Source organism: Symphodus melops (assembly GCF_947650265.1).
Source record: "Symphodus melops genome assembly, chromosome: 11".
Classification (NCBI taxonomy): domain Eukaryota; kingdom Metazoa; phylum Chordata; class Actinopteri; order Labriformes; family Labridae; genus Symphodus; species Symphodus melops.
Genome location: NC_136701.1, coordinates 6352547 through 6929262, shown reverse-complemented (window position 1 = coordinate 6929262; position 576716 = coordinate 6352547). Strand labels below are relative to the sequence as shown.

The following is a 576716-nucleotide window of genomic DNA, read 5'->3' as shown; positions in this document are numbered from 1 at the left end:
ATTTCTATTTGTGTTTCAGTCTGCAGAAGACGCCAACACCTTTCTTCAGACTAGACCTCTCTCCAGCCCTGTGGTGATTGTCTGCGAGACCAACTGCATTCTGGCCATTGGAACCATGCCTGTGCTGATCTTCCCAAAGGAGGACATCTCTGACAGTGTGATGTACATCATGGCATGCTATTACACCTTTCACCTCACATACCCAAAGTGCCTAGCCACACTCCTCTCTGTACTCCAGACTGAAGTCCTCATGGATGCCATTCATGACAGAGACATGACTTCTTCATACAAAAAAGGTATGGCTGAGTGGAGGAAGTTCATCACTGAGTAGGCTTGTACATTGATCTCCACTTCCAGTAGATGTTGGATCATCTGGTTTGTTTAGTACGGCACTTTCCTCTGTCAAATGTTTATTGTTATACATTTTACAGTACTGTTTGCATAGCCATGAACAGCCATATCTTTGCCGTTATTAATTGTTTGATTGGCTGAAACTGTTCAAAGGAACACATTGTGAGTAATTATGATGATTTGTTCTGTTCAAGTGCACCTTAAATAAAGAGGTGAAAAGAAATTATATTCATGTCTTCATTTAAGTAAGTGACATTTCCTGTTGTAGTACTGTCAGGATCACTGATGATTAAGCACTAATATTATTTATGAATTCCACAGCTTTTGGCTCAATTCAAGAAAATGATCCTACATATTGAGAAAAATATTCTTAAATATTGTCTTTCAATCAAGAAAAGTACAATAGTTTTTTGTATAACTTTGCTGGTTTCAAGAAATGTAATGCCTCGTGTATAGCATTATGTCAAGATGGTGGAACTAGCATTTACTTAATTTAAGAATATTTGTCAACATATTGAGAAAATAAGTCTCATATTTTATTTGTATCAAGAAAAATGCACTTGTTATTAGTAAAAAATCACCAATTTTAAGGTATTTCTGGGTTCATTCGGGTTAGATATATTTACTTGTTTTTTAGAATCTTGACGAGCCTAATTTTCTTGTTCTGTTGGCAGATAATTTTGCTTATTTTAAGTAATATTCCCCTAATTTTTGTATTTTTTTTTCTTGTTTTTGAAAGCTGACTTTTTGCAGTGTAGTATCAACTGCTTTGCACACTGATTACACTTAGTTTTTTAAGTTCAATACACTTAATGCCAAGTTGATTTAACTTAAAATCATCAGTAATAACTTTTTTTAGTGATTACACTACACATTGCTTTGTCCAATTACTCCACTTAATACCTTAAAGTACATTTATGATTATATTTGTTTAATTAACCCAGAAAACTAAATAAAGAAAACATCAAAACACTAAATACAGAAGTACATTCTTTTTATTTCCATTTTTTAAACAGTGGAAAAATGTAATTTGCAACAGAAGAATGTTTTTCACAAACGTAAGTAAGTACCGTAAATTCCGGACTATAAGCCGCTACTTTTTTCTCACACTTCGAGCACTGCGGCTTCTACTCCGGTGCGGCTAATGCATGGATTTTTTATGGGGGACAATGAGCTTCTGCCGCAAAAACATTTGACTTCGTCACGTCGGATCTTAATATCAGTCATTTTGCGCTTTATGCACGCACCCTCATGATGGAAAACACACGGAGAAATACATATGATGTAGCTTTCAAGTTAAAGGCGATCGACCTGGCTGTCAAAGAAGCTAACAGAGCTGCTGCACGTTAAGATGACACTGACAGCGACAACAGAGACTGAGGAAGTGAGTAATGAAGTCATTCTGAGGCAGTGAATGGATGGACTTTTTCTTGTGAAAAATATTACGGTCATCTTTTTCATCAGCCGTGTTACAGACACCGTCGGCTAGGCTTCGTATTGTAACGGTTCATGTTGTAAAGTCAGTAGTTGATAATGTGTTCATAATTCCGATTATGTGGAGAGTCAGTGAATGCACCAGCGAGGACGTGTTGAGTGGCTGTATGAGAGAACGCTGGGGGAGAGAGTTGGATTGTTACGGAAAGTTATGTGTTGCTCTCTGCTGTAAACGGCGTGGTCACGGCCGACAGTGATCGGATTATTAAAAGTTATTATTTGAACGCTCTCGTCGTCCTTTAACGTCCGTACGGACGCTACAGTATTTGCGGATGTTACCGGTAGCCTACGTCTGTGTAAATAGCTCTTGTTATAGCGTGGACACCTGCGGCTTATAATCAAGTGCGGCTTATATATGTACAAATACATTTATTTACTTATTTTTAGCCGGTGCGGCTTATATCCAGGTGCGCTCAATAGTACGGAATTTACGGTAAGTTACAAACGTGAACATTGAATGCCTGTTTTAACAGGTGCACTTCGGCATGCGAGCAGTAATAGTCAGTACTGAATAAAACTTCCCAGCACTGGGTTTTACTTCACATAAAAAACTTAAAAAAGGTAAAACAAGTTATGTCGCACCATTTTTTTTTTTAAATGGGTTAATCACTACCAACCCATCTCGGTCTGTAATTTTTCAGTGGATTTGTGAAGACTTTTGTTAAGATACAGCATTATGTGTAACGGCTCTCCGTTCAAGTAGAAACTAGACATCTTGAACAAGTATAAATGATGGGACCTGCCCTTCTGACGCAACTGTTAAGAAACTTTAAAACTTACAATGCAAAGAGTGCACAACAGCAAACAAACATGTCATAAAATGTCTACCTGGAACTTACAAGGTAAGCAGATTTTTCAGTGTTTGAATTTTTGGTGCCAGCTCACTTTTACCCAGGTTCAGTAGCACTTGCTGGACAAAGTGGAAAGTGTACTTCATGGACTTTGGGTAGTCCAGGTGAAGGGCATAAATCAGTCCAAAAAGGATGCAGAAGGCCTGAGGCAGGTTGGACAGTTCATTCATGACAACATTTCCTTCCAAGATTATGCCCACTCTGGATGGGTTCAGCTGATGATGTTCCTCATCTACGCACAGGATTCCCACTGCAGTCTGACTGAATGATTCCTAGTCAGCGACAGCATAGCAAAGAAAGAGAGAGATGGACCAGGAGAGAACATAATCATTAAGCTTCATCCTATATAAACTGTACTTTAAGTAATTATCCCCCCCTCCCAATCTTTTCAGCATGACTGGGACTGTCCCTAGCTACAAAGCCAGCAAACCATATTGTATACAATTTGAAATTAAGTTACTTACTGTGTTGGTCCTGAAGAAGTCTGAGGGATCATCCCCCAAGATAACTGGCAGGCCCCGAACACATATGCATCTGGTCTCAGTGGGCTCAGTAGTCTAAAATGTACTCAAAAGAACACAAGTTAGCTGAAGATATTTACATGTATTTGTCAATTAAATGCCAGAACTTTCACCACAATTTTTAGAACATCATTTGAAATTTCCTGGCTAGGCAGACAAGAGGACACAATATGAAGGGAAATGAAGGAGGAAGAAGATGGACAGATGAGAAGAACAGAAGAGAAGATATGAAGCAAAAAAGGAGAGGAGCAAAGCACAGGTTAAGATACAGGAGATTCAAGAAAAAGGAGGACACTTAAGAATGTACAGAAAAAAAGACAGGAAAGAAGAGCGGAAAGGAAAGGAGAAGAATAAAGAGATGACAAAAAAGGTACCAGGGAAAAGATAAAGAAAAGCTACCCCCACCCAATAACATTTATGTTCTTAAAACTGTACTTGGGAAAAACAAATAAAACTGTACTTTTCAGACGAGTAATAGTAGATGTTTTTTTACTTTGACATGTTTCGACCGTCATCTGCAGTCTTTCTCAGAGGCGTCAGCTGATCGCTGTGACGTATCCTTATGTGTTGTTCTTCCTAGGAGTGGTCAACCTGACGGATCTCACAGGTCTATCAGGCTGGCCGCGCCCCCCGCTGTCCAATGGTCTCTGGAGGAGAGAGTCCCAGGTGTGGGACAGCATGAATGCTCCCTCGTCCCAGTAGCCCAGCTAGCGGGGAAAAACCACCATCAACTGAAAAAAACCATCTCCTACTATTACTCGTCTGAAAAAAGAAACCTGAGAATAATGCCTATTTTCTGTTGTTTATGTTATAGTGTTAGATATGTAAAGAATTACATATGCATCTTATATAATAAAGAAGTTGAAAGACAACCTACCTTTGCTTGACGTAAAAGCTCGGCCAAAAGCTTGCCGGTCAGGCCTCTCTTCTTCTTGAAGAGGCTTATCAGGCTTGGGGAAACACGGTCAAGAGCTTCAAAGAAGTCCTCTCTAAGATTTTTCCCTACCACTCTGCTGAACTCGTGAAACACCTGAAAAATAAAACATAGCAAACCACGTATAAGTCCAGTTATATAACCACTACACATTACAAGATTTCGGTTGTTTCCAAAATAAAAGCTCATTATACTATAAACACGAGTTTGAAACAGGATGTTCACTGTGGTCGGTCTTGCACATGCCTACTAGATTACAGGGGCTGTGAATTCAGAGTCACAGTGTGATATAAAAATCTAAGTAAGCATTTGTACTGGGTGCAAATCTAGTAAATACTCCTGAGTGCAGGATGAGCCCTAAAACATACGAAACTGGAAGAGAAGAAACTGATTTTAATGTAAAAACACTCAATAATCAATATGATTTTTTAAAACTTATATTTGGCAGAAAAAAGATAAATTAACAAGCAACAACAGAACACAGGTTTAAAATTTCAGTAAATTTCATGAGGCCTTCTGGTTGTGGTTAGGGCTAAACTTAATTATTTGAGTGCATTAAACTTAAAGTTATTCACAAAATCAACTTTTTCTACAGATCAGTAGAACATACTTAATTTTTTTTAGTAATGAAACAAAATTTTCAAATTTAAATACATTGTACTTAATATTTTTTTGTAGATATGACATCCGGGCATATGAAAAGCATACTGAAAGCCCTTTTTGGCAGACGTTTTGCTACTTTAAAGGATAACATCAGGACTTTTGAACCAGGGCTGAATTTAGCATTGGCTGGCAGTGCAACTGAATGATAGGAACCATTCATGCCTGAAACCAGAAGTAAGTTTGAACGGGGATGTGTGGGTAATTTTGATTTGTGTAAAAAATATGCCAATGAAAGTGTTTGTTTTGCTACTAACATGTTCGGATTGTTATAGTAAGTATTATCGAGACAAGTCTGTCTGTCTGTCTGTCTGTCTGTCTGTCTGTCGGAGGAGGAGGAGGGAGAGGGAGAGGGAGAGGACGGGGAGGGAGAGGACGGGGAGGTCGAGGGAGAGGAGGGAGAGGTCGAGGAGGAGGACGGTGGGGAAGAGGGAGAGGACGGGGAGGGAGAGGATGTAAATTATGATATGTAAATTAACATACCTTGTATTCCTTCACCAGCTTCTCTGGATCCTCGTTAAGGTAGACACACAGTCCCTTAAGGATGCATTCTTGTCTGGCATCAATCCCATCTTCTGCAGATCAGAGAATAGAAACACACACACACACATTTGAAACACAATTTAAACAAACCACACATCTAAAGAAAAATATTTATTATACTGCACTGTAAACCCATTTCAGTTGAGTCTACTTAAAAAATCCGAGGAAACCGGTTGCCTTAAAAAAGAAAGTACAATGGACTTGAAGCTTGAGTGCATTTAACTTAAAAGCTTGAATTCAATACACTGAATACCAAGTTGACTTAACTTAAAATCATCTGTAGTATCAACTGCTTTGCACACTGATTACACTTAGTTTTTTAAGTTCAATACACTTAATGCCAAGTTGATTTAACTTAAAATCATCAGTAATAACATTTTTTTTAGTGATTACACTACACATTGCTTTGTCCAATTACTCCACTTAATACCTTAAAGTACATTTATGATTATATTTGTTTAATTAACCCAGAAAACTAAATAAAGAAAACATCAAAACACTAAATACAGAAGTACATTCTTTTTATTTCCATTTTTTAAACAGTGGAAAAATGTAATTTGCAACAGAAGAATGTTTTTCACAAACGTAAGTAAGTAAGTTACAAACGTGAACATTGAATGCCTGTTTTAACAGGTGCACTTCGGCATGCGAGCAGTAATAGTCAGTACTGAATAAAACTTCCCAGCACTGGGTTTTACTTCACATAAAAAACTTAAAAAAGGTAAAACAAGTTATGTCGCACCATTTTTTTTTTATTTTTTTTTTTAAATGGGTTAATCACTACCAACCCATCTCGGTCTGTAATTTTTCAGTGGATTTGTGAAGACTTTTGTTAAGATACAGCATTATGTGTAACGGCTCTCCGTTCAAGTAGAAACTAGACATCTTGAACAAGTATTGTGGGAAATTACCTAGACTCTCAGGAGACATCTCTGAACAGAGGTGTCAGAGAGCCACAGGAGGGCCTCCTCTTTCGCAGACAGTACCATACGAATGTAAATGTTATTTGATTATCACAGAGTCACTGTCTCCAGACAGACAGAATACACTAAACTTTAAACAACCATTGTAATGTAAGATCACCATTTGTTAAGTGTAAGGTCACCTCCCCATATCTCTCTGTATTGTATAAAAGGACTTGTAATGTAAAGGTTCGAGAGAAGATGCTCTGGCCTCTCCTCCGTGCTGCACGTATTAAAAGAGATCTGATTCAAGCGCCACCGTGAAGTTCTTCTTTTGAGAATTAGCAACTCTCCACCTCGTAAAAGGAGAATTTTCCACGACAGTATAAATGATGGGACCTGCCCTTCTGACGCAACTGTTAAGAAACTTTAAAACTTACAATGCAAAGAGTGCACAACAGCAAACATAAACATGTCATAAAATGCCTACCTGGAACATACAAGGTAAGCAGATTTTTCAGTGTTTGAATTTTTGGTGCCAGCTCACTTTTACCCAGGTTCAGTAGCACTTGCTGGACAAAGTGGAAAGTGTACTTCATGGACTTTGGGTAGTCCAGGTGAAGGGCATAAATCAGTCCAAAAAGGATGCAGAAGGCCTGAGGCAGGTTGGACAGTTCATTCATGACAACATTTCCTTCCAAGATTATGCCCACTCTGGATGGGTTCAGCTGATGATGTTCCTCATCTACGCACAGGATTCCCACTGCAGTCTGACTGAATAATAATAATAATAATTTACACTTTATTAATCCCACGAGGGGAAATTCGGTTTTTACACTCTGTCTAACACACACACATAGGCCGAGATACACACTCATGCACAAACAGGGTTCTAGTGACATGCATTAATGGAGAGGTCTCAGAGTGAGGGGGCTGCCCACAGCGAGCGCTCCAGAGCAGTTTTGGGGTTCGGTGCCTTGCTCAGGGGCACCTCGGCAGTGCTCAGGAAATGGACTGGCACCTCTCCAGCTACCAGACCAGTTTCCGGACTTGGTCCGTGCCGGGACTTGAACCGGCGACCCTCCGGTTCCCAACCCAAGTCCCTACAGACTGAGCTACTGCCGCCCCAATGAATGATTCCTAGTCAGCGACAGCATAGCAAAGAAAGAGAGAGATGGACCAGGAGAGAACATAATCATTAAGCTTCATCCTATATAAACTGTACTTTAAGTAATTATCCCCCCCTCCCAATCTTTTCAGCATGACTGGGACTGTCCCTAGCTACAAAGCCAGCAAACCATATTGTATACAATTTGAAATTAAGTTACTTACTGTGTTGGTCCTGAAGAAGTCTGAGGGATCATCCCCCAAGATAACTGGCAGGCCCCGAACACATATGCATCTGGTCTCAGTGGGCTCAGTAGTCTAAAATGTACTCAAAAGAACACAAGTTAGCTGAAGATATTTACATGTATTTGTCAATTAAATGCCAGAACTTTCACCACAATTTTTAGAACATCATTTGAAATTTCCTGGCTAGGCAGACAAGAGGACACAATATGAAGGGAAATGAAGGAGGAAGAAGATGGACAGATGAGAAGAACAGAAGAGAAGATATGAAGCAAAAAAGGAGAGGAGCAAAGCACAGGTTAAGATACAGGAGATTCAAGAAAAAGGAGGACACTTAAGAATGTACAGAAAAAAAGACAGGAAAGAAGAGCGGAAAGGAAAGGAGAAGAATAAAGAGATGACAAAAAAGGTACCAGGGAAAAGATAAAGAAAAGCTACCCCCACCCAATAACATTTATGTTCTTAAAACTGTACTTGGGAAAAACAAATAAAACTGTACTTTTCAGACGAGTAATAGTAGATGTTTTTTTACTTTGACATGTTTCGACCGTCATCTGCAGTCTTTCTCAGAGGCGTCAGCTGATCGCTGTGACGTATCCTTATGTGTTGTTCTTCCTAGGAGTGGTCAACCTGACGGATCTCACAGGTCTATCAGGCTGGCCGCGCCCCCCGCTGTCCAATGGTCTCTGGAGGAGAGAGTCCCAGGTGTGGGACAGCATGAATGCTCCCTCGTCCCAGTAGCCCAGCTAGCGGGGAAAAACCACCATCAACTGAAAAAAACCATCTCCTACTATTACTCGTCTGAAAAAAGAAACCTGAGAATAATGCCTATTTTCTGTTGTTTATGTTATAGTGTTAGATATGTAAAGAATTACATATGCATCTTATATAATAAAGAAGTTGAAAGACAACCTACCTTTGCTTGACGTAAAAGCTCGGCCAAAAGCTTGCCGGTCAGGCCTCTCTTCTTCTTGAAGAGGCTTATCAGGCTTGGGGAAACACGGTCAAGAGCTTCAAAGAAGTCCTCTCTAAGATTTTTCCCTACCACTCTGCTGAACTCGTGAAACACCTGAAAAATAAAACATAGCAAACCACGTATAAGTCCAGTTATATAACCACTACACATTACAAGATTTCGGTTGTTTCCAAAATAAAAGCTCATTATACTATAAACACGAGTTTGAAACAGGATGTTCACTGTGGTCGGTCTTGCACATGCCTACTAGATTACAGGGGCTGTGAATTCAGAGTCACAGTGTGATATAAAAATCTAAGTAAGCATTTTTACTGGGTGCAAATCTAGTAAATACTCCTGAGTGCAGGATGAGCCCTAAAACATACGAAACTGGAAGAGAAGAAACTGATTTTAATGTAAAAACACTCAATAATCAATATGATTTTTTAAAACTTATATTTGGCAGAAAAAAGATAAATTAACAAGCAACAACAGAACACAGGTTTAAAATTTCAGTAAATTTCATGAGGCCTTCTGGTTGTGGTTAGGGCTAAACTTAATTATTTGAGTGCATTAAACTTAAAGTTATTCACAAAATCAACTTTTTCTACAGATCAGTAGAACATACTTAATTTTTTTTAGTAATGAAACAAAATTTTCAAATTTAAATACATTGTACTTAATATTTTTTTGTAGATATGACATCCGGGCATATGAAAAGCATACTGAAAGCCCTTTTTGGCAGACGTTTTGCTACTTTAAAGGATAACATCAGGACTTTTGAACCAGGGCTGAATTTAGCATTGGCTGGCAGTGCAACTGAATGATAGGAACCATTCATGCCTGAAACCAGAAGTAAGTTTGAACGGGGATGTGTGGGTAATTTTGATTTGTGTAAAAAATATGCCAATGAAAGTGTTTGTTTTGCTACTAACATGTTCGGATTGTTATAGTAAGTATTATCGAGACAAGTCTGTCTGTCTGTCTGTCTGTCTGTCTGTCGGAGGAGGAGGAGGGAGAGGGAGAGGGAGAGGACGGGGAGGGAGAGGACGGGGAGGTCGAGGGAGAGGAGGGAGAGGTCGAGGAGGAGGACGGTGGGGAAGAGGGAGAGGACGGGGAGGGAGAGGATGTAAATTATGATATGTAAATTAACATACCTTGTATTCCTTCACCAGCTTCTCTGGATCCTCGTTAAGGTAGACACACAGTCCCTTAAGGATGCATTCTTGTCTGGCATCAATCCCATCTTCTGCAGATCAGAGAATAGAAACACACACACACACATTTGAAACACAATTTAAACAAACCACACATCTAATGAAAAATATTTATTATACTGCACTGTAAACCCATTTCAGTTGAGTCTACTTAAAAAATCCGAGGAAACCGGTTGCCTTAAAAAAGAAAGTACAATGGACTTGAAGCTTGAGTGCATTTAACTTAAAAGCTTGAATTCAATACACTGAATACCAAGTTGACTTAACTTAAAATCATCTGTAGTATCAACTGCTTTGCACACTGATTACACTTAGTTTTTTAAGTTCAATACACTTAATGCCAAGTTGATTTAACTTAAAATCATCAGTAATAACATTTTTTTTAGTGATTACACTACACATTGCTTTGTCCAATTACTCCACTTAATACCTTAAAGTACATTTATGATTATATTTGTTTAATTAACCCAGAAAACTAAATAAAGAAAACATCAAAACACTAAATACAGAAGTACATTCTTTTTATTTCCATTTTTTAAACAGTGGAAAAATGTAATTTGCAACAGAAGAATGTTTTTCACAAACGTAAGTAAGTAAGTTACAAACGTGAACATTGAATGCCTGTTTTAACAGGTGCACTTCGGCATGCGAGCAGTAATAGTCAGTACTGAATAAAACTTCCCAGCACTGGGTTTTACTTCACATAAAAAACTTAAAAAAAGGTAAAACAAGTTATGTCGCACCATTTTTTTTTTTTTTTTTTAAATGGGTTAATCACTACCAACCCATCTCGGTCTGTAATTTTTCAGTGGATTTGTGAAGACTTTTGTTAAGATACAGCATTATGTGTAACGGCTCTCCGTTCAAGTAGAAACTAGACATCTTGAACAAGTATTGTGGGAAATTACCTAGACTCTCAGGAGACATCTCTGAACAGAGGTGTCAGAGAGCCACAGGAGGGCCTCCTCTTTCGCAGACAGTACCATACGAATGTAAATGTTATTTGATTATCACAGAGTCACTGTCTCCAGACAGACAGAATACACTAAACTTTAAACAACCATTGTAATGTAAGATCACCATTTGTTAAGTGTAAGGTCACCTCCCCATATCTCTCTGTATTGTATAAAAGGACTTGTAATGTAAAGGTTCGAGAGAAGATGCTCTGGCCTCTCCTCCGTGCTGCACGTATTAAAAGAGATCTGATTCAAGCGCCACCGTGAAGTTCTTCTTTTGAGAATTAGCAACTCTCCACCTCGTAAAAGGAGAATTTTCCACGACAGTATAAATGATGGGACCTGCCCTTCTGACGCAACTGTTAAGAAACTTTAAAACTTACAATGCAAAGAGTGCACAACAGCAAACATAAACATGTCATAAAATGCCTACCTGGAACTTACAAGGTAAGCAGATTTTTCAGTGTTTGAATTTTTGGTGCCAGCTCACTTTTACCCAGGTTCAGTAGCACTTGCTGGACAAAGTGGAAAGTGTACTTCATGGACTTTGGGTAGTCCAGGTGAAGGGCATAAATCAGTCCAAAAAGGATGCAGAAGGCCTGAGGCAGGTTGGACAGTTCATTCATGACAACATTTCCTTCCAAGATTATGCCCACTCTGGATGGGTTCAGCTGATGATGTTCCTCATCTACGCACAGGATTCCCACTGCAGTCTGACTGAATAATAATAATAATAATTTACACTTTATTAATCCCACGAGGGGAAATTCGGTTTTTACACTCTGTCTAACACACACACATAGGCCGAGATACACACTCATGCACAAACAGGGTTCTAGTGACATGCATTAATGGAGAGGTCTCAGAGTGAGGGGGCTGCCCACAGCGAGCGCTCCAGAGCAGTTTTGGGGTTCGGTGCCTTGCTCAGGGGCACCTCGGCAGTGCTCAGGAAATGGACTGGCACCTCTCCAGCTACCAGACCAGTTTCCGGACTTGGTCCGTGCCGGGACTTGAACCGGCGACCCTCCGGTTCCCAACCCAAGTCCCTACAGACTGAGCTACTGCCGCCCCAATGAATGATTCCTAGTCAGCGACAGCATAGCAAAGAAAGAGAGAGATGGACCAGGAGAGAACATAATCATTAAGCTTCATCCTATATAAACTGTACTTTAAGTAATTATCCCCCCCTCCCAATCTTTTCAGCATGACTGGGACTGTCCCTAGCTACAAAGCCAGCAAACCATATTGTATACAATTTGAAATTAAGTTACTTACTGTGTTGGTCCTGAAGAAGTCTGAGGGATCATCCCCCAAGATAACTGGCAGGCCCCGAACACATATGCATCTGGTCTCAGTGGGCTCAGTAGTCTAAAATGTACTCAAAAGAACACAAGTTAGCTGAAGATATTTACATGTATTTGTCAATTAAATGCCAGAACTTTCACCACAATTTTTAGAACATCATTTGAAATTTCCTGGCTAGGCAGACAAGAGGACACAATATGAAGGGAAATGAAGGAGGAAGAAGATGGACAGATGAGAAGAACAGAAGAGAAGATATGAAGCAAAAAAGGAGAGGAGCAAAGCACAGGTTAAGATACAGGAGATTCAAGAAAAAGGAGGACACTTAAGAATGTACAGAAAAAAAGACAGGAAAGAAGAGCGGAAAGGAAAGGAGAAGAATAAAGAGATGACAAAAAAGGTACCAGGGAAAAGATAAAGAAAAGCTACCCCCACCCAATAACATTTATGTTCTTAAAACTGTACTTGGGAAAAACAAATAAAACTGTACTTTTCAGACGAGTAATAGTAGATGTTTTTTTACTTTGACATGTTTCGACCGTCATCTGCAGTCTTTCTCAGAGGCGTCAGCTGATCGCTGTGACGTATCCTTATGTGTTGTTCTTCCTAGGAGTGGTCAACCTGACGGATCTCACAGGTCTATCAGGCTGGCCGCGCCCCCCGCTGTCCAATGGTCTCTGGAGGAGAGAGTCCCAGGTGTGGGACAGCATGAATGCTCCCTCGTCCCAGTAGCCCAGCTAGCGGGGAAAAACCACCATCAACTGAAAAAAACCATCTCCTACTATTACTCGTCTGAAAAAAGAAACCTGAGAATAATGCCTATTTTCTGTTGTTTATGTTATAGTGTTAGATATGTAAAGAATTACATATGCATCTTATATAATAAAGAAGTTGAAAGACAACCTACCTTTGCTTGACGTAAAAGCTCGGCCAAAAGCTTGCCGGTCAGGCCTCTCTTCTTCTTGAAGAGGCTTATCAGGCTTGGGGAAACACGGTCAAGAGCTTCAAAGAAGTCCTCTCTAAGATTTTTCCCTACCACTCTGCTGAACTCGTGAAACACCTGAAAAATAAAACATAGCAAACCACGTATAAGTCCAGTTATATAACCACTACACATTACAAGATTTCGGTTGTTTCCAAAATAAAAGCTCATTATACTATAAACACGAGTTTGAAACAGGATGTTCACTGTGGTCGGTCTTGCACATGCCTACTAGATTACAGGGGCTGTGAATTCAGAGTCACAGTGTGATATAAAAATCTAAGTAAGCATTTTTACTGGGTGCAAATCTAGTAAATACTCCTGAGTGCAGGATGAGCCCTAAAACATACGAAACTGGAAGAGAAGAAACTGATTTTAATGTAAAAACACTCAATAATCAATATGATTTTTTAAAACTTATATTTGGCAGAAAAAAGATAAATTAACAAGCAACAACAGAACACAGGTTTAAAATTTCAGTAAATTTCATGAGGCCTTCTGGTTGTGGTTAGGGCTAAACTTAATTATTTGAGTGCATTAAACTTAAAGTTATTCACAAAATCAACTTTTTCTACAGATCAGTAGAACATACTTAATTTTTTTTAGTAATGAAACAAAATTTTCAAATTTAAATACATTGTACTTAATATTTTTTTGTAGATATGACATCCGGGCATATGAAAAGCATACTGAAAGCCCTTTTTGGCAGACGTTTTGCTACTTTAAAGGATAACATCAGGACTTTTGAACCAGGGCTGAATTTAGCATTGGCTGGCAGTGCAACTGAATGATAGGAACCATTCATGCCTGAAACCAGAAGTAAGTTTGAACGGGGATGTGTGGGTAATTTTGATTTGTGTAAAAAATATGCCAATGAAAGTGTTTGTTTTGCTACTAACATGTTCGGATTGTTATAGTAAGTATTATCGAGACAAGTCTGTCTGTCTGTCTGTCGGAGGAGGAGGAGGAGGAGGGAGAGGGAGAGGGAGAGGACGGGGAGGTCGAGGGAGAGGTCGAGGAGGAGGACGGTGGGGAAGAGGGAGAGGACGGGGAGGGAGAGGATGTAAATTATGATATGTAAATTAACATACCTTGTATTCCTTCACCAGCTTCTCTGGATCCTCGTTAAGGTAGACACACAGTCCCTTAAGGATGCATTCTTGTCTGGCATCAATCCCATCTTCTGCAGATCAGAGAATAGAAACACACACACACACATTTGAAACACAATTTAAACAAACCACACATCTAATGAAAAATATTTATTATACTGCACTGTAAACCCATTTCAGTTGAGTCTACTTAAAAAATCCGAGGAAACCGGTTGCCTTAAAAAAGAAAGTACAATGGACTTGAAGCTTGAGTGCATTTAACTTAAAAGCTTGAATTCAATACACTGAATACCAAGTTGACTTAACTTAAAATCATCTGTAGTATCAACTGCTTTGCACACTGATTACACTTAGTTTTTTAAGTTCAATACACTTAATGCCAAGTTGATTTAACTTAAAATCATCAGTAATAACATTTTTTTTAGTGATTACACTACACATTGCTTTGTCCAATTACTCCACTTAATACCTTAAAGTACATTTATGATTATATTTGTTTAATTAACCCAGAAAACTAAATAAAGAAAACATCAAAACACTAAATACAGAAGTACATTCTTTTTATTTCCATTTTTTAAACAGTGGAAAAATGTAATTTGCAACAGAAGAATGTTTTTCACAAACGTAAGTAAGTAAGTTACAAACGTGAACATTGAATGCCTGTTTTAACAGGTGCACTTCGGCATGCGAGCAGTAATAGTCAGTACTGAATAAAACTTCCCAGCACTGGGTTTTACTTCACATAAAAAACTTAAAAAAGGTAAAACAAGTTATGTCGCACCATTTTTTTTTTTATTTTTTTTTTAAATGGGTTAATCACTACCAACCCATCTCGGTCTGTAATTTTTCAGTGGATTTGTGAAGACTTTTGTTAAGATACAGCATTATGTGTAACGGCTCTCCGTTCAAGTAGAAACTAGACATCTTGAACAAGTATTGTGGGAAATTACCTAGACTCTCAGGAGACATCTCTGAACAGAGGTGTCAGAGAGCCACAGGAGGGCCTCCTCTTTCGCAGACAGTACCATACGAATGTAAATGTTATTTGATTATCACAGAGTCACTGTCTCCAGACAGACAGAATACACTAAACTTTAAACAACCATTGTAATGTAAGATCACCATTTGTTAAGTGTAAGGTCACCTCCCCATATCTCTCTGTATTGTATAAAAGGACTTGTAATGTAAAGGTTCGAGAGAAGATGCTCTGGCCTCTCCTCCGTGCTGCACGTATTAAAAGAGATCTGATTCAAGCGCCACCGTGAAGTTCTTCTTTTGAGAATTAGCAACTCTCCACCTCGTAAAAGGAGAATTTTCCACGACAGTATAAATGATGGGACCTGCCCTTCTGACGCAACTGTTAAGAAACTTTAAAACTTACAATGCAAAGAGTGCACAACAGCAAACATAAACATGTCATAAAATGCCTACCTGGAACTTACAAGGTAAGCAGATTTTTCAGTGTTTGAATTTTTGGTGCCAGCTCACTTTTACCCAGGTTCAGTAGCACTTGCTGGACAAAGTGGAAAGTGTACTTCATGGACTTTGGGTAGTCCAGGTGAAGGGCATAAATCAGTCCAAAAAGGATGCAGAAGGCCTGAGGCAGGTTGGACAGTTCATTCATGACAACATTTCCTTCCAAGATTATGCCCACTCTGGATGGGTTCAGCTGATGATGTTCCTCATCTACGCACAGGATTCCCACTGCAGTCTGACTGAATAATAATAATAATAATTTACACTTTATTAATCCCACGAGGGGAAATTCGGTTTTTACACTCTGTCTAACACACACACATAGGCCGAGATACACACTCATGCACAAACAGGGTTCTAGTGACATGCATTAATGGAGAGGTCTCAGAGTGAGGGGGCTGCCCACAGCGAGCGCTCCAGAGCAGTTTTGGGGTTCGGTGCCTTGCTCAGGGGCACCTCGGCAGTGCTCAGGAAATGGACTGGCACCTCTCCAGCTACCAGACCAGTTTCCGGACTTGGTCCGTGCCGGGACTTGAACCGGCGACCCTCCGGTTCCCAACCCAAGTCCCTACAGACTGAGCTACTGCCGCCCCAATGAATGATTCCTAGTCAGCGACAGCATAGCAAAGAAAGAGAGAGATGGACCAGGAGAGAACATAATCATTAAGCTTCATCCTATATAAACTGTACTTTAAGTAATTATCCCCCCCTCCCAATCTTTTCAGCATGACTGGGACTGTCCCTAGCTACAAAGCCAGCAAACCATATTGTATACAATTTGAAATTAAGTTACTTACTGTGTTGGTCCTGAAGAAGTCTGAGGGATCATCCCCCAAGATAACTGGCAGGCCCCGAACACATATGCATCTGGTCTCAGTGGGCTCAGTAGTCTAAAATGTACTCAAAAGAACACAAGTTAGCTGAAGATATTTACATGTATTTGTCAATTAAATGCCAGAACTTTCACCACAATTTTTAGAACATCATTTGAAATTTCCTGGCTAGGCAGACAAGAGGACACAATATGAAGGGAAATGAAGGAGGAAGAAGATGGACAGATGAGAAGAACAGAAGAGAAGATATGAAGCAAAAAAGGAGAGGAGCAAAGCACAGGTTAAGATACAGGAGATTCAAGAAAAAGGAGGACACTTAAGAATGTACAGAAAAAAAGACAGGAAAGAAGAGCGGAAAGGAAAGGAGAAGAATAAAGAGATGACAAAAAAGGTACCAGGGAAAAGATAAAGAAAAGCTACCCCCACCCAATAACATTTATGTTCTTAAAACTGTACTTGGGAAAAACAAATAAAACTGTACTTTTCAGACGAGTAATAGTAGATGTTTTTTTACTTTGACATGTTTCGACCGTCATCTGCAGTCTTTCTCAGAGGCGTCAGCTGATCGCTGTGACGTATCCTTATGTGTTGTTCTTCCTAGGAGTGGTCAACCTGACGGATCTCACAGGTCTATCAGGCTGGCCGCGCCCCCCGCTGTCCAATGGTCTCTGGAGGAGAGAGTCCCAGGTGTGGGACAGCATGAATGCTCCCTCGTCCCAGTAGCCCAGCTAGCGGGGAAAAACCACCATCAACTGAAAAAAACCATCTCCTACTATTACTCGTCTGAAAAAAGAAACCTGAGAATAATGCCTATTTTCTGTTGTTTATGTTATAGTGTTAGATATGTAAAGAATTACATATGCATCTTATATAATAAAGAAGTTGAAAGACAACCTACCTTTGCTTGACGTAAAAGCTCGGCCAAAAGCTTGCCGGTCAGGCCTCTCTTCTTCTTGAAGAGGCTTATCAGGCTTGGGGAAACACGGTCAAGAGCTTCAAAGAAGTCCTCTCTAAGATTTTTCCCTACCACTCTGCTGAACTCGTGAAACACCTGAAAAATAAAACATAGCAAACCACGTATAAGTCCAGTTATATAACCACTACACATTACAAGATTTCGGTTGTTTTCAAAATAAAAGCTCATTATACTATAAACACGAGTTTGAAACGGGATGTTCACTGTGGTCGGTCTTGCACATGCCTACTAGATTACAGGGGCTGTGAATTCAGAGTCACAGTGTGATATAAAAATCTAAGTAAGCATTTTTACTGGGTGCAAATCTAGTAAATACTCCTGAGTGCAGGATGAGCCCTAAAACATACGAAACTGGAAGAGAAGAAACTGATTTTAATGTAAAAACACTCAATAATCAATATGATTTTTTAAAACTTATATTTGGCAGAAAAAAGATAAATTAACAAGCAACAACAGAACACAGGTTTAAAATTTCAGTAAATTTCATGAGGCCTTCTGGTTGTGGTTAGGGCTAAACTTAATTATTTGAGTGCATTAAACTTAAAGTTATTCACAAAATCAACTTTTTCTACAGATCAGTAGAACATACTTAATTTTTTTTAGTAATGAAACAAAATTTTCAAATTTAAATACATTGTACTTAATATTTTTTTGTAGATATGACATCCGGGCATATGAAAAGCATACTGAAAGCCCTTTTTGGCAGACGTTTTGCTACTTTAAAGGATAACATCAGGACTTTTGAACCAGGGCTGAATTTAGCATTGGCTGGCAGTGCAACTGAATGATAGGAACCATTCATGCCTGAAACCAGAAGTAAGTTTGAACGGGGATGTGTGGGTAATTTTGATTTGTGTAAAAAATATGCCAATGAAAGTGTTTGTTTTGCTACTAACATGTTCGGATTGTTATAGTAAGTATTATCGAGACAAGTCTGTCTGTCTGTCTGTCTGTCGGAGGAGGACGAGGAGGAGGAGGAGGAGGGAGAGGGAGAGGACGGGGAGGGAGAGGACGGGGAGGTCGAGGGAGAGGAGGGAGAGGTCGAGGAGGAGGACGGTGGGGAAGAGGGAGAGGACGGGGAGGGAGAGGATGTAAATTATGATATGTAAATTAACATACCTTGTATTCCTTCACCAGCTTCTCTGGATCCTCGTTAAGGTAGACACACAGTCCCTTAAGGATGCATTCTTGTCTGGCATCAATCCCATCTTCTGCAGATCAGAGAATAGAAACACACACACACACATTTGAAACACAATTTAAACAAACCACACATCTAATGAAAAATATTTATTATACTGCACTGTAAACCCATTTCAGTTGAGTCTACTTAAAAAATCCGAGGAAACCGGTTGCCTTAAAAAAGAAAGTACAATGGACTTGAAGCTTGAGTGCATTTAACTTAAAAGCTTGAATTCAATACACTGAATACCAAGTTGACTTAACTTAAAATCATCTGTAGTATCAACTGCTTTGCACACTGATTACACTTAGTTTTTTAAGTTCAATACACTTAATGCCAAGTTGATTTAACTTAAAATCATCAGTAATAACATTTTTTTTAGTGATTACACTACACATTGCTTTGTCCAATTACTCCACTTAATACCTTAAAGTACATTTATGATTATATTTGTTTAATTAACCCAGAAAACTAAATAAAGAAAACATCAAAACACTAAATACAGAAGTACATTCTTTTTATTTCCATTTTTTAAACAGTGGAAAAATGTAATTTGCAACAGAAGAATGTTTTTCACAAACGTAAGTAAGTAAGTTACAAACGTGAACATTGAATGCCTGTTTTAACAGGTGCACTTCGGCATGCGAGCAGTAATAGTCAGTACTGAATAAAACTTCCCAGCACTGGGTTTTACTTCACATAAAAAACTTAAAAAAGGTAAAACAAGTTATGTCGCACCATTTTTTTTTTTTTTTTTTTTAAATGGGTTAATCACTACCAACCCATCTCGGTCTGTAATTTTTCAGTGGATTTGTGAAGACTTTTGTTAAGATACAGCATTATGTGTAACGGCTCTCCGTTCAAGTAGAAACTAGACATCTTGAACAAGTATTGTGGGAAATTACCTAGACTCTCAGGAGACATCTCTGAACAGAGGTGTCAGAGAGCCACAGGAGGGCCTCCTCTTTCGCAGACAGTACCATACGAATGTAAATGTTATTTGATTATCACAGAGTCACTGTCTCCAGACAGACAGAATACACTAAACTTTAAACAACCATTGTAATGTAAGATCACCATTTGTTAAGTGTAAGGTCACCTCCCCATATCTCTCTGTATTGTATAAAAGGACTTGTAATGTAAAGGTTCGAGAGAAGATGCTCTGGCCTCTCCTCCGTGCTGCACGTATTAAAAGAGATCTGATTCAAGCGCCACCGTGAAGTTCTTCTTTTGAGAATTAGCAACTCTCCACCTCGTAAAAGGAGAATTTTCCACGACAGTATAAATGATGGGACCTGCCCTTCTGACGCAACTGTTAAGAAACTTTAAAACTTACAATGCAAAGAGTGCACAACAGCAAACATAAACATGTCATAAAATGCCTACCTGGAACTTACAAGGTAAGCAGATTTTTCAGTGTTTGAATTTTTGGTGCCAGCTCACTTTTACCCAGGTTCAGTAGCACTTGCTGGACAAAGTGGAAAGTGTACTTCATGGACTTTGGGTAGTCCAGGTGAAGGGCATAAATCAGTCCAAAAAGGATGCAGAAGGCCTGAGGCAGGTTGGACAGTTCATTCATGACAACATTTCCTTCCAAGATTATGCCCACTCTGGATGGGTTCAGCTGATGATGTTCCTCATCTACGCACAGGATTCCCACTGCAGTCTGACTGAATAATAATAATAATAATTTACACTTTATTAATCCCACGAGGGGAAATTCGGTTTTTACACTCTGTCTAACACACACACATAGGCCGAGATACACACTCATGCACAAACAGGGTTCTAGTGACATGCATTAATGGAGAGGTCTCAGAGTGAGGGGGCTGCCCACAGCGAGCGCTCCAGAGCAGTTTTGGGGTTCGGTGCCTTGCTCAGGGGCACCTCGGCAGTGCTCAGGAAATGGACTGGCACCTCTCCAGCTACCAGACCAGTTTCCGGACTTGGTCCGTGCCGGGACTTGAACCGGCGACCCTCCGGTTCCCAACCCAAGTCCCTACAGACTGAGCTACTGCCGCCCCAATGAATGATTCCTAGTCAGCGACAGCATAGCAAAGAAAGAGAGAGATGGACCAGGAGAGAACATAATCATTAAGCTTCATCCTATATAAACTGTACTTTAAGTAATTATCCCCCCCTCCCAATCTTTTCAGCATGACTGGGACTGTCCCTAGCTACAAAGCCAGCAAACCATATTGTATACAATTTGAAATTAAGTTACTTACTGTGTTGGTCCTGAAGAAGTCTGAGGGATCATCCCCCAAGATAACTGGCAGGCCCCGAACACATATGCATCTGGTCTCAGTGGGCTCAGTAGTCTAAAATGTACTCAAAAGAACACAAGTTAGCTGAAGATATTTACATGTATTTGTCAATTAAATGCCAGAACTTTCACCACAATTTTTAGAACATCATTTGAAATTTCCTGGCTAGGCAGACAAGAGGACACAATATGAAGGGAAATGAAGGAGGAAGAAGATGGACAGATGAGAAGAACAGAAGAGAAGATATGAAGCAAAAAAGGAGAGGAGCAAAGCACAGGTTAAGATACAGGAGATTCAAGAAAAAGGAGGACACTTAAGAATGTACAGAAAAAAAGACAGGAAAGAAGAGCGGAAAGGAAAGGAGAAGAATAAAGAGATGACAAAAAAGGTACCAGGGAAAAGATAAAGAAAAGCTACCCCCACCCAATAACATTTATGTTCTTAAAACTGTACTTGGGAAAAACAAATAAAACTGTACTTTTCAGACGAGTAATAGTAGATGTTTTTTTACTTTGACATGTTTCGACCGTCATCTGCAGTCTTTCTCAGAGGCGTCAGCTGATCGCTGTGACGTATCCTTATGTGTTGTTCTTCCTAGGAGTGGTCAACCTGACGGATCTCACAGGTCTATCAGGCTGGCCGCGCCCCCCGCTGTCCAATGGTCTCTGGAGGAGAGAGTCCCAGGTGTGGGACAGCATGAATGCTCCCTCGTCCCAGTAGCCCAGCTAGCGGGGAAAAACCACCATCAACTGAAAAAAACCATCTCCTACTATTACTCGTCTGAAAAAAGAAACCTGAGAATAATGCCTATTTTCTGTTGTTTATGTTATAGTGTTAGATATGTAAAGAATTACATATGCATCTTATATAATAAAGAAGTTGAAAGACAACCTACCTTTGCTTGACGTAAAAGCTCGGCCAAAAGCTTGCCGGTCAGGCCTCTCTTCTTCTTGAAGAGGCTTATCAGGCTTGGGGAAACACGGTCAAGAGCTTCAAAGAAGTCCTCTCTAAGATTTTTCCCTACCACTCTGCTGAACTCGTGAAACACCTGAAAAATAAAACATAGCAAACCACGTATAAGTCCAGTTATATAACCACTACACATTACAAGATTTCGGTTGTTTTCAAAATAAAAGCTCATTATACTATAAACACGAGTTTGAAACGGGATGTTCACTGTGGTCGGTCTTGCACATGCCTACTAGATTACAGGGGCTGTGAATTCAGAGTCACAGTGTGATATAAAAATCTAAGTAAGCATTTTTACTGGGTGCAAATCTAGTAAATACTCCTGAGTGCAGGATGAGCCCTAAAACATACGAAACTGGAAGAGAAGAAACTGATTTTAATGTAAAAACACTCAATAATCAATATGATTTTTTAAAACTTATATTTGGCAGAAAAAAGATAAATTAACAAGCAACAACAGAACACAGGTTTAAAATTTCAGTAAATTTCATGAGGCCTTCTGGTTGTGGTTAGGGCTAAACTTAATTATTTGAGTGCATTAAACTTAAAGTTATTCACAAAATCAACTTTTTCTACAGATCAGTAGAACATACTTAATTTTTTTTAGTAATGAAACAAAATTTTCAAATTTAAATACATTGTACTTAATATTTTTTTGTAGATATGACATCCGGGCATATGAAAAGCATACTGAAAGCCCTTTTTGGCAGACGTTTTGCTACTTTAAAGGATAACATCAGGACTTTTGAACCAGGGCTGAATTTAGCATTGGCTGGCAGTGCAACTGAATGATAGGAACCATTCATGCCTGAAACCAGAAGTAAGTTTGAACGGGGATGTGTGGGTAATTTTGATTTGTGTAAAAAATATGCCAATGAAAGTGTTTGTTTTGCTACTAACATGTTCGGATTGTTATAGTAAGTATTATCGAGACAAGTCTGTCTGTCTGTCTGTCTGTCGGAGGAGGACGAGGAGGAGGAGGAGGAGGGAGAGGGAGAGGGAGAGGACGGGGAGGGAGAGGACGGGGAGGTCGAGGGAGAGGAGGGAGAGGTCGAGGAGGAGGACGGTGGGGAAGAGGGAGAGGACGGGGAGGGAGAGGATGTAAATTATGATATGTAAATTAACATACCTTGTATTCCTTCACCAGCTTCTCTGGATCCTCGTTAAGGTAGACACACAGTCCCTTAAGGATGCATTCTTGTCTGGCATCAATCCCATCTTCTGCAGATCAGAGAATAGAAACACACACACACACATTTGAAACACAATTTAAACAAACCACACATCTAATGAAAAATATTTATTATACTGCACTGTAAACCCATTTCAGTTGAGTCTACTTAAAAAATCCGAGGAAACCGGTTGCCTTAAAAAAGAAAGTACAATGGACTTGAAGCTTGAGTGCATTTAACTTAAAAGCTTGAATTCAATACACTGAATACCAAGTTGACTTAACTTAAAATCATCTGTAGTATCAACTGCTTTGCACACTGATTACACTTAGTTTTTTAAGTTCAATACACTTAATGCCAAGTTGATTTAACTTAAAATCATCAGTAATAACATTTTTTTTAGTGATTACACTACACATTGCTTTGTCCAATTACTCCACTTAATACCTTAAAGTACATTTATGATTATATTTGTTTAATTAACCCAGAAAACTAAATAAAGAAAACATCAAAACACTAAATACAGAAGTACATTCTTTTTATTTCCATTTTTTAAACAGTGGAAAAATGTAATTTGCAACAGAAGAATGTTTTTCACAAACGTAAGTAAGTAAGTTACAAACGTGAACATTGAATGCCTGTTTTAACAGGTGCACTTCGGCATGCGAGCAGTAATAGTCAGTACTGAATAAAACTTCCCAGCACTGGGTTTTACTTCACATAAAAAACTTAAAAAAGGTAAAACAAGTTATGTCGCACCATTTTTTTTTTTTTTTTTTTTAAATGGGTTAATCACTACCAACCCATCTCGGTCTGTAATTTTTCAGTGGATTTGTGAAGACTTTTGTTAAGATACAGCATTATGTGTAACGGCTCTCCGTTCAAGTAGAAACTAGACATCTTGAACAAGTATTGTGGGAAATTACCTAGACTCTCAGGAGACATCTCTGAACAGAGGTGTCAGAGAGCCACAGGAGGGCCTCCTCTTTCGCAGACAGTACCATACGAATGTAAATGTTATTTGATTATCACAGAGTCACTGTCTCCAGACAGACAGAATACACTAAACTTTAAACAACCATTGTAATGTAAGATCACCATTTGTTAAGTGTAAGGTCACCTCCCCATATCTCTCTGTATTGTATAAAAGGACTTGTAATGTAAAGGTTCGAGAGAAGATGCTCTGGCCTCTCCTCCGTGCTGCACGTATTAAAAGAGATCTGATTCAAGCGCCACCGTGAAGTTCTTCTTTTGAGAATTAGCAACTCTCCACCTCGTAAAAGGAGAATTTTCCACGACAGTATAAATGATGGGACCTGCCCTTCTGACGCAACTGTTAAGAAACTTTAAAACTTACAATGCAAAGAGTGCACAACAGCAAACATAAACATGTCATAAAATGCCTACCTGGAACTTACAAGGTAAGCAGATTTTTCAGTGTTTGAATTTTTGGTGCCAGCTCACTTTTACCCAGGTTCAGTAGCACTTGCTGGACAAAGTGGAAAGTGTACTTCATGGACTTTGGGTAGTCCAGGTGAAGGGCATAAATCAGTCCAAAAAGGATGCAGAAGGCCTGAGGCAGGTTGGACAGTTCATTCATGACAACATTTCCTTCCAAGATTATGCCCACTCTGGATGGGTTCAGCTGATGATGTTCCTCATCTACGCACAGGATTCCCACTGCAGTCTGACTGAATAATAATAATAATAATTTACACTTTATTAATCCCACGAGGGGAAATTCGGTTTTTACACTCTGTCTAACACACACACATAGGCCGAGATACACACTCATGCACAAACAGGGTTCTAGTGACATGCATTAATGGAGAGGTCTCAGAGTGAGGGGGCTGCCCACAGCGAGCGCTCCAGAGCAGTTTTGGGGTTCGGTGCCTTGCTCAGGGGCACCTCGGCAGTGCTCAGGAAATGGACTGGCACCTCTCCAGCTACCAGACCAGTTTCCGGACTTGGTCCGTGCCGGGACTTGAACCGGCGACCCTCCGGTTCCCAACCCAAGTCCCTACAGACTGAGCTACTGCCGCCCCAATGAATGATTCCTAGTCAGCGACAGCATAGCAAAGAAAGAGAGAGATGGACCAGGAGAGAACATAATCATTAAGCTTCATCCTATATAAACTGTACTTTAAGTAATTATCCCCCCCTCCCAATCTTTTCAGCATGACTGGGACTGTCCCTAGCTACAAAGCCAGCAAACCATATTGTATACAATTTGAAATTAAGTTACTTACTGTGTTGGTCCTGAAGAAGTCTGAGGGATCATCCCCCAAGATAACTGGCAGGCCCCGAACACATATGCATCTGGTCTCAGTGGGCTCAGTAGTCTAAAATGTACTCAAAAGAACACAAGTTAGCTGAAGATATTTACATGTATTTGTCAATTAAATGCCAGAACTTTCACCACAATTTTTAGAACATCATTTGAAATTTCCTGGCTAGGCAGACAAGAGGACACAATATGAAGGGAAATGAAGGAGGAAGAAGATGGACAGATGAGAAGAACAGAAGAGAAGATATGAAGCAAAAAAGGAGAGGAGCAAAGCACAGGTTAAGATACAGGAGATTCAAGAAAAAGGAGGACACTTAAGAATGTACAGAAAAAAAGACAGGAAAGAAGAGCGGAAAGGAAAGGAGAAGAATAAAGAGATGACAAAAAAGGTACCAGGGAAAAGATAAAGAAAAGCTACCCCCACCCAATAACATTTATGTTCTTAAAACTGTACTTGGGAAAAACAAATAAAACTGTACTTTTCAGACGAGTAATAGTAGATGTTTTTTTACTTTGACATGTTTCGACCGTCATCTGCAGTCTTTCTCAGAGGCGTCAGCTGATCGCTGTGACGTATCCTTATGTGTTGTTCTTCCTAGGAGTGGTCAACCTGACGGATCTCACAGGTCTATCAGGCTGGCCGCGCCCCCCGCTGTCCAATGGTCTCTGGAGGAGAGAGTCCCAGGTGTGGGACAGCATGAATGCTCCCTCGTCCCAGTAGCCCAGCTAGCGGGGAAAAACCACCATCAACTGAAAAAAACCATCTCCTACTATTACTCGTCTGAAAAAAGAAACCTGAGAATAATGCCTATTTTCTGTTGTTTATGTTATAGTGTTAGATATGTAAAGAATTACATATGCATCTTATATAATAAAGAAGTTGAAAGACAACCTACCTTTGCTTGACGTAAAAGCTCGGCCAAAAGCTTGCCGGTCAGGCCTCTCTTCTTCTTGAAGAGGCTTATCAGGCTTGGGGAAACACGGTCAAGAGCTTCAAAGAAGTCCTCTCTAAGATTTTTCCCTACCACTCTGCTGAACTCGTGAAACACCTGAAAAATAAAACATAGCAAACCACGTATAAGTCCAGTTATATAACCACTACACATTACAAGATTTCGGTTGTTTTCAAAATAAAAGCTCATTATACTATAAACACGAGTTTGAAACGGGATGTTCACTGTGGTCGGTCTTGCACATGCCTACTAGATTACAGGGGCTGTGAATTCAGAGTCACAGTGTGATATAAAAATCTAAGTAAGCATTTTTACTGGGTGCAAATCTAGTAAATACTCCTGAGTGCAGGATGAGCCCTAAAACATACGAAACTGGAAGAGAAGAAACTGATTTTAATGTAAAAACACTCAATAATCAATATGATTTTTTAAAACTTATATTTGGCAGAAAAAAGATAAATTAACAAGCAACAACAGAACACAGGTTTAAAATTTCAGTAAATTTCATGAGGCCTTCTGGTTGTGGTTAGGGCTAAACTTAATTATTTGAGTGCATTAAACTTAAAGTTATTCACAAAATCAACTTTTTCTACAGATCAGTAGAACATACTTAATTTTTTTTAGTAATGAAACAAAATTTTCAAATTTAAATACATTGTACTTAATATTTTTTTGTAGATATGACATCCGGGCATATGAAAAGCATACTGAAAGCCCTTTTTGGCAGACGTTTTGCTACTTTAAAGGATAACATCAGGACTTTTGAACCAGGGCTGAATTTAGCATTGGCTGGCAGTGCAACTGAATGATAGGAACCATTCATGCCTGAAACCAGAAGTAAGTTTGAACGGGGATGTGTGGGTAATTTTGATTTGTGTAAAAAATATGCCAATGAAAGTGTTTGTTTTGCTACTAACATGTTCGGATTGTTATAGTAAGTATTATCGAGACAAGTCTGTCTGTCTGTCTGTCTGTCGGAGGAGGACGAGGAGGAGGAGGAGGAGGGAGAGGGAGAGGACGGGGAGGGAGAGGACGGGGAGGTCGAGGGAGAGGAGGGAGAGGTCGAGGAGGAGGACGGTGGGGAAGAGGGAGAGGACGGGGAGGGAGAGGATGTAAATTATGATATGTAAATTAACATACCTTGTATTCCTTCACCAGCTTCTCTGGATCCTCGTTAAGGTAGACACACAGTCCCTTAAGGATGCATTCTTGTCTGGCATCAATCCCATCTTCTGCAGATCAGAGAATAGAAACACACACACACACATTTGAAACACAATTTAAACAAACCACACATCTAATGAAAAATATTTATTATACTGCACTGTAAACCCATTTCAGTTGAGTCTACTTAAAAAATCCGAGGAAACCGGTTGCCTTAAAAAAGAAAGTACAATGGACTTGAAGCTTGAGTGCATTTAACTTAAAAGCTTGAATTCAATACACTGAATACCAAGTTGACTTAACTTAAAATCATCTGTAGTATCAACTGCTTTGCACACTGATTACACTTACCGTAAATTCCGGACTATAAGCCGCTACTTTTTTCTCACACTTCGAGCACTGCGGCTTTTACTCCGGTGCGGCTAATGCATGGATTTTTTATGGGGGACAATGAGCTTCTGCCGCAAAAACATTTGACTTCGTCACGTCGGATCTTAATATCAGTCATTTTGCGCTTCATGCACGCACCCTCATGATGGAAAACACACGGAGAAATACATATGATGCAGCTTTCAAGTTAAAGGCGATCGAGCTGGCTGTCAAAGAAGCTAACAGAGCTGCTGCACGTTAAGATGACACTGACAGCGACAACAGAGACTGAGGAAGTGAGTAATGAAGTCATTCTGAGGCAGTGAATGGATGGACTTTTTCTTGTGAAATATATTACGGTCATCTTTTTCATCAGCCGTGTTACAGACACCGTCGGCTAGGCTTCGTATTGTAACGGTTCATGTTGTAAAGTCAGTAGTTGATAATGTGTTCATAATTCCGATTATGTGGAGAGTCAGTGAATGCACCAGCGAGAACGTGTTGAGTGGCTGTATGAGAGAACGCTGGGGGAGAGAGTTGGATTGTTACATAGACTGTAAAAATAATTGTTACGGCAAGTTATGGTGTTGCTCTCTGCTGTAAACGGCGTGGTCACGGCCGACAGTGATCGCGTTATTAAAAGTTATTATTTGAACGCTCTCGTCGTCCTTTAACGTCCGTACGGACGCTACAGTATTTGCGGATGTTACCGGTAGCCTACGTCTGTGTAAATAGCTCTTGTTATAGCGTGGACACCTGCGGCTTATAATCAAGTGCGGCTTATATATGTACAAATACATTTATTTACTTATTTTTAGCCGGTGCGGCTTATATCCAGGTGCGCTCAATAGTACAGAATTTACGGTAGTTTTTTAAGTTCAATACACTTAATGCCAAGTTGATTTAACTTAAAATCATCAGTAATAACATTTTTTTTAGTGATTACACTACACATTGCTTTGTCCAATTACTCCACTTAATACCTTAAAGTACATTTATGATTATATTTGTTTAATTAACCCAGAAAACTAAATAAAGAAAACATCAAAACACTAAATACAGAAGTACATTCTTTTTATTTCCATTTTTTAAACAGTGGAAAAATGTAATTTGCAACAGAAGAATGTTTTTCACAAACGTAAGTAAGTAAGTTACAAACGTGAACATTGAATGCCTGTTTTAACAGGTGCACTTCGGCATGCGAGCAGTAATAGTCAGTACTGAATAAAACTTCCCAGCACTGGGTTTTACTTCACATAAAAAACTTAAAAAAAGGTAAAACAAGTTATGTCGCACCATTTTTTTTTTTTTTTTTTAAATGGGTTAATCACTACCAACCCATCTCGGTCTGTAATTTTTCAGTGGATTTGTGAAGACTTTTGTTAAGATACAGCATTATGTGTAACGGCTCTCCGTTCAAGTAGAAACTAGACATCTTGAACAAGTATTGTGGGAAATTACCTAGACTCTCAGGAGACATCTCTGAACAGAGGTGTCAGAGAGCCACAGGAGGGCCTCCTCTTTCGCAGACAGTACCATACGAATGTAAATGTTATTTGATTATCACAGAGTCACTGTCTCCAGACAGACAGAATACACTAAACTTTAAACAACCATTGTAATGTAAGATCACCATTTGTTAAGTGTAAGGTCACCTCCCCATATCTCTCTGTATTGTATAAAAGGACTTGTAATGTAAAGGTTCGAGAGAAGATGCTCTGGCCTCTCCTCCGTGCTGCACGTATTAAAAGAGATCTGATTCAAGCGCCACCGTGAAGTTCTTCTTTTGAGAATTAGCAACTCTCCACCTCGTAAAAGGAGAATTTTCCACGACAGTATAAATGATGGGACCTGCCCTTCTGACGCAACTGTTAAGAAACTTTAAAACTTACAATGCAAAGAGTGCACAACAGCAAACATAAACATGTCATAAAATGCCTACCTGGAACTTACAAGGTAAGCAGATTTTTCAGTGTTTGAATTTTTGGTGCCAGCTCACTTTTACCCAGGTTCAGTAGCACTTGCTGGACAAAGTGGAAAGTGTACTTCATGGACTTTGGGTAGTCCAGGTGAAGGGCATAAATCAGTCCAAAAAGGATGCAGAAGGCCTGAGGCAGGTTGGACAGTTCATTCATGACAACATTTCCTTCCAAGATTATGCCCACTCTGGATGGGTTCAGCTGATGATGTTCCTCATCTACGCACAGGATTCCCACTGCAGTCTGACTGAATAATAATAATAATAATTTACACTTTATTAATCCCACGAGGGGAAATTCGGTTTTTACACTCTGTCTAACACACACACATAGGCCGAGATACACACTCATGCACAAACAGGGTTCTAGTGACATGCATTAATGGAGAGGTCTCAGAGTGAGGGGGCTGCCCACAGCGAGCGCTCCAGAGCAGTTTTGGGGTTCGGTGCCTTGCTCAGGGGCACCTCGGCAGTGCTCAGGAAATGGACTGGCACCTCTCCAGCTACCAGACCAGTTTCCGGACTTGGTCCGTGCCGGGACTTGAACCGGCGACCCTCCGGTTCCCAACCCAAGTCCCTACAGACTGAGCTACTGCCGCCCCAATGAATGATTCCTAGTCAGCGACAGCATAGCAAAGAAAGAGAGAGATGGACCAGGAGAGAACATAATCATTAAGCTTCATCCTATATAAACTGTACTTTAAGTAATTATCCCCCCCTCCCAATCTTTTCAGCATGACTGGGACTGTCCCTAGCTACAAAGCCAGCAAACCATATTGTATACAATTTGAAATTAAGTTACTTACTGTGTTGGTCCTGAAGAAGTCTGAGGGATCATCCCCCAAGATAACTGGCAGGCCCCGAACACATATGCATCTGGTCTCAGTGGGCTCAGTAGTCTAAAATGTACTCAAAAGAACACAAGTTAGCTGAAGATATTTACATGTATTTGTCAATTAAATGCCAGAACTTTCACCACAATTTTTAGAACATCATTTGAAATTTCCTGGCTAGGCAGACAAGAGGACACAATATGAAGGGAAATGAAGGAGGAAGAAGATGGACAGATGAGAAGAACAGAAGAGAAGATATGAAGCAAAAAAGGAGAGGAGCAAAGCACAGGTTAAGATACAGGAGATTCAAGAAAAAGGAGGACACTTAAGAATGTACAGAAAAAAAGACAGGAAAGAAGAGCGGAAAGGAAAGGAGAAGAATAAAGAGATGACAAAAAAGGTACCAGGGAAAAGATAAAGAAAAGCTACCCCCACCCAATAACATTTATGTTCTTAAAACTGTACTTGGGAAAAACAAATAAAACTGTACTTTTCAGACGAGTAATAGTAGATGTTTTTTTACTTTGACATGTTTCGACCGTCATCTGCAGTCTTTCTCAGAGGCGTCAGCTGATCGCTGTGACGTATCCTTATGTGTTGTTCTTCCTAGGAGTGGTCAACCTGACGGATCTCACAGGTCTATCAGGCTGGCCGCGCCCCCCGCTGTCCAATGGTCTCTGGAGGAGAGAGTCCCAGGTGTGGGACAGCATGAATGCTCCCTCGTCCCAGTAGCCCAGCTAGCGGGGAAAAACCACCATCAACTGAAAAAAACCATCTCCTACTATTACTCGTCTGAAAAAAGAAACCTGAGAATAATGCCTATTTTCTGTTGTTTATGTTATAGTGTTAGATATGTAAAGAATTACATATGCATCTTATATAATAAAGAAGTTGAAAGACAACCTACCTTTGCTTGACGTAAAAGCTCGGCCAAAAGCTTGCCGGTCAGGCCTCTCTTCTTCTTGAAGAGGCTTATCAGGCTTGGGGAAACACGGTCAAGAGCTTCAAAGAAGTCCTCTCTAAGATTTTTCCCTACCACTCTGCTGAACTCGTGAAACACCTGAAAAATAAAACATAGCAAACCACGTATAAGTCCAGTTATATAACCACTACACATTACAAGATTTCGGTTGTTTTCAAAATAAAAGCTCATTATACTATAAACACGAGTTTGAAACGGGATGTTCACTGTGGTCGGTCTTGCACATGCCTACTAGATTACAGGGGCTGTGAATTCAGAGTCACAGTGTGATATAAAAATCTAAGTAAGCATTTTTACTGGGTGCAAATCTAGTAAATACTCCTGAGTGCAGGATGAGCCCTAAAACATACGAAACTGGAAGAGAAGAAACTGATTTTAATGTAAAAACACTCAATAATCAATATGATTTTTTAAAACTTATATTTGGCAGAAAAAAGATAAATTAACAAGCAACAACAGAACACAGGTTTAAAATTTCAGTAAATTTCATGAGGCCTTCTGGTTGTGGTTAGGGCTAAACTTAATTATTTGAGTGCATTAAACTTAAAGTTATTCACAAAATCAACTTTTTCTACAGATCAGTAGAACATACTTAATTTTTTTTAGTAATGAAACAAAATTTTCAAATTTAAATACATTGTACTTAATATTTTTTTGTAGATATGACATCCGGGCATATGAAAAGCATACTGAAAGCCCTTTTTGGCAGACGTTTTGCTACTTTAAAGGATAACATCAGGACTTTTGAACCAGGGCTGAATTTAGCATTGGCTGGCAGTGCAACTGAATGATAGGAACCATTCATGCCTGAAACCAGAAGTAAGTTTGAACGGGGATGTGTGGGTAATTTTGATTTGTGTAAAAAATATGCCAATGAAAGTGTTTGTTTTGCTACTAACATGTTCGGATTGTTATAGTAAGTATTATCGAGACAAGTCTGTCTGTCTGTCTGTCTGTCGGAGGAGGACGAGGAGGAGGAGGAGGAGGGAGAGGGAGAGGGAGAGGACGGGGAGGGAGAGGACGGGGAGGTCGAGGGAGAGGAGGGAGAGGTCGAGGAGGAGGACGGTGGGGAAGAGGGAGAGGACGGGGAGGGAGAGGATGTAAATTATGATATGTAAATTAACATACCTTGTATTCCTTCACCAGCTTCTCTGGATCCTCGTTAAGGTAGACACACAGTCCCTTAAGGATGCATTCTTGTCTGGCATCAATCCCATCTTCTGCAGATCAGAGAATAGAAACACACACACACACATTTGAAACACAATTTAAACAAACCACACATCTAATGAAAAATATTTATTATACTGCACTGTAAACCCATTTCAGTTGAGTCTACTTAAAAAATCCGAGGAAACCGGTTGCCTTAAAAAAGAAAGTACAATGGACTTGAAGCTTGAGTGCATTTAACTTAAAAGCTTGAATTCAATACACTGAATACCAAGTTGACTTAACTTAAAATCATCTGTAGTATCAACTGCTTTGCACACTGATTACACTTAGTTTTTTAAGTTCAATACACTTAATGCCAAGTTGATTTAACTTAAAATCATCAGTAATAACATTTTTTTTAGTGATTACACTACACATTGCTTTGTCCAATTACTCCACTTAATACCTTAAAGTACATTTATGATTATATTTGTTTAATTAACCCAGAAAACTAAATAAAGAAAACATCAAAACACTAAATACAGAAGTACATTCTTTTTATTTCCATTTTTTAAACAGTGGAAAAATGTAATTTGCAACAGAAGAATGTTTTTCACAAACGTAAGTAAGTAAGTTACAAACGTGAACATTGAATGCCTGTTTTAACAGGTGCACTTCGGCATGCGAGCAGTAATAGTCAGTACTGAATAAAACTTCCCAGCACTGGGTTTTACTTCACATAAAAAACTTAAAAAAGGTAAAACAAGTTATGTCGCACCATTTTTTTTTTTTTTTTTTTTAAATGGGTTAATCACTACCAACCCATCTCGGTCTGTAATTTTTCAGTGGATTTGTGAAGACTTTTGTTAAGATACAGCATTATGTGTAACGGCTCTCCGTTCAAGTAGAAACTAGACATCTTGAACAAGTATTGTGGGAAATTACCTAGACTCTCAGGAGACATCTCTGAACAGAGGTGTCAGAGAGCCACAGGAGGGCCTCCTCTTTCGCAGACAGTACCATACGAATGTAAATGTTATTTGATTATCACAGAGTCACTGTCTCCAGACAGACAGAATACACTAAACTTTAAACAACCATTGTAATGTAAGATCACCATTTGTTAAGTGTAAGGTCACCTCCCCATATCTCTCTGTATTGTATAAAAGGACTTGTAATGTAAAGGTTCGAGAGAAGATGCTCTGGCCTCTCCTCCGTGCTGCACGTATTAAAAGAGATCTGATTCAAGCGCCACCGTGAAGTTCTTCTTTTGAGAATTAGCAACTCTCCACCTCGTAAAAGGAGAATTTTCCACGACAGTATAAATGATGGGACCTGCCCTTCTGACGCAACTGTTAAGAAACTTTAAAACTTACAATGCAAAGAGTGCACAACAGCAAACATAAACATGTCATAAAATGCCTACCTGGAACTTACAAGGTAAGCAGATTTTTCAGTGTTTGAATTTTTGGTGCCAGCTCACTTTTACCCAGGTTCAGTAGCACTTGCTGGACAAAGTGGAAAGTGTACTTCATGGACTTTGGGTAGTCCAGGTGAAGGGCATAAATCAGTCCAAAAAGGATGCAGAAGGCCTGAGGCAGGTTGGACAGTTCATTCATGACAACATTTCCTTCCAAGATTATGCCCACTCTGGATGGGTTCAGCTGATGATGTTCCTCATCTACGCACAGGATTCCCACTGCAGTCTGACTGAATAATAATAATAATAATTTACACTTTATTAATCCCACGAGGGGAAATTCGGTTTTTACACTCTGTCTAACACACACACATAGGCCGAGATACACACTCATGCACAAACAGGGTTCTAGTGACATGCATTAATGGAGAGGTCTCAGAGTGAGGGGGCTGCCCACAGCGAGCGCTCCAGAGCAGTTTTGGGGTTCGGTGCCTTGCTCAGGGGCACCTCGGCAGTGCTCAGGAAATGGACTGGCACCTCTCCAGCTACCAGACCAGTTTCCGGACTTGGTCCGTGCCGGGACTTGAACCGGCGACCCTCCGGTTCCCAACCCAAGTCCCTACAGACTGAGCTACTGCCGCCCCAATGAATGATTCCTAGTCAGCGACAGCATAGCAAAGAAAGAGAGAGATGGACCAGGAGAGAACATAATCATTAAGCTTCATCCTATATAAACTGTACTTTAAGTAATTATCCCCCCCTCCCAATCTTTTCAGCATGACTGGGACTGTCCCTAGCTACAAAGCCAGCAAACCATATTGTATACAATTTGAAATTAAGTTACTTACTGTGTTGGTCCTGAAGAAGTCTGAGGGATCATCCCCCAAGATAACTGGCAGGCCCCGAACACATATGCATCTGGTCTCAGTGGGCTCAGTAGTCTAAAATGTACTCAAAAGAACACAAGTTAGCTGAAGATATTTACATGTATTTGTCAATTAAATGCCAGAACTTTCACCACAATTTTTAGAACATCATTTGAAATTTCCTGGCTAGGCAGACAAGAGGACACAATATGAAGGGAAATGAAGGAGGAAGAAGATGGACAGATGAGAAGAACAGAAGAGAAGATATGAAGCAAAAAAGGAGAGGAGCAAAGCACAGGTTAAGATACAGGAGATTCAAGAAAAAGGAGGACACTTAAGAATGTACAGAAAAAAAGACAGGAAAGAAGAGCGGAAAGGAAAGGAGAAGAATAAAGAGATGACAAAAAAGGTACCAGGGAAAAGATAAAGAAAAGCTACCCCCACCCAATAACATTTATGTTCTTAAAACTGTACTTGGGAAAAACAAATAAAACTGTACTTTTCAGACGAGTAATAGTAGATGTTTTTTTACTTTGACATGTTTCGACCGTCATCTGCAGTCTTTCTCAGAGGCGTCAGCTGATCGCTGTGACGTATCCTTATGTGTTGTTCTTCCTAGGAGTGGTCAACCTGACGGATCTCACAGGTCTATCAGGCTGGCCGCGCCCCCCGCTGTCCAATGGTCTCTGGAGGAGAGAGTCCCAGGTGTGGGACAGCATGAATGCTCCCTCGTCCCAGTAGCCCAGCTAGCGGGGAAAAACCACCATCAACTGAAAAAAACCATCTCCTACTATTACTCGTCTGAAAAAAGAAACCTGAGAATAATGCCTATTTTCTGTTGTTTATGTTATAGTGTTAGATATGTAAAGAATTACATATGCATCTTATATAATAAAGAAGTTGAAAGACAACCTACCTTTGCTTGACGTAAAAGCTCGGCCAAAAGCTTGCCGGTCAGGCCTCTCTTCTTCTTGAAGAGGCTTATCAGGCTTGGGGAAACACGGTCAAGAGCTTCAAAGAAGTCCTCTCTAAGATTTTTCCCTACCACTCTGCTGAACTCGTGAAACACCTGAAAAATAAAACATAGCAAACCACGTATAAGTCCAGTTATATAACCACTACACATTACAAGATTTCGGTTGTTTTCAAAATAAAAGCTCATTATACTATAAACACGAGTTTGAAACGGGATGTTCACTGTGGTCGGTCTTGCACATGCCTACTAGATTACAGGGGCTGTGAATTCAGAGTCACAGTGTGATATAAAAATCTAAGTAAGCATTTTTACTGGGTGCAAATCTAGTAAATACTCCTGAGTGCAGGATGAGCCCTAAAACATACGAAACTGGAAGAGAAGAAACTGATTTTAATGTAAAAACACTCAATAATCAATATGATTTTTTAAAACTTATATTTGGCAGAAAAAAGATAAATTAACAAGCAACAACAGAACACAGGTTTAAAATTTCAGTAAATTTCATGAGGCCTTCTGGTTGTGGTTAGGGCTAAACTTAATTATTTGAGTGCATTAAACTTAAAGTTATTCACAAAATCAACTTTTTCTACAGATCAGTAGAACATACTTAATTTTTTTTAGTAATGAAACAAAATTTTCAAATTTAAATACATTGTACTTAATATTTTTTTGTAGATATGACATCCGGGCATATGAAAAGCATACTGAAAGCCCTTTTTGGCAGACGTTTTGCTACTTTAAAGGATAACATCAGGACTTTTGAACCAGGGCTGAATTTAGCATTGGCTGGCAGTGCAACTGAATGATAGGAACCATTCATGCCTGAAACCAGAAGTAAGTTTGAACGGGGATGTGTGGGTAATTTTGATTTGTGTAAAAAATATGCCAATGAAAGTGTTTGTTTTGCTACTAACATGTTCGGATTGTTATAGTAAGTATTATCGAGACAAGTCTGTCTGTCTGTCTGTCGGAGGAGGAGGAGGAGGAGGGAGAGGGAGAGGGAGAGGACGGGGAGGTCGAGGGAGAGGTCGAGGAGGAGGACGGTGGGGAAGAGGGAGAGGACGGGGAGGGAGAGGATGTAAATTATGATATGTAAATTAACATACCTTGTATTCCTTCACCAGCTTCTCTGGATCCTCGTTAAGGTAGACACACAGTCCCTTAAGGATGCATTCTTGTCTGGCATCAATCCCATCTTCTGCAGATCAGAGAATAGAAACACACACACACACATTTGAAACACAATTTAAACAAACCACACATCTAATGAAAAATATTTATTATACTGCACTGTAAACCCATTTCAGTTGAGTCTACTTAAAAAATCCGAGGAAACCGGTTGCCTTAAAAAAGAAAGTACAATGGACTTGAAGCTTGAGTGCATTTAACTTAAAAGCTTGAATTCAATACACTGAATACCAAGTTGACTTAACTTAAAATCATCTGTAGTATCAACTGCTTTGCACACTGATTACACTTACCGTAAATTCCGGACTATAAGCCGCTACTTTTTTCTCACACTTCGAGCACTGCGGCTTCTACTCCGGTGCGGCTAATGCATGGATTTTTTATGGGGGACAATGAGCTTCTGCCGCAAAAACATTTGACTTCGTCACGTCGGATCTTAATATCAGTCATTTTGCGCTTCATTCACGCACCCTCATCATGGAAAACACACGGAGAAATGCATATGATGCAGCTTTCAAGTTAAAGGCGATCGACCTGGCTGTCAAAGAAGCTAACAGAGCTGCTGCACGTTAAGATGACACTGACAGCGACAACAGAGACTGAGGAAGTGAGTAATGAAGTCATTCTGAGGCAGTGAATGGATGGACTTTTTCTTGTGAAATATATTACGGTCATCTTTTTCATCAGCCGTGTTACAGACACCGTCGGCTAGGCTTCGTATTGTAACGGTTCATGTTGTAAAGTCAGTAGTTGATAATGTGTTCATAATTCCGATTATGTGGAGAGTCAGTGAATGCACCAGCGAGAACGTGTTGAGTGGCTGTATGAGAGAACGCTGGGGGAGAGAGTTGGATTGTTACGGCAAGTTATGGTTTTGCTCTCTGCTGTAAACGGCGTGGTCACGGCCGACAGTGATCGGGTTATTAAAAGTTATTATTTGAACGCTCTCGTCGTCCTTTAACGTCCGTACGGACGCTACAGTATTTGCGGATGTTACCGGTAGCCTACGTCTGTGTAAATAGCTCTTGTTATAGCGTGGACACCTGCGGCTTATAATCAAGTGCGGCTTATATATGTACAAATACATTTATTTACTTATTTTTAGCCGGTGCGGCTTATATCCAGGTGCGCTCAATAGTACGGAATTTACGGTAGTTTTTTAAGTTCAATACACTTAATGCCAAGTTGATTTAACTTAAAATCATCAGTAATAACATTTTTTTTAGTGATTACACTACACATTGCTTTGTCCAATTACTCCACTTAATACCTTAAAGTACATTTATGATTATATTTGTTTAATTAACCCAGAAAACTAAATAAAGAAAACATCAAAACACTAAATACAGAAGTACATTCTTTTTATTTCCATTTTTTAAACAGTGGAAAAATGTAATTTGCAACAGAAGAATGTTTTTCACAAACGTAAGTAAGTAAGTTACAAACGTGAACATTGAATGCCTGTTTTAACAGGTGCACTTCGGCATGCGAGCAGTAATAGTCAGTACTGAATAAAACTTCCCAGCACTGGGTTTTACTTCACATAAAAAACTTAAAAAAGGTAAAACAAGTTATGTCGCACCATTTTTTTTTTATTTTTTTTTTTTAAATGGGTTAATCACTACCAACCCATCTCGGTCTGTAATTTTTCAGTGGATTTGTGAAGACTTTTGTTAAGATACAGCATTATGTGTAACGGCTCTCCGTTCAAGTAGAAACTAGACATCTTGAACAAGTATTGTGGGAAATTACCTAGACTCTCAGGAGACATCTCTGAACAGAGGTGTCAGAGAGCCACAGGAGGGCCTCCTCTTTCGCAGACAGTACCATACGAATGTAAATGTTATTTGATTATCACAGAGTCACTGTCTCCAGACAGACAGAATACACTAAACTTTAAACAACCATTGTAATGTAAGATCACCATTTGTTAAGTGTAAGGTCACCTCCCCATATCTCTCTGTATTGTATAAAAGGACTTGTAATGTAAAGGTTCGAGAGAAGATGCTCTGGCCTCTCCTCCGTGCTGCACGTATTAAAAGAGATCTGATTCAAGCGCCACCGTGAAGTTCTTCTTTTGAGAATTAGCAACTCTCCACCTCGTAAAAGGAGAATTTTCCACGACAGTATAAATGATGGGACCTGCCCTTCTGACGCAACTGTTAAGAAACTTTAAAACTTACAATGCAAAGAGTGCACAACAGCAAACATAAACATGTCATAAAATGCCTACCTGGAACTTACAAGGTAAGCAGATTTTTCAGTGTTTGAATTTTTGGTGCCAGCTCACTTTTACCCAGGTTCAGTAGCACTTGCTGGACAAAGTGGAAAGTGTACTTCATGGACTTTGGGTAGTCCAGGTGAAGGGCATAAATCAGTCCAAAAAGGATGCAGAAGGCCTGAGGCAGGTTGGACAGTTCATTCATGACAACATTTCCTTCCAAGATTATGCCCACTCTGGATGGGTTCAGCTGATGATGTTCCTCATCTACGCACAGGATTCCCACTGCAGTCTGACTGAATAATAATAATAATAATTTACACTTTATTAATCCCACGAGGGGAAATTCGGTTTTTACACTCTGTCTAACACACACACATAGGCCGAGATACACACTCATGCACAAACAGGGTTCTAGTGACATGCATTAATGGAGAGGTCTCAGAGTGAGGGGGCTGCCCACAGCGAGCGCTCCAGAGCAGTTTTGGGGTTCGGTGCCTTGCTCAGGGGCACCTCGGCAGTGCTCAGGAAATGGACTGGCACCTCTCCAGCTACCAGACCAGTTTCCGGACTTGGTCCGTGCCGGGACTTGAACCGGCGACCCTCCGGTTCCCAACCCAAGTCCCTACAGACTGAGCTACTGCCGCCCCAATGAATGATTCCTAGTCAGCGACAGCATAGCAAAGAAAGAGAGAGATGGACCAGGAGAGAACATAATCATTAAGCTTCATCCTATATAAACTGTACTTTAAGTAATTATCCCCCCCTCCCAATCTTTTCAGCATGACTGGGACTGTCCCTAGCTACAAAGCCAGCAAACCATATTGTATACAATTTGAAATTAAGTTACTTACTGTGTTGGTCCTGAAGAAGTCTGAGGGATCATCCCCCAAGATAACTGGCAGGCCCCGAACACATATGCATCTGGTCTCAGTGGGCTCAGTAGTCTAAAATGTACTCAAAAGAACACAAGTTAGCTGAAGATATTTACATGTATTTGTCAATTAAATGCCAGAACTTTCACCACAATTTTTAGAACATCATTTGAAATTTCCTGGCTAGGCAGACAAGAGGACACAATATGAAGGGAAACGAAGGAGGAAGAAGATGGACAGATGAGAAGAACAGAAGAGAAGATATGAAGCAAAAAAGGAGAGGAGCAAAGCACAGGTTAAGATACAGGAGATTCAGAAAAAGGAGGACACTTAAGAATGTACAGAAAAAAAGACAGGAAAGAAGAGCGGAAAGGAAAGGAGAAGAATAAAGAGATGACAAAAAAGGTACCAGGGAAAAGATAAAGAAAAGCTACCCCCACCCAATAACATTTATGTTCTTAAAACTGTACTTGGGAAAAACAAATAAAACTGTACTTTTCAGACGAGTAATAGTAGATGTTTTTTTACTTTGACATGTTTCGACCGTCATCTGCAGTCTTTCTCAGAGGCGTCAGCTGATCGCTGTGACGTATCCTTATGTGTTGTTCTTCCTAGGAGTGGTCAACCTGACGGATCTCACAGGTCTATCAGGCTGGCCGCGCCCCCCGCTGTCCAATGGTCTCTGGAGGAGAGAGTCCCAGGTGTGGGACAGCATGAATGCTCCCTCGTCCCAGTAGCCCAGCTAGCGGGGAAAAACCACCATCAACTGAAAAAAACCATCTCCTACTATTACTCGTCTGAAAAAAGAAACCTGAGAATAATGCCTATTTTCTGTTGTTTATGTTATAGTGTTAGATATGTAAAGAATTACATATGCATCTTATATAATAAAGAAGTTGAAAGACAACCTACCTTTGCTTGACGTAAAAGCTCGGCCAAAAGCTTGCCGGTCAGGCCTCTCTTCTTCTTGAAGAGGCTTATCAGGCTTGGGGAAACACGGTCAAGAGCTTCAAAGAAGTCCTCTCTAAGATTTTTCCCTACCACTCTGCTGAACTCGTGAAACACCTGAAAAATAAAACATAGCAAACCACGTATAAGTCCAGTTATATAACCACTACACATTACAAGATTTCGGTTGTTTCCAAAATAAAAGCTCATTATACTATAAACACGAGTTTGAAACAGGATGTTCACTGTGGTCGGTCTTGCACATGCCTACTAGATTACAGGGGCTGTGAATTCAGAGTCACAGTGTGATATAAAAATCTAAGTAAGCATTTTTACTGGGTGCAAATCTAGTAAATACTCCTGAGTGCAGGATGAGCCCTAAAACATACGAAACTGGAAGAGAAGAAACTGATTTTAATGTAAAAACACTCAATAATCAATATGATTTTTTAAAACTTATATTTGGCAGAAAAAAGATAAATTAACAAGCAACAACAGAACACAGGTTTAAAATTTCAGTAAATTTCATGAGGCCTTCTGGTTGTGGTTAGGGCTAAACTTAATTATTTGAGTGCATTAAACTTAAAGTTATTCACAAAATCAACTTTTTCTACAGATCAGTAGAACATACTTAATTTTTTTTAGTAATGAAACAAAATTTTCAAATTTAAATACATTGTACTTAATATTTTTTTGTAGATATGACATCCGGGCATATGAAAAGCATACTGAAAGCCCTTTTTGGCAGACGTTTTGCTACTTTAAAGGATAACATCAGGACTTTTGAACCAGGGCTGAATTTAGCATTGGCTGGCAGTGCAACTGAATGATAGGAACCATTCATGCCTGAAACCAGAAGTAAGTTTGAACGGGGATGTGTGGGTAATTTTGATTTGTGTAAAAAATATGCCAATGAAAGTGTTTGTTTTGCTACTAACATGTTCGGATTGTTATAGTAAGTATTATCGAGACAAGTCTGTCTGTCTGTCTGTCGGAGGAGGAGGAGGAGGAGGGAGAGGGAGAGGGAGAGGACGGGGAGGTCGAGGGAGAGGAGGGAGAGGTCGAGGAGGAGGACGGTGGGGAAGAGGGAGAGGACGGGGAGGGAGAGGATGTAAATTATGATATGTAAATTAACATACCTTGTATTCCTTCACCAGCTTCTCTGGATCCTCGTTAAGGTAGACACACAGTCCCTTAAGGATGCATTCTTGTCTGGCATCAATCCCATCTTCTGCAGATCAGAGAATAGAAACACACACACACACATTTGAAACACAATTTAAACAAACCACACATCTAATGAAAAATATTTATTATACTGCACTGTAAACCCATTTCAGTTGAGTCTACTTAAAAAATCCGAGGAAACCGGTTGCCTTAAAAAAGAAAGTACAATGGACTTGAAGCTTGAGTGCATTTAACTTAAAAGCTTGAATTCAATACACTGAATACCAAGTTGACTTAACTTAAAATCATCTGTAGTATCAACTGCTTTGCACACTGATTACACTTAGTTTTTTAAGTTCAATACACTTAATGCCAAGTTGATTTAACTTAAAATCATCAGTAATAACATTTTTTTTAGTGATTACACTACACATTGCTTTGTCCAATTACTCCACTTAATACCTTAAAGTACATTTATGATTATATTTGTTTAATTAACCCAGAAAACTAAATAAAGAAAACATCAAAACACTAAATACAGAAGTACATTCTTTTTATTTCCATTTTTTAAACAGTGGAAAAATGTAATTTGCAACAGAAGAATGTTTTTCACAAACGTAAGTAAGTAAGTTACAAACGTGAACATTGAATGCCTGTTTTAACAGGTGCACTTCGGCATGCGAGCAGTAATAGTCAGTACTGAATAAAACTTCCCAGCACTGGGTTTTACTTCACATAAAAAACTTAAAAAAGGTAAAACAAGTTATGTCGCACCATTTTTTTTTTTTTTTTTTTAAATGGGTTAATCACTACCAACCCATCTCGGTCTGTAATTTTTCAGTGGATTTGTGAAGACTTTTGTTAAGATACAGCATTATGTGTAACGGCTCTCCGTTCAAGTAGAAACTAGACATCTTGAACAAGTATTGTGGGAAATTACCTAGACTCTCAGGAGACATCTCTGAACAGAGGTGTCAGAGAGCCACAGGAGGGCCTCCTCTTTCGCAGACAGTACCATACGAATGTAAATGTTATTTGATTATCACAGAGTCACTGTCTCCAGACAGACAGAATACACTAAACTTTAAACAACCATTGTAATGTAAGATCACCATTTGTTAAGTGTAAGGTCACCTCCCCATATCTCTCTGTATTGTATAAAAGGACTTGTAATGTAAAGGTTCGAGAGAAGATGCTCTGGCCTCTCCTCCGTGCTGCACGTATTAAAAGAGATCTGATTCAAGCGCCACCGTGAAGTTCTTCTTTTGAGAATTAGCAACTCTCCACCTCGTAAAAGGAGAATTTTCCACGACAGTATAAATGATGGGACCTGCCCTTCTGACGCAACTGTTAAGAAACTTTAAAACTTACAATGCAAAGAGTGCACAACAGCAAACATAAACATGTCATAAAATGCCTACCTGGAACTTACAAGGTAAGCAGATTTTTCAGTGTTTGAATTTTTGGTGCCAGCTCACTTTTACCCAGGTTCAGTAGCACTTGCTGGACAAAGTGGAAAGTGTACTTCATGGACTTTGGGTAGTCCAGGTGAAGGGCATAAATCAGTCCAAAAAGGATGCAGAAGGCCTGAGGCAGGTTGGACAGTTCATTCATGACAACATTTCCTTCCAAGATTATGCCCACTCTGGATGGGTTCAGCTGATGATGTTCCTCATCTACGCACAGGATTCCCACTGCAGTCTGACTGAATAATAATAATAATAATTTACACTTTATTAATCCCACGAGGGGAAATTCGGTTTTTACACTCTGTCTAACACACACACATAGGCCGAGATACACACTCATGCACAAACAGGGTTCTAGTGACATGCATTAATGGAGAGGTCTCAGAGTGAGGGGGCTGCCCACAGCGAGCGCTCCAGAGCAGTTTTGGGGTTCGGTGCCTTGCTCAGGGGCACCTCGGCAGTGCTCAGGAAATGGACTGGCACCTCTCCAGCTACCAGACCAGTTTCCGGACTTGGTCCGTGCCGGGACTTGAACCGGCGACCCTCCGGTTCCCAACCCAAGTCCCTACAGACTGAGCTACTGCCGCCCCAATGAATGATTCCTAGTCAGCGACAGCATAGCAAAGAAAGAGAGAGATGGACCAGGAGAGAACATAATCATTAAGCTTCATCCTATATAAACTGTACTTTAAGTAATTATCCCCCCCTCCCAATCTTTTCAGCATGACTGGGACTGTCCCTAGCTACAAAGCCAGCAAACCATATTGTATACAATTTGAAATTAAGTTACTTACTGTGTTGGTCCTGAAGAAGTCTGAGGGATCATCCCCCAAGATAACTGGCAGGCCCCGAACACATATGCATCTGGTCTCAGTGGGCTCAGTAGTCTAAAATGTACTCAAAAGAACACAAGTTAGCTGAAGATATTTACATGTATTTGTCAATTAAATGCCAGAACTTTCACCACAATTTTTAGAACATCATTTGAAATTTCCTGGCTAGGCAGACAAGAGGACACAATATGAAGGGAAATGAAGGAGGAAGAAGATGGACAGATGAGAAGAACAGAAGAGAAGATATGAAGCAAAAAAGGAGAGGAGCAAAGCACAGGTTAAGATACAGGAGATTCAAGAAAAAGGAGGACACTTAAGAATGTACAGAAAAAAAGACAGGAAAGAAGAGCGGAAAGGAAAGGAGAAGAATAAAGAGATGACAAAAAAGGTACCAGGGAAAAGATAAAGAAAAGCTACCCCCACCCAATAACATTTATGTTCTTAAAACTGTACTTGGGAAAAACAAATAAAACTGTACTTTTCAGACGAGTAATAGTAGATGTTTTTTTACTTTGACATGTTTCGACCGTCATCTGCAGTCTTTCTCAGAGGCGTCAGCTGATCGCTGTGACGTATCCTTATGTGTTGTTCTTCCTAGGAGTGGTCAACCTGACGGATCTCACAGGTCTATCAGGCTGGCCGCGCCCCCCGCTGTCCAATGGTCTCTGGAGGAGAGAGTCCCAGGTGTGGGACAGCATGAATGCTCCCTCGTCCCAGTAGCCCAGCTAGCGGGGAAAAACCACCATCAACTGAAAAAAACCATCTCCTACTATTACTCGTCTGAAAAAAGAAACCTGAGAATAATGCCTATTTTCTGTTGTTTATGTTATAGTGTTAGATATGTAAAGAATTACATATGCATCTTATATAATAAAGAAGTTGAAAGACAACCTACCTTTGCTTGACGTAAAAGCTCGGCCAAAAGCTTGCCGGTCAGGCCTCTCTTCTTCTTGAAGAGGCTTATCAGGCTTGGGGAAACACGGTCAAGAGCTTCAAAGAAGTCCTCTCTAAGATTTTTCCCTACCACTCTGCTGAACTCGTGAAACACCTGAAAAATAAAACATAGCAAACCACGTATAAGTCCAGTTATATAACCACTACACATTACAAGATTTCGGTTGTTTTCAAAATAAAAGCTCATTATACTATAAACACGAGTTTGAAACAGGATGTTCACTGTGGTCGGTCTTGCACATGCCTACTAGATTACAGGGGCTGTGAATTCAGAGTCACAGTGTGATATAAAAATCTAAGTAAGCATTTTTACTGGGTGCAAATCTAGTAAATACTCCTGAGTGCAGGATGAGCCCTAAAACATACGAAACTGGAAGAGAAGAAACTGATTTTAATGTAAAAACACTCAATAATCAATATGATTTTTTAAAACTTATATTTGGCAGAAAAAAGATAAATTAACAAGCAACAACAGAACACAGGTTTAAAATTTCAGTAAATTTCATGAGGCCTTCTGGTTGTGGTTAGGGCTAAACTTAATTATTTGAGTGCATTAAACTTAAAGTTATTCACAAAATCAACTTTTTCTACAGATCAGTAGAACATACTTAATTTTTTTTAGTAATGAAACAAAATTTTCAAATTTAAATACATTGTACTTAATATTTTTTTGTAGATATGACATCCGGGCATATGAAAAGCATACTGAAAGCCCTTTTTGGCAGACGTTTTGCTACTTTAAAGGATAACATCAGGACTTTTGAACCAGGGCTGAATTTAGCATTGGCTGGCAGTGCAACTGAATGATAGGAACCATTCATGCCTGAAACCAGAAGTAAGTTTGAACGGGGATGTGTGGGTAATTTTGATTTGTGTAAAAAATATGCCAATGAAAGTGTTTGTTTTGCTACTAACATGTTCGGATTGTTATAGTAAGTATTATCGAGACAAGTCTGTCTGTCTGTCTGTCTGTCGGAGGAGGACGAGGAGGAGGAGGAGGAGGGAGAGGGAGAGGGAGAGGACGGGGAGGGAGAGGACGGGGAGGTCGAGGGAGAGGAGGGAGAGGTCGAGGAGGAGGACGGTGGGGAAGAGGGAGAGGACGGGGAGGGAGAGGATGTAAATTATGATATGTAAATTAACATACCTTGTATTCCTTCACCAGCTTCTCTGGATCCTCGTTAAGGTAGACACACAGTCCCTTAAGGATGCATTCTTGTCTGGCATCAATCCCATCTTCTGCAGATCAGAGAATAGAAACACACACACACACATTTGAAACACAATTTAAACAAACCACACATCTAATGAAAAATATTTATTATACTGCACTGTAAACCCATTTCAGTTGAGTCTACTTAAAAAATCCGAGGAAACCGGTTGCCTTAAAAAAGAAAGTACAATGGACTTGAAGCTTGAGTGCATTTAACTTAAAAGCTTGAATTCAATACACTGAATACCAAGTTGACTTAACTTAAAATCATCTGTAGTATCAACTGCTTTGCACACTGATTACACTTAGTTTTTTAAGTTCAATACACTTAATGCCAAGTTGATTTAACTTAAAATCATCAGTAATAACATTTTTTTTAGTGATTACACTACACATTGCTTTGTCCAATTACTCCACTTAATACCTTAAAGTACATTTATGATTATATTTGTTTAATTAACCCAGAAAACTAAATAAAGAAAACATCAAAACACTAAATACAGAAGTACATTCTTTTTATTTCCATTTTTTAAACAGTGGAAAAATGTAATTTGCAACAGAAGAATGTTTTTCACAAACGTAAGTAAGTAAGTTACAAACGTGAACATTGAATGCCTGTTTTAACAGGTGCACTTCGGCATGCGAGCAGTAATAGTCAGTACTGAATAAAACTTCCCAGCACTGGGTTTTACTTCACATAAAAAACTTAAAAAAGGTAAAACAAGTTATGTCGCACCATTTTTTTTTTTTTTTTTTTAAATGGGTTAATCACTACCAACCCATCTCGGTCTGTAATTTTTCAGTGGATTTGTGAAGACTTTTGTTAAGATACAGCATTATGTGTAACGGCTCTCCGTTCAAGTAGAAACTAGACATCTTGAACAAGTATTGTGGGAAATTACCTAGACTCTCAGGAGACATCTCTGAACAGAGGTGTCAGAGAGCCACAGGAGGGCCTCCTCTTTCGCAGACAGTACCATACGAATGTAAATGTTATTTGATTATCACAGAGTCACTGTCTCCAGACAGACAGAATACACTAAACTTTAAACAACCATTGTAATGTAAGATCACCATTTGTTAAGTGTAAGGTCACCTCCCCATATCTCTCTGTATTGTATAAAAGGACTTGTAATGTAAAGGTTCGAGAGAAGATGCTCTGGCCTCTCCTCCGTGCTGCACGTATTAAAAGAGATCTGATTCAAGCGCCACCGTGAAGTTCTTCTTTTGAGAATTAGCAACTCTCCACCTCGTAAAAGGAGAATTTTCCACGACAGTATAAATGATGGGACCTGCCCTTCTGACGCAACTGTTAAGAAACTTTAAAACTTACAATGCAAAGAGTGCACAACAGCAAACATAAACATGTCATAAAATGCCTACCTGGAACTTACAAGGTAAGCAGATTTTTCAGTGTTTGAATTTTTGGTGCCAGCTCACTTTTACCCAGGTTCAGTAGCACTTGCTGGACAAAGTGGAAAGTGTACTTCATGGACTTTGGGTAGTCCAGGTGAAGGGCATAAATCAGTCCAAAAAGGATGCAGAAGGCCTGAGGCAGGTTGGACAGTTCATTCATGACAACATTTCCTTCCAAGATTATGCCCACTCTGGATGGGTTCAGCTGATGATGTTCCTCATCTACGCACAGGATTCCCACTGCAGTCTGACTGAATAATAATAATAATAATTTACACTTTATTAATCCCACGAGGGGAAATTCGGTTTTTACACTCTGTCTAACACACACACATAGGCCGAGATACACACTCATGCACAAACAGGGTTCTAGTGACATGCATTAATGGAGAGGTCTCAGAGTGAGGGGGCTGCCCACAGCGAGCGCTCCAGAGCAGTTTTGGGGTTCGGTGCCTTGCTCAGGGGCACCTCGGCAGTGCTCAGGAAATGGACTGGCACCTCTCCAGCTACCAGACCAGTTTCCGGACTTGGTCCGTGCCGGGACTTGAACCGGCGACCCTCCGGTTCCCAACCCAAGTCCCTACAGACTGAGCTACTGCCGCCCCAATGAATGATTCCTAGTCAGCGACAGCATAGCAAAGAAAGAGAGAGATGGACCAGGAGAGAACATAATCATTAAGCTTCATCCTATATAAACTGTACTTTAAGTAATTATCCCCCCCTCCCAATCTTTTCAGCATGACTGGGACTGTCCCTAGCTACAAAGCCAGCAAACCATATTGTATACAATTTGAAATTAAGTTACTTACTGTGTTGGTCCTGAAGAAGTCTGAGGGATCATCCCCCAAGATAACTGGCAGGCCCCGAACACATATGCATCTGGTCTCAGTGGGCTCAGTAGTCTAAAATGTACTCAAAAGAACACAAGTTAGCTGAAGATATTTACATGTATTTGTCAATTAAATGCCAGAACTTTCACCACAATTTTTAGAACATCATTTGAAATTTCCTGGCTAGGCAGACAAGAGGACACAATATGAAGGGAAATGAAGGAGGAAGAAGATGGACAGATGAGAAGAACAGAAGAGAAGATATGAAGCAAAAAAGGAGAGGAGCAAAGCACAGGTTAAGATACAGGAGATTCAAGAAAAAGGAGGACACTTAAGAATGTACAGAAAAAAAGACAGGAAAGAAGAGCGGAAAGGAAAGGAGAAGAATAAAGAGATGACAAAAAAGGTACCAGGGAAAAGATAAAGAAAAGCTACCCCCACCCAATAACATTTATGTTCTTAAAACTGTACTTGGGAAAAACAAATAAAACTGTACTTTTCAGACGAGTAATAGTAGATGTTTTTTTACTTTGACATGTTTCGACCGTCATCTGCAGTCTTTCTCAGAGGCGTCAGCTGATCGCTGTGACGTATCCTTATGTGTTGTTCTTCCTAGGAGTGGTCAACCTGACGGATCTCACAGGTCTATCAGGCTGGCCGCGCCCCCCGCTGTCCAATGGTCTCTGGAGGAGAGAGTCCCAGGTGTGGGACAGCATGAATGCTCCCTCGTCCCAGTAGCCCAGCTAGCGGGGAAAAACCACCATCAACTGAAAAAAACCATCTCCTACTATTACTCGTCTGAAAAAAGAAACCTGAGAATAATGCCTATTTTCTGTTGTTTATGTTATAGTGTTAGATATGTAAAGAATTACATATGCATCTTATATAATAAAGAAGTTGAAAGACAACCTACCTTTGCTTGACGTAAAAGCTCGGCCAAAAGCTTGCCGGTCAGGCCTCTCTTCTTCTTGAAGAGGCTTATCAGGCTTGGGGAAACACGGTCAAGAGCTTCAAAGAAGTCCTCTCTAAGATTTTTCCCTACCACTCTGCTGAACTCGTGAAACACCTGAAAAATAAAACATAGCAAACCACGTATAAGTCCAGTTATATAACCACTACACATTACAAGATTTCGGTTGTTTTCAAAATAAAAGCTCATTATACTATAAACACGAGTTTGAAACGGGATGTTCACTGTGGTCGGTCTTGCACATGCCTACTAGATTACAGGGGCTGTGAATTCAGAGTCACAGTGTGATATAAAAATCTAAGTAAGCATTTTTACTGGGTGCAAATCTAGTAAATACTCCTGAGTGCAGGATGAGCCCTAAAACATACGAAACTGGAAGAGAAGAAACTGATTTTAATGTAAAAACACTCAATAATCAATATGATTTTTTAAAACTTATATTTGGCAGAAAAAAGATAAATTAACAAGCAACAACAGAACACAGGTTTAAAATTTCAGTAAATTTCATGAGGCCTTCTGGTTGTGGTTAGGGCTAAACTTAATTATTTGAGTGCATTAAACTTAAAGTTATTCACAAAATCAACTTTTTCTACAGATCAGTAGAACATACTTAATTTTTTTTAGTAATGAAACAAAATTTTCAAATTTAAATACATTGTACTTAATATTTTTTTGTAGATATGACATCCGGGCATATGAAAAGCATACTGAAAGCCCTTTTTGGCAGACGTTTTGCTACTTTAAAGGATAACATCAGGACTTTTGAACCAGGGCTGAATTTAGCATTGGCTGGCAGTGCAACTGAATGATAGGAACCATTCATGCCTGAAACCAGAAGTAAGTTTGAACGGGGATGTGTGGGTAATTTTGATTTGTGTAAAAAATATGCCAATGAAAGTGTTTGTTTTGCTACTAACATGTTCGGATTGTTATAGTAAGTATTATCGAGACAAGTCTGTCTGTCTGTCTGTCGGAGGAGGAGGAGGAGGAGGGAGAGGGAGAGGGAGAGGACGGGGAGGTCGAGGGAGAGGTCGAGGAGGAGGACGGTGGGGAAGAGGGAGAGGACGGGGAGGGAGAGGATGTAAATTATGATATGTAAATTAACATACCTTGTATTCCTTCACCAGCTTCTCTGGATCCTCGTTAAGGTAGACACACAGTCCCTTAAGGATGCATTCTTGTCTGGCATCAATCCCATCTTCTGCAGATCAGAGAATAGAAACACACACACACACATTTGAAACACAATTTAAACAAACCACACATCTAATGAAAAATATTTATTATACTGCACTGTAAACCCATTTCAGTTGAGTCTACTTAAAAAATCCGAGGAAACCGGTTGCCTTAAAAAAGAAAGTACAATGGACTTGAAGCTTGAGTGCATTTAACTTAAAAGCTTGAATTCAATACACTGAATACCAAGTTGACTTAACTTAAAATCATCTGTAGTATCAACTGCTTTGCACACTGATTACACTTAGTTTTTTAAGTTCAATACACTTAATGCCAAGTTGATTTAACTTAAAATCATCAGTAATAACATTTTTTTTAGTGATTACACTACACATTGCTTTGTCCAATTACTCCACTTAATACCTTAAAGTACATTTATGATTATATTTGTTTAATTAACCCAGAAAACTAAATAAAGAAAACATCAAAACACTAAATACAGAAGTACATTCTTTTTATTTCCATTTTTTAAACAGTGGAAAAATGTAATTTGCAACAGAAGAATGTTTTTCACAAACGTAAGTAAGTAAGTTACAAACGTGAACATTGAATGCCTGTTTTAACAGGTGCACTTCGGCATGCGAGCAGTAATAGTCAGTACTGAATAAAACTTCCCAGCACTGGGTTTTACTTCACATAAAAAACTTAAAAAAGGTAAAACAAGTTATGTCGCACCATTTTTTTTTTTTTTTTTTTTTAAATGGGTTAATCACTACCAACCCATCTCGGTCTGTAATTTTTCAGTGGATTTGTGAAGACTTTTGTTAAGATACAGCATTATGTGTAACGGCTCTCCGTTCAAGTAGAAACTAGACATCTTGAACAAGTATTGTGGGAAATTACCTAGACTCTCAGGAGACATCTCTGAACAGAGGTGTCAGAGAGCCACAGGAGGGCCTCCTCTTTCGCAGACAGTACCATACGAATGTAAATGTTATTTGATTATCACAGAGTCACTGTCTCCAGACAGACAGAATACACTAAACTTTAAACAACCATTGTAATGTAAGATCACCATTTGTTAAGTGTAAGGTCACCTCCCCATATCTCTCTGTATTGTATAAAAGGACTTGTAATGTAAAGGTTCGAGAGAAGATGCTCTGGCCTCTCCTCCGTGCTGCACGTATTAAAAGAGATCTGATTCAAGCGCCACCGTGAAGTTCTTCTTTTGAGAATTAGCAACTCTCCACCTCGTAAAAGGAGAATTTTCCACGACAGTATAAATGATGGGACCTGCCCTTCTGACGCAACTGTTAAGAAACTTTAAAACTTACAATGCAAAGAGTGCACAACAGCAAACATAAACATGTCATAAAATGCCTACCTGGAACTTACAAGGTAAGCAGATTTTTCAGTGTTTGAATTTTTGGTGCCAGCTCACTTTTACCCAGGTTCAGTAGCACTTGCTGGACAAAGTGGAAAGTGTACTTCATGGACTTTGGGTAGTCCAGGTGAAGGGCATAAATCAGTCCAAAAAGGATGCAGAAGGCCTGAGGCAGGTTGGACAGTTCATTCATGACAACATTTCCTTCCAAGATTATGCCCACTCTGGATGGGTTCAGCTGATGATGTTCCTCATCTACGCACAGGATTCCCACTGCAGTCTGACTGAATAATAATAATAATAATTTACACTTTATTAATCCCACGAGGGGAAATTCGGTTTTTACACTCTGTCTAACACACACACATAGGCCGAGATACACACTCATGCACAAACAGGGTTCTAGTGACATGCATTAATGGAGAGGTCTCAGAGTGAGGGGGCTGCCCACAGCGAGCGCTCCAGAGCAGTTTTGGGGTTCGGTGCCTTGCTCAGGGGCACCTCGGCAGTGCTCAGGAAATGGACTGGCACCTCTCCAGCTACCAGACCAGTTTCCGGACTTGGTCCGTGCCGGGACTTGAACCGGCGACCCTCCGGTTCCCAACCCAAGTCCCTACAGACTGAGCTACTGCCGCCCCAATGAATGATTCCTAGTCAGCGACAGCATAGCAAAGAAAGAGAGAGATGGACCAGGAGAGAACATAATCATTAAGCTTCATCCTATATAAACTGTACTTTAAGTAATTATCCCCCCCTCCCAATCTTTTCAGCATGACTGGGACTGTCCCTAGCTACAAAGCCAGCAAACCATATTGTATACAATTTGAAATTAAGTTACTTACTGTGTTGGTCCTGAAGAAGTCTGAGGGATCATCCCCCAAGATAACTGGCAGGCCCCGAACACATATGCATCTGGTCTCAGTGGGCTCAGTAGTCTAAAATGTACTCAAAAGAACACAAGTTAGCTGAAGATATTTACATGTATTTGTCAATTAAATGCCAGAACTTTCACCACAATTTTTAGAACATCATTTGAAATTTCCTGGCTAGGCAGACAAGAGGACACAATATGAAGGGAAATGAAGGAGGAAGAAGATGGACAGATGAGAAGAACAGAAGAGAAGATATGAAGCAAAAAAGGAGAGGAGCAAAGCACAGGTTAAGATACAGGAGATTCAAGAAAAAGGAGGACACTTAAGAATGTACAGAAAAAAAGACAGGAAAGAAGAGCGGAAAGGAAAGGAGAAGAATAAAGAGATGACAAAAAAGGTACCAGGGAAAAGATAAAGAAAAGCTACCCCCACCCAATAACATTTATGTTCTTAAAACTGTACTTGGGAAAAACAAATAAAACTGTACTTTTCAGACGAGTAATAGTAGATGTTTTTTTACTTTGACATGTTTCGACCGTCATCTGCAGTCTTTCTCAGAGGCGTCAGCTGATCGCTGTGACGTATCCTTATGTGTTGTTCTTCCTAGGAGTGGTCAACCTGACGGATCTCACAGGTCTATCAGGCTGGCCGCGCCCCCCGCTGTCCAATGGTCTCTGGAGGAGAGAGTCCCAGGTGTGGGACAGCATGAATGCTCCCTCGTCCCAGTAGCCCAGCTAGCGGGGAAAAACCACCATCAACTGAAAAAAACCATCTCCTACTATTACTCGTCTGAAAAAAGAAACCTGAGAATAATGCCTATTTTCTGTTGTTTATGTTATAGTGTTAGATATGTAAAGAATTACATATGCATCTTATATAATAAAGAAGTTGAAAGACAACCTACCTTTGCTTGACGTAAAAGCTCGGCCAAAAGCTTGCCGGTCAGGCCTCTCTTCTTCTTGAAGAGGCTTATCAGGCTTGGGGAAACACGGTCAAGAGCTTCAAAGAAGTCCTCTCTAAGATTTTTCCCTACCACTCTGCTGAACTCGTGAAACACCTGAAAAATAAAACATAGCAAACCACGTATAAGTCCAGTTATATAACCACTACACATTACAAGATTTCGGTTGTTTTCAAAATAAAAGCTCATTATACTATAAACACGAGTTTGAAACGGGATGTTCACTGTGGTCGGTCTTGCACATGCCTACTAGATTACAGGGGCTGTGAATTCAGAGTCACAGTGTGATATAAAAATCTAAGTAAGCATTTTTACTGGGTGCAAATCTAGTAAATACTCCTGAGTGCAGGATGAGCCCTAAAACATACGAAACTGGAAGAGAAGAAACTGATTTTAATGTAAAAACACTCAATAATCAATATGATTTTTTAAAACTTATATTTGGCAGAAAAAAGATAAATTAACAAGCAACAACAGAACACAGGTTTAAAATTTCAGTAAATTTCATGAGGCCTTCTGGTTGTGGTTAGGGCTAAACTTAATTATTTGAGTGCATTAAACTTAAAGTTATTCACAAAATCAACTTTTTCTACAGATCAGTAGAACATACTTAATTTTTTTTAGTAATGAAACAAAATTTTCAAATTTAAATACATTGTACTTAATATTTTTTTGTAGATATGACATCCGGGCATATGAAAAGCATACTGAAAGCCCTTTTTGGCAGACGTTTTGCTACTTTAAAGGATAACATCAGGACTTTTGAACCAGGGCTGAATTTAGCATTGGCTGGCAGTGCAACTGAATGATAGGAACCATTCATGCCTGAAACCAGAAGTAAGTTTGAACGGGGATGTGTGGGTAATTTTGATTTGTGTAAAAAATATGCCAATGAAAGTGTTTGTTTTGCTACTAACATGTTCGGATTGTTATAGTAAGTATTATCGAGACAAGTCTGTCTGTCTGTCTGTCGGAGGAGGAGGAGGAGGAGGGAGAGGGAGAGGGAGAGGACGGGGAGGTCGAGGGAGAGGTCGAGGAGGAGGACGGTGGGGAAGAGGGAGAGGACGGGGAGGGAGAGGATGTAAATTATGATATGTAAATTAACATACCTTGTATTCCTTCACCAGCTTCTCTGGATCCTCGTTAAGGTAGACACACAGTCCCTTAAGGATGCATTCTTGTCTGGCATCAATCCCATCTTCTGCAGATCAGAGAATAGAAACACACACACACACATTTGAAACACAATTTAAACAAACCACACATCTAATGAAAAATATTTATTATACTGCACTGTAAACCCATTTCAGTTGAGTCTACTTAAAAAATCCGAGGAAACCGGTTGCCTTAAAAAAGAAAGTACAATGGACTTGAAGCTTGAGTGCATTTAACTTAAAAGCTTGAATTCAATACACTGAATACCAAGTTGACTTAACTTAAAATCATCTGTAGTATCAACTGCTTTGCACACTGATTACACTTAGTTTTTTAAGTTCAATACACTTAATGCCAAGTTGATTTAACTTAAAATCATCAGTAATAACATTTTTTTTAGTGATTACACTACACATTGCTTTGTCCAATTACTCCACTTAATACCTTAAAGTACATTTATGATTATATTTGTTTAATTAACCCAGAAAACTAAATAAAGAAAACATCAAAACACTAAATACAGAAGTACATTCTTTTTATTTCCATTTTTTAAACAGTGGAAAAATGTAATTTGCAACAGAAGAATGTTTTTCACAAACGTAAGTAAGTAAGTTACAAACGTGAACATTGAATGCCTGTTTTAACAGGTGCACTTCGGCATGCGAGCAGTAATAGTCAGTACTGAATAAAACTTCCCAGCACTGGGTTTTACTTCACATAAAAAACTTAAAAAAGGTAAAACAAGTTATGTCGCACCATTTTTTTTTTTTTTTTTTTTTTTAAATGGGTTAATCACTACCAACCCATCTCGGTCTGTAATTTTTCAGTGGATTTGTGAAGACTTTTGTTAAGATACAGCATTATGTGTAACGGCTCTCCGTTCAAGTAGAAACTAGACATCTTGAACAAGTATTGTGGGAAATTACCTAGACTCTCAGGAGACATCTCTGAACAGAGGTGTCAGAGAGCCACAGGAGGGCCTCCTCTTTCGCAGACAGTACCATACGAATGTAAATGTTATTTGATTATCACAGAGTCACTGTCTCCAGACAGACAGAATACACTAAACTTTAAACAACCATTGTAATGTAAGATCACCATTTGTTAAGTGTAAGGTCACCTCCCCATATCTCTCTGTATTGTATAAAAGGACTTGTAATGTAAAGGTTCGAGAGAAGATGCTCTGGCCTCTCCTCCGTGCTGCACGTATTAAAAGAGATCTGATTCAAGCGCCACCGTGAAGTTCTTCTTTTGAGAATTAGCAACTCTCCACCTCGTAAAAGGAGAATTTTCCACGACAGTATAAATGATGGGACCTGCCCTTCTGACGCAACTGTTAAGAAACTTTAAAACTTACAATGCAAAGAGTGCACAACAGCAAACATAAACATGTCATAAAATGCCTACCTGGAACTTACAAGGTAAGCAGATTTTTCAGTGTTTGAATTTTTGGTGCCAGCTCACTTTTACCCAGGTTCAGTAGCACTTGCTGGACAAAGTGGAAAGTGTACTTCATGGACTTTGGGTAGTCCAGGTGAAGGGCATAAATCAGTCCAAAAAGGATGCAGAAGGCCTGAGGCAGGTTGGACAGTTCATTCATGACAACATTTCCTTCCAAGATTATGCCCACTCTGGATGGGTTCAGCTGATGATGTTCCTCATCTACGCACAGGATTCCCACTGCAGTCTGACTGAATAATAATAATAATAATTTACACTTTATTAATCCCACGAGGGGAAATTCGGTTTTTACACTCTGTCTAACACACACACATAGGCCGAGATACACACTCATGCACAAACAGGGTTCTAGTGACATGCATTAATGGAGAGGTCTCAGAGTGAGGGGGCTGCCCACAGCGAGCGCTCCAGAGCAGTTTTGGGGTTCGGTGCCTTGCTCAGGGGCACCTCGGCAGTGCTCAGGAAATGGACTGGCACCTCTCCAGCTACCAGACCAGTTTCCGGACTTGGTCCGTGCCGGGACTTGAACCGGCGACCCTCCGGTTCCCAACCCAAGTCCCTACAGACTGAGCTACTGCCGCCCCAATGAATGATTCCTAGTCAGCGACAGCATAGCAAAGAAAGAGAGAGATGGACCAGGAGAGAACATAATCATTAAGCTTCATCCTATATAAACTGTACTTTAAGTAATTATCCCCCCCTCCCAATCTTTTCAGCATGACTGGGACTGTCCCTAGCTACAAAGCCAGCAAACCATATTGTATACAATTTGAAATTAAGTTACTTACTGTGTTGGTCCTGAAGAAGTCTGAGGGATCATCCCCCAAGATAACTGGCAGGCCCCGAACACATATGCATCTGGTCTCAGTGGGCTCAGTAGTCTAAAATGTACTCAAAAGAACACAAGTTAGCTGAAGATATTTACATGTATTTGTCAATTAAATGCCAGAACTTTCACCACAATTTTTAGAACATCATTTGAAATTTCCTGGCTAGGCAGACAAGAGGACACAATATGAAGGGAAATGAAGGAGGAAGAAGATGGACAGATGAGAAGAACAGAAGAGAAGATATGAAGCAAAAAAGGAGAGGAGCAAAGCACAGGTTAAGATACAGGAGATTCAAGAAAAAGGAGGACACTTAAGAATGTACAGAAAAAAAGACAGGAAAGAAGAGCGGAAAGGAAAGGAGAAGAATAAAGAGATGACAAAAAAGGTACCAGGGAAAAGATAAAGAAAAGCTACCCCCACCCAATAACATTTATGTTCTTAAAACTGTACTTGGGAAAAACAAATAAAACTGTACTTTTCAGACGAGTAATAGTAGATGTTTTTTTACTTTGACATGTTTCGACCGTCATCTGCAGTCTTTCTCAGAGGCGTCAGCTGATCGCTGTGACGTATCCTTATGTGTTGTTCTTCCTAGGAGTGGTCAACCTGACGGATCTCACAGGTCTATCAGGCTGGCCGCGCCCCCCGCTGTCCAATGGTCTCTGGAGGAGAGAGTCCCAGGTGTGGGACAGCATGAATGCTCCCTCGTCCCAGTAGCCCAGCTAGCGGGGAAAAACCACCATCAACTGAAAAAAACCATCTCCTACTATTACTCGTCTGAAAAAAGAAACCTGAGAATAATGCCTATTTTCTGTTGTTTATGTTATAGTGTTAGATATGTAAAGAATTACATATGCATCTTATATAATAAAGAAGTTGAAAGACAACCTACCTTTGCTTGACGTAAAAGCTCGGCCAAAAGCTTGCCGGTCAGGCCTCTCTTCTTCTTGAAGAGGCTTATCAGGCTTGGGGAAACACGGTCAAGAGCTTCAAAGAAGTCCTCTCTAAGATTTTTCCCTACCACTCTGCTGAACTCGTGAAACACCTGAAAAATAAAACATAGCAAACCACGTATAAGTCCAGTTATATAACCACTACACATTACAAGATTTCGGTTGTTTTCAAAATAAAAGCTCATTATACTATAAACACGAGTTTGAAACAGGATGTTCACTGTGGTCGGTCTTGCACATGCCTACTAGATTACAGGGGCTGTGAATTCAGAGTCACAGTGTGATATAAAAATCTAAGTAAGCATTTTTACTGGGTGCAAATCTAGTAAATACTCCTGAGTGCAGGATGAGCCCTAAAACATACGAAACTGGAAGAGAAGAAACTGATTTTAATGTAAAAACACTCAATAATCAATATGATTTTTTAAAACTTATATTTGGCAGAAAAAAGATAAATTAACAAGCAACAACAGAACACAGGTTTAAAATTTCAGTAAATTTCATGAGGCCTTCTGGTTGTGGTTAGGGCTAAACTTAATTATTTGAGTGCATTAAACTTAAAGTTATTCACAAAATCAACTTTTTCTACAGATCAGTAGAACATACTTAATTTTTTTTAGTAATGAAACAAAATTTTCAAATTTAAATACATTGTACTTAATATTTTTTTGTAGATATGACATCCGGGCATATGAAAAGCATACTGAAAGCCCTTTTTGGCAGACGTTTTGCTACTTTAAAGGATAACATCAGGACTTTTGAACCAGGGCTGAATTTAGCATTGGCTGGCAGTGCAACTGAATGATAGGAACCATTCATGCCTGAAACCAGAAGTAAGTTTGAACGGGGATGTGTGGGTAATTTTGATTTGTGTAAAAAATATGCCAATGAAAGTGTTTGTTTTGCTACTAACATGTTCGGATTGTTATAGTAAGTATTATCGAGACAAGTCTGTCTGTCTGTCTGTCTGTCGGAGGAGGAGGAGGAGGAGGGAGAGGGAGAGGGAGAGGACGGGGAGGTCGAGGGAGAGGTCGAGGAGGAGGACGGTGGGGAAGAGGGAGAGGACGGGGAGGGAGAGGATGTAAATTATGATATGTAAATTAACATACCTTGTATTCCTTCACCAGCTTCTCTGGATCCTCGTTAAGGTAGACACACAGTCCCTTAAGGATGCATTCTTGTCTGGCATCAATCCCATCTTCTGCAGATCAGAGAATAGAAACACACACACACACATTTGAAACACAATTTAAACAAACCACACATCTAATGAAAAATATTTATTATACTGCACTGTAAACCCATTTCAGTTGAGTCTACTTAAAAAATCCGAGGAAACCGGTTGCCTTAAAAAAGAAAGTACAATGGACTTGAAGCTTGAGTGCATTTAACTTAAAAGCTTGAATTCAATACACTGAATACCAAGTTGACTTAACTTAAAATCATCTGTAGTATCAACTGCTTTGCACACTGATTACACTTAGTTTTTTAAGTTCAATACACTTAATGCCAAGTTGATTTAACTTAAAATCATCAGTAATAACATTTTTTTTAGTGATTACACTACACATTGCTTTGTCCAATTACTCCACTTAATACCTTAAAGTACATTTATGATTATATTTGTTTAATTAACCCAGAAAACTAAATAAAGAAAACATCAAAACACTAAATACAGAAGTACATTCTTTTTATTTCCATTTTTTAAACAGTGGAAAAATGTAATTTGCAACAGAAGAATGTTTTTCACAAACGTAAGTAAGTAAGTTACAAACGTGAACATTGAATGCCTGTTTTAACAGGTGCACTTCGGCATGCGAGCAGTAATAGTCAGTACTGAATAAAACTTCCCAGCACTGGGTTTTACTTCACATAAAAAACTTAAAAAAGGTAAAACAAGTTATGTCGCACCATTTTTTTTTTTTTTTTTTTTTTAAATGGGTTAATCACTACCAACCCATCTCGGTCTGTAATTTTTCAGTGGATTTGTGAAGACTTTTGTTAAGATACAGCATTATGTGTAACGGCTCTCCGTTCAAGTAGAAACTAGACATCTTGAACAAGTATTGTGGGAAATTACCTAGACTCTCAGGAGACATCTCTGAACAGAGGTGTCAGAGAGCCACAGGAGGGCCTCCTCTTTCGCAGACAGTACCATACGAATGTAAATGTTATTTGATTATCACAGAGTCACTGTCTCCAGACAGACAGAATACACTAAACTTTAAACAACCATTGTAATGTAAGATCACCATTTGTTAAGTGTAAGGTCACCTCCCCATATCTCTCTGTATTGTATAAAAGGACTTGTAATGTAAAGGTTCGAGAGAAGATGCTCTGGCCTCTCCTCCGTGCTGCACGTATTAAAAGAGATCTGATTCAAGCGCCACCGTGAAGTTCTTCTTTTGAGAATTAGCAACTCTCCACCTCGTAAAAGGAGAATTTTCCACGACAGTATAAATGATGGGACCTGCCCTTCTGACGCAACTGTTAAGAAACTTTAAAACTTACAATGCAAAGAGTGCACAACAGCAAACATAAACATGTCATAAAATGCCTACCTGGAACTTACAAGGTAAGCAGATTTTTCAGTGTTTGAATTTTTGGTGCCAGCTCACTTTTACCCAGGTTCAGTAGCACTTGCTGGACAAAGTGGAAAGTGTACTTCATGGACTTTGGGTAGTCCAGGTGAAGGGCATAAATCAGTCCAAAAAGGATGCAGAAGGCCTGAGGCAGGTTGGACAGTTCATTCATGACAACATTTCCTTCCAAGATTATGCCCACTCTGGATGGGTTCAGCTGATGATGTTCCTCATCTACGCACAGGATTCCCACTGCAGTCTGACTGAATAATAATAATAATAATTTACACTTTATTAATCCCACGAGGGGAAATTCGGTTTTTACACTCTGTCTAACACACACACATAGGCCGAGATACACACTCATGCACAAACAGGGTTCTAGTGACATGCATTAATGGAGAGGTCTCAGAGTGAGGGGGCTGCCCACAGCGAGCGCTCCAGAGCAGTTTTGGGGTTCGGTGCCTTGCTCAGGGGCACCTCGGCAGTGCTCAGGAAATGGACTGGCACCTCTCCAGCTACCAGACCAGTTTCCGGACTTGGTCCGTGCCGGGACTTGAACCGGCGACCCTCCGGTTCCCAACCCAAGTCCCTACAGACTGAGCTACTGCCGCCCCAATGAATGATTCCTAGTCAGCGACAGCATAGCAAAGAAAGAGAGAGATGGACCAGGAGAGAACATAATCATTAAGCTTCATCCTATATAAACTGTACTTTAAGTAATTATCCCCCCCTCCCAATCTTTTCAGCATGACTGGGACTGTCCCTAGCTACAAAGCCAGCAAACCATATTGTATACAATTTGAAATTAAGTTACTTACTGTGTTGGTCCTGAAGAAGTCTGAGGGATCATCCCCCAAGATAACTGGCAGGCCCCGAACACATATGCATCTGGTCTCAGTGGGCTCAGTAGTCTAAAATGTACTCAAAAGAACACAAGTTAGCTGAAGATATTTACATGTATTTGTCAATTAAATGCCAGAACTTTCACCACAATTTTTAGAACATCATTTGAAATTTCCTGGCTAGGCAGACAAGAGGACACAATATGAAGGGAAATGAAGGAGGAAGAAGATGGACAGATGAGAAGAACAGAAGAGAAGATATGAAGCAAAAAAGGAGAGGAGCAAAGCACAGGTTAAGATACAGGAGATTCAAGAAAAAGGAGGACACTTAAGAATGTACAGAAAAAAAGACAGGAAAGAAGAGCGGAAAGGAAAGGAGAAGAATAAAGAGATGACAAAAAAGGTACCAGGGAAAAGATAAAGAAAAGCTACCCCCACCCAATAACATTTATGTTCTTAAAACTGTACTTGGGAAAAACAAATAAAACTGTACTTTTCAGACGAGTAATAGTAGATGTTTTTTTACTTTGACATGTTTCGACCGTCATCTGCAGTCTTTCTCAGAGGCGTCAGCTGATCGCTGTGACGTATCCTTATGTGTTGTTCTTCCTAGGAGTGGTCAACCTGACGGATCTCACAGGTCTATCAGGCTGGCCGCGCCCCCCGCTGTCCAATGGTCTCTGGAGGAGAGAGTCCCAGGTGTGGGACAGCATGAATGCTCCCTCGTCCCAGTAGCCCAGCTAGCGGGGAAAAACCACCATCAACTGAAAAAAACCATCTCCTACTATTACTCGTCTGAAAAAAGAAACCTGAGAATAATGCCTATTTTCTGTTGTTTATGTTATAGTGTTAGATATGTAAAGAATTACATATGCATCTTATATAATAAAGAAGTTGAAAGACAACCTACCTTTGCTTGACGTAAAAGCTCGGCCAAAAGCTTGCCGGTCAGGCCTCTCTTCTTCTTGAAGAGGCTTATCAGGCTTGGGGAAACACGGTCAAGAGCTTCAAAGAAGTCCTCTCTAAGATTTTTCCCTACCACTCTGCTGAACTCGTGAAACACCTGAAAAATAAAACATAGCAAACCACGTATAAGTCCAGTTATATAACCACTACACATTACAAGATTTCGGTTGTTTTCAAAATAAAAGCTCATTATACTATAAACACGAGTTTGAAACGGGATGTTCACTGTGGTCGGTCTTGCACATGCCTACTAGATTACAGGGGCTGTGAATTCAGAGTCACAGTGTGATATAAAAATCTAAGTAAGCATTTTTACTGGGTGCAAATCTAGTAAATACTCCTGAGTGCAGGATGAGCCCTAAAACATACGAAACTGGAAGAGAAGAAACTGATTTTAATGTAAAAACACTCAATAATCAATATGATTTTTTAAAACTTATATTTGGCAGAAAAAAGATAAATTAACAAGCAACAACAGAACACAGGTTTAAAATTTCAGTAAATTTCATGAGGCCTTCTGGTTGTGGTTAGGGCTAAACTTAATTATTTGAGTGCATTAAACTTAAAGTTATTCACAAAATCAACTTTTTCTACAGATCAGTAGAACATACTTAATTTTTTTTAGTAATGAAACAAAATTTTCAAATTTAAATACATTGTACTTAATATTTTTTTGTAGATATGACATCCGGGCATATGAAAAGCATACTGAAAGCCCTTTTTGGCAGACGTTTTGCTACTTTAAAGGATAACATCAGGACTTTTGAACCAGGGCTGAATTTAGCATTGGCTGGCAGTGCAACTGAATGATAGGAACCATTCATGCCTGAAACCAGAAGTAAGTTTGAACGGGGATGTGTGGGTAATTTTGATTTGTGTAAAAAATATGCCAATGAAAGTGTTTGTTTTGCTACTAACATGTTCGGATTGTTATAGTAAGTATTATCGAGACAAGTCTGTCTGTCTGTCTGTCTGTCGGAGGAGGACGAGGAGGAGGAGGAGGAGGGAGAGGGAGAGGGAGAGGACGGGGAGGGAGAGGACGGGGAGGTCGAGGGAGAGGAGGGAGAGGTCGAGGAGGAGGACGGTGGGGAAGAGGGAGAGGACGGGGAGGGAGAGGATGTAAATTATGATATGTAAATTAACATACCTTGTATTCCTTCACCAGCTTCTCTGGATCCTCGTTAAGGTAGACACACAGTCCCTTAAGGATGCATTCTTGTCTGGCATCAATCCCATCTTCTGCAGATCAGAGAATAGAAACACACACACACACATTTGAAACACAATTTAAACAAACCACACATCTAATGAAAAATATTTATTATACTGCACTGTAAACCCATTTCAGTTGAGTCTACTTAAAAAATCCGAGGAAACCGGTTGCCTTAAAAAAGAAAGTACAATGGACTTGAAGCTTGAGTGCATTTAACTTAAAAGCTTGAATTCAATACACTGAATACCAAGTTGACTTAACTTAAAATCATCTGTAGTATCAACTGCTTTGCACACTGATTACACTTAGTTTTTTAAGTTCAATACACTTAATGCCAAGTTGATTTAACTTAAAATCATCAGTAATAACATTTTTTTTAGTGATTACACTACACATTGCTTTGTCCAATTACTCCACTTAATACCTTAAAGTACATTTATGATTATATTTGTTTAATTAACCCAGAAAACTAAATAAAGAAAACATCAAAACACTAAATACAGAAGTACATTCTTTTTATTTCCATTTTTTAAACAGTGGAAAAATGTAATTTGCAACAGAAGAATGTTTTTCACAAACGTAAGTAAGTAAGTTACAAACGTGAACATTGAATGCCTGTTTTAACAGGTGCACTTCGGCATGCGAGCAGTAATAGTCAGTACTGAATAAAACTTCCCAGCACTGGGTTTTACTTCACATAAAAAACTTAAAAAAGGTAAAACAAGTTATGTCGCACCATTTTTTTTTTTTTTTTTTTTAAATGGGTTAATCACTACCAACCCATCTCGGTCTGTAATTTTTCAGTGGATTTGTGAAGACTTTTGTTAAGATACAGCATTATGTGTAACGGCTCTCCGTTCAAGTAGAAACTAGACATCTTGAACAAGTATTGTGGGAAATTACCTAGACTCTCAGGAGACATCTCTGAACAGAGGTGTCAGAGAGCCACAGGAGGGCCTCCTCTTTCGCAGACAGTACCATACGAATGTAAATGTTATTTGATTATCACAGAGTCACTGTCTCCAGACAGACAGAATACACTAAACTTTAAACAACCATTGTAATGTAAGATCACCATTTGTTAAGTGTAAGGTCACCTCCCCATATCTCTCTGTATTGTATAAAAGGACTTGTAATGTAAAGGTTCGAGAGAAGATGCTCTGGCCTCTCCTCCGTGCTGCACGTATTAAAAGAGATCTGATTCAAGCGCCACCGTGAAGTTCTTCTTTTGAGAATTAGCAACTCTCCACCTCGTAAAAGGAGAATTTTCCACGACAGTATAAATGATGGGACCTGCCCTTCTGACGCAACTGTTAAGAAACTTTAAAACTTACAATGCAAAGAGTGCACAACAGCAAACATAAACATGTCATAAAATGCCTACCTGGAACTTACAAGGTAAGCAGATTTTTCAGTGTTTGAATTTTTGGTGCCAGCTCACTTTTACCCAGGTTCAGTAGCACTTGCTGGACAAAGTGGAAAGTGTACTTCATGGACTTTGGGTAGTCCAGGTGAAGGGCATAAATCAGTCCAAAAAGGATGCAGAAGGCCTGAGGCAGGTTGGACAGTTCATTCATGACAACATTTCCTTCCAAGATTATGCCCACTCTGGATGGGTTCAGCTGATGATGTTCCTCATCTACGCACAGGATTCCCACTGCAGTCTGACTGAATAATAATAATAATAATTTACACTTTATTAATCCCACGAGGGGAAATTCGGTTTTTACACTCTGTCTAACACACACACATAGGCCGAGATACACACTCATGCACAAACAGGGTTCTAGTGACATGCATTAATGGAGAGGTCTCAGAGTGAGGGGGCTGCCCACAGCGAGCGCTCCAGAGCAGTTTTGGGGTTCGGTGCCTTGCTCAGGGGCACCTCGGCAGTGCTCAGGAAATGGACTGGCACCTCTCCAGCTACCAGACCAGTTTCCGGACTTGGTCCGTGCCGGGACTTGAACCGGCGACCCTCCGGTTCCCAACCCAAGTCCCTACAGACTGAGCTACTGCCGCCCCAATGAATGATTCCTAGTCAGCGACAGCATAGCAAAGAAAGAGAGAGATGGACCAGGAGAGAACATAATCATTAAGCTTCATCCTATATAAACTGTACTTTAAGTAATTATCCCCCCCTCCCAATCTTTTCAGCATGACTGGGACTGTCCCTAGCTACAAAGCCAGCAAACCATATTGTATACAATTTGAAATTAAGTTACTTACTGTGTTGGTCCTGAAGAAGTCTGAGGGATCATCCCCCAAGATAACTGGCAGGCCCCGAACACATATGCATCTGGTCTCAGTGGGCTCAGTAGTCTAAAATGTACTCAAAAGAACACAAGTTAGCTGAAGATATTTACATGTATTTGTCAATTAAATGCCAGAACTTTCACCACAATTTTTAGAACATCATTTGAAATTTCCTGGCTAGGCAGACAAGAGGACACAATATGAAGGGAAATGAAGGAGGAAGAAGATGGACAGATGAGAAGAACAGAAGAGAAGATATGAAGCAAAAAAGGAGAGGAGCAAAGCACAGGTTAAGATACAGGAGATTCAAGAAAAAGGAGGACACTTAAGAATGTACAGAAAAAAAGACAGGAAAGAAGAGCGGAAAGGAAAGGAGAAGAATAAAGAGATGACAAAAAAGGTACCAGGGAAAAGATAAAGAAAAGCTACCCCCACCCAATAACATTTATGTTCTTAAAACTGTACTTGGGAAAAACAAATAAAACTGTACTTTTCAGACGAGTAATAGTAGATGTTTTTTTACTTTGACATGTTTCGACCGTCATCTGCAGTCTTTCTCAGAGGCGTCAGCTGATCGCTGTGACGTATCCTTATGTGTTGTTCTTCCTAGGAGTGGTCAACCTGACGGATCTCACAGGTCTATCAGGCTGGCCGCGCCCCCCGCTGTCCAATGGTCTCTGGAGGAGAGAGTCCCAGGTGTGGGACAGCATGAATGCTCCCTCGTCCCAGTAGCCCAGCTAGCGGGGAAAAACCACCATCAACTGAAAAAAACCATCTCCTACTATTACTCGTCTGAAAAAAGAAACCTGAGAATAATGCCTATTTTCTGTTGTTTATGTTATAGTGTTAGATATGTAAAGAATTACATATGCATCTTATATAATAAAGAAGTTGAAAGACAACCTACCTTTGCTTGACGTAAAAGCTCGGCCAAAAGCTTGCCGGTCAGGCCTCTCTTCTTCTTGAAGAGGCTTATCAGGCTTGGGGAAACACGGTCAAGAGCTTCAAAGAAGTCCTCTCTAAGATTTTTCCCTACCACTCTGCTGAACTCGTGAAACACCTGAAAAATAAAACATAGCAAACCACGTATAAGTCCAGTTATATAACCACTACACATTACAAGATTTCGGTTGTTTTCAAAATAAAAGCTCATTATACTATAAACACGAGTTTGAAACGGGATGTTCACTGTGGTCGGTCTTGCACATGCCTACTAGATTACAGGGGCTGTGAATTCAGAGTCACAGTGTGATATAAAAATCTAAGTAAGCATTTTTACTGGGTGCAAATCTAGTAAATACTCCTGAGTGCAGGATGAGCCCTAAAACATACGAAACTGGAAGAGAAGAAACTGATTTTAATGTAAAAACACTCAATAATCAATATGATTTTTTAAAACTTATATTTGGCAGAAAAAAGATAAATTAACAAGCAACAACAGAACACAGGTTTAAAATTTCAGTAAATTTCATGAGGCCTTCTGGTTGTGGTTAGGGCTAAACTTAATTATTTGAGTGCATTAAACTTAAAGTTATTCACAAAATCAACTTTTTCTACAGATCAGTAGAACATACTTAATTTTTTTTAGTAATGAAACAAAATTTTCAAATTTAAATACATTGTACTTAATATTTTTTTGTAGATATGACATCCGGGCATATGAAAAGCATACTGAAAGCCCTTTTTGGCAGACGTTTTGCTACTTTAAAGGATAACATCAGGACTTTTGAACCAGGGCTGAATTTAGCATTGGCTGGCAGTGCAACTGAATGATAGGAACCATTCATGCCTGAAACCAGAAGTAAGTTTGAACGGGGATGTGTGGGTAATTTTGATTTGTGTAAAAAATATGCCAATGAAAGTGTTTGTTTTGCTACTAACATGTTCGGATTGTTATAGTAAGTATTATCGAGACAAGTCTGTCTGTCTGTCTGTCTGTCGGAGGAGGACGAGGAGGAGGAGGAGGAGGGAGAGGGAGAGGGAGAGGACGGGGAGGGAGAGGACGGGGAGGTCGAGGGAGAGGAGGGAGAGGTCGAGGAGGAGGACGGTGGGGAAGAGGGAGAGGACGGGGAGGGAGAGGATGTAAATTATGATATGTAAATTAACATACCTTGTATTCCTTCACCAGCTTCTCTGGATCCTCGTTAAGGTAGACACACAGTCCCTTAAGGATGCATTCTTGTCTGGCATCAATCCCATCTTCTGCAGATCAGAGAATAGAAACACACACACACACATTTGAAACACAATTTAAACAAACCACACATCTAATGAAAAATATTTATTATACTGCACTGTAAACCCATTTCAGTTGAGTCTACTTAAAAAATCCGAGGAAACCGGTTGCCTTAAAAAAGAAAGTACAATGGACTTGAAGCTTGAGTGCATTTAACTTAAAAGCTTGAATTCAATACACTGAATACCAAGTTGACTTAACTTAAAATCATCTGTAGTATCAACTGCTTTGCACACTGATTACACTTACCGTAAATTCCGGACTATAAGCCGCTACTTTTTTCTCACACTTCGAGCACTGCGGCTTCTACTCCGGTGCGGCTAATGCATGGATTTTTTATGGGGGACAATGAGCTTCTGCCGCAAAAACATTTGACTTCGTCACGTCGGATCTTAATATCAGTCATTTTGCGCTTCATTCACGCACCCTCATCATGGAAAACACACGGAGAAATGCATATGATGCAGCTTTCAAGTTAAAGGCGATCGACCTGGCTGTCAAAGAAGCTAACAGAGCTGCTGCACGTTAAGATGACACTGACAGCGACAACAGAGACTGAGGAAGTGAGTAATGAAGTCATTCTGAGGCAGTGAATGGATGGACTTTTTCTTGTGAAATATATTACGGTCATCTTTTTCATCAGCCGTGTTACAGACACCGTCGGCTAGGCTTCGTATTGTAACGGTTCATGTTGTAAAGTCAGTAGTTGATAATGTGTTCATAATTCCGATTATGTGGAGAGTCAGTGAATGCACCAGCGAGAACGTGTTGAGTGGCTGTATGAGAGAACGCTGGGGGAGAGAGTTGGATTGTTACGGCAAGTTATGGTTTTGCTCTCTGCTGTAAACGGCGTGGTCACGGCCGACAGTGATCGGGTTATTAAAAGTTATTATTTGAACGCTCTCGTCGTCCTTTAACGTCCGTACGGACGCTACAGTATTTGCGGATGTTACCGGTAGCCTACGTCTGTGTAAATAGCTCTTGTTATAGCGTGGACACCTGCGGCTTATAATCAAGTGCGGCTTATATATGTACAAATACATTTATTTACTTATTTTTAGCCGGTGCGGCTTATATCCAGGTGCGCTCAATAGTACGGAATTTACGGTAGTTTTTTAAGTTCAATACACTTAATGCCAAGTTGATTTAACTTAAAATCATCAGTAATAACATTTTTTTTAGTGATTACACTACACATTGCTTTGTCCAATTACTCCACTTAATACCTTAAAGTACATTTATGATTATATTTGTTTAATTAACCCAGAAAACTAAATAAAGAAAACATCAAAACACTAAATACAGAAGTACATTCTTTTTATTTCCATTTTTTAAACAGTGGAAAAATGTAATTTGCAACAGAAGAATGTTTTTCACAAACGTAAGTAAGTAAGTTACAAACGTGAACATTGAATGCCTGTTTTAACAGGTGCACTTCGGCATGCGAGCAGTAATAGTCAGTACTGAATAAAACTTCCCAGCACTGGGTTTTACTTCACATAAAAAACTTAAAAAAGGTAAAACAAGTTATGTCGCACCATTTTTTTTTTTTTTTTTTTTTTTTTAAATGGGTTAATCACTACCAACCCATCTCGGTCTGTAATTTTTCAGTGGATTTGTGAAGACTTTTGTTAAGATACAGCATTATGTGTAACGGCTCTCCGTTCAAGTAGAAACTAGACATCTTGAACAAGTATTGTGGGAAATTACCTAGACTCTCAGGAGACATCTCTGAACAGAGGTGTCAGAGAGCCACAGGAGGGCCTCCTCTTTCGCAGACAGTACCATACGAATGTAAATGTTATTTGATTATCACAGAGTCACTGTCTCCAGACAGACAGAATACACTAAACTTTAAACAACCATTGTAATGTAAGATCACCATTTGTTAAGTGTAAGGTCACCTCCCCATATCTCTCTGTATTGTATAAAAGGACTTGTAATGTAAAGGTTCGAGAGAAGATGCTCTGGCCTCTCCTCCGTGCTGCACGTATTAAAAGAGATCTGATTCAAGCGCCACCGTGAAGTTCTTCTTTTGAGAATTAGCAACTCTCCACCTCGTAAAAGGAGAATTTTCCACGACAGTATAAATGATGGGACCTGCCCTTCTGACGCAACTGTTAAGAAACTTTAAAACTTACAATGCAAAGAGTGCACAACAGCAAACATAAACATGTCATAAAATGCCTACCTGGAACTTACAAGGTAAGCAGATTTTTCAGTGTTTGAATTTTTGGTGCCAGCTCACTTTTACCCAGGTTCAGTAGCACTTGCTGGACAAAGTGGAAAGTGTACTTCATGGACTTTGGGTAGTCCAGGTGAAGGGCATAAATCAGTCCAAAAAGGATGCAGAAGGCCTGAGGCAGGTTGGACAGTTCATTCATGACAACATTTCCTTCCAAGATTATGCCCACTCTGGATGGGTTCAGCTGATGATGTTCCTCATCTACGCACAGGATTCCCACTGCAGTCTGACTGAATAATAATAATAATAATTTACACTTTATTAATCCCACGAGGGGAAATTCGGTTTTTACACTCTGTCTAACACACACACATAGGCCGAGATACACACTCATGCACAAACAGGGTTCTAGTGACATGCATTAATGGAGAGGTCTCAGAGTGAGGGGGCTGCCCACAGCGAGCGCTCCAGAGCAGTTTTGGGGTTCGGTGCCTTGCTCAGGGGCACCTCGGCAGTGCTCAGGAAATGGACTGGCACCTCTCCAGCTACCAGACCAGTTTCCGGACTTGGTCCGTGCCGGGACTTGAACCGGCGACCCTCCGGTTCCCAACCCAAGTCCCTACAGACTGAGCTACTGCCGCCCCAATGAATGATTCCTAGTCAGCGACAGCATAGCAAAGAAAGAGAGAGATGGACCAGGAGAGAACATAATCATTAAGCTTCATCCTATATAAACTGTACTTTAAGTAATTATCCCCCCCTCCCAATCTTTTCAGCATGACTGGGACTGTCCCTAGCTACAAAGCCAGCAAACCATATTGTATACAATTTGAAATTAAGTTACTTACTGTGTTGGTCCTGAAGAAGTCTGAGGGATCATCCCCCAAGATAACTGGCAGGCCCCGAACACATATGCATCTGGTCTCAGTGGGCTCAGTAGTCTAAAATGTACTCAAAAGAACACAAGTTAGCTGAAGATATTTACATGTATTTGTCAATTAAATGCCAGAACTTTCACCACAATTTTTAGAACATCATTTGAAATTTCCTGGCTAGGCAGACAAGAGGACACAATATGAAGGGAAATGAAGGAGGAAGAAGATGGACAGATGAGAAGAACAGAAGAGAAGATATGAAGCAAAAAAGGAGAGGAGCAAAGCACAGGTTAAGATACAGGAGATTCAAGAAAAAGGAGGACACTTAAGAATGTACAGAAAAAAAGACAGGAAAGAAGAGCGGAAAGGAAAGGAGAAGAATAAAGAGATGACAAAAAAGGTACCAGGGAAAAGATAAAGAAAAGCTACCCCCACCCAATAACATTTATGTTCTTAAAACTGTACTTGGGAAAAACAAATAAAACTGTACTTTTCAGACGAGTAATAGTAGATGTTTTTTTACTTTGACATGTTTCGACCGTCATCTGCAGTCTTTCTCAGAGGCGTCAGCTGATCGCTGTGACGTATCCTTATGTGTTGTTCTTCCTAGGAGTGGTCAACCTGACGGATCTCACAGGTCTATCAGGCTGGCCGCGCCCCCCGCTGTCCAATGGTCTCTGGAGGAGAGAGTCCCAGGTGTGGGACAGCATGAATGCTCCCTCGTCCCAGTAGCCCAGCTAGCGGGGAAAAACCACCATCAACTGAAAAAAACCATCTCCTACTATTACTCGTCTGAAAAAAGAAACCTGAGAATAATGCCTATTTTCTGTTGTTTATGTTATAGTGTTAGATATGTAAAGAATTACATATGCATCTTATATAATAAAGAAGTTGAAAGACAACCTACCTTTGCTTGACGTAAAAGCTCGGCCAAAAGCTTGCCGGTCAGGCCTCTCTTCTTCTTGAAGAGGCTTATCAGGCTTGGGGAAACACGGTCAAGAGCTTCAAAGAAGTCCTCTCTAAGATTTTTCCCTACCACTCTGCTGAACTCGTGAAACACCTGAAAAATAAAACATAGCAAACCACGTATAAGTCCAGTTATATAACCACTACACATTACAAGATTTCGGTTGTTTTCAAAATAAAAGCTCATTATACTATAAACACGAGTTTGAAACGGGATGTTCACTGTGGTCGGTCTTGCACATGCCTACTAGATTACAGGGGCTGTGAATTCAGAGTCACAGTGTGATATAAAAATCTAAGTAAGCATTTTTACTGGGTGCAAATCTAGTAAATACTCCTGAGTGCAGGATGAGCCCTAAAACATACGAAACTGGAAGAGAAGAAACTGATTTTAATGTAAAAACACTCAATAATCAATATGATTTTTTAAAACTTATATTTGGCAGAAAAAAGATAAATTAACAAGCAACAACAGAACACAGGTTTAAAATTTCAGTAAATTTCATGAGGCCTTCTGGTTGTGGTTAGGGCTAAACTTAATTATTTGAGTGCATTAAACTTAAAGTTATTCACAAAATCAACTTTTTCTACAGATCAGTAGAACATACTTAATTTTTTTTAGTAATGAAACAAAATTTTCAAATTTAAATACATTGTACTTAATATTTTTTTGTAGATATGACATCCGGGCATATGAAAAGCATACTGAAAGCCCTTTTTGGCAGACGTTTTGCTACTTTAAAGGATAACATCAGGACTTTTGAACCAGGGCTGAATTTAGCATTGGCTGGCAGTGCAACTGAATGATAGGAACCATTCATGCCTGAAACCAGAAGTAAGTTTGAACGGGGATGTGTGGGTAATTTTGATTTGTGTAAAAAATATGCCAATGAAAGTGTTTGTTTTGCTACTAACATGTTCGGATTGTTATAGTAAGTATTATCGAGACAAGTCTGTCTGTCTGTCTGTCGGAGGAGGAGGAGGAGGAGGGAGAGGGAGAGGGAGAGGACGGGGAGGTCGAGGGAGAGGTCGAGGAGGAGGACGGTGGGGAAGAGGGAGAGGACGGGGAGGGAGAGGATGTAAATTATGATATGTAAATTAACATACCTTGTATTCCTTCACCAGCTTCTCTGGATCCTCGTTAAGGTAGACACACAGTCCCTTAAGGATGCATTCTTGTCTGGCATCAATCCCATCTTCTGCAGATCAGAGAATAGAAACACACACACACACATTTGAAACACAATTTAAACAAACCACACATCTAATGAAAAATATTTATTATACTGCACTGTAAACCCATTTCAGTTGAGTCTACTTAAAAAATCCGAGGAAACCGGTTGCCTTAAAAAAGAAAGTACAATGGACTTGAAGCTTGAGTGCATTTAACTTAAAAGCTTGAATTCAATACACTGAATACCAAGTTGACTTAACTTAAAATCATCTGTAGTATCAACTGCTTTGCACACTGATTACACTTAGTTTTTTAAGTTCAATACACTTAATGCCAAGTTGATTTAACTTAAAATCATCAGTAATAACATTTTTTTTAGTGATTACACTACACATTGCTTTGTCCAATTACTCCACTTAATACCTTAAAGTACATTTATGATTATATTTGTTTAATTAACCCAGAAAACTAAATAAAGAAAACATCAAAACACTAAATACAGAAGTACATTCTTTTTATTTCCATTTTTTAAACAGTGGAAAAATGTAATTTGCAACAGAAGAATGTTTTTCACAAACGTAAGTAAGTAAGTTACAAACGTGAACATTGAATGCCTGTTTTAACAGGTGCACTTCGGCATGCGAGCAGTAATAGTCAGTACTGAATAAAACTTCCCAGCACTGGGTTTTACTTCACATAAAAAACTTAAAAAAGGTAAAACAAGTTATGTCGCACCATTTTTTTTTTTTTTTTTTTTTAAATGGGTTAATCACTACCAACCCATCTCGGTCTGTAATTTTTCAGTGGATTTGTGAAGACTTTTGTTAAGATACAGCATTATGTGTAACGGCTCTCCGTTCAAGTAGAAACTAGACATCTTGAACAAGTATAAATGATGGGACCTGCCCTTCTGACGCAACTGTTAAGAAACTTTAAAACTTACAATGCAAAGAGTGCACAACAGCAAACATAAACATGTCATAAAATGCCTACCTGGAACTTACAAGGTAAGCAGATTTTTCAGTGTTTGAATTTTTGGTGCCAGCTCACTTTTACCCAGGTTCAGTAGCACTTGCTGGACAAAGTGGAAAGTGTACTTCATGGACTTTGGGTAGTCCAGGTGAAGGGCACAAATCAGTCCAAAAAGGATGCAGAAGGCCTGAGGCAGGTTGGACAGTTCATTCATGACAACATTTCCTTCCAAGATTATGCCCACTCTGGATGGGTTCAGCTGATGATGTTCCTCATCTACGCACAGGATTCCCACTGCAGTCTGACTGAATAATAATAATAATAATTTACACTTTATTAATCCCACGAGGGGAAATTCGGTTTTTACACTCTGTCTAACACACACACATAGGCCGAGATACACACTCATGCACAAACAGGGTTCTAGTGACATGCATTATGGAGAGGTCTCAGAGTGAGGGGGCTGCCCACAGCGAGCGCTCCAGAGCAGTTTTGGGGTTCGGTGCCTTGCTCAGGGGCACCTCGGCAGTGCTCAGGAAATGGACTGGCACCTCTCCAGCTACCAGACCAGTTTCCGGACTTGGTCCGTGCCGGGACTTGAACCGGCGACCCTCCGGTTCCCAACCCAAGTCCCTACAGACTGAGCTACTGCCGCCCCAATGAATGATTCCTAGTCAGCGACAGCATAGCAAAGAAAGAGAGAGATGGACCAGGAGAGAACATAATCATTAAGCTTCATCCTATATAAACTGTACTTTAAGTAATTATCCCCCCCTCCCAATCTTTTCAGCATGACTGGGACTGTCCCTAGCTACAAAGCCAGCAAACCATATTGTATACAATTTGAAATTAAGTTACTTACTGTGTTGGTCCTGAAGAAGTCTGAGGGATCATCCCCCAAGATAACTGGCAGGCCCCGAACACATATGCATCTGGTCTCAGTGGGCTCAGTAGTCTAAAATGTACTCAAAAGAACACAAGTTAGCTGAAGATATTTACATGTATTTGTCAATTAAATGCCAGAACTTTCACCACAATTTTTAGAACATCATTTGAAATTTCCTGGCTAGGCAGACAAGAGGACACAATATGAAGGGAAATGAAGGAGGAAGAAGATGGACAGATGAGAAGAACAGAAGAGAAGATATGAAGCAAAAAAGGAGAGGAGCAAAGCACAGGTTAAGATACAGGAGATTCAAGAAAAAGGAGGACACTTAAGAATGTACAGAAAAAAAGACAGGAAAGAAGAGCGGAAAGGAAAGGAGAAGAATAAAGAGATGACAAAAAAGGTACCAGGGAAAAGATAAAGAAAAGCTACCCCCACCCAATAACATTTATGTTCTTAAAACTGTACTTGGGAAAAACAAATAAAACTGTACTTTTCAGACGAGTAATAGTAGATGTTTTTTTACTTTGACATGTTTCGACCGTCATCTGCAGTCTTTCTCAGAGGCGTCAGCTGATCGCTGTGACGTATCCTTATGTGTTGTTCTTCCTAGGAGTGGTCAACCTGACGGATCTCACAGGTCTATCAGGCTGGCCGCGCCCCCCGCTGTCCAATGGTCTCTGGAGGAGAGAGTCCCAGGTGTGGGACAGCATGAATGCTCCCTCGTCCCAGTAGCCCAGCTAGCGGGGAAAAACCACCATCAACTGAAAAAAACCATCTCCTACTATTACTCGTCTGAAAAAAGAAACCTGAGAATAATGCCTATTTTCTGTTGTTTATGTTATAGTGTTAGATATGTAAAGAATTACATATGCATCTTATATAATAAAGAAGTTGAAAGACAACCTACCTTTGCTTGACGTAAAAGCTCGGCCAAAAGCTTGCCGGTCAGGCCTCTCTTCTTCTTGAAGAGGCTTATCAGGCTTGGGGAAACACGGTCAAGAGCTTCAAAGAAGTCCTCTCTAAGATTTTTCCCTACCACTCTGCTGAACTCGTGAAACACCTGAAAAATAAAACATAGCAAACCACGTATAAGTCCAGTCATATAACCACTACACATTACAAGATTTGGGTCACACACTGTTAAAAACACTCCCAAATGGTTATACAAATTTTCCAGATTCACATTGAATTTTCCCATGTATATGATCTGGACAAGTATCAAATACAATTCTGGAGGCCTAAAATAATTATCAGGGGTGAAACAACTGGGAATTTTATGTATACATCTTGTGCATACTTTGCTGTCTGATTTTAAAAAATGTCTCAGTGCCTCTGTAACTGCGCCTTGATACATATGACATAAAGTCTAAAAATTTTAAACATATGATACAAAGGTTACAGGAGCAGTGCAAGCATAAAAATGCTGCTAAGAATAATGCATCTTTTAAAATCAGACAGTAAGGCAGCCACGAGCTGTGTAAGGAATTAATTAAGTCATTTTTTTACTCATTTAACTCAACATTACATTAAGAATAAACAAGTCCACAATTTTTTTTTGTAAATACAAACAGTCATACAAACCTGGATTTCTGTGAAAAGAGCGGGCCATCGATGTATTATCTGACTGATGTCAGGCTAGCACCTCCAAAAGCATCTCTCCTGATTACCCTCAACAGTTTAACAAAGCAAATTTAGAGAGAAAATGTTCTGACAGTAACGTCTGCTACAAAAACGAGGCATGCAAGTGACATACAATAATTACTCACCAAATTCAGAGGACCTTAGCGCAGCGTTTGTCCCGTCCACCCTCCTTTCTTTGCTGGGGCGCGGGTTCAAAGTGGGGCGGTGTCCGCCGAAAGAATGAACAATAAAAAAAATGTCCGTTGAACTGGTTGAAACAGTTGTCCACAGCTTAAAAACAGCCTCTCCTGTGAAAAAGTGGCGAACTGCCACACGAAAAACTGTCCTCTGCCAACAGCCGAAAATGTCCGCAAGTTGCAACCGAAAAGTCGGCGAGCTAGCAGCCGAAAACGTCCGCAAGCTAGCAGCCGAAAACGTCCGCGAGCTAGCAGCCGAAAACGTCCGCAAGCTAGCAGCCAAAAATGTCCACAGTTGCTAAGTTCAAATAAGTTTCCACTGCTCATAAATATCCAGTGAATAAAAAGGAAGGAACCACATGGCAGGTAGAAACCTCTCACTGAGACAAGTTGCAGCCGAATGTCAATTCAACCTGTCAAACATGCAGCAGGTAACCGTTGTGGGGGAGGGGCGATTTTAAATTCAAGTGTGCAGTAATTATAACGCGCTTTCGGTTGTTTTCAAAATAAAAGCTCATTATACTATAAACACGAGTTTGAAACAGGATGTTCACTGTGGTCGATCTTGCACATGCCTACTAGATTACAGGGGCTGTGAATTCAGAGTCACAGTGTGATATAAAAATCTAAGTAAGCATTTTTACTGGGTGCAAATCTAGTAAATACTCCTGAGTGCAGGATGAGCCCTAAAACATACGAAACTGGAAGAGAAGAAACTGATTTTAATGTAAAAACACTCAATAATCAATATGATTTTTTAAAACTTATATTTGGCAGAAAAAAGATAAATTAACAAGCAACAACAGAACACAGGTTTAAAATTTCAGTAAATTTCATGAGGCCTTCTGGTTGTGGTTAGGGCTAAAACTTAATTATTTGAGTGCATTAAACTTAAAGTCATTCACAAAATCAACTTTTTCTGCAGATCAGTAGAACATACTTAATTTTTTTTAGTAATGAAACAAAATTTTCAAATTTAAATACATTGTACTTAATATTTTTTTGTAGATATGACATCCGGGCTTATGAAAAGCATACTGAAAGCCCTTTTTGGCAGACGTTTTGCTACTTTAAAGGATAACATCAGGACTTTTGAACCTGGGCTGAATTTAGCATTGGCTGGCAGTGCAACTGAATGATAGGAACCATTTATGCCTGAAACCAGAAGTAAGTTTGAACGGGGATGTGTGGGTAATTTTGATTTGTGTAAAAAATATGCCAATGAAAGTGTTTGTTTTGCTACTAACATGTTCGGATTGTTATAGTAAGTATTATCGAGACAAGTCTGTCTGTCTGTCTGTCTGTCTGTCTGTCGGAGGAGGAGGAGGAGGAGGAGGAGGAGGGAGAGGGAGAGGACGAAGGAAAGGACGAGGAGGAGGTCGAGGGAGAGGAGGGAGAGGTCGAGGGGGAGGACGGTGGGGAAGAGGGAGAGGACGGGGAGGGAGAGGACGGGGAGGTCGAGGGAGAGGAGGGAGAGGTCGAGGAGGAGGACGGTGGGGAAGAGGGAGAGGACGGGGAGGGAGAGGATATAAATTATGATATGTAAATTAACATACCTTGTATTCCTTCACCAGCTTCTCTGGATCCTCGTTAAGGTAGACACAGGCTGTGTCCCATTACAGAGGTTGCAGCCTTCGGAGGGTGTGGCCTTCGCGGTCCACGAAGGCCACGCCCTCCGTGGACCGCGAAGGCTGATCCACGCAGTCTCCGAAATGAGACGGTCTGGTCTTCCTACTTGCGTCACTAACTGTTCGGTCTCCTAGCAACCCTGACAGCGTCAGTTTCTGACAGATCAATACGTTGGTTTGTTTCATGGTGGAGAAGTCCCAGCAGCGTGAGAATAAGGCAGAGAGTCCGGCTGTCCAGCTATGGTCCAGCACAGGGACAGCCTGGGTTTGTTTTTTTCTTTGAATAAAATTTAATGTAAATACCCCAATATAATAAATATAGAATATTAGCGATAGATTTTTAAATAATAGAAATAGACTTTACCTTTTTGTGTTAAATAAATCAAAGTTTAGTTTAACTTCATTTCTGCTGGTTGTTTTTATTATAGCTATACTAGTTCATGTTGATAATCTCCACAATAGACAGGAATTATTACAACCTTGCTTCACAGTGGTGAAGCAAGGTTGTAATAATTCTCTTCATACTGTTACCATTAGGTTATCATTTTTCGTAATTCCATTTCCCTATTGTGCCAGGCTAACTGTATACAGTGTGGAAGCTATGAGGACTGGAAGAAGAGAAAACTCAGATGCTTCCAACCTGCTCTTGTATTTCTGATATTCTTACCTTGTTTTCCTGAGGCAAAGTACGAGCAGCGACTCCTTGATACTTATTCATCACTGGAACTGAAGCTTTATGTCACATCCTTTTATTGATCATTTTAAATATTGAAACAAGTCTGCTTATTGTCTGCTCTCTAAGTTAGGTAGCTGGCAGTACAGTAAATAATGTGCAATCTAAATATTTTCTTGGAGGATTAAAGCAGTGTGTGACAGCGAGGAAGCTCAGATTATTTTCTTGTGATTTAGTTTGCACCTGTAGTGAATCATGCTGCATTTCTCCAAATGAGTTAATCAATGAATTACAAGTTATCAATTCAATTCTTTTCTTGTTCAATCACTTTCATGCATTCATAGTCCAGATAAAATTAAAACATAGATTAAATGAATCTATGAATTTTTTATTTATATAGTTTTTCTATTAAACATTGCAGCAGGGAGAACTTCTTCTCCATCAGCTCCTCGCTCTCCTGCGTCCTCGTCTCTGCTGCCTCCTACTGAAACCTCAAGTCCTCTTTGATGGGTCCATCAGCTGCCTTTCGAAGTCCCTCTCTTTTCTCCTGCCTGGCTCTCCTCTCTTTCTCTCCCTGACCTCTCCTCCTCCTGGTCCCCCGTCTCGCTGGGCCCTGGTTTGTCCTCAGGGATGGAGGCGATAAGGACAGGGGTTGAGGTGGACTGCCTCTTTTCCAACACCTCATCCATGAGGACAAACCAGGGCCAAACTCGCACCTTCTCCTGATCCTGGACACTTGCAGATGAAATTAATCATGACAGTTGACAACAACAGCAACAGAAATGTTAGCAAAAGTCAGTTTATTCATTCGTGTGAATATAACTTATATACATTCACAAGTGAATGCACAGATGACATGTATTTCTTTTTAAGGTTGTCCCTTTTTTAGGCCCTGGACAGACAGACTGACTGGACACACTTCCAGCCCGTTGACTCCAGAATAGTTCCTGTTACAGAGAAAACACTAGAAAAGGGAAAGCAGGTTTACACCAGGGTGAACAATAACACACAGGCCTCAAAAATGATCTATTTGGATGCCCTAATTTGGATTTAAAAAACAGAAAGTTAGTTTGCATCCATTATATTATCCATATTATTGTGGGCTTTACATGGGATGAGAACTAATTATAGCCTTAAGTACAAGATGGTTAAATGGTGATAATATGGTTGTTTTCCTTAATGTTACCTCCAAGCTAAGCTGGCTGTGTTCTTCACTCCTGTGAACAGATGATCATGTTTCCCTTGCAGCTGGACCATCTAAGCAGTTTGCTCCCTAAAATCAAAACATGTTTAAGAAATGTGACGTTAAATTATGCTTTACTCTGATTGGCTGCTGGAGTCATATCAAACCGTCGAAATGCTTTTAACTTGATCATTTGTGTACGTAGCAAAGTCTGTTAACTCCACTAAAAACAAAGTAAAGTAAGAAAAGAACTAACGTTAACTCAACAAACATCAGGTCGAGTTGTAACTTTAGCCTAACTTATCGCTAACTTTACAGCATTAACTTTACAGCTCGCGCATCATCAGTGAGCAGGAATCAACAAACAGTCGCCTTCCTCTTTAAACATGGATATCTTTAACTATTTAAATGAAATAAAATCAAATACTTGCATTTAATAGTGAAATTCAGATCAGCTCCGCAGGTCGGGCTTGAGGATGCCATTGTTTACATTAATGTTGAACGTCCCTTGCGCGCAATGCATCTTGGGAAGGGAAGGCTGCAAAGGATCCAACCGTTGAAGCCTCCAAAATCGGGGAAAGGAAGGCTGCATTTCTCGGCTGCATTCGAAGGAGCCGCTGAATTGGGACAGCACTTGTCGCGCCGGTGTGACGTAATCGGTCTTAGAATGCAGCCCACGAAGGCTGCAACCCCTGGAATGGGACACAGCGACACAGTCCCTTAAGGATGCATTCTTGTCTGGCATCAATCCCATCTTCTGCAGATCAGAGAATAGAAACACACACACACACACACATTTGAAACACAATTTAAACAAACCACACATCCATTTATGCCTGAAACCAGAAGTAAGTTTGAACGGGGATGTGTGGGTAATTTTGATTTGTGTAAAAAATATGCAAATGAAAGTGTTTGTTTTGCTACTAACATGTTCGGATTGTTATAGTAAGTATTATCGAGACAAGTCAGTCAGTCAGTCAGTCAGTCAGTCAGTCAGTCAGTCAGTCAGTCAGTCTGTCTGTCTGTCGGAGGAGGAGGAGGGAGAGGGAGAGGGAGAGGACGAAGGAAAGGACGAAAACGTTTATGTTTTCATAATTGAATGAGCTGCTTTGTTTATTTGATTATTTGCCTGAATTGTGTGAGATCAGGGTCTAAACATGCTCCAGAGTTTATATTTAATACTCTCAGGGTACTGTCCCACACACAGCCTGATAGTCTCTCTTTCCCCCTCTCTCTTCGTTTCATACAAACACGCACCCTAACTCACTCTGCATTGTGCGCATTCGGCGCATTAGAGCATCATTTTAAATTACTTACAAACATATATTCAACATTTTCACAAAACAAATGAAATAAAGTCAAAAATATGGTTAGAATGACAGCGCATCCTTCACGCGTCATTCTGTGGGAAACTCTGTGTAACATATTATAGCACTGTAATAACAGTAGCCTATTTTTTTTATTTTTTATGGATGGAATAAGGATGGATTTATAAAAATAGAATAAAGTGCCATCTCAATTATTGTTGGTCAGTTTTACTTTTACAGATTTTCTATTTGGTGGCAAAAACCAAGGACATGAACCTGATCATGAGTCTTTTTCCAGGACATTGAAGTGAGGATACATACAGCCTACATGGAGCAGGAATGTACAACTATAGCCTGTAAACACTCATGGGTTATACCTTTATGATCTGTGTGGACATTTAGTCTTCTGATGGACATAAAGCGGAGGAGAGTTGCACTTCTGCTGCTCATTAGTGTGTCTGTATTTGGGGTTTTCGATGGTTGTATACAGTTGAAAGCCTGACATGGCAGTGCTGTTTTAGCCATTTGTTATTGTCCATGTGCTAGACATGGTCTACATTGCTATAACCAATGGACTGACTAGTTGTTTTGCTTGTTAGTAATGTTTTCCTTTAGAAATGTGTGAAATCTTACAATGTAAATCTTTAAACGCTGTTTTCTCAAAATGAGTTTTTTCTCATACTCCGTCACATAGATCTCCACTTCAGTAGCACTTACATGCACCAAACTTTCCAGTTTTATTCCTAGGTATATTCTGCAGGGATTTACAGACGGGTTTGTTGATATATCATTCATAGCCTGATTTATGTAACAGTTTATTCCTAAAAACAGGGCGAAAATTTTTTGGGTCTGTTGATAGTATTTTCTGATTTTTGAAGTGATAAAAATAGATATCTAAAATCCCCTCTGTAAATCCCTTTGTATCTAATATGTTAACTAAATGAAAAAATAATTTTGAACCTGGCCATTTCCAATGTTCAGATTTATATCCCCCAAATGTATGCAAATTAGCGCTTATTTCATTAAATAATGCCTTATTTGCTTATTTAAACATAATATTTCAGAAAACTTGTAATATTAAAAATCTGTGTCTTAACATAAGTAATCAACTGTAGAAGTTTCATGTTGATATCTGTGAGTTAATTTTTTTTACCCTATTCACCTGTAGTGTCTCGCCTTAAATCTTTATTTTTCACAACAACATGACCACTTGGCTGCATCAGGAATAAAAACAAATAGACATCAGTGCTGCATTTGCACAGGCTTCTCGCTACATTCTCCCCACAGCGATTAACTGTAATGATTAACAATATGTTTATTGAAAGAAACTTGAACAAAACTATATTGACTGGTTGAAAAGTTTCTGTTATGTTTACATGGTAATCATACCTGGGTCATGGTTACCATGATGTTCTTGAGCCTTCTCCCGATAATTCCACCTTTCTTGCTACATGCTTTCATCAGTTGTGCAGACGGAAAAACTTAGACTGCAGATGGACAGTTGTGATTCCTTTGAATTCTGCACACCTGTGAATACAAAGAAATAAAGCAAAGGTACACAAACCTCAAATTTTATACAACAGTTCAGTCATGCAATACAAATACAGAGTGCTGGTCTTCAGCAAATCATTTCTTCATGAGTTATTGGATTCCATGTGGTACATAGCATGCAGTCTTTAAGTATTAATTGTATACTACATACTCAAAAAGACAGAGGATGTCGCTTCACTTACCTCACGCACATGGAAGAGTCCTGGCCACCTCATTTTGAAATCGGCTATCATGGGTGCATCTTGAACTACTTTGTGCCTTCTGTGGGCAAAGGTCTTGTCCATCATCATTGCCACCTTATCTTCATTGTTTCTTTTCTTTACCTCTGAGAGGAGTGGGAATTCTCCTCATTTCTAGGGTCTCCTTCGTTTCACCTGATGGAGAAGCTGGGCAGTAATTCTTCTTCGGCTTTTTTTTGGCTTCTTCACACCATAGGCAGGACTGCATCTGCCATCAGGTTTGTTTGTTAGAACATTCACTGAAACTTCTGGACATCCAAGCCGCCTCAGCTTTGTGCGGTAGTTACCTAGTTTATACTTCAAGCTGGTCTTCCAACCGCCATATCCAGTGACTGAACCTGGCTCTTTCAAACACGGATGTGCTGTTACAAGAGCGTCGGCTTCTTCCTGAAACTCACAGTCAGAGGGGTAGACTTTGTACTGAATGATGGTTTCAGTTAAGCCATCAGGAATGGAAGATTTAAGTTTAATATCAGGGTTAAGTAAAGTTCCAGTTTCTTTGAAAGCAGCATTGGCCCTTTCCAGCTGTAGTTCAGTATCGTAAGAGAACCGCAGCACCTGGAAGACTATGGGCCATGCAGATGATCTGGAAGAGGCGGACTCAGGAGAAGATAATATGTCTGTATCACATGAGGAAGAAGATGAAAGGGACAAGGAGTCATCTGAAGGGTGGGAGGTGGCATCAGATGAATGGGCTGGGGGGGGCAGAGCCACAAGACAAGGCAGGAGAAGGCATGGCAAATGAATCAAAGATGACCTTGATAGTGCTTTTGTCCTTAACATCGGACATTGAGGTCAAATTGGTGAATTCATTATCAAACTCGGCATCCATGAATTGAAGACGGAACTCCCCCTCTACACCACACTGCCTTTTTATGTGTTATGTGAGTTCACTGACAGACTCTGGTATCCCATCTGGAAGGATCAACCTCTGGGAATTGTTTTCTCCCAGAATGATTCTGAGCTTCACTGTGACATGGGAAGCCATTTCACAACTGTGAATGAGGAAATAGGAGTAAATGTTACAAGCTGACAGAGCAGGACACAAGAAGCATTAAAAACTGAACTTCAAATTGAAGCATTTTAAATTGAATCTGAAGATTACCACACCTTATATTCAGGGTTCTCAACATTTTGTAACTAAAGTCCATCCAACTTGTTTGCAAGTGTTGGATCCAACTTAATTTACTAGGGTTGGATTAACACAGTTTTCAATAAGGTTGATCCAACTACTGTGAATTAAGTTGGATCAGAGAATACACAAAAGCAAGTAAGAGGGCCAATGCAAAAGGTACACTCTGCAACTCACTGAGTACAGTCACCCCTTCCAGAATGATTCCAACATCTTCTGGGTCATCATTGGGCTCTGCACCATTGTGTCGCATGACATAGATGCCATAGACGGTCTCTGCCATGGCTGCCTGACTGTTTTCATCATCCACCTGTGGCAAAACAAAGAAAAAGAAGAAGAAAACTGAAATTAGCACATATTAAATCACCAAAACAAATTGATGAGACAAGCTGATATTACATTTCTTACAATTTTTAAAGCTGATAATCCACAAGGAATCTCTATTGATTCTGAAAGTGATCATTTCCTTACTAAAGGTAAATTAACATACCTTGTTTTCCTTCACCAGCTTCTCTACTTCAAATTGAAGCATTTTAAATTGAATCTGAAGATTACCACATCTTATATTCAGGGTTCTCAACATTTTGTAACTAAAGGTCCAGCACTGATTGATAAAACATTTCCGCGGACCATTTTTATAACTTTTACGTGACTTTATTTGGTTTTTTTTGTCACTGTATGTATTTTGCAAAGTTTTTTGTGACTTTGTTTTGACTTGCAATGCTTTTTGCTTTTTTATTAACGCAATATCACATAGCTTCACGCTGTCATTTCTATAACGTTTTTTGGGCTTCTTTTCCATGACATGTTTAGCATTTGAAGCATCTGAGGCCCACTCGACGGCCTACTGGTGGGCTGTGATCCAGTGTTTGAGAATAGCTGCCTTATATGATTATGTATCTTTTTAAAGTCACCATTCTCAGTGATCCAACAAAATAGTCTGCCAAAGGGTAGTCATCAGCCAGTTCATTAAGCTCAATCAAAACTGTTTCTCTGGCTGGACATGGACTCAGCTCAAAGGCTCTGAAGTGTTCCCTGTACCACCCAGAAAGTCTTCTCACCATGAAACAGTCTCTCCTGTACAACACAAATCTGAAGAATCTCTCCAAAATCAGGCAGTCCACTTGTAGACCCATAAACCACAAGCATGCCATTTCTGAATGTTACACCCTTGCTTGACACACATTTAGTAAGGTGAACAATAGTTGTGGCGGGGAAGTTCTCGTAAATAGTCTGTGCTATTTCTTGTTTCAAAACATCCACAGGAACTGTTGAGACGTTTGTGATCTCAAAACCAGTTCTTTCAAAACTGGACGAACTGAGGTGATATGACATCATTATCTGATGCTTAGTGGCTAGCGAGAGGGGCACGTTTTTAAAGCAGTTGGTGTGTCGAATGACCTGCTTAAAAAAACTATGCTTTGCCTCAAATCGCAGGGTCCAGTGTCCCACAAGAGGACCAAAAGTCCTGATCAATTGGGGATAGTCGCACTCTAGCTGATGATGTCACGCACTCTAGCTCTGAACATCCCACCACATACATACCCATTCAAAAAGGGAGAAAACTGTAAAAAAAAATCACCAAACATTTGGAGGTATAGTTTAAAAAGGATAAAAGATAGCAAAACAATGTAAATGTAGTAAAAGTAGCAGAAAAACGTGTGAACGTTTTAAAGTAAAAATGAAGTCTCTACGTTGAACAGAGCAAAAGTTATAAGGCTGAGAAGAAGGTTGAAAAGTTGAAACGTTTCCAATTCATTTCAATGGGGCAGAATTTTCTGGAAAAAGTGAAATAACTTAATAAGTAAAAGTAGTAAAAACGTGAAAAGATATAGCCATAATGAGCAGAAAAAAGCTGAACAGCATGATAGTTGAACGGTGAAAGTAGCACAAACGGTTGAAGAGTAGTAGAGCAGCGACAAACATACGGAAGTGGGAGAATAATAATAAGTATAAAGATTAGGATAACAATAGAAAGAATATAATTAGAAAAAATGCTCACAAAAATACTAACTTAACAAACAAAAATGTGTACATGTGTGTAGCTGCTGTAGTGTTTTACAGTGTTTTTGTAGTTCATCTGTGAAGCTGCACTTACGTTTCGGCATTTTGTGTGCAATCAATGCTGCTCCGCTGTCAGCTGTGTTGCCCTGTCAGGTGTTTCCGCTGTCAGCTGTTCCCTGTGAATGCGCACGGTGCAGAGCCGCCCACAAAGCAGTCTCTCGAGAATTATGTCACGCAACGAAGTAGCTACCGTAGTATTTTGCGCCGGTCAATTTAAGTACAAACTTGATGGTTCCATGAAAGACAGTGAACCCCGGACATTTTCATGATTTTATAAAACCCCGGACGCCCCGGACAGGACGTAAAAAGTGGACATGTCCGGGCAAAAGAGGACGTTTGGTCACCCTAACACACACTGAAAGCTGAACAACGCTCCTGAGTAATTAAACTAGTTCAACTAGTTACCTCGTTAGTAGTAACGAAACTTGCTGGTGGGTGTGGACTGTAGCTGTTTCCGTTCAACGTTCGTGAAGCTTTTTTTCGGCCTGCCATCTTGGAATTTTGACGTCATTTGCAACCAGCGTCTGCACAGTAGGGTCCGGTGGGAGGAGCCATAGCAACACGCCCCGCCCATTTACCCTCTACCACTCTGATAGCTTACGCAGCCCAGCTACACCAAGAACTTAAGTATCTTTACGGAGGGAAATTCATCTACCGACCATAGAGGTGAGTACAAAACCACCATATATTTCAAGTCAAATATCTAAACGTAGTTCTTTCAGAAATTAAGAAAATCACACTTTTTATTATTGAATTTATACGTTTTTTCGTTGCTACTATATTGCTACTGGATGCCTTGAATTTCCCTCGCTATCTATCTATCTATCTATCTATCTATCTATCTATCTATCTATCTATCTATCTATCTATCTATCTATCTATCTATCTATCTATCTATAACTCTGTGGGTTATTAAACCTTTTATTTTTGGCAAAAAACGAACTAAAACTATTTTTAGCTAAGTTAGCAACATAAGCTGTGTACAGATCTAACATATGCTGGTGAAAATATGTTATATGATAGAAAGTAGTGGTGCACATAGTACTAAAGTTATATCTGCTGTCAGTAGTTACTTCAGTTCTATGTACATTTACAGAAAAATTGAGTACTGTAAATTCCGGACTATAAGCCGCTACTTTTTTGTCACGTTTTGAACACTGCGGCTTTTACAAGGATGTGGCTTATTTATGTATTTTTCTTGCTGGACAATGACCTTCTGCCGCAAAAACATTTCACCTCGTCGCGTTGGATCTTAATATCAGTCATTTTGCGCTTCATGCACGCACCCTCATCATGGAAGACACACGGAGAAGTACATATGATGCAGATTTCATGTTAAAGGCGATCGACCTGGCTGTCACAGAAGCTAATAGAGCTACTGCACGTAAAGTTGACACTGACAGCAACAACGAAAAAGAGACTGAGGAAGTGAGTAATGAAGTCATTCTGAGGCAGTGAATGGATGGACTTTTTCTTGTGAAATGTATTACTGTATTAAGGTAATCTTTTTCATCAGCCGTGTTACAGACACTATTCGATAAAGGATTTCCAGTAGGCTTCGTATTTGCGGATGTTTCCGGTAGCCTACGTATTTAATTAAAAGTTAAAACAATGTTTTTGTGTCACGTCTTTCTGTGTAAATAGCTCTGTTACAACGTGGACACCTGCGGCTTATAATCAAGTGAGGCTTATATATGTACAAATACATTTATTTACTTATTTTTAGCTGGTGCGGCTTATATCCAGGTGCGCTCAATAGTATGTGTTTCTGTGCATAACTGTGGAGTTGGTAAATGAATCTGTTCCCATTCAACTAAACGTCCCCAGCCATGAAACGAAGGAGACCCTAGAAATGATGAGAGTGCCACTCCTCTCAGAGGTAAAGAAAAGAAACAATGAAGATAAGGTGGCAATGATGATGGACAAGACCTTTGCCCACAGAAGGCACAAAGTAGTTCAAAATGCACCCATGATAGCCGATTTCAAAACGAGGTGGTAAGTGAAGCGACATCCTCTGTTTTTTTGAGTATCTAGTATACAATTAATACTTAAAGACTGCATGCTATGTACCACATGGAATCCAATAACTCATGAAGAAATGATTTGCTGAAGACCAGCACTCTGTATTTGTATTGCATGACTGAACTGTTGTATAAAATTTGAGGTTTGTGTACCTTTGCTTTATTTCTTTGTATTCACAGGTGTGTGCAGAATTCAAAGGAATCACAACTGTCCATCTGCAGTCTTAAGTTTTTTTTTCCCAGCTGAATGTTCCGTCTGCACAACTGATGAAGGCATATAGCAAGAAAGGTGGAATTATCGGGAGAAGGCTCAAGAACGTCATGGTAACCATGACCCAGGTATGATTACCATGTAAACATAACAGAAACTTTTCAACCAGTCAATATAGTTTTGTTCAAGTTTCTTTCAATAAACATATTGTTAATCATTACAGTTAATCGCTGTGGGGAGAATGTAGCCTTAAGGTGTTTTTTCCCAGAGAGTTCATCTTCAGTAGGTTTTTGTGGGAAACAATCATTATCTGGTTAAAGGATAGCTTTGGGATTTTTTAACCTGGGCTGTAATTAGGATTAGCTGGCAGTGCAACTGAATGATAGTAACCAAAATCAGGCCAATTGGCACTGTACTCACGAAGTTTAATTTTTGCCTGAAAGCAAAACTAGGTTTAAACAGGGATGTGCAGGTAATTTCTATTTGTGTCAAAGTATGTCAATAAGTGTTTTTCTTTAAAAATGTTAGTTCTGGGGCTACAACCAAGCTCCTCTTGGTGGCAGTTGTAGCCCATCACATTCACCCCTAACACAGACTCCTAACAGGATATAAATAAGGGCATGAAGCGACGACATAAATAAAATGGTTCAGGTTGTCTCGATAATACTTACTATAACAATCCGAACATGTTAGTAGCAAAACAAACACTTTCATTGGCATATTTTTTACACAAATCAAAATTACCCACACATCCCCGTTCAAACTTACTTCTGGTTTCAGGCATAAATGGTTCTTATCATTCAGTTGCACTGCCAGCCAATGCTAAATTCAGCCCAGGTTCAAAAATCCTGAAGTTATCCTTTAAAGTAGCAAAACGTCTGCTAAAAAGGGCTTTCAGTATGCTTTTCAGTATAATAAATATATTTCATTAGATGTGTGAAACCCATTCTACTGGTTTGTTTAAATTGTGTTTCAAATATGTGTGTGTGTGTGTGTGTGTTTCTATTCTCTGATCTGCAGAAGATGGGATTGATGCCAGACGAGAATGCATCCTTAAGGGACTGTGTGTCTACCTTAACGAGGATCCAGAGAAGCTGGTGAAGGAATACAAGGTATGTTAATTTACCTTAGTAAGGAAATGATCACTTTCAGAATCAATAGAGATTCCTTGTGGATTATCAGCTTTAAAAATTGTAAGAAATGTAATATCAGCTTGTCTCATCAATTTGTTTTGGTGATTTAATATGTGCTAATTTCAGTTTTCTTCTTCTTTTTCTTTGTTTTGCCACAGGTGGATGATGAAAACAGTCAGGCAGCCATGGCAGAGACCGTCTATGGCATCTATGTCATGCGACACAATGGTGCAGAGCCCAATGATGACCCAGAAGATGTTGGAATCATTCTGGAAGGGGTGACTGTACTCAGTGAGTTGCAGAGTGTACCTTTTCCATTGGCCCTCTTACTTGCTTTTGTGTATTCTCTGATCCAACTTAATTCACAGTAGTTTGTAACGGGTCTGGTCTTAAAGGAAGGGGTGCCAGTCAGAGTCAGTCTGACAAATAATAATGTGTTAAACTTGAACCAAGATACCTTAACCCGCACAACAAACGTGCATAAACAACAGTTTCAAAACAATTTGACATTAAATATAACAACAAATACAACAGACACTAGTTCCGTTTTCAGTTTGTGTATTTGAAATTGTTTGAGGACAATCCATTCCACATAATCCACCACCCGTTCAGTCAATCCTTTCCGTTTTCAATCCACTTAATAAAAGAACCAGTCCGGGTTTTACCACGGATTCCCACCCTACAAACAACCCGGAAAACAACAATGTGACTTTTTGGAACACACAAAATCATTTTTAGACTTTACTAAATAAGAAGTCACTGTACCTCCCGTCAGTAGAGTCTGAGATGTCAGGGATGACACGGCTGTGATGAAGCTCGTAATTCTGCGGAGTTATAAAATCACGAGTTTAAACAGAGAACGTTTGGAATGTTATTGACGCTAACTTTATTTAGCTCTTACCAAGAGGCAGCGATCAATGGTTTTAACAGCAGATACTTCCGCAAGCAGGTAAGAGTATTTTAGTTTTTAAATGGGTTGATGTGTGTCTCTTCAGTAGTCCTGAACGCGAGTGTTTGGAGGGGTGGTTTTAAATCGTGCGTTATTGGATGATTGGTGCTAGGTGGGCGTGAACGGCTGGATTGGTGAATGAATGAACTAGTTGATGAATGAATGATGTCAGTACAGCTGGATCGCTACACTCTTCCCCCCTTCGCCAAAGCCGCCAAAGGTGAGGCGTTATTGTTATCTTCTTGTCCTCCTGCAGGTCTATCCAACTCAGTCAGAAGGACAGAAGAATCACAACTGTCTCAGAATCAAATGTTTGTTCTGGGGCTACAACCAAGCTCCTCTTGATGGCAGTTGTAGCCCATCACATTCACCCCTAACACAGACTCCTAACAGGATATAAATAAGGGCATGAAGCGACGACACAAATAAAATGGTACAGGTTGTCTCGATAATACTTACTATAACAATCCGAACATGTTGGTAGCAAAACAAACACTTTCATTGGCATATTTTTTACACAAATCAAAATTACCCACACATCCCTGTTCAAACTTACTTCTGGTTTCAGGCATAAATGGTTCCTATCATTCAGTTGCACTGCCAGCCAATGCTAAATTCAGCCCAGGTTCAAAAATCCTGAAGTTATCCTTTAAAGTAGCAAAACGTCTGCCAAAAAGGGCTTTCAGTATGCTTTTCAGTATAATAAATATATTTCATTAGATGTGTGAAACCCATTCTACTGGTTTGTTTAAATTGTGTTTCAAATGTGTGTGTGTGTGTGTGTGTGTTTCTATTCTCTGATCTGCAGAACGATGGGATTGATGCCAGACGAGAATGCATCCTTAAGGGACTGTGTGTCTACCTTAACGAGGATCCAGAGAAGCTGGTGAAGGAATACAAGGTATGTTAATTTACCTTAGTAAGGAAATGATCACTTTCAGAATCAATAGAGATTCCTTGTGGATTATCAGCTTTAAAAATTGTAAGAAATGTAATATCAGCTTGTCTCATCAATTTGTTTTGGTGATTTAATATGTGCTAATTTCAGTTTTCTTCTTCTTTTTCTTTGTTTTGCCACAGGTGGATGATGAAAACAGTCAGGCAGCCATGGCAGAGACCGTCAATGGCATCTATGTCATGCGACACAATGGTGCAGAGCCCAATGATGACCCAGAAGATGTTGGAATCATTCTGGAAGGGGTGACTGTACTCAGTGAGTTGCAGAGTGTACCTTTTGCATTGGCCCTCTTACTTGCTTTTGTGTATTCTCTGATCCAACTTAATTCACAGTAGTTTGTAACGGGTCTGGTCTTAAAGGAAGGGGTGCCAGTCAGAGTCAGTCTGACAAATAATAATGTGTTAAACTTGAACCAAGATACCTTAACCCGCACAACAAACGTGCATAAACAACAGTTTCAAAACAATTTGACATTAAATATAACAACAAATACAACAGACACTAGTTCCGTTTGTGTATTTGAAATTGTTTGAGGACAATCCATTCCACATAATCCACCACCCGTTCAGTCAATCCTTTCCGTTTTCAATCCACTTAATAAAAGAACCAGTCCGGGTTTTACCACGGATTCCCACCCTACAAACAACCCGGAAAACAACAATGTGACTTTTTGGAACACACAAAATCATTTTTAGACTTTACTAAATAAGAAGTCACTGTACCTCCCGTCAGTAGAGTCTGAGATGTCAGGGATGACACGGCTGTGATGAAGCTCGTTATTCTGCGGAGTTATAAAATCACGAGTTTAAACAGAGAACGTTTGGAATGTTATTGACGCTAACTTTATTTAGCTCTTACCAAGAGGCAGCGATCAATGGTTTTAACAGCAGATACTTCCGCAAGCAGGTAAGAGTATTTTAGTTTTTAAATGGGTTGATGTGTGTCTCTTCAGTAGTCCTGAACGCGAGTGTTTGGAGGGGTGGTTTTAAATCGTGCGTTATTGGATGATTGGTGCTAGGTGGGCGTGAACGGCTGGATTGGTGAATGAATGAACTAGTTGATGAATGAATGATGTCAGTACAGCTGGATCGCTACACGAAGGGGGGAAGACCCCTTCGCCAAAGCCGCCAAAGGTGAGGCGTTATTGTTATCTTCTTGTCCTCCTGCAGGTCTATCCAACTCAGTCAGAAGGACAGAAGAATCACAACTGTCTCAGAATCAAATGTTTGTTCTGGGGCTACAACCAAGCTCCTCTTGGTGGCAGTTGTAGCCCATCACATTCACCCCTAACACAGACTCCTAGCAGGATATAAATAAGGGCATGAAGCGACGAAACAAATAAAATGGTACAGGTTGTCTCGATAATACTTACTATAACAATCCGAACATGTTAGTAGCAAAACAAACACTTTCATTGGCATATTTTTTACACAAATCAAAATTACCCACACATCCCCGTTCAAACTTACTTCTGGTTTCAGGCATAAATGGTTCCTATCATTCAGTTGCACTGCCAGCCAATGCTAAATTCAGCCCAGGTTCAAAAATCCTGAAGTTATCCTTTAAAGTAGCAAAACGTCTGCCAAAAAGGGCTTTCAGTATGCTTTTCAGTATAATAAATATATTTCATTAGATATGTGAAACCCATTCTACTGGTTTGTTTAAATTGTGTTTCAAATGTGTGTGTGTGTGTGTGTGTTTCTATTCTCTGATCTGCAGAACGATGGGATTGATGCCAGACGAGAATGCATCCTTAAGGGACTGTGTGTCTACCTTAACGAGGATCCAGAGAAGCTGGTGAAGGAATACAAGGTATGTTAATTTACCTTAGTAAGGAAATGATCACTTTCAGAATCAATAGAGATTCCTTGTGGATTATCAGCTTTAAAAATTGTAAGAAATGTAATATCAGCTTGTCTCATCAATTTGTTTTGGTGATTTAATATGTGCTAATTTCAGTTTTCTTCTTCTTCTTCTTTGTTTTGCCACAGGTGGATGATGAAAACAGTCAGGCAGCCATGGCAGAGACCGTCTATGGCATCTATGTCATGCGACACAATGGTGCAGAGCCCAATGATGACCCAGAAGATGTTGGAATCATTCTGGAAGGGGTGACTGTACTCGGTGAGTTGCAGAGTGTACCTTTTGCATTGGCCCTCTTACTTGCTTTTGTGTATTCTCTGATCCAACTTAATTCACAGTAGTTTGTAACGGGTCTGGTCTTAAAGGAAGGGGTGCCAGTCAGAGTCAGTCTGACAAATAATAATGTGTTAAACTTGAACCAAGATACCTTAACCCGCACAACAAACGTGCATAAACAACAGTTTCAAAACAATTTGACATTAAATATAACAACAAATACAACAGACACTAGTTCCATTTTCAGTTTGTGTATTTGAAATTGTTTGAGGACAATCCATTCCACATAATCCACCACCCGTTCAGTCAATCCTTTCCGTTTTCAATCCACTTAATAAAAGAACCAGTCCGGGTTTTACCACGGATTCCCACCCTACAAACAACCCGGAAAACAACAATGTGACTTTTTGGAACACACAAAATCATTTTTAGACTTTACTAAATAAGAAGTCACTGTACCTCCCGTCAGTAGAGTCTGAGATGTCAGGGATGACACGGCTGTGATGAAGCTCGTTATTCTGCGGAGTTATAAAATCACGAGTTTAAACAGAGAACGTTTGGAATGTTATTGACGCTAACTTTATTTAGCTCTTACCAAGAGGCAGCGATCAATGGTTTTAACAGCAGATACTTCCGCAAGCAGGTAAGAGTATTTTAGTTTTTAAATGGGTTGATGTGTGTCTCTTCAGTAGTCCTGAACGCGAGTGTTTGGAGGGGTGGTTTTAAATCGTGCGTTATTGGATGATTGGTGCTAGGTGGGCGTGAACGGCTGGATTGGTGAATGAATGAACTAGTTGATGAATGAATGATGTCAGTACAGCTGGATCGCTACACTCTTCCCCCCTTCGCCAAAGCCGCCAAAGGTGAGGCGTTATTGTTATCTTCTTGTCCTCCTGCAGGTCTATCCAACTCAGTCAGAAGGACAGAAGAATCACAACTGTCTCAGAATCAAATGTTTGTTCTGGGGCTACAACCAAGCTCCTCTTGGTGGCAGTTGTAGCCCATCACATTCACCCCTAACACAGACTCCTAGCAGGATATAAATAAGGGCATGAAGCGACGAAACAAATAAAATGGTACAGGTTGTCTCGATAATACTTACTATAACAATCCGAACATGTTAGTAGCAAAACAAACACTTTCATTGGCATATTTTTTACACAAATCAAAATTACCCACACATCCCCGTTCAAACTTACTTCTGGTTTCAGGCATAAATGGTTCCTATCATTCAGTTGCACTGCCAGCCAATGCTAAATTCAGCCCAGGTTCAAAAATCCTGAAGTTATCCTTTAAAGTAGCAAAACGTCTGCCAAAAAGGGCTTTCAGTATGCTTTTCAGTATAATAAATATATTTCATTAGATGTGTGAAACCCATTCTACTGGTTTGTTTAAATTGTGTTTCAAATGTGTGTGTGTGTGTGTGTTTCTATTCTCTGATCTGCAGAACGATGGGATTGATGCCAGACGAGAATGCATCCTTAAGGGACTGTGTGTCTACCTTAACGAGGATCCAGAGAAGCTGGTGAAGGAATACAAGGTGTCATGATTCCATCATGGCAGGTCCCTCCTTCCCCTTTGTGTGGTTTGTATTCCCTGTCTGTGATCCTCATGTTTCTTTCTCCTGTTAGTCTCTGTGTATTGGCTGTAGGCGTGGCTACCTGGGTGCTGGCTGCACCAGGTGTACCTAATCTCTTCATCAACACCTGGCTGTATTTAAACCTGGGATTCCTCTGCCTCGGTGCCAGATCGTTGCGTCTACCAGTGTGGTAGTAGCGTTCTTGTGGATCACGGCCTTTTGTGCATATTTATCTGGCTTGGTTAAGCTGGGAACTAACTCCTCTGTGCTTCCTCACTTTAGATCGTTGTGTTTTTGGATTCGTGTGTGTTCGTCACTACCTGCTCACTGCCTGCTGATCTTCTCAGAAGGAACTGCACTACGGGACTGGAGACTCACTTCACACTCGGACCGAGTGTTCACCTCACAATTGGGATTCCTGGAAACATCACCCCCTCCCCCTCACTGTCACTTGTTTATTAAATTGGATACTGGCTTGAACTTGTTTGACGAGTGGTGCTTTTGGGTCCGATCCAGTCGGAGATCGTAACAGAACGATCTGGCCAACATGGACCCAGCACACTCGGAGCCAGGGGTGGACTCTTTGAGACAAGCCGTGTCGTCACAAGGAGTTCTGTTGGGCCATCATGACCAGACCCTGCATAGTATTATGGAGTCCCTCTCCACTCTATCAGCTAGCCTCTCCCGTATGGAAGGCCAACTCCATATGTCTTCTCAGCCTGGGCTAGCATCAGCTTCTCTGCCTCATTCTGCTCCTCTCTCTGCGGCATCTGGGAGTAGTTATCAGCCTCGCGAACCTTACGTCCCAGCACCAGAGCGCTATAATGGGGATTTAGGGGAGTGTAAGTCTTTTTTGTTTCAGTGCTCCTTAGTTTTTGGTCAGCAGCCACTCACTTATGCTAGCGATGCTACTAAGATAGCCTATGTGCTAGGTCTTCTTACGGGGCGGGCTAGATCATGGGGAGCTGCTTTTTGGAATAGTCCTGGTAAAGCTAATTCTTCTTACGCCGAGTTCACCTCAGAAATTATCTCTGTTTTTGATCATCCAGTCACAAGTAGCGATTCCAGTAACCGCTTACTCAGTCTTAGACAGGGTTCTTTAAGCACTGCTGATTACTCGGTAGAATTTCGCACATTAGCAGCGGAGCTGGGATGGGACGACAAGGCATTGCAAAGCATTTTTTTTAAAGGGCTTAACGAGTCAGTAAAGGATGGTCTTATTGGGAGGACGGAGACTAAGAGTCTGCAGGAGCTAATAGCTTTAGCCATTAAAATAGACAACCGTTTACGAGAACGTCGCAGAGAGAGGGTGCAGTCAGGTCCAGCTAAACCCTTAGGTCCTAACGCACCTTTCACCCAAACCATTCCTTGGCCTGTAAGTTCTAACAAGTCCAGTGAACCGCCAGGGCAGTCTACTCAACATCCGGAGGAACCCATGCAACTGGGTCGAAGCCGTCTTTCAGTGGAGGAGAGAAATCGAAGGTTCAAAGAGAGACTCTGCCTCTACTGCGGCGAACAGGGGCACCAACTGGTTAACTGCACCCAGCGGTTAAACTACAATCCTCACCAGTCAAAGTCGGGGTTCTGGTGAGTCATACAGTGGTCCCCACTCTTCCCCGACAACGTATTAATCTCAAGGCGAGTATTTGTGTTAACGGTACCAGTGTACATCGTCAGGCCCTAGTGGATTCAGGGGCTGACTCCAACCTCATTGACTCTGAGCTAGTCAAACAAGCTCTAATTGACACTGAACGTTTAGAGACTCCCCTGGTTGTTAATGCATTAAATGGTGATGTTCTAGCTCATATAACCCATCAAACTTGCACTCTGTCCCTGTTGTTAGCTGGTAATCACCGTGAGGAGATCACTTTCCACATTATGCCGTCGGCTAATGCTCCTATTGTTCTCGGCCTGCCCTGGCTCCAACTCCACAACCCAGTCATTGACTGGGCTTCTGGTAGAATTGTGAGTTGGAGTTCATTTTGTCATGCTTCTTGCCTCAAGTCAGCTCAGCCACTGTCTACTAGTTCGTTCCGTGCTTCACCACCTGAACCCCCTGATGTCACCTGTGTGCCCCCTGTGTACCATGATCTTGCTGAGGTGTTTAGCAAGCAAAGGGCTTTATCACTGCCTCCCCATCGACCTTATGATTGTGGCATTGACCTGTTACCCAGCGCCCCGTTACCCACAAGCAGGTTATACAACCTCTCAGCCCCAGAACGCGAGTCTATGGAACAATACATCAAGGAATCACTAGACTCTGGCATCATTCGACCATCATCATCTCCTCTGGGGGCAGGATTTTTTTTTGTTTCCAAGAAAGACAAGACTCTGAGACCTTGCATTGACTTCCGTGGTTTGAATAATATCACTGTCAAGAACAAGTATCCCCTGCCTCTAATTAACTCTGCTTTTGAACCCCTGTCTGGCGCTACAGTATTCACCAAATTGGATCTACGCAATGCATATCATTTGGTTCGGATCAAGGAGGGAGATGAATGGAAGACGGCGTTCAATACACCTTTGGGTCATTTTGAGTATCTCGTTATGCCCTTTGGCCTCACCAATGCCCCCGCTGTCTTCCAGGCTATGGTAAACGATGTTCTCCGAGATTTTTTGAACAGGTCAGTGTTTGTTTATCTGGATGACATTTTGATTTTTTCACGTAACCTGGAGGAGCACACCACTCATGTCCGCCAAGTCCTCCAAAGACTATTAGATAACAAGTTGTTTGTCAAGGCCGAGAAATGTGAATTTCACTCTTCATCAGTTTCATTCCTTGGATACATTGTGGAGGGGGGGCAGGTGAGGACGGACCCCGACAAGGTCAAAGCTGTTACGGAGTGGCCAACACCGACTTCCAGGAAGCAGTTGCAAAGATTCCTGGGATTTGCTAATTTCTACCGACGATTCGTGCGCAGCTACAGCCAGGTAGCAGCACCACTTACTCAATTAACCTCTCCATCTGTCTCTTTCGTCTGGTCATCTGCAGCAGAGAAGGCCTTCTTGGAATTGAAGAGACGATTCTCATCAGCTCCCATCCTGGTGCAACCTGACCCATCACGGCAGTTTGTGGTAGAGGTGGACGCCTCAGATATTGGGGTAGGAGCGGTGCTCTCTCAGCGTTCAGCAGATGATCACAAATTACACCCTTGTGCCTTCTTTTCCAGGAAGTTGTCATCTGCTGAGAGGAATTATGATGTTGGGAACCGTGAACTTTTGGCTGTTAAGCTGGCTCTGGAGGAATGGAGGCACTGGCTGGAGGGTACGGAGATCCCGTTTTTGGTATGGACTGATCATAAGAACCTGGCTTACATCCAAACAGCTAAGAGACTAAATTCTCGTCAAGCCCGATGGGCCCTATTTTTTGGCCGCTTTAACTTCTCCCTTACTTACCGTCCAGGAAGTAAGAATGTAAAGCCGGATGCTCTCTCCAGGCAATTCATTCGCAGGGAGGACAAAGTGGTCGAACCTGACACCATCCTGCCTTCCTCCTGCTTGGTGGCGTCGCTGACCTGGGCTATAGAATCGGTGGTGAGACAAGCACTTGTTACACACCCTGACCCAGGTGGTGGTCCGCCTGGTTGTTTGTTTGTCCCTAATTCCGTTCGTTCACAGGTCCTCCAGTGGGGGCACACTTCCAGATTCGCCTGTCATCCTGGTATTGCTCGTACCCTATCCCTTCTTCGTCGACACTTTTGGTGGCCCACCATGAACACTGACACCAGGGACTATGTGAGGGCCTGCACTGTCTGCGCTCGTGGTAAGACCTCTCATCGTCCTCCGGCTGGTCTCCTCCGTCCACTTCCAGTGCCCGGACGTCCGTGGTCCCATATTGGATTAGACTTTGTGACTGGGCTTCCCCCATCAAGAGGTAATACCACTATTTTGACTGTTGTGGATCGTTTCTCTAAAGCGGTTCACTTTGTGGCTCTCCCCAAGCTACCCACAGCTACTGAGATGGCTAAGCTCCTTGTGGACAATGTTTTCCGCCTCCATGGTATTCCCTTGGACATCGTCTCTGACAGGGGTCCCCAGTTTATCTCGCAAGTATGGAAGGAGTTTTGCCGGGCACTGGGAGCTAATGTGAGTTTGTCATCTGGTTATCAGCCTCAAACCAATGGCCAGACGGAACGAGCCAACCAAGACCTCGAAGCCACGTTACGATGCGTCTGTGCCCGCAATCCCTCCTCATGGTGTTCAGAACTATCTTGGGTGGAATACGCCCACAATTCTCTCTCCTGCTCTGCCACAGGTATGTCACCCTTTGAAGCCTCTTTAGGGTACTTACCTCCTCTTTTCCCTGCTCAGGAGACAGAGATTGCTGTACCTTCAGTCCTGGTTAACCTGCGTAGAAGCCGCAGGGTCTGGAGGGAGACTCGGGCTGCTCTTCTTCGCACCCGTGAGCTTAACTGTAGGATAGCAGACCGTCGTAGGATCCCTGCTCCAGCCTATAAACCAGGTCAACAGGTTTGGCTTAGTTCCAGGAACATTCCACTCAGTGTTGATTCCAAGAAACTGGCACCGCGTTTCATTGGCCCTTATGTAATTGAAAGGATCATTAACCCGTCTGCTGTTCGCCTTAAGCTGCCCCATGCCCTCAAGATCCATCCCACCTTCCATGTGTCTCAGTTAAAACCAGTAGCCTCCAGCAGTTTATGCCCTCCAGCCATCGCCCCACCACCCGCCCGACTCATTGATGGCCATCCGGCTTTTACAGTAAAGAGAGTCATGGACGTTCGACGTCGGGGTCGTGGGTTTCAGTATTTGGTTGACTGGGAGGGGTATGGACCAGAGGAGAGGAGCTGGATCTCTCGAGCCCTGATTCTCGACAACTCTCTGATCAGGGATTTCTATCGCGCTCACCCCGATAAGCCTGGTGGACCGCCTGGAGGCGCTCATTAAGGGGGGGGTACTGTCATGATTCCATCATGGCAGGTCCCTCCTTCCCCTTTGTGTGGTTTGTATTCCCTGTCTGTGATCCTCATGTTTCTTTCTCCTGTTAGTCTCTGTGTATTGGCTGTAGGCGTGGCTACCTGGGTGCTGGCTGCACCAGGTGTACCTAATCTCTTCATCAACACCTGGCTGTATTTAAACCTGGGATTCCTCTGCCTCGGTGCCAGATCGTTGCGTCTACCAGTGTGGTAGTAGCGTTCTTGTGGATCACGGCCTTTTGTGCATATTTATCTGGCTTGGTTAAGCTGGGAACTAACTCCTCTGTGCTTCCTCACTTTAGATCGTTGTGTTTTTGGATTCGTGTGTGTTCGTCACTACCTGCTCACTGCCTGCTGATCTTCTCAGAAGGAACTGCACTACGGGACTGGAGACTCACTTCACACTCGGACCGAGTGTTCACCTCACAATTGGGATTCCTGGAAACATCACCCCCTCCCCCTCACTGTCACTTGTTTATTAAATTGGATACTGGCTTGAACTTGTTTGACGAGTGGTGCTTTTGGGTCCGATCCAGTCGGAGATCGTAACACAAGGTATGTTAATTTACCTTAGTAAGGAAATGATCACTTTCAGAATCAATAGAGATTCCTTGTGGATTATCAGCTTTAAAAATTGTAAGAAATGTAATATCAGCTTGTCTCATCAATTTGTTTTGGTGATTTAATATGTGCTAATTTCAGTTTTCTTCTTCTTTTTCTTTGTTTTGCCACAGGTGGATGATGAAAACAGTCAGGCAGCCATGGCAGAGACCGTCAATGGCATCTATGTCATGCGACACAATGGTGCAGAGCCCAATGATGACCCAGAAGATGTTGGAATCATTCTGGAAGGGGTGACTGTACTCGGTGAGTTGCAGAGTGTACCTTTTGCATTGGCCCTCTTACTTGCTTTTGTGTATTCTCTGATCCAACTTAATTCACAGTAGTTTGTAACGGGTCTGGTCTTAAAGGAAGGGGTGCCAGTCAGAGTCAGTCTGACAAATAATAATGTGTTAAACTTGAACCAAGATACCTTAACCCGCACAACAAACGTGCATAAACAACAGTTTCAAAACAATTTGACATTAAATATAACAACAAATACAACAGACACTAGTTCCGTTTGTGTATTTGAAATTGTTTGAGGACAATCCATTCCACATAATCCACCACCCGTTCAGTCAATCCTTTCCGTTTTCAATCCACTTAATAAAAGAACCAGTCCGGGTTTTACCACGGATTCCCACCCTACAAACAACCCGGAAAACAACAATGTGACTTTTTGGAACACACAAAATCATTTTTAGACTTTACTAAATAAGAAGTCACTGTACCTCCCGTCAGTAGAGTCTGAGATGTCAGGGATGACACGGCTGTGATGAAGCTCGTTATTCTGCGGAGTTATAAAATCACGAGTTTAAACGGAGAACGTTTGGAATGTTATTGACGCTAACTTTATTTAGCTCTTACCAAGAGGCAGCGATCAATGGTTTTAACAGCAGATACTTCCGCAAGCAGGTAAGAGTATTTTAGTTTTTAAATGGGTTGATGTGTGTCTCTTCAGTAGTCCTGAACGCGAGTGTTTGGAGGGGTGGTTTTAAATCGTGCGTTATTGGATGATTGGTGCTAGGTGGGCGTGAACGGCTGGATTGGTGAATGAATGAACTAGTTGATGAATGAATGATGTCAGTACAGCTGGATCGCTACACTCTTCCCCCCTTCGCCAAAGCCGCCAAAGGTGAGGCGTTATTGTTATCTTCTTGTCCTCCTGCAGGTCTATCCAACTCAGTCAGAAGGACAGAAGAATCACAACTGTCTCAGAATCAAATGTTTGTTCTGGGGCTACAACCAAGCTCCTCTTGGTGGCAGTTGTAGCCCATCACATTCACCCCTAACACAGACTCCTAGCAGGATATAAATAAGGGCATGAAGCGACGAAACAAATAAAATGGTACAGGTTGTCTCGATAATACTTACTATAACAATCCGAACATGTTAGTAGCAAAACAAACACTTTCATTGGCATATTTTTTACACAAATCAAAATTACCCACACATCCCCGTTCAAACTTACTTCTGGTTTCAGGCATAAATGGTTCCTATCATTCAGTTGCACTGCCAGCCAATGCTAAATTCAGCCCAGGTTCAAAAATCCTGAAGTTATCCTTTAAAGTAGCAAAACGTCTGCCAAAAAGGGCTTTCAGTATGCTTTTCAGTATAATAAATATATTTCATTAGATGTGTGAAACCCATTCTACTGGTTTGTTTAAATTGTGTTTCAAATGTGTGTGTGTGTGTTTCTATTCTCTGATCTGCAGAACGATGGGATTGATGGCAGACGAGAATGCATCCTTAAGGGACTGTGTGTCTACCTTAACGAGGATCCAGAGAAGCTGGTGAAGGAATACAAGGTATGTTAATTTACCTTAGTAAGGAAATGATCACTTTCAGAATCAATAGAGATTCCTTGTGGATTATCAGCTTTAAAAATTGTAAGAAATGTAATATCAGCTTGTCTCATCAATTTGTTTTGGTGATTTAATATGTGCTAATTTCAGTTTTCTTTTTCTTCTTCTTTGTTTTGCCACAGGTGGATGATGAAAACAGTCAGGCAGCCATGGCAGAGACCGTCTATGGCATCTATGTCATGCGACACAATGGTGCAGAGCCCAATGATGACCCAGAAGATGTTGGAATCATTCTGGAAGGGGTGACTGTACTCAGTGAGTTGCAGAGTGTACCTTTTCCATTGGCCCTCTTACTTGCTTTTGTGTATTCTCTGATCCAACTTAATTCACAGTAGTTTGTAACGGGTCTGGTCTTAAAGGAAGAGGTGCCAGTCAGAGTCAGTCTGACAAATAATAATGTGTTAAACTTGAACCAAGATACCTTAACCCGCACAACAAACGTGCATAAACAACAGTTTCAAAACAATTTGACATTAAATATAACAACAAATACAACAGACACTAGTTCCGTTTGTGTATTTGAAATTGTTTGAGGACAATCCATTCCACATAATCCACCACCCGTTCAGTCAATCCTTTCCGTTTTCAATCCACTTAATAAAAGATCCAGTCCGGGTTTTACCACGGATTCCCACCCTACAAACAACCCGGAAAACAACAATGTGACTTTTTGGAACACACAAAATCATTTTTAGACTTTACTAAATAAGAAGTCACTGTACCCTCCCGTCAGTAGAGTCTGAGATGTCAGGGATGACACGGCTGTGATGAAGCTCGTTATTCTGCGGAGTTATAAAATCACGAGTTTAAACGGAGAACGTTTGGAATGTTATTGACGCTAACTTTATTTAGCTCTTACCATGAGGCAGCGATCAATGGTTTTAACAGCAGATACTTCCGCAAGCAGGTAAGAGTATTTTAGTCTTTAAATGGGTTGATGTGTGTCTCTTCAGTAGTCCTGAACGCGAGTGTTTGGAGGGGTGGTTTTAAATCGTGCGTTATTGGATGATTGGTGCTAGGTGGACGTGAACGGCTGGATTGGTGAATGAATGAACTAGTTGATGAATGAATGATGTCAGTACAGCTGGATCGCTACACTCTTCCCCCCTTCGCCAAAGCCGCCAAAGGTGAGGCGTTATTGTTATCTTCTTGTCCTCCTGCAGGTCTATCCAACTCAGTCAGAAGGACAGAAGAATCGCAACTGTCTCAGAATCAAATGTTTGTTCTGGGGCTACAACCAAGCTCCTCTTGGTGGCAGTTGTAGCCCATCACATTCACCCCTAACACAGACTCCTAACAGGATATAAATAAGGGCATGAAGCGACGACACAAATAAAATGGTACAGGTTGTCTCGATAATACTTACTAAGGTAAATTAACATACCTTGTATTCCTTCACCAGCTTCTCTGGATCCTCGTTAAGGTAGACACACAGTCCCTTAAGGATGCATTCTCGTCTGGCATCAATCCCATCGTTCTGCAGATCAGAGAATAGAAACACACACACACACACACACACATTTGAAACACAATTTAAACAAACCAGTAGAATGGGTTTCACACATCTAATGAAATATATTTATTATACTGAAAAGCATACTGAAAGCCCTTTTTGGCAGACGTTTTGCTACTTTAAAGGATAACTTCAGGATTTTTGAACCTGGGCTGAATTTAGCATTGGCTGGCAGTGCAACTGAATGATAGGAAACATTTATGCCTGAAACCAGAAGTAAGTTTGAACAGGGATGTGTGGGTAATTTTGATTTGTGTAAAAAATATGCCAATGAAAGTGTTTGTTTTGCTACTAACATGTTCGGATTGTTATAGTAAGGAAATGATCACTTTAAGAATCAATAGAGATTCCTTGTGGATTATCAGCTTTAAAAATTGTAAGAAATGTAATATCAGCTTGTCTCTGGTTTGTTTAAATTGTGTTTCAAATGTGTGTGTGTTTCTATTCTCTGATCTGCAGAACGATGGGATTGATGCCAGACGAGAATGCATCCTTAAGGGACTGTGTGTCTACCTTAACGAGGATCCAGAGAAGCTGGTGAAGGAATACAAGGTATGTTAATTTACCTTAGTAAGGAAATGATCACTTTCAGAATCAATAGAGATTCCTTGTGGATTATCAGCTTTAAAAATTGTAAGAAATGTAATATCAGCTTGTCTCATCAATTTGTTTTGGTGATTTAATATGTGCTAATTTCAGTTTTCTTCTTCTTTTTCTTTGTTTTGCCACAGGTGGATGATGAAAACAGTCAGGCAGCCATGGCAGAGAACATCTATGGCATCTATGTCATGCGACACAATGGTGCAGAGCCCAATGATGACCCAGAGGATGTTGGAATCATTCTGGAAGGGGTGACTGTACTCAGTGAGTTGCAGAGTGTACCTTTTGCATTGGCCCTCTTACTTGCTTTTGTGTATTCTCTGATCCAACTTAATTCACAGTAGTTGGATCAACCTTATTGAAAACTGTGTTAATCCAACCCTAGTAAATTAAGTTGGATCCAACACTTGCAAACAAGTTGAATGGACTTTAGTTACAAAATGTTGAGAACCCTGAATATAAGGTGTGGTAATCTTCAGATTCAATCTTGAATCAAGATCTTCTTGTGTCCTGCTCTCTCAGCTTGTAACATTTACTCCTCTTTCCTCATTCACAGTTGTGAAATGGCTGCCCATGCCACAGTGAAGCTCAGAATCATTCTGGGAGAAAACAATTCCCAGAGGTTGATCCTTCCAGATGGGATACCAGAGTCTGTCAGTGAACTCACATAACACATAAAAAGGCAGTGTGGTGTAGAGGGGGAGTTCCGTCTTCAATTCATGGATGCCGAGTTTGAGAAAGAATTCACCAATTTGACCTCAATGTCTGATGTTAAGCACTGATGTCTATTTGTTTTTATTCCTGATGCAGCCCAGTGGTCATGTTGTTGTGAAAAATAAAGATTTAACACACAGAGGCATTCCTCCTCGTCCTCTCCCTCGAATTCGACCTCATCTTCCTCCTCGACCTAGACCTCGCCCTCGACCTCTCCCTCGACCTCCTCATCTTCCTCCTCGACCTCCTCCTCGTCCTCTCCCTCCCCATACTCTCCCTCCCCGTCCTCTTCCCCACCGTCCTCCCCCTCGAGGGCCGGGAGAGAGAGAGAAAGAGAGACAGAGAAAAGCCTGTGCAAATGCAGCACTGATGTCTATTTGTTTTTATTCCTGATGCAGCCCAGTGGTCATGTTGTTGTGAAAAATAAAGATTTAACACACACACACACACACACACAGAGGCATTCCTCCTCGTCCTTTCCCTCGACCTCCTCATCTTCCTCCTCGACCTCTCCCTCGACCTCCTCGTCCTCTCCCTCGACCTCCTCCTCGTCCTCTCCCTCCCCGTCCTCTCCCCCGTCCTCTCCCTCTTCCCCACCGTCCTCCCCCTCGAGGGTCGGGAGGCACCTGTCCCGGGTGTGGGCCGCGCTGGCGGTCTCGCGGCGTGACGCGTTGCTTACGCGTCACGATGCTACTTGTTGTATTGTTTTGGGGGATTTCTTTTTTCTTTTTTTTATTTCCTTCATTTCATTGGATTTATTAGTGCCACTCTGTGCGAGAGAGAGAGCAAAGCCTGTGCAAATGCAGCACTGATGTCTATTTGGTTTTATTCCTGATGCAGCCCAGTGGTCATGTTGTTGTGAAAAATAAAGATTTAACACACACACACAGAGGCATTCCTCCTCGTCCTCTCCCTCGAATTCGACCTTCTCATCTTCCTCCTCGTCCTCGACCTCTCCCTCGTCCTCTCCCTCCTCTCCCTCGACCTCGACCTCCTCCTCGTACTCTCCCTCCCCGTCCTTTCCCTCCTTACTCGTCCTCTCCCTCCCCATACTCTCCCTCCCCGTCCTCTCCCTCTTCCCCACCGTCCTCCCCCTCGAGGGCCGGGAGAGAGAGAGAGAAAAGCCTGTGCAAATGCAGCACTGATGTCTATTTTTAGGGACCGAAGCACTGACCGGTGCGAAGGACCCTATTGTTTTTCGAATGATTATTTTTATTTTATTTTTAGGGACCGAAGCACTGACCAGTGCGAAGGACCCTATTGTTTTTCAAATGATTATTAGGGACCGAAGCACTGACCAGTGCGAAGGACCCTATTGAAACCCTTATGATTATTAGGGACCGAAGCACTGACCAGTGCGAAGGACCCTATTGAAACCCTAATGATTATTAGGGACCGAAGCACTGACCAGTACGAAGGACCCTATTGTTCTTCAAATTATTATTATTATTTTATTTTTTTTCGGTCCGTCTCTTTGGAGCCATTTTTGACGGCTTGAACGTGAATGAAAACTCATCAAAATCTCCAATGTCATCGGGTCTGGTGAAAAATTTGATATTTTCGTCATTTCGTAATAAAAATGTGCAAAATGACTCAGTGGCGCCCCCTTCAAATTGTCAAAAGGGCCTCCCCATTGAGGTTTTTTCATAGTACGTGCACGAAAAATTTTAGGTACATTCAACATGCGAGATCTCACATAAAATCCTCTTACACCCATAGTCAAAACCAAACAGGAAGTCCGCCATATTTTTTTTCAATGGCAAAAATTCGCGTTTCACAGGTTAGCTATTTGAACGAACTCCTCCAAAAGCAATTATCCGATTGACACAATGAGAATGTCAGTGTGTTCTCGACATGTTGAAGATCTCTTGTTGTGCTCTGCACGTTATTTCGTTAAAGGGCGTGGTCGTACGTTTGCGTTGTTCCTCACAAACAGGAAGTAGTTTGTTACAGTGTTTAATATAGGCGTAGAGTCATCAAACATAACACACATGATCCCAGTAGAAAAATTTAACTTGTCATGTTGTTATAATATGTGGGCGTGGCTAAATGACTCAGTGGCGCCCCCATGAAATTTTAAAAATGGCCTCCCCATAGGGATTTCCTTGTCCTACATGCATGAGATTTTTAATGCTCATTGGTCATGTCAGGAGCTACATAAAATCCTCTTACACCCATGGTCAAAACCCAACAGGAAGTCCGCCATATTTTTTTTGAATGGTTGAAATTCACGTTTCACAGGTTAGCTATTTGAACGAACTCCTGCAAAAGCAATTATCCAATTGACACAATGAGAATGTCAGTGTGTTCTCGACATGTTGAAGATCTCTCGTTGTGCTCCGCACGTTATTTCGTCAAAGGGCGTGGTCTTACGGATGCGTTGTTCGTTACAAACAGGAAGTAGTTTGTTTCGGGCCTTAATATAGTCATACATTCATCAAACATCACACACATGATCCCAGTGGAAAAATGAAACTAAACATGTTGGCACAAAAGGTGGGCGTGGCTAAATGACTCAGTGGCGCCCCCTTGATATTTTCAAAAAGGCCTCCCCATTGAGGTTTTTTTGTCCTACATACACAATTTTTTTTATGCTCATTGGGCATGTCAGGAGATACATAAAAGCCTCTTACGCCCATAGTCATAACCAAACAGGAAGTCCGCCATATTTTTTTGAATGCAACAAAAATGGCTGAAATTCCTTTTTCACAGGTTAGCTATTTGAACGAACTCCTACAACAGCGTTTATCCGATCATCGTGAACTCAGTGTCAGTGTGTTCTGGACATGTTGAAGATCTCTCGTTGTGCTCCGCACGTTATTTCGTCAAAGGGCGTGGCCACGGCGTACCATCAAACATTGATGTCTCGGCGCACCCCTATTTTACCTTTATGAAAGGCCTCCCCATAGAGGTTTTTTTCTTTTACATGCATGACAATTTTTTTGTACATTCATAATGTCAGGACCTACAATAAATCCTCTCACACCCATAGTCAAAACTAAACAGGAAATCCGCCATATTTTTTTTTAATGGCGAAAATTCTCGTTTTAAAGGTTACCTATTTGAACGAACTCCTATAAAAGCGTTTATCTGATTGACAAAAAGTCAGTGTTTGTGTGATCTTGACATGTTGAAGATCTCTCGTTGTGCTCCGCACGTTATTTCGTCAAAGGGCGTGGTCATACGGACTTGATGTTCGTCACAAACAGGAAGTAGTTTGTTACAGTGTTTAATATAGGCGTAGAGTCATCAAACATAACACACATGATCCCAGTAGAAAATTTTAACTTGTCATGTTGTTATAATATGTGGGCGTGGCTAAATGACTCAGTGGCACCCCCATGAAATTTTAAAAATGGCCTCCCCATAGGGGTTTCTTTGTCCTACATGTATGAAATTTTTTATGCTCATTGGGCATGTCAGGAACTACATAAATTCCTCTTACACCCATGGTCATAACCAAACAAGAAGTCCGCCATATTTTTTTTTTAATGGTTCAAATTCACGTTTCACAGGTTAGCTATTTGAACGAACTCCTCCAAAAGCGTTTATCCGATCATCGCAAACTCAATCTCAGTGTGTTCTAGACATGTTGAAGGTCTCTTGTTGTGCTACGCACGTTATTTCGTCAAAGGGTGTGGCATCAAACTTTGATTTCTCGGCGCACTCCAAGTTTTTAACCTTCCATGACTGTAAGGCCTGCTGCTTGGCAACTTGTCGCGGCTGCACTCCCGCGGTCGCACTCTCGCGGTCGCGACACACGGCAACATGCGCGGGGTGCTTCGGTCCCTTCATCACCGCTTGCGGTTTTAATTTTTTATTATTCCTGATGCAGCCCAGTGGTCAAGTTGTTGTGAAAAATAAAGTCTATAGTGTAGTTTGCCCTTGATGCGAGTTCACAGCGCACGTCCACTGAACGTAATCCATGCACGCTGTCCTAAACACAGCTACACTAAAAACAGCTACTTTATTCTCTAAATAAGAGCCCTTTTGTGATGAGGAACATACAGAAAATTAATGTGCTTATTCTACAGCCCTTATCGGACAAGGTGAAGTGTTAATTTACAACAAAAAAAAAGATTTAACCTGCAATATGCTATTTAATCCGAAGCTCAAACCCCAGTGTGCAATGTCGTCTCTGGGAATTGAAGTTTCCTCGGGCGTCATGTCTCCTTTGGCGTCCGTCGTTCCACTCACTCCTCTTCAAGTCTATGCAGTCCTCGATGACAGAGCCTTCGCCTGGCGTTAGTTCAGCTGTGACATGACACCAGGGAGTCCCCCATGAATCATTATCTGTGCGTGTGAGCGAGAGCGAGAGAGAGAGCAAAGCCTGTGCAAATGCAGCACTGATGTCTATTTTTTATTATTATTCCTGATGCAGCCCAGTGGTCAAGTTGTTGTGAAAAATAAAGTCTATAGTGTAGTTTGCCCCTGATGCGAGTTCACAGCGCCCGTCCACTGAACGTAATCCACGCACGCTGTCCTAAACACAGCTACACTAAAAACAGCTACTTTATTCTCTAAATAAGAGCCCTTTTGTGATGAGGAACTTACAGAAAATTTATGTGCTTATTCTACAGCCCTTATCGGACAAGGTGAAATGTTAATTTACAAAAAGAAAAAAAGATTTAACCTGCAATATGCTATTTAATCCGAAGCTCAAACCCCGGTGTGCAATGTCGTCTCTGGGAATTGAAGTTTCCTCACTTGTGACATCGGTGAGGAATAGTGAGCTGTCCACCTCAGTCAGAACAGGTAAGTCCAAGGGAGGCTAGGTGCGGTACGGGCGTCATGTCTCCTTTGGCGTCCATCGTTCCACTCACTCCTCTTCAAGTCTATGCAGTCCTCGATGACAGAGCCTTCGCCTGGCGGAGCGTTGGGTGGCGGTGTCCTCCAGCTGGGTTGGATTTAACACACACACACACACACACACACACACACTTGAGCTGATAAAACTTCTCAAACTTACACATTCAAACCTGAGGCATTCACATTCTCTTCTCTAAAGTTTTATATCAAGACTTCGATATATGTCCTCGATGATAGAGCCTTCGCCTGGCGTCAGTTCAGCTGTGACATGACACCAGGGAGTCCCCCATGAATCATTATCTGTGCGTGTGAGCGAGAGAGAGAGAGAGCAAAGCCTGTGCAAATGCAGCACTGATGTCTATTTGTTTTTATTATTCCTGATGCAGCCCAGTGGTCAAGTTGTTGTGAAAAATAAAGTCTATAGTGTAGTTTGCTCCTGATGCGAGTTCACAGCGCACGTCCACTGAACGTAATCCACGCACGCTGTCCTAAACACAGCTACACTAAAAACAGCTACTTTATTCTACCTGCGTGAAGTTGGCCCCCCACCCCACGCAAAACTTCGGGATCATAGTCGCATTTGTTTGTGCTTCGTTTGTGCTGGTTTGTGCTGTAAAAAGTTTTGTTTGTGCTGTTTCTGTTTTTGAGTTATTAAAGATTATTATATAGGTCATCCTGAGGTCACCTAGCCCCCCATCTTCTCCAAATTGACCCGGAATTGTCTTGTTTGTTTGTGCTTCGTTTGTGCTGGTTTGTGCTGTAAAAAGTTTCGTTTGTGCTATTATGAATTTATAGAAATAGCGCATTTTAATTTCACGTGATGACATCACTCAGCCCCCCATCTGCTCCGAATCGACCCAGAATGGTCGCTTTTGTTTGTGCTTCGTTTGTGCTGGATGGTGCTGTAAATATTTTCCTTTGTGCTGTTTTGGTTTTATAGATATTTTAAGTCTTATTGTCGGGCGATGACGTCACCCCTTCCTCTGGGGATTCCCCGGAAATGGTCTTGTGCGCATATTACCTATATGTTCGGTTAAAGCCCGACGGCTTTTCTCGTGCTGCCGTATTTATCTCTTAATTCCACGTGGTCTTGTAACTTTTCCATACTTACAACAACATACAACATCCTGCGCCGCTGATGAAAGAAGAACTCAAGGTAAATGTCACGCAACAGTTTTTCACTATAGAAAAAAGTGCCGTTTTCAGTGTTATTTTTTCGTATTAATTTCTGCTGCTGTGGCTTTACAGCAGTTAATAGCAATTTTGCTAGTTCACATTGCAAACTTCTGCACACAACTTGATATTGCATGGGTATTTAATCGGCCTAATTAATATCTCCAAATCATCTTAATGATTACTGAAAAGACATTTATTACACCACCACCTAAAGTTCATGCCACACCAGCTGCCATAAATTACTAGCATTGGTAATGACCAACATGTTTTTTGTGTTTCTCCAATGGTGACAAGTCCAAAGCTCTTTAACTGAAATTATATTTTAAGTAGTAGTAGTAGTAGTAATTCTATTTTATTTAAATGTCAAAATATAATTTGGCCTAACAATGTTATTCAGCGTTGTATATAGATGTGCATGCATTTGACGCTGTTGACTGCATGAAGAAAAAGACTCCTGTTTCTAACAATGGCTTTATGTGCAAAATAGAGCATGACGTAATGGTAACAATGGAGCATTTGAAGAGTAATACAGAACATATCCATCTGTTATTAACTATAAAAAACGACAACAACAACCAGTGATCACTCTTTTGTATATAACACAGCATGCGAGCAGATCTTGGTGTTCTCTGATGCTGCTTTCACTACACTTCCCAGGTCATCATACATCTCCCAGACAGATGCAGCCCTCTTGCAATATGCCACATAATGTCCAAGAGCATCCTGGGTCACGCCTCCCTGGAAAGCAATGACTGCCCTCAAAATAAGCGTATTCCCTTGGAGCACCTCTGTGAGGCATTTGTCTGTGATGGAGTTCTGAAAGAATGGCTGCCAAGGTCAGTGTCAATCCACACAAGTTCTGCTAGACTGTAGCTGTGGGTTACCTTCCCTGAACACAGAACCTTTCCTGTCTTGCAGTCTTGCTTTTTTAATTCAGGAGGACACTGAGATGGGCTTTGGATTGGCCTGAGGCACGGAGAGTCAGGAAGGTTGAGTCCTTGTTCCACAGCCACCTCAACATGAGACATGCCACACGTCTGCAGAACAGCAATGTGGGTAGACACAAGTGGAACTTCCCTAGTGACTTGCTTGCTTAGATCACAGTACTGTGAGGAACATTGTTTTGTGAAACAAACACTTCAGAGTCCTCATGGTTCTCTCAATTACAGCAGAGATGTGGCATTGTGCATCGATTTGGAGGGCACCAGATTTCAGGTGGACAGCTTTGAACATTCCCCTCAGCAGTTCTGCCCTCTGTGAGTATACCTGCTGGGTTACACCCTTTGTGACAATGGTTTTAACCAGCTCAAGGAACTTTTTGTCATATTCCTGGCGAATTACAATGTTTTCAAAAGAATAGCTGTCACAAAAAGAGCAACATGAACTCTGAAGAACTGCATCAAATGCACAAGTGTTAAGCACTGACACTCTTGATTTGCCCAGTTTAACAGGCTGTTGTTTGTTTCCGTTTTTCAACAGCTGCACTTTGACTTTTTTCCGGTCCACAGATGGGTCTGTGTGCAGCCATTCAGGACAAGGAGCAAGATAGGAACTCATCTTCCTTTTTTTGGGTGGAACTGCTAGGCCTCTCCAGTTTTCAACAGCATCCTCATCTGTTTGAACAATGTTTGCAGCAGCAGCAGCAGCAGCAGCAGACTCCTCACAAGCATGAACATCCTTTTTTCTTTCATCTTTTACACTGTTGGCAGTAGTGGAGACAGGGTCAGGTCCTGTGACAGTAATTAAATCAACTGCATTCTCCTCTGTTTTTTGTTTTGCAGAACAAATCCGCATGTTTCCTTCAACGAAGGAAAGATGACGAGCCACGAATCGATCCACCCGAATAGGCAGGTTTTCATGCTTGAAAAGTCCATGTTTAATGTTTTTTTTTTTTTTTGTATATTCTGTTTATTACATTTTTAGTTTTCACAGAAACAAAAACACAAACATTACACAGTGAACAAACATTAATGCTGCAACAACAACAATAGAGCTGCGAGACTGGTCCATACAAAAAAGTATGTTGCACTCACTGCACAGTGAGATAATGCGCATTTGCCCATACTATATGGTGAGTTCATGTTCAAATCCGAATCAAACCCGTGTCCTCTGTTCAGTGATAAAAAAAAGAATAAGTAAAAGAAAATAGAGTTAACAATTTAAATCCAGATTATAATTGAGTCCCAAAAGTTCCAGTGGCTTCCTCCATTCCTGTAGAAAAAGATGAGTCCTTCCTTTGATGCAATGTCCAAGTTTTTCCAGAGTCACAACCTCTGAGATCAGAGATTTCCACACAGAGATAGAAGGGGGGTCCTCTCCAACCCACTTTACCATTATAGCTTTTCTTGCTAGCATTAAAAGCGACTGGATTACATTTTCATTGCCTTTAAGAGACGCAGGGATCTTCCCAAGCAGACACATAAGTGGGTTTACTGACACCTGCTGACCTGTTGCTTTGCTAACACTTAAACATACTGCCTTCCAGAATGTTTGGATTTTTTTGCATTCCCACAAACAGTGCAACCTGGTCCCTATGCAAGATTTACATTTGGGGCAATTTGGTGAGGTTCCCGTTCTGTACTTACTATAGATATGTGGAGAGATGTAGATATGGTGCAAGATATTATACTGCAGTTCTTTATATCTGTTGCAAATCGAAATTCTGGATGGCAGCAATAAGATCTCATCCCACAGATCATCATCTATTACACATTCAAGCAAAGTACACCACGACGTCCTTAAGCATGACAATTTACTCAGGTTCAAGCTAATATCTCAGAATAGAATTTGGATATGAAGTGTTTTTGTTGCTTACAATTAATAAAAAATCTATCCAGTGAGTGTGAGTCGTTTGGGATTTCCAATGAGTTGTTCTTCGTATACACAAAGTGCCTGACCTGTAAATATTTGTAAAAGTCTTTATTTGATATATGATATTGATCTTTCAATGACTCAAACGTTTTAAATTTCCCATTCTCGAAGAGGTCATGGACTCTAACAATACCCGCTTTTTGCCAAAGTGTAAAGTTTGATCCTGTTCCCTGTGGTGAGAGCTCAGTATTATCTGTCAGTGTTGTTAAGAGGGAGAGAGGATGAGTATTATTGAATGTTTTCATACATTTCTTCCAAGCCCACAATACATTAGTTATCAAAGGGTTATTCTTAGCTGTGTGTGGAATTTCTTTCAGGCTTTTGCCCAACAGGTTCACAGGAGAGAGAGGTTTGCATATAAATGATTCTATGTCTAACCAAGGCGGGTCTATGCTTTCGTTCACCCATGAGGAGATAATCTTGGCTTGTATAGATAGCACGTAGTATTCTATGTTAGGAAGGCTCCATCCACCTTTCTCTTTTGGAAGTTGTAATCTTGCTAGTTTAACCTTTGGTTTCCTGCCATTCCAAATAAAGTCTGATAGTGCTTTGTTTATATTTGTAATGTCATTTGTATTTAAATTTACAAACAACATTGATGTGGTATATAATATTTTTGGAAGGACTGTCATCTTGATGAGGTTGATTCTGCCCAGGAACAATATAGGGAGACTCTTCCATCTTGTTAACATTTCTTGGACACTTTTAACCAGAGGAATAATATTTTCTGAATATATCTGATTGAGCTGGGGAGTGATTCTGATTCCTAAGTAATTAAACCCAGATGGAGCCCAACGAAAGGGCTGAATATAGGGTGGTTCTGTTTTTATGTCATTATCTAGGATCATTATTTCCGACTTGTCAAAATGGACTTTATATCCAGATATTAGGCTAAATTCTTTCAAACAAGTAGTTAACACTATTAATGATTGAGAGGGTTTTGTTAATGTCAAAAGAATATCATCAGCGTACAGTAAAATTTTGTGTTGTTTGGTGCCAATTGGTACTCCTTGGATATCAGGGTTTTGTCTAATAGCCAACGCTAATGGCTCTATAGCCAGGGCAAACAAAGTAGGGGACAGTGGGCTTCCTTGAGCTGTACCTCTTTTCACCTTAAAGGGAGCAGACAACAGACCATTGGTCAGAACCGAGGCTGTCGGAGCTTTATACAGCAGTCTAATCCATCTTAGGAAGCCACATTTAAAACCAAATCTCTTCATCACTTCAAACATGTATTCCCATTCAATTCTATCAAACGCCTTTTCGGCGTCCATAGAAACGACAGCTCCCGGTGTTTTGTTAGTATCAAGATGATGAATAATATGAAGTAGGCGTCTAGTGTTATGATAGGAGTTTCGATCCCTGATAAATCCTGTCTGATCTGCATCCACAATTGTATTTACGACATTCTCCAGCCTAAGAGCCAGTATCTTAGAAAGTATTTTGTTATCCACATTAAGGAGGCTAATTGGTCTATAAGAGGAGCATAGCTCTGGATTTTTATTCTTCTTTGCTATTAGTGTCATGTTAGCTCTATACATGGATTCAGGGAGTGTAGACTCGACAAATGATTTATTAAAGACCCTTAATAGAAGTTTGTTAATTTTCCCCTTCATCACTTTAAAAAACTCAACCGGGAAGCCGTCTTCTCCAGGGCATTTCCCTGACTGAAGTGTGGATATAGCTTTATCTATCTCTGATATTAATATAGGGGACTCCAGAAGGACAGACTGATCCTCTAATATTTGTGGGAAACATAAGTGATCTAAAAGGCTTCCTGCCCCAAGTCTCTCCTTATCAGTCTCAGTACTGTACAGTTTAGTGTAAAATCTTTTGAAGCTCCCGTTAATTTTACGATTATTGGTTTGTCTTTGTTGATTGTCATCCTGTATAGCTGATATACAGGATTTAACAGGGGCGTTCCTTGCTAGGCACGCTAACAAGTGGTTTGGTTTGTTGGCCGATTCGAAAAAAATGTTGTTTAGTGAATAGTATATCCCTTTCTGTATATGTCCATTTCCTGAGCACTGCCGAGGTGCCCCTGAGCAAGGCACCGAACCCCAAAAACTGCTCTGGAGCGCTCGCTGTGGGCAGCCCCCTCACTCTGAGACCTCACCATTAATGCATGTCACTAGAACCCTGTTTGTGCATGAGTGTGTATCTCGGCCTATGTGTGTGTTAGACAGAGTGTAAACTGAATTTCCCCTCGTGGGATTAATAAAGTATAAATTATTATTATTATTTCTGCCTTCCTTGTTACCAGGTTATTTAGTGCTGTCCTAGTGGATTTTAATTCAATAAGAGTTGCATCAGATTTTGTTGTGTAATAGGTTTCCTCTAATTGCTTTATTTTATTTTCTATTTCCAGTTGTTTGGCAGCTCGCTCTCTTTTCCTTTGACTTGTATAGGATATAATCATACCCCTCATATAAGCTTTATATGTATCCCACACAATTCTTGGATCAGCTCAATTTTTATCATTAATTTCTAAAAATAAGTCTGTTTGGTCTGTCAAATATTTAATGAATTTTTCGTCCAAAAGAAGGGTTGCATTCATTCTCCAAGAGAATGAGCGCTCACTGGGTCTAGGAGGTTGTATTGCCATGATCACAGGAGCATGGTCTGAGAGAGCAATATGGCCTATATCTACATGTTCAACTAAGTACAGAAGACACCTAGAAACAACATGTAGTCAATACGTGAAGCAGACAGGTGGGGCTGAGAGTGAAATGTATATTGTTTTGAAAGTGGGTTATAATGCCTCCATATGTCTACAAGGTCAAATTCCTTATTGATATTTAAGACAGCCTTAGCATTTTTAGATGTATTTGCTTGGGGGGGAGTCTATCCATCATTGGGGATAACGCGCAATTAAAATCACCCCCAATTATGATGTTGGGGCAGTCCATATCAGCTAGATGGCTAAGTAATGATGCATAAAATGCTTCGTCCTGGATATTGGGGGCATAAACATTTCCTAATAAAATATTTTCACCGTGTAATACCCCTTTAACCAGAACAAACCTGCCTTCAGTGTCTTTAAGAGAGGCTGTGACAGTAAATGGAAGATTTTTGTGCAATAAGATCACCACACCTCTCTTGTTTGTTGAGTGTGATGAGAAGAAAATTTGACCAACCCATTCCCTACGATATTTTTTGTGTTCTTCATCATTCAAATGTGTCTCTTGAAGAAAGGCTATTTGAATTTTGTCTCTTTTAAGAGAATTAAGGACAGCCTTCCTCTTTACTACATTATTAGAGCCCCGGATATTCCATGTGTTTATCTTAATATTCATTAACACCCAATTTTGTTATGAGTTGTATGTCACCATTACGTTCAACTGTTTTATGTGAAGGAGCCCAGTCTGCAGCTCTGAATGTAGAATAAAGTTTAACAAACATAGAAATGTGTTCTGAGCAAAAACCGAACAAGCCCAGAAACACTACAAACATTAACACATGAAGAGAGTGCATAATGAATATACACTCCCTCCAGAATAAAACTTAGAGGAAAAGTAAAATATAAATGTACCTAGTTGTACTATTAATTTAAAAAAAAGCACAGCTATGGGGGTCAGAAGCAACAGGAAAGAACAGCTCCCCCCTGCCGGATTGCAATATGAAATTACCAGCATATCACATTGTAAGAGAGAAAAAGAAAACCTTGAAATATAAAGCACTCATCTTAAGGCATGAAGCACATTGTTTATGTTGCATTTAGGTCATACCTGGAGCTGTCCAAAAGTGGTTAACCAGACAGTCAGATATTATTGGATGCAGTCATTTTGCTGATGTAATCATTTATTTCCTTTGTGGTGGAGAATGAGGAACTGGTACCATTGGGATGGAAAACTTTGATGACAGCGGGGTACAGAAATGAATATCTTATCCCGGCTTCTCTCAGCTGTTTACGAGCATTGGCGGACTCCTTCCTCCTTCTCACAACCTCCATAGAAAAATCCTGGTTGAATGATACGTTGCTGTCCTTGATGTTTAGTGTGCCTCGGTTTCTGGCTGCTTGCAGGATTTTCTGTTTGTCGGTGTAATCATGCAGCCTCACCAGGACGGCTCTTGGCCCCTCTTTACCAGAAAGTCTTGTCGGTGGGCCCGTGCGGTGGGCTCGTTCAAGTTTAATACGGTCGGTTTGCATGTCCAACACATCTGGTATCCACTTTTCAAAAAACTCGACCGGTGTGCGGCCCTCCGTACCTTCGTTAAGTCCAACAATTCTCAGGTTCTGACGTCGACTTTGGTTTTTGAAGTTTTCCAGCCGATCTAGTGCCTTCTGCAGCTCGCCTTCCAGAGCTTTTACCCGGGGTGCTGTTGCCGCCGACTTGTCCTCGAGGTCTGAGATGCGCTGTTCGGCCGTTATTAAGCTGTCGAGTTTATGTTTAATGTTTTTGAATGCTGCTTCAACAGCAGCTGAGCTTGCAGTGATGCTGGTGCTTCGGAAAAGAGGGACCATTATTCCTGTCCAGAGTGGTAAGTAACTTCCGAGTCTTATGTGGGGAATAATCTCAGGGAGGAAGTGGATGTTATCTCTGTCTCCATCAGCCTTGGCAAGTGACCTGCTCTCCTCACATATTTCAGTTACCCACTGTCGGGCGGTTGTCTGGATATGACCAAATGCATCCACTGGTTCCTGTCCCTCAACTGTTTCATCTGGAATGATGAAAACCTCCTCTGCAATTTGAGCTTTCAGGTATTTCTTGCACCTTTCTGATGGGAGAGGAGCCCCTGAACTGTCATTGCCCTCTGCTTCGCTGAGTGCCACAGTAGTGATGGCATGTATGAGGTTTTTTACATGTTCAACAGATTGTGACTTGACAAGCTGTGCTATTGATGTCACAAAGAAATCTTTAACACGATGTGTTTTCTTTTTCAGGCAGTCCCACTGGCAGATCATCTTAATGCAGTGTGCCACATCTACCCTGACAAAACAAGGGGGCAGTTTTGCAGATGGGTTCCCAAGCAATGCATTAAAGCACTCATTGATGTAGGCCTTGAGGTCAGGGTGAGGGGTAAAAACCTTGACCAGAGCTCCAAGAATGGCCAGAGAAAAATCACTCACAACTTCTTTTGGAACAGGTGCACCTGTGCGAATCCATTCTGTCAGCCACTGTGTGATAGCATTCACATCATGTTTCTCTGACAACATTTGCACCACTGGGACACTAGAGCTGTTATGCCCTGTGAGAACACCCTGATATAAAAAGATATGACCGGAGGAGCCATTTGGTCTCACCAGTTTTTTGACTACTGAGCCAGTTGCATCAAAGCACACTGTTGCATGAGATTTCTTTCATAAGGTCTTGTACACATGCATTTGTGTTTGACTCCAGTAGTGACAGAAAAACTTGTCCAGTCCAATGTCTTTAATGCTGCTACCGTGGGGTGCACTGTACTTCAGTAGCTGCAATGACAAAATGGGATCTTTGTCACCTAATTCCACATCATTTTTTTCTTGTTTTGCTTTGCGCAGGGTGGCCAAATTTGGTAGATGACTTGGCTCAGGATCTCCAAACTCCATCAACTTCTCTGCCTGCGATGCACGCCACACATGGGGTTCCATTCTGCCCTCACACAGTTCTTTGGCTATCTGTACACGCAACTGTCCAGACATGAAGTGCTTTGAACCGCCAGTGTGCAGGGAGTCATCATTGTTTGTGATGCAACAGTACTTGTGACTGATGGATAAACCTTGGCTCTTTTGAAAACAAATATGCAAGTACTTTTCACTGTCTTCCAGATCTGCTCATTTATAACATGAGTCCAGGTGCCAGGTTTCAAAATTGTATATTCTCTTTTTTCGTTTCGAGAATACTTGTCCTTGTAGTCTGCCTTTTCAGGAATAAATTCCTTCCACTTGTCAAAAGGAACTTGAAGCTGAAAATCCTGATAATTTTTAGGTTCGGGGACAAGGGAACTTGATTCAGTGTCAGTGTCATCATTAGTTTCAGGATCAGTTTCAGGATGACTGAATCCTAAAGCTGTCCAGATGTTGTGTGTGTTTGCCTTGACAAAGGTGTACAGGGCCTTTGCAGAGGTCTTGTTTCCCAGCTGCTCACTCACATCTGTCCATACTCTGGCATTTGGAGTGGCAATGTTTCCATTTCGGAGTATGGCCTCCTTTGATGCACAGAGAACAGCAAAAATAGAGTCTCTGTCCACGGCTGGTTTTTTGGGCATCTAGTTTAAAAACAAATTAATGTAATTAGCAATGATTGCTTAAGTAAGTCTTTGCTATTTGTTTTACATTGTGTGCTATGCCTAATATAAGTCAAATGCATAGGAAATTGATCTAGCTAATGGGTTATTTTAGTGAAAATGTATTTAGTTTCCTAATTCTTTTGTTTATGATGCAGATTTTCCTCTTCAATTTTGTCTTTATTGTACTGTAAATTTTGTCTGCCACATCTAACACAATAATATATAATTTTAGCAAGCATAAAGATTCCTAGTCATTGAGGACAGTATTTCTGCATTACCAATATTCTGTGAGCAATGTCTTTCACTCTACATTGTATGGCATTGTTTAAACATTTCACTTACATTGGGCAGAAATCTTGTTTTGCAGACGAATTGTAATTCTGTGCTCTGAAAGTGCATGGGAAGGTAGATTTTTGCGCCCTTTTTTCAATCAAAGGTGTGCTTAACTTGTTTGAGCGCCCCATAATGGCAAATAAATGTAGAGCATGATGCTCCTTTCAAAAAAAAAAAAAAAAAAAGTACGTCTAGATGGAACAACATCTTTTTATTGGAATTTCAGACATGTTTTGGACAGGAAGGCAATACAAGGAAGATGCATCAAGAAGTTATGATCAGGTAAAGCCATCACGGGTGCGATTCGATTAATGTATTAAAAAAACAATGTACGATCCAGTCCTGAATGGATTAAAAAAAGAAAACAAAAATGAAGCATGACAGTGAGTTACCAGCGTCGCTTGATAATGAAACTCTGAATATCAATAAAAGCACTTTTGAGCGAATATGTTTACAGCACTTAAACCAATTGAAAATATACGAGACCATTTCTGGGGAATCCCCGGAGGAAGGGGTGACGTCATCGCCCGACAATAAGACTTAAAATATCTATAAAACCAAAACAGCACAAAGGAAAATATTTACAGCACAAACGAAGCACAAACAAACGCGACCATTCTGGGTCGATTCGGAGCAGATGGGGGGCTGAGTGACGTCATCGCGTGAAATTAAAATGCGCTATTTCTATAAATTCATAATAGCACAAACGAAACTTTTTACAGCACAAACCAGCACAAACGAAGCACAAACATACAAGACAATTCCGGGGCTAGGTGACCTCAGGATGACCTATATAATAATCTTTAATAACTCAAAAACAGAAACAGCACAAACAAAACTTTTTACAGCACAAACCAGCACAAACGAAGCACAAACAAATGCGACTATGATCTCGAAGTTTTGCGTGGGGTGGGGGGCCAACTTCACGCAGGTCTTTATTCTCTAAATAAGAGCCCTTTAGTGGTGAGGAACATACAGACAATTAATGTGCTTATTCTACAGCCCTTATCGGACAAGGTGAAGTGTTAATTTACAAAAAAAAAAAACATAGATTTAACCTGCAATATGCTATTTAATCCGAAGCTCAAACCCCGGTGTGCAATGTCGTCTCTGGGAATTGAAGTTTCCTCACTTGTGACATCGGTGAGGAATAGTGAGCTGTCCACCTCAGTCAGAACAGGTAAGTCCAAGGGAGGCTAGGTGCGGTACGGGCGTCATGTCTCCTTTGGCGTCCGTCGTTCCACTCACTCCTCTTGACTTTGACTTTGACTTTTTATTTTATTGTCCCCGAGGGGAAATTCTTTTTCACAGTGTACAGTTTTATGGGCATCGCACCGACAGAAGGTGAACACAGGCACAGGGAGATACATGTGGGACAACAGGACATACGGGCGTCATGTCTCCTTTGGCGTCCGTCGTTCCATTCACTCCTCTTCAAGTCTATGCAGTCCTCCATGACAGAGCCTTCGCCTGGCGGAGCGTTGGGTGGCGGTGTCCTCCAGCTGGGTTGGATTTAACACACACACACACACACACACACGGGTTTATTTTACATCGCGAGGACCAATGACATGCTGGTGTCTTATGGGATCCACCCTTTCTGAGGATCCTACAGCCCTAATTTTAACTTCTAAAATCATGAAAAATTTAAGACAACACAAAAATCACTTGAAACACTGAAAACCCACAAAAAAATTTCAATCCTGAATTTTGATCTTCCTGGGGACCAAACCTGAATTCTGGTTGCTCTTGGGGACCGCTACTGTTCTGCCTATTTGCATGCAATTTCAGCATTGTTAAGATAGTTCACAGCTCCTGATGAACATCTACAGTGACTCAGGTTATCCAGACTGTCACACTGACAGATCAGGCTTACAATCCAAAGAATTAATGATACCAATATATGAGTTGATAAGAGAGTTGATAAAGATTACCAATATTACTTTACAGTCATATTGGTTCAATATGATCTCTCCCCGATACACAATACAAATTCTTTTAGAATTAAATCATGCAGTGTCTTACAACACAATCTAACATTTGTACTGCTTTCACAGTTGTCAAAGTTTGAGCAAGATGAATTATGGGTTGATTAGAGATGTGTTGTCAATAAAGTTGTTTTTAATTTAAATTGTGGTTTGGTTTGTTAATAGATCATAGTGTACCATCAGGACAACCTTGTTCTTTATTACCACAGCCTGGTCCTGGAACCTTCACTGTCACAGTAAATACCTGTTCAATCAAAGATAATCAAGATTCTGTACTGAACAATGGTTTTATTGAAAATCCATTAATAAAGTGACCAAAGTTGAACAGATGTCCTCCAAATGTCCAACAGCAAGAACTGCCCTTTGTGCATGTTTCCATTTGATATGAGGCAGTGACCCTTGATCAACACTTGACAATTTTACTATACTGTCAAAAACAAAACGCACCTCTTCATGCAAGATTTCAGTGCTTTGGACTCTGTGTCTCAATAACAAATAACACTATGGAAAAGGCCCTACAATCCAGTCAAGAGTTGCATCCTGTGTAGTGATGTATTCAGCCATTGATTTGGTATCTGTCACTCATTAAATGGAAACCTTTAAAAAAGTGATTTTTTTTTGCTCACCAAAGTGAGACTGAAAAGTTGAAATTTGACTTTTTTTTTTAAAGGTTTCCATTAAATGTATCACAGAGACACCAAATCAATGGCAGAATACATCACTACACAGGATTCAACTGTTGACTGGATTGCAGAGTTGCATCCTGTGTAATGATGTATTCTGCCATTGACATTAAATGGAAAACTTAAAAAAAAAAAAAAAAAGCGCAAGTACTTTTTAGTCAAATATTTGTGTAACCTTTGAACATTGAGCAACATGATTTTCAAACATTTTTTAGCTCACCAAATTTTGTTTAGTTGTAGTAATGCCACACTAACATGGTGTGATGAATTAAAACATCATTTTAAACCAAGCTTTTGAACTACCACATTTTTGTAGTTTTATATGATTATAAAAAATCTGTGTAGTATTCAAATCTCGAAAACCCCAAAACTCGCAGAAACAACAGGAAACTGTTAAAAAAAAAAGCCTGACTAAATCTTTAGTATCGTTTTGCACTTTCACGCTGAGCTGCTGTGATTCAATTTTTAACATAATACTTAACAGCCCTCCAGGTTCTTGTCTTCAGCTCTTGCAGTGATGTCTTGATGCAATCCAAACAGTCTGCTTTACCAGGAACTTTCCCCGAGTCTATGAACACCTTTAGTGTTTTTTCCACTGCACGAACTTCAACAGGTGTCCACATCCTCTTCTTTGAGGTTTCTATGACAGGAAGACAGAAAAAAGACAATTTGATCTATAGCGTTGCTAGTCTCACTCAAACTCAACAGATTCACATTGTCTTAACGTAAGATTTCAATGACCAACCAGCTTTAATAGTTGATCAGATGTGTAATTACATCAAGCAATGTCCTGAAAGCTGATATTTTAGAAACTAAAATGGATTACATCACCAGTTGTCCTGACTGATGTGGTACTAAACCAGTTACGTATTTGTTTTGGTGTTTGTCTACAAATGCACCAATTAAAGTTACTATTCAAAGTAATAAGCATACGGCAGCGACATCTGTTTAAACTGAGCCAGGTATAGAAGATCATTTTAGCTCGTTTATCTTGTTTTCCATGTACAATCTTTCATTTCTTATCGTATCCATCATACCGAATAAGAAATGTACCAACTACAACTTGTTTTAATAATGCTAATAATAAAAATATTGGCTAAGTGGTTCTGTATTGAAAAAGGTAATAGGCAAACAGTCCAGCTTGTGTCATACCTGTAGCAGAAGATTCATCTTGCTGTGCTTTGTCATCTATTTGGGGTCCTAAGAAAAGAATAAAGAATAAACTGACCTAAGAAATAAGGTCAGCTTAAAGCAGGTTTTCTGTGTCAGGCAGCAGCTCTACCATCCAGCTGAAAGTGTCCCATCAGTAATAACCCAGGTTATGAACTCCATTCACAGATTTCTGATCAATTGCCTCATTAAAAACATTATTTAGCACATTTTGGAATACTAACACATGATTATATTAGTTTTTCTGCTTTTGTAAAATAAAGTTACAAACAAGAAGCAAGAAGAAGAGCAAAATGTCAGTTAGTGTATAAAATACCTTCTTCATGATCATCAGTGATGGATGTCAAAGTCTGTCTCTTTGGTGCAGAAGGGCCTGCTGAAAATATCAAATCAAATCAAATCAAATCAAACTTTATTTATAAAGCGCTTTTCATACTTTTAAAAGTAGCACAAAGTGCTTTACATGTTAACATCACATTAAAATCACATTAAAATCATTCCCACCCTCCCCCCATCCCCCACGCATACAGACAGTATCACACTCACAGTCACCCCACGCTCCAACACACACGCGCAGACCTAAACCTATACACACACATGCACACACACCAGCATCAATGATATGGACAGAGGGCTGAGTACGGATGAACCAGGTAAGTAAACGCCAAAGAGGAGCCGTCTGCATCGAGAGCGGCAGATCGGCCGCGGCCATCAGGGGCACCATCACAGGGTGCCCAGGGGAGGCGGGGCCGGGACCCCTGACCTCCACCCAGACACCGCAGGACGGCGCCCAGGCAGCCACAGCCCTCCACCGCTCCCGACACAGAGGGCTCCCTCGGAGGAAACACTGGCAAGAGACGTAAAATACATAAAACTTTTAAAATGAGGCCAAACAATAAACTGAATAAAGCTAAAACCAATAGAATGATGGGAAGATATAAGTAAACATAAAATGCTAAAATCATAACAGATAAAATGAATAAATATTATTTAAAAGCTAGACTAAAAAGGTGGGTCTTGAGCCTGCTCTTAAAAATATGAGCGTTCTCTGCGGCCCTGAGGTCCTCCGGCAGGCTGTTCCAGAGGCGAGGGCCGTAAAAACTGAAGGACGCCTCGCCGTGGGTGTGTGTCCTGACTTTTGGGATGACTAAAAGACCTCTGCCGGAGGAGCGCAGGGACCGCGAAGGCTCATATGGTAAAAGCAATTCTGACAGATAAGAAGGCCCAAGACCATTAATACACTTAAAAACCATTAAAAGAACCTTAAAATCGATCCTGAAAGACACGGGGAGCCAATGCAGTGATTCTAAAACCGGAGTAATGTGAGCCCACCCTCTGGTCTTCGTCAGGACACGAGCTGCTGAATTTTGTAGGAGTTGTAGGCATGAAATATTCTTTTTAGGAAGACCAGAGAGCAGGGCGTTACAATAGTCGATACGACTGGTGATAAAAGCATGCATTAGCGTCTCCGTGTTGGCCCGAGAGAGAATGGGGCGGACTCTGGCTATGTTCTTTAAATGATAAAAACCTATTTTGGTGATGTTCTTGATGTGTGGAATAAAAGTCAGCTCAGAGTCTAAAATCACCCCCAGGTTTTTCACCTGTGTGGATGGATTAAAAGATAGTGCCTGTAATTTGGGTAAAAGTTTCTCTCTCTGAGCCTCAGGACCGAGGACTAAAACTTCAGTTTTGTCCTGGTTAAGCTGGAGAAAGTTATCTGCCATCCAGGATTTGATGTCTAAAATGCAGTTAAAAAGTGCATCCATTGGCCTTGTGTCATCAGGAGACATGGAGATGTACAACTGTGTATCATCTGCGTAGCTGTGAAAGCTGACTCCATGTCTCCTGATGACACCGCCTAGAGGTAGCATATACAAGTTAAAAAGCACTGGGCCTAAAATCGAACCCTGGGGCACACCACATGTGACTTTATGGACCTTAGAGGAGCAAGTATCCAGACTTACCATGAATGTCCTGTCTGTGAGATAGGAGGTAAACCATTTGTGAACAGCACCGGACAGGCCGATGTGCTGCAAACGGGTTAAAAGGACAGTGTGATCTACTGTGTTGAAGGCGGCGCTCAGATCCAGTAGGATCAACACTGTCGGCTTCTGTGAGTCATAATTTAATCTAAAATCATTTAAAATCTTTAAAAGGGCCGTCTCGGTGCTGTGGTTTACCCTAAAACCAGACTGAAATTTCTCCAGGACATTATGTGAGTTAATAAAATCATTCAACTGAATAAGAACAAGTTTTTCTAAAATTTTGCTTAAAAATGGTAAGTTAGATACTGGTCTAAAATTATTAAAATCATTAAAATCTAAATTGCTCTTCTTCAGCAGGGGCCTCACCACTGCCCTTTTAAAGGCAGCAGGAAAGACCCCCGTCTGAAGAGAGCAATTCATCATGTTTTAAAGCTCTTCTCTCAAGGATCCATAAAGTAATTTAAAAAAGGAGGTTGGGATTGGATCTAAAAGACATGTGGTGGGCCTCACTGAGGAGAAAACTTTATCAAGGGTCTCAGCATTAACCAGGACAAAACTGTTCAGTGTTTCCTCCGGTGAAGACAGACACCCAGATGTGCTTAAAACCATATTACTTTGGGAGGATAAAATGTTACATCTGATAGTGTCTATCTTCCCCATGAAGTGGTCTGCAAACTCCTCACAAAGGGAGTCAGTGGCGTTAAAATGAGGTTTGTTAAAATCTGGATTGAGTAGATTGTCTATTGTTGAGAAGAGAATTTTGGTGTTATTTTTATGGTTATTGATAAGGTTTGAGAAATAATTATTGCGTGAGTTTCTTATTGCTTTATTGTATATTTTTTGCTGTTCGGCATACATTTGATGGTTTATTGTAATTTTGTTTTTTCTCCATCTTCTCTCTGCGACCCTACAATTACGTTTCTTAAGTTCTTCATTTCTCCAGGGAGGTATTGGTTTATTACTGATGATTTTTGTTTGAAGTGGGGCAACTGTGTTGATGGCCGACCGTAGTCTGCTGTTAAAATCATCAATAATAAGATCGCAGGGGGCAGGTAAAACAGTAGGTGGACATTTTTCTAAAACCTCTTTAAAATTTGCAGCCACTTCAGGGGTTAGATGACGTTTCGTTATAGTTCTCACAGAGGTCTCCCGCTGAATAAAACCAGTGATGTTAAAAAACACGCAGTAGTGGTCCGACACAGCCAGGTCAACAACAGAGGACACCCCGGTGGACAGGCCATATGTGATGACCAGGTCCAGGGTGTGCCCTCTGTTGTGAGTCGGCTGTGTGACGTGTTGGGTAAAATCCATGAAATTAAGAATATTTAAAAACTCATTAGACAGAGGGTCTAGTGGGTTGTCTACATGAAGGTTAAAATCACCGGTTAAAATAATCATGTTAAAAGAACTGTGAAAAATTGCTAAGAATTCTGAAAATTCCTGAATAAAAAGACTATACCTTTTAGGTGGACGATAAAAGGTGACACATAAAATCGGAGTGTTGCTAAAAACAATTGCGTGATATTCAAAGGTGGTGTATTGCTCAAATAAAATAGGTTTGGTGGCGAGAGTGTTTGTGCTTATAGAAGCTGTGCCACCTCCCCTTTTACCACACCTTGTAGAATAAAAGCAGTTAAAATTAGGTGGAGAGGCCTCGGTGAGAACAGCAGGTGCATCCGCACCCAGCCAAGTTTCAGTTAAAAACAAACAATCAAGTTTTCTATCTAAAATCAGTTCATTCATAATAAAAGACTTGTTCAGCAGAGAGCGGACATTGAGGAGGGCCATGTTGATTGTGAGTGGAGACTGATTTACTGTAGGATGTGGTTGAGCTTTGGGAAGAGGTTTGAGATTATTGATGTTAATGGTGGATTTGTGAGGAGGGTTATGCTGATTCCGCTCTCTGCTGATAATGACATGGATGTGGTGAATTGAGTCCAGTGGCACAGCAGATGGTGTGTGGGAGGGGCCTGTGTGGCGCAGGTGTGTGTGTGGGGTCATCAGTCAATCAAGTGCAGGTGCAGAGTGGTGGATGGAATAGAGAATATTGCCTGTGAGTGTGTGGGTGCCGAACCTGTTCAGGTGAAGGCCATCTGGCCTGAAGAGAGTGGGACGGTTCCAGAAAAGATTAAAATTGTCAATGAGGTGAATGTCGTGGAGTCTGCAGAGGGAGTTGAGCCAAGTGTTCAGGTATCGGGTCCGGCTGAAGCGCTCATCACCTCGGTTGAGCGTAGGGAGGGGACCAGAGACAAACACAGACATGCCTTTAGTAATCCAGGGTTTCAGCATGTTGAAGAGCTCCCTGAAGTCTTTTTTTGTTTGTTCTGACCGCCCGTGCGGCATGTCATTTGTACCCACGTGAACAACAATCCTGTTGATGGTGGCGGGCATGGACTGGAGCAGATCAGGGAGCTCCCGCACCATCCGTGCCACTGTCGCTCCAGGAAGACAATGCACTGTAGCATTGAAGAAACGAACGTTTCTGATGATGGAGTCACCGACAATAATTGTTGTTGGAGGGAAGAGTGGCTGTGGCTGGGGGTCCGAGCGTGGATTTCTGAGATGTGGAATATCGCCATGGGAGGAGGTGGGCTGGCGAGAAGAAACGAGGTCCCCGGGCTTGCGCCGCGTACAGAGTGGGTTCCCATCAGCGATGGACCCCGGCAGCAGAGGCGCATTCACGGCCGAGATCCCCGACGGAGTTGCGGCCTCCCGGGTCCCGGAATCCTTCGCACCATCAGCGCGGCGGTGGTCCACAGAGTGCCGGCGCACCGCCTCCGCCAGCAGCTGCCGGCGGGATGTTCGCGATGGGAGCTGAACGTCCGACGCCGCAGTCGAACACCGGTCAGCTCCGCCAGTTGCCAAGGTGGAGGGCGTTGGGTTAACCGAGTGGGCGCCCACGAATGACGGTGGGGGTGAGGACGGCGGCTCAGGTGTACCGGATGACCTACCGGTCGCCGTCGCAGCCTCCCCAGGCATCAGGTCCGCTGTAGAGGGGGGAGCATCGGCTCCGGGCTCCGAGCCCACACCAGGACCCGCAACCAGGGCCGAACCAGCTCCCGACAGTGGACCGAAACGGTTTGAGAGGCAGAGCCGGGGAGGCGAGGCAGAGCGGTTGGCGGCTTTCTTTCCGCCACGGAGTACCACCTCTGTCCAGGACCGGTGGTGGCTGGGTGTCGAGGAGGAGGACGGCCGCGGGTAGATGGAGCCGTCCCAGTGCGCTGTGTCGTGGAGAGCCGCTGTCATTGACGAGATCCGGCGGGATTGCTCGTGCGCGATGTTCAAACATTCTACCAGCATGGCAGATTTGGCCTCCAGCTCAGCCTTAAGCCGGCGAACATCTTCCTCAAGGTCAGTTATGTCTTTATTTGTTATGTTTGGTGTTATGAAGTCTTGGGAGAGCAGGGGAGTAGCCATAGTTGTGGCGCGCTTAGCTAGCTTTAGGTTTAAGCCCCTTGTGTAGCTGTGGTGGGCTGGTAGCTCCTGCTACTGGCTGCTGTGGTGGTGATGGCCTGGTAGCTCCTGCTACTGGCTGCTGTGGTGGTGATGGCCTGGTAACTCTATGATCCTGATCCGGTAGGCCGGGCAGGTGCAGAAAGGCAGCATTGTTATTTTGTGAATGTTAACTTAGTGCTGTGCCGTATACTGGTGTCCACATTATATCGTCGGCCCACTTCATGACAGTATGGATTTTCAGAACAGCGGTATACCGTCATTTGTCGTATTATTCACCTTCTGGGCGTAGGGTATTTAGCTCCCGTTGCTCTTTTCGCACCGCCTGTTATACAGTTATGTGGCGATTAGATTAATTACCAAACTACTGGTTTAACCAAATCATGTAAAAAATAATGTAATAATGTTAAAAAATACCGTGATACAATTTTTTTTTTTGCCATACCATCCAGCACTATGTTAACTTTTCCTAAAGTTTATCAAGTTATGATATTTAAAAAGTAGCATGCACAGCTTGAGTGTGAAATACCTTTCTCAAAATCATCATGGTCTAGCTGGACACACTGCTGCCTTCTTGGTGTAGAGGATGCTGTTAAAATAACAAACAATAACTCAATCCTTGTCTTTTTTTTATTTGTCAGTGTACATTAACGATGTGTAGTGTAGTTGGTTAGTAGGTTACCTAATGGTGTGGCATCTTCCCCAGAGTCACTGGGAGGCATTTCTCTTTTTCCTCTTGAAGATCCTTTAACAAATCAGGCATTATGAAGTTACCAATAATGCTGTCTTAATGTTCTTTAACCACATGCATCTCCCTCCTTGCCCCTCCATAAAGAAAGACATACAGCACCATGTGCTGTACAGGGCACTTGCCCAGAAGAAAGACTTAAATGTAAAAATCACCTGTCGATTGACTGCTGAAAGATGAGTCCTTGTCTGTCTCCACGTCTGAGACCTCACTGTCCACAGCTTCCAGGACTTTTTCTGAAAAACAGGGTTCAAAAGTGTGAAAAAACAAACATCTCCTCTAAGAGAAATATGAATGTAAACTGAATAAATGTCTTTACCGTTTGGATTTATTTGGATTTGGTCCAGGCTCATTCCCTTGAAGTCTGATAGGCGTCCTTGTTCAAGCGCGCACAGGGCTTTGCTGACTTTAGCCAACTCCAGAGTTCCTTCAGGTAGTCGATAATACTGTCTATGAACCCGAATGTCATGGCCAAGAAAATTTGCAAGCACATCCCCACTTGTCTCAGTGCAGCTTAAAGAGGTGTCCGAGTTAGCAGGCGCCCCAGAGATTGGGTTAGGGTTAATTAATTCTTCAGTGAGCTGAAAATATAAATATAATACATGCTAAATTTTCTACCAAAACAATAACCAGTCATAAAACGTCTATGAGCCCACTGCCAAACTTGACAGTCAAACTTTGAGTCAGTGTTAAATATTACTGTCAGAGTATCAACAGCAAAGAGGTTAAATAGAGGATAATACAAAATATTCAGTATGTAAACTTACAAATATGGAGTCCGTTCTTTCCAGTGTTGGAAGTTCTGGGTCAGCACTGAGAGCAGAGCTCGAGCTTTCAGGAGTGAATATCTCTGTACTGTTACCACTGTTGAAGCTTGTTTCCTTTGTTGGAAAAATAGTAATACAAACCACAGTCAAAATTGGCCACCATAATACACAGAAATGTGATATAACACAATTAGATCCTTTGATTAACATACTGTTCTAACTTTAAAAGCAAGAAGTTTTCATCAAGTTAGTGTCAAATTAAATGTCAGGGGCTGCAGTCGGCCAGACCCAGTTTAATGGCAGTCTGAGGGCCTGGCTGTACTTAGGATGTAAACAAAGCAGACTTCTGATTAGTCTGTAAGAATCAATAAAACTGACAGTGCAGCATTTTTAAGACAATGTGTTCAAGGCCCCTTCACACAACTTAGGCATAAGTGTCTCTATTCATATAAATGCAGCTGCACATCCACTGTGCTACAATATGTTGTATGTTCTAATTTCCTGGTGGGTTGCTGCTGATTGATAACAATAACTGTTGAATACTTACCAAACTGTTGAAAGGTGCTAGGTGTTCAGGAGAAGGTTCTGATGCAGCCTGCTCCTCTGCCTCCTCCTCTTCATGAGGGCTAAAGAGCTAGAGCACACAGAATTTACTGCTACAGTTTCTGATGTTGTGTTACACACGGTAAGAAGAACATCTGCTTGCTGTCTGTACACACACAGTGAGATAGCATCATGGTGGAATGGTTTGGTGCTGATACAACGAACTAGGGCTGAACATTAGGATGTGGTGCAGAGATCGAGATGACAGAGTCACTGCCACGGTAAAACCACTGACTTAGATAGTTACACATTTGATTCAAATTCCAATTCTGCAACCTAAATCAAGGAAATCCTGATAGACTCTATTGATTCATTTCTTAAACACATGGTAGGTTGGTGCAGTACTTGTGTATATCATGCGCGGGGTTGGGAGGATTTCTATAAAAATGTATTCTGATACAGTTACTAGTTAAAAAATTTAATCAGTAATGTAATCCAAGTACCATAATATTAAAGTAATGTAACTTGATTACTTTCAATTACTTTGGATTTTTCCAATACAGAATATGCTAATAAAATCAAAAGAAACTAAATATCAATAAAATGACTAATGTTTGTGTATTCTGTAAGACAGCTGAACAATGTGAGCTTGTAAAAGAAATTGAGAAAACCAAGTTTAGGTTCAAGGTTCTTTATTTGTCAATTCCAAAATATGTCAGACATACACAGTGAAATCGAAATTACGTTTCCCCCCCCCCACGGTGCAATGTAGATAAAAAAGGTACGGTAAATAAAATAAAACAAGCTAAAAAAGATAAATTAAAACCGCAAGCGGTGATGAAGGGACCGAAGCACCCCGCGCATGTCGGTGCGTGTCGCAACCGCGAGAGTGCGACGGCGGGAGTGCAGCCGCGACAAGTGGCCAAGCAGCAGGCCTTACAGTCATTAAAGGTTAAAAAATTGGAGTGCGCCGAGACATCAAAGTTTGATGGTACGCCGTGGCCACGCCCTTTGACGAAATGACGTGCGGAGCACAACCAGAGATCTTCAACATGTCTTCGGGGCGGCAGTAGCTCAGTCTGTAGGGACTTGGGTTGGGAACCGGAGGGTCGCCGGTTCAAGTCCCGGCACGGACCAAGTCCGGAAATTGGTCTGGTAGCTGGAGAGGTGCCAGTCCACTTCCTGAGCACTGCCGAGGTGCCCTTGAGCAAGGCACCGAACCCCAACAACCGCTCTGGGGCGCCCTCTGTGGGCAGCCCCCTCACTCTGAGACCTCTCCATTAAATGCAGAGTGAAAACCGAATTTCCCCTCGCGGGATTAATAAAGTATATGAAAAAAAAAAAAATGTCTAGAACACACTAAGTTTGAGTTCGCGATGATCGGATGAACGCTTTTGGAGGAGTTCGTTCAGATAGCTAACCTGTGAAACGTGAATTTCAGCCATTCAAAAAAAATATGGCGTACTTCCTGTTGGGATTTGACCATTGATGTAAGAGGATTTTATGTAGCTCCTTACATGCCCAATGAGCATAAAACATTTCATGTATGTAGGACAAAGAAAGCTTTATGGGGAGGCCATTTTTAAGAATTCATGGGGGCGCCACTGAGTCATGTAGCCACGCCCACTTATTAAAACAGCATGACAAGTTTATTTTTTCTGCTGGGATAATGCGTGTTATGTTTGATGACTCTACGCCTATATTAAGTACTATAAGAAACTACTTCCTGTTTATGAGGAACAACGCTTACGTACGACCACGCCCTTTAACGAAATAACGTGCAGAGCACAACAAGAGATCATCAACATGTCAAGATCACGCAGACACTGACTTTTTGTCAATCGGATAAACGCTTTTATCGGAGTTCGTTCAAATAGGTAACCTTTAAAATGAGAATTTTCGCCATGAAAAAAAAGAAAATGGCAGACTTCCTGTTTAGTTTTGACTATGTGTGCAAGAGGATTTATTGTAGTTCCTGACACTATTAACATACAAAAAAAGTTGTGGGGAGGCCTTTCAGAAAGGAAAAATAGGGGTGAGCCGAGACATCAATGTTTGATGGTACGCCATGGCCACGCCCTTGAACGAAATAACGTGCGGAGCACAACGAGAGATCTTCAACATGTCTAGAATACACTGACACTGAGTTTACGATGATCGGATAAACGCTGTTGGAGGAGTTCGTTCAAATAGCTAACCTGTGAAACGTGAATTTCGGCCATTTTTGTTGCATTCAAAAAAATATGGCGGACTTTCCGTTTGGTTATGACTATGGGTGTAAGAGGATTTTATGTAGCTCCTGACATGCCCAATGAGCATAAAAAGTGTCGTGTATGTAGGACAAAAAAACCTCAATAGGGAGGCCTTTTTGAAAATTTCAAGGGGGCGCCACTGAGTTATTTAGCCACGCCCACTTTTTATGCCAACATGTCTAGTTTTATTTTTCCACTGGGATCATGTGTGTGATGTTTGATGAATGTATGACTATATTAAGGCCCGTAACAAACTACTTCCTGTTTGTGACGAACAACGCGTCCGTATGACCACGCCCTTTGACGAAATAATGTGCGGAGCACAACGAGAGATCTTCAACATGTCAAGATCACACAAACACTGACTTTTTGTCAATCAGATAAACGCTTTTATAGGAGTTCGTTCAAATAGGTAACCTGTGAAACGTGGATTTGACCCACTCAAAAAAAATATGGCGGACTTCGTGTTTAGTTTTGACTATGTGTGCAAGAGGATTTATTGTAGTTCCTGACACTATTAACATACAAAAAAATTGTCATGCATGTCAGAGAAAAAAACCTCTATGGGGAGGTCTTTCAGAAAGGGAAAATATGGGTGCGCCGAGACATCAATGTTTGATGGTACGCCATCGCCACGCCCTTAAACGAAATAACGTGCAGAGCACAACGAGAGATCTTCAACATGTTTAGAATACACTGACCCTGAGTTTACGATGATCGGATAAACGCTGTTGGAGGAGTTCGTTCAAATAGCTAACCTGTGAAAAAGGAATTTCAGCCATTTTTGTTGCATTCAAAAAAAAATGGCGGACTTCCTGTTTGGTTATGACGATGGGTGTGAGAGGATTTTATGTAGCTCCTGACATGCTTAAGAAGCATAAAAAAATTCATGCACGTAGGACAAAAAAACCTCTATGGGGAGGCCTTTTTGAATATTTCAAGGTGGCGCCACTGAGTCATTTAGCCACGCCCACTTAGTATACCAACAGGTGTAGTTTAATTTTTCTACTGGGATCATGTGTGTAATGTTTGATGCCTCTACGCCTATATTAAGCACTGTAACAAACTACTTCCTGTTTGTGACGAACATCACGTCCGTATGACCACACCCTTTGAAGAAATAACGTGCAGAGCACAACGAGAGATCTTCAACATGTCTACAACACACCGACATTCACCTTGTGTCAATCGGATAAACACGTTTGTAGGAGTTCGTTCAGATAGCTAACCTGTAAATCGCGAATTTCAGCCATTTAAAAAAAATATGGCGGACTTCCTGTTGGGTTTTGACCATGGGTGTAAGAGGATTTTATGTAGCTCCTGACATGCCAAATTAGTTTAAAAAAGTTCATGCATGTAGGCCAAAAGAACCTCAATAGGGAGGCCTTTTTCAAAATTTAAAGGGGGCGCCACTGAGTCATGTAGCCACGCCCACTTATTATACCAACATGTGTAGTTTTATTTTTCCACTGGGATCATGCGTATGATGTTTGGTGAATGTGTGACTATATTAAGGCCCGTAACAAACTACTTCCTTTTTGTGACGAACAACGTGTCCGTATGACCACGCCCTTTGAGGAAATAACGTGCAGAGCACAACGAGAGATCTTCGACATGTCGAGAACACACTGACATTCTCATTGTGTCAATCGGATAAACGCTTTTGGAGGAGTTCGTTCAGATAGCTAACCTGTGAAACGCGAATTCTTGCCATTAAAAAAAAAATATGGCGGACTTCCTGTTTAGTATTGACTATGGCTGTAAGAGGATTTATTGTAGGTCCTGACATTATGAATGTACAAAAAAATTGTCATGCATGTAAAAGAAAAAACCTCTATGGGGAGTCCTTTCAGAAAGGTAAAATAGGGGTGCGCCGAGACATCAATGTTTGATGGTACACCATGGCCACGCCCTTAAACGAAATAACGTGCGGAGCACAACGAGAGATCTTCAACATGTCTAGAATACACTGACACTGAGTTTACGATGATCGCATAAACGCTGTTGGAGGAGTTCGTTCAAATAGCTAACCTGTGAAACGTGAATTTCGGCCAATTTTGTTGCATTCAAAAAAATATGGCGGACTTCCTGTTTGGTTATGACTATAGGTGTGAGAGGATTTTATGTAGGTCCTGACATACCAAATGAGCATAAAAAAATGTGTGTATGTAGGACAAAAAAACCTCAATAGGGAGGCCTTTTTGAAAATTTCAAGGGGGCGCCACTGAGTAAATTAGCCACGCCCACTTTTTTTGCCAACATGTCTAGTTTTATTTTTCCACTGGGATCATGTGTATAATGTTTGATGAATGTATGACTATATTAAGGCCCGTAAAAAACTACTTCCTGTTTGTGACGAACAACGCGTCCGTATGACCACGCCCTTTGAGGAAATGACGTGCAGAGCACAACGAGAGATCTTCAACATGTCGAGAACACACTGACATTCTCATTGTGTCAATCAGATAATTGCTTTTGGAGGAGTTCGTTCAAATACCTAACCTGTAAAACGCGAATTTTCGCCCCTGAAAAAAAATATGGCGGACTTCCTGTTTGGTTTTGACTATGGGCGTAAGAGGATTTTATGTGAGATCTTGCATGCTTAATGTGCATAAAAATTCTCGTGCATGTACGATGAAAAAACCTCAATGGGGAGGCCCTTTTGAAAATTTGAAGGGGGCGCCACTGAGTCATTTTGCGAAGTTGTTTTACGAAATGACGAGAATATCAAATTTTTCGCCAGACCCGATGACATTGGAGATTTTGATGAGTTTTCATTCACGTTCAAGCCGTCAAAAGTGGCGTCAAACTGACGGACCGAAAAAGAAAAGAAAAATTAAAACCGCAAGCGGTGATGAAGGGACCGAAGCACCCCGCGCATGTCGGCGTGTGTCGCGACCGCGAGAGTGCGACCGCGGGCGTGAAGCCGCGACATGTGGCCAATCAGCAGGCCTTACAGTCATCGAAGGTTAAAAAATTGGAGTGCGCCGAGACATCAATGTTTGATGGTACGCCGTGGCCACGCCCTTTGACGAAATAACGTGCGGAGCACAACGAGAGATCTTCAACATATCCAGAACACACTGACACACTGATTGGATAAACGCTGTCGTAGGAGTTCGTTCAAATAGCTAACCTGTGAAAAAGGAATTTCAGCCATTTTTCTTGCATTAAAAAAAATATGGCGAACTTCCTGTTTGGTTATGACCATGGGTGTAAGAGGCTTTTATGTATCTCCTGACATGCACAATGAGCATAAACAATTTCATGCACGTAGGCCAAAAAAACCTCTATGGGGAGGCCTTTCAGAAAGGTAAAATAGGGGTGCGCCGAGACATCAATGTTTGATGGTACGCCATGGCCACGCCCTTAAACGAAATAACGTGTGGAGCACAACGAGAGATCTTCAACATGTCTAGAATACACTGACACTGAGTTTACGATGATCGGATAAACGCTGTTGTAGGAGTTCGTTCAAATAGCTAACCTGTGAAACGTGAATTTCGGCCATTTTTGTTGCATTCAAAAAAATATGGCGGACTTCCTGTTTGGTTATGACTATAGGTGTAAGAGGATTTTATGTAGGTCCTGACATGCCCAATGAGCATAAAAAAATTTGTGTATGTAGGACAAAAAAACCTAAATGGGGAGGCCTTTTTGAAAATTTCAAGGGAGCGCCACTGAGTAAATTAGCCACGCCCACTTTTTATGCCAACTGGTCTAGTTTTATTTTTCCACTGGGATCATGTGTGTGATGTTTGATGAATGTATGACTATATTGAGGCCCGTTACAAACTACTTCCTGTTTGTGACGAACAACGCGTCCGTATGACCACGCCCTTTGAGGAAATAACGTGCAGAGAACAACGAGAGATCTTCAACATGTCGAGAACACACTGACATTCTCATTGTATCAATGGGATAAACGCTTTTGGAGGAGTTCGTTCAAATAGCTAACCTGTGAAACGCGAATTTTCGCCATTGAAAAAAAATATGGCGGACTTCCTGTTTGGCTTTGATTATGGGCGTAAGAGGATTTTATGTAGGTCCTGACATTATGAATGTACAAAAAAATTGTCATGCATGTAAAAGAAAAAAACCTCTATGGGGAGGCCTTTCAGAAAGGTAAAATATGGGTGTGCCGAGACATCAATGTTTGATGGTACGCCATGGCCACGCCCTTAAACGAAATAACGTGCGGAGCACAACGAGAGATCTTCAACATGTCTAGAATGCACTGAAACTGAGCTTGCGATGATCGGATAAACGCTGTTGGAGGAGTTCGTTCAAATAGCTAACCTGTGAAAAAGGAATTTCGGCCATTTTTGTTGCATTCAAAAAAATATGGCGGACTTCCTGTTTGGTTATGACGATGGGTGTGAGAGGATTTTATGTAGCTCCTGACATGCTTAAGGAGCATAAAAAAATTCATGCACGTAGGACAAAAAAACCTCTATGGGGAGGCCTTTTTGAAAATTTCAAGGGGGCGCCACTGAGTCATTTAGCCACGCCCACTTATTAAAACAACATGACAAGTTTAAATTTTTCTACTGGGATCATGTGTGTTGTGTTTGATGACTCTAAGCCTATAGTAAGCAGTGTCACAAACTACTTCGAATGAATGAATGTATGACTATATTAAGGCCCGTAACAAACTACTTCCTGTTTGTGACGAACAACGCGTCCGTATGACCACGCCCTTTGAGGAAATAACGTGCAGAGCACAACGAGAGATCTTCAACATGTCGAGAACACACTGACAATCTCATTGTATCAATGGGATAAACGCTTTTGGAGGAGTTCGTTCAAATAGCTAACCTGTGAAACGCGAATTTTCGCCATTGAAAAAAAATATGGCGGACTTCCTGTTTGGTTTTGACTATGGGTGTAAGAGGATTTTATGTGAGATCTCGCATGCTTAATGTGCCTAAAAATTGTCGTGTACGTACGATGAAAAAACCTCAATGGGGAGGCCCTTTTGAAAATTTGAAGGGGGCGCCACTGAGTCATTTTGCGAAGTTGTTTTACGAAATGACGAGAATATCAAATTTTTCGCCAGACCAGATGATGTTGGAGATTTTGATGAGTTTTCATTCACGTTCAAGCCGTCAAAAGTGGCTCCGAAGTGGCGGAAGGAAAAAAAAAATAAATAATAATAATCGTAAGGAAAACAATAGGGTCCTTCGCACTGGTCAGTGCTTCGGTCCCTAATAATCATTTGAAAAACAATAGGGTCCTTCGCACTGGTCAGTGCTTCGGTCCCTAAATAATCATTAGGGTTACAATAGGGTCCTTCGCACTGGTCAGTGCTTCGGTCCCTAATTAAAACCGCAAGCGGTGATGAAGGGACCGAAGCACCCCACGCATGTCGGCGCGTGTCGCGACCGCGAGAGTGCGACCGCGGGAGTGCAGCCGCGACACGTGGCCAAGCAGCAGGCCTTACAGTCATCGAAGGTTAAAAAATTGGAGGGTGCCGAGACATCAAAGTTTGATGGTACGCCGTGGCCACGCCCTTTGACGAAATAACGTGCAGAGCACAACGAGAGATCTTCAACATGTCCAGAACACACTGACACTGAGTTCACGATGATCGGATAAACGCTGTTGTAGGAGTTCGTTCAAATAGCTAACCTGTGAAAAAGGAATTTCAGCCATTTTTCTTGCATTAAAAAAAAAGTATGGCGGACTTCCTGTTTGGTTATGACCATGGGTGTAAGAGGCTTTTATGTATCTCCTGACATGCCCAATGAGCATAAAAAATTTCATGCACGTAGGCCAAAAAAACCTCTATAGGGAGGCCTTTTTGAAAATTTCAAGGGGGCCCCACTGAGTTATTTAGCCACGCCCACTTTTTATGCCAACATGTCTAGTTTTATTTTTCCACTGGGATCATGTGTGTGATGTTTGATGAATCTATGACTATATTAAGGCCCGTAACAAACTACTTCCTGTTTGTGACGAACAACGCGTCCGTATGACCACGCCCTTTGAGGAAATAACGTGCGGAGCACAACGAGAGATCTTCAACATGTCAAGAACACACTGACATTCTCATTGTGTCAATCGGATAATTGCTTTTGGAGGAGTTCGTTCAAATAGCTAACCTGTGAAACGCAAATTTTCGCCATTGAAAAAAAATATGGCGGACTTCCTGTTTGGTTGTGACTATGGGTGTAAGAGGATTTTATGTGAGATCTCGCATGCTGAATGTGCCTAAAAATTTTCATGCACGTACGATTAAAAAACCTCAATGGGGAGGCCCTTTTGAAAATTTGAAGGGGGCGCCACTGAGTCATTTTGCGAATTTTTTTTACGAAATGACAAGAATATCACATTTTTCGCCAAACCCGATGACATTGGAGATTTTGATGAGTTTTCATTCACGTTCAAGCCGTCAAAAGTGGCGTCAAACTGACGGACCGAAAAAGAAAAGAAAAAAAATTAAAACCGCAAGCGGTGATGAAGGGACCGAAGCACCCCGCGCATGTCGGCCTGTGTTGTGACCGCGAGAGTGCTACCGAGGGCATGAAGCCGCGACACGTAGCCAAGCAGCAGGCCTTACAGTCATCAAAGGTTAAAAAATTGGAGCGAGCCGAGACATCAAAGTTTGATGGTGCGCCGCGGCCGCGCCCTTTGACGAAATAACGTGCAGAGCACAACGAGAGATCTTCAACATGTCCAGAACACACTAAGATTGAGTGTACGATGATCGGATAAACGCTTTTGGAGGAGTTCGTTCAAATAGGTAACCTGTAAAAAAGGAATTTCAGCCATTTGTCTTGCATTCAAAAAAATATGGCAGACTTCCTGTTTGGGTATGACCATTGGTGTAAGAGGCTTTTATGTAGGTCCTGACATGCCCAATGAGCATAAAAAAATTCATGCACGTCGGTCAAAAAAACCTCAATGGGGAGGAGTTTTTTAAAATTTCAAGAGGGCGCCACTGAGTCATTTAGCCACGCCCACTTTTTATACCAAAATGTGTAGTTTAATTTTTCAACTGGGATCATGTGTATGATGTTTGGTGACTCTACGCCTATATTAAGGCCCATAACAAACTACTTCCTGTTTGTGACGAACAACGCGTCCGTATGACCACGCCCTTTGAGGAAATAACGTGCAGAGCACAACGAGAGATCTTCAACAGGTCGAGAACACACTGACATTCTCATTGTGTCAATGGGATAAACGCTTTTGGAGGAGTTCGTTCAGATAGCTAACCTGTAAACCGCGAATTTCAGCCATTCAAAAAAAATATGGCGGACTTCCTGTTGGGTTTTGACCATGGGTGTAGGAGGATTTTATGTAGGTCCTGACATGCCCAATGAGCATATAAAATCTCATGCATGTAGGACAAAGAAACCTCAATGGGGAGGCCATTTTTAAGATTTCAAGGGGGCGCCACTGAGTCATTTAGCCACGCCCACTTATTATAACAACATGACAAGTTTAATTTTTCTACTGGGATCATGTGTCTGATGGTTGATGAATGTATGACTAAATTAAGCCCCATAACAACCTACTTCCTGTTTGTGAAGAACAACGCGTCCATATGACCACGCCCTTTGACGAAATAACATACGGAGCACAACGAGAGATCTTGAATATGTCGAGAACACACTGACATTCTCATTGTGTCAATCGGATAATTGCTTTTGGAGGAGTTTGTTCAAATAGCTAACCTGTGAAACGCGAATTTTTGCCATTAATAAAAAATATGGCGCACTTCCTGTTTGGTTTTGACTATGTGTGCAAGAGGATTTTTTGTAGGTCCTGCCATGGTTAACATACAAAAAAATTGTCATGCATGTAAAAGAAAAAAACCTCTATGGGGAGGCCTTTCAGAAAGGTAAAATAGAGGTGCGCCGAGACATCAATGTTTGATGGTACGCCATGGCCACGCCCTTAAACGAAATAACGTGCGGAGCACAACGAGAGATCTTGAACATGTCTAGAATACACTGACATTGAGTTTACGATGATCGGATAAACGCTGTTGGAGGAGTTCGTTCAAATAGCTAACCTGTGAAAGGTGAATTTCGGCCATTTTTGTTGCATTCAAGAAAATATGGCGGACTTCCTGTTTGGTTATGACGATGGGTGTGAGAGGATTTTATGTAGCTCCTGACATGCTTAAGGAGCATAAAAAAATTCATGCACGTAGGACAAAAAAACCTCTATGGGGAGGCCTTTTTGAAAATTTCAAGGTGGCGCCACTGAGTCATTTAGCCACGCCCACTTTTTATGCCAACATGTCTAGTTTTATTGTTCCACTGGGATCATGTGTATGATGTTTGATGAATGTATGACTATATTGAGGCCCGTAACAAACTACTTCCTGTTTGTGACGAACAACGCGTCCGTATGACCACGCCCTTTGAGGAAATAACGTGCAGAGCACAACGAGAGATCTTCAACATGTCGAGAACACACTGACATTCTCATTGTGTCAATCGGATAAAGGCTTTTGGAGGAGTTCGTTCAAATAGCTAACCTGTGAAACGCGAATTTTCGCCATTGAAAAAAAATATGGCGGACTTCCTGTTTGGTTTTGACTATGGGTGTAAGAGGATTTTATGTGAGATCTCGCATGCTTAATGTGCCTAAAAATTGTCGTGCACGTACGATGAAAAAACCTCAATGGAGAGGCCCTTTTGAAAATTTGAAGGGGGCGCCACTGAGTCATTTTGCGAATTTTTGTTACGAAATGACGAGAATATCAAATTTTTCGCCAGACCCGATGACAGTGGAGATTTTGATGAGTTTTCATTCACGTTCAAGCCGTCAAAAGTGGCTCCAAAGAGACGGACCGGAGAAAAAAAAAAAAAAAAAAAAAAATCATTTGAAAAACAATAGGGTCCTTCGCACTGGTCAGTGCTTCGGTCCCTAATTAAAACCGCAAGCGGTGATGAAGGGACCGAAGCACCCCACGCATGTCGGCGCGTGACGCGACCGCGAGAGTGCGACGGCGGGAGTGCAGCCGCGACACGTTGCCAAGCAGCAGGCCTTACAGTCATCGACGGTTAAGAAATTGGAGTGTGCCGAGACATCAAAGTTTGATGGTGCGCCGTGGCCACGCCCTTTGATGAAATAACGTGCAGAGCACAACGAGAGATCGTCAACATGTCCAGAACACACTGACACTGAGTTCACGATGATCGGATAAACGCTGTTGTAGGAGTTCGTTCAAATAGCTAACCTGTGAAACGTGAATTTCGGCCATTTTTGTTGCATTCAAAAAAATATAGCGGACTTCCTGTTTAGTTATGACGATAGGTGTAAGAGGATTTTATGTAGCTCCTGACATGCCCAATGAGCATAAAAAAATCTGTGTATGTAGGACAAAAAAACCTAAATGGGGAGGTCTTTTTGAAAATTTCAAGGGGGCGCCACTGAGTCATTTAGCCACGCCCAGTTTTTATGCCAGCATGTCTAGCTTTATTTTTCCACTGGGATCATGTGTCTGATGGTTGGTGAGTGTATGACTATATTAAGGCCCATAACAAACTACTTCCTGTTTGTGACGAACAACGCGTCCGTATGACCACACCCTTTGAGGAAATAACGTGCAGAGCACAACGAGAGATCTTCAACATGTCGAGAACACACTGACATTCTCATTGTGTCAATTGGATAATTGCTTTTGGAGGAGTTCGTTCAAATAGCTAACCTGTGAAACGTGAATTTTCGCCATTGAAAAAAAATATGGCGGACTTCCTGTTTAGTATTGACTATGGGTGTAAGAGGATTTTTTGTAGGTCCTGACATTATGAACGTACCAAAAAATTGTCATGCATGTAAAAGAAAAAATCCTCTATGGGGAGGCCTTTCAGAAAGGCAAAATAGGGGTGAGCTGAGACATCAATGTTTGATGGTACGCCATCGCCACGCCCTTAAACGAAATAACGTGCAGAGCACAACGAGAGATCTTCAACATGTCTAGAATACACTGACACTGAGTTTACGATGATCAGATAAACGCTGTTGGAGGAGTTCGTTCAAATAGCTAACCTGTGAAAGAGGAGTTTCGGCCATTTTTGGTGCATTCAACAAAATATGGCGGACTTCCTGTTTGGTTATGACGATGGGTGTGAGAGGATTTTATGTAGCTCCTGACATTATGAACGTACTAAAAAATTGTCATGCATGTAAAAGAAAAAAACCTCTATGGGGAGGCCTTTCAGAAAGGTAAAATATGGGTGTGCCGAGACATCAATGTTTGATGGTACGCCATGGCCACGCCCTTATACGAAATAACGTGCGGAGCACAACGAGAGATCTTCAACATGTCTAGAATGCACTGAAACTAAGCTTGCGATGATCGGATAAACGCTGTTGGAGGAGTTCGTTCAAATAGCTAACCTGTGAAAAAGGAATTTCGGCCATTTTTGTTGCATTCAAAAAAATATGGCGGACTTCCTGTTTGGTTATGACTATAGGTGTAAGAGGATTTTATGTAGGTCCTCACATGCCCAATGAGCATAAACAAATTTGTGTATGTAGGACAAAAAAACCTCAATGGGGAGGCCTTTTTGAAAATTTCAAGGGGGCGCCACTGAGTAAATTAGCCACGCCCACTTTTTATGCCAACATGTCTAGTTTTATTTTTCCACTGGGATCATGTGTATGATGTTTGATGAATGTATGACTATATTAAGGCCCGTAACAAACTACTTCCTGTTTGTGACGAACAACGCGTCCGTATGACCACGCCCTTTGAGGAAATAACGTGCAGAGCACAACGAGAGATCTTCAACATGTCGAGAACACACTGACATTCTCATTGTATCAATGGGATAAACGCTTTTGGAGGAGTTCGTTCAAATAGCTAACCTGTGAAACGCGAATTTTCGCCATTGAAAAAAAATATGGCGGACTTCCTGTTTGGTTTTGACTATGGGTGTAAGAGGATTTTATGTGAGATCTCGCATGCTTAATGTGCCTAAAAATTGTCGTGTACGTACGATGAAAAAACCTCAATGGGGAGGCCCTTTTGAAAATTTGAAGGGGGCGCCACTGAGTCATTTTGCGAAGTTGTTTTACGAAATGACGAGAATATCAAATTTTTCGCCAGACCCGATGAAGTTGGAGATTTTGATGAGTTTTCATTCACGTTCAAGCCGTCAAAAATGGCGTCAAAGAGACGGACCGGAGAAAAAAAAAAATAATCATTTGAAGAACAATAGGGGCCTTCGCACTGGTCAGTGCTTCGGTCCCTAATTAAAACCGCAAGCGGTGGTGAAGGGACCGAAGCACCCCACGCATGTCGGCGCGTGTCGCGACCGCGAGAGTGCGACCGCGGGAGTGCAGCCGCGACACGTGGCCAAGCAGCAGGCCTTACATTCATCGAAGGTTAAAAAATTGGAGTGTGCCGAGACATCAAAGTTTGATGGTACGCCGTGGCCACGCCCTTTGACGAAATAACGTGCGGAGCACAACGAGAGATCTTCAACATATCCAGAACACACTGACACACTGATTGGATAAACGCTGTTGTAGGAGTTCGTTCAAATAGCTAACCTGTGAAAAAGGAATTTCAGCCATTTTTCTTGCATTAAAAAAAATATGGCGAACTTCCTGTTTGGTTATGACCATGGGTGTAAGAGGCTTTTATGTATCTCCTGACATGCACAATGAGCATAAACAATTTCATGCACGTAGGCCAAAAAAACCTCTATGGGGAGGCCTTTTTGAAAATTTCAAGGGGGCGCCACTGAGTCATTTAGCCACGCCCACTTTTTATGCCAACATGTCTAGTTTTATTTTTCCACTGGGATCATGTGTGTGATGTTTGATGAATGTATGACTATATTAAGGCCCGTTACAAACTACTTCCTGTTTGTGACGAACAACGCGTCCGTATGACCACGCCCTTTGAGGAAATAAAGTGCAGAGCACAACGAGAGATCTACAACATGTCTAGAACACACTAAGATTGAGTTTACGATGATCGGATAAACGCTTTTGGAGGAGTTCGTTCAAATAGCTAACCTGTGAAACGTGAATTTGAACCATTCAAAAAAAAATATGGCGGACTTCTTGTTTGGTTATGACCATGGGTGTAAGAGGATTTTATGTAGCTCCTGACATGCCCAATGAGCATAACAAATTTCATACATGTAGGACAAAGAAACCCCTATGGGGAGGCCATTTTTAAAATTTCATGGGGGCGCCACTGAGTCATTTAGCCACGCCCACATATTATAACAAAATAACAAGTTAAATTTTTCTACTGGGATCATGTGTGTTATGTTTGATGACTCTACGCCTACATTAAACACTGTAACAAACTACTTCCTGTTTGTGACGAACATCAAGTCCGTATGACCACGCCCTTTGACGAAATAACGTGCGGAGCACAACGAGAGATCTTCAACATGTCAAGATCACACAAACACTGACTTTTTGTCAATCAGATAAACGCTTTTATAGGAGTTCGTTCAAATAGGTAACCTTTAAAACGAGAATTTTCGCCATTAAAAAAAAATATGGCGGATTTCCTGTTTAGTTTTGACTATGGGTGTAAGAGGATTTATTGTAGGTCCTGACATTATGAATGTACAAAAAAATTGTCATGCATGTAAAAGAAAAAAACCTCTATGGGGAGGCCTTTCAGAAAGGTAAAATAGGGGTGCGCCGAGACATCAATGTTTGATGGTACGCCATGGCCACGCCCTTAAACGAAATAACGTGCGGAGCACAACGAGAGATCTTCAACATGTCTAGAATACACTGACACTGAGTTTACGATGATCGGATAAACGCTGTTGTAGGAGTTCGTTCAAATAGCTAACCTGTGAAACGTGAATTTCGGCCATTTTTGTTGCATTCAAAAAAATATGGCGGACTTCCTGTTTGGTTATGACTATAGGTGTAAGAGGATTTTATGTAGGTCCTGACATGCCCAATGAGCATAAAAAAATTTGTGTATGTAGGACAAAAAAACCTAAATGGGTAGGCCTTTTTGAAAATTTCAAGGGAGCGCCACTGAGTAAATTAGCCACGCCCACTTTTTATGCCAACTGGTCTAGTTTTATTTTTCCACTGGGATCATGTGTGTGATGTTTGATGAATGTATGACTATATTGAGGCCCGTTACAAACTACTTCCTGTTTGTGACGAACAACGCGTCCGTATGACCACGCCCTTTGAGGAAATAACGTGCAGAGAACAACGAGAGATCTTCAACATGTCGAGAACACACTGACATTCTCATTGTATCAATGGGATAAACGCTTTTGGAGGAGTTCGTTCAAATAGCTAACCTGTGAAACGCGAATTTTCGCCATTGAAAAAAAATATGGCGGACTTCCTGTTTGGCTTTGATTATGGGCGTAAGAGGATTTTATGTAGGTCCTGACATTATGAATGTACAAAAAAATTGTCATGCATGTAAAAGAAAAAAACCTCTATGGGGAAGCCTTTCAGAAAGGTAAAATATGGGTGTGCCGAGACATCAATGTTTGATGGTACGCCATGGCCACGCCCTTAAACGAAATAACGTGCGGAGCACAACGAGAGATCTTCAACATGTCTAGAATGCACTGAAACTGAGCTTGCGATGATCGGATAAACGCTGTTGGAGGAGTTCGTTCAAATAGCTAACCTGTGAAAAAGGAATTTCGGCCATTTTTGTTGCATTCAAAAAAATATGGCGGACTTCCTGTTTGGTTATGACGATGGGTGTGAGAGGATTTTATGTAGCTCCTGACATGCTTAAGGAGCATAAAAAAATTCATGCACGTAGGACAAAAAAACCTCTATGGGGAGGCCTTTTTGAAAATTTCAAGGGGGCGCCACTGAGTCATTTAGCCACGCCCACTTATTAAAACAACATGACAAGTTTAATTTTTCTACTGGGATCATGTGTGTTGTGTTTGATGACTCTAAGCCTATAGTAAGCAGTGTCACAAACTACTTCGAATGAATGAATGTATGACTATATTAAGGCCCGTAACAAACTACTTCCTGTTTGTGACGAACAACGCGTCCGTATGACCACGCCCTTTGAGGAAATAACGTGCAGAGCACAACAAGAGATCTTCAACATGTCGAGAACACACTGACAATCTCATTGTATCAATGGGATAAACGCTTTTGGAGGAGTTCGTTCAAATAGCTAACCTGTGAAACGCGAATTTTCGCCATTGAAAAAAAATATGGCGGACTTCCTGTTTGGTTTTGACTATGGGTGTAAGAGGATTTTATGTGAGATCTCGCATGCTTAATGTGCCTAAAAATTGTCGTGTACGTACGATGAAAAAACCTCAATGGGGAGGCCCTTTTGAAAATTTGAAGGGGGCGCCACTGAGTCATTTTGCGAAGTTGTTTTACGAAATGACGAGAATATCAAATTTTTCACCAGACCAGATGATGTTGGAGATTTTGATGAGTTTTCATTCACGTTCAAGCCGTCAAAAGTGGCTCCGAAGTGGCGGAAGGAAAAAAAATAATAATAATAATAATCGTAAGGAAAACAATAGGGTCCTTCGCACTGGTCAGTGCTTCGGTCCCTAATAATCATTTGAAAAACAATAGGGTCCTTCGCACTGGTCAGTGCTTCGGTCCCTAAATAATCATTAGGGTTACAATAGGGTCCTTCGCACTGGTCAGTGCTTCGGTCCCTAATTCAAACCGCAAGCGGTGATGAAGGGACCGAAGCACCCCACGCATGTCGGCGCGTGTCGCGACCGCGAGAGTGCGACCGCGGGAGTGCAGCCGCGACACGTGGCCAAGCAGCAGGCCTTACATTCATCGAAGGTTAAAAAATTGGAGTGTGCCGAGACATCAAAGTTTGATGGTACGCCGTGGCCACGCCCTTTGACGAAATAACGTGCGGAGCACAACGAGAGATCTTCAACATATCCAGAACACACTGACACACTGATTGGATAAACGCTGTTGTAGGAGTTCATTCAAATAGCTAACCTGTGAAAAAGGAATTTCAGCCATTTTTCTTGCATTAAAAAAAATATGGCGAACTTCCTGTTTGGTTATGACCATGGGTGTAAGAGGCTTTTATGTATCTCCTGACATGCACAATGAGCATAAAAATTTCATGCACGTAGGCCAAAAAAACCTCTATGGGGAGGCCTTTTTGAAAATTTCAAGGGGGCGCCACTGAGTCATTTAGCCACGCCCACTTTTTATGCCAACATGTCTAGTTTTATTTTTCCACTGGGATCATGTGTGTGATGTTTGATGAATGTATGACTATATTAAGGCCCGTAACAAACTACTTCCTGTTTGTGACGAACAACGCGTCCGTATGACCACGCCCTTTGAGGAAATAAAGTGCAGAGCACAACGAGAGATCTACAACATGTCTAGAACACACTAAGATTGAGTTTACGATGATCGGATAAACGCTTTTGGAGGAGTTCGTTCAAATAGCTAACCTGTGAAACGTGAATTTGAACCATTCAAAAAAAAATATGGCGGACTTCTTGTTTGGTTATGACCATGGGTGTAAGAGGATTTTATGTAGCTCCTGACATGCCCAATGAGCATAACAAATTTCATACATGTAGGACAAAGAAACCCCTATGGGGAGGCCATTTTTAAAATTTCATGGGGGCGCCACTGAGTCATTTAGCCACGCCCACATATTATAACAAAATAACAAGTTAAATTTTTCTACTGGGATCATGTGTGTTATGTTTGATGACTCTACGCCTACATTAAACACTGTAACAAACTACTTCCTGTTTGTGACGAACATCAAGTCCGTATGACCACGCCCTTTGACGAAATAACGTGCGGAGCACAACGAGAGATCTTCAACATGTCAAGATCACACAAACACTGACTTTTTGTCAATCAGATAAACGCTTTTATAGGAGTTCGTTCAAATAGGTAACCTTTAAAACGAGAATTTTCGCCATTAAAAAAAAATATGGCGGATTTCCTGTTTAGTTTTGACTATGGGTGTAAGAGGATTTATTGTAGGTCCTGACATTATGAATGTACAAAAAAATTGTCATGCATGTAAAAGAAAAAAACCTCTATGGGGAGGCCTTTCAGAAAGGTAAAATAGGGGTGCGCCGAGACATCAATGTTTGATGGTACGCCATGGCCACGCCCTTAAACGAAATAACGTGCAGAGCACAACGAGAGATCTTCAACATGACCAGAACACACTGACACTGAGTTCACGATGATCGGATAAACGCTGTTGTAGGAGTTCGTTCAAATAGCTAACCTGTGAAAAAGGAATTTCAGCCATTTTTCTTGGATTAAAAAAAAAGTATGGCGGACTTCCTGTTTGGTTATGACCATGGGTGTAAGAGGCTTTTATGTATCTCCTGACATGCCCAATGAGCATAAAAAATTTCATGCACGTAGGCCAAAAAAACCTCTATAGGGAGGCCTTTTTGAAAATTTCAAGGGGGCCCCACTGAGTTATTTAGCCACGCCCACTTTTTATGCCAACATGTCTAGTTTTATTTTTCCACTGGGATCATGTGTGTGATGTTTGATGAATCTATGCCTATATTAAGGCCCGTAACAAACTACTTCCTGTTTGTGACGAACAACGCGTCCGTATGACCACGCCCTTTGAGGAAATAACGTGCGGAGCACAACGAGAGATCTTCAACATGTCAAGAACACACTGACATTCTCATTGCGTCAATCGGATAATTGCTTTTGGAGGAGTTCGTTCAAATAGCTAACCTGTGAAACGCGAATTTTCGCCATTGAAAAAAAATATGGCGGACTTCCTGTTTGGTTGTGACTATGGGTGTAGGAGGATTTTATGTGAGATCTCGCATGCTGAATGTGCCTAAAAATTTTCATGCACGTACGATTAAAAAACCTCAATGGGGAGGCCCTTTTGAAAATTTGAAGGGGGCGCCACTGAGTCATTTTGCGAATTTTTTTTACGAAATGACAAGAATATCAAATTTTTCGCCAGACCCGATGACATTGGAGATTTTGATGAGTTTTCATTCACGTTCAAGCCGTCAAAAGTGGCTCCAAAGAAGTGGAAGAAAAAAGAAAACGACAAAAATAATCATTAGAAAAACAATAGGGTCCTTCGCACTGGTCAGTGCTTCGGTCCCTAAAAATAAAATAATCATTTGGGTTTCAATAGGGTCCTTCGCACTGGTCAGTGCTTCGGTCCCTAATAATCGTAAGGATTACAATAGGGTCCTTCGCACTGGTCAGTGCTTCGGTCCCTAATTACAAAGTGACTCAAACAATGGTGCCAAAGGGGAGGGGTGGTGAGAAGTCCCAGGATCCGGTGGGTAGGAGTTGTGAGGCGTACAATCGACGAGGTGCTCCAGTGGAAGATCAGCAAATAATCTGAGAGAGGCAGAGCAAAGACAAAAAGTTAGCTCCACACGCTAACTCAAAAAGGACTCAAGGTTATATCATGGGCCGAAGTTGAATTCCTACATGTGGTAGACAGAACGATCTGGCACTGAGTGAGAGACAATCTGGGGGTTTTGTACAGCCCAGGTTGATTGTAGATGTGGCACACCTGGTGCCTCCTGAGGAAAGAAACCACACCCACCACACTCAATCAGGGAGAGAAACATGAGGATTAGACAGACCGGGAAAGACAGACAACCCACAATAGGAGAAGGAGGGGCTGCCCTGAAGAGAGACATGACAGTTGAATTGCGGTTTTTCTGGCAGAAATTGGGATAGACTTTTTAGACTTTTTATTTTATTGTCCCCGAGGGGAAATTCTTTTCCAGTGTACAGTTTTAAGGGCAGCGCGCCGACAGAGGGTGAACACAGGCACAGGGAGATACATGTGAGACAACAGGACATACAGTGATAGGGCATACAGTGACAGGACATACAGTGACAGGGCATACAGTGACAGGACATACAGTGACAGGGCATACAGTGACAGGGCATACAGTGCATATGGTTATGGGGGACCGGGGATTGGGACTGAGGTGGATTTTTATTGAGGGCTGTAATGACTGCAGAGAGAGGGGCTGGTGCAGTCGTTGGTGTACAGGGTGTAGAGGAAGGGGCTTAGCACACAGCCCTGGGGGGCTCCGGTGTTGGTGATGAGTGGGGGTGATGTGGATGTGCCTACCCGAACAGCTTGCCGTCTGTCGCTGAGGAAGTTGTGCAGGAGGTGGATCAGAATGGGTGGAGTGTTGAGTTTATGAAGCTTCTGGATGAGCAGCTGCCTTTGAATGGTATTGAATGCGGAACTGAAGTCCACAAAGAGGATCCTTGCGAAGGTGACTCGGGAATCTAGGTGCTGGAGGACAAGTTGTAGCAGGCAAGCAACAGCGTCCTCTGTGCCCCTTTTTTCCCTGTAGGCGAATTGGAGAGGGTCCAGATGAGGTTTCACCAATGGGAGGATGACCTTCAGCAGCAGTTTTTCCAGGCACTTCATTAATATGGGAGTGAGGGCGATGGGGCGGTAGTGATTGAGGTCGGAGGGTCGTGGTTTCTTGGGTACCGGGATTATTGTTGCGCTTTTCCAGAGGAGGGGTAATAGTAGCAGTCAGATATGACTCACAGAAGAGAGAGTGGGCAATAGGAGCCAGTTCTATGGCACAGGTCTTCAGCACCCTTGCTGGGATGCCGTCGGGTCCTGGGGCCTTGGATGGGTTACACCGGCTTAGCTGGTGGCGCACTTCCTCGACTGTGAAGGGGGCAGGCTCATTGGGATCTACTGGGGGTAGAGCCTTGAGAGCTTCCCTGCACTCTTTGGAAAAGTCCTGTGTGTCAAAGCGGTTGAAAAAGGAGTTCAGTTCAGTGGGGGGGTGGGTGGCGTGAGATTTTGTTTTGTTGTGGGTGGGTTTGTATCCGGTGAGGGATTTTACCATTTGGAAGGCTTCTTTTGTATTCATGTTGCTGAACTTATGCTCGAGTTTGTTTTTGAATTGGATTTTAGCCATGAAGATTTTATTCTTGATGTCTCTGTTTGCTGATCTGTAGTAGTGTCTTGTCAGCCTGAAGGCTCTGTGTTTTTCTCTGAGGCTATTCTTGATGTCGGGGGTGATCCAGGGTTTTGAGTTGGGGTACTTTTTTATGATTTTTACTGGAATGGTGGTATGAATGCAGAAGTTGATGTAGTCCTATATGGCAGTGACTTTGCTGTTCAGATCTCCGTCAAAGATATCCCAGTCGGTGCATGCCAGGGACCCTTGGAGTTGTGCGATGGAGTCCTCCGACCATTGGGGGGTGCAGTGGGACTGTGGGAGGAGACGTTTGAGTACTTGTTTGTACAGCGGAAGTAAACAGATGACGTTGTAATCTGCGAGTCCGAGCGGTGGATACGAGCTGGTCCTGAAGGCGTCGGGGATGTTTCCATAACAAAGGTCTAAAGTGTTGTTTTTTCTGGTGGGAATGTCGACATACTGCTGGAATGTCGGGAGCGCGGAGTCGAGTCTGCAGGCATTGAAGTCTCCCAGGATGAGTATCGGAGCTCCGGGGTACCTAGCTGCCATGGCGTTAGCATCCTCGGCTACCAGTTCTGATGCTACCTTGATGTTGGCGCTGGGAGCGATGTACACGCAGCTGACCACCACAGTTGGAAATTCCAGAGGAAGGTAGTAAGGGCGAAGAGACACGGTGAGCAACTCCAGGTCGGGCAGGCAGACCCTCTGGTGGGTTTTGATGTTGCTACACCATCTGTCGTTGATGTATAGACAGACCCCACCGCCTCTTGTTTTCCCCGAGTTCCTGGTTCTGTCTGACCTGATGATGGTGAAGTTGTCGAGGCTAACCTCGTCGTCGGATACCGACTCGTCCAGCCAGGTCTCAGTCAGGGCGATGATGCAGGTGTCCCTGAAGGCCCTTTCCATTCTGCACCGGGCATGGAGCAGGTCCATTTTGTTCCGGAGGGAGCGGACATTTGAGAGGATAGTGGAGGGGAGAGGGGGCTTGAAGGGCCGTCTCCTCAGTCTGCTTCGGACACCTCCGCGTTTCCCTCTTTCTCTTGGCCGTAGCTCGGGAGGAATAGCTGCCGCCGGCTTGATGTTACATAGCGGTGAGCTACGGTGGAGCAGGAGTTCGTCGCGGCCATAGGTGAGTAACCCATTGATGGTGCTGGGTTCCGTCACAGAAACAATGAGTAGTTCAATGAGGGTATTGTTTCTGATCATGATAGTTACCAGATCCCGAAAACAGACATATACTGGTGGACATTAACACTGCTGAACATACAGGTCCTTCTAAAAAAATTAGCATATTGTGATAAAGTTCATTCTTTTCCATAATGTAATGATAAAAATTAAACTTTCAAATATTTTAGATTCATTGCACACCAACTGAAATATTTCAGGTCTTTTATTGTTTTAATACTGATGATTTTGGCATACAGCTCATGAAAACCCAAAATTCCTATCTCAAAAAATTAGCATATCATGAAAAGGTTCTCTAAACGAGCTATAAACCTAATCATCTGAATCAACGAATTAACTCGAAACACCTGCAAAACATTCCTGAGGCTTTTAAAAACTCCCAGCCTGGTTCATTACTCAAAACCGCAATCATGGGTAAGACTACCGACCTGACTGCTGTCCAGAAGGCCATCATTGACACCCTCAAGCAAGAGGGTAAGACACAGAAAGAAATTTCTGAACGAATAGGTTGTTCCCAGAGTGCCGTATCAAAGCACCTCAGTGGGAAGTCTGTGGGAAGGAAAAAGTGTGGCAGAAAACACTGCACGACGAGAAGAGGTGACCGGACCCTGAGGAAGATTGTGGAGAAGGGCCGATTCCAGACCTTGGGGGACCTGCGGAAGCTGTGGACTGAGTCTGGAGTAGAAACATCCAGAGCCACCATGCACAGGCGTGTGCAGGAAATGGGCTACAGGTGCCGCATTCCCCAGGTCAAGCCACTTTTGAACCAGAAACAGCGGCAGAAGCGCCTGACCTGGGCTACAGAGAAGCAGCACTGGACTGTTGCTCAGTGGTCCAAAGTACTTTTTTCGGATGAAAGCAAATCTTGCATGTCATTCGGAAATCAAGGTGCCAGAGTCTGGAGGAAGACTGGGGAGAAGGAAATGCCAAAATGCCTGAAGTCCAGTGTCAAGCACCCACAGTCAGTGATGGTCTGGGGTGCCATGTCAGCTGCTGGTCTTGGTCCACTGTGTTTTATCAAGGGCAGGGTCAATGCAGCTAGCTATCAGGAGATTTTGGAGCACTTCATGCTTCCATCTGCTGAAAAGCTTTATGGAGATGATTTAATTTTTCAGCACGACCTGGCACCTGCTCACAGTGCCAAAACGACTGGTAAATGGTTTACTGACCATGGTGTTACTGTGCTCAATTGGCCTGCCAACTCTCCTGACCTGAACCCCATAGAGAATCTGTGGGATATTGTGAAGAGACAGTTGAGAGACGCAAGACCCAACACTATGGATGAGCTTAAGGCCGCTATCGAAGCATCCTGGGCCTCCATAAGACCTCAGCAGTGCCACAGGCTGATTGCCTCCATGCCACGTCGCATTGAAGCAATCTTTTCTGCAAAAGGATTCCCGACCAAGTATTGACTGCATAACTGAACATAATTATTGAAGGTTTACTTTTTTTGTATTAAAAACACATTTCTTTTATTGGTCGGATGAAATATGCTAATTTTTTTAGATATGGATTTTTGTTTTTTCTTGACTTTTTTGCCAAAATCATCAATATTAAAACAATATAAGGCTTGAACTACTTCAGTTGTGTGTAATGAATCTAAAATATATGAAAGTCTAATGTTTATCAGTACATTACAGAAAATAATGAACTTTATCACAATATGCTAATTTTTTGAGAATGACCTGTACAACAAGACGAGGACAGGTGTGACGCGCAGCCGAGCACCGGTACATTGGTGTTGTCGCAGCAGAGCATGCGCCAAGGCACATTGCACATTGGATTTCGTTTTTTTATCACGATTTTCTTCAAATCAAGCTTGTGCAATGTTCTAAAAGAAATCTGGTCACAAGTGTTGATATATTTTGTGCACATTACCGCCATTTTAGCCTCCCTCCACTGGTTGCCTGTGCATTTTAGGATCCATAGCCATAAAAAAGTTAACCATAGTTTCATCATATTTTAAGAGGCATTTGGTGTTATTTGTTGGGACATGGGGACCTCTGCTGGTCGTTTTCGATACACCTATTGAGCTTTGGAACAACAACAGGCCTTTACACTAAGTCATATGACAAGTCGTGCAAACCTATGTCAAAATTAAAAATGACCAAAATAGGATTAGTAGTCCAATAAGGATAGTCCAATAATGTCATAAAAACAACACAGTCTATAAGCCTATGATATTTTTTCCATATCACCCACATCTATCTGAGACGTCAAATAAATCCATGAAGCCATGTTAACTGAGCTGTCACCTTGAGACAAACCATGGACATGGGGTCGGAGGTGGGTTGTAAACATTTTTTAGACTTAAAAGTGGGCCCTGAATTGAGAAAGGTAGGGAATTACTGTTCTCGTGTAGTAGAAGTAGAAGTGGAAGGCATAAACCACTCCTCCTCGGGGGCTGTGCTCAGCAGGACAAATTGAAGCAGAGCCTCTCTGCTGCACCCTGCTACTAAAAGTCTGCAGCTCCTCCCACCTGCAGCCAACAACTCAACAACCATTTGCACATAAGTTTTCACGCTGCAAGGAGCAACAGGGAGGGGTGAGTTGTCTGCTTTCTCTTCTGAGCCTTAAAAATGTTTCCCTCTGTTTGCATTACATCCTCTGTATGTGATGACATTGGTATTTAAAGCTTTAGCACTGATGCACTCAATGAAGACTCATTAAAGTCACAGCAAAGGGAAAGAAAATAGGCGTATCTCTGCAGTTATTTTAAGAAATTAACATGGCAGATTTGTGAAAAATGCAAAGTATTTAAGGGCATAAAAATAACAGATTCATGGGGAAAACTCCAAATATTGTGTTATATGTAAAAAAAATCTCCCAGTGTAAACTGATGGAATGGCCTTTATAAAGTGTCAACTTAATGGTTGTCATATTAGGTATTACAATATTGAAATATATTATCTGTTGAATCGTGTTTTAACTCAGATCTCCAGCTAGCCTAGTTTGGCTAAACAAGACAATTTGGTAGGTAAACGAATCTGTTTTAAGTCTTACAGAATCTGAACAATCAGAAAATAATAATTGTTGTTCTAATTAAACTAAACATTAGGACAGTTTAGATATAGGGGGTATACAGCACAGCATTGGGATTATACCACAATTATATCTTTAGGTGATAAACTTCTCACAGTTAGGATAACAATTATGGGGATTATATGTCACATTTCTTTACCCAGTGAGAGTTTACAGAAAAATAATCTACCATAATTTTTAATTTTTATTACATTATATTATCATGATTCGTTTATTATTTGTATTTATTCAATATTACAGCCTTTACAAAAGGTAGAGCTTCAGGGAGTACATGAATTTAACAGTACGTTCACCATTGTCTTATGTTACAAGTTTAGAATAAATAAAAAAAGTCAAAGTCAGGTCAAACAACTTCAATTTGAAGTAAAGGATGAGACTGAAGAACTTTAAATTCAATAGATATCAGTCACTCACTGGTTGATTTATCATTTTGTCCACAGATATATTTTCGAAAAAGAACAATAGACCTTGTTAAATATTGTATTTTCTCATATGCCAATAAGGAGTCAAATCAATGCTACAACAACAAGGAAGTAAATCTTTTCGCAAGACTTTCCCCCTTGGAGAAGGTGGACATGCAACATTCCTCATGCAACAAAAAAAAAAAGTAATTCATTTCCCCCATAACCTGCTTCATCTTAAACAAGAAGAAACAAAGAACATAATTCAATGCATTTAACAGTTTAGGCAGCCTTGTCCCTGGGAATAAGATGGGATTATCTTTCCCAACTGAAATAAGCAGCCACAATCATTCCTGTTACATCACCACCATTTTTTGTACAGATAAAACAAGTTACTTAATAAATATGTGTTCAGAACAAATACATATTAATATGCTAAATTCAAAGAATTTGCTGGTGCATGGTGCTGTAACTTTCATTAATCTTAAATCTAATAGATTTTCCGTTTTTTGTTTGTGGTGTGTGGCTGATAGGAGAATAACACATTGTTAGTTGGCAGGAGGGAAGTGTTTGAAGTTCTTGATCATTTCATGTCAAGACAAGGGAGATTACTTGATCAAGCTGCCGTGAAGGCTCATGAATCCGACCATCAAATGGTCTGGACTGAGAATCTATGACACGCTGTGTATCAACATGCATCTGATGAATTGGAATTTTGGCAGGTTTCAGGCATAGACTGTATACAATATGGACATAATCTCTGTGACATCACCCATCAGTTTCTTAAGCATAGTTTTGAAGCACACTATGGTGGCTGCCATGTTTGGAAGTCTTGTCTCAAACTATCCGTCAACCTCGTTACAGGCAAAGAGGTGATGCTGAGGCAGGCCTTTTATCACTTAGATCAGCCACATCCCTAATTATGAATATTTCTTATGGGCATGTTATGGGTTGTTGCTGACTGCAGTTCAAAGACATGCCTTTTAGGTTCATTGGTGAATCTGAAATAACCTGCAAGTGTGGCTCTTTGCCTGTCCCTATATGTCAGCCCTGTGAGTGGCTGCTAAACAGTGCAGGGTTCTAGATGAATGGTCAGATGGATTTGTGTCACACTAAATCTGTCCACTCCAGTTTACATTATGCACCTAAAAGAATAAAAAACATATTTTGCCATTTGATTGTGCTGTGATAACCACAAGTATCGTTAGAAAAACAGTTCAAGGGAGTGCCGGTGGCGCAGTGGCACTGCCCGCGCTCCCATGCATCGAGGCTACAGTCCTCATGCGGGCGACCCAGGTTTGCGTCTGACCCGTGGCAACCTTACCACATTTCTCCCTCTCTCCCCACCTTCCAACTCTATCCATTAAAGGCTAAAAAGCCCAAAATAAACCTTCAGAAAAACTGTTCAAGTCTATATACATGACCCATTCCATTGATGCATGATGTCCTCTATAGAAGACAAATTAGTGATGTTTAAACATTTTCCCATCATGAACAATGAATGCCTGCATGAAAGGGTTACCATTTTTTGTTTCTTTGATTTGCCGGTGCTTCATCACCCATTATTGCCTTATTGGACTCAGCATTACAAGGATTTATTATCTTTACAGATCAAGGTGTCATAAAAACCAGAGCTGTGCAATTCTTTTTTGTCTTATTGAGGCGTATTTAACAGTTTCTTAACAAATGACAAGAATCATATCGTTATCGGTATCGTTGTTAAGTCTGTGAAGCGTAAGAAATCCTTAAAAATTAAAGTTGGATGGTTTGTTTCTCAAACATCTAAGAGACAATGTTGTTGTTGCTCATCAAAAACAAAAAAGAGAGGCAGAATTAGTTGGTAAAGTTAGTAAAAAATTGTGACTGATTAGTTTTTAAAAGTTAAATTTTTTTGTTGAAGAATGCTTAAAGAGGAGCTAGCTTGCTACTGTGAATGTCTGATTTACTTTTCATTTATTTTTCAGATTGGTCTAGAAGGGATCAAACATGGCTGCAGAAGTCCTTCCCTGAAGCAAACATACTCAAAGCAGCAGAGTCCAAGAAGACCATACGTAACAAGGAGTGTCAGGAGTGTCTCATGTAATGAATAAAGCAAACTTCATACAGTTTTTGTAAACCAGTAACTTCAACTTGACTTAGGAGGAACACTATTAAGCTGTATTTATGATAAACCTTTAGACTCAGATTAAAAGCAGAAGACGAGCAGCGGCAGTCATCATGATCGATCTGAGTTTTCTGACCGAGGAGGAACAGGAGACCATCCTTGCTGTGTTAAAAAGAGATGCTGAGCTGAAGACAGCAGAGGAAAAGCGTGTCCAGTAAGTATATTGTTTTACTTTAACAGCTCTGTGTGTAACTAATTTACAATTTCCCACTCTTAGAGTTTGCTATGGAACAGAGGTGATATTGTAGAAAGTGTCTGTGCTGAATAAAACAGAACTTTAAAACGTTACCTGTCCATGATACATTTTCTTTGCAGAAATGTTGGGCAAAGAAACAGTCAGATTGTCATCTCCTAAAATGTAGAATTTATACTCCACATGATGAGTAGTGATGATACCTTTCCACCTTGTGTGTTTTCTATCAGGAGCCTACAGAGGACTGTAAATGACAAGGACCAGCTGAAGTACATGACTGGAGAATGGTTCTATGAGACCAAGCAGCTTCGCCATCACGAACGCATCCATGGCGCTGATATCATCAGAGCGTCCATTAGACACACACATAAACCACTGACTATTCGTGAGTTTGCAATCTGCATTTCTGCCTTGAAACATTGCAAAATGAGCTTGATATCTTAAGAGGAAAAGTTATCTCCATGTGAAGTTAGTGATATCTTTTCCTTCTTTAAAGAAATTGACAAAGTCTTTTTCATAGTAACACAAACATGCACACCTTGTTAAATCTATTAAGCCTTTCAGGTAATGACAATCTAAGAAGTAGTCATTGTTCCTTGTTTATGGAGTTTAATAAACTTACAAAAGACTTGTGGTATAATGACTGGTAAGCTCTTCTTATTGTTACTGCTTTGTGTGTTGTAGGGGAGCTCACCCATAAACAGGAGGCGAAGCCAAGTTTTGTCAGCAGTGGGAATAAAGAAGTGTTCATCCCACCTGTACTACGAGGGGTCCTTCAGGAGCCTCACATAGAGCTCAGCAAAGAAAGGTGCGTAAAACAATGAACACAGCAGCTGTTATCAAGTGGAAATAATCCATAAGTATATATTCATTTATTTTTAAACCCCCTCTGCTGTAGAAGGGCTTCTATGGCTCAGTTGTTATTAAAGATCAACCCATTGTTTCAAAGACATAAGTTCTAATTGGACTGACTTTATGCATGTGAAAGATGTTGTATGGTATGATAAATCCTGAATTTCCCTCGGGATCAATAAAGTATCTATCTATCTATCTATCTATCTATCTATCTATCATCTAAACAAACAAATTCATCATCAGTTGCTCATGGTCACAGCTTGGTCGGGTTTATAAAAGGTTCCCAGTTCAGCTGAAAAACTATGTTTTGGCAAACTTTGTGAAATCAAAGCTAGGTATGTTCCTAGACGACTATTCTTCAATAGTCGGCTCAACAAAAATGTTAATGAAGACGAACCGACTCGTCTGAAGATTAGAAAACACACAGGTAAAAGTCAAATTGAATTAAATGTATTAAAAATGCAAGTATCTGCAAGTAAACAATGTATGATGGTTTACAAAGTTTGGCGCTCGCTGAAAGCAAACGTTTAAGAATCATGGACACATCAGCCTTTGATCCCACCGACATCCACATGGCTATGCTTAATGGTGTTATTGTTGTGCTCCAGAAAATCTTTAGAACCAAGCGCACGACTCAGAGACAGTTTGACGTTTACAAATAACAATTTATTAGAAACGTGACTCGGGGTGAAATAATTGTGCCACACGATAGTAAATGTGACTCTAGTGAACCCTAAAAACCCTAAACCCAAACACGCGTGACGAGGAGCCAGACCGGACACACGAGACGACACGGGGAAGACGGAGTCGCAGGAAGGACGGGAACGGGAACTACAGAGAGGGAGAAAACACGAGAGGTTAACAAGCACGAATAAACACAAGTGTCCAAGATAACTAGAGGAGCGAGAGCTGACACTGAGGTACAAACCCATGGGGATGAAACAATAATCTGGCGCTGGCTTCCTGGAAGGAGCCAGTTTAAATAGCCAGTTGATCAGAGTGGAAACACCTGTGACCGCAGCTGAACCTAATGAGAAGATTAGTGAGGGAAGGGAGACACTAGGGAACTTACAGGCCCAATCTCAGTTCCCTTATTTGCACCGAGTGTCCTCCGAGTGGTCTCCTCAACTTGCGTCTTAGTCCCGCTCACCAGAGATGCACGGAGGAAACGAAGCCGAGGAGAGGACCGAGGAAATCAGCTTTAAGACACATGAGACATCGTTTCCTCGACAGCGTCACATGACGCGACATCAGCTGATCACGTTCAGCTGTCAATCAGCCGAACAGCTGTTTATGTCCACACAAACACGCACTGTATTATTTCTCATCAAACACACACACACACACACTGTATTATTTCTAATCACACACAGTTACAGTATTTAGTGTCTTTACCTGATAAAAAAACACACCGGAAGAACAACCTGCAGTCTACTCATAACCAAAAGGACAGTTTCTACTGACTAAAAGATTTCATTTTGAATTGTCTATAATTAGGGTGGTTGCCTGAAAGGCAAACACACTACTATTATTAGGGTGGTTGCCTGAAAGGCAAACACACTACTATTCTTATTATTATTATATCCTCACGCGCGCTACTCCTCCCACAGCGTTTGCGCCACACGCACAAGAAAGGTATCAAAACGAGCGGCTCGGTCATGACATGGGTGCTATTACTTTGTGGAAACCTCGGACACACGGTGTGGACACAAATCGAGTTTAAACGACAAAAAAATTGACCCATTGAAAATGAATGGCAAAAATTCAAATCCTAGAGCAGTGGTGTCCAAACTTTTTTTCTTGCGGGCCAAAATTGTCGCGTTAGAATCGCTCACGGGCTACAGGGTTTTTTTTTGTTTTTTTTTTAAATATTGGAAGGAACTTTTTGTATTTTGACCTCTTCAAAAAATAATGTAAATACACAATAACTAATTGCAGTGGGAAACTGTTGTGTTCTAATTTTTTGGAAAGAATAGTCAGGCTTTTATAGGTCTCCCTCACTGACATGAAAAAGAAAAAAAGAACAAAATATGCCATCTGATGAGGCCTGGGGCCAAAATCTTCTGATTCTTCGATTTGAAGTCAAGGGCCACAAAAAATCCACTCAAGGGCCACAAATGGCCCCCGGGCCGCACTTTGGACACCCCTGTCCTAGAGTGTAACTGCCAAAAACTTCAGTTTTGGAGACATATTTGTAAATCGCCATCCTGAAGTCATTGTTGCTCACATATATAAACAAAATACATCAGAATAAAGCTCTGAGTGTCCTCTCACTCATAAAGCAAAAAGTAAAAACATAAAATGTTTCAGTCTCCCAGGAGAGGAATTTGTTTGACAGTCACTTACCACATACACACACATTGGGCTCTCACTCTAACTGATGTCCACAATTTCACATTTTTTACTCATGTTTTAAAATTTCCACTGTGGTCCCAGTCTGAATGTTACATACAAATAAAATATATCAAAACGTGCGCCTATTTGTGCTGTCGCTCACAGTCCAAACGGATCAGTGATATCATGTTTAGTTTTTAAGATATTTGAGGCTTTGCGAGCAGTGGTAAGCCCATTCAAAGACTTTAGTTGACATTCAGCTTTGATCTGCCAAACTGCCAGAACATTCTATCAATCAGTGAGCAGCAGGTGTTCAGAGTTAGAGTGATGACATCATCATTTGAGTGGGACCATAGCAGTGGGACAGAGTTCTGTCTTAGCTGTTAGCTGACTACAGTTAAACAGTTTTACTGCAGTATAACTCAGAAACACGTACACAGACGGCAACCACCCTCACAATTTCTGCTGGAATTGTCTAGTTATTGATTATTATTAAACAGTTTGGACTTAACCTAGCCTATATTTAGACAACGAACTCTGTATTTTATAAACACAGATATTTATGTGTTAGGATACTGAAAATGATTGATTAGAATCTAAATGATGAAACGTTCAGAAGATAAATAAGTGAGAATATAAAACGGACTCCTCTTCATGTCAGACTCTTTTTAATCCCAGCTCATCACAGAGCGACTCTTTACAAACTCACTGATATTCATCATCTGTTTAAATGTCCCACGCTCCGTTTAGCGTCTTTTTAATGTCCGTCTTTTCTCCGGTATTAAACTCTGCTCATGTTGACAAGTTTCACTGAAGTCTGATCCTGTGCAGCGTCCAATCAGTGAGTGATATACGAGAAGGGGGCGTGTCTGTCAGTGAAAAGACTTCCGTGAAGTCAGCTCTCGTGTCTCCTCGGTCATCGCTCCTCGGATCAGCCTCCTATCTCCTCGATCCTCTCTCCTCCGTTCGCTATTAGAGCTTTGGGACGATCCTCAACATGGCGGCTTTGGAACTACTTCCGCTTCGGCCGAGGACCGAGGAGACTGCAAATAAGAAACTTGGGACGTACCCACAGACAGGGAAACAAACACAACAAAACTGCACGTGGAAACCCCAAACATGACAGTTATCCAGTTCTCAGATATAGCAAATGTAACCTTAGTTGATATATATATATATATATATATATATATATATATATATATATATATATATATATATATATGTTCAACATGAGTATTAATATCTATATAAATATACACCTTTCCTGTTATATCCATGATTCTTAAACATTTGCTTTCTTTTGAGCAAACAGGTATTTGTTTTCTTTAACTCATTATTCAGGAGAATGTCTCTACAGATTTTTAGTATCCATTGTGCTTAGTTAATTATAAATTTGGAAGGTTCATAATGGAAACAGTTGTTTAGATTCACAACATTTACTTCCCTTGCTGGGCATGATGTCATGGCCTTGGGAGTATGCTCTATTGCTTGATGGTTTACACATGATCAATAATGTGGCTTTTATATAGAACTCTAGAATTTCTTTTTTGAGGCTCTGGATATGCATAAAGTAATATTAAAGCAGGAAGGAAATATTAATTGTTTAGTTACGTTGAACATCAGCAGACTTGTATTATAAATTAAACAAAAATGTAATAATAGATGGATTAAAAAGGTTCAGAAGATCTCTCCCCATGTCTTCTCACAGTGCTTTTGTGTTACTCTTCAGGCATTCTTAACAGTTCAAACCTCTGGTTTTGTTCACTTTGGCTAATTGGAGGAGTCACTTGTCTCATAACTGGAAGGTGGGGGATTTGATCCCCAGCCCCTGCAGTCACATGTCTAACTGTCCTTGGGCACTACGATAAACCCCAAATTGCTTAAGTCCATTTGCCAATAATTTTAAAGAAGAGCCTTCATATCCTGCAGCAGAAGTTGGCATTCAGTAAGTTTTTTTTAAAACAGACATAGTCTCTGTTGTATGTTTTTAAGAGCTTCATATGCTACACTAGTGGAGTAGATTATTTGGGTGTAATGGCTTGAGAGCTGAGTTGTGCACATGGCAATGAATACTTAGTAATTGGCCTCCATAGTTCTAAGTAATCGTCTTACAAGGTCAGGGCTCACATGGTCATGTTTTCACCCTGAGGTATGATCACATTGATAAATGTCATTCACATTCTGCACTGCCTCTAGTAATAAGGACCAAAACCTCCATATTTTAATTAATTAGTAATGCAAAAACGCATCAAACGTGAAGCATCTCATATTTATTGTCAGGCGTATTTCACTGATCCTTACCATAATGTATCCATCTATCTATTTTATGATAGGTACGAATTCAAGAGACTGACTGAAATACCAGGAAATGAACCTAAACTGCTTTCAGTGTCACCCATAAAGGTAAGATGCAGTACAGAGAAAGAACATCTTTAAACAGTTCAGTGTGCTTCACAGAGCTCCAGTTAATCTATTAACCTACCATTTTATTAAAGGAAAGAATAAATCCATTCAATAGTGATGTCAAAGCAAGTAACATCTCAGAAGAAAAGGATGAAGCGGTGGATCAAACCAGGTTACAGGATGAGGGTGAGTTTTCTATCAGTTTGTGCTGTTTTGAAAATGTAAATGGTTCCATGATTTATCTTCTGCTATATTTTGAAATGTGTGAGTTGTATGATGGACAAATCATGGAAGCAGCTAGGCGAACATTACAAACCAATGTAAGTCGGAATCTACCTCTTCGACCTCTAGGTGTGTGGGTAATTTGTGTTTCAGCTGCTTCCTCTTCTCCTGTGAACAGCATGCTGGCATGAACATGGGGTTGCTTGGCTGTGTAAGGCATGAACTTGTTCATCATTTCGCTATCTGACTTCATTTAATTGTGTTTAGCTACAAAATCTAACTAAGAAAAGTCCTGATTTCGTAATGATCCTAAAGATTACTGTTTCTTGACAGATTTTTCAGGGGTTGTTATCTGATGTACTCGGAAGGACATGGGGATGTAGATTTAGGATTTCATTTTTATTGTTGTTCCCAACTGAAGTTCCTACAGACAGACAGACAGACAGACTGTATTTTCCTCTAGTGAGCTTGGGCCCCAGATTTTTCCAGAAACAGTCAAAGTGAAGGAAAGTGTGAACATACAGTGCTGCCAGACTAACTGAAGGATTAAACAGAAGTACATTCCTAAGTCTTAATCTGTACTGCATGACTTGTGGCTGCTGGAAATATTTCAGGAACTCGAAAACAATGTTTTTGTGGGAGAAAATATATGATTAGAAGGAAGCAAATGATGCAAATAGAAATATATGAGTAGAAGGAAGCAAATGATGCAAATAGAAAAAATTAAGACAAGTGGCAAATGCTTAATTAGTTCTAAATACTTATTCATACAGAAAACTTTGTCATGTATTCACATTAATGAATGTTGATGTTTTTCAAAACAAGCAGCTTTCTTGTGAAGTTCTTAGATACTTGACTAAAATGTTATAAACTACTATATTCTGACTTTTTTTCACTCGTTTCATGTACATATGAGCAATTCACAGTCCTTATGATTCTAGACTGGGAAACGTTGTGCTCTTAAAACAGTAACTTCACAAAACACACTATAATGCCCTATTCAAATAAGCACATAAACATCCTGACAGCGCGTGACTGGTGTGATCTCCTAAATTAAAACTGCTTTATTATGTTTTACTGTAAGTTAGCCAGCATGTTTATTTCTGCTCTTTTCATGATATTTTGTACATGTCAAAACTAATATACTTGGATAGATTATAGGAAAAACACCTGTACCTGTGTTTTTTGTAAATCAGTATTTGCTGTTGTTTCTTTCAGAGCCTTTACCATCATCTGACAATGGCACATCTCCTATTCATGACCTTCAACTGGACAACAATGATTGCCAGGCTACCCATTTATCTTTTCCCATTCCACAGAGTGAACACAGAGCAGACAGCCCCATTTTTGAGGAAGGTTTTGTTGAGATAGATGGCGGAGGAAGGCAAATTACCTCTGCTGCTCCACGTAGCATCCTCAAGCACTTGTCACCATCTAGCTCCTCAGACTCCTTGTTCCCTCGTCTGGACCCACAAAGTACTTTTAGCCCAGATTCTCCCTCTGACAGCTGGTTGGACAGGAAGCAAGTGAGATTCAGCTCTCTGGTCGGTCTAAGTGGACTGGATCGGCAGGATGGGAAGGAGCTGGGGGAGCACAGTTTGCTGGATGTGGATTTCATCGCTCCTGCTGAGGGTGAATGTAACATCACAGATTCGGGCACACACGGACTGTGTGACAAAAGTCATATTGATTCTCAGGAGGAAAAACTTGCCATCCAAAATGACTCACCAATCATTCAAGTGAAAAAACCTGCTCAGCATGATGTCCTAGGAGGTAAGAGTTTTATGTAAACCCCCTGAGTCAATTAAATAGCCAATTAGTTTATTTCAACGATTTCACATTCCTACACTTATTGTCTAGTTGATAAGCATATTTTTCATCCTTGCTCCTCCAATTGAATGTCTCCATTAATATGTAACTGCTAGAACAGAATAGTGGAAATAGATCTTTTTCAGTGCCATGAGTTTCTTTCATCTTTCAACTTTTCCATAATGGCTACTGCTTTGTATTGGGAGTTTTTCAAAAGTTCATTCGATTGCTGTGATGAGTGAAGTTGTTCGTCAAAGAGTATGTAACTGAGGCTGCCAAGAAGTGCAGCCAATTAAACTTATTTTACTTATATTTGGCCTCTGGATGGAGCACATGGTAGTAGTGGGGCTCTCACAGAAAATGTCCTGAAATGATCTGGCAAGCTTCATGTTTGATGCATAAAGTCAAAACTGTCTAACTACCCAGAGCTTTTTGCCAGCCAGTTTCCTGTTTGAAGTCTGGGTGAGCTAAAGTGAGAAAGCAGCAAGAAATATTTAGGAAATTTTACCAAATTCACTGTATGCTCACGATCTCTGCAAAAGCAGTGAAACTCACAATCATTCCTACATAGGTTTTCTAATCTATTAATTGCAATGCTTGCAGACAGATGTTCTAAAGTGATTCCATTGGTGCTTGTTGTTTTTGCAGATGGCTCTGGGAATTATTATCCAGAATTATTCAGCTCTGCTGCGTGTGACCCTCCTTTTGCCAAACATGAGTCAGGTATGTCTGTTCACTCAGATATAAGACCTGAAGAGGACCTGGACTTTCAGGCTACAACAACGGACTGGCCTGATGTTACTCATGAGTCCACCTCAGATTCCATGTCCCCCGAGCCTGAAGAAAAACTTCTTGGAGAAGAAGAGAAAGACAAAAGTGCTAAAGAACAGACTCTACTGAAAGAAAAGGTGAAGATATCTCAGGAGGATGAACCAGACAATAACCATATCATCTCCCAAAGTGCTGCAGAGACCATGGTGGACAAACGTGTAGGACAGCAGACTGAACTCTCTAAGCTGACAGAGGTCAGAACACTCCAACTTACTGCAATGCAGAACACTCCCTTTAAAGAAACAGTTATCTCAGGGGAAATTGACATTGTTCCTCAGCATCCAGAGAGTCCATCCAACCTGAAAGCTTCTGGGGAGATGGAAAACAGTGCCTCTCTCAATATTGTTTCTGCTCGTGAAGAGGCCCAGTACAAAGACATTATTAAGACAGAAATTGAAGCTGTCATTTGCCCTCAAACTGACTCTAATGTGGAGAGCAGAAACAATAATCTCTTGCCTGAATTACAAATTACAGATGAACATACTGTGAGCACATCCCAAGACCAGAGATCATCCCCACAGACTGACTGTAGCCTTGTCGTTTTATCTGAAGAAGATGGAACATATAGAGCCAATCCAGTCCTCATCTATGAAGAGACAGATGACAGTTCAACAGGTTCCATAAGAGAGCCAGAGATTTCTAAGAAAGAGGAAAGCATTATCATACCTGCACCTTCCTATGTACCTTTAAACAGCCAAAAGCAAAAGGGAGATATTTTAGATCCCCTTCCCAGGCAGTCTAGTCCCCCTCCTCAAGAGGACAGGCGAGCAAAGATAAGTGACCTCAAGAATTTTTGGGAAAAAGAAGTCACAAAGTCCAGGGAAATGGCTCTAAATGCCTCAAGCAGGTCATTTCGAAATAAAGTGGTGTCCCCTGAGTCTGATGTTAAAACATCCTTGGGCAGCGAACAGAAGTTAGAGGGAGCGGCACAAACCTCTCCTTGCAAAACAAAGCCTAATAATCTCTTGAAATCATTAAATGTAACAGAAAAGGGTTTTGTTTGTCAGTTCATGGACAAGACACAGCTTAGGAATGCTGAGGATCTACCATTAGGAAGTCACCAAAGCAGAGTCCAGACTGACAAAGAAGACAAAAACAGGCCCCTCAGTCCGAGAAAATCCCAAATTCTGAGAGCAAATGACCAAGATGAAGAAACCAAGAGAAGTCCATCCAAGACGTGCCACCCAAGGGTCTTACCAAAAGAAACCTCTGGTCCAAAGAGTCCAAGACTGGAAGCCTCTCCTTTAAAAACCTTTCCAATAGACATAGAGCCCCATACCAAGATTGTTGAAGAGCAAAGGAAGCCATCACCAGTGCCAAGAGAGAGAAAGAGTCCCTCTCATGAGGCAAGGCAGAAAGAAACTAAATCTAGCTCAGGAATCATAAATAGTAATGTAAATACTCAACAAAGTGCTTCAAACACCTCTTCTCCACAACACAAGAAGACACCTGAAAAGAAGCTTGGGACCCTGACACGCCTTGCCAGATCCATCATCCCCCAGGATTATCAGCATTACCTCGGGCCTCAAGAGAAGGCCTTTGTTCCCCCTTTTATCCAAGACAGTGATGCTTTACACAGTCCACAAAAACACATCAGAAACTCTGTGGAAAACCTGAGGTACAGTCCCACAAAGGGAAATCCTCTAAGAGAGAAAGACGAAGACTCCAGCCAAGACATAACAACCAGTGCTTGGTCTCTTTCAGGCAGTACGCTTTTCAATTCTCTTCATTTATATTTATTTGAAATCATTTTTCTAAAATACAGTGTTTATTGATTTCATAAATGTAACATTCATGCACCTAACATTTCATTTATATCATATGCACCTGCATATACATTTTTATTGATTCCTGCTCACTTCTACTTCCACTTCAAGGAGAGGATTTATAACAATTACTTTTCCTGGTTAATCTGGTACTCTAAGTTTTTGCCATTTTACACATTTTCAGTAACTTTGAAATGCAATTAAAAACAAACCATAGTCCAACCATTACTCAAACGTAATGAAATACGGACCTAGACAAATATCAATACTCCAATTCTGTGTCCAATCACGTATCTATCCCATTCCCAATTCAAATGTCCTATCAGCTGTTGTTTAACGTCACTATGGCAACTCATTGTGGATGTGAGTACTTTTTTTTCTTCTTCCGCGAGTGCTTTTTATCCTCTGCAGGAAGTTTTAAGTTGGATATCTGATAGACGTTCGCTCTGTTTTGCTCCGGGCAAACTGAGCATCGAACCACCAACGTAAAACTGACTTCACCGTGGTCACACAGGGTATCCTTAGCTACAACAACGTAGTCAGATTTGCGAACGGTACCTGTTCTTTAGTAAAGCAAAAATCCAAACTAGACAAAAGCGAGAGGTGGAATCTGAAAATCGCAAATTTAAGACAGAGTGGACTGATAAATATTTGCTGCATGTGTGGAGCACGAAATCGATGCGTTTAATCTGTAATAAAACAGTTGCCTTTGACTTCGGTAAAGTAAGTGGAAACGTAAAACGTCATTATGAAACAAAGAATTACACACAAAACTAACACCAAAACAAAACTTAAACGAGTGTCCATGCCTGGTCCTCACAGCGTTTGTGCCCACATTTAAAGAACTAGTGGTACAAAAAAAGTGTCATGTTTCACACTGATGTGGACAGAACATATCATGCTTTGTGCGTAGTTAAAATGTTTATGTGGATTTATTGCCTTTTCGGAGTTATCATTTTGGAATTACACGTCACAGTTCCAGACCCTAGACAGAAATTTGTTGAGTGGACCTTTTGAGTTTCTAATTGAGTACCCCTGCCATAGGCATTAACCAGTGGTCAGTGAAAAGTTACTATGTAAGGTATAAAGTGAGCAGGTTGTAATTGTGAAATGGAACTACAACAGGATGAGCAAGACCCCAACATAAGCAGAGGAGTCTTGCTCACCCTGTTATGGTTCCTACTAAATACCACCCCCCAGTATACATTATCCCATTTATTACAAGGCTACTTGCTTAGGAAATCAATAATTCAAACCATAATATTGATTTGTAAATGTTTTATTGATTTTGATTTGGCCTTTGTGGCTCGTAATGTCAGGGTCCGTTAACATTTTCTTTTCCATTTAGCAGTCTTTAAAAACCCTGTTGTGTCCCAAAGCATGTTGTGTTCTGTTTACCGTATTTTCCGCACTATAAGGTGCACCTAAAAGCCTTCAATTTTTTCAAAAGCTGGCCATGCGCCTTATAATCCGGTGCGCCTTATATATGGATCAATATTGAGCCGCAACGGGTCTCGCAACTACGGTAAGCAGCCGCCGACTCAATTTTCCCCCGTAGAAGAAGTAGTGCGCGATGCATGCTGGGATATATAAAACGGCGTTTCATTTCCATTTGTGTGTTTGTGTAAAGACCCTGAAATGGCTCCTATTAAGAGACACGCTTACAACGCAGAGTTTAAACTCAAGGCGATCAGTCACGCAGTAGAACACGGGAATAGAGCAGCAGCGAGAGAGTTTAACATTAACGAATCAATGGTGCGGAAGTGGAGGAAGCAAGAGGATGAGCTAGTGCTAGCTTTAGCGCAGCACCGTCCAATGGATGCATAACGTAATCCAAGCCTCTACTGTAGCGACTTATAATGCGGTGTGCCTTATATATGGAAAAAGTTTTAAAATATGTCATTCATTGAAGGTGCGCCTTATAATACGGTGCGCCTTATAGTGCGGAAAATACGGTACTTCATTTGCCATCAGTTTTGAAGATTCTTCTGTCAAGGCATAAAGTTTTGGCGTATTTTTTTCCTCTCCTCCGTTGTTATCTTCTTAACAAACCAACTACCAATAAACCTTTAGACAGATTGACGTGACTACGTTTAGTCAACCAGTCTATGATAAGAGCTCTCTTTAGCACTATTTGGTTCTTCTAAATAACAGGGACTTATTGAGCAGACAGTTGCTATTTGTAATTGGCCATTAAGAATTAAATATTTAACACAGCCTTGTAACAATTTATGTTCATTCAAACATTTTGACAACATATATCCAATCCTTATTGAAATCCAAATCATTTAATAAAGATTTTAACCTACCTCCTTTTAGAGCTTTCTCACTTACTTGAGAGTCTTTTAAGCACTATTCAAGTATTCCAGTCACCATAATTATTGTGTCAGATGTATTTTTCTTCCTACTACTAAATCTGCTTTGATGAGTTTGACAAATATGAAATTAGTGGTCCTGTGTTTTTTTGTCACAACAGTATTTTTTTTATTGCGAGATTAAATTTCAAGGCTTTGTGCAAGAAAAGTCTTTATAATTCAACAGCAGCATTCAAGCCTCTCCATCAACAGTAAGCTAAAGTGCATTTTAAGCTTGGTTGACAATTCAATAAGTTTACTCTAATCACTTAAAATAAAGTAAAACAACAGTCAACTTCAGACATGCCCAGTGTCGCGCAGGTCTGTCTGTCTGCTGTGACAAAATAAGCTGCTTGAATGGAAAACAGTGACATAGCCTGGATAGACTTTGGTCATTCAGTTATAATTCCTAAGAATTGTTGCTTTGGCCACAAAGTTTGTAAAATAGCGGTATATTGCGTTGGTAAACTGTATATTATGTAACTTCATATGAACATTTATTGAATTTACTTGATATCAATAGTTTCCTGTATTGTTTTGAACTGTACAAACAATGAAATCAATCTACCCCTTTTCCTCAACTACCCCTTATTGTTTTATGAAGCTACTGTTACTCGTGGACATTTTGGCTCTTCAAAGTTAACTTGTAAAATGTTTGTGTTCAACGAGTTAACTAAGAATAATTGCACAGGTCTCCTTTGTCTTTTCATTCTGTTAATATGAATAATTTTGCTTCAAGACACTCCCTTTTTTCCAGAGGTTTTAACGATAACCATAAAGCATAGTCTTTCCTAACATCTCGACTTATTTTCTTTTTAGTGAAACAGAATTTGATAGCTTGCTTAGGATTTCAGAAACAATGTAAAATAATCCATGTTGAATCCATGTTGTGGCAGGTTGTGATGAGACTCCTACGACCATCATGACATCTCTTAAAGAAATATCTTTAAAGATCAAGTCCACATCTAAAAGTCTGGATAATCTCACCTCAAAACGTGATTATAAGTTATATTGCCATGATAAAGTTTTGTTTTATTAAACAGTGAAGTGTAAACAATAATTTAACAAGATGCAATTTCTCTGTAGAAAAAGTGAGAAACCAGGATAACCCAAAAGAACCAACAAATCAAAGTGTGGATGATGGTAAACATATCTTCCTTTTTGTAGCAGGACATAAACAAGCTTCGATGCATGCATTTAGCATTTATTGATATTCAAGAGATACCATTTTTATTTTCATGATTTTTCAAATCTTTTTTTTTTTTAAAGTTTCTTCACTCCCAGCGTCGTCTAACTCAAAACACTTGAAAAGCAGTGTGTCTGTGCCTGTTCTTCAGTTGGATGAGGTAAATTCTTCTGACTTTCCACATCAACACAGTTGTCATTGAACTGTTCCATTTATCAGTAACTTAATGTATATCACAGAGAAGTGTTTTCTTTCAGACAGACAGCGACAGCACTTTTGAGACCAACTTGGGCTTGAGAAGAAACACAGGCAGCTCCATGTCCAACTTAAGTCTGTCCTCAGGATTGGCCTCTATGTCTTCTGTATGTTAACACTCAGCTCACTACAATCGATTTCTCTTTATTTTTTTCCTCACTGCAGTCACCAAATACTTTTGACTTTGTATGTATGTATGTTCTATGTTCTGCTGTTCTCTCTTCTATGTCATTTTGTACAAGCAGGTCAGCGGCAGCTTTGGCAGCATTTACCCTGCAGACTTTGGTGACATTGAAGTTCAGGGAAGCATTCAGTTTGCTGTGAATTATATCCAGAAGCTTGGAGAGTTTCACATCTTCGTGGTGCACTGCAGGGATCTTGCCGCAGCAGACACCAAGAAGAACCGCTCAGACCCGTAAACACTTATTCTATATTATACAGTATGCTAAATGTTAAAGGAAATGCACATGTCACCTCATCCTGAGATATTTTATGTAATTAAAGTTAGGTAAAGGGAACTGGCAAATCAGACAGAAAAGATAAAAAGAACTTAATTTACCTCATTCTCTAAAATAAGATGCTCCTCTTACATCTCTTCCAAGGTATGTAAAATGTTACCTCCTTCCTGACAAAACGAAACTGGGAAAGAGAAAGACTGCTGTAAAGAAAAGAACTCTGAACCCTGACTACAATGAAATCCTCAGGGTAACAATTCCATACATAGTCTTTTTTTAGATCTTTCATTACATGTTGATGGTAATAGTTTATTTTTTAACATCATCTTTATTAACTACTTTTTTATAGTTTAAAATCCTGATGGAGGTGCTGAAAAGTCAGAATTTAAACATCTCGGTGTGGCATAATGACACTTTTGGGCGCAACAGTTTCCTGGGCGATGTGGACCTGTATCTTTCCGAGTGGGACTTCAGCAACACACGTATAAACGAATATGCATTAAAAGCTGGGGTAAGGGATAGTTTCTTTATTGCCTGTGCACTAAGTAGAAGATATTTTTTCAGACATTTATTTATCACAGTTTAATCAATCAGGTGTCAACACAAATTACAACACCGACTCCCTCACAGCTGACAGACAGCAGAGGACAGATAAGAGTGGCCCTGAGATTCCTGCCACAGACGTCCCAGAGTGAGCTGATAAATCTAAAGTTTATATAAATCCTTTTATTTTATGTTTTTCACAGTTTGTGTTTTGATGTCATCCACAGGTCAGAGCAGGTTGGAAACTAGTGAGGTGCAGATTTGGGTGAAAGACTGCAAGAATCTTCCTCCTGTTAGAGGAGTAGTTATCGACCCATTTGTTAAATGGTAGGATGTCCTGTCCCTGACTGATATTCAGTTAATTAATCAACTACTAATTAAGTAGATGTACTGATAAAATATGTTAAATGACCAATTAAATCAACAAAATAATTATCATGAAATGTTATTTTTTCATGCTATCTGCTGCACAGTGAGTTTACTACATGTTCTCCTTTGGTTTTGCCCCGGTAGATTTGAAGGAGGCTCAGAAATTAATAACTTTGTTAGTTTGACAACATTTAGAGTTTTTTTACCCAGGTTTTAGTTATTTGCCAATACCAACTGTTCTGAAATGATTGTTCAATTAATAGGCTTTGTTCTACACTGCGAGGATGAGACTCAATCATTAATGTTTAAGGCAGCATACATGTGTATTTACAGCCTTTGGATGATCGAATTGTTTCTCAAAAGATCATGTTCTTTAGTCAACGAGTCATTTTCTTGATGGCAGTTTAAATTGAGTCAACTGGCGTGTAACCCGTGGAAGTTTTATATTGTTGCACTGTGTATCTCATGTCCAACCATTCTGCAGTTAAACATGTAAACTGGCAAACAACATACTGTAAATCCAGGTATCTGTGGTGAAGCTTACAGCTTTTACATCCATTCACTCTGCTGATGCTGTGTTCTCTAACAATGAATAATCGTAAAATACATCCTAACAGCTATAAGCCTTTCTTGTTGGCTCTGCTTAGCAAAATGCACAGAGCTACCTGCTATAAACACAGAGTGGCATAGAACTGGCTTGTATAGATCAGCCCCCATGGAACGTACCATTATCACAATCTGCAATCTAGCTGTTTATTTTAGTATTGGACCAATGTCAGATACTAGGATCAGAACGGTGCATCATAAAAATAACATTTCATAATAATGAAAAGAGTAGATAATTTCAGAATTTTATGTTGATATTTAGTTTTAGATTAAACCTAGCTTAATCTTTGGTTGAAAAATAATAATGGCATTTTACCTCCCTCCTTTCTGTATGCCGCAGCACTGTGCTTCCGGACACAAGTCGAAAAAGCAGACAGAAGACACGGGTTGTGAAGAGGACAGCAAACCCAATGTTTAACCATACCATGGTGTATGATGGCTTCCGCCCAGAGGACCTGAGAGAGGCCTGTGTGGAAATCACAGTGTGGGATCATGACCGACTTAACAACCATTACATTGGTGGAGTGAGGCTGGGCCTAGGGACAGGTCAGATTCCACCCATTTCCATCTTTTCAACATTGTCTCAACTGTAATCTTGATCCCTCTGAATAGAATCATTTATATCCTTTTTCTGCTACCGACATATAATCACCATCGTTCGGTGAACTCATATTATAGATTTTTTCAGATGTTTAAAAAAATAAATAAAACCATTGAAACACAAGGAAAGACAATAAAAAAAATAAAGATATAGGGACCAACCTGTAAAAAAAAGTGTGCTTAAATCAAATGATTTATGATTTATCACATAGGAGGCTGTGATTAATTACAATTTTTCATACTCATCTTGATTTGGGAATTTGGGTTGGCACCTAGGGGGACAATCTAATAACAAATGAGGCAGATGCCTTTCAAACAAGTCATTGGATCCACCCCTGCCGCTCAAAAATGATCTTAGCCTATCCAGCTAATTATACATGTTACTACGCTTATAGAGGCGATGCAAACACAGGATCACTCTGACTAGCATGTTTGCACAATTTTAGTCTTGCAGATGTTGGCACACATCCAAACTTTAGAGCATGAGGGTATGTTTCAAAGAATGGCTAACATAGTGCATTAAGAGGGGTCACTTTTTTTCACGATGGCATAGTTTTTTACAATTGTCTTAAGTAAAAGCTTACATTTCAGATTACCCCATTCTAATGGATATCCCATGTCTTCACACCTCTTTTTCCCCTTTTCAAATGGTTTGAATGAAACATGTGTTTGGTCAAAATATTATAAATATATAAAAATTTGGTCAAGCAACAGAGGATTTTTGTGACCCTGCAACCAATTTTTCCAGAATGCTCTATTTTGGTGTGTGTGTTTATTTAAAGGCAATGAGCGCTCCCTGAGATTTCCTTGCAGACATCCCTCCTCTGTACCGAGAATAAAAATGGCTGACCTGCGCAAAAGTTTTGGTCAAGGCAGGGGGTGGAGAAAACAGGAGAGGAGGGTTTTTTTTGTTTGTTTGTTTTTTTTACCACAATCCAACTTGTGACATCACAATTTGAGAAATTTGAAACAGAGCAATTTTCTTTAAGTGGTAAGACTTATAAAGAGTACAAGTAAAGGAATGGAAGGATTTATTTGAAAAATGTAGGTCGATAGACACTCAGATTATCCAAATATATTTTCAAAAAACAATGTAAAAGTGGATTTCTCATATGTCCCCTTTAACGTTTTCAAAGGATAATCAAAATAAATCAGACTTATGTAAGTTTGCATATGAAGCATGAAAGTCAAATTTTAAAAAGAATTTACAGGTTAATGACTTGAGATCCATTACAGCGTTAATGTTGACAGCCCTATTAAAAATACAGAATATTTTATATGCTTAAGTGATAAAAGTGAAAAAAGAATGAGAGAAAAACATACAAACCCATTTCTGTAGTTTATCAGCACTTTCTTATAAAATCCCCTTTGTTTAGTGCTTTCACAATTGCAACTCCTGAACTTCCTCACTTTGGGGGATTTTAGTGTTTTTCCCCCTTTTATAGCATGTCTTCCTCCTGAGATCAGTCAGCTTTCCTGTTCTACTGTCTTCTGGTGTGTGGGGCCTGTGAACAAGCAATTCATGAAAAACGTCAGTGTTTGTCTGCCTGAAGTTAGGGGAGGGGTGCAGCAGTGCAGAATGCCTCTTTATTAACAAAATGATGTCTGTGTCTCTGTACAGGGAAGAGTTACGGGGTGGCAGTGGGATGGATGGATTCAACTGCAGATGAAGCAGACTTATGGCAAAGGATGTTACAGGCTGACGGGGAATGGGTGGAAGATCTTTTTCCTTTGAGAATGTTGGTGATGGCAAAAAGCATGTCGAAGTGAGATTTTACAGAATGAGCTGGAAAACATTTGAAAACTTTATGGAGGCACACGGCATGTATACATATGAATGCACTTACAAATGTGTAATCAGCAGCCTTAATGAGCAATATGTGTGAACCTATGACTTAGGTGTAGTATTAACCACATGTTGAAAGTTGAATATATGAAAGATACAATTCAAATCTCAGCTATAAATCAACAGTATTGTATGATCTGTAGATGTTCGATTATTGCATGATTAATTGAATACAGCCATGTTCTATAATGTGACCACGATGTCAAACCATCAATAAACAAGATATATTACCTATTTGGTTTGATTGTTTTATTACTCATCTGTTTGAACTTAATACTTGTATGCAAAGAGTCCTTTTCCCTATATTTTATTTAAAATAACTTATATTATGGAACTTAAAACGGATGCAACAGATTTCAATTACTAAAAAAATGTTGCGAGTCAGAATGAATTTGGAACCGGACGCACGACTCAGAGAGAGAATACACAAAACAATTCATTAAACAGCGAGTGACAACGGTGAATAAATGTACTACATGAAATATAATGTGACAAGAATGTGTTGCATGAAATCTAATGTGACTATAATAATGTGACAAGAATGTGTTGCATGAAATCTAATGTGACTATAATGTGTAACATGAAATATAATGTGACTCGAAAGTGATCCCAAAACCCAGAGTCCAAAACACGCGTGAAGTTGAGCCAGACGTAGACGAACGAGACGACGGGGGAAAAACGAGGTTGCAGGAAGGGCAGGTCTGGGGAACTAACGAGAGGGAGAAAAAACACGAGAGGTCAAAAACACGACAAGCAAAAACGAGCATTCACAGAGTCACTAGAAAACTGGTGTTGACACGGCGAGTACAAACCCATGAGAGAAGAACAATAATCTGGCGCCGGCAGGATGGAAGGAGCCGGCTTAAATAGTGAGCTGATTGGAGTGCAAACACCTGTGAGCCAACCTGAAACCAATCATCAATTAAGGGGCAAGGGGAGACACAGAGGGAGTAGACAGACAGGGAAAACAAAACAAACACACATGGAAACTTTCACAGAACCCCAAACATGACAAAAAAGATATTAAGTGAAAAAGAAGCAATTTTGAAGCAAGTGTTATCATTTAGTCTTCTTATTATCAATCTTTAAAGCTCTTGGGAGGAACTTGTATTCTTTGTGTTGACTTTGGCACCCCAAAGTTTTGTCTTTACTGATCTTGTCCTGTACATGGTATAGCTGAAAAACTCGTATAGTGCTTTCTTTTAGCAGTCAAATGTATCATTTATTGATGGTCTTTATCTTGGACTTCATTAAAAAAGACAATAACTTGTGCTTTGCCTCTGTGCACCTGTTTCCTGACTCTGAAACTATTCATTGGCCCTTGGTGATGTTGTTTCCTCTTCTCTATATTCTTGCTTCTGTTGTACTTAGATATATGTTGCTTTGACAAAAGCATCTGGTAATTGAATTGCCCACTTAAAGCTTTTTACTGGAGATATACCATTTCTAACATGTAAGTCAGAAATTGTACACTATTCTCGAAAACTTTGCGATTTATGCTGTTTGATAATAAAAAAACACATATCCCATATCAGCAATTTTCAGTCACAATATAGGCATAATAAATGTTGCTGAATGTTTATTCTTTTGTATGTCAAAGGGGTTTTCAGAGAAAATGCCATTTTTGTAAGACTTTATCACTTAACAGATGTAATAATGGATCAAGAAACTGATATGCGGTAATAAGTACACATACATGGTTTGGGGGAAAAGACAATATAGGACCTGCGAAAAATGCAGTCCTTTAAAAATGATTTATAAACTCAAATTGTTATCGTAAAAACAAAACAAAAAAACAAACCTAATTTTATCATGTCTTTACAGTTATCCTCCTTTGACTCTTCTCTGTTTAGACATTCATGGAAGATTTTGTAATGCATAAATATGACCATTTCCTTCTGATCAGTGCACACTGTAAAGCATCTTGACAGATAGTAACTCATTGATAATGTGTTTCTTTAATCTTCTGAAAGAGAAATATAAGGCTCAAAGGTAGTAAAGGCACAATTTATGCAGAGTCCAGGGCATGCACAGCTAAAAAAAAGAGGAAACTTTTTGTCAGGAATGATTTTAAAATACAATGATGATGTTTTGTATGTATATGTTTATTTGGTTGATATTCTTGTCATGCTTAAGGCCTCTCAGCAGCAGGGATGTCAGACGTGCTGTTTTCTTAACTGACCAGCAGAGTCTGCTGTTTGGCCACAAATGACAACAAGTCTTGGGAGGACAATTACCAGACCCCAATACATCATCAAGTCAAGTAAAGTCACTTAATTTTATTGATAAAACCAAAGATACAAAAAACAACAACGACAAAAAAGAAGTATCAAGGGTCTTTACATTCTTAACAACATTCATTGAAAGAGAAAAAGTATTACAGAGCAACCCAATGAAGAGCCATAGACCAGGGTTTTTCATTCATGCCATGGGAATATTTTAGAGACCAGCCTTTAGTTTAATTTCACAATGGGCAATCCTCATGACCCAAAAACACAAACAAACACACACAAGTGGAAGAATAATGATGCCATTTCTTTTACAGCCACTTCATAAAAACATAAAGTTATTATTTATTATTATTATCTATAGCCTATATTTTCTTTTCATTACTGGCTTATAACTATTTTTTATAGAGATCATATTTCTGGAGAAGGCCTACATTGAACGTAGCGACATTTCACCTCTCACCTTCGCTTAGGTCTCAAGCTCTGTCATTGGTTCATCCTCCCTGATGCGACAAGAATCCCACGTTTACATTGGTCTTTACGTCCTGTCAATCCAGACGGGAACCAGCAACTTACGACCAGCCTTCTGCGTTGCTAAGGTAAGTCAAACAGGTGCATCAAGCGAAACAGAATCAAACCCGAAACCCGACAAGATAATTTTCAAAATCAAAGTACTGAGTTTGTAACTTTAATTATTTTAAGGCTTTCCTTGGTATTAAGACAATCGAATATAGTATAATAAAACATATAACATTAAATGTAGACTGATAATGACAAATTGATTTTTTAAAATAAGATTTGTATTAGTTTGATGCTCCAAAAGCAACAGTGTTAGTTGCCTGTGGGTGGGAGTTCATCACGTTGAATTTCGTTGGTTAGAGACGTTATTGATTCAACTCCACTAAAAACAATGAAAATATTAATCATACACATTGATTTATAGGCGACATCTTTACTTGGGCTGCTAAAAAAAAAAAAAAAAAAAAAAAAAAAAAAGATCAATAACACGGTTTTATTTTGAAAGCCTTAGCCGGAACATTATCATCTCTCTGCGTCCAGCTTGGTTCTGGCAATATAACTGTTGGTAATGCTGTCATTTCATATGGCTAATGCTGCTGTACAGTATCTGGTTAAATAATAAATTAATTATAAAGAGATGTGGCAGCTCGAGGACACTGCTGTTTTTTATCAGGGGATTTTTTCGGTGGATTCACAGTCACCATTTTACGGAATATGAAAATACATGGAGCCATATGAGAGCCATGCGTTTTCTCCCACATTTGGCAGGCAGGCATTTTCCTACAGCCAGGGTTCGTACCGGGAGAGCATCACTTCATTTGGCATCGCTATTGGTTTGTAATATTTTATGAATGCCTGCTTACTTACGCGCAACATGCATGTATATATTTACCAGGCAGCTTAAAATGATTTTTATTAATGCCATGAATTGTCGTTACCCTCTTCTTGGGGAGTACACGCACGTCCCCCATAAGTCAGCACCTCCAGAATGAAACTCCGAAGGGGCTGTTTCTTGTTTGCTGACAGGAGAAAACGCGTGGACAGTGAACATTTCTTTTGAAACTTAGGCTGATATTAATGTGCCTCTTTAGAGTGTGATGCACCGTTTACCCCGCGCGTTGACTTGAAGGCAGGTTTAAAGAAGCTTCGTGAATGGACAGTTACTCAGGACTCATAATGTGGACCAGCTTTATTATGGTCCGAGGATCGACCCTGCACAGTCACGCCAGACGGGATGTGTGTTAAACTGGACTGAATAGAGAGTCATAAATAAAGCCTGTTCTCTTCACAGCTTCTCCTAGATCACGGAATACTAACAAAAAACTTCTCCAGACAGTCTTCCTCCAAATGTGCTGTCCATCCCTGTCTCCAGACCGGTGGGCATTTTTTGTGACCTGTAAAGACAGTTTTAGGACCAGCATTGAGCCAGTCATGACCACCAACCACTGGGCTTCGGATTCCTCAGTGGAAGGATTTGTTTCAAAAGAGGATTTTAACACAAGTGTTAAAATCAGTTTTCTCAAATGTTCTCTCATTATGGGCCCATAAAGTACAGTACATCTTGATAACAGTTGATGTGGCACTGTTTTGGCAGATGGCCCTTATCTGTAGTTTTTGCAGATAAATGTTGGCACTGCACTCTTACCTGGGACAGAAACATCAGTGATCAACTTCCATTTACTTTGATGACTGTAGACTTCCTGGATGCACCCTCAGGTGCCCCTTGGTGGTCCTTGGACTCCACTTTGAAAGACACTGGTTTGGGAACAGCTGAGTTTACCAAAACCAATTCCAGTCTACCAAGAAAGAACTTCTTTGAAGATCCACTGGAGACTGCACTGGAATGCTTCGCAAGAGTAAAGTTTACTAAAAGTCAACCATGCCTATCAGAAAAAAAGGTGAGTAATTGTATGTGCCAGTAACATTAAGTGCTTATCAATATTTTGTAGAAATCAAATGATAACAATGTAAATTTTCTCTTCAGCAATTTGTCACTTTACCAACATCACCTTTGGGAGCATGTGTGGTAATAGCAGCAGTAAAAACAACATCAGAATCAGAAATACTTGATTAATCCCAGGGGGAAATTCAGTTGTTACCGTTGCTCTAACACACAACACAGCATTAGGAAAATACAGAATTCAGTTGTTACCGTTGCTCTAACACACAATACAGCAGTAGGAAATACAGAGATAATTTAAGTATGGAAATATTAAATAGACTACAGATAATAAAATAAACAATAAGTCCCAGGTAGGACTAGAATGATACGCTATGTAGAAAGTGCTGTGACTCCCAGTTATTACTACACACAGTTAGTTCAGCATGTAACATGAACATTCCAGTTAAAAAAAGCTACGTAATGGCCAGAAGATGCTGAGCCTGTTTATGTCAGACCCTTTTTCTTTAAAATTAAAACTAATTAAAGAGCAGGAACGCTCACTTACTGATCTGATGGGAATATTGTTGGTGACATGCAATGATCAAAACCAGTCCTATTAAACAACATTTTAAAGACATAACACCTAATGTAGATTTAAGCTTGGTGTCCAGCTTTGGTTTCCATCAGAATTTACATAGACTGCACTGTCAGCAAAGGTCTGTGGACAAAGGTCCGAAAGGGTACTTTTAACTGTCAACAGGAGATTTTGTTTGTCTCTCCTGTTTTGTGTAACAACACTTTACTTGGCCTGCACAGAGCCTTCACCTTGACTCCATCTAACACTTTAGTGATGAACACGATAACCGATTGAAAATTAATCCTTATAACCCAACATCCTGTGTTAGATCTATTCAGGCTCGAATGACTGAGTGGAAGCAAACCCCTGCCGTCAGGAGAAAACAGGGATGCTGAGGCAGTTTTTGAAGTGTTTTGAATGTTCAACTATCTCATATGGTTGGAATGATGTGGTGTCCACATATTCTGTACATTGTGTCCTGTAAACTGTCTGCAGAAGCTTTTGGTTTTGCATCGTGGTGTATGTGCTGCTGTATATGAGGGTAAACCCACGTAAACATCTCCAAACTCCTCTATATTTACCAACCTATATTTATAGTGAGAGTGCTCATGTATTTCTGCAAATATTCTCAACATCATACAAAATATTGTAAAACTTATAAATGACACAATAATTAATGCAGCCAACAAACCAAGAAAACACTAAAGGCTGTCTCATCTGCGCCCTATTCTACAGACACAACTCGAGCCCTTGGGCTTCTGGAGGAGTACTGTACTAAACTGAGGAAGCCAGAGGAGCAGCAGCTCAAAACTGCCATTCAGAGAGTGATGGGGATTTTTAAAAGCAACCTGTTTGAAGCTCTTCTTGGTAAGTGTTTGGAGTGCTTTCTGTAAAGTCTATGTTGTTTCTTTTTAAAGCTGGCTGGCCCTATGTTGCACTTCAAGGAGTGCTTAATGTATGAAAATGGGAACTAAGGTATAGTTAAACTGGAACCCTACCTTTTTTGTACTTTTAGCTTGAAACAACTAAGAGGTGGAACAAGTTCCAGGATATAAAGTCAGAAATTAAGAAGTATTTGAAAAGGTTTCTCGACCCGTATAAGCAGTCAGTGCTTTATCACAGAAGTGCTCTACATGTTAAAAAAAACTTATTGCTAACCATGCTGAAATCACTAACGCATTCAGTTTTTCCCCTCCATAATGTGTTATATGATAGGCTTTGTTTTAGAGTGCACATGCAGACAGTGGTCAATCTGTAAAAGCACTGTGGTAGACTTTATGAACGGCACACCACTTTGAGCCTCTGACCACCTTTCACTGTGAGGCTTCAGAAATGTCATTTCCTTAACCTGACATAACCATATGGCCACGGGGATAGATTCCATTATCATGTGCAATATTGACAGATACTTAAGGTATTTAGGACCTGGTATCAGGATGTGAGCATAAATATCATGAGCTATTAGTGCAGCTGCTTCCAAGAAAGATCCCTTTTGTTTTCTTTTTGTCAAAGGAGAAAGTCATTTAACTGGATTTTTTAGCTATAAAAGCAATTATAGCTCCAGGGAATATTTATAATAAATAAATGTGTACACACACACACACACACACACACACATTTGACTCTTTACTTCTTTTGGTCATCAGGAATACCTGCCCAAGGAGGAAATAAATTGTAAAATGTAAAATGTTGGAAAGAAAAAGACTACATCTGACTGGTTACTGTACGTTAAAGCTATAGAGGACAAGTTCTGTTAAATATAAAAACACAATGCACTAGTATTAGTTACACTGAAAAGTCAAGATCTGCAGAGTTTTTCTTTTAATGATTTTTTTAAACATTTCTCATCTAAAGTACTTCAGAGTCTAAACTTCATTCCCTCAGCACTCAAATGAACCATTTTTGAGAATATATTATGAAAGAAATTCCTTCCTTTTGTTGTTCGATTAATTGGAGACTGACTTGCCCTAAACAGCTCTGTGTGGACTTACACACTGCAGCAAATATTGCAGCTGGGCCTGAAGTAGCTGCTGAGATACTTGGCAGGAGAGAGACAGATACAGTCAGACAGCAGTCTGCCTGCAGCCCTTCTGCAGGCTATGTCACTGTTTCAATGATGAAGTCTCTTTGTTCTCTGCTGGCCTGCTTTGGCCAGAAGGAGCTACACTGGGGCATAACTGAAGTGTAATTAGGGCTCGACTGTTGCTGTATACTGATGAAGCTGTACATAAAGACTTAGGTCATACACATTTTGATTCCATGGTGATGTTATTTTAACATAACATGCAATATTAAATATCAACGCAAAAAGAGGCTAGTCTAATGAAAGAGACAAAAGAATATTGCCATGAACTTTCCTAACCACACACACACTCACACACTCAAGCATACACACACACACTCACGCACACTGAGGGGCGGGGTTGACACACAGATATCCTACTAAAGCACATACAGCACTTTACGATACACTACAACTATATGTTAAGACGGAACAACAACTAAAGAACTAAGGAAAGCTTTTCACATTTAGAAATCCAAATCAAGACACGTATTTCATGAAATGTGCGGATTGCAATTTTTAATCTCCGCTCACATTTTTTTTATTCTTACATAATATCCTACAACAGATATTTCACGATACTGAGTTCACGACACTTCACAATACAGTTCTGTCAAGATTTATTTGGAGGGAATCAGGAAGTGATTTGATCGATTTCTAACTGCCTCACGATTTTTAAATCCCTAATGCCTTGACTCATAAAACCTGGAAAAAAGGAATTTTGCTGATTGTTAAATAATACATCATCATAGTGTGAGATGCTGGGTTAACTCACGTCTGAGTTCATCACAGACACTTTGGTCTAATCTAAATATAGACAGTTACGGTGATAAAGCACATTGACATATGATGACTGAATGTTTGAATTTGTTTTCCATCACTGGAAACCATTTTTTTTTTTTTTGTGTCTCAATATTTTTCTATCAATATAGAATGACTTCAAATGACAACAGTTTCTCTGGTAGTAGTGACAAACAATCGCTGTATGCATTGCAATCAAACACGGTAACATCTCTGCCAAGGAATAAATGCCTCCTGAAATAGATGTAATCATCCTACAAAGCATTAGGTGCTGTCTAATCTAGTCAGTGGCATGGGCGTCCCAGTTAAACCCCATCAATGCAGAGTGGATCCGTGTGTGGATTAACTCATTCATCATCCCCACTACTGCTCTGTCACAGATCTGCACAGTTGAAGGACTTAATGAGTCCAGCGCGGTCCATACTCCATACTCAAAGACAAACAACTATTACTGCCAGAGCTGAGCACTCCATCCTGTCATCCTTCTTTCAAGGTGCTTATAATTTCCACACATTTTTATTCCTCAGTCCTGAAAGTGTGATTGTTTTCCATGACATGCAACCAATGCACATCAATTTACGACTTTAAAAACATTTGCATTGATTCTATTTCAGTATGGTAAACATCCTAAACATAATGCCACTGTTAAGAACTGAATATTTCTGTCAGTTTTTGCTGCCAATCTTCTTTCTTACAGTCTCGTACTTTTGTAGGTCATAAAGAAGCAACAGTATTAATGTCGGATTGTTTCATAACCAGATTAGAACTCATCACAGCGGGTTTAACACAGTTCAAGTGAGTGATTGCTGACTTTCCATACATATTAACTTGTCCAATCATTTTGTTTGTGTACATATCCCACAAAACTAAGGACTTTCTCAGCAAACTCAACTACACTTTAATCTCAATGTAAATTCAGCAACATTTGAAGCTAAAGGTGGTTAACATTATACCTGCTCAACTTCAGTACGATAGCACCTTTATCTTGAATACGCGTCTGTCGGCTGATCATAGCATCCCGCTCACAGAACTGCATTACCTAAGGAAGGGTTCCATGTTGTGAGTTTTTGTATGTGATATTTTAGAGTTAACAGTGTCATGGTTTGGTTTTGTTTCTGGTTCTTCTAGTTTCATTCTGTCCTTAGTGTACTTGTTTCCTAGTGTTGATTGTTTTCCCTTGTGTGCTTTAATGTTCCTTAGTCTTGTGGTTAACTTTAGTCCTTAGTGTGTTTCCCTGTGTCCTTGTGTTCTTCTATGTTGTCTGTAGGCTTGTTTTCCTGTTACTTGTGTTTTCAGTTTCTTAGTTTGGTGTTTAATGTTTTTAAGTCTAGTCTTTAGTGTTTCCTGTTTTATTTTGTATATCTGGTTTTGGTGGTGTCAGTGTTGGGTTTTACTTTGTAGTTGTCTTCAGTGTTCTGGTCTTGTGTTCTTTGTTCCTTGTGTTTCCCGCCTTTGTGATTACCCTGATGTTCCTCACCTGTCTTGTTAGTCTCACCTGCGTCTGATTACCCCTGTCTATTTAGTCTCTGTGTTTGCCTCTGTTTCTTGTGGTGTCATTGTATTGTCAATGTCTCGTGGTCTGTCGTCCTGGAATGTGTTTCATCTCCCTGCTCCCTGTGTTTTCTCCTCCTGATTTTTGGTTTTCGAGACGTTTTGCATTTAGTTTTTCAGTAAGTTTTTGTTTTGTCTTTTGTTAATACATTTTTATCCTGCACTTGGGTCCTCCTCTCCCTGTTTCCTGCCTGCTCGTTCGTGACAAACAGGTTGTTATCATGGAATTGGAACCCACCAGGAAAAGCAGGACTTGAACTTGACTTTTGGATCTTGTTCATTTACTTTTAGGTCTGGACATTATATTGGGCTTTTAAAATTATTAATCTAATTCTTTTAACATATAATTCTCCAAAAATGTTCCGCATGATGAGGTTTAATGGTATAAATATGGGAAATGAGATATTCAGTATCAACAGATGAGTTGACTGTTTGAAGAGAATTTTTTTTCGATAACTGAATATCTTTTCACTATTCATAAGCACAGCATTTGAGATACTAATAAATATTTTAATGGGATCTCAAGAAGGCTCCAATATTTGTCTGTGAATATTTTTCTATCTTGTCTTGGTTCTTAATCTACTAAGACATTTTCCAGAATGAAATCTCTGTTAGAAATGTATTTTAGAATCCTTTGAATGAATGTTGACTTAATCATATTAAAAGATTATTATTTGTGCAAGTATCCACTAATCTTTCAAGTTAATTATCTTTTGCCCTTTGAGTTCTTATACTGAAACCATTACCTGAGCTTTTTGTTGCTGTTGATACTTACCAGTGGCCTGCTGCGCCAGCTGTGTAAATTCTGCCCAAGCGGCAACATCTGGTGTTGAAAAATGAAGCCAATGTGGAAATGCAAAATTGTGCAGCGTCTAGCTGAACTGATAGAGGTTTTGATTGAGGATTCATGTTTGGATTTGTTGAACTTCATCACTGAGAATGTCTGTTCACATATGTAGTTATTTCCAAAGAGGACAAGTATCTTCTGACAATGAATATAGTCAAAGTTGGCCGCTCTTCCTTTAGCTGAAGCTCCAAGTTATCAACGATGTCCTCAACCCCCCTCGTTACAGTGCAGGGGGAGAGTGGAATGTTCTTACTTCCTGCCTTGTTCTCCAGGCTAGCACTCCTTAACAAACTATTCTTCAGAAGACGTCTTACTTTTCTAACAATTTTGTGAGAAATTATGTAACTCGTCATGTCTGCTGCAGCCGCTCTGGCTGTGTAATGTTTTGTAAAAAGTTCTTGTTGGGTTTGCAGCTTTGTTAGCAACAACGTATTGTGTCCATACAGAATGTAGTGCCTTTCAAAATAAAAGCATCAGAGTTGTATTGCATGCATGGCTTAAATATATATTTTTTGATTTACGATTGGCCTCGCACGAGCTGGACAGGGACGCACAATGGGCCAGGTGCGGTCCGCTGGCCCTAGTTTGCCCACGTCTCAATCTTACTGCAAGAGGACTTGAAACTGTAGCTGAAGAACCTGGAATTATAGCAGACATACCGTACATGTTAAAGAAGAAGAGGTTTTGCTCCCCAAGGTAGTCTCCCGCGCGGGGGCCTGCTACATCTTTCGGCTTCACCAAAAAAACCAGTGAAGTGCTTCACTTGACACTTCACTGGTTTCATGGTTTGGTCTTTGCAGCTGCCATGATAACACGTGCTTGATACAACCAACCATCTCTGCTCCACAGCTGCTTACGCTCATATTACTGCAAAGTCCGAAATGAACTTTTTAGCTCACTGGCCAAGGTGGCGGCTAGATGAAAAAGAAATCACTGGCCAAACCTATTTTTTTTTACCAAATTGTTTTTGTGTTAAATACACATCTGTTACAGTAAAGTTAATGAGAAGGTATTATGTTATGTTGAATCAATCACAGATTTAAATCTCATGTTTGATCATTTTATCAGATCAGGAACTTGAGAAATTATTATTATTAATATTTTTTGAATAGGCAGTTACCAGATCCCCCCCCCCCCCTGTGTTGCTCACAGTCATGACAGCAGAGAGAAGAGCAGGGAATAGCAGCTGCAGTTACATAAAATACACTTAATACTCAAAGAATAGTTTTGATGACTTTTTGGTCAAACATTTACCTACCAAATGGAAAATTTACCTGAATTTGGCACTTTGCGGGTATTAATTTTGGACCCTGTCATTCACTCCAATCAATGTTTAACTCTCTCAAGATTAATCTTTACATCCCTCAATGCAACATAAAACATCTCCTGGTGTTGCTAACTATCGCCAAAAAAGTCATACTACTAAACTGGAAATCAAGGTCAGAAATACACATGAAAACATCTCATACTAGACTACATTTCACTACAAAACCGTTAGTCCATGGGCCAGACCAGATTTCGGTACCACTCAAGGTGGCAAAATCTAGTGACTATTTTTGAAAAGGTACATGTCCATAGAGGATTTTTTGGTATGATAGTCCGTCCTAAGTGGTAGCTTTGTCACAGTTATCAGCACATGAAGTTAATCACCCCCGTACAAGAAATTGGATTTTTGGTGCTGGTGCATATTCTACTTATGCTCATTTTCCAGACTTTCCTCATCTTTAAGTAAGGAATGTTTGATAGCATTGTAAAGGTTAGTTCCATAGCTTTAATTCAAACCCAGTTTTGAAACTTTCTAATATAGAGAGAGGTTACAGGAACTCCTCAAACTCCCAACAACAATTATTTTTCCACTATTTCCGCCTAAACTGTAGCAATGTAACAATTTGAGCATTGTGGTGTATAGAAGCAACAATGACACTAATAATAAATACAGGAATACTCACATGACCATGACAATTCAGGCAATGTATAATGTTCCTATATTATTCCACTCTTATGGGTGATTGTGGGGCCTAAAGTAGAACATGGGCCCAGGCGAGAATTGTCACTTTGCTATCACCCAATTTGACAAATTCTTGTGACATTTTTGAAAGCCTTTGTTTTTCAGAGACTTCAACTTGATCACCCTTCCCAAGTGTTATTGTAGTACAAGCTTACCTTCGAACACTGATACGGTTTACAATTTGTCTTTATCAATATTTACACCTCTAATAATAATCATCATCATCATCATCATAGTCATCCATGGCCACAACAACTTCTACATCCTTCTTCTCTTCCCACTGATTGCTGCACATTTCTGTGCACTTCAGGTTGTTGGCAAGGCTGGAGCAGGCTGGTAGTTTACAGGTCCGTGCACACTTGAAGACCATAAGTTAGAGGACAGCCATCTGTGTTGGAGGTTGAATCCAGTGTAATGACAGCATACCTGAAATAATAAATGGAAGATCCAAACTCCATGTATAGCTTCCCCAGCTATTTCTCATCTCATCCGCTGCATCCTTTGGAAAAATGGTGTGATCAATAGTTTGAGGAGTTCCTGATACCGATATGTGAAATATTGGACTTTGACCTATGGTCTACATACTGCACACTCCGAACCCACAGATTATTCAGCCAAATGACCCTGGCCCAATGTTATCTCCTTCTTACAGAAATATCACTTCAAAACATGCCTATGACCTAACTACTGGTTTTCTCATTCTCTCCCATACAAGTTCCCCTCAAAACACACACACACACACACACACACACACACACACACACACACACACACACACACACACACACACACCGTTTAGATAGTGTCTATACTTTAGATACATAATTTGTTACTATTTTCATTATTATTGTTTTTGTTTGTTTATTTTTTTTTATTGTTGTTTTGTTAATGCTTTGTTTTGCTTTATAATCGCCATTATTACTATTAATAGTACTTTTCTGTTTCCCCCCGTTGTTTTTATCCCTCCCCTAACTGTAATTCCCCCATTTTCCTTACCCTACTTTGTGTACTTACTACACGGTGTATAAATAAGAAATAAAACAAATAAAAAAATCTGTAATTCCCTAGTTGGCTCTGGATTGAGTCCATTACATTTCCAATGTATTGAAATAAAAAAAAATACTTAAGTTTAAGTTGCCCTCATACCTGAGGCATCACGACTCTGTCTTGGACCTGGGGCTAACGCTAGGGCCAAAATGGAAGAGGGTAGGGGTGGTGCATTTCTATTACCTATTTTATCCATTGTCATTGTTTTAAATGTTGATTGTTGTAAAATGTTCTTGTGTGTCCTGAAAGCTTATAAATAACTGAATATAAATAAATATAAATGTATTATTACATTTAGTGCAGCTCGATAGTGGCCGAAAACCTCACAATATTTTTGAGAGATATTGAGATCAGGGTTATTGAACACATTCTCTCAAACTTATTTAAGTGTATATCTCATTCTTACCTAACCCTCTCTTGTAAACATCACACAGCTGCACCTCTCCCTCTCCACATAGCGGATTAGCGTTCTGTAGCTTTATTGTTTGTGTGTTTCGGCACTTTTGGCAATATTCATCAGCAGTAATTTAGAGACGCTTATATAACATTACCAATATTTTAAAATGTTTCTACTGATTGTTTCCCCCCTCACATCAGGTGATCCACGTGTGTGGAGGCTTACTGATGAGGATTATTATCGCATTAATCATCCTATACTTTGAGTGGGATAACATTGAAATCAAGCAGCTGCAGAAAAGGATTTAGATTAGCTTATTTTTCTAAATTTGTAGCACCAAGTGCAGCCCTGTTTCTTAAACTGCAGTTGTTTTTGAGTTTAATATGGTTGAAATCTGTATATTTGTACAAGTTTATGTCAAACCTCACATTTACCCAGTAATTTTATACATTATTTTGTCAGTAATTACATTTCAACTTCAATGATTTTTAATTTAATTGATTGTTTTTTTTTCATCTTCCATTAAAGTATCCGGGAGTCATGTAATTAAATGTATCTTTCTCTGTGTATGTTGTTGACCGAGTACAAAAAAGACAAAAAGTCTTTGATGACAAAAACCTATATTGGAACATTAGCCATGTCTGTTAGAAACGTTCCTTTACACTTTGTCAACATTTCTGACTTCGTTTCTAAAAATTTGTTTCCAAAGAAAAATCTTTTCTCTGTTTGTTTAAACTAAATTTCTGCTTTTAAAATGTAATGTGTGATATGTTGCTAGTTTTGTTGTTTTTGATTTTCCTTTAATATCTCTTCTGGGTGTCGTGACGTGCAGGTTTCTTTCCTTTTATATCCCTTAAATTTTAATCCAGTGTGTAATATGAATAAATAAATAAAACAGGAAAAAACACTGATTAAATATACCCTGGCAGCCCATCAATTATTGTCTCTGTGTTACCGCTGTATGTAGGATTAAGGTCATAGAGCTAAATTATACAACGACAGATAAATGCAGAATTATTAAATAAAAAGGCATGAGAACAAGAGCAAGGATCCTTTTTACTAAATTGAGCATGACAAACAGACTGGTTTGTCTTTGCGTCGATCTTAGCTTTGTCTAATCCTTTATTAGCTCATTTACTATATATTTCTATTATTATATGTTTTTGTACATCCATGGTAACTTTTGGCTAACATAGTATCATCCACAGTACAACTTACTCCTAACAAACTGCTTTTCATAAACAAAGATTCTAATGAAGTGAACTCACTTCCTGTGATAGATCATATCAAATCCCTGCTTTTTATGACCTAATGCTGAAATATAAATAATGCTAAAATATTTACACGCGTCTATATGATCCTGACTGCTTGAAATCATGTCAAAGGTTGTGAGTGTCACTGGTTGCGTTTTAAGGCTTTCATGTGTACTTAATGGATTAAAGGACTTCTTTAGAGCTTAGATCAGATAGATCATCTGGTGAAGCAGTTGTTAAGATCCGGGCACATTTAAATAGCTTACTACTGTTGTTCCCTCACTCTGTCAATAAGGCTCAACCACATCACTAATGTGCTCCCGGCTTTCTTTTAACACTGACCTTTTCATTTATTCTTTATAATAGCATTTGTGTGATTGTTGAAACTGTCCCCCATGTGGCCTTTATGAAGCAAAGATTTTTACTAATATCCAGAGTCATAATACTGTAGCTGATGAGAGTACTGCCACCTTGTGGAGTGAAACATATAATGAATCAAGCATGAGATCCTGTTCTACTTTTCACATGTTTTATACATCATGTCAGTCTGTTTGTATATGGGATATAGTGTGGTTGTTATGTCCAATGTTTACTTGACCTGCTTTGTTTTAGCTGAATGTGAGTACGGGAGTCAGTGATAAAGAAACAAGGGTTTTACATAGATATAATTTTGTTTTTATTGGACAAGCTTTGTTTGTACATTTGAAAGACAGTCCCTCACAATGAAGAAACTTGAAAATCAGAACTTCAACTAATATCCTATCATCCACGTTTTTGTATTTCTTTGAAACCTCATATATCAGGGATTCCACTGTTTTCTTCAGATCATCGTTTTCCAAGACTTTTTCCCGTGACGCACTGGTATGACAGGAACAAATTGTGCACACACACCAATATCTTTACTCCTGTGGACGTTTAATATAAAGGACGTGCAGTCTATGGCTACAACCATGAATGAAGAATCCATTTTTCTCTCTTAAATTATATTTTTTCCAATTCTGCCTGAACATCGATGACTAGGTAGCATGAAAAACAACACTCCTTTAGCAAGTCAGTCATAGACGCTAAGAGGAGGTCAATCTGTATTTGGGCTGCAGCTATCATGTATTTTAGTTATTGATTTCTTCTGATTATTCCATCAATTAATCAGCTTTTTGCATTAGTCAATACAAAAGAGAAACATATAAAATGAAATGTAAGATGTGTAAACCTTTTTTTTTTAAACTTCTTTTTTACAATACCACACAATCTGTTGCCACACAGTTTTGAGCAGGACCGAAAATGGTGGCTGCCTTCTTGTAGTTAAGACTAACCAAGGCCAAGACATAGCCGAAACTTTAACACATCTTTGTTTTGCTCCTTGTTTTCGTGAAAAAACAATTCATTCTCAGACATTCACCATTTGAAACAACCTCTGAATGAAGTCAGTTAACATGTTACCGTAAGCTTTGTACGTCAGTTGTGATATTTTAAAATCAACATTTTCCATGTTTCGCAAATGTGTCTGTGAGTTTATGATTCATTTGTTGGATGCTCCTTTTTGAAGCAAGACAAGTGGTTGTAAGTGTTTTATATGATTTTCCTCAAACCTTCACTCCTAGTGGGTAATAAATGGAAGTATGATAAAATTATGCAATATACAGCATGCAGTGTATGCTGCCCTCGCAGCACGTGAACTTGTGCGTAGCTAGACGGCTAGTTAACATCCAGTAGGTCTTCAATAAACACACAGGGCTTGCTTCTCCTGTCCTTTACTGAGTCTTGACCGTTATGGTTCTTTTTTTGTAAAACTGAAACATTACAGAGAAAATAAAATACGTAAGTATTCAAGCACTGACATATTCACATACGGTACAGTACATACGGTAAGTATCACACGTGTACTCGACTGAATGCAAAATTTCTACAAACATAAAACACAATTTTACTACTTAACAAACATTGTGCTCATGTACACATTTACTTACAGACAAATGTTCTCCAAGGCAAAAGCGTATCACAAAAACAGTAGCAACTCCATGAATTCTGTTGTCTGTTTGTGCTCGACACGAGAGACTTAGCTAAATAGCAAGAAAACGAAGTTACGTCAAAGATAGACCAACAAAACAAACAGTGGTAAGAGCGCTCACTCTGTCGCTATTTCTAAAAACTAAACAAAAAACACAGAGTACTCACTCCGACGCTATTTTTAAATCCCAACTGACAATAGCTTACTTTTTAACTTTTTAATCCACTTTTAACTAACTTATTTAACTTATTAATTATAATTATGTCCTGATTAACTTTAAGGACAGCACACAGTGAGTTTAGGAAAATAATGTTATGTGTTTTGAACAATAATTTGATGGATTTTTATCCATGGTTTCAATATAAAAATTAATTCTACAATTCACTTGGCAGACACTGTTATCCAAAGCGATGTACATCAAAGAGTAAATGTCAGTAAGTGCAAACAAACAGCTTTAAGTCTGATCACACACAGAAGGCATCGCTCAGACGCGAAGCACAACATCTTCAAAAAGGTATCAAACAAAACCATCATCAATAATATTAATATTTCAACAATCGGATTTGCTCTATAACATCTCCCGTAATTTATTATTGCATACTCTTTGTAGTTAAATATTTTATTGTAGTGTTGTAGAGAAATTTGGATTTTTATAGGAAACCTTCCCAAAATATCTTGATAAAACCTAAAACACTAGGAAGAGTACTGAATAAATCAGTGTACTGAAGAATCATTTGAGCAGTGTTAAGTTATGGATTAACATAATTATTGCAGAAAAGTCCTTTCAATAGAAACTTGGCATCATGTTAATGATCATAATCTTAATTGGGGGATTTGTCACCTTCTTTTGTAATGACATGTTTCAGGGTTGTGACCGATCCGTGTAGGTGCCTAATGGGCCAAGGACACAAACAGTTACTAATGTTGCCATGTCTGAGTCTTTAGGCATCAGGTACCACTTCCATTTTTCAGCGAAAGCAGCATCGCAACAGGCAGAATGTGTTTAGAATGTGTCCAACGTCGGCTTATCATGTAGGAGCTGTTGCACAGATAACTTCAAGCTGCTCTTTCTCATTTAAGCTCATCATCATTTTGTGTGACTTGGAAAAGTCAGACAGGGTTAGAGTGACGGTATCTTTAACTAAAACACTAGCTAATTCAGAGATAGTTAAGGGTTAAGAGTCTCGCCCAAGAGCACATCAGGAATGTTGCTTCAGGACCTGGGGAATTCATTGATTGAGCACAATTGTATCTGGATAAGAAGCTCCAGCAGGGGGAGCCAGAAGACCTGGTTTACCTTCCAATTCTCTCCTCTTCTCTCCAATATAGCTTTTTCTCAAGAGACACTGAAAGAAAGCTTGCTCATGTTTTTGCTGAGGCAAACATCCTAGAATTTTGCAGATCTGCAATGTACTGTATTTGTATTTGGTCTCTGCAAGCTCGGAGTGATTTTCACTGTACTGAAATCAGTGAACAGGAATTTAAAAAAAAGTATTTATGTGGCTAAGTCAAAGCTGTGTACAGTTAAGCTGTATAATGTCTGTGATGAGAAATTCTAATACCCATTCTTCTGTGTTACATAGTCCCCATATCTACCAACCAATGCGATATCCACAAACTGTAATAGCACACTGTCAGATAAGTTTTTCCTCCCACAGTTGTGAGGTCAAAGACACCCACACACTGAACTGACCTGCAGCAATTGGCTGAGCTCACCTCAGCCTCATTGCTGACCTCAGAAAAGGGCAGTCACATATGTTTTCAGCCTCCTAACAAGGAGTGGGAAAGTGTGCAGGCATGAATTAACACAAAGCTGTGGGTTATGCATCATATTCTGTATTCACACATGCACTCCAGTAAAGTTCTAGAACGTTTCAGGCAGAGTGCCTTTAAAACCTCCCTGCATTAGTTCTTCAAACTTGTTCACATAGCAGGGACTGTACCTATAAATAGTAATAATTGTATGTACATTCCTGCGTTCATTTATCTTGGTTTAGATATCACAAGAGGGGGGCAGCAATATGTTCAAATTACGATAAAGGTTGCTGTCACATATCAGGCTGGCAACACTAATAACAGAAATTAACATGCAAATAAGCTTGCATTAGTCCTATCTCCCACTGTGTCTGTTGATTTATCTAATTATTGCAAAGTAGGATAAACATTCATATTATTCTGAATAATTTGGAAGTAAACAAATGTCTAAAAACAAGACCATCACCTCACAGCTGTAGTGTCATGAAACATTGTGTAAACAGGCTTTCCTCTGAAATGGTGCCCTCATTATTTGCTGAAGATGCAAATTCCTGCATAAACTTGTGACGCTTCACGCTTCTTATTCCGCGGAGTTATCGTGGACTCAAGCGAAAGTAAGAGGGCCAAAATCTCCTAGTGTTTACCAGTGTTAATACTTTTGCTTAAAATGTGTTTCCATGGAGATGCCATGAACAGCACGCCTGAATTTGACGTTGAGAAAGTTCAGAAGCATTCCTTCCATCCGGCCTCCCTCTCCTTCTCTCAAAAGAAACCACAATTAAAGAAATAGGATGAATCAGGGCTTAGTTAAATGTTAACTTCATTTTGCAGTCATTAATTTTATCCTCCTTTCACTGTTCCCTCAAATTGGAGTCAAAGCTTTTCCACCCACTCTGCACTGCTCCTCCACTGAATTCTAGTTTTCAACATTCACATTCAGTCCTCAGTGGGGAGGCCTATTCTCTGGCCGCATGGTAAAGATGACCTCATGTAGACATTGTGTGTTAAGATGGCTGTAATGTAAAGAGATCACGCTTCGTTTCGTACATCAGTTTTGGGGTCACGGTTCATCCATCCATCCATCCATCCATCCATCTATACATCCATCTATACGTCCCATCCATCCATCCATCCATCCATCCGTCTATCCGTCTATCCATCTATCCATCTATACATCTATACATCTATACATCTATCCATTCATCCATCCATCCATCTACCCATTCATCCATCTAGGTCGGTCTTATTTTGTGATATTTTGAACTTCCCATGATTGTTGTCACAGGTTGTAGTTTACATAAGATAAGTGAAGAAAAAAACGAGTTCTTTCTTTGCAGTGCAACATGTTCAAAATGAATTGGGCAACCACTTCAGCAATGAAAAATTAAAAGTGTATTTGCTATTAATATGATCAGATATCAATACTTGGCTGCCACAAGACCATATGCTATCACCACACAAAATATCGCTGCACTATACTGTAGTGATTTTTTTCCCCCTCTCCTACATTGGATATACTTGATTCTGCAGTATTGGTAAGTTCAATGACACATTCTTCTTGAAGTAAAACACAGCAGCCTGCTTTGTAAACTGGGCTGTAGAAAAAAACAGCAACTATGCAAAACTTTTCTACAATTTGAAAATACCACAATTAATCATCTGTGTTCAATGACTGTTATTCAGGAGCAAAATGTGCCATTAAATTTAAAAGAAATAATGATTTCACATTTATCAGAATAATTATGTGTATCGACTGATATGACAACTTTATCAAAAACATTTTAAGTCACCAAGCCCTATGCATAAGCTTAACTTGACTTTGTTTGTCTTTTTGTAAAACAGTGCAGACAAGTTGTTGGATACCTGTTTTCTTTTGCCTAGTTCCAAAAGATTGGCATCTCTGACTGATGCAGTCTTATATCATTTAGCACAAGCAAGGTGTTTCCAATGACTTGTTACACTATAAATCTGAAATTTCCCCACACAACTTTCTGTGTGAAGTCGGGGTGGAGTGTATATTCAGTAAAAGGACATGTCCGCGAGATTGTGTGGTTGATGTTTATATCCTGCAATCAGCGCACAACCACAGACTCTATACATACGACCACAGTCATCTCTGTCCCTGAAACAAAGGAAATGATTGTCACCATAACTTTGGACTCTGTGGCTTTCTTTGCAGCTTCCCTATCATTCTTGTGACTTTATGGATTGCTTGCTGAGATCCCCCTCTCACAGCCAAAACAGTCTGCTTCTTGTTTAGCTCTGTCTTAAACTCAGCAAAATACCATCTCTCCTGTTTATTTTCTGCAAATATTGAGTTCTTCTCTTTTTAACACTACTAATGGACTGCATGATGTTACATAGAGGGAGGTGAGAGCCAGAGTGAGCTTCACTGTACGCATTACCAATAATTGGTAGCTTGCATGCGTTGGGAGATAGAAGGATTAGCTGGCACCTTAGTCACTGTGGAGGAGGGGATGCAGCTGGAATAATCGCTCCCCAAAGAAGCACAGCTACAGAGGAAGCATCCCTGTGAGCCCCAGCCCACTCCACCCACCCGTTACGTAAGCATGAAGAAAGCATATCAGCATTGTGACAGTGTGTATGTGCATTCACTGTGAAAAGGCTTTGTGTCAGTATAGGAATCTGTGCTTGTTAAATGAAGCGACCAGTTAAGTTGCATGTCGAACACATATGTCAAAGAGAATGCAAATCTCGTCAGAGCCAGTGCAGGGTTGCCCAGGCAACTAAAGAGGGGCATGAGAGCAGAATGTAAAAAGCCCCCGATAAGTACCTGAGAACCAAAAGAAGTGATGTGAGGAGAGCAAGTAAAAGAATATATTTTTTTAACTATGTTGATGTTTTACTGTTTGACCAAGGTCCAGTCAGTGGTGGAAAGTGTTGTGGAACTAACTACGATGTTTTTTTTAATGAAGTAAATCAATTTAATTTGAGGGGATCTTTTGTGTCCCCTTAACTAGAATGCATGAATTTTTAATGTATTATGTAACTTTATTATTTATACAGTTAATGTATTCAGGTTGTATATGATGATGTTGATTGTTTGCATGCAAGCTTCTAGCCGCTCCTTATGTAAGATGGCCTGCCTTTCTAACGAGATTTAGTACTAAACAGCTGCCAGCTAATCACTGTCTTTTTTGTAAGTAAGACGGTGTTCAGGAGTTTGCTCGCAATCACTTCCCTCTGACCAGCCAACATCTCATCTGACATTAATGACGTTCTAATTTTTGGGCCCAAATCTATGATGTGATTGTTGCTTTTAAAGAATGAACAGGGACAGCTATCGGCCAGAGCAGGAGCACTTTTTGGGCTGCAAATGTTCCAGAAAAGAATTATTGATTTCAATAAATGTCTTTAGTAAAGGTTTTTTTCTGCTATTAAAGGTGCATCAGCCTCCTATTTGTCCTTAAATTGTATTTGCCAGGCTGTAACAATCTCAAATATTACTTTTACATACTAATTCCCCTCCATTTGGCCAACAAATAGTAATTGCATAATTCCCATCTGATCCGTATTGGATGTCTGTGCTGATGAGCAGAATGAATGTCATGACAATACCCGTGGTCTTGCTGAAACAAATACTCACCAGATTAGGATTTTGTCATTGTCATTTTCTTATAAAGCCAATGGATTAACAGTTAATACCAAGGCTTTAACATGGACATCCAGTGTAAAGTGTAATTACATGATTACATTTCTCAGCGAGCACAATTTATTCTAGTTTGTGACTTGCTGAATAATCTCGGTCAACCCCTTCACCCAGGTCACTTTGAGGTGTGCAGAATTTGTATTTGAAACTGTGACAGCAGCATCAGTGACGAGGGATGCCTGGTTGTCAATAAGTTGTCGATAAAACTGCATCCGCTTCTTATGAAACAGAGTGTTGGTCATTAAGGGGAGAGTGTGACAGGGCTGCCGGCTGTGTTGAGCATGTTTCCCAGAGGAGCACTGAATTAAATATCGGCCATGCGGGGTGTAAGGTCATTGTCTGCATTGAAGGAAACAGGCAGCCCTCTATATCTGAGGATTAGGTTCACTGTTAGCTTTCCATCAGGCATCTGGTGCTCCCACAGCAGACTGTTTCACAGACTAGCAGCACTGCAATATGACCGGAGAGAGCAGGGAGGTTTTACTGCACTGTGAGTTCTTCTCATAAACTTTCTGTTGTTTCTTTAAATTCTGCATATGAAAAGTTATTGATGATCACATATGATGTTTTGTTAGTTTTTTTTATTGGAATTCAGTGCATATAAGCGAGAATTTCTGATTGTTTAAGAAACGTAATGATGAGTACAGCTAAAAAGTGTTTACTTTTGATCTGAGTTAAGGCATTGTTATTTTAAGTCCTTATAATGACACAGAATGAAAGTTTTTTTTTAATTATTTATTCTATCATAAGACTGGAATAGTGACAACCTATTTTGTACAACATAGAGTCAAGATAAATTCTCACCCTGCTTTATCCCAAGTGTTCGAGAGCTGTTAGAGATGTGCATAAATTATGCTGTATTCATTTGATGTAGAAAGCACAGAACTGTGAAGTTATTTGTCTGATTCGGTAACAATGACAAGAACGTTTTTACTATTTATTTCCTTTTCTGAAAAAGGATTAAATGCATTTATTTGTGTGGGACCAACAGAAACAGGACCATGAGTCTACTACAGCTTGTGTTTATTAAAAGCCATGTTAGTGTTAACACATCTTTTATGTTCAAAGCTGAGCTATTGGACTGGTGTGGCAGATCAGTACGATTCTTTGGTTAAACATTGCTAGCCATTTTACAAATGGCTAGCACTCGAATTGAAAGCCAAACAAAGAGCCTACTTATGTTATACAATATGGTTTGTTGTGGATGTAATGGTGCATGAACAGATGTTCATTCTGCTCTAAAAGCTTATAATGCAGTATTACTGCAGTGAGTCATAATAACAGCAGACTGTGCAGTCACAAGTCCTGAATGTATATGAGAAATGGACTGTAACACTGTTTCACTTCAGAACATTTGTTGTGAAAAATAAATTTTGCCTGCAGGGTGGTGAATTAGCTGCACATGTATGAGTATCATTCAGTTTGTTTACATGATGCTGGAACAAGTTGATTTACTTTTTGTCTGACTAAAACCACTCTTTCTTTTTAAAAATGTATATCAACGTGTTAGTAGCAGAAGACAGGTGGATATCTGACATCACCACCTGCAAGAGGAATACCATGCATTTATTTAATTTTTTTTTACCAGCACTAAAGCCTAGAGTACTTATGAACTGTACAAAGCTTTAAAGCTGTCAATGTTTCCATGAGGCATGGGTCATAGTTCTATTTTTTTTATTTTGTTTCCAAATACTCGAATGGTTAGTTATTTGTTTTAAAAAAAATCCTGGTCTTCATGTGACCATTATCTTATCTTACCAAAGAAAAGTGTATTTATGCTGGCACCTGGTTGTTTGCTAACTGCCATTAAACACTTTCAGACTGTAGGGATGCTTATGAGCTTATTTAGCATCTCTTGACTTAATATGCAATTCAAATGTTCTACTTTAAATTGTGAGTTAAGCATATGAAGAGAGACAGTGAGTCATTGGTCACACACGATGAGACACGCAATTTGTCGATGTCCGTGTGTGTGTGTGTGTGGTTATTGGAATGTCATTCCATTGCACAAATTCTTGCTTGGCAGGACATCGATTCCTTTGTTTCTCTGAATAGAATAGGAACCAAGCTATCTCCGTGCCTCACTGCGGTTTGTGCAGTTGAAGAGACGAGACTTCCTTTTAGCATCTCAAAAACAGGGTTTGGAAAAAAGCAGGGGACTTTTTTTGTGTTGAATTTGCTAATTTGCCCATAGGGTAGCCCTGACTCCGATCACGAAACGAGCTGTGACTCGTGGTCAAAGGAACAGGTGCAAATACTGTTCTCCCGCTTGCGCCAATATCAACACGTTTCATTTCAAATTCTGCACATTAAAAATCCACAGTTTGCATCCGGTTGACCTTAATTATGAAGGAATTTTAAATAAGCACGTTTGAAATGACGAGCAGCAAGAGACGACACTTCAAACCGCACGGAATCATTTAGTTTAGAAGTTACAATGTAATGAGAACTGCACACAAGTAGACCAATGACAATATCTTGCTCTGGTCTCATGAACTGAACACACAGTGACTCATGGAAACATATTAACCATCTCTTCTGGTCACACACACACACACACACACACATACACGTCACCTCAGGTTAGTTTGAGGTGGAGTAAGAATCATAGCCTGTGAATGTGCACAAAAAACAAAACACTTTTTAGCCGCAACCTATATAGTTGTGATGACTCCCTTCTTATGAGCTCCTATCCTTTTAAAACAACGCAATGAAAACCTCGGCCCTCTTTGACAATCATTTTCAACAGGAGGATTATGTTCCTGGCAGTATGATAGAGTTGAGGACTGCATGGGACTGATGTCCATATAGTACACACAACATCAGGTTCACTTACTTCTAATTATTTATGTGTTATAACTTTGCAGTGTTTTCTGCAGACAGTTTACCAGTTAAGTTGGTAGCTGGCTTGCAAGCGAGAGGGTCAGTGCAACTGACTGGAATATGAAAAGCTGCATCATTTGAATCACAGTATTTGCCACTAAACCATAAGTAAAGCCTGTTAGAGTGCTGCACACGTACTCATAGAACCGTAGTTACATCCAGAAACAAAACACAGCGCTCTGTAACAGGGTTTGTGTCTTGGAATGCAGCTACAGGTTCAAGTAGGCTGTTACCTTAATGACTCTTTATCGATCAATCTATCAGTTTATTTGTGAGGGACAATACATTTAGACATTTTAATTTATCTGCAATCGATGCAATGTATCTACACTTCTTGCAAGGGATGATTTGCAGTCCTTGTTAGGCTTTTAGGAAATGACATACAAACATGATACAACATTGTTAAACAGACATAAACACTGCAACTACAGACAGATGGAGTTTTGCACAACTGTATGAATTCATAAATGTCTTTGAAAATATTCTTTCTAAGTAACTTTCGTACACTTTGACACGCTGGGGTCTCCAACCGGCAAGTTGCTCTTTTAGTGGACAAATAAAAGAAAATGGAAACACAGATAGTTGTACAAAAACATGAACATTTCTCTGAGCTGAAGACGGGTATTACTATCCCCTAATTGAAATATAGGCAATATACTCAGTGTGGCAGGAACACGTTTGCTTTTATAAATGGTTGCAAATCCTTTGTTTGGCAACCTTTTTTTTGCATAATTAGCAGGAGGCAATCAATGAAGTCAACAGGAGGTCGATGCAGAATAACTTGCTGTTGCCTTACCAAACACTTTTTAATCACTGTAACTGCACAGTATTTATAATTGTTTTAAAAACTGAAAATGTTTTTCATTCAATTCATGACATTTATGTCAGAAACTTGGAGAAATGCGAGTATCTTAGTTTTATTGTTTGATGGGAATGTTGTATGTATTTTATAAAATGTATGTTTGAAGTCCTGATTAAGGATGATCTGGTTCACATACAGCTTTTTGGAGTTCTCTTAATATGTTGTCCATTAAGAAGCTAAGCAGCATATGAATCCTTTGTCCCCTCTATTTCATAGATATCCAGGAGTTTTATGAAGTGACGCTGCTAAACACAAAGAAGAGCTGCGAGCAAAAGCTGGAGGAGGTCAACCACATGGCGGACAAGTGGGAGAAGAGTGTTTCTATTCAAAACTTTGAGCCTGCACTCCCAGCCTGTCCAGTGGAAGAGGTGAGTCTCTGACACAGAAGATTTACCTCTATACTCTTCTAAAGTACACTCTCCTAAAGTATACTCTTCCTCACACACAAAGCACTAAATAACCTGGCCCCACCTTACCTCACTGACCTGCTTCACCACCACACCCCCTCCCGTGACCTCCGCTCATCTAAAGGAAACACCCTCTCCCCACCTACACGGACCAAGCACCGAACCTGGGGAGACAGAGCCTTCTACATCGCTGCCCCCTCCCTCTGGAACTCACTCCCCAAACCCATCCGTTCCTGCACACACCTCCCAACTTTCAAGACCATGCTCAAAACCCACCTCTATAAACTAGCTTTTAATACTTAACTTCTTCTTTCCCCTCTTCTCTTTCTGTTTCTCTGTCCTTTAATGTTCTTCTACTGTTTTTAACTGTTTACTGTGATTTATTTTTTTACATGTAAAGTGCCTTTGAGCCCTCGTAAAAGCGATTACAAATTAAATGTATTATTATTATTATTATTAAAGCCATTTCAAAAATACTGAAGCCAAGCAGGGGGAGGCTGCAATCGACTAGAAATGGATAAAAACGACATTTAAATATAACAGCTGCTCAATAATTACATAAGGATCTGATGTAAGGGATCCATTTATTTGTGAGTGAGTGAGTAGATATCTACAGTTGTCTAATGTTCATCTCCATTGTTTGTAAAAGAAGTCTGAGGGCCTAATTCACTAAAGGTTTGAGCAACTTTAGCATCCACTTACTGTAACCTTTGCAAATGGTTAAAAAAGACACAATCTAATTCACAAATGGTTAAATGCACACTTGGGCTGGGCAATAAATCAAGTATTTAAGATATATCGATGTACAATTTCCAGAGCTATGAGTGGCTAAAATCTATTTTTAGTGATTCAGTATCCTGAGATCTTACACAAAATGGTCCAACACCCTATCTCCTTGTGAGATTCTGGAATTCACAACAAGTGCCTTCCTGGATACGGCAGTACTATATGTACATTTTGGTTCATTGTTGTTAAAGTGACCAGCGTATGCTTCAGGGAGTGGCTACCTGTGACTGACAGGTCGCCACCACGGTCACATATCAACCAAAATAGAGAAGTTAATTATCACAAGATTCTGACGACCAAAGCTGAGACTTCAAACAGCAGTGATCAGCATGCTGAATTGAAGGAAGCAGTAAAAAGTGAAACAGCATTACATAAAAGCATGTTGAAATGTAGGTCAGCAGGGGATTTACCAAAAACTTAAAATGGGCTTCTTTAATTCTTGTTGAGTGGAAAAGTATTGTCCTCGGCTTTGTTTTTAGGAGATTGCTGAATGTATTTATTTATTACGCTTATAACAGAATACACACAGGCTTAACATTAAAACTGCAGAACTCACACAAAACACTGGCGGAATAAATGTGCCTAAACATTATATTTATAATGCCACTGCTCCATCATTGGAGCACAAGTTCTGTAATATAAACACATGTACAGTTTAATGTTAAATGAACGTGTGGCTGAAATATCAAAACCCATTGCCTTAAAGGTTGGGACAGTGTTTATCATTAAATTAAAGGAATGGGATTAGTTACTTTTGGTGGTCTCACTACATAACAACCTCTTTCATCAGTGTGTGAATGGGTAGGTGTGACATGCGGTGTCAAAGTCCTTTGAGCAGTCAGAAGACGAGTAAAGTGCAAAACAAGCTCAATCCAATTTAAAAACAGACATTATTCTCCACTTCAAGGGTTAAGCAACATTTCCAAAAATCATTTTCTATGAACCCAAATCATATGATACTTTTTTTAATGTTTTTTTTTTCTTTTGTCTTGCATAACACATACAAGTTGCAGTTTCTGATTTGCTTTTTTATTCTCTAATGTACTATAATATGGATATAAATCCAAATGATGATCTAACATTTGGAAGAAAAAAAACAACCTGTAAAGCCTAAACACTTTCTCTCCTCACTCATGACCCACACTCAGAGCTCCAGGATCAGAAAAAGTGATTGATCAATTTGCATTGGTTAAATTGGCTTAAACAATTATCTCCTACCCCAGGGCAGGTTAGATTGTGTTCAACCCTTGTAAGAAGTGATCCACTCCTTCAAACTGTGGGAAACCTTAAGTGAATCCTGAAGTTACCTTGCTTACTCCAAATTCTGCACCGTAGTACAAGCCTTTGTTTGTGCTTTGCATGTCGAACTTGGAATAGAACCAACTGCTTTAATCCAGTGTTAATCCTACTTGTCTACACAACCAATCATTTTGCTGCATACCTGCTGTTTTTTGCAGTAACAGTGAAGAATAAGAAACATAAAGGTACATCTCCAAACAGATCATAGACAAGGTTTTAATGCTTTTTATAATAGCCTCTGTGTAGCAGCATGAGCTGCTGAACCACTGTGCTGAGGTCATGCTGTAGTACCAGGATGGGGATAAGTGAAGGGGATTAGAAGAGTCCTCAGAGACGGATGACATAGCCATGAGGTCATTAGTACACTGCTGTCATATCCCCTTTGCTGTCACTACAATCAGCTGGCTGATGAGCCTTTCAAACAATGACAGGGAAGATGGTCCAATGAAATGAATGAGAAGGCTTTACAGAGATTATTACAATTTATGGATTCTTTAGGTGTAAAGGATATCAGATATTCAAGATTAAAAAATGAACAAACAGGTATAACCATGTGTTTAGTTCAGGAAGGAAAAATACACGTTGTAAAAAGAGTTCTGTTTGTTAATCAAATGTTTGTGATGTATAAACAAATGCATAATACCAAAGTCATTATATAATAAACGGGCAATATTGAACTGACTCTTCACGCTTAAAATGAGTACTGCAGTCCATTTCCAAAACATTGAAGAGAGCTGCCCCCTGACTTGTCCTCGGAGTAGAAGAGAGAATCACTCCCATGATTCCCCGGCAGCGTCAACATTGTCATTGTTACGATTGAGAGCCCCCTTACAGTGGATTTTACATTCTGCACGTTTAAAGCCGATCACATTCTCTGGTCAAAACAAATACAGAGAACTCCGGTCCGAATCTAAACTGCACGTGTGTTATATGTTCAATTAAAGAAAATGAGCAGGAAAAAGGATTTTAAGTCTGAGTGTTTCCTGCTATAAAAAGGAGGGATTAGCCAAGTGTGCGTGCACAAAGGCTGTGTAGTATGTCTTAGTGTGCCAGAGATTTATTTTTGGTTACCACAGGCACATATAGGCTTACGCTATCTGAGCTTCTAGACTTAGAGAGCAGCAGACTGACAGACCAGTCAATGATGACTCCTTCTTTCTGTCATTGCCAATTCTTGCATAACCTTTACAACTGAACTCTGTGCTTTAAAAGGTGTAACATCCTTCAGGCATTTCCATTTATTTGGTAAACAGCAGACATTTAAAATCCATCAGAAGTTATATTAAACTGTATTAGTGTGCAAAGTAGGATTCTACAACCATCACAAAATATACTTTAATTACATTAATGAATATTTAAATAATCAATAATAATATCAAAACTACATTTGTATAAGATTTGCTCCATCTTCTGACTTTAACAACAATCCATGAAAAAAAGTATATGCTCTACAAGGTCTTTGAAAGATATTTGTCCTTCCTCATCTCACACACAGTCTTCAATCTGACGCTGTTTACAGTGTTCATTTAGTCAGCTGTTTTAGAATATTAGTGATTCGTAGTCTTCAGACTAAAACATTTAGTCACATTTAGTATTAGTAGTCAAAAGTTTGAGTCTAGTTTTAGTTAAGGATAACTGGAAACATTTTAGTCCTGTTATAATCTGTAAAAATCATGACACTTTAGTCATCCCTTGTCCCTCTGCTGCACTAACAAACACACTCTCCTCCTGATCTCTGCCCGTCAGTGTCACAAACCTCTCGTCTCTCCTACTAGGATGGAGAGAATAGACGAACAGTGAAATGTGTAGACAAACATTTACAGTCATCAAAATCAAACAAAATCAGCAAAATCTGCAGCTTAATCATGAAATAATTACCATCACTATAATAAGAAAAATTATAGTGTTTTTTATACAACACATTCAAACACTGCGTTTAGCTGTCTCCTTGTGGTGTAAACGGCCTCAGTGAGTGATGTAATAATTGCACACCACAACAAAATGATATTTTCATTTGTTGCAAATAATTTAAAAAGGGATTTTTAGCAATAGCAGATTTGTAGTTGCAGCCCTAAGAATTATAGTGTTCTACTAACTATTAATTCTGAATTTGATTTACCCTCTAATGAAGTTCAACATTAGCCCAAAAGCCATCCACTCTTATTTAACAACATACCATAACTGTGGGTTTTTTTTAAGTTTAGCATTCATTTGAAAGCACATTTTTGTCTTGGCATTTTGTACCAAGTTTGAAACATTCCTCCTTCATTCCACAAAATCATAAACACTTGAATGTTTGTTAAATTAGTCAAAGAGAATCCTAAATTAAGCTATACAACTCCATAGATATGAGACAGTTGAGCTCAGGAATGTGGCCTAAAACCACATCACACAATAAAAGATTGTAAAAGGTTCATTGTGCAGCGAGTTGTAGACAAACGGTATGATTTGAAGTCTCCTCCAGTCGGTATGGTGAAGTAAGAAATCTTTTTTTATGCCTAATATTAGCAGCTAGCAGGACTTATAGCATGTATATTGTAAGCTGTTGTTACTATAGTTACCCTCAGATCATTGTGTTACAATAAGTGTGGCGTGAGTTACTTATGTAAATGTTTCCCAAATAGAGGGGGCCGAGCAGCTCAGAGCCGAGTGGGATGGAGCAGGCAGACAGTGACATCAGGACCTCTGTGGTGAGTTTTCTTTCAAATCATTCTTTTATTACTCTACACACAATCCCATGTTCTTTCATCGCAGGCATGTGCTTTTGCATTCTTTATTCTGTGCTTGAGTTTTCAAATTATTATCACTCATGGCATGGTCCTCAAAAACTACAAGCTTATAAAAGTAAATGACAGTAAGTTGAAGCATCGAGGAGAGATTTGGTTGAAGCGATAACACGGTCTAAAATAAAGATTTTTGCGAGAATGATAAAAATTATGTTCAGTTCAGGCAGTGAACAACGTCTTGCTGAAAGCTGCTGTAATCTTATCCTCCTGGCGGAACGTTTGATGGTTCTATAGCAACTGTTGCTGGGGTACTTCTGGTCAGACAAACTTTCACCCGGGCCAAGTCTTTTCATTTGCATCACATCGAAAGCGTGACCTTAATTTTGTTCTAAACATGGTTGAAGGTGTGCTTTGGCAAGAGAGACTCAAAATATCAACATCATAATCCAGGAGTATCTTTCTTCCTTTCCCTGAACTGAAGGACTGTTGTGTTTGATGTTGTTTATTCCAGTTGCAATCACTTCCAGAGACAGTGACTGAGGCTTATGTCTTTTCTGCATCTGTAGCATTTAGCACTTATTGATGTTGCTTTGATTATTAAGTGTGCACATAACTGTCAACTGTGCATTGAAGGCCGTGTTGCTGACATTTAGAGTTCCAGTGGTAAGAAAGGTAGGTGCGAGACAGCCAGCAGCCACAGAGGGGTAGCTAACATTAGCCGACATGATGAGTCTCAAACATGGATCAAAATTGTAAATGATTTCTACACACATGTTGAGATTTTAAGTTATCTTCAAACACCCTACTGCATCTCTGTTCTCATTCGTTCACTGAAACCAAGTTTCGAGAAGACTCAAATCCAGTAAATATGAAGGCTTGGCAAAGGGTCATTTGTCATTTCAGAATATAAAGTGTGGCAAAACACCAGAGCTATTGTGTAATTTGAGTCTTTTTTTCTGAACGAAAAACAATGAAACAGAAATAGAATTACAGAAGAACTTCACAGTATGGGAAAAGTATCCAGTTGAAGGATTTCTAGTAATGAATAGATGAGATTTTCTCCAGACTTAGACTACAACCTTGATTCTATATTCTTAACTATGATTAGTAATCTAAAGGGAAGTCGTGAGATTTGAGTCTGACATGGCACAGTATTTTAAATCAAAAAATCAAAAATAATAAAAAATACAAATCCTGATGCTAGATGGTTCAAAAACACACATGACAACATTTCATGTTAATAACTTCTGCTCCCTGTTGCATCTGTGATTCTTGTTAGTTTCAACTGTTCTAGTCCTGACATTTGGAATAAACCAAGTGTAGGGAGAACCTAGCCTTTTACAGGTTTGATAAATGCTATGTGTAGGGGAAAATGTTTGACTGAAAAAAACGTGTTAATTTTTCTACACGCTATTCAAAATGATAGCTAGAACATAAAGTAGATCTTCACAAAGGATTACATCTGGTTTTCTTTTAACCTTTAAAGGAAGAATATGCAACTTTTCGATCCAGTAGATGTCGCGCTTGAGCACCAGCAAGAAACCAAAACAATTCGAGCTGTATTGTTGTGTTAGCAGGCTAATGGTAGCGGCCTGTAGTTAGCTTGTAGCTTCGTATGTACATTTACACAAAATGACCATGATCTAAAAATGAGAATAATCAAATAATCAGTGAGTACAGTATGTTATTCTTCTTTTTGCTAGTTACTCAATTAAAAAAACTTTTATAAGCAAGGGGATGAGCTGGCCGGCCGTCACGTCATATTAACACGATGTAGATACAGCAGACAACATAACAGAGGGCAGGACTAAGGTGTCACACTCAGTGTAGACAGTCCTGTCTCAGAGTTATTTTCAGAGGATAAACTGGATTTCTGCTTTATTTATGTGTAAAATGTTGCACATTCTTCCTTTGAATTATTACAAAGGAGCTAGGTGTGAACATGAGATCAGAGAAAATCCAAAATTACAACACCTGGATAGTATTTATTATCTTCTTCCCATACAAGGGAGTTTAGACACTCCTTCTCTCTAATGCAATAAGCAGAGGTTGCCTGAGCCGCTCACCTGAAAAGATTAGCTGTGTTGTTCTGGCAGAGGCAGTCTGAGCTGCTAGATGTGCTCAGAGCGAACGACAGGACACTTGAGTGTGTGGATGCACTGCTTCGTCCGCAAATGAAAGCTTTAATCGAGGTCAAATTTTGCAACACACCTCTTCACCAGAATGGCTCCAGCAAACAGGTTCAGGTATGGAGAAAGAATGTAATGTTGCACAAAGGCCTTGTAGCTAATGGATAGACCATGTTTACATGGGAGATGGGATCTTACAGGTTGACATGGTGGACTTGTTGAGGTCTTATCATTGTAAGCTGCAGATGAAAGATGGATGGATAATTCATGTTCATGCAGACTGTGTTTCTGTGCTTTGGTTTATATGATTTTATAGAGAGGAGTTAAAGTATTTTTATCAATGTGTTTTCAAAAACATTGATGTTTAATGAAATGTCCTACTCAGCCATTCAGCTTGTTTTTTTTCCTGAACAGTGTTTACGATCAGCTTCAGATTCAAAGATGGATTTTAAAAACAAAATCTCAACAAGATGAGGAACTTGATTATTATGAGGTTTTCTGGTATGAAATTGAATGAAAGGTGTCTCGTAGACGTTGTGATGACACTAGATTCTGAGACAGGTAGTTGAAATAGTTTGTAATGACTTTGCCATTAAAATCCTTTGCTGACAAAGATTGCTGCTGGTGTTTTACTGCCTGCGTTGTTGTCAAGGTGACAACCGTTTTTGTATTTGCAGTCATTTCTGTACCATTCAAGAATGACTTACATGCACTGCCTTTGTTGTGTATGCATCAGTGCATTGCTGTTTTATAGCCTGATTCACCAAAAATGTACATCTGCTCCATGTCTAATTCACAAAAAATAGCGCTAATGATAATGGTAACATGCTCTCTTTGATTGTTTTAGCAGTGAACACTTATAATGTAGTTTAATACTTAACTTTACTGTAATATTTACTGACTTTATTTCAGATTTATGTTTTTTAATCATACAGAGGTGAAATGGTTTTCCTATTCACAATCACCAATAGGTTGTGGGCAATGTAACTTAATAATACCAGGTGCAGTTACCCCCCCAGAATCAATAGGTGGCATTATGGCTGTAATAGCAGAAGTTCGAATAACAGATTTTTGCAATGAAGCTGATTAGCATAGAAAGTGGCAAACTCTTCCCCAATTGACTGCATGGCTCATTTAAATACTGGCAGACGGCATCAGTGCACTCGGACGCTGTTTGCTCCGTCGTGTAGTTAGAGTTGCATTTTCCTCTTTGTGTGTGTTTTGTAAATTAGACTGTCTCTATGAGTATTAAGCGCGTTTTATGCAGCTGCAGCTATACTCCTCTCTCTGCTTTCACGACTGTGAGCATCTGAGCACACTGAGACATACCAACATACATTTCGGCGTAAATGCACACACATACACACGTGCGGCACGCCCCTTTTAACCTTTCCACAGTTGATCCGTGATCCGTATGGACCGAGTCGGGAACACGTGATTCGGCCAAACAGTCGGTTCGACTTTTCTCCGTTCAGTCTCACCATGTCTGCAGCTGACATATTGATAGCAGCGACATCTCACAGTTGTTGTAGTCCCGGCCTGTGAACGTCTCCACTGTGAAACAGCACTGCGTTATAAACACTGCAGATACAGTGTGCGCTGAATGCACGCGCAGCAGGAGAAAGTATCAGAAATGCACGTCTAATAATGAGAAGGCTGATTATACGAAGTGTCTAATGTTGTCAAAGATAAATCAAAGAGAACTTGTTTTGTTGTTGTTTTGGTCTAACTACCTATTTCAAAAATAAAGGCCAGCATGTTTTTAATGTTTTCAATTTCTCAACTTCCTGCTCTAATAAAATGATCAAACCTGTGACTTAAATCTGTGATTGATTCAACAGAACATAATGCCCTCTTAATTAAATGTACTGTAACAGATGTGTATGTGACACAAAAACACAATTTGTTATTTGGCCGCTTAAGATATGTTCGGCCGGTGAAGTCTTTCATCTACCCACAACCTTGGCCGGTGAGTCAGAAAGTTAATTTCGCACCCTGCAGTAATGTCAGCAGCTGCAGAGCAGAGGTGGTTTGTTGTCACAATTAGATGTTATCATGGCATCTGCAAAGCCAAACCAAAATAAACAAGCAGGTTTGTAGCCCTACTTGCCTAAAAGAGTTTAAGAGCCAATGAGATTACGTGGTGCATAGGTGTTTTCATGAAAAAATGAAAGGAATCCTTTTTTAGTCATAATTTGTCTTAGGTCTCATTTTGCAAAAAACCCCTAAAAGAATCGTATTGTGAACCCAGTATCATGAATCGTATCGTATTAAGATTTGAGTGAATTGTTAGTTCAGGCATTACTTCGACTTTTACTGAAATCAAACATCTACAAAAGGGCAGCATGTTAACATGTGAAGGGATTGGTTTGTTTCTTCATTATTTTTGGTCCAATTATATCATGCGACGTGTTTGGTGCTTGTTCATTGAAAATCCTTGAGCTTAACTATATGTAGCTGTTGTCTTATAACCAAGCACTTCTCCTGTTTTCTTAAATCCAATCCCACATCCTTAACAAACTTCTGTCCCTGCTCCAATGGTTAATTATGAAATCCCTGCAGCCTGCCACAGCAGCTAATAACCAGCAGGACAGCAAGCATGGGAATTTAATTCATTCCGCTGAGCTGACGCTCTCGTCCTTCACTCTCTTCCCTCGCGCTCTCTCTCAGCCTGTATCGCTGCTGAGTTGCTCAGTCTGGAGACAATGAAGTGAAAACAAGAGGCAGAGGATAGATGAGAGGGATAGACGCTCAGGAATGTTTTTCGGTTTTCTGGAGGAGTCCAGAGCAGCTACTTACCGTTTTTAGTTTGTGTGTGTGTGTGTGTGTGTGTGTGTGTGTGTGTGTGTGTGTGGTTGGCTGGCTGATGACGCAGGCTCTGCTCGGAGATGGTGTTTGGAATCCTGATTGCTTTCAGCGCTGTGGAGGAGGCATCCCAATCCTCACAAGGGGCCCACATGCAGTAACATCTGTCCGCCGTGGCTTTTCTCCTTCCCCAGCGTGTATGAGTGTTTGTGTGTGAGCGTGCCTGGGTGGGTGTGTGTCCTTGTGTCTTCTCCTCCCCCTCTTCCTCTTCTTTTTCTGTACACTTTTACTTCTTCAGCAGTCGCTTTCTTTTATCTTTCGTCATTGCTACTTCACATTGGAATCTCTTTCATTATACTCCTCCTTTTTTTCCCTGAAGTGGTGCTATAAGAGGAGATGAATTTGAGCAAAGGTTGAGAGCTCCTTTTTTTTGTCTAGCCAGCATGGATTGTCTCTGCATTCTCACAACTAAGGTAAGAGGCATAGCAGAAGCGAATTGTTCACCTGGATCATAGGACTGGACAGAGACAGAGAGAATGAGTCGTGTGGGAGATTGAGGCGTGCAGTGAAGCAGGAGGAGAGTCGCTTTCGTTTTTTTTCCAAATGTCTGCATGTGCACAGGTGTTTGTCTTCTATCATCAGTCTCATCACCTATTTACCTTCACATTCTCAGTGATATTTTGTAGGATACTGTGTTATATCGTGCTTAAGAGGATATTTATTTGTCCTTACAGTATATATGGTCTCATCATGTTTAGTCAGCAGAGTCTTCTTTCCTTTAACTGCAGAAAACTCATTTGTGGCAACAAAGAGAAGAGACCCTGCTCTTCTCTTCTCTGCTTCGATGCTGACAATTGGCTGCAGAAGTTGTTTTGAACTTTCGTCAGTCGGCTTTTGGTTCTGTTTTGCCCTCTCTCTCATAGCATGAGCACCGACAGCTGTGGGATCCACTTGGTGAAATATTACTGGACTTTTAGTATTTTACTCATACGCTGGGAGCTGCAGAACAAAACTTCAACACGAAACAGCAGCTTTTTCTTTTCATTGATTTCTTTCCCTGAGCTTGTCTTGTACTGCATGTGACAGCGTGAAGTGTGTTGCCGTGTCAATCTTTTTTCTCCTCATAGCAAATTTAAAATTGTGGTCGTACTCAATGCTCATCTCATCTTTTAAAAACATTTTACTACTCGCGCATTTAAAAAGTTTCCTCTCCCACTCCTGGTTCATCATCTTTGTGTTGACAAAAAAGGGCTCTGTCAGAATGAGTAAAGGTGCAAATATCTTCTCTCCACATCCAGAGGCAAAACTAGAATAAACTACACAATGTCTACTGTGACCCAGGGAGTGTGTTGTCTGGAAGTACTTAGACAAACACTACAAGGATAATGTGCAGTACAGTGTACGGTGCATTAAACGTCTCTCATAGAAATACGGAAATACTAGTTCGATGCTTAACCACATTTGCTTAAAGCACAAAGAGAAACCAGCCAATCTCGCATCACATCGCTTGCTAGACCTCTTAACACAGCGAAACCACAGCGGACTGTTGTAGATTAACCTGGTAATAATTGTAGGCGGCGGAGGCTGAGTTGGTAGAGTCATCGTCTCTCAACCATGAGGTTCCACAGCTCCTGCAGCAGCATGTCCAATGTGCAAGACACTCAACCCCTCATTGCTCCCGCTGCTTTGTTGGCGGCTTATGAATTCGAATGAATGGGGGTTTAATTACTTCTCGCTAAATAGCGAGCACTGCCATCAATGTGTGTATGGGTAGGTGCGACTTGCGGTGTAAAAAACGTTTTGAGTAGTCAAGAGACCAGAAAAACGACATATAAGCTCAAGTCCATTTACAATTTGATAATGAAAATAATGGCCGCTAAGTTATTTTGGAAGGAGAACGCTTCTGTGAGCTGTGACACATGGTACTTATGAGCAGCACACTGAAGAAAACAAATACCGGTAGTCCTTAAGGTCAGGGGTGGGGAATTATTTTTATGTTTACAGTAAGTATAATTTGCAAGTTATCAATTACTCATTCTTAAGTATTGAAGATGTTGAAATTTCTGAAAATCCCTGAAGGCAGCTTATTTTAAAGCTCTATATACACATATACTGACGACAGGATTGCTTCTTGAATGCACAAGTTGAAGTGAATGTGAAAGAGAGCTCTCCATAATTTTTGCAAAGATGTCCACTGAGTGGTTTGCGGTCTAAGTATAGGCACAGTCCAGTTAGAGAGTTTGAGTCTCTTTTGTACTTGAAGATAGATGATACTGTATATCTGTGTTGTCCTCACGTCTTGTAGAACCTACATGTTAAGGTAGGACAGATCCTTTGGTTCAGTCGGGCTGTTGATATCCTGAAAGCTCTGGTTAAATATTCACACTGGCTTAAAGCCATTACCAGTTGGCTTCCATGTGCGCCCTTTACTCAGAGTGCCTCAGAGAACGGAGAGTGCAGAGTGGTTGCCTTCTCTGTTGTGACAAATTGTTGATGGAAAATGTCATTTTATTTTTTAAATAGGGCAGTACGATAAATGGTGGCATGCTTGATGGGATGGATGTACCCTCAGCCTAATTTCTGAATGCTGTGGTCTAGTTTGTTTGCTTTTTTGTTGCTTCAGCCAGGTCATGTAGTATTAAAAGCACTTAAGTCTACATAAAAGCAGCATGTTATGACCAGTGAATTTCAGAGCCAGATGCACTAAACATGAGCAGCAATCAGGAGAGAGCCATGACACAGCAGGGTTAAAAATGGGCCCGACACATGCAGGACACTCATCAAGGAGTCAGAGGTTTGATTTCTGGGTTGAAAAAAGCCATTTGATTTGTCTTAATGACATAGTTAGCAGCATTGTTCAATGCAGCTTGTAAATAAGCATTCAAACTGGGCCCCTCTCCCTGGACTCATCGCCAACAGAAGCACAAACTCACTGCAGGGGGTAGTGGGCACAGTGAAAGCTACCACAAGTGCCCAAGTGAACCGCCAGTGCAGCAACCAGTGACAAGGACAAAGCAGTGTTGAAAAATGCAGCCAATGTGGAAGTACCAAAAACTGCAGTTCCTTGACTGTCCACTTGAGGCTAGCTGCTAAAGCCCAGGAAGTTCCATTAAAGCCCATATAAAAATGCAGATTTTTATAGCTGTAAGAGACGGTACATGTTAACAGCCTGTTTCAAAAACTGATTTTGGTCTGAATCGGTTATTTCTTTATTGATGCACACAGTATGGTTATTGTTTGTTAACTCAGACTTTATGAAATAAACATTGATAAACTTTGTGCTTTGAATACATTTTCATAATCACGGTTGGGCTACAGGTGAGCAGCAGCTCCACCACTCTGCCTATTTCTGGTTGACCAAAGTTTGGTTTGGTCAGCATTTCCAAAATGGCGACTGCCACCATTGGTGACAAAATCTGCTTCATAGTCTCTGATTACTACATTCATGTGAGTTTATAATGTAAGAGATTGAGTGACATCTTTCTCTTTTCTTAATAGATCGTCAAAATGTTTTTTTATGATTAGAGAGCTTTCACTTTATATTGATTTTCTCTGTTTTTTTGTATTCTTACAAGCATGAATGACTGCATACATATTGTATTAAGCTTCATGCATTTGTACTGTTAATCATAAACTAGCTGTCAAACATGTTAACTTTTAATATTAAACATGACTGAGTTGTTGTCACCTGTTTCCTGCTTAAGAATATGTTTCCTGTTAAAGTGTCTTCCATCTGCACTGATGAAGAGGTTACCAGTTCAAACTAATACTAAGCCGTTTCCACATATGCACTCCTGAAAATGTCGTGACAATTCATAGCTGACTGCCCCTGAAATCTTTCTGAGTTGGTTCTTCACACTGCATGCAAAACACTCTTTAGAGGCTGTGATTAGTTTAATCTGTGAGATCTGTAGTTTTAATTAGGCAGCATATTGCAAACTGTAGTGTGCTTTGGACCTGAAGGAGACAGTATCGTATACATGCTTTATATAAGGTTTAACTTTGGCCCACATCGTGCCCAACCTCAGATCAACTTACCTCCCTTTTTTGTAACAGATCCACTCCCTCGTGTCTCATTTTATTTAAAATGTATTAAACAACATTTACTTGGCAGTATTTTCAGTAAGCATATGCCAAAACTCACAGTTTAAGCTTAGCTTAAAGCAACAAGATGTTGAGGTCATCTTGCAAGAGAAGGCTTTATAGGAATAGTTAAAACCCAAGTCGAGTGTGACAGAGTGAGAAGCAGAATGTGCAATCCTGCAGATATTATTCAGAATATATTTTGACGTGAGGTTAGGTTGTATTGTTATCTGTTGTTGTTGTTGTCTTATGGTTAGCAGCTTGAGCGAGTGCAGAAAGTTATCAAACCCAAGTCTCTTTCAGGTTATTTGAACATCCTGCGATTTAGCAAGTTTTCCCAATTAGAAATTATGGAGGGGTCTGAAATTGACATTGTGGGTGCATTTCCACTGTAAGGGACAGAATAAAAAAAAAAAAAATCAGAAATCACATTGTATGATTTTTAAATTTATTTGTATTTTATTGCTGCACATAAGTATTCTAACACATGAAAAAAAACAGTGTTAATATTTGGTACAGAAGCTTTTGTTTGCAATCACAGAGGTCAAATGTTTCCTTTAGGTCTTGACCAGGTTTGCGCACACTGTTACAGGGATTTTGGCCCACTCCCCCACACAGATCTTATCTTGATCTGTCAGGTTACGGGGCTGTCGCTGAGCAACACAGAGTTTTAGCTCCTTCTAAAGAATCTCTATTTTTGTAGGCCAACCCGAAAAAATGGCGGCAGTGGTTCCTACGAAAATTCGTCTATGGGATTTTTGCATTGGATTTTGGATCATTGCAGAAAATAAGTTCTGTGTGAAACACACGTTCTGATGCGTTGCTGTTTTGTTCAGAGGGATAAACTTTACAGATGAACATCATCTATATGAAGTTTGAAGCGTTTGAAGCGAAGAGTAAAAAGCTAACGTTATGCTCTAGCGAACTACACCACGGTCGGTTTATTATGACGTCACGACCGTTATGCTTATCGATTTAATCAGCGGATTTGACAAGCAAGCGAAACCGTTGCTTAATAAGTTGTTTATTAACCTAATATTTACAAGAACACTGAAGAACATGACTAGAGCCTGGAAGGAGGATTAGGGAGATAGTTCATGGCGTGATGACGTTTAATGTCTGTGACAACCACTGTAGTTTCAGTTAGCTACTTGTTAGCAACCGCCGTTTAAAGTTTGCGTAAGAACTTTGAAACTCACAAGTGGGGTCTTAGCTAACGTAGTTTATCTCATCTAACAAAACGGCAACATCTCTAAAGCTTGCATTCAAATTGACTTTTAGAGTTAGGATCCCATGGCGCTAAAATGCTAACTCACTTCCTGGTTTTAGGACTCAAAACTAAACCAGTCTATTGGAGTTAGGTCTGAAGACTAGCGAGACCAATCCAGAACCTTCATATGCTTCTTACAGAGCCACTCCTAGGGTCATTGTCGTGTTGAAAGAACCCAGCCACGATCATTGGCCAACCCCCTTTGTAGTTCTGGGCTGATTCCTCACCTTTCTAATCATCAGTGATACCCCACGAGGTGAGATCTTGCATGTAGCCCCAGTCTGAGGGAGACTGACAGTCATCTATAATTTTGTCTCTGGTGTCTTCTGACAGTTCTTTGGTCTTGCCCATGGTAGTAGTTGGAGTCTGACTGACTGTGGGGTGGACAGGTGTCTTTAACAAGCTCAAACAGGTGCTTTTAATTTCGATTAATAAGTGAAGTAGAGGTGGACTTCTTTTTTTAAGGCAGAGGAACAGGTCTTTGAGAGCCAGGATTCATGCTGAAAATTTCTGTTGCATTCTTTGCTTAAACTTTGTAGTTCCGTTTTTATGTCTGTACAGCACTGTGAATTACCTTGTGTCTGAATAGCGCTTTATAAATAAACTTGCCTTGACTGATTGGCAGGTGTTCAAATACTTATGTGCAGCAATTAAATACAACAAATACATTATTTAAAAAATCATACAATGTGATTTCGTAAGTTTTTTTATTCTGCCTCTCACAGTGGAAATGCACCTACAATGTAAACTTCAGACCCCTCAATAACGCCTAAATGGAAGAACTTGCCAAATGTAAGGTGTTCAATTACTTATGTCAGTCAGACATAAGACTGAGACTTTCAGTGGCCTGCAAAGTGCCCAAAACTAACATACAACCTACATGACACTTTAAATTTTCATGTTAACAAAACCGGAAACCAGATCTTCTGGATATGCCATCTGTCGTTATTCTGGGTTTACTATCGTACCCTGGTCATCAATGCTGAATACATCATACAACAGTCTGTTCGTATCACTCCCCCTTTGTTCATGTTTTACACTTTGAATATTAAATGAACCTCTACTACCTGAAGAATCCAGGTCTCCCTAATGATGTTCACAGCATAATGATATGCAGTTCATTATGTAATGCTTTGGAGGCATGATGAGTATACTGGGCTGTTGTTAAGCTTGAGAGGAAATGGAGGGGAAGAAATCACTCCTACATGAAGGTGTTAGAGTTTGCTTCTGTTACTGTTTTTAGACTGTCTTTATAATCTGGATTCTCTTTGGTGAGCTTTCCTTCATACCCTTGAAAACTAACATACTGTACCATGGAGGAATTAGTTTGGGTTTAGCGATCAAAAACTGTCAGTTAAATCTCTGATTGAAAAGTGACATTTTTGTGCGACAGCAGGTGGGACTTTCAATACACTTTAGATGAGATGTTGTACGTATTAGCTGTAGCAAGTTGAAGTTTTTTTAAGTGCCTTTATTCAAATCAGATTCCGCTTATTGGAAAAGGCCCTTGTAGGTAGTGTGTTCTTATGACATATAGATATAGGTTTCTATTTGAAGTGATTCTGTCCTATGTTTGATTTCGAGAAAATGCAGATGTGCAGATGCAGATGTGTCATTGAGACAAGGAAGCACATGTTTTCGTGTAACAGCACGAAGTAAAAAGTGATAGCCTCATTTCATTCCAACCAAAAAGCCTTTCTATTCAGCAAAGTCACTAATTTCAATTGATCTCAGAACTTGTTGGCATACCAGTTATTGTATTTGTTTATCTTTTTCTTTTCTTTTCTTAATGTTAGCATTTAAATCCACCAAAACAAAGGATGGCACCCAACACAAGGATTTCCTTCACACTACATTCTGTCCATTCAACCTGCTAATTGCCTCCTTATGTGTCTAAACCTATGCCATTGTGAATGAATATGAATGTTTTGATAGCTTTTACCTTGAATGACTGTACCATATTTCACAAGGATTCTGAAGCCAATACTGTTTCAAATCACTGTGGAGCTTTTGGAAGATGCTTTACTGCCTGATTCCACAGCTAATAACACATCTCTAAACTGTGCAACAAACCTTAATGGATTGGAGAAGTTGTTGGTTATAGTGCAGATGAACATCAGTGGCACACAGCTTGCAAATTTGTAGTGGCTCTGGCTAAAACAGCACTAAATATCGCAAGACATACGCAACTTAAGCGTGAGTGTTGTCTCTGCTCGATGTTGCAGTCTTGATTCTCTGCCTGACACCGATGATTTACCGCTTCTGTCAGCCTGTTCAGAGTAGAAAGAATGAATGACTAGATGTTTCTTTTCACCTTTAGTGGAACATGTCGACCCACAACATGTCAAAATATCTTTGATCTCTGGCATCATCAGTGTGTCAACTTTGTGTCTGACAAGCTCTTTATGCTTCTGTTTTATGCTCCCATTATTTCTACCCTTGCTGGAAATGCTAGATGCTGCTACTGTACAGTGTATTCAAATAATTGTTAAACCAATTGAATTGGTGTCAAAATATCAGCTTTTTAAAAAGATGTTTTACTAAAAACTTATACTAGACCTGACACAGGAAGTTTGGACGTGTGATATTTATCTGTTTAGTATTTAAAACAGAGTAACAGCTTTAATGAAGTGGCAGCCAGCCAGGGTAGAAACATGTCCTCTGCAAATAAGGCTGGTCAGAATTGTGATCATCTGTGTTGCCTGGAAACAGCCTTGCAGCTCAATAGGAGTGAGAAGGACAGACTTTCCGGAGACTGCGAAGAGTCGGCTGAAACCTCATTAGACAACTTTTAACATGTGCTGAATTCAGGGGAAATGATTTCACTGAAACAGTTAAGACAAAAGAGTTGTCCATTCAGTTCATCAATAGAAACCTTGATTAGAAATGAAATAGAAGACAGACTGTGTCAATAGCTCTGACATTTTTAAATTCACCAAAGGGCCTGAAATAGCATCACAAAGGAGGTTGTTTTTAGGAATTTAGGACTCCTGGTCCGTTACCACTGTATGTGTGTGCATAGCTTATAAATGTTCTTACTTTTTGTTCATGACTGCATACACCAACCTGTGACGTCTGAGACAAAGGAATGGTGTGGCATTGATTTACATTCATAAAAATGAATCTGTGTGCATGAAGTAAACTGTGTGGAAAAAGGATTTCTCCTAGTTCTTTGCTCTTAACAAAGACCTTGCTATTCTTTTTTTTTTTTTTTTTTTTTGTTCAATTATTTCATACTTAGGATGCACAGGTCCTTCATCATCCTATAATGTTTGTACAAATGTAAAAGATCAGGAGCTATATTAACAGGTCATCCGGGAAAAACATCTGGAGTGACCATAGTCCCAAACCAGATTTCTACATTAGGTGTGAATAAGCTCTCAATGCTGCAGTTTCAGGGATTTAGTGACTTCAACCCTGATTAATAGTAAGATGAGCTCAGGCAGTAACTGTCCCTCCATGTGGTGGAAAGTCTAATCTGAAACAAAACTATAACTCATCTGTAAACGGTTAAGTCTTCATTCTAACTCCTCCACCCTCCAACTCGTCCACTCCCCCTCTTTCCTCCTCTCCCTCCTCCAGCTTTCCTTCACACTCTCTGAGGAGGAAATAAATGCGTAAGGAATGTCGGGCGGGGAATCTATTTGGTTCCCTGATAGTACTGAATCAATGGACAGTTACTATGGTAACAGGAAGGCTGGAACCAAAAATATATTCCATACAACATCTTTAATACCGCCCCCCTACATGCAGGTCTCCGACTGGTGCATCTTCCCACACACGGCAGTGTGAGATCACTCCCCAAGCAGGATCAACGTTAATGCTCCCTGAAAAAAATTGTACCATCCTCGAAGGACTGAAATGTAAGACCTGCAGCTAAGATAGATAGATAGATAGATAGATAGATAGATAGATAGATAGATAGATAGATAGATAGATAGATAGATAGATAGATAGATAGATAGATAGATAGATGTTTATTTTTTAATTAGGAAACAGGGTTAAAAAAATACGAAAGTTAGAAAGCAGAGATTCATATGCTCTAAGTTAATGCCTGTTGATAGGCTGCTTGAACTTCATTCTTTATTCAGGTTTTACCAGGCATGTGATTTTCATGGATTACTCTGGAAAATGGAAAATGTCAGAATAACTCTGGTGTGGTGGACAAAGCAACAAAGTCCAATGCTGTGGCTATAATTATTGCTGTTACATCTAAGTAAATCAGTGGTACCTGTAGTTCAACATAAGGTGCAAGGTATCCTCAGACGAGTGAAGAATAACATGCTGGTGGACAGAATTATTATGAAGTAGTCCTTTTGTGTACAGAGAGCGTCATGGTTGCACACATAAAGTTTACAGCTGTACACCAGGATATGAACGTCATTGACCCTTCTCACTTTGCTGCCAGGGAATTTTCCTGAATATTTCCTCTCGCTGGGATGATTTGCAAAGCATCACTTATACACCAGTCTTCACTCTAGCTTTTCACTTTGCCTTAATCACAGATTCTAGCATTATCACCTGTCCCGTCTAATTCACATTGATTATTTAAGCCGGGTAATTAAAGCTGCATAACTTTAACATGATGCACTGCATGCTCTGTAGGTCTGATGTCCGTCAGTCCTTTCAAACTTCAGCCTCACATTAACCTGCAATAAAGCAGTCAGGTTTGAAACGGGTAAGAGTTTAGTTTACAGTAAGTCTACAGTCCAAAGGGTGAGTTCATGTTGATTAATTCGTATTCTTGGCTTCACAGAGCTACTTTTGTATTTAGCCTCCAAACTCTCCATTAATTCATGTAGCCTTCATTTACCCGCAACTTATGGGCAAATTAAGGCCATACGACCAGTTCTTGGATTTATGAATATAATAAGGATCAATTCAAGACAGGAAAGAGCAAAAAGGTATGTGCTCACCTGCCAATTATAATTTGTAAACATCATTTAAATATGCACATTTATCACTCTGCACATAAGTGTGTGTGTGCATGTGTGTGTGTGTGTGTGCTAGAAACCAAAATATTCCATACTTTACAGCGCATACTGTATGTCAAACCTTATTTACATCATGTGAGGTTTTGAGTACAGAGGTACTTTTCTTTGATTTTCCTTGAATTGTCAGCGATTTCTGTGTCACAAATGAAACCAGGAGTTTTTTCCACGTTTCCTTTCTTCTCCTGCTTTGTGAGACCCCTTCCAATGATTAATTCCCGCCTGCTAGTCTGTAAGAAGCGATAGAGCTTTGCATCATTTAAAAGATTTACTTAATGCCTTTCAGATGTTCCCATACATTTAAAGTGGTCTTGTCACCTCAGTGTGTGAACGAGGGTTTTTGTTTTCTTACTCAGGGATACTTCCTGCTCCATCCCATGTGGGAGTGCGACTCTCTTTGTTGCTTTTTGCTTTAAACCCTTCAGGCAGTTGTCCCACCAGCTTTTTTATACGTTACGGTGAGGATGTGTGTGTCTGTGTCTGTGTCTGTGTGTGTGTGTGTGTGTGTGTGTGCGTGTGCTTGTGTGTGTGTGTGTGTGTGTGTGTGTGTGTGTGTGTGTGTGTGTGTGTGTGCGTACGTGCGTGTGCGTGTGCACTTTGTGAAAACTGTAAAAACTTTGTAAAAATGTTGTTGTAGACCTAATTGAAACGTAACACATTGTTGTTGTAAATAACAACAAAAATATCTATGTTTTCTTTACCCCTTTATAAATCCTAAACAAACTAAAAATCACAAACTAACCAAATAGACATTGTGAGCCACCAAAGTTTAGTTTAAATGGTCTTTTAATCTCTTTTTAACCAACACAGCCGTTTGCTCTTCCATTAGAAAAAAAAATAAAATAAAAAAAAATCAGGTAGGCAGGTACGCGTGCGATGGACTGGTGTGTATGAATTTAGAATGGATTCACCCCTCATACTGTGCGTGCGTTTGTGTGTAAGATACATGAAGCACTGTGTGAATGGAGGCAAACATGTATAGTACCGTATGTCTTCAGCAGGTGTCTTTTTTTTTCTCTTTTTTGTGTGTGCATGATTTCTCTCTCTCTCCCTCTCTCTCTCTCTCTCTCTCTCTCTATCTCTCTCTCTTTCTCCCTCTGTCTCTCTCTCCTTCTCTCTCTCTCTCTCTCTCTCTCTACCTCTCTCTCCCTCCCTCTCTCTCTCTCCCTCTCTAAAATTGGAGGGATAAGAATAGGTTTCTAACATGTGCTTTTCTTTTTTATCATGTTACACTGCACAGCTTACAGTATACGTGTGTGCATGTGTGTGAGAGAGAGAGAGAGAGACACTTATGTGTAATTGTCATGATATTTGACATTTTTTATGAAACAGCCATTAAAAGCTGGGCTCTGTCACCTTTAACCTTGGCTGATATAGGTGTAAACGTAGCTGGTTAAGTAGGCTCAGCTTAAGCTATGATCACGTTGTACTGTAAAAGCTCAATGGAAATAGCAGCAAGACTAATGCTGTAATTTCCCATTATATTAGTGCACAGTTAACATTAGGGGGAGTGCATCACGGTTTATATCCCACAATAAGGATAATATACCCATATTGAGATCCTGCAATTAAAATATAGTGAAAAACAAACTTATATCATAATATCCTATTGATTAAAGAACATTGAATGCCCTAAAAATACGAGTGTTGGATTTAATACACATATTCACTCATATTTAGTGTCAGTTTCAGAGTATTTTGGCAAAATGAAAAAAATAGTGTTCATCTTTTGAATCTGTTTAAATGTTTAAATAATATTTATTACATTAAATTCCTCTCTCTCTATTTTCAGACTACAGATTACTTTTTGCAGCTGTGGCTGATCTTTAAATCTAAGTTCAGCATTTGACCATTTTTCCCATAGTTGCTCTGTTGTCTAAATGCGTCGACAGCAGAGGACCCAGACTCAGCAATGTTCCCACCAGTGCTCTTTCCTGCCCCCCCCCTTTTCTTCCACCCTGTCTCTCCACAAGTATTCTGTGATCAATAATTTATCTATCCTTTGCCACTGCTCTGCAGTCATACTCATAAATCAGCTGTTTTTTTAAGCATAGATGTTATTTTTCCTTACCATACGTTTAAACTGTGCAATCTCTCTCTTAGTGCTCGATGTAAACCTTTCTGTACTGAAACATTGCCAGGGTATTTTTGCCTTTTTAAAAGTGAATTTACCTGCATTTCTCGAGTTCCCTTTTTTGCCTATAGGACTTTTATATTTTGTCGTGAAAACACTGTCCTAGGATGCTGTATTTCACGGTACTTGAGCTGTGACACATATTCTAATACATCAGTTCCTGAATGGTGAATTGGTTTTGGACCACTGCATTCAGAATTGGAGTTGAGCTTGTGTTTCGGGAGATTAAATGTAGAGGCATTCCAAAGTTATTTTCACACATAAACTGCTCAGTGTCTATCAGCTTGTAAAGCCTGTATGTCACTGAGATGATGGCTTGGAACATCTTGAACTGTAATAGCACTTGACTGAGTGTCTGACATTATGCAGTCTAATTATAAATACATAGAAGATAGACTTAGTCTTGAGGGGCTGCTGCAAAGCTTGACGGATCAGTATAGAGTAAGTGCTACAACCAAGCAGCAACCTCCAGTGTTGACAAAAAAATTAATAAAATAAAAATAAATAAATAAAATAAAACCATTTAAAAAAGCCATTTTTTTCCCCAGCAGAAATAAAAAACGTGTTTGCTTATGTTATGTCTGATTAGCTCATGTTTCAATCAGCACACACTTTATGTGAGTGAATATTTTGGTCACGTAGCTGACCTGATTGACAGGCGGACACGGTGTCACAGTTTGTCAAGAGGCCACTTTAGCTTCAGCTCTTAAGCCTGTCGTTGGCTGAAAGTTAGGGTGACCTAGCATTTACAGCATGATGACCACCGTCGATGGGACTCTAAAGCCCCCAACAGATAAGTGACGTCACTCAGGCTTAGCAGTCTTTACAGTCTATGGTTACAACACTTTCAAGTTCAAAGCCAGGCTTCAGGACTCAGAGGCAACTAAGTATACCCTTTTCAAGTCACATGACAAACAACACATCAGAGAAATATCACATTTAGGATTGAATAATCTGAAGTTGTTCAAATTGGATTTTTACGTACTACTGGAACTAAAATCATAAAACACTTACTATACTGTCAAATGTATAAAACTAGCTTTACTACAAATGTATTTTGAGGCGGTTGAGCTTTCTAAGATATGCATGTAAGAGGGGGAGGGCTCCAAGGAAGAAAAAAAAGATCCGGAACAACTGTTTTAGAGAGAAGGCACATCAGAGTGAGTGCACATGTTGGGCAGCTTGTTGTCTGTCTTAGTTGGGTGGAGAGCTCAGAATTTCTCTGAGGTAAAGCGTTTCCCCGTCTTCTAACATCACCTGACCAGCCTCATGCCAAATAGATATATAGACGGGAAGACACAGGGAAATAAAATCTTGCCATCGCTTAGACCTCTGTCCCACTTACTGTACACACTGATGTTCAACTGGTGGGTAGGAGAGCTGCTGTGTGTAACTACTGGAAGAAGGATATTTAATTTTTTGGTTATATTGATACCATAATCAAGACTCTTACCTGGAGTTGGTGGAGTTTTTTCTGACTGAGACAGTCAAAGGTACACCACACAAACTCAGGTATTGTAAACTGTTAACCAGTTGTTTTGTCAACATAGACATATATACCCAAAAATCTACTAAGGGATAAAATCAGATGAAACAATTACAATAAAAATAGCATGGACAATTTAACAGGTTGGCAACACACAGTTAGCACCAGTCATTCAGTTTTGTGTCTAAAGTGCAGAGTGCAGCACATTTATTCACAGAGTCGTCTGGAGGATGTAAGGTGATGGACTGGACTTTAGACAAAAGACCTCTTTCGTTTATTTGGTTAAAAGCTTCAGCAACACACAGTGTTCTGACTGCTGATAACCTCGCACAGCAACAAAAATGTTGCTGAACAGAAAACCAAAGTCATGTCTGAACTTTAAAAATTCCACCTATGACAGAGCGCCTGAGTGATTACAGCTCATCACACGTCTGCATGCCAGACCATGGGTGATAGAAACAAAGAGTTCTTCTTCCTTTGTGCCAAAGTTTTTCTTTTTTTTTTGGCTTATGTTGTCTATAATGTGAGATTGTACTAACCTTAAGGATATGGACATTTGAGCTTGATTTTTTTATTGATTAAGTCTTTCTTACAAATCAATATGCAAAAAGCACATTTCAGAACAGCACTGTTGTAATCGTGAGACCTTTTTGAAGGGCACTAAAAACAGTGGACATTGTTTTTGCAAATTAACTTTATCCTGCAATATCTTTGAAAGACTGAAAGATCAGAACCTTTGGCACAACTTGTATGAAGGGCTGCTGTAAAATCAGGCACTTTAGGCAGTAGTTGGAAACATTTTAAGAAAAATGCAACTCGTTAAAGAGTTTAAACAAATCTTGGCAAAGTTAACATTTTTATTTCTAAAAACAAAATTCACTTTGTTTTCATCCACCGACTAAAACATTGTGATTCCAAAATGTGTTTGGTATCTTTTGGTCACACTTAATCAAATAAAGCTAACACCATCAGTTGTGGTGATCCAACTTTGTAAAAGGTCAAATTCAGCCAATTTGCAACTTGTGAAAGTCCCCGACAAGCTTAAACAGCCAGTGATGTTAATGCTCACATACTGAACTTTCCCTTCCACTTGTAGTCACTTTTTGTGTGTGTGTGTGTCTTTGTGTGAGGTGTCCGTGCTGCAGCAGACACGACCCAGCCTTTGGTTCCCTCTTGGCTGATCTCCCTGCAACCGGGCGGGGTGTGGGAGGGAACTTGTTTGCCGCAGTTACTGATGCAGCGGTGGGGAAGAAATTCATTGCTGCCCCACAACGCTGACAACTATTGGACACACACACACTCACACACATCAATACAATAGGCAGGCAGTCAGAGTGCTGCTGGAGAGCAGGCAGTAGTTTGAAGAAAGCACTTCCCAGCTAGTGAGACTGCAGGTTAAATCTCCACACACACACACAACAAACACAAACACACATATACAATCAGACAGATCTTAAACAGGCATGCAGGAGGAAAAGGAAAAGAACGAGGAGGTAAGAAAAGACTTTCAAGGCATTCACAGTAGTACTTACAAGTTATAATTGAGAGGGCTAAACTCCAGCTCTAGGTATGTGTGTTGTGTGTGTGCATTCCTAATCGTGTGTGTGCACATTGACTGCCAGCTCATCCTGCAGTCTGCTGGTAAGGAGCTTGAACTCTGTAGCAGAAAACTGCAGGGAGATCTATTTTTTTCCAGCTCTATCTCAGCCTCAGAAGCCTCCCTGCCCCCCTTCTGCTGTAGTTTTCTGTGTTCCCCTCTCTCTGATGTCGCACAACAGTGGGCTTCAACTACACAGCTTTAAGACCCCAGCTACTTAATCATTCATTTATGTAAATCTGTGTGAGGAGGAAAGGGTTCTATTGTGCGCTAGAGTATGCTTTATTTGTTGGACTGATGAGCACAGTAAACGGAAGACGTGACAACAAACCATATGTAGATGTAGACAAGGCTTTTGCACCAGGGTCATAGACCTGCAACATTTCCCACAGCCATCAGGGGGTGACTGAGGTGGTGCAAAAAGAAGTCCTATTGAACATATTGTGCAGAGAAATATGAGTGGTAAATTTAATAAGTTTCCATCTTGCTGTTAGTTCAACAGAGAGCTTCCTTAACTCTGGAACTTTTATCCTGAATAGAATCAAATATTAAAAAAAAAAAAGATCGAGCTTGACCAAAACTTTTTTTTCCATGTTTCAGTCTGTAAACATGTTAATTTATGCAACAATAATGGGCATTTTAACATGACTGTTACGGGATGTCCGGGGGCTTTTCACTGAGAGAAAGTGATGAGGGATGAATCATAACTTTTATTAATTACCTGAAAGATGTGGGGGCACTCTGGCTGTATTTTTGCAAACAAATATGACATCATGATTATTTGCTCCAAGGAAATAACATGTTAGAATTGTCCAAAAATGTGAACTGATTTTTTCCCCCACCCTTAGTATTTACCACTCATTAGTCAGAGCCTTGATATCAAGGCTAAACCTGACATTGTAGTGCCAGACTCTTGTTTCATCCACCATTCCTGTACTGCCCTTTACATGTCCAGCCCCCTGACATTTCTGAACAGACAAGTCAAGAAGAATTTAGGTTGTGATAAAGGTTTGTAGAAATGTTCAGTAGTGCATGTGTGAAAAAGGCTATAGTTTTGTTTCTATGGCCTCCATTTGTGAGAGCCTGTGAATCAGTCTGTAGCCCATTCATGCTTACTTCCTCTACCCCCCCAAACTTATCCTTTCTTTTGTCAGAATGAAGGCATTGTTTAGAGGGGAAAGCCCCCTCGTTTTTTGGGTCTGGATTGAAGGAAAAATGAGAGGTAGAAATGAGAGATTCCAGAAACCATCCTCCCAGCCTCTCAGCTGTTTTTGTCTTCACTCAGTGAACACAAAGAGGATTTAAAGTGGCTGCAAACACCCTGCATGCCGTGATGAAATGTCATCTTATACTCTAATGTTGAATCAATTACAAAGCACAACCAAAGCTCAGAACGTATGTGCTCGCACTGTTCGTGTTAAATCAGGTCAGAGCATTCACAGTTATCAATAAAGTTTCCTTTGAAAGCTCCCACAGATGGATGCTCTCCCCATCGCTTTCACACACACACAAAGACACACACCCATCCACACACACACTCAGCATCACCAACAAACACAAGCTCACTGTAAAGCTAAATCATAACAAATATTCCCTGACAGCTGGAGGTCATCTCTTTCATGATTGGAGGGTTGAGACACATCAAACACGCTTGACTGTTGTTGCCATAGTGATTTATTTTTTTAGTGGGTAAATGTTGTTGAATGACAAAAAATATCAAACGTGTCAGAAATGTGTCTTGAAATGTGATTGGTCAGGATCAGCAGAGTGACACAACACAACTCAAAACACCGGGTCAGAATCATCCTGTAAATTTCCTTCACTGGTCTAAATTTGGTTTAGGAAGCAGTTTTAGGACACTGTAGAGTTTTTAATTGTGTAATTGTGTTGTATTGAAAACTTTGTGTATCACTGCATTAATTGCACATAACATGGCGTTGAAGTAATTTCCACGTTCAATCGCATATAATTAAAGTACTGTATGCAAACAGTTACAAATGATTCAGGCAGGCTATGTTTACAAAAAGCTTTTTGTGATGATCTGGCTAACAGCTGCTCAACAGCAGTGTCTTCGAGACGGCCTGGTGGTATTTGCCTCTGCCGTACTCTTTCTGTGTTCGATATGAAATTATTTAACCATCGACCAGCTTTTCCTGCCTTCAGCTTAAATCAAGCTATGTCTGACAGAAATGCTGAACATAATCGAGGGCTGATAATTTATCATTTTCGATTCATAAATATCTTCAGGTATTTATAGAAGGTCATGCATGTTTTAATTATCAAATAAAAATTGGATTTCTGAAAAGAGTACCAGGATACGATCTTTTATTGAGGATGAATGTGGGACGCACTGTATGAATAACACAGAGGCTGTTAACATTTCTGAACATTTGAATCATCATGTTTTGCTTTTTTGGGAATTCTGATTTGTTTTGCGAATCTTACCATGATTTCAGTTTGACTCTTTTTTATTTTGACTAGCAAATTGGGCTTTAGACTGCTGGCAGACTGGAGCTACCCTAAAATAGACAATAAAATAAGCTGTGGAGAGCAATTTGTTATTGATGTGCTATATGGGATGTGTTTATATAAATGAGTAGAATATTAGGTGTGAAAATTAAGTCACACATCTGGTTAGATTTTCAAAGTAAAAGCAACTTTTAGCTTTTCTGTGGAGAAACTCCCTTACTTTGTACAGAATGCTTTTGTTCTGAAATTCTTTTAAAGCAGTTTATGAAGTTGCTGTACAGGCGACCTGTAAAACTATTTTGCAAGCTATATTCAAACTAAAACAAAGTAAAAAAAAACACATAGACCATAAGTAGCATATGTAAATAAAAGGGTGGACACCCCTCTGTGCCTGCTCTCCCTGGCTTACTGTCCTCTCTGAGCTTAGAGAGTTGGTTTTGCCCCGAACAGTGTGAAATAATTATTTTGTAAGATTGTTTTCTGTTGAGACTTATCCCTGAAACTTGTTAAAAAAAATCTTAATAATAAGGCTTTTCTCTCTATCTCTCTCCCTGTTCCCTTTTGTCCGCCTCTCTCGCTCTGCCTTTCTTTTGGGCTATAGCGTCTTTGTAAATAATTAACCCACTTTTAATGTAAATAAGATCGTTTCCTGATAAACCCGGGCCAGTATTTATGGAAAGACACTGGAAAATACAAATACATCTAACAAAGGTGAAGAGTGAATGGTTTAAGGTTTTTTAAACTCATTGATTAATATTTAAATTTCCCCAAACACCTCTTAAACATTTCCTTTAAAGATAAATATTTGCAATGTTTTTAAAGCCAAGGAATACAACCCCCCCCCCCAAAAAAAAAAACAAAACAAACAAAAAAAACAAAAAACCCCCCCCAAAAAAACCAAGTGTATCGTTTTAGGACTCTGTAGAGGTAAAACTTTATATTAATGTATTCATGACAGAAATGACAGCAGGGGCACGCAGCCGACACGTAGCCATAGTGAGAAGTGACGCAACAGATCTGTTCATATCACTCCCCACAGGTCAGAGGGCATATGATCCAGGAATCAATGTAAAATCAGTCATCCTTGTGTAAAATAAACAAACTTCCACACAGCTGTGGTTCAGTGGTGAAATTGGTCCACTAGACTGGAAAAGTGCCTTATAAGCTCAAGTCCATGTAACCGTTAACCATTTGCTAATCCCTGTGCGCTGTGGAGATCTGCTGTACCAAGAATTCAGTCTTTCAAAAAAAATGCTAAAAATGCTAGTTTTGCACTAATCTGTACACATGAGTTGTTCATATTTAAATGTACATCATATGGTTATTTTGTATGTAACTTAGCCATAGGACTTTACTCCGCTCACTCTCTTTGTGTCTGCATTTATCATGCATCAGTGTTTGGTTGCGTGAGAAAGCAATAGCGTTGTTAACATTATCTCATAGCCTGCTGTGAAGTTAACAAAAAGAAACTCAGTTAAACAGCACAATGTTGGATCAAAAGCTGAAGATACGTATTTAGTCTACGTCTCAAATCACATGCTGCTGAAGCAGCTGATGAACACTGCCTGCCGAAACCCACACTAAAAAAACGTGTTTTGGCAAACAGCGAGTTTTGTGATTTCAATGCTGATGGACCTTTTTCAGGGGTTAAAAATACTGTCACTGATAAAAATAAAAGTAACACACGAATGCTTTTCCAGTGTATTGTTCTTGAAATTGTTGCGATATGTTCAAAGTGAAGAAAATTGAGAATGTGATATGAGATTCTTGGAGATGTGTCCTTGTGCTGTTTAAAGTTAGAGTCATGGCTAAAACTGAAGAGTAACAAAGTTCTACTGTTTTTGTTTGGGCCGATCTGAAAAATGATCTAACTCTGAAAATTTGTGATGTGTTGCGATCATAGTATGAGAGTCACAGGCATTAGAAGGGATGACCTTTCATTTAAAAAGTGCACAAAACACAAAACTTTCAGTCTACAGATCTATCTATCCATCATTTAGAGATAGTCAGAGATAGATGAAACTATGCCCTGTCATTCACAGTGATACTCCTCATATCATGATGTGCATGAGTATCTTCCCGTGTAGGTTATTACATTGCATGTTATATAAGGCACCGGGCTGATTCCCTATATTGCACAAGCTCATTAAAAAAACATGCTTTTTATTAATATGTGACAGAGTGAGTGAGTATGACTGGGTTCATTTCATTCAGTGTCTTTACAAGAAATTGTTTGTGTTTCTTGTGATTGGACATATTTGTAATGACATCATTAACCTTGTGTGGAGGAAGTGTTGTGTGTAAACATCATCTGTCAGCTACTGAGTGGGTTCAGCTTTAAGCTCTGCTTCCACCTGCTGTTGATGTCTGAGTCATGAACTCTGTGCTGGTACGAGCTTTGAACAGGAAATGTTCATCCAAGATTCATTTCCTTACACTGATGTAACATGTGATTATGTGTGGTGTTCTTGATACTGACTGTATTTTCAAGCAAGCTGGCTAAATAAGCAGTAAGGATCTGTTGGAGACCTGGAAAATCCAATGCTTAGTTTTAGCACTTAAATTAAAGATTCAAGATATATAAACTAACATGGCTAACATGGCACTAAGCTAACATGTAAAGACTAGTATATTCAGCAAATAGCCATAGCCACATCCTCAGTCACTCCGTTTTAATGGAAAGTCTTGGAAAGTCAAACCCCTTTTATGACAAGGGTTAGTATCACAAATAACAACTTTGCATATTGATCCACAAGTTTTTTTGAGGGAAAATTCCTGCCTGACCTTTAACTTTCAGGACGTATAGAAATTCATGTGCAGAGAAGCTCGAGTCAGAAATGGCAGCCTGTAAGATGCAGTAAAGAGATGGTAGGAAATTGGCTTCAAAATCAATTGATTCCTTCACCAGCTTACTAAATCTAAAACACCTCAAATGTGGGTCTGTACTGCGTTTGAGAAGTGCATGTATGCAACTTTTAAATAATCATTTTCATAAAATCATTCCTTACATCTTCCCAACAGGCTGCCACATTAATTAATCCTCTTTGTCATTAACCTTCATCACCATTAATTAAAGGGCTGTAATTGAGTTTTCAGTTGATCCTCCATGGAACAGTTCATTATCCTCGATAGTACACCTCCCTCTAGTGGTTCAGTTTGAACAACACAGTACTGTAATGCATACTTGTGGTGAATATATCACCCTCTAAAGGGTTTTCCAACCTGTAATGCTATATGTGTTCCTTTTTCTAAAGCACTGTGAGCACTAATGACTTCATAAACTCCTCAAAAGGCTGACATGTGAGGCAGCTGGGGTTACAGAGTGTTAACCTCAGAGTGTTAACAATTCCAGGACTGCATTGTTGCTGCAGAGAATTTCATCACTGTTGCAAAGTGACTGGTAATAAGGAAATTCAGTTTTAATCATACAACAGACTAATACATAAGTTTAACCAGCCGTAGCAAATTTTCAGTTTTTTTGGGTGTTAAAAGACACGCAATGAAGATGTGCAGTAATAAGAGCTCTGTTATAAGAACTGTTCATTGTTTTAATAATGCAAATAATGCAGGAGCCGGGGATCAAACCTCAAACTCTGCGGTTGAGAGGTGTTCAGCCAACTCTACCAATGAGCCAACGGCTGGCTACAATGCAGAACCCGATGTGATGGTCTTGGGTCCGTTTCTATGTTTAGGCCGTGGAGAGTGGAGGAAAACGGCAGGCAAAAACTCACGTCCACACGGATGCGGGGATTTCAATGCTCGTCGTTTATTAAATAAACACTCCAATCTTATCAAGCCCGGTTGTACGGCTACTATTGTTTCATACATGAACAAAATAGTGCCATATTTGACCATCACTGTTATTCTATAAAGTAAAGAAAATAGGAGCGAAACAAAATACGTCCGACCAGCGTAGTGTGCGCATCGTTCCACGAGGAGCAGGAAGCACAGGCACTGCTTGATGACGTCGCCACTAAGCGACACAGTATACACTTTGTTAAAGGTACATTCGATAGTCACAACTGTTACACCGAGAAGCCAAAAAAAAAAGAAAGTAGAAACAAAATACACTCACCTATACAGATCTGGAAAAAAGATGTGTGGCTTTGAGCCTGTTTTGCTTGCTGAAGGTCTTATGTGTGTTTAAAGAATGCGTCGTAACTACTATTTCTTTAAATATAGATGTTCATGTTTTGTCTGTGTAAAGGAGCACATATACCAGGAGTTGGCGGATGCTTTAGTTCAGGTCTGGGAAGAGATCCCTCAGGAGACCGTGTGCCCACCTCATCAGAATCATGCCCAGGTGCTGTGGGGAGGTCATATAGGCACGTGAAGGCCACACACACATACACACACACACACACACACACACACACACACACACACGCACACACACACACACACACACACACACACACACACACACACACACACACACACACACACACACACACAAACTACTGAGCCTCATTTTGGCTTGTTTTAAGGACATTACGTCAAGGTTGGATCTGCTTGTAGTGTGTTTTTCCTCTTTTATTTTGATTGTTACTCCAAATGTAGACCTCCATTGGTTTATAAATTTGATTTCCATTGATCATTTTTTTGTGCTTTTGATGTTAGCACATTCAACTATGTAAAGAACAAAGTATTTAATAAGAGTACTTCATTCGTTCCGATCTAGGATGTGTTTTTTTAGTGTTCCCTTTATTTTCTCAAAGTATTCATAAACCAGGATAAGTTAGCAATTTAAAGTTTCCTAAAATGCCAAGTCCTGTTTCACAGATGGGAGAAAACTGTACAGACACGACCAAAGAAAGTTCACAGTCACAGTTGCTCCGGCAGTCTTAAACTCTGACAGAAACGTAAAGAATGTAACCTCTAAAGAAACCTACTGTGGTTATTGTAATTTTCACCTGATATGCACACACCAGCGCTTCAAACAGGGCTCACCTCTAACCTGGGACAAATGCCAGAGTGCCGAGTGTGCGCTTTGCTGCACATTTGCAGTTTTATGTGTAACTTATGATTTGTGCCTGTGGAGATCTGGTAATTTGATAGTGCTTGGCACTGCTTATCACTGAAAGGTTGAATTAGAGGTAACTATAAAGAACACAGTCAATAGTTCCATCTTTTAGCAGCTAGATGTACCAGGAGTATGTTCACTTTAAATCAAGTAATAGCAAGCAAACAACTGAAATCCATTAAGATTTGTTTGTTCTTTAACAAGTCTATAAAGTTTTTCCAAAAATCAATTGTTCTTGGAGAAAACACCTACAACATGCAACATTTACAGTTTTTATTCATCATAAAACATGACTTCTGCTTGGGTCCTACATTTAATAATAAAAGATAAAAAAAACAAAACACTTCAAGCATTGTGCAAATACAACTCTGAAACTAAAAAATAAAATAAAACAGCCCCACTGATACTGTATGTTTTAACAGTAGAGTTAAAAAAAACATGCTTTTTGATAATTACTCTTTATATTTAAGGTTTCTCAGCAAAACATGTTTTAAAAAAAAAATACAGTGGTGTTTCCCAAAGAATGACTCTGTAGCTTTGCAGTCAGGAGAGGATGTGTGGATGTAAGAAAAATGTACAACAACATCATAACTTGTGCCTTTCCAGAGATTAATAATATTATTTGTTTTACTGTAGATTTCATTTTCATTTAATGCCATTCTTTGCAATCGAGCTGACGTCCCTAATAGTCCTTTTTAAAGTAAAACAGGTTTGTTTTCAAAATAAAAGTAAAGTAACCTGAAGTAGGTGAATTCAAAGCATAACCAATAACATTTGAATAAGGCAACATGTTATCTGAAGCTTGAAAGTGGGTTTATCATTTAATTTTGTGAGTATACAACTACAATTCATTTTGTTGGCAGTTAAGTCATGTGACAGATGAAGTCACGTGGTAATCGTTTTATAGTCAAGTTATATTGTCAAGTGTAGAGAGAGAGAGTGAGAGAGAGAGAAGGATATCATGCATGGGACGGTGTATGAGCGCGTGTGTGTGTGTTTGTAAAACTGCGCTCTCGTGAGGAGTGATCCTCCTCCTTAGCTCTCTGGTTCGGTCCGTCAGTGGTTTCTCGTCTTTCTACCTTGAACTCTGAGCTGCAGCAGAGTCCGTGCAGGCGATCTTTTTTCTCAGGAATGTCTCCTATAGTCAAAAGCCCAGAGTGCACCCCGCTGCTCTGCCACTGCAAAGTTGCCTGCTCCAACAATGCTTTGTCGTTAATGTTTGGATGTAAGGTAGGTTGCAGACTGCACTCTTTGCTTTCCTGATGTTGACAGTGTCTGATAAGGAGTTGTATTTAAATTCTAAATCTTTTATAATGTGGTGCTTTTTGTATTATTTTGTGTCATTTCATATGAGAAAGGTTTTGTTTTTTTTGGGTTTTTTTCTCGACGAAGCTACTTTAATTTTGATCTGAAATGCAGTACTTGCTCACTTATTCTTTCCATCTGCAACCCTTGAAGCAATATTATTGCTTACTGGGGCTTAATGAGGTCATATTTATAGCTACTGTAATATTTCTGCATCCCTCTACTGTCAACCTTCATTATCATATATAGACCTCTGCATGTAATCTGCAGTTATGCAAGTGAAACGTTTCTTCTATGTCCCCTGCTGTGCTGGATTTTGATTTAAGATTAGACCTCTAGTCTCATCAGATCTGAACCTATGGATGATCCTAGTGATTCAGAGAATTCTCAAAGTAAATCTTTTTCCATTCTAATTGCTTCCCAAACACTTAGATGTAAGTCTGTTTATATTCAAAACGCTCTGAAACTTAATAACCTAGAGGAATAGAAATAATAAGAAGTAATAGAAATGTTTTTTTTTTTTTAGTGTGCTGCCATCTTTCTTTTTATGCTGTGTATGGCTTGAATTAATTTAAGATGCTGCCCAGACTTAGTGATTCTGGACAATATATGTTGATCTGTCATGATGTGACAGCTCTTTGCCAAAAGTTTAATTTCAGTAATATAAAAGAGGTCTTTTTTGGTCAAACTAAAATATTCATGCTTATTCCATTCCTTTTTTCATCATTTGGATACGTTTAATAGTTAAAATGCTTCCTTCACTTTTAACAGAGTTAAACGAATTAGAAAAGCTCTGACAAGATAAAGTAAGATTTACTTTATTGTCCCCAAAGGAAATGTTTCTTATTGTACTCTTTCCTGTGATTACAAGAGAATAAATAAAACACATAAATAGAGACCATACACAATGTTTAGTATTTCATTTAGCAATTCCACTTATATATTGACTATGTCTGCATACTGTAGGTTCTTAGTCATCCATATCATAGTAAGTCAAAGTTTATTCCAAATGTCCATCAAAGTCAACCAAGTCCAGTCGGCTGACATTAAGAGCACGGTCACACTGGACATCCGTACTACGATTGCCTCCCTGCTGCTCGACGCTACAGTAGAGTCAGCGTCTGCACATCGGAGAACAACACAGAGAGCATGACAGCGACTTTTTTTGACTTTGCTGCTTTTTTAGAGTCACTTTAGTTGTACAGATTGCCAGTGTTACAGCACCCTTAGTGCCTTGCTTAAGACTGTCTTGCAGATTAAGAAATAATGATGAACCCTAACTTCATCACCAAGCACTTTTTCTTTTTTTTTTTTACAAATTGTCTTAAAAATGGAGATCATTTGTTTAGGTGTCAGACGTCTGAACGTACCCACCCTCATAGAAATGATAACATTGTATAGTGGCTAATACTGTTGACAGGTACCTCATACGACCACTGGAAAAAATAAACATTTTATTTAAGCTTATTAAAACCAGAAGTGACATCGTTTGGACAAGTTGGTGAAGCTGCAGGGGATGAGGAACTGTTTTTGGTATCAGGCTGAAAACGCTTTTAGGGCATTTTAACATGGGTCTCTATGGTGTTGGATTCTATTATGGAGCCAGCCTATGCTTATGAGGCCATTTGTGAAACTGCAGTTTTTGTCTGCACTGGCTTCATTATACAACTTAACTCTGACACCTGGGTTTCATTGTTTTCATTTTGAATAACAAATTATTATAGCTTGTAAATTATTTGTGCAGTGGTCATGAATGATCACATACTGAGAATGAAGAGGCAGAGCAGACAGTGAGTGATTCATGGGTCATATTCAACCTCATGTTACTGAAATGACCTCATGTTCCTTCTGTGTTTATTAGTTCTCCTAACTAAACTAACTAAACACACACACACACACACCCTTCTCTGGACTTCTCTCCATTAGTGCATTTCCATAGGATCCTGTTTGTACATTTGTACTGTATGTGTGTGTAGCATGATTTCGCAGAGTGTAGAATGAGTGTAAACACAGTAAATCTTCTTCTCCTAAAATTAAGAAAGCAGAGGGCAGGTGCTTTTCCTTCTCCCCATAGCTCAGCTCTCTCTGCTATTGTCTTAAGAAATTAGGACTGTAGCACATAATGGGGGAGGAGACTCTAACTGTAGGTGTATGAAGCCACAGAAGGAGGTCAGTGCACACAACTGCAAGGAGATTCCACTGAATAAGCCCTTGGCCATGCCAGCCTGCATTTCCATCTTATCTTGTTTCTACTGGTTAGAGCTGTGCTGTACAACAACACCACACGTGAGTGGTCATGCGCCGCACACAGTGCTGCCCTGCTAGCCCCAAAGCTACAGCTTCTACACCCTCAGTGAGAGGCTGTGTAGTACACTGTTTATGAGGACTGCACCAGGCTAAGCCAAGAAAATTTGGATTTCAGTAAAGTTGATTATCAAGAGGATAAAAAAGTAACTTAATAAGGTGAATCATTTTCATATACAAAGCAACTTTTATGGAAACATTTAAAGCAAGCACTGTAAGGTGACTGCTAGTAGCTTTCTTCTCTCAGTCAATATGTTTACATTCGTGTCAGTCCATCTTATACTGAACATTTGAAATGCATGCCAACGTGATAGTCCAACTGAAAACTTGGACCAACACACCTAGATAATGCAAAATTGAACTACTCTTAAATATGTACACATTAATCAGCCTACCGGAATGAGTAGTAAGTAAGTAAGTGATCTGCAACATGCTCCACAGTTCACGTGCCAGGCTTTGACCCAAAGGTGGAACAGAATCAATATGTGGCATAACAGAAGTTGTGTTGTCATCTGCGTACGGATATAGCCATAAGCTAAGGGGATGGGTGTATCATATTTATACCAAAAGTAAAGCATAATGTACAAAATGAACAGAGCTGTAAAAATGTCCGTTTTCACCGTTCAACATACAACCAATTAATCAATTAGCTGCTTGTTAACTTTATAGCAGGGACAACCGTAAGAAGCTCCAATAGAAACTAGCTTAAAGCACCCACTGTAACAGTAGTTGGTAAATCAATTTACCTTTGATGCTTAAACACTGGAACAACAATTGTAGGCAAACAAAAAGCCCATATCGGCTATATCGGTAGCTCGACTTAAATTTGTATGTAAACATTCTATGTGTATGAGTTTCAAGTGTTTAAGACATTGTAACATGCTAACATTACATTGCTTACACAGCCAGTCTGCGGTCCTCTTAATGGGTTAAAGATCCCATATTCTGCTTTTTCTGGTTTTATTTGCTCTGTAGTGTGTTTTCAGGTGTCTTGTGCATGTTTCGGCACATGCTGTATGTGAAACATTTCAAAGTCAGCGGAAACACGGTTTCTCCTACTTCCTCCTGTTAGCAGTACCAATAGCTGCATATAATGCTCAGTCCCTAGTCCCCCTCGTTGAAAATGGGTTTGTGAAAACACATGACGTCACTGACCCAAGAACATTTGCTCAATGTAGCAAGCACAAGCTACTCTCGAACTTCCCAATATGGTAAAAGGGGCGGGACATATCGAGAACAAAACTTCAGTGCCTAGCTCAAAGACTCTTATGCCTAGTTTATTCTTCTGCGCTGCGTCGATGCTGTGCCCTCGGCGTAGACCTGGCTCCGTCGTTGAGCATTCATAGTTCTGCGTCAAGGGGGTATTGGCGGCGAAGGAGACGTTTGCGGAGGTTGTCTGTCCGACAATTAAACCAATGGAGGCTAAAAACGGGTGAATTTAACACACTTGTTCACTCACTGAGGAACCTGGATGAAAAAAATGCACATTCGCTATTTTCGAATGTCAATGGGCCAATTTTCTTCGCAGTATACAGCCTTTTAATATTTTTCTTGTGACCAGAAAAGCAACTGCCGGAAATAAGGTTTTGAGCGGGCTAATTACTGTCGCATTGACGCGACGTGTAGTCAGAATTTTTTGGAGGTGCGTGTAGGGCCACCGCGTAGGGGTCCATGTCGACCGCGTAGCTACGTCTTCTACGCGATGTAGAAGTAGAAATTTGGCTTTAGACATGATAGCAAAAGCTGGGGATGTAACCCAATGTTGAGAGACGACCTACTCTGCCTCTATTCACAGCCACACCCCTCTATGTATTCCAAATAATGAAATTAGAGGAGGTTTCTTTTATTCAATTATTTTAGATTAAAGCCATAGGCTAATTTTCATCTGTAGTCCCTTGGCAGGTTGATGAGAAACATGTAAACAAAGACAAAAACCACGATGACAAGCAACACCACTACAACAAGTAATGAAAAAACAACAACATGTACTGTACATGAGTGCGTTACGTCATTCTTGTTGATATAAAGCCCAAGTGGGATGGCCAGGCGTGATGAATCCTTTTTTGTTCCACACCACTGTTCTTAAGAGCACTGATTCAAACATCAATGCACACATGAATTACTCGGTATTTAAAGTTCATTTCTTACTGACATGTGAGAAAAAAAAGTCATGAATAGCAGAGAGAGAGAGAGAGAGAGAGAGAGAGAGAGAGAGAGAGAGAGAGAGAGAGAGAGAGAGAGAGAGAGAGAGAGAGAGAGAGAGAGAGAGAGAGAGAGAGAGAGAGAGAGAGAGAGAGACCTTGTGCATATACCCATCACCAACAAATCCATCTCTTGCAGGGTTTGTATGGAAGAAGCTGTAGCATAAATGTGCCATTGCTGTCTGCTATGTGTTCGCAAGACTTTAATTGGAGGGAAAGTTTAAAAATTGTGCTTTTTTTGGATTGCTATTATTTATTTTACTTTTTTACAAAGCTGTGTGATTCTGATTGGCCAATTACTCATAGCAACAGTCTGCTATCCCTTGATAGATACTGTATCTGTCGTCAAGAAGAACAAACCGTTGATAAATAAGATAAACAGATGGTTGTTAGGCATGTGGCACTAATCATAGACTCCTGTGGGCTAAATGTAATTATATCAATCCATGTTAAGAAGTCTGTTTTGACATCTTTTTACTTCGGAAAAAAGAACCGTAAAGAAAAGACGTTAAAAGACACAAAAAAGTACACTGGAACATCTAAAGAACTAAAGATGACAAGTGAACACCAAACACAATGTGCTATCAGAAACCAAGGTTTGTAAAGTGTTCACCCTGTCATACTTTAACCATCAGTTGATATGTTGAGTTTAATTTGAGTAATGAGAGCTAGTTCAGCGGATTTTATGAAAGCTACAGAGTTAACTGTCGCTATTGGACGCGTCTCTAACTGTAGTTGACCTCAGACATTAAAGAGATTTATTCAAGTAAAAAAACAACATTTTTTGCATCTTTCAAATGATTGATTTCCTAAGTCAGTATTGTTGGGTCCAGCCAGGATGGCAAAGCTCAGGCTGTGTATGTTTGGAGACCTAGGACAAAAGACTCTTTATCCCAGCATGCCTTGCAGGTACTCCCAGAATGCTTTGCCACTCCTAACACATAGGTGTGAAGTTTGGGAGGGTTAAAACCGGCTGTGCCCCTTCTCTCTTTCTCTTTCATACGTTGTCTGGCGACGTTCGAGGATACCAACTCTGCTTCCTGTTTCAACACGCTTCTCTTTGTTTAAAAGTTTTGGCGCGCAGCTAATCCAAAGGCCTTGAAGCATACCGACGTCCTGAATTCCGAGCTTAGATCATCCATTTGAACGCATCTCTAAGAAGAGCGTCTTAATTCTCCCATAGTAAAATGGTATTGAGAGAGATTGTAAGGATTACGTCTCGTTCCGTCCTTTAAAGAAAGGACATCCACGGAGATCACCTCGCTCGACAGAGGACACCACGGCTCTGCTCACCCTCTGGGACGCGCCGCCATCACCATATAACTGCAGGAAGACGCTAGAGACCGCCACAGCGAAGGACCCTCTTTGTTGCTCCTTTCATCAACCGTGGACAAAACGGATACAAGTGAGGCTTAGCTAGGTCTGGGCAGTTAGATATAGAGAGTGTGTTTAATAACTGAGTTATTATTGTGAAACAGTGATAATATTTGCTTGGTGTTTGACCACTGTGTCTTAGGTTTTATGAGAGTAAAACCTCTTTTGTTTTCTTTATTTGTGCCACTGCGTCCAGTGTGTTTCTCTGTGAACTCTTGCGTCATAACCGGGTAATAGACTCATTATCAGAAAGACTAGTGTGAACGCCGTCTGATACAAATCCGGCCGCTGGCTTCTGGTAGTGAAGTAAACTATGCTCTGAGTTGTGCGTGAGTTCCAGGCTGAGATTGAGCTTCTGAGGTGCGCTCTTTTCTCTCTCGCTCTCTCCCGTTACGCACACACGCACCTTTCGGCAGACGCACACACATAGAGATCTGTGGCTTTCCAGACGCTGCAGAAACGTAGATCAGGTAGACAATAGACCAGGTTAGGAGACCTGTGTTCTGTGTCCGCCATCACGTGACCACGCGGTCACACGGCCATCTTGATCTCGCCCCCCCCCCCCCCTCTCTTTCTCTCTCACTCACACACACACACACACACACACACGCACACACACACACACACGTGCCACGCTTGTTTGTTTTTGTTTGTTACCTGTAGTTTGGTTTATAATAGTTGTTTGTTTGATTGAGTTTCATTGATTAACTTGATGTTTCTTTGCTAAATAAATTCTGTTATAATTTAAAGAGCAGTTGTTTGTGATCACTGTGTATTTGCATTGTGACTTAGGCTGGGTGAAAGGGCTTTGTGTTCGGATTTCACACCTTCAATTAAATACAGATTATTAATTATTAATGATATTGGTATTTAATTAAATAATTTGAGACTGATATTTGTAATATTTTGGTTGTTCCCTGTTTACAGGGTGGTGCCCCAAGGTTTATTAAACTCAGTTTAATAATAATTATTGATTTATATTAATTATTAAATAAACTTAATTATTAAATTTATTTTGACAATCAAATTTTACGTCATAAAACCCAACCTAACCGTTGGTCAGGTATTCGCTCCTGAAAACCCCAACAGTATCCATTTAATAAGAGGGATAAAGTGTATTTTGCAGGTTTTTATCGCAGAGGAAACCCTTTATGGGGAAACATGCCATTCTGCTTTAGAGTATTGGACTGTTGACGTTCCATTCAGTGAGAACAAAAATATGTATTCCCACTTCTGGCTTAATGCAGAATCTATCAATAGTGATCGCGTCCCTTTAATGGTTTTGTTACCAGAGCATGAGTGCATATGATGCTCGCACACGGTTTATTGTCAGAGACTGGCCTTGAGCAGGCTTCAGGTGAGACGGCCTTGGATTGGTACGGGCAAAAGGATGTTTAACTCTAAACCTTCATTTCTCAAATAATTTACCATTGCTTCTTATTATATTAAATCCACTGGTGACCATGTGTAGTTATTATATGGACCATTGAAAGATTAGACACTGAGAAAAGAAAAGCCTACTTATGTAGAATTTAATGAACAAAGTTTAATGCTTGTACAACAGAAAAAGGTGCTGTTTTGTCAAAAATTGGTCATTTGTATGATTGGCATTCTATAACGCGTGAACAGAACAACTGCATAGTGTGAATTGTTGGATTGAATGTCTGAAAGAATCGTAGAGCTGAGAAAGACAATGAACTGGTCATCCTCATGTATTCAATGCAATGTTTTAATCATCTGCTTACATAATCTTCCTTCACACTCCGCCCACCTCGCAGGTTTCCATTGGTTTGAGACCAGACTTGCAATCGTTGAAGTCGCCCCTTGTTGGCAATTAGAAAGAAGGCCGATTTAAGGCACGTTGACATTGGCTTCACATTTCAGACCTTGAAGCAATGTCCAATTCTTATTTATAATGCCTATATAGATATAGATAAGCTTTACACATCGGAAGGCAATTAATTCTTTTGAAAACACATTTGTCAAGTTGTTCAAAGAAGACTCACAAAGGGAACATTGTGAAACGTGTTTCAGTTTGTGTTAAACAGTGCTTTTCCCTTCTCCATTGAATCTCACTTTGTTTGCATTTTTTAGGTATCAGCTGGTGGCTTGTGTGTGACAACAATCCGAAATGTAACGCTTGTCTTTGTTTGAAACTTTATTGCACCTGTTGAACAAAGTTAGGGGGCGGTTTGGGGCGGCAGTAGCTCAGTCTGTAGGGACTTGGGTTGGGAACCGGAGGGTCGCCGGCTCAAGTCCCGGCACGGACCAAGTCCCGGCACGGACCAAGTCCCGGCACGGACCAAGTCCGGAAACTGGTCTGGTAGCTGGAGAGGTGCCAGTCCATTTCCTGAGCACTGCCGAGGTGCCCCTGAGCAAGGCACCGAACCCCAAAAACTGCTCTGGAACGCTCGCTGTGGGCAGCCCCCTCACTCTGAGACCTCTCCATTAATGCAGAGTGAAAAAAACAAATTTCCCCTCGTGGGATTAATAAAGTATATATATATATATATAAAAAAAAAAAAAAAAAAGTTAAGATTGGCGTCTAAACCTCATCACTACTCGCAGATATTTTTTACATGCAGTAATCTGAGGAGTGATGATATATTACCTGAACCCCCCCAGTCGGCGCCTGTAGGCTGTAGGGGGATACTGGGTTTAGTGGTGGGGATAACATCAAGATCCTGTACTGATACGAGGTCTGGCAATGAGAAGGCAGAGGGAGAGAAGGGAAATCTAGACCGCCAATTGGAAGGATGTGTCGTCAGGTGATTGTGTATAATGATGCATGTCAAATGTGAAATCAGTGCAGCTCCAGTTGTCTGTGTGAACTGGCTGGCAAGCGTTGTCTCACTAATGAAATCCTGCAGCCTGCTTCAGTCTGTAGCTGTAAACTAAGCCAAACTCCTTACAGAGCTCTGCACAACGATCTGTCCTCATGTTGAAGTGGAAGGCTCATGGTGGCATTAACATTGGTGTGTGAATGTGTACTAAATGGTCTAGTTAAGAGTGATGGCCCCTCTACATAGCATGCCTGTAAAGAAAAGTATGAATGTGCTTTATTTATTTCCTTCCTTGAGATTCATTTTCGGGATTTTGCCTTTATTGGATAGGACAGTGGAGAGAGAATGTGTGGGAAACAACATGCGGGAATGTAGTCGTAAACTAGACTTGAACCTGGGCCGCACCCTTGCTGGACTATAACCTCTCGAGACACAACTTAACCGCTAGGCCATCTGCGCCCTGTGAATGTGTGTTAATGAGTGAATGTGAAATGTAGTGCTTTGAGTAGTCAGAAGACTAAAAAAAGTGCTGTGTGAGTGCAGTTGTACCATGTACCATGAGGTATTATTATCGTTTTGTAATGTTTTATCTTCTTCAACATGCATAATTAACTAAATGAATCCTAGTCCTTGAACTAAATCTAGCCCCTATCCTTTTTACCATTACTTGTCCTTTGTTATGAAAAACAGTGAGAGAGGCTGCAGACACCTGTGTTTGTCTGAGCTACCTGTACCGTCTTAAAGAGACATACACTGCTTCTGGCCTCTGTTTGTCCTTATTTCTGGAGAGGTTAGCTGTAAACAGATCCTGGCTGATTCACCTATCCCAATTAGATGGCTGGTTCTCACATTGTTGGCAAGTAGTAAATGCATGATATGGATTTATCTTTTAAGCAGTGTTGTCAATCAGTTAGTAAATTGCAGGGCTGTGACAGGTTTACATTTCAGTAAAGACACCCAACAGTGAACATGAAAATCACCTCTGTTTCTCCAACCTCTGGTTCCCTGACTCTCTCATATCGAAAACATATTGTTCAGTCAGACTTTCTGTGAACTAATAGACTTTAAAAGAAATAGTATTCCTCTTGTGTTAGAATGTCAGATGTGACCTAAACTCAGAGAGAATCTCTCTCTTAACAAACTCCACCAAGTGTTGCATTTAGACTAGCATCTGCAGCTAGAATCAGCAGCCCTAGCTGGTTGGATTAATCTTATATTTGATAAGCATATTGAATGATAAGAAGGAACAACTAGTTCTTCTTTTCTTATAAAGAATTAGTAGAATTGTATCATGGATAACTCTTTTCAATAACTAATCCAGAATGTACTTTTGAGTTGAGTGTGTCCATCCATGTCATGGGATGTTATGATCGTTTTGTCTGTGTAAAGCTCTCGTTGACTTTGTGTTTGCATGTGTTTCATCTTGTGAGCACAACAATCACCTCTTGCATGTTTTGATATTTGTCGTGTGTAAAGCTGTGTGATGGTACCTGTGCATTAGCTTCTCTTCCTCCTGCTGCTGTTACTCTTCTGTTCTGTTCAGATTAGCTGTTGTATGTTTGGGATCTTGGACATGACAGATTATTGACAGACTGTATCTCTTGTTCTTTTTACCACTGCCCAAAGCATTTTGTGTGTGCCGCGTTTTTGCTCCGTCCAACGATGCACCTCTAACCTGAGCAGAAGCGTCTCTAAGAGTAACCCAAACCTGAAAGCAGCTTAATTCACAAGATCACTGGACTACTGCAGGATCGCGAGATCACACAATGACACCATAAAAACAACAGGTTACTTTGCCCTTTTGAGGCTGATAATATTGATATTAGGGCCCGGCGGATATGAGATTTTTGGGGCCGATAACAGAGGTAGACAAAATTGTTAGAACACCTGACAGATCTGAAAAAATATTTACCCTTTTTTGCCTCCAAAACATGATTGAATGTGATAATAGTGATGAAGTCTGCAGATGATTCTGTAAATAGAGAACATACTTATACTGTTTTTATCAACATTTAACATTAATAATTGGTACGTCCACCTTTTGAAGAAATTACAGCAGCACATCTCTCTGGCACAGTATCAAAATATTTCCTGATAACTATAATGTGATCTTGTGCCTTCTGCAACTCACGCCAAAGACTGTCCTTTAAATGTCTAATAGATCTGTCATGTTTATTATCCAACTCGCCCCAAATTTGCTCGATGGGGTTGAGGTCCGGATATCGATTGTGTGACATTGACAGTGAAATAGGCCTAGCTTGTTTTTTGTTCGGAAAAGGACCGAAATCTCCTTATGATGGCTCGATTCTATGGTGTATCGAGCATAATGATGACTTTGTCGATATTTCATATTTGTTTTATTGGTGTTTTAGCTATTTAACTATTTTACTGTCAATGTCACAAAAACAGTAACAATATGCAGAACCATCCACATGAACATTATGAAACTGAATCATATTTTGGAGGGAAAAAAAGTCAATATTTTCAGATCTCTCAGGTGTTCTAACAATGTTGGCCACTACTGTATATTGATATGGGGGGGGGGTATACAATATAACATAGACAAAATGGTCACTCAGCTGGAAAGGGCCGCACATGTACGTGCATCAACTCTTGGACACTCTGGAGGGTGATAATAATTGTTGTCATACAGCACACTCTGCGAGTGAAATAGAAATGCTAGTGTAATAATATGAAACTGAAATGAAATGTTGTCTGACTTGACAATAAATCTAATAAATTCAGTGTATATCTGCGATATAATAACCATTTGTCACTGGATAAGTTAAATTGGCTGATATTACCAGCTTGCTTTAATTCTATGTTAATATTATAGTAATGGGATCTACAATCAACAGTTATTACCTTGTTATTACATTACCAGGGTGCCCTATGTGTTCTTTTGTCTGACGTCCTGTCCAGGCGAGTCAGCTCTGTGACGTTTGACTCATGCTGAAAATGAACTCACTTTGAAAATTGACTTGGTGCATGTTTTTAGGTGGGAGTGGAGAGATGCTTCTGCTATGCACTTAAAACCAGCTGTGGTGCGTCCAATGGAAACTCACACAGTCACTCGAGGGGATGAGATCAGTTCAGGAGGGCACTGCGCGGCCAGAACGCGGCGCACACTCTTGCAGTGATATTAGGCAGTGTGTCAGGCCTGATCTATTTGCTGTTAATAGTTACATATGGTCCTATTGCTCTTTCCAGAACAGGCCACCAGCAGTACAGGGGTCACCCAACAACGGCCAGTCCCCACCCTGCATGAACTCTGCCTTGATGAACGCACCCTGGGTGAGCGAGGGGAGAAGGGAGTTCGTTTTTTTCAGCCCATTCAAAGTTTTTACAGTTTCATTCAGGCAGTCTGTATCATATGTGACAAGTCAGTATCTGAAGAATAAGTATTTAGCCAGTGTTGATTAGAAGTTAAAACATAAACCACTTATTCAATCCATTTGTGAGTTCATTGGGTCATAGCTTAATATCCATATTCATCACAATATGTTATTGGATCCTGCTGTGTTTAGATATTGTACTTATAATGATGGATATCAGACATCTAAACCTTTGAATTTACTGCATTACAAGCGCTAAAAGTTGATGATCACAAATGTTAGGCATTGCAAGTTTTCTTTTAAGATCATTTCAACAGCTTAGATCTCGAGCAGATCTCCTTTATAAAGTAGATTTATGTTGATAGTTTCTTGTATGCTCAGGAGAAACTTCCACAAGGGATGTCATACAATTTGCAATACATTTTAAATCAGTACAAAAAGCTCAACTGTTTGACAAAATCCAGCAAATGGGCGCCGTTGGATTTTGGCTTTTGTTGCCACTTTTTTATCTAGAACAAATACGACATGACCTTTAATCATATAGCTAATACTCATGTGTATAAAGACATTTTATAATCAGAGAATTGAAATATTTTACACTCTGCAATATTGTATTTCAGAGCGTATCGGTACATCCCTATCTTTCATCCACACTGGCCAGGTTTACTCAAAGTACACTTTAAAGGTTGGCAGTATGTGCACATTTGATTTGAACCCTTTAAGTTAATAGGGAAGCTATACCTCTGTTGTTACTCTGCTCTTCATTGTTGCTGTAATTATGCAATCTGAAAAACTTGGTTTAAAAAAGGGAAAAGCCTATTAGCTCTTAAAATAGAAGTGACACTGAATAAATATTCTCTGTGTTCATGATGTAAAATGTTATTTGGTGAAAAAACATGATTCTTGGCTTCGACTTTGACTTTAGATCTATCTATCTATCTATCTATCTATCTATCTATCTATCTATCTATCTATCTATCTATCTATCTATCTATCTATCTATCTATCTATCTATCTATCTATCTATCTATCTATCTATCTATCTATCTATCTATCTATCTATCTATCTATCTATCTATCTATCTATCTATCTATCTATCTATCTATCTATCAACAGATTAGAGCGACTCGTTTATGCTTGTTGTCTTCATCATGGCCTTTTTGATGACCCTGATGAAGGCCACAAGCAGTAACCTGTCGGTCTAATTTGTCCCAAAAATGCAAAATGTATGAACATCGAGTTAGAGTAATAAATAATTGTTAAAAATGGTCACGAACAAAAGAAACATTTGAAGTCACCCTTGTAGATGAATAAAATTTAGCATTTTTTACTGACCTACAATTCAAACACTGTACTCACCTTTCTTCTTTTCATCATTTCTGCATTTGTATTTAATCACCCTTTTTTGTCCTTCTCTATGTCCTTTCTCTCTCTCTCTCTCTCTGTCTCTCTCTCTCTCCTTTTCCACTCTCAGCAGTACCATTATCAGGAAGATGACTCACCGCCTCTTGACCACGGTTTCCCGCGTCTCACTAATGAGATGCGCGCCCCTGAGCTTGTGCATGTGTCTGAAAAGAACCTTTCTGAGATTGAGAATGTGCATGGCTACGTGTCCCATGCCCACATCTCACCGCTCAAGGTAAGCAAACTCCCCACCATCATACGGTAACTCACCTAACATAGAAACCAACAACCTTCCAACCTTCATCCCAGTTCAGCAGCTCTGGCCTCTTTTCCAGTTTTTTTCCGTTTTTTTTTTTTTGTTTTGTTTTTTCCAGACAAAATATGAGCACAGGCTGATAAGTATCTTCCATAAATCAGATTTTTCTTGTTATTTGTCCGATGGATTAAAAGGTTTTAAACATCATGGTGTAGTGATTGCACCATGCCAGATGATTCCTGTGCATCAGAAACGTGAATGTAATATGTAGACAAAGCAGGACAGAGTGAGTTAACAGGCTGTTATGACTGAAATCTTCAATGAAACTCAAAATGTTAACGCTGCTCCTCTGAATTCTGATTTAATCTCAAGTGTTTCTTCTTTTTTTTAACTGCATTTTTGACTGTCTATGCAGTGGTCATGGGTTGCATTGATGCTTAAATTGGTAGCAATGGTCTGAATGTCAGCGTGTGGTTTTGTTGGATCCTAACAGGGGAGAAATGATAAAATTCTGTCTTCAGATGTGTCACTCTTTTGCCTCCCCTCGAACACATTCCCCCATGGTTTTGAATTGTGCCATCTCAGTTGTGTTAAAATGGCAGTTGAAAACAGTTACACCACTCCTGTCAAAGACGTCACACTGAATTGACAAAAATCAGTCATGGAAGCTTGCAGAGTACAGGGGTTACTGTTCTAGCATGGCCCGGCCTGTTTTGAGGTCTTATACTCTGAAACTTAACATTTTAAACACCAAATCACATTTTTACAAAAACATGGGTTTTTTTTGGGTTTTTTTTTAGCTACACAGCTGCCGGCTGAAAAAAAGTCAACCTGAGCATTTCCTAAACTTCATCTTAATTCAAGTCATTAAAACCTCATATATATGAAAAGGGACTCCCAGGCTGAAAAGCACTCTGATGCGTAGTCCAAACTGCAGTGTTATTGATTGATCTCCATCATACTGTAGTGTTAAAGATCAGACAGCAGAGGGTGATGTTGGAAATGAAATAACATTTTCTTGCAGTTTATTTGAGGCTATTTTTGCCATTTTCCTGACACAACTGATTTCTCTGCAGCACTGGGGATTTAAAGGTTTGAGGTTTAAAAACTGTGATTTTTAGCTAATAAATAAATATTTTTTTTACCCTGTAGTCAGAGTGCAAAAAAAAAAGTAGGTCGGAGAGACGAGTATTATGTCATTTGAGTGAGGGGCATGAATTAGTTCTATTGGGGGAGAATAAAACAAATAACATCTCACATAATGAATCTACCTGCAGCTTGTCAAGAAATCAATTGTGATTTCATTGTGATTTGGCTGGAGGCTTTATGTGGTGTTGTGTCAGTGAACAACATTTCAATTGGCTGCTGCATGGCAGGTGACACTCAATATGATCAGTGATGATTAAACACATGACTCTTCTTGTAATACTGTAGTCAGTTCATCGTGTTTTAGCTTTTCTGAGATTTTGTATTTCTATTTTATGATGCTGGATGTGTCCTTTTCTTATCATTGACGTCATTCTCTGCTGTCAAGAGCTCCGAGTGCTTTACCAAAGCTCAATCTGAGCCGCCTTTCTTTCCTGTATGATGGAGGATAGTCTGTTGGTGAAAAGATGCTACCCTGCAGACTGTTAATGACAGCATACAGCAGTGATAGGGCTCAAACAAGAAGATCAAACCTAAAAGTTCTTATTTTTCTATTTAGTTTTTTTTTTAGGAAAAAAAAAAGGGGATAAATGTGAGTGATGTACTAATCCACCTCTTTAAGTTCAGACCAACTAATGATCTGATAACCTATACGCTGTGAAATGCAGCATCAGGTTTTCTTAACTTTGTTGAACAAAATTAAATAAATAATTATACATGATAGTATTATATTGTCATCACAATCTGCCCTTACAATCTGTCCACAACTTGCAAAAGCACCACTCTTACTCTGCTGTCGGAGTGAAACGTTGTTGACCACATGCAGCATTGTGTACGAAGCAGCCTAAGCTCTGCACTTCCATGTTGGTCAATGTCTTTAGTCTCTCAAAATGTCATGAACCTAAAGGCGATGTACGAGTAGAAATCCACTTTGACAGTGTGTTTAAACATATATTTGGATAACCTCACTGTCTACTGACCCACACAATGTGAAATAAATCCATCCAGTTCTTTGTTTGTGGTTTGCATAAGTGTTACAACTTGGAGAAAAGTACTATTTCACATACTCTCCTTATGATATCGTTGTGGAATTCTGGTAAAAAAAAAAAAAAAAAAAAAAAAAAAAAAAAAGTCCCCTGCCCTTCCCTCGGTTTCTCCACCCCCAACCTAAGGCAAAACATCTCCCCTGGTCAGCCATTTTTATTCTCACTAATGAACGCATGATGTCTACAGGTAAAACTCAGGGGGTCTTATTGCATTTAAAGAGACACATCAGAAATGGAACATTCTGAGAGAGCTGGTTTCTACAGTGTCACAAACCTCCTCTGGTGCTTGATTCATGTTATATTTTGAATAAAGCGCAGCACAGATGTTTCATGCACACTACAGGGGACTGTTTCAAATGTGGAAGTCCAGAAGTTATTGGCAAAAGAAGTGAAATACATCCAAAATGCTAAGCCTTTGTTTTTAACACACCATGCTGTGTTGGCTCCGCCTAGAACAATGCACAGGCCTACCACTGCACCAATGACAGTGACGTAGTTAACATACAAACTTGTTGTGAACACTGAATATATTGGCCCAAGTGGTTGATTCCTTGGAAGGTCCCATTTTCAAAGATACCCTATCTGGCTGTTTGAATCAGTAGACAGCAGGTATCAAATTGGTGCATCCCTGTAACTTAGTTCACATCATTTAAAATCAATCAGTCTTCGGTTGTAAACTGGAATCAAACATTGGATTTCTGGATGAAATGCATTCTTTTGGTTTTGATTCATCTCACTGCCACCTGAAAAAGACTTGCAATACATCTCCTAACAATGACGGTGCATTAAACTGTAAACTAGAGGAATGCATACTGTAATGCTCGTGGTGTACTGCAGCATCATTTGTTGAGCAGCAGTTTGTGATGAGCTGGGTGTAACTAGGATGTTAGTTTACACTGTTTTGATTATGTCGGGCTCATCTATTATAAGATTTTGCTGTAGTTCTGTGATGACACATTCTCCATCCGGTTAAAAAGCTCTTCATTAATGTTAGAAATAATGCAAGGAGGCCGGACTGATCCATTTCCCCTCATCCTCATCCAGTCAGTTCTAACCCGTGTGAACATATTTTCCTTTTTCTCATCATCTGACAAGGTAAACAATACTAATGCTTTTCCCCCCAATGCATTAGGCTCACTTCTCTCTCTCCCTCTCTTCACCAAAGTATACTGGCAAGTGATCTTGTTTTTCATTTCTTACCTGCAGCCCGCACTGGTTACCCGTTATGATCTTGCTTACCCGGGTGTGACCTCAGCAAACTACATGGCAAGTTTTATTTCATTTTATTTTGATTTTTACCTCCGGGGAATCTCAATCTCCTGTGTCTTTTTTTGGTTCTTACTTAAAGACCCTTTCCATTAGTGTACCCAGAAAATTGATGTCTACTTGGTGCTGCATGCACTTTGTTTTGTTTTGTTTTGTTTTTGTCTTCAGTCCATTGCCTGAAGAAGAACTCTTTCCCACTCCTGTGGGTCGCTGCCCCTTTCTTCTCACAAAAATCCCATGTGTGTTTGTGACCATATGCTTGCCAGCTCGTCCCATGTGCTTGCAGTGGTGTTACTGTGATCTGTTTTTAATCTGTCACAGTTAATAATTATGTGTAATATGTGGAGTCCTTTGTCTACAATTCAACAATGGGACTTATAATCACTTTCAATGCAAGGTTACTGCATGTGTCACTGTGTATTGTGTGTTTATGCCTCTGATCCAGCATTATCGATGTCACGGAATCTCAAGGTCTATTAATTAATGTGCTGAAAGAGCAGCATGTTAAGCTAATGCTCATTTATGGGATATGTGAGACGGACGGCCTACGCCTCCTGCTCGTACTCTGCGTTAATGTCTGCCAGTTTTTCTGAAGCTCACATACAACAACTCAATGTTGCAGTACCACCGCGAATTGTGGGGGCAGTGTTGAGCAGTGTAACCAACAGAACAAACCACAATGATAGTAGGTTTGGAGCGATTAACGCACGTGTTATTTTACCCAGAACAGTTGGACGACAGGGAAGGATGACTGGAGGTCTGTGCAAGACTGTAGGTAGTGGATGCATTTTTAACATTCATCCAACACAAAGGAAGCGTGCTCACCTTTGGAAGGGCTCAAAGCCCCTTGTTGTAGTTCAAATAAAACCATTTCATCTTACCCTAGTTATGTTTTTATTGATATATGAAAATAAGCAATAAAAGTCACAGCAAGTCAAGGGAAATGGCTTTCATAAACATCCTCATTGGAAATGTCCTATTTCGGTTCATTTAATGACCCACAATAATAAAAGCCAGCATAATAAAATGCTTCATAACCCAGATTTATTCAGGAACCTTGAGATTTATTGTTCAGTTTAACCAGAATGTTAAAGGACAAAGCCCTGAGCCAAATCCTTGAGGTGCACTATGGGTTTCATGATTTGAGGTTAGCCTAAAACGAGACAAAGCTGATTTTTTTTTTTCAATTTACCTTTGATAAGCTGCCTCTAAAATGATTGTGGTTGTTTTACCTTTGGCTTTTAGCTTCCTGTTTTTATTAAGTGGAATTCTAGGTATATCGTTATACATAGTTCCTATTTAAAAAGAAAAAAAGTAGCAGTGTGTCATAGGTACTGAAACCTTTAGTAGTGCTAAAAGTACTTTAATTAAATGTTTTAGCTTTATTTGGAATCGTGTTGGATCACACGGTATCTTGCAGTAAATGTGATATTAAATATAATGGCCCAAATCTAATTAAGAATACATAATGCCCACAAAAAAGGTATATTGCAGGACATGTCAGCTACTGTCACATTCACTGCGACAATAACTATAAAAGATGTTATATAAAATAGTGCTACCTATCCAGATGTGCTGCTAAGTACCTCTGTGTACATAATCCTGGATAATGCTAAATCCCCTTTCCTTTTAGTGCAAATACAGAGGGTAGTGGTTTTATATGAAGTGATTCTGTACTGGGAGAATGATTTGACAGGGACTTTAGCCACTGCTGTCAATTTTTGCTACAGTAGCATTTTTTTTGCGAAAGCAGAACAACTCTTCACAACAAACAAAGAAACTCTTCAGTCAGCTTTCATTCCTTCGTAACATTAAAATTTCTTCCATACGAGCATGTTAGTCTCGTTCATCATCTTAGTTTGTAACAAGTAGGAAACAATTTCTGTCTCTTTAATATTGTGCAATAAATTGTGCAGTGATTGTCACATAGATTGTCACTGTGTCTGCTGAAATCCTCCCATCGTAGGTGAGTGCACCTCTGTCTCCCAGCTGGAGTGCATTCACTATCTTTTGTCACAGCATAAAGAGCTGAAACAGCTTTTTCTTTTTAGCTTCTGCTGAATTTGGAAGCGGCCAGCACATATCTTAACTTCTTTTAAGTGTTGTCTGACTTTGGCTCGCTGTCTTCTTCTTCTCAAATCCTGCTGGCACCTGCTTTTTTCAGCTAATTAAAAACAGGGTTGGTAATTTTCTTCAATCCACCTTTTCTAAGATTTTGAATGAAATTCTCTTTAGGTCCCTAAAGATATTAATCATCGATGTACTCTGAAAAATTAACTAAGAGAATCCGTCATCTGTAGCACTTGTAAGCCTGCAGACCAAACTCTGCCACGAGGAACCAATCATGCCTCCCTGTCTCCCTGCTCCTTCTCTACCTTTAGCAGGAACTAGCCCACACTCTAAGCGTGTCAGAGTTTATATTGTGAGCTGAGGTCCGCTTCTGGAGGGCTCGTGCATGTAAGTGAAGGGAGTTGCTTTTAGGGAGCACAGAGGGGAGGGGGTCGGTGTTAACAGAGCACTGAGCGAAAGCTTCTTTCAAAATCATGCTAGTTTTTGAAAATGACCAAACCTGCCTTTAGCCGCTGCTCAGGTAACCTTCTTTCATAGGTCAAAGTGGATGGAAAATATGTTGACATGATATGATTAAATTCAAAGTATACTAAAATTCAGGATAACTATATATTGCCAGGTTTATACTATAGTTGTTGTTTTTATGACAGGCCATGGAATTAAATTAACAGCAATCTGGCCCAAACGTGCAAAAGATGGCTGGGTTTAAAAAAAAGAATTCATGTTTTATTATGCGTTACTGTCCCTGGTAACGGATGATTTCTTTCAGTTTGATTGATTTATTTATTGTTATAGATTAACTGACAGAAACATGATACATGTTAACACGTTTGTCCCTTATGTACATGAGCTTGAGTAGCAATTGTCGACTGGTTTGGATGTATTTCCTTTTGGGTTTGTTTTCTTGCGTTGCAGAAACGGACCTGACTGTTTTCTTAATGTAAGCATGGGAAAGGCAGAGTGGGGAACAGAACCACAGATTCCAAGCTCAGCCTATTTGTTTCCCTCAGCCTTGGGACTTTTGAATGAAAAATTGCTTTAATACAGCAGGTGTAATTGTAAAGGCAGCAGGGAGGCAAGAATTATGGTTGGTCTATGAGCAGAGGGAGTGTAACCCCTCCCTTGCTGGCCAAATCAAGCAACGAACATCGAAGAGTGTGACTCAGGAAGACAATATTGATTCTTACTGCGGCAATGTAAATCGATCGCATACCTCTTTCCATGGAAATTTTCTGCTTGTTAAAACACCCATATTTTTGGCAGCAATTACTTCTCTATAAGTCAAGTGTGACTGCTGGAGCAGTGCTATTAGAGGGGGGTGAACCGTGCACTTTTGTTGTCCAAACTTTCATGGCTTGGGGAAGAGTTTGCTTTCTCTTATTCAATGCCTGTTTCAGTGTTCCTCCTCTGTCTTTGTATCCCCTTGATGGGAAGCCGTTAGGGCCCAAACCCCTGCGAGCAAACTCTGTGTGGCTCTGATTGGCTTTTCTATCCACTGTGGATAACAGCTATGGGTGCAACGGTGCAAAGATGTCAGTTCAGTTCATACCTCGGTTTTATGGCTTTGGTTCTTCACATGTCCTCCACTGCAAGCTACAAGTTTGCAGCTATGATGAATAATTGTAGTTGTAGTAAACATTCCTAACACCAGGTTACGAACATGCAATGTGTTGTGCTACTCAGTTCATTAATGCATCAGCCCATATGTTTTATTGCTGATTTTTATTTTATTTTATTTTTTTAATTGTTTGGCATCTCATTTGACTAATTTACCTCTTGAACAATACGGCTGAAGTTGAAGGAGTCTTTGGTTGGTGTACCTGATGGTAAAGCGAGTTAATATGGTATCTTAGTTCCTTCAGCCCACATTCACAGATAGCCTTCATAAGAGACACATGTGGTCCCTGACCCTCACAGTCAGTTTACAATGCATTTTGTCTGATGAGAAGAAGGGAGTGAAGAAACACGGTTGTAACCTCTTCTGCTGATGGCCTGTTCACAAGGAGTTCCCATCACACCTTGATTGAACATAATGATGCACCGCAAAAAGCCCACAGAGCCATCCCATCAGCTGTCTGAAAGATTTGGTGCTCACTGCCTACACTCAGACACAGTATGAGATCCTTCAAAATGGATTTTCTCTTAGTGGGTTTCTGTAAAGAGGTCAATTTTGTGCACTTAAGGCATTTTTCCTGTGCATGGAAAAAAATGTGTATGAACATGAATTAAAGGTGGTGAAACACTGAAAGAATAAAATACATATCAAACAGTTAATTTAATATTGTCTTGAAAGTACATGAAAGGGTTCCGTTCTTAAAAGAAAGGGAAATAGAAAGCCATTAAACAGAGTCAGCCATTAGTACTTACAGAGTGCTTTTGGGGCCTCTCAGATCTGTAGCTGAGGGGCTGGGACTGACCATCATGTGGGACATGCTGAATGTGTGCTGACTCTTTTATTCACTCAGGTTTCAAAGACAACAGGCTTTTTTGAGCTGTTGTTCAGCTGAGGTGAAGCCTCAACAACATCCAAAGTGACCTCAATGAATAATTCATACCCAAATGAAAATCATTATTCAAATTCATAGTGAAAAGATAACAGAGTAGATGCACTGTCAGATAACAGCAGCTTAACTGTCAAGGCTCATCTTGTGATCTCTCTATTTAAAGTCCCTTTTTTAAGGATTTAAAGTCTTATATATGACAGAGGGTTGTCATTATCCACCAAGTCAAATATTGATAATGAAAAACATTGCTAAGTATATAAAATAAGTAAGTTACAAAATTGTGAAGATTTAAGCAGTTATCTCTGCTCTGGGATGCTGTTAGTATGTCTGTTGAATACGCTTCAGCACGCCCAACTTGAATGTCACTGGGAAACTATTGGAACCCCATTTCTTCATTCACATCTGACGAGTGTTTTTGGCATTATGAGAAAAACTATACGAAAAGGCATATGTCAGGGAGCTTCAGTTTTTCGAGATCTGGTGTTACTATGACAACCAAAGACGTATTCGGCTGGAAGTGACTTGTTAACATAGTCACTCTTTGAAAGCATAAAACCAGACACACGGGTGTTTGTGGCGAAGTTGGTAGAGTCGGTCTCTGAAGGAAGGTTGGGGATTCTATCCCCAGTTCTGCAGCAACATGTCCAATATGTACTTGGGCAAGACACTTAATTGAATTTTTCCTGCTTCATCTGTGGCTTATTAGTGTTTATGAATGGGAGTTGTTATTTGTGATCGTCACTTTACTGCTTTACAAGGACTTTAATAATTCATATTTAAAAACTGCAGGATAGTATCTTGTTAAATTACCATTTTGAAGCTCAGTGGACACAAGGAGAAAAATGTAATTCAACGCATGAACAAAAGCAGTAGCTTTATCTTGAGTAGAATGTAAATGCTGGTGGCTGACCTCCTTTACAAGGCCAAGGATGGCTTGACGGGATCGCCTCCAGCCCCGCTGAGTCCTCCTCACCTCCTTACCTCCTCCTTTCTTTCCACCACACACACTCATTTACTCAGAGACACACCAGACAGAAAGTTGTGTTCCCTTCTGCACACAGATACAAACTGAGTGTGACCCTGAGGACACCAGGCCCCCATAGCTCCAGATGGCCAAGGTTTCCTCCAGCTCCACCTGACAGCCAATCACAGATTCCCACAGACAGTGAGGACCCAGCATCCCTGCACCAACCAACCTTTAAACACCAGGTGCAAGAAACAGACAGACACATATGAAAATAGAAAAGGAAGAAAATAAAGGTACATATTAATTGAGTTGCATAGTTTTGGATCCAAGCATATATGGGATGTTGTTGTCTGGAATACATTTGACTGCAACCAAATCAAATATGAAGAGAAATCTCTAGATTTGCTTAAATAAGCACTCTGACTTTCATGTGTTAATGTCAAAGAGACTGGGTTTTGGAAGAGATGACATTCACTGTATAGCTAAAAGAGAGTCATTTGCAAATTGACTAAAACATTTGCAGTTGATTTTCGATGTAACCACAAAAATAAAGAACAAATCAGCTATTTAATATGATGTTTCAGACACATCATAAATAATCAATGTAGAAAAAAGAGAAGATGCAATCACTAATGCTGCCTAAAGATAAATGTCACATTTAATAACCTCTCTGCAGCAGATTGTAGGTAGCAGCACCTTTAAACACCTTAATTATTACCGCAATCTCCTGATTGAAACTTCATCTAAGTTCAGCCAACAAATACACTAAGGACTGAAATTAGCATTCATCAGATTGTATTTTGCATTATTTATGTTCTTTAGCACCAGGCGTTGCCTAAATGCCATATTTTAAATGAAATGTTGAATCATATCAAGTAGTGTGAGATATGGTGCAGACATCAACAACAAAAAGAAAGTAATCCTCTGCTCTTGATGAGTCTCAGAAATACTGAGGCCAAGAAAATACAATGAAGCAGCACACTGGGAATTATTCTCCCATAGTAATAGCCTACGTTTATGAATAATTATGAATACAAATAATTAAAACATTTTTTATGACTTTTAGGTACCCTGTCAGTCATGCTAACTTTCCCCCCTTGCAGCGCCCCTGGCTCTAGCTGTCCTACTGCTTCTTTAAATTCGTAATGTATTAGCCACATCCACCAGGCTTTTGTGTGCTTGACTAAGGGAAGTGTGAAAAAAAAACCCCGAAACCAAATAAAAAAAAAACAATCTCACATCTAAATTGCATGTACATGAACTTCAGATGTAAAAGTGACCCTAATTCAACCCTGAGAATATAAGTCACACAGCAGCTTCACTCTGGCTCACTTCAGCATTATGAGCCCAAAAAAGAAACCAATGTTCTTGTGATTTACTTGCAATTAATGAGAATTAAGTTTGCTGAAAAAACATCATGATGCAGATGTTGTAAAATTCCTAAAAGCTTGGTCAGGTCTGTCCTCGAGAGGAGACAAAAAAAACCAACTTTTTAATTCTCACAATAATCTGTTGGTTTTTATGGTGCTGACAACAATTCTGGAGGTCTACAAAGTCCCTGACACCCTCTCCTGGTGCTGTGTCAGAGTTTCATGCTTTGAGGTGTCGACAGAGAACTGATTGATAGACTAAACTTATCTATTCTGCAAAATGTTATCAATCACAACCATCTGCAGCGATTGCAAACAGAGAGCTTTATCATAAGGCAAAGTAGAACAGGATGAACCAGGCTTGGAGACAAACAAAACCATGTCCTCCTCCCCTTTCCTGTAGTTTATCATTGTTCAGCTGTGTGGTTTCAGCTTTCCTGGCAATTAGCCTGCAGCCCTCCCTCTCTTTAGCGATTGCAGGACAGCCATGTTATTATAGGATGTTAGTCCAGAATACGACGTCAGCACACACACTGTAATGCTGAAGGAATATAGTTTGTTCTGTTCTGCCTTACGTGTCAGAATTATTTATATGCTAAGCAAATCAACAAATTGATTAAAGAGGTAGGGGAACAATATTAATATGGCTGTTAAGTGGTGTTAACAGGTGTTTTTTCAGCAGACAGTGTTAATTCAAACACATCTTTAATTTTTACATTTGCTACTCTCTGGTTGATATTTAAGACTCTAGGCCTGTTAAATTTCCCTGCTGTAGTACTGTGTTTATTCCTGGCTTTAATTATATTTCTTCCCCTCAATCCATAGGATTGATTGTACATTGAGAAGTGCAGGGTAACTTTAGTGTCTATGTTTGTTGCTAAAGAATTATACTTAGCAATAATAATACAAAATTAGCCAAACTCAGCCACAGTTCACAGCAGTAATTTTCGGAGCCTTTTAAAAAAAATTATTATTCATATTAATTATATTGATACAACAACAGTACAAGTACAATAAAAGTGAGGTTACTCTTTTTTGACGCAAACAAAGATAATTATAAATCTAATAATTATTGGAAAAAATTGTTTGGACTTTTTACCTGCAAAATAGTTTTTTTCCCCCATTCTGTGTGCTAAAAAAAGAAGAAAACAATAACAATTAAAAAAATTAAAAATAGTAGGAAATAAAAAAAATGTGAAAAGCAGAGGAGTAAAATAAGACAAAGAATGCTCAAAGTGCAAGGTTTACATTGTAGGTTGGTCTCTTTTGGCAGATGCATCTCTATTGAGTTTGACCATAACCATGATGTTTGCAGTCTGCCTTATAGCTTGACCTTTTTGGAAAGTTAGTTTTAGACAACATTTCTTATATGATGACTTCCCTTGTTGAGCTTCAAAATTCTCAATTTTGTTACAAATTGGTGGCATCGTCACGATTACTCCCAATTTTATACAGTCGTGAGTGTAAGTGGCTGCTTGCGTAGGTATAGTGAGAGTAGAGCATCACTCACTCCACGTCACCCAGACCTCTGAAAACTACGAGCTGCTAAAACCTCTTTTGCAGGTTTCAATTGGTCCTCAAGATGCTGTTTCCACGTGGAATGCAGTTGCCCCTCCTCCCTGTCTTTTCCATTACCCCCCTACTTCTGTCTCTCTCATTCCCTCCCTCCCTCCATCCCTCCCTCCATCCCCTTGCTTTCGTGGCTGACAAAGACCTGACTTTGCTCTGCAGACACTCTCCCTCCCTCAGCATCATCCTTTTTTTCCTCCCTCCCTTTCTTTTTTGCTCTCGTCTGATCGCAGTCCACCGCAGGAGAAGCACTCAGTCCAGATGGGTAGCATATAGAGCTGTTTGGCTGTGTTCACAGACCAGAAAACGTTACTATTTCACTTGTCGCTATGTTTGCCTCTATTTGGTATGCTAAGAAGCTGGGGAGACGACTTGTACAGAACAGCCGGAGGGCTAAAATGCTGAAAGACAAGGTAGGTAAACCATTATTTACTGATTTACTTTGGGTTCAGAAGTCTTTACTGGCCATGTGTGCCCCTACAATAAGGTTTTAGTCGTGTTTGTATTTGACAGAGAAGACAACATTTCTTTCAAATCTAAATGCAAAGTCATCTTTAAAAAAGCTGACACATCCTTTGATTTAATCATTTTGACAAGCAGGTTTGAATTGTAAAGTCCAGATGTACCATTTCAAAATATCTGTTGAGTTTATTACTTCCTCCTTGGACCTGTTGATTTATAATGTTGTTGACATCTGTTTTAGTGATTTGACTTTCAGTAAAATTTGTTGACTTTGCTAAGTGATGTCCTCTCTGCTTCATATATGAGACAAGGGACCCAGACCCTGCTGCCAGAAAAGCCTAATCTTGTATTTTGACCCTGCTTACTTTTGGAGGAACTCTGATGGGTACTCTTTCTTAACTCTTGAGCTCCCTTTCAATCCCACTGCACCAAACACAAGAAAAGCATTCTTCACAAACGCAACTTATTAAGTCATCTGCCCTGATGATTTGTCAAACTTATCTGTTGTCCCTGGTTACACTTTCTTTCCCCCAGTAACAGTCTTCTTGGAAATAGTAAGAAGCATACTGCCTTAAGGCTACATGTAGATACATGATGTGTCTTAAAAGGGAATTTAATTTTAATACACATAATAAGAAGTCGGCTTTTAGAGGGCAGGGCCGGAGGCCGGTGAGGGCAGTCAGCTCAAAATACTTACCACATTTTCTTCAAATGTTCTGATAATTTGCTGACTTCCCTAACCCTCCAGTTAGCACCAAAAATGGACACTAAATACTATTTTGTGACCTACAACTCATATGTTATGTGCACCCATCAAACCAAAATTCCCACTTCGCTACAAGCATTTTATTAAATAAAATAGTGTATTATCTACAGGAAAAACCATTAAATATGGTCTCTATTTTGTGCCAGCACAGAAGCTAGGCTATACATTGCTGCAGACAGGGCCATTTATAACTCTTTTTTTTTGTTGCTAATTTTAAGAAAGAAGAAAAACTAATTGATGATGTATTTTATTTCTTTTCTTTCTTTTTTTTTTTTGTAATTTGCTGTCAGTATACCAATATGTTTAAACTTAAGTTTGGTGCACAACACATATCTTCTTTCACCTGCTGTGCACTGATAAGTTGATTTTATTGGTAATTTTTTCTCAAAATTAGCTAAATTATTAAACTATCGTCAAACACCCTAGTTTGAAAGCAATGTAAAACGTCCTGTCCCGGCAGTCAGGCCATTTTCTCCACAAAGGTGACAGGCATCTTCTGTGGACCATGATACACGGTCAATTGAGAAACACCTTTTACAATCCAACGAAATAAATACTGAACCATGTCTTCAAAGTGCACACAAAATAAAAGCTCACCTATTTTGGCAAACAGTAAAGAGCCAGAGATTGAAAAAATTAACAATTAGATTAAATATTTTGATTTGTTTAGGATTCTACATCAAATGACTGTCATGAACACTTTTGTGTGCTGCTTTGGCGCATAGACGCCAGTTATGTTTTGTAACTCTAGATTATATGGATTTAATTACTGACATAAGACTTTGTTAGGGGTTCATCTCCCTGTGCATACAGTGCGTCACTCTGGGATGGGATAATATCCTCCCAAAAATGGCTTTTTAATTAGCTATATGGTTAATTGCCAGAAATTAATTCCTGAAACATTTACCCCGTCTGGACATTACTAGAAACAAAACAACTTAAGCGCACATGGTAGAGGTTGGCACAATATCTGCTATTCAGCCTTAGAAAAGACAACGGCAAAAGACAGAATGTGACGTCAAACCAAGATGACATCCATATCTCCCTTGGATAGCCTAATTTTTTTGATTAAAATGTAGTGCACATCAATTTCAGATATCATGGCCCATGCATCCATATGTTGTATCTAATTGCAATATTAGAAATAGTTTTAGCCACAAGGCAAAAATATGAAGTCTTACATGGACTTGGAGTACAAGTGTGATGTCACAACTTCCACTGTAGACTTCCTCACAAATAACTGCTGCATCAACACTGATTATACCCAGGCAATGTACGTAATCTGTGACGGCCTGAAGTGTGTTTGCCAAGGCCACATTCACATTAACAAAAGGCAGCGTGCTGCTTAGCAACCAGTGTTTGTGTTGATGTGCGCGTGCAAGATTGTGTGGCATATGGAAGCACTGTGCTGGAGGCTGATTAAGTTGTGGAGTAGTGTGGTCCTTTTTTGCTTTAACGCCCAATGTGAGGGTTGGAGATTGCAGTAATGGATCTAATACATTAAGTTAATGAATTTGACAACAGAGATTAAGCAGAAAAAGTATACCTGTTGGAAAAACATACAGTGCAGACCGGCTATGTCTATATTTTATTGATGTCTCACCTGAGGCGCAGAAAGATGATGTCCTCATGTAATCTGATTGAGGTAAAAGGAGGAGGGGTAAGGCATGGATCACAGAAGAAAACATTTGAACCAGGAAGTTAGGAATTCAGTCCCCCTTATGTAATAAAGCATCATGTTGGGTTATTTTAAGCCTTTTATTTGACTTGTTGTACCATCTTAAAATTACTTAAGCAAGTACCTTACTTGCTGTTTCAATTGCTTTTGTTTATAAATAAAGAAAGGACCTTCTGAAGGTTACATTAACTTTACATTTATGGATCACAAGCTAAAAAAAAGAAAACAGCTAAACAGAACTCTAATAAGATAAATGTTTGATTTCCTAAACTAAGATATGACTTTTGACTCCTTAAATGACCTGTCTGGAGTTTTTTTTAAGTCATTCAAGGATGCATCAGTACAGTTCTTTTCAGTTACTGTGACTACAGGCAGCCTGAGCAGAAGCTCTTCCACAGTGCATCTAAAGAGACAAAATAGCACATGATTAATCACGATTATAAAAAAAAAAATATCATGACTTTCAGACCTTAAACTCATAGTATGTAAAATCCCTGCCAGTGGGCTTTCAATCAAAACAATGAAAAAAGATGATGTTGAGTCTTGCGGAGAATCACGCGAGTGATTCTGTTTGCTAATCCCCAGGCCCCTCCCCCTCTGATGAAAACGAACGCCGTGTTGATATACGAACAGGCAAAACCAACTTGAGGAAGAGAATATGTTTACAGATTATGTATCCAAGTATAACTTACAAGAAGCACAGACGGCAACAGTATGGCAGCTTTCAGTAGCAGCTCCCGCTTGCTTATGCAGCGGTCTTTGGCGTAACATCCGTGTTTCCTTGGCAACGGTAAACATTTTGACTGTCTTGACTTTAATCAATTCTGTTTAATTAGTCTATGTTGACGGCCTTAGGGACAATGTAACAATTTCATTTAGCAGACATTGTTGTCCAAAGCAACGTACATGACAGTGTAAGTCTAAACCGAGTTAAAAATAGAAATAATAATAACATAAACATAAATACAATTCCAGGTAGTAAGGGGGGGGGGGGGGGGGTGGGGTGGTGGTGTATGTAATCCTAATGCCCACATTTTCCCTGTATGTGATTTTTTATTTCACCGTCTCTCACTGTGGCTCAGTTGAAGGCTGATAAACAGCTATTCAGTGCACATTTATAATGGAAAACACAATGGCAAATAAGTGAATTGAGGGACTTTATCTAAAATTGGACTACAGATATCAGGTCGTATTATGGTCACTGAGATGAGCAAAGCACTGCTCGAAGGAAACCAGCCAGCCATGAGGCAAAGGATGTCTGACATGATCAGGTTAAACAGGATGCTGTTGGCTGTTTTTGGACCCTGTTTAAATCCTATTACAGGTGATCTGTGTATTAAACAGTTTCAGCAGATGGTGAAAAGTCCAAAACCAAAGAGGAGCCAAATAATGAGTCAGTAACTTTCAATAAATTTAATCCTGCTGCTTCCTCATAATGAGCTATTGGGACTCTCAGGTGTTTAAGAGATATTTTGTATGCTGATTTATTCAAATGTCTGTTCCTGATGGATAATCCCATCTAAAGATTTTACTTGACACAATTATGTGTTTGTACAATATTTTTGTGTATACATTAATACCTCTCATTTCTTAAATCATCTCTCGATTTTTATCAAAGTGAAAATGATCTTAAAGTTCTTTTTTTGTGCTGTTCCAGATGCCTTATTAATCAAAACTTTGTTTCCTGTTCATCCTAGTGCTTTGAGACTAAAAGCCGAAACACAAAACATGTCGGTGTGCAGCCGACATGTATGTTAACGGCCTACCTTCATTTGTTAAGCACACAGAACATAAATTAACACAGATCAGGTCAGCATGTTTGCAGATTTTAATTGTTGATGAAGTTATGTTTTTAATAGATTTTTTTGTATGTGCTTTGTTTCTGCTGTTGGAAAAATGTAGCAAAAAATAACTATATTCCACCATCAACAAATATAGAACAGTGTCCTTTGTGTTCATATCACATACAATGTGTTGTGTGTGTTCAGGATCACAATGAAATGAGAGAAGTTAAATAATCTGACTGGGGTTTGGTCTATTAAAGAATAAAGACAGACTTCTTCCTCATAAATGCAAATGCTCATGTTACACCCAAAACATCTATAATCAAGGGACTTGACATAGGCTCTTTGCAGTCTAATTGTGCACGAGCAAAATGCATCTGACACGCCCCAAACCACTTGGAGGCATGCACTTAAGCCCCGTTTCCACAAAGCAGTCCGGTATGGATCGGTACAGTTTGGTACGGTTTGGTTCGATTAAGCCCAATCCCGTTTGCGTTTCCACAGCCACCCGAGCCCTATTTGGTAGGCGGTGTGTAAGCCGGATGACGAAACCCGCTATGTAAATAGCATCACATGATAGCAGCTAACTGCTAACAGCTAACCGCTAACTAATACATTCAACAAAGAAAAAAAACGTGACACAAACAAAACCAATGCTGAAAGACATCCAGCAGTTCATCTACTCTGTCACTGGCATGTGACTCTTTATTACAAGAACTCAATCAAGCTTTGTTTTAGAGAAGGCTGTGTGCGGCGAGGAGAAATACAGACGTAAACAATCAGCTGTGTATTACAGCCAATGGTTTAAAGACGGCGGAGTTTTGCCACGTAACACGGGAAGTGACGATTCTTTCAACCAATCAACAGACTGCAGTGTTTAGCTCCACCTTTTCGGGTCGGCTCGACATTCTTGGCACCCCAACGGAAGGGTCCCAAAAAGTGGGACAGTACGGTTATTTGGGAATCTTTCCCGGGATTAGTCTATGGAAATGCCGCAAAATACCGAGACGAACCGAGCAGAAATAAGTCTGTATATTTCCTTATCAACAGCACTCATTGAGTTGAGAAAAAAAACATAGACCATACCATAAGTGACCATACCCATTGGTTTCTGATGAAGCCCAAGATGGCCATATTGCAAACAGGAGATTTGTAAAGGCCTGTTATATTAAAATGTTTAAATCAAAACTGTTGCTTCAGTTTATGTAACAGCTGTAACCTGCAAAATCGACGTAAGGCAAATAAAGAAAAAAAACACACAGCAAGCAATCAGTACAAAAAAAACAAACAAGCATCATCAAAATTAAACAAAAGAAATCATATGATATGCCACTTTATTTGTAGCTTGTTATTCTATGTGAACACAACAGCCATACACTTCTGCTCTGTCATTTTATCATGAGCAGAGTGGGATTCATTTGAGAGCTACTGGTTCTCTACACTTCAAATGGTAGCTTGCTCTCCAAACAATCCAAATTAATCTGTCTCTACAGCTGTCCACACCAAAGGACTTAACCCGGCTCACAGAATCACCACAGCTGTTGGATGGCTGTCTGCTAAAAGAGATAACATATTTACAAATAAAGCTACCACATAAGTTACCCAATTAAGTTACAAATGGGATAAATTTGTAAATAAAATAATTGCAGACATGTAACCTAAAACCGTTTTTTCTTAAAGCTGCAAGTCCTGAAAGTTCCCGGGAAGGCTGTGGCTCAGTGAGTAGAGTTGTCGCGTCTCAAACTGGAAGGTCGAGGGTTCAATCCCCAGCTCCTGCGAGGACAAGACACTTAACCCCCTGCTCCGTCAGGGTGTATGCGAGTTGTTGTTGCTCTTGTGGTCAACCGCTTGGTGTGCTAATTGCCCAAATGGGGAATATAAAATTAAGGTAGAACACTGCATCTATAGTTTAAGGGGGCAAATACAACACTGCTGGTGTATCCAAAATCTATTTTCAACAGAAACTGTGGATGGAATGGATCAAATTCAGGTTTATTTTTATCATTTGATTGACATCTGGAAGAGCTTTTTCAAACTGCATCAGCCACTTCACACTATATGAAGTAAATGTCTTTCTTTAAAATCAATGTTTTTTTAATGCTTCACATTGAAAAAATGTATGGACCTTACTAACAATAAACCAAACCAATAAACGAATTACTTGTGCAGCCGAAACATCACCAAAAAATATTACTGGTTAGTTTGGTTGTAAACTGAGTAGTATAAAACCAATTGAACTGAATATGCCCTGCCCTAATCAAGATATCAAGGTTACCTACTCACAATATTAATGAAAACACATTTTGGTACAGTCAAAATGATGCGGTCATTTTATTTCTAAAGGTCATTTGCATTTAGTGCTCCACTCAGGATCCACTGAGCCGATCATTCTTTCATTTAAAGCCAAATAACCTTCAGACTTCTCTTCAGTCATTAAAGCCACTGTGAGGGTTTTTGTTTACCTGAGAAGACTGACTGTTTTCATATAGTTATTTTATAAGCCTGTCACCACCGCTGTGGGTATACGTGTATACGTCAGCTGCTAAATCCATGTGTGGAGGCTCTGTGAATAAAAGCATTGTTTCAGCAATGTGTGCAGGAACAATGGCAATCCACTGTGCTAATGTCGAAATATATTTCAACTAAAAAAAAATGTCGCAGACTTACATAAATGGGTCATAAAGAGCTGATATTTTATTGTGTATGAATACTTTTTTTCAAACATCTTCTGCTTCTATCCTTCTCTGTCTCCTTTGTCTGTGTCTGCCTTTATCAGCTGGCTGCTGGGAATGACACCAGTTTCATGGTCATAACTTATATATATTCAAGTCCAGCACAGTTTAGCAGATGGCTGTTCCGTCATGAACCCGGGTCTGCTGAAGATTTCTGCCTGTTAAAAGGAAGTTTTTTCTTGCCACGCTATGACGGATTAAGCTGGGCTCTTGAAATATAGCCATCAGTAAGGTCCTTAACCTGCTTTTTGTAAACATAACAATGAGCATGGTCTTGTTACCTGCTCTTTCGTTAATGTTAACAGACAAACAGTAAGGTCCTTTACCTGCTTTTGTAAAGTGTCTCGAGATAACGCCTGTTATGAATTGACGCTATATAAATAAAGATTGATTGATTGATTGATATATATATACTGTATATATATATATATATCTGTGAGATTTACGATCTGTTGAACTACTAACAGCTGTGGTTTATGACCTTTTTCCCATGACGCTACCTCTCCTGGTATCCTTGAAAAAGTTAGCCTCTCTGGGACCCTCACAAAATAATTGATGCATTGCTGTCAAAAATTAAGATCAATTTTACATTTTCATTGATAAAATGCTTCGACCTACACATGTCTTAACCAAGACACCTTTGAATAAACTCGCCAGTGAGTATGTCAGTATGATTTTAGTTAACTCGGATCAATCTAGTTTTGACAACCTCAACGCAGACAGCTTCATTCAGCATGACATGTACCGGGTCATACAAAGAAGAAAATCTATTTAGATTTGCTTAATTTTACATCTGTCATCATGTAAAATCATTGCTGGTTGTTGACTAATATTGCTGTTTAGTTTCTTTGTTTCTTATATTTTAACTTTTTTTACTCTCTTTTCCCCAAAATTATTTTCTCTCCCTTCCTGATTCTCACTCAATTTTCACTGATTAGCTTAAAATCCTTCTCCGTCTCTCTCTTGTACTCCTGTGTGGTTGTTACTCTCATAATGTCCCAGTGGATAGGCAGCCATTTGCTGCATGGGAACACACTTCTTTTGATAATAGTCTCTTCAGTCGCATGACAGCCAAAGGGGGCTTTCAAGGGGGCCCATGTAGAGTTCTGAAGAACCAAGTGACAAAGCCGTGTGGGAAAAGGTTTTCCGGTTTCATCTTATTTTACGTATGTATGCCCAGCAACATCAGGGTTTAGTAGTATTAGAATAGACTGATTCCATTTCCATCGACTCTATTTGAACAAATTTGAACAAAAACACTTACATACCACGTAACCATGTAAGCTGGAGAGATATTACAGAGTTACAGTATATCAGAGCATAACTAAATGGTAACGTATAGCTGTTTTGTAAATAGCAGCCTGTCAAAGACAGTTGATGTTTGTACATTAATGCTAAAGCTAACATAGTCACTGCAGTACAGAGGGGAGTAGTGCTCTTTAAACTTGTTTCAGAGAAAATGAAAATGTGCAACGTTTGTAGTCATTATTGTTTTACCTTTTTATGAAAGGTAATCAGAGCTCGACTTTGTTTTGTACCTAAGTGTGATGAGGCATTGATACAGCTTCTACCGCTAGCAGTGGACGTGTAATTGTTGTGGATGAGAAACTGCAACACATCGAATATGGTAATTCCATCAAATTCTGTTCTGCTGTGTTGAAGTAAATGTTTCATCATTGGAATTGAATCAGCCATGAAAGATTACATAATCCAGTGCTTCCTCCCTTGCATCAAGTATCTTTACTGAATGTGTTGAATAGTAAATGAGAAATAAACCTGTATAGTTGTACACTTTTACACTGCATGTCACACCTACCCATTTAAATTCTGATGGCAGTGGTTATTATTTAGTATCATGCATCAGAAGTAACTAATCCATTCATACACCGAAGCAGTGGGACAAATGGAACATGTAGGACTCAGGTTGGGTTCAAACACTCGAGAAACTTGAGAGACGACTACTACCAACTGAGCCACAGCCGTTATTTTTAATGAAGCTATCCAAACTTTTAATCAGCAGCTGTGGGCTGCGACGATCTTTTCCTTGTGATAAACTGCATCACAAATGAAATATTGTCATGGTGGCAGAGCAGGTCCTGGCAGCTAAGAACAACTTTTAAGGAAAGCAAAATCCTCCCTGAAGTTTTGTCTTGAACATTTTATGTTGCAGTTAGAAACCAAAAATCTGAGTCGCGACTCACAAGCTTTTTCAAATCCACAGAATTCCAAAATGTAGAACCGGTTCCAGGTTGAAACCACTCCTTGATACATGACTTAAAACAACATGTCTGCTAAAGGGAGAGAACAGTCCTATAATCTTCTAACCCTGTTCCTTTTTCAATGTGTACCTGCAAGTTGTTATCAGTGTCACACCAGACATGTCTAATCCTGCAGTCATGCAGCATTGAGGCGAGAGAGAGAGTCACGGCGTCAAGGCGGTCAAGCCCTGGGCCTGAGATGTTCCAACATTCACACATCCACCTGCGGCCTGTTCCATCGCTATGAAAGGAAGTGAGGAAACCAGGAGGACACAAGAGAGGCCAATGTGTGGGAGGGAAAAAAAGAGGGAAGAAATCATCAACTAATAAGCAAAAGACAGAAAGCACACATAGTGAGAGAAGGAGGAATAAGAGGAGAAGCTTTTGAAGCTTTTCTTTTTGATATCTTGATCAAGAAAGAAAGTCAGACACAAAAGGTTTTAAGCTGATGTATTCTGACTTTTTTTTTAAATGAGCCTCAAGCTAGTTTTCCTCATTGTATTTGTACCTCCCACCACAGCAGCTACCGTGTTTTTTCCCTTTGTTGTTGGTCTGTTATACATTGTTGGTGATGGGTGTGTTCCTTTGACGTGGGCCTCTGTAGCTCCACCTCTTTTCATGACGTGCTCCATTGATCTGTCTCTAATCTAGTTTTGGCTTCCTGACAGAGCTGACTTCCCTCAGGCATTAATTATGCCTCCATGTGGTTTATGTCAGTGGGCTCCAGCACCCAGCACTCTTCTCTGCCTAATCCAATCGCATCCACGTCTGTGGCCCAGCCGCTGCAGCTCTCACCCAATCAGATATATTGAGTATGTGTCGCAAGTGTTTCCCCTTGTTTACACCCCCATAGCGATATCACCCATCTGCCATGGTCAGCCCCAGTTGTGCCACTGTGCTAAAGTCCCTCTTTATAAAGAATGCACCGACTATAGCACAATGGTACAGAAGGCAGGTGTGTCAATTGCTGAGGCCTCTGATTCCCACAGACTGCAGCTCATAGACTAAGGATGATTCTGAAAACAGGAGAAGCTGCTATGTGCCGAAGATGATCTACGGAGTATTTTTCTTTTGAAGATGTTGTGGGAAATGACTGAACTCTTTGTAGTTATTGGGAAATGTTTGCTGAAACAGGATTGGAATCAGTTATTTGCAGAGGTTGAATGACCTCTCTCGGGAAGAGTGCGTTTTGATTTGATCTCAAGATGACCTATAAAGGGAAGCGGCAGTGGGACAGCAAAATGAACAACTCATCCCTGGGCTATGCTCTCCATGGAGGAAGTGCCCCAAACCTCCTGTCCCCTCCAAACCCAGAGGCCCTGGGGACCCTTAAGAAGAGACTGTCCATGGAAGTCCTGCGAGGCTGGGCCCCAGACCTTGGGAGCCTTAGTATCAATCTGAATCTAAGCCCTGTGAAATGGCCCTCGCTAGTTACCGTATCCAAGTGGAAACAAACTCTGACAGAGAAGCTAAAGATGGGTCACTGTGGCAGAGTGGACGAATTGCAGGTTAGAAAAAGCTCATACATGCTAAAAGCTTTAATCTGATTGGCATCGTTTGGTTGAACAGTAAGGAACATTATAGCGGTAGAGCCTTTTTTTGTGGCGAGAGAGGAGTCCTCCATCCTTTGTGTTATCTGAAATAAGTTCATCGATGACATCACATAACATGCTGTATAAATGGAATAAAAAACATGAAGGTATCTAGAGGGGATCATTGTGTTGTGTTGTGCAATCTAACCATATTAGCTGTAACATACCTTTTTCCATGTGAAGTCATTTCCATCATAACAGAGGAAACATACACATGGCAGTGACCCAGCCATGAAAGATTACATAATCCAGTTTCAATTGATCTAAAGTCAAAACCACAGTAGCTAGAGCATAACTGATTACAATGCTTACGTAACCTCTACAAGATACAATATGAAACATTTGTAAGTAAAAAGCATGTATAAATGTAATCACAATTATTATAAAACAGTGTTGGATATATCAGTCATGTGATTAACTGGAAACCAGTCCAGGGTGTGCCCCGTCTCTCTCCCAGTTACAGCTGGGATCATCTCGAGCCCCCCACGACCCCCTACGCCTTGAAATTATAAACAACCCTGTTGAGCAAGTTTGAATTTATATTGATATATTGAACTATATTTGATTTCTCAGAGATAAGTCTGCTCTTCACTGTGACCAGGAAAGCAGCATAAAGATGAACACAAGGTGCTGTCAAACAAAAAGTGTCAAATAAAGAAATATGAGAATGAAGTGAAGAATTTACTAAGAGTGGATTGGGGCAGCTCTATAATCGCTCCATGATCTGCTCATAATTTGCCCCTGCTCTGCACTCCATCCAACTCACAAAGTATTTTGCGATAATGTTATTCAAGCACACAAACCCAGAAGATTTTTGCTCAGTTCAGTTTTCTCCTGCGTTGTGTTGAATCTGAATGGAAAGTTGAGTTTTCAGTCTAGACTCTCTCTGCTGGGAGGAGTTGTACCCTGGTGCCCTGTCTGAGCTGGATGGGGAGGGGGACGTGTCGCTCTTACCTCATTATTGAATAACACATCTTTCTCAGTTTACAACAAAGTCTTCTTCAAGGGTCGAGCTTGCGAGAGCATATGATCTCGACTGAAAAAACAAAGAAAATGTTCATCTTCGCGATGCTTTATAATGCTGACAACTTGTGGCCAAAGTGTTTGAGATGTGATAGCTCCTGTAGTGATGTCAACCCTTCTTATAATATTTACAGTACTCTGAAGATAATATTTACAGAATTTATTAAATTGTACATCCTTTAATATATTAGTAAAATATGCTGCTCCGATAACTCATGCTCTCAGCAGGGAATAATTTATTCACTCTTGTGACATGTGGGTGTTAGCACTGTCAATTTGCAGTCTGTTTATTGTCATAGAAATAAATAAATGCATAATGGATAATATCAATACTCGCAAACAGCACAATGAGAAAACAGCAGTGATAATGTTCACTCTGTGGCACATTTAGCAGTGCTTTGACCCTTTGCACATGCTCTGAGAATATGATGGTCTCTTTTTTTGTCTCATTTGTAGAGGTTTGGCGGTAGGCCATCCGTTGATGATTTAGGCCAAACAACAATGCAAAGATATTAAAACCATCTGTTTAATATGCCTCGTAATTAGAAATGGAGTGCTCCATCCAGCAGGGTTTTTTTTAAGTCTATGGGATATTACATTTTTTGTTTAATTTGGTTGCAGACTGATCGGGGTTGTTCTCTCTCTCTCTGGATTGTGGTATTTTAAGCAAACTGAATATGTTAAAGTGTTCTGTGTCTTCCAATTTAATCTGGACTTTAGGGTTAAAATCAGGACTCTTGAAAGGGAATAGCATAGTGCAGAGGGAAACTAAGGAAAGGTTTCAAATGAAAATATAATTTATTTTCATTTATATATTTATTATGTACTCTTCCTCAGTGTGTTGTAAATGTTAAATGGTTTTCATTTAAAATGGAGATGTTAACGTTTGAAAGAGCATGAGACGCTGGTGGGTTCAGTGTCTCTGTTGCTGCAGTGGGCGAGTGTATTCTGAATATGTTTGCGGGTGAGGGGGCACCACAGCCCCAGTGAATATACAGTATGGAGAAATTGAAAATGGCATTAATGACTTGTAAATCTTATCTTTTAATAATTCTAACTGAGGAAATAATCGGTTTTTACTTAACAAACAACAATGGGTAGTCAGAAGAGTGTTATACAAGCTCAAGTCCAGGTTAGCTTTATTCATTGCTTTCCTGAGCAACTGTCTTATGAAGTGGATTGGGACATCAGACATTGTATTGTTTTAAAATGGGTGATATCAAAAAGTGTCAAGGTTTAGTATCATTTAATTATTTAATGTATTCTGTTTACCAGAAAAGGTTACATTCAGACCTCTTCTCAAATGTTTGTTAAATGACTTTTAGAAGGAGGGGCCAGCTCTGCCACAGGCCCTTTCATTCCAAATCCAATGTGCCTCTGGATGATGCAGACAGCAGGTAGTGTGGCATGGGAGAAGGTGAGTGAGGTGGTGGAGGTGTTAAGTTATGGAAGGCTTTGTAAGTGAGGAGAGGAAGTTTAAATTGCCTCTGTTGTGGTCCAGGGATCAGTACAGGTGATTTAGGATAGATGTGGTGTGAAGCAGGAGCTGGAATGAACAGCAGAGATCTTGATGTACTGCAGTTTCTGAAGTACTTTGAAAGAGCACCACTGCAGGGGTCAGCTCAGTATTATCAGAGCTTGAGAATCAGAAGTGATAAAAGAGTTGGATTTTCTTTAAAGAAAAAGGTCAGTTTTTGATGACATCTGATGTTAACTAATGATAGGTTGGTGTTAAAGGCGTCTGTAAAGGTCGTGAACATGCATGGAGATGATTTAAGTGAACAATTTGGTGAATTTAAAGCAGGGCCCTTCTCAATCAGGAGTCTAAATCAGGATTCCCAGACTTTTGACGACTCAGACCAGACAGCAACTGACATCATTCTGACAGATTGGGGCGGATGTGGGCAGGGGAGATTAATACACACCTCATGGCAATCCTGTATTAATGTCATGTTAACATACACGAAGTACAGAGAAAGCATGATGCAACCCAAAATACTGCAGAAAAAACACGGAAATCAAACATAATTTAACAGCGTACGCCATTTGCCTGTTTTCCGCAGGTGAGCGTAGCTTGTCATTTAGCGTGTTTCTAACACCCAGTCTGCTGCGGAGCCTTGTTTTGTGTTAGGTTTTTCATAGGTCATGCTTTGATGTACACATGAAGTAATCAGTAAAATAAAAAATACAATTCAAATTTAAATGTTTACTTAAATAAAATTGGTTGAAATTATTGTAAATGTTATTAATTTCCTGGTCCACAATATCACTGAGTAGCATCAGTTCATGTGTTGAGTCTTAGTTTAACAAAAGAATACAAGTTCCAAGACACATTCATTCTGCTCATTCTGACCTTGCTTTTCATTTCGATATTAACTGCATTTATTAAGTCTCTTTAGAGAGAAATACTTTTGAAATGCTTGTTTGTTGAATGGAGGTTGGATCTGTCACATCTGATGAAGTTCAAGGAGTTGGGAAATTTGAAATGTTCTGATTGGCTTTCGTGACACTGAGCCGATTTGTTGCTCAGTTTGAATTATTTGATCTAATATGAATTGATAGCTGTCTATCTTCTGTCTAGATCTGTTTATTAGATTCTGTAAATTGTCAGATTGTCAGATCATGTTCCGCATGGTTTTTGTTATCCTCACAGACTTATTCTCCTCTATATACCAAAGCTTGCTTGTACGTAATTGGTCGATACAGCTTGCACTGCAAATATACTAGAAAGGGAAACCAGAACACTTCACAATGCTGACAATCCAGACTGTAAATTAGATATTAGTTAGCAGTAAACTACAGTTGTAACTCAAGTGTTCTTTCAAAACTAAACATTAACTACTGAGCTCAAAACGTGTCTTAACCATTTAAGTCAAATTGGTGAGTCTGACTTATCAAGAGAAATGTTTGAAATGTAATGTTTAAATATTCAGCATTCATAAAGAATAATTAATTCATACAAGAAGCGGATACAATTAAAGTGTGTAAGGCAACGCTAGATAAAATCCAGGACATTACATTTAAAGCTAAAATTCAACGTTTGTTAATATTTATTTGTGATTTAAAGCACACTACTATCTGAGGCTAAAACACTAGTTTAAACCTTACCGTCAGCATATTTGCTTCAGAATCTACCAGAGGTAGTGAAAATATATCACAGAAAAGATTTTACATCCCTTCACTGATCACATTTTAGTTTTTAAATGTATGTCATTATTGTCTAAAATAGGAAAATTGTTAAATGTATTGTGGTAAACTCTGAAGTTTATTATGCCAAATGTGTAAATGGAGAACCTTTTAGTGTGGATTAAACATTTAGTAAAAAGCATTTGGGGATCTTTCCAGTGTGCCTCTGTTTAAATACAATACTGTACATTTTGTCCAGCAGATATGCATTTTATATTAAATATAAAATAATGTGAAAAGTACCGGTCTTGATATCTAAATGTGATTAGTATAATAGTCTTTTGGTTGCATATTGTCACATTGATCAGGGAAACGTACCTGCTCTGAAAATAGCTGAGTGAAAGCATCTGATTGGAGTCTAAAGGAAATTATATGCAGACTAAAGGCACATATTAGTGCTACTCTTTAATTGTCCTATATATAATACACTCAGCTCTCACACTTTCCATACATTACAGCATGACACTGTGACTTGTCTGATTTACAAAGATGTGCTGCCAGTCAGTCAAGCCCAAAGCTTGGCATTTGAACTCCAAGTGCCCCCATGTGGCAAGAACGATGTAGTGCACAACATGTTTCCGTATCACTGATCTGAAGTGACTGTGTACAGTATTTGGCACAGTATCAGTTCATAGCCAGCAAAAGAAGGTTCTTATTTTTCTTTGACAAATTCAGGGTGTACGACAAATAACAGCATGTGTCACATCTTATGGGAACTAAAGCTGAAGTCATACAGTATGTGACTATCGGACAGATGCAGTTCTTTAGATGGCTGGATCAATGAGTATCCAATTGATAATTATTGGTCTTTGAACATATCTGTGAACGTTTTTATGTGAGGTTGAACGGTCATATTACCTCCTTTATACCGCTGTTCAGTGTTTATTGTGAAACAATCATTAAAACAATTATTTGATTATCTCTTATTAAATGAATGATGAATGAATGAAAAGACAGCTGATACTGTATGTCAAAAGCAGAGGACGGAAATCAACCATTTCAGCTATTAAGTGTTCCAAGCACGACTGCTCCTCCTCGGTGAGGCGAAGATTGTGTTCCCTGGAGACTGATGCCTGAGTGGCAGAGAGCTGCTCAATCATCGTGCACAGACGCACTAAATGACCTGTCAGATTTTGATTGGCTCATCTCAAATAGGTGTTAAGGGTCAAATGATATCAGATATCTGACAATGAAAGCGGAACACACGCAAGAACACTATAGAACACAGTCCCACTGCAGCCATGTTCCTGTAACGTTGACTCTCAGGGAAGCTCAAATGTTTTTTTGTTTGTTTGTTTGTTTTAGTTGTTTTTAGGTTGTAAGAATCTGGTAACTTTAAAAAAAATATATATTTCTTTGCGATTGAAAGCAATTAGAAAGACAATGGAAACAGAAGAAACAGAGAGAGATCGACCATGTTTGATCTCAAGTATCATCTCAAGTATGTATTCTAACCTCTGTGAGGAGGGGAAACAAACATGGCAGAATCCCTGTGTTTCTTGTAGTTTTTCTTTAACACCATGAAACACTACGCAAACCTTAGAATGCACAGACAGCCTGTGAAGGGGATCGTTCACTTAAGGCTACTTTACGTTTTATCTATCTTAACAGAAACTCCAGACCGGAGTGGATTTCAATGCACTTCACTGTTTGACCTTAAAGCGAGCAACTCTGGGATTCATCATCACATTTGCTGTTATCATTTCTTGTCTGCAATTCAGTCCTTGTGCCAAAGCTCTCCCACCCTCTCTCTCCCTCTCTCACTACATCCTTATAATACTTTCACAATTCATTTAATATTTAGCACACTCATGTCTTGTGTTTGCGTGCGATTAACATGCCTAAGTACTCATAATATTCAGTCATGTGACTGACGTGGAGGCCCGGAGGGCAAATAAAGCGAAGGAAGATGACAGCCACCATTAAAAACTATGTGGAGCTGCAGCACTCGCTTGTTAATTAAAAAGTATTTTCAAAACGACGCATATTAACATCGCTTGACAACCGCTGCAAAAAAGATAAACATATTAAGCCCCTTATACTGCACCCCAAGCCTTTTCAATCATTAAAAGCAGCAGTGTCCTTGCCAGGATGTCTTAATATGTTTCCATATATTAAGAGGACAATTCTTACACAGCCGCCAGGATGTCTACGAAGGTATGGAGACCTTTATGGGTTTTTTTATGTACAGTATCAGGGTCAATACTGCTGCTGTTTGGGAAGGCAAGAAATTGATCGCCTTAGGTAAGAGTTAATACTGATACAGAGAGAGAGACGGGTAAGATTTAATACTGATACAGAGAAAGAGACGGGTAAGATTTAATACTGATACAGAGAAAGAGACGGGTAAGATTTAATACTGATACAGAGAGAGAGAGACGGGTAAGAGTTAAGACTGATACAGAGAGAGAGAGACGGGTAAGATTTAATACTGATACAGAGAGAGAGACGGGTAAGATTTAATACTGATACAGAGAGAGAGACGGGTAAGATTTAATACTGATACAGAGAAAGAGACGGGTAAGATTTAATACTGATACAGAGAGAGAGACGGGTAAGATTTAATACTGATACAGAGAGAGAGAGCGGTAAGAGTTAATACTGATACAGAGAGAGAGACGGGTAAGATTTAATACTGATACAGAGAGAGAGAGACGGGTAAGAGTTAAGACTGATACAGAGAGAGAGAGACGGGTAAGATTTAATACTGATACAGAGAGAGAGACGGGTAAGATTTAATACTGATACAGAGAGAGAGACGGGTAAGAGTTAATACTGATACAGAGAGAGAGACGGGTAAGATTTAATACTGATACAGAGAGAGAGAGAGACGGGTAAGAGTTAATACTGATACAGAGAGAGAGACAGGTAAGAGTTCAAATACTCAGTCAGTATTGCTGTTGTTGTGTAGTGAAAGCTTCAATGATGACCACATTAAATTGTTGCTTAAACTGAATATATATGTTAACAGTTTGCCTGAAAATGATGAACCTATTTAACTAATAAAATACAACACCGTCATTATTTATCTTTAAAAAAAATCAAAAACCCCTCAGATCATGTAAACAGCTTGAAATGTTTCTTTTCCAGGTCTGTGTGGGGATAGTATTGTTTTTAAAAAGGTAGCTTACGTCTATCCTTCAAAACAATATATAATGTATATCCCCAAATAGTGAGTTTCTGGTTTAAACTAAGGAACTTTAAGGTGAATCCTCCCATTATGTTAAAATCTGGTTGAGCAAGAGTGAAGTTAAGACCATGTTATTACTGGGCGGCGGATGTGGCTCAGTAGTAGAGTTGTCATTGTCTCTCAACCGGAAGGTTGTGGGTTTCGATCCCCAGCTGCTGCAGCCACACTTTGGGCAAGACTCTTGGCCCGACTGGCTCCCACTGCTTCGGCGGCATATGAATGGGATTACTAGTCTCCGAGTTCCGAATCTTGGCACTAGTAAGAGATGTGACAACATTTTTTCTCCTTTACAAAAATAAAGACAATTTCATACGTAACATCAAACATAAAGAATAAAGGAACAAAAGTGTTTAAAGTTCAACAATTACTGAATGTTAAACACCATCTCATCCAAAACACAGAAAACCAGCAGTGCAACAACAATAATGAAAATTTGATAGACGAAAATAGAGTTCTGCGTTTGTTGATATTTGTATTATTTCTACTGACTACCATTCATTGCCATGTTTAGGCTGCATGCTCAGCTCTCTCCTACTCTATGAAGGCTGGCTGTTCACTGCCTCTGTCAGCTGATGAGGTATTATTCGTCATCATCACCGTATGTTTTGGGGCTGGACCGTTAAATGAAAACGCCTACACACACACACTACAGCATCACGTAACAGTGCATGTAATGTTAGAAAAGAGGGTGGAGGAAGAACCATTTACTCTCTCTCTCTCTCCACAGCTAAACCTCTTATTGAAGTTGAAGGAATTGTCACGATGTCAGAATGCAAATCAAATGTAGGTTTGTGGGTTTCCAACTCAGTGAAGCACTCAGCGTTATTTCCTTTTTTTTTTTTTTCTTTTTTTTTACATCAATGATGATGTTGATGCCAAAGCAGCTGGATGTTTTAGCATCATTTGGTCTCAGCTGAAAGCACTGTGACCTTGATTCCATCTGATGGAGAAAGTGGGGGAGGTGGGCGCTAAGGAATTCAGTTTCTGGTCAAATTGAGAAAGCATTTCCAGCAATATAAATGCATAAATGCACATTTTCTCGTGTCACCATGCTCCTCAGCTATATTGGATTTCAAAAGTTTGGCTCACTGGCGTTGTAGGTTGGGTTGACTGCTGCCCTTTAGCAATCTGGTTTTCTTTGTTTTCAGTGCAAATTTAGAATTTAAATCCTGCCAAGGGACTGCAGATGTAAACTAGCTCTAAGCTAACTCTGGTACATTGTAAACACTCAAATAATCCCCTTACAAATAAAAAAGTTAAAACTTTAAACCCTTTGCGAATGATGGATCTTTTGTTGTTAAGATTTCTTTAAAGTAGACATACAGTAGATCTTAGTCCAATGTTCATGTTCTGGTTTTGGTCTCCACCATAAAATGTGTGCACAGTCTTAACATGATTACGCTCTGTTTACTGGTCAGAGAAAACATCGTTTATGTTACATTGTAGCTATTGATCCATTAACAATATGAGAATAAAAAGACACATATAGTAAATAGTGGGTTCACAGTAAATACAGATCTGGGGTTATCTAGCTTTTTAGAATCCAGACCATTTAAACTTTAAATAAAGAGAAAACAACTTCTGGGAACTTTTCTCTTTGACCCTTCAGACAGACGCGCAATATCAGTGCAGGGATTTGTAGTTCAAGGCTCTGTTGCCTCCAATTCCCAGAAGCTCCAACATTAATTCTTTGTGACTGGAGGTGTGGATGCTGTCGAGCAGCTCTGCCAGTTTAGTAATTGACAGGCTGCCAGCCATTACACAGACATCTCTTTCTTTCTCTCGGTCCCTCCTTTTTTCACTCTCTTTTCTTATCTGTCTCTCTCCCATCATCCTCTTCTCTCACTTAGCTCTCTCCCTCCCTTTCTCTCTTTTCCCCCTCATCAACTAATCTCACTCTGTACCTCACTATCTCTCGCCAGTTCTTTCTCCCTCCCCTTTCATTCGCTCGCTCTCTCTTTCCCTGTCTCTCTCTCTCATTTATTGTTCTCTCCCTCCAGAAGCTCTTCCACTCACATCACACAATCGTACTCAGCCTATGTTGCCGACAAAGCTACAGCAGCCAGCCAGCCAGTCGCTTCATTCATCATTCATTTTCCAGAACTAGGGACTCGTACATCAGCAGCACAGGGTTTTGTGTTTGATGACTCCAGCAGTGAATCTACAGCAGAGGAACAAATCGAAGACAGCCACAAAGTGTTGAAGTGAGAAGAGGTTATTGTTGCGAGGCGGCAGCATGACTGCTTACCTAAGCAAACAGCGGAGTTGCTTTGCGGACTTCAATGGAGGGGGGGACTATGGGGAAGTGCCATGTTCCTTCAGCTTGCATCAGCAGCAGCCGAGGAGTCATCACCGCCTTCATCATCCAGGAAAACAGTATCATTATGGATCTGTCCCTGGTGGGGCCACTCTTCCCAGAAGGGGGGGGCAGCTGATGATGGACTGGCACTCAGAAAGCATGTCCTGCAGAAGCCCGAGCCGCATGGTGTCAGTAAGAGCCAAGGGGGGGAGCTGTGACTTGTGGCCCCCTGAGTGTGGCTGTGCGCAGAGCTGGCAGGACCCCTATCAGGTAACGCTGCCTTATTCAGAGCACTTCAGCATGAGGAGCAGCAAGCTGTCAGGCAGATATCAGTATTTTCACAACCAATACATGACATGTGGGGTGCAGGAGACAGAGACCTTTTTAATACATGACTTGCTGAGTTGCATCATTCAGAAAGTTAAGTGACTATAATGTAAGGTTGATATCAAACATGTTTCTTATCTAGGGTTGTTAAATAAAATAATAATAATTAAATTACGATTATTTGCTGAATTTCAACAGTTATCAATTTGTTTTGTTTTTTTAATGTCAAAACATAAAAAGTAGATATTTGTCATGAGAAGCAACTGGCCTCAATTTTTTAATCAAATGAACACAAAGAAATTTCCTAGCTGTATAATCTTGTCTTGAAGTTAGTTCTTTATATAAGTTGTATACGGGCAGTAGAAAAAAAGTGATTCCTCATTGACATCAATGTCAATTCCACATCTCTAGTTGCTGTCTTTGTGAGAAACATAGATATGGTTGAAGTTCTACGTTATACTCTTACTCTATATTTTGTACTGTCTTAGAGTAGTGGTGGGGCATGTCTTTTAGATCTTGGCTTTTAGTGCTGTCCTACAACAACTAAATCAACCTTCTGATAACCTCATTATGATGACACAGCCAAAGGTTATTGTTATTTCACATGATATCACATCCTTGTTTCATCCGCATAATAACACTGTAACCAGTTAAAAAATTTAGAATTACAGCGATGTATTCAGAGCAACAGAATGCAACACATTTTCTTTGTAGTGTCCTTGCTGCTTCCACATGAGCTCTCAAAGCTCTTAAACACACTACAGTCAAAGGAGCGACTGCCCATCACAGCAAATAGTGGCTTTGAGGAGTGTATTAGTGAAGTGTAAACTATTATTTTGAACATTTTCTGAAATACCAACTGGTCTTGTGTGATGTTCAATTTTTTCAGTGGGTCGACGGCTTTTTTGAAGATGATGCCAGGAGTTTTATTAGAACAGAGATCCTTTTTTGATACCTGAGCACCTTGAGAGGAAATTCAACTCAGTTCTGGAAGATGGCAGGCTTTCCTTTTTGGATTATTCAAGTCATTGGATCAGTTTTGCCAACCTAATTGACTTCCGTAAGAATTCAACTTAGGTGTCTTGAATTCAAATCAGGTCAGATATCAGTTAGAGAGCTTCAGTGTGTAAAACTTGAAATGTCGGAAATAGTGTGCATCAGTGTCGGCCAGAGACATTGTACGGTTCTGTGAAACATTCCGATATTGTAACTGACGTTTTTTAAACACATTTTTGTTTGATCTGTGACTAAACTAAGGTTTAGGTACCTTAGTACCTTTTGAATTTCCCTCAGGATCAATAAACTCTCTAACTATCTAAGACAGCTGAAGGTGTGCCGATTATCTATAGTGTACTTTCACATTGTTTGGGCAGGAAAAATCAAAGGTAGGCCAAAAAGAACGAAATTCCACATTACCACAAAGGTAAGCTAAATGGTGATTTCAAAGAAAGCAAACAATCATACTATGTGTGGAGAATTCCAAAGAGCTTCATATGTTAGCTTAAAAAAAAGTCCCAGAATTAATTGTGGGTGCCCGAGTTGCATTATTTAAACTGACAATGTGAGCAGTTATCTCACTGTTCCATGTGCCACAACATACATTTCACTTTTTGAATAAAAGAAAGCATCACCAATGAAAATAAATACAAATGATGGACTAACTCTTATGCAAATACTTACAGCTTATCTTGTGGATATGTTTGTTGTGCACAAACCCAGTGATTTCTAAATATAGAAAATTGAGGAAATTCTGATATCCCACATGAAATTGATTTCATGGGGGACTGAGGAGACCGAGTCTGCCCTGAGTTCATCTCAGCAGAAGTCAGAGTAATGAACCAAGCTGTTTATCTGTGTGAATTCACAGCACGTTCTGTTTAAAGGAGAGTAATACTAAGACAAAATGGGTTGTGGGAAGAGAAGGTAACAACAATGTCATTTTTTTGGTTTCAACTATTTGGAAAAAAACAACGTCTTAGTGAAGCCATTTGGGATGTGTATTTAACCACAGAGTGTGGCCCTTTTAAACAATGGCTTCTTCTTCATCTTAAATAAAATTGCTTCATGATCTTAACTGTCTTTTAAACCAGCTGTTGTAAACTGTCTTATTTTATTACTGGTGTTTACATTTATGTCTACATATACAGTCTATCTCTGTAGAAATGTCTCATTTTGGCCTTATCATTGATGTTTGATCTGTTTTTAAAGGTTCTACATAAATTATTATTATAATTATTGTTTTAAATTTACTGTAAAATATCTTCCATGTAAGTCGCACATGCATAAGAGACACAGCCTGTTTCAGAGGTCTCAGTGAGAAAAAAGGTTCCAACTGCCTGTTTTTATTTGTCGTACTAATGTAGATGAAAATCATGATTGTAGATTTCATTGCTGAGGTATGTGATTTGCAACCATAGCCAGGCAGAGTTACCTAATGCATGGCCAGGAGGAGGTAATGGGACACATTCATCATTTAGTCTACTAGTTTTTCTGTAGGCTGTAGCTGTATGAAATAAAATATCCTCTTAGGAGAACAATGAGAAGGAAGCATACTTGCCTAAATGTAATCAAGGAACCCATGAGCAGTCTTCAGCTGCCCTGACCTATTTGGATCTGTATGTGGCTTATACAAAAGTACATGAAAACATATTTGAAAGCTGTTCACTTGATCTTATATGTACATAAATCAAACGGCTAGAGGGGTTTGTCTTGTGTCTGTTTTAGGATGATAACTGTTAAGATCAAATAATCACAATCATATTTTTTATGAAAAGTGAATGGTAAATGAACTTGAGCTTTTCTAGTCTTCTGATCACTCAAATTGCTTTTAAACACACCTAATCATTCACACACTTTTATGTTGTAAATATTTTAAATAGGACCCCAGGAAGACTAGCTGCCACTAAATCCTTTTGTTCCTTTGAAGAGCAGGACCATGACCATGTCGCCCAGGAGTCTGATAAAGGCCAGTCTGACATTTAGGAACTTTCTTTAATTTCTCTGGGGTTTTTTGTCTTTGAAAAGTTCCTTTAACATTATTTTCCTTTGCTACACTTAAACAGATAAGTCACTATTGTCATGACCGACTCAAAGGCCATGGCAAATAGATGGGAGAGACAGCCAAAAACACTCAATTAACTACGGTAAATTATTTACAAAGAATATGAATTAATTTACAAAAGGAAATAAGTATGGATATCAGCAGTATCGAAAGTGTAAGTGAATGGGTGTGTGAAAGTGTATTGTGCATGTGTTAGATGAAGGAGAACGCAAAAGTAACAAAACAGTTAGCATGTAGAGAGTCTTCCAGAGTACACAGCTTTATTAATGAATGTGAAATGTGGACCTTCAAGTTTTGAACACAATGTCAGTCACATTTGAGGTGTCGTCACTCCTCTGACTGAGCTAATCCTGACCTGTCACTCACCTGCACATTTTCTGTCCTCTTCCTCTGACTCCTCTACTAAAGAAGCCACATCTCACATTCTGTAGATGACTATTCTTACATGGGAATTCTGTGAATTATTGATACACTCCCCTGTTTTCATCAACCACCATACATAGAGGTGCCATTGAATTATTGAGCTAAACCCGACTAGAGTGCAGGATTGACTGAAGAAATCACCCTAATCACTCCTGGTTTCACCTTATTGTTTTGGACACTTAATGCTAATCACTGCTCCTTTATGTTGCTGAGCACTTTAATGGCCCACTGTTTAATGACTGTACTCACACCTCTGGCACTACCTCAAACACTACTGTACATGCACATGTAACATAGGTTACAAGGTGTAACCATGGTTCTCTGAGTGAAGAGACTATCTCTCCACTACATATTTCATATGTATGGGGCTGACCCACAGGGTCAGGTGACGTTGTGGACAATTAACTTTAAGACACTCCACCTGTGAGGTGGCTAATGACAGTATAAGAGCACCTGTGCACCACACTGTCACTGATTACATTTTTGATGGAACATATCTCCGTGTGGCCTCGAGCTGGAGAGATAGTCTCTTCACTCAGAGAACCATGGTTACACTTTGTAACCTACGTTCTCTATCGTATCGAGACTATCTCTCCACTACATATTTCATATGTATGGGGCTCTGTAAGACACACCACAAGGGGATAGAGCAGCACCCGCCCAAAACATGAACTGTGTGTCCATTGAACGAGACGTAGCCGCTACCAGTGCTCCAAGCAAAAGAACCACCACGTGGATGTCAATGAACTATATAAAAATATTCAAATATACACACCCCCCAGGCCAACAAGCACCGCTGACTGCCAGTCATTGCCTGATGCCAAGGTGCCTAATGCCACCAAGGCTAGCCTGCCCTGCAAGATGCTGAGGCTCGACTAGAGAGGTGAAGTCGCCACTCCGAACAGCCATGCCAGGCTAACGGAGAAGAGAAAGTAAAACATGACGCTATCGCTGGGCTTGACCAGCATCCGTCCGCTGAATGACTGCTTGCAGCCTCATTAATCTGGTAGAACCAAGCAAATGTAGACGGACCGGACCAAGTAGCAGTTGTGCTGATCTCACTCAGAGATACACCCTGCCACAATGCCTAGGAAGCTGCCATGCCCCTGGTAAAGTGTGCCGGCACCCACAGGGATCCCCTGTGCCCACATATGTCTGCTGGATAGCCTCTACAATCCAGTGGGAAGACCGGCATTTGACAAGGGTTTACCGAATACGCCGCCGTAAAACCGACAAATTAGCTGCCCATCGGTTCATCGGTGCCCTGTGCACAACACCTGTAGTGCCAGCACAGTACACACCAGTGAGTTTCTGTGCTCTTCTTTTCCTCTCTGCCCCTGGAGTAGAGAGCCGGAGCTCAAACCATTGACTCGACAGAGAGTCAGAAAGAACCTTGGGAAGAAAATGCTGGATACTGCCTGCACCATCTGGACCTGCCAAGGTCCACGAGAAGGGAGAGAGCCTGAAGCTCCTCACTTCGCCCGTCGGTGGCCAGCGCCATGACAGGGCAATCTGAAGGGCTAGCCACCTCAGTTGACCGAATCAAGGGCCTCGAACGGAGTCCGTTCCAGAGCCTTTACAACTAGCTCTAAACCAAGCCGGGAGAGCCGGTCTACAATAACAGCCCATATGACTTCCGGCCCCCATGAGGAATTGGGACAAAGCCACCAGCTTCCTCCACTTGGCATCAACCTATACGGGTTGTCTTGATAGCCGCCACCATTACTCGCTAGGGTGGAGGGCGACTTCCCTGCCTCCAGGAACTCCTGCAAACTGCAGACTCACTGGTGCCGAGCATGCCTGAGGATCCACCTGCTGTCCCCTGCACCCTGCCATAAGGACCCCTCTGTTACGATAGAGTGTCCTAGATGATGACGCACGAGCACCCTGCAGACTTTGGACCGTCGACTGTGACAGCCCTATGGCAAACAGTTTGGTCCTCTCATGGGCCATGCCCAGAGCTCCAGACCCCCAGGGGGGGTGGGGTGGGGGGGGATGGAACAGAGTTCTCTGTGCCTGTGACAGCAAATCCTGTCGCACTGGAACCTCCCACGGAGTCCCGTCCTGCAGTGGAGGGATATCCGCGAACCATGTCATGTAAGGCCACTAAGGGGGCCACTAAGGGGGTCACTAGGCCAAGCCTCATCTCCTCCATTCACACTCAGAGGTGGAAGGAGCATAAAGATGAGGGGAAAGCCTATAGCAGGGCCCTTGGCCATGTATGAGCCTGGGCGTCCACTTTGAGGTGGAGTGTCTTCCCAACCGAGAAGAACAGGAGATAGTGGGCTGATCTAACAGATCGACCGCTGCTTGTCCGAAGTGGTGCCAGATACCTGCCCCCACGAGAGGGTGTAGCCTCCAGCCTCCGGGGTCCGGAGGCCACACCCTGGGACAGCCGATCCCCTGCCAGAGTGTTACCCCTGGCACATGAGCTGCCCCCCAGGGACTGACCCCTGGGGTACGCCGGCGTGGGGACCCAAACTTTCCTCTGTCGGTTGATGTAGGCGGCTGTGGTCACACTGTCTGTCCTCAGCAGCACATGCTGACCATCTACCAGTGGAGGACCACCTGCAGCCATCTGATGATAAGCACGGGGCTTTGCAGACAGCTTCCTGGGCTCAATCCTAGCACCAGGAGACACCGCTGCACTGGGCACCTAGGAAAAAGGGCCAATAGCACACTGACCGACGATGTCATAAACCCCAGGAGGCGGAGACACCCACATGACCCCGGCTCCCGGTCTGAAAAGTGAGAGACATTCCCCCGAGGGTCACCTCTCTCTCCTGAGTCAATGTTAGTTATGCAGTCTGGGGAACCACCATTAGGCCCAGAACTACATTATTTGAGATGGCTTCAGTCTGCTTTAATTCTCCAGTTAAGATGCAGACCTAGGTGCTGTATGTGATCCCGGAGCGAGGACAAAGGAGCCTGATATTGCTCCACTGAATATGCACCCCCGAGCCAGTCATCCAAATAATTTACTTTACTTCCATGCACCAGGTAAGGTGTGGGGAGCCAGCGGGAGCCCAAATGGACGGACCTGAATTCGTATGTCCTGCTTCCCAATGCAATCTGAGGAACCGCCAATGCCCTTTCTAGATCGTAATCTGAAATTAGGCATACGTCAGATCAATGGCGATGAACCAATACCCTCTGCAGATGAACAGTTTCACCCTTGGGATGGTCAACCTCTTGCACGGTAAATGTCTGAGACATTTGTTTAACCTTCTCAGATCGAGAACGGGACGGAGAGTCCCATCCTTCTTGGAAATGAGAAGTACCGGAAATAAACCCCAGTTTGCTTGTTGCCTGGTGTAACAACTTGGATTGACTCTGTCCTTATCAGAGTAGAAATTCCATCCTGTAGCACAATCTTCAATATTGGCTTCACCCCTGTAAGGACAGCTGGATCCCCAGAGATCGGAGGACGGCGGGCAACTGGATATGCCGAGATCACCCAGGGGCCCGCCCAGTGTCCTCAAAGCCTGTAAGACGTGCACTAGCCATGCAGCGGCCAGCCAGACTCGGACAGACGTCCGGAGTGAGGCAAGGCTAAAGCTGTCATTTGACCCGGGCCCTCGTCCCCTGCCATGGTGGGCGTCCAAGGTAGCCCAGAGTCCCAGTTCCATTCCTGTATCGTGGCAGGGGGAGCTGTTGGACTGTCCCGCTTGCACCAGAAATTTATGTGGGCACAGCGACACGCTTCTTGGGCTGCTTTTAAAATAACCTTAGCACCTGGTCCCACCAGGGCTGAGGAGGCCGCTTTAGATCCTTGGGCTGCAAGGCAGACCGTGACCACCAAAAGTTGGCACCTCGCCCAGTGAGACGCTACACATGTCCCGGCCCTTTCATCAACTGTGCCTTCGTGACAGATGAAACAAGCTGTAGTTCGGATACAATGCTTTTCTCTCTCGCATATCATATCCGATGATACAGCGCCAATGTGGACCCTGTATTAGCCAGCTGCACCCGAACTGTGTACCTCAACTAGAGAGGCAGTCTGCCCTCCTCGGTTGGGCAGCTCTATTTCCATGGCACAGAGCCTGAAGGGACTGCTGGTGGAGTCAGGAAGCTGACAAGCCTGACTGTTGAAGACAGGAAGCTCTGAGTTTAATACGCAGCTCTGGACCAAGGTGTAGGTTACAAGGTGTAACCATGTTTCTCCACATGAGGACTGCCATAGCTGAACCAATGGTGGCAGTGCCAGACAGCCCACCTTCTTCTCGACCCTGCACAGCAGACAATCGGCTACTCTGGGATGAGAAATACAATGGTTCAACCCAGCCCTCAACGACTCCTCCACGTCTCGGAGGAGAGGCACCAGAGATAGCACCGGCTATGTTTTTGTACCCTCATAAACTGTGTGACAGCCTAATGCCTGGGCCGCCCCATCCGCTCTCTAAATAGGCAGAGCTTACTACCCCGGTCAACCTCTCAGTTGCCGGGGCAGCCTCCTTTTGCCATGGAGGAAGGTCGTCAACCAAGTGCCCTAGCACATCTATTTCGACCTCTTCCTCATCCTCATCCCCCACCGCCTCGCTCCTCCTGAGAGGGGGGACAGGAAGGGGATTCCTGGAGCCACCGCCAGGCTCCGCCCCTCTGAGACGTTTAGCCTGTCGGGACCCAGTGGGCGGAGAAGCCTGCTCAGCCCCTCCAAACACCCTGTAACGGGCCTCCAACGACCGTACTGCTTGCTTGAAAAATAAAGCAATTCATGCATGAGGAAGGGTCCTCTCTCGCCATTGTGGCGTGGTTAACTCCAAGACACAACACACACCTCTCATGTCCATCCTCAATGGACATCGGCGTCCCACAACCCTCACAGTTATGGCCGCGGCTCGCCATCTCGCGAAACCTCGCGAATTCTCGCGAGATGTTGGCGCCGCGGTTGTGGATGAGGAAGTGCTAACTGGCTAGCGCTGTCACGCTGACACGCCACCCCCTCACCGCGGCTTGGACAGACAGTTTATTCCTATGGCGCGTGAGCCCCTTGTCGGAGCAATACGCCAGGAACGACTGCCGGATTACTCACAGCTGACTGCTCTACCGTCTCTCCCGTGGCAGGGATAGCCGGATAGGCTCCGTACCTATGGCGCGTCAGTCCCTTGACAGAACAATACGCCAGGCACGAACTGTGAGAAAATGCCTCTTTTGAAACAGCGGTTCTTTTTACAAAAAATATGTGGAGTAAATAGCAACCCCGAGAGCGAACTCTCTCTTACACTTGGTAAGTGGCAAAGACTGTCTCCTCCTAACACATAAAGTAACTGTTCTTTGTAATTCGCACAAACGCTAACCGGAATCAAAATGATCAGTGACAGTGTGGTGCACAGGTGCTCTTATACTGTCATTAGCCACCTCACAGGTGGAGTGTCTTAAAGTTAATTGTCCACAACGTCATCTGACTCTGTGGGTCAGCCCCATACATGTGTGAAATATGTAGTGGAGAGATAGTCTCGATACGATAGAGAACTAGTTTCTAGAAGGTCAGCACTTTGTTTCTAAGGCTCTTTAACTGTTTACAGGTCTCTTTTAACCAGCACATGTTTTTCTCTCCTTCACAGGTTACGTACATTATGCTATATAAGTTTTAAGTTTAATGCTAATGCTAACTGCACAGGTTTAACCTGTAATTATATTTACCCTTAGTCACATAGGGGCTGCTAAATCTTGTTTGGGGGATTATTGTATACAGAGGGGAGGGGGGACAGCAGGTGTGTATTGTAACTAATGTCTTGTGTCCTGCCTGTCTGTATACTGCTACTGGATGCCTTGAATTTCCCTCGGGATCAATAAAGTATCTATCTATCTCATCTATCTATCTATCTTCTGTGCCCCATGCTGGGTTAGGGCAGCTCTACAACACTGTTCCTTACGAGGCTATTAAACCTTCTTCATCATCCAATAAAAGCTTAATATGTTTCAGCTTTTTCTTTAGCGAACTGTCAAAGTCCTTTAGTAAAAGAAAATACACACTATTGTGGAATTTTGTACTCAGTATTCAGGCTCATATTTTATTTGAGTTATTGCAGAGTATAAAGACAGTCCCTGTATTGCTATATGTCTGAAAGCAGGGATGCACCAATCCAACAAGTTCCGATATAAATCTGATGCGCGTTAAATTAATACCCTCTATTTGTACACTGTGGGAATCATTTTTATGGAAGGCAGTATCAGTTTTCTTAACGTTATCAAACAGATAGATATGAACTGACCCAGGCCCCTTGTCCACATAGCATTTCTTTGTCACGCCAGAGTCTTTCATCTGTTTTTTTGAATTGATAGAGCACTTTGGCTATAGAAAGCGACCACCTGGATGAAAAGTGCAGCGCCCAGCGTCTTTGCTGATTTGTGCGGCCACTCCGAGCGCTCAAGATGAAAATCTTTCAACTTTTCAGAAAGGTTAACACCCTTTTCCAAATGTATTTTAGCCTCCTAGGGTCCGTATCTTGTACCCACAAGACATGTTGCTGGCAGTGTATCTTAAAGTGTCCTTTACTTCAGTAAACTAAAAAAGCATTTCCTTGATGGCAGTTAAAATCGAGTTGCTGGTGTGTGATCCAAGAGTAGTTTGTGACACCACACTGGGGCATGTAACTTGTGTCTATTTGGTCTACTGTAAAACATACACAAATCACTCTGCATTCAATCTTGTGTCTGAATGAAGATTGTTTTATGGACTACTTGCTGTCTAAGGAAGTTTAAAAAATTATCTTTTCAGTGGTTTTCCATCTATGAAAAGCCTCTGAACATATCATGCACACAGTTGGCATGCAGATGGACCACAGCTTCATGTGTTGTTGGAGGCAGATGATCACGTTGTAATGTTAGGAAGCTGGAACAAGAGGAGAAATGCAGCTAAGTGCAGCTAAGCATGCCATTTATGTGCACAGTTGAGTGGCCATTACCACTCAGGGGTCTGTGTGTGCATACACGTGGATTCACAGAAGCAGTGGAATCCATGTGATGCGCTAGGAGGTACTTCATGGATTACTATTGCATAAATTATCTACAAGGCTATGCAGAATTTATTATCTTTCCCTTCATGGTCTTTTCATCATTTCTTCTAAGACAGTAAATACATGTCTGTGACCACTTTGTGGTGATCCAATTTTGCAGTCTTGTGTGATGTATTTCTGAGTAGTATAATTTATATATACGTTGTGTATTTTGGATATCTATTTTTAATGGCACATGCAATTTACTCAGGATTACGTGAAATGTGCTTAAAGGTTAGCAAATTTTTTAGTCTTGCATAATTGTAGATTATTTAAAAAAATTCCGTTCTGCTCTGTCTACTGAACAGGATTTTTCAGAAAGGATATTGGTTGGGTCATAGTTACATCATGAGGACTATGGCACAAGAAGTAGATAAAATAACCTTTTCTGTTCCTGTCACAAACAGCTCCATAAATTACTTCACTCCTCTTAAACAACCATGGCGAGCTGATAGATGCTGCATGGGCTTTTTATGACCTGAGAATGTCTGCTTGACACTCTCTGACGAATGCAAATGCTGCAGGCTTTCAGGGGCCCTCTTTCAGTGCTCCATAAACTCAGTGATCATTGTGTTAACTAAAAGTCCTCCTATACTGTGCCATGAGACCTCAGGGATAAAACAGTCAGACAACTTTAGCAAGACTGGATTTATTCTTTGGCTTTCAACCCACCATGAGACTCTGTTCTTGTTTTAGTGTTTTTATTGTTTTTATTATTTTAACCCTGTTAGGGTCTTACTTATGTTTTATGTTTTGTGCTCTTCATGTATGTACAGCACTTTGTCACAGCTACGGCTGTTTAAAGTGCTTTATAAATAAAGTTGAGTTGAGACTTTAATTACATTTGCTGTTTTGAAGAAATCTTAGAAATAGTGTCAAACAGTAAATGCACATTGGTAGTAAACAGCTGCAGTCAGTCCCATAGAGTGTAACTGGGTCAGAGAGGCAGAAATCTGTATAATAGTTGTGATGGAGACATGAGCAGACAGGCTGCGACTCCAACTGATGACGTGCTGTCACTGCACTGATGAGCAAGCAAACCCTGTCGTCTGTCACAGCATCATGTCAGCATCATGTCAGTCAGATTCAGAGCTGAACACTGTCTGTAAGCTACTCTCAAACTGAACAATGTTGGCAGTGACAGTGTGTGAATGTGTGTGTGGAGAAACTACGTAATTATCCCATCGGCTCTTTCACTATTTTAGTATAAATTAACAGTTTACAGGTTTCCAGAGACTCTGCTGTTGCGCTCTTCTCTTACACACAATGTGCTTTAGTGCTTATATAGCAGAGTTGTGATTACTCACAGGAGAATAATTAGCCCCTTTTTTTCTTATTGCTCCTGTTTATTTTTGTTCATTTCATTTTGTGGGATTGACAAACTTCGAATAAATCTCTCAATGCGTCTTTCAGCATCTTCCTAAGTGTGTCACATCCATCAGGCTTGTGTTTTGAGTATAGCACAAACTGCACTGCTGTTGGGTCACTGCTCTCACGTTGTGTTCAAAAAGACGAGTTCCTCTCTCGGGAGCTCATGTCTTTTACCATCTGCTCATGTTCTACAGGCCATCAGGAGAGATTATTCTCCATGCACTGATAGAAAGTGGATTCATTTGACTGAAGTTTTGTTACCTGACTGAAGGTCCCATTTCTTAGGAAACGTAATGTAAAAATACAAAACTGCTCTGTTTTTCTTAATTAGGAGATAATTCTGTCTTTGACTGGTTTAAGCTTGAAAGAGGTAAACTTTCTGGGGCTAAATGTGATAACGCATTGCTCCAGTCATTATGCCAGATTAACATGATACAGCCTATTAATCTCAATTTCCATTAATCCAATACTGCTAGACACTTTTTTTTCCAGAGAGTTGGCCCATTAACTATGGATGTAACATTATGGTTACATCCATAGCTATTTCCTGGCTGCTGCGTTGCAGTTTAAGCATAACATTTGACAGGCATCGAGGGCCAATATATACAAATATTAATTATTTGTTTAACTCACAAGTAATTCTCGTGCTAACTAACGAGGTTGACTAAATGTACACATTTCGTATTAAAAGTATAAATTACAATTTATTTACAAGTCTTGCTTTGAAATTCCTTACAGAGCACTACGATGCATGATTTCATATTAAAAACATACGGTACTATTCTGACTGAAGCAAAGTAGCACAGCCATTATAGTTACAGAGAAAAGGACGTTATGAACTTGAAATGTGACAGACATTTACCACTGGTGTTCACTTTTACAAGTTACATTTCAATAATGACAGCGCTTTGGCATGTTTCTATCAGTGAGGTGTCAGAATGGCATCTCTGCATGGTTTAAACTTAGATCCACATATTACTGTGTCGTGTAAAACTTACCCCGTGATGATAATGGTAAAAGATTGCTGTGCAAGCAGAGCAAGTGTTGCTGGAACTATACAGCAAATGGAGGTCTGTTGAATTGTTGATGATACAGAGATCCACAGGCTGGTCCCCTGGATACATTTATGGAAAGTAGGGCAGCGGTGGTCTTAAGCATTCCCCACCACTCGAACCAAAGTCTCACCCTTTTTTGCTCCCCCCCTCTCTCTTTTACAGGCCAGCCCTGCCCCCATCATCGTCAACACAGACACTTTGGATTCAGTTCCATATGTGAGTTTGAATTTTGCACCTTGTGTCAATGCTGTCATTGAGTTATTTTCAGAGGCAGATTAATGCCCCCCCTGCAGATGAACACACTTCAGGCTGAGCACTCAGCTCTGCCAGTTAGTTAGACATATTGTGTTTTGACTTGAATGTGTTACTGTAAAATTTTAGCTCAAAGGCCTATGCCAACTTAAGGCCCAGTCCCTTTTAGTAGCCTGGTGTTGATGAAAGTGTAGACATCTAAAGTAGTTAAAGTAGTTTGAGTGTTGAAATAGTTTACAGATCACAAATGAAGAAGAAAAGTAGCGAGATACAAAAAATAAAGAGGAACTTCAACATCTGTCCAAGAGAGAGAATATTATTAGTATCCATACAGTACCAGTGTGAAACAGAAGGTTAAAGATCAGCTGGAGATTCCTATCTGTGTGCATCGACAGAAAGTGATGTTCAAAAACTAGTGAGAGAAAGGAGGGACGAGACAACGCTGCGTTGGTGCTGGTTTTAGAGATGAAAATAAATGTTGACCTTGTTTAATGCTATACATTAAAATTGCTTTTAGCAAAGAAGAAATACATTCTAATTTGTTTACAGGGCTCAAAAGACCAGCTGATCAATTTAAAAAAAATACTGTATACATATCCTTATTTTTTACTGTTACATTTCTAAGTAATAATAATTACTAACTAGTAATAAGTAAAGGCCTGTTATGTGTTGACTATTGTTCTATAGAATCAGGTTCATTTCATAGACTAATGTAAGTGTATACTTCTTACTACTCTTAATGGACATGTTACTTTTTAAAAAATATTTTGTTGATTATATTCTTATTATTATTTTGTTGTTGTCTTCACCTGTTTGAAATAACACAATAAAATAAAAAATACTCTTCTTAATGAAGGAAATAATGCCAAGGGTCCAGCTGAACAGCAAGGCTTTCTGTAGACCTGCAGCTCTGACATGTCTGTGGTATATATATATATATTTTGTGATTAGAAGTTTTAATTCATGTTCCATTTTTTCCAGCAATAACAAACAAAACATCAAGACACACACACCTGAAAATAAAATGACAAAAAATGTTAAATACATGCCTGCACATGCACAGTTGTGGTATTTTACATATACAAATACAAAAAAGTGATGCATTGCAGAGAAAAAAACGTAAAATCATAATTGTCAGCTTTTACAGTAAACAGGAAATAAGCTTAATATTGTAACTTTAGGTGATCCAAATGTTTCCTAAACAAAAATTATACTTGATCATTAAAAGCAAGGAAAAGTAACTTGTAAACAGAACCCACAGATGAATGTCTAAAATATGTGAATCTTAACTCCAAAAAGAGAACAAAGATTAAAGACTTATTTTTAAGTTGGTAGGATAATGTTCTTGAATTCAGGATCTATTAGCATGCATATTAAAATTATGCAGTGAACCAACCCTAGAACTACTTAAGAGTACTTATGTTTGTGATGGGCATGAATTTTAAGAACGATGCTCTTCTTTTGCCAAAATCATTGTCATAATAATTTGTTATATAGCTGTACAGAAACTTAAATGGTTCAGAGTGATTGATATTAAACAATAAATTCTATTCCTTTTTTGTAAAAATAAGGACCTGTGTCCATTGCTGCCTGAGGACTGTTTCAATATAGAACCAATGCCCTCAGCGTCAACTGTTATTTTGTCTTTGTGCTCGCTCTGAGCTCTCAGTTGGAAAAAAGTTCAACTTGTCAGTGTCACTTCTCTCTCACCGACCAGTCAAAACCAAGAAGAGGCGGGATGTTAGTTTTGTCAACAACAGTGGCGGAGGACAAACTAATCAGACTTGTCTTTTCAAGGGACTAATTTTCAGATCTGCTGCTAATGCCAGGACAGAATTCATGTACATTATTTTCAAGTTTTCTCTGTTATATTTCCTTTGAATAAAGGAAAATATTGAAACTGAATTTGTGGTCTTTGCCAATTCAAAAAGGAAGGTCGACGGACAAAATGTGTTAATACTGGTTTAAGAATTGAGTCACTAAAAATGAACAACAAAAAGTTATGATACAGTACAGTGTAATAGCTCCAAACACAACATCAGTTAAATACATATTAGGAAAAAAGACCAACAAGGACTGTAAAATAACACAATAACAGCATGATAAAATACCAGTAAACTGAAGTTGGAAAGTAAAAATGTTGTACTGTAGTTTTAAGGCTCAAGTAGAATTAAACACTAACACCAGGAGGTTGAGCCAATGTGAGGAACTTTGGACTGAGTGAGGAGTTTTAGAATTGTTCACTGTCTGGACTGTTCCACAGAATGGAAACAGCCATTCTCCGCTTACTTAGAGCACTCTAAGCAGAGCGTCGATCCTAAACCCAAAAGCATAATCTTATTTTTTATTGTTCTCAACTTACTTCTGTTGCTACTTTAATGTTCTAGCCTTTCTTCTACAATAATACACAATTCTGATAATAATTTATTGTATGCTTCTCTGATATGATTCCCAATAGGGGATATAATGTGCAGCATCTCATATCCTCATGTTCTATTCCTGTATGAATGCATAATGACGGAAGTGCTGGCTTCTAATTAATCATCCTAGTGAGACACAAGACGAGACCTAATCCTCTGTAGCAAGCCTCCACGTTTCAGAAATAGAAAATGTTGATTAACCATCACCTTAAAATGTTTCCCTTGAGTTGAGGCCTATTTAGCACAAACACTCAAGGAAACACCTGCTAAGTATGTAGAGACTGCCTTTTTGTGGAGGCAACTCCTAAGTTCCTCTACGGGTTTGGTTTAATGAAATTATCCAGCAGCAATGCCTCGTGTTTTTAATATGAAGCTTTGTTTGACTGCAAAATGAACTGACTGCTCAATCTGTTGTTTCTTTTTTCTCAGGTCAACGGCACTGAAATAGAATATGAGTTTGAGGAAATCACTCTAGAGCGGGTGAGTATCACATTCCACTCACAGCTTTGTTCAACGTCAGAAAACCTCAGAAAAGTTGCCTTGGTAGTCTTGTTCAGGAAAATATGTAGATTGTTGGAAGCAGATGTTAAGTGGAGGAAGGCATTTTGTTCAATAATATTATGCTACAGAGCAAAGATTTAGCATCGCATTTGTTGTTCTGAGATTGATTTGGGGCATCCCCTGGAGAGATTAGTGTAGGGAATAGTGGTGGGGAAACCTGTCATTTGAGCGCCACGTTCCCTGCACTCACCTGATAAATAAACAACGAGTATTAAACATGTTAAATGCAGCTGCAGCTTCCTGCTCCTCTCTTTGCTGCACGCTGAGTCTGGCACACAGACACTTCAGCGCTAAAGCGCACACACACACTCAAGCACGGCGCACCCCATTTAACTTTTAGTTAGCACACAGTTAATCCGTGATCCATACGACTCTCTCCGTGTCTGCAGCTAGCATAGCGATAGCAACGTCCTCTCACAGTCTCTGTAGTCTCAGTCTGTGAGTGCGCTGAATGCACGCGCAGCAGGAGCAGTCAGTGATACACACGTCTAATAATGAGCAGGCTGATTATATTAAATGTCTAATGTTGGTAAAGCTAAATCAAGAGAGAAATTGTTTTGTGGAATAATAATTTATTATTCTCTGATGGATTTTAGTTCTTATTCTGTAATGTTCATGCGGGGGGGAGTGAACCGGGGGGCTGTGGGAACTACCTATTTAATAAATAAAGGCAAGCAAATATATTTTTCAAGTTTCGCAATTTCCTGATCTGATAAAATGATTGAATCTATGACTCCAGTCTGTGATTAATTCATAATGCTTTCTCAATTAAAGGTACAGTGACAGATGTGTAGGTGACACAAAAACACTATCTGTTATTTCAGCCGTTAAAACATGTTTGGCCTGTATTTTTCATCTACCTGCCACCTTGACCAGTGAATCCAAAAGTTAATTTGGGACCCTGTCAGTAATATGGTGACCATCAGCAGCTGTAGAGCAGAAGTGGTTGGTTGTAACAAGCAGGCGTTACCATGGTAGCTGCAAAAAAGCAGGTTTGTAGCGACGACCTGAGACGAGTTAAACCTTGATTAAGTAAAAGTTTGATTTATTCGATTACTTGATTAATCGATCGGGATATTCGATAGAATACTTGATTACTAAAATATTCGATAGCTGCAGCTCTAGACGTGTGTTGACGCTGCTCTGAAAGACATTACTTTAATCCTGCTATGATATTAAAAAAGGATAGAGATTGTGACCTGGACATACGTCAGAATGCCAGTGCCATTATGTAACGGCAAACAGAAGACCCCTCCAAGCACTCCATATAAGACAGAAAGCAGTGACACCATAAGCAAATGTTAAGCATGTATTACATTGTCAGTGGCATTAAATATATGTTGATGTCTGTGCCTGTCCACAGTTAAAAAAGTCAACAAAAGATAATGTTTTATTGAGATTTTTAAGAAGACAATGAGAACACTGTTTTGAAAAACAGTTCTGTTCTATTTTGGGTTTTTTTCCTCATTTTTTATCAACTTCTAAACAACCTTGTAAATATTTAAGGTCGATATATCCACTTGGTGAAACATAATGAAAAACAATTTCACGTTTTTTTATAAAACTAAATCAATATTGAATTGTTTGCTACCTTCACTGCTCATCTGCTTCGGGGGGGGGGGGGATAACATTAACAGTATGATGAAGAGCACTGGACATGTTTTCAGCTCATTTACCTTTGACCTGACATCAGTGACAACTAATCAGTTAAATACGCAGCACAGCTGAAGTGGGTGGATGGAGCCGAGGAACGCAAATCAAAACGATCTTAATAAATAGCTCAAAGACGATCTCTGCAGTTTTTATCATTTTTAATTTTAACAATGCGTGCATGATGATGGCTGACACACCAATCAGCCATCATTGGTGAATCAGAATCGCCATATTAATATTAGTGTCAGTGTAAGTGTAGAATATAGGTGGCTTTTGTTTTTCCACTGAAACCATAAAAGTTCTACGTTCTACTATAGGAGGCTAATGACATGCCCGAAGAAGACAGTTGTCCTCAAACTGTGTTGGCAAAATGCTGTTGATGTGTTGACATTTGAATCACTGCATAGAGAACAAATCCTGCCTGTAGACTCATGTCACTGACTGCTTTCCATTGCTACAGGGTAACTCAGGATTGGGCTTCAGCATTGCCGGGGGGACAGATAACCCACATATTGGTGATGACCCCGGCATCTTCATCACCAAGATCATCCCTGGAGGTGCTGCAGCAGAGGATGGACGCCTGAGGTTAGTCAGTTTCACTCTTTTTAATAAGAGGTAATGAGAAGACTATTTAGACAGGGAAGGGGGAAAAAGAGATTAAAAATCTTCGAAAAGAGGACGACTTTAAGATCTCTCTCTTTTGAAAAAGAGAAACGTGTGTTAAAAAAGTCATTGAATCCATAAATGTAATGTCATACTTCATATAAACACCAGCTACTCTCTATGGGCTCCTTTTATTGTGACTAGTTTGGTGATGAGCATAAAACTTGACAGCTACATCTTCATTCGTTTGGCTATAAATGTCTCTACATTATCTCACAATTATCCACTTGGGAATGGCTGTTGGTCTATGTTAATTTGGTTTGTTAACACTGTGTAAAGAGGCACAGGAATATTGGATACTGAAGAGGTTCTGAAATGTGATAAAATAACTTACTGGGGAATTTATAGAGAAGTGATTGTGCTCGCTAATTTCTCACTGAATTGCATTACGCTAATAATATCCAAGCACAAACACGTTCATTAAGTGTATTGCTGTCATTATCTCCTCTCTTTGCTGCAAGGAACTGAGCTGTGTGCTGACAGACTGACCTCAATACTGTGTCAACATGTAGATGATGAGCTGGATTGGGAGGAGATACTTTCTATTGCTTTATTGTGCATTCACGTGTTGTGTTTTATTACATCCCAGACCATCTTCCCACATGTGGACAAAGTGTTTTCGTATGTGCTAGGTTGAGCATCTGACAGTCCCAGACGGATTTAACCCTGGATTCTAATACTAATAGCAATGGCAAAGTAACATTTCCAAACGTTATGCAGATTGCTTATTTTAAGACATTTTGCAATGAGGTTCATTTTTACAGAAAATTGACAGTTTAGCCCCATATACACACAAACAGCTCAGGCACACAGAGATGCTGTTGCACCTTTAACGGTGCCGTCAAGCCTTTAAGTACTCTTTGAGAATGTAATGGAGTGTCTTTGTTTCATTTGCACAGGTTAAGACTGTGCATATGAGAATATGGCCCTGAGACTTATTGACAAAAATCACAGTCTTGTTTTTTTAAACCTTGACATAATAATTTGCAATATATTAAAATTGCTTTATATAATAATGCACACAAAGGACGTCAATCTCAAAGGTTAAGCCAGAAGCAGGCAGGGTATAAATCAAATTTAGCCTAATGGATTTTCACCCACAGAACAATTGCATCATGGGTAATAGGGGGAGTCTAATCTTTGTGAGGACGGAGGTCTATTAGGGATTTTATATGTAACAATGTAGAAGCCAGACACAGGTCTGCTCTGACACAACAGAGTAGAGCACTGAGCATACTTAATGCAGCAGCTGGGACTGAGCATTTGAAATGTTCCTCATGAAGACTGAATTTTTTTAAAGGTAAACCCATGTAGTCAGAAATAAAACTACACAAAATCGGCCATTTTTGAAAGACTAGTTTGTTTGTTTGTTTGTGTGTGTGTGTGTGTGTGTGTGTGTGTGTGTGTGTGTGTGTGTGTGTGTGTGTGTGTGTGTGTGTGTGTGTGTGTGTGTGTGTGTGTGTGTGTGTGTGTGTGTTGTGCCCTTGACTTCCAGGTCATGGATGGTTTGTCAGCACCCCAGGGGAATTGAGATTAATTTCATTTTTACACCCTTGTGTTGATAAACTGTAACTCATTCATAATCCTAAACTCACACAGACGTAAACAACTCTACATTTGCACAATGTTGCAAAATCGGAACCTTCGTCCACTAACAATAGCACACAGTCAACATTGCTGTCCACAGTGTATCCAAACAATAATATCAGAATAACTCCTTTGTACAGACAGATCTTAGATCTTACATAAACTTTCAGTTTAAAGCATTTTCTCACAGTGGATGATTCATATTGTCTTACACTCTACTCCATCTTAAGCATGCTGGCAGTTTCTGAAGAGAGAAATAGCAACTCAAGGCTTGTAATTAAATATCACTGTTAATTGATATTAATTATTGCTACTGTTCCTCCTCCAGAGTAAATGACTGCATTCTGCGGGTGAATGATGCAGATGTGTCTGAAGTTTCCCACAGTAAGGCAGTGGAAGCCTTAAAGGTTGCCGGTTCAATAGTCCGACTGTATGTGCGGCGCCGCAGGCCGATGCTGGAGACCATCATTGAGATCAAACTTATCAAAGGACCAAAAGGTGGGTTATCACATTAAACAGTGTCCTGTCGTTAATGTTTTATAAATACCTCATTTGGAAGTATTGAAAGGTTTGAATTTATGTCACTGGCCTCGGTTGCTACAGTAGTCCTGCAGCATCTAAATTACATATAACATATGCATATTCTTTGATTATATACCTCAGTCAAGTCAGTGAGATTTTTATAGACTTTTCTCAGGCTAATTAAAGAATGGACGCATATGTTGTAGCTGTCAGTGTGTCACATAACACCATCTGGCACAGAGGCAAAAATGTATTGCAGGATTTTTGTGTTGCAGGTTCTAGTTTAAAAATTTGTATCTCACCAGTTTAGTGTAATACCATTATTTTGATAGAATTGGTTTCAGAAAGTTTTAAATGTGCATCGAAGTTCAAGGTCAGGTCAACTTTTCTCTTGTTTCATGATATGTTTTGGTGACGTGTACTGTTTATTATTTTAACATCCTCTTATGGTGTTGGTGCTGTAACAAAACCCAGAAACTAACCACATTCTTTGGTATACACAAACGCACGCAGGGCTGGGCTTCAGTATTGCAGGTGGAGTTGGGAATCAGCACATCCCAGGTGACAACAGCATATACGTTACCAAAATCATAGATGGCGGGGCAGCACAGAAGGATGGCCGGCTACACATTGGAGACAGGTTGTTAATGGTGAGATAAGGCTTTAGGCTTTGTATAGGCTTTATTTAAAACATTCACAATGTTATTTGCTGGGAGGTCTATAGCCTGCACACTTTACATGGAGCGAGACCTAACCACAAAGCCATCTACACCACGTAGGTGTTTTCTTCTTTACAGTTGAAATTGAAACAGAACTCTTTTTAAAGTCATTGACAAGATTGGAACTTTTAGAATATTGGATTGGATTTTCTAAATATTTTAATGAATAGTGACCACTCCCTTAAATCAGGCACAATTAAAACATCAGCTGATTCAAATGTTTTTACTTATGTTTACCCTCTTTATGGGATATGTAGATGTAGTCTCAAAATATTAATTATCCTGACAAATCTGATGAATAATAAAATGTGAGTTTGCACGGTACGGAGTATAATATCATAATATAGAAGGTCTTCTTTCAGCACTCCCAACTATGACTGACTTCCTGTGTTGCTGTAATGTAGTCACATTCACACACTGTTTTCACAGTTGAATGCTGAAGCAAACTACTAGACCCCTGTTAAATAATACTGAATACTGTTGAAATAATTGCCACTATATTAGAGACTGATATGAAAGGCACAAAAAGGTCATTCCATCTTTGAGATTATACTGTGGACATACATTGACCAGCAGTGTGTCTCTAGCAGTCCAGTAGTTAGAAAGAGGCCGTCTGCCGGCTCCATAGTGTAACACAAGCTTTCTCCTGAGGAGGGCATCGCTCTTGCTTTACCAATTTAATCCCTTCCTAGTGCTGTGTTCTCTCCCGAACACCATCTGTCATAATCCAGTCTCCAGGAGGCAGGGAGCATGCTGGTCTAATCTGAACTGAGCTGTAAGAAAACAAGAGGCAGCCTTTAGAGGGCTGAGTGAACAAACAGGGACTGTGTCTGTCTGTGTGCAGGTGAACAACTACTGTCTGGAAGAAGTTTCACATGAAGAAGCTGTGGCCATTTTAAAGAACACGTCGGATGTGGTTTACCTGAAGGTGGGAAAGCCCACTAATGTCTACCTATCAGATCCCTATGGGCCTCCTGATATCACACACTGTAAGTCCTCATCTCTTGTGTTTGAGCCCAAAACTTATGTGATGAGTCCTTTTTATTTTTTAAGTTTACACTAAATGCAGATATATGTATCTCCTGATGTTTGTCTTATGTTTCTGCTGTCCAATAAACGTGTATCTTGTTTACCCACCAGTTTTCATAATTGAAAACATGATTGTGAAGAACAGTGATATTAGAAAATACAGTTTGTTGTGTAAAAATTAACTCTATACACACACACACACATTAAACTAAAACAGTTCTCTGAATTTGGTGTACAAAGATGTCTTAAACTACTAATACAGAATGTGTAGGACTACTGTTTTTGCATGTGGAAATGTGGCACCACATTTTTCTATTGTAAACCTTTCACTCTTCCTCCACAGCTTTCTCTCCAGCCATGGAAAACCATATCTCTTCTCCTATCAACAGTGGCACTCTGGAGTACAAGTCTAGCCTCCCCCCCATCTCCCCAGGGAGTTATTCCCCCCTCCCTAAGCACTTATTGGGGGAAGAGGATATAAACAGGTTGGATGGTTTTTCCTTCTTACGGTAATTACTTCCCTTCTTCCAGACTACTAAAACCACAGGTAGATGTCTTGTCCATCCCACTCCTCCTGTCTCCTCTGTGTCTTGACTGATTTGTGTTGTTGGTGTTTTGTTTTTGTTTTTAATTTAAACCCACTTATCGTAAATGCTGAGCCTAAGCCTAAGCATAGACTGCAGCCACTGATAGATCCCAATTTGTGCATAATGCAATCCCCCTATCTGCTCCGTGTCAAGGTCTAATCACTAAGCATATAACACTAATGATATTCAGGCACAGCTCAAAAAGTTGTCCTGCTCCCTGCTTTACTTGTGTTTTGTGTCTGAATATGGAGAGAAGCTAGGTGCAGCTGTGTTCTTGATCTGTCTGTTGCCTTAAGGCTGATGAAACACATTTTATTCCTTGTTGTTTGATGAGGTAGGAGGGGAGGAGACAATTTTTCAAGTCTATTAAGAGGCCAACCTTGAAAAGTGAGATATGATTTTTGTTCCTCCATCATCATGATGTAACAGCTCCAGACTGTTTTCACTGTCAGCCCTGTACTGTTTTAACCCCTGATTATAGTGAGAAAGAAAAAGTTATATTTACAGCCTTTATTTACAGATGACTTCTTTTAGGTAATTCAGAGGCAGAATTGTTGATCTGATCTCTCACATTTTCCACTCTGTGTGTGACTGTTTGCACCGGTGTGTGTGTGTGTGTGTGCGTGTGAATTACGGTAGGTGCAATACAATAAGGCCTATTTGTATGGAAAGGGGCAGTTTTTTTTTGACAAATGAAGAAATAACATAACACGTAAGATGGTGGTGCACACTGATGCAGCAGCTCACGACTCTCCTATATGGAGATTTTTTTTCTGGCTTTCCGTTTACTTCTATAATGGACTATTTAAATACCCCCAAACAGCAATCGGGCCCTGTGTTTTTTCCCCTGTAGTGTTTTTCAAAGATATCCTCAAAACAACTTCTGGAAATGAAGAAAGCTTTTGTTCCATTAGGATCTTAAAATGTTACACTCTCATCAAGTTTACTCAAACAACTAAAAACCACAGGGTCCAATAAAGCAGCAGATTTGAAAAGCACAGGTCAGTTGCAGTCTTGTATGTCTGCTCTGCAGTGTTTTAAAGGGAACGTCTTATTATAATTTCAGCTTTGGAAAGAAACCAATTCATTGATATTTAATCACAACAAGGTCACAGTGCTTGCAAAGGTTTTGATGTTGGTTAATATGTTGTTCACAAAGGTGTTGTAGAGTTGGTAAATCGTGAAAATAATGTAAAAACTAGGGATACCTCAAGCCCCAGCATGAGCCGTGAGTGGATTTGCTGTTAAAAGGTAATGTGTAGTAAAGAATCAAATAGATTAAAATACAGTGTGTCTGTATATCTTTGTGTTTTCTTGTTGTGACACCAGACAGAGACACAAGGAGACACTGTTTTGCGTTTTTGTGACCGCTTTTCTGTATTATAGGAACCACCCATTGTTTTTTCATTTCCACTAAGACAGGGCCAAATGTGGCGCCTTACATAATGCATCATAATGTGTGTTTGGCTTGGGTGAGATTATCCTGAAACTTTTAAGAAGTTTGAAAATCCCTAACCCAATTTTTTTATTCACGATGTATTTGTCTAAACACCAGAAATTGTATTTATACTGCCCTTATATTGTTCCTTTCAGCTACTAACCACAGTATATTTACTGTGGTATCGGAGGTTGCTTAACTGCTCATCAGGATGTGATTTCACGAGCCATGTTTGCATAGAAAAATAACCGTAATAAAACCCTGATCAGAATAAAAATGCCCAATGTAAAGACTCAGTCAGAAGACACAAATCAGATCCGTTCTATTTGAAAAGAACATTTCATTCTGAAAGAGTGTGGTAGTTTATGCTGTCCTTTATTCGGATCACTATCCAGCACTCTTAGGGCTTCTCTAGAAAAGACAACAGCACTTTTAATGTTTTCGTTCAACACGTGCCGTCACGACTTCAGCTGCTGAGTTGAAGTTTTATTTGATGTGATTTTTGTTTTTGCTGTAAACGAAGTCCTGTTGCTATTGTTTATTCTTAGTTAGGGTAAATCAATTTGTATTGCACTTTGCCTCTCTGCCTCTTTAACTGCACATATCTGTCCTCCTGCACACTCCTTACAGTATTTATTATGCAGGACAATGTTGATGTCAACATTGACGTTTGAATCCATCAATTAGAATTTTTTTAATTAAGAAATTAAACAGTTGCTTCCCTGTTTCACCTCTAGGTCCACTGTCACCCTGAAGATACCTCACCCACTATTGAATCGTCAAACATAATTGTTTATTAAAAAGTCATTTTTTTAGTTACTCTTTAAGTTTTCACATCAGTATGTGATATCTTTTTACTTTAGCCCAAAGCTTTAAATTGTCCTGTGGCAGCTACCTGAGTAAATCTCCTCAGGTAGCTGCTTCAACTTAACCAAACTGTGACTATTTAGTTTTGTGACACTGTGTTGGAAAATGTTGGGGGGAAAAAAGTAGAGAACATGTGATCTAAACATGGGGGTGAAAAGCTGGTGATAATTAAAGCTATTTTACAGAAATAAATAAAGAAAAGGAAGCCTTTTTTAGTGGCCAATTTAGAGCTAGAATTGACACAAATACTGAAAGTTCCAGTTCCCTCTTCAGCTGTCAGTTTTTGTTCTCTCTTGCAGTTTTCAGTCTCTCCTCTCTAACAGCTGCTCTCAGTCTAAAATGAAGAAGGCTTAAGATGCCTGACGGGAACCCGTCACAATCGAACATTAGCAGCTCCCCAGCTTGGATCCCCAAACACCTAATCCTAAAGCAAGTTGACATAAGGCCCAGTGACACACGGGCCACATTTCTGATCAAGGCTTATCCCACAGTAAAGCTTTTGTCTGTGCAAATGTCTCCAGCGGTGGAGGCCTGCTTTTTATCAAACATGAGGTTTGTTTGAGCAGCAGCTTCAGCTGGTCTCTTTTTTTGTCAAACTGTTTGAAACATAACGGGTAAATTATTACTTTGTGTCACAGAGAGTGGTGAATATCAGAATAAACTCCAAATTACATAATTTACACACACAAAATGCTCCTCATATTTCACTTAAAAAAGAAGACCTGTAGCAGAATATTGTAACGGAGTGATAACAAAAGCTCATTTCAGGGCACAACTGAAGAAGTCCTGTGTTAAGCTTTGTTAAGTGAAGGATTAGGGCTCCATTCTCTTCAGAGTTAAGAGGTTTAGTATTTACTCTTGGCCAAGGTGCATCCCTAATTGCCTTTGAGATTATCTCTCGGACCTAAAGTGCAGCACTTTGACAGCCGCTTGTCTCCCTCTTACTCATTGTGTTTGGCACAAAGACTCAGAACAAAAAGCTACAGCCAAGAGGATTCTCATTTTCTATAATAACTGGTGAAGTCCTTCCATGAACTTCCTGTATTTTATCATGAGAATGTTTTTTAGTTTTTAGTTTTTTTTCACAAACCTCATCCCTCGTGTCAGAATTTTGAATCATATGGACTGGTCTAATTTCATTGCCACAATTGAAAATAATTATATTTATTGTCAAAGTATCCACTAGTTCTAATCTTTGAAAAGATTTGAATCTGACAAAAACATGTTGTCAGTGAAAAAAACAGACTTTAACAACATGGCCTTTTCTGTTTCTAGTTGTCTGTTTTTCTTATGTGTTGCATGCCTCCAAGTGTTTCTGTGATCCGTGTCTTCAAAAGAAAACGTCTAAATGTAAATAGATGAATGACAGCAAATGAGTCAGTGGATTGATTTTAAAAGATTATTCTTCTATCCTACTAGAAATCCCTCACTAGATGACGGGGAAGCTCACAGGTTTGATTCTCAGCACTTCCAGTTGAGGTGAGATGTTTGGTGTTCTTGGTCACGACCTGCATGCTCTTGCATGTTCTTCTCTGAAGAAAGAAATTAGATTATGAATCTTTGTAAGCATGCATCATTATTCATTTCATTCTGGATGAGGAGTTTGAAGTATTGTTGAATGTCTTTGCCCAAAAATGTTTAATCCTAGTTCATCTTTATATCAGCTAAAACAAGTTAATGAAAATAATGAAGGGCTTGAAGTGAGGTGAAAGATTTGAGGAAAAGCAAAAGTTATGTTCTTTTTAAATGATGATTAACTAGATAACAGACAAAGATGTTCTAATGCTCTCTTCAGAGCCACTGAACTCCACTGACTATCATTTGATCACACAGAGCACATGAACTGCTGCTCTACCACTGCCTCTATCGATCAGTTTATTTGTGTATGTATCACAAATATTCTGTTGGATCTGAGCTATCCATTTTAAAAAACTAAAGTCACACAAAAACACAAATCAACAGCATTTCCACAGATCTCAGAGAACAAAATTGATCAGTATAGTCTTGTGGCTTTATAAAGAGTGAAGTTAGGGCAGTTTCTGGTTTCTGAACCATTATCTCAAGAAAATCCAAAACGTTTTCTACCTATTAGTCATTCAAAGACAAAAAACATGTCCAAATAAGACTCAAGGTTAACAATTCTGCATGTGACAGAAAATAGGCTTTAAATAACCCTTTCAGCCGTTGCAAAATACTCAATGCTATGCTTCAAAATATGCCTGAAATTATCAACGATTCTGTTCATATTTTGCTGGTAATATCTTTTAGGGGTCAGACAGAAACAAGATATTTAAAGCCAAAACCATGGTCCATCAAAAATTGACAGTATTTTGTCATACTTAATAGAGACATTAAGGATTGGATTTTTTATACTGCTTTTTTCCCCCCACAATACAAGGCATTTGGTCTTTAGCCAGAAATCCCTTCACCCCTTCACCCAATATATACAACCCCAAACCCTGAAAGTTGGGATGTTGTGTAAAATATCAATAAAAACTACATGTGGCGTTTTTTAAATCTTGAAACTCTATATTTGATGGAAAAAGGCAGAAACACTATTTTCAAATAAATATTTTGTTTCAATCATCACATCCGGTTTCAATTTACTTTTAACAGAATGTCCCAACTTTATTAGGTTCTGAGGTTTCAGTACTGCCTCCCCTTCTGCTACCTCTCATTTTTCTTTTTTTCTACTCCTCTTCCTATCATTCATCTGTGTTCCTCCATCCTATGTTCATCCCGGACCCCCCCCTCCCCCTCCGTGTCTGAACACTAACCTGTTTGCTCTTGTCTCTCGCTCCACTGTAGGCCTCCTGAGCCAGTTTACAGCACTGTGAACAAACTTTGTGAAAAAGCACCCTCCCCCCGACACTATTCCCCAGTAGAGTGCGAAAAAAGCCTGCTCCACTCTGCCCCCCTCCCAAACTTTCACTTAAGCCTATTCCCTGAGTCGGACATCAACAGGTACTTTCCACAGCCACCACCCCATCCACTCAGTGTTTCATCCCAACACATGAAAAGCATGCCATGTTAGTCATATGAACCTGTTCTTCTCTTTTCACTCAGTGTTCTTAAAACCACCAATGCAGTTTCAAAAAAATTCCAGCATTCACCAAAGTTTTCTATTTAAGTCTAGAAGTTGTTAATTTTATTTCACTTCATCTAGTGTGCTTCCTTTCCTGATGACAGAGCTCTCTGAAATGAGTCAGTATGTTTTTATGCCCTGTTAAGTTAAGCTACAGTTATACTTCAATTATTCCCTTTAATAGGACAATGGTCCTTGTCCCAGTATACAAACAACAGAGAACAATCAATATTATTTTTGTAATAATGGTTTTATGTCCAATTCTACTACGACAGGAGGCAATAGCTATGTCCTATTTCAGCACATTACTATTGGACATTGTTCTATTTGAATAATTTCATCTGTTGGGGTTTTCAGGAGCGAATACACAATCAACAATTATGTTGGGTTTTTTAAGTAGAATTTGGTTATCAAATTAAAATTATTAATCAACTTTATTTAATTATTAATATAAATCAATAATTTGTTATTTAACTGAGTTTAATAAACCTACAGCAATAATATTTGGTTGTTCTCTGATATCACAGAACAACCAAATATTACACTATCAGTCTCAAAATTAATTAATTAGATTCCAGTATTATTACTAATTAATAATCTGTATTTAATTGAGGGTGTGAAATCCGAAACAGAAAGCCCTTACACCCAGCCTAAGTCACAATGCAAATACACAGAAACCACAAACAACTGCTCTTTAAATTAAAGCATAATTTTTTTTAACAAAGAAACATTAAGATAATTAATGAATCTCAATCAAACAAATAACTATTATACACTAAACTACAAAGTTTATAAGAGTGCAATTTGCGTCTGTGTGTGTGTGAGAGAAAGAGAGAAAAGAGGGGTAACAAGAAGGCGCAAGATGGCGGCGTGTGATCACGTGACGGCGGACACTGAACACAGGTCTCCCAACCTGCTCTATTGTCTAGAGACCGAGTTAAACTCTGTCTCTACCTGATCTATGTTTCTGCAGCGTCTGAAATGGCTACAGATCAGATGTGTGTGCGTTTGCGCTGAAAGGTGTGTGTGTGTGTGTGTGTGTGTGTGTGTGTGTGTGTGTGTGTGTGTGTGTGTGTGTGTGTGTGTGTGTGTGTGTGTGTGTGTGTGTGTGTGTGTGTGTGTGTGTGTGTGTGTGTGTGTGTGTGTGTGTGTGTGTGTGTGTGTGTGTGTGAGAAAAGGAGAGAGAAAGAAACAGCGCACGTCTGAGGAGGCTGGATCACAGTCTGAACACACCCAACTTAGTAATAGTTTACTTCATCCCGAATAGCCAGTGGCCGAATTTATGTTAGACGGTGTTCACACTGGTCTTCCCGATAATGAAGCCATTATCCGGTTATAATGCTACTGTTCACAAAGACACACTTAGGGACGCAACAGCCCAAATAAAGAACAAATGATGTTTTACTCTTGTAAAACCCAAGACACAGTGGTCAAATACCAAGCAAATATTATCACAGTTTCACAACAATAACTCAGTTATTAAACACACTCTCTAAAGCGAACTGCCCAGACCTATAGCTAAGCGTCACTTGTAAACCGTTTGTCCGTGGTTGATGAGAGGTCCGTTAATGAAATCAGATCTTCAGTCTGTTTCTGTTCAGAAGAGCTTTGATGGCAGCGGTTCTTCTCAGAAGATGAGCAGGATCGGTGTGTTCTCCGTCGAGCAAGGTGATCACCGTGGTTGTCCTAAACTTTGCAGGACTAAATGAGATGTAACCTTCACAGTCTCTAAATACAGTTTTTAATTCGGCTTATGAATATGATGCTCTATGAGAAAACTCTGTTGAGATGTGTTCAATGGATGATCCAAACTCGGGATTCAGAACACTTTCTTTGCTTGAGGTGTCGAGTTACCTGCGCTCAAAAACTCAAACAAAGAGGAGTGTGCTGTGAAGCAGAAGTAGACTTGGGTCTCCAGATGCTTCAAGCATTTGAAGATGAAGAACAATGGGAGGCAAATGCTCTTATTTACCCCGAACTTCACACCTATGTGTTAGGTGTTGCAGAGCATTCTGGGAGTACCTGCAAGGCATGCTGATGTTAAGAGTCTTTTGTCATGGTTCTCCAAAGGGACACAGCCTGAACTTTGTCTGGCATTCTGGCTGGATCAGACACGTCACATACCCAACAAGCTACAGTTGTTGGCAAGAGGAATATTGTTTTCCTTCCATCCATGTATTTAATATGTTCCCTCACTCTTTCAGCTAACACAACATAAACTGTGTCTCCTTATTGGACAAAAAAACATGTAGTTAACGCTCTCGCACTGACCTTGTTCATACCTTCTTCTTTTTTTCTTCTTTTGTCTTTTCTATTTATACCCTACTCACAATAAGTTAGGGATATTGTTATTTACATGAGTGCTTTTCCTATTTGGCCTGAATTTTAATGATATACTGTAAGTAATAGTTCCCTTTGATATTACTATTAATGAATGAGAAGAAGCACAATTTACATTAATGCACTATTTGTTACCTTCATAATTTCGAAAAAAAAAACAAAGATAGCCCCAAATAATCAAAATTTACAAAGTCACTAGCGGGTGTTTCCACCATTTGCCGCAATGACAGCGACATCTCATGCTCCTAACAAGCCTCATGATGATGTTCTGAGGCAATGCGTTCCACTCCTCCACAAGTGCTACACGCAGTTCCTCTACCAAAGGGAACCCTGGGGACCCTGTTGACCTCGGCGTATCGCTCACCTTGCCTTCTCCAGCAACACTGACGACAATCATTTCTGTGCAAGGTGACCCGACAATCATCAGTGAACAGGGCGGTAGACAGCTGCATTGTCCAGGTCATATGACCTTATGCCCATTGCATACGGTCATGGCGGTGTCTTGATATCAGTGGAGTCACCTGCAACAGTCGTCTGGCATCAAGCCAAAGCGGTGGAGTCCATTGCAATTGGTTTGTCTGGAAACCCTAGTACACCTCACTTCTCATAAAACAGGCCTTCAGCTGTGTGGCCGTAGCATAACAGTGTCTGAGTGCATAGGTCCTTAGGTACTAGTCATCATTGCAGTTCATCACACATGGGGCTCCACTCCTGAGTCTGTCACAAACACTGCCAGTAGTTCTGTGTCTTGCTGCAAGTCTGCTGATGACACTTTGAGACACACCAAGTTCACGTGCAACATCTGACTGCCTGCTACCGACCTGAAGACGCGCTATGGCCAGGTGGTGCTGCTCACCCATGAAATGACATTGGTTGTTCATGCCTGCTCGAACGATGAACTGAGAATGACTTGCTGACAATACCATCACACAACATGTAAGGCGCACTGTACACAGTTAGATCATTATGTGGAAAACACTAAATGAGGTTTGCCTATCACCTTAATGCAATTGCCTTCCTATCTCCAAAATCACTTAAGTGAAACAAGAGAACTATTAGTAGAAGAACTTGGGCCCCTAAAAGTTGAGATACCCCTACTCGAGGTAGTACAAAGCACAACCATATTTTTTTCATAACTTGAACATGTCTAGTTTATGAAACAGATGGTTGTATAAAAATATGTTACTGCACAACTAACTTTAAAACTCTGCTACTCGCTTACACTCCCTCCTGCCCTCTACGCTCTGCCATTGAAAGGTGTCTGATCCAAACTTTACAACAGAGTCTTAGACTAGACTCTTCTCCTCTGTCAGTTCAGAGATAGAAGAGGCTACATAGCAAACTCTGCGTTCAGAAATGCCTTTAACTGATTGGTAACATGAAGTTAAAACTTAATTTCTGCAACTTTGTGTTGGTTAGTTTAAATGCTACGCTCTACTTGTTAAAATAATCCTTATGTTCCCTTTGTGCATATTTAATGCAAATTACAAAATAACTAGTTTCAGTGCAGCATTAGTGTTTACTCTACACCCAAACTTAGGACACAACATGTTCCTCAGATGTAATTATATCACTTAAAGCATTCATCAAAACCTCAGCGGACTAAATATCAAATGAGGTTGATTCCTCAAAGTTAAGTGTTTTTTTCTAATAATGTGAACCTTTTGTGCCATATTATTCACGTTTTTATGTTACATGATTAATCATGCATTTCCTGTTGGGGGTTGATTAGATGACTATTGAGAACTATTCATCTTTAATCAATGATTCTAAGCTATGCCGGAAGAGTTTATTCATAAAGTAATATAATAATTATTTACACGTCATGGTTCTCTCTGCAAATGTCCTGCTCTTTGTATGAATGAGTCCCTAATCTACCCCACAGCTTTTCTCTGCAAACTCAAAAATCTATTTATAACCTTGAAATGTCAATACATTCTGTCGGCATTAATGTGTGATCGGAGAATGTGTTTGTCGTAAATCACCCAGGGTTACAAAGATGTAACTCTACTCAATTAGAGTTGCCTTCATGTATGCCAATCAACTGGTTGTCAGGGATCATTTCTGCCGTTTATAAAAGTTGAATTTATAGGTGGAGGAGCTTTCATATCCACCTGCTATATTGGTTAGCTGTGATTTCCCCCCGCCAAAAAAAGATATATCTAGGGACGGCTATGATTTCAACAGCTTCCTTCTAAAAAACAAAACATGAGGAAAACCAAGTATAGTGCCAAATGATGCATCTTTTTCCCCCTCTTGGAGCTGTAGTTCCTGTTTTCACCAGCAGGTGACAGTGTGCTTCATAAAGTCCTCATAATATTCCTCTGCTTTCTCAATTTCTGGAGTGGTAATCACAATAATAGTAATAGTTCCTTAGTATAAAGTGAGGCCCTACACACTAAGACTGTTCCTGTTTATAGGAAGGGGCCGTATTTCCTTTTGTCCCAAGTTTGTCATGTTTGCATCTGTACCCTGAAAGTGTTACAATACCACGACAGAAGGTTACTCACCCCGGGGATATGTATTTACATATTTTAATGCACCTGTTTATGTATATTTATGAAAAAGAATCAAAGGAGAGGCACAAGTGTGCATGTGACGAGGTCCCTTTTCCATCAGAACTAAATCGGGGACAGGAGATCCTAAGTAGAGCACCATCCCCCTGTGGAGATCCAGCCTTTGAGCTGCCTTGCCTTAGCAAAGCATCTTTGAGCCTTTTGTCGGAGTGCAGCACCATTGTTGTCCATCTCTTTCTCTCTGCTGCCCAGACTAAAGATGCTAAAACCCAGTGACTCGCCGGAGCTAATGTACTATCTGAACTGTCTGTACAGAGACCCAAGGAAGGTTGTGCTCCACAAAGGATCAACTGGCCTGGGTTTCAACATTGTGGGAGGTGAGGACGGCGAGGGCATCTTTGTCTCGTTCATCCTGGCTGGAGGGCCTGCTGACCTGAGTGGAGAGCTAAGGAGAGGAGACCAGATCTTATCGGTGAGTGCACGTTTAATCATTGATCAGTCAGTCTTACTTCGTATTGCAGCAATTTAAGACAAATGTTAATTCAAGACACTTAACAAAAAAACAGTTAAAAGACCTTAGTTATAGTTACAATATGTCACAAAAGAGCAGGTAAAAGACCTTAGTTATAATTATATTATGTCACAAAGACTCAACACACAAGAGCCCTCTCAACATGATAGACACGTGAAAAAAAAACTGATATGCTGGAAAGCATTTGAAAGTAAGTAGGAGTAAAAAGTAGTCTATCATTTATATACAAAAATGTGTGGTCTTATCGTTATAAATATTAGCCTTGAAAACTGAGAACACAAAATGAACCAAAGTAATCAGTCAAAGAATGGGCTAGTTGTTTTCACTGATGTTCCTTCTGCAAGTGCAGTTCTACTTTTAAAATGGTCCACTCCTGATAACACTGAGTGTTCCCAGAATATTTATAGAGAGAGTAATAGTCCTAGTGGCCTAGATTAATTCTCAGGGCTTCAGGGCTTAATTGTCCTGCAGCCTTTCTCCTATATTACAACCGAGATGTGTAATATGTCTGTGGTACTCACTGGTGAGTTTGTTTTACTCTGGTCATTTGAATGTTCATGGTCTCAGCCCTAAAAAGAGTTACACAGTATTCAATCAATTAATCTTTATTTGTATAGCGTCAATTCATAACAAGTGTTATCTCAAGACACGTTACAAAAAGCAGGCAGAGGACCTTACTCTTTGTCCATTCCTCAAGTTCCAATTTAGAACTGTTGCAGAAACATTCCTCTTGTTTACAATAGATGGCCTCTAAATGTATTGATAATAGTCTGAGTTTTATTGAAACTGTTGGTTCCCAACCTGTGGTCCGGGCATCCATAGGGGGACCAACAAGATCTCAGGGGGGGACTTTTTTTGTTTTTCTTCACTGCAGTGTAGGGGAGCTCCAAGGTGAAAAAGGTTGGAAACCACTAATTGGTTCCTAATTTTTAGCTGCTCGAGCTAGTCTTTTTCAGGAGAGCCTCCTCACTCCCATCTCTTCTATATGTGATCATTCACTCAATTTAACTTATTAAGCTATATACCATTTGTAACATTTCTTATAAATATGAAGAATAGATACAGGAAAGTAACTGTAAATTATAATTATTGTACATCAATGAAAAAATATGCATAATAATTGTTCTTGTCTTAACCAGCAGTTTACCATATATATCCAGGTTTTCTCAGTTATTCGACGGTTTTGGGGGTTGGGTTTTAAGAAAACCGTCTTATTTAAATTTAAATTCAATCAGATGGATGCTTAATCAAAATACAGGTGCAAAAAAAAAACGTATGCAGGGGGAGGCAGAGAACAAGAGGGAGTTTGTAAATAGATAGATAGATAGATAGATAGATAGATAGATATATCTGTTTTTGCTGTGCTCAGCTAAATTCAGTGCACACAGCGAGGAGCCGCATTCGTCAACAGAGCTGTCAAACGTGGCATTTTACACCAAAACATGTCAAACTAGTACCCTGGTTAAGAAATATATGAACTCTTTAAAATACACCAAATTTGATATCCTTTTTTCTACTTTAGCAACCTGCTTACCATTCGTCTTCTTCTCAGCCTCTAATGCTGTTAAAGCAGGGGCTTCACGGTGTACACTGTTCAATCAAAGTATTCAGGAGTGCAATGTAACAAAAATAAATACAAAACTGATAGTATGTAATATGACCTACTGAGAAGTCAAAAAGACTACACAGCTTAGCTGTAGTATGGAGGAAGTGATTGTTTTCCTCATTATAGATAATTGTAATAGTTTGCCTCCTGCAATAATATCAAACTGTGCAACGGATTACACTGTCTCCTTTCATTGCCGTGTCATGGTGTTGAATAGCTTGCTGATTATGAAATCAACATGACAGTGTCCAGCTGATAAATTGCATCCAATCAGGATGTCAGTCTACCTTGATGAAAGCAGCCATTTAATATTTCTACTGTGACTGCTTTTGAAGTCTAACAGTAACTTATTTTCCAACTTTAGCTGTTTTCACATTTCAGGCAGACCGCCTCTTAAATCCTTCTGTGATGCTTGTTCACACATGCATCTCTAAGACAATCCCTGCTCGAGGGGGGGTTTCAAGAGGCAACACATGAAGTAAAGAGAATGATGCAGAAGTGGCAGACACACACAGATGTTGTCTTTATATCATTCCTATATCAAGTTTGACACGTTTAAAATATAAAGAGCGGCAAAAAGCATACTGGTAGACAGACAAGTACCGGTAGTTTCATTACGTGCACGGAGGTCACACCAGTTGCACGCTACAGTCTATGGTCATGAACAGGTCCCAGGATATGAAGTCATCACCCTCTTTTCTAGCTTGCAGCAACTTTTCCAGAATATTTCCTGTTGCGTTCTCACATCAGCTCACCCTGACTTTACACAGAAAATGTACTAGGTGGCTGGCAGGAAAAATTCTGGGTAAAGTCAGAATAAAATGCATGCACACTTGCAGCTCCTCTCAAATTAATTTTCCAAAAGTGTTTCCGCAAGTGTCACTATTTTTGACCAGACCTCATTTTGCCATTGCAAACACTTTGCTATTGTTTGGATGGCTCTTTTGCATTAAGGCTATCTCAAACAAACCAGCAGTAAATGCAGATGAATATTAGAAGAAAATTAGAAATAAATTTAGTTTGGTCTTGTGGCTGTTTACGAGCAACAACCTCAGGTATTGAAAAATGAGCAGCTATGGAACAGGCTGATACTTGGGTTCAAAATGCAACCAATCAAAGTACATTCCCCAAATATGCTTGTTTTTTGTCACTTAAAGGATTACATTGAAGACGATCAAAGTGTCTGATGGGGAAAAAAATCCCTCTTTTTTGCAAGATCTTCTTCTAACTTGAAGCAGCTGTAACATTATTCTCCAAAACAGTATTTGTAGCTTGCAGAGCATAATGAGCCAATCTACTGCTGCTTGAAATGTGAGTGTATGACATGGTTGTGGTAAATTGTGACCTTAAATCTGGCAATTAATCTGTAGAAACGCAAACACACAAATAACACTTTACAATCACGAGGGAAAAGCACCATCTGTGTTCTGCCAAATATAATAGTCATTTGTATTAAGGGGAAAAGAAGAGAGTGGTGTAAGAAAAAAAGCATCAAATGCTTTACAGCTAGAAAATAAGATACCTGACAACACAGAAATTCCAAAAATATACATGATATGAATATGTTTTGTTCTTTAACTAGGTTAATGGCATTGACCTGCGAGGTGCAACACATGAACAAGCAGCAGCAGCACTGAAAGGAGCCGGACAGGTGGTCACCATCTTTGCCCAGTACAGACCAGAAGGTGAGTCAGAACAAAGCACGAGAAGCCTGTGTAGAAAATCTCCTGATAAACACTTCAAATGTGGCGCAAGCTCTCTTCTCATTTTATACTTGTTTTGAAATTTTTAAAATCCCATAAATTCAGACTAATTCAGTTTTGAGCGAAGGCTGTCACGTGAGTTCACCTGCTCTAACGTTCACGTGCTATCTTGTTCAGCAACAGCTTATGCATTATGTTGAAGCAGATTGCAGTTTTAAAACTTTGGATTGGGCGAACAGAGTCATACATTTAAAATTCTGAATAATAGCAGCTGGGCCTCAAGTATTTTTGAGTTCACTGGACAGCTGTAGGGATCCCACCTTAGCAGAAACATCACTGCATTTCCACATGAGCAGAGGTGTGGTGCACATTTAAGAAAGACACACAGCACTGTGTCGCCACTGATCATTTAAATCTCCAGATGTATCAATGGAATTGGTGATAGAATAAATAAAAGACAGACAGTCAAATTTAATACAGCATTCATTTTTGCTCCCATGTTCGCTAAAGTGAAATCAATGCACACATGAACATTTTTGTACTTTCTGTAAACAGCTTCTCTAATCTTCAATTGTAGATAGTGTAGAAAACATTCACACATACAACACAATAAAACAATCTTGAGTAAAGCCATCACTGCTCAACTTGAATTAAAATAATTCAATGATATTTTGCCTTTTTGTTTTAACAATTTAAACAGAATTGAATCTTGAATCACACTATCTAAGACCAAAGTACAGTATAAACATGAGGGCTAAAGCTCAGCCTAGAAGCCTTTTATCACTGGCTTATTGAATATAAATAAATGAATGTTTCATAAAAGTGAAGAACTGAAGTCTGTTTTGGAACAGCTCACTCTGGAGAACCCTGACTTCACTTGGACTTTGACCCAGGTTAATGGGGACTCGTCTCAGACTTAACCCTGATTTTTCTTTGTTGATTTGGATTCAACTTGGACTGGTGCACAGGGACTCTAGACTCGACTAGGCCTCAAGGTTTGGTAACTCGTCTACAACACTGAGCAGGATAAATGTGCTTTAGTTTGTTTCTCAGTTCCTGTAGTGTGATGGTAATAAGACATTGTTTGTATTGAAACAATTGAATTTCCCTTGGGATCAATATCTATCTATCTATCTATCTATCTATCTATCTATCTATCTATCTATCTATCTATCTATCTATCTATCTATCTATCTATCTATCTATCTATCTATCTATCTGTCTGTCTGTCTGTCTGTCTGTCTGTCTGTCTGTCTGTCTGTCTGTCTGTCTGTCTGTCTGTCTGTCTGTCTGTCTGTCTGTCTGTCTGTCTGTCTGTCTGTCTGTCTGTCTGTCTGTCTGTCTGTCTGTCTGTCTGTCTGTCTGTCTGTCTGTCTGTCTGTCTGTCTGTCTGTCTGTGGGGAAGACTACACCAGATTTTACATTTACAGTATTAAACGTATGCCCCATACATTGACTGTAAGTACATTACACATTGTGAACTTTATATTTCTGATTGGGCAGGATCTGCTGATCAATCAGTAACTTCCAGCCAGGCTATTTCAAGTTTTCTACCAAAAGCCCTGAAAAGACTTTAGGAGAGCGTGTTATGATATGATTTGACAAATTACAATCAATATTTTTATACTATTTATGTTTCAGCCTGTAATTGGATAGCCCTTGCTGAACATGTTTATACTAATTGTAATTTAGCAAAGACAGTTTGTTAACCTTCTTCAAGTAAACATGTAATGGTTGAGACAGCTGAGACTGGTGGCATGTCTCCTCTGTTTAACATCAGAAACAGCAGTATAACTGAGAGCCATGGAGACAGTGACTCATGGGCAGAGACCTCTGACTGTCTCACAAGTGACAACCTCACAAACTGTCCAGACCCTCGTACTGAGAGCTATGACCAAGCTGTCTTTGGATATTTCTTGAGTCATGCCAAAGAATGAGTGAGTCTGGAAGCACAGGCAGAATTTGCTGCATCAGTAGACTCTTCAGTTCTTCCTGTGGTAAAGATCAGTACAGAAGCCATTTCATGTGACGTTAAGCCTAATGTGAAGCCGCCTTTAATTCTGCTGTCTCAGTTTAGGGATAACAATTGAGTTTCTCTGAGGTGATGTCTTCAGGGAGATAATCAGTATTTATATTTCTGGGCCTTATTTTCTTTTTTACAAATGCTTGCTTCAACAATTGGTACAAATTTTTTTTTATTTGTCCCAAAAGGTTGTTTCAGTCACTTACGTTTTAAAATGGCCTCCAACATAGTATTTGAAGACGTTTTTGCCTGTGGCAGATTGTTATTCTGTCTGACAACATTGCAGAAAGAATGCAGAAATGGTGACTACAGTTATGATAAGAGAGCTGTAAGTTACATTGCTTTTTTAAAACCCACCAGACTCCGTCATCAAACAGTCTATAGCTGCCTCCATTGGTTGATTTGTGAGTGTTATTTTGTTATAGTTGGTCCCTACAAATAATTTGTAATGCCAAAGTTCCACAGCAAAACAAACAAACTGACCATCAACTTCCATTTTCTGCAGGTTAAATTATATTTTTAAATATTTGTTAATTAAATTTCTTAGTATATTCACACTGTCGTTTATTTACTGCTCTGTGTGCCTTTGAATTGCATCCTGGGGACAAATGAAGTTTTTAAGTTAAATTGACAGTTTTTATTGTTACAATCATTTTGCAGCTGCCAGTTAAAGTAATATATTGGAGCAACTATAAAATGTGTTAGACAGTGGGGAAATTAGAGAAATATTAAGTGTTAAGTCGATTTAAAAAAAAGATAAATAGACATATAATAACTTAAAGGTCACATATAAAGCCAAATGCACTTGACCATGTTTTCTAATACTAATGTGTGTCCATAGTCTCTTTACAAACTTCCCATTTATGAGAAAAGTCAGTTTTCAGAAAATGTGTGCTCAAACAGGCCCTTTTCCCTTCATGACATCACAAAGAGCAGTAACCCCTCCTTTGTTCTGCCATAGTTGCAACCTCCAGTTTTGAAAAGTGAAGCCAATAAGGAAGTGGAGAATACTGCAACTCGCTGAGTGTCAGCCTCAGGCTGGCTCTAAAAAAATTCCAAAGCCACATACACACTACAGCCAAAAAAAGGCTATTTTTTTTTTTTCAACATAAATTGACATGTTTACAGCCTGGTGCAAGATCAAAATACGTTGATTAGTTATTGTCATCATAGGCACACACTGTGTGGATGTTTTTTTTAACAGCTCTTTTTTTGAGTTTATGAACAGTACGTGTTATTCATAGGCACGTATTGTCAAGTTGACTCTTTGTAAGGTTGTCATTAACTAGACTGAAAGTTAGACTGAGACAGCATTTCCCGCTGCTGCCAATCCGCCTCCAGAACCCCCTGGAGTGAGAAAGTCACATCCACTTCCAGATGCGTTTGGTTGAACGCAGTCCATTTGCATTTAAAGCAAAAAACAGAACACAGAAACAGCCTGTTCAGAGCAGGTTCGTAATAGATGGGTTCAAAGGCATGATCAAATATAGGTTCAAAGTGGATTTTTGGCATGACTCTTCACAGACATGCTTTGGGGAAAATATGTGAACGTGTAGTATTGCATATCATATGAAAAATATTGGACGTGATATGAAAGTTGTACTCTATTTTTTCTCACTGCAGAAAGGACAGTGGAAGAGAAGAGGGATTTTTAGGCCCCAAAATACCATGATTTCTCTTTCATTCAGACAGACTGGGCCCTGAACCCGTCTGGGACTAACAACTGCTTTCTCTTCTTACCATCAGAACTTGCTCATTGCTCCCCAAGACGGGCCCACTCTCCTGCACCAGGTTTGTGCCATTGGCACCTTTGGCTGGTCTGATTTTGGCATCATTCACCAGGGCTCTGCTAAATAAGAGTCACTTAGTGAATGTGATCACAGAGCATCTGCTTACTTTTTTAATCCCTCTGAAACACCTGATCCTACTCTCGCAAACTGCCTGATTCCCACTCCTTTTCACTGCACATGCACGCCTGAGACCCTTCCTGACTTTACATTTTGTTTCTATGCTTGTGACCATTCAAACTGTGTGCACAATACCCTTAAGAGCCTCAGTCTAATAGCGTACTTATTCTGTGTTATTACAATGCTTGAATTTGGTCTTCAGCTCAGTTGTCAACAGTTTTTACATTTTTATAAAACAAATTTCAAAAAAGAGAGATTCCATAAAAAATAGTCTTGTGATGTTGCCGGGTTAAAGGACACAAATCAATGCCAATCAAATATCTGTTTGGTTTAGTCTGAACACAGCTATTTTTAGTTTACAGTTTTAAGAATGTATGGTTGGTTAACCACATGGTAAAATTGTGTGTATAAAAAGCATTTTTATTGCCTATTCTTTCATCTTAAAAGTGGCCTGCGTGCGACAAATATAGTAATATAATATTCTGACAATGAGTGGCAACCTCCATTTCTGAAAAATGAAGCCAATGTAGATGTGAAAAAACATGCAGTTCCTTGAGTGTCCACTTGAGGCTGGTGTTGCAAAAGAACCCAATGTTACAAACAAGCTCATGTTAAAATGGCTATTATACCCAAAAGGGTTTATTTTTTTGTTTTATATGTATGTAATATATGTATATATATATGTGTATATGTGTGTGTATATATATATATATATATATATATAGGCCAGTTAAAATGGTCGTTCTTTAAACGTGACACCGGTGCGGCTAATATTCTATATTTTACAATAGTTGATATTTATGTATTTAAATTTCAGATTTTTGATAAAATGAAAAAGAACAAACAAATTAAGATTAAGAAAAAAACAGTCACCCTGTGAGGTGTCTTGCTGCACTTGTCTCCGCCCCTGTGGTGCTTGCAAGCAGCCACAGGAGAGAGAGAGAGAGAGAGAGAGAGAGAGGTGTTTCCCTTTCTCTACTAAGAGCTTTACTCCGCAGGGTCACAGATTTACACTGTGTTGAGAACAGAGAGGACAGCACTAGAAGAACACAGCTTAAAAAAGAGTATCAGCAGTAGAAGATATAAAACCAAAGTGAACATGCAGAAAGGTAGGTGAACCTATTTTAGAGTGAACAGTCAAGATAATAGTTTATACTTTTTTGTAATTTTGTCTTAACAGTTTATTATTATTATATTGTAGATAATTATCTGATGTGAAGGGGGATCTCCTTGGATCAGTTATTGTTTGCTTAAATGTTCAATCTTAGCCTTGTCATTAATTGGAACTAGCTCGAAGAATGGGAAAGAAATATCAGAATTTTATAGATGTCTGTCAGAGTTTGATTAAAGTGAGGCAGCTTTATTTTATTTTTAGCTAGAAATCTGTATTTTCCTTGAAACAGAAGGAGGAACAATGAAATTACAACAGTATTTATCTGTCATCTATTCTTGCATTGATTTGCAGCCTACAGGTTGTGCAGTCAGTTGTTGGTTTTGCCATGACAAGGCTTTTCATGTTGATTTAATTTAGGTGACAGATTAGCCAGCCATGCCTCAAGCTATCAGCTTTTTCATTGTCATAGTTACTGCACAGTCAGGAGGAGCTCACTCGTCAACAGAGCAACGGCTTTTCATATCCTGACATCCTCATCCTAAATGCCAGGGGGCGATTCAGTTCACAGCCTCAAACGTCACTGCCTGAAAATACTGCTGGGTCATACTAAGTGCATTGCTGTTAGCAAAAGAAATCAATCATGTCGAGGTTGTCCTCTTCTTTGAGGTCTGGGATTACAGCTACACCAAGAATCGCCTTCATAAGAAGAAAAAATATATATTTCTGTGAACTCGTACATGATATCCTTGAGTAGTTAAGGCTTCTCTTAGGAGTTTTCAGTTGAAACAGACAAAATGACGACTGATGCTTCTTCCTTACCTACAAGAGCCAATTTAGAGACAACAGAGGCTCTTGAAACAAAGCTGTCTAAGACTTTTCATAAGAAAACACAAGTCACACATTTATTATACTAGATCAGCAAAGATTTAACATTTACCACTTCGTCCACAGGCGGTACCAAAGTCTACATTAAACAAAAGTTATTCACAGGAGCTTTCATATAAAATAAAACTATTTCACAAATGAATGTCAAAAACTGCTCATTGCATATAGTTTTTACCTAAATGATTGTGAGGCATGTACTCTTGATGTGGACAGGAGCAACAGGTATGTAGTCTATAGACCAGTTAACTTAGTGTACTTCTGGAGTAAATATTATATAAATTAAATATAACACTTGTGTCCACCTCAAATACTTCAGCTGTAGTCCTACTTGGAGCATCTGTAGGTTTGAATCCCAACATGAACCTTTGCTGCATGTCATACACCGCTCTCTCCTCCCAATGTATCCTCGCTCAGCTGTCTTATCCAATAAAGATTAAAAAAAATGCTGTTCTTATCGCTGGAGTAGAAACAATAATTCTACCAATAACTTCAATAACTACCTTGTGAAATGGTTATTTTTTTGTTTATGGAATTTTTCAGACCCCTTACAGTGTTATCAGGAAAACTGAATTGATGCATGTGAATAAATAAATAGATTTTGGTTCTATGTTGTTGGTCATTCTGCTTGCAGCTATTAATGGTGGCGGCCAGTACACATGGCTGATCATTTGATCCTCAAATTGTGAAATACATTTGGAGGACAATGCAACAGCTTCATAGACAGCTTGTTTTGGTGTTTGACAAACTGTCACATCATGATTACAGATCGTCAACAATTTGTACGAAATAAAAAATCATAACAGTCTTGTCAATATTCTGTTAGATTTCCAGCCCTGAAAAGCAAAATGGTTTTTTGACCTGCAATGCCCAGAAATATCTCCTAATCCAAGTAGTCTTGTACAAAACTTCCTGATATTTTCCTGATGAGCTGCATGTGTGAACGCAAACAAATAACATTTTTAATCTGACTTCACTTGGAATTTTACCAGCCAGCTCGCTTGTAATTTTTATGTAGTTCGTTATATTTTCTCTCACCCTTTGCTGAACTTTGCTAGTCCTGTGCCACGATGATCAACAGAGATGTCCATCATGGCATTTTATGCTAATTGCTAGCATCAAATAGCTAATTCAAAAGTAACTTTTCCCAAAAAATACAACTTGGAAAAATGGCATAATAATAACTATCTTGACCAAACTGTCTCACAAAAATTTATCTGACGTGCATTTTGAACTAAAGTGGGCTGGATTCACGACCATTCAACACTACTACCATGTTTCTAATGATACACAGCTTCATGTAAATGGGTGAAGTATCCCTTTAAGGAGGGGGGCTTTATGACCTTTACTGCAGTCATTAAGCAGGGGGGATCTTTTGACTTCACTTGGAGGTGGCTTTTGCTTTGTCCATTTGAATATACTGTATTATAAACTTGACTTTGTTAAGATTATGTTGGCAATAAAGTGTAGGTCAAGTTTTTTTTCGCGAATGACATGTCACAATCTAAGAACACACTAGTGCAACAGATATCAGTTTGAAGATATTGTTAAAATATAAACATAGATTAACATTTCATTTACGCTGTACATTCATACAGATATATCATGAAAGTCTGCATTGGATACACTCAGTTGAACTCACAGTCACTATTATACTGTATGCTAAACACAATTTGAATGCCAGCCCTCCTTGATGAACTCCCTTTCCTTAATCTTTTATTTGATCAATTTTTTGTAATCATTCTCATTTTCAGGAGCATGATAAGAATGACCTCCTCTTCCCCAGCATGTACTGGGGCCTGAATAAGGACCTGGCTGTCATTCTTAATCCATTTTAATCTTGTCTTGTAGAGTACGGGCGTTTTGAGGCCAAAATCCATGACCTGAGGGAACAGATGATGAACCACAGTATGAGCTCTGGCTCAGGTTCCCTGCGAACCAATCAAAAGAGATCCCTCTATGTGAGGTTAGTTTCTTTTTTTTTTTACCTTATTTTTACCTGTTAGGTTAACCTCCACAAAATAAAAATACAACAAATTCCAGGCCTCTTATTATGTGATGTCTGCAGTGATTTTGCAGGCAAAATATTTGAATCCAGCCAATGAGTTTGTCTACTTTTCAAAAAGATGCCAGAGACGATTAATATATCTAATGTCACTCACTGGCTGCATAGAGCATGCATTTAAGTTACCGGTACTGTGAAAACAGTAACACATATGCTGTCACTGTCATTTGTGACCTGGTAACTCTGAGCCTCAAGTTTGTTTTTTACCCAATGAAAAAAACCGTCACCCAAAAGATTTAAAGGGGGAAAACTAGAGTTTTCTGCCTTTCTTATCTGCTCCTGATGATCCTGATATCTTCCACTTAACAGGGCGCTGTTTGACTACGAGAGGTCGAAGGACAGCGGCCTCCCCAGCCAAGGGCTCAGCTTCAGGTACGGGGACATACTCCATGTCATCAACGCCTCGGATGACGAGTGGTGGCAAGCCCGCCGCGTCACCCCACATGGGGACAGTGAGGAAATGGGCGTCATTCCAAGCAAAAGAAGGTGAGCAGAGTAGAAAGTCACTACAATTTAAGAATAGTGTTTTTAAATTGTGAGAACTGTATTGTGTCCTTTAAGAGGAGTTGTCTTAAGTCAATGTAGCATAAATGTGAGTGAGTACTTTATACATGTATTTCCTTGGAAACGTGGACCTCAACTTATTGATTCTCTCAACAATGTTTATGAAAGAGAGAAATGGCAACAGAAGGCCTCTGGCTCAATCAATGTGTGGTCTCCCAGGGAACAAATAATGCTTTATCAAAGATATGCCCCTTCTATTACGGGGATGCTGCAGAAGAAATCTATTTCCAGACACTCAAGACTAAGATAAACCAACACTTGTGCTTCAAATGGACTTCTTCACTCACAGTGGACCCACAACAATGGACAGTTTACACACCGTTGTTAAGATTAACAACGGTGCATACATGGGGGAAATAATGTTCATTCTATAGTTGTCTTCTTCCACGGTAATGACACTGAGGGGAATTCACAAGGAAAAGACTGTGGCTGCTGATGGCTCAATGGATTGCACATCCCTTGTCACCACTATTAACCTTGTTTCAAGGTCAGATTCATATAGTTTATTGCCCCATTGATATTTCAGTATCAACGACCTGGATGTGTAATGCAGAAGCTAATTGCAATTTGAGCCTGCTATGCATCTGAAAAGAGTTGTAAACACCCCCCTCAGCTGAGAGCTGCACTCTTGTGCTGTCAGTGTTCACTCCAACGCCAGATCAGAGTGGAGAGGGAAGCTCTTTTTTTGTGTAAGCTGGACACAAAAGAGAAGTTTGCTTAGATATTATTATGTTTTCATCCTACATAACACTCCTAACGGTCTAAATTAGGCTGTATAATAGAGCTCCTATGTGCCCCTGATTATTATTATTATCATGAAATCCCTCTTAAAAGTCCAGCACTTAGCAAAAACTCATTGAAAAATTATTTCACATTAATGGTATGGGGTATGGATATAACTCATAGTTTATAATGCCTATTTAACAGAATAGAAAAATGCTTATTTTTGACTATCATTGAAGATGCACTATATTGTTTTGGTATAGAAATGTGAAAGTATAAGAAGTGTACAGATTATATAACGTATATGTTCGTAACTATATACACATCCTGTCCTCAGAGGAAATTTTGGTCCCTGTAACAATGTCTGAGGGTAAAGTGCTACGTGAGAAGTTATGGGCCTGCAACAGTGATACCGTAACTGTTCTGTTGGCTTTTTACCTCAAACAGTTTTTCATTTTCCTTTGAATCAAGTTTGTGTGTCAGTTCAGAAAATGTAGCATACAGAATTGTTTCACTTCTCCAACTTTCAAAAATCATCACTAAAACTATGTAATGTACTAGGTACATAGTGCACCAACATTTATATTCAGAATTTATTTTTGTCCCATTGGCTGTGTTCGCAGTCACAAAGGCTGACTTCACAATTATTTGTGTCTGGTCCTCACCAAATGTTGCACAATATTTCTGGGGGTTAGCAGCCTCATGTCCGTGTTAGTCATTTTATTCCCTCTCTTTGGTTCATGACTGAGGCTGCTCTTTACTTGACAGGGTGGAGAGGAAAGAGCGGGCGCGTCTAAAGACTGTGAAATTTAATGCCAAGCCGGGGTCATTTGATTCTAAAGGGGTAAGTAATTCTCCAAGAGCTGCATGGTGGTAATGTACAGTATTCACCAATTCATTTTATGAGTTGTAGTAAAGCTTAGACATGACTTTAAACTTCAGGTGTGAATGAAAGAACATTTACAGCAGCAGATCATTTAAAAACTACTGTTTATGTAATAACTGACAATGACGTCAGAATTAATTCAGTCTTCAATGTTGATAGTTTTATTAAGAGTTCTAACATTTGGGAAACAAAGGGGTTAGGGTACTTCAGCTCTGTTGTTCTTATTGTGATTGGATTAAATACATTGTAACAGTGAGCATCAGTCCCGAAGTGCAAAGAGTACACCGAAAAAATAGCAATTACATGCATTCATGTTTGGTTTTGTCAAGTCAATCTGTAATAAACAGATATGTGCATTAAAATGCAGAACATGTATGTACTAAAAAAACAACATAGAGCAAGACAGCCTAAGTCCTTCTTCATTATTTACCCGATAGTGATGTGAATTTATTTAATCTCTTGAAAAAGGAGGCTGAGTTTTTTTGCAAGTATGTTTTAATATTGTGAAGCTACTGAACCTAGTTGCCTTTCTGATTCTAGCATAACTATGGTTACAATGCATTGGTAAGGACTTTATTTTATTTAGGTTTTTTTTTGTGCAATAATGTGACAACCTGGTGAGATATACAGGACAAATAAAGTACAAAAACAAGGACAAGGGTGGTAATGACTGGTATCGACTTTAAGCATATGTCAAATGTTCACCGCTCAACCCTTCCACTGTAAAAAAAAAAAACAGTCTTAATCACAAACATGAGCAATGTTGTCTGAAGTTTGCATGTGTACAAAGAGCCCTTTAAACTGTAACTGTACAAAAATTACACATCCGATGCAACATGTTGTGATCCATTGATGATACTAAAAAGTATATTCACTTTATGAATTCTCATCCTTTGAGTTTCATCCTTTATTTCCAGCACTGCATGCTTTTTGTGTGCGCTTATGACACTCTATTCTTTGACTAAACTCTAGTAATGTATCTTTGCTCACAGCAGGAACTCAGTGACTCCTCTCTTTCTCCTTGCTTTTACTTTGAATGCTTCTGATGCAACTGTGGCACATCAAGAAGTACAAACCTTCAGCCATTATAACCTCAGATGGATACAGGGAAGACGCCTGTTTTAACTTGCTCACTCATTTTACAGATATTAAGTCACTATGCAGATTTTGCATTTATTATTGACCTATATTAAAGTTGAACAATATCACACAGTATGATTAAACATCTGAAAGTAAAGTTCAAGTATAAAGTATTAGGTTTATTAAAGGTTCAAGTATAATTACTTAAGTATAAAAATGGATTATGAGTATATCTGACCTCCCACAGTGACTCTGAGACCTCTCTGCAGCAAACGAAAATGACCCATTAAAAGTTTAATTTAGGTCATCAGATATTTTCTCCTTAAATACTTTGAAGACCACACATTTAAAAAAAAAAAAAAAAAAAGCTTAGATATTATGTTTGTTATTTGTGAAGTTAGACAGTGTTCATAAGTTTGTCTGCAGTTTTTGGTCATTATAAACCATAAATAACCTAATATTGGGTTGCAGAATTTATTATTATATTTATCTTGATTTATTTTTAAGCTGCAGTGTAATGTTCTGAGTTTTGATTTAAAGGAATACTTAATATGCATGTTACATTTTACATTGTCACATTTCTGCAGTAAAATGCTAAATATTAAAAAATATATATATGTCATATATATTATCTGTTTCTTCCTCTGACATTTTTTACTTACAGTACATATATATATATATATAGTTTAGTGAGAAAAAAGTACCTTTGTAGTGTGGGAGGAAAAGATGACCAGTTTTCACTGTAAGAATTTCTTGATGTCTCACTTTCTGCAGACAGTTGTTCAGTGTGCATGACTGTGACAGATCTGCCTGTTTGCTCCCATGCTCTTTCTCCCTTCACAGTCATTCAATGACAAACGTAGAAAGAATTTCATCTTTACACGAAAGTTCCCGTTCTACAAGAACAAAGAGGGTGAGCAGGATGGCAGTGATTCGGACCGTAAGTAATCTCACAGTCACACGTAGTACAGTCAGTGTAGGTCACATGTAGGTCTGGACAGGTGGATTTCAGGAGCAGAGGCGTCTTCTGGCTCCTCTGATGGTTTTGTTCTCTTTCTGTTGGATCCAAGTCATAGATACTGTGGCTCAGATGCTGATCAGTCAGCAGGAGAAGCCAAGTCAACACTGTATTTCCTGTCATATGTCCCCATATGGTGATACTGTTCGACCCAATTTTCCTTCAGGGATCATTTAGGTTCAATCTTAGCAGCCTACTGGTTATATTGCTGTCTTTGGCTCCCCCTGCTGGCTGATGGTAGCTGCACAGAGCTTGATCTGTGGGTCCACAGCTCTTCCCTCTCTTCCTCAAACCTTTTGCTCATGTTGCGGCTGTCGTCCTTCCTCTCTTTCTTCTGTTCTGGCTCTCTGTGGACGACCCACAGGACATCCTGGGGATAGGTGATGATGGGTATGGGACAAAGACTTTCAGTAAGTTAGTCGAGGATTGATTCCTAATCTCTGTTTACACCCCTCCCCTTGACAACAGCAAGCTTCAAACAACTGACTGCATGCTGCATTTGATGGATTTGTTTGCTTCTCAGTTTACCGTGCGTTCATAATGTTTCAATAATAAACGTTCAGTATTATAAAGTTGGATGTCACCAGCCATTAGTGATACATGGTCTTGATTTAGGGTTCATTATTCATTTTGTGAGGATGGCTGTGTCACAGACATTATTGTGAATGTATTTTTAGAAACAGAGGCTCCACATGCCACCTGCAGAGTAAACCACTCTGGCAGCACGTGTGTCAGGAGTAATTCTGCGAGACGGGAGCTTCCCTCCTTTTTATTGGCTCCTTAACAGACTTCAAAACCTTTTAATGCACCCCTTTCTACACTTTTGTGTTGACAGTTTCTGTTGGTTAATTTAACGCATGTTCGCATGGCATTGGCATGAAGACCTAATGTGTTTTTTTGTCTTTGTGAGCATGTCCGGTGAAAGTAGAATTATGGATCATGTAGCAATTATGTCTGTTTTATCCTCGATTTAACTTTAAATGGTTTGTTCAAAGTTTTTGATACATTACATTTACAGAGACATATACTGCACCTGCAAAAGAGGACTTCCTGTTTTTTCACACCTGAGTCCAATTCTTAAATAGTTTGGGTGTAAATGATTAATAAGTAGAAAAAGTTGTGGAACGTTTAAGAACATTTCTCCTGTCAGAAGTCTTCAGGGGACTGTTCCTGATTGAATGTCATTTAAAAACAATGAAGTTACAGTACCATCAGGTCAATATAGTCACTCTGACCTCTTTTGCACCAAGTATCCTGACATGCCATCTGGAGATTTGGGTCATACTGTACCATTTTCCTGAGTATGTAAATGTTTGCAAAGATATGATAATTAACATTTGAGAATACCAAAAGCAGAGGAAATTTAGTTGATTTGAAATGCGACATTTTACTGTAATGATGAATTTATTCAGCATTAGCTGTATTTATGCATTCAGAGAAATTCACTCTGAAATAACTGATTAACTAGTCCAAATAACATTTTTAACTGTTTGTACCCCAGGAAGTCAAGATGATGTCATCATCTCATATGAACCTGTGATGCGGCAAGAAAGTAAGTTTTCACAACCCAGTAAGTGTGTCAATAAAAGCTTACCTAGTATATGGGACTCACAGTTTTTTCAACTCATCATCTTTCCTACAATATTTTAACTTATCAGTTTTATTTGGAAATGTAAAAAAAAACAAAGCTAGTTTTATAGCTCTGTACAATCTCTCATTGGTTTATCCAGGAAGATGAAATAAAATCATTGTGACAGCAGTTTGTAAAATAGTGGTCAAAATCTAAATATTTACATAAATTACCATCATTGACATTTTCAGACACTTTCCACATACATTTGTGCCAATGTTTATTAGTTTTAGACAATACCTTTCATTCAACTATATGTTATTTTGTATTAAGAAAGCATTTCATGTCTATTAGCATGACAACATTTTGCTTCATCCATCAACCTTTCTTAAAAAGAAATTAGTTCTTAATAATAATAATGATCCGTTTATTTAAAGGTTATTGAAAAGTGCTCAAGGTCGACTTACAAAACAGAGATAAAAACAACAAAGTAACAATACATTGATAAATTCATGATGAAAAGATGCATTTAAAATGTTTGCAATCTTTGTTTAGAGATTTTATGAGACAGGATGGAGAATGATCAAACAGAACGTGCCAGTTTAAAAAGAGGTGTTTTGAGATGAGATTTAAAAATGGAGAGGGAGTTGCTTTTATAGCTGAATGGTGGGACAGACTTCCAGGGGTGGGGGCAGAGCGGCTAAAGGCTCTGGGGTCCATGGTGGAGGAGCGGGCAGATGGGTGGTGCAGTGAGTTGAGTGGAACAAGACGACCTAAACATGGTTGGATGTGTTGATATGGAAGAGTTCAGAAACCCACTTGTTCAGTTTTCATGAAAGACTCACTTGAAGTTGTCTCATACAGGATTTGCTCTGTATAGAACAAAATCTGGGAGTACTCTAGAGCTCATTTGTACATTCATTGTTTTTCTCAATTAACCTATTTTATCATATGTGTGGTTTACATGTAATAAACTGTTATCTTTATAATGCAGTGGTTAGCAAAATGTTAAATAAACTAACAAAACCAAAGCACTTTCTTTAACCTGACTTAAACCATGAACCACACTTTTCTTCGGATCTTTTTAAGAACAAATTTATAAACCTTTTAATGATCTGGTAAATAAGGTCAGTTGTGTATTTCTTGATGGTGGCACAGTTAAAATATTTTTGCATCGAACAATTACCTTTCTTTCTATACGTACTCTCTATGTATGTTCCGCCTTCTTAAAGTGTTTCTGTCGCAGCCTAGAAATGAAGTTCAGACTAACCAAAACAAAAAAGGGACACTTACTTACATGGACAAGATTCTTTAATTTAATTTAACTTATTGTTGTGAGTTTCAAACTGCTGTGAGACCATGTATCCATGTTTATTTGGCTATTCATCTCTGCTCATGATATGTCCAAGATAAATCCAACATATTAAACCCAGGCTTTCACAAATCTTTACCCTTTATTAAAGTAGTGTCAAGAGAAGTGAAGCCATCTCTGGGTCGGTTTTTTATCTCCAAAACCGATCCAAGCTCCCTCTATCAATAAAAAGCTCTCCCATGTTAACTCGTTTTTTTGTCCAGCGCTGTCAGATTTTAGTTTGGCTCAACAGGCTTCTACAGATGAAACCTTTTTTGGTTTCTTGTGCTCACTTGGAATCTGTGTTGTGCTATACTGCTGGTTGTTTATTTGTAGTACCAGATTCCATCTTAGTTTCTTTCTTCATCCAGTCAGGCACAATTGTTGCTCTTTGTAAGTAGAGCTGTGTGAGGAGGATCTCAAGAACGCAGATATAGCGTCACTTCCTGCAGCTTTCTTGAAAAATCACACCAGGTTCATTTAAAAAATAAAAAGTTCTACAGGTAACACAGACTAACGAGCGATAAAACACAATTGAATTATGTGAAAAAGTTACATATAGTTCTTTTAATATTAGCAGCTAAAACTGTTTCCCCTTCTCGTGTCTTTGTTAAATATACTCGAAAGAACTTGCCTTTGATTTTAGGTACGATAGAGGGACAGCTTCTTCTTCATTTTTTTTCAGTTAAGAAACCCCCCTCCTTCCTTAATGATATTAATCTTCTGTTTACGTTGATAGAAGTGAGGGAGAGAGAAAGTCAGGCAAACTACTTGAATAATCTACTCTTTTTAAAAACCTTTGCGATGCAACGCTTCGCTTTACGACACATGAAACTTTCATATACTAAAATCTAAAAGATACACAGTGAGGTGTGTTCTTCCTTCCAGTTGATTACGCCAGGCCCGTCATCATCCTTGGGCCAATGAAGGACAGGATCAATGATGATCTGATTTCTGAGTTCCCAGACAAATTTGGCTCCTGTGTGCCACGTAAGTAATTAATGAAAATAGAGCAGACATTTGTTTGAAACAGTTTATGAATAAAGATTAACTCATGTTATTTCATAATTGTATTTGTATGACAAGATGACTGGGCATTTAGAAAAGTACCTTGGTGTTTATGGATTAATTTACCTGCTATATAATCCTGGTAACCATGATCATGACCTTTGACTCTATATGCGGATCCACTGTCTGCCCATCCTCCCATTTGACTGTACATATCTGACACATTTGGAACCACAGTCTGTGCAGTGGAGATTGACTGCTAGAGCTGCAGTATTGTCACTCCCGCTTTGTTCTGCGAACCAAAACACACATTCAACACGCTGCTATAACCAGCAGACAGTCACTGTTATCTAAAGTTCATTGATTTTGTGTTGGTGTTCATGAAGAGCTGTAAATCATGGTGTTATTCTCCTCCTTACAGCTTCAAATCACAATCTCAGAACTAAACTTCCCAGGAAAATGAACACTTCCAAACAAACACAAATCTGCATGAGAAGAACTCATTTGACACACAATGACAGGAACCATATTCTAGAAAAAATGTTGATGTATATTTTGATTTTATTGTTTGACCCAATGTTCCATCTGTTAACATGGAGGAGGCAGGGTTTATGACCTATGCTGCAGCCTGTCAGTACATGGAGCTCCAAATGTTTGGGTTTCTTTCCAGTCATCCATGTTTTCATTCTGTCTGTGTTCATGATAGTATGTACAGTGAAGTCAGTTTCATCACACACCATTATCAGCTCCTTGTTGGCTCCTCATTTTTCAGTATGTTTTAAGGGTAATTGGTAATGTTTTCATAAGTTGAATGGAGAATCATGAACTATTGTTGCACTTTTAATTCTAGTTTTGTGTTACTGTTTTAGTGCTACTCCTGCATCTACCTGTAACATCATTTTGACCTTGCTAACAAGCTCCCCTCACTCATCTGTGCTCTGTCCAATGTGTTCACCATCACCAAAAGACATTTTATTTTTTTTTATTTTTGCATGTTTTAATTTATCCATCTCTTTTATTTCAATGTACTTTGTTTAACCACATAAAGCTGCCAACAGTTCAGGGCGAGACGGTAAGTGAGCAGAAAAAGCTGAGTTGATTCTTTTTTTAGAAAGTGAAAATGTGATGTATTGTGGAAACTAGTGTGTTCGTTTCTAAATGTTTGAGCCAGATAGTGTTTATTCTTGTAGATGCAAAAATTAGTCGTCTTTGTCGTGTCTCATTCTGAAGAAAGTAGAGTTCTTCAAAGGCATGTGTGCCTGATAAATCTTTTAACATTATATTAGATGTTCCACTATTTACTCTCTGATGCAAATTTTATGATAAGCTCTTAAAAATGTGTGAGGAGTTGTTTAGGCTGCAGAATGCATTCTTTAATAAATAAATGCAGATTATACACAATTTTGTAAGTAAAGTGAGACACATTTTTAATTAGGGTGCTTTCACACCTGGATCACTTGGATAAGCTGTTCCATAACAGGTGGCCTTTCCCCTCTCAGCCCTGATTGAGTTTCATAGGCAGCCTGAGAATTTGGTTCAATCAATCGATCTATCTTTAGTTGTATATCCCCTAATCATATTAAATGTTAAATCAAGACACGTTACATACAGCAAGTAAACACATTAATCTTTTTACTGTATATTATCTACAAAGACCCAAAATTAATCCAGCATGAGCACTAATGCAACATTTAGCAAAATTACAGTGGCAAACTAAAACTCCCTCAAACAGCCTGAGGGAGAAATCTTCAGCAGACTGATGATGAACAGCCATCTGCCAAAACTGTGTTGGGCGTGGAAAGTGGGAGAGAGGGAGATGCAGGAAGAAGGAGAAGGATAGTTGAATTGTGTGCAATGAGAGAAAAGAAACTAGAAGCTGACACTGGCGGAATTCTGGACACAAGGAAACAAAAAACATTGGGAGATACTGAAAAAAGTATTCTGACTCTGAGAAAACTGATGCAGAGAAACCGATAAAAGCTATCACTGGAGTAGAGGGAATAATCTGGCAATGAGTAGACGTGAAGCCAGGGTTCGGAGGCAGATGAGGAGATTAGTTACGGTTGTGTGATTTATCCTAATTTCAGAAGCCATGTCCTCCAAAGGCGAGGCGATAGGGAAACAGGGACATAACACAGAGAAAATATTAGGATCAAAGCCTGAGATGTAAATTTGGACTCAACTGAACATAGCAAGTAGTAGTAGTAGTTGTTAGCAGTAGTTATAGTAAAAGTAGTCGTAATAGCTGTAGCTGTAGCAGTTTTAGAAGTAGTAGGCTAGAAAAAGATGTAGTATTGCAACTACAGTAAAAGTCAATACTGATACTATCTGATCATCAGCATAAAAATAGTAAAAGATTAACATACCGTCTTGTATCCAGTTCAACATCTACAGAAGAGCTAATGCTAGGCACACAGTAGCAACATCACAGGACTGGATCATTTTCAGCAGGTTTAGTAAAGTTGAATCAGCTGTTGAAAACAATGGAATCTGTCATTCTCCTCACTAGAACGTCCATTTTTGCCAAGCTGGACTTTACACATTTAGGCTATAAATACAGATGAGACAGTGGTTGACCTCCTCGCTGCTCATAAACTTGTTAGTAGGTTAAATGGCGTCTTGGAGCCATCACACAATATAAAGTTCGGCCAGTAGCCATGGCATTCAGTATATTTACCTATAAAGTGGGAGCTGTTATATAATTGCATAAACACAGTCCTACATCAATGTGTGCGTTGGCCCACTTTACAACACTGCAGTGTGAACACAAAAATATCCAAGGGGAAAATGCAAAAATCATCATCTTATCAATGAGCTCCAGGTGTCAAAGCAACCTTTGACATTTTTTGGAAACAGTGTAAATAACACCATCAGTTTGAGAGTGAGACTCTAAGATATCCCACCTGTGTTCCCCCCTGTTGTTTGTGGTTATAACCCAACTTTTTAGATTATAGAGTGTTCATATTTACATAATACACCTTTAAGGGTGTTTCTGTGTTCATTTGTTAGAATCAGTTGAAATGTTCTGAAATGTCAGAGATGTCTTTTGCTGTAGTTTTGTCATCTTATTTCCAAGAGCTCAAACTGTTGTCTTTGCTCTGAAGATACAACTCGGCCAAAGAGGGACTACGAAGTGGACACACGAGACTACCACTTTGTGAACTCCAGAGAGCAGATGGAGAGGGACATTCAAGAGCACAAGTTCATCGAGGCGGGACAGTATAACGATAATCTGTATGGAACGAGTGTCCAGTCTGTGAAATATGTGGCAGAGAGGGTGAGACCATTTTTTTTTTTTATGAAAACTGAATGTTAACTGCACCCCATTTTACAAGTAGGATGTCAATGTACATTACAATTAAGGTGTTCCAATCTTAAGCAAAGCTATTTTTATTTCTTTGGCTTCTCATATAAATGTAATGTAAGACCTGAATTCCTAACTCCATACAATATCCATGCATATTCTTTTTTTTTTACTCAGGAGAAAGATTAGTGTGTCGTTGTGTTGCTAAACCCGATCAGATATGTGATTCTCCTGACATCCTGAAAAAACACATTTGAAGTGTTCAATACACTTAACTAGAAATGACACTTTACTGTCTTGAGGACAGTGGTATTAAAACAGAAAGAGCTTTTTTTTTTTTCTTTTTTTTTACAAATGTACCTCTTGTTGTTATTATTGGGTCATCATTTATGGAATTATGGAATAAAATGAAATCCCTTTAAAATCTGTTTATTTTTATTTGGGGTGTAAATTGATTCAGCCAGAATGATGGATTGTGACCCAATAGTTAATCCTTGTACTCAGCTGAATCCGACATATCTGGAATGGTAGATATTCACTGGCTGTGTATTTGAAAAAAATATGTATATAAACACCAATCTGAAAATCCTGTGAGAAACTCAGTGACAAAAATGTGTGTCACTTTTGGTCTGCACAAAGCTTGTGGACTTTAAATTGTGTAGTTTCGGTTTATAAACAAGGGGATGGGGTTTCTAATCTATATCTAAAAAAAAAGATATCTAATATCTCTGTGTCTGTTTCTCTGTTTACATTCATGCCTTTATCTTAGGGTAAGCACTGCATCTTGGATGTGTCTGGAAACGCCATCAAACGACTACAAGTAGCACAACTTTATCCCATCGCCATCTTCATTAAACCTAAATCTATTGATTCATTAATGTAAGTATTCTTTTCATTTACAAACCATTCACATGTTTTATCTTTGGAACAATCTTCAACTAGCCTGCATGTTTCTTGCAACACTTAACATCCCCCTATTAATCACTTTAAGAGAAAAGTATACTAAACAATATATAACAATAGAAAAGTACCTTTTAGCAAATCTTAACAAGAACCAAATGATAACACCTCTCTTATGAGCAGCCATTATTTAGGGCTGCTGAAGCAACAGACAATAATTTATAATATTATAAAATGTGCATAATATTTTTTTCTCTTCATTAAACCAGGCTTGGTAATTTTCAAAAACTAGCATAATTTTGAAAGTAGCATCCTCTCTGTTCTTCGTATCCACCCACCCCCTCCCCTCTGTGCTAGCCACGCCCCTCACTTACCTGCACTAGCGCCATTGGTCCAGAAGCAGATTTCAGTTTATGCTTTGAGTGTAGACTCGTGCCGACAGCCAACATTGGTTGAAGTTTTTACGCGTTTGCAACTGCTACATGTGAAATATATATATATATATATATTTTTTTTTTTTTGTCATAGCACATGAAGATTAATTACTGTCAGGACCTAAACACGATTTCAACCAAAATCTTGAAAAGCTTACCTGGAGACAATTACCTACCCTGCCTTTAAAGAACATTGGAATTATTGTCCAATACTGTTCATAACACTCCACATGTCCACCTGCTTGAAACATCATTATACATTACTTTATAGTGAGTATATTATTTTAAAGGACAAGGTGCTACAATTTTTCATTCATTATCGATAATTGTATACTAGTCATAAATGTTAGATGGGGGGACTTCTTTTGGAGTTTGTTCACTATTGACATGAGTTGTCATTAAAAAAAGATCCTGTATATGTTTGCAGGGACATGAATAAGAGACTGACAGAGGAACAAGCCAAGAAGACATTCGACAGGGCGATGAAGCTGGAGCAGGAGTTTGGTGAATACTTCACAGGTATGATGAAAGCAATTATAGAGTCAACAGGTTCGTTTATGTTATTGTATTTGATCAGCGCTAGTCATTTAAAGTAGTATCACTATTACTGTTTCTGTGAAGTGAAAAAGAATCAGGATCCAATTTCAGATCGAAACAAAACTTCAACAAACAAAATGTCATCAAACAAAAATACCAAAAGGAAAGAAAAAAAAGTTTACCTTCCTCAACTTTGAAGTCCAAAAAAAAAAAAGTCCATCAAAAGATCAACTTAAAATTTCAGCAAAACAAAACCATCCACAACAGTACAAGGAAATCAGATGAATCCACACAAGACAGTGACACAAAAAATCCACCAAGAAACACATTATATGTAAGACCACTGGTAGGTACAGTGCTGTATAGATAAATAAACTGACAATGAGTAGGAAGGAACACTAACTTAAGACTTAATAGACACTGCGGTAATCAGACGAGACAAGGGCAATCAAAACTGGAGGAAAACTAGACAAAGAGAGAAAGACAAGCGAAGAAACACTGAAGACTAGAACTACAAAATAAAACAGGAAACACTAAAGACACAGAAAACTCAAGAATGTAATAGTAACGATACACAGTAGGACACAAAGAAACAATAGGATAAGACATTAGAATACAAAACAGGAAACACTAAGGGCTAGGGACATGCACACACAGAAAGGAGAAACAAAGGTAGAAATGAGAAAATGAAAGAGGAAGTACTAAGGCCTAACTCAATTGTACAAAGCAATTACCAAACAAAGCAGCTTTAGACAAACAAGCTGTGGTGGTCTAACGTTTTCTGTCATGTTTAAACAAGCAAGTCAGTAAAGATTCTTGGGGCATTCTGCTTGAAAGTGTATGTATTGTGAAACCGGCTTTTGGGGAAGTTTCTGTAAATCTGTTAAAAGCATTGAAACTGGAGGAGCAGATCAACTGGGTCTTTTTCTTTTCCTTTGATTTAGTCAGAAACCGTCAAACTGGACTCATGTTGGGCTTTAAAGCATTCGATAACGATTGAAAAGTAACACGTGTGACCACAATGAAATAAATGTTGTTTTTCTCATTACATAAAGAGTTCCCCTTTGCTTTGCAGCCCTGGTTCAAGGAGACACCTTAGAGGACATTTATAACTACTGCAAACAGGTCATAGAGGAACATTCAGGACCCTATATCTGGATTCCCTCAAAGGAGAAACTATAATAACTCATCACCCTGGAAGGGACTTTGGACTGCTAGAAAACTCGTTATAAGTTGTAAGATATGGTAACTGGTGAATAGTCTTCATGAATAATTACTGTGAATATGTTTTTTTTGGTCTTTTGTTTGTTTTTTGCTTCATTTTTCACTCAACAAGATTAGTTACTCGTGAAAATGTTTGATTCCTTGTTTGTCTTTTGTTTGGTTATTGCTTTTTTTCACTCAATAGGAATGTTCCTGAATGTAAACCACAAAGTGTTTGGATGTTTCAGGTCTTGAAACATGAACCGTTTGTATATTTTGTTGACTTTCATTTGTCCAAATAGGAAAATGTAGTAAAACTAAATTATTTTCTGGGTTGTCCACATCAGCACAGTGTGGAATTTAGAACAGGAAACTGAAGGTTGCAGCTTGAATGCAGATTTCTTTGCTTCACTGACAATGACAGTTGGTATTTAGACTACAGTGGCCCTACCATGTCTTCACAATGCAGTTCTATCAAATCCACATATGAAGTTTAAGGTTTTGTCTGATTTTGCTTTTTTCTACATCGTCTTTTCTTCCTTGAATTCCTGTATTTATTTCTCTGATAATATGTAAGGCCAACGTAACACTCTCTTGTAAAGTTTTTCATGTTTTTATTTATTTATTTATTGAAGCAGACATTACACACCTGCCTGTTGCATTGACAATGATAAGTAAAGGGAGAAAGTTGCTATCAGTAACAGAGTTGTAACATTATATTTTGCTACTTAAATTGCCAGAGGTAAAAAAAAAAAAAAAAGCACAGAATTATTTATAAGTGAAAATGTAACTTTGATTAAAAGGTTATTTAAGGAGCATATTCTGTTTGAGTGATGTAGTATGTTGTATCTGTGCAAACGCAATGGAGTTCTGATGAGACTTGGATTTGATGTTCAATCTATTTTGTAGACTTGGAGTAGAGAGGATGATCAGAGTGGCGATAACGTTTATTACTGAAACACATTTTTAGCTTTTGAAACAAAAGCAGGACAAATACAGATTTTAAAGGATACAAAATTTATGGGAAAAAAAAGGCAGAAACACGGGAAGGATAAAGACATTATAGAGCATCATAAGGTCTTTCTTACTTTGAAGAGATACTGATTCAGATGCCTTGTTCTCCTCAGGCAGACTGTTCCAAAGTCTAAATGTTAAGAAATCTGATAATAATTAGTGAAATAAAGCTTTGAAGGGCACAATTCAGTCTGACCCTCTTGTTCATGCACAATAACTTTTTGTTTCTACACAGCATGTATTAGCGAAGCTGCAGTGAAACTATGAACAAAAAACAGCACTGGGTGGTACCAGCTATGTGTCCAAATGTAGCCTAGTTTGAATATAATTTCTAATTTAGGACAGAGTTACGCACTACTCACATTTAAGGTATTGCACCTGCTTAGATAGTGACAATGTACGCACAACTTATTTTAAAAGGTAGGAGGCTGAGGAGGAGCCGAGGGTTTTATACTGATTCGCGTCCACAACAGGACATTAGATGACATCACAGAGATAAAAGATGATTTTGTTTTCTACATCGGACATGACAAAAATAGAAACAGGATCCTCAGTCCTTCACTTCAAGTGTGCTCTACACTGTGTTTAGGGCAATACAAACATGCTGTGTTGTTATTTTGCACTAAGGATGTAGGCTTTAGTTGTTGCCTAATTATAATGCTTTGTCGTATTTTACAAACATTTTTATGGTTGTTGTATAATTGTAGTTGACTCAATTAATTTCGGCTGTTAGTCTGTTCAGAGAAATTTAGACAAAAAAGGCCGCTTCTTAACACTCGCTGCATGGAGAAAAATACTTTTACTGATTGGTCACGTTGTGCAGTTAAAAGGATATTTTGATTTGTTTGTTACTATCTAATAGTTAAGATGTACCTTTCATTTCCACGATACGACCAAGCAATGAAACAACTTAGTTTACAAAATAACTAGTTTCACAGTGTGGACTTTACGCCATAACTTAAAACAGAACACAAAGCTGGTGCAGCAGGTATTTATCACAGTTTTAGGGCAACATGTTAACTTCCAGCTGTGGTCATAATTAGCGCTGTAAGTTATGCTCTGCAGCACTTGCATAGTGATAAAAGAAATGAGTAAACTGATTAACATATCTTTTCTTTTTTTTTTGCAAATATGTGGTCAGTAGACTGTCACATGCACGTGGTTTGTAGCCCAATACAGCAACATCATTTAATCTCCTGTGACCTCTGAATGTCCGAACAGAAGGAATAATTACAGAACACTAATCCTGTGTAGATGCTTTTATGATTCCCTGAAATGTATTTAAAAACAGACTTTAAGAATTGTCAACCTTAAATATCTTTTATTTTAAACACAATTAAAGGGACATAATGGATATTTTGAGGCCCTGTTGACATGCATTAAGGTATGTTTTAAAGGTGAAAGTTTAAAAAAAGGTATAATATCTGTATCCACACAAGACCGCAAAGTTCTTTGAAATGCTCAGACAACATGCAGAGCCTGTAGAGCTTTGTGCGCTTTCCTCTCATTGGCAGTATATTAAACATTAATAGTCGTTATTAATAATTAGTTATTTGACAACTTGTACACGTTATTACATCTAGCACTGATGATCTTCTGTCTCCATGACAACCGAAGATGCGTTAGGGTAAGTCATTTTCAAAAAGCTCAGTTTTCAGGAACATAAAATACAATTTGCATGTGAATAAAAGGCCAAACAACAAAATTTAATTTACAAAAACGCTCTGTACAGTACATGTCATTACATGAGTGCCAACCATTGCCAATTTTGAACCTCAGCTGGTCTTCTGTTAACTTGTTAAATGTTGTAGTGGAACAATTATCATCCAATTTAGAGATGTTTCTGATCTGGGATTATCATATCCCTGGTCAGTTTGTTGAGCAGAACTCCCAACAGGACAACAAGGACCATCTTGAATCAGCCATAGAGAGCCAGGAAGACTACACAAAAGCAAATGTCAGATTTGTTTACCGTTGGCTTTAGAAGTGGATGAGCCCTAATGTCCTCAGTAGATGCTTTAACTGACCCAGCACGATACAATATATCCACTGGCCGTAGTTTACTCACCAGAGGCTTGCCTTCTATAAAGGGCATACAAATCAGTACCTCTCCTTGTTAAAATTAAGGAATACCAATAATGTGTAATTGTAATGTATTTATAAAGCACCCAGAATGACTACTGCATCTAACAGTGTAATAACCTCACTCTCGTTTGATTGCAATGCCATTGTTTGTTAGGTTCTCACAACGATAATTTGTGAATGACTTATAATCTCGTATTCCTGCCGTTTGATCTCAGCATGTTTCACTCAATCTGTTATAAAGTTAATATAGTAGTCACAATACAAACAGGTATGTTTCTTATCAATGGAACATTACAAAAGTGCACTTATTCATTGTTTTCGCTAACAAAAATAGACACTGTTTGATGAGGGTAATACAATAATTAAAAAACCAATACAAGTAAAATCCACTGATTATTGTGTAAAAGGCACGGTGAAACCTGAGGAGACCTGTTAGTGTGGACTGCATCCTGTTCTTGTGTCAGCTAAGAAAGAACTGAAACCACACAAGTAATCTTGTGAAACAAGTGTGTGCTTGGTGAATTAAACGTATGTTTTGTGAAAAGATTGAATAATCTTACAAACTGGCTGAGATGTGTGGCCAGTGGAAACTTTACAAACCATTTCAACTTAAAAACTATTGAAGTATGATATTTTGCCGTTGACATATTTGGCTGAACACTTGTGTTGTCTTTCAACTTTTTTGCAAAATGTTTCAAGACATCTGTAATTATTTTATTTCTTTGCAAATTTTCCATCAGGTGTTGGTCACCACTTGCCTTAACAGAGTAAGTTTACTGTACATTAGAACCCAATGATTAAAAATGAGAAAACAATATTTTATTTGAAATTACGATTTCTTTACCTTAATTCAATAAATAAAAAAAATGCTTCATCACATTCAATGTGTTTCATGATTAGAGCTGTTCACATGCTGTTCTGATCAAATCAAAGGCTAAGGAGATGATTATGTAAGAAATGAGCTTTTCACTGGCAACAAAGGATGTGTTTTTAAAATCCTTATTAATAATACAAGTTTTGGACCCTTGTTTTCAGTGTGTTTTGGTCGGCAATAAGACGAGATGTAAAATAAATTCTAACTTTATATTTTGGCTGAAAAGTCATTACACACATTGTAAGACATGATATTTTAAAGGACAGTGGGGATTTGACCTATGCATGATGCAACAGTCTTCTGTTTCCTGTGGATGTGCAATATTCAACACAGCTGAAGCTTTGGGGAACCTGTTTGAATCATTCAAATTGTGTCTATTTTGCAATTAAATAAAACACTGTTGTAAGAGCTGGTGTCCAAGTAATATGTTTGTTTGTTTTTTTTAAATCATTTGGCATTTTCCCTTTTTAATAATCTAATTAGGGGAACCCAACCTCATTATTTCCCATTTCCATGTTGTAGCTTTTTGACCCTATAGAAACCCTCTACTCAATCAGTGTAAATCTTTATTTTTCTTATTATCTGTGACCTTTAGCTGACTGGTTATCGCTGTCACTTAAGAGCAAGAAGATGTCCGATTCAAATCCCTGTTAGTCAAGGCTCTGTGGAGTTTCACAGGAGTGGAGTTTCCTCTCCAGATACTCCAGCTTCCTCCTACAGTCCAAAGACGTACTTGTTAGATCAATTGGAGATACCTAAATTGCCTGGTTGTTTGTCTCTGTATGTTGGGCCTGTGAGGGCGTACCCAGCCTCTCGCCCAATAATAATAGATAATGGATGAATGAATTCTGAGTGGAACTCCTTCCATTTGTAGGGTTTGCATCTTTGGCAGCACACATGAAGGTGAGTCTTTCAATGAAAGTAAACAATCATGGAGCTCATGGAGTCTTATGAGTGCTTTTAAAAAATGAGAGAATGAATGTGGAAATAACAAAAGGGAATGAATAACAGAAGAGGTGAATTCAGATATATGTGAAAACAAAGACAGATAAATTAGGGAAAAAAAGGGAAAATATTGAACTTTTCTTAAACATGTTGGTTGACTTCCTCATCATCAATCCTCATACATATGCAGAAAAATAACAACACTATGTTTTACTGATGAACAACAACTTTGGGTTCACACATACAGTATAGCTCCTTCTGCAAATATCAGGAGTTTTTTTGTGTGAAAGCACTATAAGACTCTGCAGAGTCTGCACACGAAGTAAACACAGAAAAGAACATGGTACTGGATATGTCTGTGTTTTAAGACTGGTGAAAAAAAGACAATATCAACGGACTCAGTAATAACAGGGCTGAAGAACTCAACCAGGTGATGTGCTGACTCATGCAAATCTCTTCACCTTGTCTCACTTCACCATGAGTGGAAATGTTCAATCTAATGAGTAATGACAGCTGGGTTAGCTCATTGCAACGCACTATTTATTAAAGGGAATTATCATCATGGAATCCTATCAGGATGAGACTAGGCCCCTGCACACCATGTCAGTGACCTTTATAGCATAAAACTTCTGATTCTATAATGTGATGTTTTGTGTTATAACAATTTAAGTTACCATGTCACACGTGATAACTTTTAGGCTGTGACAAAAAAAGTATATTGCTATTTTGTGATAGTTTTGTTATAACTAATCTAGTAATATCCCAGCATTGCAGCAATCCTGTAATTTTTTAACTACAATAATATGACTCCAAACATGTATCCAAGCTTCTTCAGGTGAAAGTGTTTTTCTCCATGATGCCTTTTGACTTTGTCTGTTATAAAGTTGTTTTTCCATTTGTCCAGTTCAAGTCATGTACTGTATTCAGCAGTAAGTCATAAATGAAGCATGACGTTGCTCTAACAGTCTTAAATGGATCTATTTATGTTGCATTTCTCTGCTTCACTTGCTGGAGAATCACTTATTTTGACCTTCAACTCATTCTTTCTGCAATGTGTTGTACATCATGGCTGTTTTTGGCCAATTATCACATCTGAGTCATGTACGTGTTGATGGTATGACGGTCACAGGGCTTCCATTTAAGAGTAATCAGCAGGTAGTGGTTAAAATGAAGCTAATGTTTTAACTTTAGTTTAGATTGTAGAAGTTAAGTGCACATTTGTGTGAGGACATAAAAAAAGAGAAAATAAAAAATGAAATCGATTTTTTTTTATCTCTAAAAGTAAAATAATTTGAGAGTCAAAGGGATTAAAAATTCAGTTGACTATTTAAAATAAAGAGCTTTGTTTCTATTTTTTCACAATCTCTCACTGGTGAGAGAGTGTGAGAAATGACATTGGGGACAGTAGCCACACATCGAACTTGAACCTTGGTTGCCTATTTTGGCCTTCTGCATCCCAGTGACTTTGTTTTCTAATTCAAAGAGCAGTTCTGACCTTCACTCTGCTTATGATTTTGCTGCTTTTATGCAATTCTTAGTTTATGGCTTCATCATGGCTTCGTGGTTCACCTGTTACATATAGTTTTGTTGTTGTCTGCTGTTATTTCTTTCAGACAGAACATGTACTTGTTAACACTGACTTTCAGGGAGTTTTCCTCCATTATGAAAACAGAGAATAATAAAAGTTGTTTGATTGCATTACATCATATTGGCACATCTGGTTTGCTTTAATTCACTAAGAATTGCTCTGTGTGTATATGTAATTATTACAGAAAACTGCTTTTCAAAATGAAATGAAAAGGGGTAATACTTTTAGATAATCTTGTGCGTTTTTCATGTCAAATAGCCAAGTTTATTTGACTCTTACTGTGGGTAAGTGTTTAAGTACAATATGACATCCATGTATACGTTTACATAATATAGGCCACATAATTAAGGCAGAGTCAGTAGCTGTTTCCTGGGGGGAAAAAATGAGGCGCATTGACTTATACAAAAGTAATGTAGCTCAATCATCACTTAGCCTTCGGGCCTCCATACATGTGGTGGTGACCTTGAAAAGAAAGAAAAAGATTCCTAACTCTCAAAGGCAGCAGTTCTGTTTATTTAGTGCAGGTGCAGGTTGGTGATCCTGGCAACAAATGACCGTTTGGACTATTGTGTGTGAGACGTGAGACATTTTAGGTTTAGGAGCATGCTTGTCTCCCAGCCATGGTTGATGTTTCAAACCAGCAAATATGATGGACGTGAACATAGCGCCAATAATAATAATCATTCTGGGAGTGCTAAACGGCTAAAGCTCATTTCAAAGAGGGGGAATTTTGTGTTGACTTTCGCCTGCGGGTGTTGAGTTGTCCTGCTTTCTCTTGGACAGGCTGGTGCCAAACACACGCAAGACACCAGCAGTTAGCTTGTGCTTGCATGAGGCAGCTTGCAGTGTATAGCCTTGAGAAGCAGTAAATGTACACAAGGCTACTACGTACTATTGAGTATGCTCTTCTGAAGGCACTGAGCCCAGGTGGACGGGCCCAATTTAAATAAAAAATGCAAATGACTTTGATTAATGACTTTAATCAAGTTCCAGAAATAGGAATGTTACTGTGGGTTTCTTCTGCTTTTTGCATTGACAAAGCACAGTACACCGATTTTAAATGTTGCATCAGAGTAGGCCTATAGGCAATACATTTAGGCTAATACAGTCATATGTAATTCATCTGTGGCTGCTGACCGCGGCCACCATTTACAAAGGTCATAATTTAATATCATTGAAGGCTTTATTGTTAAAGGACTATTAGAAAAATGTAGCTGAGGACAATTACAGTGGCTTAGTCAAGGCTACTGAATGCCTGCTGAAAACAGTTCTGTTTCTTTCTCTTCAGCTTCATATAGCCAATTAGTGAGGCAGTATATCCAGCCAATCGATTGTAAGATAACTTCCCCTTTGGCTGCATTATTTTAAAGGCAGTTGAAATTAGGAAAGAGACAAGACAAGAAGACTATCAAGGCATTTAACTCTAAAGGTTAAGTTTAAGATATTTTTTTACAGCCACCCTATAAAACAAGGAATATTCTCATAATGTACAGGGGAGGCGTAAGAGCTTCTGTGGAACATTTCCCTCTCTTGTCTCAAAAGGCATAATATTTTAAAGGAACTCCAGAGAACCTTCAAGAAATATTTTCTCAAAAGATCTTTAGAGATTAAAAACATAAACTTCAGAGAACCTTTAACCCGTTTCCTAAAGTTTTCTAAAGGTTATGTTGAGACTTTTTCCAAAAACCTTCAGGAAATCGTTATTGAATGTATAACGAATCTCCAGGAAAACAGCGTGTGAAGGTTGTGTAATTACAATATATATGTATAAATTAGAGGAAATTAAAGGATCATAACCTCAAAGTTCACTGAACAGTAAAACCCTATACAAATTAAAAACTTCAACCATTTTTTAAGGATAGATAGATAAGGTTAAGGCACAGATAGTTTTGCTCCACTAGCAAGAAAACATCGCCCTCTACTGGCTGATATTTATTAATTAGCCTTGCACAAAATGTCTTTTTTTTGGCACAATGTTTGAGACTGATGTGTTACCTAAAGAATGTTCCTTAAAAATAAAGTAAACATGATTGTTTATCAGGAAAGATGGGCTCTTAAGGAAGAGGATTCCTGATCTTCCCAAAACTGTGTCCACTGTAAGTGTTGAAATGTACTACTACCTCGGCACCATGATGGATAAGAAACTTCAAACAATCGAAGTTAAACATCTACTCCAAATGTCAGTGACGCCTCTTCTTGTGGAAACTTTGTAAAATGCAGGTTTATCAATCAGTCCTTACTTTCCATAACTCTCATTAAAACATTAACTTATCTGGATGCAGACCCCACAGAGAGTTAACTTAAGAGCCAAAAAAATAAAAGCAAACTATTGTTCTGCCTTCAGTTTGGACATGGCATCACAAGATCTATTACAGAGTTGTAATTTGTTGACTTAAGAATTTTGTAGACAAAAGCAAAAAGACCTTGAGCTTCTTTTGATCAGATCCTGATTTGCGAGTGTTTACATTTGTTATGGAAGCTATTTCTTAATTTAACAAAGATTATCACTGATCTACTTATGGTTAATATGTGTGAAATGGCCCTGCTGAAACTTTGTAAACTTTAATTGTAGACTGTTTACATAGCCATTTTAGATTGCAGAAAACATGAAATACATTATTTCGAGTTTTAAGTCTCTGCTGAGCCTGCCCTGCGGATTTGTGCAAGAAAAATGGTATTTGTTTTCAAGGCTGGATCATTAGATACCATTTCTTGTATCTAAAAGTCTCTAAAGACTTTTCAGATGGTCCACAATGCTGTGATAGAGAAAATCTGTAATTAGGTACCTGTACATACAAAAAATAGAGTGTCTGAAAGCATTACAGCAGTACAGACGAAAAATTTAAAAAAAGTCCACGACTCACTGTGTGCTTTTAAACTACGAGAGGCAGAGCCTTCAGTTATCAGGACCCTCTCCTTTAGAATCACACCAGTCAGGGTCTTGGAGGCACACACCTTTTCATGTTGTGGCTGTTGCTCAGTTGGTAGCGTTGTCATCTTGAAAAACGGGAGCAGGACCCAAGTACAGAAATATTTTTTAAAAATCCTGTTCAAACTAAAAAGAGAGGGAGCAGGGAGACAAAAATGTTCAAACTAAAAAGGCAGAATGCAAAACAAAAAAAACAAAAAACTAAATCTAAAACAAGGAAGAGGAAATATCCAAACAATCCAACAGGAGACAGGGTACATCTTAGGCATATACACCAGACGCTGCGAAGCCTGTGTCCGTCCACTGCTTCGATATGTCAAAGCAGCCACCATATTGTGAGGGTCAAGTCTGCCCTGTCAACCTAAACAAGTCAATGCGACAGCGATGTGTTTTCTAAAGAAAACCACGAAAATATACTTTTACGTGACTGTGAAGAATCATTGCATTCATTTTTAATCTATTTATAAATATGGATGTAGCATATCTATAGAAAGTATTGGAAGAAGTTAGATATTGGGACTGCTGTACTTTCCTTTTTGAGCAGCAATATGATGTAGCCAACAACAAAAATATGCAAAAGAGTTTATTTACATACAATGTGACATTTATGTACGATACGGCACGTAGATATTTACACAATATCATATTTACCCATTATATTACATATATTGTTTTATTGCTACATATTCCTCTTTACATACTTATTCATCTATTATATTACATAGTTATCATATTCCTCCTCAGAAGGAATCATGAGGCCTCCTCTATTCTATAGGTCTTATCAAAAGATGCAGGTGCAGCACCTATCACCAGGCTACCACGGCACACACCACGAGACAGCATCCTGTCTCAAAGTACGTCAGAGCATTGTCCACAAGGCCACCAAAACGTGTGGGCAAATAATTGTGGTCACACACAAGAGCAGGGATCTTGACGAACGGGTATGGGAGGTCTTCAGATTCTTCTGCTGCTGGAGCTGAGGAAAGATCAACAGCAGGCTAATGTTATTTGAGCTAAATACAACAAAAACAAAAAAATGTTCCTACCTGTGGAAGGTAAGTCCATTCAGTCATTGTCATTATTTTGTCAGTTTTGACAACACCAAGCAGAGCAGTGATGTGGCATCGTTGCTGAAGTCTGAACAAATTACCCTTGCAAGATGGCGGACATATGCTCCGGCCAGTCGGTGAGGCGTCTAGTGTATATGTCTTTGGGGTACTTGAGACAGGAACCGAAAAACAATGTACTGACGCAGAGCGGAATAGACACAGAAACTAAAAAGACACAGGGGTAATCAGACACAGGTGAGACTGGTTACACAGGTGAGGATAATCAGGGCAATCAGACAGGACGGAAACACACAAGGAGCAAAGAACACAAGAACAGAAACACTGAGGAAAACAACAAAGTAAAACACAAACACTAAAACACAACCTAAACAAGATATTACAAAAATAAAAAAGGAAACACTTAAGACTAAACTAAGAAAAACTAAACACCAAACTAGGAAACACAAGTAAAATAGGAAACAATATTACAGACAACATAGAAGGACACAAGGATACAAAGTGACACAGGAAACACTGAAGACTAGAAACTAGCAAACACTAACACAAAGGGAAACACACTGGGGAACTGAGATCTAAAACAAGACAAGAAATCAAAACTCAGAAATTCAAAACTAAACCATGACACCAGAAGGTTTGGGATTCAATCCCCAGCTCCTGCAGCATCACATCCTACGTGTGGGTACTTGGACACTTAAACCTGAAATGCTCACACTGCTTTGTCAGCGGAATATGAATGTGTATGAATTTGATGAGTTACTCCTGATGGTCTCACTACCTAGCAACCTCTGCCATCAGTGTGTGAATGGGTAGGTGTGACATGTGGTGTAAAAGTGCTTTGAGTAGTCAGAAGACCAGAAACGTGCTATATAAGCTCATTTACCATTGACTTTAAAAGTAGACTTAAAACTTTCCTTTTTGATAAAATTGATAGTTTGGGTGGCTCAGGCTTGCCTTAAGCTTCGTTCAGCTGGTAACATTAGTTTTTAAGATAAATCAAGATACATATTATTGATCACCCATTTGGCGAAAATTGGTTGTCACAGCAGCTCAATAAAGAGGAAAAGAGTCAGCAAAAAGTTAAAAATAAGCATATTTACAGGAATTAAATATAAGAAACATACAATAGTAATTCAATAACAATACTAAGAATATACACTAAATATACACTATGTACACTTTCACTTGTTGAAAAACAGAAGAAAACAAAAAAGTGTGGAGCATTATTATAAATGTTGCTTAGACTCCTGTGTGAACTAGTAATGGTCCTTAACTGACAGAAGAACAAAAGGAGTGCAAAAGAACAACAGTAGAGAAATCAGACAACAGCAAAACGAAGTGCAATCCTTTACGGTTATTTCATTAACTTCATGGTAAATTCTTGCTTTTTCAAGTTTTTTTTTTTTAAGTTCTATTTTATATTATGATAGTTGCTTCTTATGTTTGATTTAAATAAAGTATTTGTTATTTTAGAATTATTTCCCATGTTAACTGTTTGCACCAACACACCAAGGCAAATTCCTGGTATAAATGTATGTAAATGGGGGCTACTTGGCAATAAAAAACGATTCTAGCTTCAATCAAACCTTAAACTGTATTTATTGTGTTAAAAAGGTGATAAAAACGAATTTAAAATAACACTGATTGATATTGCTGTATATGTTTATGTCGACTATTTGGCACACTTTCAAATATCTTTCTTGCTGTATTTTCTTGCAAGCCAAATCTCTCAGGGATAATGAAGACAGCCTTTATTAAGAGGCCATGGTGAGAAAGGTCTGGTATCATTTGCATGGTTTAATACAAAATAAGAAAAAAAACATCAACGGCAGTTGTTAATTTAAAAGTCCCCTTTACTTATAACAAACTTTTGTGTTCCACATATTACACAGGCTAATGTAGCATTCTTTGGGGGATTAAAAATACACTACGACATTCCCCCATGCCAGTGGTTTAAATCAGCTCACACACATTAACACACTCACTTATTTTTTCGGCACTGACTTGTTGTTTAGCATTACATTTTCAACACGTGTACTGGACATTATATTTGAGGACGTTACACTAATCTCGAAACACTGGAATATAAGGTTGCTCCTCATTGGTGGACTCTAAATGTCCATCAAATGAATTGCCCATTCACATGCGGCATTGCATGCCGGGGTGGATGTTTTCTGTGTGGATTGTATACTGCTAAACTGTTGATAATTTTACAGCTAAAGCGTTGTTTTTTTTAGAAGATTGAGGCAGAGAGCCTCTGGTTATCTCCACTGTCACTTAAAGGTATGTGCTGCTGAACTATCGATACTCGTTTTTCTAACATGGTGTATCAATTATCACGCGCACAAACACCCAGGAAGCTTTTAACAAGTACTCACTCCACTGATAGATTATAAACGGCGTTTTGTAAGTCCTTATCGGGTTTTCCTGATGTAGCCCCTACCTTCTCGATGACCTTTGACAACTACAAAGAGCTGAGAGACAAAGTTTGGTCAGAGATGTTGTTAGCGAGTATACAGGCCACTCAGGCTCTGAGCACTTTGCAAACCGGGGGAGGGGAGGGATATAACTGAGAGGAGAATTTTCTCCCACCTCGATGAAAACGAAAGTGATTTTTAATGCATTATATGACTGAAAAAGTCTGTATTTCGGCCAGGATCAAAGCACCGTGCTGTTAGTTTTTAGTTGGGTGAAGTGGTTTAATGTGTCGCCTTCGGTGACAGTAACATTCATCATCAAGTGAAGTGCTGCGTTTCTGTACCAGTGTCAAATGTAACACTATAACACAGCTCACTTCCGGTTACCTATAAAAATAAGATTGAACTCAACTGATGCTGGATGCAGATTTTGTGACATGGTATATCACACAACAGTATCGAAAGTGGAAATTTAACACAATTTGACACATACATTTCTAGTCTTGTCATGTAAATAAAGTGCTTTCACTATACCATATTTAAAATGTGGATACAGTTTCAGTAAAATCAAACGGAATACCTGTTTGAAGCTCCATTGTATAAACATAGAATTTAGACAACCTAATTTTGCGTTATTTTTTTGTTTATGGTTACCAAAAAATGCAGGCAAGCAAACTCCTGCACTGAATAACTCAAAATCATTTGCATCGGTTTGTTATTGAAATATTTCTATGTATTTGTGGAGTTGAGAGAGTGCTCAAGATCAAAACATTTTTTAAAGCTTTGATACATTTTGGTAGTATGGTTCATTTTCTCTAGATGCAATTTTTAAGATTTTGGTAGAAATTCTCTCAGACATTAATAACTCGTGTGCTCAGAAAAAGAAAAGAAGAAAGCAGTTAAAATCACATAAAAACTTTGACCACTGTTTGCCATGAGGTACCAATTTGATGAACCAATCATGCCTCCCTGTCTCCCTGCTCCTTCTCTACCCCATGCATGCACGAGTCTACACTTAAAGCATGAGCTGAGGTAACTGAAAAATGAATTGCAAGATTAATTGTTGGAAAAATTATCTCTTGGGACAGAGGGAATGCTACTTTCAAAATCAAGCAAATTTTCGAAAATTACAGACTCTCCCTTTAATATAACAGAGATTGGATAATTATAAACGTGTTTTGGAGACTTATTCAAAATGTTACATCCTCGGCACGATATAATAAGAGCTGAGCCAGATGGTGTTATTTTGGGCACTCAAACTTTTCTCTCCTTCATAATGAAAGTTACATTTGAAATACGCAATAAAAAATGGTAGGTATACATGAGCTTGCCTTTCCAGTCCGGACTACACAGAGCACTTTTTGCACTTAAGGCGATACTAACATTTCATTCACATAGCCTCTATATTTATACACAGCTGAAGAGGCAGCAGAATATAAGGGCATCAGGACTAGACTGCAATCATTGGAGCTTTGGATTGCACTGTTGTTGAAGCATTACACTTACATGCAAAAAAGATGAGACATCATGTCTTTTCTTGCTTTTTCTGTGTGGGATGCATATCCTCCTTATTTCATTTTCATTTCATTTTGGTAAATGGCTCTGGACCGCATAATTTACTAATTAATATAATCAATGTATAATAACCATTGTATCTGAGTTGGTTATTGATTTTCCTTGTATAATCAAAGAGGGTTTAATATTGAAAATACTTCAGAATGTTCAATTTGTGATTATTATTGTGAAGTTTCATTATTATTATTATTTTATTATTATTATTATTATTATTATCAGGGCTGGAATGATATGAGAATGTTGATCATAGATATAGCTTCGATTAGTTGAGATGGAAAGAGGTAAATATTCACATTCATTCTGTTTCCATAAATGCAGTTATCATCAAACACTTGTGGGAAAGATTTAATAGTGAAAAGATTGTCACTTAACTGGACAGTAATTGCACATGTGCGTTCATCACAGACTGACACTGTGACAGTAAGTCAAAACACTCTGCTGGTGACAGACAGAAAGAAAAAATACTCATAAAATGATATTTGATTTGACTGGAATATTGGCGCATCTCTGCGATAAAATTTGTTTATACCGATTTAAGCGTGCAGGTTATTTATATATGATGATAACAATATAATAATAATTATTAGTCGTAGTAATAGTATAATTAGTAGTATAAGTAGTAGTAGCTGTATGAGCCTTTTAGTGTCAGTAATGGACATATTGGGAGAACAATCCTAAATAATAAATTGAAGAGGCACAAGGAACAAAAAAACAATCAAAAAGTTTATTTTAACTTTAGTTTGATGATCAGAATAAGTTAAAAAGAATCTTCTTAATCTTATGTTTCATATGTCTGGTTTATACTAGACACTGAGCTCAACCTAATTCTTGATCTTTGACTTATTTCAAATGTTATTCTTTACCTTTTTGCATAACTTTCAACTTTGGACAATTAGACCACTGCAATGTAAAACTGTTGTTTTGTCTTGTGCATGGCGCAATGATTCCCAACTGTTTACTCAGATAAACTCACATTTCCCTGATTAAAAACTGTCACAAAAATAGAGCTACACCAAAACTATGTTGTTGGGTTTTTTTTGTGACAAATGGTTCTGCTTCCGGTTTGCGCGTGTCTCTTTTATCTAACTTAACGCAGCAGTGTTTGGTACAGCCAGTGCTGAACTGTTATGATGTGTCAATAAGTTAAAAAGGTGGACGGCACCGATGATGAGAGGGCCCACCCGGCACCTGAACAGAACATCGGAGGTATGTGTGGACACACAGGAGACGATGATGACAGAGAACATGTGCTTTCATTGATTTTCCGTGAAAACTCGCTCTCTATTTTTTCAACCTCTCAGTCAGTCACTGAAAAATTGTTAATATCGCTGCTTGGGACATGATGTCCGCCTGATGGCTACTCTCTTTGAATGTGTTACTTTACCACCGACATTTCATCGGTAACCCGTGTCTGAGACACACCGTTGTTGTCACGGTTACTGTGTGGCTGAAACATTTCCTCCCTCTGTTAGATATCTCCGTGTAAAATAAATGTTCCTCAGTGAGGAGCTATGACACTCTCTTCCTCTCCGCATCAAATGCACAGACCTGCGTTGTATGAAATAGCAGAGTTGCAACAGCACTGCCAAGTGTTTTAATCACTGTTTACTGTTTACGTTTGGTCAGCAGCTCGTCACGAAGCTTTTTTACCTCGTTTAAAAATCATTGCATGTTATAGCCGTGACACGTCCAGTTAGCAGGCTTTACAGCTAGCAGGCTAACTAGCTACTTTTATTCCTAGTAACAGTGCTAGAAAATGGAGCTACTGCCCAGCAAAACATTATCCACAGATGCATGTGCCTAGACAGAAAATCCCCAGTTTAATTAATCACTGTGGATGTTTTTGTCTTCGGAGTGGGAGACATTTCGACGACATTGTCATCGGAGAGTTTGACAGGAGTGAATTATTCCCCATACTGTACTGTACTTGGCTTTTCTCCTCCAAACCAAAGCAAGATGGACTCTCATTCGGCTTCTCTGTCTTGTCTGAGCAGAGATCGACATTTTGCACGGAAACGAATATGTGTGCTTAACGGTGGAGGTAGGATTACATTATGTAGGAAGACGGATCGTTTATTCGCATAGCTTGTAAATCTCGTATTGTTAGAGACTGTCACTACTGTAGCTTCAAGACTTCACTCCCAAGACAGTCCGATCGGGCATCAGCAGTTTTACCTGTGAACAGCAGCAGAGCTCCTCAGTGAAACTGTGCCTGCCTCATTTTGGCAAAATTATTCTGTATGACATGCATCCACCACTCGCAGGGTTTCGGCCTACATGTTTTGGTTTTGTCCACAAGGGCGGATCGACTGCATGATTGAAGTGATCGGTAATCACATTTGACAAAATGACGATGTTGTTAAGGTCTTCTTGTGCCATGCACTGTCCCTCTCTAATGTTGTATTAAAGTTGCTTTGTGTACATTTTTTCTTGCCGTCGAGCTCATGTTTGTTGGAAAATTGTTGCAGCGATGACAGCCTAACGCATGACTGAGAGCGGTGTCTTGTATTTTATAGGTCATCGTCATTGCATGAGGCTGTGGCAGATTCATCTTCATCACTCATACAGCATTTCCATAGTTTTTTCTTCAGTAAGTATATCTGTTTCCCACTTGACATATAATAAGTACCTGTATTAAGAGTAGTCAATAAGCTTATCACTGATAGATCATTTAATTGGTGTCATTTTTGGTAGACATCCAGAGCAAATGCAAACATGTTAAAACAAAAAAAATACATCATAATATTCTATTATGCTTGATTAAAAACAATCAGGTTGTATTCATTTTCTAAACCATGTTCACCTTTTTAACAGTGACCACAGTTATTGCATTATGTTTGAAGATTTATATTTCTTGACTCATTAACATTTTGTCATTGTTTTACTGAATAGCTTATAATCAATACATATGGCTCATAATCCATGCAGACTTTTATGATATGTAAATCTGCAAGTACACATGCATTATTAAAGAGCTATGAACAGGTTCAGTATGGTTGAGCCTATATAAAAACATAATCACTTGTAAAAGATTAAAAAAAGACAAGATATGATCTTGTTTATTCACTTCTATGTGGACATTCTTGTAAAATATGACTCATTTTTAGCCTTAAACATTTTGGGCTCTTAATGACTTATTGGTACAAACAAGTGACATTTTTCTGAAAGGTTTCCTCAGCCGGCAGCTGCAAAATGTGCTGTACTAACTTCATTTGAATCAAGGGGGGACAGGGGCAACCCATTCAAATATTTCAAAGTTAACCAGAGTGCTCGTGAAAAAGGATGAGTTGCCCTGTACTGACTGTGTTCAAACACCAGTCACACAGCAGAACCAACAAAGTAAGGTAGACCAGCAAATCCTGGGTCTACAAGGTCAAAGGTTACTATGTTTTATACATTTGAGGTGGCATAGAATATGTTTCAGTCATTGCACGTCTGCAGCTGCCCGATGAAGCTGTCGACTGAGCAATAAAGAGCATGCATTTCTTTCTCATTGTCTGACAGACTGTAACATGGCTGTCTTTAGAAGTGGAAATGGTTAAAAAAAAAAATTAAAAAGAATTTCAGCTTAAATGAAAGACATTTGGACTCAAGAGAGGTTCCTAAAAGTTGGTCTCACAGTTTCAGTTTAAGCTGCTGTAAGTCTGAGGCTTTATTTAAGTGACATTACAGTTCCAGATGTTTCGATGCACATTGTCTCAGCTAAAGACCCAAATGGCCCCCAGAGAACATCGTCAGGTCATACTTTCAGCCGGTTTGAAGCAGAAACTCTGATCATAATCTGATCCTGACCAGGCTAGGTTAACAAAGTCAGTTACCATGTTGATTTAAACGGGTAAAGGAAGAGCCAGCTTTCTGACACACAAAACTCTGACTTAAGGTTCAACCGGGCTCAACAGAGTGATATTCTCTTCAATCCTGCTTACTTCCCTCAGCTCTAACATCTCTTGGGTTGCAGCCAATGATTATTAGATCAGTAACAAAAAAAAGGATTTAAATTTCATCCCTTTATTCCAAAACGGCACATCATTTCAAAGTGACAACAGGTTGTTGCTTTAAAGTTCCTGCGATGGGGAAATATTGTGTTTTTAAATGATTATATTAAAATAAAGTGTATGACAAATAGATTTTTGAAAGGTTTTGCTTCACTACATATCTTTAACAAAAGTCCAAAGACTAACTCAAAAAACCCAACATATGTGTTAGGCAACCTTTGTCAAGACATTTGTCCTTCCTCACTCCCCACTCACCTAAAGTAGTTTCTTCACAGGACAATTCAAAACAATTAGGTCCAGTTTTACTGATTTAAAAAGTCCTTATGTATAAGTCATAGATTGATATGAACTTTATGAATCCTGAGGGAAATTCTTATCTTTATAACTTCACAACTTTTGGCGGCTTTTTCTCTTCAAATTAATTAAATGTGTCAAAATAATTTAATCCTAAACTACTTACAGGAAACATTATTGCACTGTCAATACGTTCCCTTCAAACTGCTACACTTTGAATGCAGAGCTTCTACTTGTAATGGAGTGCATTCACTGTGTGATAAGTGAGGGGGGATATGGATTCTCAATGTCTGCCAACACGTCACTGACATTTTAGTCTTGTTGTTTTCTAGGTAACCAAAAGCAAACAAACGTTTCGTCATTTTTGTTTCTTAAAGATTCATGTTTAGCTCTTCGACATCACCCTTTAAGCAATGTGAAAAACATGTATTGTTATTTTGTGTTGATGAAATGAACACTCTTGATGAAAATGAACACTTAGTGCAATGAAAATAAAAGTAAACATCACATCACATTTAAACACTTTTATTACAAATGTTGTTTCAGCTGTCAATCATTTACATCATAAATGTGTATAAATTCAGTCAAGGTTAAATAGAACTTGAATGACTGTTTTACATTCATTTTTGAAAAGCAGAATAAGTTGAATGTTTTTTGCCATCTAAAGTTTTTTGTGCAAACCAGCCACGAGTCCACGAATGTGTGAAAATGATGAAGTAAAAACGTATCAAAACTCCACTCAAGGATTACCATGATCTTATTTAATCTGGTAGACCTCTTAATTGATGAATCCATTTTAACCAAATATTTGTTAAACACCTCTGTAGTCATTCCGAACACTTGAACCGTTGTGCCAAAACAGCAGCTGATGGTACTAATAAGTGACACGGTCTAGTTTTTTTTTTTTTTGTATTCAACATTTATATTTCTTTTCAAACAGGTAATAACAAAGAGAAATTGAAACAGAACATTAAACAAAACAGGAAGAAAAAGAAAACAAAATTAAAACAAAATAATCACAATGACTTTAAAGATAATAGTTCACACACTGTTTCCCCAAGGTTAATAGATCCGACCAATGTTAAAATGAATCAAATGACCAAGCTGACCTCTTAAGTTACAGGGACTGATAGCCAAGCAATGAAAGGGCCCCACGTAAACATGTGCTGATCCAGTTTGTCCAACAGAGAATATGTTACTCTCTCATAAGCAGCTAATTGAGCCACAGTTGTGGTCCATTCTTCGGAAGGAGGCGGGTGTTTCCTCCTCCAGTGCCTCAGAAGTATTCGTTTAGCTGTCGTGAGAGCCAGAATAATCCATTGTTTTTCGAAAGAGGACAAGTCACAGTCTTGAAGTTCTGTTGTCGAGCCCTGGATAGCTAGCTTAGCAGAGACTTGGAAATTCTTTTTCAGTACTTCGTAAATAACCTGTTGGATATTCTTCCACCAGTCTTTAATAGCAGAACATGTCCAAAGTATATGAAAGATAGACGCACCAGTCTCCCCACATCTCCAGCAAGAGTCTGTAGATATTAGTTTCCACTAATTGTTGAGGCATCCGGTACCACAAATGAACTATTTTCAATTGGATGAATTTGCCCACTTCTTTAAACATTGTATTTATATTTTTTAGTTAAATTCATTTTAACCATAGTGCATTTCATCTTCTACCACTAACACTTTGGAGGATATTAATCAACATCATGTTGATCATCAAACAGATTGAAGGGTAAAGTGCTACAGAAATAATGTTCCAAATCCTGCTGTGCTGCTTTGTTACAAAAGCTCTGAAGTATTACTTTACTGTACCACTTGATAGTCTCTGTTATCAATTGTTCTCTGTGATATATCTGGGCAGCTGTGTAATCTTGTAGACTGTTTTAATAATAGTTGGTGGTATGTCGTTCAGTGTTAAAGTCTTTGCTCAGTCCATCAGTTATAAATCAGTATCCTTCACAGCTCTGTTCCTTGCCACTCTTGGTCTTGTAGTAGTGGGATTCTCCAAGGCAGGTTAAACAAGAACATTAGCATAGCAGATTAAGGCTAATGAAAAGATGGTCAGAGGGGGGATACATTTAGTCAGTTGGTCCCTTGCTTATGTAAAATTTAACCAAATTTAGACAGAAGCTGATGTTCAAAGGCGTACTATGCATGAACATGAAGTTGCTTTTTATCGTCTCTTCATGTTTGTCTGCATAGTAAGATGGGAACTTTCTTTTTTTTTTTTTCTACAGGAGTGTTTTCTTCATTGTTTGCAAAATGATCCATGTAAATTCTTATCTTCTGAGAATTTAAATAGATTCATAACTTCTTAAAATTGTTATGACTTTTTTTTTTTTTTTTTGGCCAATCAGTCACTCCCTGCTTGGTACTAAGGCTAGCTTTTTAACCATACTCAGTAGAATGCCAAATGGAGCAGTAAGGAATTCAGCCAGTCTCACAGATGAATGGAGTAGATCCTGATGTATGTACTTACTCAAAAATAGACTTAACATCATGAATCCAGAATCCAGAATAGATTCACAATCGAATTGTGCCCCGAGAACCATCATTTAGACACCCAAAGATTCCCAGCTCTACTCTCGGGACTGTCTTGTTTGTTCGCTTTTCATGATGATGTTCAATTTTTTGTTGATCAAATAACGAGTGCTGTCAATCTACCATAGTTTATTAGTTTTGATAAATCATGATTAAGCCACATGTGTTGAACAAACACCCCTACTTCAGTACGTGACAGTTTTGAAGTCAGAGCATCCCGTCCTAATGCATAATCTCCACATGCTGTCATTGATTAGATTGAGAGATGTAACCCTCAAGAGTAATGCTGCGCAAACAGACCTTTCATTACTGGGATATCTACGTGGTGAGTTTTTTTTTTTTTTTCACAGTAAAAGAAGCCACGTCTTCTCTTTTTTTAATGACAATCCACAGTATTGTAGACAAACATCAGGCTTCATAATCAAACAAAGTTTTATATCATGTACACACTTCAGTCTGTAATGACCTTCTGCTGCTTAGTAACGAGAGCTCTCCCTTTCTCTGCTAAGTCTGCATTAAGAATTGTTATCATCAAGTTTATTTAAAATAAATGAAGCCGAATGAGGCTCTGTGTAAGTTTGTGTATGAAGCGGAAAAGTCACGTGATTCAAAAAATAATTAGGTCTCTATATATTTATAAACATAAGTTAATGGGTTAAGAGGAACAAAAATGTGAATGATTTGTTTTAGGGTGCACTCCCACGAGGCCCTCTGTCCTGAACCAGGCCCCGAGAACAGTTACGTCTTTAACATACGCCGTCATGTAACTCATGCATGGCTTTACAGTATCATGGTGCGTCCGTTAGTTCAGAAGAAAGTCTCATAGTCAGTATAAAGAACAACCACACACACACACACACACACACACACACACATAACATGACTGCAACTAAACTAACTTTACATGAGTCATTTTGCTCAGCTGCGTCCCCATAACACTTTTGAATTTCTCAATTATGCAAACAAATTATGCAAACTGTCAACTGTACGTCATGTCCACATTTCAAATCCATGCTTGTGCTCGTGCATGAGCAACCATACCGTCGCTTCCACATGTGCCAGGGCCAAGGAAGTGGACCGTTGTGTTCAGCACTCGCACACTATGTAGTCAAACGTGCGTGGACCGAGTACAGATTGCCTAATGTGAGTGCGCCCTTAGAAAGCAGCATATAAGTACCTTTGGTGTTCGGTTGTAGGGTCATTGCACAATCCAAAAAGAAAAGGTCTTTAACACACTTTAAGTTTAAAGGTCCAGGGTGGACATTTTCTTTCACTTTTCACACTTACGGACATTTTCTTTCACTTTTCCTTACAAGGTTCACAAAGACAGTCTGCTTGCTTGAAAGTCACACAGACTTTCTTGCTTCCAACAATATCTTGCACACATTTTGATATTCTTTTCCTAGCACTAGGGAGACTTTTTTAAAAACATCCTGTCTCGTTGTCCTGTCAAGACGGTGACATTTTTGACACACTTGCTGACCTTCTGGAGGGAAAGTCAAGGGGAGCTCAGGTGTGATTTGTTTAGTTTTTTTTAATTTACACAAGACTTTTTTTCAACACGGTTTGTTCTTCATCAATCACTATACTGTTTTTTTTTCCTGAAGCACACATTCCTGTTTTCTCTGTATTTCAGGGAGTTTTTCTATATCTACTTCCTTTTTTATGGATAGTGTGGGAGCATTTCAGCACACATAAGACAGTAGATACGTCTAGTTAGCACCAATGACAAGAGGTACAAGACGTTTAAAGACGGTTATTTAAATTATCTAATTATTCTTAGTAGTATTATAACTAATAATTTAAAATAAAACATTTTTATGCAAATCTTCTTAAAGTCATTAAGTTCTCTCAACTAATCATGCACATAGCAGTACTTATTATCACAGCCATGACACCAACTATTACAGGTATGCGTAAACGTACTTGGCCAGTACTGCTGATGTGTTTCATTTTCCATTCAACACCATATTCATGATGCAACTGAGGTTTAAATATGGCATTATTTGAGGCAAATCTGTTGTTTTTTAGGTGCGGTAGTACCATGAAGGGGGGAGGAAGGGGTAAGGAACCACCTGTAGCAGGCGAGGTCACTGGCAAGCGTCCCAAACGCAAATGCCTGCAGTGGCATCCACTTCTCTCCAAAAAGACACTGGATTTCTCTGAGGAGGAAGAAGAAGAGGATGAGGAAGAGCTGGAGAAGGTTAGTGACGGGGTGTGTGATCATCTCTATGAAAACAGGTTTGTCAGGTCACCCCAGAAATGGGGATAGACCATTTGATCCTGCATTGAATCTGACAGTATTTGAATATGTTATCAGCAGCCAGTGCGGTGTGGCCCGGAGCAGGGCCTGCAGGTGCAGCGTGGAAGCACAACAGAGGAAGTGGAGGAGGATTCCAATGAACAGCGTGCACGGCGGCCAATGAATGCCTTCCTCCTCTTCTGCAAACGACACCGCTCCCTGGTGCGGCAGGAACACCCTCGCTTGGATAACAGGGGTGCCACCAAGATCCTGGCTGACTGGTGGGCTGTGCTGGAGCCCAAAGAAAAGCAGAAATACACTGACATGGCCAAGGAGGTGAGACTGCTGTTTTGCTTTTGCAACTGTTCAAACGCCAACGTTTTGAACTCTCCACTTCATAAGCACAAGTTAAACCTTCAATTGGTGCCTCAGAGCTACAATTGCAGCAGATCAATAAAAGACAAAAGAATGATGATGACCAAGGATCTAGGTACAGTCGATTAAGTTTTAATGTGTGGACATAGAATCTTAAAAAGTCTTCAACTTCAACATCAACTTAATTATTGTCCCAAAGGAAATGACATCTCAAGCAGGCATCAAGTGCACAGCAAAGCAAAAACATCCGAAATAAAGAAACAACGGTAACAAAACAAAACAAAGGTACAGCAGCCACAGTGAGACAGAGGCTGAAACAGTCCCGACAGCACTGAAAAAGGTGCTTTAGGACAAAGTGGTGTGCAGCAGGTAAAATAAATACTGGAGTTCTAATGAATAATCAAGCTTACATAGATAAGCCAAGAATAAATAGAAATACACATTTAAAAAAACCCCAGTTGAATTGTGCTTCCAAATGAGGCTTATCAATAGCAACAGGGACAAAAGAGAGTCTTCCGCGGATGTTTTGGTTAAATAAAGGGGACAAAAAGAAGGTGGTTGGGACGGTGTAGGATTTGTTGAACCTTACTGATGACACCCTGTCTTACTAGAGAAGGCCTGCGGCTGAGCTTACTGCACACCAGTCATCTTTTCCAGCCTGTTGTTACTGTACAAGTTTGATTCTCACAGTTAGTTTTTACAGCGCCAGAAAATCGAATGGGTTAATGAAATCAGTGATGTGAAAACACTGTGACGTTTTAGAGCTGCACTGTGCAGCTGTCACATGAGAAATAAAGAAGCACCAACAGTTTGTCAAACAACAGCGATCACTTTGCTGACTGCTGGAAGCTGAGGCAAAGAAAGAAGCAATGAGATCACTGACATTTGAAGATACAACTGGATGCCTACAGCCTGACTTTATGCCAAGTTTATTTAATTACAAGTCCATAACTGATCAGACTTGTCTTCTGTGTGTCTCAGGCTCTGCTTTATGTACTGTGCTCCTGTGTACTTACTTTGCTTTAAAACCAGGTACATGCACACATCAGTACACTGTAGGGATCTATTTCAAGTCCAAATGCCCTTTAACTTTTGCAGATATTTGTCTGTTTTACTCCCCCTCTCCTCATTCCCCCTACCTAAGGCAGCCATGTTGCAGAATCTCAATGCTGCTCTGTCTTACTGATGGGCTGTGGTCCGTTGGAAAAGTGACATCAATGCATACACTCTATAGCTTTTAAAAAGACCAAAGTGGGAGTTTGCAGGGGCTGGGGGCTTTGCTGGGTGTCTCTAGAACTAGATTTCTGATTTAGATATTTCCCATCCTTCTTCTGGTTGAAATTGATGGGGAAAAAAGGCAAACAATGGAGCAGAAACAGAAGTCTGCTGCCGTTGTGTCCGCCATAATATTCAACAGGCTGGCCTTTTGGCTGTTTGCGAAGCATCTTCTTCCTCCTGCATCTTAACTGTCACTGCTGCTCACTACTGTGCTTCTACTGTTCTGATTGGTTCCTGTTTGGTGCTGGGTGGAGTACAGTGATTCTCAAGTTATGTTGTTAAGTCCTCACTAAGCTCTGTCCAAAAACAAGTCAGTTTTTTACTGAAGTTATGTTATTGTTTCAAAAGTGTTAACTTAACTAGTAGAGAGTAATGTCATACATACTTAAAAAAGACGTTTAAACTTTGTGTGACCAAAAAGTGAAAGTTTCTCATTCCAGTGTTTACCACAGTGTTACCTCTTATAGAAGATTGTTTCTGAAGAATCTTAGGACTGAAAACAATAACACTTGTTAGATGTTGTTGTCACTGATGATGTGCCACACTACATGATACTCTGCAACCTAAACCCTGTTTTGTATCTCAGTTAAGCCTTTAGTGTTTTCTTGTTCATCAGTATATCTCTAACTTTTTCTAAAAAGTTTCTAATGTATTCAAACCACACCCCCACAGTCCTTGTGTCAAGTATCAGCTTTATGTTTGTTAAACTCTTGATGGATCATGCCTTTGTTTTCCTTTACTTTGACTGTAATCAATGTTTTCTGGGGGATTAACAACAATGATCATTGATGCACTTTAATCAAGAAGTATTTGTAACCTGATGAAACTATATTTTGTTGTTTCAGTACAAAGATGCCTTTATGAAAGCGAACCCTGGCTACAAATGGTGTCCCACCACCAGCAAACCAGTCAAGAGCCCTTCTTGTCAGCCAGTAAGTAATCCCCGCAAAAAAGTTTGGTCCTTCTCTTCCAACTCAGCAAAGGACTCCACCACTGCCAAGAAAGTGCCCAAAACGGACAGCATGCCACAGTTAAACTTTGCCATGGCAGGTGTGTACGACTACAGCTTTTTTTTTTTTTTTTTTTTTTTTTTGATGTATCAACATGTCATAAAGTTGTAACTACTGTCATCGTTTGACAGATCCTACGAAGATGGGAGGCCTTAGCATGCTGCTGTTAGCTGGTGAACATGCCCTCACAAACAGAGAGGTGGGTACCGGTTGGAAGCCACCAGTGAGTGCTTCCTTATTCAAGTCAAGTTCTCTTTTTGAATTTTTACCATACACAGGTATACAGTGAGATGAAATGTTATGCCCCAGCTGTCCAGTAGGTGGCGTCAGAATATAATCTGTGATGTCATACCTGCAGCACCAAAACGTTGGTGTTTTTTTATGTTGTGATTTTGATTGTCCAGATTCTTTTTTTCACCACTTAATGCTTTTAATTGTGTCCATCTATTTAGATTCCTTCCAGCACTAAACCTAGTTTACCTGACACAGCCAGTGAAGGGAACTCCTATCCGGGGCATGAAGAGGAGGTGTGTTCAGAGCTCATATCTCTTTTCTCCCTATGCTCTGTATATTTTAGACTAGAAACTTCACATTGTGTAGTAAAGCAAGATGTCAGTGGTGATAAGAAAATGGCTTCATTTAGCTATAGATCTGTTTAGTGCATGTGACATTTTTACTTTCAAAATTTCTTTTCTGACTAATTAGAAGTTATCTGTGAAAAACATCTTTAATATGGCAACATACTGGGTAGAGATTATAAATTATGGAAATGTATCCCACATCAGAAATCAACAAATGCAACTGTTAAAGTCCATAACATCAACAAAGCCCAAATATACCTGAAATATTGGTGTATTAGAGGCATTTTTAACACTTCATTCACTTCGTTCATTTTAAAAGTGGGCGGTGTCCTATCTGCACGACTAATACAGCCATACAAAATACTAAGACATGCAACCTTGTGACTGCAAGTGAAGCTGTCACCACCATCCATTGCGGTCAACATGACATGGATGTATGTTTTGCCACCCCATTCATTGCACAAAGCCTGCTGGGATATACAGCTCCCTTATTAGGTCATAATAATAGAGATGCGTGATATATCAATTTGATCATTAAATCAGGTGTGTGGATAATTGAGACTTTCAGAAATGAAAATCAAGATTTTTCTGTTAACGATCTGCACCGTTCCCCTTGGGCTCCCATAATTCACATCCTCCCCCCTCGTTTACTACCGAGTGGCTGGGTGGCTCCAGTTATGTTCCACCCAGTCACAAGTATTTTTCAGAAGCTGCTCTGCCTCATTTCTACTTTTGCTGACTCCTAAAACTGCATCGTGCACTTTCAAAGACAGGCTTTCTGCTTGCATATTAACCCCCAAGAGAGAAATTCAGTTTGATTGTGTTGAATTGTATCGATGTAAAATAAAAGCAAAATTTGTTTTTAGTACATTTAAACATTTCTTTGTAATTTATATATATTTAAATTCCCAATTGAACTTTTTACATGCCATTTTTGACTAGAGATAAAAGAACTCGCAGATTTTGGTTGTCTCTAGACTTCACGGTGGCACACCAGTCAGTGATCTCATTTTACCTTTGCGATTTAGATATCTAGGATTACGTTTTTTATAACTTTAATTTGAGGACAACTGTAGATCTGAAAAATAATCATAAAGTGTCTTAGTTAGATTCTTGACATCAAGAATAGTCATTTTAATTAGTGAAAGTGTCACATATTCCACTTGTCACTCAAATATCTGTAACAGCAGGGTTTGATTTGGAAAAGGGATCTTGCTTTTTAACATGGTTTAATATTCTAAATGTAGAGCTGAACTGAGTCTTGTTTTGTTATTTTAATTTGCAGATGATGTCTGGGGCGATGCCCAACAGAGCGGCTGACCTTACTGAGAGCACGGTCAAGTCTGCCCGTTCCCCTCCAGTTGAGGTAGGACTGTATTTCAATGACATAATGTGTACTAATGACTAAGATCTATATTTTTCTACAGAGACAGGATTTACAATATACTAGCCTCTGTGGTCAATGTCAAAATTGTTATTGAATAAATCCCTATCTGACAGCTGTTGAAAGAAGCTGCTATGTGAAGCATATCATACTGTCCCTGCTCTAACAGTCACTCCTGGTTAAACATACAGTCTGTGAAGATGAGCCCAAAATTAGCACCCGTCACTCTTCAATTGTGGCTAAAAACCTAATTTGGTGAATAAGACAAGTGAGGTCAGACACCAGTGATCAGATCTGTATCAAACAAGCTCTTAAAGTTGAAGGATCACATTTTCTACCTGCGACTCTAAAAGCTGTATCTAACTCTCTGATTGGCCCTTACAGTCCACTTATATTTTAGTCATTCCTCCATTTGTGACAGACCAAGTCGTGAAGCATCTAATCTGCTAAACCCAAGTTTCGAACACTCACAAAGAACACCCAGACTTCCAAGTGTTGTAGCAGGGCTCTTGGTGAGCTGCAGACTGGCACACAGCTACAGTTAATCGGGCTGTCCTGCAGCAGCAGCTGCTAAAGCTGCTAATCCTTTAGTTTCTATGGTGCAGATATACATTTTTAAATCACTAAGCCTCGCATTTACCACTGCCACTGCGGGAGGCGGAGAAGTAGCTAAACACTTATCACACCCACCAGGAGACGGTAGCAAAGACAGCGACTGTCACCATGAGCTGAGCTAGAGTTTGATCGGCAGCAGAAAAGAGTAGCTGATAAACAACTGTCGGATAAACCACGAAGGAAACATCTGAGAATGCAGAAAAATTAGCCGCTTAAGAGTTCATTAATTTTTTAGCAGAGTGGAAATATGTTCTCAAATTAAAAAAAAAAAGGTATATTAAAAGTATTAACAATCTCTGTTGCAAGAATCTGAAATAATAAGGTGAAAGTTCAAATTAAAAAGAATGCAAATTTTTATAACATAACATGACCTAATCTGCATAATGGGCTATTTCAAATGTATACATGAAATCGTTTTGGGTTCGAGCGAGGAGGTTCCTGGTATAAAAAAATCTATGTCTAGGGGCTGTTACGAAATATGTTGCCAGAAAACGAAAAAAAAGTGTCTTATCAGCCATTGGCAGATGTTTCAAAAAGTCAGTTTTAGACCCTGCTATGAATATTACTCAATGTGAAATTTGAGAACTTGACAGCAGATTTAATGTATCCAACTTTGATAATAACCTCCTCTGAAGGAGTGTTCAGTATCAGTAACCATGGCGACATCGGGGCGTTAAATGAAGGCAAACTTTACCACATTGAAACCTAACAACATATCTTCTTAGCTCTGTGAATGAAGCATCTTCAGAGGTCCAAGCAGTGGGATCTGACAAAAATCACACAACACATTTTTTTTTTCTGTGGTCACAGATGTCTACGTCATTAGCACCTGAAGGAAAGCCATGCAGACAATCGGCTCTCTTCCAGCTTGCTGAGGTAAGACATCGGACAGTTTATAACTAATGTATCACAGCACAGATTCATATTATTAATGAGAAAACTATTTTTCATCAACTTAACTGATCATAACGGGCTGCCCCCCCAGAAGCAAGCAAACAAGAGTGTTTGTGTCATTACCCTGTTAAGGCTGTCTATTTAAGTGATCCTTCCTCTCTACTGCCTTCAGTAGTAGTGACCGAGGTGTTACAGGGGCGAGACAGGCTGGGCGGAGCCTGAAGGCAAAGGACAGCACTGTCTGTGTGTTTAGTTGGAGCTCCTGCTGTTACTCTACGCATCGCACCAGGCACCAGGCACCAGGAATTCACAGACTGGTAGTGTTGTAGTAAAGACCACTTTTTCAAGGTCTAGGTCTCATCTCAGAATTGAAAGCATGGTCTTGGTTAGTGTGGTCTTGACTTCAACACTACAGAAGCTACACTGAGAAACAAAGATCGTGCCATTGCAAAAAAAATCTGATTACTTAATGGTTATCAAGATTTTAAGCAGGAGCCAAACTGTCCATGAAGGTCTCTGTCTCTCAAATACAACGTGACCTAGAAATAAAAACTAGTACTTTAGAGCATGCTCTTTGACCCTCATGCACATTTGAAGAGGGGAACTGCCTTCAGCTCACTGTCTCAATAAAATCTTTCATCTGGTAAACTTATATAGTTAAAACAATGGTAATGGAGCAAATGTGGAGATGTCCTGACGATCAGAAAACGTAATGCAGAAGGCAAAGTATATAACCTCGCCCCCACCCTCCACTTGTTTGAGGTTAATACTCCAGAGAATATCCTGCTGCCTTCTCACATCATCCCACTCAGACTTGTGGAAATTTACCGGGGGGGTCTGGCAGAGGAAAGTTGTGTTCACACATAAAATATCCAGATTTCCATCTGTCATTTTCAGTTTTCTGCAAGTGTGAAAGCCATATAAGACTTTATATCAGTGTCACTTTGTATTCATCTTTTTATTTTATTTTTTTATTAGATGTGTTTAGCATCCGAAGCTGGGAAAATGGATACAGTGGTATCTCAGCCCGAGGACAGCTCCTCTTCAGCCTCTCTCAAGCAATCTGCAGCTCAACCCAAGATCAAGGATGAGAAATCAGACAATGACAACTGTCCTCCTTCCTCTCCCACTCCTGCCCTCTCACCTCTGCTCTCCCTTTCTACCTCCACTGATGCCACGCCTACGCAACTCAGCAGCCAAAATGCTCGTGTCAAAAACAAGGGCAAGAAAAAAGAGACAGCCAAGTCAAATGATGAATCAGAGTCGTCCTGCTCAGCAAAGAAGTTCATCAAGAAGTGTAATCCTGCAGAGTCAAGTGTGGACAGTGTCTTCAGCACCATTGAGGCAGTGGCCAAAGGAGTCTGGAAGGACACAGACGAGAAACCTAAGAAGAAAATCCAGAGCAATCCTAATGGTGGGAATTCGGGTACGCCCAGAAAGAAGAGCAAGCCCAAAGTAAAGACTTATGTCAAAGACCAAGAGGAGGAGATGGAGGAGGAGATGGAGGAGAACAGAGCGCAGGGCAACTCCTCTGAAGTTGAGGTAAAGGAAGAGGTGACAGATGTTAGTACCAAGGCAGAGTCAGAAGAAGCAACATTTGGAAGCACAGACCTTCAGGACATGAACATGGCAGAACCCTATCACTCCCCCTGCAGCTCTTCACCTACAAAGCTCACAGAGGAGGACAAGGGAAAGGAGAGGTCAAGTGAAGGGATCTTCGATTCCAACTCAGAGAGCTGCGGCTCCAGGAAGTCCGAGCGGCGCTGTAAAGGGGCTCTGTATAAAACGCTTGTTTCTGAGGGGATGCTGACTTCACTCAGAGCCAACATTGACCGAGGTATCAAATTTGATTGACTTGACGAAAAAAATCTGCGGCATAAATAACCCCAGTCTTTGTAGAGTGTTATTTAATTAAATAATTTTGAGGAATAATGTGTTCCCGTTTGTCTGAACTACATGTGTGTCTACAGGTAAAAGGGGTGCTTTCCGTTCCTCTGACCATGATGCAAACTGGAGTGATGACAGCTGGCCAACCTCTCAGATGGGACCTAATAACCCCAAGAAGCTAAAAAAGTCTAAGTCTAAAGACGACTCATCACAGGGGTAGGTCATGTGGTTTCAGATATTCTTTCAGGAATAAAATGATAGAATTGGTCGCTGGTGCTTGAATATGTCACCCCTAATTATTATTATTATTATTTTTTTTTAATTAAATGATTTAAAAAATAATGGTAATACAAACATTGAGTCATACAAAGTAGAAATAGAATCTTGTTTTTACATTGTAATATATTTTATCCACATACACACATACGCTCCTTTCCTCTTTTACTATAAACAGCACCATGTCTCCCAGCACTCTCCTTCCTCATTCCGCCAACACAACTCTCGTTTTAAAGGTTTCACTCAGGATTTCATTGCGACACATTCCATGGATTTAAGGAAAGACTTGACAGTGGACATTTCTCTCTTTCTCTTGAGTTCACTTGAGCCATCTTCTTTCCCTAAGCCTGTAGCTGTGAGTGATGGAAGATATCATGAGCAGTACACTAGACATACCTCAGATAGGCTGCTTCCTTTGGTGGTCTGAGCATATTTGGTTTTTAAAAGTCAAGATATCGAATGTAAGACGACCATTTAAAAAGTCCACACATCTACGTTGAAACCAGAGCAGGTGGTGAGCACAAGAAAACACGTCTTTTATGATTTTTTCTGCCCATGTCCCCTTAGGGACCCCTTCAAAAGAGGATTAGGGCAACATAAAAGTGTTCTGACTTTTTGGGGAGAAATACCAACTTTTAATTTAGGTTTCTACCCCTAAAGCTTCGACGAAGCCTGAGTGATCTCACACATAGATTTACTGCAGGGGGCTCTGGAGGCTCATCGGTTGAGGGTAACGAAAGTGTTCAAAGTGCTCATTGCTTCTCCTGCAGGCACTGACCAATGACCAATAGACATGACTGAGCTCTGTAGGAAAAATCTACAAGTTATTATTATTTTGCACTTGAGTGAATGAATGCTGAGGTCTGATATAGTGTATATGCTTAACTGTTTATATTCCCTATGTCAGCCTAGGGAAACTGGAGGAGGAGTTTGAAAGGAAGTTTAACAGCCTTCCCCAGTACAGCCCAATGACATTTGATAAGAAGGGGACGACTGTGGCGAAGAAGAAGAAGAGTGACAGCTGCACCGTCCCAGAGGACGTTTCCAAAGCTATAAAAGGTAATAAAAAAAAAAACAACGATTTTTCCACTTAAGAAATGACTGTTCTTTGATATGCCTTCATTTCATCCATGACCCTCTCTGCACCCTTTTGTGGAGTCACGTTATCCACTCTTGTGCTGCTCAAAAACGTCAGACACCATAACATAGCATTTCCATGCTCTTTTTTCTTTTCTTTCTTTGCTGTATCAGGGTCATCTCCATCTCAGAAAAAGACTTCATTCCACAAGATTGTTAGGAAGCACAAACACAAAAAGGAGAAACCAGATGCAGTGGACAAAGGTGAATCCGAATGTTGGTTTCTGTGCATATTTCTCATAAACAACTTAATTAAGAACTTTCCTCCTCACCAAAACAAACAAACCAAACAATTAAAACCAGTAAAAACTCTGAAGAACGATTTTCAGGTTTCAAGTCTTTTGAGCTCTTCTTAGCCAGTCAAGGTACTCTAAAAGCACACCACCTGAAGTGATTTATGGTGTCTTCCTTAGTCGTCAGATTTTGGTCCCTCGTATATCTCAACAGATTTACTGTGTAGCATCGTGTCGGGTGATTTAAGAATCTGAATCAGCTTTAAAGACTTAAAAAACTGCATCGGCTGAGTTTCAAATTATCAGTTAAACTGCTGCATTTAGCTTTTCTTCTTCAACAAGTTTGTGCCTTATGAGACGTCATTCAAGAAGCAAAAATGTGATAAAGTAATCATACAAAAAATGTTGGTCAAGTTTATATGCACTACACTCAAACTCATACAGATTTAAAGAAATGAAAATTACTTATCAAGTTAAGTTGTTGTTGCCCCGTGTGCGAACTGCAAACTAAAGTAGAAAGAACTGTTGTTCCTTTAATTTCATCACAGCCTTTGTTCTAATGTAGTTCTAATCTATTGTGAACCTTGTCTCCACAGCAGCAGTACAGAGTGATCCCAGTGTGCTGGAATCAGTTTCTAAAGCCAAATCATGTGCCCCTGTTACCATAATGTGCCCCGACTTGCAGGGCACCTCTAGTATGGAGATGCTAGTTGGTAGCCAGAAGAGGAAGGCAAGGAAGACCAAGATCACACACTTGGTGCGCACAGCTGATGGCAGTGTGTCTCAAGCTGAGGGTGAGTTGAGCAGTCATTAGCTGCTGTCACATAGTCTGGGCATGTTGGAGGATATGAACATCATCAGCACCTCCCACTTTCTCTCTGCGTGAACTCTTCAGAATATTTTCTGCTGCCTTTTTACACCAGCTCACCCTGACTTCACTCAGAAAATGTACTATGGAGCTAGCAGGAAAAAATCTGGGTAGAATTGAGTGAAAATTAGTCTTGATCAAGTTTGTTTGACCTACAAAAAGTAAGATTTTTACTAAGATAGTCAAATACATTTTTAATATAATTTAACCCCTCTTTTGTTTTATACACTTTTCTTTTTATAGAGGAAAAATCTAAGGACCTGAACCAGGAACAGGATATGAAGCCATTACCCCAACAGAATTTATGCAATGAAGAAGGGTGCTACAGTAATCCCAGGGCAGAGGAGGTGGAGGAGGAGAGGAGCATGGCACCCCAGGAGCTACCTGCTTTCTTCAGCCTGGCTGCCCTCGCTGAGGTAGCAGCCATGGAAAACGTTCACAGGTAGGGAAAACAAAGAAGATATCTCCAGTATAATCATTTAATATTGTTCAGTCTTTATAGTTATTGGACACACACATTCACCCATTCAAACTATGTATTTGTATTTTCCCTTTTCCTGCTGCAGACTAATGTCTCTGTGTGGACAATAAAGATAACTTTGAGCATCAGTGTTTACTATTCATACTCAGGAGCAATTTAGGGTTTAATGTCTTTCCCATGGTCACATGTGACTGAAAGAGCTGGGGATCAAACCCGTGACTTTCCAGTTGACTGACTCTACCACTGACCTACAGTCGCCCCTTTTTCCCCTCAATAATAGACTGGTATAGTAATCCTATGGGATTTTTGCATTGGATTTTGGATCATAAAAAAAATAAGCTCTGTGTCAAACACACGTTTCTGACGCGTTGCTGTTTTGTTCAGCGGGATAAACTTTACAGATGAACATCATTTATATGAAGTTTGAAGAGTTAATGCAGCCGAGAGAAGTAAAAAGCTAACGTTATGCTCTAGCGAATTACACTACGGTCGGTTTATAACGACGTCACGACCATTATGCTTCATCGATCTAATCAGCGGATTTGACAAGCTAGCTAAACGTTAGCTTAATAAATTGTTTATTAACCTAATATTTGCAAGAACACTGAAAAAAATGACTAGAGACTGTAAGGAGGATTAGGGAGAGAGTTCCCGGTGTGATGACGTGTAATGTCTGCAACAACCACTGTAGCTACTCGTTAGCAACCGTTGTTTAAAGTTTGCATAAAAACTTTGAAATTCACAAGTGGGGTCTTAGCTAACGTAGTTTACCTCGTCTAACAAAACATCAACATCTCTTCAGCTTATACTAACCACAGACCTTATTTCAGACGTCTAACCACAAACCCATTCAAAATCCCCATTGACTTTTAGAGTTAGGAACCCATGGCACTAAAATGCTAACTAACTTCCTGGTTTTAGGACTCAAAACTACACCAGTCTATAGTCAATGAATTATGAAAAACAAATAAGATGTTACAAGCTGCAGGAACAATTGGGAGGATTAAAGATCCACTTTTTTTTTTTTTTTTTTTTTTTAACCCACTTTTAAATTCTCATCAAAGAAATGTGTTTCACAAATGAAACTTTGAGCTGCATGTTTGATCAAAAGCAGAAAACATTTTTAAGATAAATTGACTGGTGTGTCAACAAGGTGCTAATCAATCGACATTATTGTATATTCTCTGCATATAATAAAAAAGTGCACTTTAACAACATTTACACAGTCCTACACAATGCCATGATTATTTTACGGGGCTACACGTGGCATGCTGACAACAGGGCAGTCCACCATCTGATATTTCACAGCAGACTTAATGCCCTGCAGTATGCTGCTACATTGATGGACAAGTGATCCACAAATGTAGATGAACAGGCAGGAAAGCTTCAGGATTACATAATTAGCTTGACAGAGTGCCACAAAAGAGGGGCATACATCAGTTAAAAAAAGCAATTGACATCAATTGTGTGCAGGTACAATAGTGTTTGTACAGTAAAGCTTGAGTTATCAGACTGAGATCACAGAGAACATTTAGTTGGGTTATTTCACATACACTGTGAAGAATTAATGTCCAATGGTTTGGACGACAGCAGTGAATGCACTGAGTGTCTCCGGTGGCTCTGTGTGGGGAGATTTCTTAACAAGATGCAGCAAACCCAAGAGAGCGCCGAATCACATGAGCAAGCAGCTGCACAAAACAGGAAAATACAACATCTGTGGTTATGTGCTTTGTATTTAAAGATCAAACAGCGCACATTGCTCTCTTTTTCTTTCTCTCTCTCTCGACCACTGCGAAGAGTATATTGTCATTTGAAGGAGATTTTGTTTTTTCAGAGACCTCCCAACATGTTGCTTTTGAGGTCTTTTTGGCTCAAGTGCCAATCAGAGGGTCCCAGACCCCCGTATCTCGCACCCTGTATCGAGGCTTTAATTGTAAATGGAAACTGTCTATTTGAAATCGTGTGACCACCCTCCTCATTCTTTCTTTGTTTCCTGTTTCAGAGGCCAGAGAGGTTTGGCCGACAGTCAGAAGAAAGAGCTCGCCCAGACTCCGGTCCTCATCTCTTGCGCTGACCAGTGAAACTCTGCTGCTTTTATGAGAAGCCACAACATGGACTCTGGAAGTGGAGCTTTACTTTCCTTGGTGGTAACCCTACGCTAAAGGGAGACTTGACCTGGAAGTGTGGATGGACTCCAACTTCCCACTTGTGGTGAATTTACTTGAGCTCGGGTTCATGTTGGAGATAGAGCCCCTCTCCTTCGTACTCCTCGCTATCTCAGTGTTTCCCCTGAAGCCTTCCTTTGGCTAGAGGAAGGATGCCTTTTCTGAACTCCTCACACACCCTTTAGATGCTCTGTTAGGGCCTGTGGAAGAACCAAACTGTTCCCCAGTGCATGGCTTCCCTTGTAGAGATGGATGTCATGGGTTAATTGTACCCTGTTTTAAGGTCAAGTCTTGCAATTTAATAATAGCGTTTTAGGTAAACAAAACACAGCATTGGTTTTATAGATAAAAACACAGCTTTCCGTTACCTTTTTACCTCACACACACGCCTACTGAAGAGTTCCCTCCACCTCTGCTAGATTACCTCTGTATTTAAAAAGCTCTAATTCATCACTTTCCTTCCAGCTTCAACCCAAAATGACTTTAACCAGGGTAAATGACTTCCATTTCCAAACTCCCCACTGCGTGTATCCCTTTGGTACACTAATGTGGTGTTCTTAAACTACTAGGAAATCATGGTTTAGTATTTGTAAGTTAAGATAATGCTACTGTAAAACAGTACATAGTAGCTACATATAATCATGTTAGACTGAATGTGTGAGAGAAGACCTGCACATACTCATGCACCTGAACTACAGTTGGCTATAGCTAAAGGTGTTTGTCATTTTAACCATAGCTAGTTGATTCACAATATTCCTGTCAGGCTTCAGAACTGTTTCTTGTAATGGGGAGGTCGTGTGAAAGTGATTTAATTATAGCCTTAACCCTCCCGCCTTGATCTGCTTCCCCGCCCACACAACGCTCGCGATGCTCAACGCCATCCCAGTCCTAAATTTTAATGTCAAAACTTTGGATATGAAAATGCAGTTTTTGTCACTACTTGATCTTATTGCAGTTTGCGTAGCAGTTAGGAAGATTAACTATTTGTGTGCAAACTTTTCGCAAATTTTTTGGAATAGGTGTTTTTTCTTTTTTTTTTTTTTTTGGTATGGTATACAAACACTGCACTAATTTGTAGCCCAAGTTGCTCTTGTTGTGTGATAAAATGCTTTGTCTCCAGCGGTCACTGTGTTCTTCAACACAAGCCCGCAATAGTGTCTTCTGTGTCCTCGGGACCTGGCTAAAGCCAGACACATAAATGTTAAGGTTTGACAATCTGAAACATGTTTTTATAATACATAACTCATGAAATGAGCAATTTGGAAAAACAAAAATCATAGCAGGCTATTCAATGGTTCAAATGGAGACAGAGCATTAGAAAACAAATCCCCCTCTTCTTTTCCTATTGGCCTTTTGAGATTTTATTGCCGAGTAATGGTCTACTCAGAGGTCCCATTCAGTCAATTTTGTTATCTTTAGAAATATTTATATTTTGATGAGGTTGTTTGTTCTTTATTGTGATGTTAATATTAGGTCCGCATCATTCCATTTCCATGCCTGTCTTGGCCATACTTTTGTTTACAGTTCAGTTGTGAAGAAGGATAAGGACGCATGCAGTTACTGTAAGCTGCTGGTTTGTTGTCTTCCCGAGGGTCAAAGGAACCTGGAAGAGCCACACTTAGCTGCACTGCAAGCAAAAGTGACCAAATCGGATTTATTTGCAAATATGTGACTCAGATCCAATTTTTTATCATTGTATGAACTGCATAAATCACATGAAATCAGTTTTTTTTTTCTCTCTCTTTCTGAATCAGGTTTTTTCCACATTCATATGTGATCCTAAATCACTGCAATCTTAGTCTGAACAGCCAGGTGTGAATACAGGACGTCCATGATCAAAGCTTCAACATTGTGAAGCATTTTATTAATGCAGTTCAGTCCACGTGGAACTATTAATGATATCCTAAGTTTTCTTTTTGATGTCAAAATAGACTCCAGTCTGCTGTGTAGTTCCTGTTTTTTAAAGATAAACCAACTGAACCAGTGGATATTGCGCTATGTGTGACATCTTTGTTCTTTTGGACATGTGGACCCTTTGAGGGCCGTGTCCTGTCCACTCACACATAATCTCATGCAAGCCTTTAAAAAAAAAAGAAAAAAAAGTTGCTTCAAAAAGTAACAGCCAAACAAAATGATTGTATCTGAACAATAGATCTGAATTGAGCCTTCAGGCTTGCAGTGTGAATGTAGCCTTACTCTTGAGCAATACCCCTCACCTCCTTACCCAGCAGCCCTTGTTCCTCTGTGTAGACCAATACTTAAATCATTGCATTTTAAGTTTAACCACATTTCTAACTTTTATAGATCTTTGTTTTTAATTTGATCATACTTTTTTCTGTGTGTGCATATGTGATGCTCTTGAAAGTAGGTCCTTTCAACCTTTTTTAGGTCTTTTTAAGGTTCAATGTTTTCATCCCCCTGAGGTCAAGATTACTGGATGAGAATGTTTTCAAAAGAGATCAAGTTCATAGATGATGCATATTTCTATGCTTACCTGCTACAGTAAGCAGACCGGCTGTGAGATACATGCTCAGTCTGTACACATGGTCTCTTCACCTCTGGAGGTGTGTGTTTGACTGTCACTGCTTCATGTTTTTTTTGATAAGCGTGTAAAGGTGCTCCGATTGCTTTTTTCTTTTCTTTTTTTTTACTCTGACAGGACAGACAGGATCTCAGAGAACTTTATCTTAACATAGTATTTTCCTAAATGAAGGCATTGTTACATAGTAATAATGTTAAGCTTATGTAAGCCCTTGTGTGCAAATAGTATGTGCAAAGAATCTATGATTCCTCTCTAAATTTATGTTTAAAATCTTAAGAAAATGTTTCCAAACTGAACAGATGGACATGACAGAACTATTATATGAAATATTTTTTTTTTCCAGATATGAGGTAAAAATAGCATCAAGGTTCTTCCGCTGGTGGACGTTAGTGTCAATCTTTGCAAAGACAAAGAAATTGTCTTCCCCCCTAAAAAAAGAAATACATTTGCTTTTAGCAAGTGAGTTTATTGACATTTGCCAAAGAAAAGGGAAAAGTATAATGAAAAGAGAACCTGTTTGTTTTTTTTCTTCTGATAGAGAGTAAGCATAATGATTGCACTGCTTTTTTAGGTGTGTAAATCTTCAGGTAACAATATCAGCACAATTCATCATGTGTATCTTTAAGTATTTAAACCCAGAGTTGGAAGTGCAACAACAAGGCACCACTAAATGCCTCTTTTAATAAACAGTATTTGCACCTTATGACCCAAACCAAAATAATCATGGTATTTGAAAAACATATATAATTTTTACCCTCTCAATTAAAATTATGCATTTGAACTATTCTATATATGAGAATCAAGTCAATAACAAATCTACACATCAACCAAACAGCCATAATGTCATTTCCCCTTGGCCTCACTTTTCTAGAAAATGCTTCTATAAAGTCAAAATTCCTATATTAGTTACCAAAATGACTATAACACCCTATTGTGCTAGTACTGTCTTCTTGAATGTAATCATTTTGTACCTGTATTTTTCTAATTCAGTCTTGATTGTACTGTATGTATGCTATAATGATGTACTGTTCCTTAGGTGCATAGTTCATTACGACCAACAGGATAGCTGCTGTGCTGCGAACGTGATGGAAATTTGTGATTTGAGGTCCAAATGACTTACTGTACATTGTGAGCATCCATGAGACTGCTAACTGAGAGATTCTTGCATTGTGAATGGTAGGAAAACAGCTTTTCCTGATTTGCTACTTCTATTTCCTTTTTGGTAAAAGTGAAAGTCTGTTCAGGACAGTTTATAAAACAGGGACGCTCCTGCAATCAGATAGAACGATTGAATGCTTGAGTTTCAACTTATTTATTACTGTTCCTTTTTAAAGGTTTAGCTGAATAATAATAAAAAAAAACAATAAAATATACAACTGAATATGCATCCATTTATACATGAACATGTATAAGATTATCTACCCTTTACTGGAATGTAGATTACGGCTTTTTTTGTGAACAAGAGGTTATAGCCAGATCTTTGAAGTCTCTTTCCTCTGATAGTTTGTATGTGTTGAAACTTATTTATGTCACTAGTAATCATCATGACTGATATGTTTTATGATTGTTGCAGCCCAGTTGTTAAATGCAGCCTTGCCTTACTGGAACCCCTGCTTCGTGAGGGATCCCTCAGTCACCTGTGCGCCCTCTGTATGCCACAACACCCCACCCCCACCCTACCCCTCTCACAACTTTTATGTCATAACACTGTTTGCTGTTGCAACTATTATTCCTTTTACAATTTCTGCTGACGCAACTATTACTTCTTGAACACCTATTAAAATAGCATCTACTCCATCTGTGTGAAAATATGTTGTTTTTGCTGATTTATTCATGACCATGTTTCTTTCCTCATTGATCAGTATCATAAACCTGCCGCAGTTGGACAGGACAAGAGTCGGTATTTCCTCTCAGGGTGATGTCATTTTAGGTAAGCCTCGTAATTGAAGCTTTACTCCCAACTGTCCAGGTAATCTTGACAAAAAAAGAGCAACGCGTCAACCCCAATCAACACACCTACATTATGTGCACATTCTGATCCTCACACTTTTGCAAAACGCACTTCCCTAAACTTAAGATGCGTCGTCTGAAAGCCTGTGTGTGTGAATTACTAAACACTGAACTCAGAATGCATAAACAAAGACAACTGTATTCAATCCGATCACAGAAACCAGAGCTTGAAAACAGGCTTGCTAAACAACGTTCTAGGACGATGAGAAGAAGGAGAAAGGAAAAATGGCAGATTATTAAGAGATTACGGAGGTGTCTAGAAAATAAAACTATTTTGTTTTTGCTTTGCATTTGTGTTTGTATTTTCGGCATGCTACAAATGAAAATGCCAAACACTAGGCAGAGAAGAAGGAAGAGTACTGTTGCAGGCTGTTTGTCTCTGTTTGAGTAACATCACTTAATCAAGCCTTTTCTAATGTTCCACACTACAAAATGAGTAATAAAAGTATGATTTGTGCTGATATTGTATCAGATCAATATCAGTATCGGCCAATAATTAAGGCTGCAATATCAGTATCGTATCACAAATGAAAAAGACAGGACAGTTCTAATAAATATGATCACACATGCAAAGTTGGAAAAATATTTTTACTCTGACATCTCTTGCTGCTCTTCCTCTTCTTCCCCTTTCTCCTTCTCCTCATCCTATTCTTAAATCTTCCCCTCGGCCTCTGTTCTTCCTCCTCATCCATTAACTGCCTTTTTATCTTCTTCCTACTCTTCCTTCTTTTCTTGAGTATTGGCCAATACCAATATCGATCTGATACGATATCAGCACAAATCAAACATACTTTTATTACTTAATTTGTAGAGTGGAACGTTAGAAAAGGCTTGATCAAGTGATGTTACTCAAACAGACAACAATAGTCAGCAACGGTAGGTATGAGAAAATCTGACCCATTCAACCAACTGGTTACAAAAATGTTCATCTTCAACATAATATCTACAGTATTCTACAATTTAATAAAATAGATACAAAATAAATTAGACCCTGAAAAAATAACTTAATAAATCCAATAAAAACAAATTGTACTTTTAAAGTGCAAACAATTCCAGTTTACTTTAGTAATTTTTTAGTCAGTATAGGGTGGGAACAACTGAGGGCTGAGAACTTCTATCAGAGATTTTAGATGCAGTCCAATAAAATCCTATATTCGTTTTCTGGCTGATATCAGACCGATATCCGATATCAATATCCTTATGTTTATCAATAAGAAGCAAACTTCATTACAAAAGAACGATACACCATTTAAAGCCCAACACTTGTACTACAGATGCCATCAATATGAGCACAGAGCACAATCGAAGAGACTTGTTATTATTCCAGTCCAGTGAACCATATTTTTCAATTTACATCCAGAAAAAAAAATTCAATAATCGTATGACCTCACATATTCTTCTTAAAGATATAAGCCACTTTATGTTCAATTGTGATTGACCATGTTGATGATACAAATTGGAGCTCCCATATGAAAAGGAGAAGAACTATTAGATTGGAGATAAAATAATAACATAGATGCAAAGAATATTACATTATGTAACCTTTCTGTCTTCCCAACTGATACGCCAGTCCATACAGATTTGAAGAGGTGAGTCTGCCTGCTATAATCAAAATCCACAAATGAAATGTAATGTCACTACAAAACTGTCTGTTCCACTCAGCTTGTAATATTTGGACTCCAAGGACAGAAGCATTAACAGCATTAAGCGCTAAAATATATAGCGTTTAATGCTGTTGATGCTATATATATATACATATATATATACTGTATATATATATATATATATACTGTATATATATATATATATATACTGTATATATATAACATATACATACATGTACATATATATACATATATATATATACACACACACACACACACATATATATATACATATATATATACATAACAGTAAAACTGTGCCAACACTGTAGGTGGCTTTGTGGTTACTGTTATGGATTGTGGATACAAACCACGACAGAAGAAGAATCCCGGTCACGTGATTTGCGTATCACATGACAACGCATCGCTAAAGCTACTGTGCTAACGCTGAAAAAATGGCAGCGTTTTTACAGTGGAGGAAATTTGTATTCTTTGATAAAGATAGTGTGAAGGATCCTGCGGATAATGGAAAAAACTTTGTCCTCCCGAGCGGAATATCGGCGTGTGACTCCGGCCGAGGGCACATCGTACTGGGAGATATCCTTTAACAGATTGCTGCTAGCCAGCTCGGCTAACGTCATACTCGCCAGGGTTACTCCCAAATCAGTAATGGTCAACATACGGTATTTTTTGTTTTTATGTCTGACCTGTTATAAGGACGGTAGAGTCAGGCTCCGCTCTGCTTTCTATTACAGAGAACGTCACAACAAACTTGGTTTGTCAAGATACGTTTGGACTGAATGTTTGGTTAAAAACATCAGAAAGTATTGACTGAGTTTACAAAATAATACTTAATAACAGCTCTACTTCTGTCTTCACTTATCACTCTCAATCCAACAGGATACATACATGACTTCCATAGATCAACAACAATGTTGAATGTACTTTAGATAGATGAACTGAAAGTAATTCTCTTGTGACAAGTCTCAGACAGTAAACACAGTTTACATCTAAAAGGTGCAGACACAGGATTAAAAGGTTACTAAAAAAATCTCGGACTGCCTGATGGCAGTGACTGGTGAGAAGGCTCCTCTTTAACAGGGTGGTTTTTCTTATCATCAGATCTTTTGATGCTTCATGGAGAGGAGGTTGGAATATGAGCCGAGTATTTACCAGCTGGCCTGCTGTCCTACGGTCTGCAGTAGAGTTTTTTTTTATGTTTGATGGAGTTGAATCAGGATAAAATGTTAAATTTGAGCACCAAAGTACAGTTAAAATGTCCTGTTTCACATTTAAATAATATTGTCTTTTTAAATTTCAACTTTCTTCAAATGATGATGAATAATGGAGTGACAGTTGGCATACTCATGTATGTTGTTGCCATGTTTTTTATTCAGTGAAGTTATTGTAGCTGGCATTTTGTCAGCGGGATTGCAAAATGCACAAACACCAAAAGTTTTTTGTCACCTATTCTATTTCTGTTGAAATCCTATGATTCAGATCGTTTTATAAAAACCTGCTAGGCTCATGTTTCCTTATTATAAGCCTGTAAATTATTATAAAATGGGGCATTTAAAACAAACAAGCCAATAGTAGTATTATTATTAGTAGTATAGTTTTATATTGTTTGTCTGTGTTACATTTTTAGTACTTGTTTGTGTTTCATAATATGCATGTATGTTTTGGACAACTCTTGAACCAGAAGTCATGTCCATGTCAAACTCACTTAATGTCTATGCAGCTGTGTATAACTGTCCTTAACTTCCATAATGTTACATATGGACGGCAGTATCTGGACTCTGACGCGCTCCCTGCAGTTGACTTCTTTTCAGGCCTACAAGTTGCGTGTTACACACCTGTACCAGCTGAAGCAGCACAGCATCCTGGTATCAGTTGGGCAGGATGAACAAGGAATAAACCCTCTGGTAAGTGACCGTTTCTTTTTTCATTTTTTGAACTTATTTCCTAAAGCAGTACCTCTGAATGTTTTTGCATCTCTCAGGTAAAGGTCTGGAACCTTGACAAGCGAGACAGTGGAAACCCTCTCTGCACTAGGATTTTCCCCGCAATCCCTGGCAACAAACCAACAGAAGTGTCTTGCCTCAGTGTACATGAAAACCTCAACTTCATGGCCATCGGTAAGACATGAAGAAAGTGTCTTTTCTCTCATTATTGGCCTAGTACCCAGTGTCAGGCTGAAGAAGAAGGAGCTTTGTCTTCTCAGGTTCTGATGGTTGTGTTTCTTGACAGGCTTCACGGACGGCAGTGTGGTTTTGACCAAAGGAGACATCACTCGAGATCGTCACAGTAAAACACTGACTCTGCACGAGGGAACCAGTCCAGTCACTGGCCTTGCTTTCCGCCAGATGGCAAAGGTCACAAATCTGTTTGTTGCCACTCTGGAGAAAGTGCATGTAAGTCTGATGGAGTGTGTTGGATTGATGAGAGCTATCTTAAAGCTGTTTCTGGTGTAAGAATAAGTATCTGACTCTTTCCATATTACTATCATATACTTGAATATAAACCTGATTAAAGCACTTACAGTTTTTTCTACAGGACTTTGTACCAATTGATCTAAATTTTCTATTTACTTATTAAAACATGTCAAACAGTGCAGAGATTTTAAAACAAGAATTACTTTGGACCCATCGTTTGTAAAGTCCTTCAGCAGCTTTTCAAAGAAACCTGATGTTTATAAAATAAAGTTGATGCTGTAAATAGTTTTAAATGAAGTCATGAGATTTTATGTTGCTTCTGTTTTTGAGACTCTCCTCTGAACTCCTGTCTCCCTCTGCTCAGTGCTACACGCTGTCCATCAAGGAGTATCCTAAAGTCGAGCTGGACACACACGGCTGTGCTCTGTGCTGCTCCTCCCTGGCTGATCCCTCCCAGGACTCCCAGTTCATTGTCGCTGGTGATGACTGTGTATACCTGTACCAGCCCGATGAAAGAGGGCCTTGTTTTGCTTTTGATGGACACAAGCTGTTGGCCCACTGGCACCGCGGATATCTGTTCTTACTCATCAGGGATACAAAGTCACCCAACAAGTAAGTGTCCAAAACTGTTAAACAGAATGAACAGATAAAAAGGAACTGGATGTAATCCTAATCTTTTCAGTCATTTTAGGTCCTGAACCCTTCAGATCAGGTCCTTTTTTCATACAAACATTAATGAGCAACAACTTTAGGAGCCCTAATTTACACCCGACGTACAGTGTATTTCCTTGCAGCACAAGCCTTATTATTTTGTCTTTCTAAGGTAGCTGTTATATTGTAATCATTGCTATTGCATTGGCCTTGTAAGTTCATGTCCTGAGAATTACGTTTTTCCCTGTGTTCCTTTAAAAACTCTTAACATAACCTTTTTTTCACTCAGGTCTGAGTTTGGCAGCAGAGGGAGCTCTCCATCAGACAAACAGATTCTCACCATATATGATCTAGACAACAAGTTCATCGCCTACAGTGCTGCTTTTGATGATGTCATTGATGTGGTGGCAGAGTGGGGCTCCTTCTACATCCTGACCAGAGATGGAAACATGTTTGTTCTTCAGGAAAAGGACACACAAACCAAACTGGAGGTGAGTGCCTTTATAGATCAAGTCAGTGGTGAATTACACGGTGAACCACAGAGCAGGGCTGTAACCTTCTTGTGTTTTTTTCAAGATGCTTTTTAAGAAGAACCTGTTTGTGATGGCCATAAACCTGGCTAAGAGCCAGCATCTGGACAATGACGGACTGTCGGAGATCTTCAGACAGTATGGTGATCACCTTTACCTAAAGGGAGACCATGACGGAGCCATACAGCAGTACATACGGTAATAATAGTGGATATTTAGGGGTGGTATGCATACTGCATTATGTGCTGTATTTAACTATGTGGAAATCTCTGGTTGAAATTTACTAAAGGTTTTGGTACAGACGCATTAAATCAATACCAGGTTCTTTTAGATCACTGTGACCAAAATCTCAGCAACCCTTTGGCATCAACCTCCTCTATGATACAGGAAATGTGCCGCTTCTAGGCAAGACATCCTTTTCCATGCAGCTTTATGTCTGCTGCGTAAACACCATAATTTCTTGGTTCCTTACAACCTTGAGGTAACTCCTCTTCATCATTCTGGCTGGCTTCAGCAGTCTTAGACCAAAGAAGAAGATTTACCAACTATTAAAGGACGTTTTGTCAGTTATTGGAGAGCAGGCTAATGCTAGCACTCTTGAGTTAGCTCGTAGCATCACATTGCATGTACATTTACACACACAGACCATGATCTAAAAATGCTTCAGTGAACCTCAAATAATCAGTGAGCACAGTGTGTTATTCGCCTTTTCTTTCATCCTGCAATTAACAAGCTTTTAAACACAAGGGAAGGATCCAGCCGGCAGTCCCATCCATGTAAACATTCAGTAAACACGGCTCAGACAGCAGGACTCACGTGTCACACTCATTGTAGACAGTCATGATAATACATTTCCAGAGGATAAACTGGATTTCTGCTTTATTCATGTGTAACGTGTGTAACATCCTTTAAGTAGCTATTGAAAACAGCACATTTCCTTATTACTCTTTCATAATAAAAGCGGTCCAAAAAGGTCAGTCCTTATTTCGGTCTTTGCTCTTTTTCAGCATTGTATTTAAATATGCTCTTAAACTGTTTCTCTCCATTAGCCCTATGTTTCTGTGCAGTCTCATTTAAAACATCAACGTTCCTTGCAGCACCATTGGAAAACTGGAGCCATCATATGTCATCAGGAAATTCCTCGACGCACAGAGGATCCACAATCTTACAGCATATCTGCAAGCCCTGCACAGACAGTCACTAGCCAACGCAGACCACACCACACTGCTTCTGAACTGTTACACCAAGCTAAAGGACAGCTCCAAGCTGGAGGAGTTCATAAAGGTGACCGACCACCGAAAGTAAACACAGGGGTTGTGGATGAAGTATTAACACATATTTTAAAGCCAGCGGGGTTTTTTTTTATAAACTGGCATTTCACTGTTTTATAACAGCGTTGTGTTCCTCTTTGGGGTTTTTTAACAGAGCAGTGAAAGTGAAGTTCACTTTGACGTTGAGATTGCCATCAAGGTTCTTCGGCAGGCTGGCTACCACAGCCACGCTGTGTTCTTGGCTGAGAAACACATGCACCATGAATGGTACCTCAAGATTCAGCTGGAAGATCTCAAGGTAAAATCCATTAACCATCAAACATGTAATTCATTGTCGAAAGCTTTTTTGTAAGCTTCAACATACTGTGATCACTTTTTTATCTAGTCAAGAAATAGACTGAAATAAATACCGATGCCTCAACATGATCTATTAAAGCTATTCATTATTTCTTTCTTGTTATTTGAATGCTTGTCATCACGACCACTGCATCACTTTCAGCCAACCCATAATGAGCGATATATTGATCATTAAAGTCAGCATGATTTTTTTTTTTTCTTATCAACATTTATTCTCTGTACTGCAGCCTATGTCACAATCATTTCAGAGTCAGCCAGCCTGATTCTTTTTTTACATATTGCAAAAGTGTTACTTTTGTCTGATTGCACATGGTGATCTTATGTGTATGAACGTTTAGTTTAAAGGGAGGGAAACACTATGCAGACAATTACTCCACTTTTATCTGCTCCTGTGATGGACAAAAAGCCAGCCGGCGTGGCTCATTCTGATGTGCTGTTTCTGATCAGTCTGTCCCGTGCTCAAGCATGCAAACTATTGTGTGGCATACAGAAGAAAGCAAAGTGCAGCTGTGTAGCTCTTTCTAGAACCATCTGATTTCACTATGTGGAGCATGAAATGCTGCTAACTACCAATACAGTAACAGAGCTTTCAGACCATTGAGATGTTGATAGTTGTGAAGTTTGGACCCACACGAGTCACTTGTCTTTAATTTTAGGTGTTTATTAACTAAACAGTATACCATTGTTTTGTTTTTTTAATCCATGGTTTTGACCTGAAAGTGAGAAACACTGGTGGAGTGGACCCTGTCACCTCTCAATGCTTAAAGAATGTGGGTTAATTTATCTGTGGGCGACTCCTGCCTGAGTGATGATAGTGCATCTTTCATGTGTTCACATCTGTAGTTAGAGCCGTCCTCTTGTGAATGGATGACTTAATAAGATTATAATAGCAGGTTTAAAGGGGCAGATGATGCCAGAAAGAGAACTGATAATGAGTTGGCTCACTCAACAAAGTAACAACAAATAACAGCTCCCTTTCTCCCTGCATTCTTATCAGCACCGTCTTTTCATAAATGTCTTGTTGAATTGAACATTTACTGTATATATAGAAGAGCCCATCTCCATAGCTTTAACTTAACAGATGAAGCCAGCAGGATTACACCGTCAAGTCAGAAAAGTGTTTGAAAATGTTTCTCCCCAAAACGCAGAACTATCAGGAAGGCCTCCGTTACATTGGCCGTCTGCCTTTTGAACAAGCTGAGAGCAACATGAAGCGTTACGGCAAGACGTTGATGCATCATGTTCCTGAAGGCACCACGCTGCTCTTAAAGGGCTTATGCACCAACTACCAGCCCAGCGGAGACGCTGCTGAAAGAGACGGTGCGGAGACGACTCGGAACGACAAGGTCAGCCTGCACTGCTTTTGCTCTTTAACCTCCGTCACTTTCACATTTACAATGAAAGCCTCTGGGAGATTTAATGTTTAATTTTCATAAACTATTGTTCACACCTGTTGAAGGCAAACTCAGAGGAATTTATTCCAATTTTTGCCAACAATCCTCGGGAGCTCAAAGCCTTCCTGGAGCACATGATTGAGGTGGACCCTCGCTCTCCTCAGGGTGTGTATGACACACTGCTGGAGCTTCGCTTACAAGACTGGGCACATGAACAAGACCCTGAGGTAAGTCCAAATCAAACAGACTTGCCATAATTCTTGCACAGTACATTTATCTTTGGACAACTCTGTTGTCTGATTATGTTACTTAGAAAATTTAGGCTTGGCTGGAAATGTACACACAAATAAATACATTGTTTCGAGATTTTTTTTTAAACCTTTTTCACCATATGTTTGGCAGCGTAAAAACGTCCTGCAGGGAGAGGCGGTATCGCTGCTGAGGAGTGACAACACAGTGTTTGATAAAGCGCTGGTCCTCTGCCAGATGCACAACTTTAAAGAAGGCGTCCTTTACCTTTATGAGAAGGGCAAACTGTAAGTAAGCAGCAGACACCTGTGTTTCAATACCAATGAAGCCAATTAAGAAACATCTCACGACTACTCCTATGCAGCAACTCAAACTGAACGATAGACCTAAGAGTGCACCAGTGAGCACAGACCAGTGTAGACAGAAGCTCCTGGGGAATTTCACCTGTTCACGCTTGTTGATGACATTTCAGCGCCACAGCTACTCGTCTTCATCTCTCTTCTCTACCTGCTCCTCCTCCTCTTCTCTGCCCTCCTGCTCCTCTTTTTTTTCCTCCTGCTTGTTGTCCTCACAGTCCACTTTTAGCTGTTCTTGAAGAGAAGAAATGCTGCATGTGTTCATGAATAATGATATGTTATGATTGTTAATAATGAACAATCACATTGATGCAAACTTTGCAGGTAATGACTGAGACGGATGGTGAATGATGCAGTTTCGACTGCTTGAATCTAATTTCTTTATGGAAGTGCTTAAAATGTGCAGCAGTCTTTAACTCTTTAGGTGTAACATGTATTTGTCAGTGTTTTAGCTAACCAGAAAAGTCATTTTTGATCCACCTATGAATTTTAATCTAATAACTGTTGTTGCTCTGCGTTTGTGTGCAGATATCAGCAGATCATGCACTACCATATGCAGAATGAAGAGTATGGTAAGGTGGTCGAGGCCTGCAAGCGCTATGGGGACCAAGAGGGTTGCCTTTGGGAGCAGGCACTTGGTTATTTTGCCAGAAAAGAAGAAGACTGCAAGGCGTACATCAGCGAGGTCCTTCATCACATTGACCAGAACAACCTGATGCCTCCATTACTAGGTGAGCTTTTGTACAATAATACATTTATACTGTTTAGATATTAGATTCACCATCAGATAAGAAGGTCAGGCTGAAGACTGCATAACTGGTAGCACCGCTGTACATGACCTCTTTCTTCATGATTTGTCATAGTGGTGCAGACACTGGCACACAACTCGACCGCCACTCTCTCAGTCATCAAAGACTACCTCATCAACAAGCTGCAGAGGGAGAGCCAGCAGATAGAAGACGATGAACGCAAAATCCGCCAGTACCGCGAGGAAACGGCTCACCTTCGCTCAGAGATTCAGGAGCTCAAAACAAGGTGCATCACATGAGCCATGGCCTTGTCTGCCAACTTTGTTCTTAGATAGTGCAAACACTTTTATTCCATCCAGTTTCTGTCAGTTACTGACTGTAATCTTGTCATTCACGTGTATTTCGACTTTTATTCTTGCGACCATTTGTTACAGATGACGAAACTTATATTGACTGAAGTACGGCAGATCAGACTTAGTAAAATAATTTTTTTAATTTATCTCTCTCAATATTTTCACAGTGCCAAGATATTCCAGAAGACCAAGTGCAACATGTGCAACAGCCCCCTGGAGCTGCCATCTGTTCATTTCCTGTGCAGCCACTCCTTTCACCAACACTGCTTTGAAAGTTATGCAGAGAGTGAGGCTGAGTGCCCCACCTGCACTCCGGAGAACCGCAAAGTCATGGACATGCTGCGAGCTCAGGACCAGAAACGAGACCTGCATGACCACTTCAACAGACAGGTGACAATACTTCAGCTCTGACTGAAAGGAAGTTTACCAAAATCAATATATCATTACAAGGAGGTGTATTCAAGCATGTTTTATTTATTACAGCTTTCCATCACCTTTTTTTAATCTAATCCTTTGTAATAGTATAACTTTTCTTTTTTTTCTTAAGTTGTCATTGTGCAGTTTCAACGCTACAGAAAGTTCAAATCAATTCTTATTCATTGTCCTTTCTATGTTTTGCAGTTACGCAGCTCTAATGACGGCTTCTCTGTTGTGGCGGACTACTTTGGTCGAGGAGTGTTTAACAAACTGACTCTGGTCACTGACCCGCCTGGTAGCAAAACAGTTGGGAGTCTTGAAGTCAACCTGCAGAGAGATCTTCTCATCCACACCAAGAGAAACTGTTAGAAACATGTTTGTTCTGATTTCTACCTGAGAAAGCACCAATGGGTCCAGCTTCATATCATCGCAAGCTCTCCGCAACACGCTTAACTGCACAGGGTGCACCGTGTTTTCAACAGCGCATGCAGTTGAGGCAGTCTGCCTTCAGTACTTATGATGGACCTATTTGTGTTGTAATGCTCGTCCAATTAGTCTGATTCACTGGAATCTGTAAAAAATGTTCTGAAGTTTTAATCATGTAATGCTGTGTCCTAACAGATATTCAGCTTCGAGGATTGTGCATTGGTGGGTTTAGTTTTACTCATGATGTACTCTTGCACATATTAAAAATAGTTTAATTGCCTGGCATTAATGCAATAATTTGGTGTCTGTTACTTAAACTGGATGATGAGAATTGTCAGTAAAGTCACTAGGTGCATTTGGGACATGTAGCACAAATTCTGGCCTTTGGTTGTTATGCTTTTTCCATAATCTGCCAGTTTAGTCCTTGCATGAAGACTTGTCATTTGCTGAAATATAAATCGGAATTGATATTTATTGCCAAGTACATTTCCACATACAAGGAATTTGTCTTGGTGTATTAGTACTAAACATTTATAAGAAATGCTATACAAATATACAATCATTGAATTACTTAAAATTTTAAATATATGCTCCAATGTACACACATGGTCCATGAACCTAAAATTCCTGAGCGCTTGGACCCTGTAACAATCTCCATCCTTGAGCTTTTTTTTAATTATTATTTTTATCTTTACCAGTTAATTTCAGTATTTGTTGACTTCAAACAATATTTCTATTTCCTTTTAATTTTTACTTCATCAGTCAACATTTGGTTGACACTGTTCCTCATACTAAAAGCTAATGCTATTGTAGTGTTAATTAAATGTTATTCTATATAAATCAAGAGTTTCATTGGTATAATTTCTTCAGGTCTGTCAAAGTGTAATTTATTAAAACATTTGGACAATAAGGATCATATGGGTGGGTGGGGGGATATTTATAGTCTATGATTTATACATTTAAACCTTTAAAGTGATAAATACAGTTGAAAAGGATGCAACATAAATTAGTTCCCTTATAGTAAACTGAACAACTTAAACTTTGATTGAATTAAATAAAATTTGAATTAATTAAGATCAGGAAGCATGTGGTTTGCTTTGACTTTACCTGGAAATGTCGTCACTAAGTTTACGCCCACTGTCTGAACGTGGACCAATTGGTTTTAGCCAAAAAATGTATTTCGTCATCACTCTATTCACGTGGACCAATCACGTATCAGTGCGTGGAGCCAGGTAGGCGGGCCTTCGGCTGGAGAGTCATTGCTGGTGGCTGAACAAAGCGTCAAGATAGCTGCCGTTTTTACCGGATGCAATGATTTCTCCCCTTCAAAATTAGAGTGTATTATTTGTCTCATACGTAATATGCATTGTTACATTACTACCAGCTATTTCACTCATGGTCTGAATAAGACAAAAACACTTTTCTCTGAGGCGTTTTTTCTTCCAATATTTACATTTGAACAAAATGACTATAAACAAGACTCATATTAGTATTTTTGGCCACACAGTTTTTGAAAGTGAAACCCAGACCGGATGTTCTACCTTGTGATTTTGTAAAATTGACAACAAATTTTCAGCCGGCAGCGGCTTCAGTCAGTGGATCCAATGAGGTGACGCCGCGTTCGGGCCCGACAAGTGAGAGCAAGCCGGTGATAAGGGGAACTTAAAACTACCGTGTGACAACAAAGAGGCTCGGAAATAGGCCGAGGTCAGGAAACGTCAACTCTTATAGCATACTCAGAGTAGCACAGGTTATTGGAAACCTCATCTGAGTATAAGCTGTGCCAGCAGAGAAAAGGTAAGAGCATGTCCCTGCACAGTGTCCATCATGCTTTCATATAGTTGTCAGAGAGTGAGCTAGCTCATAGTGTACTGACTGTCATCTAGATGTTTCTTTCAGCTTTGTTGTGTTTGCTAAGGTCAAATGATGGTCCACATTGTCTAAATGAATCTGAATTCAAAGCAAATGGATGATGATGTAACGTTACTAAATGATGCTGTATCTAGAACAGATGTGTATTAGCAATAGAGCTAATGCACATCTGTTATTTATACTTTGACTAACCAATTAAGCCAGCTGATGATTTCTAAAAGCTGTAAGGATGTGTTGAAGTAAATCACGAGAGTGTTCTCTCTATATCCATCTTGTGGTAATGTGTCACTGCCTCACCTGGGGACTAGAAGTGTCTCTGCACATCTCCTCTTGTGCTCTCCATTAAACACAAACAATGTTCTTTGTCATAGATGGGCCAAATCGTTATTTTAAACTCTGGCTTCATGAATTATCACCGTTAAAAAATAGACACATACTCTATTCTGCAACCATTTTTTTGTTACTGTTAATATTAAAACTTTAGTCAACATCCAAACTTGACAATTGTATTTATGCCACGTGTTTGTAAACTGTCTACACCTTTGTGGGTGGGAGCAGGTGTATATTTGATTAGCATATCCTTGTGCAAAGGCCATGGTACAACCTGCAAGTGTCACACACTTGATTCAGAGATAAGTGATCAATTTGCATGAATCCAAACGGAATATGATGTATATATACCTGGTTCACTCGTAAGGAAGCCCTATAGAGGTTTGGTTTTGAAAATGGAAGCTCATTTCCTTTGTAAGAGTTTCACTTGCTACCACGTAAAACACAGGAAGACAAGAAATGGCACAGGATAAAAAGCATCCCCTAACAGCTGGTGGATGGACAGAGATGAGCAGAGGATACTGTGTGTTTAGTATTACCGCTGTGTGATTAAGTAAAAAAATGTCAAAGCTGAGCATTTAATTAATCACATAGATATTGTTTTCATATAAATACATGTGTTTGTCTTCACAGCTCATCATGGGGAGGAGAAAGCTGGGGCTGTTTTCTCTCTTCTGCCTTGTGCTGGCAGTGTTGCCTTCTCACACAGGTAATATTATCCATCATCATACGCAGGTGTATTCTTCTAACATGAAGCTCTGCCTAACCACAGCCTAGATTTACAACACTCCGATCCATACAGCATGAATGGTTGCTGTTTGGAAATAGATAAGCTAGATCAATAATGAGCCTCAGTTCTACCTCAGTATACAGTATGTACCTGTCTGCATTACCAGCTTTATGTAACTCGTGTGTTTTGTGTTTGCAGTGTCTGTAGCTGTCATGTCCGTCGACCTTGGCAGTGAGTGGATGAAGATGGCGATAGTGAAACCCGGTGTGCCGATGGAGATTGTTCTTAACAAGTGAGCTTCCTGTGATTGTGTTTCTGTGTCTTTGACGTTTGACTAAAAATGTAAATGAGGGAAATGTTCAAGCCAGGATTTGTATACTTGTAAAACGTTTTTGAATTTATTAAGCTAGTTGTTTCAACCAGTAACCTGAAATGCTCTGTATGAGCAGCACATTGTGAAGAACATTTGAACAGATTTGTTGTTATTTTTTGAGGTAGGAACACTGAAAAACACAAAACAAAACATGGAAACGTGAAAATAGTCAGCTTGTTCATTGGACTGGAGCTCAGAATGAGGAAGCTCAATGTTTAGTCAGGTTAATTTAGTCCAATTTTCTTGGCTTCATGGGGTACTTATAAGATTTCATAGAGATGTAGTGGACCACAGGTTCAACACAGTTTTTATTGTTCATAACAACTCGGGTGTTAATGCCCATTTAAAGCCCCCTGATTCCATTGACAATACTTAAATGAGCTTTTTAAGTTTCACCAAGCATAGCACAGTTTTGTTTGAACTACTTGCTGGCTGAATTGGTTAATTTTTAGATTGTGTATTACTTTTGTGTATTACTATTAGTATTGTGTTTGAACAAGACCATATATTTAAAACACAAAAATGCACCCAGACTTTCTGATGGGAGGCAGCGGGAGACCAGCAGCTCCTGAGCTCTGCAGGCTAAAGATGCTGTTTTGTCCATATCTGCCAGCTGAAGCAGTCCACTGGAGCAATTGCTTTGGCTTCAATACTACTCAAGTACATGTATAAATAACAGACAAGTGAAGCAGGTGAATTTTGGTCAAGCAGGAAATTGTATCTGAACACCATGTCTGTTGTATTTTTCTTCAGGGAGTCGAGGAGGAAAACACCCATAGCTGTTTGTCTGAAGGAAAACGAAAGACTTTTTGGAGACAGCGCACTGGGAGTGGTATGATTTCTTCTCAAAAGTCCTAAATGGAGATTTGAATAATATCATTTATCAGATGGATATTGTTTACGATGTTCAAGTCAACTCAAAATATTACTGATCTTTACTGTGAGCTATTAATGGGTACGCTTTATGTACATTTCAGTCTGTGAAGAATCCAAAAACTGTATACAGACACCTCCAAAGCCTCCTCGGCAAAAAACATGACAATGTCCAGGTGGCACTTTACCAGAAGCATTTTACGGAGCACGAGCTGCACAAGGACGCGGTCAGAGGAACAGTTTTCTTTAAAAGCTCAGAGTGAGTCTCTATCATTTTTTATCTTTATGTTTTTAATGTCTGGAAACAGTTTTCAGAGCTGATCAAGACAAAAAAACACGAAAGTAACTGTAGCTTTCCCTAAGGGAAGCAGTTGTCATGGAAACGACAGTTATAAAAAGGAACACACCATTGTTTAAGATGAGGGAATCCAACCTGGCCTTCTGATTTGTTTTGGGGGTTTTTCTACCAGAGAGATACAATACACACCTGAGGAGCTCATCGGGATGGTGCTCAATTATTCCTGCGGACTGGCTCAGGACTTTGCAGGTCTGTTGGCTCAATATAACAAGTGTTTAAATATGTGAAAACATTTAATTTTTTTTGTTCTTGTGTCAATCTAATCTCTCCTTCTTCTCGCAGAACAACCAATCAAAGATGCAGTGATCACCGTCCCAGCCTTTTTCAACCAGGCAGAGCGCAGGGCGGTCCTGCAGGCTGCACAGATGGCGGGGCTAAAAGTTCTTCAGCTTATTAACGACAACACAGCTGTGGCTTTAAACTATGGGGTCTTCAGGAGGAAAGATATTGACAGCACAGCTAAGGTACACAGCCAGTATTACTTCCAAATACACCTATGCACACCTGAACATTTCCTCCAGAGTTGCTTGTTTACACACCAGGCAGGACGTGACGTAAAAAGAACAATGTAGATATGGCAGGCAAAGTAATACAGTCTGATACTATAATGACTTTTATTGCATTTATATTCAGGTATGAGTGCTATGTGTAGTTCATATTCAAGGTAGCCATAAAAGAGCAGAAAAGAAAAGCCTATTGAACAGAAAACTGTTTCATTAAGAGAGTTAAGACTGCAGCGGCGACAAGGCTGGTCGAAGGTTGTAGATGTCATTAACCCTTCACATCCTCTCGCAATGAGCTCACCTGAATATTTTCTGCTGCGTTGTCACATCAGCTTACCAAGCCTTCATGCTTCGTGTACCAGGGGCCTGGCTTGAAACAAAAAAAATACATTTGTTTGTGTTTACACATGCAGCTCAACCTGATAATTTTCAGAAAGTGGCCAGGAGTTTTGCGAAAAAAGGCTATATTAAAAATAAGTGGGGTTTTTTAAGTTAGAGTATGTACACAGAAATCATGTGTGCCACGGAACTTCACATTGAATAAAGTCAGTGGATGAAAGAGACACACTGACATTTTGTTTCATTAACATCACAACACACTACACAGATTTTATTAGTCACAAAGTCCGTCTGTTGGAAAAAAAACAAAACAGACCAGAGTGCAGAATATAGTCTATTCCACTGAAAAACATTACCCATTTCCACAGACTGTTTGTGGGAAAAGCAGGACTAACACCATGATTGGTTTGGTTTTCAATGTTTACAACAACAAAGCAGAGAGCATCAGCAGCTGTAGCTGTATTTCACCATGTGCTAGGATGTGATTGCTTATTTGATTTTGTACAGATTGCCACACTGACTTCATGAGTGTGAAGTAAACTCTGATCTTATTTCCTTTCAGAACGTGATGTTTTACGATATGGGCTCCGGCAGCACCACCGCCACCATCGTCTCTTATCAGACAGTGAAAACCAAAGAGTCTGGCACCCAGCCCCAGTTGCAGATCAGAGGTGTCGGGTGAGTTCTCTGAGAATACCAAAGTCTGTGTTGTTTCTGTTTAAGGTTCAGAGGCACACACTTGTTCCAGCTGTGTTGACTCAAAGAGGCTTTTAAAATCTGCAGCAACGAGTGGTGAAACCAATCACAGTTGACGTTTAATCCATACTGATCCCCCTGATTGGTTCGGGGACAGATGGAAAAATATATTATCATGGTGGAAACTTTTTTCACTGCAAATAAATCCATGTGCAGATTCTTGGTGAAAAGTCAATCACTCTTTATATGTATAGCGCTAATTATTGCTTTATTATTTACAGAGACCCAACGCTAACCCAGCATGAGCACAGCATCAACTGAGTTACTATAGCATCAACAATGACTATAACTTCATAGATGAATTAGAATATTTTTTTTCTTTTTTTTGAGCACTTTCGTACTAAAGAAGGAGATCATGTTGGTCTGACTGCTTCATGTGATGATTGGTCAGTAACAGCTTTGCAGATAATGCATCAGGGCAGCTGCTGTAAGCAGATGTAATCTAAATGACTTGAGTCTTTGTGTTCACATTTATTAATACTTTTAGTTTTTTCTTTTCTTTTAAGAGCAATGTTTATATTTGATTTCTTTTGCATTTGATTATTGCATTTATCATAATATTATTGACCAACCTCACATACGCCCCCTGCAGGCTGTTGTTTAAATTCCCTGTTCTTGTCTTGTTGTGACTTCAGCTTCGACCGTGGGTTGGGAGGATTTGAGATGGACTTGCGGCTCCAGGACCACCTGGCTAAACTTTTCAATGAGCAGAAGAAGAGCAAGAAAGATGTGAGAGAAAACCACCGGGCCATGGCCAAGCTCCTCAAAGAGGCTCAGAGACTCAAGACTGTCCTCAGTGCTAACATGGAGTTTATGGCCCAGGTGAGTGCTGCCACTTGAGCCTGTGGCTTCTCTGGTTGTCCGGCTGTTTTTGCACATTGTTGAAATGTTTTACGTTTGTCATGATATCACAAGTTTAAACTTTTATGCAACACTAGAAAACACAATATTGCAACCTGTTTCGTTACCAGTGCAACACAAATCCCAGTCACCAATAATGTAATCTTACATTTGAATGCGTTTTCATTTCAGTAAAAGAAAAATGTGTTTTCAGGTGGAAGGTTTGATGGACGACATTGACTTCAAAGCTAAGGTGACCCGGGCAGATTTTGAAGAGATGTGCGCTGATCTTTTCGAAAGAGTGCCTGGCCCTGTGGAGGAAGCCCTGACTGCTGCAGAAATGAAGCTGGTCAGTATTCTCTCTTAGATGCAGCACGGTTGTCGCACATGATACGATAAAACTTCCATGATGTCTTCAGGGGGTGTCGGCTGTAGGCGACACACAAAAAGGCAAAATAGAAAAAGAAGAAGGTTCCGATTGATGATTGTCTCCTATATACAAGGAGTTAACTTGACTGTGGGCATTTTTATGGATGTACAGCAAGTAATTACAAATATGTATATGTAAAGACCTGTTTAATGTGTTTAAAGGTAAACATTTTTAGATTTAAATACAACAGTACAAGTTCTAATCACCAAAAAACTCCATATGGTCAGATATTTATTCTTTTTCAAGATATTTTTTTCTTGGGAAATGCAGATGGATGTTAGAAATAATGTGCAGCAATTATAAATGAATGGCTCAATCTATTACTGACGTCAATCTGATTTCGTCTACAGGATGAAATCGAGCAGGTGATTTTAGTCGGTGGCGCCACTCGTGTCCCGAAGGTCCAGGAAGTTCTGCTCAAAGCTGTGGGAAAGTACGTATCACCGACTGTAGGGCTGGATGAATAATCAGGCTTCAGTTTCATTTGGAGTTTTGGTTTCTCACAATCATGAAAACAAGATCATCAAGATGATTGCACCGCATGTGTCCTTGTTTTGTCATGTGTGGTTAATGTTTCAAAGTGTTTGTTATTTATAGGGCCACAAGAGTACATCACCACTTCATCAAAAACATAGTTACTTTATTTGCATTCATTAATTGTGAAATACATGTACAGTGGTGTAAAAAAGTGTTTGCCTGCTTCCTGATTTTGTACTTTTTTTTTTGTGCATGTTTTCCACACTTAAATGTTTCAGATCACCAAACAAATGTAAACATTAGTCAAAGCTAACACAAGTAAACACAGACTGGAGTTTTTAAGTGAAGGGTGTTCAAAGCTACATGGCCCTGTGTGAAACTGGTTGGGCCATCCTTCTTCTGTTAATGAAGATTGTGAAAGAGAAACGGAGGAAGGCGATGATTTCATCGAGGTCCAGACCTCGTTTTGATCAATAGCTAAATCTTTAAATAGCATGATCATGATGATGTTACTTATTTCTGTGTAAGCTGAAATGTTACTGTGATGTGACCTTTTTCTTTTCTTTTCTTTTTTTTTTTTTTATACAAAGAATTTCAACCTTAATCCAGATTGTTTTGTAACTGACTAGAAAAAGAAGTTTAAGTTTTAGATCAACATTTTTGTTTGATTATATTGTCTTTTACAAACTGTCTGCATTTTCTCTGCAGAGATGAGCTCGGCAAGAACATCAATGCAGACGAGGCTGCTGCCATGGGTGCTGTGTACCAGGCTGCTGCTCTCAGCAAGGCCTTCAAAGTCAAACCCTTCCTGGTCAGAGAAGCAGCTGTTTTCCCCATTCAGGTCAGTGGATACCCGTCACTCTGGTGAGACCACCGCGTGGAACTGTTTGATAGATGGATCATTTCTATCTTATAAAGCTGGTGTTTGTCTTTGTTTTATTAACGCTCAGCTGGGGAGCTCATGTTGAATGGACACGGAGTGTTTCCCTCTGATATGCTATATTTGTACACTGTGAGGAGAAATTCTGAGCTGGGCTGAGATCAAAATAGGATTCTGTGCATTGTTCAATTTTGCTGCATCGAATTTTTAAAATATGAAAATAAACCCTCCATCCCACTCATGTTTCCACACACAACATTAGGTGGAGTTTACCCGAGAGGCAGACGAGGAGGGGGTCAAAACCCTAAAACACAACAAGCGCATCCTCTTCCAGAGGATGGCTCCTTACCCCCAGCGCAAAGTCATCACTTTCAACCGCTACAGTGACGACTTCTCCTTTGACATCAACTACGGCGACCTCAGCTTCCTGAGTCAGGAAGAGATCAGGTGAGAGGCTCATGCTTTAGAGTTTTGTATGGACTGTTAGTAATGTAAAGCCGATAGAACAGTTACCGTCTTAGGGCTGGCTTATAGGGCCCCTGATTACAGACTGTGGGGAATCTGATGATGCTAACTTTAGAGCAGACAAGCTGGGGCAGAAAGCTGCAAGACCCAATATTGTCATGAAAACTAATAACATTTTCTGAGTGCAAAATCCCCAAATTATTGGACATACACCCCTCTGAAAGATCTCATGTAGCAATATGAAGCACTGTATGGGAACTCAGGGAATTAGCGTTTTTGTTGTTTGTATTCTTAAAGGGATACTTCACCCATTTACATGAAGCTTTCTATCATTGGAAGCATGGTAGTAGTGTTGAATGGTCGTGAATCCAACCCTCATTTTGCCCTGAGATGAGAAAAATGTGTTTTTCTTTGCCTGGAAGTTTTCTTCATGTGATGCAATATGACGCTTTTTGCATCACAAGAGAAAAACATATTTTTCTCATCTCGGGGAAAATGAGGACTGGATTCACGACCATTCAATACTAGTACCATGTTTCTAATGATACAAAGCTTCATGCAAATGGGTGAAGTATCCCTTTTAAAGTGTCAAAAAAAAGTTTTTTAAATATTTTTTAAATTTTAGTTTAAGATCCATTTATCTTCCACCTGTGGTTGAGACTTGTGAATCCTCCATAGTTGTTGCTTTCATCACTTAGTACACACTCGTGGTTTATATGTTTGAGTGAAAGCCAGAGACACACCCATCTATAATTGTATTTGTGGTTAGTTTGATTATAAATTGTCCTTGTTGAATTTGAAAAGTGTAGAGGAATTGATCATTATTTTATAATCTGTGATGTTGATGGTGTGATCTTGCTGAGAATGAAGCTGAGGGTTTGTATGTTGTAAAGCTCTCCTCAGGTATGTGGTGTAGCTCTATGGTAAACCCTCTTCTCTTCTCTCTGCAGTGTGTTTGGCTCTCTGAACCTTACCACAGTCAAACTGTCTGGAGTAGGCAGCAGCTTTCAGAAGCACACAGACGCAGAGTCAAAAGGCATCAAAGCCCATTTCAACATGGATGAGAGCGGCGTGCTGTTGCTGGATCGGGTCAGTCACACTAATCAGCTGAGTCAACAGAGGCTTTCTTATGATTTGACACTTCAGAATCACTAACTGCCTGCTTGGTTGCCTTTTAATTAATGTATAAGACAATCTATCTGAGAGTGCTTTTACCTGTTGTGATGTACAACGTCTGGGTTCAGATCTATGTCACAGTTCTGCCTTCACTGCTGGTTGCCATGGTTGCGGTGAAGCTTTTGGAAGTCATATCTAGAAACAGTTGATCTCCAATTAAATCAACAAAATTGGAGTGGAGACAGCACTTCAACTTGACCTTAAATCAAAATCTCTACATCCGTGAAGGCTAGTCTGTAAAAGTGTGTGAAGAATTTAATAACAGGTACACCTCAGTCTAATTAATGAGGCACTGATTTGGTGGTCACCCGACAAGCTGTTGAACAAAGCTGATCTGCATTCTGCATATAAACATGTCTTCATTGCATTATTTGTGTTCTGAAGAAAACTGTGTCTTGAAAAAAACGTGAAACCAGTATTCTGTAAAATAATTCACCAAAATGATAAAAATGTTTTTGGAAGATTGGAGAAATGTTGAGCACAAACAATCTTTATTTTACTTAACAAAATCCAAACAGTAGAACTGAAGTACATTTTTTTGCAGTGGGCTTTACATTTTACAAAGCTGTATATACATACAGTGCATATTCCAAATGTTTTCTTAGGTCATACCTACAAGAATGAACTGAAATACACTTAGAAATAAGCAGGCTGTCAGTACAGATGTTCTGATATTAAGGAAAGAAACATCTTTATTTTGCTTGTAACTTCTCTTTTGTACCTTTTTAAACAAGTACTTCAAGTTTTCTATTTGTGGTCCACAGGTGGAGTCCGTCTTCGAAACAATCGTGGAGGAGAAAGAGGAGGAATCAACATTAACTAGTAGGTTTGACATGTCTGACTCAGGAGTGTCTAACAACAGCCACATCCAAATCCTCTGTTGTCCCCTCCCAATTATAAATGTGATGCAACCTGTTTAGTGTCGACTCACTTGTCTTCTTACTTTGATTTCAAAGTAATTAATTCCTTTACATGACCTTGGTATACAAATACTCTTCAGGCAGGCATGGCGAAATCATTGAACCTGCAGCACTTAAGCCAGTGACTGCACTTCTTCTACAAGTTTACCAATTGTGTTTCTGTCACAGGTCATACATGCTTTAGCAACACAATTTAACAAATCTGATTTATTAGGGAGTGCAGTTTTAAGGACAGACTGGCAGATCTGCTAGGTCTCATCACCAGGCTGAAATAATCTTTAAGAAGTAGACTCGGGTGCAATTCTTTGAAAGTTCTGACTGCCATTTAACCTACTCGACATCTCAGACACTGTCCACATGGTGTCAATCCTTCCAAGGTTCTTTTGCACCCATTTTAGGCGCGAATTTAAGAATTATCCTCTGATTTGTACTATGATATAGAGAAATCACCCAAACAGAAAGAAATGTTCCACGAATTTCAGAGCCGTTTTTGCCAATTGCCCTTGAAGCAAAAATTTTCAGGCTTAGGATGTTTTTTCACTTTAAGCCCTGTTATTGTATTAGACTCTTATTAGACGTTATCTTTACTGAACTGTCACTCTGCTATCTTTCAGAACTGGGTAACACAATTTCCACTTTGTTTGGAGGAGGATCATCAGAACCAGCTCCAAATATGACTGAACCTGTGCAGGTACTCACAGCTCCACACAACACACAGATCAGTTAGAGCTTCTTTGACACAAACCAGTTGATAAAAACAGTATGAATGTGTGGCCTGTGGTTATAGCTTACATTAGCTTGTGTTGCTTGTATTTCTTCAACTAACATTCTCCTTTTTAGGGACTCTATGCTTGCCTATCCTTCTGCCTGTTTGTTAACAAACACTGCTGTCGCTGCACATTCACAGATGGTGTTCTTATTCACTCTCCTCTTACCTTCTGCTATTTTAAATGTCTGCACTTTATCAGGGCTCAGAGATCCTGGCATCAATTGTGCTTTCATTAACATTAACATTAACTATCAGGACAACTCGATGTTGTAGTCTTTGGACCATCAAGACATTTAACATTCTTGAGTTATTTTTACATTTTCCTACACAAAGTTATGTTGGCTACAGAGCTTTGCATTCGTCCAAACATGTTTCTTATCCATTCTGCCGGCCATGACAAAAGCCTAAACTACTCACTTCATATTGGGCAGACATAATCAAATCAAGTGATATACAGTGTATCTGAACCCCCCCACTGATAAGAATGAAATGTTATTAGGTTATTATTCCGATTTACAAGTGGTCCATGTAAACATAGCAACTGTTTCCTGATTCTTTGTAACCAGGACGAGGAGGAGGTTCCTCCTGAATCAGGAAAGGAAGGCAAAGATGAGGACAGTAAGGACGAAGCCCAGAAGGAGGAGGCTGCCAAGGAGAAGCCGGATGATTCAGAGAAAGGTGAAGAGAAAAGTGAGGAGAAGACGGAGGAAGAAGGCAGCAAGACTGATACTAAGGTAGGATCAGTCATTTATCTTTCTGTGATTTGTGAGTGCCGTGCAGAACTGATAACTTGTTTGACAAAGTGGAATTCAATAATGCAGACTTGTTATTAAAGAGTTTCAATATTTGTTCTGGTGAAGGAGGAAAATGAAGGAGAGAAGGCTGGAAAAGCAGAAGAAGAGACAACTCCGGAGAAGACGGCAAAACCCCAGAAAAAGAGCAAAATCTCTGAAGACATCACAGTAGAACTGGTCATCAAAGACATCCTAAACCCCACTGCAGAGGACGTCACCACTTCTAAAAAGAAGTAAAGCAGTGATTCGGTATTCTTTTTCGGTCCTCATCTCTGTTTAATTTACTAAAATGGTTTGCCTGTGTCTTGTCAGGTTGCAGGATTTAACAAACAGAGACCTCGCCAAACATGAAAGAGAAAAGACATTAAACAGTCTTGAAGCGTTTATCTTTGAGACACAGGTAGGCTTCACAAGCTTCTCTTCATTTTCCCTTCTTTTCTCTTTTTGTATGAATTGGTTTTGAATTTGGGACATTGAAGTTGTCTTTGCAGTTTAGAGTCTGGCTCGGCTAAAGGATTATCTTTCCTAATTGCTAATTTTTGAGAATAGATTATATCATTTTGATAATGCTGATATGAAAAGGAAAGAATATCCTCATAATGACAGAAGTCTCAGTATAACAGGGGTTAATTGCTGCATTGAAGAATTTGGTGAAGATCATAAAGAGTTAAAAACTCTGAACTAAAGAGATGAACTTGAATCTGTGTTTTGCCTTTGGCATCAGGTGGTGCTCCAACATTAGCTCATCTGCTTTCTAAGTGCTCTGCCTGTTCTGGATTAGGATTACCATCATGATTTCTATAGTTTTCTCGAGCCAAACTGTGCGCAGAGGAATCTGCAGCTGCAAACAGACATCCCCCAGTGATTTATAAGCAACAATACACGGGATAAAGCATTTGGACATCACCAGTTGCTGCTCCTTTTCTGCCAAGCTTCAGGACCTGCAAGCTGAGCTGCTGCTAACATTAGCTTAGCTTTTTCCTCTGACAACATCCAGGCATAGAAAGTCTAACATGTTTAATTCAGCTAAATAACAAAGTTAATGATTGAGAACGAGACAGTGACTTGACTGGCAGGAAGAGAAGGTCTTGAAAGGTGGTAGATCAAGCTTGGTTTCTGCTGTGTGACAGGCTGTTGAACCCTTTTATCTATATTGGTGACGTTTTATCATTGTTATTGTCATCATTTTTCTTGATGTTTATTTTGGGGCTTTTTATGCCTTGTGACTTAGAGGGAGGATAGTGTATAGAGTCAGACAATGGGGAGAGAGAGTGGCGAGTGACATGTGGGAAAGGAGCCACAAGTTGGATTGGAACTAAGGTGACCTGCTCTGAGGGCCACAGCCTCTGTGCATGAGCCGCATGTACCAACTACTAGGCGGCCCTATCATCATTCATTTCTAATAACCTCTTTCAAGATCTGTTTATTGACCATACGTTGTTCACAAGGAAGATAAGCCAACATTAATCATTAAATGTTAAACATTCATACTCATTCAGAAATGATGTGATGTTACAATACATCGTCTTTCCAAAAACACACTACCGCTGTGTTCTTCCTGCAGGATAAGCTGTACCAGGACGATTACCAGCTGGTGTTGTCAGAGGAGGAGAAAGAGCAGATCTCCGGGAAGCTGAGCGAGGCGTCGGAGTGGATGGACGAGGAAGGCTACACAGCCACCACCAAGCAGCTGAGAGAGAGGCTGTCTCAGCTGAAGAGCCTGTGCAAGGACATGTTCTTCAGGGTGGAGGAGCGCCGCAAGTGGCCTGACCGCCTAGCTGCTCTGGAAAGCATGCTGAACACCTCCAGCTTCTTCTTGAGGTGAGTATTCGACGAGAAAAAGAAAGTGCTGGCCTGACACGCACTTGTCAGATTTTCAATTTTGTAATGACTTAATATGTTTCTTCTTTTAAAAAGGAGTGCCAAGCTGATTCCAGCAGACGACCAAATCTTCACTGAAGTTGAGCTGAATTTGTTAGAAAAAGTGATCAACGAAACAACGGTATGTGGAGAACGTGTTGTGAATGTATGAGCCATGCTGTCATCACATTTCTTAGGACTGCTTGAAAGTCTTCTCCTGGTTTTTATTTGTCTTGAAGCCTAAGCTAGTTTTAAGAATAAATCTATCCCAGGGGTTCTCTTAAATGTTTGGGTTCTTCGGTCAAATCTGCACGCATTATTTTATTTTTAAAAAACTTGTCAACCACTGACCTTACCCGCAAATGTTTCCAAAAACAAATAGAGACCCATACACTGCTGGGGGATCTCCATGCACATAATGAACATGCTTCATTTGGTTTTATGTCCACCAGTATGTTCTTCTCTGCTCCTTTATTCATACTGTGAATATGTCAAACTGCTAAGAGGGCATCATGAGACCCCCCCCCCCCCCCCCCCCCTGTCTGACAGAGATAGTATTTCACTGTGATGTTTGTGTCAACAACAGGGGCAGCCTGTCTGAAATTTGCCTTTTTCAGGTGATTTCAGGACACATTACATATGGCCACCCTTCTGTACCTCAGTAAGGTCGAGAAGCATGTGATCCTCACTCAGAAGAGATCCCCCTACGTCACTGATCCTGCTATTATGGCATTTGAACCAAATATGATAACTTTGTCAATGTTTATTTTTAAAAATAAAATTAAAACAGTTTGAAAAAATGTTTTAACAGAAATAAAGTTCTGTTATCTCAGCACTCTGAGGTAGAACTTTTGAATTTCAATGAGTGCCATATAAAGGGTTAATATGTGAAACAGGCTGAAGACTGGTTTTATGAAATGGTTGCTAGTTTGCTAAATGTCATCTTTACTGATATGTTGTTATGATATGAGTGTTTACTTTTCGATGTCAGCTACGCCATCCTTTTTCTTAGAAATAATGCCTTCTCAAATCTCTTAGGTTGGTTAACTTTACTTACGACTGTCTGCCAAGGTCTTGGTCAGTTTTATAGTAAATGCTATTTACATGGTGTTTTTTTTCTATGATGTTTCAAAAATGTGAAACTTTTTCTCAAGATGAAATGGACATCAAGAAGTTCATTTATGGTTTAATATTAATTAAGTTCTACTGGGGAAGTTGCCTCTTTGAAGCTTTGAGTTTAGTATAATGGCAGATTCTATCTTTAAGATAATCCAAATAAATCACTATAACATGATCCAGATAATTATTATTATTTTTTTTTTTTTCAGACTTTAAAAAGATTCCTCTGAAGCTAAAGTTATCACAGGCTCTTCTCTTAGTTTACAGTAAATTGAGCCTTAAGTGTTGTATTATCTTTGTCTCCTTCAGACGTGGAAGAATGATACGGTAGCAGTGCAGGAGAAACGCTCTCCTAAGGAGCGACCTATTCTACTATCTAAAGACATCGAGTCCAAGCTGGCTCTGCTGGATCGAGAGGTCAACTACTTGCTCAACAAAGCTAAATTTGCCAAGCCGAAGCCCAAAGCCAAAGCCAAGAACAGCACCAGCTCTGATAAAAGCAGCAAGACGAATGACACAACAGAGGAGAAAGTCATCCTTCCCACAGAGGAGGGCACAGACACAACAAGTGGTGGGTTCAAACACTGCTCATCAAACGTGCATGTTACTGTTCAACTCGTTAGTATGGGGGGGGGGGGACAACACAACGGCTATAAGACTTGAAATAACTCCATGTATGTTTTTACAGAAAGCCCAGAGGAGGCACAGCCGGGCGAAGCCCCGCCTACAGAGGAGAGAACTGTACACACAGACTCAGACAGCCAATCACAGCCCACAGATGAAACAACTACAGGTCGGTCTGCCACACATGTCGCTGATGACGGAGAACTCTAGGGAGTGGACAAAATGAAAAACAACGCCCTTGAACTGAATAACATCATCTCTGACTGGAACATCACATAACAGCTGGATGATTTGAATGGATTTCTTTGCTTGTCTGTAAATCTGTTACTGTGTAAAGTTACAATATTACACAGACAAGATACTTTTTTAATCTTTGGCCTCATTGTTTTTTTTACATTTCGGGGTCAAAGCAAATAACAGGTAGACAGTGTTTTGGAATTGTTAGTTTAAGCTGGCATGTCTGAAAGAGGCTGTGAAGTGCGAGAAACCCATTCATCCTCTCAAATATCAGCTTGGTTGTGTGTTTGTTATAGAGTTTTATAAGATTCAGACCTTATCACTTTTAGCAATAGCATAAAGCTAATTAATTTTTGGAATATAATAAAATTTTAGTTTAACTCTAATTTTTTTTTGCATCAGATTGTGCTGTCTGTGGCTCTATTCCTCGCACACACAAAAACACCTGCTCCCTCTGCTCTGCGTCTCTCAGGCATAAACACCTCTCTCATGCTTGTGTTTCAAAAGACAGATTACACACGCACAGGAAATTATCATGGTTTCTGAATGTCAGTCAGCCCACCACAAACATTTTTGTCCAGACTTTTCTCTTTAAAGAAAAAACACTTTCACATTGTCAGAGTTTTTTTTTTAATTCTTTTTTCCAAAGATCTCTTTTCTATTTTCATCTTGTAAATGTTTTGTCTTCGTGATGTAGAAACAGTCATTTGCAAACATTTGGGATCATATTGTTTGTTATAAAATACTGGCTGGGATGACATAAGGCTGCATTGCCTTTGGTCTCTAGGCCTGTTGAATGCTAAAGCTAATAGGTTTCACCATAGTAACAGCTTTGTGTTAATGTATGTGTGCAATGTTGTAGCAGTAATCATCACAGTTACCGAGCACATGTAGCTCAGGACTACTGTCTATACACACAGTAATCTAGTTTCTTTCTCTTCCTTATTTTCAGGACCAACAGAGAGGGCCCACATAGAGGATGAATTATAACAGCTGGAACTGGGAAAGAAATCACTATTTATTGACAGTGTATAAATGTTCAAGTTCCTTCTCATTAGTTTTTCCGTGTTTTTTTTTTTTCTTTTTGTCCCTGGTGACCGAAATGCTTGAATTTGATTGGATATGCAACAGAGACTGCTCATCTTACCCCCACCTCACTTCTTTCTTTGCTGCCTCATCACTTCTGCCTGTCATTGACTCGACACTGAAACACAACAAAGAAACATTTCAACAAAAGTAAAGTCTGGGACTGCGTCTGTGCCGTGATGGATGCAGGTCTAAACCACATCAAGCCCAACAGATGATGACATCACACAGAGGGGGGTGTTAGCAGTGTTCAGCCATAACAGTAACTACATAGACTTTTGAGACGGTTGAGTGGTGGTGTACTCCTTTATCGTCTAATAACTTTTCATTTCCTGCTTTTTCTTCACTGTATTTTTCACCGTCTGTACAGGGGAGGACACTTCACCTGTAACACCTGTACCTTCACTGATTTCTCATGGTCACTGAGAAAGTAAACTGTAATGGAGGGTGTGGAGGATTTTTGTTATTTTGCTCTTTTAAATAGTTGGTTCAAGTGTTGTAAACCTGACTGAAAGTGGAAACCAACCTCATAGAGACAGTTTTTGTTAAACTAACAGAACAGTCAGTAATATAAATGGAATAGATAATTAATCTGGTGACATATATACTTCAGCGAGAACAGGCAAATCATGAAGTGACATTTATTTGGGTATAAATGTGGATTATTAAGAAGTATGCGGAAAGAGCAACATTCTGAGAATGTAGTCCATGATGTCTTTCTCTTGCATTTTTTTAGTACATGCACTCGATTAAACAAGTTTCTCCCTTCATTACCCACCCACTGAAACTCATTTAGGGATTTCTGTTTGTTTTTAAATCTTCACTGAATAGGATGAAACCCCCTGTTGATGATGAATAAATAAAATGTGTCTATAGTGTAGCACCTAAATGCAAACTGACAGGTGAGCTGCCAAATAGGGACAACTTCATAGATCAACAGTTTCTCTATATTTCTGGTTCCCATCAAACCTCTGATCAGATAACTGAATTGAATAAGTCATATTTTCTTTTTTTTTTCTGCTGATGCCAAAACACTGAATATGTCTTGGTAGTCAAAGTCCATCTTTTAGTCTCATAAGCTGCTAAACTCTGTAGAGGAGGCGATGGTTGTTACTGTTCTTACCATGACTCGGGGTGGGGACTTCAGTTCAGATGTGTGCTTCTGTTTGCTGCACTCTGTGTTATTTGAAGGGCTGACTGAGGAAAACAAAATTCAGGAGTGGGGGATGAAAATGTGTTAAAGCTGTTAATAAAAAAAAAAAAAACGTTTTTTTTTTTTAATTGGACTCATGTTCTCTGGTTATCCATGTCATGGCTTGATGCTTTTGAAAGATTTATCTCATGAAGGAATCAGATAAATATCCTGAAATTTGGCACACGCTACATTTTGGATGACTTGATGAGAATTTTCTGGTAAAATTCATGGTGACTTTGAACCTACATCCATGTCATCTAATATGTACCAAAGACTAAGCTTCATTACTTCAATGATAACCGGAACATTTATCACAAAAGCCTTTTTTAAAGCTAAGTATTCAAGAAGTGAAGTCTTCTTTTTTCCACAGGTATTTTTTGTGGTTCACTATGTAGATTTGGTGCTATATGAAAGTTGGAGAAATGATACAATTCTTTATTTTCTGATCTAAATACACAAACTTTACTCAAAGGAAGAAATATGTCCCTGGATACTGTTTGAAGGTAAACAGCCACCAGGAGGGTTGCAGGCCCCACACCATAACTTCTCACGTAGCATTTTATCTTCTAATATTGTTACAGGGACCACATTTTCCTCTGATGACTATATGAAGTTGTGAACATATACCACAGAAATCTGTACATTTCTCCAACTTTCACATTTCAATTCCATAACTCCATAATGCACACCTTTAAAGAAATCCCCTAATAGCAGAGGTTGCTATGTGAAGTGACCATCAGAAGTAACAAGTCCCATTCATACACATTCCGCCAAATTAGGGGTACAGTAAGTGTCTTGCCCAAGGACACATTGGGCATGTGGCTGCAGGGGCTGGGGATCGGACCCCTGACCTTTTCGTTGAGAAACTACCAACTGAATCACAGCCGCCCTAATCTAATTATTTATCAGGTCCAAAGAATGTGACAAAGTTTGCTTTATTTGAAGGATTAAGCAACAACCTTAAAACTGACCACCAAAAACAACTCCACATTTTTGTGAAACACTTTTATTCTCAATATAAACTTATATAAATGATATACTGATATAAAACATTAGTACAAGAAACATAAATGCACTTTCTATCAGCTTTAAGTATAGTTCTGATTGCAAGTGTTTTTTCCTGCATGTTGACAGTAATGGCATGAATTTACATGCCTAGCAGCCCTTGGGCCTATTTGTCAGAAAGCTCTTTATCCCCGCTGTTACTGTACATCAAATGTGCACTTATCTCATATATGAGTGAGTCATTGTTACATCATATTTTTCAGGTTTTTTCCCCTCGACTTTTTTCACGCTTGCAGGATGCTCTTTTTGAAACTGAAGTTAGAGTTGTACATCTGGTAGAAAATGAAAGCCACCAATGTAAGACATATAGCTCCAACAATGCCTGCAACAACGGAAACAGCCACCATTGTGTTGTTCAGCTGAGCCTGCTGAGCACCTGTAGGGACGGAAAAGACACCATCGTAAGCCCAATAGAGTATAAATGCACAGTTTCCATCCTGACGAGCATAAAGGAAGATGTACAACATACAGTATGTCTGTCTTTAAATGCCCAGCTAACTGGTTTCTCTAAATTGTTTTACTTGTCTTACACAAAAGGTCATTTTCTCTATTTGTTTTTGGCAGATTATCAAGATCTGGGGCCTTCTTCAGAAAGCTTCTCTTACAAATAGCTTAAGTGAATAAATTCCTGTGAATACAGGACCCTTGTTAGAGAAGGAGGAAAACTTGTTTAAGCATACTGTATGTTCGTCCACTTTTTCTACTTTTACAAACAGTATTTGAGGATTTTAGGAATTTACAGGCTCTCAAAGGCTGACATTCTTAAAGGGGCAGTTTTGCTTGATGTCTACTAAAATACATGTTTTTGACAACTTAACACAGAGGAGCCACAGTACAGCAAATGTTGGGTTAATGAGTGATTTTGTTATTTTATTTTTTGAGAAGAAAGCGCTGTAACATTATTCTCTTTAAAGCAGTCCATTCATCTTGCCCAACATGAATTTTAAAAACAAACCCAGTCACAAAAGTACAAATAGTTATTGCAAACAAACAAGGCAGAATCATTTTTCTCTGATTTCATATTCATACAGGCTACACCTGTGACTATGTTCTACAAGTACAAATTCCACTGTCAAAGGTACTCTGGAGTTTTGCTCTAAAAATAGATTACTTTCAACTAGTCCTCTGTTTGTGAAATGACTGTATTTGTCTATAAAGTTTGGTGGCTTTGAAAAGAACAAGTTCACCTAATTGGGAAAAGGTTCTTAATTTAAAAATGTCCATCTCCAATAAATGAATAGTGAGTTATTAATTACTTATCTTCAGGGCTGTATTGAAAGTTGTTTAATGTATTTTGGGGCCAACATAAATTAAATAAAACATACACAAAAATTGTCCCACAGAGCAGTGTCAGCGGCCTATTTCTACACATTTGGCTGGCCAAATCACGTCTGCTTGTGTACATACAACCAGTGTTATCAATTGACAGGAATTAACTTGTGCTGGCAGTGAAACATACCTTCATTAGCCATCAAAGTCCCTGTGGAGAACAGCGACAAGTATGATTCAGCAAAACTGTAATAATCTGGTGATCACAGCAGTATCTCTGAATTTTCTGAGATGTCAACATGAATAGACTATTCATTTTCTCACCTTGGGTCAAGCGGATGGTGATGGGCCCTGAGGTGATGGTTGCCATGTCGCTTACAGTGGTGTCCTCGTTGCTGGCACTCCTGCGTCTCCTTGAACTGGTCGTGCAGTTCTGCAGGTTTAATCATCATATTGGTTTGCACACTTTCCAGGTAAAAGTAAAGGCACAGATTTATCCAATAAAAATGCTGGAGGCAGACTGACCTTGATGATGCTTGGGCAAAAGTCGTTCACACACAGCCTGGTGGTACAGTGGACATAGTAGGTGGAGAACATTGCGTCTGAGCTTTGAACAAAGCGGAAAGCCTCAAAGGAGAAGCGTGCTTCCTGCTGCTCCCCGTTGATTCCCATAACTGTCTGGGCATCGTGGTTACAGCTTGGGGGACAGTTTTCTTTTAGCCATCAGTTGTACAAAAATTCTGATATTCAGATTGACAGACAGAAACAGGAATTCTTGACCCCTTATAAGTTGTTTGTTTTTTTGTTTGTTTTTTTAAACTGTATAGCTAATCAAACTTGTTGCATTGAGAGCAGGCTGAAAAAGTATGATTTGTGTAAAGTCCTTATTTGTTATATTGATTATTTTGTATTGGTTTAAACCAATTAATTTTTGTCAATGAAAATGATAGACTGTTAAAATATGAAATAAAAGCTACTGACACCAAATAAGTTTGAACCAGGCTATAAACATGTTCATATCTGCTATAAAAAAAACCTGGCATTAAATATAAGGGGCTAATAGGGATTTGTTGTTTTTTGTAGCCAGCCTCAAATGGACACTGGAAGCAGAAGTATAAATGTATGTATAGATGTGTGTTTATGTATTGGCATTGGGGCGGGGTTTGTATCTGTTTATGTACATGCTGACAACACTTTTTAAGAACTGTCAATGAAATGTAGCATAGATTAGCTCTTTCTGTGAGCATGCCCCCCTAGTTTGATCATACATATTATTTATTTTATATTGAAGGAGCTTTCAGGGAAAGGTATTACAAATAAGCATTAGCTGCCAAATAAACCAGAGGGAAAAATAACGTTTGTATTTGCCACTAGCAGTTGCCACTTGTGTTGGACTGTTGGTGACTTAACCTTACCAAATTTTAACAATGCTAATGTTAACCACATACTTGGATAGGTGTAGGCCCTTAAACAGATTAGTTAAAGGTGGGACAACTTCATAGGTTAGGTTGGTTTTTATTTTTCAGTGGGACATTTTCCATTTCATCTCTGAGGGCTGCTGACTCACCCAACGAAGAGATCGTAAAATGTGGTGTTGAGAGGGAAAGGGGAGGCAGTCGCATAACATCGATCCAGGAGCACGTTAAATCTGTAAGAGGGGTTTTCATAATTGCATAGATCAATACACTTGGTAAGAGTCTTTCTAAAAAATACATTACTAGTTATAGGCAGGTACTGGTCAATAAAATGTCAGTATGTTCTTTATAAGAAAAATAAGTATTCAAGTAGCCTAACTGAAAGATTCCTACAATCTGTAACCAGCGTTGTTCAGACCCACGTGAAGTGTGAAGTACCTGTTAGTGAGGTTTGAGGCCTTCACTTCCACAAAGATCCTGGTCTTCAGCTCCAGGCCTCCTTGAGGGACCCGGAGCATGGTGGAGAAGTTTTCATCCTTTAAGCCAAGTAAGGAAAGGATTTTATTTAGACTGATATGGTTAGATCTTTCTGATAAAATGTTTTATGCATCACTTTAATTTTACTTGTCCCTCCCAACTGGGATACCTCACTACACTTACCGAGTACAGTCGCATGCTCAGTGTGCTGATGAAACTCCCATTTTTGTCTTTGACTGCCAGGTTAACTCCAGACCTGTTGGACAGAAAAAAACCTTTAAGCAGGTGAAATTAATTCAGGGTAAAATCTCAGTCAGCAACAACCAGGTCATCTTCCATTTGATACATGAGAGAACAACACTACCAGGGAGTGTTACAACACTCCCTTCAGCAAAACCCATGATCTTACCAACCCAGATAAATATGTGAAGCAACATATTCAATTCACCTTTTGAGAAATATCAAAACTAAGGGACAACAGAAATGATGGTTCAACAACAGGATTGAGTTGGCGTTAACTGTTTAGTTTTACCAGTTTGTTGACCTTCTTCTCAATACAAACTAGAAAGACAAAGGTCAAAGTTTCCTCTCAGAAAATCAGATTACTTTTACAGGAAAATGAATGAATGAAGCTGCAACTTCCTGCATTGAAAATTAAGCCAACGCAGAAGTGTAAAAAAATTGCAGTTCCTCGAGTGTCAACTTGAGGCTAGCTCCAAAACTCTATGAAGTCACATACACACCCATATTGAAATGTCTATTATGACAGCAGAAATAAACATATTTACAGCCTGGTACAAAACACATTTGGTACACTTTGTATGGGGTGACTCATCTGTTTTGATTCTTTAAATTATAAGAGTTATTCATATTTAGGGGCCTGGATGTTTTGAAAGACAGGTGCATTACAGCAGTTTGTCAGCAGGTTTAAAGCCCGCTTCAGCTTTTTACGTGTTTCCCTGGTTGACTGAAAGTGTTTTTAATGAATGGGCTTCAAAAGTCCACATCAAACCAATGGCTGATGTCACTGACATCCATTTTTTGTTTTAAACAATCTTTCACAAAAAACAGCTCAATTTAGTGGTTGGACTACGCAAATTCAATAATTATTAACTCTTACAACTCTAATACAGGATTTTTGAACTTGTACACCAGGGCTTTATTCCTTAAATGAATTGGGGTACATGACGAATTGGTACCCAATTTTACTTGGTAGATCATAGGATCAGGGCTGTGTTTGTCTTTAAGGATTTAGATTAGATTGTGGGCATTTCAGTGGCAAATATAAACAGTTTTAGTTGACATATTTGGTTTTGTTGATCTGACCATTATCCCTAAAGATGCTTTTTTTAAAAGCCTTAATCCTGGAAAGAATGATCAAGATAAATGAATCCACATTTTTCTCTATCTAAGACATAACCACATAATCCAAAATCTTTATCAGCCTGATCCAAATACAGACTTTTAAGGATTGCCGCCAAATTAGAGGTACTGTATCAGTGCTTTAAATGGAGCTTCTCACAAGTTGTCCACAGGGGGTCACAAGAAGCAACAATTGAAAATATATTCAAAAATAACTTTCAGTATTTCATGTTAATAACATATCTCTCCTGTTCCCTCTTTTTGTCTTCCCCTCTCTCTTTTAATCTCCCACTGATTCTACAGTTGTTTTTGCATAGTAGTCCTTATGTAAATTAATGACCTGATAATAGATAGTTTTCTGATAAGCCCAGGCCCAGAAAACTGTGAGTATACTTAAGACAACTCAGCTACCTAATGTGGAGAGGGATCAATATCAGATCTTTTATGTTTATCGATTATGATAATCAGTCCACTCAGTCTTGGAAGAGCACACACGATTCTTTTCTTTTTTTCACAGTGAATGTGCCTTACACGCTCATCTGAGTGTTGTTGACCAGGTACTGCAGCGGGTATCGGCAGGAGAACTGGTACATCACCTCCTGGTGGTAGGTGATGGCCCCTGTGCTGGGGTCCTCAGAGCACACCATACCAGAGATATTGATGTACTGGACGTTGGAGAAGTCTGCAAAAACTCCAGTTCCTGTCTCTTGCGTGACCTGTGAGGAAAGAGTTTGTCAATCAAGAATCTGTTTAGTGAATGGATCTGCAGTGTTTTCAGGTTTGACATACTGTGAGCTTGCTGGAGCAGGCAGTGATGCCCTCCTCTGTGATGGAGAAGTTGAATTTCACCACAGGAGGGTCTGCAGTCCAGTCAGCATTCCCTTTACACTGGTGTTTATTGTGCTCTGAGTTGAGGGACAGCAGAGACTCATTGTACCCATTGAAATAGACCGGACATAGGAGGATCTGGAGGTCCACCGTCTGAGAGCCACAGAGGACCTCGATGTCGGAGTTAGCTGAGTAATCAGACCACAATCAGTTTAGGATGTTAAAAATATAGACAGATTACTCTAGTCCTGATTTTTCAAGGGACAGACCACCATTTTAACACTAGTTAAATTGGCATGACTGATAAGCCTGTGAATTGTCATTAACCTTAAATTCATGGTTAGCATCAAAGGACAGAACGTTTTAATGCAGTTGTAACTGTTAGATGTTGCTAATGAAAAAGGATGGCCTCGATTCATCTGAGAAGGAAGTACATCTTATTTTATTTGTAGCATCCACGTAGTTCTGACGGTACAATTTAACAAATCATGAACACACATGCTTTGTTGAGTTGGTCATCCTTTATTCGGCTGGTCGAGGGTTCGATTGCCAGCTGCTGCAACCACATGTCTGATTTGTCTTGGGCAGTACACTAAACCCCAAGTTGCTCCTGCTGCTTTGTCGGTGGTGAGATTAGTTACTTCTGATCTTTTTACATAGCAACCTTTGCCATCAGTGTAGGTTTGAACTGCAGTGTAAAGATGCTTTGAGTAGTCAGAAGACTAGAAAATGCTATACCAGCTCAAGTCCATTTACCATTTAAATAAGTTGTAGGAAAGAGTTTCCAACTCAGGAAATGGGAATGTCAGTCATTTTTAATCATTGTTTAGAACTGTATTTCTTTTACTTTTGTTGTTCAGTAATATTTGTTTTTTGCATTTTTCCACTTTTTATGTACTCGTGATTGTTTCTGCTGGATGAGCACGGCACAATGTCATACTGGCATGTTATCTAACACTGCACAGTTTAATTGTTTCATTTGTACGGCTTAGATAGATAGATAGATAGATAGATAGATAGATAGATAGATAGATAGATAGATAGATAGATAGATAGATAGATAGATAGATAGATAGATAGATAGATAGATAGATAGATAGATAGATAGATAGATAGATAGATAGATGTCTTAAATTGCTCACAAACAATGTCAAAAGAACTCCGGCTGTCTCACATGAAGACACCCTCAGCATCACCAAAAAACACAAACTAACGCTAAATCATTAAATTGACATCATAATCTGTCTATTAACATCATAATCTGTCCTGCAGCTTGTGCAAACCGACTTTATTGTCTTTCAGGAGTGCAGATGTGAAAACAGCTTTTATGGGTAAATCTTTTCTGTGCAAACATTTTTACAAACTTTAAAAACATACACTTCTGAAATAGCGAGGCTGCGAGTAAGCCGAGGCCTCCTGGGTATCAGAGAAAGAAAATAGAGCAGGAGGAGCTGCAGGTGGGTGAAAAGGGGGGCGAGTCCTGTAAAGTTCTCTGACCTGGACTTCTGAATGTGGAGTGTCCGATGCAGGCATTTTGACCCCGGGCGACAAGGAGAGTAGCAAGTTGATATGTCAGAAGCACCAGCCACATTGTCCTCAAACTGCAGAAGAAAACGTAGACGACATACATCAGAGGCGCTCAAGATCACCACTCCAGAAGAACAAGTTAAAGAACTCAAAACAACGATTCTGATTCTGTCACAAATACCAACACAACAACATAAACATACTCCATTAACAAGATACATTTATTGTTTCTTTTGTGAATTGTAGGTTTATTTACTTTATCAGGTTAAAGACTACCATTTCAATATATGAGAGAATCTTAGAAATCCCCCCTGTGTACGTAGTACATAGTGTAGAGTCGCCCTTTAGTCAATAGATTCTGCATAAAGCAATCGTACGTAAAAAAAAACGTGTTTTTGGATGTTATCCAACAGAAGACGGTGTTATTATCCACCAGTCCAAATTTCAGTCATGAAAATAGCTCAGTATGTAAAGTTGTGGGATGCTGTGGGAGCGAACATTAAAAACTGCTGAGAATTGACAACAGTTTGTTTATTTAACTGCACTATTGAACCTGTCAGCCTCTACCTGTTTGAGACCCCCCAACAGGTCATATCGAGGCATCACCGTTCAATTCAGTCTGTTTCTTATCCAGTTAAAAACTCCTGTCAGGAGCTTTGAATGTGATAAATGACAGATCAGAAATAATAATACAATAATTATGAACATGGAAGGCTTTTGTTGGCTAGTTGTGTAAAAAGTGACATTTTAATCAAAGTTATTAACAAACTGCTACAAACCAGAGGCTCCTAGTTGAATTAATAAAACATGTGAAGTCATTAAACTGAAGTGAGAACTTGCAGATAAAAAATAATAATCTTACAACCATTGAAAACATCTTGTTAGAGTTGTATCTTACCTTGTGTAGATGACACGATTATTGCCACACCTCTTTGCCTTAGTATGTCTTTACTACGTCTGCTCTCACCTTCATCACTCTCTTAGTCATTTATAGTGACCTCCTTTCCAGCCAACAGGAAGCCCCCTGAAAGAAGAAGAAGAGTACGGAGCCACACCAGCTGGCTGGATCATCTGACAGAGAAAGAACAATGGCTGAACCTTTATGGGGTGTGCTCCGTCTACAGGAACGTTATGTCAAGTGGGTATAAATCTAACTTGTCATATAGGAGTGATGACTTCAGCTGCCTTACATCTTCATGTACCTTGATCACCTCATTGCACGTGGAGTCATCATACAAGAGCACTGCAAGAAACTTAAATCCAAGCAATTGTTGGTCTTATTTCTTGACGAAAATATGTCATTACACTTATTTTTAACCCACATGCAACAATGACATGTTCAGATAAAAATCTAATTTCAGGATGTAAAGGAGTCTGGCAAGGGCAAGCAAACATTTTGAGATTTACCATCTAAACTAGTTAGTACATCTCATATGAAGTCACTCAACAAGTACATTTGGATTGACCCATTGGCTGATATTTGTACATATTCTGACCAATACAGGCCCATTTTGCTTTTTATATCTGGAAACAAGAGTTTTATATGGACTTGTGAGACGAATGTGGCATAAAATTAATGCAATGATATATTTATGAAAATAAATTAGACCAATACACTGGCTTAGATTTAAGTTATTGCAGTAAGAAAATTTAAGAAAAAAATAACTTCTTTTCAAAGAGTCAATGCTGCTTTTATTTTATGAATTTTTTTCTGTTGATTATTGCAACAAAAAGTACGCTTTGAAAAATTAAAGAACCCGAGCTAACCTTTTCTGAATCATTAAATAACAATGACATAACGACCTGCTTAGGATTAGACCTTTTTATGCAAGACCACCCAAAGAAGGGAGTGTTAGGATTCACTTAGGAGCTTTCTTTTTGGTCACCCCCCCCCCCTCCCCCCCTGTGCCAGGGGCTATCCCTCTTTGTGAAGAAATTAGGTCTCCAACACATCATGTCACATTGGGAGAGAAAGGCACACCCTGCCAAACAAAACCTGGACAACTGTCACCTGAACCACGAATCCCCCCACATCCCCTCCAGAAACCCTGAGACCTCGTCCCAACAATGGGGCTGAGATGAGCTTACACACAGCTTAGCGTTAAGGAGGTGTCCTGTCTGTCATTTTCCCATTCAGCAGCCCTGAGTGACTCTGAGTGGGTATGATCTGGGATTTACTATATCCTGCATGCAAAAACAACGCAAAAACTGAGAAATCCTCTTTCCACTGGGTGATTTTACAGCTAAAAACTCACTTTCAGGTCTCTGAGAAATATTTTAATGTCTTTATATTTGAAAAAAAAACCCACTTGTATTTTAATTTTAAATTTTGTATTTTTAAACGACTCGACCACTGAGAAAAATCCAACGACCAATCATACACTGACCGGCAATATCATCTCACACACATGCACACACACACGCACACACACACACACACACAATGGTTCTTTAGAAAATATGAAGATAGATGATAACTTAAGATGATTTTTAAACAGAATTTCTTACAGCATGTAGATGATTAGTGCAGAAATACAACGATATCTCTCCCTCTCGCTATTCCCCCCCCCCCCCCAGTTTCTGTTACCATCACTTCAGGGCATAACCTTGATTTCCATTTAATTCCTGATTGAAGCTGCTCCTTTCATTGAACAGCCAGGTAACATGACCTGCATAATGACACCATGATATAACACTTTACAAAAAGGGTTCTCAGAATGACAATCAGCTTTATTGGCCATGAATGCTTACACACAAGGAATTCGTCTTCAGTAACTGTGTTTATTGTTATTTATTATTATTTATTATTTAATGTACAAGAGAAAAATGCAACACGTACTGGGCGCACATGCTCATCAAAGTATGGTACTAAAAAAAATAGTATTGGAAGTTATTTTTTTAACCACTTTTTAATTGATTAAGTACTGCCCCAAACTTTATTATAAAGGCCAAATAAAAGAAACTTCACTGACTTACATTTAATTTTTGCTAACTTAAAGGATGGGGGTCAAGTTTTACATTGGTATCAGCCCTTATCTTCCCTGATTTTCACAATGGTTAATCTCCAGGAGCCTAGGGATGGTCATAAAGAGTTACAATAATCACCAACATACTGTATATATTTTCTAAATAAAACATGCATTTAAAAAAATACTTAATTTTATATACATAATGTATGTATTAAAGGTATGGAAGGTAATTTCCTGCAGATACACTTTCTACATTTTTGGTTGAAATTGTCTTCATGTCCTGACAGTAATTACACTTTACACAACACTTTTGTATAAAATTAAAGTTTAAAAAAGTGGCAATAAAACTCCTTTAATACACTTCTATCTTTCATTTTTCAAGATGATGGACTCAGGTGGTTAGAGTTTTTGTTGTTGGTCTAATCAAATAGTCTCAGGGAAATGGAAAGGGTTTGGAAATTTCCTGTTTCCAAATCTCATCAGATAAAACATGTCTAATAAACTTCAGTGATTCCTTCAAACTAAGCAGAGACCCAGTGAGAAAAACAGTGAATTTCATTTTTGCTAAAAGTCAGACCTTCAGCCACAAGGCGTTCTCTGACAGTCCCATAAGATTAAAGACAAACGTCAAACGGACTACACCAACTGTAATATTGAATCACAGCTTTAATCTGATCAAAATTCAACTTTGAAAAATACATACAATTGAATCTGCTCGTCATTTTCGAAAGTGCATACAACTCATGGGAACTATGGCGCAAAGCAAAGGAAGTGTCCACAGTTCAACAGCACCGACTTACATTCTTTCACTTTATTTAATATTAAATTAAAACAAAATGGCAGGCTACAGTTCTGATGAATGTCAATACATTGAGCGATTAAGGCCTGTGTTCTCTGACAGCAGTAATGTTGCAAAATCAAAAACATAGTTTTGGTATCCTCAACTCTGTGAATGGAGACATTCTGGTGTCGAGCCTGTGTCTGCCTTTATTTAGAGCTGGTGTACTTGGTTACAGCCTTGGTGCCTTCAGACACGGCGTGCTTGGCCAGCTCCCCGGGCAGCAGGAGGCGGACGGCGGTCTGGATCTCCCTGGAAGTGATGGTGGAGCGTTTGTTGTAGTGAGCCAGACGAGACGCTTCTCCGGCGATGCGTTCAAATATATCGTTGACAAAGGAATTCATGATACCCATGGCCTTGGATGAGATTCCCGTGTCTGGATGCACCTGCTTCAGCACTTTATACACGTAAATAGCATAGCTTTCTTTCCTGGTCTTGCGGCGCCTTTTGTCTCCTTTCTTCTGTGTTTTGGTCACAGCCTTTTTGGAACCCTTCTTGGGCGCAGGGGCAGATTTTGCAGGATCAGGCATTTTTCCCTTTCGCTTCACTGTCAGCGATTATTAGGAAAGACGGGGACAACGCAGGGTGACGCCTCCTTTTCTGTCCTCTATATATAACATGGCTGTGCAAATGAGCCTGTGCCATTGCGTCTTTGCGATTGGAGCACCGAGGACCAGCGGACAGTCATTATCCGAGGACGCATTGCGCTATTGGTGCGTGCGTTTCAGTTTCACTCCGCCAATCAGGAGAGACCTAACGGTTTATATGCGTTTACTATTACGTAAAGGGAAAAGCTGTTTCTCCCAGTGTAACGGTGTACCATCTCGCCCAACTCCTTTTTTAAACGATCATGTCTGGCAGAGGAAAAACCGGAGGTAAAGCCCGAGCAAAGGCAAAATCCCGTTCCTCTCGTGCCGGCCTCCAGTTCCCGGTGGGCCGTGTCCACAGACTACTGCGCAAGGGAAACTATGCAGAGCGCGTCGGCGCTGGGGCACCGGTGTATCTTGCGGCAGTGTTGGAGTATCTGACTGCTGAGATCCTGGAGTTGGCAGGCAACGCAGCTAGAGACAACAAGAAGACCAGGATCATCCCCCGCCACCTCCAGCTGGCTGTGCGTAACGATGAGGAGCTCAACAAGCTATTGGGCGGAGTGACTATCGCTCAGGGAGGCGTGCTGCCCAACATCCAGGCTGTCCTCCTCCCAAAGAAGACGGAGAAACCGACCAAGAGCAAGTAAAAGACTCCCCAACAGGCCCGGGGCCACTTCCATATCGGTGTTTGAGTTTTGGATAAGTAACATTCTACATAGGAGGACAGTGTTTGCTGTTGTTGTCTCTACAATGAAAACAGACACTGGCTTCTCATCAGGACTATTCATAGACTGCACTGTGCTGCTGTTGGCTCTGGAAAATGGAGGCGCTTTCTGAAGGCTGGGCTGATGAAGGCCGTTTAAAAACATGTTGCCAATATGGACCAATTTTTGAATTGAAGGATTGTTTTAGTTTCACAGTGCTGCTACAAAACGTGAAAAAATGTTTTATTGGTGTCTTGTTTTCTGTCATGTTGTTCAATAAATGTCCTGTAGCCTTTTGGCACAGTACGTTAACATTCACCTCTTTCTCTGTTGTTGACATCCGGGGACTTTGTGGGTGAACAAATAGCATGGAGGCTCATTTCGGCTGCAGCTTAAACAATACTCCTCGTTTTGGGTCGTGATGGTTGTTTGTCAACCAAGTGGTCATCTTTATTCTCTGCTTCAGCTGATGGATGACTGAAATATGTTGGAGCTACTAAAATGCTGAATAGCTGACTTGATACTGGACTGCATCGTTTTCATTTGGTGAAAGACCTCCGATGTCATTAAAAACATGCTTCATCAGGGATGGTATACTTCCAACGTTGACTGCTTCATATTTCTGTGAGAGCAGATTGTTATCTGACCTTAATGTATTCTCAATAACTTAATTCACATTCTTTAACTGGGAACTAATCCCATTAGTGCATTATAAAGCACTGCTTTATAATGCCCTGATTATAGGGAGTTATTAATGTTTCAAGTTCACATTACATTTTTGATCTTTCGCCTGACAGCTTTCCATACTGAAACTGAACTGGAGGCTCAAACATGACTTGGAATGAATTGCCTACAATTTATCACACATACGCATCTCTTTTTATTACTTGACCATATAATTAAAAAACAAGTCTGGACCAAACTTTCATTTTATAAAGGTTAGAATGTAGACAGACCAATGGTTCTGATATCAAAGTGTTTCTGTCTTGTTACTGTATATTCTTCATCGTTCATCCAGGACAACAGTATGATGTGCTGCTTTCAAGGATTGTATCTCAAACACATTATACTACCTTTCATCTTGCGCGTTCATTATGAAAGTCCTCATTACTAAGTATAGAATACTTAGGTTATGGCTTGAAAATTCCTAACAGCTTTCACCCTTAAATTCATCTTGCAAGGGTGTTTATATAAAGATTAAGTGTGAGTGTCAGGAGTGTTACCAAGATTTCTGGGTCCCATGAAAAGATATCACAAAGGGCAACCTCCACCACATCCTCAGACAATCCTATGATTAAAAACTAAGAATCAGGATAATATTTCTTCCTCCAATACTTTTAAATATCCATAATCGCATTTCAGAATGATAAAATCTTTCATTTTAAAAGAGATATATTACCAAAAAAATCCACTTTTACAGTGTTTCTGAGCACATTTTTTTGAGGATTATTTGGAATTTGTACAAATCTTCAGATTAAATGGTCAAATGTGAACAGACTTTTGGACTATGTGTGACTGGTCATCTCAATGAATGAGGGTGTTTTTTGTGTCTTTGTTCTCACAGTTGTCAGATACATTAGGGCAGCACAGCAGCTTAATGCATTTATTCCCATCTCAGTGTTTCATCAATGAAGCAATACACTGTACTGAAACAGTCTGTTAGGGCTGGGATTCCCAGACTTTTCTGCCCGTGACCTTCAATGTAATGGCGCTAGAGACTGGGGACCCCCATATTACCTGGAGGTGCTTAAATCATTTGACATTGCATACAGCAATATTAGGGCTTACCCTCATAACACCATATTTAAAAAAAAATACATTTTCAAATTGATAGGTGAATTTTGCCATTTTAATCAATTTCCCCTTTTTAAATGTTTTGGAAGGAATCTCGTGACCCCCTTTAACAGTATCTTGCGACCCCCACTTTGGCAATCTGTGTGTTAGGGCACCATGATGATGGATGAATGCAAAAGATGTAGAGTTCCCTCTGCTGGCTGCAGTATGGTCATACACCCTGCCTCCAAACAGATGGAACGTGAGTCAAACTATAAAGATATAATACATATGAATTAAGTTTTGTTTAAATTAATTATTCGATGGAGGAAGACCAGATGTAATGTATCTTACAATTTCAACTCCTTGCAGTGTTCTTAACCAGATTATCAGAGGAGGAGAAAAGGTGAGAGAAAATGAAACAAAAACTACCAATACAATCACTAAACTTTCCACGAGTGTTTGCTGTAAACTGAAACAGTTAGCTGATCTGGACAGCATATTTTGAACACACTTCAACACAAATGTTAACTTTTTTTTAAGTGCTGTGCTCATGATGGATTCATGTTGGGTTTTTGTAAAATAAAGAGTGGAGTCTAGGCCGACTCGTTTTTAAATGTGTTTTGAGGTAACATTTGTTATTAGTTGTGTTTGGAGAAGTTTTAAGATAGGGGGAACTATGTAAGTGATATCAGAGACAGTACACCTACGACCCCGCTTTTGATGCTTAAATAGGACCCTGGTCCAGTTGGAAGGGCAGCTCTATGCAAGTTTGAACAAGAACTTACAAGAGTAATAACATTTCTCATCAGGTCTGAAAATTCCCCAGAATACATCAGGACAAGCTTGAAACATTGCTGGAGAGAGGGACATGTTGGTTACCTTGCTGCCACTGCACCCAGAAGCAGAACAGAGTGGACAAATGCATTAAAACAAAGTTGGATTGATAATGAATTTGTAGATAATCTTTACATTTACTTCCAAAGCTTTCATCAGTGTTGGTTATTATAGTTTATAGAGCATTGTTTGTCTTCTACCACCTACTTGAATCTCCCTCCTTCACAACATCAAACATACTTTTGTATTTAGTACCAACACAGACCATAGCAGTTATATTATTAGATGTAATGACAAAACACTGTATTTTAATTAAAAGATAAATGATTTTATCAAATCTTCTGAAGCTGACCTGTCTTCACCCTGAAATTGAAAACCTGCATTGGTTTAGAAAACGGGTCATGTTTTTCAAGCTTTACTTTATAAATGCTTCCAATTCAACCAGGTTTCATTTAAACATATTTAATCCTGTAAATGACTTGTAAATTTGGAGAAATAGCAAAACAGATAGAATATCTGCAACATTACATTGGAGCAAACTCATACTTTTTTTTCACTGACATAATGAGATTGTGAAGTTTTTGACAACATTAAAAGAAAGAATCCCAACAAAGATCTGTTTTTAGAAAGACATATTCATGTAGTTTCTCTAAATCTAGACTCCAAACGGTTATTTTTTTACCGTCAGGACACAGGAGTTGGTTGAGCTGGTGTCTGAACTAGTTTGTTTGTGAAGGAGTATTATTGAAGAAATCAACAACACTTTGTATTGTTAAAAAAAAGTGAAATCCAGTGTTGAGAGCAGTCTGAAGCTCAGGATCACTCATACATTTAATCATTACAACTTTGAGTATGAACATCTAATACTGTAACATTAAAGATTAAAGACTGCTGTCTTATTGTTAAGAAATTATTCCGTTTCAGAAAAAAGAGTTCATGTACTAAACCTGACCTTAAGAACTTTCAATTTTACCGTAGGAATCACATGAGGCTCCCTTTGAATAAAAAAACACGTCCGTGGAAACCACGGCTGTGATGTCATGGAAGGTCCCTCAGCAGAGTACAAGTAGAAGTAGAGATGAGGAAATGAGACAGAGCGAAGTGTGATTGTTAGTGTTAAAGATGAAACAGAAGCTGCAGCTCTATGTCTTCATGTTGCTCGTACACGGTGAGTCCTTTCACTTTTTTGACTGGAGAGAGTACGTTTAGATTCATTTTTTTTACTATAAACTAAAGAGGATCATCACACCTGACAATGTGTTGATGCTTTAAAATCTGAATATGACAGCTGAACTTAACCTTCAAACAACAAACTCGGCCAATTTAATTGTTGCAAGTTGTGTATTGTGTAATGTTAATATAAATAGCATATGATGTGCTTCTCAGTAACTTAATGAATGAAGCTTAATTCTCATCCAATTTTCCCATGTTGTGTCTTATTTTATTGTATTTAATTCTCTCTTTTTTCTAATTTAAAGACATACTATGTAACATCATTTCACTGAAAATTTGAAAAAGTATTAACTTTTAATCATTGTATGTCACAAACAATATTAAATTAAAATGAGATCAGAGCCCTGCATTGTATATATTTCTTGAATAACTTAGCAGGTCTGAATCAAACAACCAATCAGAGTTAACTTGCAGGTAATCACAGCGACTCAGAGACTGTTTGGGTTGCAGACACGTTGCTTAGACCGTCAGCCCTTTTCATATTCTTTTACAGTTACACGTTTCGAGGTACGATGAGTTGCAGAGAGATTCCGAGCACTGTATTTTACTGTATTATGTGGCACACAACATGCATCTGACATGACTACATCGGTAGATTCCCTAAATGTGAAAAGTATGATGACTTCCAGTACGCTTTTTAAAGTCTGTTTGTTTTTTAAATCTGTGAAGCTCATTCTTGCTGTCCCTGCTGTCTTTGAAAATAATAAGTTTTCTGTCAGTACTCTTTTAAAAAATCAATAATCCTTGGCTCTCACTCTCTGCATACAGTTTTTTTCTTACGCTTCTATGTCTTAATGTTATTGATTAAATGTAATAAGACCATAGCCCTTTCCTGTATAGAAACTATCCTTCTAATATTTATAAAAAATATTTTTATTGTAGTTTATGTCCTATATGTGGGTAAAACTTGAAAGTGAATAATGATGAAAGAAGGAATGGAAAGGCTCTGCTGAAAGAGAGTATAGCTTTAACATGTAGCCAACTTGTTCTTTTATTTTGGCGTGAACTTACTTTAATGTTCAATTCTGAACTTTTGTACAATGTGTTTGAGTTCATTTTTATCTGTGTAAAACTTTAAGCTAGATCTTGTTTTTTTCTTTCACAACAAGATACAGTACTTTCATATTCAGTCACGCTTATGTGTGACCCTGTTCTGCCATGCAAATGTAATTGTGCGTGTGCTGGCAGTTCTTTTCAGATTTAAAAAAAGTACAATCTATAAACAGCTTCAGTGTCATGTCATTAGTCAGTCCCCCCCCCGGCAGTTTATCGTCACATTTGTTTTCTCACCCCTCTGACCCCCATAGGAAAGAAACAGTATCCAAAGCCCTCTCAACAACCCACAGAATTTTACAAACTTCTCATACAATCGCTGTTACTTTCTCTTGGGGCTTGAGAAGACAGACCACATAACTTCCTGTCACATTAAACTGTATCCGATGTGTGATGGGGGGCTGCATGTTTCAAAGCTGCCATTACCAATTCACACCACCTCTGCACTTAGCCCACAGAAATGTTACACACACACACACACACACACACACAAGCAGAGAAAAATAAAAAATGTGGCTGGACGGCAAAAAGGTGAGCAGATGAGTCAAAAGTGGAATTTCCACTTTGGACACTTCAGGACAATAAAAAAACAAACAAAAAAAACAAAACAGGTGAAAGGTTCCTGACTTTAGATAAATAGACGGTTAATCATTTGTTTGTGAGGGATTAATGCCTGGAAAATGTCTGTCAAATCTTACATGTATTATTAAACCCCATGTTGTCGATTGTTGAGAATGATTTAGATATTAATGTTCCTTTTGATTTTTCAACAGTTTCAGTTGGCGTGTGGAAGCATGTGAATGTGATAAAAGGTCGAACAGTCCACCTGAGCTGCCCACTTACTAACGCTCACCTGACAGATGTGGAGTGGAGGAACCCTGACGGCGATATCATGTTTTTCAGTCATAGGAGAGGTGAAGAGAGTAGGTTTTTTTCCTCAATCATACCTATAAATGTCTTAAAAGTTGTTATTCAAATTGTCAGCTGTTTTAATCTCTTAAAGAAAATCTGATCTGTATCTTTTTCCCCCTCACTCCCCAGCTTTGAAGGACAAACGCTACACCATCACCAAACGGTCTCAGTCAGAATTCTCTATCAGTATTTCCAGTGTCACCTTCAATGATGGCGGTATCTACACATGCACTCAGTATGGTCAGCAACTGACAGAGAAGAAGGTGGAGCTCACAGTTTTAGGTGAGTGAAATGATGTAAAATAATGATTTGGTCACAACTTGATGGTAATCCTGTAAGAAGGCGTCCCTGGGACTGACTGTTGGCCAATGTCATCATCATCTTAATTTTTCATATACATATTTTTTTAAGATTAAAATGAACTAGCTAGTTTAAATCTATCATAGTAAGAAAGAGATGGGAAAAAACCCCATCCATTTGAGCTCTGACTAGTGTTTCTGAATTTGCTGCACGCAATGTAATGTAAATTGCTGCAGGTTGGTTGCCCTTGCTTGCCAATGTCCATCTTAGATACTAACAACAAAAATACAAAAAAAACAAATAAACAAAGGAAATCATTCAAATCCTCATCAACCGTGTAACTTTGCTCAAATATGCTGTGTTTCTTTTCAAGGTGTTCCCAAAATCAACGCAGCAAAGCATGAAGGAAGGTTTGCCATAATGTGCACAGCTGAAGGGAACAAACAACCTCCTCAGATCTACTGGAGATTTAACAATGGGCCTGAAATTCAGGGTAAGATGGGAATAATTTATGTTAAGAAAAAATAAATGTTATTGTAATAAAGCAGTGAGGTGAGGTAACCAGAGAGGTTTTGATGTGAATTTATTCTCACACTTTCTTCTATTTGTGTTTTATTCTATGATGTAGTTGTTGTGCGTGAAGGTTGTAAAGAATGTATGGACAACATGTGTATATATTTGGACACATTGTGTTGAATAAATATTGAAGAAGATAGATAGATAGATAGATAGATAGATAGATAGATAGATAGATAGATAGATAGATAGATAGATAGATAGATAGATAGATAGATAGATAGATAGATAGATAGATAGATAGATAGATAGATAGATAGATTTAGGAGCCCCTATGTGACTAAGAGTAAACATAATTACAAGTTAAACCTGTGCAGTTAACATTAGCATTAGACTTAAACTTATATAGCATAATGTACATAACCTGTGAAGGAGAGAAAAACATGTGCTGATTAAACGACAGGGACGGAGCTACTGTATGTGCGGCCACTCGCGTCGGCGCACAGGTGAGAAGTATCTGGTCTTCTTTGGTGAAGAACACAAACTAACAAAAACAGATTAACCTTCAATGATTAAGAAACATATTTTTAGTGAGAATAAATTTTATTTTTGCTAAAAGTTCTCCGCAAATGTGATTTAATTTTGTTTCTCAGTTTTCTGTTGCGAGTTGTTACATCTACAAATATACTTGTGTAACTGTATATACTGTATGTGTGAAATACCTAATTATGGACACACACAGATAGACAGTGTATGGCCATGGCAGTGTGTTAGTTGCCATACACTGATTGATTACAAACATGATTTAAGACAAGAAATATCACTTATGGCAAATGTCCTGTTTCACAGCTGAAGCCCAAGTTCATTGTGAAGATAAAAAATGTGTCTCAATGGACATGATAACCATTAACCCGTTGGGCAAGAGAGTCACGGTGAAATGCCTCATTCCAGCTCTGCACTCAAAGCCTCTGATGAGATTTGTGAAAATTAACAGACGTGGTGAGTTCTATACAATTCTTCTGTCAGTAGCTCTCTGTACATGTTTCTCTCAAATTTTACTGACCTTGACTTCAGATAATCCTTCATCATTAATTCACAGAAAAGTAAGTACAAATTAATATTTCACAACCGAAATGTATTTACTTGGATTTCTTTTGCTGATATGAGGAACTGGGAAAGAGAAGTTATGTCGTCACAAAACTGGGGAAGCAGACGTTCTCATGAGTTGTGACCATGAAACTCTAGCACTTCACCATAAAACAAAAAAAGCCCACTACATTTTCTCTTTCCATTTTTATAGTCATGTTGCGTATATTTTAAAAATGAATGTGTGATTGATCAAATGTCAGCCTGACTTTACACTTTGATTCTTCTATTAACTGAGTACTGTCTCTGCCTTAATTATAATATATGACTCTCTTGCTCTGTCACAGCAGGAAAATCCCCCTACTCAATCAAAACCAGCTCACCCACAGAGCGGCATACAGAGCCCACAGAGGTGCTGAGAACTAGCAACAGGTCCACAACAACAGATGTGACAGGGGCGACATCATCCCACCCTAAAAGGTTATCAACTTCTCCAGAGACAGGAAGCACTGTTTCAACCGCCGGCTCACCTCTTAGCACTTCTGGTGAGAAGTGTTCATTGTTATTCAAATGATACTAATGAAACATTCAATAACGCATAGAATCAGTAAAAAGAAAGTCTAAAACAGTGAGTTTTTAAAGGTGACTTAAGAGAAGACAGAGTGTCAGGAAACGGAACAGGCACGGCCACCTTTAGTTTTGAGATCAGTCCGAGGAAAAATAAGTAATGTCCCATGTCAGTTAAGCATTAGGCAACTGCTAAAATGACATCAAGAAAAACATGGTTCGTTAAAAATAGCATAAGGTGTGTTGTAAGCTCAAAACTCTACTAATGGGCAAAGGACAACAACATTAATAGCATTTGTTTGGTGGCTACATGGCTGTTTAAATTTTCAGATCGTGGTATTCCTAATGGACTCACTTTTACGACATATCGCTTGGTTACAATAATCCTTAATGTTTTAGATGTGAAGATAAAAAAAGATTAATATTCTTAAACATATACACTCTAAAAGGCTTACACCAATTATTTTATTACTTTCTGTTATAAATATATGATATCAAACACAAGCTGTAATAACCATAGATGGAAACGACACATATTTTGTGTTCTGCATGTATTGAGATCAGATGCTTTACCACCACTGTAGTTATGATACCACCAGATCTGTTTCCTGTGACGGAAGTCTCTCTGTGTGTTGTGAAACTCAGAGTTCATAAATTTAGAGGATTGAATTGAGAACTGCAGTATTTGACGCAGGACGTATTTTAATTTAACAAGAAAGTACAGTTTGTCAGAGAATCACTTTGGAGACAAAAAAATTCACTTAGCCTTTATCTACGAATGCCGGGAAGTGCAAAACAAAGTTGAAGCACTTTTTCAGAATGTGAAAAAAACCTACATTTTGAAAACACTTTTACAAGTGCTGAAACACATTTACAAGTGGCAGAAGACTTTAACCAGTCCTCAGTAAATTTAAAAGCGACAGAATTGATGGAAAGGGAAATATCAAGTATCAGTGTATCAAGTGATTGAGTGAATTGTCATTTAATTTGTTTTGGTGGAAAGACTTGACAAACAGTGATGTTGAGTGATACAGAGTTTGTGGTGACAGAAAGATCCTCTGCCCATTATTGGAACTCATCTGAGCCAGATTAGTCAGTTTCGCTCTTGAAACCTGCCATTTTGTTTTATAAAATTTAAAAATGTTAATTTGTCTCAAGCTTTGCAAAAGTGTTCTACACTTTTTAATGTTTTGCACTTCACAGCTATCATATTTCTCAAATAATATTGAGTTTTCTAAAGATTTACCTTTCTCAGATTTCATTTTCAAATTAAATTACTTTAAAATCATCCCCACTTTTTTCAGAGGACTCAGGGACATCAGTATCATCTCTCTCAACCAGGAGGAGGAATGACACTACCAGTTATTCAACAAGTACAACAGGTATGTTGAGCAGTGCAACATAGGATTAAAGAGGAGAAACCGTCGGTCTCTGTGTGTCTGATGCCATCTAGTGGCTACAAACAATTACAACAATGAATTGTCAATGAGCTGTTCCGTTTGGAAAACATGGTAGATTTAGGCTGCAGCAGTTTAGGCCTGTGTCAGTGATTGCATTTTTGTTCTTCTTACTTCTTAAAGGCTGGACATCTGTTGCCAAGACAACAGAGAGCACATCTTATAACCTAACAGAGGGAAACACGACAGGTAAATTTACACTGTTAAAGGTTAAAACTTAATACAACATTCTCTGGTGGTAAAAAAAAACACCACAGTCTATGAAATGCACATAAACGGAAGTAATCTAAGGCTTTCCACAACTAAGCACCAGTATTCTCTCCATTAACAGTGAGCTCTAAGAACCCAAAGATGCAAGCAGGAACTGAAGGGAATTCATCATTATTCGTCTTTCTCGTGACATGCCTGATAGTCTGTCTTCTGGTGGTGGTGATTTTTTTCACCATCAAACTGAGGAGAGCGCACATCTTATGGAAGAGAGGTAAGCAGAGCAACGTATTATAATTTCTTCAGGGCATTTGTCCAATCATACTATAACCTGGACTATAGCTGCTTATAGTTTTGAACTTTGGTAAAAGACAACAATAACTAAGAAATTAGAAACCTTTGTGCTGGCGTGACCATGATAATACTCATGGCTGAGAAAATCTGTTAAAATGTATGATTATTAACAACAGAGCCACAAGTACTTTCTTTTTTAATGTCTTAATATATATATATATGACAGTTTTTCTTGTTGCAGAGAATGAAGACTCTGATCCATCGGAGGACAGCAGCAAATCGAAATCAAGCCAGGAAGAGAAGAACACTCAAGGACAAAGGCGCAGAGGTATGCACATGACTCAGCACTCCTTTTATGGCTTCTGCAGGAAGACGAAAATGTACTGAAAATAACATTTACGCCGACTGAATAATGTATCTGCAAAGGTCTAGTTAGTTCTGATCCAGTGATTTGATTTTTAGTTTTAAATGTTGATAACATGCAGCAATTTTTCACATGGAGGTTATTCAATAATAAAGCATTGGGGAAATAATGAGCCTCAACTGTCTAAAGAGTAGATGTTAAAGGCAAGGCACATCACTTCCTCAAGTTGTAAGGAATCTGATTTAAAGTCAACTCAAAAGTATTTTGAAGTGAAATTCCAAACTTTTCATTTCATATTATTCTAGCTTGAATAAATCAACATTATTTTTAAGTTGTACATTTGTAATTGGTATGTGCAAATATGGATTATTGTTTTCAAGTTGATGAACAAAGTAGCCAACACATTGTGATGAAGAAAAAACAAACTATTTTGCCACTACCCACTGCTTTCATTTTCAAAGAAAGCCTTCTTAGTTCCTTAATCATCCTCATCCCTTTTTTATTTCCCATTTTCAATATGAGTTTAAAAGTTATGATCCAAACCTGTTTTTCACATGAGCAAGGCACACATGGAAAGAATTAACCTGTTTCTGACTGAAAAATACTTTTTTTCTCAAACAGGGCTCTTCAACACAGCATTCACACCGTACGTCACAGAGGAACCAACAGTGATCACATCAGTGATAAACACGGCAGCAATGGCATCAGTGGAGAGTGTAAAGAAAGAGCATACTTCTCAACCTCAAACTCTGGAACAAACTTCAGACAAATGTATTATAAAGGAGACAGAGCTCTAACAATCAGTGATGTCAAAAGCAGCATGTAATGCTCACATTTTCTGCTGATCATCTAATGTACAGAGTACATGTTTACGAAAAAAAAGAATGTGCTAACACAATGCTTATACAGTATTAGCCTATGTTACGTATGGTTTGTAAAGTGACCTGCTGTGTACAGTGTATATACTTTAAAGTTGTTTTTTGACATTTACAAATAAAATGTGTTTTGCTATAAAATATGGCATTCTCTTTTAAAATTCTGTGATATTTAAGGGGAATTTCAAGGAGGATTTTGCATATTCGGGAATCTGTATCTTTGGACTGTTTTCATTAAAACTGTAAAATATTTACAGTCTAAAAGATAAAACACACAATTTTACATGACATCTAAAGATGTGTTCAAAAATGAACACCACAGCGTTGTGTGAAGTTTCTTGAAGACTGTAACATGTTTCACACCCAGCTCTGTCCCATGACAAAGACTCACTGATTGTTTGTATTAAAAACAACAACACATCAACTATTCAATACTACATAAATACAAAGCAGAATGCAGTGAGAAAACGCTACAGTACACGTTTCAAAAAAAGAAAGAATATTGTATTTTCTGCTCAATCTCCATTAAAAATAAAATCATTCCAGTTGTCTCGCCATTTAACAATATCGAAGCTCAGCCAACTACTCAAGGATTTCTTAAAATAACTTGAAGCTCTTTCTCGTACTATAAAGAAGATAACACGATATACATACAATAATCTGAATGAAGGTTTTGAACCCCCTTTCGAATTTTATCACTGGACAAAGATCTATCAGACCATGAGGTCTTTCACAGCGATTATGAAATACAGGAAGAAGGAAGGACATGTCACGTCATCAGATGGACAAAGCACCATTGGTTGGCTGCAGGAAGGGACGCACAAACTCGAGTGTGATTGGCTCCTTTGCCGGTAATATATAAGGTCCCGTTAACTGCACATCCTCCTTTCCCTTCTCTTACCGGCAAGGACAAGACCACCTCGCCGCAGTCCTCCATTTCCACCCAACACCCTAATATACCATCAATCCGGTGAGTAGTCCTTTCTTTGGTAAGAAAACAAAAATGTGGTTCATGTTGATTTACTTATCACATTCTTTGATTGAGAACTGTGTTGAGCCAGTCACCATAGTAACGCTATTCCGTGAAGTCACTTGCGCATTTAACTGACGATCTGGGATTTTTTTCGGTTAAATTGGTGCGAAATGAAGACGACACGGGTGATAAATGGATGACTACTGATTCTCTTAACGGGCTTACTGCAGCGTAAACGAGGAGTTTCTTAACAGAAAGATGGAGGAGGGGGGAAGGGTGAAGTAATACATAGAGACGTTCCAGAATGTTCTCGAACATTCAACGTCAAGCAAACGGTTTTCAACAGACTTCCGGTTGTTCTTTTCAGAATAGAAATCCTTTTGTGGAATACCTACACCACCAGGCGTTTTTTTTTGTTGTTTTTAACTCGAGAGAGGTCGTATATTGATCCTACGGCAAGGTCATCTTTGGAACATGCACTTAAAAATCTCTTTTTCACCTTAGTTAATGGTGATTTTGGCCGTTTCCGGTACTACCACTGCTCGTCTTTGGCAACTTGCCGTCTCACTTGTCACGCGGTCGGACCTGAGCGCCATGTTTTTTTTTTCCTCCACCTCTAATCCAAAACCGCATCGTGAGCCCTCGTGTAGCGACGATAGCGGGTTTGCCACTTAAATGAAGAGATGCATATTTATCAAGCTTTATCTATATTTGGTAACGTTGTTGATGGACAAACACAAGTTTGGAATTGAATTATTAGTTTATTGTGACACTTTTGGTGACCAAAAGTTCATTAATCTTGAAAATTTTACAGCAATAGTAAGTGTGGCATCTGTGAAGAGACATGGTGTTTTATGAATAAACGGGAATATTCCGAGAAGTTAATCGGAGTAAAATGAATATACATGTGGCCTATAAAAAAATACCATATACTTATCACTTAACAATAAGCTTGGCTTTAATAATGGTGTTATATTTGTGTTTTTATCTGGTGACTTTAGTTCTTGGTTTAAACTAGTTTTCATCTAAGTTGAAACCTAATATGAATCTTTTCTTTTTTCCTTAGGAAACATGTCTAAGGGACCAGCAGTTGGTATTGATCTAGGGACCACCTACTCCTGTGTTGGTGTGTTCCAGCATGGCAAAGTCGAAATCATCGCCAACGACCAGGGCAACAGGACCACACCCAGCTATGTGGCCTTCACAGACAGTGAGAGACTGATCGGAGATGCAGCCAAGAATCAGGTTGCCATGAACCCCACCAACACAGTCTTTGGTAAGAATTAAGGAAATTAACAATGGTGGTATGGCCATTTTTTTTTTGATCGCGTCTTTCGTTACACAGGCTAACTTGAGACAAGAATTACATTAGACATAATTAATGGCTCCAAGAGTCGTAGATCACTGTGATGACGCTTATTCCTGCCATTCGTAGTTTCCACCAGAGGTTGAAAGACCAAAGATGGCCCAAATCCTTCCTTGGATGTCTGAGTGATTTTTTTACAAATCAAACAAAACTGGCACCCCCACCCACACCAAGTGGTAAAGAATTGTTTTATTTTTTGCAGATGCCAAACGACTAATTGGCCGCAGGTTTGATGACACAGTTGTGCAGTCTGACATGAAGCACTGGCCATTTAATGTTGTCAATGACAACACCCGCCCCAAGGTCCAAGTTGAGTACAAGGGTGAAACGAAGTGCTTCTACCCAGAGGAGATCTCATCGATGGTGCTGACAAAGATGAAGGAGATTGCTGAAGCCTACCTCGGAAAAGTAAATGGTTGGAAATGTATAAAATATCGAAAGCCTGTTTTTTTTATATATAAATGTACTGATTGTTTTTATATATACATTTATTTTCTTAGACTGTCAACAATGCTGTAATTACGGTGCCAGCTTACTTCAATGACTCCCAGCGCCAGGCTACAAAGGATGCTGGGACAATCTCTGGCCTCAATGTTTTGCGTATCATCAATGAACCAACTGCAGCAGCCATTGCTTATGGACTGGACAAGAAGGTACAAAATTGTTGACAAAATTGTTTGTCTAAATTGACTTTGTTAAAACATCTAAATTAAAGACAATTTATTTCAGGTTGGGGCTGAAAGGAATGTTCTCATCTTTGATCTTGGTGGTGGCACTTTTGATGTTTCCATCTTGACCATTGAGGATGGCATCTTTGAAGTCAAATCCACTGCTGGAGACACCCATCTTGGTGGAGAAGATTTCGACAACCGCATGGTCAACCACTTTATTGCAGAGTTCAAGCGCAAGTACAAAAAGGACATCAGTGACAACAAGAGGGCTGTTCGTCGTCTGCGCACAGCTTGCGAGAGGGCAAAGCGCACCCTGTCTTCCAGCACCCAGGCCAGCATTGAAATCGACTCTCTCTATGAAGGAGTTGACTTCTACACCTCCATCACCAGAGCTCGTTTTGAGGAGCTCAACGCTGACCTCTTCCGTGGTACCTTGGACCCCGTGGAGAAATCTCTGCGTGATGCCAAGATGGATAAAGGACAGATTCATGACATCGTGTTGGTCGGTGGCTCCACCCGTATCCCCAAGATTCAGAAGCTTCTCCAGGATTTCTTCAACGGAAAGGAGTTGAACAAGAGCATCAACCCTGATGAGGCTGTGGCTTATGGAGCAGGTATGTCTACAGCCAAATGGCACACGCATTAGAAGACATTACCATCTTGGTAGGGAGAAAAGTACAGTCTTCGTGCTTTTTTATTTACTTGATACTCTTGTTTCTAATTTTACAGCTGTCCAGGCTGCCATCCTGTCAGGTGACAAGTCTGAGAATGTGCAGGACTTGCTGCTCCTTGACGTCACCCCTCTGTCTCTGGGAATTGAAACCGCTGGCGGTGTCATGACTGTCCTGATCAAACGAAACACCACCATTCCTACCAAGCAGACCCAAACCTTCACCACCTACTCAGACAACCAGCCTGGTGTGCTCATCCAGGTGGGTGCTTCATCTCAATGTCATTTTTTTATACACGTATTCGCAGTGATGACGCTTATTCCTGCCATTCGTAGTTTCCACCAGAGGTCGCAAGACCAAAGATGGCCCTGACCTTCCTTGGATGTCTGAGCGAACAAAAAGATGATTTCAAGCGTGAACGTAGACAGTCGATTTTGTGCTAACCGTATCTGTTTGACAGGTGTACGAGGGTGAGCGTGCCATGACCAGGGACAACAACCTGCTGGGCAAGTTTGAGTTGACTGGCATCCCTCCTGCGCCACGTGGTGTTCCTCAGATTGAGGTGACATTTGATATTGATGCCAACGGTATCATGAATGTGTCTGCTGTTGACAAGAGCACTGGAAAAGAGAACAAGATCACAATTACAAATGACAAGGGTGAGTGACGGTTATATTTGACAGCACATTTGAAATCACTCCTCCACTGTTTTCCTGACGGGATTGAGTTTTGTTCCTAGGTCGCCTCAGCAAGGAGGACATTGAGCGCATGGTTCAGGAAGCCGAGCAGTACAAGGCTGAAGATGACGTCCAGCGTGATAAGGTGTCTGCCAAGAACGGCCTGGAGTCGTATGCTTTTAACATGAAGTCCACTGTGGAGGACGAGAAGCTTGCAGGCAAGATCAGTGATGATGACAAGCAGAAGATTTTGGACAAGTGCAACGAGGTCATCAGCTGGCTGGACAAGAACCAGGTATGTTGATATAAAATAATCGGGTATGTCATCTATTTTTTTAAAAAAAATTTATATGCACGTATTCGCAGTGATGACGTTTATTCCTGCCATTCGTAGTTTCCACCAGAGGTCGCAAGACCAAAGATGGCCCTGACCTTCCTTGGATGTCTGAGCGAACAAAAAGATGATTTCAAGCGTGAACATAGACAGTCAATTTTGTGCTAACCGTATCTGTTTGACCGGTGTACGAGGGTGAGCGTGCCACGACCAGGGCCGCGAGTCTACCCAAATACTAAAATGTTGTTGTTCTGCAGACTGCTGAGCGGGAGGAATATGAACATCAGCAGAAGGAGCTGGAGAAGGTGTGCAACCCCATTATCACCAAGCTGTATCAGAGTGCAGGTGGCATGCCTGGCGGTATGCCAGAGGGCATGCCTGGTGGCTTCCCTGGAGCAGGTGGTGCCGCACCCGGTGGTGGTGGATCCTCTGGACCAACCATTGAGGAGGTCGACTAAACCATTCCATCACTTCATCACTCCTAAGATGTTTTCTAAGAAAGTAACCCTCATAGCACATGCATCAACAAGCTATTGAGTGAAAATAAAATACTGGGGTACATGAATCACATTGATTGCATTGTTTGTGACACAACTGGGAACAACTTAAAGCGGGCACAATAAAAGCTGAAAATTCACAAGTTTTTGTATAAGGAGATGTCACTTAAAAATAAACAAACTTGTAACCCTCTGTTTTTTATCTATTTATTGCAAGAAGCTGTATATGAAAGAACTAAACTGAGCAACAAATAAGCTTTTTTCCCATCTGGCTCACTTGACTTTAAGTAAAATTGTTTTTACTGTTTAGACAAGACTAGGAACTAGTTCTCCATGGCGTAAGTACTTTAAATGTCTAATTTGCTATAGATTAGAAACGTTCTTTGCTCAAAGCGTTGTATCAGTACTGTAAACGACACAGCCAACGGATTAGACGCCCCGTTTTTAAAAATAATTTCGGCAGGTCGGTCTCATTTACCGTAGATTAAAAATTTATTTTCCAAGGGAGACTTGGCCAAGACGGGAAGCAGTAAAAGAACAGTTACAAAGATGCAAAAGCACAGCGCCTTGGATTAAAATAAAGCCATCTACATTATAGTTTATTCAAGGCTGTACACTGCACGTACAGCACCATCTGCTGGCCAGAAAAGCTTTGTCTTGTTGCAACAAGACGTATTTGTAAAAACCTTACTAAAACCAAGACACTTAAGAGAAACGTAATTGAGGTAATTTCTTCTCTGATTTACAAAAATGTTTACGGTGTATTGTGTCGGTGTCAGCTTTTACGAGCAGCAGATGAAGGGAGCATGGGTACGTTAACGTTACCATGGTTACATTGTTTTGGAGATCACCGACAAAGGACAACAGGTGAGTCTGTCTGAACGGCTTCTCTCGACGTGTTTGACAGTTATGTTAATTCGTTATCTCATTGTCTTTATGAATACAGGATTTGAAAAGTAATGTATTTTCTCGCAGTTTCTCAAAAATACATAACAGCTGCAAAGTTAGCTGAAGGGTTGACATTAGCAACTTCGACACAAAATGCTATAGCTCACATCCGTGTTTCACAATTTAGCCGGAAATAAATGAATGATTCCATAATTAAGTTACTAACCACTTTTCAACATGTCTCCACCACGTGATGTAGTAGGCTACTTTATTTTTCTATTTGGAGTTCACGCAATTCGTATCTTGCATTACAATGCATAACTGCATTACATTTTCCGCTGAAGTCAATAAGCTAAATGAACAGGACGTACGTTATGTATAACCGACGCAGGTGTTATTAATCAGTATTTACGTTGATGGTGGTTCCAGTGAAACTCCTTCAGGTGCGGTGGTTTCATTCACGAAGCTAACATTGCTTCAATAATATATATTTTTTATTTTATTAAAAAATAAAAATCCCACCATTCATTTTGCGACCTTGAATAGCCTTATTTCTTTGTGTCCCTCTCACCCGAGCACAATTATTAAGCAAGTGAGTATATTGATGACATTGTCTTTTGTATGCATATTTTCCAGCTCTAACCTGAATTCTTGAAAGCCAATTGGTTTTAAGCATACCAGGTGAAGTACACTTGTATAATGAGAGAGGATGTGGCCTAAGAAGATCCTATATCAGGTGTGCACAATTATTAGGCAACTTCTTTTCCTCAGGCAAAATGGGCCAGAAGAAAGATCTAACAGACTCTGAAAAGTCAAAAAAAAAATGTAAAAAAGTATTGCAGAGGGATGCAGCACTCTTGAAATGGCCAAGATATTGAAGCGTAATCACAGAATCATCAAACGCTTTGTTACATATTCCCAACAAGGTGGCAAGAAACGTGTTGAGAGAAAAAGACGCAAAGTAACTGCCAAAGATTTGAGAAGAATTGAACTTGAAGCGACTAGGAACCCATTATCCTCCAGTGCAGTCATATTCCAGAACTGCAATCTACTTGGAGTGTCCAGAAGTACAAGGTGTTTTGTGCTCAGAGACATGGCCAACCACTGAATGAGATACATAAGATAAAATGTCAAGACTGGGCCAAGAAATATCTGAAGACAAACTTTTCAATGGTTTTATGGACTGACAAGATGAAAGTGACTCTTGATTGACCAGATGAATGGGCCCGTGGCTGGATGGGCAGAGAGCTCCACTCCGACTCAGGCAGCAACACGGTGGAGGTGGGATACTGGTGTGGGCTGGTATAATTAAAGATGAGCTCGTTGGACCCTTTAGGTTAGAAGATGGACGAAAACTCAACTCCCAAACATACTGTCATTTTCTAGAAGAAACTTTCTTCAAGCAGTGGTACAAGAGAAAGCCTGCATTGTTAAAAAAAAGACCATGATTTTTATGCAGGACAATGCTCCATCTCAGGCTAGCCAGCAACGGCCTGAAAGATGGAAAAAATAATGACATAGCCCCCTTCCTCACCTGACCTAAACCCGATTGAGAAGCTGTGGGCCCTTATTAAAAGAGAGCTTTACAGGGAAAGAAAGCAGTACACCTCTCTGAACAGTGTCTGGGAGGCTTTGGTTGCTCCTGCACAACAAGTTTATCGTCAACAGATCAAGAAACTGACAGACTCCATCGATGGACAGCTTTTGAGTGTTATTGAAAAGAAGAGTGGCAATATTGGTCACAGATGTTTTGTTGTTGAAATGCCATTAATGTTTATTTGTAAATTTTGAGTTTTATTATTATCACAACTTTAACAGATGAAAATAAATAAGTGAGATGAAAATGTTTGATTTTCATTGAGCTGTATAATAATTCTGCGAACTAATAATTATGCACGCACATATATATATTTTTTAATTGTTACGGGAGCCAAAACCTCAATTTTACTTCTTTAAATATTTATGTTTGAGATTTATTAATATTTTGGATTGATCAACAGCACTGTTGTTGTTCAATAATTAAATACAACTTGCCCAGTAATTGTGCACACAGTGTAGTTATGTAGGAAATGGAGCAGTGCAACAGACATTTAAAATGTGCTTTTAACATGTCAGTCAGATAATACCTGTGAAATATCTCTGTCAATATCTCTGTGTGAAATATCTGAGTCAAAACTCAGCTAAATACTTCTCACAAGATTGATAAAACATTTTTTAGAATGATAAATTAAATTACACATTCTCATGATTAAAACCGTGCTGGGCTTGTTGGTTGTGTGAATTGTTGTTATTTTGACCCTTTTACATATTTTTGGGACTAAGTAGTTGAAGGTCCATTTTCTCCAAGAGATTGCTTTAGCCTGCAGTCAGGGGACATGCCTTTTATAGTTGTAATGCTTCATACATATCAGGGCAAACCGTACCCCCACCTGTGCTTGTTTTTAATGCTGTTAAAATCGTAATTCTTCCCTAAAGACACTTTATAAAGACAGAATCAAGTGCGGCTTTATGTGAAGCACAGCTGTTTCAAATACAAATAATAACTTTAAGTCTCTTAATCACTGCAAGAATACTTTTATGAACATTTTTTAGAAAGTTAGAATAACAAAACAATGTTTTTATTCAACATACTTTCTTTGTGCAAATGACCCTAATCATGTTGAAGCTGTTATAACCAAGCTTAAGCTTTATGTACGTATTTGTCATTTGACTCTTAAAAGATTAGGGCGTAGATTTGAAAGTATTCACTTTTCCTTATAAGTGATTTGGTTCTGACTTTTAAGAGATGGCAGATAATGTTTGAAGTACATTAGCTATGGTTGTAGGGATGTGAGCTCATTGATGTCTATCTGCTCTGTCCAGAGAAAGAAATGTGTGACTCAAAGAATTAAAAAGATGAAATGAATTCTCCTGATTCATCCTCTGCTGTCTACTTTCTTTATAACACAGATTGCCAATCATGGATAAAGGACTGAACCATGAAAAGATGTGCCAGAAAAAGACAGAGCAAGAGAAGACTCCCATGAGACAAGAAAGTTTGGTCAACCAGTGGGACTCGGTGGAGTCGGACACTGAGAGTTTAGCGCAGGAGAGGGTGTACCAACAGCAGCTCCAGATGAATGTCAGTCACCATGATGAAAACAAATACATGCTGTTTGAACAGGAGAACGATGACAGTTTACTGTCTGGAGATATAGACGATACAGATAATGGTGACCTTGAGTATCTCCATGTATACGATAGTTTAGAAGAAGCAGCACATGTCCGTGCCAAAAGGAGCCCGACCCTGCTACAGAGAACTGACATGGAGGACAGAGAAGGAACAAGGTATGTTACAAAAGCTGTTTGTCCAGCAGTTAAATGGTTCATTCTCTGTTGCTCTTAATTCATGGTATTCAAAGTCTTATGAGGGCAGATGCATCTGTTGTGTCCAGCAGCTCCTGCCATGTATTATTTAAAAGTACATGTCACTTTTTTCATGGATTTGCCCATTAACATCTCTGTAGCTGTAATTGCACTTTAACAACTCTGCACACAGTATTTACACACTAAGCACTATTTTGTGCTTATATATGCTAATATATATATGTGCTTATATATGCTAATATATATTTTTATATTAATATATATATTTTTTTATATTTTGTCTTCTTTGAAGGTTTGATTTTGGTTCACAAAAACCAAGATATTTAGATAAGATATTTACTTCTGTTTTGTTTAGTTTGTATCTGTTTCTGTCCAGCAAAGCACTTATTACACTACACCATTAATAACTGTAAAATCATTTTGAAAAAAAGAAGTGACAAAAGTATAAGTAAGTAAAGTTTTTATATTTTCAACAAAATATAAAAAAAGAAAAAAGAGTTCACAGGACAAGTTGTTTTTGACAACAATAGAGCTTCATGGAGGAAGGTTTAAAAAGTATTCAATTTTAAGATAATATTTGAGATAATATAATAAGATGTAAATAAATATCAACATGGCTTTGACAACTCTACAACAGAATTAGTTACCTGTCAAAGCCATGTTGATATTTTTGGCCAGTAGATGGCAGTAATTGATTTAAGCTGCACACTTGCTAGTGACTGTAACAATAGAGATCTCCATTTGTAAAAAAAAAATAAAAAAAAAATCCATTTTCTGTTGGTTTGATGAAAACGGATTGATTTGTTCTGTAGGTTGATTAGACTCTGACACATTGTTGTTTTCACTTTATTGACTGTGTCGTTTTGAGCATCACGGTATGATGCTATGATGAGATGTGAGGACGGCCTTGTTCAGTTTGCCCATTGAACTGGACTGTCACTCTCACTGTCTGTGCCAAATTCATTAAATTAAGCAGATAATAGTTGTGCTTAGACAGAAAATAACAAGCTTGATGAACGCATCAATCAAACCTTTCACCTTAAACAGCACGCCGATAATAACAGATAAATAGCCTGCTTTCATCACTTCACAATGCTGCATGGGACTAATGCTACATTGTGATGAGACTGGACTAATTCGTTGGGGGGGGGTAAATTGAGGGAAATTAGATTTTTGTTTTGTCTAGGTGGATCACAGTAAGTGGTCACTCGTGGTCCATTAACAGGGATCATTGTTGCTGTAAAGAAGATCCGTCTTTCCCTCTTTTGATGGAGCTTCAGCGTCTGTGCTGAGGACAACACCACATCTGTTTGTGCACTCCTGCCGTCTCTTACTGTTTTTTTTCCCCCTCTTGTCTTTTCCTTCAGACTCCGCCTGATAGTCATCTCCCTCCAAAATAGAAAAGGGCCACTCTGCCTTCTCCTGTCATTAACCCACACAGATTGATGCCCACTGAGTGTCCGTCTGTTTCCAAAACACATTGTTTCAGAGGAAAATGACCGTGACATATTCTCACAAAAGGCTCCATTTCATAGCGCCGAGGGAGTAGACACAGTCCCATTCACATCATCATGTTCTCATCATACCCTCTACTCAAAGCAGATAAGCCTTTTCACACAGAGCCATTGCATAGTTTAATAACCCGATGGACATTCCTCATTCAAGCAACAGATTCCTATTTAAGCAACTCTATTCATTCCTCTTCACTGCATGTTACACCTATCTCACGGCAAATATTGCCAAAGTATATTTGACTATAGTCTGTATGACGGGTTTGTTTCATTTTGCCTTTCACTGTTTGTGTCAGTGTTTTATTCTTTTGTATGAAGGTGTCTGTATCATGGGAAAGAAATAATAGGTTGTGGTGTTTCTCCTGTGTTAGAGGCATCACACTCAGCTCAGCTGCATGATGTCTATGTAATGCATTCTCCAACTTGTTTGAGACTAAATCATTAGAGAGACATCCTTTACCCTTTTGGCCTCGTTGAAGTGAAGGGCCCTACACCTAGGCAACCCTCCCTCCCAACGCACAACATGACGACAGGAGAATTAGGCTCCCTGAGTCCTCCCAGGAGGCATAACAAAGAGGCTCTCTGCTCTTTATTTTAATGAGATCTTTTCATCACCATCAGAAAGAGCATTTTAGCCTGCAATTTTCAAGCCATTTCATAAGCTGAAAATTGCCGTTTGTGAACCATTTCCCCCACTAGTAGCTCTCGAATATGCTCTCATTAGTGAGCCTGGAGGTGAAAATACGAAAATGATCCTTAAATACAGGCTCATAATCCCTCTCATCTGTTTCAATTTGACGAGTCTCTAATAAGGCCTGGCTCTCTTTGTTTGAGTACATCATCATTTTAATAATGGTGTAATGCCTCTTGTTTATTTGACCTCTTCCTATGTGGCATTCAGGTGTCTGTGAAACTTCCTTTGAATATTGTCATGTATGTTATTTATTAAACTGCTTACCATCTGTTAAATCGAAACTGATACTTAACTGTTCTGTACATCACCACGTACAATGACAAACAAAAGTAAATAATCATAGGTAAGCGAAAAAAAAAGAAATGTTTTGTTTTGTTTTATATTTTACTTGAAAGGAGAAAACAACCTTTTAGGACTTTTCATCTTCTATAATTTCAAATCAATCTTTTTTTTTTTTTTTTTTTTTTTTTTTACAATTCTACAAACCAGATCAGTTTCTTCACTGTATTCTGGTTTTAATATTTTATTGGTGGTAAAACTTGTGATGAAATAAATCAGAAAGCCCTGTTTATTAAGGAGCTGGCTCAATCCAAGATGGATGTTTTAGCCAAATCCCTCACTCTGCTGTAACACCAGAGGAACACCTGTAGAATGTGTGAACACAAACAGCCACATTTTCAATCTGACTTTACCCAGATTTGGTTCCTGCCAGCATCTTTATAAGTAGCAGGCTTGAGTTGATGTGAACACACCGGGAGACAAGGAAAAGAGCAGTGGTTTCCTAATAAAGGAGAGAGAATGGTCTCTGAGACAGTACATGCTCACCTGACGTGAGAGCGGTAATGAAACCTTTTAAACTGGAATTTTGTTGTTTGGATGAGTTCATGAAACATACTACTGGTAAAGATTGTCGAATCCTGTAGGCCTACAGGGCTATCACATGCCTGATTAATCATGATTAATACTTAATGGAAATATAGAGTAATCATTGTTTTTGTTTTCTTGTGAACATTTACTGTCACACTGGATTTCAAAAACATAACTGTTGTTTTCCTTTCATCTCACAGCCAGCTGCTCTCTGATGATGCCTATTCTGACCTGCGCTATGACCCCAACTGGAGGAGCAACCTGAAGGCAGTGGACCTCTTCAGTGACAGTCCACGGACGTCTGTGGAGAAATTTTACAAAGTCCCCGAAGAGAAATCTAGTCAGATGTTTGCTGACAGACAGAGAGTAGTGATAAAAGGAGGATACAGATACATCTCTAACACACATCCAGCTGTTGTGGTGACTCCTCCAGAGGCTGCCAAGGAGCACCACCAGCCGTACCGTCTGCACCCACAGGACCCTCAGACTAGCTCAGTGACTTCTCTTTCTAAAGAACATGATTCCCAGCCTAGGTCACTTGAGACTCACCTTTCGAGTCCAACCAGGACTTCCACAAAAACTGACAGAGACACTTTACAGACAGGATTCAGAGAGAAAGGTGAACATGTGAGAAGACCCCCTGAGGTAGTAGAGAATAAACATGCTATGTACAGCCAAGAATGTAATACCTACAAGCAGCAAGAACTGAGAGCCAGACAAGCAGGCGAAACTCAAACACAGACACAGCAAACATTCAAATTGAATAGTCCAAAAGTTTTATCACAAAGAAAGCTGGGAAGACTCACAGAGGACATAGTGGAACGCAATAAAGTAACACTGGGGCGCAACAAACCTGGAAACAGCTCCTATATGATGGTGCATTCACTGAAGCAGGAGATGCCTCAACATGTGAGTAAGGTGTGTATACTATACCAATGTCGAATTTGTCAATGATACCATCTGCTCTCGGTTAAAATCACTTAAATAAAATGTAAAATATCAGACAGGCCCTAAGGTGCAATTACAGTAACAGACACCAGGAGCCGCTCTAACATTGATAATGTTTCACTTGCTGCTCTGCTGTGGAGCTACTTGTATGATGAGTTTGAAGACATTCAAAGGAAAACATCAGAATAACAGAAATTATTTTTCCCAGTAATGAATCCTAGTACAAACTTTGAAAATCGATGCTTTTGTTTGTTTGGCAAGAATAAGTGATTTTTTTCCCTACATTTTGGCTATTTCTATTGGAAATGAACAAAGCATATTGTGCTTGTATTAATAACTGATGAGGCCTAAAAAAGCTGTGTGTTGTGTGGTGCATTTAGGCAGCTTTGTTGTTGAATAGGACAACAAGAGTTAAAGTGATAAAAGTGCTACAATAAACCATAGAATACAGATGTTTTAAAGAAAGGGTCGGTTCAATGGCCAGTTCAGGTCAAGTGAATCCAAAAAATGCACTCACCCTTACCCTTAGTAATGTTGCTGCTGAATCCTCAACAAAACATTGTATCAAAAGTTTTACTGTACAAATATATTCTGTATCTTATATTTCATTTCTAAAATGAAGTTTACAGAGCAGATTATTTACTCACTATAGAAGCTTATTATAAGGTAATGGAATCTTTTAACATAAAGTAGATTAGATGCAGTGTTCCCAATTGAAAATATTGTCGTCATCTTTGTTTAAACTTTCTATTCTAAAACTTCTGGATCTGAAGCTTATTTTCATTTTGTAATATTATTGTTATATATCTGGATGTCTTTTATAGTCATCTTGGTCAACATCTAAGAGAGTACTCTATGATGTTTGCTCTGACCCAGTCTGGAAAATTAATTTGGCCGAGGAGCAGAGCTGTTTTTATCAGCCTTGCCCTCCACCATATAAAGAGCCATGCCTGGCTATGCAGTGCTTATTATGAGTTGATGTGTACAACAAGAACATCAGAGACGCATGGTTACCAATAGGCTCTTAGACGTCCCTGCACCTGGCACAGTGGCATAATTGGTCGGGATGGCCTGCATTCCCCATTTGTGGGGCCACAGCACTGTTTGCTGGCTATAATACCCCCAACCTTGTTCACCCATCTGAGCCCCAGCCCTCCACAATGTCTCATATCATCACCATTTACATAGTCAAGAGCCGTTAGCTTTGTGCAATGGTAAACAGAGCCAGAGCCTTTCCCTCTCCTGAACCCTTGTGTTTTGTCATTTTCCCTCTGAATTCGCTTATTAGTTTTCCATTGCCCCGACTCCCCAAAGACATGTCTCACTTAATGGGGAACACAGGGCATAAAAGAAGAGGGCTCCAATTTGCATGCAGTCCATTCTGTGTTTTCATGGATTAATCTATAAATAAGGTGTTTTATGACAACACCATAATAAATCATGGAAGCTCATGAAGGTGAAAGCAGGGTTTTAACAAAACCATTTCTTCTGAGCAATGAGTTTGCAGGAACATCAAATCCCAAGATATCTATTGTATAATATTTGTTCTCATTCACTCACATTAAGCATGAACAGCTTTCTCAATAACAAAACAAACTAAACTCTGTCAAAGCCTTTAATAATATTAGATAAGAGAATGCATTTATGGGTAATTTTAGACAACTGTGGAAGATTGCCTAAGCTGGTACAGGCAGTCAAGTAACAGACTGTAATGGCCCATGGTATTTCAGGGTAAATCTGCCTGATCAGTATGTGCATTAAAAATGCTTCTTTAAGGTCCAGGCAGGCTGAATTCATTATACAAGATCTTTCTTTACTGCAGAAACAGCCGCTACATCGCTTTCTTTAAATCAACCCTCTGACTGTTTCAGACACTCCGATGCATTCTTTACAATGCCACGTTTGAAAACAATTTTAATGATAAAAAAATACCAAAACTTCTTCCAAGGATTAGAAGTCTTTGATTTTATCGTATCATATGGAAGTTTTAAAATTGTAGTATTGTGACAGCACTATTATATGCAGCACCAACAACACAAGGAACAGCCTATCAACCAGCCTATCAATGCGATGCACAATTAACAGTGTTATCAGAGTCAGTGTTTCAAGTTTTTAAGACAACATCGTATGGGTATGTTTTTTATTCTGGTGGTTTTGTTTTTTTGCCTCTTGTTTTGAAATAGGACTTTAACATTTCACAAACATACACACTAAATGAAATACTAGAGACCTCAGAGGTAACTCATAAGAATTATATCTCCTACTTGCGAGTATTTGATTTTTGGGAATAAAGGCAGAGAGAAAGAGAAAGAGATTTTGATTTTTGATTTAACCAGGTAATTAACCCATTGAGATCAAGATCTCTTTCACAAGGGTGACCTGGCCAAGAGCACAGCAGCACACGTCATGAAAGAGACAAACAAATCTTTAAAACAAACATGATGACATGATCTCACATCACAACACTTGTTCTACTTCCTCCCATTCTCTTGTCTGAAGCAACTCGCAAAAGATGGCAACACTCTACATTCAAATCACATCAGTTTCCCAAATCAATGTCAGTTCAGACAAGCAATTGTTGCTTGCCCTTTTAAAAATATCCCATTTGGTCTTTTGAAGAGAGTGGCCTTCTGAGGGCAACTTGTGATAATTAGGCATGTTATTAAATGTACACAATGTCCTGATGCAGCAAATGTTTAGCCCAGCCAAGTGGCAGAGTGGCAGCATCGATGATTGGCTCCATCGGGGCTCGGGCCTCCTTTGATAAAGACAGAAGTAGCAGATCAATCTTGTGCTATTGCACTCACCCCTTAGAGTCCCTTCTCGTCTCGGAGGCCCTCACTTCAAAGCCAGGGGAACATAATGTACAATCTTTTAATAGCTTTAGACCAAAGCTCTGGGGAGCTCTCTGCCACTGTATACCCTGCCTCAGTCTAAACACCTAATCAAGATTACCTGGGCTGGCCACAATAGCAGCTAAATGCAATTCAAGATCCACAGCCCCTTTGAAGTCTTCATTGGGAAGAGCAGATGTTTCCTGGGTACAGGAGGTAATACAGCTAGCTGCAATTGTCGTACTTTGTTGTGACATCGGCTCGCTGGGAAGCAATTACGGGCCACCCAATTTAGTAGAAAAGATATTACACAGCTTACCATGCTCCAAATGCAATACAGGCTGGATCATTTGCTCCATCTGATTGGCATGTTTATAATGGGTGACAAAAGGCAATGGCAGGGGGAATGGGTAAAGGTGAGCTCAAAGTGTTTGTGTGTGAGTGCTGAACCTTCAGTAGTCAATGACACCTGTGCCTGATCTTCAGACAACTGCTCTGTCCTCAGTGATCTTCTGTATCGTAGACTAAATATCTAACCGCCTCATAAAGATTCCTCTGTTTGGGTGATTTAATCACCAAAAGTTTTTAAATTCGCTCTTAAACTGGAGACAAATAGCCATTGATATACATCATGATGTTTTGCTGGTTTTTCAAACAGCAACCAGAATTTTTCTCTGCATAATAGCAGCATCCCAGCCCATTAGATGCAATCACAAACACACTTATTGATGGATGTGTTACAACGGGATCCACTCACTCCTGGTGACCTTCACCTATTCAGGCACAGAGAGTGGTATTCAGTGTAAAAGTCTTCAGCCTGTCAATATCATCGATCCACTCAGATGGTCCTTGCCACTGAGGGGAGTCCTGAAGTTAACTAAATGATTTTCATTAGGGCATTAACAGAACATATTGTCGAGCCACAAACGGTACATTAAGAACCACTGAAACAGTAAATTGATGTCATTTGATGTGGAAAAATAAGACAGGCAGACATAGGAATGGATGCAGTATCCCTCTGTAGGTTTTAATTCCAGTGTGTGGAATGTAATAAAAGTAATAGAATTGCTTTGAGCAGTCTTCAGTATCTTTTGGTTCTATCTTTTTTTTCTTTCTTTAGGCTAATGAAATCCTTCAGGAGCTGACCAGCACAGAATGTGAAGAGGACAGTTCAGACCCTAAGCTGAGGTGGCTCCAGAAAACACAACAGCTAGTAAGACTTTTTTTTAGCATCCAATGCAAACATTAGGTTCTAGTCTTTAAAAAGCTTTACCTATTAAAAAACAGACACATATGTTTTATACTATATATAACTGTCCCTGCCCACATACGGCCGTGCATGCCACATGCATTCTTCATGTTGGGATCAGGTGTTTCAAAATGAAGCCATTGCTGAAATGCAAAATCCTGCAGTTGGTTGACGATCTGCCTGAGGCTGGCTCCAAGAGCCTCGGAAGTCACAAACAGCGTTAAAAAAAAAAAAAAGTCTGTTTTTACAGGACAGTAAATTTGGTGGCTTTTTGTCTCTTTCAGAAAGATAATTTAAAATTCTCTGTTTTCACGCAAAGAAAACAAATGTTCTAAAGTTTCAATTTTATATTCACAAAACAAAAACAAAAACATACATGATCATTTTTTAATGTTTGATGTTTCCCAAAGAAATGAATTGCATGGGTAAAAAATATCCCATATTAATTTTAAAATGTGTTTCTTTGGCTTTCGGTGAAAAGTCACATATTCAGCTGTAACTTCATTAGAACACTCTTTGAAGAGATTTTTAATGTAACTGGAAAGTGTTCAAAAGTGAGTTGGCCTCCTGTAATGCTATGTGTCACTGTAGACATTGTGTTCATAGTATAGAGGTATACTGCACTATTTTCTTGTTGTCTTTTCCTTTCTAGCCAAGCAATAAGATGTATTCTACTCCCCTGTTTTATTGATTTAGCTCTAAATCTAACAAACATTTTATTTCAAAACAAAATGTTCTTCTTCTTTTTTATATATAAAACTATAAATACGCAATTTTTATTTCTTAAAAAGTTTTTGTTTTTGTTTGGAGTGCACTTTGTGGTTTCACTTGCTTTTAACCTCAGTTGCAGCAATGTCCACCTCGCTGCTGCACAGCAACAACATAAAGTCTTTTATTTTTCTTCAGGGAACGTGCACAAAACCACCGTCGGCAGGTTTTCCTGAGAGAATGGGAGTCAGAGTGAAAAAGGAGAGCATTCGAGAAGCATTATTATTTTGAGCACTTGAGCAGCCACCTTAATGCTGCCAAGCAGAAGAGTGTGAATTTTCCCCCACTGGAATGGGCAAAGCTGGTGTTTGCTAAATCAGAAGGATTAGATGCTGAGACACACGCTCAGAGACCTCCTGCTAAATAATTTGTTGAGATCATGCAAAGAAGAGTGCCAGCTCTTCTTACATTTGGGAAATAATAGAGCTTGTGTTTGTCTGCTGTTGTTTCTGTGGTGTAAATGGGTGGATCTAGAGCTGATATCTATAGACCAAGTAATCCATTGAAAGTAAGCATATCTGACAGAAATGAAAGGAGTTAGAAATAGAAGTGACCATGGTATGTTACAGGAAAAATTACATCCAAATCTACAATTTTATTGCTGACACTGAAGCACAATAACCCAGCAGAGTTTGACAATGACTGTACAGATGGTGCATTGTGTCTTGTGGATCATTTTTAATCACGTTGTCTTCTTGTATTTTGCTATATTTTTGGTTAAAGGGCTTTAAAAGAAATTGGATATTTTTCTCTATGTTATATCTAAAACACCTAATGGTTATAAAACACATTGCACAGATGAAACTCCTGCACTGGATCATTTGACATTAATGAAAATCAATGTCATCCTCAAAATGTCAACCCTGCCCTATCCCCAGGTCACCCAGAGCAACAAAGGAAAGAAAGCCCTGCGGAAAGAAATCCCCAACCCTCCTCAGCAGAAGCAGTCCCCTGACCTTGGGGTCAGAGAGAAACAGAGACACAGTCTGAGCTCCCCTTCTGCAAAACCAGAAAATGTTGCCCAGCCAAAACCTCTGAAGATGTCTCCATCACAGCCTCTGCCTCCTGCCATCCACCTCAACATCAACCTACACACTTCATCCCGTCTCCTTCCATTCCAGCAGAGGGGCCAGGATGCAGTACTCAACCTAACATCCCTTCAGGGGAGTTCTATTTGGATCAATGCATCTGAGGATGAACTTGCACTGCCCCCGCAAAGGTAAACCATAATTTTTACTGACCAAAGATGGAGTAATGTTTCACTTTTGAATTCTCAAATGGACTTCGATGACTCAGAAGAAGACTAGAAAAGTGCCATACAGGCTCAACCCCATTTAGCATTTAAAAACAAATGATCAATGATTCTCACAAAATAGCCGTCAGAATAAATAAAAGCTATTTGATAAATGTAAACCAACAATCTACAATGATCCTAACGCATCAGTTAATTGAAACAAAAATGCCAGAGGGGAGCATGAGAAAGTGATGTTAGAGGGCAGGCCAGGTCTGATGACCTTAAAGTCAGACATTTCATTAGCTTGATGCTTTCGCAGTAGAAATATAATATTGTGGAATAAAAGTATTAAAGCCTTCTCTTCCTGATACTGATAGTTTGTTTTCAAAGGGAAGCCTTCATCCTGCATTCTGTCTAATTGCCCACAGAGATTGACTCAACAGGTTGCTAACAGAATTCCTATTTTATGGGAGTAGATGAGAAACTGACTTAGTTTAGTATCTCAGGATACATTTTCCTAATGTAATCACAGTTCTAGTTGCTAGTTTTAACTCGTCAGTGCAGCAATATGTTCAGAGTACGCTGCAGGGCCTGGCAACCTGTGATTGACAGGTCAATCGTCAGGCAGATCAGTCTGAGCATTGCATATGTATTAATCTCCTTTTCTACTTTAAAGGCTGTGTCACCAGAGGAAAATTAATTATAAATATAGACATATCATATACTAAATATTATAACATACTAAAATGCAGATACATTGACAAACTTTATCTTTTTCTTTTATTAAGTATCATTTTAGCCATCATAACATTTTGTGTTTCAGATCTGCATTGAAGTGGCCGTTATCCTGTGAAAGTGCTGTGGAGAAGGGAAATCCTAATGTGGTTCACATTGAGGATTTTCCACAAGCTCACTCTGGGAAATCCACCACCACATCCTCGCCAAGCTCAGGTGTCTACACTGTTCTACCGCCGATAAGAATCTCACTGACAGAAAGTGAATCTGAGCTGAGCTCCGGTCAAAGTGTGAACCCAGCCGACTTCATCCACAGGAGCAGCTCTGATGGTTACCTGGTTCAGATGGAGAAGCAGAAGCAGAGGACCAGAGGTTACAAGGTTGGTGTCTGTGAGCTTCATTTGTGTCTGAAAGAGGGAAACTGCATCTTCACACATTTCTAATCTGCTGATAACCTCTGATAAAGTGCATTAAGTGATGCAGATAACCACAGAGAAAACCAAGTCACTGCATCTCAGCTGTTGTGTTGTAGTAATGTCTATTGCAGATATTTTCAGGTCTAGTATATAGTCTTAAAAAAACAAAGGCAAGGTCTTTTTCTGTCTTTATAAAGAGAAGATAACAAGTGATGCAATATATACGAATGATCTCGGGATGATCTAAGGAAAACTATTTCTTTACACAGCTGTGTTAAATACTTGATTCTCATTGGCCAAGAATGCATAGCAACTGCCCGCTTTCCCTAGTATGTGGACTGCTTTTAAGAAGAAGAAACGTTTATCAGAGCAGACGGTTGCTAGGGACACGGCTGTTGGTGTTTTCAGGAGCGAATACCTGACCAACGATTAGGTTGGGTTTTATAATGTAAAATTTAGTTGTCAAATTAACATTAATAATTAACTTTATTTAACTTTATTTAATTATTAATATAAATCAATAATTATTATTAAACTGAGTTTAATAAAACCTCGGAGCACCACCCTGATTTCTCTGACAGAGAAATCTTAGTATGGAAATTAAAGTAGCAACAGAACCTGGTATTGGCGGTGTCTAAAGACATAATAATTATAATTATAATTTCTGACTTCGATAGCTATACTGCACTGATTTATGCAAATCCATTCACAGTGTCTGCTATCGACAGTGGCAGGAATGTACAGTTTAATGTGAGTAATGACCAGCCAGTGTAACTCAGAGTAAACCGTTGAAATGGACGCAGTCTTAATTGTAGATTCCAGCAGACCATTTGTGTAGTGGAGTATATAAACCATTTTAGATCAATGAAATCATGTGTCAAATTACAGATTTCTCAAGAAAGTTTTCTGCACCGCGTAGGATCATAATGAGCAGGTTATTATTAGATGAACCCATTCAGGGTGAACCAAGACCAATGGGCTTCATGTTGCTCACAATACATTATCCCTGAAGAACTTTTCAAATAAAGATGGACATATTTATAAAAGGATATGTAAGAAAAACTACATGTAGAAACTTCCAATACAGAAACAATAGGTACGTTTGGGCACTAGAAACAAAATAATGTATTACCGGCACAATTATGGATTATGAAATCCAAGTATGATAGTCTACTAATCCATCTTAAACAATTTCAAGGTCAATATTAATCGCTCTTGATGAACAAACAATATGTAAATATCATTTTTACAGCTGAATATGAATGTTCTTTTGATCTGATAAAATGAGCATTAAGAATTATAGTACATATCTGATCTTCTCAGAGTGTTTTGATACATGTGTTTCACCACCTTATCTGGTGTTTCACCGAACTCCAGTGTGGCTTCTGTTTGATATCCATGAATATTAAAAGGGTCTCAAGGCCAAAAAACTCTCTCAACACACACATAACAATTGTGTTGTGTCAGAAAAAAATAAGAACTCATTATGCAGTTTCACCTAACAAAAGTGACCCATGAATTCTTCGATTGAGTGGCATTCTGCCTTTAATCCCCACGTACATGAGAGGTTACACAAATAAATGTCCCTTTGAAGTCCCACATAATCTCCTCAGCTGTCTCCATGCTGGGACTGCTTAATCCAGCAGGAGTGTTCTAGTGACTCAGGGCACAAAACATCAGGTTAATTGTCTAGCTCCACTAAGATACACTTAATTGCTATAAGATGATGACTATATAAACCAGAGAGCTGTGGGCCCTGAAAAGCCATTTGAAGATGTGTTAGAGGATAAGGTGATTAGAAGAGAGCCTGTGAGGCGCTGGGCCACTAAAGATGCCTATTTGCATTTAATGATTTGGCTGTTGTTGTTTTTTTCCCCCTCCTGGCTGATCTGTGCAGGTGGGCCCTGAGTGCAAAGAGAAGCATCCATTCTGTATTTTCAGGCTACTTTTACATGTACAGTTAAGCCATGCTACAGTTATAGCTCAATAAGGACATTTAATTTAATTACTGTCCTTTTCCCAGTATACAAGAACTGAAGAAAAATCCTTTGATTGATAGTTGTATGTCCGACAGCGACATGGGTGATTTCTCCTTTCTGCTAGTTAAGATTGGACGTTCTTGTGGTTGACATGTTACACCACATATCAAACAAAAGACAAACAAGTTAGCAAACAGCAAAGTGCTTTCATTCCGTCTGTGTTTGTCGGCTTTCAAAGTGTGTCAGTCCGACTTTAACAAATGTAACTCAGTCACGTTTACATGTTAGCATGTATTTTAAAAGTTGTGTCAGGTACAACTTTTACTAAACATACAGCTGTCAAAAACTACTTAGAGGAGATTTCACATTTTAACCCTATTTTCAAGTATTTGGGGTTTTAAAGGACAATATGGTAAATGGACTTGCGCTTGTGAAGCACTTCTCTTCTCCTCTGACTACGCTTTTACACCACATCACACCTACCCATTCACACCCTGATAGAAGAGGTTGGTTATGAGACACGAGTAACGAATCCCATTCATTCGCATTCATTTGCTACTGACGAAGCAGTGGGAGCAATTCAGGGTTCAATTCAATTCAATTTAATTTCAATTTTATTTGTTCGGGAGCGTGTGCAATTAAAGTATCATAAATAAAGCAAAACTATCATATAAGACAAATAATAGGTTGTTAATCTTAAAAGTCCCATATTATGCCTTTTTTGGGGTTCATATATCCAATTTGTGTGCTTACTAAAGTACGTTGACCATCGCTAATGTGAGAAAAAAAGTGTCTGTTTAATGTACTGCCTTTCCATGTAGCCTGTCTCATCACCCACTGGTCTTTCTAACACTCAGGATCCTCCACGCTCAGGATCCCCACATGTGCCAAGTCTGATCAAATTGGTTGGCCAATCTGCTCTGTTGTAATTGATGTCCCGCCCCTTTTACCATATTGGGAATGCAGATTGTTGCTCTGAGTAGAGCAGCATAAGCTTCTCCTTCAACGAGCCAATGGGCTTGGACCAGCGACATCATCGCAGTGTGATATCACACTTCCATTTTCAACAAGGGCTATGGACCAAGCGTTTCATGCAGCTCATGTTAACACGAAGACATAGGAGAAGCCTCGTTTCCACACATCGATGTGCCTAAATATGCACAAGACACCTGGAAGACACACTAAAGAATATGAGACCTTTAAAATTCTAACAAAATCTGAATAATCTCTTTAGCAGTAACCATGAGTTAGCTCAAATTAATTAATGATAAATGGTAGACGTAACATTTCAGCCATAGTCTTGGGACAACAAACAGAACGGTATGTAAAGGATGATTATTAATATGAAAATATGATCCTAAGTGAGTCTTTTCTGCAAACATTGAAACATCAACTAAAATTATGATGAGTTTAAAAGAAGCTAAACAGAGATACACAGTCTGGACAGCAACCAAGTGATATCTGACCTCTGGATTCAGCCAAGTCCTAAGATTATGTTTAGATACACAATTCACACGTACACACATACACGCCCAATCCATCCTGTTATGAGATCAGTTGCCTGTCCAGGAAACTTCTAGGAAATTTTCTTGATATAGTGCACATGTTGTAACCACTCGTTGATTGCCAATAAGCGAATGATAGGGGTGGTGTAAATGAACTGCTCTAAGTGATATATACAGGTATATATATATACCGGTTTTCCAAGAAGCCATGGTGCTTGCTGCTTAGAAAACAAGTCCAAGTAATCTTTAAGCCAGCGGTCTATCTCATAACAAATCCGGTCCTTCACCTGCCAATTAATAAGTCACGTGTTATGGTTCTAAAAAAGTTACTCTGCCTATCTTTCTGTGTTTTTTGTAACCTGTTGATTTAAAGAAGTTTGTAACCTGGGTTAGGAAAGATGCAATATAAATAAAGTGTGTTATTATTATTGTTATTATTATTATTATTTCCAAGCTCTGGTTCTTATAACAAATTCAAAGTGCTGCTCCAGGCATGAAGAGGAGGAAAAGGAGAGAAGGAATGCCGAAGAAGTGCGATGAGCTATATAATCAATATTTTGCACACAAAACACGTTCACTTTAATTTAAGATCTTTGGACTTCTTTGCAGTGCAATGTTGATGCTTAAGCATGCAAGTTACCCCAAAGCCATAGAAGAAGAAATCTGACACATTCCAGGTCCTTTTCTTCAGTTTATGTCGGTTTGGATGTTCATCAAGATACCTTTATACCTTAGTATCGCTTGCTTTGTTGTAGGACCTACACTGTATGTTGGGTCTCTTATCATACATCCTAAAAACAAAAGATTCAAAATAATACAAATACTCCTGAACAACATTTGGAAATCCAAGACAGAACACTTACATATTTTTTAAAGGTCAAATTGATGATTTATCCTGGAAAAGTACAAACTACTAACTAACTACTTACGATTGAATTTGGCTGATCCAAGAAAAAACTATAAAGCACGGTTAAGTGCTCAGGCTAAAAATTCCCAGTGGAGCCTTATCATAGTCCTCCTGTGGAGCCCACCATCCCCACCCCTTGACCTCCCATCTTTCCCACCATGTTAGCCATCATGTCTGACAAGATTACAGGCTCAATTTGTAAAGCATTCTGGCTGCACTGCCTGGGCATGAAAGCAGATGAGCGTGACTGAGGGGTCACAGAGAGAGAGAGAGAGAGAGAAAGAGAGAGGGGGGAGAGGGCTTGAAAAGAAAGGTACCCTGTTGTGTCCGATGGCTCAAGCAAAATGAAATCCTCCTTCTGAAAAGCAGCAAGTACAATCTGGAGTGATTAGCTCCCTTTTGTCTGGAACATCTTGTGGACGGCATGGACCCATGATCCCCCACACACATGCACACACACCCACAGCACACACACATACACACCAACAGCACACACACACACACACCCACAACACACACACAGCACACACACGCACACACTCCCACACACAGATCATAACCACAACCTTACCATAAACAAAATGGTTGTTGCACATTTACACTTTACCCTAGCCTATTCATTTTCAACCATTATAGCTAGATAGCTGTTGTTTTCAAAGCTCTGTTTGTGTTTCTCTATCCATCCTTTTCTTTGGCATCTGGTAGCAGATGGCTCTACAACATGAGTCTGGTTCTGCTAAAGGTTCTGCCTGTGCAAAGGAAGTTTTTCCTTTTCACTTATTTGCTCATGCTTGATTAATGCTGGGTCTCTGTAAATACTCTTATAGTTATTTTCTTTTAAATACTTAAGGAAAAAGGGGGACTGACGTATATTCAGGGTCAATAAATGTTCTCAACTCCACCACAGACATGCCACTTGTCTGTATAGTAAGTGTAGCGCCCACTGTCATTCACAAAATCAGGGCCAGGGGAGACACGGTATTCATCCTGAACAAAGTGGCTCGAAAGTAAATCAATTCAACCGACAACTGAGCTGGAATTTAAAAATCATATTTATTATTGCAGCAGAGTTGGCAAACATGAGCCAAGAAGTAGTGTTACAGAACGTAGTTGCGCTCCCAAAAAGACTGTCTTAAAACGCCATCAGTTGGAGAATTTCTTACCGTGCTCCTCAAAGCAGCCAAGGGACAGACAGGGGAGTGTGTGGTTATGTTACTGAAAAAAAACCAAACAAAGGTACACAGCAATTGCGCTCAGATTTCAGAGAGTCTACACTCTTGTCAGCACTGATCGTTACCCCTTGGATCAGATGGACAATGCTGACCAAACACTTGTCTCTGTCAGGGTACACAATAAAGGTTCAAAATCCTTCATTAAGTCTACTGGAGATGATTGAATAGAACTTTATTTAATTTAAACAAGACAATTTAACAACCACCTAGCATGTTCTTTATGAAAACAAGATTTGGTCTGTGATTGGTCTAAGTATTTATAATATAACAATAAAGCAGTCATAAACTGCTATCTTTAGAAAGGATTATACTTTAAATTTTTGAAATTGCTGCTGTATGAATAAAAATGAGTGATTGACTGATTGACGTATCTATTATTAGTGTAATTATTTTAAAAACGCAACTTTCAGAGCTCTCCTGTGATCTTGTCATCAGGTGTGAAGTGGGCATTAAACTCAACCCGAGCGGTGATCCCGACTGTAACAGTTTATCATTTGGACGGTTCTGAGTGTCTAATTAACTTCTAATCTTTAAGCATCTTTTTTCATTCATCGAGTTGGTCTCAAGGGTACCACTGCATATGTATGAGATGATGCACTGGTGACGTAGCATCTGTCTTTGATGATTGGAACATGAGGGGAACCCCAAAGAGCAAAACATACGTTGTCTCGGTTCTTAAGCAATCTACTAATTAAATGTATGATGCCAATCTTTCTTGCATATTTTGAATTAATGAAGATCTAGGTTAAACTTTGACTCCCTTTGATGCTTGATGAATAAACAAAAGGACATGTCTTCTGGGTATTACCAGATTTCTTGGCAGTCCATCCAATGGCTGAGAAGCATTTTTCTAAATACGTCATCTCAACATTTTCAGGGATCATCCAAGTTAGTAAACTTAGTGAAGTGGGGACATTGAGTATCTGAGCTGGCCATCACTGGAGCCCTGTATCAAACAAGGTCTCTGGGTGCGTGTCGTGTGTGGCTCAGCTTGAAAGAGAATTGAGCTTAATCATCTCAAGAACCCTCAAAATACATGAGAAAGAAGGTCACCATGGCCCAGTCTGATCAGACTTTGTACCCTGGAATGTCAGAGACATTTCTGTTTACTTGTTTTGTTTCTTTCTTGCTGTGTGTGTCAATCACACTGAGACTTTGTCTTTCCGTTTTCTGCCAGGACTATGTCTATCATATGGTGTTCTTTAGAGATTCTATTGTCAATGCACCTCTTTGAACCTTATACTGTAAGTGAAATCAAATTGGATCAAAATTGCAGTCAGAATTTTATTGTTTATTTGATGGTTCCATTTTGACAGCCATCAAAGCAAATGAAGCTCAGCTTGAAAAAAGTCTGCTTTAAATTAAGTAATCAAAAGTGTCACTGGATTTGTGCAAACAAGATCTCTCTCTCTCTCTCTCTCTCTCTCTCTCTCTCTATCTCTCCCAGGCTTACAGTCTTAAAGACTACAAGCAGCTGAAGTCAGAAATAAATCTTCAAGGCCTGGGTCCTGACTACAAAGCCATTGAAAAGACAGTAAGTAGTGAATTGTGATGTCACATTTTCAGAAATTGTCACTAACCCACCAGTCAGTGCCATATGGGTACATAGCATTGATTGTATGTAAATATCTGTAGATATTGATGACTTTTTTGACTAGTAAAGATATATATTTTTAGCCACTAACATTGAAGTGATATACAGCTGTTGTATCGGTGTATATAAACTTTACAAATGATCACAGCAAAAATGGCAACATTTCAATCATCTAACATTAATTATTTAAGGACTCAAAATGATATGTGTCCAAAGTACTAAATACTACTAAGTACTTAAATGTATCTTATGACTGTCTTTGTTAAACCTACAGACATATACTAAGAAGTTGCATGGTATTGGCTAATGCACAAGAGGACTTGCAATTTATGTCTTGAAGAGTCTTATTATGATTAGGTCAGTCAGTGATGTTATCATCATCTTATTTTTCCATTTATAGCACCTGATATTATGAAATTTGTTGGGTTTTCTTTACAACGTCATTATTTTTTAAGATGGAACCATAGATTAAACCCAAATATGCCTAAATTGTAGCAGGAATTTAAAATTGGCGTGATTGCCAATATTTACTCAAGTCCGTGTATACAGTGCAGTCAGTCACAGGACTAACTTGGAGAGGCAAAAAGAACATTCACAGCTCACTACTGAGAGCATGTTTTGGACTTGAAGAAGAAGTTGGGGCATAGTAAATCCTCATACACATATAGTGCTTTCATATTTGCAGAAAAACTCCTCATATTTCCAGGAGGAACTGTATGTCACATTTTTCACTTGGACTTCACATGGTGTATCTCTTGCAAGCCTCCTAATATTTTTTCCACATCAACTCCGGGTGAGCTGATGTGAGAACGCAGCAGGATATTCTGAGAATTCACCTTGAATGAGGAGTGAGGTTTATGTGCTGTGAGTGAGTCAGTCAGTGCATTGACTGCTCATAGCCGCTATGATCTCCGCTCACATAATGTTTTCTATTTGTCAGTATGCTGTTCTCCGCTCTTTTATTGACATTGTGATTCTTTTGAACTACACATAGCATTGATATGAAGAGCAAACACTCTCATTATAGCATTGAATTGCAGCCATCTGTCATGGTTTGGTTTTGTTCGGTTGTTAATCCTGTTTTAGTTTTCATTATTTCCCTTGTGTTCTGTGTATCTATGTTCACTTGTTGTAGTGTGTTTTCCTGTATTCTTGTGTTCTCCTATGTTGCCTGTTAGTTTATTTCCTGTCTTGTGTTTTAAGTCTAGTCTTTAGTGTTTCCTGTTTTATTTTGTATATCTCGTTTTGGTTCTGTCACGTGTTAGCAGGAAACAGGAGAGGAGGACCCAAATGCAGAGAACTAAAATTTATTAACAAAAAGGTAACAACAAAAACTTACTGAGAAAAAACTAAATCCAAAACGAAGAACATCTAAATCCAAAGTTCAGGGCACTAGCACAGGATACAACCGACAGCAAAAGACATCCAACAAGACAATGACACGACAAGAAACTCAGGCAAACACAGAGACTAAATAGACAAGGGGTAATCAGACACAGGTGAGACTAACGAGACAGGTGAGGAACATCAGGGTAATCAGGAAGGCGGGAAACACAAGGAACAAAGAACACAAGACCAGAACACTGAAGACAAGTACAAAGTAAAACCTAACACTGACACCACCAAAACCAGATATACAAAATAAAACAGGAAACACTAAAGACTAGACTTAAAACACAAGACTGGAAATAAACTAACAGGCAACATAGGAGAACACAAGAATACAGGAAAACACACTACAACAAGTGAACATAGATACACAGAACACAAGGGAAATAATGAAAACTAAAACAGGATTAACAACCGAACAAAACCAAACCATGACACCATCCTCCTGGAATATCCAAAGATATTCCAGGAGTGCATATGTGAAAACAGCTATCGAGAGAACATTTAAACTGGACTCAAATAGGCCCAGGCTGGTGGCATAGGTTGTTAGTATGATGTTCTTCTTACACATGAAGCTTTCATTTAAAGGAAACAGTCTGTGTAGGTTATTCTAGGGTTTCCAACAAGTTGAAACTGTCTGCTAACTATCTGCCAAATATCTTGATTAGTTATTCACATAGACACTCTGAGGGGTCAGCTTTTTTGGTTTGAATAAGTTCCTTTTTTTAAAGCCAGTTTTTTTGAGGCTAGCCAAAACAACAATCCCATATAACAGCTTGTGTGAAAATGTAGCTTATTAAACCAGCTTTGGCCAAAAACTTAAGTAGTGTGCGAACCTCATTACTTCTCAGCACACCCCTCTCATCCAAATATGTTAACTTCTGATTAATTAAAAGAAAGCTGGTAAAACTTCCTAAGTTTGGGTTGGAACATCTGTTTTTACATCCACTTTTTTTTAAAACATCCAGTACAAAAAAAACAAAAAACAACTTGTATACTTAAAATCCGTTTCGCATGTGCACTCCTGAAAATTTCTCAACATTATCAAGGAAAACTGCCACTGAAATCTGGAGGTTTTTTGTTTGTTGTCACCCTTACTTTAGGAGACTGTCCCTGACTGAAGGGGGGATGTCAGAAGGCAGGATATGATTTTAAAAGAATGGCAAGGAAATAGACGAAACAAGTTCTGACACTTTAATGAGAACTGTTTCCTTTATATCAGTGCTACTTGCAGTTCAACATACTCTGGATATCAACAAAAGACCTGAGAAGAACATAGACTGGAATAGTGATGACATATTTTTGTAGGCCAACCCGGAAGTAACTACGCCGGTGGTTCCTACGAGAATTCACCTAGAGGATTTTTGCTTCGGATTTTGGATGATTGCGGAAAATAAGCTTTGTGTCAAACGCACGTTTCTGATGCGTAACTGTTTTGTTCAGCGGGATAATCCTTACAGATGAATACAATTTAATTTGAAGTTGAAGAGTTAACGCACTTGAGAGAAGTACAAAGCTAACGTTATGCTGATGCGAACTACACTGCTGTTGGTTTATTATGACGTTACGACCGTTATGCTTCATCGATCTAATCAGCGGTTTTGAAAAACTAGAGAAACAGTAGCTAAATAAGTTGTTTATTCACCTAATATTTGCAAGAGCACTAAAAAACATGAGTAGAGGCTGTAAGTAGGATTAGTGAGAGAGTTCCTGGCATGATGGTGTTTAATGTCTGCAACAACCACTGTGGTTCCAGTTAGCTAACCGTTAGCAACCGCTGTTTAAAGTACACGTAAAAACTTTAAAATTCACAAGTGGGGTCTTTGTTAACGTAGTTTAAGTGTGAAATCACCAAATAAGGATCATAAATGGGGCATGTGTAATATTAATCAGAAAATTATGTTGGATCCATTTATGTGCCATTGGTGTAAATCATCATATAATTAATTGTATTGGTTAAAGAGGTCCTGGTATCACTTTGTCATAAACAATAGGATTCATGAAAAAAATAAATAATAATAAGGTTAACAAAATTACAGAATTATTGAATAAGTAACTGAACAGAGTTCATGTTATCACTCCACACAAACAGGTAAAACACAAATTCACACACAGCCTTAATTAGATATTTTCATTAATATTAGGCAGGAATCCATCTGTAGACTTGAGTATGTTCTGGAGCTTCCACAAGTCTCCTCTTGCTCTACCTGAGAGCTTTTCTGCCATTTAGTTTGTTTCTATAAACACAGAGAGGATGGACAGAACATAGAACAGACCAAAGGCCATATGAAATGACTCAGACAAGATGTGATTAATAATTGTTTGGACAAGCTGTCTTTCAAACTGTCTCCTGATGTCCAATTGCGTCATTGTGTTTTCACTGACCCCCTTCCAATTGTCCGAGTTCATGATTTAAAGGCTCCCATGCTGTTCCACAGATAACATTTCATTTACAAAGCAAATGAGAGTGCCCCTGAGAAGTTAAGTGCTCTTTGTGCTTTGATATATCTGTTGTTAATCCCCGGTTGTAAAAAGTGAGCATGTTTGGCCAATTTAGTCCAGATTGAGCCCTGTGCATCTCCAGGGCCAAGCCTATTAGTGAATGATATGTGTAAATGTTGATAGGCTCACTGAATGGCTCGCTGTGTTTCGCTTTTTTTATTGGCTGTGTTGAGAGGTTCTGCCGAGGCTACAGACAAAGAGAAGGGCCTTAAGGGAGAAATGGCTCAGTTAATTAAACCCCCTTTCATAATCTGCCTCTATTTCTCTCTCGCTCTCTCCCTCTCTTCTCTCACACCCTTTTACAATCATCATGCTGAGAAATTGAAACGGCAGAGGCTGTATTCAAATGTGATCCGCGAGCAGAACAAAAAGATAAGTAGGATTCCCTTTCTACCGACCAAGGCTCTGGAAGGCAATGACAAGAAAGTTCCCAGGATGAAGGTGAGTGTGAGTGTGTGTGTGTGTGTGTGTGTGTGTGTGTGTGTGAACCCTAGCACACGTCTCTTTCAGAACAGATGTGTAGCTGTGGTTGTTTTAGAGAGACAGCGTTTGACTAACTTGATGACAAAAGAAGTTTCTGGTATGTACTTGGAGCATGTGTTTAGGTGTGAACTTTCAGGATTTAAGGCCTGTGTCCGCTAACGCTGTGTGCTGGCAGCTTACATTTTCTGTGCAAAACCATTGAATTCAGGAGAGACGTCAGTAAAAGTTTACAATTATTTATTGTTTATAAATGATTATTTACATAAATGATTATTTATTGAACAGTTTAGGAATACATAAATATGCAATGTCTTGGCAATTCAACCCGTCATGATGACTTAATGAACTAAGAGGGGCAGCGAGGCTGACAGCAGGATAGGTTACCCCCCATGACGTCTAGACACCAGTGGTGGTGTTGGTGATAGAAAAATCAGGAGGTGATGAGGACTGGGTCTCTGAGGCTGTGTGTGACTTTTGCTGTGCTGGAATGATGAAGGAGGGTCACAGATATGACCGATCTATATCCGATCTCACGTTGAGAGTGACACAGAAGACACGCTGAATCGGATCTGTAGGAATCAAATTTGAATCGCATCAAAAGCAATTGTGTATGTGGTTTGAATCAGGTTTGGAAAAATTGGATCTAATGTAGCTTTTTGTCTCGCTCTTTCTTTCTTTCTTTCTTTTCTCTCTCTCTCTCTCTCTCTCCCTGTTTAATCTCAGGCTTTGGAATATGCCAAGACCATAACCAAACCTGTACAGTCTCAGCTGAAACAGACACAGAAACACCAGCCTGAAGGCCTCTCTGAGAAAGCTCAGTACTTGGAGGGCTTGGACAGGTTTCAGCCATCTGCATTGGACGTTCTTCGAAAAAGACATGAAGAAGAAAAGCAGGTGGTGGCTCTCTTCAGAAAAGTTCATGCCGTCTGAGGCAAGCTGCTGTTCATGTCAACACTGAAGGTGCAAAACCAACGTGTGATTGTGATTTGGGTTAACAGGTGTTGTAAAGAAATGTTTGAGACTTTTGCTCCAAGGATTAAACTTCAGCCATTAGAGTTAATTTAATGTGTGCATCTTTAGACAATACACTGGACCAGAACCAATCATCAATAAATCCACTTAAAAGTGAAACCAAGAGCATGGAACAAAATCACAGCAATTTTCACCAAATATGGTAAATATTTACTCCCCTTATGAAAAATAATTCTATGTCACCAGAACATTATGTCAAGGCATACACAGACATTATTTTTCATAGTTTAAATCCACCTGTATATGTGTAAAAAAAAATGTTATATATATATATATATATATATATAATTGTGTTTAAGTATGTGTTAGTGAGCACTTGCCAAGATAATCCATCAGGTGTGGCATATCAAGATGCTGATTAAACAGCATGATTACTGCACAGGTGTGCAGAGGCTGCGCATAATAAAAGGTGGCTCTAATAAGTTAGCCAGGTTTTTCATTGTGGCCTGTAGATTTTGAAGAAAGACTGGACATTTAAAGTTTGGGAGAAAAGTAGAAGACACGCAGCAAGCTCTCTGATCTAAAATTCTGCACATGATCTCTCTCTCTAACTGCTGCCTCGATGTTCCCTTTACAAAGCGGTTTTTAGAATCAAATATTATGTTTACTTTTACAAAAAGATCAGTGGATAGTGCATTTATTGAATCTGAGACACTGCAACCAAAGCAACTTTTGTTTTGTCATTGTAACTAAAGCTCACATTACTGTTCTAAAGGGGAGTAATCAATTGATAACACTTTAATTGTTTCACCTTTTAAACACTAATGGTATTGTCATGGAAAACATGATGCATTTGAGATGGCTAGGCTTTACAGCAAAATGGAGCATTTCAATAAAACTCTTGATATGAAAAAGAAAAAAAAAAAGCTCCTGATATGAGCTTCTTGACATGCACATGACTGGTACAAAAACATGTTCAGAAAACGTTATTAAAAGACGTGTACAAGGAGCAAATCCTGTTTGACATGAGTCTGACACAGTGCGTCAGACTGTCAGTGTTGCAATTCAGGTTTGTTCAATTTATTAAGTAGTTGCGTAAGTGCAATATTATATATATATATATAAAGCATATTATCAGACATGCAGTAAGTGTGCGTTTAAACCTGTTCAGTAGAAATATGTAAAACAGGCGAGGCAGAGATGTATGTCACTGACAACCTGCTGACATTAAATCAGAAATCCTGGTGTTTTAAACCTTTTGGAGTTTGGCCCATCAACATTACAGCAACATTACAGAAATGATCCCTACAGAAACAGACATAATGTTTAAGGTAAAAACTTAAAAAACTATAAACTGTTCCCTGCCGAGCAATAAAAACCCATTTAAAAAAACTTGCTGTGTTAAGTGCATTTGGGTCCAAGCGAAACTTTAAAACCACCAAAGTCACACTGCAATACAAACTAACCAAGAGTGGAGCCACTCCCATCTTCTGTATGGTCAAATGACTGTTTTTTGTAGTCATGGTCCTGTTATTTTAAAAAAACATGAGCAGTGTAGCAGTCATTTTTGACTCTTTAACAAAAGGTCTGTCTCTGTCAGGGTTCATTCCATGTTGTAGTATACAGTTTAGGAACAATCTGAGCCTGTTCTTGGTAAAATAATAAATACATGTGAAAACAGGGCTCAGTTTAAAACAAAACGAAATATAACAGAATTCCCTGTGCAGTAATAAAGAATGAAAAGGTTCTCACATGTACGTCCTATGTTTGTAGCCATGTTTTAGTTGTTACTCCTCCCAACACAAAATACTCTCAAGCAGCTCATTTTACTAATTGAACCCTCAGATCATTATCAAAGCACTATTTACCTCAGTGCAATATTTTAATTAGATTATAGTCTCTATTTAACCCATCATGGACTCTTTGAAGCTCTGTGTTTTTAGTGTTAAGTCCTCAGATGCACCGTTGGAAACAAATGACTGAGCCTTTTTTAATTTAATGAGAAACACTGCCCATCCAGGCTGAGTCCTTTGCATCTTTTTTAGGTCCCACCTACTCATTTTTTTGCCATTGAAATCCAGTTAATTGAAGGAGTCTTTCACCGCCATACATGAAGGAGGGCAAATTAGCATCCCTTTTTGCCCATTGGGAAGCCAAGGCAGACATAGCTGCTTTGATGTGAGAAGCACGCTTTCAGTAGGCGGCAGGCCTCCTGAAAATGAGCTGATGGCCCGGCTATTAGGTCCAAATGCAGATGCGTCCATGTGTTGCAAAACGCTTAATCTTTTAATTGATCACCTTCTGCTTGGCCTATTCTCCACATAGTGTTTCTCCCCTCTGCCTGTTAATCAGAATCACATTTTGATGACATGAATAGCCTTTCAAAAGGAAGGAAAGGATGGCTAACCCAGTGGGAATGACAAGAGAAAACAGCATCAGCAGCTTGTGTTAAAACAGATCAACACATAGTCAGAGATGTTTCAAGATTATGACGTGCGTATGATTCAAAGCAGTTTATAATCAAGAATTAAAACAGTTTAACTTACCCAACCTCTACTGTTACACCGGCAATAAATGGACAAAATAACGACTCACTAAAACCCCTTGTATCTTTACTAAACCTGCTTCTCTTGTCTCAAGTCAGCTCTCGTGTGGTAAAGTGGGTGAATAATTATGCTGGACATTTGTTATAGATAATAGTTTTTGTTTTTTTCTCTAACATGGTCTTTTTTTAAAAGCAATTTTACCAAAAAAGTGCAAAATGATTGCAATAAAGTTCTGCCCATTTTGAAGGACAGAACATTTTAATGGGTTTGGTTATTTCAATATTGACTCACATTAAAAATAAAAAATGTTTGCTCAGAAGATTGTCTGGTTGTACTGTCCTAAATGAAATGTGTATGAATGTATCAACCGTGATTTTTATAAAATACTCAAAAAAGGGAAGCTGTTACTGAATTGTCAGGGACATACAACACTGGTTAATGCAAGTGTCTGGCATATTATATTTATTAGATCTCTCCTGCTCTTAGCTGAAATAAAAAATATTTCCCTATGAGCACATTCACAATACTTTAATGGTGTTAAAGTCCCGTAATTGAAATAAATAAAAACAAAACTGACTTCAGTTATTTCAATCTTGAAATTGGACAGTTGTTTTAATAAAAACGACAAACTACCAGAAGTTTTTCATTGACTATCATTCTCATTTAATGATAATACATGTCCTTAAAGCGACTTGACTTCAGAAATGATCTCTCAAATTGATTATTGCTACTACAGATCAGTTATTTCACTATTTGTAATTCTAGCTGTTTTTTTCTGTCTGTGTTAAAGCACAGCAGGCTCCGTGCAGGCCGCCCAGCAAAGAACAAACAGCTCCACGCTGTGCACACTGCTTCTTCATGTTTAAGGTTATCGCAGGCAAGAAGAGAGACATTTAACTCACGAACATGATCACATGCAGCTTTAAGAATTACACCATGATGGCCAGAGGAAATTAAGAAAGAAAGGAAAATAAAAAATGAAAGGATTTCAAAGAACAAACAGAGCCGATGGCAGGTTCATTATTTATATTCTTTACACAATATTTACAGACAGTGCCTTTGACTAATAAAGGATTTTCAAGAATATGGACAAACCGCAAATAAAATATCCAAGAAAACTGATAAAGGATAACAATAAGTTGAAGTGCAAAGGGATGGGGCAGTGTGATGTGACAAGAAAATCCACGGTTAATTTATGGGAAATGTAGGCTAGAGATTTTCTGTCAGTTTTTCATGGAAGCCATAAGAAAATAATACTGCACATTTTATCATGGACTAACCTATTCCGTTTTAACTTGATAAGGAGTCAATTTAAAACATTTTTTTCAGGATCTCGAGAAATTAACTCATAGACCTACTAATAACGAGAAACCGGCTCCGTTATCCCGAGATAAATAAATGGAGACCTCGAGAAACAACCGGTAAATAGCTTACTTTTTTTCACGGAAAAAAAGTGGCATAGCCTATAGAAAAAAGGCTAAAATAAAATATAAGGATATATTTCTCCATAGGGCTTCGACAGTTAATACAAAAACACAAATATTTTTTCGATTAACAAATGGCTTCAGCTTAAGTGACAGTATATTTGATAATAATAGTAATTATATAATAAAACCCTAATAATAATAATAATGGAGCAGTAATCTTCAGACCTCACAACACGAACATTCTGGTATATGCTAAATTGAGAGTCAGTTATAAAAAAAGGCCCATTATGCGTGTTTGAATTAATATTAAAACAATGTTGTAATATTTCATATTTGTAATTAAAGTTTAAAATACAGTTTATATACAGGATATTACAGGGTGAAGGTAGCTGCTGATTTAACAGCTCTGCAGCCTACTATAGAGGGTGATCCGGGGAACAAACGTCATCCTCTATGTCCACGTCGTCGTCGTCGTCGTCGTTCTCGTCCATCATGAACGCGTCCGGCTGCAGTCCGTGTGAGAGCTCCTCCGCGCCGCTCTTACTGTCGGTCAGCTCGCTCTCGCTCGAGTTGTCCGCGGATCTGTCTAACTCTCCGCCGGGGGTTTTCCGGTCGTCCTGCGCCTTCCTCAGCTGCTTCTTGTGTTTCATCCGCCGGTTTTGAAACCACGTTTTTACCTGCAGGGGATGGTTGGATGAAGAGGTGGATTATAGAAAAAGATCCTTCATTTTGGTTATTTTTTAAAGTCTGCCTATAGGCCTTACCTCGTAAAAAAGTAAGCCGGATTATATTTGTTTAATTGACTTTTTTTTTTAATTGTCACAGAAGGTCGGAGTAGGTTTGGAACAGACATTGGAACAGACATTTTATATAGACTCGCCTAATAATTAAGGCTAAAAACCTGAAAGGAGCCTGTGTAGGCCTATAGTTCTTTTTGAATAACCAAACTTAAATGTATTTACCTATAACAAAGTGGATACGCTGCTGTGTAGAACTACTTAAATTTAGCCTGTTTTTTTGTTTGTTTGTTTTTTTAACTCTGTCTTTTGACTGTAAAAAACATGAGCAAATACAGAGGAACACCACACAAAGACATTCCACTTCTGCTGTCAAAATAATGCTTTTAAGTGTGTGTGTGTGTGTGTGTGTGTGTGTGTGTGTGTGTGTGTGTGTGTGTGTATACCTGTGTCTCGGACAAACTGAGCGCCGTGGCCAACTCCACTCTCTCGGGGGTGGACAGGTACCGCTGGATCTCAAACCTCTTCTCCAGGCCAGACAGCTGCGAGTCGGAGAACACCGTGCGGGCCTTTCTGCGCCTGCAGTGCTTCCCCGGTAACTCTGCGTGGTGCTGGAACAGGGCCGGCATCTGCATCCCTGCAGACACACAACAGGCTTAAAAAATTATAACCACGTGAAAATCAGGGATAAACAAATGCAAACTTGAAATGCAACATCAGAATTCTACTCAAAGGGAGTTTGCTTGGTAATTTGGCCTAATTGACAACTTCTCAGGGCATCAACATTAGCCTTTTAAATTGAGGATTTTATTAAGTTATTATCCATTTATCAATGCAAGTTTAACGTTTTAATAAGTTTAAAGGAGAACTGAATCCATTCTGTGGAAAAGTGAGGACATTACTGTTACTAATATTTTCAAAATGCTTTAACCCTGGAGATAAGCTCATTTTTAACAGTCCAAATATTGTTTGTTAAGAGGACTCATTTTAAAAGCATCATTCACTCCAAGTTTCTTTCAATAGGCATATATGTTAATTTTAACTGGCTAGGTTACATTTTTTGGACTGTAGCATAATAGGCTGCAGTCCAAATAATAGCCACAATCGGTTTTAATTGCCAAGTTACATAGGCTACGAAGAATTGGTCTTGGTGTATTTGTCCAGTCCTATAAAAAAGTCAGGATGCACCTGTTGCTTAATGCCTCCCCCATGTGCATGCTCACCTGATGTAAAGAAGTACTGGTGATGCTCCGGCTTGTGGAGCGGGTGGTGCGGATGCGGAGCAAGTATCGGGGTCGGCATCAGAGGGTATCCGTACTCCAGGAGAGGCATGCGGGAGGTCAGGGAGCCGCAGAAGGGAGAGGGGAGGACCTCTCTCAGCGGCTTGGGTTTGTGCAACAAGATGTCCTCAATAAAAAACGACGTGGACCTCTGCGTGGGCGCCGCGGACGAGTAGTTGATACTCATGGTGATTGTTTGGGTTTGTTGTTTTCCACCTGCATCAGTGTGTGCCTCCTCGCGCTGCTCTGACGGCTTGATCAGTGTGTGTTTAAGCAAGGGAGCGAGTAGGCCTATATGTCGGGCATTAGATGACAGCAGGAGGACACACTTATGACAAGTATTTATTCAGACAGAGGGGCGGATTTGGGCAATTGATTTGCGCATCAGCCAATAGAAGCTGTGTTTGGGCGGTACTTGGTTCTGATTGGCCGACATGTGTTCAAGCCCGAATCATCGTTCGTTTTATAGCGACGGAAAATCAGGGCGCGAAGAAGTAGCCTACTGATGGTGTCGCTTAGCAACCATGCGGGTTTTTTTTTTGCTGGATTAGTGAGTATCAAATGACTTGACGTGGAAGAATTTTTCTTTTCTAAAATAAATTACAGAGCCTATATTTTAAACGTTGGATTCGCCGAATTCAATGTAGTCACCTATGTATGTATTTATTTTTGCCTGAAAGTTCCAGGAACAACTTTTATAAAACATTTAAATAATTTAAAACATTGATTGTATCACACAATTGACTTTTTTCAATCTCTCATCTTATCTCTAATCTTATTTATGGACCTGCACAAGTCATACATGAGAGTAAATGCTTAAATCAAGAATAACTTTTTTAAATTTTCCTTAGGACAATTAATTTGTGGGCTTTGTTAAGATTGTGTGTTGAGAAAAAACACAAAAAACAGAATGTCTTAAACTGCCATTACATAAGGCCAAATAGGATATGATTCAACCAATGAAAACAGAAATGTTAAATTCTATTTGAATAGGCTATTTATAGCAACAGTTTAAATGCTCATATTTTGCCGTTTCATTATTTCTCTTGAAACGTGTGTTTATTTCCATAGATACATTTTTGCGCAAAACAATGTGTTAATGTTTAAGCCTTTTGTCTTTCTGGCGTATTATACATTTGCACATTAGAATATTGGACATCTTTCTTTGCGTTTATTTCCACCCAAGATGTCTTTTGCCTAATTTTTACATTACTGTGAAATATTAGATCCATGAACCTCTGTGACTTTCCCATTAATTCGTTTCTTTGTCATGCACGCAGTGGGGGAACTAATGAAGAAAACTTTCAATTACATTTCGTTGAAAATAAAACACACGACCAGTGTTTTATCTGTGCAATTCACTTAGATTACCTCTGCACTCTTCCTTCATAAAAGTATTTCTGAATCGAGTGCTGCAGCCTATGTCACAGGAGGATTGTTCTGCTGCGGGTCTGTCTAGTAATTCCGCCCAAATTGGCTGTAATTGTCGGTATTAAAATCTGGAAGAGTACAAGTGCCGCTCCTGTGCCCATTTGCTAAAGAAAGCAGTGTGCTGTAATTTGTTGATATGGTGTTGTCATCACATTTCCAATCAGGCCGCTTAATGTGAAAGTGACTTAATGCAGGGAGAATTCACGCTGCAATGCTATTAGGCAATTAAGGGAGATGTTACAGCGGAAGTTGTAATCCTGGGGCTGCAGGACAGGATTTCCATCTGATCAGATGGACGGAGAACAAATTAATTACTGGGAATAAATTGTGCTGGGAGAAAGCTATTCTTCTGCAGGGGAGTGCGTGCAACCTGAAAATCAGCACACTTGCATGGTTGCAAATCAAACATCTTTTGTCACTTCAAGGACCGAACATTGAGACGACCTCAAGATAATCTCAGAAAAGAGCTGCTAAAAAAATGTACCCGAACCCATAAATGTTATTGGATTATATATAAAAAAGAAGAAGGAAATGGGAGCCATGCATACATGTTATGTCATTGAAAGGTTTGTTTCCTTGTTGGAAAATTAATACAGGAGGCAATGTAAATGTTTTTTCTTGTAGGTAATTGAGAAAATATAGGATGAACGTAATTGGAATAATATCTAGTTGCTGTTGTTTGGTAAAGCAATATCAATAATAGCAGCTGAAGAAAAGAAAGTAGAGCAGGTGGAAGTGTCCCTGCAGTCTCAGCTTTGTGTCATCGCCTCTACGCATCGCACCGGGATAACAAGTTGCTTTTAGGGGAAAATTAGAAAGTAAATGAAACAAATAGCGATGAAATCGTCTTAAGCATCCGCTCCTGAGGCGCAGTTAAGCTGCTTTCTGTGGCCATTTAATTAAGTAAAAATTTGAGCGGGTTGGGCAGTGCGTCACTCCGTTAAGTGGCACGTTTGGATAAGAGGTTTTCAGTGTTAATACCTGCAGTTTTTAGTGCAGCCGTGCAGCTTATGGTTAGCAACAGAGCAAAGACGAAAAAGAAAAAGAAAACCCTTGATATCAAGTTTTTTTCTTCTGGGGGAAAAGAGCATCTGTACTTTTGATCTTTAAATAAACAAGAATTAAAAGACTATAAATCGATGCATTCAGTTAGTCTAAAGCAAATAAAATATCTCGATTCCGTAGCTGGTAATGATAAGCTGAAAGAAAAAAAGGGAAGCTGTTACAAAAACAAATAAAATAATGATCCTTCAAGTTTGCTTGTGCTTTCATAATGGCTTTGCCGGATTAATGCTTAAACATACGGTAAATGTGCTAAAAAAACATGTACAGTGTCTGAGGTTTAAAAAAGAAGAGTCATATTTCCACAGTATTTTATTGAAATCACTTAAACTTTCCAGTTCATGCATGGTTCAGAGGTATGTGTGGGAGCCATACATTGTGCAGCCATGTTGGTGATGGATGGTTTAAGGTGCAGCTCCCATGATCATAGCTCATAGGTTAGTCCTGGATGATGGTTCAAGTCTTCTAATGAGAGTTAACACTTCTGGGGCATTCATGCATTCGATAAGCACAAAAATAGAAAATACCTGTAAAGACAGAAGGACAGGTGAGGTCTGCTATCGGGGGTTTAACATGAACATTTTAAGACTGTAATATTTACATTTACATTAGATGTTGTTGTTTATTGAAGACAACTGAAATTAAGCATTTGGTCCACCACACAGGTTGTTTCTCTCCTTTTACATCAAACCACAATTGTTCAATTCGACAATTGTTCATTATTTATTTAAAAACAAAGTCTTATTCAAGAGAGGGAGCTGACTCTTTTACATCATTGTTTGATAGACAAAATACAATAAAATGTAGAGTTTTACATTCATTATGTCAATCTGTAGGCTCCTTTATTTTCACAATAAAGTCACTCACCTAACTCAACACATATTGAAGGCTGTGCGCATTGTCCAAAACATAATGCAGCGCTTATATGATCTAAAAAGCAGGTAGTTCACAATTTGTGTTTTCGTTATCAAGTAAAAATGCCACATCAGGTCAAATAGCCTATTTATAGTTTTGCAGACATTTCAGTTAAAATGGATGTTTGTTTTTTTTAACGTTCCCTTGAAATATTCTTATATTCAGTTCAGCGTAGATCTGTGTGTCCAGCAGGTCCTGTGCAGAGTGCAGGACACTTCAGAGACAAGGTGTCACTCAAAGTATCTTTGATTAATGATTATTATTACACATTATTGATCATGCAGCTCAGATTGTGTCATGACATAGTTTTGATTTCATTTATAACACTTGCAGTGTACAATTAGGGCTGCAGGTTTTATGAATGGCAACATGTGACGTAAATAAATACATTTGATGTCTAAAAGGCAACACATGATATAATGTAAACTAAGTCATACACAAGAAGAGCATTTTTGGGCATGTTGCTCAAAGTTACTTCGTAAGATATTTTCTCCAAGCCTTTTATCTTCACCTCTCTGAGTGCATTATTGTTTATTGAGGTAAGGGACTCGCTCAAGGTTTTGACTTGAAATCAAGTTTATCAGCAAAAAAGATAACAGCCGAATGTCAGTGAGTGAAACAATCGCACAGGGACTTCTGCTACTCAGATAAAAAAACAAACTATACATTTCTTTGTAAAACGATTTCTGGGTTCTTTGCAGTCCACATGGGTCCTGTCAAGATGACGAATACCTTTTACATTGGCTCTGCTTTAATTCAATTCTTTCTCAATTGAAAATGAGTGTCCTTAATTTTTTGCTGTGGCATTAAAGTCAAATCTTGTCCTTTCATTCAATGAATTCATTCCTTCAGTCGTTTTCAAACATGTGCTCCTGAAAATGCATTGCCAACTGTACAGAAGTTGCAGCACCTTGTAAAACATAAAACCTGATACAGCTTAGTTTGTTGGTTTGCATGTTTACCTGAAAAGAAGGTGAGAACCACTGACACCCAGCCAATGATATAGGACCAGGAGAACCTCCAATTTCCATAGCGTTTCCCGTAGTAGTTAATTGTCACACCAGTGTACACTGCCATTGCTAGAAACACTAAAAAGCCTGAATGAGAAAAAAAGAAAACAAAAGAATTCAGAGGAAATTTTCCAGAAAGCTTGTACAAGGGGTCAGACAAAGTGATTAACAGCACCCTGCAGAAACAGCCCCTTTTTGTTACATTGTACACAGAAAAATGTTTTAAAGATTGTTGCATTAACTGTTAAAAGAAAGCAGGACAACATTTAGCATTATGGCCACAATAAATTATGAAAAATAAAGCAGGAGCTTTCAAAAACCTCTATATAAATACATTATCAAGACATATATCACACATCACATAAGTCACACATATGTTGAAATAGAGCCCGAGTTTAAATAACAGAATTTCCCCTTTGAACCAAGCAAATAAAGCAGAGGGAAGATACAGGCCAACTTACATGAGATGAAAAACAATATGCCTGCAGCAAAGGTTTTGTCAAACCTGTCGAATGACGAGTAATGGATGAAGGCCATAATGCCGATGATGATCCCGATGAAACAGGCAAGAAGAGATAGGATCATGAGGGCGCGGGTTGCGTCTAGGTGGGCTGTGAAAAAGGTCAAGGGTCAATAGGAGTCACTGCTGGGGTTAGTGTAAGCTAACAGAGGTCAGGCAGTGTTAACAAGCCAATATGATGAAGAACTGGCCAGGAAACATATTTGACAAGAACAACCAATTTTATGTTAGTAGTCAAACCTGCACAGCCAAACAACTTGCGTATATGCGGCCTTCTTTTTTCTTCTTTTAAATATCGTTATGTTGGCTCTGAACATTCTCATTAATATCACACCGCCCATAAAGCACTGTATTTAAAATTTTGCATGAAATAAAGTGGATGGAAATTAACATCCTTGAGTTGGTGAGAGATTTTACCCAACGTTGCAATACAATGCCAAAAATGAACAAATTACCAGACAAGTGTTTTCAGACATGTTTATGTAACTCTAATTTAGCTGTGGGGAAAAAGGTTGAAAAGTTGCTTTGGACAGGTCGATCCCATTATTTTGCTTCCAACCAAATTTCACCCTTAAAAACAGTTTGTACTCTGTGTTGCACAGCAGTATTCCAGGTTTCAATTAGCCTGAAGACCAATCAGCTCTAGCAGCATGGCGAATGTTTTCCATCATTGTCAAGACAGGATGAAGAAATTATTTAATTCAATTTTTGATAACTTGTTTTTCTGACTTTGAAATTGTCTCCACCCTGAAAATGTAAAATATAATATAATGCGGAGTCGTTTAACAATGCTGCACCTTTGCTTGTCAATGAACTTTGATTTTTTTCAGGGGTGCAGTGGCTAGTGCTGTTGCCTAACAGTGAGAAGGTCCCTGGTTCAAATAGGGCTTTTCTGTGTTGAGTTTGCATTTTCTCCCTGTTAATTTGTGGTTCCCTTTGGATATTCCTGTTTTCTCCCACTGTCCAAATACATGCTTTATAGGGTTGATTGCTGACTCTAATTGCCTGTTGATGTGAATGTAAGTGTGACTGGTTATCTGTCTCTGTATGTGTAAGCCCTGTAATGGACCCATAACCAGTCCAGGGTTTACCCCGCCTTTCATCCAATGACAGCTGGGATCATCTCCAGCCCAGAAAGGGAAAAATTGGAAGAGTTAATTGGACAGATTTTATTCTAAATAATTCTCCTATGTGCTGTAAGTTTGTCCCTTCTATGTTTGTCATTAACATATTTAGTCAACATCTTTTCCTTTGAGGTTTGGGTAGTGTACAAAGAACCTTTATGGCTTGTACAGGGATCAGCGATCAAGTCAACAATAGCAAAAGGCAACGTCAAGCCAAAAAAATTTAAGAAGTAAAACAGAAAGAATTTAAAAATGACTATAGCTGAGAAACATTTCACATTGACCGTAAAATGAAATGTGACTTCAAGTATGTAACTGCAACAATGACTGACATGGGTAATGCAGTGATATCACTTGATCAAGTTTATATCATTTTTTATGCAGATTGAGAAGATTTTATTTTATTTTTTTAGTGTTTGGCTTCAAAAATAGACAACTACATAAGTTAAATAATGGTTGGATATGGTTTGATAGTTTTGTAATCAACATAAGCAACAAAAATAATGTTGTAAAATTGATTAAAATTATTTGAGCTTACTTTTACAAGAAATGTCTTTCTATTATGCAGTTGACACTTGAATAAAACCTTCAAAAAACAAAAACAAAACATTTCAAGCTATTGTCAGGATGAGCTTCATGTGTGAAAGCAAACAGTCACATTTATTACCCTGACTGAATGTGCCTACCAGCTCTGTACAATTTTCTGTAATGTCAAGGAGCTGATGTGTGAACGCAGCAACAAATGTTCTGGAAGATTCACAGAGGGCAATGGGAGTCGGTGGTGGTGTTTATATCACCCACCTGGTGCAATCATTGTCCACTCAATAAAGCAGCTTTGTTCTTTTGTCCAGTATGTTCTTCTCTGTTCCCTGACTGATAGTGTGGACATGTCCATTTCCAACTTCACTCATGTGCAGGATTTCAGGGTCATTCTGTCTTGAAATTTTACTAGAAATTTTCGGGATTGCATGTGTAAAATATGTAAAAAAAAAAAAAAAAACCTGTTTCAAATTCAACCTTGGCCTACTGGTTTTGTGGCTCAGAGCAAAACACTGAGTGCCTGCCGCCAACCTTCCAATGTTTTTCCTTTGCTTCATTTACCTATGCTGTCACTGTGCGGAAAGCATTTCCCCGGCATGCAGTAGCGCCACAGGCCCTGATGCATGTAGTTGCTGGACTGACGATATTGCATCCAGTAATCGGTTGCTGTGGAAACGATCAGAAGGATGTTCCCCACGCCTGCACAGAACAGCCCTCCACCCATAAAGCTGTACATCCTGCACCTGGAGACAGACAGACAGAGAGACAGATGCACATACACACAAGGACATAAGGTCACTTAGCATCGGTGGTCAGTCGGCCACCTCCTCTCCACCTCAAACACACACACTTCAGGGAGAGAGCCTCTAAGTGTCAGTAATTGCGTTGTAATGAACATATTATTTCCACTGGATTGAGCTTTGGGGTTGCGGGTGTGTGTATTCTCCACTTTGTTCTCTGGGAGATCAGTCCTTGAAGATGGGCTTTACATACACCCTCACCCCCTCGTGCACAGACACACATGAGTCCAGTGATGCTTTGATACTTGATACATCTATTGCTCATTGTTCCACCTGGATGCAATATCCTACATCCACGGCCTCTTTCTCATGGAGAGCAGTCATGGATTTTTTCATAGGAAAAGATGTTAGAATGATATATCTTGTTATGTTTGAAAGCTGAACGTAATGCTTGTTGAAGAGCTTTGTGTATCCATTGAAGAGCTCTGGATAACATATCCCTCTGAGTATCCTCTCTGCTAAGCTCCAGCAGCTGCCTCAATCTAAAACCAGGGCGCCTTCAAATCTGATTGATCCGCAGTACATCAAACAAAAGAAAATAGTGTTGAAGTTTTATGGTGCTTTCAAAATTACAATCTTTTTATTTTGGCCAATTGGAGTTCAATTTTTTCAGATGGATTTATAGTCTTGCAAAAACAAATAAGTGGTTAATTGTGTTTTCACTCAGAGAGAGAGGCCTTGACTCTGTTTTGTCTCAATCAAACCATTTAACATTACTACAAATGGCGGTGGAGCAAGAAATCCTCACAACCATAACCATAATCTGCAAAGAGTAAATGTTTATCTCCATGGGACTTTTGTGAATAATCACATTTAAGACTTTCAAATGAGGTGAGTCAAAACCTTTGCATCTGTGTTATAGATTTCCTCTGACAGCACTGTTCAGCTCCCAAAGCTGTTCCTCCAAGGGAGAAATATAGCACAGAAATAAATAATGATCATCATAACTATCTACATCTACACAAACAGTTAATGGATTAAATGCAGTTTTACCTTACCTTAATCAACCTTTTTAATGAAAACGGTAAGCAGACAGGGCGACCTGACAAAATACAAAAAGATCCTATAATGACAGGACCAGCAGTGTTGCAGCAGGCTAACAGCACTAACGCTTGACCGGGTGAATAGGGAGAAACTGCGGCTACAACAAACACAGTGCTATGACAAAAGGCCAGGCTGACCAGTGGCCAATCAGCATCCACTGGTGCTGAGGTTTGGGAATCTGCTGAAAAAACAGAAATGTCCAAAGCTTGGCAAGCTGAAGTAATACTGATGACTGCATGGTTTTGATTGAAAGTGGAGGGCTGAACTGGCTTTAGAGAGGGCCAAGTCCAGCAGGTGGACAACAGTCGGATTTTTGTTAAATTCTAACAGCCGAGTTTAAAATTCCTATATATCAAGTCTATATGTATGCCTGTTAATTCAATACTTAGATGTTCTTAGTAAATTTGTTCATACATACACACACACACACACACACACACACACACACACACCTACACACACACACACACACACACACACACACACACACACAACATAACTTCAGTCTGCCATCAACATAGTGTGTTCAGGGGCATAAAGTAAGGGGAGAGCATACATGAGCCAGCTGGAATTGTTTATTTATTTATTTTTATTAATTGTCCACTGAAAGACTGCATGCCTGCACCTGACTCTTAAAGGGAACTAGAACGGAAACTTCAATTGACTTGATTCATTCCAAAAGTGTTGGCCAGGTTTGATGCAAATACAATATGTCTTTAAATATACATCCACATATGGTCACTTACGCCAAAAAAACCTAACATGGTAAAGAATTACCAAACTTAAGTGCATTAACAGTCAATAAACGTTTCATGTATTTATTGGTGATGATATAACATTAAAGATATTGACAAAAACACTCTAAGATTCTGTACAGACGTAAACAATAAATGGTGCAATGATACAATGACTATTGGATGTTGAAGGAGTCAACACACTTTTTGTAGGAGACAGGGTTTAGGCAAGAAATGTCAGTGGATTGTTATAAAAAAGGAGGCAGACAGTTTTTCAAGGGAAATAAAGATCACTGTTGTTGATCAATTTGTAACAATGATAAATAGTCACTTTCTGTCAGAGATTTTTTAAATTTTATTTCATTTTTTTGTTAAAATTTTACTTTGAAAATGTGCAACACTGAAGGTAAATGGAGGCAGCCGATGTTTGAAGAAGCAGCTCACACCATGACAGATCGCCTCTCTCTGCGCTCACTTTATGTTTCCTATTTTCTGACCATCAGCTCACTGTGTTTGCTCCTGTTTTCCCACATCCAGCCGGGCCTCCCATTCCTTTGACACGCACACACACACATGCACAAACCCCGAAGATGAAAGGAGAAGAGTAGCTCCATTACCTGCATTACAGCAAGTTGCTCAGACCAATTGACAACAACAAAATGCCCCAGAAAAAGCATTTTTTTTCTGCCTGAGATTTGAGTGCTGTACTTACATCTAACTTCATTTTTATAGACCACAGCCTATTTTCTTCCATCGGGAGTGTGGCAGCCAGGAGGGCACCATCAAAGTGGACAATATGCCTGTGTGACAGCAGAGTAAATCCATGTTCTTCTTGAATCCATCCAGCTTTTGAGAGATTAATTTTGTTTTGGAAAGTCTACATTTATGTGGTATCATGGGTGGGTAAGGAGCTCATGCAGCACTCAGGAGGTAATGTGACAGGGATAATTACACAGAGTATGTGGCTGGCAGCCGCACATTATTGTGGTGAAGTCACTATAAGCTTAGGGACGTCAGAAATCCTGCAGCACATGTACTCATTCATGAGCACCTGCTGTCCAGGCAAAAAAGATCCAGATCTCAGGAAACTCTTTGTCTGTGTATTGTAACATGTGTTTAAGCGTCATTTTATGATTACCGATTTAGGATAATAACTGTATGATGGGTCAGCAAAATGGTTAGGTTTATTACCTTGCATGGTTCCCAAACTCTAAATTAGGTATGATTTTTTTATTTTTTTATTTAATTGATGCAACAACTTTTTTTTTTTATGACCCTTCATGTGGCCCTGCATAGTAAATCAAGTGTTTTCAGTGTTTGTTCTCAGTATTTGCTTATTTCTCCTTAGGTAGACGTTGTGCAGAGCCACCATGTGGACACAATGCATTCACTGGATGATGAATTTGTATAACACTGTTTGGCCAAGCTTATGACTGAAAATGAAAAGTATCAGCATTCATGGCAAAACAAACACTGCAATGCAAGGTTACTTGGTTATTCAGGTTAATCAGCTCAAGCTAAAATATTGATTATGGTTGTATGATGTATTTTTGTGTTTGTATTGTTGGCTGCTTGTTGTCTGTCTGAAACTCTGTTGCTTGTGTTGCTGATTGCTTTGTCCGGGACACTCTTAAAAAAACAGATTTTTAACCTCAATGAGTTTTTTTCTTCCAGGTTCTTAAATATCCTAAATCCTAATCCTAAATTCCTAAATAAAATAAAAAAATTGATGTTTTATAAAAAATTTGTCTATTTTATTTCTTGCTTAAAATATACAACACTGTTTCTCATCATATACAGTCCCTGCTAAATGTACCACTCTAAGAGATCCAATTGTATCAGTCAGAACCTTCGATCCACATGTGGTAAGTGATCGATTGGCTGTTCATCAGATGAACTTTCATGATAGAGATAGATTGTAAAATCAACAGCTGTTTTAAGATCCTTTGAAAAGTTTAAGTTTAAGTTTAAAAATCTATATATATTTTTTTTATGTCCAAAGTCGAGGGCGAAGTGTCAGACACATTATCAGCGCCCAGTAGAAACAGCAAACTCCTTAGAATGACATGTTTAACTAAGCCAGATGAGAAATGCTTCCGTCACATAATCATTGCTAACAAGATTAGAGCTTTGTCCACAGGGGGCGCCAAAATTGACACAAACCGAGACTGGGGGGAAAAATGATGGATGACCTGCTGGTTGCTTCCAGAGTTGGTTTTGTTTGTGTAGCGTTTTTCTCCTTTGTTGAATTTATTAGTTAGCGGTTAGCTGCAATCATAAGACGCTATTTACATAACGGCTATCGTCATCCGACGTACACGCTGCCTACCAAATAGGGCACGGGTGGCTGTGGAAACGCAAACAGAATCGGGCTTAATCGAACCAAACCGTATGAAACTGTACTGATCCGTACCGGACTGCTTTGTGGAAATGGAGCTTAATAATCAGTTTTTGTTTGTATCTGTTTCTCTCTAAATCATAACTGTCATAGTAAAGGTAGCATTATACAGGTAAATTCCCATGATGCTTAACAATTTCATAACCCTGTAAATAAAAAGTAAAAAACCTTTTGGATTCCAAAAAGGTTTAAAATACGCAAAAGATGTAAATATTAGAGACACTTTAAATTATTGTTATTGTTTTATATAAACTCTTTTTGAGTTTTTAAATCCTGCCTATAGAAACGACATGACTACAAGTATGTGTCGAAATGAACAAAAACAACATGAGTTTCCAGGTGTGCCATGAACAGGGCACAAGGCCACACAAACCTATAATGGCCTCTGAAAGTTATTGACATTAGCGTGCAAAATGCTTCTGAATCTTTACGTCCCAGATACGCTTTGCCTAAATGCTTAAATCAACTCCTCGGAATTGAATTTTCAAGCCTTCAAATGGCTAATTTGTGCAGCAAGTGCTTTCAGCGTTTCTCAGCAAATGAACGGCAGCCTTAATCATAAGAGCATGTGGCTGGCGCTGCCTCTCCACAGCCGCCCAGGAGACAGACAGCCGCGTGGATGGGGAGAGAAACATTTCCACTTAACCACTTAAATGAATATATCAAGAAACTAATTTGCCATTTTAATTGCGTGATTTAGGAAGACGCTACTTCACTTGCCCCTCTTCCATCTTGGTTGATTTCCGATGTGAGCACACATTAGATTGATCTATGAAAGACTTCAGGAATCACAACACTTAAGTCTTTTCATTTTCCTTCCCTAATGAAATAATTGAAATTCCTGTCAGTGTCTGCACTTAAGCCACACACAACACTGCTGGCGTCCTGTGTGTCTGAATGAACCGTGAAAGGCTTTTTTTCTTTTCTTTTTTATCTTTTTGTAGTCTGTCCTTTTCTTCATTTCTCTACCTTTTTCCTTTTTTTTGTTTTCCACAGCCAGACTCATTCCATCTGTCATGCCCAGAAATAGATCACTACATCCATTTTGTTGAGATTTGCCCGTCCCATTAAGTGATTGCTTGCAGAAATGGCAGGGGACATTTCTTCTGATACATTCCCTGAAACAGCGCTGGCAGACATTAAGGACACATTATTGAAACCCATTTTCTCCCAGCCACAAGGATATCCATTAGAGTGGCACACAGCCCTAAATTTTTCCATTTTCTCCCTCACCAAACTTGACTTTATACATTATTTCTGCCTCTGTTTTGTAATTTGCAGCCACAAATTATATCAGGGAAAAGCCATCTCGTAGCATGTGGCTCCTCTTCCCAGGGCTATTTGCCAAGACTTGATTTTGAAGTGTCAAAATGGGCCCATCGTTACGGCTAATCATGACTGACAGCTGAGTGCTTTAAAGTCCATACAAGTTGGCCCACACTGGAAACTTTTCATGTGTTTGTGTTTGTGTGTGTGTGTGTGTGTGTGTGTGTGTGTGTGTCTATGTGTATTTTCTTTCCACTCTGTGCACAAGCAATGCAACTTATGCACATGGATGCTTTTTAGACAGAGCAAATCTCTTATTTCTGGAGGCCAGTTCTTCTCTGTTTTCAAGATGTCAATCAAAATATGGCCTTAGTGGAGAGAGACATTTTGCCGTGTTGCTTTAACTGCTTTGTTATCAATGCAGTCTGTATTAATACAATCTAAAATTAATATAATCTGTATTATATTGGGCTGATAACCCCACCTAATTTAAATATGAATATTGATGTTATTCCATTTATAAAATCAGTTACAACAGAAAAATCCTTCCGACAAGTTGGAGGATGTTTCATCATTTGCATTCAACCTTCAACAAAGTTGTATCTTGTGTATGAAATAAAGATTTTGGAATTACCTTCTGTGCTTGACTGAAACGCGTCTGCTCTCACTATGTGAATGTGTGACAGGGTGAACATGTCATAGTGAACTGGTGCTTGAATGGTCTAGAAAAAAATGTGTTTTATTTATTTTCTTTTATTTTGAAGCCATTTTTGTCTTTAAAAGTTTTGTTGAAAACTGGAGCACACTGCAATTCTTCACAACATTCCCAGCATGTGTGTTCTCATCACCACGCAGGATTTCAAGTTTGCTGATTTCCCAATAGTTGCTGTACCACCTCCTCTGCCTCTCCAATGTGCTTCAGTATTTCACCTGTAAAAAATGTTCATGTTCATGTTCAAAATTGATCATGATTTTACTGTACTGCACACTCATTCAGAGACAGCTTCAGGATATTGTGCTATGATAAACACAATACCCGCTAAAAAGAAATACATTCAAGAGATCCACCAACAAACAGGTCAAGCCTTTTCACCGTGTTGTGTGGAGCACAATCAGAGGCATCAGAGAGCAGCTCAAAGGCCACAGCAACCCCCCGCTGAGCTGACATTCTCAACGTGCCTTGCCCATTAATTCTGTCATTGTTGCAGCCCCGGCCTCCTGGAGTCCTATCAAAGACTCAATAACCACTGCTTAACTAAAGTCCAATGGCAATTCCCCCCATCTCTCCCTCTCCCCTCTGTCAGCCGCTCACTCTCTGCTATAAACCATCTGACAGCATGCGGTTGTGCGAGCAACTGCCTTTCACTTCGACATGGCTGGGCTGAAAAGGCCATTATTACCCTGTAATTGTGGGAGTCAAACCCAATTAAGCAAATCTGTATGGGGGCAGATGCTGCTCCCTCACTCCCCCCAACTACACACGCACACGCACGCACACACACACACACACACACACGCACACACGCACACACGCACACACACACACACACACACACACACACACACACACACACACACACACACACACACACACACACACACACACACACACACACACACACACACACACACACTGTTTGCCCTTTCTCTTGCATGCTGTCACTTCACTTAGTAGTCTTGATCTGTGATGCAGACTGAACAAACGGCAGCCCGGATCCCCAGCTGAGAGGGACATGTTGCTAATTGAGTTCTCACTGGTCATTTGCTCCTTCTAAGTGAGCAAGAAGAAAAACAGAAAACTGCTGCCTCATCTGCTGAGGCCATGGGAAGAGGAAGTGAAATGCCACTCCTGTCGGCAGCAAGCGAAGGAAAAAGAGGCGAGCAAAAGCCATTTAATCCACAGGGAAGGCAGCGAGAAAAGAGGGGCTTAGGCCTGCTCTGCCGCTCCAGCAGGGATCCACAGAGCAGCGAGGGTCTACAGCTCCGAGAGCAAACGCTCCCATTCAAGCAGCACGCCACCCCCTGAGTCCAACACTTCCTGTCTCTGGGAGGTTTGACTCTGAAATGAGGAGAGTGGAACTGAGGCAATGTTCACGCTTACATGGATAAATCTGAAAATGCATCTCATTCTGTGCTCTTTCCTCTCTGACCCACTGAGCAGGTGTTTCTTAAGTGTCAAAATGTAGATTTCTCAAAAGATTTGCAACCCTGGATATGTATAATAAAGACCATTTTCTGTCACTCAAATTCTTTATTTTTTAACTTTATATATTAACTTTCAATATTAATTTATGTTTAATCATTGCATCATTGTATGCCCTATCACTGTCTGTCGCCCCACATGTATGTCCTGTTGTCTCACATGTATCTCCCTGTGCCTGTGTTCACCCTCTGTCGGCGTGCTGCCCTTAAAACTGTACACTCTGTGGAAAAGAATTTCCCCTCGGGGACAATAAATAAAAAAGTCAAAAGTCAAGTCATATTTATGAACCTAAAGGAACGATGAGATCTGACAAGTTGATTCAGAGGTTTGGGTGCAGTAAGGATGATGAATGGAACTCTATCACTACATCTGTTTTGCACTTTATTCTTTGTGCCTTCAACAAGAAACAGTTCTTGTTGAAATTGTGCAGCCACTTGACAAATGTTGCATTCATTGTAATATCCTATTCAGATCAATATGTCAATATGACCTGTATAACTGAACAGCTTTGTATTTCAAGAATTTTTTTTCTATGTAATTTTACTTTTGACAACAATACACAGGTCATTGATAAGAATCTGTCAAGTTCTCTGCTGGTTTAACAATTGTGACAAACTTAACAACACTCCAGCCTATGAATGTGCTCCCTGTAAGAGACAGAGCATCATACGTAAATTTACTGGACGAGGACTAACATATTCTACAGAAAAGGATCAAGAATAAGAATATAATTTTTTTTTTAAAATGTTGCACCCTCTGAGTGATGTGGAGACAATATTTCATTGTTTCTCACCTGGTGCTAAATGAAATGATCACTTTTGCAAAGTTCCTCTACCAGTGAGGAAAATCAGGTAAGCTCTTCAATCATGACAGACCAGTTGCCTTCGTTAAAAAATAGACAATAGGTGTGAAATGCATTTTTTTAAATTGCATCTGCCAGAACAACTAGTCTGTGATGATAATATTGAGCAATTACAATCATGTTATATTACACAGCAATTAATCACATATGATGCAGATGGTTGAGTTTTTTTACTTTATTTCTCCATCATGACACCAGGTTGTTTTTGTTACTGATTTTAATAATGAAAATTTTAAATCATGGTAAGATGGTAAGTTTGTAAAGTCAGCAGCAGACATTAGGTTGCTAGTGCAGGAGCAATATAGTGGCGCAAAAAATAATTTGTTGTCAGATCCTTCATGTTTTTTCCTTGAAACCCCCCCTCTTAAGAAAAGTTGAGCCTCACCAGTATCGAAAGGAAACAGAAGCTATACATTGCTGCCAAGAATTTACATCAATTTGACCAATTTTCATGGACAAACTCCCATCAGAATAGACCGACATTAACCAACTGACCAAGAGGCCAACCTAAGAGCAGACAAAGCCCCCCTCCCCTCCCGCAGCACTTAAAAATGACACATTTACAGGGTTAGGGTTAGTATAGTATTAACCCTAACCCAATATACTGTATATGTAACACTATAGAGTAGTTGGTGGTTTTAGACACAGCCACAGTACACTTGATTTGATGAACTTCAACATCTGTGTGTGTGCCTGTATTTGTGCATGTGTGTTGAAGCACATTTGATTTCTGACAAACTTCAAATTTAATTTACTCCCCTAAGTTAGTATTAGAGCAGTATTAGCATGTATGGATTGTCTAAACTCATTTTTCACATTCACTATGTGAGATAGAAAAAAGAGAAATCATTAACTGTTGTTTTTAAGAAGGTGACACTCACATTGATCGGTAATCAATCAGTCAGTCATTTCAGTCCGCAACAACATGTATTGAACTAATTACACAGTGAGAGTGCCCTCATTGGACAAACACAGGTTTAATGTGATGAGCAGTGTGTCAGTGTGAACTGAACACACACACAGAACAAGCAGCACATTGTTAGTGTGCGGCCCACAGGGGATCACATGAATAAGAGCACTCATCCAGCTGATTTAAATGTGGCTGATCTCACTCCTCTTTCACTCCCACCTTTGTTGCCTTCAGAAAGGACGGGTCAGAATGGGTCAGTGGACACACACACCCGTTAGCAGGCTGTGTTTGTGTGTGTGTGTGTGTGTGTTTTTAGGATTGAGGAGGGGCTGGGGGCTGAGTTCAGTGTACACATGGTGTTATCCTTCTCTACACCTCCCTTTTTTTGATTTTTTTTTTACCAGTGTACAAAGACAAGACCTGAGCCCCAAGGTGCTGTGACTCAGACACACACAAACACAAGGACTAATTTCCTCCCTGACTCTTTTACACTTTAACCCCCTTTAACCCCCCTCAGAAGTCGCACTACTCTCTTTCCTTTCTGGTTATTAAACAAATCAGCAAACAATGACGTGTGTGTGTGTGTGTGTGTGTGTGTGTGTGTGTGTGTAAACACATAATTTCTGCTATATTGCTGTTTAAATTTGAGATTTGTAATTATCTCTTGAATGATGACAAAACCTGTCGACTATTATGAACATACAATACAATTATAACTATTTTATGAATGGGCCGTTAGATAAATATATTTTGGATTATATTGATTTGACTTTGGTTTCGATACATTGTTATGTTGTTTCATCACTTTTAGTTTCTGCCGCACAGAAATGTGTTGAATTAAAGTCTGACCTTTATTAACTGAAAAACAAAATGATGCATATCATTTAGTAGATCTTAAGTACTACAACTTTTAGTGAAAGGTATTTGATGATTTGTTTATCCAAGGTACTTGCACCAGGAAATAGATTTTTATTGGCTGATTATCTCAGCAAAATGGGTTTACAGTGTATTAGCTATATTTTGGATGGCACTGAAACGGAAATTTACAAAACGAAATGAACCATAATATCATTATTGCTTCGTTCAACAAATTCAAATAGCTATTCTTATATATAACACTTGTTATGAATTGGCGCATTACAAGTAATGATTGATTGATATATGTTTATCTAAAATGATGGTTTAAATCATTTAAACAATACGATGTGTGTCCCTTTGTTGCCTTAAACATTTTTATGTTTAATCCACTCAAAGTCAGCCGTATTGATACACTTTACATACCATCAGCTGTTTTAACCTTTTAGTATATTCAAAGCACAACAGACAAACCTTTTTCTGCAAATTCCAAAACACAAAACCAAAAAAGTCATGTAAAAACAAATACATGAGCAATCTATGTACATCAGATAAAAAAAAAAAAAAAAAGCTTACAATGACTTTTGAACCTGAGGAGCAATACAATCTGGACTGGAAAAGCTGCTACTGATTACTGAAAATGACACACACTTAAAACATATTTTAAACACAGTTGTGGAGTTATTCAATAAAAGAAAAAAGGAAACAAATTAAAGGGGAGAAAATAACCAAAAGACTGTTCTAGTAGTTGATTTCATTAATTTTTTAAGTTTACATGACTGCAGGCTTTCATTCTGGATACATGTCTTTGGACAAATATTTGCTGAAAATGTTTGTTCTTTTCATAGTTTGTCGAATGTATTTTTCAATAGTTTTTTTAAAAATCCTAAAACAACTGATTTGCACTTGACATGCAGGTGTTTTCATTGTATTCCATATATTAGTTAATATCTGTTACACCTAATGCCCTGATGTTCAGATAGGATCAATTGTTGAACACTGGTGATTCACAGCTTCTTCACCACGGCCTTCCCTCCTTAGCTGTATTAATTAGTGATGACAGTAATTGTTAGCCTGGTTTCCATGTGCAAACAGTGTATTAATAAACCCCAGGTGTCTTTATTTCCTCCCATCTCTGTCAATCAGGCCATAATGGCAACATGGGAACAAATGCAGCACTTAGAGGGACAATTGAGGAGGCCAACAGTCAGTAATTAAGCAGTTCATAAGGCAATGTCATTAATTATCCCCTTCACTGCTTGCTGCATTCTCTGGACGTCCTGATTACATGCTTATTGACTCTGAATCCGATGACGAAGTGTTCCTTGCTCCACTTCCTAATGGAGTCTAAAAGAGGAGTCATTTACAAATGGTTTTATTAGGCAGAGTGCCCACATGGACCTTTAAAATGTTACTTGAAAATGCAATTCAACCTGCCGTTTGCAAGAGGCTTTCATGCACTTAAGAAGAGGTCACACAAACAGCAATGTAATTAGCGGTCTCCCTTTTACAGAGTTTCCTGATTTGAAAAGCGTTACACTCCTTTTCTGCTCCATTCAACATTAATCATTCGTTTTCCGGGGAAATTGTCAGGCTTATGAAAGACAAGATGTCATTCTGGCAGGCTGCTGCACAGAGCGGATTTGTTAGACTCATATAGGAAGTGGCTGAAAAGCTTTGTATAATGTGTTAACTAATGGTTAGAGAGGGCAGGCTTTGATTCATGTGTGCCAGAAAGCGCTGTGAGGTTCACTTATACCTACAACATCTTTCACAGGTTTAAAAAAATATAGGTTTTTATATATTATATTATCACTTTCAAAATGTCCTTTAGATTTAATCTTGGGCAGAGACAGAGAAACAAATGTAGCAGTTAATGAAAATGGTCCATGCACATTGAGTCTGAACATTGTGTACGTGTGCCATAACAAAAACTACGATCCCACAACACAGAAAACACAAACTATTAGCAAATTTCTAGTCCAATAAAAGAACCTCTTAAATGTGAGCAAATGCTGAAATTTGCCAAACCTACTCAAAGCCCATCTGAGCTCACGTCGAGGATCCCAGCATGACTCTAAATGCAGATAACGAAGAAATGGAAAATGGAGGCCAAATTGACCCTTTCACAGCGTGTTAAGTCGGCTTGTATGGGTACCTGGAGAGGCGGCCCCCTCCCATCAATAAAATAATTTAAGAACACATTATACTCCTTTAAAAGGGCCCATTTGTCAGACCAGGTGACTCTTAAAAGACCCTGCGGATTAGAGACGCCCTGCATCAGGTACTTTTAATTCAGCCACAATCAATATGACTTAGGCTGCCAGTTGTGTTGGGAGTGAATATTAAAAAAGGGTATTTCAGTTCAAATGCCTCTTGTGCATAAAGTCAATAAAAGTGGACGGGGGGTAGACAGAGGTGGAGACCTAACACTCTTTGCTGCAGCTCTACATTTTTATTTCCAGAATCTGCGTGGCTTTTCTTAAAAATAGTCAAAATAATCAGAGCGATGCAGAACGAATGTAGAAAGAATAATTTTAGCCTGCTTATACTGTACACTTTCATATTTGTCCCCTAACTGAAAACATAATTAGGAGTCTTGAAAACAAACAGATCTTTGGAGTGTGAAAATTAACTGAAGCATGCAGAGAAAACCATTGCATGCATGTGCAAACTCCAAGATAAAGAAAAATCCCAGCTCAATGCTGGATTTAAACCCCTGTTTATGGATAAATAAAATAGTAATTTCCTAAAAAGTTGGAACATTGGAATCTGATAATTTACAAAACATTTAAACCACCCCATATTTGAGTCAAATTAGCACAAAGACAAATGTCAGATGTTGAAACTGAAACATAAACGCTTTCAGAAAAATTGTATCCACAATTTGAATTTTGATGCAGACGTGTTAAATCAAACGAAAGGAAAAGTTCTAAAATGCTTTGAAAAAACATCTGATGGATAATCTTGCATTTCAAGGTTAACTGGCAACAAGTTGGCAACATGAAAAGGTACTGCAAAAAGAAAAAAAAAACATTCAGAGAAAGTGAATCTATCTGAGGTAGAAATGGGGAGACCATCTTGGCAAATGGTCAGAAACATGTTTAAGAATATGGCTTTTTTTTACATCACATGCTATAACTTCAAAGAATATGGGGCCTTAATCCTCTAAAGGACAACATATCATTAAAGGTTAGAGAATTTGAAGAAACTGATAAATGTGAAAGTTGAAGAAATTCAAAGTTTGTTGGTATATGTTCATAACTCGATATACAAACTGTCCTTCAAGATTGAAGTTTCAAACTTTGTTTCAGAGCCCCAATTGTCTTTTGAATAAAGTTTGCGTAGTTATAAAACGATTTAATTTCTCCAACTTTCAAATTTCACAACCAAATCTCCACAGTGCACCTTTAAGGATTCTGTTACCATTACTATATGAATTAAGGCGCACTTCAAAAACCATTGTCTGTAAACACAGTTTATTGCTGCATTCAGAAATGCTAGCTCAAACTATGCCATGGACTGTAAGGAGTAAAGTGTATTCAAACAAAGTCCAGGAACGAGGCTGCCATCTCCTCTTTTAAAAGTGTCGAACAGAGGTAGGAAACAAGGAGGGAGGACCCAATTGCAGGGAAACAAAAATAGTATTTATTTAACAAAAGAAAAACAACTAAACTTACTCAAACACTGAATCCAAAATGTTGCAAAAAACCAAGTGGAGAAAAACAAAGTAAACCCAAAAAACACAGGGAACAAATAACAGGCAACGGACACTCCATACAGACTACAACTGGAAAAGACAACTACCATAGACAATGACCCGACAAGAAACTGAGGAGAACACAGAGACTAAATAGACAAGGGTTAATCAGACGCAGGTGAGACTAACGAGACAGGTGAGGACAATCAGGGAATCACAAAGGCGGGAAACACAAGGAACAAAAAACACAAGACAGGAACACTAGAGGATAAGTACAAAGTAAAAGCCAACATTGACACCACCAAAACCAGATTTACAAAATAAAACAGGAAACACTAAAGACTAGACTCAAAACACAACGCAGGAAATAAACTAACAGGCAACATAGGAGGACACAGGGAACCACACTCAAGACAAGTAAACACAAGACTATGAAACATTAAAACATACAAGGGAAACAATCAACACAAGGAAACAAATAGAACACTATGGACAAAATGAAAACTAAAACAAGATGAAACAGAACCAAACCATGACAAAAGGGCCACAGGTGAAGTATGCTTTTTTTATTTCATCTCCCAAATGATGAGAAAATACACAGACAATAGATACTGAAAATCTGTACAAACCATATTAGGAGTTTAAAAACATGTTTAATAACTGGTAAGCATTCATCCATACCCTACTTAATATTTATGTCAGAGAATCACAGAAATGACATGAAAGGTATTTATTAGTTCTAGATATCAACAGTCATTTAGAGCACAATCACTTGAGCCTAAGGGAAAACAAACTGGATCTTTTTCAACTCACGATGATAAATAATAAAAAAGTATCATCGAGTAAATGCAATCTCTGCTGATTTATGATTATCCCTGCTGTTTATTGTATTGTCTGTTTAAAAGTTCATAAACTATACATAATAAAATTACACTATGCCACATGTTGATGTGCTTTATATTTTAGTGATATTAATTAACTAAAGCTAAACCATGGAGATCTCAGAAGATGATGATGTTAAAGCATTGTGACCTGCTGTATAGGTACTCCACAAAGCCCCAGGATTAGCACTCCAGACAGCACTCATTGCTCATGTAGACTAAAGGCTAGCCGTCTGCCATATTCTGAGTTCATCTTTTTACCTTTAAAGATTCATTTTGGGCTTTAAGCCTATATTCGACAGCCTGTGAATATAGAAAGAAATCAGGGACAGAGTGGGGAATGACATGTGAGAAAGTAGCCCTACGTTGGATTCCAAACCAGGCTGCCTGCTTTTATGCAATATAACTGTTCGTCCAGACAAAACACCACAAAGGACAGTAACTACAGCAGGACAGCTGGGTGGAATTTGAATGGGAACTGAATATTGTAAAGGAGAAGTGGAGGATTGTGCAAGACTGTGTTGTCTTGTGGAGGTGTCTTGTTTTTAACGTCCATCCCAATGTACAGAATGAGCCTGAAAAACGGATTATTTAAAGTGCAATCTCAATTTAGCAATATTTATCAACCATTTTAAATACTGTACTTTATTATAAACTTTCCTTGGCTTAATCTATCTATAAAGTTTTAAAAAGTGATCTCCACTTTTTTCAAATAACACAATTGGTTTGCTGCTTTCAGATAAGATTCCGTAAAGGAAAATATCTTTTTATGTTTTTTTTCTTTTTTAATTATCTCTGCAAATGCACTGCAAATTCCATCCAATGTCTCCCAGACATTTGAACAAACATCATTGTTCTGCTGACTGCATCGAAAAAGACACATTTACCGGTCACACATCTGCCTTGGACTTGCTGTTTTCTCTGTCTCTCTGTGAGTGAGTGTTGGCTCGCGGCGGCTGAGCGAAGCAGTGATTTGGCATGTTAGTGAGTGTGTTGGGGCTAATCAGACAGAGGGGCCACAATAATGGACAGAATCTGGGCAGAATCACAGCTAGACCTGCCGCAGTAGGGAGCGGGTAATACGACTAATTTGTCCACTGTCTCAGCGACCGCACAGACGGAAATGGGGTCAACAAAGGTACAGCGGTATCAAATGAACAGCTGTTGCTTTTCTTATTGTAGAGCTGCCAAAGAGGAGAATTTGAGCAGAGCCCAGCCTGCACCAGGCACCTGCTTTTTGTGTAAATGCAGAAGAATGTATGTACAAATTAAGGGCAGGACCTGCGCATATTACTTTCATTCTTCATCTGTGAAGCCTGTCTATCAGTACTACACAGTGGGAACACTCAGTGCAGCTGTGTGATGAAATGTGCATAGGGTTACTCATAGATTCCTTTATTGGCTTAGCTTTGTGCGTTTGTTGTGATGGAGAAACAATTGGCTATTATACAGACGGCTCTCGTAGGGAAATAAGGTGCTGGTGTGTACATTGAAAAGGCTGGAGGAAGCTGTTGAAGAGTGAGTCTTTGGTATAAGAGGTTGTGTATGTATTAATGCAAATATTAAGGTCCAGTCGCTGGAAGCGCTGAGAGTTTGTTGCTCCATTTCTGTGTGATTGGAGCGTTCCGATTCTAATCACAAAGAACAGATGTATGACACTTCATTTCATTTGGAGGTTGGCATGCATAGTATTCTCAAATATTTGAGCTCAAAACCTGATCTCTGTAGAAAATAAAAAATACAATCAATACAAAATAAAAATGTTTTAACAAAGTAATGCGTTCTATTTGCCTTCATTTTCTATATCGAAAATGAAGGCAAATAGTACGCATTATATATATATATATATATATATATATATATATATATATAGATAGATAGATAGATAGACACATATATATATTATAGAATGTGACTTCACGACAATGACAATGCAGCTTTGCTTACCTGAGGAAGCTAGCAGTGGAAAAGAGAGATCAGATCCATTGTTCCATTCGGGCCCATCCTCTACACACAGACACTATTATTTAAATATATTTGGTGGAGACGCTTTTGTTTTTGAATCGATGTACATCTGAGAGTAAGTAAAACACAAAGATATAGAATGGAGGTAACATAAGCTTTAAGTACAACAGACAGAGATGCTGAAAGGAAAGGCACTAAGCCAATTCACCGAGGATTCAGAATTTGATCGCTTAATTGTTTATCATTGCCATCAAATACAACATCTACAGCTTCATCATGACATCGTGATCCTGAATATACTTATCAATATTCTTATGGATAGATTCCCTAGGATATTACTCAAAGGTTTCCTTTCTCGTCAGAAGCTATTGACTGCAAATACATAATGATATACTAATCAGATAAATGAAGATATATTATAAGGTGATCTAGCATAGCACAACAGCCTCATGTATTTGTAACATTATTAATATTGCTATTATTTTCATTACAACAAAACATGCCCATCACCCAATTATTATTTCAGGTACATAATTTACTATCATTATTTTCATTAATATTGTTTTTTATATTTGTGTTTATATATATATTTTTTTGTTTTATAATCACCATATTACCATTAATCATACCATTCTGTTTTCCCTGTTTTCATCCCTCCCCCAACTGCAATTCCCATTTTCCTTACTCTACTGTATGTCTGTTCTCACTGTAAATGCTGCTGTGCTTACCACCTGGTGAATAAATAATTAAACCCGATTTAAGTCTAGTCTCATTCACAATGGACCGAAGCAAAGTCAAAAACTGTCCTGAGGTCTGATGAGTCAATTTTTTTTTCTGTTTAGACACCCCATTTTCCGATCTAAAGAGGATTAAAAAAAAAGAAGCAAGAAAAAAGAAAGAAGCTATTGACTGCACCTGTGATGCTCTCCTCACCAGATTGCTGATGACAATTCAATGGGCTGTGAAAATCTCAGTTGTGGGTGTATTCTAAGAATATGGTGTTCTTTGGACTATTTTGTGACTCCTTCCATTACTCCTAATTATTTGACTCCTTATTTTTTTGTAAGGAATTACTTATTTGTTTGGGCAAGAAAGGCTTCCTACCCCAGTTACTTAACACTTCTGCCAACTATACATGGCCAGGGATAAAGGTACGAAAGGGGTACATTTCTGTCCCTTCAGGTACAATTTTCAGTATCGAATCCCCTGTGGCTCATATTTGAACCTCAAGTTGACTTTTTGTACTCTTATTAGTGCTTAAAAGGTACATTTAAGTTCTCGAGAAGTAAATGGTACATTTCTGTACTTTTTTCAAACATTTATGTCACGCGGTGTTCGACGGGTAGAAAAACAAGGAGGAGGACCCAAGTGCAGAAAACAAAGATTTATTCAAACAAAGGCAAAACCAAAAACTTACTTCCAATCCAAAATGAAAAAAAAAAAAACATGACCACAAATAACAAAGTAAATCCAGGGAGCACAGAACACAGGGCGACATCCAACTAGTAGCACAGACCAAAAGACAATGAACCGACAAGAGGGTAAGAAACACAGAGACTATATAGACAGGGGTAATCAGACACAGGTGAGAGTAATGAGATAGGTGAGGACAATCAGGGAAATCAAGACAAGAAGGAAACAGGGAGCAAAGAACACAAGACCAGGGCTGCTTCTTACTTCTCTTATTTGCACCGAGTGTCCTCCGAGTTGTCTTCTCCACTTGCGTCTTAGTCCCGACCACCAGAGATGCACGGAGGAAACGAAGCTGAGGAGAGAGGACTGAGGAAATCAGCTTTAAGAGACATGAGACGTCCTTTCCTCGACAGCGTCACGTGAAGCAACGTCCATTTGTGATGACATCAGCGCAGCTGGATCGGCTGCCACAACTCCACAATTTATGAGCGTGAGAGGCCGCTGCGCATCAGGTGATGACATTTATTGGTGATAAATAGCAACTCAAGTGTGGTTGTGTGAGGAAATAAAATAAAAACTGAAGTTGTGAAAGCATTTGTTTCAACCAGAAGACAAGTTTAAGAGGTGTTTATTTATGAAAAACTACAATAGGCTACAAACTAAATATTGAAAGATTTATTTTTTCGCCTTCCCATATCCATTCCATGTAGGAATTGTCATGAAGACAGCAGTGTTTGGGTGTGTGTGTGTGTGTGTGTGTGTGTTTACACTACATTCTATTCACAGTGCTTCCAATAGTATCATCCACTCTAACTGTATTGCCTCCATGTGTTTAGCCTCTTCATGCAGTGTGTGCAAGATCATAACTGAATGAATTATTCTGTCACACGTTGTCACGCTCTGAGCCATCTGCATTACTACTTAGAATTCATTCATATGAATCACATCATTCTTCCTGTCCTCATGTGCTGCCACTCACAACAGTTGCTAAACACCTTTTAGCAACTCTTGATAACTCAATGACAATAAAGACTTTTCCTAGATACCGATCAATCAGTGTGTCTGCTGTTCAATCCAACCATGCCAGCTGAGTCCTGTCAGCTCAATGAGTTAATTAGGAAAATGAGGCACCACACCTATATACGTGTCAGATAATGCTTTACCAAGATAATGTAAACTATGGAGGAACATCACATAACCATGGATGTAATTGCGGCCACCACTGCAATTATACAACTCCATCAAGAGCATCGTCGCAGAAGGTGAGCAAGGCTGCGACACGCTATTCAGTGTTTTGAAGAGGTAAGAATCAAGCAAACTTCTGAATTTAAAATCATGTCACTCACATGCATCTCACACACCACTGTTACTAGAACAATAACACATCATTGGATTTGTGAAAAGATTACAGGAGTGCATGCTCAAGCATGCCAACATATTTTTTTTGCAACCCAAAAAACAATCCAGTTAGATGGATGAAACAACAATCAAACCAGACACTCAGACTTTGTGTGGCTAAACATGGTTACTGCCAGGTTATTCAGATAAGTGTTGTAATAATTTAAAGGCAGACATGAACATTAAACGTGTATCCTTTGTGTTGTAGATCGAAAGAGAGCCAGTACACCGTTGTATAAATGCCCATGTGCCAGTCCTTGATGGTCAGGATCCCATGGCCGATTATCGGCTTTCAAGGCCATCCTTAGAAGCTCTATTGAGGATCCTGCCATCAAAGTCCACTGAAGACTGGTCACATGAGGTACATGTCCTGCTTACGGTGTACTGGCTGGCACACGGCCTCTCGTACACTGTGGTGTCCCGAGCCTTCCATGTCCCAAAGTCTACAGTCTGCCGACTGGTGCACAGTGGAGTGGAGAAGATTGCAGCCCTTCGCCAGGAGGTCATCAGGTTTCCCACCACTGGAGAACTTGATGTGGTTGGCCAGGCATTTGCACTGCTGGCCAACACACAAGTGTTCTCCAGATGTGTGGGATCCATTGATGGCTGCCATGTCCGCATCAAGACCCCCCCTGGACCCGGGGGCCAGGATTACCTCAACAGGAAGCTCTTCCCGTACATACAGCTGCAGGCTGTATGTGACGGGAAGGGCTTGTTTATTAACACCTTTGTGGGGTATCCTGGCTCCGTCCATGACACGAGAGTCTTGAAGAACAGCAGGTTGTACAAAGAGGCTCTGTATCCTCCCCCAGGTAAGACTAATACTAATAATTTTACTAATGCTATTCCCTATTCATCAAACACATAGCAATGATTTTATTTCCTCTCTTTCTGCAGGGTACTTTATTGTGGGTGATGGTGGCTACACCTGCACAGAAACACCTGTGGCCATCATCGCCCCATATATAGAACCAATGCAAGGGAGGGTGCAGAGCCGCTTCAACCATCATCATGCCAAGGCCCATTGTGTCATAGAGCGGGCCTTCGGCATGTTGAAGACCCGTTGGAGGTCGCTGTTCTTCAAGGCTCTGGAGGTCAACCACACCTTTGTCCCCACAGTCATCACTGCGTATGCAGTGCTGCACAACATTTGAAACAGCAGGGGACGTCCTCCAGCCTGTGGAGGACATTGGGGACATTGGTGTGGCTCCACCACATCCAGTGAGGGGGCCACAAAGCGGACATGGCCAGCGTAACCGACCGGCAGGGCTGCTCTCTGCCCCACTTGTGCACACGGTAGCACTACAGGAACTACAGATTATCTGTAGACTTTGGGACATGGAAGGCCTGGGACACAGGCCACCACACGTATGATAGGCTGTGTGCCTTTTATTTTATTTTTCTTAACCAACTTTTGTTAGTTATGTCATTCCTGAGTATTATTTATATTACTTTAGACAAGTGACATCATCTGGGTAGAATCCTTGACAAGCATTTAAATGTGTTAATCTTACAGCATCTAAATGTGTTTAACATATTTGAATCTGCAAGTATGATTTAGATATTGTGCCCTGTAATGAAACACTGAACATTGTATCCCGAGTAATTGTTTTTACCATAGCCTTGTTTGTGAAGTAAACCTTTCTGAACCATATGCATTACATCATGAAAAGTGTTTCACTCATACAGTCACACTTTGGGGTTTGTAATTTCTTGGTGTCATCAGGTTACATTGGTATGACATATAACCAAGTGAAGCACTGAAAACTCACATCCTACCTTCATGCCCACAATGGAGGGTCTGGACATTGTGAAATAACCCTGGAAAGTCTCCCTTTCATCTTCATTGTGTACACTATCTGTCAGACTTATATAGCTCACTTGCCCTTTGGCGTTGAACCTAATAGCATTGTTTGGTTTTCTTTCAACTTTATCAGCTCTAATGTCCTCGGAATAAGTCCCAGAATGTCAATTACAGAACAACACGTTTACCAATAGAAACATACGTTAAACAACAATCAAATTATGATTTTTTATGAAGATTTTCTGTGAGGAGCTGGAGGAGGCTGTCTGAGGTTTTTTGTAGCCTCTCATAGCAGGCGTCCTCCTTCTTTGCCTCCTCCTGCATGAATGCCAGGAGGTCACGGTGGGTCGTCCTGCTATGTTTTGGGGGGGGGGGGGGGGGGGCAGAGGTAGATGGCCCATCATCCGACTGTGTGGGGGATCTGCAACTTGTTCCAGGCTGTTCATCCTCCTCCTGACAAGCCTGGCTACAAGCTGCAGATCTATCAGATGATGAGCCACCTGCAGAGGCCACAGCAGCTTCAGGCTCGGGGCTTCCCGCCCACACATGACTCCATCGTGCATGAGGGCAAACCACGGCCACCAGCTCCCTGTCTGTCCCCGTAGGTGGACATTTCAGCTCCTGCAAGATATTAAAAGAGGGCTTTATGAACAGGATGCAGACAAAGATACCATAACATGAAGCATTTCATGAAAGAACTACCTGCACTGATGTCTAAGGACACGCATTGAAAACAAACAGAATAGATATCTCACCTTACATTTCCTTTTTAAATTGTCCCACTTTTTGCTGACCTGGGAGACAGACCTGTCCCGCCAGAAGACAAATTGTGTCAGCCTCATCACTTCTTGTTTTGTCAGCCACAATACAAGTGGTCTTAGTGATAGGGCATGAATTAGTTACAATTGTGATAGCATGACGCAGGCTTGATCACTGGCCATTATGTTACTTTGATCAGCATTTTCACACGACTCGACTGATGTGAAGTTCAACTCACCCCCACGCCTTCTTCGCAGTGTGGCGTTTGCCCTTAAAGAGATGGTCATTCTCTTTACGGGTCTTGATTAATTCAGCTGTTATTTCGTCGGTCCCTGTTAAATCACACATACAATTTAGTTTTCACATCATTTGGCACCGATGCACACTATGAAACGCTTCAGTGTCACACTCGTGACCTGTAAATTATTGCATGAAAGGCCTATGTTGTATAGGGTGATGCTTCAATTTTGACTTCAGCACTCATGCTGTCTCTGCCCCGTGTTTACTGTTGTTCCCATATTTACATCATCCCCGTTTCCAACACACAAGTGTGGAGCTCAGCATAGCTAGAGGTCAATCAGCTTGATCACTTTACATACTAGTGAGCTTACATAAAATCAAACCATGTTATTGTTTGGTGGGGATGTTTCTGTAGTCTATTAAATGTTCAATGGGGGAAATGGGGATACATACTGTGGATTATTTTGACATTGGTACATGGCTAACAAACTTTTCATGTGAACAGTCCTGCTTATGTTCTGTTAGCAGGCACAGCCTACATATTCCTTTCTATTTGGGTACACTGCTTACATGCAAAAGTCACAGCGATTAATTTTCAGCCTCAGAAACCCATCATGACTTTGGAGCTCACAACAAACACTTGGCTCTTATTCAAATAAAGCTCTGCTGTCATGACACGTCTTACAAACCCATATTATTTTCAGTTACACCTAAAGGAACAACCATCATATAGTTGACTGATTAAATCGTATTTCAACAATGTTACCTAATTCTATGAATTCAGAAACAGTCGTATGAATTAAAAGTTATTTAAATGAGCAAGTATAGCAAATTCAATTGTTTTCAATGTCCCTCCTCTTGCATTATGTATTATATCTTTTTCTTTTAGTGGACACATGAAGTGGGTGAATGTTAGGAAGAAATGTTACTTACACTTAAACAACGTTTCCATCTCGTTCATATTTCCCAGAAGCGGGGGCAGAGTTTTTATACCGTTCATCTGAACGTCTGAAAGTCAGCTCTCGTATCTCCTCGGTCATGGCTCCTCGGATCAGCCTCCTCAATCCTCTCTCCTCCATTCGCTATAAGAGCTTTTAGGACGATCCTCAACATGGTGGATTTGGAACTACTTCTGGTTCGGCCGAGGACCAAGGAGACTGCAAATAAGGGAAGTGAGACGGAGCCAATGATCCGACAACATGAGGGAAGGAACATAGAGACTAAATAGACATGGGGTAATCCAACGTAGGTGAGACTAATAAAACAGGTGAGGACAATCAGGGTAATCACACAGGCGGGAAACACAAGGAACAAAGAACACAAGAGGACAAGTACAAAGTAAAACACTGGCACCACCAAAACCAGATATACAAAATAAAACAGGAAACACCAAAGACTAGACTTTAAACACAAAACAGGAAATAAACAAGGGGTAAAATAAGGGGTAGTAGACTGCTTTGTGCCAACTCAATGCTGAATCAAAGAATGCTCTCCTGGGTCTACATAATGGCCGGACGACTGTCAGAATGTAATGACTCTCAATTGAAACACACCAGAGCACCACTTATGATAGTCTGGCTCTTATATGGTTTAAAGGCTCAATGAGCACTAAAGGATAAAAGTTACTATTTAATCCTTTACCTAAATGTTGTTAATAGAAATCTGACTCCTTTAAATAATTACCTCAAATCTCTGATGAGATGAGAGGATGAGAGGAATGACTGGAGACGTCTCTTTCAGGTTAACAGAATTTATTAACCCGATGAATCAAGAATACAAGTTACAGAGTCTCTGGGTTCAACACTATGTGTCCCTGATGACAGACAGATACCTGGTCAGTTCGCGAAGTCTGAGCCCCGACTATCTTTCCCTGAACCCTTTTATACATTAGACAGAGAATATCTAACCAAATTATGCATTTGAGAATGTGCGGTTTCCTTCCTCCAATTGGGCAGCTTTCCAAATTATGCGCCTCCTGATGTTTGGTTCCGCTTCTCTCATTGGTGCATCATACTCCCGAATCCTTTGTCCAATCTGTAGGGGAAGACACTTCCTACCTGTTTCTTATCATAACCTGACATCTCGTGTAGTAAGTAATTCCTTTTAAGCAGAAAACCATTTAAGTGATTAACTATCAAGGCTCATTGAACCTATATAAAAGTGGGTAAGTGATTAACTGTTCAGGGCTTTAAACTAAACCTATGTTTGAATTGGTGAGTGATTGACTGAAGGGTCACATCAAACACATGTTGGAATGTGCACTCACTCCTGCAAGCCCTCTTCACACAAACTCCTTACTGAAAAGTCAGACAATTAGATTAACACACACAAACCTGGAATAAAACATGATAAAATAACTGGTATGATATTAACGTAAGCAAAAATTATTCATACTGTGGATATCAAACCATTCCTTTGGACCGGATGTTGAAACCTTATCAGATTGGTTCAACAACACTTTAGAGGCCTATTATTCTATCAGCACCATTTTAATAGTGCATAATAACAGAGATCAAGTATATCCTGTGTAAATTTCTCTCTGAGTCATAGCTGTCCGCCAAGAGTGCGACACCCAAGTCTTACTGTTTTTGAAGTTTACTGGGCTGTATCTAAATGATCTACATTGTGTTTACGAGGACTTGCCGGCTGCTCATACCTTTGTGCAAGAAAGTCGTTAAGCTACGGAATTATAGAAAAGAATCAGGCACAACTGTTAGCCTGCTAATGCAACGACGCAGTTTCAGTTGTTTTGGTTTCATGCTGTTGACCAAGGTCGACATCTACTGGATCAGAATCACACATCATCCCTTGTCAGAAATGTTGTGTAGTCTGGTGAGTTAACAGTGCTCCACCCCTTAGGCTTGGGCCCCTATTCCCTGGTCCTTTTAACTCTTGAGCTGCCCACTTTAAAGAGCATATTGTAGGTTAAAAAAAAGTGTAAATTAACACTTAATGTTGTCTGATAAGGGCTGTAGAATAAGTACATCAATTTTTTGTATGTTCTTCAACACATAAGTGCTCTAATTTAGAGGAGAAAGTATAAATATGACGTAACATAAGGGAGTCGTGTTACTCTGTTTTGATCGGCTTTATGCGTGAATGAATGAATGAAGCCTTTATTGCTCCTGGGGGAACTTGTCTTGCACCGAGAGCATGAAACACTTTACAAACACACATTTAGAAGGCAGCACTTGAAAGAATTAAAGCACAAAGAAACACGCAAAAACATGACATGATTAAAGAGGTGTAATGATACGTGGTAGTGAGTGAGAACAGACAGGATGCCTCCCTGCAGCACACACTCTTCACTGCAATAGTTTGTAATTTGCGCGGCACACATTCAGGCGCATAGTGTGTGTCGCTTGATTATTCATAGTGTGTTTTGGTGAATTATTCCCACAACCTCAGAAACGATCGAACAGACACGTTGAATAGTTCGGCATTAGACACAAAAGCGTTTCCTTATTAATGATATAAATCTCTGGGTGTTTAATATAAAATATTATATACGCAGCATTTAATGATTTGATCTGCTGGAATCCTCTGTTATATTCTCTAGTTTGCGCGTAATAGACACCAGACAGATTTGCCATTTTTACGAGCAACTCCCATACAATGTAAAGGTGAATGATCGGCACTTGCACCTTCTACAAATTGTTTTTTAATTGATTGAATGTGATTACAAACTTTACATACGCTGATGTGAACACAGCACTGGCCCATATATCGCGAGCTGACACCTGTCACTCAGCAGGACGCCTGCTCCGGGTCTCTCCTCACACCACAACTTCACTTCTCTCCTGAGGCCGTTATTCCTCTAATCCTGCCTGTTTCTGCTCTCCATCACATCTAACAGGTTCATAATAATAAGTCAGTGGACCATTATATGTAAAGGAATACATATTTTCTTCCTTTTTATTGACGAGAGTAACACTCGGATCCATGATTTTCTATGTTAAACAGACCTTATGTTACGTCACAGCCGAATGCGGAGGTAAAGAGCAAAGATGTGCGAAAACGTACTAAAACGTCTCCAGGAGACCCTGTGGGTTATTAATTTCTGAATTTCTTTAAAAAACAGTATTGTTAACGTATTTTCCTATGATTAGTTAAGTTTTGTCTTTAACCTGCAATATGCTCTTTAATTCCCTTTCGTTTCAGCCACATATTGTCAGCCTGCCACTCGGGTCTAAAGACCACTGGATCAGCATGCTGTTACTCAGACGATGCCTATCCTGGACGAGCCCCCACAGAAGTACATGTTACAGGTCTCGGAATGAGATCTTATAAAAAGATAAGAATATCTCTATAAACAGAAGAACTTCCTTTCCGTTCAGCTTCACTCTAATGAATCCCTTTGTTAACACCAACTGATACCATATTCCATATGATTCCATACGTTCTCTGCAAGATAACACTCATCTTATTTCTAAATGCTTCCATCGTTTCACAACAAACACAGATTCATTTTTTCTTTCAACTATACTAGAGTTTACTGTAACTTTAAAATTACCTGCAGATTTAAATATGGGAAAGTACGTTGCTTCTAGTACGATTTGCTGAAAACTGTAACTTCTTTTAACCTTGAAATGTACACATTTCAATACCAACACCAACAATCAGGAGCTAATTCAAATATTCATAAATTGCCAGCGCCATCTTGCCCCACCGCACCATCTTAGCCTGCACGCGGTAAACTTAGCATAGTGTCTTCTTGTTCATAAACACATCGATAAACATATAAAGTTACTACCTTTTCAAATGTAGCATGTTTCATTTGCATTTAACAATATTTATATGCACTTACACATGTGTTTTAACAATACAAACCTGTATATACAGAGGAAAAGAATAATACAGGACACACTGTGGTTCCTTTCCGTTCAGCTTCACACGAATGAATGAGGAAGAAACAACAACCACAAAACACTAATGGCCTGATTTACTAAGATCTCAAAGAGCACTAAATTGCTTGTCCACTACAAAAGTTTGTACCTTTGGTTTGTGGGTGTTTTGCTGGTGATTTACTAGGAATAGTTGCATGACATCATGTGCAAACCTTGTGGAGGCGGTAGTATTTCAGATACGCTTTTGCGTGTTCTACTGGTTTACATCACAGAGAGTTTGGACAGAAAGCAGGACAACTGCAAGCGCAAAATAGGTATTAGTGAGATGCAAATGAACGTCCAGTATTTTCAAGTAATAGCAGATAAATCTGAATATAACAAAAGGAAAATGTGGCGAAAACCTCTGTATTAAACAGGGAGTCTCTTTTCTTCCCTCCCTCTTTTGAATAAATTGTCATACATTGCACAGGAGGTGCGAGTCCTCTGTGGCACTGGTGCTCAGTGTGTGTGCCACTCGAGCCATTGTTGTGCACCAGATGCTGGTCAGCACTGTGTCTGATCGGACATAAATACCATGGCAACAGGTACTGAATTTGGGGGTACAAGCAGTGGTGAGGTCCCCCAATCCAAAAGTCCCACAACGCAGCAGCAGAGGAGAGGGCTGTAGAGTGGCGAGACGAGCGCGCTCAGAAGAAGCACAAAAAATAAAGGCATGGGGCAGAAACGCCTCATGTTGCATATTCATTAAGGCAAACATACTATTTGGAAAATACGAGTTGTTTTGCTCATATGAAAGATACAATCCTCACTGCACGCTGTTAGTAGATCAGCACATTTTTTTGCTGGTGGTATACAAGTTTACACACGTTTTAAGACACGCAAACGTTTAGTAAATCAGACCCTTAATGTAGTGTTATCTGGCCATCTAGCATATATTAGAGATTAATGATTGGCGATATTATTTCCAAAATAAAAACTTATACATGTGACAACACACTTTGAGGGTGGCATACACCCTATATTTATATTACCCTATATTCAGAAAAAGCAGAAGCATTTTTTCAACATCTTCAACAATTTCTCAGTGGCTTGGGTAGGCTATGATCAATGCATTCCAGATACACAGAACACACGTTGACAACATTTACTGAAAAAATAACTTAAAACACATACAAGATTTTGTATCAATTTAATGCAAAATTATTAGGCGTGTTCTGAATTTATCTTTTTTTTTCATCTTTACATCATGGGCAATCAAATATTCATCCAAGTTATGACATCAGTCAATGTGCCATTATTATTATTATTATTTTTTTTTTTTTATTCAAAAACAGTATACTCATTCCACAGGAAAACAAACATAAAAATCCAACCAAAATCACACAGACAGTCCAGGAATCAACTGAGATGACTTTGGATTCATCCAGGCTTTGCTCCAAATGTTCATCCTCTCTGATGTCTTCCTCTGTTATTCTTCAGTTTTATTATGTGGGGCAGAAGACTCTACGCTTTGCTCAGGTTAACTAACGTGTTGGTCCTGTCTCTGTTGCTGAGACTTGTATTGGCAACAGTTTTTGGTGGTCATATCCTTCTTTAACCTTCCCCAACCTTCTCCAAAGAGAGATGTTCTTGTCATCTGGTGTATGCAGGACAGTGGATGTGTCAGATATATACCTCAGTGTTGCAGCTGATTCCACCTCAGTGTTGCAGCTGATTCCTGGTTGGTCTCTAATGAATTTGAGGAGGTCTCGCATGTGTAGATGGTTGTCTCAAGTAATTTCTGGACTGTCTTACGTGGGTCCCCTTTGGTTTCAGGCATAGATTTAGGTAGCCTGCCGCGAAACCGCTTTTTGCACGGCCTATTTTAAAAAAACACGGCCTTGAAATTATTGCACGGCTTGACCTAGGCCGTGCAAATATCTACATTTAATAGACGTGCTTACTACACAGGTTTCTATACGGTGCGCTAAATATCTGATTAGGCTACATTCTAATTCTGGCAAAGAATATGTTTGCCGAATACCGGTACTGAAAAGCTTAAACCCGATCCCGTTTACGTTTCTACAGCCACCCGTGCCCTATTTGGTAGACGGCGTGTCAGCCGGATGATGATAGCCGCTATGTAAATAGCATCATATGATAGCAGCTAACCGCTAACTAATAAATTCAACAAAGGAGAAAAACGCAACACAAACAAAACCAACGAAGAAGACATCCAGTAGTTCATCCACTTTGTCATTGGCATGTGACTGTTTATTACAAGAACTCAATCAAGCTTTGTTTCAGAGAAGGCTGTGAGCGGCGAGGAGAAATACACACGTAAACAATCAGCTGTGTATTACAGTCAATGGTTTAAACACGGCGGAGTTTTGTTTACCGACGTAACACAGGAAGTGACGATTTTTTCAACCAATCAACGGACTGCAGTGTTTAGCTCCACCTTTTCGGGTCAGCGCCACATTCGAATATGCTGACAGATGATTGACTTATCAAGGTCTAGGGATCTATTATTACTGGATGACACATGTAATATTATGAATTTATTTGTTTGTTGTTTGTTTTTTAAAGAAAGTGCAGATAGAAGTAGTGGGCCAACAAAGGGGTTAGACAACATGAACCAAGTGAGTCAAATGATGAAGGGGTGTGTCAGGGCAGGGGCTGTACAGTAAATCAACATTATCAAGCTTGGGAAAACTAAAATGTGAAAACTAAAATGTGTAACAATGCATCTTATTGAACAGAATGCACAATTTAGAGACTTATTCAGTATTCTTCAAAACCAGTGTGTTAGGGAGCACATAACCTCCACTCCGCCGTGCCGCGCCGCCGTGAGTGACACTGAAAAAAATTTGCACCCCCTGTATTTTTTTTTGCACCCCCTGTTTTCCCATTTCTGCCTAAATCACTGGTTTCAGGTAACGCCTGGACAGTCTGAAGTGGGTCCATGGAAGAGTCAACTGTTTCCTTAGTTAACTTCTGGACTGTCTCTGGTAGGTCCCTAAATATGTCTCTTGTCCTAGGTGATTCCTGGTCTATGTCAAATGAGTCAGAGAAAATTAGAATTGTCTCTGGTCGTCTCAGGTGATTCTTTGACAGTCTCAAGTGTGACCTGGGCCTTCTCATGTAACTCTTTGGTTGTCTCCAAAGTGTCTTCCTCTCTCGTTTTGTCCTCAGATGTCTCCTGCAGGGGGGAGCTTTTCTTTCAGCTCACATGTATTGAGATCTAAATGTCCACAGAGCTTGTTCACCACATTCTGCAGTACTTTTACATTCTCCAGAATCATAAAACATGGGACATGAGAAAACTGTCCATTGTGCCAATGGGTGGTTTACACAAAAGGTTTGCTTTGATGTTGAGACTGGTGTGAGAGACGTGGGAAAGACGAATCATCCAAGCAAAAGTAAAGCTAACTCAAGTTTATATAGCCCATTTACAACAGCTTCAGCTTTTTTTGCATCATGTTTAAACATGCACGCAACCTGATACTTATCTATATTAGAAATAGTCAGGGACTATGTTGTTAACTGTCCTGAACAGAGCGAAGAACATTGTTAAGGACAGTTGTCACCCTTTCATCTGTTTGACATGCTGCCCTCTGGCAGATGCTACAGGTGTGTCCAAGCTCTGACAAACAGACTCAAGGACAGCTTCTTCCCCAGAGCCAAAACCATGACCATCCTACCTCTACCACACGCTCTCAAACACTACTGGCATGTGCAATATTCTACATTTCAGACTATAATGTTTATTTATATAATAATTTACCCCACCCTGTGCAATTCTTATATCACATATTTCTACTATAGTCTACGTCATACTGTGCTATATTTATATTTCTGCTATGGTTTACATCTCATACGTTGCAATATTTACATTTTATATCCTACTATAGTTTACATTTCCTACTATGCAAATATATTCTTATATATAAGAATTTTGCAATAAGAATTTTCTAATTTTAGACTTCTTAACTTTTGTACTGTGTAAATACTAATCTGATATTTCTGCTATATCCATTCAAATTTATTATGCTGCTAACTGTAAATGAGTCTTCCCACACATATCCCACCTTACATTAACTAGTTTTTTTTTTTAGTTCACTTTTTATATTCTTTTTGTTTTTAGCTGTGTGCACTTTAAGGTGAAGCCATGAACAACGTGGTCATGGAGCTCACAGAACCGCACACTGAACTCCACTCTCAGCATTTCCAGTGCGTCCTTGCACTTCTTGGTTGGAAACGGCACCGCTGGTTTCTCATCTGAGAGGCTTCGAGTTGTAGGGTGATAGGTGTAGTCTTGTTTTTGCACTTGTCCTGCAAGCAGCACCAGTTTCACCTTAAATGTTTTGATGTGGAAATACATGTCACAGATTAATTTCCCCTTACCTTAGAGTTGTAAATTGAGGCCGTTTAAAATTTCTTTCACATCTGTTAAAAAGGCAAGGTCCCATTTCCATTCTGTGTCGATCAGCTCTGGGACAGTTTTCCCCTTTGTCAGGAGAAAGGCATTGATTTCGGGTAGCAGCTCGTAAAAGCGCTTCAAACCTCTGACTCAACCATCTGACTTTAACATGGTAAAGCATGTCTTCATGAGCACACTCCAGCTCAGATAGAAACGCTTGGAACTGCCTGTATTTTAGTCTGTTTGCTCTGATGAAGTTTATGCAAGACACAACCACCTTCATGACAGATTCCCACTTCAGAACTTTGCAGCACAGTGCTTGCTGGTGAATCAGGCAGTGGACTTCTAGTGGGGGGGGAGAGAGACCTCGTTCCTCCATTTCTCGTTTTATGCGCCCCACTAGCCCCCGCGACGCACCAACCATACTCGGAGCACCGTCCGTTGAGATGCTAGCCAGCTTAGACCAGTCTAACTTGAACTCTTTCATCATTTGGCTTACTTTACAAAAAATATCCTGTCATAGTATCCGTGAGACTTTTTTTAAAGTGGCTGGCTCCTCTGACACTTCAAAATTTGAATTAACTCCCCGAATAAAAATCAGCACTTGTGCTGTGTCCTGCACGTCATTGCTCTCATCCATTGCCAATGCAAAACACTCAAAATCTTTAGCTTTCTCTTTCAGCTGGACATGTACATTATGCCCCCATTTCTTCAATCCACCTGGTAATGGTGGACAGACTCACCGCGTTCAGGGCATCTTCCTTGTCCGGACACACCTCCTTCTTCTTCAAAAACTCTCCATCACTGAACGACTTTCCACAGCTTGCAATCAGTTTGGCTACCTCGAAGCTGGCTGACAGGTACACCTGTGCACCTGTCCATTGCTGTTAAAAAAGTCTGCACTCTGAATCAATTTTCCCTTTTCCCAAGAGCTTCGACATTTTCTCCTCGCCCGTGCATACTCATTAATAGAAACAAAGCGTGCACTTGACGCTTGCTTGCCCTACACTGCAGCGCGAATGCGGTGACGTCGCGTCATCATGCTCTCTAAGGAAAATGCAATTTTAGATAGGGCATGTTTACAGTGATTGCTTTGGATCATTAAGCCACTACAGTTGTTTATTCGGGCCAGATGTGGCCCGTGGGCCGTAGTTTGGGGACCCCTGATTTAAAGTGTATGGATGGAACTCGGGGTCCTAAGTGCAAAAATGCCCTGATTAGTTGTTTTTTGCCACTGCACTCACAGTGGACTCAGTTTGAATTTCAACAGCGCATCTCTCTACAATATTCCAAAAGTCTATACCAACTAATTTAAGTCAAGAAGGGCAGGGATTTATGAAATCAGCTTAGTCTGAGGAGAAACTCACGTGTCCTGTCATTTTAAGACTACAACTTCAAGGTATAGAGCAGCTGCTTATGCTTCTTGGTGATACCCCCTTGAAAAAAATGAAAATAATAAGCATATGAAGCTATTAAAACTGAACCCTGAAACTGAGGCCAGTGCAAAGAGCCGCCCAAATGGACAAAGGGCCTTAGATTGTGTTTTATTTACAACAAATGCAAACCAATTTATTGGCCTTGCCATTTTGCTATCTATGGTGGCATTTGAGCATCTGCTGCTTCCTGCTGCCTGGGCAGCAGCATTGGACATTCAAAATGTCAGACAGTTGCTGATGTTAAGTTTATTTATGCTTACGCTATAAATGCAAGTTAATAAACTTTTGAAAAGGGAGATCCTTTTTTAAGGATAATTGTTAAGCACGTTTTCTTTGCCTTTCTTTTTTTCTGATGTACCTAGTGTGTGATGATACTTTACAGCCCTTACCTGAATATGCACGCTAGAGGGACGTGATATCATTTCATAAACTACCTTGATCAACAGCTGAACACAATCTACAAATCACATACAAACTGTAGGAAAATTAATACACATTTTAAATTAAATATTGTGATACATCATACTCATGTTTCCAGAAAGATGTCAGAAATGAAACACTTAAGAAACCTACAATCAACACATATAAGACTGATGGTCAATGTGTTAATTGTACAGAAACACACACAAGAAGGAGTTTAGAGAGCATCCAGTAGGTTCTGTATGATGGATGGATTATTTGAGGATTATTTTCTTCTTCTTCTTCTTTTTAATTTTTTTAATTTTTTTTTTACATTTTTAATTCTCTGATTACAAATACACTGTTGTAGAAATTACCACACTTTCTGAAGTCAGTGTAAATGGTCCTTTTCACACTGTTTTTCTATACAGTTGTTGACATTTTCCATATTTTCTCAGTAAAAAAAGCAGCAAAACAAGACAAGAATATTTATTGCATACACTACTAATCTGGCCCAACACAGCTCTCATAGTAACAGAGACAGAGAGCATGCTCAGGCCATCTGCGGCTGAGATGCAGTAAAGCTTCCCCATCAGCAGAAGTAATGGATTAAAGGCTGCTGTGGCTCTGCAGTTTGCCAGTCAATGTTCTTTCTCTGTCCTCCAGCCCAAGCCCCCCACCCTCCTCTGTCCCCTTCCCGCTGGAAGAAGTTGATTTGCCATCAATTGCCATCTTGGCTGGCCCATTAATGCACGCCCACAAAAGGATGACACATCGCATTATCACCTCAGTCCCTTTCAAATTAGAGCTGAGCGCTGCCTCTGCGCAGCTTGTGACTGGTTAACACTATCAGCTATTTGTAGGGATTGTTCTCTAATACGCAGCGTCTAAAGATTTCATCAGGCATTTGATGACGGAAATAAACCACTGCCCACAGGGAAATTGAACTGATTAATGGAATTATGCGTTGGAGGGGAGTCGACACTCACATGAGGGTGAGCAGAATCTGTTACACGGACCTGACTGAGTGGCCTTAGCCTGTGTTCAGGCTACCTTGAAGCATGGTCCACTTACTGTATTTCCACAAGAAAAGCCAGGGATTCAAACCGTTGCTGCTAACAGTGCCTGCTCTGTGCCTGCCTTAAGCATCAGGATCCTGTTGGCTTGAGAGCGCATTGTCATTCACTCACAGAGAAAGCACTATAAGTCTTACAACATGAGCAGGAACAGCACTGAAATGCCACTTCTTATCCTTTTGTGCTCTTATTCCAAGAAAGTTTTTTTCCCTCATTCAAACCCATCCCCCCCCCCCCTCCAATATTGTTAAGTGCTCTCTTAGTGCGCCTTAATGCACCTCTACCTAGCCACTGAAGCCACAGACGACCCCCTTCCACCATCACAGCCTAGCCAGTCTCTGCTTCACATCACAATCTCTCTTTGCATGAATTGTTTGTAGCTCTTCAGGAGGATGCAAACAGGCTGCACAGTCATCTGACAATCAGATACACAGTGAGCATTAAACCTTTCCCCTTCACTGCTCCTACAATCTTTGCAAAGTGACAATACAGGTTTCCCATGAGTAGTTTTATTGCCAGCTCAGACATGTTATGTGAACAATCACAATAGTGGAGCTTCTTTTATATCCGAACAGCTCATACTGATTAGAATTGGTGCAAACATATTTTATATGCGGATGTAAATACACACCCACATTCATCACACCCTGATCAAGAAACAACATATCTTTTTCAATTTGAGTCATTTAATAGTGTTTGTTTTTTCTTAAGTTTCTTTGAAGTTATATCTTAATTAACTCAATGTTGATATCATTCATTAGATGATTAATAGCCCAAGTGAATAGCTGAGGTACAGTGTACTTAAATTAGCAATTAGTTTCAATAACTTTACATATCTTCATTTTTTACTTCATGCTGTTCTTTCTGCAAAAATAGCTGACATTCATTTCTCAAAATTTGACAATCGTCATTGTCATGTTCTAAACACGCCCTGGAGATGGGCCACACTTGAGAAAAGATTAGGACAATATTAATGCATTTTAAGACTAAATCAAAGAATTTAGTCACAATTCTTACCATGCATAAAAAAACACCAAGGATCTGTTGACAGTTCGTCAGCCTGAAGTAGAAATAACCTGTCAAACAGCACTGAGCAAAATGATGTGAAACATTGACTTCAGATAACTGATTTGTTACTGATCAGTCATGTAAAATGACTATTTTATTACAAACTACAGTGTCTATTAAAACTCTGAGTTTGAAATTTTAACATCAACATCACTGATCTAAAATGTTATGTTAGGGTCTGAAAAATCACAATGGAGACAAATTAAAAGCTGATTTAAAATAAAGAAACAATAAACATATGTTATTGATTTAACTTACTTCACTTATAACTAAAATAAACTTTACAAAAAAGAATATTCTGCAGACTAGTAGGCTACAGGACAGGGGACAAATGGTCCAAACTGAATATGTATCCTTGAAGTTTTCAAAGGTTTACTATTTTTCCTGCCACGGTTTAGTCTTTTAAAGTTTTTTATGTTTTCTTTGTACCATGGTTTGAATGAAAGCTGGGCTGTGCTCATGACTAATAAAAAACCATTTAGTTATTACGTTTAAGAAACATTCTTTAATATCTGGGTGTATTCGCATTATTTGTCAAACCTAACCAACATGTTCAGTCTTGTTTTTTTTACCCCTGATTTTCTGCTTTTAGTATTCTCAAAGTATTAATGTAAATGAGCGTACATTTAACTTTCGCTCTAATTCTAATTCGTTTGTGTCATCACAGCAGTTTATGCACAACATATCAGACACTGTAACTCACACAAACTTAAACAAAAGAGGCACACAGTGAAAATCAATAGCAGACTGAGCTTTAAGATAGATAGATGTTTTTACTGCTGAGTGTCTGTGTGTGTTCATTTGTTTTCAGAAGTGTAGCAGGAGTGCCCTCTGGTGTTCAGTGAAATCACAACCACTCAAATACAAATTGTAATGCTGAAAAACATTAAAACATTATTAAGGTTGGTATTTGACATTTTATTTGTCAAGATGAAAACAAATGCAAAGGGGAAAAATGTTTAATTCTCCATAATAATCACAAAAAGAACAAAAAAATACAGTATATTGGAATAATGTTTCCTCGCAGTTGCATATATTTCAAAAATAATATACAGTGACTGAAACTTATAACACACAGAACAAAACATCAGACCAGATTTACACAGTTTAGGGCACATTCTCAGCCCAGTGTTCTTATAAAACACACTGTATTCCAAACTGAATTTCTGTGTTTTAATTTCAAAACACTTATTTTGAAAGGTCACACTTAACAATAAGCTGAACACAGAATGCCCATGTGAAAACACCTGTAAGCAATCAAATCACACATATATCGCACTGTCCGGCCAATCACAACACAAAGGATTGTGTTGAGTAGAGTACAGTATAGAGCATCACATTGTACAAATGTGAACTGACATTTTGCTCCTTGTCTGGAGGTTTAAAAAAAAGTAGTTAAATAAGGAAATGATAAAAACAGTAAAATACACATCGAACCTAAACTACATTTTGATATAACATATTCAACACAAAAGACGACAGTGAGCAAGTAAGAAGTACAATAAAGTTGACACTTTTACACTTCAGTTTCAATAACTATAATTTTTAATTTTAGTAAAGAAGCAATTATTTAATGTAAATGCAACTCTGTATACTGTTGTGACCTTCAGATCAGTATTGACAATAAAGAAATGTTTTACACCATTTCATTTGCTATGATATTACCAGCATGCTACAAACAGAAACAACTTCCAGAAGCAGTGATTTTATTCTTTGCATAAACCTTTAAACGTGTTGGTAATGAAAATATGTATTTATTTGGTTTTTGTATGTAAAATTTGAAATCACTTTTTTTTTAAAGAACTTATAGATTGAATGTGCTTGTTTTTGCAAAAAAAAAATTGACTTTTGACAAACAGTCAATCCAACCCTTTACCTAAATAAGAGAAGTATTCCTGATCACTGTTCATATATAGGGATTATATATCAAATGCTCAGTAGTGTAAATGTTTAAAATCTTTCACCTGGGTGCCACAATAATATCCAACCTTAAATTGGCGGCCTGTATGTTGATTACAGTCAGTATACTATCTCTGATTAAATGTTGTTACTTTAATTAAAAAGGGAAAGTTCACATTCCTACATCTGTAGCAACATGGTATTAATTCTCAAATGTATGACTGAAAACACAGACGAGCCAATTAAGCATTCACTTTAAAAGCTGAGGATCAGAAATCTTTGCTTGAAATCCCTTTAGTCAAGCTTCTCTGCAGTGATCTTCTTTGCTACAGATCCGGCTGAGACCGGTCATAACAGGAAACAAATAGACCTTTCACCCATTGACCCCTCATTACTAACCAGCACACACACACACTATGATTTATCTTACACTTGATGCAGTTACTTACTCGTTAGATTTTTGACTGCCCTCTGACATGAAAGAAGAGCTTTTAGAGGAGAGTGAGTCACTCCAATCCCCAAATATGAGCTAAATGCTGAAAATCTCTGAGGAGAGCAGACAGCAGCATTATGGGAGCAGTTGGCAGGTTCTCTAAACCAACTGAAGGGGAATAAAGTGTCTTAAGAGTTAATCACTTCATATATTTTTTCCTCCAGGTTTCATCCGCCTTCCTGTGAAGACTTGCTGCTGGCAGCCTCGGAGGCATCAAATCAGAGAGTGATGGAGTCAAACAGACTGAGCTTTTGGCTGGAAATGTTTTCAGGAAACAACGCAAAAAAAACCCAAAACACACACACACACACACACACCTACACACACACACACACACACACACACACACACACACACACACACACACACACACACACACACACAGACTCTGGTCTCTAGGGGCTCCCTGAGCCCCTAGAGACCAGAGTTTTTAATCTTGTAGTTGTGTGTTTCTTAAACACATTAAATAAATTCCTTTTCCACTGGCAGCTGGATAACATGATTATTCACAGAGTCTATGTGGAAAGTAGGTCGAAGGGAACAGCAGGCTGAGTTAGCCTGGATATGAGATGGAGATGAAGAGTGATTCAGGACAGGATAGAGCAAGAAGCAGAAGGGCAGAGAAAATGAGAAAGATTTTTAAAATAGAAAAGAAGCTTGCAGCAGAACACTCATGTCTTAAGAGTCCTATTTTTGTTGGGGTCTAAAACAGTCATACTCATTCAGTTTAAAAGCAATTTAGCAAGAAGAAATTACTTATGGTTAATATGTTTGTATTGTGAGCCTCCATTATAGTGAAAGAGAAGTGAGAAACAGCGGGAAACAACATGTAGGAAAGGAGCCACAGGTCAGATTTGAACAGCCGCTTGGAGGACATAAGCCTCCGCATATGGTTGTTTGAAGGGATACTTCACCCATTTACATGAAGCTGTGTATCATTAGAAACATGGTAGTAGTGTTGAATGGTCGTGAATCCAACCCTCATTTTGCCCTGAGACGAGAAAAATATGTTTTTCTTTGCCTGGAAGTTTTCTTCATGTGATGCAATATGACGCTTTTTGCATCACATGAAGAAAACTTTCAAGCAAAGAAAAATTTCTTTTTTTTAGTTTAGTTTACATTTTTCTCAAGTATCCCTTTAACTTAGGTTGTTCAAGAAATTTAAATCTGATGTACATATTCCCACTGCGGCCATGTTGCTGTGATGTAATGCTGATGGTTAGCTGGAATTTCTTTGTATGTTTTGGGAGCTTGCCCTGCAATTATACTGCAATGCATATTGCATTACAGAGAGACTTCAGGTCTTATCATGAGTTTAAAACACTTCTAAATACCACAGTCACATTCACAAAGTTCAACATCGCTGCTATTGATATATTGTCTGTTTCACATGTTTTTTCAGTTAATGTAGATAAGCAAGTCCCCTGTTTGTCAGAGGGGATACAAATATTTGTAGAAAACATGTCTTTACTGACTATCATAACACTAAATGTACCTGTGAGTGCCTCTAAGACCCTGCAGTGCATCTACTCCTCTTTAATCTAGAGCAGTGAGGCGGATTGAATGGCCGTGATGCTGTCCTTGAGCCCACTGACGAACCTGTTTAACATAGTTGATGCACCAGTGTATGGAGTGATAAGACAAAAGTAATTTTTTATAAACTTGTATAGAATATAAAACGTTTGCGAATAACGGCCAACCCTGCCAGATGATTGACAGCTTGACCCTTCAAAAAGTGAAACGTGAAAAGAACGAGATACAACAAATAAGTCTTTTTTTAAAGATATATACAATTTCCCAGTCACCATAAACTACCAAACCAGTTTTAAGAATAGAAACCACATACTCTACAGTATATTAACTGAAGGAAGTTGTAACCAAGCACAAGTGACATAAATCAAAGATTTGTGTGCTTTCTGGATTAATCCAAAGCTTTGATAGAAAAATATCTACCCTTTTGGTTACATGTCAGACAAGGTGGGATACTGTCACATCCCACTTAAACGTATAGAAGGATGATCTCTCTGGATAGTTAAAAGCTTGTAAGACTGGGTGTATGGTGAGTGATTAACGTGTTTACCATCTGATGTATGCTGATGACACAGGCTTTTTGTCACCATTTATTGCAGGCTGACAATAACTCAGAATCCTCTCTAATTATAGTGTACACTATGACATTACGTTTAAAATAAAAAGAGTGTCATAATGATAATCAAATCCACAGACGATGTAAAGCACATTTATCCTGGCTTCGTGTTAATAAAGTAAAATCATGATGGTTTTGTCTTAGCAGTCAGTAAGTGACAGTGTTCATCTTGTTTCTAGCAACACGCTTCGGGGAGAACGGGGTAATGTGGGACAGCGGACAATGTGAGACACCCCCTGTATCTGTCACATCCCCGGGTTAAGTGTTTGTTTATTTTATGTTTTTCCTCATGTATCATGTCTTGTGCTTGTTTTACTTGTTACTCACCCTGTGTCTCGTTTCAGGTCTGTTGGCTGCATGCCCTTCCCCCAGTGTGTCTCAGCCTGCTGATTACCTGATGTGTCTCACCTGTGTCTTGTTAACTCCACCCCCTGTTCAGTATTTAATGTCTGTCTGCTCTTCACTCTGTGCCAGTTCGTCTTGTCTCTTCGTAGCAGCGTCCCAGCAATTCTAGTATTCTGATTCTTGTTCTGACCCCCGTGTGTTTTTGGATTCTGTTTTTTGCATGTCGATTTTGTACCTTTGCCTTATTGGACTGACTACCGTGTACCGAACCCTGCCTGGAATAAACTTTTTAAGAAACTGTTTTTGTCCCACCGAGTCGTGCATTTGGGTCTCTTTGTGTGTTCGTGACAGTATCTAGGCAACAGAAGACAGTTGTGGTCGTGTGACCATTATATTTTCAAGTCCTTCCTGTTCCTCACTTGCCAGTTAGAAAACATAACATGTACAGCCATGTGCTTGATGCCAGTCAAAGATTAGCCTGAATTGCTAGAGAGGTTGTAAAGAGGGGTAAAGTGAGACATTGTCTGCCTGCAGAGTATGAGGCTTATGTTATCCAGGTGGGTTTAGCCTGTGTCTGTTGAGTCCAAGGCTAACCTAACAGGTTCTGATGGTCCTATGTTCTGGGCCAAATACTGTACAAGCTGGTTCTGACTATGTGTCCATGTTCTGACCCAGAGGCTGTGTAGGCTATTAGCTGGTGTTGATCGCCCTTCACTCTGATCCCTAGACACCAGTTGTTCTGATACCCACACTGTGAAGGTTAATTAATACAGTTTGAGTCATTATATTGTATTTCATTTACAGTAGCCTACTTTGGAACGCTTTCATTGTTTAAAAATGCTTTTTTGACGCTAAGACTGTGTACAAGCTGGTTCTGATTGCCCTGTGCTGACCCAAAGACACTAACTGTTGTGACCCCCACACAGTAATTATTAATTAAAACATTTTGATTTAATTATGTTGTATTTGATTTTAGCCTACTTTTGATCATTTTCAAACATTTAAAAAAATGCTTATTTGACCAATTCTCATGATTCTGTTGCTAGTCCAACATTAGTTTGGGAATGTGTGGTTGTCAGTCTAGTTGTTATTGTTACAACATGTGTCCTTATGGTAATTTTAAAGTGGTTCACTTCACCCCATTCTCTTGTCCGTCTCCGTTTACCCCGATGGTGGGGTAAAGCGAGACGCATGACCACTTTTTTTAAGAACAATCATATTTCCATGACCCTTTGTCTTAAAGACATTCTGATCATTTCCATAGCTAGGAAACATCCTGAATTAATGGGAAATGTGTTAATTTTACTGATATATCATTTTAGCTCAGCTCGAGGGGAGCAAATGTAAAAAAGTTTATCACATTACCCCCTCTCCTCTACTCAAAAAATTATCAAAAATGTTTTTTAGGACCTGTAAACTGATTTTAATCGTTGTGATTTGACCCTTGTGTGTTCTTATATGTATCTTTTCTTGTAGTTTCAGACATTGATAGATATTCACTGAGTGGAAAAATGTTAATTAAAACAATCTTAGGAATTCAGTATGGTGTGCTTTGGCGTCCACCGAAGATCTTTGAGTGCCACTGCGTTGTTGTAATTGTGTGCTGTTGTGCCTACCCAACATGCATTTGTTGAAAAGCAGAGGGTGGTGTGGTGAGAAGCCAAAGAGTCATCTGGACTGACAAGGCACAGTCATTTTACCGGATTTTGAGCAAATATGACTCCGCTCGCCTCTTGAAGAGAAAACTTTAGGCATAACATGGATTTTTTTGTTCTCGAGTCTTCTGCTGAAATAGTGCCTAAATCAGGTCACCAATGCTTTCTGAACAGGGGAGAGATGCTATTCTTCATGTTGAAATTATTTTACTATTAGATCAACTTTAACATTACAATTTTAAGGTGGAAATGCTCAATATTGTTGCCCTAATTAGTCAATCAATCAATCAATCAATCAATCAATCTTTATTTATATAGCGTCAATTCATAACAGGCGTTATCTCGAGACACTTTACAAAAGCAGGTAAAGGACCTTACTGTTTGTCTGTTAACATTAACAAAAGAGCAGGTAACAAGACCATGCTCATTGTTATGTTTACAAAAAGCAGGTAAAGGACCTTACTTATGGCTATATTACAAGAGCCCAGCTTAATCCGGGGGTTGTTTGGGCAGGCCATCCTCACCAACAGTCCCAAGGAACCTAAGAGAGCTCAGGAGCTCCCAAAAAAAAGGAGAGGTTAGAATATATAGATAGTGACAAGCAGTAATAAGATATGAAAGCTGGGAGAGAAAGAGGGAGAGAGAGATAAGATATCTTGGTGCCAGTTCCCCCGGTAGTCTAGGCCTATAGCAGCATAACTATGAGCTGGTCCTAAGCCAGCCCTAACTATAAGATTTATCAAAAAGAAAAGTTTTAAGTCTATTCTTAAAAGTACCTAGTGTGTCTGCCTCCCGGACCCCGACTGGTAGACGATTCCAAAGGAGCGGTGCCTGATAACTAAAGGCTCTACCTCCCATAGTACTTTTAGAGACTATAGGCACCACAAGCAGGCCTGCATTCTGGGAACGTAATGTTCTTGTCGGATAGTACGGTACAATTAACTCTTTAAGATTTCTATTCTATTCTAGATTTTATAGGGAGCCAATGGAGAGAAGCCAATACAGGAGTAATGTGGTCCCTTTTCTTAGTTCTAGTCAGAACACGAGCTGCAGTGTTTTGGACGAGTTGAAGGGTCTTTAGAGATTTACCATAGCACCCTGCTAAAATAGAATTACAGTAATCCAACCTGGAGGTAACAAATGCATGAACTAATTTTTCAGCATCATTTTGTGACAGGATCTGCCTGATCTTAGAGATATTACGAAGGTGAAAATAAGCTGTCCTTGAAATTTGTTTAATGTAGGAATCAAAGGACATATCCTGATCAAATAGAACTCCCAGGTTCCTAACAGTGGTACTAGAGGCTACGCTAATACTACTAAGGGCCGTCATATCGGCAGAGAAAGTCTCTCTATGGTTCTTAGGTCCAATCACTATAACTTCAGTCTTGTCTGAGTTGAGCAGTAAGAAGTTTCTGGTCATCCAGGTCCTAATGTCCTTGAGGCAGGCTTCTAGTTTACGAAGCTGGTTGGTGTCTTCTGGCTTCATTGCTATGTAGAGCTGAGTATCGTCTGCATAGCAATGAAAGTTCATGGAGTGTTTTCTCATAATACTACCTAGAGGAAGCATATATAATGTGTTATAAAATCGGACCAAGCACTGATCCTTGAGGCACTCCATGGCTAACTTTGGTGTACAAAGAGGACTCATCATGAACATGCACAGACTGAGATCTGTCTGATAAATAGGATCTAAACCAACTTAAAGCAGTCCCTGTAACTCCAAGCAATTGTTCTATTCTCTGTAACAGAATGTGATGGTCAATTGTGTCAAAAGCAGCACTAAGATCTAACAGGACAAGCACAGATAGAAGTCCCCTGTCTGAGGCTAACAGAAGATCATTTGTTTCTCTAACTAGTGCAGTCTCAGTGCTATGGTAAGCTCTAAATCCCGACTGGAACTCCTCAAACAAGCTGTTGTTGTGGAGAAAATCACACAACTGATTAGCTACCACTTTCTCTAAGATCTTAGAGATAAAAGGAAGGTTAGATTTTGGTCTATAGTTAGCTAGAGTTCCTGAATCAAGAGTAGGCTTTTTAAGGAGCGGTTTAATTACAGCTACTTTAAATGACTGGGGTACATAACCTGCTGCTAAAGATAAATTGATCATATCTAGTATGGAGCTGCTAACTAGAGGAAAGACTTCCTTCAACAACTTGGTTGGGATTGGATCTAAAAGACAGGTTGACGGTTTAGACGCAGAAATAATCGAATTTAGTTCTGCGAGGTTAATTGGAAAAAAACAGTCGAGGTTAATATCAGAATTTGGAACCTTTTCTGCCGAATCGAAAATATAGGAGGAATCTGCACTAAGTAAAGGTAGTAAGTTGCTAATTTTGTCTCTAATGTTTAGAATTTTATCATTAAAAAAGCTCATGAACTGCTAAGGGCTAAAGGAATAGATGGCTCAAATGAACTATGACTCTCTGTCAGCCTGGCTACAGTGCTGAAGAGGTATCTAGGGTTGTTTTTATTTTCTTCAATAAGAGACGAGTAATAGGCAGTGCGGGCCTGCCGTAGAGCTTTCATATATCTATTATGACTATCTTGCCAAATTAAACGAGATTCTATCGTTTTGGTGGAGCGCCAAATTCTTTCACATTTACGTGACGTTAGTTTTAGAGTACGGGTTTCTAAATTGTACCATGGAGCTGATCTCTGTCGTTTGATTGGCTTCTGTTTTAGGGGGGCGATTGAATCCAGAGTAACTCTAAGTGAATCCACCGCACTATCTACAAACTGATCTAGCTGAGAGGGACTAAAGTGATTATAGGAGTTTTCAACTAGGTTAGGGGATGGAACTGAAACAAAGGCAGCTGAAATAGCTTCCTTAAATTTAGCTACAGCATTATCATTTAAATTTCTAGAGAGCACTTTTTTATTAAGAGGAGTTAAGGTTGGTAAAAAGAAATCAAAAGTTACTAGGAAATGGTCTGATATCAGAGAATTTTCCAGAAAAAACGAACAACTTTTAAATTCAATACCATAGGCTAAAACAAGATCCAGGGTGTGGTTAAATCGATGAGTAGGTTTGTTTACACCCTGGGTGAAGCCAATAGAGTCCAATAGAGACATTTAATTGTTAGATTTTTTTGCCAAATCGTATTTGTAGTTTTGATTTTGACTAAATTGTTATGATTTACGCCTCTTTTATTGAGGCTGGAATTGCCTATGACAGTAGTCTTTTATAAGGTTTGTGTTGGGATTTTTGAGGCCTTTATTCTAGAAACAGGTCCGTGCATAAGGTCAGAAATTAGGGATAGAGAGATTGGGAAAGGGTCTTGTAGCTGGCAAGGTCCCAGTTCACTTCCTGAGCATCGCAGAGATCCCATTTTACTTCCTGAGCACTGCAGAGGTGCCCTTGAGCAAGGAACTGAACCCTACACCAGCTAAGGAGTATTCGCTGTGGGTATCCCCTTTACTTTAAAGCCTCTCCATTAATGCTTGTCCATAGGATCCTGTTTGTACATGTGTGTAGCATGTTCATTGAACAGAGTGGAAAAAAGTATTTTCCTTATAAATTATTATAAAAAAAGTTCTGGTTTTTATCCCTGAAGCGATTCCACTAAATCACTGAAGCGTAAGTTTACAGTGCAGAGATGAACCCAGCGGGAGTCATAAGAAAAGCCTGTAAGTATTTTGAAAATTGCTGCCTATTGAATCAGCGGATACACGCAGAATACAAAGAGGCTTGCTCCTCACAGAGCTCACAGGTCTGCATACTTCAAACTTTTCTCCTCAAGGCTGGTGAGCAATCGCTGCTGTATATTTCATGCATTTTCTTGTCCTGACTCTTTTTTAACAAACCTGCATCATATGTTTTCATTTCAGCAAGGGCATTTTTTCTTTACAGACAAATGTTAATCTGAAAAAAGGAAATAATACTTATACAAAAAAAAAATGTTGCCAATTTTTTAGTATTCTGACAGCTGTGGTTCAGTAGTGGAGTAGCTCATCTTTCACGCAGAAGGTCAGGGGTTTGATTCCTCTGCTCGTGCAGCCACATGTCTTAGGGCAAGACACTGAACCACACATTGCTCCTGCTCTTGCATCAGTGGCTTGTGAATGTTTATGAAAAGGATTATTTAACACTGATGGACAGTGTTGGACTTAGGACTTGGATGGACTTTACATATAGCAGCATCTGCCATCACATGTAGGATAGCAAGTCTGGTTTTCCTGTGGTAACAGTTAATTTGAGTCATTTTCTCTAAAAGTAAACAAGCATTGTTATTTCAGGAAATGAAACAAGTAAGTAAAATATAGAGTACAATGTAATTCATGATATATGTCCTACTAAATGGCTGTCGTACAATTTCCTCTTTTTTTTCTCCAATTGACACCCAAGTCAAAAAATATTTTGCACCATATGTAGCATTGTAAAGAATTTCTCATGGCTTATATACAGAACTGTAGTTTTCATTATATTAAAACGTCATAAAAGATGCACAGAGATGAACACAGTGGGAGTCATAAGAATATATAAGTGTGTGTGTAAGTAATATATGTATGTATTTATATATGTAATCATATATATCAGTATGTAATGTAATCATATATATCTATATAAGGTTAAACAACAAAACATTTTGCTTAAATGTTTTTAGGTAATGTGTTTTAAGAAGTGCCAAAGCTTGGGTATCTTGAAGATTTTTTTCAGAAGAAGCAGCTGGATGGAACATTTTAATCATGGTGAGAAAAAAAAGTGCGATTCGATACAACAATCAGGGCGGTGTAGTAAGAATGAAACTGATTTTAAAGAAATAACTTTAATAATTTGGCAGATAAACTAAAGCTCATAAATCACTGAGCTCATTAAATATAAAATCATGATACCACAACAGGAAATTGTTTTAATTCCAATTCATATTCTATTTTCCTAATTGGATGTTAAACTAATCACAGACAAAACAAACAAACGTCATTTTCACTTTAGAGGACATTTCAAGCTTCAATTCCTCTTAGGATCAGTTTAGAATCACTGTGGGTTTATAAAGCTTTTCCCTCATCTCATCATGTCTGCCTGTCGCCTTTCATTTGATCTACTGTTTACTATTTCAACCCATTTGCGAGTCATTATTCTTGGTAATGGCCACCTTACAGCTCCCATTAGCCCCAAGCCATTCCTAAAGTGCATGAAAAATAGCCCCGAGAGGCTCTGGATTAATGTAAACACGGCCATTTCACCTTCACAGTCATGTGCTGCTGCTCTTAAATAAGTTTTATATCAATCTAAAGTAGTGGTGGTGGAATAGAGGAAAGGTTGGCAGCTGTGAAGATTAGCCCAAAGGATCATGTGAAATGACAAAACTCCATCTCCAGAGCAAATATAGACACAGAAGTCAAAGTAAACCTTTCATCTGTGCTCCAACAAACACAGCTGACAGTTTAACAACATGCATAACACAAAAACATACCCATTACAAGGAAATCAGCAGCACATTATAAAAAAAAATACAGATGGACTATTGCTGGCTGCAGTGTAACTATGCAGTGAAACTACTGTACAGCCTCCATATATGGGGCACAACTTAACCGCTAGGCAAGGAATGCTCAGCCGAGATTTACTTGTTGTTGCATTAAGGCACACACGCTTGCACACACACATGCACAAACAAAAAAACGCACACAGGTGCAGAGGTGGTGAGGCTGTATATTTGTTGTCATGAAGCCTCACCAGTGGTGCGATAACTGAAACAGGCAGCAGAGGGCGTACAGCTCCTGTCTTAAAAAATGTTTCCTTGAGACGTTGCTTTGAGTGAGATGCATCTCTACAGCTTTAGGTGGACAATAACTTAAGGGAATTTAAGATAGACATATGGATTAGACATAAAGTAGATAAGCAGAGCCAAGCACTGTAGCAATTCCTTCACTGAAGTTATTGATTTTAGAGTCAGTTGTCATTAAAAATTGGCAAAATGGCTCTTTCAAATGAGATCTGATAAACTACCAGTAGAAATGGAAACTAAGTACATTTACTCTTGTAACTAAAATTGTAATTTTTGTGTAATTATACACAAAAATGTACTTTACTTCAGTATATTGTGGGGGGAATATTGTACTTTGCTACACTGTAAATACTAGTCAAAAAGATACATGCTCTCTTTCATGAGAAACAGGTCAGATGATTGGCTTGTGTATACCACATGTCGGTAAGGAGCATAGATAGATTGCGAGAGAAGAGAAATGAGAAACCTGTTGTGGCTTTAATATGGAAATGGTGAAATCAGTCAGACTCAAAATGTGACAGCCAGCTGAAAACACAAGTAATGATGGGCATGATCCTGTTGATAACTAAATGAATCCGTAGCCACATTTATGCATCCTGTTTGGCAGGGGGCAAGGGCATTTTGCATATGGGATGACTGCAAAGATAATCTTATAATAATGATAATAAGAATATTTATAGAGTCCCTTTAAAAACAGACGTTTACAAAGTGCTTTGACAGACAAAGTCAGCAAATCCAGACACAATAGAAATAAACAATTATAAGCAGAAGTTATAAAATAAAAGAGTTTATGACAGCCATTGTCCTTAATCTTTCCTTAATTTATTTTTCTGAAGAACAATCATCAAGCTGTTGGTCTTGTTTGATATACGATTTGATATATACTTCAGTAAGGCTGTTTACACTGCTTTCTTATGGATTAAAGGGATAGTATGTAGATTCGGCCACGAGGGGGCTTTCAATCAATACATAACCAGAGATGACATTAGGGCTTTTAACATATGTATTGATTCAAAACATGTGGTCTTGAAAACTCTTTAAGTTTTGAATGTTTTATCTATTGAACAAGAAAACAGCTGTGGATTAGTCAAAGATAAAGCGCTTCAAATCAGCAGTCTGCCTCATGGGTGTTTGCTGAGACTCCTACTTCATCGACAGCTTCCTCCTGCCAGGTGCATGCCAGTCTGCAGGTTTGTGGACTACAGATCATAGCAGTGCTCATCACCAATGAAGAAAAACTCATGTAGAAAAAAACAAACAGACATCTGTTTAAACATTGATGTGCAGGACTGGCTCTTGCACAAACTCGTGCTCATCCACTAAAGGCTGGAAGACTTTTTTAAAAAGTCAAATGCACTTGTCTTGTAAGTGTAAATCAAAAGCTCAAGTTCAAACAGCAATATTCAGTTTGCTTAATGAGATTTTCAAAGTTGCCCTCTTCGCCCTAATTACATACTGAAGTCGAGTGATGTTCTCTATACACAGGAGCACAGTCCGAAAACTGAATTTTTAGGTTTTCTTCCTACAGCAGTTGCTCAAACTTAGTAAACCTTGTGTGATCTGGACTTAGTCAGTGCTTAGTTAGCTTCTCCCACTGAAGTGAAAAGTCAGTATATCAGCAGGTGAAAGAGGAGGGTTGCTTAAAAAACATGTCATAAAATTAAGAAAAGCTTAGTAAAAAATAGCCCAGGGCGCCTTGTTAAGGTTTGTCCAGACCAAACAAAAAGTGCACGTGTCCCAATGTATGGAGGCTGTTGTCCAGACTGTGGCCTCCTTCCCGCATGTCAGTCCGCTCTCTCTCTTCCTGATTTCCAACTCTGTCCTCTATCTCTAATAAAAGCAGAAAGCCACAAATGGAATCTTTTTTTTTTTTTTAAAGCATGGTCAAAGTAACTGTAATCCTGTGAGTCAAATTCAAATTCATTAACATCACTAATTTGTTTTTGTTTTTCTGTAAGAATGTAGAATATCTGTAAGAATACAGACCCAATAAAAAAAAAAAAAGTTAAATATCAGTGACGCTAATTTGAAAGAAGCTTATCAGACCCTTCGCTGTGTGACCCTTCAGATCACACAGCGGTATTGTTTGACAGCGAGTCCTGATGCTTGTCACGTAGAAAGGTTTTATCTAGAGGGTTTGAGTTGTGGGATAAGATCAGAACCTTCTTGGAGAAGAAGGGTTATACATTTGACCTCCTCCTTCAAGTTGGCTTGCCCTTGTTTGCAAGAAATTGAATTCCTCTCTCTTATGTAGCATGTTGTTCTCAGAGCGCTTGCTAATTCAAAATCCTTGTTCTTTAATTAAAAGGCGAGATTCTTTTTACTTCCCCTCGCAGTTTTTGATGCTGAATAATATTTTTGTGTGATTCAGACAGTAGTGGGATAGCAAGTCATGGTGGGATACTGGTAAACTTAGCCCTCATATCACTGGAAGTAAAATGTTATGTTTTGATGTTTTAAGGCTTTATGGACACTATTTTAATATATCACACTGTCCCAGCATTAAAAGCACCCCAGCTTTGTTTATCCCTCTAACCTTGAATGCAGCAAGTCCGTATGTACAGCCAATGTCTATCAGACTTACAATTTCAACTTGAATTGTTTATTCCAGTTATCAAGTAGAAGTATAAAGCATTTTCAGTAATAACACACCCTGTAAAAGAAGCATTAAAGCGCCAAAGAGTAGGACGCCTGACCTTTTCATCCACTCTTTGAGATGTTCTTAATGACAGGTTTTGTCGAGTTTATCATAACCCCCTCTTGCACATGAACTGCTCTCCTGAAAATTTACTAGTGGTCAAATGTTACATGGACCACACTTATAGAACTTCACTGGTCTTCTGACTATTAAAGGTGCTTTTACAGTAAGTGCCTTGTTTACACTTTTACACACACATACTGTACTGTATACATACACAAGAGGGTTGACATAAAGCGCTTGTACATAATTTCAACCACTATTCCTAGTTGGTTAAATGTAAATTTAAATTTAGACTGACAACTCGAGAGGTAAGAAAACACTCAGGCACCAGAGTGCCGAGTGTGCCTTTCATAAGCAGTTTTAACAACGCTAGTCTTTGGTCCTGCTAACTTGTTATACATTGATCTGGTCGATATGCTTAAGCTGACACAGTCCACATACATTTTTATCTCAATTATCTAGAACAAAATACTGCCAACCTGCGCTCTTCCTACTTTGCAGTGATCTACTTATTATATCGTATCTCAAGTGAGAGGCCGGTGTTTGATCCCCACCTCCTGCAGCCACATGTCAAAATTCCCTTTGAACTGATCCTTAAATTTCTCCTGCTACTGCATCAGTGGTACGTGTGTGTATCCATGGACCTGTGAATTAAGAATGGTCTTTCTTTGTCTTGGCTGTAAATTAAGTCTTTAGAACAGTCTTAACCATTAAAAACCACATAAAGTAACGTCTTACTGTCTAACAGGCAACTGTGGTGTGCTTGTGGCTCTCCAGGTTTATGTGTTTTTGGCAACTTTCTTGAAACCAGCTAAGCAGTGCTTGACACATTCAGCTCCTCATACAAGTGCTCCATTCGATCCAGTTATTGATCCTTTAATACAGTAAAAACGTGCCAATAAACACTCAGAATACCAGGGACATATCCTCGCTGACTTGACTCATCCTGGCTGACGAAACAAACATTTCAGACCTGTGCTCTTATTCCAGGGCAACGACGGAAGAAGGACCATCTACCGTTAGAGTTAGAGGCAGGTGTAAAACCACAATTCCCTTGTCCGGCACTTTCAACTGTGTGTTAATACAACAAGCAAACTAACCTGGCTTGTTGTCGCCATTGTCTTGGGGTGTTAATCGACTCAAATCTCTCCTTTAAGTGACGTGAAAAAAACAGATCACTATACAAACAGGCCATAAAAACTAAACAAAAATCTTTAATAACTGCTTAATTTAAAGTACCAGATTTTAAGCAGGGAAGACCACATACACTTTCAACATGTGCTTGGTTTTTAAAGTTATTCTGCCACTTGTTGCCTACATCAACAGAAAAACTGGTATTGATGGTGTCGACAAAAGGAGATCGTCTCATCCCCTTGTGAAAAATGTCTTGTAGTCAGTCAGTCTGGTCCATCAGAAATTCGAGAGTTGAATTCAATCCCAGAACATATCAGACAACTAAACATACAAATCGTTGTCTAAGCAGCTAAAACAGTGGATGGTCAGTACATTTACATGTCAGCACGAAAACAATTTATTATGGATGTACTTTTAGTCTGCAATCTCAACATATACGTATTTTTTGTTTTTGTTTTCTGCTTGAATTGCTGTCGACAGTGTGTTTTCTAATTCGTGTATCTGTTCTCTAGTTTTACCTCATAAGCTGTTCTGCTTTGTTCTGTGCTGTGTCTTGTTTTGAACTAAGCTCTCTTCTATTTGTTTTGTCGTTGTTTTTCCTTTTTCTCTTCTTTATTTGTATTTTAAAAAGCCTCTTTAACATTGAGGCCAGGCGACTATAGATGAAAAGTAACGTTTTGGCTTATTCTGGCATTTTACCCCTGTATAGTCCTGTGTTTTATTAATTTGCATCTCCTTCCTAAATAGACTGAATTGAGTCTTATTTCTCTCATAACCATTTGGCCACCGCTGCCTTTTCTCTTCCTTGCAGAAGCTTAAGGTTAAAGTAGCCAGCCTTAAAGCTTAAAGGGACACTTTGAGCTTTTCTGCCTCTGGGGAAAATGAGTGCCGGATGAACAGCCATTCAAGAACACTACCAGGTTTCTAATGCTAAAGTTTGATGCAAATGGGTGAAGTATCCCTTCAGAGACATAGACACAGAGGGTGTTATGATAACTAGAATTTAGGGGCAATAAAAGGAAAGTTTTAATTCATTTAATGTACAGTTGATGGTAGCAACAATTGATATAGTATTGTGAAAAACATTTTTTTTTTGTAGTCTATTGTTTTTTTTGTTTTTTTGCAAAGCCCTGGAAATGGAAGCTTATCTTATCTGCTCATGTCTCATTTTGGTTTGTTTAGTTACTTATTTTAGGGATTTGCATTTATGCAAGTTACCATGTCATTGCTGCCCACTGTAATTTGCTAATTCTTCAACAAACATCAGCATTCGATTCAGTAGAAAAAAAACATGAACATGTTATGTGAACATGAAACGCAACCTTAAAAAATAGAATCCTTGTGTCGGTCTTAATACAACAGAAGCTGGAGAGTTTATAGGCCAGTGTCCTGTTCAGCCCTCCTCGACACCTTGCTTTATAGAGATAAATAAGCCGCCCTCCTCCTAAATGTGCTGGGGCTCATCAGTAGTCAAATAAGGAAAGATTATCACTGCAGGTCTCGCTCTTAAATTATTTTCACAAATGGCTTGGCACAGAAAAGACAGATTACCACAATAATGTTTCTCCATCGTCTCATTCAGCTGAAAAGCAGGAAATTATCTCCATCCTCCCGACGGCCAAGTCCTCACTGTTATACTAAATGCTCTGCTGACTGCTGTGTCGTATGTTCACACGCTGCGGTCGGCACACATGAAAATAATGCTCCATCTTATGGTGCTTATGTTAAAAAGATATACAAATGGCAGCTATTTAAGTTTTGTGAAAGTACAAGAGGATTCAATAAGAGGGCTTTCCATCATGTTATAACGGTGAGTGCTGTTTTATGGGACAACACTTTGTGAACAAGGACTTGAAGTGAGAGTGTGACAGAATATTTTCAGCACTGACTAAAAGTTAACTTGGATGAATACAAGTTTGATAGAACAGAAGAGTATCTACAGTCAGGTGATGCAGTGAAGAGCACAAGAGTGCCCTTGGTGCTCGGAGTGAATCACACAGGCGCAAACTTATCTAGTTGACTTATTCTATTTTAGTTAACAACACGTCATGGTGTATTTTGTCATTTTCTGAGTGTTGCAGAGAGTAGCTATATTTTAAACCTGAACTGTTTTAAAGGATACCTACTGTATCTTGTATGTCATGTGCCAAGACTGCAACTGTTTTTTATGTCATGTGTCAAGACTGCATTTAACTTTGATCTAACCATTCTTCTCAGATTTAGAACTACTAACATGATTGTTTTATTTAGAAAGTATCAGATTTAGTATAATTATGATAACTTGACAGGCTGAACCATGCTCACGAAGATTGGTTCATTTCCTGTGGAAGGTGTAAAATGGAGCGAATGTGGGTAGTTGGATACTTTAAGGGAGGTTTGAAGAATTCCCTTTGTCCTTATCTCTGCAGCTTGAAAGAAGTCAAAGCCCCAGAAAACAGTGTGAGAAACGCACAAGAGCTTCGTCTCAGTTAAGGAACTCCATCCTTTGAGGGGCCCATTTTTATAAACGTATTAATTTTTATCTTTTTTAACATAAAAAAATAATAAAATAACAATGACAAACATAAGAATGTGAGGAATAAGAATTGCCTTATTCTGCACTCTCCAGCCAGAATAAGTATATCAATGAATGAATACACAATTAACTTTAAGAGGCACCAGGTTATTTAGAGAGACACTGTCTGAACATGAGTGTTCTGCCAGCAGTGTAAACTCAGTATTTGTTTCTCTTTCTTATATATATATATATATATATATATATATAGTTTGCTGCAGAATGGTGATATTTCTTCTTAATGCATTTGGGACACTGGGCAGTATCTGTGGGCTCAACGGTCAGTGACAGTGATTGTTATGTTTGAGGATCATGTGAGGGGATTAGTGTTTTAGAGACATGCAACATAGCAACATGCATGAAAAAGAGCTTGGTGTTGGAACAATCATGGTGTGTGTTGGTTTACTCTGATCTTGAACGCTGTTTGTTCCTGCTCTAGCTGCACCCTGGATGATGAGTAGCACAGCTGTGCACAGGGCAAACATTGATCCTCAACCTTGGTGTTTCTGGGGCTGGAGTTGATGATCCATGCAGGGCTTGAGAAGAAATATCTGTCATGTTTGGTGTTTTCCACGTGTTGTGTTGTTGTGTTTCTTTGTCTGTCATTCCCTCGTGTCTCCCCTTCCCTCACTAATTATTCAATCAGGTTCAGCTGCGGTCACAGGTGTTCACCATCATCATCATCAGGCTATTTAAGCTGGCTCCTTGCAGGAAGCCAGGGCCAGATTATTGTCTCATCTCCATGGGTTTGTTCTCCAGTGTTTGCTCTTGCTACTCGTACTTCCTTGGATATTTGTATTTACTCGTGTTTGTTAACCTCTCGTATTTTCTCCTTCTCCGTAGTTCCTGTTCCCGTCCTTCCTGCGACTCCGTCTTCCCCTGTTCGTCTCGTGTGTCCGATCTGGCTCATCATCACACGTGTTTAGGTTTAGGGTTTTTAGGTTGCACTAGAGTCACATTGATTATTGTATTGCACAAATATTTCACCCCCGTGTCACGTGTTAATAAATTGTTATTTGTTAAACGTTCCTCTGTCTCTGAGTCGTGCGCTTGGTTCCGAAGATTTTCGGATTCCTAACAATATCATTGTATACCATTTAACAGAGCATGCTCTAACATTTAACAGAGGAGTAGGACTGCTGCTTTGAGCAGAGTAGAATTGAGTTTGTATGCCAATCTTACTAATAGCAGAGTGCATCATAGACTCTCTGGAGCAGGTTTAAGGTGGTATATGTTACAGCCACTTTCTGCCTCCTCAAGATGTTTGCCACCTGTGTGCCTGACCACACATTGTTTCATAACACACTTACTGTACGGGTGCCAATGGGAACTTAAGTTCATTTAATATTTATACAACATAAGCACTGGGTGTGACAATGACAAAAGCAATAACAAAAGCATATTGTTGTACCTCATTTTTTTCTTCACGTTTGTTAAAATAAATCAGGGATGGCAAGCCACATTTTTTGAGGGGTTTTCTTTTAGAGGGAGAAAAAAGCAGGCTCACCTTAATGCTTCACTTTGCTTGCCCCAGGCTGGGCTTAACATTAATATGCTCCACGGCAGTTTGCTGGAGGCGAGAGATAGAGAATGCCGCGTGGAACCTCCCCAAACACACACACCTCCAAGGCAAATTCATAAGAAGTAAAACTGAATTCACTTGACATTACTTTTAAATGCAACTGTTCTTCTACAGTATGTTTTCATAGAGCTGCTCAGCATCAGCAGACAGTTACTGTGTATCAAATATAACTTTCCTGCCCTGTTCATTAATGCTCAAGAGACAGGAGCATGTGTTCCTGTAGCTCTGCTGACTGCAGTTCACCTCACAAAAAACACATTCTTTCTCCAGGTTTTACAGAAATAGAATATTAGCTGATTGATGACTTTTTGGTTTTATGTAGAACTAAAGCCTCAGTGTGACAGTCCAAGATTGTCCAATCTACAATCACCACCCTCAGCAGTCATTATCAGTAAACAAACCACATCGTTCTGAGCAGACTGAAGTGTGTCTACTGAGTCTAAAAGGTACCTTGCACTGCTCAGGTGGAGGGACGCTGCCCTGCCCACGCATGCACAATGGCTAGCAGATGTTTTGTATTGCTTAAAGCTAGAGAAAATTAGATTTTCACTCCAACATTCAAATGCTCATTTTGATGAAATTTGGGGACCTTTCTTGAACTTTGTAAGGAACCTTTAAAAGCCTTGATCCAGATGCAGCTTGGTTATTTAGCTCTTTCAGCTAAATAATTAGATCTGTAATGTGACTGGGGATTTTATTTCATATTGTGGCAACACTGGCAGCGACGGGGTAGGGATTGTTTTATAAGGGATATATATTTTGTTTTTGTTTTGTTGTGTTTGCGGGTTCGCTGTTTGTTTTTTCCATTACCTAATATAAGTACAGTAACACAGGCTGCTGCTGTAGGTCTATGCTTTACTTACTGACCAGGTGCAGTCAATAGCTCTGTTTTTGTACATGTGCTTGGAAGGTGTGGCTGTTGACTGCACTAACTTCCTTTATTTTTCATTGACTGAACAGCACTGCGTTTCATGTACACCATGTTTGATTTTCAATAAAAAAGATTTTGACTAAAAGGTATCTTGCAAGTCTGCACGGAGGACCCTATGGGGTTAGGGATGGTGTTTGACAGTTCAGGAACAGGAAATGGTTTTCTAACATGGTTCCCCTCTATAAAGAGCATGTCTTCTCTTTGAACCTGAAGTAAACTTTCACTCTTCTTAGTTCTTCTGCTTTTGGTCACATTGTCACACTGATTTTACATTATTGCTTAATCCAAAGTTGTTGTTGTAAATGAGAATAGAAATACAAATCCTCCAAGCCTTGAATTGAAAGCAGCTCTTCTCCTGTGCAGAGAGAGCAGACTTAGTCAGATGCTCTTATCATTCCAATTGATTGAGTCTGCAGGCTTATCCACATGATGAAGGTGGAGAGGCTCATTCTTCACACTCATCAGACAGTTTTCTAATCAGCTCAACGCCTCTTATTACAGCTCCTGTGGGCATGTGGCAGCAGACACTCAACATTGTTAGAGTTGGATCAGTTAAGGTGAGCAGCATTGGAATGGACTTTCTCTGAGTGGATACACTGTTACAACCTTTGATGCATACCTTCCAGTATTTATAGGTTTCAAAATAAGGACGGTGAGGGTTTGTACTCTCTGAAAAGTCACTGTGGCAGCACCTCGTTTTTCATTTGAAGAGAAAATTCTTGTACTTCTGAAGAGAAAGTAATGTAGGAGGCTGAGATACCCCTGGTTCACTTCCTGAGCGATGACACACCTCTCTCTTACAATGTTTGGAGCTTCATTCTGAAGATCAATTCCTCAGTCTTGATCTGTCAGGAGGCATATGGGTACAGATGGGATCTGAAAGTCAGGAGAAAAAAACAACACAAAACACATTAACATGATGTTGCCAAATGAGGTAAAACATTATTTTTATGTAAACACCTGATGAAGTATGACATATTGAGAAGAAATCGTGTGTTCTGATATTGTTATATGGGTTTGGTTGCTTTAACTGGGGGATTTTCATCTATAAATTATAAAGAGAAAAAGTCGGGATATTTGCTGCATAGAAAATAAGTGTCCCCAGCAAAAGCAAAGCTTCGGGACATGGAATAACTTTGATTGTTTCTGTGGATTGTGTTTGGAAATATTGGTTTTCATTTCATTATGTGTGCCAGCTTTGACCACAGCCTGTCTTCTCAGCATGTTTTTCTGTTTATGAAAACATAGACAAACTTTGCTAAAGGGAAGAAGTTTTGATTTGAAGATAAAGCTGGATGGATTTTTGTGTTTGTTTTTCTTTCACCTCCAAGGTTTCTTTTGGATGACTTCTTATTGCTTCTTGTATTTATACAAGTATATATTTTATTGCTTTATTGTATTATTTATTTTTCAAAACTTAAATATTAATTTATTCCAGTTCATCATTGTTTATTTTAGTCTCTTGCTGTTTGTAATAATGGCCTCGAGGCCTTTCTTTGACCTATGAAAATTCTTTGTTTTTAATATATTTTTTTAAAAATACAGCTGATTTCTGTTGGAAATAAACAAATCTCCAACACACAAAATTTCTTTTGTAAAAATATCATTAAAATGTGAACTCGCCGGTGGCGCAGCGGCAGTGCGCACAATCCCACGTATGAGGCTCAGTCCTCGCGCGAGGGCGGCCTGGGTTCGTGTCCGGCCTGTGGCCCATTTCCTGCATGTCTCTCCCCACTCTCTCCCCCTTTCCGACTCTATCCACTTTCCTCCCTCTAAAATAAAGGCATAAAAAAAAAAAAAATGTGATAGCCAATGACTGTTTTACCACAATCAACATAAGACATTGACATGTTAGAAATAGATCATTAAATTATTTAATTAAAGTTTTATTTTGTAAAACAGGTAGCAAATATACAGCATTCTAATCACACTGTGAAAATACTGCACTGCAGGTATACTGTCATCAGGTACTTAAAATATTTATAGTTGTTTAAAGAATTGTATGTGTTCAGAAGTTCTGACAATACAACCTTCAACCTGCCTTGATACCACATTCTAATGCCTCTATAAGACTAATAGAATTATTTTTGAAGATAGAGTGTGCACTGAACGAAATGTGAATACTTTTAATGACTAAAATGGGTATAAATGTTTTGCATTGTTGTCAACTGACTACAATGAAACTATGAAGGAGATAAATTATCTCATAAATGCCAAAATCCACACTGGTTTCCAACTTTTCAATTGTCTGTTTTTTAAAAAAGGAAACCTTAAAAACACGGCGAAGGCAGAAAAAAAATGATAGAGTTCTGTCGTCAAAGTGCTGGCATTCTCTGCCATTAGTGATCTCCCCTGCTGGTTGAAGCTTTTAATTCTGCTCCTACTTTCAGTCTGATGCCTGTAGACCTGAGATGTCTCTGCATTACCATTCAGCCGACCATTATTCACATCTTCTCTGAACTGAGAAGCTTTTGTTAATGGCTTCATTGGGAGATACAAAATGCAGACTTTCAGCGTGAACTTAATTATTGATCACAAAGACATACAATGTAAGCGGGGGCACTAAGGAGTCAGTACGAACAGAGCAGCATAGAAATGGAATTTGAGGACATATTTTTTAATTAACTGGCACTTCATAGTGAACTCACCAAGGTTAGTTAAATCATTGTGGAATTGGTTCATCACATCATCATGTACGCTTCAGATCAATCAATGTTTCATTTGACCTCCAACTGTCCAACATTCATTTTTCTCTTTAGTCGGAACACTTCCAGACCCAGCATTTAATCTTGTTCATGTTTTATAATGAATCATATATATGCTTCTCATTTCCATCCAATTTACTGATTCCATATTCTCCTCCTTACATCAGTGTGTTGACAGTAACTACACTTTTTATAATCTGTCTCAGCTCCAGTTTACTGTGACTCCTGTGAAAACTCCTCGCTGGGAACAAATTTGTTCTGTGCTTATGATTTATAAGGATTTCTGATGAGCTTCTGCTTTCATTTAATCGAGTAATCATGCAAAGCTTTAAACTATTTGCTTGGAAAATGGAGCTAAATGGAAAAGTATAGACACAATGGTATTTACTTGCACTAAATGTGTGACTACTGGGAGCATATAATACAAAATAATTAGTTTTTATCTAACCTCCAAAGCAATCCAACGGAATGAAAAGTCTGCTCCTTAAGAATTCTGTTTAAGTTGTTGCACTATTTATAATCAATACAGAGGGGCTCTGCTTCCTAAAAGAATGCATACTTTGTGAGTGTGCCAACTCAAGCATTAAAAAACTAAGACCAAAACTTTTTTAGATATTTTGCGAACATACACAAGAGAACTGCTATGCCAGAAGATCATGAACCATGTAGGAACTGAGTTTAAAGCAGGATGTGCATTTTGAAGTGTATGTAGTTAAAGGCAAGAGTGAAGGTTTTGTCATGAAATTGTTTTTATTTTTTGAAATGGAATAACACAAAACCAATGTCATTTATTTAAATAATGATGAGTACTTTCTGCATGAATTTCATATAGGAGATTTACAATGCAATCATTTACATGGTAGATGAAATCAAATTATGTATTTTTTAAATATATGTTTGCATGTTAGGGCTTTGCTTTTGCTTACCTGCTGTAACCAAGATGTGAGGGGACTGAAAATTCAGCAAAAGTTGTTGTGCAGATATTTTAAAAAAACATTGACATTATTCTGAATAAGACTTGTTTTTGTTACTTCATAACTCACAATGTCCCGTGCATGTCATACGTCCAAAGATATCGCCACATTTTGACACAGGGACCTGTCTGATGCCCTTTCCCCCCCTTTTTTTAAAAACCATCATATTGAAATATGTAAAACTGGAAGGACTCCAGCAACTGTTGTTGTTTTGAGAAGCACAATGGCTGCTCTTCAACTCATTTAATAATACAAACAGATGAAACTGTACTATTTTTCTTTAAAAAAAAAAAAAAAGCCTAAAAAACCCTTGGTTCAACAGACTGTTAAATCAGTTTGTTAGCCTTCAACTCCAGCCAGACCACAAACAAAATTATTAGACGTTTTTGTTCTGATGTCTTAGTGAGCAAAATTAGAGTAAAGTTTTATTTATTTATTGCAACAACTTATTAGCAAGTGTTGTTCAGCGGGTAGCTTAATGTAGCTAATTAGGCAAGCTAATTGGCCTTTGGTTAGCCAAGCACAGTACTTGTCCACAGTCTATGCTGCAATTGTGCAAATGATGCGAATGAGAAACTGATGTGAACGTATATATGCTAGCTACGACTATTGAAGTGGGGTTAAAAATATCAAAGCTATTTCTCTTTGAAGAAACATGAGCTTTTTTCATACACACAATCTGTCATTTAAAAACATATCACTCTGAAAGTTAGAGAGCGGGACATAGCATGATTATAAAAATACAGGATTAGTAGTTTCAGGTTTGATATACAATTACAAATAATAATTTCAATGTGGATGACCTCAATATTGTCATCTATATTATAAAAGGGGAGGACATGTCTGAAGATTATACCGCTCTGCCTACCATTATCCTTTTTCAAGGACTTAGAAAAACAGCTAAGAGGAAAATGACAAGGTAAGCTACAACAACATTTTTAGTAGAGGGAATGAGGTAGCAGATGTAGACAATGATAGGAGTACCCAAAATCATGTTGGTGATCTGAGCAATGTCAGGCATGACAATATTCTGATGACAGTAGAAGGAGGGGAAGATGCTACTCTAGCAGCAATCAAGCCAGTATTTTCTTATCCATTCAGATCTTCTGCCACAATGTCTTGCATGTTTGTTTTCCCAACTACATCCATTGTTTTTCTACTATTATTGTAAAATTGCAACTGATGTTTATATTACTTTGTAAGTGGTTCATAAACACTCTGTAGCAATCTATAAACATTAGCTGGAATAAGATAATATAATCGTAAGTTGCTTTATAATTGCACTTTGTCCATTTTTCCATCCAGTTTTGTAGCCTTATGCATCTTTATGTCCAATTAAAAATAAAAGAACTGTAAATCAAATCTATCTAGTCACTTCTTTCTTTCTGTGGGTCAATCAATCAATCTTTATTTGTATAGCGTTAATTCAAAACAGATGTTTTCTCGAGACACTTTACAGAAAGCAGGTAAAGGACCTTTCTATTTGTCTGTTAACATTAAAACAAGAGCAGGTAACAAGACCATGCTCATCGTTATGTTTACAAAAAGCAGGTAAAGGACCTTACTTATGGCTATATTACAAGAGCCCAGCTTAATCCATCACAGCGTTGCAAGAAAAAACGTCCTTTTAACAGGCAGAAATCTTCAGCAGACCCGGGCTCATGACGGAACAGCCATCTGCTAAACTGCGCTGGGCTTGAAATGGGATGGGGTAGATGGGACAAGATGCAGAAAGAAGGATATGATAGGATGGAGGAGGGGGGGGGGTGGTTGTTTGGGCAGGCCATCCTCACTAACAGTCCCAAGGAACCTAAGAGAGCTCAGGAGCTCCCAGAAAAAGGAGAGGTTGGTAACTTGAATATAAAGATAGTGACAAGCAGTAATAAGATATGAAAGCAGAGAGAGAAAGAGGGAGAGAGAGATAAGAGTTCCTGGTGCCAGTTCCCCTGGTAGTCTAGGCCTATAGCAGCATAACTATGAGCAAGTCTATACCTGATCCAGCCATAACAATAAGATTTATCAAAAAGAAAAGTTTTAAGTCTATTCTTAAAAGTACCTAGTGTGTCTGCCTCCCGGACCCTGACTGGTAGACAATTCCAAAGGAGTGGTGCCTGACAACTGAAGGATCTACCTCCCATAGTACTTTTAGAGACTGTAGGTACCATGAGCAGGCCTGCATTCTGGGAGCGTAATGTTCTTGATGGGTAGTACGGTACAATTAACTCTTTAAGATAGGATGGTGCCTGACCGTTTAGAGCTTTGTAGGTGAGCAGAAGGATTTTAAATTCTATTCTAGATTTTATAGGGAGCCAGTGGAGAGAAGCCAATACAGGAGTAATGTGGTCCCTTTTCCTAGTTCTCGTCAGACCACGAGCTGCAGCATTTTGGACTAGCTGAAGGGTCTTTAGAGATTTACCATAGCACCCTGATAAAACAGAATTACAGTAATCCAACCTGGAGGTAACAAATGCATGAACTAGTTTTTCAACATCATTTTGTGACAGGATCTGCTTGATCTTAGAGATATTACGAAGGTGAAAATAAGCTGTCCTTGAAATTTGTTTAATGTGGGAATCAAAGGACATATCCTGATCAAAGAGAACTCCTAAATTCTTAACAGTGTTACTAGAGGCCACACTGATACCACTAAGGGCCGTCATATCGTCAGAAAAAGTCTCTCTGAGGTTCTTAGGTCCAATCACAATAACTTCTGTTTTTTCTGAGTTGAGCAGTAAGAAGTTTCTGGTCATCTAAGTCCTGATGTCCTTAAGGCAGGCTTCTAGTTTACGTAGCTGGTTGGTGTCTTCTGGCTTCATTGCTATGTAGAGCTGAGTATCGTCTGCATAGCAATGAAAGTTTATGGAGTGTTTTCTCATAATACTACCTAGAGGAAGCATATATAATGTAAAGAGAATCAGTCCAAGCACTGATCCTTGAGGCACTCCATGGCTAACTTTGGTGTGCATAGAGGACTCATCATGAACATGCACAAACTGAGATCTGTCTGATAAATAGGATTTAAACCAACTTCAAGCAGTCCCTGTGACTCCAAGCAATTGCTCTAGTCTCTGTAACAGAATGTGATGGTCAATTGTGTCAAAAGCAGCACTAAAACCTAAAAGGACAAGCACAGATAGAAGTCCCTTGTCTGAGGATAACAGAAGATCATTTGTTACTATAACTAGTGCAGTCTCAGTGCTATGGTAAGCTCTAAATCCCGACTGGAACTCCTCAAACAAGCTGTTGTCATGGAGAAAGTCACACAATTGATTAGCTACCACTTTCTCTAAGATCTTAGAGATAAAAGGAAGGTTAGATTTTGGTCTATAGTTAGCTAGAGTTCCTGAATCAAGAGTAGGCTTTTTAAGGAGCGGTTTAATTACAGCTACTTTAAATGACTGGGGTACATAACCTGCCGCTAAAGATATATTGATCATATCTAGTATGGAGCTGCTAACTAAGGGAAAGACTTCCTTCAACAGCTTGGTTGGGATTGGATCTAAAAGACATGTTGACGGTTTAGACGTTTATACGCAGAAATAATCGAATTTAGTTCTGAAAGGTTAATTGGAGAAAAACAGTTGAGGCTAGTATCAGAATTTCGATCTGTTTCTGCTGTATCCAAAATATAGGAGGAATCTGCACTGAGTAAAGGTAGTAGGTTGCTAATTTTGTCTCTAATGTTTAGAATTTTATCATTAAAAAAGCTAATGAAATCATTACTGCTAAGGGCTCAAGGAATCAATGGTTCAATGGAGCAATGACTCTCTGTCAGCCTGGCTGCAGTGCTGAAGAGGTATCCAGGATTGTTTTTATTTTCTTCAATAAGAGACAAGTAATAAGCAGTGTGGGCCTGTTGGTCACTTTACATAGCAACCTTTGTCATTGGTGTTGGAAAAGGTAGGTGTGGCCTGCGACATAAAGTCAGATTGAGTAGTCAGAATACGGCAGAAGCCTGGTGCCTACAGTCATTACAGCCCTCAATAAAAATCCACCTCAGTCCCAATCCCCGGTCCCCCCATAACCATATGCACTGTATGTCCTGTCACTGTATGTCCTGTTGTCCTACATGTATTTCCCTGTGTTCACCCTGTGTCGGCACGCTGCCCTTAAAACTGTACTGGTGAAAAAGAATTTCCCCTCGGGGACAATAAAATAAAAAGTCAAAAGTCAAAGTCAAGAAGAGTAAAAAAGCGTTTATCTCAAGTGTGTTTACCATTCATGCACTAGCATACAGAATACACGTTTTGTAACTTTCCTTTACGTGAAATTCAGTTGTGCATAATAAAAATAATTGTGTCCAAACTGCAGTGATTTATAGAATCTTCTATCACTTTACCTTAATCTCTGAATAAAAAGGTTAGCACCGATGGAAGCCAATTGAAAATGAATATATATCAGTCTATCCCAATCCAACCCCCTGACCTCCTAAATCCCACCCAACAACAGAACTAACAACACACCAAATATAATCTATCTAAGTACTTCCTGAACTTTTTAAAAAGCTTCAGCTTTCTTGGTGTGCACGTTCGTGTCTGTGAGCAGAGGGCTAGCTTAAGTCTTCCGACTGTTAAGCAGAGTTATGGAGATTTAAGTGTCTGATTAAGTTTCTTGGTTCAAACATTTTTATGAGTGGCAGTGTGAGAGAGCAAGAGAGAGAGATATTAAATTGTTAATGTTTGATTTAACATACTAAACAGATGAAAAAAAACACTATTTTTCAGAAAAGAAACAAACTTTATAAGACCAAAAAAGAATAAAAGGAAAAAAAAGCAGAGAAAGTTAGTATAGTATTAATAAAAGTAGCAATCCAAGAGTGTAACCACCCATCGACATGAGAAAAACATATATTCACTAAAATCTTTTTTCATCATATAACAGACTTATATAAATCTAATTATAAAAACCTTTATTAATAACTGTAATTACATGTAATAGAGTAATAAAGTTAAAGTTTGAATTTGTTTAGATTTTTTTATTTGTGCCTAAAACATATATGATATTTAGTGCTTTTTTTCTCTCACAAAAATGATTGATTTCCACCTTGGACTAATGACGCTCTTTAACAAATCCAAATGAAAAATGTGCTTGATTGCATTTTAGATCCCTACAATGTGACGTGGATAGGCTTGAATCCATTCCACTTTCTTTCAGCTCATTTTGAACAGACACATTTCTTGCCTTAGGCTTTATAATCAAAGCTGTATGAAGACACATTTGAATGTCTTTTCAAATGTCTAGTCTAGTCATTTGTGTGCTGAGTCTCTCAGGAGACCAGACGCCTGAGGACACAAGAGAGGCAATATTTAGATCTCTTTACGAACATTTTAACTTAGCTGTCCACACTACAACCATCTGAGTGCACTGACAGTCTCTGTTGTGCTAACATGTACTTAGGAAAATCTTCCTACCTGCAAAAACCTGAGCTCTGTTGAGCTTTAAATTACCTTACTGTAGGACTTACACACCTTATTTGCCAGCTAATTAAAACTGAAGCTGAAGCTTTGATAAGATGCTTTAGAATAAAGTCCCATCCTCACCTTGTAAGGTCTTATAGCTCGCCTTTCAGAAGGCCTGTGGTGATTTTCATGCCAGACAGCAACACAAATAAATGCCAGAAAAAGTCAGGCCATTCATCTGTCTCTCTCGGGTGAAGGCGTCATTTACCATGAAAAGATTAACTATGACTGGAGAACGTCCAAGCACATGAATGCTGCAGCCGTCAACTCATCAAATACAATTCAGACTTCATTAGCAGGCAACGAGCTCTCAGCTCTGCTTTGTAGTACAAACACATCACTTCCCAGATGCCATACATCCCTCCATCCCCACATATTGTCCCAGGTGCGTCTAACATCCTACACTGCTCCACTTGAACATTTCTATCCAGCTCAGCCTTGTGGGATTTCCCAATTTTTAAAACCTCAACACGAACAGACATATTTGACAATTCCCCACATCCATGCCTGCAGTTCTCCTCCTCTTCTTCTCGTCACTGCAAATCCCTGAGCAGTCCCTATGAAAGAGATTTGACACTGAAATTTACATGCGGATTAATATGACTAGGAGGTCGCTTTTGTATGCAATACAAGAGATGCTGGTGGTGAATAAAAATGCATGAAAATGCTTGCATTAAATATGCCATCCTCTTCCCTTGTGTCCCCAGAGTTGAAGCCTCTGGCATATTCATCTTTGGTCCTCTTTCTTGCAACAAAAAAAAGTGTTTTGAAGATCCTCCCCAACCCTCTACCTCAAGCTCAATTTCAGCATGTTTACCAGAAGGTTGAACTATTGCAACAATTGTTATTTCTGTTTCACAATCCTTCTGGAAAAATTGCTAAAAATGAAGGTTGTATGCAATTTTCTGGTATACAGACAAACAGTGTAATTTGCTCTCCAGGAGGCCTGCAGCTGAGACTCAGGTTTCTTTAATGCTGCATGAAATATCTGTCCCTGTTCTATGAATGCCATGCAGGTGAGGATGAGTGATGCGAACAATAAAGCATCAGCAGTGACATCTGTACATGTACAACATATGTGGCTTGGTGGAGCCCAATAAAAAAGGGGGAAATGAGAGAAGTTAAAAATTAAAGCTACAGATGACTTGCCTATTTATGCCCCAATCTGGCATCTTACCTGTTATTTTTAGGAGGTGTTATGCATCTAGACCTGAATTTACCAGTGATTAGCCCTAGAACAAAAGTAAAAAAAATGCAGTCACTTCATTTTTAATTTCTAACAAAAAAAAAAGATTTGAAATTTCTTATATACAAAATAATAGAGGCAAGTTCAGGTACAGAAAAATAAAGCCAAAAGCCCATAATCTGCAACCCAAGGCCACTAAAGGTGACTAAAGGTAGTCTTTATGGTCAAATCTCCAAAGACATTTACAATAAAAGCAGCAAAGTAGGTTTGTTGAAAACACAATATCAGGTTAGGATGAGGAAATAAAGCTTGCAGACAATCTATGCCCATTTTATGCCTTTTGGACTTACAGCAGTTGTAACCATTCTGTTTCACAAGAATAACTATTCATATTTGATAGTTTATTGTCTTGGAGCTGTTTTCATGGGAGGCTAAGCATGAGAAAAAAATGAACCATTATTACCATATTTTTGTTTACTTGATATTACTGTAACATAGGTTAGCTCATTTCTGAGTTATGTTGATCAAAGTGGATCCATTTTCTATAACTACAGAGAATAGAGAAAAAAAGACTGACTGCAAAGTTGGTATTTAAGTAATACTCTAAAATGTTTTGACCAATGCTAACTGTTTGTGGGTCTGCAAAGCAATTTAGATGATGTGTTTTCGAAGAAAAGGACGAGTGTGGCAGGCTGAAATATAAAATGAACAGACTTACATGTTCTGTATTTTAGAGAAGCTGAGAGGAAGCTGATAATGTTGATTAAACATGTTCTTGATTAATTCTAGCCATGTGTAGAGAACAGGTTCACATTGGCCCCTTCAGCTGTTTTATCTGCTGTGCTACACTCAACCGTTACTATTTGTCAGGCTGGCCAGCACACTGTTTGTGTAAGTGATTGTCCCTGAGCGCAATGATAATCCATAAAGCCTGGATTGATGTTTGCAGTTAAGCAGGATTGTCAAATAATCAATTTTGCCACAGTGACTTACTTTTTCCAAAAAAAAGCAGCCACAGTATTCCTACAGGGATTTATCTGTGATTTCTCCCATTGATCCACAGGTTTTATAGACACATGGGTTTGACTGCTGTTGCACTCCGCTGAACTTTATGGCAGTCACGCTTGGCTGGGCTGCTTAATGATTTCTTTTGCTGCATATTTATCTACTGAGATGGCTGTGTTTTCAAAGCTGAGTGGTGCTAATAGTGCATCAATAATGTATGGGGTGGCTTCACAAATGAACTGTTTGATAGACACTACAAGAGAGACTGATGCGGTGTAGAGGGAAAGGAGGCCCAATTGAAAAACTAAAACTTTATAATATTTTTCCGCAAAAACTGTTGTGTGCCATCCCTTACCAATTCAAATCAAACATCAGTTATTCTGTGTGTAGCAGCTTTATGAAAGTATTATTAGATTTCCTGTTGGGATCATTTCAAATGTATTAACAGTTAATCAGTTATTGGTAGATTTTTACCAGAGATAAACCAATTTACTACTTTTCTTAAGTGCAAAATAAATAGTTTTTTTGTATACTAACAGAAATACTTATTCCTGATCTCTAAAGCTGAATTGGGGTTTCACATAACACTCCTTCCAAGCATGCAGCCCTATAGCCATTTTCATATGGGATATGGGCATACATTTTTAAAGATAAACCACACAGAACTTTGAAAGAAAAGAAAAGATAGTGCCTCTTTCTCATTTGCCTATGAGTATAGGGAATTATTTGGCCCACAAGTTTTGGTGCATCCACGCACAAACACAGTGAACTTCATTATACACTATGGCAGCCCAAGCTCTTGCAAATAGGTTGAAAGATAGCCTTTTCATTTGGCAACCAGGAGTAAAGCAGGATGCAATGGTTTACATTAGATAGATGACCCAAAATGTTGTCCTGTCAACAGATTATTTAAACAACAATTGTAAATATTCTAATCCAAGGCATTTCCTCCATAAGCAGTTGATCAACAGTTTTCACCAGCAATGGTTAACACTTTATAGTAGCAAAGAGAATACTGTTATACTGTATGTAACTGTGGCTAAGGTCTGCTCACCTGCTCTGAGCTTGATTCCTGCCGTCCTCGTCTCGCCCTCTGCCACCACAATGCAGTTTATCTTTAGGTGTGTCATTTATGCAGTCATTTAGTTCTCACATAAGTCACTGCTATTTACCTCTTAGGTCAATATGTCTAGTTGTTGAGTGGAACTGTCTGAAATCCAACACATCCAAATGCACAGTCATAATTTTTGTGTTATTTGTTAGGAGAAGGCTGAGCAGAGTGATGTAAGGTGAATAGAAGCTAAGAAACTCGTCCATTCATTTGTGACCTTTAAGGTAGATAACTGAATTCCCTACATCAGGCAACCCTAATAAGTCTCTAAGGCCTCTTCAGCTGTTCCAAAAAGCTGCCGCAAATGCACTAACTAGAACTAGCAAAAGAGATCACATCAATCAGCTTTTCTGCACTTGATCCCTATAAAAAGGCAAATTTAATTCAAACCTCCTCTTCTCTTACAAAGCTCTTAATGGTCATGGACCTTAAAGAGGTTAAAGTGCTGACTTTAAAGTGCTGTTTTAACCCTTTTAGAACATTATGTTCCAATAGTACAGGCCTGCAGTCTCTAACAGTATAGTTTCATCTCTACTTTAGGCTTTAATTTTTTCTTTTTTTTGATAAAGCTTATAGCTATGGATGGCTTTGACCAGCTGTTAACTGTTATGCTACAGTTATTCTGTAACTGAAGAAGCTTAGACTGCTGGGGAACCTGCCAGCAAACTGTTTCTTGCTCTCTCTTTATTATTATTGCGTTGGTGTATTTGTGCTGGTCTTCTCTTTGTTAGTTTGCCTTGTTCCAACTCTCGCGTTCTCTTTCACGGTTGGACATCTCTGCTGCTCTCACCATAGTGGAGTGCAGAGTGAGTTCTTGGTAAAGCGGGCCAGATAGAGCAGGTGCTTGTGCAAGAGAGAAAGAATGAATCAAGGGGAGCTGAGGGAGAGGAAAAAAAGGGAGAAAATCAGGAGAAATGAGCAATTGGAAGAACTGAGGAAATAATAAATACTGTTGGCAGGTCTATAGATGCCTTATAAAAGCACTATAATTAAAGTATGTAGGAAATTAAATTCAACCTGCCAAAGTGGCTTATGGGAGTGACTGTGTTACTGCAAGTGCTTATATCCACCTGCATTAAGGTGTGTTGATTTTGAGCTCTCAATACAAGGACTTGTACATTTCTCTTGTACAAGGACTGAAAACATATCTTTGGCCTCTTGTCAAAATATCATTAAGGTTATGTTAATTTCAATCTAAATAGTCAACAGCAATTGCTGTTTTTTTTCATGATTAAAACAATGTGGTATCCAAATTAATTCATTAATTTAAATCCTAATCACTTTAGTTAAGGCAGAAAGTTTGTCAGGGATTTTTTTAAAACTAAAGCAAAAAAAGTCATTTCCAGTTAGTAAGCCTTTTGTGTAAAGCTTTTGTACTCTGTCAATGTCATGTTGCTGAAAGTGTCACTACAGTCAGGAAGAAGCAAGCAAAACTAACATTCTCAGATACTCTAACCTTCACAAGTGACAATGAGCTGCCATAAACAATGCTTTAATCTCACATCAACACATCAACAATTTGTTGATGTAAAATCAAATGCGTATGTCATACAGACATTGAAAGGTGTTGTATTGACTGGATCGTTTATTTCCAAAAGATTTCATTCAGCAGGTGTGTGTCCGTTGTCAGACATCCAGTTGTCCCTGAAAGCAGGGACAAGAAGAGCTTTCAAAAAAGTGCCTGCAACAGCTGCATCACCATGTGACAACAGGAACATGATTGAAAAACATAGAGCCCATGAAATGTTAATTATGATAGATTTTCCACTAATATTGTATACAGGAGTCGTTCATGATTCACAAGATTGTCAATAAAGTTTTCTTTGAGAACTTCAACAGACTGAAGATGATGTCAGATCTATGTGTACTTCAGCTTTTTCATATGCACACTTCAAATACAAACAGAACATTAACACTCTTGGGGTGCATTTGGATTGTCCCTCCTATCTACTTTCGCTATCCACTTTACCTTAACCCCGTGAAAACGTCACATGGTTAAGCAAAGGTGTTAGGAGAATTCATAAAGGAAATGGTGATTGCGATGTTTTGACAATTCGACCACACTTTCACTAGGTGATAATAATAATGTGACGGCAGCGGAGGTTAGTGACGCGAGTCTGCCGTGTTGGAACTACAGTTTTCAGAAAATGGACTACAAAAAGCTCATCTATAACTGTTTCCCCTGTGCCTTCTTATCGTTGAAATAATCCGAAAAACCACAAGGTGTAAAAAAAATAAATGGTAGGCTTCTTTAGATACAAGGAAACTTCAACAAATGCAACTTCAACTTTGATGGTTTTATAACATCAATATCATCAAATATCAGATTTCTCCTATTAAATCATCATCAAATAACAGCAAATCTCCACAAACCTGATACAAGAATGTATAAAAGCAATGTTCACACACAATAAAAAGAAATGAAATAAATACAAAGGCTGTAACTAATTATAAGTCAAATCAATGTGCAGATTGTCTCCACATTTCTCCTCTGACAGATCCTTAGTTTTCATGAACGGTCGGATGTGGGTCGGATGCGCGAGTCGCTTTAAAAGTTGTGGCTGCAATGAATTGTGGGGAGGCACTTTTTTCTCTTCTTTTGTAAAGGGTGGTCCAGTGTTTCCTATGCTAAAGGAGGATATAAAGGAAGCATTGAGCCACCTTTCCTTAGCTTTTAGAGAATTCAAACGGCTCTTATCATGGCCTCCACTTAACTGCTTCTGGGGTTAAGGAAAAAAATGCCAGTGAAAGTGGATAGGAGGGACAATCCGAACGCACCCTTGCTCTAATACACACAAACTCAACATCAAACACCAGCTTACCTGTTACCTGTTACCTGTTATCATAACAAACATGCCTTGGAAGCTGGATGTCCATCGCTATCTCTTAACATTTCTAACGTTTATGTCTTTAATAACAGGGTGAAGACACTTCCAATAGGCATGCCTGCTGTTGCCATGCTGCTTTCAGAATCTGTCTACCAGTCGTGAAGGCGTAATTAGGTTAAAAAAAACGTCTGTCTCTGCTATCACTGTGCACAAGTCTGCAGTCGTACAACCATGATTTCAAACATATCAGAAATTATCAAAATGACATGGAGCAGCTGATTGGACATTGATCACCCCTCATGCCCTCCTGTAACACCTTACGGACTGTATGACTGTAATGTTTTTTGCCCAACTTCAAAATCAGTTCTTTCCACTCAAATTGGCCTGAAATAGTACAGTCTACCATATGCCCAGGCTAAGCAAATAAAGATTGTGTCAAACACATTGTATTAAATTATGTATTACATTAAAAGCTACAACCTTTTTTACACTCAACATGTCATGATCTTTAACTGCACATTACTTGTCGGGAGTCTTTGTGATCTTGGAGTCCATTTCATCCTGTTTCTTCTCTGTTACTGCTAGTTTTACCTTGTGCAAGGACAAACCTTAAAGGCCTGTCAGTGTATCACACTGCCTGTCAATGCTGACTTCAAACAGTGAAAAAGTCCTGACGAGGCAGAGCGAGAGGAGCAGGGAGGAGTGAGACTTCAGACTGAAGGTGCACTGTTATTTGGAGTGAAATCTTATTTTAGCAGTCTCATCTCTTGTAGGTTACAGTCTGTCTGGTTCAAGGACTCAACAAAGACTGCTCTCTCAGTAGAAAGTGCTTGTTTATACACTGTGTTGTAGACAGAATAGTTTTGCATTAAGCAGAACCCGTTCCTCTTTATGAACCCTATTTCACTGCATTCATTTAAATTCTCAATTTCAAATGAGATATTCATTTTTATGTTCTCATTTTGTTTGCAGAGGTGGTTTATTTTAATGTAAATGAATAATGCTACTCTTTAACAGTTTCTGCCAAATGATGTTCTGTTGGCTATTAATTTGCATTGTATGACTAATGAGTAATTGCAGCACTTACGTTTTTTGCAAGTGAAATTAATCAATTATGCTTATTTTCAAAACTGTTTTTGTTTTGGGGGTTAGAATATTTAAGCATTTGATTTTGTGATTTTAATTGGATGCCACACTGATTGACAGGTTTGAGAAATAGAGAGCTAAAAAAACCGAAAATGTTGCAAAAATAGGACATATAAATGTCACAGAAAGAGAGAGCAAAGTTGTTTTGAAATAAGAAATTAAAGTCCAGGAGCAGACAGGTTTCAGGTTGATACGTTGAGCTGTTGACACTAAAGACTTGATGAGTGACAGATTTTTAGAAATCTCGCTGCCTTCTGTTGAACAAGTATGAAGCACTTGTGCATGTAAATTACCAAACTGCTCAGAGCTTTCAGGGCTGACAGTGACACCCACTGTTATTCAAATTAACAGCTCAGATGAAAAAAGTGAAGTGGTGGGTGCAGAACAAATCAGAGTATGCCAAGCAGTTTAAAATTTATGAAAATTTTGTTTTAATAAAAAATTGGTTTCCTTACAGCCTGCGTTAAGATTAATATACTACACTGGCTATGTGCAAGTTGCTATGTTTTTATTTAACATTTAATATGGCCTATTTAGTCTAATGCAGATACTTGAATCCATATTAAATACAGAAGCTTCACTGCACAACAATTTTCTGTAGATTTCTGAAGTTCGCTGAAGTTCGCAGACAGACTCCTTCCTGTCAATCTTAAACTCTGTAGCACAGCAGGCCTGACATTTAAAACCCTGATCAGTACCCCTCTCTCCTGCAGAGTGCAGCAGTAAATATTTTTGTTGATGCAGTATAGACTGAGCAGATGCACAGAGGCATTTTCTTTTGATTTATCACTTTGGCAACTGAATACAGCATGTTTGCTTGAAATTGATCTCAAAGCTTTCTGTCACTCACCGAAGCCAAATGTTTGGGCAGTCAGTTTCTAATGCTGTTGACTGTCTTGACCTTCATCTACAGTCCGAAGCAAACACAGCGCATCAGATCAATGTTGTATGTTTAAAAATGCTGTCAGAGTATTCGTTCTCTGAGCAAGTCTTCTGAACCTGAAGGACACATTTATAACTTGTGCCTGATTCAGGAAAGTGAGCATTTTATCGACTCCTCCCCGCGGCTCCAGTAATTGAAGCAAGAGATATCTGAGGAGCTTGCCATCCATAACATATTGAAGAGCCCTTCAGTATCTCCAGCAAGGCCTTTTACAGTCTCATCAAAAGATGGCTGGAAGCTATTTATCAACATAGTCATTACTGAGTAGGTTTTCCTACTATCCTTGAGGAATGAAGAATAACAGCCATTCCAGGCAAACAGAGGGAAGAAGCTGAACAAAATGAAACCTCTTATTGTTCAGAGTTTCTTGAAGGAGAAAGTCGGATGCAATGTTTCATAAAAATGAATGTTCACTTCACTTCCTGGACGCAGCATCAAAGATGGCAACACATGTCTCAAGAGAATTATGATATGGAAAGAGTCTGCTTTTCTGTTTAGGGAGCTTTGTCCTTTCAAGGGCAGGAACAATGCTTCCCCTGCCGGAAACCACTTAAGCAGGTATATAGAGCATATACAATTGTTACAGTGATTTAAACAGAAAATGTACAATTTTATTCAAATATTAATACAAATGTTGAAATGTTGAAATATCTAAAAAAAAATATATCAGATCTTATCTGACGTGTAAACCTGTGTGTTTTTTTTTTCTTCCGTTTTACAACAATAATTTTTGGCACCTCGCTGTTAAAGGACCTCAAAGGAATGCAGGGAGGAGAGATATAGTTTAATGCATCAAAGGGCCAAGGGCAGGAGTCATACCAGCAGCATACCGGCTGGACTTTGTAATGATTGCTACCGTGTTTTCACTGAATGTAAGCCTTTTATCAATAACAGCTCAAAGGTACTTAGGACAACAGTGTATTAATGGACACTAGATCATGAAAATGGATATGTTTTACTGTAGATTGGTTAAAGTGTTTCTTTATCCCTCTTTCTCTCTCAGAGCATGACACTTCTGTGGAAGTTCTGTGGACACAATTTGTATTCACAACAGCTACAGGGGTAACATTTTTCACTGCAGACCTAAACTGAAACTTCTCAAACCAGAATAATAATCTGAATTGTCCTGTCAGGTCATTGTGTTCAGTTTTCTTTTAGAACCAGTGTTGTGAGGAGTGTTGGGCCCATTACTGAAAAGTAGTAGTTAGAGTATTTAGGTACTACTAATAAAAAATAAATGAGTTACTTACAGAGTTACTGCTTTATAAAAAATAACTTGGTAAAGTCATTTAAGCATTTGCTTCAATCCTATTAATGTTCACGTTAATTAGTGTTTCTGTTGCTGTGACAAGGTGTAGGTTTTTAACCGATTAGACATCTGAAGGCACCAGGCTCATCTGTTGATAAAAGGCACCTTGCTGAAAAGCTGTCTTATCATTCTATAGTCCAGTTTATAGACCCTGGAGCAGGCGGTGTTTTAAAACAAGCTAGCTGTTTATATGGAGAGTCTCCTCCTTTGTCGGCTGAGCTAATGTGAGTGCCACCTAGCTCTCTGGGGTCTCTCTAGAAGCGTGTTGTTTTTTTTTTCGTTGGTGCTTTTATCTTGTGAGAGAAGTTTTCCTTCCTACACATAGATGACAACTCACTGCTATAATCTTGTTGTTTAACTCAAGCAGGGGAAAATAATTGGATTGGATTGGATAATCTTTATAGTCCCCGAGGTGCAATTTGGTTTGCAACAGAGGTCCTGGCAATACACATCATAAAAACAGCACAAAGACATAAATATAAAACAGAACTTTGTATTCTAGAGATGTTGTGGTTATTTGTCTTCCATTAAAACTAGCAGTTTGTGCAGCCCAAGTATATTCATTACGCACAATATTTGTTTTCATTATGGTTAAGTTTCCTTGTCAGATATTCAGATTGACTATGATGTATATGCTGCAGCAGTAAGAATGAGTTATATTTTAGCTACACCAAGATGTTATGAAAGATATAAAATGCTAAAAGAACTGTAGTTTCAAAGTTGGTCTGGTACTGTAAGAACATTTAACAGGGAGGACGGCGTTCATGCATGTCTACTGATTGCCCCAGTTGCTTATTATTGTAACATTGATAAGCATATTAATACAATGTATTCATGTACTATGAGTACTTTGCAATGATAAATAAAAAATAAAAAACACCTCAGAGCCAACTTTTTCTCAAAGTTTATAAAATCTATTTCTTGGAAAGTGTTAATGTAGCCTAATTCTATTTTTTTCATTTTGACTGTGAAGCGACATACTGTACATGTCATGATCATATCAGAGTTGATCTATCTGCACAAAACTTAAGTGGGCAGGAGTATTGGACAAAACTGCACATTTTATTGATGCAAGAGGTCCCAGTTTGTAGATATGATTTTTTGTATTATTTTTGATACAGCACACTGATACAGCTCACCATTTTTTGTAAATTACTTCCCAGACCCCCAAGGTAGGGTTCACAGATCCTTGCAGCAAGAATGAGCCCTAGGATCCCACTTTATGAATCACTGTGGTTCTCTTGTGAGGAGTGTGTACGCCTTTACAGCACTTACCTGCTAGCCTAGCTGCTTCTTGAGGGTGACTGACAAGAAGCACAATGTACTGCACATCCCTGCAAATATTACTCAAAACATCTGTGTCATGCAGCTTTACTGAATGCAGTAAGTCATGTAAACCAAAGTTTTGTTTCAGGCTTGCATACAAATTAACAAAAAAATCTCTCCGACATGGAAGTTGTCGCTGCAGACTGTAGATGCTGCAGATTCATATTTGGGCACAATGGGGTTATATAACTGTACCTTGACATGGGTCTTTGCGTTCTAACAACACCCCCACCCAACCAAGAAATGCACGTTGTCTGTAATGGAGAGCTATAACAGCTCTCTGTATTCTACCACAGTGCAGTTGCACTCAGAGACCTTTCGTGGGTGTCATAGCCCACCAGACCAAATTCCTTCATAATGTTGCTTTACAGTGTGTTTTGACTGTGTCACTAAATTGGTCAATGACACCAACAGGTGAAATCCTTTTGTCATTGTGTAAGCTATAGCCTACTTTTTAAAATGTCAACACTGGAAAATGTCTTTGATAAAAAAAATTCTGTTTTTTTTTTTTAAATACATTTTTGTTGACACATTTGTTTTTTAACCTTCATCAGGAAAGCGGGTTTCAAACAATGTTTTTCCTGGATTATGCACAGAAAATTAAAACACTAGTTTTCAAAGGTGTGCAAAAATTAATAGGAGGAAGACATATGAGACCTGTGATTAACCTGTAACAACAGCAGGAAAAACATCAAAACTAATTCCTCTTTAAGAAAACATGAACAGAATCTTTGGCATCCTAATCCTTAGAGAGGTTCCTCACAGCCAAATGAACATATGAGTGAAATAGTTTTCAAATGAAGTGTTCATTATGATGCAGACAGAAACAATCATCACACTGAACTGCGCATCCAAGCAACTCACCCAGGAGAACGTGAAATCTTATATCTTAATGGTCCTTTATATATGACATATTCAAAAGTAGCATGTTAAAAAAGGCATGTAAATCATCATTATGACATGTAACAGAAAGGATGAAGCTACAAAAACTCCAAAGGAATGCAGGGAGGAGAGACATATACTGTAGGGTAAAAGTACAAAACAGCCTTTACACAATATTGATATCAAACCCATGATATTATGTTTCTATAAATAGACACACAGGCAGATGTTCATTTGTGCCTTTACTTTAAAATATTACTTGATGAGTCAATGAGAGGAGCAATAAAATACCCAATAAGATGAAGAAATAACACAGCGCTATAAGAAAGGTTGAGAAAAACCAATAGCCTTACAAAGAATGCTTTTGATTTTACTTTTGCAAAGCGTCATGAATTGCCTGGTGTTATGCAAGTAGCGTATGTCTGTTTGTAAATGGCCGAGTTTGTAAATGGGTGGTGGAGTGAGAGTGAGAGAGAGAGAGAACAGTGCAAGTGTGTCTGCAGAGAGGTGTGCGCGAGACATGTACTGTATATTGATGCCGGGGACAGAGTTAGGCAGAGAGAGGAGTCAGCCTCCAAAAGTGTACAGTTCAAGTTCAAGTGTGCAGAATAAACAGCCCAACAACCTAAATACGGCCAGACACTCCGTGTCTCCTTTTACCATTTGCTTCACCCCAGTAAAGTGACGGGGGTTAGCCCCGAAGTTGGAGGATACTTGGGCCCTGGAGCAGAGTCTCCCCTGTGCGCTCTGACTATGGTCGTTTACAGCAGAAGTGGTGAGCAGCCTGAGTCACAAGCACGTCAGACCCGCCCTGTATACTACCAGCCCTCGCCTGAGTCCCCATGTTCCTGTACAGATTTGAGAGCTGCGCTAAAGCAACTAACTGGTCCGAAAAGACTATGGCTGTTCAGCTGAGACAGCGGATCTGCAAACTAAGTGAAGCTTTTCACGAAGTGAGAGATGACCATGCACCCTAGCTCAAGCTTATGACATTGTTCGCAGACACAAAACAACCAGACGAGCAGCCCCACATGTTGTCAGGCTCAGACCCTCAGGGGCACACATGCATGAACACTATGGTGAAGGAGGAGAATGAAAGTGAGAGCAAGACTTGCGTAGCCACCCCAGCTGAATGCCTCGAGCAGAAACCTCTAGATCTACACCACGCACAGATTCAACAGAAAAGCTTTAAAGATAGCAAGTGGGAAGATATTCGCTGTCATAACTGCTCTGGGTTAGGCCGCATGAAGAGAAATTGCCTTTCACAAAAAAAATACAAGCAGGTTTCGGGCAAAGTCAGAGCCCACTGTACTCCGCTTTGGTCAAGAAATTAGTACTCAAATGTTGATACAGGGACAAAATATCTGTGCTGTCCTGGACAGTGGAGCATGAAAGAGTGTGTTACCTCTTTATCATTATAACACCCTTCCCTCTAGTGCCTGGCCCCCACTTCAGCCGACAGTTGTAAAGAATCTGCTTGGTGTTGGACCTGGTGAGGTTCAGGTGCTGGCGGAGGCCAACATTCCTGTCCATATAAACAACCGGCAGGTGAGCGTGCACGCCCTGGTAGCTGACATTGCTGGCAATGAGGCCCTACGAGTCCATCCATTCCTGACCAAAGCTCAGGCTTACCTGGACTTTGGAAACCAATGCATCGAATTTTTTGGTGAAGAAGTGCCGTACTTCCAGGCCCCAGGCAAGACAAAGACACATGCAGTGAAAGGTGCTTGGACCGTGGTTTTGAATGGAAGTATGTGGTGAGAAGCAGCTTGCACAACTCGTTAAAGGGGATTTTATGCTGAGCCCCACCAAAGGCTTTATTGGGAAGCACAAAGTTTTGGTTGCCCGAGTTCTAATGAAAGACCAGCCCATTAAAGCTGTTCCCCTTCGCATCTTCAACCCTGGTAATGCAGCCATGGTCATCGCCGGGTTTCTCCAGCCAGCAGAAGCCATCCAGACCACTGCCAAGGAAGCCGAGCCAGAGCAGTCTGAACATCCTGCTGTCCCTCAGCACCTGCAGGAGCACTACAAACAGAGTTTGTCTGAGCTTGCCCAGGAGGAGCAGCTCAAGCTGGCTGTGCACCTATGGTAGAGGGTTTTCATCTGAGCCCAGCAACCTTGGCCGCACTAGCCTGATGCAGCATGACATTATGACCTGGCCAGGCCACCCATTTAAGCAGCCGCCCCGCCAGATCGTGTGGGAAAAACAACAAAATGCTGACCAGCAGATTCACCAGAGCCTGGAGACTGGACTAGCCCACCACAGCAACAGCAGTTGGGCTTCGCCCATAGTGATGGTATATAAAGAAGATGGAACTTTACATCTCAGTGTAGACCACAGGGCCCTGAATGATTGCACCATAAAATATGCATATCCATTATCATACACCCTCTCCACCTCTGAATGGTTCAGTATGCTAGACTTGGCTTCTGGCAAGTCAAACTGAGCCCAAGAGCTCGCAAAGCAGCAGCATTTTGCTCCAGGAATGGCCTGTTTGAAAGGGACATCATGCTGTTTGGATGTAATGTGTGTCCTGGCCGGCATGGAGTGGGAGACCTATCTGGTTTACCTGGACGATATCATTATGTTGGGCCGGGATGTGCCCAACATGCTCCAGTGACTTGCCCAGATATTCAAGAGACTACACCAGGCCAACCTGAAGTTTAAACCAGCTAAATGCTGCCTCTTCCATTGACAGGTAGCTTACCTTGGCCACATTGTTTCAGAGGAGGGTGTGGTCCCCGACCCAAAGGTCTCAAGCAACTGCTGACCACTGCACCAGTCCTGGGGTACACCCTAGACCAGGGCAACATGATTCTGGACACTGATGCAAGTAATGTTGGCATCGGTGCCGTTCTATCACAAGTCCAGCAAGGCAGGGAGCATGTGCTGGCATGGAGTGGGAGACCTATCTGGTTTACCTGGACGATATCATTATGTTGGGCCGGGATGTGCCCAAAATGCTCCAGTGACTTGCCCAGATATTCAAGAGACTACACCAGGCCAACTTGAAGTTTAACAGTCATTTAGCGGTCTTAAACTGTCAAAGACTGAACAGAACTATTGCACCACACGGCGTGAGCTGCTAGCCGTGGTGGACTTCACGTCACACTTCCGACAGTACCTCTTGGGGCGCTGTTTCACTGTGCGCACCGACCACAGCAGTCTTCGCTGGCTGACAAGGGTGAAGGAGCCTGAGGCACAGCTTGCAAGGCGGCTGCAGAAACTGAGCAAATACAATTTTGAGATCATCCATCGCCCTGAATGAATGCATAACAATGCTGACGGCCTCTCGAGACAACCATGCCGCCAGTCCTGCCCATGTAAGCTACCTGACTCCTCCTTTACTTCAGTAACCACCAAGCAACAAGGGGTGCAGTGTGACATGGACTGATTTGACTATGCTGATTCCAGTGGAGGTAGTTGAAACCCCACAACCACAAATAGACAAACCTTCTGAGAGAATACATCTGACTAAGATCAATAAGGCTGCTTTGTTCTCCGGCTGGTCTGCATAGCAGTTGCAACAGGCCCAGGAGGCAGACCTTGACATTGCACCTGTTAGAGCATGGGTAGCAACAAATAGCGTCCTCCATGGACTTCAGTCTCAACTTGCAGTCCAGCCACCAAGATGTACTGGAGCCAGTGGAAGTGTCTTCACCTCCGGGATGGAGTCTTAGCCCGACAGTTCTACTGCCTGGATGATACCCAGTTCTATCCTCAAGTGGTACTGCCACATGCTTTCTAACCTGAAACCATGAGACAAATGCATGAAAGACCAGTTGAGGGACATTTTGGGGTAGAGCGCACTGTGGCACAGCTACAGACTCGATACTATTGGTATCACATGAGAGAGGACATTGTTCTATGGTGCCAAACATGTACCAGTTGTGCAGCGAAAGCCAGGCCTCACAAGACAGCACAGGCCCCTATGGGTACTGTCAGAGTGGGTGCTCCAATGGCATGCATTGCCTTGGACATCATGGGGCCATTGAACAAGACAGAGTGGAAAAACAGATATGTGCTCGTAATACAGGACTATTTCACAAAGTGGGTGGAAGCTTTTCCCCTGCCCAATGAACAAGCAGTGACAGTGGCTGAAGTGCTGGTGTCAAGAGTGGGTGTGCCGTTACGGTGGGACTGTGACAGTGCCCCCCCACCCTGTAAAAACGATAACTAGCAATTGTTGATTTCATTACAGTTTTAAAATTTAACTGACTCAGAAATAAAGCTTAACATTTACAATCTAAAAAAGCTTGTCTGCCCAACTTATTTCTCTGATTGTTGTCCTAACTAAGATTTTCGAGAGAGCATAACAAAGATTATCAACTTTTGAATAGATTTTTTGAGTCAAGTCAGGAACGAGTGGGAAACCCCATAGATGACTGACGTGCGCAAGCGCACATGATCTGAACAAGTTTAAACTAGACCAAACGGACCTCGAACTGAGCCTGAGCTATGTGATAGTGGTCAGTTGACGTTTTCTGTACTGAAAATCCCTTAAGAAAACTTGACCAAACATGGCCAAAGTTGAATTCTGAACTGCAATTTTTTGACTCTTATGGATTTTTTGCCTGGTCTGCAGATGGAGTGTAGTGGACAGAAGCGGGAGCTGCCGACCATTTGCCCTAGCAGGTAAGCTAACTAAGTGTATTGTTATGCTTTTCTACAAGTGCCTAACAACATTTCCAGCCCTTCGCCTGGCTTTTTTACTGCACGTCTGCCGTGGTAAAACTTATTAGTTTATTACTCGTTTTGTAATCTGTTTTATTGTTATCCTTGCGTGGAGACTTGATGTTTACATTGACCAACAAACAAACTCCCACCAATGTAAGCTATGCAGGAGCAGGAAAGGCAGACGTCATGTAGATGCTTTCATCGGTGCATGACAGACATGTGCGGCAATTATTTGACAATGATTTAAGTAACTTGCATATTATCTAAGATTGTTTTTCTTTTTTTCCAATAGTCACCGTTTATCCAGTGCTGCACTGGTACTTTACAGTAAAGCTAACTTGACAGTATGAAATCAGGTGTAAGACTGTCCAAATTCTTTAATTAGCGTAAGTTAATTGTCACATACAAATTAAAGTTGTGCTTCATGCTCTGTGTTAAGACTGCTACATTTTCATAGCTCTTTACATAATGGGAAAGGAGACAATACTTAAAGAATGATTGTGTGTTGTTGATGTCACATTACATATTGTATGTCATACCTATGGAAGCCCATTTCTGTCAGTACAAGAAAAGAGCCCCCATGCTAAATAGAAATTGTGAAACAGAAAGTCAATCTCACAGGATTGATTTTAATTTGTTAAGTAAAATTGTTTTACATAGTTGCAGTTTTTTTTAGTTTTACATGTTGCTGGGTCTGATCTGTGCTTCATTGTCATGACTATAAAAGATTTCTGAGTTTGCATTGTGTGTAGGTACACTACGTTACTCTACTAATTGAAATGCTTGTTTTCCACCGAATACTCTTTAGACATCCGACATTGTGTCCCACCAAAAGACAGCAGCACTGAGAGGCCTGCCCATTTTCCTCCAAGAAGATGCAACAGAGGTTTTCCTGAAGTGCTTGGTAAGTACAAAAAAAGTAATGCAAGTTGAACTAATTCCTATGAGATGTTTTAAAAGATGAGTTCAACCAAAATGGAAATGTACCCCTATAGTGCAGTCCAGATAATTTTATGGTGAGGATTGCAGTTGTTATAACTCTCGTTCCCTCTTTTCTGCTGAGAAGCAGCTGGGCATTGTTCGTGGGTTTTCCATAGCAGAACATCATTTTGTACAAAACTCATCACAGGGTTGGTGGGTGAAAGCTACTGTGTCATTTATTAATTTCTTTTTAAAACCTTCATGAGTCAAATGACCAGCATGGTACAGAGATTTAAGTTCAAATCTGTAGAAATGTATTTTGTGTTTAGTTTTTCTTAGCTTTCAATAATTCATCTTTTACTTGTCTTCAGGACACTGACATTTTGGAACCAGTGTTGAACGGTGCATCTGTTGCCATCCTCACCATCCTACAAGGTGACGATGCCGGTACGTCTGTGCGAGACCATGCAGTTGTGTCGGAAGGGGACATCGTGCTACATAACATTCCAGACCTCTCTACTGCCTTGGCATACCTCTTTGGCCTTCTGTATGCCCTCAACATTGATCATCCAAAGCAGATGAGTTATACCTTTGAAGCAATTCAGGCCATCTTTTTTGAACTTGATGGCTCTCGATGTTGGCAACACTTTTTTTTAATAGAAATTGAACTGACAACCCCTGAAGTTCTGAAATGTACTTGAGGCAGTGTTAAACAAAATAAAAACGATTTCAGATGACATTCAGTTGTGCTTTGTTTTATTCAATATCTATTTATGTTAAATATGTTTATTCAACAAGAATATCTGCATTTAGTGAAGGCAGAAACACATGGCAATGAAACTAGAATTTCTTCGTTAGACTAACAGGATTATCCTAATTAGCTGAACAAGAAAATCCAAGTTGGCAGAACTCTTGTCAGAACTTGTAAATCTTAGTTAAGTCAACAACAGTAGGCAAAAGTTGAGAAAACTCAAAAATCTCTTGCATCATGTTGCCTTGAAATGTTGTTTTCTCAACTTTTTCTTTTTTTACAGTGTTGATTGGGTGGCTCACTAAGTTGTGTGTTCATGGACAGATAAAAAAAAAGAACATTCGAGAAGATAAAGAAAAACAAGGTTCAATGTTCTCTATGGAATAGAACATTTTGAGGATTTAAGGGTGTAAATTGTCACACACTTTGACTTATTGTATTTCTCTTTTTATTGTGATACCTTTAGTTTATGGGATTTAGTTACATAAAGCTAAATTCACCTATGGACTTACTGCTAAGGAAGACTGTATAACCTTAATATTTGTGAATGTGTAATGTATCCAGGTGCTGGAGTGTAATTATGACAAATTTACATCCAGAGTGGTTACATCCAAGTAGCGCATCTATTTGTGAATTGCTGAGTGCGCATGCGTATGGGTGGTGGCACGAGAGTGAGAGAGAACAGCGCGAGTGTATAGCTGCAGACAGGTGTGCGCGAGACATGTACGTTGATGCCGGGGACAGACTTAGGCAGAGAGAGGAGTCAGCCTCCAAAAGTTTACAGTTCTAGTTCAAGTGTGCAGAATAAACAGCCCGACAACCTCTCCGTGTCTCCTTTTACAATTTGCTTCACCCCAGTAAAGTGATGGAGGTTGGCTCCGAAGCTGGAGGATAGCCTACTTCGGCCCTGTGCGCTCTGACTACAGTTGTAACGCCGAAGCAGAAAAGGTTAACACTGGGTTTAAGTTAAAGCTGAGCAATATGAATAGCCTATATTAACCTCAGTGTGTTGAAATATGAATGCTGGAAAAACAAAATGAAAGCCCATAAAGTAAGGAGAAGCCTAAAATATAGTAAGTGATACGGATATTCACTTATAAAGCAGTCAGGAGTGAACAAACGCGTTTCCTTTAATAAATGTATTTGCGGACTGCAGCGCCTCCTCGTGAAGCAGCCGCAAACAGTCGCATGCAACGGGTCTCACCGGATATAGATTGCTTGGATTCCTTCAGTCTAAAATAACTGCGGCTCTCAAGCGCCTACACAGTTATAGGCACCCTTTACTTTAACGAACATACAGGAAGAAGTTGCTTTAAAAAGCACTGGCTTTGCTCTCTCTCCGCAGTTAAAGGCTCTCAGCTGAGAGAAGCTGTGTGTGTGCGGAGCGCTTTGGTGGATGCTGTACAGACTCACTGGAGGACCGAGGAGGACTTGAACTAACGCACTTTTCGGAATTTTCGGAGACTCGGGCTTTTATTACCTGAACATTGGATTGCGGAGGGACATCGGATCTGTAAAGATGAAGAATCCTGTTTATTGGGCTCTGCTGGTCGGGATGACTGTCCTGCTGATGGAGCAAGGTAGGTTGGCTAAGTGATGGATTGTGTCATGATAACAGGTCCTGCTTTCGGTGCCTCCCTCTGTGTCGATAGATCCGCTTGTTAGTGTTAGTGCATGAGGCTAACAAGCTCTGCGTCCACATTTGACATCGGAATGTCACTCATTAAAGCCTCAGCTTCAATTAAGAGATTAGTAAAGTGCACTTGAGCTTTTGTTGATGCCAGTGGCTTGATTCTATAAGTATGTTTGGATGTATTTTTACTCTGGTTATATATGGCCGCAGCCTTTCTCTGGAAGTTTAATCCTCATGCTCGGCAGTATGATAATAGTTTTGCTCTGGTTGTGCATGCTGTAAGTGATAGAGGAATTAACTAATTCACAAAGTCTTCGGTCTGACTGCTCTTTATTGGAATGCACCTACAGTAGAATTAAGCAGTTGTCCTTTCTTTGCGCTCGTGGCTTGTGCTGCCCGCAGATCATCCAGGCGCACGGTAAATCTCCCGAACGGGAGGTCTGTGCCCCAAAGTTGATTAAGTATTAGTTCTTAATCCACACTGACTGCGTGGACAGGTCATCCGAGTTAAGCCAAGTGTAGGCTACTCCGGGCAGAAAAGGAAAGAAGTCTTTAACTGTTGGAGAGGAAGGCAGTGAAGCAGCTCATTGTTCCTGACCTTGTTTATACCTGACATTAAACATCCAATCCAATAAAGCAGACTGTGGCCTGAGATAGAAGAGCGCTATAAACATGCAAGGGATACACAAATAGCATACTTATTTTGAACCCCATTAATCCTATTATGCTGTTTCTACAATTGTTTAATAATCTTTTGTCTGCAGTGACTCAAGGAGACATGATGCCATTAAATGCTCCTCTGCTTTTAATAATAGCCTAGAGAAAATAACGGACAGCCATAAGTGAACCAATAGAAAAATAAGAGTGAGATTAGTAACTGAATGAATATGGAGGCCATTAATTGTAATCATACCTTACATTTTACACTTTTTCCAGCAAGAATTCAATTTGTAGCAGCTACCAGTTTTGGTAAATTTCCTGATCAAATAAGCTCCACAATATCTAATCATAATATAATATAATATGATGATATAATTATCAAAGTATTAGCATTTCTGCTTTTGTGTAGTCACAATGTTCAGGTAGGTGATGTAGTTATTTTATACACACTTTTTTTTTTTTTTTAATTTAACAGCATTTTGAAACCCTCTATTTTCATGAAAAAGACTCAAAACCAACATCAAACAGCCAATCCAGGAACATCAGCTGCCGATGTGACTTTGCAAAGTAATCCTTACAATATTCATTATTTGCAAAAGAGTAAACACTTGGTGCCCCTCTCTCTCTATCTCATTGTTCTCACTGACATCATCCCTCAGACAGAGCTCTGTCTCC

At 39.5% G+C, this 576716-nt stretch overlaps 15 protein-coding genes and 4 long non-coding RNA genes across 57 annotated transcripts in view; 13 read left to right on the top strand and 6 right to left on the bottom strand.

Annotated features, from left to right (window-relative positions):
* Positions 1 to 574, top strand: part of LOC306831832 (uncharacterized protein) — a 2843-nt gene extending 2269 nt beyond the window's left edge. Inside the window, exon 7 of the mRNA XM_079356081.1 lies at positions 20 to 574. The gene's annotated coding sequence lies outside the window, so the exon portion shown is untranslated. The remainder of the gene's footprint in view (positions 1 to 19) is intronic.
* An 80376-nt stretch (positions 575 to 80950) lies between these two features.
* On the bottom strand, positions 80951 to 81946 carry LOC306831792. Its single transcript, XR_013780126.1, has 3 exons — positions 81744 to 81946; positions 81320 to 81402; positions 80951 to 81097 (listed from the first exon to the last, which is right to left on the bottom strand). It is a non-coding gene; the product is annotated as an uncharacterized lncRNA (long non-coding RNA).
* A 31654-nt stretch (positions 81947 to 113600) lies between these two features.
* Positions 113601 to 114694, top strand: LOC306832044. Of its 3 annotated transcripts, none has more exons than XR_013780169.1 (4): positions 113601 to 113649; positions 113751 to 113865; positions 113986 to 114069; positions 114293 to 114694. It is a non-coding gene; the product is annotated as an uncharacterized lncRNA (long non-coding RNA). The 3 variants fall into 3 exon arrangements; XR_013780170.1 differs by having other exon boundaries at positions 113983 to 114069; XR_013780171.1 differs by having other exon boundaries at positions 113602 to 113649; positions 113732 to 113865; positions 113983 to 114069.
* Positions 114695 to 120077: 5383 nt separating this feature from the next.
* Positions 120078 to 122663, top strand: LOC306831791. Of its 2 annotated transcripts, none has more exons than XR_013780124.1 (4): positions 120078 to 120166; positions 120275 to 120386; positions 120570 to 121361; positions 122454 to 122663. It is a non-coding gene; the product is annotated as an uncharacterized lncRNA (long non-coding RNA). The 2 variants fall into 2 exon arrangements; XR_013780125.1 differs by having other exon boundaries at positions 122423 to 122663.
* Positions 122664 to 124879: 2216 nt separating this feature from the next.
* On the bottom strand, positions 124880 to 132697 carry LOC306831153 (uncharacterized protein). Its single transcript, XM_079355096.1, has 7 exons — positions 132574 to 132697; positions 132410 to 132490; positions 132189 to 132251; positions 132036 to 132095; positions 126385 to 126444; positions 126051 to 126098; positions 124880 to 125538 (listed from the first exon to the last, which is right to left on the bottom strand). Exons 1-7 carry the CDS (start codon positions 132605 to 132607, stop codon positions 125357 to 125359), a joined length of 528 nt encoding a protein of 175 aa, XP_079211222.1. The 5' UTR covers positions 132608 to 132697; the 3' UTR covers positions 124880 to 125356.
* A 25707-nt stretch (positions 132698 to 158404) lies between these two features.
* Positions 158405 to 180318, top strand: sytl2a (synaptotagmin-like 2a). Its single transcript, XM_079356044.1, has 19 exons — positions 158405 to 158424; positions 161287 to 161640; positions 161910 to 162064; positions 162364 to 162487; positions 167205 to 167274; positions 167367 to 167460; positions 168715 to 169269; positions 169954 to 171843; positions 175153 to 175251; positions 175343 to 175399; positions 175526 to 175602; positions 175700 to 175804; positions 175943 to 176112; positions 176300 to 176402; positions 176502 to 176663; positions 176747 to 176843; positions 176923 to 177022; positions 178011 to 178216; positions 179892 to 180318. Exons 2-19 carry the CDS (start codon positions 161540 to 161542, stop codon positions 180038 to 180040), a joined length of 4314 nt encoding a protein of 1437 aa, XP_079212170.1. The 5' UTR covers positions 158405 to 158424; positions 161287 to 161539; the 3' UTR covers positions 180041 to 180318.
* A 3022-nt stretch (positions 180319 to 183340) lies between these two features.
* On the top strand, positions 183341 to 351483 carry dlg2 (discs, large homolog 2). 21 transcript variants are annotated; one of them, XM_079356336.1, is made up of 30 exons: positions 183342 to 183696; positions 184458 to 184761; positions 186058 to 186189; positions 206683 to 206834; positions 211583 to 211648; positions 252849 to 252932; positions 254449 to 254613; positions 258033 to 258092; positions 300940 to 300993; positions 303879 to 303929; positions 306124 to 306248; positions 308242 to 308411; positions 308949 to 309085; positions 309999 to 310143; positions 310527 to 310692; positions 314495 to 314554; positions 315884 to 316039; positions 321332 to 321488; positions 324737 to 324839; positions 328627 to 328671; positions 332635 to 332749; positions 333158 to 333334; positions 334904 to 334979; positions 336945 to 337041; positions 338621 to 338671; positions 340929 to 341030; positions 344153 to 344325; positions 345122 to 345231; positions 346114 to 346205; positions 347299 to 351483. In XM_079356336.1, exons 2-30 carry the CDS (start codon positions 184743 to 184745, stop codon positions 347403 to 347405), a joined length of 3147 nt encoding a protein of 1048 aa, XP_079212462.1. In that variant the 5' UTR covers positions 183342 to 183696; positions 184458 to 184742; the 3' UTR covers positions 347406 to 351483. The 21 variants fall into 21 exon arrangements, with proteins under 21 accessions (XP_079212465.1, XP_079212466.1, XP_079212462.1 ...); XM_079356339.1 differs by having other exon boundaries at positions 183341 to 184761; positions 254452 to 254613; XM_079356340.1 differs by having other exon boundaries at positions 183341 to 184761; positions 310527 to 310668.
* LOC306832008 lies at positions 249052 to 249357 on the top strand. The gene is made up of 2 exons (XR_013780167.1): positions 249052 to 249127; positions 249163 to 249357. It is a non-coding gene; the product is annotated as an uncharacterized lncRNA (long non-coding RNA).
* An 8544-nt stretch (positions 351484 to 360027) lies between the features above and the next one.
* bbx (BBX high mobility group box domain containing) lies at positions 360028 to 388511 on the top strand. 11 transcript variants are annotated; one of them, XR_013780179.1, is made up of 17 exons: positions 362937 to 363126; positions 364437 to 364510; positions 370778 to 370949; positions 371067 to 371324; positions 373487 to 373691; positions 373783 to 373850; positions 374104 to 374178; positions 375518 to 375598; positions 377042 to 377107; positions 378104 to 378962; positions 379096 to 379228; positions 380196 to 380347; positions 380540 to 380629; positions 381255 to 381452; positions 381770 to 381968; positions 384010 to 384218; positions 387751 to 388511. XR_013780179.1 is itself a non-coding variant. In XM_079356487.1 (16 exons), the coding sequence occupies exons 3-16, from the start codon at positions 370791 to 370793 to the stop codon at positions 384086 to 384088; spliced, it is 2622 nt and encodes an 873-aa protein (XP_079212613.1). In that variant the 5' UTR covers positions 360028 to 360211; positions 364437 to 364510; positions 370778 to 370790; the 3' UTR covers positions 384089 to 388511. The 11 variants fall into 11 exon arrangements, 9 of the variants coding, with proteins under 9 accessions (XP_079212613.1, XP_079212616.1, XP_079212612.1 ...); XR_013780180.1 differs by having other exon boundaries at positions 384010 to 387890; positions 388288 to 388511; XM_079356487.1 differs by lacking the exon at positions 362937 to 363126 and adding an exon at positions 360028 to 360211 and having other exon boundaries at positions 384010 to 388511.
* A 2179-nt stretch (positions 388512 to 390690) lies between these two features.
* On the top strand, positions 390691 to 400356 carry vps11 (VPS11 core subunit of CORVET and HOPS complexes). The gene is made up of 16 exons (XM_079354977.1): positions 390691 to 390929; positions 392109 to 392253; positions 392331 to 392466; positions 392579 to 392742; positions 393128 to 393375; positions 393704 to 393905; positions 393991 to 394142; positions 395042 to 395228; positions 395370 to 395513; positions 396721 to 396918; positions 397032 to 397193; positions 397369 to 397502; positions 398100 to 398302; positions 398435 to 398606; positions 398841 to 399063; positions 399295 to 400356. The coding sequence occupies exons 1-16, from the start codon at positions 390784 to 390786 to the stop codon at positions 399457 to 399459; spliced, it is 2781 nt and encodes a 926-aa protein (XP_079211103.1). The 5' UTR covers positions 390691 to 390783; the 3' UTR covers positions 399460 to 400356.
* A 444-nt stretch (positions 400357 to 400800) lies between these two features.
* Positions 400801 to 418630, top strand: hyou1 (hypoxia up-regulated 1). 2 transcript variants are annotated; one of them, XM_079355729.1, is made up of 24 exons: positions 400801 to 401313; positions 402352 to 402427; positions 402647 to 402740; positions 403575 to 403653; positions 403799 to 403953; positions 404165 to 404241; positions 404335 to 404516; positions 405457 to 405572; positions 406286 to 406472; positions 406705 to 406839; positions 407271 to 407353; positions 408106 to 408238; positions 408540 to 408724; positions 409693 to 409831; positions 410683 to 410740; positions 411453 to 411529; positions 412174 to 412341; positions 412468 to 412634; positions 412714 to 412801; positions 413966 to 414222; positions 414319 to 414403; positions 415690 to 415951; positions 416069 to 416173; positions 417194 to 418630. In XM_079355729.1, the coding sequence occupies exons 2-24, from the start codon at positions 402358 to 402360 to the stop codon at positions 417229 to 417231; spliced, it is 2940 nt and encodes a 979-aa protein (XP_079211855.1). In that variant the 5' UTR covers positions 400801 to 401313; positions 402352 to 402357; the 3' UTR covers positions 417232 to 418630. The 2 variants fall into 2 exon arrangements, with proteins under 2 accessions (XP_079211855.1, XP_079211854.1); XM_079355728.1 differs by lacking the exon at positions 417194 to 418630 and having other exon boundaries at positions 416069 to 416631.
* Positions 418631 to 419809: 1179 nt separating this feature from the next.
* LOC306831179 (zona pellucida-like domain-containing protein 1) lies at positions 419810 to 427411 on the bottom strand. Its single transcript, XM_079355126.1, has 10 exons — positions 427364 to 427411; positions 426436 to 426539; positions 424900 to 425126; positions 424642 to 424826; positions 422932 to 423004; positions 422710 to 422807; positions 422424 to 422504; positions 421382 to 421553; positions 421104 to 421289; positions 419810 to 420024 (listed from the first exon to the last, which is right to left on the bottom strand). Exons 2-10 carry the CDS (start codon positions 426527 to 426529, stop codon positions 419812 to 419814), a joined length of 1329 nt encoding a protein of 442 aa, XP_079211252.1. The 5' UTR covers positions 426530 to 426539; positions 427364 to 427411; the 3' UTR covers positions 419810 to 419811.
* Positions 427412 to 430082: 2671 nt separating this feature from the next.
* On the bottom strand, positions 430083 to 430903 carry hist2h2l (histone 2, H2, like). Its single transcript, XM_079356043.1, has one exon. It carries the CDS (start codon positions 430800 to 430802, stop codon positions 430422 to 430424), a length of 381 nt encoding a protein of 126 aa, XP_079212169.1. The 5' UTR covers positions 430803 to 430903; the 3' UTR covers positions 430083 to 430421.
* Positions 430904 to 431000: 97 nt separating this feature from the next.
* On the top strand, positions 431001 to 431884 carry h2ax1 (H2A.X variant histone family member 1). Its single transcript, XM_079356042.1, has one exon. It carries the CDS (start codon positions 431123 to 431125, stop codon positions 431507 to 431509), a length of 387 nt encoding a protein of 128 aa, XP_079212168.1. The 5' UTR covers positions 431001 to 431122; the 3' UTR covers positions 431510 to 431884.
* Positions 431885 to 436987: 5103 nt separating this feature from the next.
* crtam (cytotoxic and regulatory T cell molecule) lies at positions 436988 to 444011 on the top strand. The gene is made up of 10 exons (XM_079355959.1): positions 436988 to 437376; positions 437504 to 437656; positions 438048 to 438167; positions 439040 to 439189; positions 439624 to 439821; positions 441148 to 441225; positions 441424 to 441489; positions 441632 to 441781; positions 442028 to 442129; positions 442787 to 444011. Exons 1-10 carry the CDS (start codon positions 437178 to 437180, stop codon positions 442960 to 442962), a joined length of 1392 nt encoding a protein of 463 aa, XP_079212085.1. The 5' UTR covers positions 436988 to 437177; the 3' UTR covers positions 442963 to 444011.
* On the top strand, positions 443894 to 448422 carry hspa8 (heat shock protein 8). Its single transcript, XM_079355957.1, has 9 exons — positions 443894 to 444010; positions 445080 to 445289; positions 445582 to 445787; positions 445880 to 446032; positions 446109 to 446664; positions 446780 to 446982; positions 447182 to 447380; positions 447461 to 447693; positions 447990 to 448422. The coding sequence occupies exons 2-9, from the start codon at positions 445085 to 445087 to the stop codon at positions 448188 to 448190; spliced, it is 1956 nt and encodes a 651-aa protein (XP_079212083.1). The 5' UTR covers positions 443894 to 444010; positions 445080 to 445084; the 3' UTR covers positions 448191 to 448422.
* A 1483-nt stretch (positions 448423 to 449905) lies between these two features.
* On the top strand, positions 449906 to 479843 carry jhy (junctional cadherin complex regulator). Of its 3 annotated transcripts, XM_079356348.1 has the most exons (10): positions 449907 to 450191; positions 452067 to 452444; positions 455756 to 456473; positions 462233 to 462573; positions 463412 to 463703; positions 470810 to 470896; positions 475166 to 475288; positions 476054 to 476224; positions 479639 to 479698; positions 479748 to 479843. In XM_079356348.1, the coding sequence occupies exons 1-10, from the start codon at positions 449980 to 449982 to the stop codon at positions 479772 to 479774; spliced, it is 2409 nt and encodes an 802-aa protein (XP_079212474.1). In that variant the 5' UTR covers positions 449907 to 449979; the 3' UTR covers positions 479775 to 479843. The 3 variants fall into 3 exon arrangements, with proteins under 3 accessions (XP_079212476.1, XP_079212474.1, XP_079212475.1); XM_079356349.1 differs by lacking the exons at positions 479639 to 479698; positions 479748 to 479843 and having other exon boundaries at positions 449911 to 450191; positions 476054 to 476390; XM_079356350.1 differs by lacking the exons at positions 475166 to 475288; positions 476054 to 476224; positions 479639 to 479698; positions 479748 to 479843 and adding an exon at positions 471231 to 471986 and having other exon boundaries at positions 449906 to 450191.
* A 26-nt stretch (positions 479844 to 479869) lies between these two features.
* On the bottom strand, positions 479870 to 482766 carry bsx (brain-specific homeobox). 2 transcript variants are annotated; one of them, XM_079356361.1, is made up of 3 exons: positions 482236 to 482766; positions 481459 to 481667; positions 479870 to 480952 (listed from the first exon to the last, which is right to left on the bottom strand). In XM_079356361.1, exons 1-3 carry the CDS (start codon positions 482477 to 482479, stop codon positions 480692 to 480694), a joined length of 714 nt encoding a protein of 237 aa, XP_079212487.1. In that variant the 5' UTR covers positions 482480 to 482766; the 3' UTR covers positions 479870 to 480691. The 2 variants fall into 2 exon arrangements, with proteins under 2 accessions (XP_079212487.1, XP_079212488.1); XM_079356362.1 differs by having other exon boundaries at positions 481459 to 481649.
* Positions 482767 to 485079: 2313 nt separating this feature from the next.
* On the bottom strand, positions 485080 to 492376 carry lim2.1 (lens intrinsic membrane protein 2.1). 2 transcript variants are annotated; one of them, XM_079356256.1, is made up of 5 exons: positions 492185 to 492376; positions 489456 to 489637; positions 487172 to 487321; positions 486663 to 486797; positions 485080 to 485312 (listed from the first exon to the last, which is right to left on the bottom strand). In XM_079356256.1, coding segments are annotated over exons 1-5 (531 nt in total). In that variant the 5' UTR covers positions 492187 to 492376; the 3' UTR covers positions 485080 to 485250. The 2 variants fall into 2 exon arrangements, with proteins under 2 accessions (XP_079212382.1, XP_079212383.1); XM_079356257.1 differs by lacking the exon at positions 492185 to 492376 and adding an exon at positions 490693 to 490840.
* Between the last annotated feature and the right edge of the window lie 84340 nt (positions 492377 to 576716).

Coding starts and splice junctions, on each gene's coding strand:
- LOC306831153 (XM_079355096.1), bottom strand. CDS start 132,607: ATGAGCCTGGACCAAATCCAAATAAATCCAAACG. Junction 132,096..132,188: donor GGAAGATGCCACACCATTAG/GTAACCTACTAA, acceptor TTATTTTAACAG/CATCCTCTACACCAAGAAGG. Junction 126,445..132,035: donor CCATGATGATTTTGAGAAAG/GTATTTCACACT, acceptor TGATATTTTCAG/CAGGCCCTTCTGCACCAAAG.
- sytl2a (XM_079356044.1), top strand. CDS start 161,540: ATGATCGATCTGAGTTTTCTGACCGAGGAGGAACAGGAGACCATCCTT. Junction 162,065..162,363: donor ACATAAACCACTGACTATTC/GTGAGTTTGCAA, acceptor TGTGTGTTGTAG/GGGAGCTCACCCATAAACAG. Junction 177,023..178,010: donor ATCGACCCATTTGTTAAATG/GTAGGATGTCCT, acceptor TGTATGCCGCAG/CACTGTGCTTCCGGACACAA.
- dlg2 (XM_079356336.1), top strand. Junction 308,412..308,948: donor ACTTATCAAAGGACCAAAAG/GTGGGTTATCAC, acceptor AAACGCACGCAG/GGCTGGGCTTCAGTATTGCA. Junction 316,040..321,331: donor CCTGAGTCGGACATCAACAG/GTACTTTCCACA, acceptor CTGTCTGTACAG/AGACCCAAGGAAGGTTGTGC.
- bbx (XM_079356490.1), top strand. CDS start 370,791: ATGAAGGGGGGAGGAAGGGGTAAGGAACCACCTGTAGCAGGCGAGGTC. Junction 381,453..381,769: donor CAGTGTGTCTCAAGCTGAGG/GTGAGTTGAGCA, acceptor TTCTTTTTATAG/AGGAAAAATCTAAGGACCTG. Junction 381,969..384,009: donor GCCATGGAAAACGTTCACAG/GTAGGGAAAACA, acceptor TTCCTGTTTCAG/AGGCCAGAGAGGTTTGGCCG.
- vps11 (XM_079354977.1), top strand. CDS start 390,784: ATGGCAGCGTTTTTACAGTGGAGGAAATTTGTATTCTTTGATAAAGAT. Junction 394,143..395,041: donor GCCATACAGCAGTACATACG/GTAATAATAGTG, acceptor CGTTCCTTGCAG/CACCATTGGAAAACTGGAGC. Junction 399,064..399,294: donor ATGACCACTTCAACAGACAG/GTGACAATACTT, acceptor TATGTTTTGCAG/TTACGCAGCTCTAATGACGG.
- hyou1 (XM_079355728.1), top strand. CDS start 402,358: ATGGGGAGGAGAAAGCTGGGGCTGTTTTCTCTCTTCTGCCTTGTGCTG. Junction 412,342..412,467: donor GCAGCAAGACTGATACTAAG/GTAGGATCAGTC, acceptor GTTCTGGTGAAG/GAGGAAAATGAAGGAGAGAA. Junction 415,952..416,068: donor GGGCACAGACACAACAAGTG/GTGGGTTCAAAC, acceptor ATGTTTTTACAG/AAAGCCCAGAGGAGGCACAG.
- LOC306831179 (XM_079355126.1), bottom strand. CDS start 426,529: ATGTGGCTGGTGCTTCTGACATATCAACTTGCTACTCTCCTTGTCGCC. Junction 425,127..426,435: donor CTCCACATTCAGAAGTCCAG/GTCAGAGAACTT, acceptor CTGATTACTCAG/CTAACTCCGACATCGAGGTC. Junction 421,554..422,423: donor TTTTACGATCTCTTCGTTGG/GTGAGTCAGCAG, acceptor CTGTCCCCCAAG/CTGTAACCACGATGCCCAGA.
- hist2h2l (XM_079356043.1), bottom strand. CDS start 430,802: ATGCCTGATCCTGCAAAATCTGCCCCTGCGCCCAAGAAGGGTTCCAAA.
- h2ax1 (XM_079356042.1), top strand. CDS start 431,123: ATGTCTGGCAGAGGAAAAACCGGAGGTAAAGCCCGAGCAAAGGCAAAA.
- crtam (XM_079355959.1), top strand. CDS start 437,178: ATGTTGTCGATTGTTGAGAATGATTTAGATATTAATGTTCCTTTTGAT. Junction 437,657..438,047: donor GGTGGAGCTCACAGTTTTAG/GTGAGTGAAATG, acceptor TTTCTTTTCAAG/GTGTTCCCAAAATCAACGCA. Junction 439,822..441,147: donor CTCACCTCTTAGCACTTCTG/GTGAGAAGTGTT, acceptor CACTTTTTTCAG/AGGACTCAGGGACATCAGTA.
- hspa8 (XM_079355957.1), top strand. CDS start 445,085: ATGTCTAAGGGACCAGCAGTTGGTATTGATCTAGGGACCACCTACTCC. Junction 445,290..445,581: donor CCCCACCAACACAGTCTTTG/GTAAGAATTAAG, acceptor TATTTTTTGCAG/ATGCCAAACGACTAATTGGC. Junction 446,665..446,779: donor GGCTGTGGCTTATGGAGCAG/GTATGTCTACAG, acceptor CTAATTTTACAG/CTGTCCAGGCTGCCATCCTG.
- jhy (XM_079356348.1), top strand. CDS start 449,980: ATGGCCAAGATATTGAAGCGTAATCACAGAATCATCAAACGCTTTGTT. Junction 456,474..462,232: donor TGCCTCAACATGTGAGTAAG/GTGTGTATACTA, acceptor CCCTATCCCCAG/GTCACCCAGAGCAACAAAGG. Junction 475,289..476,053: donor AGAAAGTTCCCAGGATGAAG/GTGAGTGTGAGT, acceptor GTTTAATCTCAG/GCTTTGGAATATGCCAAGAC.
- bsx (XM_079356361.1), bottom strand. CDS start 482,479: ATGAGTATCAACTACTCGTCCGCGGCGCCCACGCAGAGGTCCACGTCG. Junction 481,668..482,235: donor CCAGTACTTCTTTACATCAG/GTGAGCATGCAC, acceptor TAATTTTTTAAG/CCTGTTGTGTGTCTGCAGGG. Junction 480,953..481,458: donor TCAGTTTGTCCGAGACACAG/GTATACACACAC, acceptor CATCCCCTGCAG/GTAAAAACGTGGTTTCAAAA.
- lim2.1 (XM_079356256.1), bottom strand. Junction 486,798..487,171: donor CATATTGTTTTTCATCTCAT/GTAAGTTGGCCT, acceptor TTTCTCATTCAG/GCTTTTTAGTGTTTCTAGCA. Junction 485,313..486,662: donor GGTTCTCACCTTCTTTTCAG/GTAAACATGCAA, acceptor CTGTCTTTACAG/GTATTTTCTATTTTTGTGCT.